This window comes from Felis catus, chromosome D4 (genome assembly GCF_018350175.1).
Source record: "Felis catus isolate Fca126 chromosome D4, F.catus_Fca126_mat1.0, whole genome shotgun sequence".
Taxonomy (NCBI): domain Eukaryota; kingdom Metazoa; phylum Chordata; class Mammalia; order Carnivora; family Felidae; genus Felis; species Felis catus.
In genome coordinates this window covers 12409857-12920689 of record NC_058380.1, presented here as the reverse complement: position 1 = coordinate 12920689, position 510833 = coordinate 12409857, and the positions used below count along the sequence as shown (strand labels likewise).

At 41.0% G+C, this 510833-nt stretch overlaps 2 protein-coding genes, 1 long non-coding RNA gene and 3 pseudogenes across 11 annotated transcripts; 1 reads left to right on the top strand and 5 right to left on the bottom strand.

Moving 5' to 3' along the window:
• Positions 1-46439: 46439 nt before the first annotated feature.
• SMC5 (structural maintenance of chromosomes 5) lies at positions 46440-140621 on the bottom strand. 3 transcript variants are annotated; one of them, XM_003995387.6, is made up of 25 exons: positions 140327-140621; positions 137817-137958; positions 123727-123779; positions 116079-116241; positions 114479-114613; positions 112606-112746; positions 111052-111213; positions 109968-110039; positions 92238-92493; positions 89722-89876; positions 85993-86106; positions 83430-83524; positions 82669-82801; positions 79928-80101; positions 79664-79833; positions 68241-68364; positions 67755-67877; positions 55255-55380; positions 52494-52538; positions 51980-52075; positions 51434-51538; positions 51116-51235; positions 50107-50286; positions 49932-50027; positions 46440-48783 (listed from the first exon to the last, which is right to left on the bottom strand). In XM_003995387.6, the coding sequence occupies exons 1-25, from the start codon at positions 140518-140520 to the stop codon at positions 48643-48645; spliced, it is 3315 nt and encodes a 1104-aa protein (XP_003995436.3). In that variant the 5' UTR covers positions 140521-140621; the 3' UTR covers positions 46440-48642. The 3 variants fall into 3 exon arrangements, with proteins under 3 accessions (XP_003995436.3, XP_044899571.1, XP_044899573.1); XM_045043636.1 differs by lacking the exon at positions 52494-52538; XM_045043638.1 differs by lacking the exons at positions 46440-48783; positions 49932-50027; positions 50107-50286 and adding an exon at positions 50326-50344 and having other exon boundaries at positions 140327-140620.
• Positions 74609-77861, bottom strand: LOC109493719 (annotated as a pseudogene).
• On the bottom strand, positions 132686-134268 carry LOC102899816 (annotated as a pseudogene).
• Positions 140622-156870: 16249 nt separating the features above from the next.
• MAMDC2 (MAM domain containing 2) lies at positions 156871-507393 on the bottom strand. Of its 7 annotated transcripts, none has more exons than XM_045042699.1 (19): positions 506800-507048; positions 483009-483117; positions 470069-470202; positions 467493-467561; positions 446390-446447; positions 304983-305277; positions 304532-304645; positions 241922-242193; positions 239644-239728; positions 236533-236670; positions 223140-223396; positions 219282-219375; positions 211840-211983; positions 207323-207588; positions 185561-185654; positions 182535-182687; positions 162541-162800; positions 158064-158148; positions 156871-157916 (listed from the first exon to the last, which is right to left on the bottom strand). In XM_045042699.1, exons 1-19 carry the CDS (start codon positions 506964-506966, stop codon positions 157852-157854), a joined length of 2859 nt encoding a protein of 952 aa, XP_044898634.1. In that variant the 5' UTR covers positions 506967-507048; the 3' UTR covers positions 156871-157851. The 7 variants fall into 7 exon arrangements, with proteins under 7 accessions (XP_044898634.1, XP_011286526.1, XP_044898636.1 ...); XM_011288224.4 differs by having other exon boundaries at positions 470069-470187; positions 506800-507047; XM_045042700.1 differs by lacking the exons at positions 156871-157916; positions 158064-158148 and having other exon boundaries at positions 162679-162800; positions 182539-182687; positions 506800-507051.
• On the bottom strand, positions 207853-209380 carry LOC102899773 (annotated as a pseudogene).
• On the top strand, positions 304672-308244 carry LOC123381500. The gene is made up of 3 exons (XR_006588585.1): positions 304672-304852; positions 306112-306977; positions 307084-308244. It is a non-coding gene; the product is annotated as an uncharacterized LOC123381500 (long non-coding RNA).
• Positions 507394-510833: the final 3440 nt, after the last annotated feature.

Genomic DNA, 510833 nt, shown 5'->3' with positions numbered 1-510833 from the left:
ACCCTACCCCAAAATGGAATTCTACCCACATTACTGTCTGGAAGTATTTTGGCACCCCCAACCTGGTGGTTGCCAAGGAGAGTTCTCTGGCCCAAAATGAGGCAATCAAGAAGGCAACATCTGTCTCTGGGAGATAAAGGATAAGAAACCAATGGGTTTGGATTTGGAAAGGAAGGGACAACATAAAAACTGATTTTCCTCTTTCAACTGGGCACTTGAGACAGATTTGGGAAAGCTAAGTCTTGACCAACGTCTCTGGTTTTCCCAGGATCCCATCCACAGGCTCTGGAATGAGTGGGGTTTCAAGTAGAGCGTGCAGCTCCAGGATCTACCAGAATCTGGCAAGACTTTCTATTAATTTTTTTTCCATTGGCTGTTTAAAGGAACAATGGGTAGCACTTATAGGAGAACACCTCAGAGTCCCGTCAACCCCCGGAGAGGCTCATAGAGGGCCCTCCTTTGAGGGTAGATAGGTCCTGAAGGCCACTAACTTGGCAGACTTTTGTTTATGATCCTATAGTCTCTTCATAGTAGAAAGATGATTTAGAGGATTAGTAGACTGAATAATCAAGTAAAGGAGACTAGGAGAAAGCAGTGGCAGTCACTTGAGTCTTAACAGTCTTTGTTTTAGGTACCTCTTATAATTTTTCATTACCCTTTTGCAATGAATCTTCCAATGGAGCTATCATGAAATCTTGAAGCCTTGAATTGCAGGCCAGTTAAAATAGGTATCCCATTCTGGTTTGGGGGAGAACCCTTCTGTTCAAGTGTACTTGATAAAGGAAGGATCTTGTCTAATTGGGATGTTTTTCATAATGGCCGTTGTAATTCTAGGTTGTCTTCATCAGACCGATCCATTTAGTAAAAAGTGTACATGCAGAGAGACCATAATGTCTAACATAAAACCAGCTGGGTTTCCTGAAGGGTTGGGGTGGGTGGCTCGCTGTGAGCATTTCAATGACTAGGGTCCTGCATCTGGGCTTTGCTCAAGGGGAAAGAAAAATCCTAGATTGCCCGAGGGTTGGGACTTGGGTTTTGTTTGATGGTGTGCCTTTTAAGGGATACTTAAAGTTTTTCCTGTCAGTCAGTTTTTCCTGACTGACATTCCGTGCCCAAATTGTCTGACTTTTTTTTAATGTTTTTTTTTTTTGTTTTTTTTTTTTTTTTTTTTTTTTTTTTTTTGGGGACGGAGAGAGGCAGAGCATGAGTGGGGAAGGGACAGAGAGAGTAGAAGACACAGAATCTGAAGCAGGCTCCAGGCTCTGAGCTATCAGCACAGAGCCCCATGTGGGGCTCGAGCCCATGAACTGTGAGATCATGACCTGAGCCAAAGTCAGAGCCACCTAGGCGCCCCTTGTGTGATTTGACCAGATATCCCTCTTTGCATAGAATTTTCTTGTAGGTGACAAGCAACCAATGGTGAAACTTGTTCATGCCCATCTCCTTCTGTGGGATTCTTGGGCCTCAGAGACCGTTGTCTCTCACGTGAAGGTGGCAAGGGCTCTTAGCTGTATTTAGGTGCTCAACCTCTGTCTAGCACTTACAGTTTTACCCTGAGGAAAATCCATAGGTTTAATCCAACCCAAGTGTACCTGAATTCAGGGTCCCTGTCCTTCTGGGAGTTGTCTCCTTCAGATTGCTCTTATACTAGGGAGTGTCAACTCGAAGAAGGAAGAAGGAAGGGTTTGAAGCAGACTGTACTTATGGCCAAGGTGTTCCAAGAGGGGAAGCCAGACAGAGTTCAAGCAGTAAGCTCATTGGCTTGAGGATGAGGAGAAGTTCTTGGTGGATGTTCATTGGTCAGGAGGCAAGTCTTGGTTTTCTGTAAATGAGACATTTACAGGAAATCGGTCTCTCAGTCCTTACGGTCTGTTCTTCTGTGGGTGCATGTGTGAGATTTTCCACTTCCTATTCGTCAGTTCCCTTTTTAACTTGAAATCCTTTCATGACTTTAAACCAAGAACTCTTCCATAGACCTGGTCAAACTTTCCAGCACAACATCGCAAAAAAATAGTTGTAAACCGACAAAGTAATCAATAAAGGAGAGTTTTCAAATTTCTAATTTCACATTTTTTAAGGACTGTGACAGGCATACCCCCAAGATGTTGGAGGTTTAGTAGCAGACCACCACAATAAAGCGAATATCATAATAAAGGAGCCAAATGAATTTTTTGGTTTCCCAGTGCCTATGAAAGTGATGTTCACACTATATTGCAGTCTATTACGTGTGCAGGTATATGGGCTTAAAAAATGTATATATACCTTCCTCTTAACATCTTAAGATCTTAACATCTTAAGAGGAAGGTATATATACATTTTTTAAGCCCATATACTCTTTAAGCCCATATACCTCTTAAGATGTTAAGAGGAAGGTATATATACATTTTTTAAGCCCATATACTCAATGCTGATACTCTGACTTGGGATCCGGGGACATTGCTAATTGTTAATTCAATAGTTATTATTAGATTCTTTACATATGTCATCTTCGAAAACTTGTATTTCTTTCTTTCCAGTCATATGCCTTTCTTTTTCTTGTTTAATGTACTGACGACAACCTCCAACATAATGTTGAATAAACTTGGCGAAAGGAAAAAAAAGAAAAAAATCGAATATTTATATATCCTTGCTACATCAAGAGCAATAAATAGCTTTCTTCGTGCCAAAAAAAAAAAAAAAAAAGGCCAGAAGAGAAAAAAAAATGGTTACAAACTCCTCTAAGAAAATAGACCCCATAAAGTGATGATAGAATCTGGGGGGAAGGAAAGTAGACGGGTGAGTGGCACATGTCTTGGTGATTAGAGGAAACTTACGCTAAGTCTGCTGAATGGGAGTCGGCAGAGCAGGCTGGTGCATGAACTTAAGATCTGGAGGCACCGTCTGGAAGAAGCAGCCTGGGTGCTAACAGGAACTCCTGGCTCTCCTCCCTCAGCTTGTGTGTACTGGCACCTACTCGCCAAACACACCCACACCCACACCGGAGAAACTGGTTCAGGGAGCCTCTGCTCTCAGGGACTCCGGGGTGGCTGAGGGCGAGGGGGGAGGCACCATGCCAGGGGTTGGCAAATCTGCCCACTGCTCATTTTGTAAATAAAGTTTTATTGGAACACAGCCATATGCATTCCAAAAAAAAAGTGAAAAATACACTTTGGCTAAAAATAAATGCTCACCATCATTTGGACCTTTGGTGAGTCTCAACCTCTTTTCTGAGGGCTGCCAATTGATCAGAGTGGTAGTTGCTGAAGGTTGGGGTGGCTGTGGTGATTCTGTAAAGGACAAACAAAAATGAAGTGTTCCAAGTCCGTGGACTCTTCCTTTCATGAATGATTTCTCTTGAATGTGCAATGCTCTTGGTTAACATTTTACCCACAGGAGAACTTCTCTCGAAATTGGAGTCGATCCTTTGAAATGCTGCCCCTGCATTATCAACTAAGTTTATGTAATAGCCTCAATTTTGTGTTGTCAGGTCAACAATCTTGACGGCATCTTCACCAGTAGATGAGCTCTCGAGAAACCACCTTCTTTGCTTCTCCACTGCTTTATCATGAGGTTGCCACAAGTCGCTCAATTCTTCAGGCTCTGCTTGTAATCTTGGTTCTCATGCTACTTCTACGACATGTGCGGTTACTTCCTCCCCTGAAGTCTTGAGCCCCTCAAAATCATCCATGAAGGTTAGAATTAAACTCTTCCAAACTCTTGTTCATTTGTTACTTTGACCTCTTCGAATGAATCCTGAATGTTCTTCATGGCATCTAGAATGCCAAATCCTTTCCAGAAGATGTCAGTTTACTTTGCCAGATCCATCAGAGGAATCACTATCCAGAGCAGCTATAGCTTTATGAAATGTATTTCTTAAATCATAAAAGTTGCAAGTCAAAATTATCCTTTGTTCTGTGGGCGGCAGACAGGAAGTTGGGTTAACAGACATGAAAAAAACATTAATCTCTTTGTGTATCTCCATCAGATCTCTTGCGTAACCAGGTGCATTGTCAATGAGCAGTAATCTTAAAAAAAAAAAAAAACCCTCTAGCAATAGGTCTTAATAGTGGGCTTAAAATAATCAGTAAACCATATAGTAAATGGACACACTTTCATCTAGGCTCTGTTGTTCCATTTATAGAGCACAAGCAGATTAGAATTACCATCATTCTTAAGGGCCCTAGTATTTTTGGAATGATAAAATGAGCATCAGCTTCAACTTAAAGTCACCAGCTGCATTAGCCCCTAACAAGAGAGTCTGCTTGTCCTTGGAAACTTTGAAGCCAGGCATTGAATTGTCCCCTCTCCCTGTGAAAGTCCTAGATGGCATCTTCTTCCAAGAGAAGGCTGTTTTATCTACAATGAAAATTTGTTTAGTGTGGCTACCCTCATTATCTCCGCTCAATCTTCTGGAAAGCCCGCTGCAGCTTCTACGTCAGCACTTGCTGCCTCACCTTGCACTTGTATGTCGTGGAGGTGCCTTCCTTCCTTAAACCTCATGAACCAATGCCTGCCAGCTTCAGACTTCTCATCTTCCGCTTCCTCCCATCTCCGGGCCTTCATAAAGTTGGAGAGAGTCAGCGCCTTGCTCTGGATTAGGCTTGGGCTTAAGGGAATGTTGGGGTTGGTTTTCTCTTCTGTCCAGACCACTAGAACTTTCTCCATATCAGCAATAAGCCTGTTTGACTTTGTTATCATTTGTGTGTTCACTGGAATAGCACTTAAATTTCCTTCAAGAGGTTTTCCTTCGCATTTTACAACTTGACTGTTTGGCACAAGAGGCCAAGGTTTGGACATGCCTTCCTCACTAAGCTTAATCATTTCTAGCTTTTCATTCCAAGTGAGTGGCGTATGACTCTTCTTTTCACTGGAACACTTAGAGGCCCTTGTAGTTACTGGCCAATTATTAATTGGCCTAGTTTCAATATTTTCTCTCGGGGAATAGAGATACTGGGAGAGATGGGGTATGGCCCATCATAGAGCAGTCAGAATGCATAAAATTACCAATTAAGTTCTTTGTCTTATGGGCATGGTTCAAGGCACCCCAAAACAATTAAAATAGTAACATCAAATGTTGCTTATCACAGATCACCACAATACATACAACAATAATGAAAAAGTTAGAAATATTCCAAGAATTACACGAAAATGATAGACATAAAATGAGCAAATGCTGTTGGAAAAATGGTGCCAATAGACTTGCCAGTCAAAAGCCTTCGATTTGGGAATTGAAGGCATTATCTACAAAGTGCAATAAAGCAACACACAATACAATGAGGTGTGCCTATATGTAGTTTATTGTAAGTCAAACAGCATTGCAATGTTTCATTGACCAATAGTCCTTTTTGGGACTATTCTTCTGGAATAAGAAGTGGTAGAGAACGTAGGTGGTAATTTTAATTAAACCAAGGGTTCCCCCTGACCTAGACATTCTTGTTTTTGTGCCTGCAATATTTGAGTTGTCTTAAATTGCTTATACTCTCCTACTTGAGCAATACTAACATTGTTTAAAGTTTTTAATCACCAATTCCTAGTAAATTGCCCGCAAGCACACTGTTAGGAACAATGTTTGCTACGATTAATTCAAAGGTAGATAACATCTGTTTACCCGAGGAAACTCTTGGAAATTTTCTAGAAGTTTTTTTTTTTTTTTTTTTTTTTTAAAGCAGCCAGTTTTTTCTGTAAGTTACTTGAAATACTTGTTTCAGTCAGAGATGACACTGGCCTGTTTGTCAACACTTTGTACTTTTTCTTTTAAGTAGGCTTCAAACCCAGTGTGAAGCCAAAGGAGGGGCTTGAACTTACGACCCTGAGATCAAGACCTGAGCTGAGATGAAGGGTCAGATGTGTAACCAGCTGAGCCACCCAGGCGCCTCAACACTTTCTACATTTTCAATTGAGTATTTCTCTTATATTTAGGCAGCTTTCATAGTTCCCCCCCCCCCCGCCCCCAGAAAAGAAAAGCCTAAAACCTCTATCAGGATGATCCATTATTATGACTTACTCCTGAAAAGATGGAAGAACTTTTTATAAACATCAGAGTGGGAAGGAGTATGTGAGAGATCTTGGGGTAGGTTACTTCTCATTAATCTTTTAAGTGGAAAAGACTGGAAACAACCTCAATGCCCAGCATAGGGCCTCAGTTAAATAAATTAATAGCAGATGTAGGAAAATGGAATAAAATTTGCTCTTAAAAAGAACGAGGTAGAACATAGGTAACAAGGGGCACTTTTCAAGTTAAATTCTGTGAACGGTATTCCTACATTGATTGAACGGCTATTTATTATTGTCTGATCACTGGGGACCCTGAACTGAAGGCAGACAAGGCCTCTGATTCACGTGCCTACTTCGATATATCCTATTTCTATTTGTGAGGCTTTTAAAAAATTAAGTTTGTTTATTTATTTATTTTGGAATTTCTACACCTGACACGGGACCCAAACTCAAAACCACAAGATCAAGAGTTGCTCATTCGTCTGACTGAGCCAGCCAGGCACCCCCCATGTGTGAGGTTTTTTAAAAAGTGTTGATGCTTGGTGGCACCTAGGTGGCTCAGTTGGCTAAGCATCTGACTTTGGATTGTCATGATCTCACAGTTCATGAGTTTGAGCCCCACATCGGGCTCTGTGCTGACAGCTGGGAGCCTGGAGGCTGCTTCAGATTCTGTGTCTCCCTCTCTCTCTGCCCCTCCCCCACTCATCCTCTCTCAAATATAAACATTAAAAAAAATTTTTAAGAAAGAAAATATATTACTTTCAAAATGAACATTCCAATAGTTGTAAGTAGTAATTATAATCTTCACTGTCAATATAGAAGCATTGTTTAAGAATTCCTTGCTGGCTGGAAAGTTGCAAAAACATGACAGGAAATACTCATTTTCCAACAAACCTTTTGTTTGACCCGTGACTGATCAGTAAGGCTTGTTGAGTTGAATAAAGAATATGCTATAGAAATGGAAGCAATAGAGAACCCATAATGGAAGAGAATAAACACAGGAGAAACAGGACACTACAATAATATTAAGTAAATACAAATAAAGGGTGGGCTGGTGAGAGTTGGAAAATAGAAAATAGAAAAGGAAAATAGCAAATCAGGACAGGTACTGAGCTCAAAGGGAAATGGACAAGGGAGGGTTAGAAAAGTGGTGAGGTGGGCCAAGCGCTGGGTGGGGGCCATTAGCAGTAGCCATTAGTTTGCTGGTAGCAAACTCAGAAAGCCCCTCGAGAGGGAAGAGAACAAGACTTCCTTCAATGCCGGGTGTTGGGGACGCTCTTCAGGAACAGGATGGGCCTCCTCCCACCCCCAATTTGGTTCAGATGTCAAAACTAATGATCTCACATATACACACACCAAGAGGTACGAAGAGGCTTATTCCTCACATAACAAGTCTTTTTGAGACGATGAGGGCAGGCTTCCCAGGTTTATCCAGAGTGGCTTGAGAGGACAGGGAGAGTAGACCGATGTGGAGAAGGGGTCAGGCCACGGTGAGGGCTCCTGCAGGTGGCCAGGGACCTGTAACGTTTGAACATCCTCAAAGGACAAAGCTGCCATCCAAGGAGGGAGCCCTCCTGCTTTCTATCAGCTTGTTCACATGTGGGGCACCAGGGGAAGAGGCTTAAAACTTCTGAGGTGAAACATGAGGGGTGCCTGGGTGGCTCAGTCGGTTAAGTGTTAGACTTTGGCTTAGGTCATGATCTCGTGGTTTGTGGGTTTGAACTCTGCGTCAGGCTCTGTGCTGACAACCTGGGGCCTGCTTGAGATTTTGTGTCTCCCTCTCTCTGCCCCTCCCCCAATCATGCTCTGTCTCTCTCAAAAATAAACATTAAAAAAAAAAAAAGTCAAACATCAGGGGCTCCTGGGTGGCTCAGTCGGTCAAGCATCTGACTGCAGCTCAGGTCATGATCTCTGGGCTCACAGGCTCGAGCCCCATTAAAAATAACAGTATTAAATTTTTCTCTTCATATCTATTTTGCTTGGCAAAATATTTTAGGTGATAAGACCAATATAAAATCAAAGTTAGAACATACATTTAGAAAAGAAAAAGAAAGAAAATAGGACCTCTTCAAAAGAAAGTTATGGAGGTCTGAAACAGGAATTCAAGAAGGAGGTCAGAAGACCAGAGCTCAGGCTCAGAGTGCACCTTGGGTAACTGAGTGACGTCACTTCTGTAAGTTTAAGTCACCTCCTCCGCAAGCTGGGGTATTACCAGGACTGATACAGTGATCATAATGGTTTAATGAGATAGTATATATAGCTTTATACGACCTACTGAACACAGGGCCTAGAAGTTCAACTATTGTTGCTATTAACATATTAATACCTGGAACCATCATCCAAGGGTCTGCATGGTTCCCAGAGCCTCCGGGCGGTCCTGTACCAAGATGATTTTTTTTTTTTTTTGCTACTCTTTAATGGATATTTTTCAAGTGGGAGGAGAGAGGAAGAGCAGTGGGTCTTAGAAAGAATAGAAATGTAGAAGTCTGCAAATGTGTGTGAGTCAGAAGAATGGAAGCAGAATGGAAAATACATTTGAGGATAAAAAAACCCAAAGAGGAAAAAATAATGTCCATATGGATATGGTGTGGGAAAAATATGCAGTGTGTATGGAAAAATTCTTGGCCAAGTGACTGGGAAAATTGTATGCAAATGTGTAAGTGGTTAAGATAGCTGTTATAATTAAAACCTGTGAGCAAGAGATAGGAAATTGTTTTGGCAAAATAAAAAGGACTTCACCAATAAGATAGTCTAGAAATGGGGTATTCTTGAAATGGTTTTTGATAATGTTCTAACCAAGGCAGTTTCTATGGCCAAAATCTTTTAAAGGAGAGGGAGGTGCATGATGAATGGGAAAAATGACTTTAATCCCCCAAACCCCACTTCACGGCCACTTCGTTTCCACTTTCTGGCGGTTTTGTTGATTTCTTGTTTGTTTTGCCTTCCAAGTCCTTTCAAATGACTGTCCCAAGACCGTCTCAAAGGATGGCGTTGTTCTGTGGGTACACATACAACACTTAAGACGTAGGAACCAATCCCAACGCCAGTTCTTCAACAGTTGATAATATTCCGTGCATCTCCTAAGGTGCTTGAAGTTTCTCCACATTTCGTTTCCGAAGAGCCCCAAGGTTTGGCACTGCAGATCGGCAAGAAAGCGTGAAGGGACTCTCTCAAAATGAAAACAGCCGTGTATCATCATTTCGAAAGGGTAGAAGGAACAGTCGGAGAGTGAACTCCAGGAGAGCAAGGCTTTGGAGTCCTGCGTTTGATCTGTCTTTGTGATGCACGCTGACGCATAACTCAGTCCTCTCCCTTTGTCCCAATGCTGTGTTTGCCTTCTACCAAGATCCAACAGGTGGTCGACTCGGGTGAGGACACCGCCTCCCCAAAGGCTTGTCATCCATTCGCAAGCTATAGCTAGCTGACGCAGGAGAACAGATAAAGAACAGAATCTCTCCACCTGGGCTCTGTGGGTTCCGAAGATTCGTTGCCAGATTCTGTAAACTGAATCCAACCTTACACGAGGTGAATTTATATTTGCACATTAGAATAAAAAAGATAAGAAACAGGCCTCCTCTGCCTCAGGACACAGGATGGTGATCAATTCATTAAGCTGGCCGTTCTACTTTCTTGGTTTATTATACATTCGGAAGGTAGTGACTTGTAAGACTGGATGTTGGCTATAACTTGATAACAAGTCTGGGTTATAATCAGCTGAGAAACCGTTCTCCCTGTATAACGATGACAAATAGATCATTTTGAATTTTAAAGGAGAGGATATATTCTCAAGTGTTTTGGGGTACGGGTTTTGCTTACTCTCTATCAAGAGAGTCTTTTTTTTTTTTAAAGTAGGTTCCACACCCAGCGTGGAGCCCAGTGCAGTGCTTGAACTCACAACCCTGAGATCAAGACCTGAGCTGTGATCAAGCGTCGGATGCTTAACTGACTGAGTCACCCAGCACCCCTATATCAAAAGTCTTAACAGGGTTCCCAGGAACTGGTATCGGTGAAAGATAAGACAACCAACAGTAATAAAACAAACAAGCAAACTTTTGCAAGAAACCGCCTTCATGCTATGATTTGCTGTGGAATGAGTCAGTTTCTTATGAAAGTCTTCTTTGCCCCCATCTGTTAATAGGAATGATCAGATTGATTTAAGTTCTCCATATTTTATCAGATTAATGATTTTAACAGCGTTGGTGAGTCATAATTGACACACAAGAAACTGCACATATTTAAAGTACACAATAGAAGTTTTAACTTGTGTACACCTATGAAACCATCATAATCAAGATCATGAACATGTCCGTCAGACCCAAAAGTGGCCCATCCCTCTTTACAATCTCTTGTTCCTTTCCACCCCTCTCTGCCACACTCAGACAACCACTGATCGATTTTCTGTCACTATAAATTAAATTGCATTGCCTAGAATTGTATATGAGCGTAAAAACACAGTGTGTTCTATTGGGGGGGGGAGGGGGAGGGGCTTCTCTTGCTCAGTATAATTATTTTGAGATTTATCCATGCAGAATTCCGTTGTATGAATATATGGTAGCTTCCTTACCCTCTTCTCTCTTGTGGATGTTTAGGTAGTTGCTAGTGTGAGGCTACCAAAGAGAGCTTTTATAAACCTTAATATAAAAATCTTTGCATGGGGGCGTCTGGGTGACTCAGTCCGTTAAGCGTCCGACTTCGGCTCAGGTCATGATCACACAGTGTGTGAGTTCGAGCCCCGCGTTGGACTCTGTGCTGACAGCTCCGAGCCTGGAACCTGCTTGGGATTCTGTGTCTCCCTCTCTCTCTGCCCCTCCCCCACTCATGCTCTCTCAAAAATGAATAAACGTTACAATTTTTTTTTTTCTCAATCTTGGCATGGGTGCATGCTTATAATTCTCTGGAGCAAATACTGAGGAGTAGAATAGCTGTATCATATGCTATGTGTCTATTTAACTTTTTTGAAACTGGCAAACTGTTTTCCCAAGTGGTGGTGCCATTCTACATTCCCCTGAGCCTCGAAGCTCCAGTTCCTCCCTGTCCTTGTCAACACTTGTTTCTAATATCTTTTTAATTTTAGGTTTCTTTCTGAGTGTGTAGGGGTATGGTATTATGGTTTTAATTTGCATTTCCCTAATGACTAATGATATTGAGTACTCCTTAACGTGCTGGCCATCTATAGATCTTCTTTGCCGAGTTTATGGCCGAAGCTTTTAGCTCTTTAAAAAAAAATGGATTATTTTCTAATTACTGAGTTGTGAGAGTATTTTATATAGTTTGAATACAAATCTTTGGTCAGATACATGCTCTGAAGTTATTTACTACCCATCTGTGGCTTTTTTTTTTTTTTTTTAACTCTCTACCACTATCTTTGTGCAAAAGGTTTTTTTTATTCTAAGGAAGTCTAGTTGAACAATTTGTTATTATATGAATTGTGTTTTTGGTGTCCTATCTAAGAAATCTTTGCCTAACCCAAGATCACAAAAGTTTTCCCCTGTTTCCTTATGGAAGTTTTGAAATGCTAGGTTTTACATGTAGGCCTATGATCCATTTTAAGTTGATTTTTTTATATGTTGCAAAATATGGATCAAAATTGTGTTTAATTTATTTTTATTTTTTAACGTGAGGATCTTTAGTTGTTTCAGATGAAAAGGCTACCATTTCTCCACTAACTTGTACTGACAATTTTGTTAAAAATTAGTTGTTAAAAAAGTCTGTTTCTAGTGCCTTTAATTTCATGAATTTATTCCATTAATCTATTTATGTATGCTAATGGCATACTGACTTGATTACTTTAGCTTTGTTATTACAAAAAGCTGACACATTCTTGAAATGTGTCAGTGTTAGACCTTAAATTTTGTTTCCTTTTTCAAAGTTCTGATTATCCTGAATCTTTTCAATTTTTAAGTGAATTTTAGAATCAGCTTGTCAAAATCTCTACAAAAAAAATGCCTGCTAGGATTTCGGTAGAGCTTTTGTTGAAACCAGAGATCAGTTTGGGAGAACTGAAAACAATACTGAGTTTCCAACTTAGGAACAAGGTGTGTCTGCATTTACTTCAGTCCTCTTTAATTTCACTCGGCAATGTTTCATCGTTTTGTGTGTAAGCCTTTCATACCTTTTGTTAGACTTGCCCCTGAGTTTTCCTGTTTTTTGGTACCGTTGTAGGCAATAGTGTTTATCATTTTTAATTTTTGAATCCTCATGGCTAGTATGTAGACACAATTCCTGTATACTCATCTTGTATTCTGAAAGCTGATTTATTGGTTCTTAGGGTTTTTATAGATCTCAACAGATTTTCTACATAAGGGATTACATCATTTGTGAAAAAAGACAGTTTTACTTTTTGCTTTGCTAATGTGGATGCTTTTTTTTTCTCTCTCGATTTATCACATTGACTAGAATCTTCAATGTTGAGAGTAGGCACTCTTGCCTTGTTCCCGATATTAGGGCACAATAATTTAGTTTTATACCATTAGGTAGGATGCTAGTTAGAGGATTTTAAGTAAATGCCCTCTGTTGAGTTGGAGAATTTTCCTTCTGTTAATTATCAGAGTTTTTTTTTTTTTAATCAGGAATGGATATTAGATTTTCTTAAATGATTTTCTGCATCTATGGAGATGATCACATATAATTTATATATTTGTAGATATATTTTGTAGATATATTTGTAGATATATTTTTAGCCTGTTAATAGGATAAATTACAATGATAGATTTTTGTATTCAGATGAATTGTGCCACTGGCCTGCCCTGATGGATTTTCAAATGGCAAAACAATCTTGCATTCTTGGGATAAACTTCACTTGATCAAAATATATTGATTATCCCTTTAACATATATTGGATTCCATTTGTAGAAATTTTGTTTAGGATTTTTGTTATCTATACTTACTACATAAAGATACTGGTCTGCAGGGGCACCTGGGTGGCTCAGTTGGTTAAGCATCCAGCTCTTGATTTTGTCTCAGGTCATGATCTCACAGTTCATGAGATCAAGCCCCATGTTAGGCTCTGTGCTGGCAGTGTAGAGCCTGCTTGGGATTCTCTCTCTTTCTCTCAGCCCTTCCGTCTGCCAAAATAAACAAACAAACAAACAAACTTCAAAAGATACTGGTATACAATTTCTTTGTAATATCTTTGTCTGGTTTTGGTATCTGAGTCATCTTTGGACTCCTGGAATGAGTTGGGAAGTATACCCTCCTTTTCCATTCGCTGAAAGACTTTGTGAAGAATTTGTAAATACTTAGTAGAATTTATCAGTGCTGCCCTATGGGCATGGGATTGTCTTTGTGGGAAAATTTTCAACTACTAATTCAATTTCTTTAATCAATACAGGACTTTTCAGATCCTATCTTTCTTCCTGGAGAAGCTTTGGTAATTTGAGTCTTTCAAGAAATTTTTCATTTCATCTAAGTTGTCAAATTTATTGGCATAAAATTGTTGACAATACTCTGATTTTTTTTTTAATACCTATGGAATCTCTAGTAATGTCATTCTGCTCATTTCTGATATTGGTAACTGGTGAATTGCTTTCTTTCCCAATCCAACCGGCTTTAGTTTCATTGACTTTTATCTATTGTTGCAGGTTGTTATTTTACTAATTTTCATTCTGGAATATTACTATATATCTATATATATCTATAGGTAGATATAGATATACACACTGCCTCTTCTTTATGAATTCACCTATTGATGCATACCTGGATTGCTTCCATATCTTGACTATTATAAATAATGCTGCTATAAAGATGGGGGTGCATGTATCTTTTTGAATTGGTGTTATTGTTTTCTTTGGGTCAATTTCCAGTAGTGAGGTTACTGGATCATAGAGTATTTCTCTTTTTAATTTTTGAGGACTCTCCAAAACAGAGTGGCTATAGTGACTGCACCAATTTACCTTCCCACCAACTGTGCACAAGAGTTCCTTTTTCTCCACATCCTTGTCAACACTTGTTACTGTCTTTTTGATTTTAGCCATTCTGAAAGGTATGAGGTGATACCTCATTGTGATTTTGATTTGCATTTCCCTGATGATGAGTGATGTTGAGCACGTTTTCATATGCTTGTTGGCCAACTATATTATCTTCTTTGGAAAAATGTCTGTTCAAGTCCTCTGCCCTTTTTTTAATTGGATTGTTTGTTTTTAACGCTGAGTTGTAGGAGTTTTTCATATATTTTACATATGAACCATTTATCAGATACATTATTTGCCAATATTTTCTCCTATTCAATAGGCTGCCTTTTAGTTTTAATGATGGTTTCCTTTGCTGTGCAAAATCTTTTTATTTTGGTGAGGTCCTAATAGTTTATTTTTGCTAGGGTTTCCCTTGTCTGAGGAGAGAGATAACTAGAAAACTGTTGTTAAGGCTGATGTCCAAGAGATTACTGCCTCATTTTCTTATAGGAGGTTTACAGTTTGAGGTCTTGAGATCTTTCTTACTCTAAAAAGGCTATTGATTGCTATAAATCTCCCCTAAGTCCTGCTTTATAGGCATTCCCCCAATTTTGATATGTTGTTTTTATTTTTAGTTCCAAATATTTTCTAATTTCCTTTATTTTTTCAACTTGTGTGTTATTTAAAAGTGTTTTATTCAGTACCTATATATTTGGAGATTTTCTTTAGATTTTTCTGTTAATTCTAACTGAATTCCATTGTGGTTAGAGAAGATAATTTGCATGATTTAAATCTTAAAAAATTATATGACCCTGAAATATGGTCTGTCTTGGTAGATATTCTATGTGTGCTTACAGAGAATGTGTATTCTGTTTCTGTTAGGTGAAGTGTTTTACAAATGTCCAATAGAACCAGTTGGTTGAGAGTGTTGCTTGTGTTCAGTGTCTTTATTGATTTTCTGGTTAAATGTTCTACCAATTATTAAGAGAGGGGTATTGAACTATTATCTAAAATTGAGATACAGGGACACCTGGGTGACTCAGGTAAGCGTCCGACTCTTGATTTCAGCTCAGGTCGTGATCTCCCAGTTGTTGGGTTTGAGCCCCATATCAGCCTCTGTACTGATAGTGCAGAGCCTGCTTGGGATTCATTCCCCCCCCCCCCCTCTCTCTCTCTCTCTCTGCCCCTCAGCCACTAGTGTGTGTGTTCTCTTTCTCTCAGAATAAAGAGACACTTAAAAATAAATTAAATTAAAATAGGGAGATAACTGACACAACATTATATTCAGCTGTACAACAGTGATTTGATACATGTATATATTGCTAAATGATCACAATAAATCTAGTCAACAGTGGTCACCTCCCATGATTATAATTATTTTTCTTGAGATGAGAACTTTTAACATTTCTCTTAGCAGCTTTCAAAGGCATAATATGCTATTATTAACTGTAGTCCCTATGTGATACATTATATTCCCAGTACTTATTTTAGAACTGGAAGTTTGTACCTTCTGGCCACCTTCACTCATTTTGTCCACACCCCAACCCCGTACTTGTTAGCTCTGATTCTTTGTTATTTTAGCAACTGCCTTAGGGCTTTTAGACTGTGATGCATTATTGCTGTATACTATTTTCAAATCATATTATCCCACTTCTGTACATTATTGGAACCTTAAAATAATCTTCCATTTCTCACTTTCCAATCTTTGTACTATGGTCCTACATTTTCCTTTTTTTTTTTTTACATATGTTGTAAACCCAATGCTGCATTATTACTATTATTGCTTAAATGGTCAATTATCTTTTAAAGAGGTTTAAATAATGTTAAAATGTATGTATTTCCCCATGTAGTTACCGTCTCATTCTTTTTTCATTTGTGTTTTTTTTATTCCTTTTATAGACTTAGATTTCTGTCTGACAGAATTGTTTTTGTGCTAGAAGGACTTCTGTTAACATTTATTGTAGTGTTGGTGTGCTGGCAATGGATTCTCTTGGTTTTTGTGTGTCAAAAGTTGTTTTGATTTTACCTTCGTTTTAGAAAGAAATTTTTGTTGTGCGTAGAATTCTGAGTTTTTTTTCTGTCAAGACTGTAAATGTCCTAGTCTGCTGACTTCTCGCTTGTATTCTATCCAATGAGGAATGTGCTATTTGTCTTACCTTTGTTCCTCTTTGATATAATGTCTCTTCCTCTGGCTGCTTTAAGCTTTTCTCTTTCTTACTGGTTTTTAGCAGTTTCATTACAATGTACTTTGGTATCATTTTTCTCACGTTTCTTGTGTTGGGGTTTCATTAGACTTCTTGGTCTCTGGGTTTAATTTAGACTTTGCATAGAATAGGGAAACCTTTAGTTCTTAAAACAGTGACAAATATTTAATAGTTAGGAATATAAATCTATAGAATAGAATTATGTATTTTATGGCAATAGGATATCATTAACCTGAAAATATACCAGCAATTGGTATAATATTTTATATGTTGCTTGATATTTGTGTCTGAAGCATATTTTAGTATCTTCAAAGCTTTGAATAATTTCAATCTAGGATATATGGCTTCATACCAAATCTTATGAATAGACTAGACTAACTCATAAAAGTGTTTTTTTTTTAACTGTACTCTCCAGTGTACATTATCGGCTCCACAAAATATGTCCATGTGCAACTGATAATTTGGGGTGGGGGAACAAAACCTTTCCTAATGATTTTTTTAATCTTGCTACTTTGCATTTGATAATGGCAACAATAACATCAAAACCAATGCCTAGAAATTCTCTGGGTTAAGACTCTGTGGTACTTTTGTGCAGAAAACCATAAATCTCTGGAATATAGGACATGTGACTAAAGGGAGGCCTATCTTACTCTTGGATGAGAAGATCCAATATTATGTAAATGTCAGTTCTTTTATTTAACTTATAAACTGACACATTATCAAATGAAACAACAATGGGCTTTTTAGAATGCCAAAACGATTCTAAAGTTCACCTGGAAATATAAACCATAGGAAAATGGAGTAATTCTGAGTAATAAAAGTGGACTAATTACTTCCATGAGGCAAGAATATGTCCTATGAATCACTGGTAATTATGACAGTGTGGCAATAGACTTTTTAAATGCAGGAGCTTGATTCTTGCCTAATTCTTGTCTCAAAGTCAATTACAGACAAAGGTTTAAATGTAAAAAAGTATTAAAATACTGAAAAAGATGAGTAAATTATTAATATCATCCAAGAGTGGGGAAAAGCCTTTCTGAAAATGACATAAAGCCTGGATTAAGAAATCTGGCTAAAGCAAAACTTAAAAATGAAAACAGGAACAACAAATCTTACCCAGAACAATAACAAACAAACAAAAACCACACTATAAATAGTGAAAAATATATTGGGGAAAATATTTGCAACTTATATCGTGGGCAAATTGCTAGCTTCATTATCTCCTTTTATGAAATATATTTTTATATATGTATATATTTTATAGCTATAAAACAGATTTTCTAATATGAAATTTATTGTGAAATTGGTTTCCATACAACACCCAGTGCTCATCCCAACAGGTGTCCTCCTCAATGCCCATCACCCACTTTCCCCTCCCCCCCCACCCCCATCAACCCTCAGTTTATTCTCAGTATTTAAAAGTCTCATGGTTTGCCTCTTTCCCTCTCTGTAACTTTTTTTCCCCATCTTCTCCCCCACTGCTGGTTTTCTGTTGAGTTTCTCAGGATCCACATATGAGTGTAAACATATGGTATCTGTCTTTCTCTGCCTGACTTATTTCACTTAGTATAATACCCTCCAGTTCCATCGACGTTGCTACAAATGGCCAGATTTCATTCTTGCCGTTGCCAAGTAGTATTCCATTGTATATATAAACCCCATCTTCTTTACCCATTCGTCAGTTGATGGACATTTAGGCTCTTTCCGTAATTTGGCTATTGTTGAAAGTGCTGCTATAAACATTGGGGTACAAGTGCCCCTATCCATCAGCATTCCTGTATCCCTTGGGTAAATTCCTAGCAGTGCTATTGCTGGGTCATAGAGTAGATCTAGTTTTAATTTTTTGAGAACCTCCACACTGTTTTCCAGAGTGGCTGCACCAGTTTGCATTCCCACCAGCAGTGCAGAGGGTTCCCGTTTCTCCATATCCTCTCCAGCATCTGTAGTCTCCTGATTTGTTCATTTTAGCCACTCTGACTGACATGAGGTGGTACCTCAGTGTGGTTTTGATTTGTATTTCCCTGATGAGGAGTGATGTTGAGCATCTTTTCATGTGCCTGTTGGCCATCTGGATGTCTTCTTTAGAGAAGTGTCTATTCATGTCTTCTGCCCATTTCTTCACTGGATTATTTGTTTTTCAGGTGTGGAGTTTGGTGAGTTCTTTATAGATTATGGATACTAGCCCTTTATCTGATATGTCATTTGCAAATATCTTTTCCCAGTCCATCGGTTGCCTTTTAGTTTTGTTGATTGTTTCCTTTGCAGTGCAGAAGCTTTTTATCTTCATGAGGTCCCAATAGTTCATTTTTGCTTTTAATTCCCTTGTCTTTGGAGATGTGTCAAGTAAGAAATTGCTGCAGTTGAGGTCAGAGAAGTTTTTTCCTGCTTTCTCCTCTAGGGTTTTGATGGTTTCCTGTCTCACATTCAGGTCCTTCATCCATTTTGAGTTTATTTTTGTGAATGGTGTGAGAAAGTGGTCTAGTTTCATCCTTCTGCATGTTGCTGTCCAGTTCTCCCAGCACCATTTGTTAAAGACTTTTTTCCATTGGATATTCTTTCCTGTTTTGTCAAAGATGAGTTGGCCCTACATTTGTGGGTCCAATTCTGGAGACTCTATTCCGTTAGTCTATGTGTCTGTGCCAATACCTCGCTCTCTTGATGATTACAGCTTTGTAGTAGAGGCTAAAGTCTGGGATTGTGATGCCTCCTGCTTTGGTTTTCTTCTACAATATTACTTTGGCTACTTGGGGCCTTTTGTGGTTCCATACAAATTTTAGGATTGCTTGTTCTAGCCTTGAGAAGAATGCTGGTGCAGTTTTGATTGGGATTGCATTGAATCTGTAGATAGCTTTGGGTAGTATTGACATTTTAACAAGATTTATTCTTCCAACCCATGAGCACGGAATGTTTTTCCATTTCTTTATATCTTCTTCAATTTCCTTCATAAGCTTCCTATAGTTTTCAGACTACAGATCTTTTACATCTTTGGTTAGGTTTATTCCTAGGTATTTTATGATTCTTGGTCCAGTTGTGAATGGGATCAGTTTCTTTGTCTTTCTATTGCTTCATTATTAGTGTATAAGAATGCAACTGATCTCTGTAGATCAATTTTGTATCCTGCGACTTTGCTGAATTCATGTATCCATTCTAGCAGACTTTTGGTGGCATCTATTGGGTTTTCCATGTGCAGTATCATGTCATCTGCAAAAAGTGAAAGCTTGACTTCATCTTTGCCAATTTTGATGCCTTTGATTTCCTTTTGTTGTCTGATTGCTGATGCTAGAACTTCCAACGCTATATTAAATAACAGCAGTGAGAGTGGACATCCCCTGCAGTGTTCCTGATCTCAGGGGGAAAGCTCTCAGTTTTTCCCCATTGAAGAGGATATTAGCTGTGGGCTTTTATGATGTTTAAGTATGTTTCTTCTATCCCGACTGTCTCAAGTGTTTTTATTATGAAAGGATGCTGAATTTTGTCAAATGCTTTTTCTGCATCCATTGACAGGATCATATGGTTCTTATCTTTTCTTTTATTAATGTGATGTATCACATTGATTTGTGAATATTGAATCAGCCCTGCAGCCCAGGAATGAATCCCACTGGATCATAGTGAATAATTCTTTTTATATGCTGTTGAATTCGATTTGCTAGTATCTTACTGAGAATTTTTGCATCCATATTCATCAGGAATATTGGCCTGTAGTTGACTTTTTTTGCTGGCTCTCTGTCTGGTTTGGGAATCAAAGTAATGCTGGCTTCATAGAATGAGTCTGGAAGTTTTCCTTCCCTTTCTATTTTTTGGAATAGCTTGAGAAAGATAGGTATTATCTCTGCTTTAAATGTCTCGTAGAATTCCCCTGGGAAGCCATCTGGTCCTGGACTCTTATTTGTTGTGAGATTTTTGATAACTGATTCAATTTCCTCGCTGGTTATGGGTCTGTTCAAGTTTTCTATTTCTTCCTGTTGGAGTTTTGTAAGTGGGTGGGTGTTTAGGAATTTGTCCATTTCTTGGAGGTTGTCCAGTTTGTTGGCGTACAGTTTTTCATAGTATTCCCTGATAATTGCTTGTATTTCTGAGGGATTGGCTGTAATAATTCCATTTTCATTCATGATTTTATCTGTTTGGTTCCTCTCCCTTTTCTTTTTGAGAGGCCTAGCAAGAGGTTTACCAATTTTGTTTAGTTTTTCAAAAAATAAACTCTTGGTTTCATTGATCTGCTCTACTGTTTGTTTGGGGTTTTGTTTTGTTTTGTTTTTTGTTTTTTTAGATTCTATATTGTTTATTTCTGCTCTGATCTTTATTGTTTCTCTTCTTCTGCTGGGTTTGGGGTATCTTTGCTGTTCTGCTTCTATTTCCTTTAGATATGCTGTTAGATTTTGTATTGGGGATTTTTCTTGTTTCTTGAGATAGGCCTGGATTGTAATGTATTTTCCTCTCAGGACTGCCTTCACTGCATCCCAAAGCATTTGGATTGTTGTCTTTTCATTTTCATTTGTTTCCATATATTTTTAAATTTCCTCTCGGGGCGCCTGGGTGGTGCAGTCGGTTAAGCGTCCGACTTCAGCCAGGTCACGATCTCGCGGTCCGTGAGTTCGAGCCCGCGTCAGGCTCTGGGCTGATGGCTCAGAACCTGGAGCCTGTTTCTGATTCTGTGTCTCCCTCTCTCTCTGCCCCTTCTCCGTTCATGCTCTGTCTCTCTCTGTCCCAAAAATAAATAAACGTTGAAAAAAAATTAAAAAAAAAATAATTTCCTCTCTAATTGCCTGGTCGACCCATTCGTTCTTTAGTAGGGTGTTCTTTAACCTCCATGCTTTTGGAGGTTTTCCAGACTTTTCCCTGTGGTTGATTTCAAGTCTCATAGCATTGTGGTCTGAAAGCATGCATGGTATGATCTCAATTCTTGTATACTTATTAAGGGCTGCTTGGTGACCCAGTATGTGATCTATCTTGGAGAATGTTCCATGTGCACTCGAGAAGAAAGTATATTCTGTTGCTTTGGGATGCAGAGTTCTAAATATATCTGTCAAGTCCATCTGATCCAATGTATCATTCAGGGCCCTTGTTACTTTATTGACCGTGTGTCTAGATGATCTATCCATTGTTGTAAGTGGGGTATTAAAGTCCCCTGCAATTACCACTTTCTCATCAGTAAGGTTGCTTATGTTTGTGAATAATTGTTTTATATATTTGGGGGGCTCCCATATTCGGCGCATAGACATTTATAATTGTTATCTCTTCCTGATGGATAGACCCTGTAATTATTACATAATGCCCTTCTTCATCTCTTGTGACAGCCTTTACTTTAAAGTCTAGTTTGTCTGATAGAAGTATGGCTACTCCAGCTGTCTTTTGACTTCCAGTAGCATGATAGATATTCTCCAACCCCTCACTTTCAATCTGAAGGTGTCCTCAAGTTTAAAATAAGTCTCTTCTAGACAGCAAATAGTTGGGTCTTGTTTTCTTTATCCATTCTGATACCCTATGTCTTTTGGTTGGCACATTTAGTCCATTTACATTCAGTGTTATTATAGAAAGATAGGAGTTTAGAGTCATTGTGATGTCTGTAGGTTTCATGCTTGTAGTGATGTGTCTGGTACTTGGTGGTCCTTGCAGCATTTCACTCACAGAGTCCCCCTTAGGATCTCTTGTAGGGCTGGTTTAGTGGTGATGAATTCCTTCAGTTTTTGTTTGTTTGGGAAAACCTTGATCTCTCCTTCAATTCTGAATGACAGACTTGGTGGGTAAAGAATTCTTGGCTGCATATTTTTTTCTGTTCATCACATTGAAGATTTCCTGCCGTTCCTTTCTGGCCTGCCAAGTTTCAGTAGATATGTCTGCTACTACCCTTAGGTGTCTATCTTTGTATGTTAAGGCCCGTTTATCCGTAGCTGCTTTCAGAACTCTCTCTTTATCCTTGTACTTTGCCAGTTTCACTATGATATGTCGTGCAGAGAAGATAGATTCAAGTTACATCTGAAGGAAGTTCTCTGTCCTCTTGGATTTCAATCCTTGTTTCCTTCTCCAGATCAGGGAAGTTCTCAGCTATTATTTCAAGTACACCTTCAGCCCTTTCTCTTTCTCTTCTTTTTCTGGAATTCCTATGATATGGATATTCTGTTTGATTGCATCACTTAGTTCTCTAATTCTCCCCTCGTACACCTGGATTTTTTTTTATCTCTTTTTCTCAGCTTCCTCTTTTTCCATAATTTTATCTTCTAATTCACCTATTCTCTCCTCTGCCTCTTCAATCCATGCTGTGACCACCTGCATTTTATTTTGCACCTCATTCATAGCATTTTTTAATTCCTCATGATTATTTTTTAGTCCCTTAATCTCTGTAGCAATAGATTCTCTGCTGTCCTCTATGCTTTTTTCAAGCCCAGCGATTAATTTTATGACTATTATTCTAAATTCTTGTTCCATTACATTGCTTAAATCGGTTTTGATCAATTTATTAGCTGTTGCTACTTCCTGGAATTTCTTTTGAGGAGAATTCTTCCATTTCGTCATTTTGGCTAGTTTTCTGTCCCTTATGCATTTGAAAGGCTTGTTGTGTGCTCTGTACCTGTGAGCACTACTATATTAAAGGAAGGTCGTACACTCTCCAGGGCCTGGCCCTTCAGGAGGTGTTTTCTGAAGATTGTTACTTGTTGTCTGTTGTGTAGTAATATTTTGGACCCTTCACCGGGTATGCTTTGATTTTTCCTTGGAGTAGCCCTATCTTTTTTCCAGCTTTCCCATTTTCTTCCTAGTAGATTCAGTCTCTTTTCCTCCCAGGCTCTGGTGTTCAAAGTCCTTTGGCTTCTACACTTCTTTTTTTGAGAGACGCTGGAAGTATGGATTCCCCCTACTTCTCTGCCATGTTGGCCCCCTCCTGAAATAGATTTTTTAAAAAAAATATGAAAAATGCCATAGTAGAAAATAATGGGTACATGCATACCTTCTTATCTGACACATGTCCAGAGGCAAGGGAAACAAAAGCAAAAATGAACTATTAGGACCTCATCAAGATAAAAAGCTTCTGCACTGCAAAGGAAACAATCAACAAAACTAAAAGGCAACCGATAAGTCATTTGCAAATATCTTCTCCCATTCTATCAGATAAAGGGTCAGTATCCAAAATCTATGAAGAGTGAGATGCTCAACATCACTCCTCATCAGGGAAATACAAATCAAAACCACACTGAGATACCACCTCATGCCAGTCAGAGTGGCTAAAATGAACAAACCAGGAGACTATAGATGCTGGAGAGGATGTGGAGAAATGGGAACCCTCTTGCACTGTTGGTGGGAATGCAAACTGGTGCAGCCACTCTAGAAAACAGTATGGAGGTTCCTCAAAATATTAAAAATAGAACTACCCTCTGACCCAGCAATTGCACTACTAGTATTTTTCCAAAGGGTACAGGAGGGCTGTTTCGAAGGGGCACATGCACCCCAATGTTACAGCAGTGCTATTGACAATAGTCAAAGTATAGAAAGAACCCAAATGTCCATCAACTGATGAATGGATAAAGAAGATGTGATACACACACACACACACACACACACACACACACACACACACACACACAAGTGCACATAAACAATGGAGTATTACTCAGTGATCAAAAAGAATGAAATCTTGCCATTTGCAACAATGTGGATGGAACTAGAGTGTATTATGCTAAGTGAAATAAGTCAGTCAGAGAAAGGCAAATATATGATTTCACCCATATGTGGAATTTGAGAAACTCAACAGATGAACATAGGGAAAGGGAAGCAAAAATAAGATAAAAATAGAGAGGGAGACAAACCATAAGAGACTGTTAAATACAGAGAACAAACTGAGGGATGCTGGCAGAGTGTTGGGGGGGATGGGATAAATGGGTGATGGGAATTAAGGAGGACACTTGTTGGGGTGAGCACTGGGTGTTCTATGTAAGTGATGAATCACCAGATTCTATTCCTGAAATCATTATTACACTACATGTTAACTAACTTGGATTTAAATTTTAAAAAAATTATTAATGGGCACAGGAGGGTAAGAGACCGTTCAAAGAAGAAATACAAATAATTGAGAAGCAAAATCTCAACCTAACCAATGTAAGTTCAAATTAAAGCAAAAATAACATATATTTTTTCTTGCCTCTCAGATTTATGGAAGTGACAGATTTGCAGTATCTATTATATGGGAGTATATTAATGATGATAAGTCTATACTACTGCACCAGAGAGCAAACAATAGAATGGCTTAAGCAAGATGCTCATTTCTCTACTGAACCCTCCTTCTGTGAAGGGTCCAGATCAATGTGGACAGCTTTGCAGGTGGGGGGACCTTGCCCTGGACCCCGGGACTCAGCTGCCTTCCTGGGCTCTGATCTGTATCAAGCAGTCTGGGGGTGGCCTACTTCCTCTGAGGGCTTTTGAGACTTGTTCCACATTGGCACAGACCCTTTCAATGTATGTCCTGTCTTGCCTCTGATCAGTGGGGCACCTCGTGCTCTCCCAGCCTGCCCTTAAGCCCTACCTAATAAGGACAGACGTTTCTTGTGCGGATGGGGCTGTTCTTCTCACTTGGCACATGGGCCCTTCTCCTTCTGTCTCCAGACAGTATGTGGAAGGCAGATTGTGGCCAACAGAGAAAAAGCATGGTCTGCAATTGCAGTGATTATGGCCTAAAGAGGTCAAAGGCACTTCTGAAAACGTTATTGCACATTTATGCTATAAAATTCTGACTAGTAGATTTAACATGCCTGGAAAATGAACTATGGTTCCTATTTTCTTGCATGCTCGGGCTAAGACTGCCATGTGTCCTCATCATCAGTGAAGCACAGAAATAATGCTAACATCTCTGGAAGTTACTGGATGATGCACTCTCAGGAGTAATAATGTGCCGGCATTTAATAAATGAATTATGGAAAGAGCCTAAATGTCCATCAACTGATGAATGGACAAAGAAATTGTGGTTCATATACCCAATGGAATACTACGTGGCAATGAGAAAGAATGAAATAGGGCCTTTTGTAGCCACGTGGATGGAACTGGAGAGTGTTATGCTAAGTGAAATAAGTCATACAGAGAAGGACAGATTCCATATGTTTTCACTCCTATGTGGATCCTGAGAAACTTAACAGAAGACCATGGGGGAGGGGAAGGAAAAAAAAGAGAGGAAGAGAGCCAAACCACAAGAGACTCTTAAAAACTGAGAATAAACTGAGGGTTGATGGGGAATGGGAAGGAGAGGCAGGTGGGTGATAGGAATTGAGGAGGGCACCTGTTGGGATGAGCACTGGGTGTTGTATGGAAACCAATTTGACAATAAATTTCATATTTAAAAAAATAATAAAGTAATAACATTGTTGCTACTTTTTCTCTGGGTAGGATACGCTATTAGCCAGGAAGGGTTCACTTGGCAATAAAGATGATTTCGGGACTGAAACAGGAAAACATAGTGCACTTATTGAAAAACAAACATTTAAATACTTCTCACTATTCTAAGTCATCATCATAAGTCACTATACCTTACATGGGCTGATGAATCTTATAATACACATTTTAAAATTGTTTTTAATCAGATGTTAAGTGTGTGTGTGCATGCGCACGTGTGTTTAAAGACTAAGAAGAATTACCTCAGTTTTACAGTGCTGGTTTCATAAGAGACTTTCTTTTGCTTGTCATATGTACTGTGATGTCACAGTAAATTTAAACAAATTTTTAAATGTTTTCTATTTTTGAGAGAGAGAGAGAGCAAGCACGCGCACATGCGTGGGGGGAGGGGCAGAGAAAGAGGAAGACACAGAATCCTAAGCAGGCTCCAGGCTCTGAGCTGGCAGCACGGAGCCTGATGTGGGAATCGAACTCAGAAAACACAAGATCATGACCTGAACCCAAGTCGGACACTTAACCGACTGGGCCACCCAGGCGCCCCTGATGTCACAGTAAATTAAAAATAAAATACCTTGGCCATGTTCGCGTAGCTAGCTAAGTAGTAGAAACAAATTCTTTTTGAGTCCAAAGCCCATATTTTGTCTTTTATTTTTTTTTCTTTCTTCATTTTTTTTGAGGAAAAACGCTTTAAAAAATAAGTAGTATAAGTTATGTAATTCAAAATATACAAACAGGCATATGGTGAAAAATCTTCTTTACAGCCCAGTTCTTTAGTTACTACCTACTTGATTTTCCCAGAGGTGACCCCTGTTCATTTCTTCATGTCCTTCTAGAGATGGACAATGTAGCTCTGTGCTTGTGTGTGTATTTTTTCATTTTTAAACACACTGTAAGTTCCCACCCCTTCGCTGTCCCCAGTACTTGGCTCTTTTCTGTTAACATCAGATGTCCAGGCCGTATTATCAGTACATAAAGAAACGACTGCTTTCTTTTTAACAATTGTACAATATTCTATTGAATGGATGTTTGCCTCTTAATTTGTTAACCAGCTGTCAATCTCTTGCTACTTCAAACAATATTGAACTTAATACTCTCACACAAATGCTTAAAAATACACGTGGAGACGGGCACTTGGGTGGCTCCATTGGTTAAACATCCCACTCTTGAGTTTGGCCTCAGGTCATGATCTCACGGTTCTTGAGATCAAGCCCCGCGTGGGGCTCTGTGCTGACAGCACAGAGCCTGCTCGGGATTCTCTGTCTCCCTTTCTCTCTGCCCCTCCCCTGCTCACTCTCTCTCTCAGAAATAAACATGTTTTAAAAATATTTTTTAAAAACTACATGGGGAGAGGAGGTAAGACACACTGTTGTAGGTGGACTCCCTGGGTCAGAAGGGAGGCTTACTTAGAAGAGATCGCTAGGTTGCTCACTACTGAGGTGCCAGTTTTGCACCACAGGCTGGCCTGTGTCTTGAGTTGTGCCTTTCTCTGTACTTGTCAGTGTACCTGCTGTGGCCTCCGAGTCCCGACTCCGGCATCACACTAGGCTTGTGAGTGTGGATGAGCATGTGTAATCTCTGTGAATGGCCATCTTCAATGTTGAGGACATTCATCTTCTGGAGTTTGTATCAAAATTAAAGGAGATATGTGAAAGACCAAACATTACCCGAATGGGAAGCAGAATCAATATTTTTATGTATTCTCTGTGGAAATAACTCTTATGCTTTCCCTCCACTTCCTCTATTCTTAGCAGAGCAACTGTTCAGGCTTTATTATGCATCTACCTGCTTCCTGTATCTTTATCACATGTCCTTGTTTCCTTCCACCGAGTCTGATGGTCAAATGAATCATCTTGGATTTTAGTTCTAGTTGTGTTACTCTCCTGAGTTAACAAAATAAAAAGAAAGAAAGACCAACAGAAGGATGGATGGGCAGACAGACAGAAAGACAGAAAAAGGCAATATAAGAAAATTCTGTGCCTTATTCTGTGATCTAGCTCCACCCGACCCTTCCAAGCAATTTCCACCGCTGCCTTTGGCCACTGTTAAATATAGAAGTCCTTTGAAATGTTCCCACCCCGACACAGTGATCTCCTGTGCCAGGTTAAATGATCCGTGCAGCCAATTGGCCTAATCAGTGTGTACCTGAACATTCTGAACAGAAAGCCCACACCAGAGCGGCAGCTATGAAAAGTGCATCTACTATCTGCATATCGATTAAACCCAGACAGATGCTTTGTTAATCAGCACATAGTGTCAGAATTGGTTTTTTATTAAATTGATAGCTTGTAATAAACATGATGAGTGTTAGAAATGGGCTCTCAGTGAGAAATTAAAGGCATTCGGGATATGTGTTAATAGCTTAGCTAAAATGCTCAGATACTCGGTATTATTTTTATGGACTGGGTGTAAGAATTCAGCAGGTTCTAGATGTTTTACTCTCAGAGATGGTTCCCAAAGCTTAAATCCCCAGCGGTCTTTGGACTAGAAATTGTTCTAAGAATTTCTTGTTGGTTTCGATCGCGGGAAGATGGCGGCGTAGGAGGACGCTGGGCTCACAGCATCCTGCTGATCACTTAGATTCCACCCACAACTGCCTAAATAACCCAGAAAACCGCTAGAAGACTAGCAGAATGGATTCTCCGGAGCCAAGTGTAGACGAGCGGCCCACGGAAGAGGGTAGGAAGGGCGGAGAGGCGGTGCACGCTACACGGACTGGCGGGAGGGAGTCGGGGCAGAGGGGCAGCCCGCCGGTCAAGCAGATCCCCGGAGTCTAGCTTGCAAAAGCAGAGGGGCCAGACGGAGTGTGTTCCGACAGCAAGCGGGTCTTAGCATCTGGGAGGTCATAAGTTAACAGCTCGGCTCAGAGAGCAGGAAGGCTGGAGGACAAAGGGAGGGAGAGTTGCTGAGCCCCGGGAGGATAGAGCTCAATTTGGCGGGGAACAAAGGCGCTCGCCAGTGCCATCTCCCTCGCCCATCCCCCAGCCAAAATCCCAAAGGGAACCAGTTCCTGCCAGGGAACTTGCTCGCTCTGCACAAACACCCAACGCTGTGCTTCTGCAGAGCCACCCCTCCAGCAGCGAGTCTGACTCCCTCCCGCTGCCACAGGGCCCCTCCTGAAGTGGATCACCTAAGGAGAAGTGAGCTAAGCCTGCCCCTCCTGCCCCCGTACACCTTGCCTACCCACCCCAGCTAATACACCAGATCCCCAGCACCACAAGCCTGGCAGTGTGCAAGTAGCCCAGACGGGCCACGCCACCCCACAGTGAATCCCGCCCCTAGGAGAGGGGAAGAGAAGGTACACACCAGTCTGACTGTGGCCCCAGCGGTGGGCTGGGGGCAGACATCAGGTCTGACTGTGGCCCCGCCCACCAACCCAAGTTATTCAAGACAGCACAGGGGAAGTGTCCCACAGTCCCACACCACTCCAGGGACTATCCAAAATGACAAAATGGAAGAATTCCCCAGTGAAAAGAATCTCCAGGAAATGACAGCTAACGAACTGATAAAAAAGGATTTAAATAATATAACAGAAAGTGAATTTAGAATAATAGTCATAAAATTAATCACTGGGCTTGAAAACGATATACAGGACAGCAGAGACTCTATTGCTACAGAGATCAAGGGACTAAGGAACAGCCAGGAGGAGCTAAAAAAATGCTATTAATGAGCTGCAAAATAAAATGCAGACAACCACAGCTCGGATTGAAGAGGCAGAGGAGAGAATAGGAGAACTAGAAGGTAAAATTATGGAAAAAGAGGAAGCTGAGAAAAAGATTAAAAAAATCCAGGAGTATGAGGGGAAAATTAGAGAACTAAGTGATGCACTGAAGAGAAATAATCTACGCATAATTGGTATTCCAGAGGAGGAAGAGAGAGGGAAAGGTGCTGAAGGGGTACTTGAAGAAATAATAGCTGAGAACTTCCCTGATCTGGGGAAGGAAAAAGGCATTGAAATCCAAGAGGCACAGAGGACTCCCTTCAGATGTAGCTTGAATCGATCTTCTGCACGACATATCATAGTGAAACTGGCAAAATACAAGGATAAAGAGAAAATTCTGAAAGCAGCTTGGGATAAACGTGCTCTCACATAGAAACGGAGACCGATAAGACTCGTGACGGATCTCTCTACTGAAATTTGGCAGGCCAGAAAGGAATAGCAGGAAATCTTCCATGTGATGAACAGAAAAAATAGGCAGCCGAGAATCCTTTATCCAGCAAATCTGTCTTTGAGAATAGAAGGAGAGATAAAGGTCTTCCCAAACAAACAAAAACTAAAGGAATTCGTCACCACTAAACCAGCCCTACAAGAGATCCTAAGGGGGATCCTGTGAGACAAAGTGCCAGAGACATCATTCCAAGCATGAAACCTACAGACATCACAATGACTCTAAACTCCTATCTTTCTATAATAACACTGAATGTAAATGGACTAAATGCTCCAACCAAAAGACATAGGGTATCAGAATGGATAAAAAAAAAAAACAAGACTCATCTATTTGCTGTCTAGAAGAGACTCATTTTAGACCTGAGGACACCTTCAGATTGAAAGTGAGGGGATGGAGAATATCTATCATGCTACTGGAAGTCAAAAGACAGCTGGAGTAGCCATACTTCTATCAGACAAACTAGACTTTAAATTAAAGGCTGTCACAAGAGATGAAGAAGGGCATTATGTAATAATTACAGGGTCTATCCATCAGGAAGAGATAACAATTATAAATGTCTATGTGCCGAATATGGGAGCCTCCCAAATATATAAAACAATTACAAACATAAGCAGCCTTATTGATAAGAATGTGGTAATTGCAGGGGACTTTAACACCCCACTTACAACAATGGATAGATCATCTAGACACACGGTCAATAAAGAAACAAGGGCCCTGAATGATACATTGGATCAGATGGACTTGACAGATATATTTAGAACTCTGCATCCCAAAGCAACAGAATATACTTTCTTCTCAAGTGCACATGGAACATTCTCCAAGATAGATCACATACTGGGCTACCAAGCATCCCTTAATAAATATACAAGAATTGAGATCATACCATGCACGCTTTCAGACCACAATGCTATGAGACTTGAAATCAACCACAGGGAAAAGTCTGGAAAACCTCCAAAAGCATGGAGGTTAAAGAACACCCTACTAAAGAATGAATGGGTCAACCAGGCAATTAGAGAAGAAATTAAGAAATGTATGGAAACAAATGAAAATGAAAAGACAACAATCCAAATGCTTTGGGATGCAGCGAAGGCAGTCCTGAGAGGAAAATACATTGCAATCCAGGCCTATCTCAAGAAACAAGAAAAATCCCAAATACAAAATCTAACAGCACACCTAAAGGAAATAGAAGCAGAACAGCAAAGACACCCTAAACCCAGCAGAAGAAGAGAAATAATAAAGATCAGAGCAGAAATAAACAATATGGAATGTAAAAACAGTAGAGCAGATCAATGAAACCAAGAGTTGGTTTTTTGAGAAAACAAACAAAATTGATAATCTTCTAGCCAGGCTTCTCAAAAAGAAAAGGGAGATGACCCAAATAGATAAAATCATGAATGAAAATGGAATTATTACAGCCAATCCCTCAGAAATACAAGGAATTATCAGGGAATACTATGAAAAACTGTATGCCAACAAACTGGACAACCTCCAAGAAATGGACAAATTCCTAAACATCCACACACTTCAAAATCTCAATCAGGAGGAAATAGAAAGCTTGAACAGACCCATTACCAGCTAAGAAACTGAATCAGTTATCAAAAATCTCCCAACAAATAAGAGTCCAGGACCAGATGGCTTCCCAGGGGAGTTCTACCAGACGTTTAAAGAAGAGATAATACCTATCCTTCTCAAGCTATTCCAAAAAATAGAAAGGGAAGGAAAACTTCCAGACTCATTCTATGAAGCCAGTATTACTTTGATTACTAAACCAGACAGAGACCCAGTAAAAAAAGAGAACTACAGGCCAATATCCCTGATGAATATGGATGCAAAAATTTTCAATAAGATACTAGCAAATCGAATTCAATAGCATATAAAAAGAATGATTCACCATGATCAAGTGGGATTCATTCCTAGGATGCAGAGGTGGTTCAACATTCGCAAATCAATCAACATGATACATCACATTAGTAAAAGATAAGAACCATATGATCCCGTCAATGGATGCAGAAAGAGCATTTGACAAAATTCATCATCATTTCTTAATAAAAACCCTCGAGAAATTCAGGATAGAAGGAACATACTTAAACATCATAAAAGCCATTTATGAAAAGCCCACAGCTAACATCATCCTTAATGGGGAAAATCTGAGAGATTTTTCCCTGAGATCAGGAACACAACAGGGATGTCCACTCTCACCACTGTTGTTTAACATAGTGTTGGAAGTTCTAGCATCAGCAATCAGACAACAAAAGGAAATCAAAGGCATCAAAATGGGCAAAGATGAAGTCAAGCTTTCACTTTTTGCAGATGACATGATATTATACATGGAAAATCCGATAGACTCCACCAAGTCTGCTAGAACATGAATTCAACAAAGTTGCAGGATACAAAATCAATGTACAGAAATCAGTTGCATTCTTATACACTAATAATGAAGCAACAGAAAGACAAATAAAGAAACCGATCCCATTCACAATTGCACCAAGAAGCACAAACTACCTAGGAATAAACCTAACCAAAGATGTAAAAGATCTGTATGCTGAAAACTATAGAAAGCTTATGAAGGAAATTGAAGAAGATATAAAGAAATGGAAAAACATTCCGTGCTCATGGGTTGGAAGAATAAATCTTGTCAAAATGTCAATACTACCCAAAGCTATCTACACATTCAATGCAATCCCAATCAAAATTGCACCAGCATTCTTCTCGAAGCTAGAACAAGCAATCCTAAAATTCATATGGAACCACAAAAGGCCCCGAATAGCCAAAGTAATTTTGAAGAAGACCAAAGCAGGAGGCATGACAATCCCAGACTTTAGCCTCTACTACAAAGCTGTAATCATCAAGACAGCATGGTATTGGCACAAAAACAGACACATAGACCAATGGAATAGAATAGAAACCCCAGAACTAGACCCACAAACGTATGGCCAACTCATCTTTGACAAAGCAGGAAAGAATATCCAATGGAAAAAAGTCTTTAACAAATGGTGCTGGGAGAACTGGACAGCAACATGCAGAAGGATGAAACTAGACCACTTTCTCACACCATTCACAAAAATAAACTCAAAATGGATGAAGGACCTGAATGTGAGACAGGAAACCATCAAAACCCTAGAGGAGAAAACCAGAAAAGACCTCTCTGACCTCAGCCGTAGCAATTTCTTACTTGACACATCCCCAAAGGCAAGGGAACTAAAAGCAAAAATGAACTCTTAGGACCTCATGAAGATAAAGAGCTTCTGCACTGCAAAGGAAACAATCAACAAAACTAAAAGGCAACCAACGGAATGGGAAAAGATATTTGCAAATGACATATCGGACAAAGGGCTAGTATCCAAAATCTATAAAGAGGTCACCAAACTCCACACCTGAAAAACAATCCAGTGAAGAAATGGGCAGAAAACATGAATAGACACTTCTCTAAAGAAGACATCCAGATGGCCAACAGGCACATGAAAAGATGCTCAACATCACTCCTCATGAGGGAAATACAAATCAAAACCACACTCAGATATCACCTCATGCCAGTCAGAGTGGCCAAAATGAACAAATCAGACTATAGATGCTGCAGAGGATGTGGAGAAACAGGAACCCTCTTGCACTGTTGGTGGGAATGCAAACTGGTGTAGCCCCTCTGGAAAACAGTGTGGAGGTTCCTCAAAAAATTAAAAATAGACCTACCCTATGACCCAGCAATAGCACTGCGAGGAATTTACCCAAGGGATACAGGAGTACTGATGCATAGGGACACTTGTACCCCAATGTTTATAGCAGCACTCTCAACAATAGCCAAATTATGGAAAGAGCCTAAATGTACATCAACTGATGAATGGATAAAGAAATTGCGGTTCATATACATAATGGAATACTACTTGGCAATGAGAAAGAATGAAATCTGGTCCTTTGTAGCAACGTGGATGGAACTGGAGAGTGTGATGTTAAGTGAAATAAGCCATACAGAGAAAGACAGATACCATATGGTTTCACTCTTATGTGCATTCTGAGAAACTTAACAGGAATCCATGGGGGAGGGGAAGGAAAAAAAAAAGGTTAGAGTGGGAGAGAGCCAAAGCATAAGAGACTCTTAAAAACTGAGAACAAACTGAGGGCTGATGGGGGGTGGGAGGGAGCGGAGGGTGGGTGATGGGTATTGAGGAGGGCACCTGTTGGGATGAGCACTGGGTGTTGTATGGAAACCAATTTGACAATAAATTTCATATATTTAAAAAAAAATTCTTGGTGGTCCATTTGAAGAAATATTATCACATCTGGTACAAGTGAACCTTGCATGCAATGTATGATCAAATCACCCAAAACGATAGACCTAGAACTTCACTATGTTTAGAATACAAGGTAAATTAACAGTTTTATGCTTACCTATAACAGATGCATAACTAATGTCTATGATTGGCAGAATTATCTAAGACTTTAATTGTATCCTGTAGTCAAGGTCGTGGTGGAATAGCTAACTCTCATCCATGTTAACCTTAGTTTTTTTATGAACAAATCCCTGGGAGTTGTGTGTGACAGAATTATCTTGGATCGGCTGAAAATAACTGGACATATACTTTTAATGACAGGAGTATCTTTCCATTTCTATCAACAGCCTACAAAAGCCTGCCTACATGTTCTTTTCACCTTTCTGGAAGGCCCACTGTGAAAACCAAATTCTGTATCTTCATGATATCCCATTTCTCAGATTCCATACCCTCTTAATTTCAGTAGTGTTCAATCTGCACGCCACTTAGCTCCAAAATACCTCTTTGTGGTACACTTTAAAGCATCTTCATAGACCAAGTTTCATATATATATATATAGATAGATAGATAGATAGATATAGATAGATATAGATACAGGTATAGTTATATATAGATATATGTTATAGATGTAATATATGTAATATTACATGTATATATGTACGTGTATATTATATAGATAATATATATTACATATATAATACATTGTATATTATATATGTAATTATATATATTGTATATGTATTATATATGTAATTATATATATTATATGTGTATAATATATATGTATTTTTTACCTTTTGATCTCACTCTCCCATTTCTCCCATCCCCTACCCCCCATCTGTAGCTATCGCCAGTCCTTTCTGTATATCCATGAGGCTGTTTTTTGTTTGTTTAAATTCCACATATAAGAGAAATCACACAGTATTTGTCTTTCTCGGTCTTACTTCACTTAGCATAATGCCATCAAGTTCCATGCATGTTGTTATCAGTGGCAAGATTTCATTCTTTTTAAAGGCTGAATAATATTCCATTATGTATATATACAATTCCTTTATCCATTCATCTGTTGATGGACACAGGTCATTTCAGTATCTTAGCTATTGTAAGGAATGCTGCAATGAACACAGGAGTGCGGATATCTTTTCAAGTAAATGTTTCAATTTTCTTCATTTTCTTTGGACAAATACCCCAAAGTGGAATTGCTGGATAATATTGTAGTTCTATTTTTAATTTTTTGAGGAGTCTCCATATTCTTTGCCATAGTGGCTGTGCCATTTTACATTCCTGCCAACAGTGCATGACGGTTCCCTTTCCTCCACATCTTCACCAACACTTGATTCCTTCTCTTTTTGGATACTAGCCATTTTAATAGACTTGAGGTGGTCTCTCACTGGTGTTTTGATTTGTATCTCCCTGATGATTTATGATGTAGAGCATCTTTTCATGTGTCTCTTAGCCATCTGTACGTTGTCTTTGGAAAAAACGTCGAGTCACAACTTCGGCCCATTTTTTTAAACTGATTGTTTTCATTGTTGTTTGGTGTTGAGTTGTATGCATTCCATATATATTTTGGATATTAAACGCTAATTGGGTATATTATGTGTAAACACCTTCTGCCATTGCCTTTTCATTATGTGGATGGGCTGCTATGTAGAAGACTTTTAGTTTGAGGTCGTCCTACCTGTTTATTTTTGCTTTTGTTGCTTTTGCTTTTGGTGTCACATTCAAAGTATCACCACAAACACCTATGCCTTTGTTATCTGGGAGTGTGTTTACGGTTTCAGCTCTTACATTCCAGTCTTTAATCCATCTTGAGATAATTTTTGTGTATGGTATAAGATAGTGGCCCAGTTTCATTGTTTTGCATGGGGCTGTCCGGTTTTCCCAATCATATATCCTTACCTCTATCATAAATTAATTGATCATATATAAGTGGGTTTATTTCTGTTCCATTAACTTAGGTGTTTTTATGTCAAAGTTATACTGTTTTGTTGCCATAGCTTTGTGATACAATTTGAAATAAGGGAGCATGATGCTGTCAGCTTTGTTCTTAAGAGTGCTTTGGCTACTGAGCGAGCATCTTTTGTGGTTTTATAAAATTTTAGGAGTGTTTCTTCTAATTTTGTAGAAAATGCCATTGGAATCTTGATAGGTATTGCACTGAATGAAGATTATATTGGGGTGCCTAGGTGGCTCAGTTGGTTAAGCATCTGACTCTTGACTTTGGCTCAGGTCATGACCCCAGGGTTGTGGTTTCAAGCCCCACCTCAGGCGCCCCACTGGGCATGGAGCCTACTTGGGATGTGCGCTCGCTCTCTCTCTCTCTCTCTCTCTCTCTCTCTCTCTCTCTCCCTCCCTCCCTCTCTCCCTCTCTCCCTCTCTCCCTCCCTCCCTCCCTCTCCCTCTGCCCCTCTCCTACTTGTGCATCCACTATATCTCAAAATAAATGAACAAACTTTTTTTTAAAAGATTGTTTGGAGTAATATGGATTTTTTAAATTAATTCTTCCATTGTATGAACATTGGATATCTTTCCCTTTTTTTCCTGTGTCTTCAATTTCTTTCATTAATGTCTGATAGTTTTTGGTCTTTTACCTCCTGGGTTAAATTTATTCCTAGGTATTTCATTCTTTTTGGAGCAAATATGAATGGATTGTTGTCTTAATTTCTCTTTCCGATGGTTCATTATTAATGTATAAACATGCACCAGATTTCTGTATATTGATTTTACATCCTGCAACTTTACCAAATTCATTCTAACATTTTCTGATGCAGTCTTTATGGTTTTCCTATATAATATCATGTCATATGCAAAGAGCTTAACTTCTTCCTTTCCAATTTGTATGCCTTTGTTCATTTTTCTTGCCTAATTGATCTAGTAATATGGCATTTCCAGTACCATATTGAATAAAAGTAGCTAAAGCAATCATACTAGTCTTGCTCCTGATTTTACAGGAAAAACTTTTAGATTTTCACCTGGTCATATATGGCTTGTGTTAGATTGAAGGGAATTCCCTATTTATACCCATTTGAGAGTTTTTAATATAAATGGATGTTGAATTTTGTTAAAGGCTTTCTCTGCATCTGTTGAGATGATCATAAGATTTTTATCTTTCATTTTGTTAATGTAGTATATCACATCGAGGGATTTGCAGATGTTGAACCATCTTTTCATCCCTGGATTAACCTCCACTTGATCATGGTATATGATACTTTAAAGTATTGATGGGGGCCCCTGGGTGGCTCAGTCAGTTAAGTGTCCAACATCAACTCAGGTTGTGACCTCACCATTCGTGAGTTTGACCCCCACATCGGGCTCTGTACTGACAGCTCAGAGCCTGGGGCCTGCTTCTGATTCTGTGTCTGTCTGTCTGTCTCCCTCCCTCTCTCTCTCTCTCTCTCTCTCTCTCTCTCTCTGCCCCTCCCCCACTCACACTCTATCTGTCTCTCTCAAAAGTAAGTTTAAAAATTTTTTTAAATTAAAAAAAAAAAGTATTGATGAATTTAGTGTGTTATGTTCATCAGGGATATTGGCCTATAATTTTCTTTAGTTGTGGTGTCCTTGTTTGGTAGCAGTATCCATGGAATGCTGGCCTCCTAAGATGAATTTGGAAGCATTGCCTCCTTTGCAGTTTTTGGGAGAGTTTGAAAAAGATTGGTATTAATTCTTCGTTGAATGTTTGATAGAGTTCCCTGGTGAAGATGTCTCATCTTCTGTGTGTTAGGTTTTTGATTAAATCTCATTACTAGTACTGGCCTGTTGTGATTTTTTATTTCTTCATGATTTGGTCTTAGTAGGTTAGATGTTGCTAGGAATTTAGGCATTTCTTCTGGGTTGTCTAATATTTTGGGATATAGTTGTTCATAATAGTCCCTAATGATCCTTTGTGCTTCTGTGGTATCAGTTGTAACATCTTTCTGATTTTATTTAATTTCCTCTTTTTTTTAATTTAAGGATAGTTGACATACAATATAATGTTAGTTCCAGGTGTACAACATAGCGATTTGAGAAGTTTCGACATTCTGCTCTGCTCACCACAAGTGTAGCTACCATCTGTCACCATACAGTGCTATCATAATATCATTGACTATGTTTCTTATGCTGTGCCTTTTATTCCCGTGACTTATTCCATAAGACGAACCTGTATCTCCCACTCACCTTTACTGATTTTGCCCTTTCCCCCAATCCCTTCCCTCTGGCAACCATAGGTTTCTGTATTTACAGATCTGATTCTGCTTTTTCTTGTGTGTTTGTTTTGTTTGTTTGTCTTTCAGATTCCACATATGAGTGAAATCGTATGGTATCCATCTTCCTCTGTCTGACATATTTCTCTGCTAGGTCCGTCTGTGTTGCCAACAATTGCACGATCTCCTCCTTTTGATGGCTGTGCAATATTCCATTGTGTATGTATGTTTGTGTATAATATATAGATCGCCCATCTTTTTTTATCCATTTGTCTGTCAACGGACACTTAGGTTTTGCTTCTGTATCTCAGCTGTTATAAATAATTCTGCAATAAATACAGGGGTTCATAGGTCTTTTCAAATTAGTGTTTTCATTTTCTTTGGGTAAATACCCAATGGAGGAAATACAGGGTCATATACTATTTCTGTTTTTAATTTGTTGAGCAACTTTCATACAGTTTGTCCATAGCGGCTGTACCACTTTTCATCCCCACCAACAGTGCATGAAGGTTCCTTTTTCTCCCCTCACCAGCACTTGTTATTTCTTGTGCTTTTTGTTTTAACCATGCTGACGGGTGTGCAGCGATCTCTCATTGTGGTTTTGATATGCATTTCCCTGATGATTAGTGAGGTTGAGCATCTTTTCATGTGTTGGCCACCTGGATGTATTCTTTGAGAAAAAATGTCTACTGAGGTCCTCTGCCCATTTTTAAATTGGATTGTTTGTTGTTTTGGTGTTGAGTTATATAAGACTGTTCTACATTTTGGTTATTAACCTTTTGCCAGATATATCATTTGCAAATACTTTTTCCAGTTCAGTACGTTGCCTTTTTGTTTTGTTAATGGTTTCCTTCACAGTGAAAAAGCTTTTTATTCTGATAGGGTCCCAATAGTTTATTTGTACATGTGTTTCTCTTGCCTTAGGAGACATCTCTACAAAAATGTTGCTATAGTCAATGTCAGAAAAATTACTGCCTGTGTTATCTGGCAGGAGTTTTATGGTTGCAGGCCTCACATATAGGTCTTCAAACCATCTTTAGTTTATTTTTGTGTATGGTGTTAGAAAGTTGTCCAGTTTCATTCTTTTGCATGCTGCTGTCCAGTGATCCCAACACTATTTATTGAAAAGACTTTCTTTTCCCCATTGCATATTCTAGCCTCCTTTGTTGTAGATTAATTGACCATTTAATTATGGGTTTATTTCCAGGTTGTCTATTCTGTTCTATTAATCATTGTATCTGTTTTTGTGTCAGGACCATACTGTTCTGATTACTATAGTTTTGTAGCATGTTTGGTAGAATTCACCTGTGAATCCATCTGGTCCTTTTTAATTACTAATTCAATTCCATTACTAGTAATTGGTTGATTCAGATTTTATATTCCTAATTCAGTTTTGGAAAATTATTTTCCTAGGACTTTATCCATTTTTTTCTATTGTCCAGTTTGTAGGCATATGATATTTTATTGTAGTCTTTGATGATCCTACATGTTTCTGTGATGTCAGTTTCAGATTTTATTTCTTGGGGTCGTTTAGTTTAGTTTTGTTTTGTTTTGTTTTGTTTTGATGAGTTTGGCTAAATGTTTATCAATTTTATTTATCTTTCAAACAACCAGCTCGTGGTTTAACTGATTTTTTTTCTTTTTTTTTTCTTTTTTTTTTTTTTTTTTGTCTCTGTGTCCTCTATTTCTTCCTTGATCTTGGTTATTTTCTTTCCTTTTTAAAAACAAAAAATTAATGTTTATTTTTGAGAGACAGAGCGTGAGCAGGGGAGGGGAGGGGAGAGAGGGAGACGCAGAATCTGAAGCAGGCTCCAGGCTCAGCCTGATGTGGGGCTCAAACTCACAATTGGTGAGATCATGACCTGAGCTGAAGCTGGACGCTTAATCTGAGCCACCAGGTGCCCCATGTTATTTTCTTTCTTATACTCATTCTGGGTTTTGCTTGGTCTTTTTCTAGATCATTTAGGTGTAGGGTTAGATTGTGAATGTATATTTTGTTGTTTTGGGATGGAATGTTCTGTGCATATCGGTTACATATATGTGGTCCAATGTATCCATTATTTCCTTATTGATTTTCTTCTTGGATGATCCATCTATCCATTACTGTAAATGGGTGTTGAAATCCATTATTATTGTATTACCATCAATTTCTCTCTTTATGTCCACTAATATTTGCTTTATGTATTGAGGTACTCCAAGGTTGGGTGTGTAGATATTTCCAATTGTTCTATCCTCTCGTTGGGTTGATTCCTTTATCATTATGTAACGCCCTTCTTTGTCTCCTGCTATAGTCTTTATTTTGTCCAATAAAAGTGTTGTTACCGTGGCTCCCCCCCCCCCCCCCGCCATCTCCATTTGCATGGGAAATTTTTTTCCATCCCTTCACTTTCAGTCTGAATGTCTTTTTAGGTCTGAGGTGAATCTCCTGAAGGCAGGATATAGATAGGTCATTGTTGTTGCTTTCCAAACAATTCTGCCACCTTATATCTGTTGATTAGAGCATTTAGTCCATTTACGTTAGTAAATTGAATAAAGCAATTGACAGGCAGGTACTTACTGCCATTTTGTTATTTTTTTTCTGCTGTCATCTTTAAGTCTTCCCTTCTATTAACTGTAGACTTCATCTTTTTCTTCTAGTTCCTTGAGGTATAAAAAGTTTGGTTGTTTATCAGATGTCCTTGTTTCTTCAGGTAGGCATTAATTGCTGTGAGTTTCTCTATTAGTACTGTATTTGCAGCATCCCATATGCTATGTTTCCATTTTCATTTGTCTAAGGGTATTTTTTAAATTTCTCTTTTGATTTCTTCTTTGATCCATTTGTTGTTCAGCATCATATTATTCTTTACATATTTATTGATTTTCTGGTTTTCTTCATATAATTAATGGGTAGTTTCATACCATTGTGGCCAGAAAAGATGCTTGATATATTAATCCTTATTGTCTTGTTTTGTGGCCTAACATATGATCTATCCTGTGTACTTAAGAAGATTGTATATTTTGTTGCTTTTGGTTGGAATATTCCAGATATATCTGTTAAGTCTATCTGACCTAATGTGTTGTTTAAGGCCGATGTTTCCTTATCGATTTACTATCTGGATGATCTATACATTGATGTAAGTTGGGTATTAAAGTTCCCCACTTTATTGCTGTCTATTTATCCATCTAATAATTGATGTATACATGCTTCTTTGTTGGGTACACAAATATTGACAAATGTTACATCCTTTTATTGAATTGATTATCATTATGTAATGCCCTTGTTTTTCTCTTACAATAGTCTTTTTTGTTTTAAAGTCTTGTCAAAGGTAAATATAGCTACCCCAGCTCTCTCTTGGTTTCTGTTTGAATAGAATAGATTTTGTCATCTCTTAACTTCCAGTCTGTGTGTATCCCTACATCTAGAGTATCTTGTAGGCAAAATAGAGATGGGTCCTGTTGTTTAATCCATTCCATCATTCTGTCTACTGAAAGTAGAATTTAGTCCATTTACATTTAAAGTGATTAATGATAGGTATGTGTTTGTTTCCATTTTGCTATTGCTTTCTGGCTCTGTTCCTTTCTTCTTTTGTTCCTTTCTTGTGTTATTTGATAATTTTCTGTAGTAGGATGCTTAGATTCTTTTCTCTGTGTTTTTTGCTTGTGGTTACCATCAGGCTTACACATAACGACTTAAATCTATTCCTCTATTTTATGTTGGTAACACTTAACTTTGAATGTATTCTAAAGTACTCTCTCCCCCACATTTTAGGTTTTTAATGTCACATTTCAGGTCTTTTTATCTTGTGTATTCCTTAACTAATTATTGTTATCATAGTTATTTTTACTACTTTTGTCTTAACCTTCATATTAGCTTTAAAAGTGATTAATCTCCCTTACTCTGTATTTAGTTTTCTAGTGAGATTTATTCTTTTATATGTTGCTAATTAGAACCTTTTCTTTCAGCTTTTAAAGAGGTCCCTTAGCATTTTTTTGTAAGGCTGGTTTAATGGTGATGAATGCCTTTAGCTTTTCTTGTCTGGAAAATTCATTATCTTACTTTCAGTTGTGAATGATAACTTTGCTGAGTAGTGTATTCTTGGAAGGGTTTTTTTTTTTTCTTTTAGTTCTTTGGATATATCATGCCACCCTATTCTGGCCTGCAAAGTTGCTGCTGAAAAAAATCTGATAGTCTTCTGAAAGCTTCCTTGTACATAACAACTTGTTTCTTCTTCTGGCTTTGAAGATTTTGTCCTTATCTTTAACTTTTGACATCTTAATTATAATGTGTCTTAGTGTGGGTCTCCTTGGGTTCATCTTATTTGGAACTTAGTGGGTTTCCTGGATTTGGATGTTTGTTTCCTTCCCCAGGTTAGGAAATTTTTCAGGCATTATTTTTAAAAAAGAAGCCTTCTGCCCCCCTCTCTGCTTCTTCTGGAATTCCCATAATGCGAACATTAACTCATTTGTTATTGTCCTATAAGGCTCTTAAGCTATCTTTACCTTTTTTAATTTTTCTTTTTGCTGCTCAGATTGGGTGAGTTCTACTGCTTTGTCTTTGAATTCACTGATCCTTTCTTCGGCTTCATGTAACCTGTTGTTAAATGCCTCTAGTGTGTGTTTTAGTTCAGTGATTGTATTTTTCAGCTCTACGACTTCCATTTGGTACTTTCTCATACTGTACATCTCTTTGTTATATTTCTCACCGTATTCATCCATTTTTCTCCCCAGTTTAGTGAGCTTCTTTATGACCATTACTTCGAAGTCTTTAATGGGTAAATTACTTACTGCCATTTCATTAAGTTTTTTCCCTGAGTTTTTATCTTGTTCTTCAATTTGTAACCTACTTTTTTGTTGTTTCATTTTGTTTAACTCTCTGTTGGTTTCTATGTGTTAGATGAAGCAGCCACCTCTCCTAGCCTTGAAGAAGTGAATTCATGTACAAGATAAGCCACAGGCTCCTAGATGTGTGTGTTAAATGTGATGCCAGGTTCTCAAGCTGGTGCTTTAACATAAGGAGATGAGGCTCTGTGTATTGTGTAGGCACAAACAGCTGTGTCTGAGCTGGGCCCTGGGGCAGGTGAGTGCAAGCACACAAGCCCTTGCACAGCTGTTTCTCAGATTGCTAGTCTTCTGTGTTTGGGGGATTGCGAGCCCCATTGGTTTACAAAGTTAGATGTCTTGGGGGCTCGTCTCTCAGGTGCACATTTTAAAATTTGGGGTGCCTGATGGGTTTGAGCTGAGCCCTTCACTACTCAGGGAGAAGCTCTGGGCTTGCAGTTCTGTCCTAATTGTAGGTCACTGCACCTGGGGTGGGGGGTTGTGGCAAGTTTGTGTCCCAGCCTCTCCTACTCTTGTTTTCTCTTTTGTCCAATGTGTAGGTGTTGCTCAGTCAACTTTTAGGTTATTCTGAGGACATTGTTCCTTATGTAGCTGTAGGCTCAGTGTCTGTGGGAAGAAGGGAGTTCAAGATCTTCCTACATCCCCATCTCGAATCAAATCCCTACCCTAGGCTGTTTCTTGAGAGAGGAATTGTATGCAGGTCTGATTTTTTTCCCTTAAAATACATACGCAAGTGTTTTGCTTGTAGTACATGTAAATGAAGATTGAATATATAAATAATGGAATATGCGCAAATCCATCAGTGCTGGGAGAGAGGGCATTGATTGGCTCATGATACTGTTACTGAGCCATAGTCCTTCTCCCCTTTTTAACAGACTGGCTGGAGTTTAACTAGGAAAAGAGACACATAGCTAAAGATGACCTAGTCGAGTGTCACACAGGCCATGTGACTCCGTTCAGGAGAAGAACAAAAGTAACATGGGCCGCTTGCATGTGGTTCTCTTAAAAGGGGTGACTGTGTCTTCCTCTTACCCCTTTCTCCCTACTTGATCATTTGGATACAAATGGTGGCAAGAGTTGAAGCAGCTCCACCTTGGACCATGAGAAAGAACCCAGTTTCGAGGATGGCAGAGCAGCAAAATGGGAACTGGTTGAGGAATCCCAGACTGCTTATGCTCTGTTAAGAAAAGAATAAACTTCTATCTTATCTAAGCTCTATCTGGGTTTTTGTTACAGCAGAACTTGCACCTGAACTAAGGTATAAGTATTGATGGGAACGGCAGTGTCTTAGCCCTAACAACGTGCATTACATAACCGGAACAACTGTTTACGGGGTAGCTCCCAACAATCCAGAAGGCAAGGCATCTTGATAAAAAGGCAGCACAGTATCCTGGAAAAAAAAATTAAGCCTGTTTCTTCAGCCTCACCTCTCCCATTTACCAATAGTAAAAGTTTGCAGAAGTCTTACCATTGCTAAGTTTCTGTTGATCTACAGTTAAAGGGTTGTTGGGTGGAAATACTTGGAGAGTACAATACAGCTTATAAACAGATTATTACTCCATCTAGTTTACAAAGTAACTTGAGGCCTACCAGGGCTAGCCTAATCACTGCAACGATTCCCCTTCATGATTTAAGACTGTGAAGAGAATGATCTAAGCCACTTGGAAGATTGTTTCCAGCCTAGCAGCTAATATTTGAAGGTGAAGAATGACAGGTCAGACAACACTGGCACTACGTGAAGATTGTAAATAATATGAAGAGAACTTAAAATTTATTATTCTATCATAACACTGGACAGTTTGTCCCCAAACTTCTACACTGAAATGATGTGTCTCAACCTACTCCCCAGTGGGTATTTGGCAAGAATGAAGGGACCCCCTGGCACTGTGCCTTCCCCCACCCCTCTTCACATGTGGGCCTGGGCGCCACCCGAGTGTGGAAGCTTGCTCCCAAGAGAATAAAGGAAATAACGAGTTTCTTAATGGGTGGCCAGAAAGGTGAGGCACAATTTATGGCAGTCTGCCCCCAAACAGCCAGCCTGCGTCTCAGTGTCTCAGATGAAGCTGGGGCCGAGTCCGAAAGCTGCCCATAGGCCCCTCTCAGCTTCTCCAAACACTCTAGAATGAATCTAGGCAGAGCAGTCATGCTCTTTCTCTTTGGGGTTAAACAAAGCTGGCTACAAACAAAAACAAAAACCTAAAAAAACAAAATCTTCCAACCAATCACCAATTAACTAATTTCAGAGCAATGAGGGCATAGTCCTATCTCAACAACAACCCCCCCCCCCCAAAATCCAAATTTTCCCCCGGGAATAAAAAAATAAGCCCGAATGGTCAAAAGAGTCAAATCTCCCCAATGTGCAAAGCATATTATTAATTAGAAGCTTTCCAAAATAGATGGTGTGAGTATACAGTAATGAGACAGAGTGGAGTATCTTGAGGGTAGAGCATCGACCGGATTCAAATTTCATGAAGGTGTAAGAAAATAATTTTTTTTTTAATTTTTTTTTCAACGTTTATTTATTTTGGGGACAGAGACAGAGCATGAACGGGGGAGGGGCAGAGAGAGAGGGAGACACAGAATCGGAAACAGGCTCCAGGCTCTGAGCCATCAGCCCAGAGCCCGACGCGGGGCTCGAACTCACGGACCGCGAGATCGTGACCTGGCTGAAGTCGGATGCTTAACCGACTGCGCCACCCAGGCGCCCCAGAAAATAATTTTATCTCTACATCAAAAGTCTCCCTCAAAGCATACAGGTGCCTGTGTCCTTTGAAAAACTGACACAATCAATAAAATAGAACTCTATATTAACTTCACTTGAAAGGGAATTCTCAGACCTCGATGTATAAAATACACCATATATTATGCTTTTTAAGATTTAAATTACAAAACTGCAATGAAGCTGGAGAAAAAAAATGAGACATTGATGAAGTGCCACTAGGATGCCAGGTGCTGTTGATGCCCCTCAGCTCATCTGCTCCCTTCCACAACTCTGTATGAAGTATTCTCATTTCACAACAAGGGAACTGAGTCGAGACAGGAGCTTAATGTATGAAGACAAAATGATTCTTGTGAACGTTTTTAGCAAATCTAGGGCTTCAGGCTAAAAACTGTTGCCACTCGTGTTGTAAGGTGGCTTCCTCAGATGGTTGAAACCTTTTTTCATGATGTTCATTGCTTCGGTTAGACTGTAATCTCCTTGCAGGCAGGCAAAGAACTAAATATTTGATGGCTTTTGAACACAGACAGGCAAAAGCACACCAGACAGACTGGTTTTTCACTAAATGCGAAAAACAAAATGACTCTTAATAAGGCTGAAAGTGTGAAAACAGTTTTCAATTAAAATAACCTACGCTAGCTGTGCCTGGGTGGCCTGGGTCAGTTGAGCGTCCAACTCTTGATTTTGGCGCAGGTCGTGATCTCACAATTTGTGAGATCCAGCCTTCTGTCAGGCTCCATGCCTAGCACAGGGCCTGCTTGGGATTCTTGCTCTCCCTCTCCTGTTTCCCCACTCATTTGCCCGCGTATGTACTTTCTCTCTCTCTCAAATAAAAAACACCATACTCCAAAAGAATATGAAAATATGCATTTATTACCAACAAAGCGTTTCCCACAGAGGTCTTTTTCCCCAGTGATACACACACACGCACACACGCAGACACACACTATGGCAGGACAGAATTACATTTTTCACAGACTAAAGATTCATACTCCAAAGAAACAAGCACGTGTCCAAAAGACAATCAGAAAGCAAAAAATCTTTACTTTGAACACTAAAAATCTTTGAATAGAGACTCTCTCCTTAGGCAAATTAATGAGGATTTTCTCATTAAAAATACTTGTCACCTTCAGGTTTTGAATATTTTATTCATCAAATCAGACTTTCACTTGGCGTTTGTACAATTTGTATGTAATTAGAAATCAACCTTTGCAGAAAATATATGAAGTTTTAAGTGGCTGAGAATATAATGTGTTAGACTTATTCTCTTATTAATATGTTAAAATGATACATAATTTTTCATTTACAGTTCAAAATCCAATGTAAAACTAAATATTTGTCCAGTAGAGAAATATAAAATGCTTACAAACAAAGTATGGAATAATTACTGGCATATGTAAATTGCAATAAACTTGACCATTTGATTTGCAAACACAACTCATCTTCAAGCTCTGCCTGCCCACGGGTCACCTGCCTGCAGAAGGAAGATGGTTGGCACTCAGACACAAAACACAGGACAGTAAGCGTGTATCAGTAAAGATATTTTGGTGGAAAGCAAAGTATTAAACAACAGAAACATTTGGGAGCACTGTCCCTTTAATAGGTTACCAAGTTTTTCAATGTTTAGGTGAGTTGTTACACCAGTAAAAATGTTTTTTAAAATATTTTCATAATACATGCATTAGACTGAGAAGGCTCTTTTAAAATTTTTTCAAGAAAAAAATACCTTTTTAAAGAGAAAATGTCCAAGTGAGAGGATATAGACTTGCAGTTCATTATTTTTTGACCTAATAAGAATATAAATTTCCATGGCTATTTATGAATATACAAAGCCCAAACTGAATGCGATTCTGCAATTTATTCAAGCTACCAAGTCAAAAAAATAATTCTGTCATGACTGGAATGGATCCAATCCGTTGTTCAGAGAGACGTGTTCTTGGATTCGTCCATTATCTCACAAAATTTATCTTTTAAAAGAATAGAACTGTTTTGGCACTGTTAATTAGTGTAACTCAGAGATAAACAAATGATTCTCTAATTCTTCCCTGCTCAAAGAAAACAGTTCAAACTAGATTTTCTAGGACAGTGGGGTAGGATCAACATGGTAAGGAAGGACCTCAAAGCTTAAGTTCTAGAAACATATGTTTTGAAACAAATCAATGCTTTCCCTCACTCTTGACATAACACTGAGAAATTTCAAATATAAACTGTAGAAACCAGTATATGAAATCTTAAGAAAAAACCCTTCTAAAAATAATTATAAAAATGCTTTTAGAAATTGAAGATGTAAAATACAGTTGACTTTAAATTAAAAAAAAACAAACCAAACCCACCCCACACACACTTTACAGGGTTATTCTTTAAAAACTTGATTTTCTTCTGTCAATCTTTTGCTGCATGTTGCATCATCTAGTGGCCACCTTGTGGCATTTCAAACAAGTCCTACCGTTTTTGAAGCCCAGCATGTTTTTCCCTTGAGATACCAATACAATTAGAGTGTCAAGTTTCATAAAGTTTTTTTAAAGGCCCATAAAATCACATTTCCTAGTGGAGATAAGGTAATCCTTTTTAATAGGAAGAAATGAAGAGACTTGTCATAAATTATTATACATTAGTCTAGACATTTCCGTATCAATTTTTAAAAAATTAAATAGAACACTGGGAGGAAACTATGACTTGAGCTGCAGAGTCCTCTTTAGACTCTGACAGTAATTAAAGTTACTCTGGAATTCTAGCTGGAGGTTAGCAGGCCCACCACACTTCCCCTACACCTGTGATGTAACACAGTCAACACCTTTTATCATGGGAACCCCGTGACATACAGCCAGAGGGCCAAGGACTCAAGTTCAACAAAAGCTGAAGACTAATTTCTACTACCGGATAATGTTCCACAGACAGAAGTTACTACGGTCTCCAATCATCAACCCGTTTGTGTTTAACAGGTTTTCAAAAATGACTGATCTCTTAGTCTTTAGTGAATCTCCTTTTATTCAAGCGAGCCACACTTAGAAACAGGATTTAACCAGAGAAACGTCACAGCTGTCGCCCTCTACTTTCACTGCGGTTGAGTGAACGTGATGCGCCGCCGCCGCCTCTGGAAAGCCTTTAGGTTCCACCTGTTAGGTTCCAACATATGAGGACCGTTGTAGACAAACAACACAGTCATCTTTTCAGAATAAGGAAGATTCTGCAGGAGCTGTGTTAAAACAAAGGGGCGCATAATGCCGTATATTAAGCACAATTTACCGGCCTCACGTGGTGGGTCAAGTCAAATGTTACTTTATTTCTAACATAAATGAAATACTTCTGAAGTTCTCAGTTCAACATAAATCCTGCCAGACTGTGATCCTTCCTTGAGCGAGCGCACCTGAAGCCCGGCCTAATGATCAACATGCCTTGTCAGTATTTCCCAGGACAAATAAGATCCTACAGCTTCCTAGGTTGACCCTGGAAGTAAGTCCTTCAGAACATCCCTGGGATCCATTCTTTCACTCATTTATCCACAAACACTTCACAAGCAACTTGTACGGTCGTGAAAGATTGGTAGCCTGAAAAGTGTGTGACAGAGGGGTGGGTTTTTAAGGGCAGGGTGTTTGGTAGACAACAGAGCATTAACAGGTCTGGCTATTCCAGAGAGTATGTGCCAGACCCAGAAGACAGATTATACTCTTCAATAAAAATGTGCATTTAAGAGGGACTTGCCAATAAAATTTTTCATGCATACTTAGTTTTAAAAAGAAAATCCAGTAACGTTAATAAACACAGCTTTGAGTTTACTGGTCTTACAATTCACCTACAGCACAAGATGTAACAAAAGACGATTTCCTGTTGTAATGGTTCTAGCTTACGGAAAATTCTCTGTAAGGATGATTCTGCTTTTATCGAAGTTAATGTGAGAAAAGAAGATGTTGGCTTAACTTGCGATTTCCTCTGGGTCAGGGCAGTGGTGCTGGTGAACGGTGAAGGGCAGTACATCCCTGGACGGGCCCTTCTGGGGACACGAGCATCTCAGGTCTGAGCGTGGAATCCCCTGCCGCTTGTTAAAAGTGCTAACAGAGAACTTATCTAGAGAAGGAGTAAGTGCCAAAACCAGGGAGGAAATCTTGGTTCTAGAACATAATTCTATGCCTCCTACGTTTCTTCTTGCAATAATAAGGTCTCTGATTAAGTATGTCACTGGAACTTGTCCCCTTTAGTAATATAAATACTACTGTAATCCTTGGAGTTCCTTTTGTGGGAGTATTTCTGCTCACCTTTATGTATTGGGCCATAAAATCTGCTACATGATGAAGCCACAGGGGACTTCGGAGTTACATGAGCTCTTTAAGATTACTGATTACCCACCTTTGGTGTAATAAAGAAGTACTGAGATGTATTTTCTTTACAAGCAGTATTTACAACCATTTCAAACACTCTCCGTTCATTGATCGGGTCCATTCCCTAAACAACAATGATACTGATTACATTTACATCCACCACAAGATGCAATAAAACCCAGGTAAAGGAGTAAGCTCCACACCTGATTGATCTCATCAACTACTCTGAACGGACATCGATTGAGTTCCTGAAGGGCCATCAAGTACAACATCGTGGACACGCTTCTTTCACCCCCGCTCTGGTGGTGTGGAGTTAACTCATGCAGCTGTGTGCTGCTGCGGAACTTGACTCGAATCCGGATGCCATACTTATCATAGTCCTCCTGTGAAACGTTCACATACTTGTTGAAGGTTCCGGGTTTCTCGGGCACTTACATACTACTATTCGAAAAGAGACTGAATAAATCCATTAGAAGAGGAAAAGCCGTAAAATTTAGTGACTGTAGTTTTATTTCAACAGATCTGTGAAGATGTCTAAAGGCCTGTAGACGGCAACTAGTTCTTTGATACTTTGTTGTTGCAGTTTATTTGTAAATAAAAAAAAAAAAAGAAAGAAAGAAAACTGAGGTATAGTACCTGCTTTACAAAATAACTGTGAGGATTAAACAATCATCCTGTTTCATCTATAATTCCCCCAACTCCTTTTTTCAATTATTTTAAAGCAAATCCCCGTTGATCACTTGATGTATTTCTGAAAGGAAATTATTTTACCTATACTTGCAATGCCTTAACTTACAGCTCAAGAAACTAGTAACAAATTTGCAAATATTTTCATTCCTGTGTACTCTCTCTTGCTAAAAACGGAAACCACTAATAGACTGTATTTCAGTCAAGTTTGCCAATCTGCTTAGGAATGTTGTAATGTGGACAGTGGTGGGTTTATAAATCAATTCACGCAGAGCCAAATAACCATTACCTCCCCGGATACAAAAAGTCAGTAAGATGCTAGCGACTGATCTCAAATGTCACACACACACACACACACAAACACAAGTGACTGCGATGGACTCCCGCAGTGGTATTTTCCTTCCTTTGAACGATTTTTTAGTAAGCAAAACTGTCACAGGCCTCATTCTACAATTAACAATTCACACGTACTCTCAGCACATAATTAAAACTACTCGCCAGGAAACACGTGAAATGCAGTTTTACCTCATTTTCTGTATGCAGATCAACTTCACCAGCACACTGCATGGAACTAAAAAAATTGCTGAATTTTTCATTAATTTTTTCTACGAGCTCTTTTAAAGGATTAAGCCACCTTTCTTTTACCTGCAAATAAATTCAATATAAAAACACAAAAGAAGTATTACTATATTGATAGAAAACTGTCCCTAAGAAATGTAGTATCAATCTAGCCACGAGGCCATGTGTAACTGTTCGTTCCATGTAATTTCACTTTGCGCCGTTCTATGTTCCCGTGGGATAAATGGTGAGCACGCAACAGAAGAAAAGATAAAGGTTAACTACCTGTGAAATGTTTTCCCTGTATTTATCCAGTTCAACTTTCTTTATCTTTAGTTCCTCAGTTAATTGCTCTATTTCTTCTTCTCTTTTTGTGTATTCCTCAACGACCTGCCAGGGAAAAAGAATATTGAAGACAAATCTACCAAAGGATAAAATTACAGGGAATTGTGCATCAATTAAAACGTGAAGTGAAAATGCCCATTGTGTCACACTGTTTGTATGCAACTCATTTATGTTCTTGTACTGAAAGTGTTTTTCATCCTCAAAAAAAAAATAGACGCTGCAGTATTCCAGGTTAGCCCCACTATTCTTTTTATAAAGGAAAGGCACAGAACAGTGTGTTCCTTAGGAAGAGTCTATTTAAAATTCTAATAGATTCAGAATCTGGCATTTAAAGCACATTGTTCCTGCTGTCTAGCTTATTATTACCAAGAGCTCTAGTACAGAGTGGGAGGCCGGCACTGGAGCGAAGTGTGTGCACGCGCGTGCGTGTGGGGTGTGTGGGGAGAGTGGCGGTGCCTGAGGGAGGCCAAAGGGGAAGAAGCATACTGTGGGATTCAGTCCTGTGAAGCAAGAAGCTCTTGATCTTTCTTCAGTTAATAAAGCATCAATTTCATCCAACGTGTTTGGAAGATCCTGGAAAGCCTAAAGAAGAAAAGAATGGTCTATTATTAGCAGACAGTACAGCAAAGGCAGTTCAATTTGAATAAATATTCTGCTGAGTATCTACTATGTGTTCAACAGCATGCTAGCATACAAGAAATCAAAGGAACTAAACAGGGTTTTGGGCCTTCAAACAGCTTACACTTTAAAAAATGCGAAACATATTGACTGAATAACACTGGGTAACACCTTAAGGCAGAGTATCAATGTTGAGTATTACAGTAAGCAGTATATATCATACAGACTAAGGGAAGTATCAGTTCATGCTAGAGGAGCTACAAGAGAGTTAAGAGAAGGTAAGAGGCCTCAACTTCATCTCTGGGCCTTAGAGCAAGTAGCTAGGGAAAGGCAAGGCAGAGGGGAGACAGGAAGCTTGGAAAAAAGAATGAGTGCTGCATACCATGGGGGGTGAGGAGTTGTGTCCATTTGGAATGGTGGGTACTTGCTGAATTGGTAGAATGGGTCCAGAATATGTGGGGCATTGAAAGAGAGCAAGAAGTTAGAACTTTATACTGTACTTATGAAGAACGACAAAAGCATCTTAAGAATCCGGTTACTTTGACGGCAGAATCTCACGGTAGTACAGCTGACCCTCGACCAACACAAGGTTGGGGAGGCCGACCCCCACTGTGAGTCAAAAACATACGTATAACTTTTGACTCTCCTAAACGTAACTACCCACAGCCTACTGCTGACTGGAATCCTTACTGATAACATCAACAGTGGATCAACACATATTGTGGATAATACATGTTTTATATACTGTACTCTTACAATAAAGGAGGCTGGAGAAAAGGAAATGTTAAAGAAAAACATGAGAAAAATATAGCACTGTTATTTATGAAAAAAAAATTTACACATAAGTGGACCCTCACAGTTTAAACCCCTGTTGTTCGAGGGTCACCTGTACGACCTTTGGAGTCCAGGAGGTAGAGACAAGTCAGGGCAGACCCCTTCCTATCTGGGAGGAAAATGGTACACTGTGTTGCTAGCACAACCTGCAATGATCGCGTCGTATGAGGTACAAAATGAATCTTAAAACTCTGAAAAAGACCTTGAAATAATACATTAATATCTTATGTCTTTTAACTGTTTCGAAAGCAGTTCAACATCTACAGCCCTTCAGATAGGAAGTATCCGCTGTCGACGTGACTTGTCCGCTGGGCTTTCACCCTGTGCTTGACTTAAATGTGCTGGGTGTCTTCACCTGACTCCCTAACGGGTATCCTAAATCTTAGATGGTCACGCAGAAATCTTCACTTCACACACCCTCCCTACCAATGTGAACAAACCTATTTCTCCTTCAATCTTCGTCATCTCAGTCAACGGCAGAATGTAGGGGTTGGTTTTCTCTCTCACCCTCCACCTCCAATCCATCAGCAAGTCCTGCTACTGTCAGTAACAGATCCGCAGATTGGCACGCTTCCCTCTTCTCCAGCCTCCTACCCCGATCCCTGCTGCTATTATTTCTGGCCTGGTCCAAAGCAATAATCTTCTGAACGGTCTCACTGCACTAGTTCTGTATCCCTACTGGATTCTTCACCTGGCTGGCAGTCAGAGTGCTTTCCTACATGCCCGTGAGCCACATCCCTCTTCATAATCTTCCAGTGGGTGCCATCTCAAAATACAACCCAAACTCCTTCTGTAGGCTGTAAGACCCTACATGGTGTGACTTGTGCCTTCGTTTATGCCTGGATTACCAAGTTTCAACCGACTGAGATTCCTTCCATACTGACACATGACGCATACACTTCTGCCTCGGGGCTTCATGAGGAGCAATTTCCTCTGCCTGGAACACTTTTCTCCCCAAACACTCACTTGACTAATTTCTTCTCTGCATTCAGGAATCATCTAAAATAGCTATCTTCTCAAAGGAACCTTCTCTGACACTCTATCCTCTTACCTTGTTTTATTTTTCTTCTCAGCACCTCTCGATAGCTGACATTATCTATTTGCTTTTTAATTCGTTTGTCTGCCCCACCCTCCACACTCGGATGTAAATTTCAGTAGAGAAGTATCTGTCTTGTTCAAGGCCTGATAGATCAGTAACATTTTTAATATACGAATTATCTTCTAATTTTGTTTCTTTCGAAAACAGTACAACTTATCAAGGGTAGAACTGTACTGCTACTCTGAAAGAAACTACAGACATTGGACTAATATTTACTTTTGTAACTAAATGTACTTAGGAAAAGTTCTAGTATATTTTTATAGAAACAACAACCACACAATTTGTCTCATAGCTACTAAATCCCCATTATGTACCCTAATAGATCCGTTCTCTGTGGTGTCTGTGTCTAATACAGTAGAGTAAAATCTTTGAGGATTTGAAAATTCTAATCTAAATGAGTTTTTTTCCAGTTCTATTTATATCTTTAGTAGACATTCATTAGTTATTAAAATAGAGATTAGACATTAATTATTGAAATAGGGAAATACATATTTCACTACCTACTGAAATTAAGATAAAGTATTTTATCTAAATATTTTAAAAGTAGTTTTCTATTTTATTTAGACATTACTCTGCAAGAAGTAGGTATGTTGGACAAGGTGTGATCCCTACTTGCCAGATAAAGCTTAGGGTCACGGGGCCCCAAGTCATGGTAGAACGTGAACTACGGGCAGCGTCTCATTTATTAACTGAACTGAACAGTATGTTAGCACATAAAATACAGGGAGGAAAGGCTCTTTTCTCCTTTTCTTACCAACAGATGTTAGCCCTAAAGATCAAACCATAAATAAGCACCCTCATTTCCAGAAAAATATGTTCACTTTGCCTTTTTCTAAACATCCTCTATTTACTGTTTCTTATAAACTAATTACCAATGGTATGTGTCCATAAAAAATTACACCCCACCTCCTGCCCCCACCTCTTACAAGTAGGTTGGGGGAAAAAAGCCTTTTGTCGCAAGAATGAATGTTCTGGTAGTGGTAATTGGGCAAGGGGACAGCAATAACCAACAACTGGTGCCCAAGTTTGAAGACAGTAAAGAAAATCCATTAAGCTTGATGACATACACATTCAGCTTAAAAATGGGAAAATCCCATTATTTCTTTCAGCACATTGTTTCTTATGGCACATTACAATGACTACACACTTTGAGCTTAAAAATAACGTGTTGAGTATATAACTTGTAGCCGTATATACTTTTTATACTTACTGTCTGGTATTCTTGAGGAACCGTCTGCTCTGCGCCCAGGTTACATACTTGCCTAGCTCTCTTCATCAGCTCCTTGCATTTCTGCAGTAATCTCTGTCTGCTTTCATCCAGCTCAATGAAATGTTGCTAAATGTAAGGAAACATTTTTGACAATTTGTAGGTTACCATTAGAGGATGACTTTATGAAATGACCACATTATACATGTATCTTGGAGGCACTGTGGATTCAGTTCCAGACCACCTCAATCAAGTGACTATCACAATAAACCAAGGCAAATGAATTTTTTGGTTTCCTATATAACCAAACATATATATATATATAATATATATATACACATATAAACATGTCATATATATAAAAGTTATTTACTATACTGTAGTCTAGTAAGTGTTCAACAGCATTATCTAAAAAAAACAATGTACATACCATATTTAAAAAATAATTTTATTGTCAAAAAAATGGTAACCACCACGTGAGCTAGTAGCAAAGCCTCTTGCTTACCACAGGTCACCATAACAAATAATGAAATATTATGCAATATCTGAAGAATTGTAGCACATAAAGAAATAAAATGAGGTATGCCTGATATGAAATAAATTAGGGAATTTCAACTGATAAATCATCTAAAAACCATACCTCAAAAATCCTGACAGCTTTTGTTAGAGAGTAAATTTGAACTTAAACTTTAAAATTTATCAGCACATAATGTGACATTTCTCTAGTCCTTAAGACCTCTGAAATTTAAATTCACTTTCTCCTGAAACAGTTTAACTTAGCTATATATAATCATGCTCGAATAAAATTTGAAATACACAGTACATAGGTTTCCTATCTGAAAACTCAGTACTCGAATGTAAAGAGAACCTTTCAATAGTGTTTGGTAGTTTTCCAAGTGCCTTTCATGTACTTATCATTTATTCATGGACCCATTCATTCCTTCACCAGATAATTACAGGGAATCCATTATATAAATGTCAGTATTTTATTATGCACTGAACAGAGAGAGGTGAATAAGGAGAAAGCTACACAAAATTATTATCATAAAAGAAACAGCTACTATTTATTGAAAGCTTATGTGCTGTGCGCTTCACATAGGATTCCCTCCTCACAATACCGTACAATGATATTATTTCCCATTTTGCACATTAAAAAGAGAATTAAAGCATCTTGGCCAACCTCACACATTTAGTTGCAGGCTGTCAGGATTCACATCCTTGCCTGCTTCTAGAACTCCTGCTCCTTTCATTATGGCACCATGCCTCTCAGGGGAAAGCAAAGCCAGCATGTGGGGGGGGGGGGGGAGGGAGGGGAGAATGCAGGAAGGGCAGAGTGGTCATAGAAGCTATGACAGGTGAATGGTCTTCAAGGACAAGTAAGAAATGACTAAAGAGGAAGCAGCAGAAAGCATTCCTAGGACAGCTGATTACAAATGATGGAAGGAAAGCCTCCTTAGAGGCTTATTTAGGGAATGACAAAACTACCATAGCTGGAGAGGAGGTAAGGTTGTAAATATCAGAGTGGTAAGGTAGGCAAGAGCCAAATGTGAAGTTTCTGGGTAACGAGGAGGGCGGACTGGAATGCCTTCTGTGGGCCAAGTTGGTTATAACCACTATCCTGTGTGTTAATTGATCCAATCATCATTACAGTCTTAGAGAAATCCATTATCTTTTTTACATGTGGCTCAGAGATACTAAGAAACTTGCTCAAGGTTATAGCAAGCAAACAGGTTCCTAAGAAAACCGGTCTAGTTTGCTCTTTCCATTAAACCTCAAACTTTGGTCTGCCCACACAAAAAAACTAGAGGGGTGAGGGAGGGGGATGGTGAAGACTGTTAAAACAGTATTGATGCCCAGCCACGAGACGGATCTCCTGATTAAGATCTCTAGGGCAGAGGCCTGGACATTTGTATTATTAACAAGGTACTCAGGTGAGTTTTGTGCTTATAAGTTGGATAGCAGATAAATTCAGGAGTACATACTGAACAGAACTCAAAATACAAAGCCAGCCTGACACGAATCAATGGTACTATGGTCTCTATATCTGAGAGAAAAGAAAGAGAATGTTAAAGACTCCCTATCACCCTTGCTTTGCTCTCAGGGCAGATCACACTGAAGCAGTATAAACAAGGGCCAGATGGAAACCAAACACTCCTCGAGTCTTCCACTCCTTTGTATCCCTCTGGGCCTTGACAAAGGATCGCAACAGTACAGCAAAGAAATACAGGAGTTGAACATCGAGGCCTCTGGGCTTCAGAAGACACAACCTCACTCAACAGTTGCCTACTTAAATCTTTCCCAAAGAATAATGTTCTTTCTGGACATACATGCTTTTGACATACCTCTACATATAGCACCTGTTTTCCCCCCACTCCAAACCAGAATTCATGGTGAGCTTTTTTTTGTGGGGGTAAGGGGCAGCAAGAAAGAGAGCATACAATTATGTAAGATAATGTTGTCAAGTCAGACTAGCGAAAAAGGCTTTATTAATAATTTTGCTTAGAGTCTACCCTTTAACAGTTAATAGGCAACAAACTTCATCTGTGTAAGACCTAGGGAGAGAAAAAGGCAAATTTACCAACTATGGCTCACCAACATCTCAGAAAGAACTACTCTGTGGGTATATATTCTGAAAGAATAAGCATTAGCTTTTCTCTGAAATTCTTTTTGAGAAAGTTCAATGGTCATGAACCACGTCCAAGGACATTTTACAAGGAAAAACCTCTCTAAGAGGGCCCTCTAGTGGAACAAATCAGAATTGTTCACAGCATTTCTTGTAAACTATAAATAGGATGTTGCACACAAAATCAACACAGTTAAGTATTCTACTTGACAATTTATTAAAAGAAGAGTCAAAACGAACAATTTCCTGTATGAAAAAAAACTGGAGTTCTAGGTCTTAAGGATTTCTACTAGAATATTAGTAAATAAAAACATTTCTACCTCAATTTTCCTCTGCTGTAAATATAAGCATCACATTTCATAGCAATTTAACAGATTCAAATTTAAACATTAAGTTTTAGTGCATATCACATAGAATACATATCTTAGAAATATGGAAATAAAAGATAGTGATCTTGACTAATATACAAGACTACAAGTTCTATTTCAATCAAATAGTAAAAACAAATGAAGTAATGGCGATAATACTATTGACTTGTTAAATGATCCCCCCTCGCCCCAAAAGAGATCTCCCTTAAATAAAAAAAAAAAAGTCTGAAATCGTTTTTGCAGGAGAGGGAAGCAGGTAGCCACAGAGGGCAATATTAGATGAAAGAACAGAATTTCTAAATTTAGTAGGAGGCTAAATACATTTAACAATTTCTAATTCTTATCACTAATTCTGATGTAAATCTGTATTTTTTAAGGAAACTGTCTTTGTGCTAGACAGTGTATTTAAGCATCTTGATCTATATTCAAGTGAATGAGGACGCCTGGGTGGCTCAGTCGGTTGAGCGTCCAACTTCGGCTCAGGTCATGATCTCACAGTTTGTGAGTTCAAGCCCCGTGTCAGGCTCTGTGCTGACAGCTCAGAGCCTGGAGCCTGCTTCACATTCTGTGTCTCCCTCTCTCTCTGCCCCTCCCCTATTCACACTCTGTCTCTCTCTCTCTCTCTCTTAAAAATAAATAAACATTAAAAAAAATTTAAAGTGAATGAGCACAATATTCCCACAAGTCAGACAGGTATTTTAATACCTATGGCTGTAAACAAACAAGAGACACGGAGTAGAGTTAGAAAACCAGTGCGTGGTTTAAAAGCAACCAAAAACCCAACCAAGTAATAGGTATATCCATTGTGTCCACCTCCACATTTAGACATACAGCTTACAAACTTGTCCTGATGATACTCCAGACGTCATTACCAAAACAGGCTCGCCACCATTCGCCTCCCTTGGGATGTCTGACAGGTCCAGAACCCTGCTGCCCTATTTGCCTTCCAACGGTTTGAGGACTTCTCAAACTACATGATGGTTAAGTCACCTTGAGTTCCCTCATGGACACAATCTCTACTGAAACTCTGTGTCAATATTCTTTTGTGAACATGTTTTCATGAGGAGGCTAAAATGGGAAGTGGTACTAACGGGTCCTTGGTGTAACCTGCCATGTGTTCAAGGGGACAAGCAGAAAAAACACCCCACTAGTTCTCCTTGTTTCAAATGAAGGAGGAAAGCAAGACAGAATAGTAAGAGCATCTGTGGGTCAATGACAGCCAGCAGAAGAAAGAGAACAAGGGAAAGAGAAGGTGCACTGCCACACATCGTACCACATATTCTCTCACTCATTTGGATGATTCAAGATGTGGGCTCAGTGAGCACGGTCAGTCAGCAACAAACAACTACTACTGAGGACCCAGCGTAAAAAATCAAACAACCTTACAAAGGAGATGGAGAAAGCAATTTTCAGATCAACTCATTACAAAGAGAAACAGAATGGTGCAAGATACTGCTGAGGAAATGCAAACTCAAGTTGGCTAGCATCGAGTAAGACCGGTGTGGAAAAACCTGTGTGCGTGCAGGCATGTCTGCGAGGGGTGAGGAGGCTGACGACTGAGTGGCTAGTTCCAGGGAACGAAATCTAAAGGGATAAGCAACAAACCAGAGATTATCTGTCTGGACGGTATAATGGGGCCATCTTTGTAAAAAAATTACTGACTCAAGGACTGAAAACAAAACCTCCTCCCAAGAGGCTTTCCTATTCCCTATAGTCCACTCTGCTCAAAGTATTAACACTGCTGCTGCTACGAACACAGAAAACCCTGACACAGATCGAAGGCTGGAAGAGCAGCTCTATGTCAAGATTAGGGTGAAGTCTGGGAGAACGCTTCCCCCAAGCCATGGTGATTTCCTGATGCTTCTGTAAACAGGACACAAACCCATAGGTTTCTTCAGCTCATTAATGCTTAATTCGAAATTAAAACTTGAGGCACAAGGATCCAAGACTGTATTGTGTGACTGGACTCTGTCCACACAGCACTGGCATGATGGGTCAACTTCTTCATGATAGCATCTATGATACCACTTCCCATCCTGAACAACCAGGTTCACAGGCTCACTCAGCGTAGCACGGGCTCTATAATTATTTATCGACAGAACACATGAGGGCAGATGACTTCCCTCACACTCCATGAAATAAATACAGATGAGGCGAGTTCCATATCCAGTCCCCCACAGCACCCATGGCCTCCCGTCCCCCACCCCATTTGGGTACTATCTTTTTGTCTTTTTTTCTCCTGGATCCCTTCCACATGTTCAGAATGACTATGGCTACTCCTGCTGCCTTCCTCCCCCTTTTTTGCTTGGGAGGGGAAGAAGGGAGGGAAGGACTTTCCCATCTTTTAAGCCTCCGGCTTTGGCTCTAAGTGAACTAATCAATCCTACCATATCAAACCTGACCTTTAGCTCCTTCTGGCTAGGTGTGTTTATGCTTGCTTACTACTCTCAGATGCTTATCTGCTAGCAAAATCTTGTTTCTTCTGATTTCTTTGAGCCATAAGCTTTTTCAGGAAGTGGAGTCTGAAGAAGCTGCCTTCCAAATAATGAAGCTGCAAGTCTGCTCTGATTTAATGTTCCCACTTCTCTGTGCGGTCCTGTATTTCTTAAAACCTATCATCTCAGGCTGTTGCTGCTGAATGACACTACAACACTTCACTACTGCACAACACGAGTGTTCTCCAAGAGACAGGCGTAAAGTGAATCATCTACAGACCCCGCCAGAGCGTAGCAGACCCTGGGAAGGTAGGAGCGTGGATGACAAAGGGCACAAGGGGACTTCAAATACATGACAAGCTTTCAAAAGCCGCAACAAATATGGCAGTGTTACATCTGTCAGGGATAAGGGGCACATGGAAGTTATGTTACTCCTCCTACCCTGGTGTAGCTTTACAATTTCAGACTTGAAAATATTCGAAAAATAGACTTTCTTTAAATGTGTTTTCAGAGTTGAAGTGTAATTGGTGAACAAACTACACGTCAAGTGTACAACCTGATGAGTTCTGATGAACATACACAACAGTGAACCTGTTACCCCCAAGATGACAAATACATCTATCACAGTCAACACCTTGTCCTGCTTTGTAATCCATCCCCTCTGACCAAGCCCAGGCAACTGCTGACTGATTTGTTACTGCGCATTCTACGTTCCATAGAATTCATACAAATGGAGTCAGTTTTTTCGGTCTGGCTTCTTACACTCAGCATTAACTGAGAACCATCATGCTGGGTCTCAGTAATTCATCCCTTTTAATGGCTGAGTAATATCCCCTTATGTGGATAGACCATAATTTGCAACCACTTACCGCTGCTGGACATTTGTTTTCAGCTTTTAGCTGTTACCATACTGCCACACGTTCCTGTACCCATCTTTCATGGATGCAAGCTTTCATTTCTTTTGGGTAAATACTAGGAAAGGAATGGCTGCATCATATGGCATACAGACGTTTAGCACTTAAGAATCTCTCCAATGATTTTCCAAAGTGGTTACACTCTTTAAGTCTCTACCAGTATGTATGTGAGTTCCAGGTGCTTTACTTCCTCACCAGCACTTTGGTATGGTCCGTCTTAAAGTCTGTCATTCTAGTGCATCTGTGGTAGTAGCTCATTATAAGTTTAATTCACACTCTCTAGTGACTGACAAAGCTGAGCATCTTTCCCTGTGCTTATTTGCTGTCTGTGTATTTTCTCTAGTGGAGACCATGCTAAAACCTTTTGCCCATTTTCTGAGTAGGTTGTTAGTCTTCTTAATATTGATAGTTGTATAAAAGTTCAGGGGTCAGCAATCTTTTTCTACACAGGGCCAGCAGGTTAAGTATTTTAGGTGTTGAGGGCTTATATATAATCTTTTTAAAAAAATGGAAAAGCTATTAGCTTGTAAGGATTGTGTATAAGCAGATGTTAGGCTAGGTATGGCCCCTGTGACAGCCCTTCATCTTGATACACTTCATTAGTTGTATGTGTTACAAATATATTCTCCCCATTTGTAGCCTGCCCTTTAACAGCATCTATTGAAAAGCAAGTTCATTTTGAAGTAAAACTTCTGATACCTTTTCCTTAATGTAGTTCATGCTTCTTGTGTTCCATTCTATTTTGCTAAAACTAAGATCACTAAGATTTCTTTTCTTGCCTTCAAAAAGCTTTTAGCTTTAGTTCTTACTTAAGTCTATGACCCATTTACATGTGGTATGAGGTAAGGGTTGTAGCTCATTTTTTGTATATGACTATTCTATTGTTCTAGCTCTATTTGTTAGACTATTCTTTCTCCATTGAATTGCCTTGATATTGCCTTGCCAAAAAACAACTGACTATGTATGTGTGAATCTATTTCTGGATTCCCTATTCTGTTCCACTGAGCCATATGGGTCTATTTTTACCCCAATACAATGATGTCTTCATTACTGCAGCTTTCTTTATAAGAAGTCTTAAAATTAGGAAGGGTGAGTCACGGAACTTGTTCTTTTTCAAAGTTCTAATAAGCTTGTCAATTTCTAAAAAAAAACCCTGCTGGGAATTTCATTAAATCTATAGATTTGGGAGAGAACTGACATTTTAACAAATCCTGATTCTATTATCCATGAACACAATGATTCTCTCCACTTACTTACATCTTATTTTAACTTCAGCAAAATATTGTACTTTTCAGTATACAGACAGGTCTTATAAATGTATCCCTAAGCATTTTATATTTTTGAAGCTATTAAACACAGTGTTGTTTTTAAACTTCGATTTCCAACTGTTCATTGCTAGTAGACAGAGCCACAACTGATTTTGAACTTCTGTATTGAACTTGTATTCCGCAACCTTGCTAAATGCACTAACAGAACTTACAGCATTTTTGTAAATTCTTTAACATTTTCCACAGAAATGATGTCTGTCTGAAATAGGTTTTTGTTTTTTCTTTATTGCATTGGCTAGAACAGTGTGGAACAGAGGTGAGTAGTGAGCATTTCCTTGTTCGCAATCAGTAGGAGAAAGCTTCCTTCCATTCCTTTGCCAAGGGGTATGGTATCAGCTAACGGTTTTGGGTGAATGCCCTTCATAAGCTGGATAAAATGTCCTTCTATTCTTAGATGCAGAAAGTTTCTATCATAAAAAGGATGCTAGATGTTGGCAAATATTTACTCTGTATACACTGAGATGATCATCTGGTTTTTGTGTATTGTCCACATAATGAACTACACTGATGACTTTCCAAACGTGAGATCAACTTTGTATACTTCTGGGATAAACTCATTTGGTTAGGATGTAATACTCTTTTACATGCTGTTGGATTTCATTTGCTAACTTTCTAAATCTGCTCACCTTTTTAAAAGAATTTTTGCATCTAAGGTTCATGAGTGATACTGGTCTGTAGTTTCCATTGTGTGGTTTTGATACTGGGGAATGCTAGCCTCATACAATGTGTTGAGAAGTATTCCCCTCCTCTTCAGGTAGAATTGCTATTAATTCTTCGGTTACGTGCTTGGGCCTGGAGCTTTGTGGTAAGGTTTTTAAGTACAAACTTAATTTCTTTAGTAAAAAGAGGGCTATTCTAATTGCTCTTCAGGAACTTTTGATAGTTCATGGCTTCTAAAGTTTGCCCATTTCTTCTAAATTGTCAAATTTACTGCCAGAAAGTTGTTCACCATATTCTCCTGACACCCGCTTAGCACATCTAAGAACTGCAGTGCTATGTTAGATCTCCTGCCGGGTTCCTTTTGCCTACATTGTGGCCTGGAAGCTCTCCCTGAAGTAAGCTGAGGGAGCCACAGGGCTCACCTCGCACTGTTCCTTCTCCCCAAAATCACTGTCCTGTGCTGCCTGTTATCCAGTGTCTGCACATCACTGTTTCATATATTTGGTCCTATCTTTTAGTGGTTTAAAGTGACTGGGTACATTTGGCCCCTGCTATTTCATCATGGCCAAGAATGGAGGCTTTTTGGTTTTTATTGTGGAAAATTTCAACAATGTACGAAAGCAGAGAGAACAGTATAATGAACCTTCATGTACCTATTGTCCAGCTTCAACAATTATCAACCCGTGACCAAGACTGTGTCATCCATGCTCCCTTCCTAAACAGCCCCCTTTATGGAAGATTTTGAAGGAATTCCAACATTCTATTTCCTTCATATGCCTTTCTTAGAAAAAAAAAAATTTGCAATTGCTTTGTTCAAATCAAGATCTAAATTATGTCCACACATTGTATTTGGTTAATGTTTTAAAATACTTTTTAACTTCTAGGTCCTCTATCTTCTTTTTCCTTTTTTTCTTAGATACTGCACTATCCACTAAAGAAGGAACAAGTCCAATGCAGCCATTAAGCATTTAAAATGTGACTAGTGTGACTGAGAAACTAAATTTTTAGTTTAACTTAAATACTCCAGCTATTAGAAAATGTTTAGTTAGAACAACTTGAGTATATACATTTACTTTTTTAACTATAAACTTCTTTTGAGGGGAGGGGAGAGGCAGAAGGAGAGAGCGAGACAGACAAAGAGGGAATCCAGCAGGCTCCACACTCCGCACGGAGCCCAAAGCAGGGCTGGACCCCACTACCCTGGGATCATGACCTGAGCCGAAATCAAGAGTCAGATGCTCAACCGACTGAGTAACCCATGGGCCCTTCAACTGTAACTTTTATAAAATCAAAATACGATCAAATATTTCTGATGACAATTTATCATCTAAATTGAGATGTGAGTAGTAAATGGATTATTCTGAAGACTAAACTGGTAGTTTTAGGGCGGTGGTTCTGAAATGGGAGCCATTTTGTTCTCCAGGGTACATCTGGGCAATGTCTGGAGACACATTTGGTTGTCACAATGGAGTGGGGAGGGGTACACTACTGGCATCTAGAAAGTAAAGGCCAGGGATACTGGGTTTAAATTTCAACATCCTACAATGCACAGCACAGCTCCCACAGTAAGAATTTTCCAGTATAAAATGTTGACTGTGATGATGTGAACACACCCTGTTCCAGAGGCCTAATCAGAGTGGAATTTTTTCATAAAATAATTTCATATTATGTCTTTTCGTTGGCACATAAATATCTGGGTATTTTTCTGTGATGTCAGCAGCTAATGTGAGCCACCGATTCATAAGCAGCTGCAAGGGGGATATTCTAACCTATCATTCCTTCTGCATTTATTATCTGAAATGCTTCTGCAAAGAGGCACTTCTACTTGTTTAACCAAGATAGTAGTTCACACAGGGGCACCTGGGTGGCTCGGTAGGTTGAGTGTCCAATTCTTGATTTTGGCTTAGGTCATGGGACTGAGCTCAGAGTCGGGCTCCAAGCTGTGCATGGAGTCTGCTTGGGATTCTCTCTCCCTGACTTGTGCTCTCTCTCCCTCTCTCAAAAAAAAAAAAAAATCACCTAGGAAGTTCTGGATAAATGCTTGATTTTTTCTTTGCCATTTTTCAAAATAATGAGCTAGTTCTCCAGTATCCTCCAAAGGTGACCAATATTAAGTATCATTATGATTTCATAAATTTAGATATTTTTGAGCCTTTGTGATTTAAAAAAATCCCTTGGGCTCTTCGTCTTCCTTTTTAAACCTTTCTGAATCCCTTTCTTTTTTATGTCATATTTATTTTCATGTCATATATGTATATATATATAAAATATCTTCAGTGACATGATCTGTTTTATTATCTCCTTCCCCTTTTCTATCTTTTGGTATTTAGGAAAGTTTACACAAATACCTTATATAATACCCTTATGTCCTTTATATCTTTTTTAGAATACTGTCTGTTGGTTCCCACTGTAAGTAATACTGAAATTCTCCCTTACTTCCGTCTCCCAAAGTACCCACTTTGAAGTAATATCCTTTTATTTCCTTACGATTCCTATAGGACAATCAGGAAGTATATTCTATTTTACTTCTATTGTCTCCCTTCCCCCATTTTAGTGTTGTGTGTTAGCTACCCTGTCTGCCTTATAACCATATAAATACCAATTCTGCGGTCTTCCTAGTCTATCACTTCTCAGTAGAAGTACTGAGTACTCAGTAGAAGTATAGGTCTACTTCTCAGTAAGCAGCGTGCTTCTGCACAGCAGTCTAGGCTAATTTGAGAGTTCGCCAAGCCTGGACCTCCACAGCACCATCGACCTTCCTAGAGTCGACAGTCGCCTTCATCGGTTTTCAAACTGATCTGCAGAGCTTTCCACACCTAGTGGGGCCTCTTTCCTTTAGAAAGGAGAACCTGCTGGTGACCTCATTTTTGGCTTCTCTGAGCTTTCCCTCTGCTTAGCATGTACTCCCTGATACCACGCTAGCTTGCTGCTGACTTAATCTTACCTGCTGATATTCTGGAGTTCGCAGGTGTTGTATAAGAAAGAATCAGGCCTTACTCCCTGGTTCTTGGGAAGGAGACTGTAAAGCCCTAGGAATTTTCTGAGTGATAGGAATGTCTTTGTTATTCACGAGGAGCTACACTTCTCCTTCAATCACACCTACACTCAGGCTTAGGAGATGACTCAAGATGGGGATAGGCAATGCCAGAAGGACAAATCCTGTGGTTAGAGGGTTGGGGTTCTGAGTCCTACGACTGTCTTACCTTTTTTTTTTTTTTTAAGTTTATTTATTTATTTTGAGAGAGAGAGTGCAAGTGGGGGATGGGCACACAGAGGGGGACAGAAGACCCAAAGTGGGTTCCATGCTGACAGCAGAGAGCCTGATATGGGGCTCAAACCCACGAAGTGTGAGATCATGCCCTGAGCTAAAGTCAGAAGCTCAACCAGCGAAGCTACCCAGGCACCCCCGGACTTATTCTTGAGCCTTCCGGGGAAAGGGGCTAGAAACTGAAGTTGAGTCTTGCTGGAGACCGTGTCCTTACCTTGTCCAGTTGGACGCTAACTCTGGGCGGGTGGTGGGAGAGTGTACTGTGGACCCGCAACAGGGATACTCTGAAACCTAGTTTTGCTCTATACGCTGTCCATGGGCTTGTGGCTGCTATCCTAGCTGCTCTTCTATTTTTTGGAAAAGGATTCCGAAGACTCAAAAGATGATGCCACTGTCACCATCATTTTGTTGCCAGTTCTTCTTGGGGATTTTCATGACCTTAGTGCATCACATTTCACCCTCTGCACGCTATTTTAATATTTATCATTTCACAGAATGATATTAACAGAAGATTAAATCACCAAAACTGTACACTAAGGCCACTCTCAGTGTTGATTATAACTCACCTGCAGTTGACTTTATGAGACATACAAACCGTAATAAAAGCTACTAGTGGCTACGTGGTGACAGAATGACTGAAGTTTTTATGGGTTAAGGGAACAGATAGGAGACTTTGCCTGTCAAGTGACTAAGATGCTCTCATTTCTCACATTACCACACCCCCTCCAATCAATAACGTAAGATGCATCGTACAGCGTTTCACACAGGGCTTCCTCATCAGCAGAATGCATTAAATTTGTAAATTAGAGAGCATATAACAAAATGCATATTTCAAATGATGATACAGGTTTTCAAACTGGTCTGAGGCTGGCACCCCATAATCAAAAACTAAAAGCAAAAATTGTACCTCTGTGAGACGGAGCTGTGATGAAGCAGCCATGTAATCTGATTCTAATTTGTTCTTCTCGGAGATCACTGTAGTATTTTGAAGAATTAAATCAACTTTTTGTATATGCAAAGAAGTACAAATCTAGGAACAAAGACCCCTGAAAGTTTAATTTGTTTTACAACTAAGGAAAAAATATATATAGTTTTTTAAAAAATTACAAACCAGGAGAAAAATAACATTTTTCTAATCTGATACCTCAAAGAGTTCTTTTTACAACTATTTCTTACAAGAGACTTTTAAAATGTCTTTCTCTGGATTTAATTGAATCATCTGGAATAAAATAATTTAGCTTAATGAGTGCTTTTAACCAAATTATTGACCTATAATGAGAAATATCAAGCAAAGTTAAAACTGTCGATGGTAAAATCTTAGCAAGAGTTTTTTTAATCTATGTACTTATCTACCTGCCATAATAAAGTGACCAAAACTAAGAAAATGCCTTACCTTTACAAAGTTTGTTAATTCAGTAACAAGTTTTGCTTTTTGAACATTGATTTCCTTGATTTTGGTACTTGCTTTTCGCTCTTCCTCCTCAAGGTTGCAAGTATCCTGTTCCATCAGCTTTAAACTATATGAAACACATAATCGTGTAGAAATCGGAGTTAACACAAGGACTGCGCCCAGGTCTCCTGCCGTTTCATGGGCTTTTTTTAGCAAAGCTACTCAGACATAAACTATTGGCTTCTGGACTAAACAATCATGTGGCCATGCAGTATCAAAATGTATTTGTTGAGATATTATGTGCCCAACACAGTTTAAGTAATGATGCCATAATGGTGTAGGACCTAGAGTCAAAAAGATGGATTGCCAATAATGAGCAGTGTAACCAGACAAGTTACTCTTCTGAACTTTAGTTTCCTTATCTATAAACTGCAAAAAATAATACTTCTCCTATAGGGCAATGGTGAAGCTTTAAAAAAGGTAAAATATGCAACACACTTAGTATACTGCCTGGCCCTGAACTGATTGATAAATATTATTTACTACTGTTGTTATTAATGTTGTTTACACACAATCACTCACCTTAAGGAGCTTAACTGGGAGATTTGATTAACAGATTAAAAATATATAGTAAAAGGGTAATACAACAATCCTAAAAATTAATACTTTGTTATCTGAAATGAAACTAAGGATCAGAAATTAATTAAGTTACATAAGATCATGTATAGTACGTGGTAAGAGATATCTGACACCAAAGTCCAAGTACTTTCTACTCCGCCGCATTGCCTCCAGGGCAAAAGTAAGGTAAAGGCAAGAACACACTTTGGAAGCAATAATAAACAAGGATGAAGAAGTTCAGCAGATGCGGCAGAGAGGGGCTTCAACAGAACATGGAAGAGAGTGTGGAGGAGGCTAGGGAGCTGAGGTGAAATAGGTCAAGTGAAAGGAGACTGGGAAAATTTGAAAGTCAATCTAAAGGAAAGGAGTGTTGTAACTATAGGTGGCGGGGTGATGGGTATGAAAGGCCATTTCACTACAAAAAACAACATTATACAGAGAAAGTTGAGTTTTAGACCATGGGTCCGACAGAACGGTCAAACAGAAAAGGTTAAGTGTCTTATAGATGATTAAAGATAGAAATGATGCCAAAGGTGAAGGCTAAAAAGAGGCATAGAGATGAAAAACCTGGGCAGCCAGACTAAATAATATCTTGCTTTAAGCAACCAAGGTACATTATTTGTCCAGTAATAGTTAATGGACAATTGTTTACTTAAAAAAAAAAAATTCTCTTAATGCATTTCATATATGATTCAATTTACAAATGTATTTAAAACCACATACTATATTAGGTCAAGGTAAACAGATAACTAAAGGCAACGAATGGTCACTTACTATCAAAGATTGACTATGTCAGTCATATCTAAATCTTTACAGAGAAAGTCATAAAAGAATAATCACAAAAAGGTCTGAGGCAGGACATGGGGAACACCTTTAAACTGGAAGCCGTGTTCCTTTCCCCTAGAAAGAACCCCCCAATAGCTTTTATACCCCCTTCTATATTCCACTTTCTATAAAATATCCAAATACAAAACAGAATATATAGTCAGTTCTGAGAACGGTTGCAGGGACATTCACAGTAAGCTGGCAGTTATCTTTTAGGAAAAGACTTGTGAAGACTATTCACATCTTTTTATAGGATTCTGTGGAATCTGTGTCCATTAAGGCCAAGCAAACTTAATTCTACTTGTAATAAGGGAGATTACAATTGAAGGAGATACACGCCCCAGTTGCCCATTCTCTTCCGTGAAAATCAGCATATTCTCCTCCTTGCCTATTACTACTTTCAGAATCGGTGAGAAAGCGCATAGCCTAATAGCTTGGATTGATAATCTCCCTGCCTGTACCTTCCTCTCTCCTCTCCCACCAATCCAAATTCAATGGATACACGTCTAGGTCAGTGGTTCTCAAAGCGTGGTTCAGAGACCTCTGGGGATCCCTGAAACCATTTCAGGCGAATCATGAACCATTTTCACTGTTGTAAGATGATCTCAGTTGCCCTTTTCACTGTAGTGATATTTGTACTGATGGTACACCAGCAGTGGTGAATAAAAATGCAAGCACTCTAGAATGAATCTGGGTAGTAGCCCCACAGTGTACTTATAGTTAATAGATATTTTAAAATGCCAAATTCATATTCTTGATGACAGTAAAAATTAATTTTATTAAATCGTGTATTTTGAGTATGTTATTTTTTTACTTCAAGTATAATTGACCTAACGTTGTATTAGTTTCCAGTGTACAATGTAATGATTCGATATTTGTATACATTGCAAAATGATCACCACAAAAATCTTGTCAACGTTTGTCACCATAGTTGTAAGTTTTCTTTCTAGTAATGAACACTTTTAAGATCTACTCTCTCAGCCACTTTCAAATATACAATACAGTATTATTACCCGTAGTCACATGCCATACATTACATTCCCATGAGTTTTTATAACTGCAGGTGTGTACCTCTTGATGACCTTTACCCAAGTAATCAGCCCCCCAACAGTCCTCCCTCTGGCAACCACCAATCCCCTTTCTGTTATCTATGCATTGTTTTGTTTGTTCATTTATTTTTTCAACTACAGGGCAATCAAATGGTATTTGTCTTTCTGACTTATTTCACTTAGCATAATACCCTCAAGTTCCACTTCTGTTGTCACAAAAGATTTCATTCTCTTATTTTTTTTAAACGCCCCCCCCCTTTTTTTTTTAACATTTATTTATTTATTTTTGAGAGACAGAGAAAGAGTGGGAGAGGAGCAGAGAAAGAGAGAGACAAAGAATCCGAAGCAGGTTCCAGGCTCTGAGCTGTCAGCACAGAGCCTGACGTGGGGCTTAAACTCATGGACTGTGAGATCATGGCCTGAGCTGAAGTCAGACGCTGAAACGACTGAGCTACCCAGGTGCCCCAAGATTTTATTCTTTTAATGGCTTAGTAATATTGCAGCGTGTGCACGTCTCACACATCTTCTTTACTCATTCATCCATCAGTGGACACTTACGTTGCTTCCATGTCTTGGCTTTTGTAAATAATGCTGCAATGAACACAAAAGGTATCTTTTCAAATCCGTGCTTTCATTTCCTTGAATGAACAGCCCGAAGTGGAATTACTGGATCGTATGGTAGTTCTATTTTTAACTCATGTGCCTCTTGGTCATCTGTAGGTCTTTGAAAAATGTCTATTCAGATCCTCTGCCCATCTGTTATAGATTGGTTTTTTTGCTATTGACTTGAATGAGTTCTTTACAGATTTTAGATATTAAGCCCTTATCCAATATATGATTTGCAAGTATCTTCTCCCATTCCATAGGTTGCTTTCTTGGTGTGTCGATGGTTTCCTTTACCGTGCAGAAGCTTTTTAGTTTGATACAGTCCCATTTGTTTATTTTCGCTTTGTTACCGAGGCCTTTGAAGTGGATTCCAAAATAATCACTGCCAACATCCATCCATGTCAGGAAACTTACCGCCTGTCGGTTTCCAGGAGCTTTATGATTTCTGGTCTTACATTCAAGTCTCTGACTCATTTTAAGTTGATTTTTCTGCATGGTGTAAGAGAGTGGTCCCCAGCACCATGTATTGAAGAGACTACCCTTTCCTCATTGTATATTCTTACCTCTTTTGTCACAAATTAATTGACCATAGATACATGGGTTTAGTTGTGGGCTCTCTGTTCTGTTGTAATGATCTATGTGTATTTATGTCAATACCCTAACTGTTTTAATATAGCTTTGTGATATAATTTGAAATCAGGGAATGTCATGCCTTCAGGTTTATTTTTTCTTAAGATTGCTTTAGTTATTTGGTATCTTTTATGGTCCCCAAAATTTTTAGGAGTTGTTCTAATTCTGAAAAATGCCACTGGAATTTGGAAATGAATGGGACTTGCGCTGAATCTACAGATGGCTATGGGAAATATGGACATTTAAACAATCTTCTGATCCATGAGCACAGAATTACTAATAATAGTAATAATAATTACTAATTATGTCCTATTCAGTTTATTTCCTCAATGTGTTACAGTGTTCACTATACAGGTCTTCTACCTCATTGATCAAAGTTACTCCTTTGCATTTGCTTTTTCATTTTCTTTTGTAAATGGGGCTGTTTTTTTCTTTTTTTTTTTTTTTAACTATTAATGTTTTTTGTTACCTATTTTTGAAAGAGAGACACACTGAGTGGGGAAGGGGCAGAGAGGGAGACACAGAATCTGAAGCAGGCTCCAGGCTCATAGCTGTCAGTATACAGGGCTCGAACCCACCAACCATGAGATCATGACCTGAGGTGAAGTCAAGACGCTTAACCGACTGAGCCACCCAGGTACCCTGGGACTGTTTTCTTAATTCACCTTTCAGAGTACCTTGTTAGTATATAAAAATACAACAGATTTTTGTATGGTGATTTTGTACCCTGCAACTTTATCGAAGTTGTTGATTAGTTCTACCAGTTTGTTTTGGTAGAGAAAGGTTTAGGGTTTTCTATGTAAAATCCTGTCACTCACAAATAGTGGCAGTTTTACTTCTTCTGCTTTTTCTCTCTTGCCTAATTGCTCTAGCTAGGCTTGCTTGCTTTTTTTCAAGCAGAGGGACAGATTTTTTTTTTTTTTTTTTAAGAGAGCACAGGAGGGGGAGAGAGGCAGAGAATCTCAAGCAGGCTCCACATTCAGCTCAGTGCCCAACGTGGGGCTCAATCTCACAACCGTGAGATCATGACCTGAGCTAAAATCAAGAGTCTGATGCTTAACTGACTGAGTTACCCAGGTGCCCCTAGCACTTCTAATACTATGCTGAATAAAAGTGCACAGAGTGGGCCTCCTGGCCTTGATCCTGATATTAAAGGAAAAGACTTTAGCTTTTCACTGTTGAATATGAGGTTAGCTATACACTTGTCATATACAGTCCTTACTATAATTTCTGACACCAACTACTGTTCTATCCTTATCTGGAAAAGGAGAGGAAGAGAGAAAGGGCCTACTGAGTCTTCTAGACTACCTTCATGGCATTATTGTAAGCAAACCAAACATGACAGTGATGTGTCCTCTAACACCTGAAAACAGGCACAGAACCACTAAATTACTAATAATGTTGGTGCCTTTCTGATGACTGAAGATCATGTTTCACAGCTGAGCTTGACATTTGGCAATACACTTTTCTCCATCGAAAAATAGATGGGCAAGTAGAACACTGTCAGAATTGGCTATGGCCCCAAGATCATCTCCTGTTGGCTGGTATTTAATGTGTATTTGGAGCAATAGGCAGCATCTTCCCTGCTAACTAATTCCAGGAACTAGAACATTCAACACTGCTTCTTGCGAAGCTGCCAGGACTTCTCCTAGCTTCAGACCATCTGAGCAACTCTTGATGGCCAATCCCCTCCTTCCTGGAGGTCAGAAGAGGCATATGTGCTACCGTGGATGAACCTTAGAAGAACAGGTCAAACTGTCAGTCCTGTGCCGACTCAGATATTGCTGTTGCTGAGACCAGTATTGCTGGTAATGTGATCGTGGGGAAAGTGTTCTGTTGTAGTGGAAAAGCAGCAGAGAGGATATGCTGATTTCAAGGATGCTCCCTGAGGATCCTTCAAGTCTATAAAAACTGCTGCAGTAGTTGGGTGAGCTGAGCTGGAGATTCCTGGGAACTGTGCCGCGTGACTGACAAAGTCTGTGGCTGTGGCTGCGGCTGCTGTGTAGCCAAAGTAGGGCAGGCAGTCACCACCTGACCCGTAAGCATAGTGCTAGGTACCAAGATGGCCCCATAAGCTACAGGAGCAGTTAGTAATTTAATCTCTAATCACAAACTGCTGACCTTGAGAAAATCTTGTCTGTCCTGAGTGAATGCAGTTACTGCAGCACTTTGGGTACGGTTTTGTGGCATACTAGGTGGAATGGGGACCATGCTTCTAGCTACGAAATCATAATAGTGTCCATACAGTGGGGCTGTAAGAGTGCTGTGACTGGAAAGAGGTGTTTACGGTCTGTGCCAGCTCAGTATATTCTGTTGACTCTGACTTGATGTACTTTTTAAAGGCTGCTGTCGTGTCCTATGCAGAGTGGAGCCAATGTGTCCAGTATTCATTCCACTTTGATTTTGGTTAAACAACCTGGTCATTAATATTTATAGATACAAGCTGCAAGATGTTAGATGAATTCAGAAGAAAGCTGAACAGAATCAATATTCAACCCAGGGGCTGATCACTTTAAAAAAAACAAACAAACAAAAAAAACTGCAGCCCTTGGGGCGCCTGGGTGGCTCATTTGGTCGAGTGTTCTGCTCTTGATTTTGGCTCAGGTCGTGGTCCCAGTGTTGTGGGATTGACCCCTGCCTCGGGCTCTGCACTTAGTGTGAAGCCTGCTTAAGATTCTCTCTCTCCCTTATACCTCTCCCCTGCTCACTCCCTAAAATTAAAAATTAAAAAAAAAAAAAAAAATCTGCAGCCCTTAACCATGGACCATTTGAAGCTGTTCTTGAATTTTTCTTTTCTTATATCTTCTGGCTGATGAATATTTGCCTCTACCATCCAAGTCTGTTGCTCTGATTGGTCTCTCAAGATGCTGCATGGCTCATAACTGAGCTAAAAACTGACACGGAGACATGTTTTAAGGAACTGGTACAGATGCAGCTTGAGACATCAAGCTGTATTAATGACTGAACAACAGATGGGGAATTTATGGACTAAACAATGACCTCCTTTGTGTCATCTTTTTAGGAGCTAGTACATACTGTCTGGGAGGAGTGCAGCTATCTGCTGGGTCTTGGTTGGTGTTGAGGAGTGGTCTGAGACTGCTGCGTGAGATAATTTTCTTGAACTCTGGAAGGAAGCAGAAGGGGCTGGGCTATGATCACACTTTTCCAATACTTCGTTGAGACTGGGTCTATAGGATTATCAGACACAGAATCTTGGCCTTTGTCAGCAGTTGTCTCAGAAAGAGACTCTTCAATGCCAAGTACTCATCTTCCAGTCCCACCTACTGAGTTAATTTACTATGGTGTGACTACCAACAACAAACTCTGGCCTTGAATTCCACTGATGATAAACGATATGATGACTGTGAAGCCAAATCCACTGTGGACCTTTGATCAGTGAGCTACAGCCACATGACTTGCCTTTCCCAGACTGCATTAGGTGCTCATGACAGTTTTGCCAAATGTTCTAGACCATCCACATGATGTAATCCTACCCTGATGTCCAGAGAACTTCAAATGGCAAATGCCCTATCACAGGTAATTCCTTGTAACCTAGAAATAGAATTCTAAACTACGTCTAGATGTCTACAGCTCATTAGGCTCTTCAACAGTACACATCCTTGATGAACTGAGGTGTAGCTCATCTGACAGTAGCTACAATACAATCTCAATCAACATAAGGCCTATGACAGCTTGTATAGTTCCTTCAAAACCCTTCCGTGGTGAAGTGTTTAATGATTTGAAATTTCCTATAAATTCCACATATTCATAAGTGTATTACTCCTTTGGGTCTACTGTTCCTCAAAGCATACGAAAAGAGAATTCTAACTGATTTTAAATATTCAGGCATTAATGAATCACTTTCAAGCAGATGGGGAGAGAGCATTTTATAAACCAGTGAATGTTCCCTCTCTGAGATAAAATACTTTGATTCATAACATCAGATGGTACACATTAAAGTGATGAAGTTACATACTCTCAGACACAAATAATATGCTCCCATCTATCAGGGATGCTTAAAAATGAAACACCAAGAGCCTTGAACATTGACTGTGTAAATTCTTCACTACTGAGGAATGCCGGTTTCCAGTACTGTCAAATGTCACTGGCATCCGACTGTAAAGTGATTTGTTTTCAGTAAAAAAAAAAAAAAAAAAATCAATGCTCTTCTGCAGAAGAGATTTCCTCTTGTGCTCATATGGAACTCTTTGGGCTTCCTGGATCTGGATGTCTATTCCTTCCTGAGGTTAGGGAACTTCTCAGTTATTTATTTCTTCAAATATGTTTTTCTGCTCCTTTCTCTCTTTATGCTTCTGCGACTCATATAATGCAAAAGTCACTCTGTTTGATGTTGTCCCTTAAGCTATTTTTACTTTTTAAAATTATTTCTTTTTTGTTATTGTTTTTGGATGAATTCTACTACCCTGTCTCCCACATTACTGATTTTTCTTCTGCTTCATCTAGTCTGTTGCTGGAATCCCTCCAGTGTATTTTTCGTTTCAGTTACTGTGTTCGTCAGCATTGTGAAGTCTGTGTGGGACTTTATTTGTATTTCCCCTTAGCGAAGTTCTTGCTGTATTCATTCCTCTTGTTTTAGGACCATTACTTTGAATTCTTTTTTAGGTAAACTATCACCATTTCATAATGGTTCTTGTTCTGGTGTTTTATCTTGTTCTTTCATTTGGAACGCACTCTTTTGTCTCTTCATTTTGCTTGATTCTGTGTTGATTTCTTTCTTTCTTTCTTTCTTTCTTTCTTTCTTTCTTTCTTTCTTTCTTTCTTTCTTTCTTTCTTTCTTTCTTTCTTTCTTTCTTTTTTTTTTCTTTTTTGGTCCTGTGTTGATTTCTAAGCAGCAGATGAAACAACCTTCAACCCTCTCAAGCTTCAACAAGTCTTGAACTGGCCTTATGGAGATGAACCCTGTCATTCAACTGTGCTTAGCTCTTGGTTGTCACATGAACCTTTGTGGTCTAAGCAGCCTGATTTACCCTCGATACAGCCCAGTTGCTGAGGGACTGCCAAGCGCTGTGAGTGTTCCAGAGGATGGGATCTCAGTCTGCCCCTAGTTTCAGGCTGAACAGAAGCTAGAATAGAAGCCAGAACTTCAGGCAGCAGCTTTTAAGCTATGCAAATATATACAGAGAGTCCTACGGGACCACAACCATAAACCCTGTTGGCTTACACACCACACAATCTGGAGGGGTCTCCTCGGAAACTGCTGCAAAAATGAGGGCTCCAGAGGAGCCCTTTCTCGGAGGTACTGGTGGGCTGTGGCAAGGCCAACACACAGTATGACAGAGATGACATCTCCTAGACCATGTTGCCTGAGGACAATTCTGTAGCCTCTAGATGTGTGGTAGTCCTGGAACCCCTGAAGCTGTGGTTCTAGGACGAAGGGGTCTTTTCCACAAGAAGACTGGAGAGTGTTTCTGACTGCTGTCTATGCAGGGCCATGGGATAGTAGCTTGCCAAGAACTGTCTCTGATCATTTCAGAACCTTGGCCACCCAGCTCTGGCGGGGATGTGGGCATGCATACACCCACCAGTGCCAGCAGATTACAGGCAGAGTGCAAAAATGGTGCCCACCAGTGCCTCTGTCCCAGGAGGAATTTCCATTAGGCTCCTGCCTCTTGGGTGGATACTTTAAGATTAGCAAATGAATCTCCTTCACATACGGGCTAACTACTTTTCAAACGGTTACTTTGCCCAGGGTCCTGTAGTCTTTGAATGAGCCCTTTAAGAGCAGAACCTGTATTCTCTACTGCTGTACCTTTCTCCTAGATATAAGCCCCCTTGGTTTCCAAAGCCAGATGTTTTGGGGACTCATCTCTCTGGTGCAGGTCCCAAGGGTTGGGGTGCCTGCTGTAGGCACAAACTCCTCAGGGAAGAGCTCCATATTTGTGATATGGATCACAACACTACCCGAGTATTGGTCACCACACTAGGGGCGGGGTTTTGAGACCCTATCTCTGTAGTTCCTACCCCCCTTGATGTGGACCTTACATCCCTTGTTACAGAAGAGCAGTTCGGCTAGTTTTCTGATCTTTTTCAGAGCAAATTGTTTCATATGTAGCAGTTGATGTGCTGTGTCTGTGGCGGGGGGGGAATTCAGTATCTCCCTATGCTGCCATCTTGAACCACCTCCCCATGGTAACTGACTACATACATCTTTATAATAGCGTGATGAAGTATACAGTACACAGTACTTGTAATGTACACCAAAGTATGATGGCGGCCTCAAGGAAAAGCATTTGTGTGACTGAGTTGGGAGCTGGACTACTTTTTTCATGAAATACCAGTTTTTCTTGAAAGAATAACAGACAAACTATGGTTAGACTTGGGTATTTGGCAGACTGTTCCTCCCAACCCAAAGTGAATGAAGTGAGCCTATCACTTCAAGAAAAATAACTGATAATATTTGCCCCCAATGATAAAATTCAACTTTCAAGTGAAAAGTAGAATTTGGAAAATCTTTATCTACCACTGTAAGCTTGATAGCTTCCCAATTCTTAAAGATCCTTCTGATGGGATTGGAAATCAACATAATTATTTTCTTTACACACTAAAATGTCAATATTTGAAAGACCTATAAATGACCAATGCATGATGGAACAAGATCACTGGGTAAAAGATCCAATTACAATACAATGAGCTTTAACATAAGAATAATCTACCTCACTAATTGCAGACTCCACAGTGCAAATGAACTTTAACAAACCACAATCTTGGCAGGTTTTGATGCAATATTAAACAAGACGATATAGGTAACTATCTGAAAATTCTATCAATCTACTTCAAAGCAACCTCTCACAATAGACAAAGTAAAAGCAGATATGAAATAAACAAGTAACTTTATCAAAAGAGGTTGATAAAAATGCAAAGCAATGCCACTCTTCTTGCTAAATGTATTTTGTTTGGAAAACAGTGGTTTTCATAAATATTTTAAACATTCTGTCTTAATTACTAATGTGGTATAAATATCACTAGATATATAAGTGAAACTTCCTCAAGGTCCTCAATAACTTTTAAGCATGGGAAGAGGTCCAGCGGTCAAAACAGTTGATCAAAGGACAGAAGAACAGCACTTAAAATTCACCAACCTTTGCCCTACAATTTTATTTTGGGCAGTAGGATTAAAGTTTGAGGGAAATTATTACAAAACGTGTTTTTGGGAATTGCATCAGCCTTACAGGATACAGGCATACCTCAGAAATATTGCAGATTTGGTTCCAGACCACTGCAATAAAGCAGGTCAAAAGAATTTTGTGGTTTCCCAATGCATGTAAGAGTCATGCTTACACTATGCTATAGTCTATTTAGTGGGCCACAGCGTTGTATCTAAAAACAGTGTACGTACCTTAATTAAAGAATACTTTGCTGCTTAAGAATGCTAAATTATCTGAGATTTCAGAGTCCTAATCACTGATCACAGATCACAACACATAATCAAACAGTTTGAAATAATGTGAGAATCGCCAAAATGTGACACAGAGGCACAACATAAACAAAAGCTACTGGAAAAATGGTGCCAACAGACTTGCTTGACACAGGGTTGCCAGACCTTCAATTTGTAAACAAAACGAAAGAAAACAACGCAGCATCTGCAAAACGCAATAAAATGAGGTATGCCTATGTAACTCATAATAGCCTCGCAGTGCTTTGTGCCCGCCCCCTCTACCCAAAGGGGCTGAATGGTACCTTCCTAGTTTGGAACTAATTTTTTGCTCCAGTTGTCTTTTCTTGGTTTTCCTTTCAAGAAGCTCCTTCTTCTTCTGTCTAAGTTCATTGTCTTTGTGTTCTAGATGCTTGTTTCTCTCATACAGGGCAATCAGCCCTGCTTCCACGGCTTGCAGTTTTCTATTAATTTCCTATGAGATATTCAAAATTATTTTAAAAACAGATCTACTTAAAGTATTACAAATCCAGTTAATATTTTCTAATACAGTACTCAAAATAACCAACCTTTAGCTGTTCTTCTAAGTGTCTTCTTTGCTCTAGGTCCACGGTGACTGTGAGAAACTGGGCTACTTTCAGGGATGTGTTGCTAGAAATAACTTTGTTTGAATAAAAGGAAGTTTTCACTACGTACTTTTCTTCTGCTGTGTACATTTGTTTTAACCGAGTTTCTTGTATTACCTGTCAAACAATGTCAAACAAGTATTAGTGCACATGTAATAGTAATTAAATATTTTTAAGAGGATTAAACCATTGAAAACACAGACCAAGTCCATTTTAGAAGATCATTTTCTTTTCTTTTTTTTTAAAACTTATCCAGGTACATCTCTAAAAAGGTGGCTGATACACTTCAGATTATTATTATGGAAAACACTGAAGAAGAGAGAAGGGAGAAAACCAAAACATCTATAGCAAAGGTGGCTACGTTTCTACCTGACTTTACAATCTAATCTCTCCTATGTAAGTGTCCTTTTGGAGTTTTGCTAGATCTACGGAGGAGATACGAGGAACCAGCTGCCCGAGAGACAGAAATGTGGGGAGCTCAAGTAAATCATTTACTCTCACCTTCCCTCAGTTCTACTGTTCAGAGACACATGATCATATTCAATTCTTAAATGGAAACACTTTACTTCAAACTTTTTCTTTGCATTTTTTGGAGATCTTGTCTCTCAAGAACTTATACAAAACGTTCCGTAAACTAAAGCAAAAGTGTTACTATATTTCTGTATATTAGTTAAGAATAGCCTTTTGTAGTACAGTTTTTTCTGATCTCTGCAGCCTCACCACCAATACTCTTGTGGCTTGCTTCTAACCAGAAGTTTATAGTCTAAGTAAAGAAATTAGACATACTTAAGCACACTCAGTTCAACAAGGTATAACGTGGCATCTATAAACTGCTGAATACTCTGGAATGAAAGGAAAGCCTAGAAGAAGTTAGCCTACTCTAGTTCTAATGAATTTAAATTGATAGAGATGGTGAGGGAAGGGCACTCCCAGCAAAAAGGACACCCTGAGTTAAGGCTGGCAGGAGATCCTTTAACCAAAGGGGAGAGTCCTGGAAATTAATGAGAACAATTCCATGTATGGTCTTATCCTGTTTTCATAAGATAGAAAAGAGGTGTACCCACATGCAGAGTTCTAGTATTCATTTCCCCAAATATTTCCCAGAATGTAATTTTTAATCAAAGACACGGGCAACTTACTATAATTAGCTTGGTGAGGTGTCCACGCCCCCTGGCAAAATGCATTGGTAATGAGCCCTCATTTCTTTTTTTTTTTTTTTTCAACGTTTTTATTTATTTTTGGGGGGACAGAGAGAGCCAGAGCATGAACGGGGGAGGGGCAGAGAGAGAGGGAGACACAGAATCGGAAACAGGCTCCAGGCTCCGAGCCATCAGCCCAGAGCCTGACGCGGGGCTCGAACTCACGGACCGCGAGATCGTGACCTGGCTGAAGTCGGACGCTCAACCGACTGCGCCACCCAGGCGCCCCGAGCCCTCATTTCTTATCTGCTGTCAGTAAAGTACAAAGAGTCCCTATATTACAAATAAATTGTCCTAGGGATACTGGTACATGAGGTGTTAAAATTTTAAAACATATTTTTAAATAACTCCAATGTAATAGTAGTTAGGTCTCTAGCTGGGTCCTAGATACTTACAAGCAAAAATATGCAAAAACCTGTTTTGGATGAAGAGATTTCTTTCCTGTTTCTGTCTGTAACAGAAGCAATGAATGTATTTTGGAGTCTTGGAGATTATATGAGGAGTAGAGAACTCCCAGCAGCATTAGCAGAATATGGGAGCTACGAGTTTGTGTGCTATGCTAGCCAGGAAAATGAGATCCTAAAATGGAGGTCATTCATATAGAAGATAATATTTTTTTTAAGTTTATTTAGTTTTGTGAGAGAGAGACAGAACGAGTGGGGGAGGGACACAGAGAGAGTAGACAGAGATGCCCAACCAGGTTCTGTGTACTGACAGAGCAGAGGGCAATGTGGAACTTGAACTCACAAACCGTGAGCTCATGACCTGAGCCAAAATCAGGAGTCAGATGCTTAACTGACTGAGCCACCCAGGCGACCCTCATATATGAAATAATCTTAAGCAGCAGCTTAAAGAAAGAAAGGGCTTACCGAAACAGTTCTCTATCCCAGCCTATCATCCTAATCTAGAATACAAGAACTTAGATGACAAAACCATTAATATAATGTCTCAACATAGGTTTGTCAAGCAGGAAAAAAATGAGGTAAGAGTGACAGGTGTCTCTTTACAGGCCTCAGCTTTCTTCAATAAATACAGATCTAGAGTATTTATTTACTCTAGGGGCCTCCACATCACACCTGTCATAAAGTATTAGTCAACAGTTTTCTGTTGTATTAAAAATGTTTTGTGTTGTATTAAAAATGTAAAATACAAAGAATTTGTGTGGTTAAAAACAACAGAATGACCTACTTCTTGAATATGCTAAGAAGTTTTTTTTTTTAATTTTTTTTTAATATTTATTTTTGAGAGAGAGAGCACGCGAGAGCATGCACACATGGGGGAGGGGCAGAGAGCGAGGGAGACAGAGAATCGGAAGCAGGCTCCAGGCTCCGAGCTGTCAGCACAGAGCCCAACACGGGGCTCGAACTCACGAACAGAAAGATCGTGACCTGAGCCCAAGTCGGACGCTTAACCGACTGAGCCACCCAGGTGCCCCAAGAAGTTTGAACAAAACAAGGTTTGGGTACTGATTCAGTACTTCCTTACCCGTTCAATTTTTTCTCTGGTCCTTTCAGTTCCTACAGGAACTTCATGAATATGATAATGGCAGCAAAGAAAGCTCATGACGGGATCAGGTGCATCAAATAACTCTCGCAAGTAAGAGAAAAACCCATACTGTCTGAAATGAAAAGCACTTCTTAGATTTTTCCTCTTAAAAATCATTTACAGAAATCTGACAGTTGACAAGTGGCAAATAAACAAAATGTAATTTAATGATAGTGCAGAAAAAGTTTTTCTTGGTGTCTTTTAAAATCACTTAAGTGATTAAGACTTCTTTGTCAGAAAAGTTTATTAATATATCCATGATTACAAACTATTTTAATCTTTTTTGTTTCTTCCATTGTGTTTACATTTAGAATGTCTACTTACATCCAGAGTTAATTACTTATAGCTGTTCTATAATTGCAAATTTTCCATTTAGTCCTTCTGGAATTATTTCTGCGTTATGAAGTGATGATTTGTTTTATTTTCCCAATACCTAACCAACTATTTTAGGATCTTTTAGTAAACAGTCCAATATTATTGCACTGATTTGAAACATCACCATCATATAGTAAGTATTCCATGGTTTGTCTGTTCTTAGATATTTCCTTATTTTAGACTTAAGTAGAGATCCTAAAAAGGAATAACACAGCCTATAACATCCATATTTATGTGAGAGATAATTAAAATATATATAAGAGCTAAACATGGTTATTCAATATTCAAAGTAACAGGTTAGTTCTAATAGTATTTTTAAGACTTACTTGAGGTCATTCAGAGATCTTGAAGGGGCTTTGTCTGCATATGAACTCTTGGGAGCAATAACAGCATTTACTCTTAATTTTTTATTGTCACGAATCTGAATATAAGGAAAAGAAAATATTTTAATTACCATATACTATCAATCAAAATGATTTTTTAAGTTACATTCCTCCTGGCATCCATGGGATGATCAGAAGCTGGATATTTAAAGGTACTTACTTTTTTTTTTTTTTTTTTGAAGTTTATTTATATTAAGAGAGTGAGCATGGGAGGGGCAGAGAGAGAGAATCCTAAGCAGGCTCCGCACTGTCAGTGGAGAGCCTGATACAGGGCTTGAACTCATGAACTGCAAGATCATGACCTGAGCAGAAACCAAGAATCAGAGGCTTAACTGACTGAGCCACTCAGGCGCCCCTTTAATGGTACTTACAAGGAATTTTTTTAGTGTGAAAATGATTATTACACTTACATGTTTTTAAAGAGTTTATCAGTGAAAATAGTGAAAGAGATATGCTCTAACAGATAAGCAGTAATACCAAAACTCGTTCAGACACAGGAAGAATGGAACAGGCATTTCCCAAATCCTTTTTATGATTCCAGCACAATCCTGACACCAACACCTGACAAAAACAATATCCCTCCAAAAAGCCTCTACAAAATATTAGTACACCGAATCCATTAATGTAAGAATAGTACACATGACCAAGTAGAGTTTATCCCAGAAATTCTAGATGTAACATTCAAAACTCGATCTAATTATATCAATGGACTAAAGTACAAAAGCCATATGACCATCCCAGCAGATACAGAAAAATATGATAAAAAATTCTCAGCAAACCAGAACTAGAAGGAAACTTCCTTAACCTGATAAAGGGTGTCTATGATAGATGTATAGCAGACATAATACTTATACACAGTATTGGAAATGGTACTCTAGTAGATATGAGTACAGGAGGCGGTTAAATACATTTCACAATTTAAAATACAAAGTCATACATGTATGAGGGAGTTCTGGTCCTGTTGAGGAGAAGTTATGGAAAGTTAATTATCAGAGCACACACACAAAAATACAGGTCAAAGTTTTAGGAACCCACGTCACATTATCGATATGAGATTCAAATCCTTAGCACAGATGAAGCATTGAGTTTTTGACTCAAAAAAGGTATTCAGTGTAGGCTAAGCTGGTCACTTCCAACAGAAAGCATCTAATTACACCCGACTGAATGCCCTTTGCAGTGTGTCCTCCACTTGTAATCCAAATGCCCTACTTCTCACACTGGACCAAAAACTCACTGGTTAAGCTTAAAGAATTCTAAACTATACAAATGTCTAACTTCTGGGAGTCCATTCTGTAATTTGATACATGCGACTTCTCATCCAGTTACCATATATTCACATTCCCTGCCAACTCCCAAACCAGGAGGGCACTTCGATAAAAGCCAAAGAAAGTAAGGGATTCTTTCCAATCACTAGTGTACCACACAAAGAGGACCACTGCAGCTGATTCAGGATCCTGTCCTCGCTCACACTTGTAGCGAAAGTTTAACCAAAACAAAATCTAAACATAATCTTTAGGGCTTTTAAAAGAAGAAGGTGTATGTAAAAGGAAAGAAATCTTACCATAGCAAATAACAGCTAACAATGTATGTTTTATAGATAACCATAACCCGGGTGGCTCAGGCAGTTAAGCATCTGACTTCGGCTCAGGTCATTTCACATCTTGCGAGTTCGAGCCCCATGTCAGGCTCTGTGCTGACAGTTGGGAGCCTGGAGCCTGCTTCAGATTCTCTGTCTCCCCGTCTTTCTACCCCTCCCCTGCTTGCACTCTGTCTCTCTTTCAAAAATAAACATTAAAAAAATTACGTATAGATACCCATATATAATAAAAATATTTGCAAGCACTGTTCTAAATACTTTTCCATTTATTAACAGAATTAATCCTCACAACCATCTTGTAGATAATGGATCTGCATTTTACAGATGAGGAAATTATGGCATAAAACATACAGGAAACTTGACCAATTTAGTAGCAAAGCCAGAATTCAAATCTTGGCAGCCTACCTGTATGTAGGTCTATGCTTCTAACTACTAAGCCATCCACATTGCCTTTTAGTGCCTTAGATTCTCAGTGGTGTTTCTGTAGCCAGATACAGAATTCTCATACTTTTTGAAGAGGTTTTATTGAAAGCAACAACATATTGATTCCCACGCTCCCCGCCAAAGAAAAACCGAGTTCATTCCAATACATTTCCAAAAAGGATTTCTACGACCAAAGGCCCTTCATTACATTTTTTTCTCTTAAAAGAGTGTGACAGAATTATTTTTACGAATTCCAAATAACTTCAAAACACGTTTCAGGTGGAATTATGGGCTGTTTTTTCTCTTGCAAAACAAATTCATTCCCCAGTAATGACACAGATTAAAAAAGAAATTAACAAAATTGAATGATTTTACACAAGAGTTACTGCTGGTATTAGTCACTATTTTTGTTGTAGTTTGAATTTAAAAACTTAAGCACTAGAGGGTAAGCACCAGATGAATCAAAGTATTATGATGGTTACTTGCCTCTTTGAGGAAAACCTCCATATCTTCTTGACTTTCAAATACAAAAGCTCTTAAGTCATTTGATGAAATATGATTTTCAATATATTTGGCATTTTTATTATCTTTCATATTGATCTAAACAAAATGAAAAGAAAATATAAGTTGATTTTCATGAAATCCAAACTGATTGCAAGAACATTAGTTTTACTTAGACGTATTTAATCAGATTAAATACTTAAGGGAAAAAAATGAAAAACACTTTGTACTGAGACAACATTTCAACACCTCTATAAGTTAGTACCGGGAAACATTCAATACATAGTAAAACAAAAGCCAACACACGAATGAGTACCTGAAGCTTATCAATTTGATACTATTCAAGAAATAATGAAGTTCCTTTCTAGTCCACTCATTAAAAACCTCTGAAATAGGCTTAGATTGTAATCTAAGAGTATAAAGATTTCTCCTCTATTCCCACACTTTTAGTATTTTTCTTCTTAATCTTCAAGAGGAATTCATACTATACACGGCAAAAACCAATCAGTTCAAAAACAATGAAAAAAAAAACTTGCTCTGAATGAATTTTAACAGTGTTTGCAAGAGAAATCCTAGGCTTGTACCACTAGAACAGAAACTTTAAGATTTATTTTTAAAATATTAACAAATAAGGCACTTCTGCATGTGACACTCAATGCTATGGAAAATACTAAGATTGGTCAAGAAAACAGATTATTTCAAAAAGACTACGCTATTATTTTTTGCAGATGGTAAGTATGTTGAAAAGCAGAACACAAGATAAAGCTCTATAACAGAGGTGCATAAAAAGTACTATCTATGGAATTTTGGGAGCTGGGATAGATTACCTTCAGCAGATGGAAATAAGTGTTCTTGAAAAAATAAAGATTTATGAAAGAAAAAGTATATGTACTATATATAAAATATAGCATACTAGTTAAGAGCTAAGTCTCTGGGGTCAGACAGATATTGCTTCAAATCAGGTACAACTTAAATTTCTTAAAATTTTAGTTTTTTACCAAAATGGGTATAGTAAAATAGTCTGTATCTCAGGAATAAAAGGATTAAGACAGAATAAAAAATTTAGTGCAATGCTTATCATGTAAATGTTGGCAAATATTAGTATTTTAAATTATAAAATACCAGTTAGCATAAGAATGGGAAAACTGATAGACGAACAAAAAAATTAATACCATCACCAGGACATAGACACTACACCAAGTTAGTGTTTACTGTTTCACAATATTTTTTGGTACCAAATTACTTCATTAGAAGGAACGGTATAAATGAAAGAAAATTTAAGTGGGTGTTAGCTGTAACTTTTAGAAAGGCTTAAAGTAACCCCAATGTGACTGCTGGAAGTCACCTTTTTAAAATAGTTGTGGATAAGCCAGCCTAAGACTCAGCTCTCCTTATCACTCTCTCCTGTAACAGATGTCACATCTTTGGGCCTCCGTCTTGTGTGAGGTTGGTTACGTGGTCATTCATTTCTTTGAAGAATTTCACTTGTTCATTTAGACAGTGAGTCTCAAAATTAAGTCACACAGGTGGGGGGTCATTTCTATCCCCACCCAGTTGGTGCACTTCCAGGAGTGACTAAGTCACACGTTTCTCCCCAGGTAGAATGCAAACTGCATTGCACTCATTCTGGCCTCGTGACATCCTGAAGGAAGATTTCATCATGTTGTCACTAGCTTCTTTGGTAAAGAAGATACCTGGCTAAGTTCTCCAAGGCCACGTCTTTGCGACGTAGTAAAGACACAGAGAGGTAGACAGAGGAGGCACAGCACTCCAAGGTGATGTGGTGGCTGATGGCAGACTTGTGTTTCAGCTCTTTAAAATGCACTCTTTTTCAGGGTGCCTGCGTGGCTCAGTCAGTTAAGTATCTGACTTCAGCTCAGGTCATGATCTCGGGGATGGTGGGCTTGAGCCCCTCATTGGGCTCTATACTGACAGCTCAGAAGCTGGAGCGTGCTTCAGATTCTATGTCTCCCTCCCTCTCTCTCTGCCCCTCCCCAGTTCAAGCTCTTTCTCTCTCTCTCAAAAACAAGTAAACATTAAAAAAATAAAATCTTTCTATACATCCTATCTTATAACCTGCTTTATAATTCATTAGTAAGTCATAGTAAGTCCTTTTATATCAAGAGACCTAGAACATTTTTAATGGCTGCACAGTATTCCATTCAATGGATGTACAGTAATTTGCATGACCAAACAACAGCTTTGGGAATTTCATTCTCTGTCCCACCACCATTACAGTATTATAAACACTGCTGTGAGGAACAGAACTATAAACAAATCTTTGCACACTTCTCCCATCGTAGATTGGAATGGTCAGAAATAACGCCTGGAAATGGACTGCCAGTTGACAACTTCTATGACTAAAATTTTAAGTTGATATATTGTTAATTTGCCTACCTTGATGACATTTCAACTAGATATTGGAGGGTTAGGTAAGTGTGTGTATCGGGATGGGACTAGGGGAGCAACACAGTTGGAAGAAGGTAGTAGGAAAGGTGAAGGGTTATTTCAGAAAGGATGAAAAAAAGAAGGGTATATCTTTTCATCTCAAAGATTCGAATGTAATTTGTAATGTAAATATATGCCTGCTAGTAATCCCTCTTGGTGACAGGCTACTGATAGGAGATGCAATGATAGAAGGATGGCAAATTTACTAATGTTGTGAATTATAATTTTGAGGTTGACATTTTAACAAAAATCTGTTGACAATTATAAGGATCAAAATATTTTCTTATATTTTCTTTCAGTCCTTACCAGATTAATCAAAACAATAATGTCTGCATCCAAAATAGATATTCCCTTCTTGATCTGGCAAAAATACTCTAATAATACATACCTGAGCAAGAAGAGAATACAGTATTATGCATATTAATTTTGCTAACATAATCTAAGATATAAAAAAGAAAACTACATGAAATGATTTTAAACAAAGGATAACACAAACACGAATTACAGAAAATAGAAGTTTTCATGAATCCTGCAAGGATCTATAGTGCATTCTTTTCTAAAGTAAAAAAAAAAAAAAAAAAATTACCCAGCAAAAACAATCCTTAAGTCATTTTGGTGTAAGTTTTACGTTCATATTATACCTAATATATCGCTACCAAAGACTGTGGTGTTTACTTTCTTTTCCCTTTCCATGGCCAAAATTATTATTTTAAATATTTTAGATGGAAATTGTCCTAGCCATTCCATCTAAATTCCAATGAAGCCACACTTCATTAAATGATTTGCTAAATATAGCTTACCTTCTTCTTAATGACCCATGATCATCAAAAAGAGCTATCAAAGGTTTATGCTGGTTTCATTCTCAGAATTCTCAGAATGCTAATATTTGTAGGTAATTCTCTTCTGTCTTCTGTTAGTTCCCCCATATCAACATAGTTATTTACAATAGTTTCCAGCTCTTTGGCAGCATTTAATCTATTGCCTGCTATCTAACCTAAGAACAACAACAGCCAGAAGGAACTAGCTAACCAAACTAATTTTATACATGATTCCTGGTCAATAAGCTAAGTTTCCTACTTTTCCTATTGTTGGTCAAGGGCCCTTTAGAAAACTCAGGTATGGATTCAGCAGCCTACCAACTGCCACAAGTCTGATAATGGAAAAGCATGTTGTTAATAAAACTAAGAATTCTTAAAACAACAAAAATCTATAACGATTGCAATAATAAAACTAACAGATGCTACCAAGACAAACAAAATTTCTTACCGTGAGCATTATAGGTTCACAGACCCTTTGCTTAAATTTGTCCCGGTTATTTCTTAGCCATAAAACAGCATCATATGTGTCACGGTATCTCTGTCTCAGCTTATCTTCCTTTTGATTCATAAGATTGTCAAATCGTACAATATTATCACCCACGCCTAAAAAAGGAAAACAAAGTATATCTTTGAAAACCTGCATTAAATAATACAAAAGCGTATCTTAGATCTCAAAGTTAGCACCACTCAGCAAGTACCCAACACAGTGAGAAAGCAAAACCCTGGAGAAATTATTATCAAATTTCCAAACACTTGGGATAAAAAAATGATCTTTAAGCTACCAAAAACAAATAGGCCACATAAAGAAGATTAAGAAATCGCTATATTTCCTAACACGAGGTGATTGCAATAGGCCTTCAAACTTCGGAGAGAAAAATTATTTTCAACCTAGAGTCATATATACAACAAAACCAGGTTAAAAGGGGACCATGAAATGAAGGTGTTGTCATTAAATCCCAGATATCTGTAATTAAATTCCAAATATCTCTTCTTACAAGGTTACCCAAAGATGTATAATGGAGCAATGCAAGAAAAAGACACGGAATAGTTTTATCCAATACAGACAAGGATCTGTGACAAATCCCAGATGGCAGACACATGGGAGGCTTTGAAAACAATCCATTTAGGTGGAAGGAGGGGGATAGGGGGGCTCCAGAACTCACAAGAATGCCTAATTGTTTTTGTTTTTTAAGTAGGCGGCACACCCAACATGGAGCTTGAACTCACAACCCTGAGATCAAGAGTCACATGCTCTACTGACCAAGCTAGCCAGGCACCTCAATTGTTTTTTAAGGAAACGCTACAGCAAATGTTTTTCTGTTTTTGTTTTTGAAGGAAAACTAAAACCTTTAAAAAAGCTATCAGGGTGCCTGGGTGCCTCAGTCAGTTAAACATATGACTTTAGCTCAGGTCATGGTCTTGTGGATCACGAATTCAAGCCCCATATTGGTCTCTCTGCTGTTAGTGCCTAACTGTGCATACATAGCCTGCTTCAGATCCTCTGTCTCCCTCTCTGATCCTCCCCTGCTTGCACTCCCTCTCAAAAATAAACATTTAAAAAAATAATAAAATAAAAAATATCAATAAAAGGAAATCAGATCAAAATGTACTACCTGGCTCTTCTGTGAATAAGTTTCACTGTTGTAGTAACAAGTAATACTTGATATTTCTATCTTTTAGAATTAACCCATAAACAGAGCCCATAAAACTTGATATGGTGTTCAATAAAATGTTTTCAGCCTTGAAAGAAATTTCAAGAGACCAAATTAGAGAACTTAGAGTGTCAGAAGGGTGAAAAGTAAACAGGATGAAAGTATCGGTATTTTTAGCTGACAAAGTGTGCACTCAAGCAATACTGACAATTGTTAAATGACAAAAGATTTAAAGATACTACAGTTAACCGATAATAAATGTTAAAGATTAGTAATTAGTATTAATACAATAATGCCACTTGAGGAATTACAATAGGGACAGGAGATGTTATGAGCAGGAATCTAAATCCAAAGTACAAAACATCAAAAGATAATGTCTAAAGTTGATTCATCTAGCCAGGGCAAAACAAGAACATGATAAAAATATAAATGAAGGTCTATTAGAAAACACTGCCGAGGGGCGCCTGGGTGGCTCAGTCGGTTAAGCGGCCGACTTCGGCTCAGGTCATGATCTCGCGGTCCGTGAGTTCGAGCCCCGCATCGGGCTCTGTGCTGACAGCCTGTTTCGGATTCTGTGTCTCCCTCTCACTGACCCTCCCCCGTTCATGCTCTCTCTCTGTTTCAAAAATAAATAAACGTTAAAAAAAAAAAAAAATTAAAAGAAAAAAAAAAAAAAAACACTGCCGAGGGAGTTAAACATGCTTTGTCCTGAGAGCAGGTCTGGAGGTTTGAAAGAGGTTGGGCCACACTTTTGTTCTAGTTTTTCTTTCTTTTTTTTTTTTTTTTAAACCACACACATCTCGTACTTTGATAAACAGACCAAGTTAGGGGTTTTTGTTCTTTTTTACTGATCTTAGTTGGATACACTGAGCAGATAGAATTTAAGACCTGTTTTATGTGACTCATGTTATAAATCTATTTTCATGGTCTACAGGAAAGAAAAGCAAAGATGATTTGGAACAGGTTTGAAGGGGCAAAGCTAATGGAAGGTTATGAAGACTAGAATGAAGAGCTTAAATCTGATCTGATAAACAATGGTGGAGGACTTTGTGAAGAAAATAAAGGAAAGCATTTTTGGAGAATTAAATCAACCACCATTATCTGACATAAGACAGTGGTAGCCAGTGGCAAAGCACGGTATATAATACATCTAGGTAATTAAGGCATCAATTTGGAAAACCCTAGGGGAGATTCCTCAACAAGGGGATTTGAGCAGGTAAAGACCTGGTTCCAGGGGAAGAAGAAAGTCCATCAACAGAAACAGATCTCCATTTTATAAACATCTCTTCACACTAAGTTTAATAAAACTTACTCTTTTTCTCCTTCTCTAGGGTTTCCTTCTCTCCTCGCTTATCGATCACCTCGCCTTCACATGATGCCTTTTCATCTTGAATTCGTCTCAAATCATTTGTGATGGCATCAATTTGGGGCTGAAGATTCTCACAGTTTTCTGCGGTCTTCAGTTCATTTTGCAAATCTTCGATCATCTTCCGAGTGTTACTTATCCTCCTCTGGCGATCGTGTTCTTCATTCTGTTTTACTATTAAAGCCTGCTGCAGTTCCTCAATCTAATAAAACAAAAGTAGGTTAGTACTGCTTTACAAGACTTTTATAGTAATACAGTCTTTAAAATGCAAACTAAGTACATAGGTGTTTTCTTCACTAAAAGGTATTGTGTTGTGGGCTGTTATTCCTACCAGACCACCTGGGTTATCTTTATTTGTTCACTAATACATCCTACCTACCTAGAGCAAAGCTTAGCTTACAGTCAGCACTCATTAAATATGTGCTCAATGAACAAAATATTTATAAAGCCAATGAGAGATTTCTAAATACAGACAGAAAGTCAATGCATACTACACACCAGAAGACTGAAATTAAAACAGCATTTGTATGGTATATGACAGACTTTCAATTAAGCAGGAATATAAATGATGATTATGATTATGTAACCCTTAATTTTAAACTGAAATTAACTATTGTCTTTCAACAAAATTATTTACTATTACTTGAAATTAATATTTTGAGATTTTAATTGTCAATCTACATGTTTAGATTTGCTGACTTATATTCAGGGTAAATTATTAAAAAACAAAAAAAATCATATCTGCTAGATTTTTATCAAAACCATATAAAGCCTACCTAGAGCTAAGATTTTTAAGACACACACACATGTACATGTATACAACCTATTTTTTTTTACAGAAATAGAATTTCATATTATAGTAATTAAGGTTAACATATCACATAATTGTTAGCTTGCTTTCCTTCCAAGTCATATTTACTCCCTTACCTCCTCCCCATTATAAAAGTAGGAACATATTCATTGTAGAAAATATGGAAAACAGAAACTTAATAAAAATGTCCTTAAACACTTCCATTTTAATACCTACTTATTTACATGTTTCTATAGAACATATGTTTTATTAAATGACACCACTAAATATGTATTGAGAACAGTTTCTCATTTCTCCCATGTCCTTGGCAAAACAAAATTTTGGTTTCTGTGTAATGTTCATTGGATATAATATCTATGGATATTTTGTCCTTTTCCCTATTGTTGGACATCTGGGTTGGTATCAACTTTTTCCTTCCTAAAAATTTAACTTTGACAGTGTCACGATAACAAACTGAAATATGCCAAAATCACCTCTCCATAACAAACATGGAGAAGATGGAAATATATGAAAAAATTAAGAGACATATCTGTGCCTGAAAGTTCACAACGTTCAATAGGATTAAAAGAAGGAAGGAGACAAGAAGCCACACCGTTGGGCTGGAAATCCATGAAGTCCAAGGCAATGAGAATTAACAGGTACAGAATTAAGAATCACCAAATACATGAGGCAGTCCAGCTCCATGAAAAAGGGACAAGAAATTTAACAAAACCTTTGCACTCCCAGCAAAACAGACCCACCAAACTACCAAAAATCACTGGACTACTAAAGAAATCTGTACCAAAAGGTCTTTGTCTGACGTGAAAAACTGGGAAGCAGCCCAATATCCCTGCCCTTCCAGCTAAGTTTTCTGAACTCTAATTCATGTGTCACTCTCACCCAAGAAACTTCCACACTAATCCCATACTCATCATCTTCAATTTCCATGAATGTTCTCTATTGTTCCAACTGACACTTGGCTATTCCTGAAAGACACTTCTAGAGCCCTCTCTAGACCTTCTCCTGCCATAATCCTTCAGACTGCTTCAGGACTCAGAGGTGGGGAGAGGGTGTTAATCCTCATGAATCCCCATTGTACTATTTCTTCCATTAACTGAGCCCCACTGGAATTCCCTTCAAGACCATGGTATCAGGCTTTACCACCCTTATCTCTGTTGCTGTGTTAACTACCTCCCTCAAAAAACCTTCATCACTCCATTCGTTGATGATTGTAGCTCCCCACTCACTGCTTTCCTATCATTATGCCCATCACATATATAGAAAATCAATCTCTTTGGTCCTTGTGTTCCTGGACTTCAACTTCAACCATCTTTTCCTAAACCCCTCTGCAGCTACCTTCTCCTATGGTTATACTTCAAATCATGTAAATCACCCAAAATCATCCACCTGAAAACCATTTCCATGTGTCTCCATGTGTAGATGACACGATTGCCTATGCAGAAAATCCCAGGGACTCTATTTTTTAAAAAGAGAAAGGGAGAGAAAAAAATACTTAGGTGTAATCTCACAAAACACAGAGAACTTGCATGCTGAAAACTACACAGTGGTCACTGAAGGAATAAAAGATCTAAATAGATGGAGACATACCATGTTGAAAGACTGGAAGACCCAATAAAGTAAAGGTTTCAATTCCCCCCAAACTGATATACACGTTTAATGCAATTCCTATTAAAATCCCAGCAACATTTTTTATAGATACAGAAAAGATTTCGAAATCATCAGGAATGGCAAAATCAAACTGAAAATCCTCTCCTCCAAAAAAGCAATGAAAGCACTGACAAAAGTGTCGAAATTAACTTTTTTGAAATTCTGGAATTTAATCAAAGGCTTATAATAACCTGGAGACTGTTTATTCAAGAAAAATGCCTGAATCTTGGTAAAAACAGCAAGATGTATGGGATTAAAAAAAATTTTTTTTTAATGTTTATTTTGAGAGAGCGAGAAAGAGAGAGAGAGGGAGACACAGAATCTGAAGCAGGCCCCAGGCCTCGAGTTGTCAGCGCAGAGCCCGATGTGGGGCTCCAACTCACAAACCCTGAGATCATGACCTGAGCTGAAGCAGGACGCTTACCCGACTGAGCCACCCAGGTGCCCCAAGATGTGTGGGATTTTAAACATGTCCTATTCCCTTCCAGTTCGCTGGCAGCCCTGAAAATCAACTGCCCACAATCACAGTGAAATCATCAAATCAGCTACTTAACGGCCACTGTAGAGGTCAGAACAAGGTTAGAAAGTTTTCAAGCTCTCATTCTCAGATAAGTGCCATTATCTGATCCGTCTGCACTTACTCGAAAACCTTACCTGCAAAGGTTGTCTTTTTTTGATGTGACTCCACCACGGCTGGAAGTCTTTCCCCTGAAGGCATTTGTCAAAGACAATCAGTGGCCAGTGTTTTAACACCACAGTTGTTTCGAATAACAGTTGTGGCAAAGCTAACCAAAAAAAACTTAAAAAGCTGGAGAGGACACCCATAGGAGACTCTGGAAGCTCCTGAGAATCTAGAAGGCTATATGGCTATAGGAGTAGGACAGTGCGCATGCCTAGGATGGTACACATTCTCCAGAAAGACTGGAGGAGATCCTAAGCTCTCACAGAGGCTCTGTGCAAAGAATGTTTCACCTTGAGGCTATGTGCAAGTAGGAAGTGAAACCCAAAACAGAGCTGTAAACTAGCACTGGATATTAACCAAAGTTTGCAACAACCCAGGGAGCATTTACTGAATCTTGGTGGAAAGTAAAAACACTGCCCTGCTATGTGTTGAAGGTGTGACCCAACATGCATGAAGAGACACTCAACAAAGACTGGGAGACAGAGTGGTTGCAATCATTTAAGGAAATATCTGCCCAGTATGCTAACTCAGCACAGACTTCCGTTGTCACACACAACAAAAACTACAAATTTCAAAGCATCAGTTAGGAAAGTAACTAAACCAACAGCAACAAAAACATCATCAACAAACAGCAACAAAAGCCTGGGGAGGGAAGGACAAATGATTTCAGTTGCCACATCATGCTATTTAAACTGCCAGTTTCAACAAAAACAAAATATAGGTCATACACCAGAAAATTAGCAGTCAATAGAAAATATCCCCGAGGAAGTCCAGAAATAGACTTACAAAGTAAAGACTTTACAACAACTATTTTAAAAATGTTTTCAATGAACTAAAGAAAACCATGTCTAGATTACTAAAGACAAGGAAATAATGTCTCAATGAATACAGGATTAATAGAGGAATCAAGTATAAAAAAGAGCCAACTAGAAACTGTGGAGTTGAAAAGTACAATAACTGAAATAAAAAAATCACTAGTAGAGCTAAAAGCAGATCTGAATAAGCAAAACAAAGGGAAACTGAACATCAGTCACTTGAGATTATCCAGTTTGATGAAAACAAATGAATAAAATGTGTATCAAAGTGTACCATCATGTAGATCGAAATACGCAGAACAGGAATCTCAGAAGGAGAGAACAAAAACAGGCAGAATGACTACCTGAGGAAATTAAAAACCCCAAACTTCCCAACTTTGATCTAAAACATTAATCTGCATATCCAAAAAGCTAAATAACTTCCCAGTAGGATAAAGTGAAAAACATCATTGTTAACTGCTAAAAGACAAAACGTTGAAAGCAAGATAAAAGTAACTCATCAAGTACAAGGGATCCCCAAGAAGATTAACAGCTGACTCCTTCCTCATCAGAAACCAAGGAGGCTAGAGGGCAGCAGGATGTCATATTCAAAGTGCTGGGGGGAAAAAAAAACAAGAATTCTGTATCCAGTAAAACTATCCTTCAGAAACAAAGGATAATTTAAGACATTGCTAGATAAATGTGAACCGGGATAATTCATCACTAGCACACCTGCCCTACAAGAAATCCTAAAGTCAGGGGGCGCCTGGGTGGCACAGTCGGTTAAGCGTCCGACTTCAGCCAGGTCACGATCTCGTGGTCCGTGAGTTCGAGCCCCGCGTCGGGCTCTGGGCTGATGGCTCAGAGCCTGGAGCCTGTTTCCGATTCTGTGTCTCCCTCTCTCTCTGACCCTCCCCCGTTCATGCTCTGTCTCTCTCTGTCCCAAAAATAAATAAACGTTGAAAAAAAAAATTTAAAAAAAAAATAACTTAAAAAAAAAAAAAAAAAGAAATCCTAAAGTCAGTCTTTCATGCCAAGATGAAAAGACACTAGACAGTAACTTGAATCTATACAAAGAAACAAAGAGCACCAGTAAAGGTAACTACATAATTAATATAAAAAATAGTTAAAATGTATCTGTTGTTTGTAACTTTTTTTCTCTTTTCTGATTTAAAAGATAAATCAGTCCTGGTACTGATAAAAAAGATACAGTTGGTCTTACTCCCTAGTTCCTGGTTTGGACTTCTTAACATCCTTGAAATTGCCTGAGTGACAGGAGTATCTTTTGTTATTGATACTGAGCACGTTTGAACATGCCTGATTTTATGCCAATAAGATGATTCTTGGAAGGGCCCCGAGATCGCTTCAGAATGGGGACTGGTTGTCCGAAGAATCAACCACAAGATCAGAGGGCTGGAACTTTCAGCTCCATGCCCTGACCTCCTAGAGGAGAAAAGAACTGGAGATAGAGTTCATTTACCAATGGCCAATAATTTATTCAATTATGCCTACATAATAAAATGTCAATAAAAACTCATAATAAAATGTCAATAAAAACGACAAAGTTCTGAAGCTTCCGGGTTGGTGAAGAGGTCAATATGCCGGGAAGACAAAGCACCTAGTAGAGGTGAACGAAAGCTCTGAACACCCCACCCCCATATCTTGTCCTACGCATCTCTTCCATCTGGCTGTTACTGAGTTGTATCCTTTATAATCAACCAGCAGTTGTTAGGGCACCTTGGTTGGTTCAACTGATAGAGCATGAGACTCCTGATCTCAGGGTTTTGAGTTCAAGTCCCACACTGGGTGTAGAGATTAATTAAAAATTTAAAATTCTTGGGGCACCAGGGTGGCTCAAACGGTTAAGTGTCCGACTTCAGCTCAGGTCACGATCTCACGGTTCAAGAGTTTGAGCCCATGTCAGGCTCTGTACTGACAGCTCGGAGCCTGGAACCTGCTTCGGATTCTGTCTCCCTCTCGGCCCCTCCCTGGCTCACTCGCTTGGTCTCTCTTCCTCTCTCATAAGTAAATAAACATTTAAAAAATTTTTTAATTAAGAAATTTTTTAAAAATTAAAAATTTTTAAAAAACCCCAAAAAACAAAAAAATGGGAATTGTTAGGTGTAACATTTTCCTGGGCTCTGTGAGTCACTGTAATGAATGTAGAACCTAAAGGGGGACCGTGGGAATCCCTGCACTTGTAGTCAAGTCCAGCAGAAGTGCAGGTATCAATAACAAAAGATACTCCTGTCACTCAGGCAATTTCAAGGATGTTAAGAACTCCAAACCAGGAACTAGGGAGTAAGACCAACTGTATCTTTTTTTATCAGTACCAGGACTGATTTATCTTTTATCTTGCCCTGGGTCCTGGGTCCTTGAGACTAATATATGAAGCAAAGGCTGTCCTATGGGACCAAGCCCTTAGCTTATAGTCTGCTCTAATTCCAGGTAGTTAGTATCCAAACTGAATTGAATGTAGGACACGGCTGGTGTCAGAGAATCAAACATCATTACAAAAACAAAACTGCATGAAGAAAGAATTATAAACTGTGCTAACAGGCTTATACTAATTAAAGTACAATTTGTAGGACAGTAACAGCACAAAAGAGGGAGAATGGAATGGAGCTATATATAGGGGCAAAGTTTTGCATACTACTGAAATTAAGTTGGTATTAATATAAATTAGATTACTACAAACTAAGATACTGTTATCCTAAAGGCAGCCACAAAGAAAATAGCTCAAAAAATACATGGTAAAGAAGGGAATTTAAATGGTACAACAGAAAATGCTTATTAACATAAAATAGTAATGGAGAACTAGAGGAACAAAAAAGTCCTAAGATACACTGGAAACAAATTAGCAAAAATGCTGCCTTGCCAGTAATTACATCAAATGGATTAAATACTCCCAATTAAAGGCAGGAAGAGGCAAAATGGATACAGAAGATGGCTAGGTAGGAGGATCTTGAGCTCATTTTGTCCCAAAGACACATCAAGGTAACAGTAACATCTATGAAACTAACCCTGAAAGCAATCTGAAAGACTAGCAAAACACATCTTCCACAGTCAACTGAAAAGAGGAGGCCACAGAGAAAATGATGGGAAGGGGACACGTGGGTGGCTTAGTTGGCTAAGTGTCCAACTTTGGCTCAGGTCATGATCTCACAGTTCATGGAGTTCGAGCTCCCTCGTTGGGCTCTCTGCTGTCAGCATGGAGCCCGCTTCAGATCCTCTGTCTCCCTGGCTCTCTGCCCCTCCCCCACTCGTGTGCATTTGCAAGTACTCTCTCTCTCAAAAATCAACAAACATTAAAGGAAAAAAAAAAGAGAGAGGAAGGGCAGAGACACTTCTGGGAAGTAAAGCCCTGGAGGGAGTAACCACAAATGGCAAAGACCCTACAAGCACAGAGAAGTGAGAGGATCAGACTCCACACCAGCCAATCCCGGCACTGGGAAGACCGTAACATGTGGCTTTAAAAATCAGCAGAATTTGGGGCACCTGGGTGGCTCAGTCGGTTAAGCGTCCGACTTTGGCTCATGATCAAACAGTTCGTGGGTTTGAGCCCCATGTTGGACTCTGCGCTGACAGCTCAGAGCCTGGAGCCTGCGTCTGATTCTGTCTCCCTCTCTTTCTGCCCCTCTCCAATTTGCGTGTGTGTTTAAAAAAAAAAAAAAAACCAGCAGAATTTAACTCTGAAAGAGCCAGAGGGCAAGAGGAAATTCAGCCTGTGCCCTTAAAGAGCCAACATAACAAAAAAACTCTGCTCAAGACAGTACAGAAGCAGCAGTTTGAGAAGTACCTGGGATGTAAGACAAGGGAATTTACTGACCAATCTTAGAATGTGTACCAAAGGGGCAGGGATCTTCAGGAGATCTCTCCAGGAACAAAAGTGCTGGCGATGCCGCAGATGACGCTGCCCTTCCATTCCCTCCGTTTAGGTAGCTTGTCTGCCGGCATTAACACTCCATCTACCTTGCTAGCATCACATGCTCCGCCCAAGCAGTCTCCCGGGGGCCAGCCCACCCAAACAACTGCCCCTAACCCACCATATGCTGCAGACAGCCCCAGCAGTTAGTGGTGCCACTCCAAAGTGACTCCCGCCCTGGGGGGACATAACCCCACACACCCGCACATCCGCAGTTCCAGCAGCCCAGACTCTTAGCTGGCTGTGCAGGGAGCCAGTTATGGCCTTTGACGCTCCTGCAAGTATGGCATCGAGGCTAACTGCAGACACCTAGGCTGCCGGCAAGTCCTGCCCACCAGCAAGCCTGAGGCAACCTCAGGCCTCAGCGCAGGGACCAAACCCCGCCTAGTGCACCCACACCAAATATCTGGGGTCACTGCAGCCAGCAAGGCCAGAGGTGAGAGAGGCTCAGTCACAAGAGCAGGGCATACACAGCCCACACAGAGGGCACTTCTGGAACACCAAATTCTGGAGACCAGTGGGTGACTACGCTATAGGGTACCACGGGACCACCTTCTACCCAAGGCCATGACTTTCAAGACTAGGAGATGTAGCTGACCTACTTAATGCATAGAAACAAAAGACAAAATGAGATAGTGATATGTCCCAAATGAAAGAACAAGACAAAATTCACAAAGCTAAATGCAGAGGAGATAAACAACATGCCTAATAAAGAATTTAGGGGCACCTGGGTGACTCAGCTGGTTAAATGTCAGACTCTAGGTTTTTTTGGCTCAGGTCTCATGGTTCATGAGATCGAGCCCGGCACTAGGCTCTGCACCGACAGCATGGAGTCTACTTAGGATTCTCTCTCTCCCTCTCTCTCTGCCCCTCCCCTGCTCATGTCTTTCTCTCTCTCAAAATAAATAACTTAAAAAAAAAAAAAAACCCTCAAAACAAAGGTAACAAAAATTGGGACTTCAGAAAACAGATGATCTCAATGAGAACTTCAACAAAGAAAATATGACAGAATAGAAGAATGTAATAACTGAAAAAATATACTAAAGGATTCAACAGATTAGAGGATGTATCAATGATCTGGTGGGGTAATGGAAAGCAATCAAGCTGAATATCAAAAAGAAAAAATAATACATAAATGAGGCTAGGTTAAGGGAATTCAGCAACATCATTAAGCATAATAACATTCACATTATAGGGATCCCAGAAAGAGAAGAGAGAGTGGGGCGGCTGGGTGGCTCAGTCAGTTGGGTGTCTGACTTTGGCTCAGGTCATCATCTTGTGTTCTGTGGGTTTGAGACCCATGTGGGCTCTGTGCTGACAGCTCAGAGCCTGAAGCCTGCTTCAGATTCTGTGTCTCCCTCTCTCTCTGCCCCTCCCTCACTTATGCTCAGTCTCTGTCTCTCTCTCAAAAATAAGTAAACATTAAAAAGAGAGAGAGAAGAGAAGAGAAGAGAAGAGAAGAGAAGAGAAGAGAAGAGAAGAGAAGAGAAAAAAGGGGGCAGAAAACTTATTTTAAAAAATACTAGCTAAAAAATGTCCTAATCTGGGGAAGGAAAAACATCCAAGTCTAGGAACCACTGACAGCCCCTAACAAGATAAATCCCAGGAGGACCACACCAAGATACATAATAATTAAAATGCCAAAAAGTAATGATAAAGAGAAAATTTTTAGAGGAGCAAGAGAAAAGTTAAACACAAGAGAAACCTCCTAAGGCTATCAGGTGATTTTTCAGCAGAGACTCTGCCTGCCAAAAGGGAGGGTCAGTGATATATTCAAAGTGCCGATAAGAAAAAACTCACAACCAAGAATACTCTACCCAGCAAAGTTATCATTTAGAATAGGAGGAGAGATGAAAGGGTTTTTCACACAAACAAAAGTTAATAGAGTTCTCACTAAACTTAACAGGAGATCTTTAAGTTGTAAGAAAAGGCCACAACTAGAAGAAAATGATGAAACGAAAAAAGTCTCATAGGTAAAAGCAAACATCTACTAAAAGGTAGATTAATCACTTATAAAATCAGTATGGAAGTTAAAATACAAAAGTAGTAAAATCAATTATACCTACAAAAATTAGTCAAGGGATACCCAAATAAAAAGATGTAAAGTACAGTATCATATACATAAAATGTGAAAGGGGGAGCAAAAATGTAGTGATTTTAGAATGTGTCTGAATTTAAGGAACCACTAACTTAAAATAGACTGCTACACACATATGATGCTATATACGAACTCAGTGGTATCCACAAATCAAAAACCTAAAATAGATACACAAAAAAACACAGAAAGGAATACAAGCATAACACTAAAGAAAAATTTCAACCATAATATACGAGCAAGAGAAGAAACGAACAGAACTACAAAAAGAACCAGAAAACAATATAAACAAAACAACAAGTACATACCTGTCAATAATTACTTCAAATGTAAATGGATTAAGCACTCCAGTCAAAAGACATAGGATGACTAAATGGATTAAAAAAAAAAAAATACCCATGTATACGCTGCCTTTAAGAGACTCACCTCAGACATCAAGACACCTACAGACCAAAGTGAAGGGATGGAAAAAGATATTCCATGCAAATAAAGCAGAACAACAAAAAGCAAGGGTCGCAGTGTGTATATCAGACAAAACAGACATTAAAACAAATACTAAAGCAAGAGACAAAGAACTACAGCACTACACACTGATAAAGAGATCAGTCCAGCAAGAAGATATAACAACTGTAAATAACTATGTAACCAACAAAGGAGCAACTAAATACATAAAGTAAATATTAACAAAGTGAGAAATCAATAGTAGAGGACTTTAACACTTTGATCATCCAGACCAAAAAAAAAAAAAAAAAAAAAAATCAACAAAGAAACAGTAGCTTTGATCAACACTTAGATTAGATGGATCTAACAGATATATACAATACATTCCATCCAAAAACAGAATACACATTCTTTTCAAGTGCACACAGAACATTCTCCAGAATAGATCACATTGGGCCACAAAGTCTCAATAATTAAGAAGACTGAAATCATATCATATCAAGCACCTTTTCTGATTACAATGGTATAAAGTTAGAAATCAATTACAAGAAAAATCTGGAAAGAACATAAGCACATGGAAGCTAAGCAAAATGTTACTTAACAATGAACGGGTCAACCAAGAAATTAATGAGGAAATAAAAAAATACACAGAGGCAAAAGAAAATGAAAACACAATGGGCCAAAATCTTTGGGACGCAGTAAAAGCAGTTCTAAGAGGGAATTTCATAGTGATACAGGGCCTATCTCCACAAGGAAATCTCAAACAACCTAACCTTACACTGCAAGAAGCTAGAAAAAGAACAAAGCAAACCCAAAGCTAGTAAAAGGAAGAAAATAATAAAGATGAAAGTAGAAACAAATGAAATATAGAAAGATAAAAAAAGATAAAAGAAACCAAGACCTGGTTCTTTGAAAAGATTAAACAAAATCAATAAACCTTTAGCTGGACGCATCAAGAAAAAAAAAAAGGGAGGACTCAAATAAAATCTCAAGTGAAGGAAGAGAAATAATGGACACCACAGAAATATAAATAAGAAAATATTATGAAAAATTATAGGCCAACAAATAGGACAACCTAGGAGGAATGGATAAATCCCTAGAAACCTATAACTTCCCCAAATCAGGAAGAAACAGAAAATTCAAACAGACCAAATACTAGTAATGAAATTGAATCACTACTCAAAAATCTCTCAGCAAACAAGGCCAGGACCAGATGGCTTCACAGGTGAAATCTACTACACATTTAAAGAGTTAATACCTATTCTCAAACTATTCCAAAAATTGGAACAGGAAATAAAACTTCCAAATTCATTCTATGAGGCCAGCATTTCGCTAATACCAAAACCAAAGATACTACCAACCAACCAACCAACCAACCAACCAACCAAAAAACTACAGGCCAGTATCTGATGAATACAGATGCAAAATCCTCAACAAAGTACAGTATTAGCAATCCAAATTCGACAGCACATTAAAAGGATCATTCACCATGACCAAGTAGAAGTTATTCCATGGATGCAAGGTGGTTCAATATTCGCAAATCAATCAATGTGATACTCTGGTATAAAAATCCTATCACCATCTCAATATATGCAGAAAAACACATGTGACAAAATACAAATGTGACAAAATGTTTAGAGAGAAACATAACATAATAAAGACTATGAAAAACCCATATCTAACATCACACTCGATGAAGAACTGAAAGCTTTTCCTTTAAGATCAAGAACAAGAAAAGAACATCCACTATCACCACTTTTATTCAACATAATACTGGAAGTTGTAGCTGCAACAACCAAACAAGAAAAATAAAAGACATCCAAACTGGTAAAAGAAGTAAAAATTGTCACTATCTGCAGATGGCGTGACACTAACATACAGAAAACTCTAACGCCTCCACCAAAAAACTGTTAGAACTGATAAGTGAATTCAGTAAAGACGCAGAATACAAAATTAATATAAAGAAATCTGTTGCATTTCCATACACTATTAATATAAGGGCAAAAAGAGAAATTAAGAAAATGATCCTATTTATAACTGCACCCCCAAAATATAAAATACCGAGGAATAAATTTAACCAAGGAGGTGAAAGACATACACTCTGAAAACTACAACACACTGATAAAAGAAACCAAAGGTGACACAAATGAAAGACAGACCATGCTCATGGAATGGAAGAATTAGTATCATTAAATTGTTCTGTTGTCCAAAACAATCTACAGATTCAACGCAATCCCTATGAAAATACCAAGAGCATTTTTTCACAGAATTAGAATAATCCTAAACTTTGGATGGAAACAGAAAAGATCTTGAATAGCCAAAGAAAATTTGAAAGAAAGCAAAGCTGGAAGTATCTCAATCCCAAATTTTAGGATATACTACAAAGCTATAGTGATCAAAACAGTATGGTACCAGTCCAAAAAAACAGGCACACTGATCAGTGGAACAGAACACAGAGCCTGGAAATAAACCCACACCCATATAGTCAATCTACGACAAAGGAGGAAAGAATATACAATAAAGACAAGACAGTCTTTTCAATAAATGCGGTTGAGAAACCCAAAAGCTACGTGTAAAAGAATGAAACTGGGCTGCTTCCTTACACCATACACAAAAATTAACTAAAATGGATTAAATTCCCTAAATGTAAGACCTGAAACCATAAAACTCCTAGAAGACAGCATAGGCAGTAATTTTTTTGACATTGTCCTCAGCAAGGTATTTATGGCTATGTCTCCTCAGGCAAGGGAAAACAAAAGCAAAAATAAATATTGGGCCTACTGGTATACCAAATACAACTACTAGTATACCAAAATGAAAAGCTTTTGCACAGTGAAGGAAACTATCAACAAAACAAAAAGGCAATCTAGTGAACAAAAAGATGTTTGCATGCAATACAAGGTTAATATCCAATCTGGTAAGAAGTTAATATCCAATATATAAAGATCTTATGCAACTCAATACCAAAAAAAACTACAAAAAACAACCAACCTGATTAACACATGGGCAGAGAACCTGAACAGACATTCTCCCAAAGCAGACATACAGATGGCCAAAAGATAAATAAAAAGGTGCCCAACATCTCTCATCATTGGGGAAATGCAAATCAAAACCACAATGAGTGAACACTTAGCACCAGTCAGAAAGGTTAGTATCAAAAAGGCAATTAACAAGCGTTGGTAAGGATGTAACCATTGTGTTCTGCTGGAAGGAATATAAAATGGTGCCGACCATTTGTCACTGTGGACAACAGTATACAGGTTCCCTGAAAACTTAAAAATAAAAAACAGAAATGCTGTAAGATCCAGTAATTCCACTACCCAAAGAAAATGAAAACACCAGTTTGAAAATATATATGCACCCCTACGTTTACCGTAGCATTATTTACAACAGACAAAATATGGAAGCAACCTAAGTGTCCATCCGTAAATGAATGGATAAAGAACACACACACACACACACACACACACACACACACACACACAACCAGAATATTACTTAGCCATAAAAAAGAATGAGATCTCTCCATTTGCAACAACATAAATGGACTTAGAGGAATTATGCTAAGTGAAATAAGTCAAAGACAAATGCCATATGATTTCACTTATATATGGAATCTAAAAAACGCACGAATGAACAAAGACTCTTAAGTACAAAAAACAAACTGGTGGTTGCCAGAAGGGAGTGAGTGGGGTGATGGGTGAAGTGAAGGGGATTAAGGAGATAAAAACCTCCAGTTATAAAATAAACCACAGAGATGAAAAGAACATAAGGAAACAGTCAATAATATTGGAATAACATCATATGATGATAGGTGATGACTACACTTATGATAAGCAAGGAGTAATATACAGAACTGTTGAATCCGTATGTGGTACACCTGAAACCAGCATAACACTGTACGTTAATATTTACTTCAATTAGACAAAGGAAAAGCCGTGATCCACCAGAAAAACATTTTAATTTTTTTTTCAACATTTATTTTTGAGGGAGAGAGAAAGAGAGACACAGAGAGAGAGACAGAGTGTGAGCAGGGGAGGGGCAGAGAGAAAGGGAGACACAGAATCCAAAGCAGGCTCCAGGCTCCCAGCTGTTAGCACAGAGCCCAACGTGGGGCTCAAACCCACGAACAGTAATATCGTGACCTGAGCCGAAGTTGGATGCTTAACCGACTAAGCCACCCAGGTGCCCTAGGAAACACATTTTAGATTTGAAGACACAAACAGGTTTAAAGTAAAAGGATGAAACTTTCTATAGTCAAACAGAACTCTTCATTTCCCCCCTCTTCGCAATCCTCATTTCAGTACAAGGAACAACTATCCATCCAATTGTGAAGTGAAAATGTTAGATATGATCCTTGATTCCTCCACAATTCAATCCTTCTATCTACTCCCTCAGCAAATTTTGTGGTTCAGTTTTCTAAATTAGCTTGTCAACTGCTACCACGTGAGGGGAAGCCACCGTTCTCATGTGCCTAGCCTACCTCAGCAGCCTCATAACTGAACCCTCTACTTTTTTGTCCCACATGGTTCATTCTCCATAAGGCAATCCTGGGTGTTATTAAAAAAATATATGAAATACTGTTTCTCTCTGGCTTAAAAACCTCCAACACCCTCTGAGTTTCTCACAGCATTTAGAATCAAATTTAATTTCCCTTCTTTTTTCTTCAAGGGCATATCTCTCATATCTGCTGTTTCTCAGGAACAATACTGGACCTCGTGGGACACACAGGAAAGATTGTCAAAGTGTTAAGAAAAAACAATTTAGAATTTAGAATTTGATTCATCAATATTAATATTCTAGAATGAGCGCAAAAGATGTATTTTCCAACATATAAGGCCTCAGAAAGTTCATCACCCAAAGCGTATCTCTAAAACACCCACAGAAAATATCCAGCAAGAAAAAAACCAACAAAAAAACCACCTCCTAAGAGGCAGAAGGATGATATAAGACGTACTAAGATCGAAAAAGCCAATAAAACATTATTAAGTCTAAATAACCACAGATGGTAAAAAATAACATTTTAAATAACTGACAAGTAAAATTTCTGAGTACAGACATGGAGCGGAGGCAGAGAAAGTATCTTAATTAAATGGAAGAATACAAATGCTGATAACTATGAAAAACATGTTATTTAAACTTTAAGAGTAATCAGTAGAATAGGCTTAGAATATATAATTTTAGGGGAAAAATGGAGTAAGAAAACCTTTATCAACAGCAACAGAAAGTAGGAAGGGAAGCAGGAGAAATCAAACAGAAAGCATAGTAAGTAGAAAACAACAGTAAATGGAACTGGTTCAACTCCCTTACTGTATGAAAAAGTGTCAACACACGAAATTAACAAAAACTACAAAACAAAACCCAGTATATACTACTCATACCAGATCAAATAAATCAAAACATGATGCAGAAGTAACAAAACACCATAGTTTTAAAATCTAGGAAGCAAAAACTAATATAATTTTGAGGCAAAATAGACATATCTACACTCACAGAAAGTATTTCACTTTAAAAATGGATAAATCAGGTAGGTAAGAATGTAGAACATCTGCATAATATAAGCATGGTAAACCTGTTCTAACACATATGTAAGTATATTCATACGTACATACAAATATATATACACACACACATATAAAACTCCACACCTAAATACACATTCTTTTTGAATATATATAAAGAACATGTATAAAACCAAATATAAAAGTCCAAAGAGATCTCAAAATATCTACAATAAAGTCGACATTTATTAACCATCAAGGAACAGAATTAGAATTCTACATTAAGGTTTTGAAATTACATATTCATAGACATTAAAACAGTATGAACTCCTATATAATCTTAAATGAATAAAAATATTAAACTGAAAATATAAAATCTTAAAGGGAAAAAAAAGAAATGCACTTATCAACACATAGGAGATACAACCAAGTGATAACGAGAAAAGTATTTATACCCTAAAATGTTATTTATTAAAAGTTAAAAATGAAATAACTTATAAAAACGACAAGCCCTAACAAATACATTAGGGAAAAAAAAAGACAATATTGGTTCAAGGAGCATTAAACTATTTAAGAAGTCAGCATAACACTGAAAAACCAGTTAAGGATGAAACAAAAGAAAATTTTAGGCCAATCTCACATGGTGCGAAAAATCCTAAATACAAGATTTTCTAGTTGAATCCAGCAATATATTAAAATACCAAGTAAGATGTGTGACAGAAACATAAGGATGGTTTAATTACACAACTTATCAACCTGTATTCCTGTTCAGGGTTTTAAAAGATGAAATCTTTATGCCTTTTCCCTTCTAAACTCTAAAAAAAGGGTTCACTCCCACAAGAATAGAGGGAACAAGGGAGGAGACACCAGCAATTGGGAGATTTCAATAACAGTCATAAAAGGAGAGACAGCACAGGGACAACTAATTTAGCAGCCTAGTTAGTCTAAGAGCTACAGGGTAAAAGGCATGAAAGGACACGGAAAAGACTCTTCCAAAACAAAAACCAAGATACAAATCCCAGAGACTCTCAACAACTAGGAGACGGCAAGTACAAAAGGACTGCCCTGCCCTACCTCCTCCACTCCATCCGTACAGACAACCTGAGCACCTGACACGGACAGCCTAGCTTCTGCCATGGAAATGTGAGGTTTATTCTCTGGAGAAATTAGAGAGGTGCCTGCCTGGGTTTTGAAGATGAAGGCACAGAAAAAAGGGTGAGGCTGAAAACTGGAAGATTAACATAATGCTTCAACTGCCAGGAATGCTTCAGGTTATACACCTTTCCCTAAGAGAGGTAATTCAAATTTTAGTTTCTGAATGGTTCTAAAGAACAAAACCCCACATATAGCTGGGGATCTCTTAGCTAAAAAGCCCGTCTTCTTGCATAGTCATCCTAAAATAATTTTGCCATCAAGCCCCACACCTGTGCACAAAGAATCTGTATTAGCTTTGTAATGTCCTATCTTAACATAAACAGAATCTCTTAAAATTTAATTTCTGCTACTAAGATAACTAAATCCAATTTTACCATTAAAAAACTATAGCCACCCAGTTGCAAAGATCATAATGCTTATTGATAAGCAGTTTTGAGAATTTTTCCTAATTACCCTCTGTGCAACTTCTCTACTTCCAGATCTTAGTATCCCTCACAGATTAAGAGGCAGAGAATGAAGAAAACTTTAAACAACTCCCAAACAAAAAGTCGTCCCATAATCCAGACCCGAACACAAAAAAGTTAGGGTAAATTAGCATAATAAAAATGTCAATACAAAATCTTACCTGTTTATCTTTCCTTTCTATAATATCTTGCTTTTGTTTGCATTTTTGAGATGTCTCTTTAATATCTGTTGCCTGTAAGATTGAACCAGAAGGAGGGGAATTTAGTTAAAATCTCAAGCAAGCAAATTATGTGGCCCCAGCCATCAAAATATTAAATTAACCCACCACGCTTTTTCATGATTTCTTTCAAACCAAATTCATAATCATCACCAAAAATACTAAGTTACCTGCAAATCAATAAAAGGTTATTCCTATTGATATTAACAACAGCTGTAGCAATATGCATACATATGTTTTCTTTATTTCTTCACATTAATTATCTCATGTTATTTCATCTGATCCTAAAAATAATCCTATTAGGATAGCAGGAACCCATAGTTTAAACCATTCTTAACATCTGATTCCAAAATCTCCCTAAAGTTAACAGCCATGACCATAAAAATTTTTAATTTAGGTTTAAAATGTTTAGTTTGTTTTGAGAGAGAGAGAGAGAGAGAGAGAGAGAGAGAGAGAGACAACACGCGAAAGAGAGAGAATGCATGTGTGTGCGTGGGAGGGGCAGAAAGAAAGGAAGAGAGAATCCCAAGCAGGTTCTGCACCGGCTTAGAAACCCCAAGATCATGACCTCAGGCAAACCAAGAGTCAGTTGCTTAACCAACTGAGCCACTCAAGCACCCCTTAGGTTTAAATGTTTTAAATACATTTTTAAAAAAATAGGATATTCCATATGCCACAGAATATGGCATAGAATACATAGAATACTATGTATTCTAAGACACACAAGGTTTTCTACAATACACTCACAGAAGGAGTTCAATGTTTCTAGGAACACTACTCTGAATCCTCTTATAATTAAAACAATCACATTCAGTTTTCCTTTTTGTATCTTGGAATTTCTATAAAGTAGCAACTGTCCAAATGTGACGATTAGACCCTAAGAACCCTGTGGTGGCCGAATTCAGTCAGAGAATGTAAACGATGAAAGCTACAAGTCCATCTACAAAATATCTTAAAAGATGGCAAAAGAGCTCTTGTATTTGCTAAAATAAAACACAGAAAATTCAAAAATGAGCCAGAGAAGTACCTTCTCTTTGATTCGAGCCTCCAAACTCTGACGCTGCCTCTCAATTTCTTCAATTCGACGTGTCATAGGGATCTGACCTTCTTTAAGTTTTCTGACCTCTTCCTTCACTCGGTCTCGAGCTAGCTTTACTTCTTCATACTCCTGACGGACATTTTCATATTCCTTGCAATTAATTCAAAAAACAGAAGTTAATGCACTACTAGCTTAAACTAAGTCATATACTAAAATCAAGGTGCAGGAAAAACCAAATCTATGAAAAAACCCTTTTGATATCCTTTCGGCAGGTCCACAAGTATAAAGTTTGCCATAAGAAACAACATCAGATATAGTGAATTCCAACAATGACGTATAAAGAAGCTTGACAGTCTCTTAGTACTTGTCTCTATTACGAGGTCAGACTCCGACTTCCATCCCTTCCGGGTTCTGAAACTTACACACTAATTGCTACTAAAATAAGGGTTTCCTCTAGTCTCTCAATAGAGGAAGGATATCAGAACTTACAAATAAACAAAAGAAATTCAATTATGGTAAAAGTAAAAATGAAAAACAGTAAAATGTAAAAAGTAAAAATGAAAAAAAAACGAGGAAAATGGGTCAAAAGGAGAACAAAAAGCAGCATGCAGGTAAAAATGAGGCTTGTCATGTCACAGGAATTAATAAATATTTGCTAAAAAATAACAAAAGTAAGTGGAGTACCAAGAGAGCATACAGTAAAAATGAACGGGAGGAAGAAAAGATTATAAACATGTGAGTAAATTTTTAAAAAACGAAAAAAGATTGAAATCAATCTTAGAAAGAAAAGGATTAACCAAAAGACTTTAAAGGAGAAACATAAAGTAGGTTTAAGACTAATAATGGACACAAGAAAATGTAATCAAAACAAGCTAAAGAAAGGAAAAAGTTTAAGAATAATGGGATCGTGGGACAGGAGAGGGTGATGAGGTGGGGGGAGAAAGGCCACAAATACAGCCACTCATTTTTCCATTCTATTAACAACTAGTTCCATCCTAAGCCTGGAACAAACATTATGAAACTTCCTCAATCTGTTCCGCCCATCAAAAAGAAATGCACTGAGGGAACTGACTCTTGAGTCCAAACTATGGTCTGGGACACTATTCATCATAGGGTGATTAGGAAGAAAACAGCAGCATCAATAAGCTTATGAAGCAGGAGTAGAGAATTACAGCACATAGCGTGCAGCTCCTTCCAGACCAAAAATCAGTATCAGTAGTACACGCCAAGTGAATTCTCAGCGACCTAAGGACACTCCAAGAGTTTATTTTTATATGTGTAAACATTTTTAGATCATTACATTTTATAAAACAAAACTACCTGTTGAGGACTCATATCCAGAAAAATAAAGAGCACAATCAACTGTTACCCGCTATACAAGTATACAGCTACATCATACCACAGAGACAAACTTTATGATGATTTTTAAGGCAAAAATGAACAAAAACACCTAATCTGAATACAAAGCAATTAGTGCCTTCTTCATAGCTTTTCTGCCAGTAAAAAGAGTCACTATTTTTGCCTCTGATAATTAAGACTTACCACCCATGGTCTTTTCGCTTCAAGCATCTCGATCAAATCTAAATGTCGCTTACGTTCATAGAATCTCTCCACATCTTGTTTATATCTTTCATTCCTCTGAATCATTTTCTCTAGATATTCAGTTTTCTCTTTGCACGAGGTCTAAAACAAATATGTAACAAGTCGCTTAACTGAGAAGACAACAGGTCAAATCTTTTAATAATGAAAGACAATGCTAGCAAAATTTCACAATAAAGAATTTCACAGGAGTTCTTAAGAACTGTGTAAAACTAACATGCATGCCTGAGTTCTGGTCTAGGCTCTACAATTTATTAGTTGGGCAACTGTGAGGAAGCCCTGCCACACCTGAGCCTAGAGTCTTCCTGCCTAAAGAGAAGACAGGTATCTGCCCCACTCGCCTCAAGGGCACAAGTGATATACTTACTATAAGTGCAAGTTCAACAAAAGCTGGAACGTGAAAAGTAGTATTATTAAGATTTGTATGTTATGAGTTATTAAGATTTGTAACTCATGAGTTAAGGACTAAGAAATGAGACGAAGGAAGGTAAGATCTGGCTTTCAGACTGCGAGTTCACAAGCGCAAAGATGTACTCAGAACCTAGTACAATACACGCTTGCGTTCTTTCAGAGGATGGCAGCGGTCTCGGTGAGTGTTTCAGATGGAGTACAGTAGTCCCTCCCCTATCTGTGGGGAATACAGCCCCAAACCACTAGATGATGCCCGAAACCACAATAGTACCAAACCCTACATACCTGGTTTTCCCTATACATGCATACCTATGATAAAGCTTAATTTATAAATGAGACACAGAGACTGACAATAACATGACAGAATAACTTTAACAATATGCATATTGTAATATGCATATAACTGTAATAAAAGTCATGTGGATGTGGTCTCTCTCAAAATACTGTACTGTTGTCACCCTTCTGCTTGTGATGACTGACATGAGTGATAAAATGGCACGTGAAGTGAGGTGACCGACAGAGGCACCGTGATGTAATGTCAGATTATTGCTGTACTTGTGACAATATGTCAGGAGGATCATCTGCTTCTAGACCACGAGTGACTGCAGGTAAATGAAATGGCAGTAACTAAAAGCATGGAGGGGGGCGGTGGGGAAACTAATGTATGAGACTGGTCCATGGGGGCAAAGGTAAAAAGACTTAGTAAGTATCTAGAGCAATATAAAATAATTACTACTCCTTGGGTCATTCAGTCTGATTAAGTATAATAAATATTAAATTACAACAATATGCATATTATTAAGTATGGGCAGTTACGGTGTAAGAGAAAGCATTTGTTTACAAGGCGTCTGATTACAAAAATATACTGGATTTATTTTAGTGGCTGGGACATGGAGAATGATTCATTACACAAAACACCTTTTAAAAGGATATTCTATAAAAGGACTCATAAAGTCTAACCTACCTCCTGCAACTGAAAAAATATAGAAATGGTTCAAAAGAGACACTGTGTCAAAAGCTACAGGGTATCTGCTGTACTCCCGCAAAGCCTTTTGGGTCCTGACTCATGGCAGGTGTTTAAGAAATGCTAAATGAGTAAAAGAATAATATTGAAACTTCCTGAGAGGTAAAAACATACTTTAAAATAATATGATTGGTTCTTTAGAAATTTAATTCGTAACATGTGTTTGATGAAATGGTAGTCAGATTTTTCAAACTTTCCATGATCAAATCCATTTCTCACTTTTTGTCACCTAGTTTCATGTTAGCAATAAAATCCTACGTGAGAAAAAAATCACAAATAAATGAAGTCACTCAATGAATCAGAGCTCCTATTCACTCTCCACATTATGAAAGACAAAAATCAGTGAGGAACAATAGAAATGAGTTGTCTATTTATAAATACCTCTAGTTGTTTTTCTTTCTCCCTGAAGTTTTTGAGTTCACAGTGGTATCTGTGCATTTCTGGAGGTCCAATGGACTTCTCAGTAGCTTCAAGGAGTTCAATTTTACTCAGTTTAGCAAATTCTCCAACTTTATCCTAGAGCACAAAATTTAAATATCAACAACTATTATCACTTATAAATATCTTCAAAACATATATCATTCAATGATCACGCCTGTCAAGATGAAACTTTGAAAAGAAAAAAATTATAAGATGTGCCAATATAAATGTCCCTCATACACTCTTCTTTAAAATGATAAACATAGGGGCGCCTGGGTGGCGCAGTCAGTTAAGCGTCCGACTTCAGCCAGGTCACGATCTCGCGGTCCGTGAGTTTGAGCCCCGCGTCAGGCTCTGGGCTGATGGCTCAGAGCCTGGAGCCTGTTTCCGATTCTGTGTCTCCCTCTCTCTCTGCCCCTCCCCCGTTCATGCTCTGTCTCTCTCTGTCCCAAAAATAAATAAACGTTGAAAAAAAAAATTTAAAAAAAAAATGATAAATATAAACTTAGGGTATGAACTCTCATCTTTCTGAGAACCTTTTAAAAACTTCTATGCCAATATTTCTAAGGCAAAGTGTTTAAATTTTTTTTTTTTTCAACGTTTATTTATTTTTGGGACAGAGAGAGACAGAGCATGAACGGGGGAGGGGCAGAGAGAGAGGGAGACATAGAATCGGAAACAGGCTCCAGGCTCTGAGCCATCAGCCCAGAGCCTGACGTGGGGCTCGAACTCACGGACCGTGAGATCGTGACCTGGCTGAAGTCGGACGCTTAACCGACTGCGCCACCCAGGCGCCCCTCTAAGGCAAAGTGTTTATATACACATAATAAATAGCTTGGGAATAAAAGAAAAAACAGTCCCCTGGATTGAAATGATCATTATCTACCACTCATCAGTTGGAATGTTAGAAGTTAAGAAAAAAGACATTTCAAACATCTAATTCATATCAGACACCAGCTAACAATGCTTTCAAATTTTAAATCTGTATTTAATTTGGACATATGTAATCAAATCATTGTTTCCGAATGGAAAATATGAACTATGATTCAGACACTAGACAGCACTCAAAGATGTAATAACATTCACTTCAACATTTAACATCTAATGTGCATTTTCAGGATATTTTTACTAAAATTTAAAATATGACAAAGTTTTAGAAGGCACACGTACCGATTTAAGAGTTTTAGTGTATCAAGTATACTTGATGTATTTATACAAAAACACGATTAAGAAGTTATTTATTAACAAAATTTTAAGAGACTACAAAGTGTAAGCACATGGCCATCCAAGTTACTCTACTTCAAAACAATACAACTTGATATCCTTTACAATATTCTGCAATTGAGACTTTCAACTTCTTATCACTTCAAATCACTACAATAAGATCATAATAGGAGATGAGATGCTATCTTTTACAAAGAACAGTGAGTATTAACATTACCAGGCTGTTAGTTTAAATAGCACCCATGAGAACATTTCATGAAAAGTATTTCTATTCTCATATGGCATGAAGAGGAAGAAACATGCAATTTTCCCATCTGTACATTGATTTCTCTCATACCTGAGGTAGAAACTGGCAAAGATTGCCCACTTGAATATTTAAGGCTGCAACTTGCTCTTCCACCACTTTCTGGGTTGTAGATTTTTTGTTGATGAACCAAGATGACTGATTTTTTGCCACGTCAATTTCACGGGTGATGGTAAGATTTCCAGAATTTCTGAACCTATTTAAAAAATAATTTAAAAATCCTTACATTCAAAATTATATCTATCACTTTAGAAATAAAATTTCCAAAATTCTCTTGCAACAAAGGTTGCCAGACAGGACTGTTACTACAATTTTTATTCCTTCTGATATTTTGGCCCCTCCAAAGAAGGAAATCTTGATATTTTATTGGTAATGATACTTAATTGACCACACGTAAGTTACCACAGATTCAACATCACAATTATTTAAACTGTTACAGCAAATGCCAATACTAATTTCCAAACACTGACAGAGAATTTATATATCTGAAGTTATTTATCCTTTAAATTATGTTATTCTCCAAACACATGCGTTGACTGCAATTCAAAACAGGTTGGCATATTAAAGCATATAAAAACTAAACGCTGAAACTTCCACTACTTGGAAAATATATGAATAGAAACCAATTCTTGCATAAGCACTTCCAGACATCAGAACTAGCCCAGTCATACAGGTAGCCCATGCCTTCCTCATCACGTACTCTACTCTGAATTCAGAGGAGACCACAACATACAGCCTTATAAAGGAACATTAAGCAATACAGAATCTGAAAGAAGGGTATTTACTTATTTCTTGCTTTTAGAAGTACTACTGCTCCACACCTCCCATCCATCTTCTTCACTGGGAATCAGCAGCATGTGGTAGAAAGATAAATTATTGGTATTCAATGGCTAAATGACAATGATAATTTGTAAATGTTGTGTATATAGACTATATTGTAATCAGAACACTCCAAACATTAAGATTTCACAACTTAAAAAAAAGTCGTTTTAAATTTTCATTTCCAGCAGAATGACTAATGAAGTACCCTTCCTGAGCTTCTTGCTGTAAACTACAAATAATGAAATATTAAAATATGTTCACAAATGCATTTATGAGTTAGCTTGAAAGTAAGTAATTCTGGCCAAAATCCCAGTGCAGGTGGAGATCCAGAAGTGGAAAAATGAAAATGGCTTTTACCCTGGGAGCATGTATTCCACCAAACAGCCTTACACATTTTCATAATCACCCAGCAGAGAGGCTGCAGAGGAGGCCTACAGCTACCCAAAGTAGAGGGTCTAATAAAAACCAGCCCCAGAAGACTACACCCTCATGGAAGGGTAAACTAGAAGTACACCACCACCATCACCAGACCCAGCGAAGTGCCTGTCGCAAACTATGGCTTGGACGGAAAAAGTCTCTCCTGACACGCTTATTAACCACAAAGTCAGTCTCAAACAGATTAGTATCTTGAATTTAGTTACATGACATACCTAAGATTCAAAATGCACCAACTGAGAATTGTGTGTATTTTGATCCTGGTTTGAAAGTATCCAATGATCTGCTGCAGAAGTCAGTGAAAATGCCCTCAGCAGGAATCTACCTTTACCCTCAAAGAATTAACACGAAGTTCAAAGAGAAAGGAGCGGCTTACTGGAAACACACACAAAAACAAAGCATCAAGAATACGAACTAGCAGAAATAACAAAGAATCATACTGGAAACAATGGGCAAGTACAGAATAAGTATATTCACTGTATTTCAAGAAATAGAAGATGGAAAATATTGACTTATATCTAGGATCTGAAAAAGAACCACAGGGAAATGGACTAGAATGGAGCACAAAGACATAAAAAAATGAAAAATATGAAGGATGTAAAGAGACACAGATGACTTAGAGCCCAATATCTAATAAGAGTGCCAGGGGAGCCTGGGTGGCTCAGTCTGTTAAGTGTCTGACTTTGGTTCAGGTCATGATCTCACAGTTTCTGAGTTCGAGCCCCACACTGGGCTCTGTGCTGACAGCTCAGAGCCTAGAGCCTACTTCGGATTCTGTGTTTCCACTTCTCTCTGCCCCTCCCCCACTCATCCTCCCTCTATCTCTTTCTCAAAAATAAGCGTTAAAAAAAAAAAATACAGTTCCAGAAGGAAGAGAGACAAAGAATGGATCAGAGGCAATATATGAAGAGATAATACATAAGAATTTTCCAAACCATAAATTTAAGAAGCTCACTAAATCCCAAGCAAAATAAACAAACAATAAATCCACATCTAAATATATGGTGTAAGACTATAAAACACCAAAAACTGAGATAGGATTTTAAAAAATCACTTCAGAAAAGGAGAATTACTATGAAAGAAACTAAGATCAGATTCACATCTGAAGACAATGGAATAATACTTCACATATGTTGAGAAAAGACCTATTGGGGCACCTGGAGGGCTCAGTCTGTTGAGAGCCCAACTTTGGCTCAGGTCGTGATCTTGAAGTTTGTTAGTTCAAGCCCCACGTTGGGCTCGCTGCTGTCAGTGCAGAGTCCGCTTCAGATCCTCTGTCCCCTTCTCTCTGCCCCTCCCCTGAATGCACTCTCCCAAAAATAAATAAACCTTAAAAAGAAGAAAGAAAGAAAAGAAAAAGAAAAAAGACCTATCGATGTAGACTTTTATATCCAGCATATACACCTTTCAAGATTGATAGCAAAAGATCATCATTTTCAGACAAAAACTTAGTGTTCCACTAGAAGATCCTCATTAAAGAAAACTTTAAAAAATGTCCTCTGGCAGAAAGAAAGTAATCCCAGAGGAAATCACAAAAATGCAAGAAAGAATAAAAAGCAAGGCAAACCAAAAATACATAGGATAATTCTAAACAAACAATGAGAGTTATTTATAGTTATTATATCTTAAAGACTTGATAAGATAAAATTAAAATAGTTCAGGGAAATTATTCAAATAAAAGTAATCTAAGGTCTTTATTCAATAGGAAAATAAAGACATCTAAGTCTAGACTCAAATTCAAACATATATGTTAACAATTCTAACCACTAAAACAAGAATGACTAATTTTCAAAACAGTAAAGAAAATATTAAGGCAAACAAAAATCCAAACAAAGGCATGAGAGAAAAGATATACTGAAAAGTAGAACAAATAAAAAGCATGGAATAAGGCAGTAAAAGTAAATCCAAAAATGTAAGTCATTCAATACATGTAATGGATCATATGCATTATGTAAAAAGCAATATAAACAACACCAGCTATCCTTGTTCAAATGAGATATTAAAGGTCTAAAAAAACTTGAAATAAATGAATAAAACCTGAAAAATACTTAAAAAAGAAAGCTGCCAACTACATTAGTGGCAAGTTAAACACATTCTAAGGGTGATGCATCAAAAGACAAAGAAGTCAGTATGTAACAACAGAAAGTTCAATTCACTCGGAAGATCAAGCAATGTGAATCTTAGCTGCAACTAATAACATCCTGAAAATACATAAAGCAAAAACTGACAGGATGAGGCTAACTGACAAATCTACACAGAAGTATAATGTAAAACACCTTTCTCAGTAAAGAATCGATCTGATGACTAAAATCATAAATATACAAGATTTAAAAATATAATTAATCAGTTGAACTAATGGACAAATAGACAATACTGCACATAACAAGAGCAGAATACTCATTCTTTCAATCCAGCGGGTAACATTTATGAAAGCTCACTATGATAAGTATACCTTGACAAATGTCAAAGGGTTGGTAACATGACCATATATATATAACTCTATATAATATAGTAACGTTATATATTATACAATAGCACATATATAATTTAACATATTATTTATAATATATATTTTTTCTACTACAGTACTATCATCAAAGTGGAAATCAATACTAAAATATAACAAGAAAACCACTACATGAGAATTTTAAAGAACTTCTAATTATGAACTCATAAAGAAAATGAAGAAAATATTCAGAACTGAAAAATAGGAAAATGCTTTATATACCAAAACTTAGGAGAAAGAGCTAAGCAGTATTGACAGGGAAATTTTTAACCTGTTTATATTAAGGAAAATAAAAGACTACACATTTGTACAATAAATATCAATTTCAAGAAATTAGAAAAAGCAAAAAAAAAAAAAAACCCAAAAGTTTAAAGAAAAATTAGTAAAGATATGTGTAGAAATTAATGAAGTAGAAAACAATGATATAACAGAGAAACAACAATGCAGAAGTCAATTCACTGAAAAGACTAACAAAACTGACAAATCAAATCCTTCAAATTAAGGGGTAAAAAAACAAAGGAGGTTAATACTACTACAGAAGACATTTAGATCATGCCACGTCTCTGCTCAAATCCTGGTGGGTTCACAGCTTACTGAAAATAAATAAATGCAAAGTCCTCACAGCAGCCTACAAGTCCCTAGGAGCCGGCTCCTTGATCTTTTCAGACCTTACCTCTTACTATTCTCTTGTTCAATGCAATGCGGTCACACAAGGTATCACTTGAGTCTTAGCATTTGCAGACACCAAAATGCTATTTCCCCAAGCATTTCCATGCTCATCACCTTATCTCCTTTAAGTCTTTGCTCAAGTACCATCTTCTGAGTGAGAACTTTCCTGATCACCCTATTTAATACCATAAACTCTACTCTGGCACTCCCTCCCTGTCCTCCTTTCCTGCTCGATTTTCTACGTTAGCACCTATCATCACCTAAAATAACATTTTACCTATTTATGTATCCGTCCCTCTCCTCATGCCCTAACCATAAATTCCAGAATACTGTACGCCCCTCCCCCTCAATGTATAGGTACTCCAGAATTACTTGAAAATGACTGCATCAGTGTGTGCCAGAGATTATTCTATCCACTGTTCCACTCGACGAGTATGTGACCAGTTAACAGATTTGTTCAACAGCAGTAATTTCAACTAATGATGAGCCATTTTGTGTTTGGTATTCCCAACAAGTGACCACAATGTAACTATAATGACTTTGGGGAAACGGAAACCTCCCCCATGTCAGATGTGGTAACAGAACTCTGGTTCATTGTCACTTGGTTAGATTATTACAGCTAGTGGCTATTGCATGCCAGCATGTGTGCCTCTTCAGAGAAGTAAGAAAACAATTGGGCCATGGTGATGGGAGTAGAAAATCAGGAGTGCTTAACACCTGCTGCCATCCGTAAAAGACACTGAAACTTAAGTATTAACACTTCCTCTGTATGTCAGAAATATACCTGGCTTCATATATTTATGTCAGTTGCAATATCGAAGAAACCACTGTGACCCATCAATGGTATCAAGGTTAACACAGGAGTTATCTTTGGCTAATGGAGATATAATTCACATACCATTTTAAATATACGAATCAATGCTTTTTTCATTGTGGTAAAATGTGCATAACATAAAATTTACCACTTTAACCATTTTTAGGTGTATAGTTGAAGGAAGATGTGCTTCAACAATGGTCTTTAACATATTCACAAGGTTGTGTCACCATCACCACCATCTATTTCCGAAATCTCTTCACCACCCCCAAAAAGGAGCCCAAACCTGTTAAGTCGTCACTCCCTATTCTCTCCACTCCTCCTTCCTAAGCAGCCACAAATCTATTTTCTGTCTCTGGAGATTTGCCTATTCTGGACATTTCATATAAATGCAGTGATACAGTCTGTAGCATTTGTGTCTGGCTTCTTCCACCAAGCACGTTCTCCAGGTTCACCCATGTCGCAGGATCCATCAGCACTTCCTGCCTTTCTGTAGCTGAATAAGATATTGTGTGAATGTATCACATTTTGTTTAGTCATTTACCAGACGATAGACATTTGGGGTGTTTACAATTTTTCACTATTAAAATTAGGAAAAGGCTAATTTTGTGCAAATGAGTAAACAATGTCTACGACAGTAACCGAATCAAAGATTTATTTAAAACCTGATAATATACTCCCAAGTAAGATAAAGTGCTTATATTCCCACAGTACATGACAGGATTCACTTCTCTATACCTTCATATTACTAAATTTTATTTAAAAATTTTTCTAAGCTAAAAGGAAAAAAGTCCTCATTTTGATTTCCTTGATAACTAATGAGTTATATCCTTTTTATAATTTTGGCCACTTATTTTACTTGGTGTTAAATTTTTTTGTTTCTTTTACCAGTTAGTAATTTTACTGACTTGCATGAGACTTGGTATTTTAGTAAATTTAAGACATGTACAGGTTATTTGTGCTGAAAATGTTTTCTCCCGTCTATCACTCATTTTTAATTACAGTATCATTATTTTCAGCTGCATGTGGATGCAATCTAAATTTCCTATCTTCCTTTTTATGGTTACTGGGTCCTATTGTGCTTGGAAGAGCCTCCTTCTCCTAAGACTTAAAAAAAATCTACATTTGGGGCGCCTGGGTGGCGCAGTCGGTGAAGCGTCCGACTTCAGCCAGGTCACGATCTCGCGGTCCGTGAGTTCGAGCCCCGCGTCGGGCTCTGGGCTGATGGCTCAGAGCCTGGAGCCTGTTTCCGATTCTGTGTCTCCCTCTCTCTCTGCCCCTCCCCCGTTCATGCTCTGTCTCTCTCTGTCCCAAAAATAAATAAACGTTGAAAAAAAAATTTAAAAAAAAAATCTACATTTTTTTCCCTATTATTTTCAAAGTTACATATTTTTTCACTCAGCCTTTAACACATCTAGGTTTTATTCATGAATATTTGATAAACCTCTAAATTTATGTTAACAAAATTAATAGCCAATTAACTTACTTCAATTTGAGTAATTTATAGCCTAAGCTTAAACTGCCATCTTTACAATAAATCCTGTTATATATTCAGGTCTGTCCCTACTTTTTCCATTCTGCTCCTCCAATTTTCTGTACTAATACACCACACTATCAACAGCATTATAGTCCACTCTAACATCTAGTACACAAATTCCTTATTCATGACTCTACTTTTCCAAAATCTTCTTGGGTTTTCCAGCACATTTATTCTCCCAGATAAACTTTAGAATCAAACTTACCTGTTAATACTCTGATTGGAATTGTGTCAAATTTATATATTAATTTGGAAAGGACTGATATGTTAATAATGATATTAACTATATGCTTCTAGGAACATAGTAAGCTTCTCCATTTATTCAAGTCTTGGTTTTATATCTTTCAGTAAAATACTATCATTACATTTTAATGAACTGAGTATAATCTTTTGTGTATGCCTATTTCTCATTGCTATATAAATATAACATCTCCCCCACAGTTTTTGAGTAAAAAGATCATATTCCCATATCCTATAAAACGATGAGGCTATCAGATAATTTTTAAAACCTAAAGCTAGAAATTCCAGGACTTTGTAGAACACTCCAAAAAACAACACTAAAAATCAACTAAGCAGTAAACAAACCTGTGTAAAAAAGACTGAAAGTATATACACGAAGGAGGGTTAACTGGTGTCATCTTGAATACTAACTCTGATCCATCAGAAATGGCTGCCAAGAGGTAATTTCTTTAAGAATTCTATTGAAAAAAATTCTTACAATTTAGTTTTTAAAAGACACCTTAAAAAAATAACTTCTCTGGATAAAACATCCTTGAAATAGTAGTTCCAACATTTACATCATAACGTTATGTTATTACTGTTTTCTAAAGTCATGAGGAATGCATGAACATCAAGAAATTGTACAGAAAACGGTGGTTTCAGTACTTTTAACACTTACAATTCAATTTCAACCATTCCTTTGGAACATCCTCTCTTCACAAAAAAGCCAACCTAGAGTAAAAAAAAAACAATATGCACTGAGCGATGACATTCCTAGGTTATCCCAGATTTAGTGAAGTCATTATTATTTATCAAATTAAAATTCTTTCATTAAGTATTTTCTCTGTCCACTCCTATCACTTTCCCAGATTTGAGTCCCTCCATTGTTTCCACCCACCAGTGACAAAAATTAGTTACCATTTACCAAACATTCTATGTGCCAGACAGCCTCTTAAAAAACTCGTGACAAAGCCAGTAAGTGATACAGAGCAAAGAACTGAACCCACATAATCTGGCTCCAGAGTCTGTGTGCTTAGCCTCTCTACTAAAAAACTCTCCTTATAGGCAAAAAAGCCAGTGGGAGCATAGGTTCTACAGTTTAACTATAGAGCCATACCAAATCTCCTTATTACCATTGGAGACTTCTTTGGAGTGGCACCGATAAAATATCAACAATCACTCTAATATTACCCATCCTGTCATTATTGAAGATATAATTGTCATTCTCTTAAAAAGAGCAATACACATAGGAAATACAATTTAAGTACAATCTATGGGATAAAACAGACATATTTCATATTTAAGCTAGTTTGTATACATGTATGACCAAAAACCTGAGACGGACCCTGGGCCTAAAACAATAAATCAGACTGGATCTTGAATCAGGCTATAAATAATTCTTAAAAAAAAAAAAACAAAAACAAAAAAAAAAAAAAACAAGTGAAAATATACCTTGCAAATAATTATCTTTTTAATAGTGGTAACGGCAATGATGACAACTGAAACCACAACAGTGAACATTTATTAATATGCATTACCATATGCTACTCTGCTAAGCAATTTATAATTTCCTTTTTTAATACTCATAACCAATCTCATGAGGTATATATTACATCCCTTTTACGGATGATGAAACTGATGCCCAGAAAGATGAAAAAGGAGGACTTGCCTTGTAACTAGTAAGTACAGCTTAATGATTAGGAGTACAGGCATTAATATACACCACTCAGGTTCCAATCTCAACTCTGCCATAAACATATAAGTTGTTTGATTCTGACGAGGCTACTTAAACTGTTTTAGTTTCTTCATAAACATGAAAAAACAATGGCATCTTTGTAAGAGTGCTATCTGCTCACTGCCTTGCATCAGTTAAAATACTTGGTACCACTAAGAAGGAAAAAAATCATGAGGCAGTTCTTATTATCAAGTGTACATATGGATGATATAGAAGATGCTAGTGTTAAATTTTCATGCCAGGATTTAACTGTAAATACAACATTAAACATGTTTTTAGTGAGAACTTGTGCAGCCCCTAAATATATCTAGGGATACCCAAAGGTCTGCAATGTGCCACCTAAGAAACCCTGCACTCCACAGTCTTCTTCAAAAACCCTACCACTCAAGGGGCATCTGGGTGGCTCAGTTGGTTGAGCATCCGACTTCAGCTCAGGTCATGATCTCATAGTCTGTGAGTTCGGGCCCTGCGTCGGGCTCTGTGCTGACAGCTCAGAGCCTGGACCCTGCTTCAGATTCTGTGTCTCCCTCTCTCTCTGCCCCTCCCCTGCTCATGCTCTGTCTCTCTCTGTCTCAAAAATAAATAAAAACATTTAAAAAAATTAAAAAAAAAAACCAAAAACCCTACCACTCAGAGTAAGATCTGTCTTCTTCCCTTCTGGCAACCACCACTTGGTTCTATATTGGAGTCTGTTAGTCTGTTTGTGGGTTTTTTGTTTTATTTTGTTTTAGATTCCACATACAAGTGAAATCATATGGTATTTGTCTTTCCCTAACATATTTCACTTAGTATAACACCCTCTAGATCCATTCAGGCTGTTGCAAATGTCAAGATTTCATTCTTTTTCATGGCTGAATAACATTCTACACGATGTCTTAACTTCATGTTAAGTCTTGATACCTGAGAGGGCAAGTTTTCCCATTGTGTTGAATTTCTTTATGAGTATCTTAGCTATTCTTGGCCCTTTGCTCTTCCATCTGAATTTCAGAACCTGCTTGTAACTATGACTGGAATGATGCTGATATGTACATCAATGTGAAGAATGAAATTTTTATATTAGGTCTTCCAGCCTGTTCATACTGTACATCTCCATCTATTATAAACTCCTAATATTTTCAAAAAAGTTGTATAATTTCTACATTGTGTGTAAGTCTTACATATCCTTTGTTAACTTATTGCTATGTAAGCTGCATTTTTGTTGCTACTGTAAATGATATCAAGTTTTAATTGTATTTTTCTGTTGTTAGTGTACAGAAATGCAACAGATTTGTTATATAATCTTGTATTTAGCAATCTTAATAAATTTTCATATTAATTCATCAGAAGGCTTATCTGAGGACTCTTTTGTGGTTTTCGTTGTAAACATTCATATAACCTATAAATGACTTTTCTTTCTTTCCAACTTGTATCTTTTGTTTTACCTTCCTGTTCTGTCTAGAACTTCGAGTACAATGCTGAATAGGAGTGATAGATAGTAGGCAACCTTGACTTGTTCTTTAACTTGCTGTATATTTTAGCTGTCTTTTATGCAATTAAGAAAGGTATCCTTGAAGGACGGGCCAACATAGAGGACAAGTAGGGGGATCCTAAGTTCCCTCATCTCACAAACAAAGCAGTGTTGAAGCAAGGATGCTGAACTCCAAAGTCCGGGAGGAAAAGAGACAGTTGCTTACAGGGACCCACAGGGACAACCTGACCAGCCATAGGTGGGTGATTGCGAACGGGGAGAGAGAATATGAACAGAGGGGAGGGTTCCCCTTCTGTGGAGAGTCAAAGGGAAGAGAAAGAGCAGCTGGGGAAGCACAGGACTGTATGTGGACAAGAAAAAAAACAGGGACCAGGACATAGAAGGAGCCAATCTCTGAAGGGCTTTCTCCAGACTGGGGCAGGCTGCCCGGATCGCACACCTGGGTAAGAGGGGAGCCAGCCCCAGGCTAGCTGCCTAGGCCAAGGGCACTGTCCACAGTAGGAGAAAGCAATCCCCTCCCTGGAGTGCAGTGGGACAGGCCAAAGCCTGCCTGCATCTGCCAGCCAGACGACTCATGCGGCGGCCGCTGAGAGGAACTTCCCCAGTACCTGGGTGAACGGAGCAGGAGTTTGCCAAACGCCAAGGCACAGGAGCTGGCGGAGCAGGACAAACCGCCTCACTTGTGCCCATGGCACAGTGAGACTGCTCCAGAAGAGTGGTTTGGGACACCTGGTCCATGGAGGAGAGACTTCGGTGTCGTCATTTTTCATCCCATCACCAACAAGGGGAGACTTCAGCAAAGAGACAGCGGGGCCCACAGTGGAGGCAGGACCTGCTTACACCAAACCACGCCCCTCCGTGACTGGTAACTGCGTATCTACTGGAGTGGGATTGAAGCTGATGAACCAGACGGCCCTTCCTCCAGACCAGTGCTGTTGCACTGATTTAATTGCCTGATTTAATTCTCAGACAGTTCTTACTGTATAAATATATTCTTCCTTCCTTTTCTCCTTCTTATCTCTTCCCTCCTCTAGTCTGGTTACTCTGGTTGTCGGTTCGTTTAAGCAGACATATTTAATCCATTCTCTTGATACATGTTCCACACCTCCTTCTTTATTCCCCTTTCTCACTCTCTGGATTAAGCCCTATAGTTTTTCTGGTCAATTTTTATTCGTTCTTTTTCCCCCGCTCCTGTCATTTCTCTCTTTGTTCGGGACAAGGCCTCTTCTACCAACACCTCCTCCACCCTATTGTTTACTTGTGGCTGATGTTTCTGGACTTTTGTTTTTGGGGTTTGTTTGTGTGTTTGGGTGTTTTTGTTTTCTGTTTGTTTTTTGTTTCTTTGTTTTCCTTTCTAGGACACTTCAATGAACAAATCAAAGCACACCTAGTGGAGGGTTCAAAACATCACTACAAGTAGGGAGATAAAGTAACTACACTACAACAACAGAGGGCAAGTGACACTCTCCAAAAAACACCTCCTGAAGGGCCAGGCCCTAGACAGTGTATGACCCCACTTTAATATAGTAGTGCTCGCAGGTGTAGGGCACATAACAAGCTTTTAAAACACATAAGGGACAAAAAACTACCCAAAATGATGAAATGGAAGAATGCCCCTCAAAAGAAAGTCCAGGAAGAAATGACAGCTAACAAATTGCTCCAAACAGATATAAACAATATAACTGAACAAGAATTTAGAATAGTCATAAGATTAATTGCTGGACTTGAAAAAAGCACAGAAGACACCAGAGAATTTACCACTGCAGAGATCAAGGAACCAAAAAATAGTCATGATGAATTAAACAAGGTGCAAAATAAACTAGAGGTGGGGACAGCCAGAATTGAAGAGGCAGAGGGGAGAATAGTTGATATAGAAGATAAAACTATGGAAAAAGATGAAGCTGAGAAAAAGAGAAATAAAAACATTCTGGATCACAAGGAGAGAATTAGAGAGCTAAGTGACTCAATGAAATGCAGCAAATTCTGTATCACAGGAGTTCCAGAAGAAGAGAGAGAGAAAGGAGCCAAAGGTGTGCTTAACAAATCATAGCTGAGAACTTCCCCAATCTGGGGAAGGAACCAGACATGGAAATCCAGGAGGTACAGAGAACTCCATTCAGATGTAACTTGAATCAATCTTCTATATGACACATCATAGTGAAACTGGCAAAATATAAAGATAAAGAGAGAATTCTGAAAGCGGCCAGGAATAAACAGCCCTCACCTACAGGGTGAACATATAAGGCAGACACAAAAGGGTAGTGGCAGACTTGTCTACTGAAACTTGGCAGGCCCAAAAGGAGTGGCAGGAAATTTTCTTCGTGATGAATAGCAAAAATATGCATCCAAGAATCCTTTATCCAGCAAGTCTGTCATTCAGAATAGAAGGAGAGATAAAGGTTTTCCCAAACAAACAAAAACTGAAGGAATTCATCACCACTGAAGCAGCCCTACAAGAGATCCTAAGGGGGACTGTGTGAGTATTGCAAAGACCACAAAGGACCAGAGGCACCATTACAAGCATGAAACCTACAGATAACACAATGACTCTAAACCCGTATCTTTCAATAACAACACTGAATGTAAATGGACTAAATGCTCCAATCAAAGACACAGGGTATCAGAATGGAAAAAAAAAAAAAAAGACCCATCTATTTGCTGTCTACAAGAAACACATTTTAGACCTGAGAACACCTTCAGATTGAAAGTGAGGGGATAGAGAACCATCTATCATGCTAGTGGAAGTCATAAGAAAGCTGGAGTAGCTATACTTATATCAGACAAACTAGATTTTAAACTAAAGACTGTAACAAGAGATGAGGAAGGGCATTCTATAATAATGACAGTGTCTATTCATCAAGAAGAGATAACGATTACAAATGTTTATGCACCAAATTTGGAAGAACCCAAATATATAAAAGAATTAATCACAAACCTAAGCACTTTCATTGTTAAGAATGTGGTCATAGCAGGGAACTTTAATACTCCACTTACAATGGACAGATCATCTAGACAGAAAACCCATAAAGAATGATACACTGGACCAGATGGACTTGACTGATATATTCAGAACTTTTCACCCCAAAGCAACAGAATACACATTCTTCTCAAGTGCACGTGGAACATTCTCTAAGATAGATCACATACTGGCTCACAAAATAGCCCTCAATAAATACAAAAGAACTGAGATCATACCATGTACATGTTCAGATCATAATGCTATGAAACCTGAAATCAACCACAGGAAAAAGTTTGGAAAACCTCCAAATTCATGAAGGTTAAAAAACATCCTACTAAAGAATGAGTGGATCAACCAGGCAATTAAAGAAGGATTAAAAAATATATGCAAACAAATGAAAATGAAAACACTACAATCCAAACCCTTTGGGATGCAGCAAAGGCAATCCTAAGAGGAAAATTCATTGCAATCCAGGCCTATCTCAAGAAACAAGAAAAATCCCAAATACAAAATCTAACAGCACACCTAAAGGAACTAGAAGCAGAACAGCAAAGAAACCCTAAACCCAGCAGAGGAAGAGAAATAATAAACATCTGAGCAGAAATAAACAATATAGAAACAAAAAACAAAAGAACAGACCAATGAAACCAAAAGTTGGTTGTTTGAAAAAAACAAACAAAAGTGATGAACCCCTAGCCAGACTTCTCAAAAGGAAGACCAAAATAGATAAAATCATGAATGAAAATGGATTTATCAGAACCAATCCCTCAGAAATTCCTAGACACCCACACACTACCCAAACTCAAACAGGAAGAAATAGAAAATTTCAACAGACCCGTCTGTAACTAGTGAAGAAACTGAATCAGTTATCAAAAATCTCCCAGCAAATTGAGAGTCCTGGACCAGATGGGTTCCGTGGGGAATTCTACCAGACATTTAAAGCAGAATTAATACCTATCCTTCTCAAGCCATTCCCAAAAAACAGATATGGAAGGAAAACTTCCAGACTCATTCTATGAAGCCAGCATTATCTTGATTCTTAAACCAGACAGAGACCCCACAAAAAAGGAGAACTACAAGCCAATATCCCTTATGAACATAGATGTAAAAATTCTTAACAAGATACTAGCAAATCCAGTTCAACATCATATAGGAATTATTCACCATGATCAAGTGGGATTCATACCTGGGCTGCAGGGCTGGTTCAATATTTGCAAATCAATCAGTGTGATACATCACATTAACAAAACAAAGGGTAAGAACCATATAATCCTGTCAATAAATGCAGAAAAAGCATTTGACAAAATACATCATCCTTTCTTAATAAAAACCCTCGAGAAAGTAGGGATAGAAGGAACATATTTAAACATCATAAAAGCCATATATGAAAAGCCCGCAGCTAATATCATCCTCAAAGGGGAAAAACTGAGAGCTTTCCCCCTGAGATCAGGAACACGACAGGGATGTCCACTCTCACCACTGTTGTTTAACATAGTGTTGGAAGTCCTAGCCTCAGCAATCAGACAAAATGAAATAAAAGTCATCAAAATTGGCAAAGAAGTCCAACTTTCACTTTTCAGACAACATGATACTCTACATGGAAAACCCACAAGACTCCACCAAAAGACTCCTAGAACTGATACATGAATTCAGTAAAGTTGCAGGGTACAAAATCAATGTACAGAAATCAGCTGCATTTTTATACACCAATAATGAAGCAACAGAAAGAGAAAGAAAGAAAGAAAGAAATCGATCCCATTTACAATTGTAACAAGAAGCATAAAATACCTAGGAATAAACTTAACCAAAGATGTAAAAGACCTATATGCTGAAAACTACAGAAAGCTTATGAAGAAAACTGAAGATACAAAGAAATGGGAAAACATTCCATGCCCATGGATTGGAAGAATAAGTCTTGTTAAAATGTCAATACTACCCAAAGCAATCTACACATTCAATGCAATCCCAATCAAACTTGCACTGGCATCCTTCTCAAAGCTAGAACAAACAATCCTAAAACTTGTATGGAACCACAAAAGACCCCGAATAGCCAAAGTAATATTGAAGAAGAAAACCAAAGCGGGAAGCATCACAATCCCAGACTTGAGCTTCTACTACAAAGCTGTAATCATCAAGGCAGCATGGTATTGGCGCAAAAACAGACACATAGACCAATGGAATAGAATAGAGAACCCAGAACTGGACCCACAAATGTAGGGCCAACTAATCTTTGACAAAGCAGGAAAGAACATCCAATGGAAAAAAGACAGTCTTTTTAGCAAATGGTGCTGGGAGAACTGGACAGCAACATGCAGAAGAATGAAACTACACCACCTTCTTACACCATACACAAAAATAAACTCAAAATGGATGAAAGACCTAAATGTGAGACAGGAAACCATCAAAACCCTAGAGAAAAAGGGAACAACCTCTTTGACCTCAGCTGCAATTTCTTACTCGACACATCTCCAAAGGCAAGGGAATTAAAAGCAAAAATGAACTACTGGGACCTCATCAAGATAAAAAGCTTCTGCAGTACAAAGGAAACAATCAACAAAACTGAAAGATGACTGACAGAATGGGAAACAATATTTGCAAATGACATATCAGATAAAGGGTTAGTATCCAAAATCTATAGTGAACTTTCCAAACTCAACCCTGAAAAACAAATAATCCAGTAAAAAAATGGGCAGAAGACATGAACAGGCACTTATCCAAAGAAAACAGCCAGATGGCAACAGACACATGAAAAGATGCTCAACGTCACTCATCGCCAGGGAAATACAAATCAAAGCCACACTGAGATACCACCTCACACTGATCAGAGTGGCTAAAATGAACAAATCAGGAAACCACAGATGCTGGCAAGGATGCGGAGAAACAGGAAACCTCTTGCACTGCTGGTGGGAATGCAAACTGGTGCAGCTGTTCTGGAAAACAGTGTGGAGGTTCCTCAAATAATTAAAAATCGAGCTACCCTATGACCCAGCAATAGCAATGCTAGGTATTTGCCCAAGGGATACAGGAGTGGTGATGCACAGGGGCATATGTACCTCAATGTTTATAGCAGCGCTTTCAACAAATTATAGAAAGAGCCTAAATGTCCATCAATTGATGAATGGATAAAGATGAAGTTTATATATTCAATGGAATACTGCTTGGCAATGAGAAAGAATGAAATCATGCCATTTGCAGCAATGTGGATGGAACTGGAAGGTATCATGGAGTGAAATAAGTCAGTCAGAGAAGGACAGGTATCATGTTTTCACTCATATGTAGATCTTGAGAAAGTGAACAGAAGACCACAGGGGAAGGGAAGGGGGAAAAAACAGATACAAACAGAGAGGGAAGGAGGCAAACCACAAGAAACTCAAATATAGAGAACAAACTAAGGGTGGATGGGGGGGTGGTAGTGAGGGAGAGGGAAAATGGGTGATAGGCATTGAGGAGAGCACTTTTTGGGATGAGCTCTGGGTGTTGTATGTAAGCCAATTTGACGAATTATATTCATACAAAAAGAAAAAAAGAAAGAAAGGTATCCTCTACTCCTAATTTGCTAAGAGTTTTTTAAATCATAAATTACTGTGGAACTTAATGCTTTTTCTCTACTGAGATGCTCATGCAGTTGTCCTTTAAAATGTGACATGTAAAAAATAAAAATAAAACGTGATGTGTTCATTTTTTTCTAATGTTCAATCTCTCATTCCTTGAATAAATTCTATTTGGTCACAATGTATGATGCATTTTATGTATTAGATTCATCAGACTATAGTTCCTTTTTCTTGAGATTTTTGCTCCTATACTCATGAGTAAGACTAGCTTATAGTTTTCCCATTCTTTCCTTGATGGATTCTGGTACCTAAGTCATGTTCTTTGTGTAAAATACAAAATGACCGTTGTTAAAACTAATGGTCTTTGATGTCCTAGGAAAAAATTTAACAGCTGATTTTTTTCTACTAAGAATCAGCTTGAATCATTTATACAGTGGTAGAAACCTACTATACATTTACAACTTTAAGAATTTAAGCTTTACTAGCATGAAGTTGTTCATAATAGTCTGTTTTTTTGGAGGAGATAAATCAATTTTATTGTCCATCATTATATTATCCAAAACTCCAGGAACAACAGATTTATAGAGAGGACATAAATGAGTAAGTAAGAGGGCAAGGGAAATAATTTAAATTTGAATGATTTTCCATGATATTAGCATGAAAATTATCTCAAAGTACATGTGTGTCTGGCTTCGGAGTAGCTTTGTTCCCTGGCCAAAGCCGGCCATAAAATTAAGGTGTTCAACATCTTGCCTGCTTTACTGGCTCTTGACAAACCTTAGAGATCTTTGAAAAAAGTCATGTATTCCTGGTGCTCCAGGGCTGTGCTGAGTCTACCGACTCATCTGCCAAAGTGTTATCCTCAGTCCACTGGGAAATCCATCAGGTGGTCATATAAAGTTCAGCCCAGGGGACCAGTGTTGAGTGTGTAATTCATATCCTTCCACGCAGACTTGCCAAAGGATCAATAGCTCACTCCCCTGATGAGAAAACATCACTCCCAACCTCCTCTTCGTGTCCAACCTCATCTTCTGGATAGTGACAGTCCAGCACTAAGCCATTCTTTGTAACTTCCAAGAAATTGAGAGTGGCCATCAATTCAGACTATTCTTCAACCTTCTGCCCTTTGGAGGGCTCCTCCCCCCCATCAAATGTTAGCAGCATGCTATTGTTAATGTTGAAGTGATAGTGACCTTCTCTCCAGCACCTTTCTGCAATAATTTGGCTTCTGTCCCATACATTTCCAGCTCTCAACCACGAGACATCTTGGGGAGGAATTTATGCTTCCAGATCTTCTTTTCCTCCTCAATTTCATCACTCACAAATTCAACAAAAGCTTTGTCCCCAGCAGGGCAGGCCCGGTGGGCAGCAGCCGCTGAGCCCAGTGCACAAGGCACACGGCCCAACAGAAGCAGCACCACAGTGGCAGACACATGCAGGCACCATGATATTCTCTTATAATCATTTAAATCTTGACTGCATTCTGATAATGCCCTGGTGGTAGGCATTACAACAGTTCATGAAAACTCCAGATCTGCTCCAAGCCCACAGGAGGACTGCATTTGCTCGTTCCCTCTGATGCAAGGTGTGGTGTTTTACCTGGCTCTGTCCAGTGAAAATGTGAGTAGAATATACATGAGTTTTTGGAGGAAATATGAACAGCCAGTTCCCTTTCCCAAGGTGGCCATCATGGAAGTATATATTGAAATGAAGACCTCATGAGCCTAGGTACCCAAGTGACCACAAAAGGGCCTACACTGGGTAAGCAGCAAGAACAAGAATTAACCTTCTCTATTTTTAAACCACTTAAATTTTGGAGTTGTTTCAATCACCACACAACATATCTTTATTGCATTTTTACATTCCTTTTTTCTTTTCCTTTTTAAATGTTTATTTATTTTAAGAGAGACAGAGTGTGAGCAGAGAGAGGGGGAGGGGGGGAAGATCCACGCTGTGAGCACAGCCCAAAGTGGGGCTTGATCCCTCTAACCACGAGATCATGACCAGAGCCGAAACCAAGAGCTGGACACTTAACTGAGTGAGCCACCCAGGCGCCCCCATCCCTTTTTTCTACTTTATCTACCCCCAACACCTTTCTTCTCAAAAGTTACTGGTTTGGGTTTGTTTGGTTTTTTTTAATTAATTTCTGCTCTTATTTTCATTTTCCATTAAGATTTCTTCTTTGACCTATATATAATATAGAAGCATATTTTTCATTCCAAACAAATGGGAAAACTTTACTTATCTTGTTTCTCTCTTAATGGCATTATGATCAGAGAATATAGTATGTGTGGTAGCAATTCTTTTGACTTTTTTTATATTTGCATATGGCTCAGTATGTGGATTTAGTAATGTTCCGTTTGTGCCTAAAAAGAATGTGAGCTCTCCGAGTGTTTAGCACAGTGTTTATAACCTGACCACCAGCTCAAGCTTAACTGTTGTTCAAATCTTTCATATTCTAATTTTTATCTGACCGATCTGATTACCGATAGCTCTCCAACCACGATTATGAATTTGTTAACTTGTCAATAGGAATTCTGATTTTGTTTATATGTTTTAGACCTACATTAAGTGAATTCAAGTTGAGAAATGAATTACCTTCTTGCTGAACTGGACCTTTCATCAATATTTAATGACCGTATCTACTTCCATAAGTACTTTTTGCTTAAGGTCTATTTTGCCTGGTATCAAGTCAGTTATCCCTTTCTTTCATATATTTGCCTATGTATTTCTTCATCTTTTCATTTTTAACTTTTCTGTTGCTTTTTACTTTAAATAGGCTTGTTGTAAACAGGAGAACTGAGCTTTCTTTCTTTATCTACTCCAGCAGACTTCCAAATTAAACGTGAACTTAGACCACTAATAATTATTGCGACTATTCAACCATTTTATGTTTTGTAATAATCTCCTTTTCTATATTTGTTTCTTTTCTCCTCCTCTCTAAAGGCTTCTTCTGTCTTGTTTGGGCAGTCATTGTTTCTTCCTTCCCCTCTCTCTATGTTTTTATCTTTGTTTGGAGGATTTATAAATTTCAATTGTTTTAGTGGTTTACCTACGTAACTTTAACATGCATATTTAATTTAATAAACTGGAAGTTAACCAATTATGTTAACTTCTCCCTGACAATACAAATCCATGGAGTGTTTTAACTCTGGTTACTACCAGAAAAGACAACAGTTTTATCTGGTTTGATCTCAACTTCACAAATTAGACATTCTTTTATGCAGTTTCCATATAATTTCCCTATACATTTGCCTTTTTTTTGCTCAACATTTCTCACTTCTTAAGAGTTTTCTTCCAGGATTATTTTTCCTTCTTCCTAAATTATATACTTTCAAAAATATTTCAGTAAGAGAATTTCAGGCTTTCTTTTTTTTTCCACTTCTTTCATTCTGAGAACAATACTTTTGTGCCTGCTCTTCTGTAATTCACTACAACATGTCTGCTTGTGTATTTCTTTTATTTATCCTGCCTAGATCAGGCTTCTTGAATCTGAGGATTTAAACTTTAGGGTTTCTAGAAAATTCTCAGTCATGGTTTCTTGAAATATTGTTTTTTCCTCGTCTATTGTCTCTCTTTGGAAATACTCAGACATACAGTGGATCATCTTCCTTTACCTATCATGTCTTAACCTTGATTTTTCTCTTTTTACTTCTATAATATTTTAAGAAATATGTTCAAGTATTTTAGTTACAAATTCTTTTCTCAAATATGTCTGCTTTGTTTCACCTGTCCACCAAATTTCTATCTTCAAGGAACATATTTTTATTAAGTTCTATTTGATTCTGTGTCGAATTTACTTCATCTGTTACTTACTCCTGTTATTCTTCCAAACTTCTTTTATTTCCTTAAACAAATTAAATATCCCTAGTTTATTTTCTCCATCTACAAGCTTTGCATGTCTGATGATGCAATCTGCTGTTTGTGTTGGCATTTCCTCCTATGTTTTGATTGTTAAGTATGGATTCATGAACTCCTCGGGACTTTTACGTTAGAATTTTTAGGACTGAATTTCATGTATTTTTCTTCATAGGATTTGCACCTGCTTCTGCCAGGTGCCTGGAGATATTACTAACTGGGACCACTTTAAAATTATCATTTATGATATCAGGCCACAGGGGTAAGATGAATCGTGGCTCTAAACGTGTGTTAAGGCTTGTGGTTAAGAATTCTTTGGAAGACAAAACAGAAACAAACTCATAAACACAGAGAACTGATGATTGCCAGAGGGGAGACAGGGGAGTGGACAAAACAGATGAAGTGGATTCAGAGGTACAATCTTCCAGTTATAAAATAAGTAAGACATAGGGACGTAATTACAGCATAGGGAATATTGTCAATAATATTCTAACAACTTTGTATAGTGATAGACAGCAACTAGACTTATTGTGACCATTTCATACATATATAAATATTGACTATATTGTATACCTGAAACTAATACAATATCGTATGTCAATTATTTTTCAATAGAAAATAATAGTAATTCTTTGAAGATTTTTTTTTTCTCCACCAAATTCAGAGCTAACAATCAGGGTAAGTAAGTAAGTAACTCTGTATCTCATTCTGCAGTGTTTATTTTTCCTACTAAATACAGTGCTTGACTTCAAGTTTCATCTTCTAGCCCTCCTCTACCTTCAGGACCCCCAATCCAGAGCAACCAATCAAAAACTAGGCTTTAGGGTGCAATGTAAGCAAATGCCCCTGGGGAAACAACTCCAGAGCTTAAGTCTTCAGATCCACACAATTTTGTTTCCGCCCTTGGTAAATTTACTTCACCTTTCCACAAGCCCAACAATACACATTTAAGAAGACATTTTACCCTACTCCTAAGAATTTTAAGTGTCACATACTTGGAGAATTCTCTAGATTCATATATAGTCCAAAATACCTTTACAGTGGCAATCTCCTCCAGCCATCTCTACCTGCCAACTTCATTCTTTATATTCAAGCTCTATATGTTTGTTACACCCGAGGAATTGAGATACAGGAAGTGATTCGATACTAAAAGCAAGTCACAACTCCAAATTTTTTAAAAATACTGCTGTTAACTCACCTTGTCTGCCCGTCCCATGAAAGCGGGTTTGCCTGCCAACCCAAGACAAATGGCACACACGATGCTCGACTTTCCTGTCCCATTAGCTCCAATAATCATATTCAAGTGAGGTCCGGGAGATACTTCACAGACATCATACGTCCTGAATTATAAAAAGGCGAAATTACTAAGACATAAGAAGTGAATATTTTCTTTGCCAAAACATTTATTCTTGCTTTACATTACCTACAGGCTTTTCTTGAATTCCTTTAAAGGCCAGCTGACCTTACCGTCTAATCCAACTGGACTTGGTTCACTCATAGGAATTCTTCCAGTAACCACTGTCTTCCAGGCCACTTCGGTTCTCTAAGCCTACCTCTCCTATCTCCTACCTCATTCCTAAAACTCAAAGTCCACTCATCTTGAAAATAAAACAGGCTAGCTCTACACTTTGCAGCCACCTTTTTCTTTCTCTTCACACCCAAGCTTTATTTCCTCACATTCATTCATTCTTCTAGGACTTGCAAAATTTTCTGCTTCCATGGCTTCAAAGGGTAAAAGATTTTCTACTTGCTAAATAAACGCAGTGGGCTCTTTTCAGTCTTATTATCCAACTCCGGTGCAGCAGATATTTTTGAAACACTTTTTCCACTAGGCTTCTGAGAGAATACTCTCCCATGGTTCTCCTCTTGCCTCTCTGAACACTTCCTTCTCAGTCCGAGGTCCTCTTCTGCTCATCCTTAAATGTTGGCATTCCTCCAGGGCTCTATACTTGGCCTTCTATTCCTCCTATTAATATTTCCCTTTGGGCAATCTCAAGCATTTCTGCAACTTACATGCATGATTTTCAAATCTCTCACCTGTTCACTTTTCCTGACCCTTAAAAACACTGCCTATGTGAGATCTTTTTCAGATGTCCCACAGGAAACTTCAAATCACAGGATCCAAAAAGCATTTACTATTCTTCCCCCCAAACTGTTCCTTCTGCTGAATAGCATCACATCTGACCAAGAACCAAGGCAGAAACTTGAGAAAAATACTGCATAACTCTCTTACCCTCAGCCTCCCAGTCTAAAGCCAAATCCTGACAAATCTCTTCTTTCTGCTCCTACTTCCCACTGCTACTCCAAGGTTCAAACTCTGATCATCCCTTACTGTTGTAAGTCTTCTTGCCTCCAATCTTGCACCCTTTCTAAATCATCCTTCACACTGCTTCCAGAGTAATATAAATCACATGTCATTTCCTGCTTAAAATGCATCCTGGTTGCCAACAGGATGAAATTGGAATTCCTTAGTATAGAAAACGCAGATTCTCAATAGCTGCCTCCCTCTTCAGTATCAGCTCTGTTCACATATTCGTTCACATCCTACGTTCCAGCCATACTAAAATACTAGACACTTCCTAAATATACAAACTGTTGCAGGTGGTTCCTTCTGTCTACAACACTCTTCCTTCAAGACTTTTATAACCTCCCGTACAAAGCTCTTTCTCACAGTTGTAGATGAAATTAACCACTTCATCCTTTGTGCCCCATGGCACAAATACATACACACACACACACACACACACACACACACACACTCATCTATATTATTATGGTAGATAACTCATTTGATTATATTTATCTTTCCTGACCTGCACTCAAACAGCAATTCAGCTACTTACTAGCACTGTAAACATGGGTAAATTAACCTTTCCAAGCTCATCTCATCAATGGAGATGAAGAGATGTTACAAGAACGAGAGCACTGTGTAAATAAAGCATCTACTTCTATACTTGGCACAGGATAGATACTTGGGGGTAAGAAAAACACGCTGGTATTGCTACCACAATTCTGTTACCCTAAGCCACTATGTGCAAGCTTTAAAGAAAAAAAAAAAAGACTTCGACCAAAAGAAATGTAAGATGCTAGAGAGATACACAGTATTTGTGCTAAAACATACTAAATTCTAAGACGATTATTATGATTATTAGTTGTCTGGAGAGAAAGAAAAGGAACCAGGAAAGATAGCTGGATTTGGAGGGGTCAAGGGTCTGCTGGGAGGTCCAACAATTGAGAGTAAGGCTTAATTTTCTGGTACATTTCAACCTCCATCCGCGACAACCTTCACCATTTTGTCCCCCTGGCAACTGCTTACTCTTCACGATTCTGCCACAGCGTCACTGCCCCTCTGATTTAACTGTTGCTTCCTGTGAGTTCCCAGCGCCCATACTTTGGTCAATTACAGATTATGTCCTCGTCTGTAGGCCGTGACTCCCTGCCGCCAGAAATCTATTCCCTACCACGTCCACTGCCCGCCATATGACGCCTTCAGAAAACGCTGGCTGAATGAATAAAATATCCGCATCACATCAGACGCACACCTACCACACCAACACCTACGTCAATCCCCACGGCCTCTCAGTAAAAATCCTCACGGTAACGCCGGCTTGAATTCACGACCAGACCCACAGCCGGCCACACATCCACCCACCCTCACCCACCCACGCAGCTTGCCCCCCCGCCGCGGCGCGGCCTCCGGCCACTCACAAGAAGTTCTCCATCACGATACGGACGATCGAGCCTTCCACGAAAGGCCTGGACGACTGCAGCGGCAGTGGCGGCGGCGCCGGCGGGGCCGAGCTCTTTCTTTTGCTCGGGACCTCCGACGAGGGGTCTCTCGGGAGAGCTCTCTTGGAGGCCAGGGAGCTTGGGGTCGACGTCTTCCTACTCGGAGTCGCCATCCTAGCTTCCCCTCCGCCCCGCAAGCGCTTCCGTTCCCACTGACCTGCAGCCCCGGCGCCCCTGCGCCCGGCTCCCGCGCGAACTGCCCGGCGCGCGACACCGCCCGCGAGGCCGCCCCCGCGCCTGCGCAGTCCCGGCCCGGCGGCGTCTGCGGGCCGCCCCGCCCCTCGGCGCGCGGCCTAGGAGGCGGGAGGCAAAGAGAACGCGGGCGAGGATGAGGGTCGCGAGCGGGTGGGGGCGGTGTCCTCCCGGGAGACGGCTACCTCATCTTTCTCTACGAGCGTTTGTGCATTTTTCAGAGTTGGGTGTTCGTTTGTTTTTTAACTCAGAGATGTCAATGGCATTTAGTACTTTGAAAGTCCTTTCAGCCCTCTGAGGAAGCCCATCCGCGAGGGGACAGAGGGAGGCGTTCGCGGCGACACCTGAGAGCGAGGGCGGGCGACCTCCGACCAGCTGTGTCGGGACACCGACCGAGCGCACCCGGGCTCGCCGGTCTTTGGCTCTTCGTCTTCTCACTTGGCTCCCTGTTTGCCTTCAATCAGGTCCCCGCGTCCCCCCCCCAAAAAAAAAAAACCTCTTGCAATGACCCTACGCCCGTGTCTCCCCTAAAAGCGTCAGGCTAGGTCCCCTGCGCGCTCCCACTTGTGAACAGACTCGGCAGAGACTCTCTGCCCCCCTGGCTCCCTCCTTGCCTTTTAAGGCTTCCTCTCCCGAAGTTTCTAGAAATCCACGAGCTAGGCTTCACTGGCTTCAGTGAGCGCGTGCTTTCACTGAAACCTACTCGCACGCAGGTGGTTAACCTCACTGAAGAAGAGGTGCAGGGAAGGTTACGCAGCTCCTCATTTACTCGGCTAATAATGGGCAACCTACAAGAGGCTGGGGCCGCGGTACTGAAGGAGCCAGTCAAGCTTGGGTGTCTGAGCGATTTCTGATGCGCGAGGCAGAAAAAGAACCAGTGAAGCAAGAAAGGATTAGGGTATTTCCAGGCTATGCTAGGTGCTATGAAAAATAATAACCAGAACAAATGTGATGGGGGGAGGCGCAGAGGCGATGCTTGAGTTAAACCCAGAATGAGGGGGAACCAAGGTAAATGACAAAAGAGTATTCCGGGCAAGGACAAAAGCTCTGGAATGGGAATAAGTGGGATGTTTGAGGAACAAAGGAAAGGCTGGTGTGGCTGCAGTGAAGTGAACAGCGTCGCAAAGCAGAGCCTTGCCCACCAGGAAAGAGCTGAATTTTGTTTTTGAAGCACTGGGAAGCCATTGGATGGTTTTTTTTTTTTTTTTTTCAACGTTTATTTATTTTTGGGACAGAGAGAGACAGAGCATGAACGGGGAGGGGCAGAGAGAGAGGGAGACACAGAATCGGAAACAGGCTCCAGGCTCCGAGTCATCAGCCCAGAGCCCGACGCGGGGCTCGAACTCACGGACCGCGAGATCGTGACCTGAGCTGAAGTCGGACGCTTAATCGACTGCGCCCCCCAGGCGCCCCATTGGATGGTTTTAAGCAGGAGAAGGACATGATCTGATTAAAGATTTTGTGGGGTTTTTTTTTTTAATGTTTATTTATTTTTGAGAGAGGGAGATAGAGCAGGAGCAGGGGAGGGGCAGAGAGAGAGAGGTAGACCCAGAATCTGAAGCAGGCTCCAGGCTCCAAGCTGCGAGCTGTCAGCACAGAGGCCGGTGGCAGGGCCCGACGGGTTTCACGTATCGGGAGGTCATGACTTGAGCTGAAGTTGGACCCTTAACTAACTCAGCCACCCAGGCGCCCCTGATTAAAAATTTTTAAGAATCCCTCTGGTTGGTGTTTGGAGGGGCTTGAGCATGGAGGTGGGGAGGCCATGTAGAAAACTATTGCAGTAGAGGCGCCTGGGTGGCTCATCCGGTTGAGCTGCTGACTTGGGCTCAAGTCATGATCTAGGGTTTGTGTGTTTCCGGCCCACATCCGGGTCTCTGTTGTCATGGAACCAGCTTGGGATCCTCTGGTCTCCCTCTCTCTCTCTGCCCTCCCCCGCTTGTGCTCTGGCTCACTCTCTCAAAAATAAACATTTAAAAAAAAAAAAAGAAAAGAAATGAGGAACCCTGGTTCCTGACTCCGAGGAACAGTGTTCCTTTCCTAGGCGCCTGCTTCTTCCTCTCACACGAGTGGAATCAGTGCTCTCTAAAAGTTTTTACCAAAGAACATATAATGAGAAAGAAAGCATATGAACTTGTCAGGGTTACTAGAAATAAATACAAATTATAATACAGAAAAGAATTTTAAAACTGCCCAAATGCTCAGTGTAGGAGAGCGCTAGACTGTCGCTCCCTAACCACGCTACTACGAAGTTTTTAAAAAGTAATTTGTGGGGAGCCTGGGTGGCGCAGTCGGTTAAGCATCCGACTTCAGCCAGGTCACGATCTCGCGGTCTGTGAGTTCGAGCCCTGCGTCAGGCTCTGGGCTGATGGCTCGGAGCCTGGAGCCTGTTTCTGATTCTGTGTCTCCCTCTCTCTCTGCCCCTCCCCCGTTCATGCTCTGTCTCTCTCTGTCCCAAAAATAAATAAAAACATGGAAAAAAAATTTAAAAAATAAAAGAAATAAAAAGTAATTTGTTACCGCACTTCAAGAGCCTTCGAAGAGTCAAATTCTTTGAAGAAATTACTACATTTGGGGGACTCTATCCTAATGGAAATATAACATAGGCAGAGTAATGGTGGTTGAGGGCAGGAACTCATTTCTGTGCCATTATTCTTTAGTGGAGGAATCAAATTGTGCTTATGACCTTGAAAGTTGAGAAGGGGTCCCTGAGCGTATGATGACCCACAAATGCACACAGGCTATGAGTTCTTATCTGAAGAGCCAGCCAGTCATGCTCTACGACCACCTTTTAAAAAGGAAAATATTATTGCTTTTGCTTCTAATTACAAAACCAGTATAGGAACTGGTTAAGTTCCTGTAGGAACTTTGGGAGCACACAGGAAAACATACACAAAAGGAAAATTTTCTCCTAATTACTCTACCCAGACTAATCACTGCTAAGGTTTTAGTGCATTTTTTTTTTATCTTTTTCCTTGTGTATGTATGATATATATACTCCTTTTGTTCCCCTCTGCCAAAAAAAAACCTCAGGATGATGCTGCATGAATTATATTATTTTATAATACTGTTATTACACCCTCTTTTTCTCACATAATATATTATGATTGTATTTCCATGACATTAAATATTTTTTCTGTGATATAGGTTTTTTTTTAAGTCTATTTATTTATAGGGGCACCTGGGTGGCTCATTCAGTTAAGCATCCGATTTCGGCTCAGGTCATGATCTCATGGTTCATGGGTCCGAGCCCCACATCGGGCTCCTCACTGACAGTGCAGAGTCTGCCTGGAATTCTCTCTCTCCCTTTCTCTGCCCCTCCCCCACTTGCTCTCTCTCCCTCTGAAAATAAATAAATAGTAAATAGCTATTTACTAATAGATCTACTAAATAGATCATGGCTCAGGTCATGATCTCATGGTCTATGGGTTCAAGCCCCATGTCGGGCTCTGCACTGATAGTAGGGATCCTTCTTGGGATTTTCTATCTCTCTCTCTCTCTCTCTCTCTCTCTCTCTCTCTGTCCTTTTCCTGCTCAAACGTTCTCTCCCTCTCTCCCTCTCAAAATAAATAAACTATTTACTGGCAAAAAGCTGGCAGAAAGGGGCAGACTCAGAATGCCTGGATAGATCAGTAGGTTAACTGTCCCACTCTTGGTTTTGGCTCAGGTCATGATCTCACTGTTCATGAGTTTGAGTCCTGCATGGGGCTCTGTGCTGACAGTGCAGAGCCTGCTTGTGATTTTCTCTCTCTACCCACCACTGCCCCCCCCCCCGCCCTCTGTCCCTGCCCTGCTCATGAGCTCTCTCTGTCCCTCTCTCTAAATAAATAAATAAATAAACAAACTTTAAAAAGTGAAGAAAGGGGCAGGGTCAAGGACCATGAATATATTTCACCTCCCCCTCAAAATGCCACCTTCTGTGTTGTCTTTCTTGGCTTTACTCCAAGCCCTTGATAAGGGTGCTAGAATAGCAAGAAGGTGGAGCAAGATACACGAACTGAGACTCTGCAGAGGCTACACGGACTAAGATGGTTTACTCTTCCAGTTCTGATAAGGACCTTCACAGAATGACAGAGATGATCTCCTGGTTTATATACCAAGTGAGAGGAAATGCTACCTTTGCTTCCGGCAAATTCGTATTGTGGAAAGTGAGCCCTCAAGGCTTGAAAAGGAGGGCAAAGGGTGCTGAAACGGAAGTCCTTGGGACCCAGAAACAACCCCTCTTCCCCAGCTCCCCCTCATCCACACTTTCTGATTAACTCTGTTAAAGTACAGCTGGGGAGGATGTAGGCAGGGATGAGGGGTCCTGAGGAGAGTGAACGCCCTTCGGGGGGGGGGGGGACTTACACCACATACAGCAAGCTTCTGCTAGAGATAAGGACACTTTCTCTCTAGATTTTAACTTCTAAAAAATTTGTTTCTAACATCATAGAAAAGCTCTAAACAATCAAAATATCTGCTTCTTCTTCCCGTGGTGTTATTAGCCTTGGAATTGGTTGTGGTAATAGCTATGCCATTAGCAGTAATAGCTAATACTAACAGCATATACCATATATACCAGCTACTGTTCTATGTACCTTTTCATAACTCATTTTTCTATTCTGGATCAGTATCTCAACAGATTTGCGTCTTTCTCAATTTTCCATCTCTTGGATACAGAAACCAACGGAAAGATCGAAAGATCATTAGGGATTAATATCAGGTTTCACATGTGCTTTGTAATGTGGCATGACAGAGAGTCTATACAGCTAAATGGGCCTTCATTTCTTTTAAGGATATGAAATGGGAAGAACGGTATTAACTTGCTCTGAGAGGAACTGGCCTTCAATTTCGGAAAGATCAGGAACAAGGTGCTAGGAGCAATCCCCTCCACCAGTCCTTGCAAAATGATTTGATGGTCCTCATTCAGACTAGGTCAGGGGTCTCCAGGGGAAGGGCAAGTGTTTCCCCCCCGCACCGTGTTACTTCCCAAAGGAAAGAAAGTTGGTGACTGTCAGAACCATGCTAAATCTGTTGAAATCAGCCACACAAATGATAAAATAAACTCTCCCAGGAACTTTTTGGTTTTAAGTTCTCACCTCCAACACTTTGACTAATAGCCATCATGTTCCTTTCACAATTAAAATTGTACTTGTGTTTTTGTTATGATTTTAGGAAGCTGGAAAACCCAAAAGAACTCAAACCAGAAACCAACAACCATGCATTATTCCTGCAATCGAGAATGAACACTGTTAACAATGGGGCATGATTTCATTGTCTTTCCATTGTCTACTTTTTAAACAATAACCCACGAAACACATGTATACATTCTCTTCTTAAAAATTAGAACAACACAGATCAAATTAGTGTGCACTTGACTTTTTTTTTCTCAATCTTGTTGCTGTACTCCTTATTCTCCAGAGTTAGATACCTCTATACACTTGTTCAGGGTGTAACATGATGTCCTTTAAGGCCATTTTTATATTTACATGCATTTTACCTACTGAAAATATGTAGTATTATTTTGAGTGTGAATGCATTACATAAATGTATTGTATAAAGATATAAGATATTACATGCATACATATATAAATGTATTAACATTCAAAATATGGTAAGAATAGTTATGCAATTTTGTTTTTCATGCAAAAATGTATTTTTGAGATATATCCATGTTGACACATATAAAACTAGTTCCTTTATAACTGCTGTAGGGTTTTTGTATGACTGTATCTCACTTTATTGCTCTGATTTGACATACAGATTGCTTCCAATTTTTCATTTTTACAAACATTGCTTCAGGGAATATCCTCAGACACAACTTTATGTATATGTGCTAGCATTTCTCTAGGATAGATACCAAGAATTAAAATTGCTAGACTATATACCATACTGATGACTTTCCTTCAGTTTCTTGACATTGTTGCATGTGGCCAATTTCTTACTAACTGTGATTGAGAATTACATGAAGACAAAAATCTCTCTCTTTTTCCACCTGTTTCTCATATTGGCTTTGGCCCAATAGCTGGCTGTTCCCTGTCTGTCTCTCTTGCTTACACACACGCGCGCGCGCACACACACACACACACACACACCTGTTCTCTACACAGTGCTCTCTCTTTTTCTCACAAGATCTAGGTCCTAGAAGCTTATAAAAGTTTTGAAGCCCCTCTCAAAAAATACAAAATTACAAATTAGGATGGTGATGATTTATTTCAGAGTGAGAAGAAACCCCGAGCCTCAGCACTGTTGACATTTGAGGTAAGATAAAATCTTTTCGGGGGGAAAGAGGAGGCAGCTGTCCTGTGCATTGTAAGATAGCAGCATCCTTGGCCTCTGTGCACTAGAAGCCAGCAGTGTCTCCACAGATTTGACAACAAAAAATGTCACCAGACACTGGTAAATGTCGCTGAAGAGGTAAAATTGCCCCCGTCCCCCAGGCTGAGAAGCAGCACTCTAATCCTACCCATACTTTCTGAGTACAGAAGAAGAAGGAAGCCTTTCCAACTCCTCTTATGAATCTTACCATGTCTAAATCTCCTAATTTCTTGGTAAATTAATGGAAATGAAAATTTCCTATCTAGCTATCTTACTCATGGACATATGTGCAAATATATAGCAATGCTCGTAAAAGTAAATATATCGTGACCTAATTGGGTTTGTGATAGGAATTCAAGGTTGATTAAATACTAGCAAATCAAATAAATCACTATGATTCTCCAGATTAGAAATTTATAGGAGAAAGATAAAGGCAGAAAAAGAAAAGCATTCAGTTGTTTTCAACACACATTCATGGTCAAAATTTCTAGGAAAATACAAGTAGAAGAAAACTCCCTTTGACCAGGAAAAGGCAACTTCAGAACCCTTCAGCAAACTCATGTTCAATGACGGAATGTTTAGCAATATTGTCTTAAGTTCTGGAACCAGTTCAGGACAATTCTATTACTCCTTCTATTGAGCACTTTATGGAGATCTTAGCCTGCCAAATCACTTAAGAAAATAGAGCAGCTGGAGGAGTTAAAAAAGGAAAACCAAAACAGGCCTTATTAAGAAATCTACAGCAAAAGAAAATTGCTGTAGGCAGCATAATGGCTCCTCGAAAATGCCCACGTTGTAATCCCTGAGACTTGTGAATAGGGCAGCTTACAGGGCAAAAGGGAATTTGTAGACGTGAGTAAGTGAAGAGTGTTGAGATGGGGTGATTATCCTGGATCATCCAGTGGACATGTATAATCAGAAGTGTCCTTCGAAGAGAGAGGGGGTCAGAGTCAGACAATGAAAGCAGATGTCAGAGCGAGGGCATAGCTGGAGATGGGCCATGAGCCAAGGAATGCGGGAAGCCTCTAAAAGCTGGGAAAGACAAGAAATGGATTTTCTGCTAGAGTCTCCATTAGAAACAAAGCCCTGCCAAAAGCTTAATTTTAGCTCCATGAGATTCATTTTCGGGACTCTGACTTCCAGAACTGTGCGATAATGAATGTGTTGTTTTGTGCCTCAGAGAGCGTGGTAATGTGTTATAGCAGCAGTAGGAAATGAATGTAAATATAGAGCCTGTTCTGAGAAATAATAGATAGCTTAGCAGGTTGGCTGGATATAATTCCAGATAAATCACACACTTAAAGGGAATAGGCAAAAGTTTACTTTTTTAGAAGAAACCATATGGGAATATCTTTAAAAACACAGGGTAGGGAAGAGTTTCTTAAGACAAAAAAATACATAAATCATAAAGAATGTAAAAAGATTATGAATTCATACATATTAAAAACTAAGACCTTTCATTAAACAAATTCACCACAATAGGGTGGGGAGAGAAACCACAAGGTTAAAAAAAAAAGAAAGAAAGAAAGAAAAGAAAAGAAAAGAAAAGAAAAGAAAAGAAAAGAAAAGAAAAGAAAAGAAAAAGAAAAAGAAAAAAATGGTATTTGCCACACTTGCAATAAACAGAAGCTTAGGGGTGCCTGGGTGGTTCCATCAGTTAAGCACCCAACTCTAGATTTTGGTCATGATCTCAGGTCATGATCTCACGGTTTGTGAGTTCAAGCCCCACATCAGGCTCCACGCTAGCAGTGTGGAGCCTGCTTGGGATTCTTTCTCTCCCTCTGCCCCTCCCCAGCTCTCTCTCTCTTTCAAAGTAAATAAATAAACTTAAAAAAAAATAAACAGAAGCTTACTATCTGGAATATTAAGAGAATTCCTACAAATCTGTAAGAAAGTGATACACAGCTCACTAGAAAAATGGGCAAAATAAACAGGCATTTTGCATAAGGTGAAATGCAAGTGGTCATAGAACATGTGATAAGAGGCTCAATTTAACTTGTCACTAGAGAAATGCAAATTAAAACCTCAATTAAATGCCATTTCAGAATTATCAGATTGGCAACAATCAAAATCTGACATTAGCATGTTGGGGGCACTCATCTACAATGGTAGGAGTCGTGCAGTCTACACTGCTAGGAGTTATGTAGATTAGTGCAGCCAGCTGGGAAGCAGTTTCTCCTGATTTAGTAGAGCGTACCTATCGTACAAAACAGCAATTCACATGTTAGACATGCAGCCCAAAGATATTCTTTCCCATGGGTACCTGGGCCCTTACACAAAAAATATTTTAGCAGCATTGTCATCACCAACTCAAATATTCATCAATGGCAGAACTAATTAATAAATTGCAGTATAATCACTTAATGGAATACCATACCGTAATGAAAATGAATGAACTACAGCTAGAAATTCAGCATTGCTGACTCTCAGAAACATAATTTTGAACAAAAAAGACAAATGACGATGAATTAATATGCACCGATTTCCTCTGCATAATTTTTAAATGGCAGTAAAACTAAGCCATATATATTAGGATGCATACACATGAATGAGGACTACAGAATACAAAGGAAAGGAATGATTAACATGAATCTGAGGATAATGGCTATCTTTCTGGGCAGTGGAAGGATATGTGACTGGGCCGCAGTCCACACAGTGCCTCCGGGTTATTGACAGTGTTCCATTTCTCATGCTATATCAGTGCTAATGAGTGGTCATTTTATTATTATCCTTTAACATTTACAAACATGCTGTATGCTGTTTTACAGTGAAATTACGTTTCACGTAAAAATCAAGTCATTTCCTTCTTTTTTTCTTAAAAATTTTTTTTTTAATATTTATTCCTTTTTGAGAGACAGAGAGAGACAGCCTGAGGCAGGGAGAGACAGAGAGAGAGAGAAAGGGAGACACAGAATACAAAGTAGGCTCCAGGCTCTGAGCTGTCAGCACAGAGCCTGACACGGGACTCAAACTCACGAACCGTGAGATCATGACCTGAGCTGAAGTCGGACGCTTAACCCACTGGGCCACCCAGGCGCCTCAAGACATTTCTAACTGAAAAAAAAAGAACCTACACTTTATCCATGTAATGTGCATGCTAAAAGATTAAAGGGGAAAAATCATACTATCTCATCATATGCAAAGAAGCATCTGATAAAGCCCAATGTCTATTTGTAATAAGTTCTTAGGAACTTATTACATTCTTATGCATGGCACTGAAGTTTCTTAACTTGATAAGTGCCGCTGATCAAAAACCTAAAGCACACATGATAATTAATGGAGAAACTGTCTGTTTGTTCTCATTAAGATCAAAAGAAAGATGCCATAATCCCCACTATTAAAGATTCTAGATAATGCCCTAAGATGAGAAAACACATTAAGAGATTTAAAGATTCAGGGCTGTGTTTTTTTCTGCTTGTTTCACTATATCCTTCATCCACTCCTCCACCCTGCTCTGTGGCTTGAGAGATTCATTTCTATGACCTGCATCATCTAGGCTCATTTGCCCTCTGACTTTTGATTGGGTTTACTGGGGGGATTGGAGAATAGCTGTGTTCTTCCACCTCTGGCCACAGTCCCTCTCATACAACCTTTCCCCAAGACCATAGCTCTTCCTGGGCTTGCTAACAGTCCCTTTGGTCCTTCAGGCCCACCTGTTGGCTGCTTCCATCGGCCGTATCAAATGTAAACAATGAGACACATTGATAGCCCAGTATTCTCAACTCAGCACAATCTGAGAACATTCATGGAATGTTTAAAGCCCTACAACAGGCCCCAGGGTGGGTTGCCTGGGTCTAGGGCAGTACTTTTAGGTTTAATTTGCTAGTCTAATTCTTGAGATACTTGCACAGATTATTAATTCTTTCCCTACTTGTTGTTTGTTTCTATTGGATTAATGTATGCTCTTTCTGTTTTCCTTCTTACGTTCTTTAGATCTTCTGTTCCTTTTCCAACTTCTTGAGTGTGTTACTTGGCTCAATAATTTTCTCTTTTTTCAGCTTTTAAATGAACTGTTTAAGGTGACAGGATTCTTTTCATATATCGATTTAGCTACGTCCCATCAATGTCGATATGTGGTACTTTTACTATCACTGATATAGATATGGTTTGATTTACAATTTTTCTGCTTGACAATGGTGAGAAAGCAACACATAGCAGAAAGAGTACTTCATATTTGGACTGTGGATCTTTTCCTGGGTTGGCGACATACAAAGTTCCTTTCCGGTGCTGCGCAGGGGGCAGTGCCTATAGCTCCCAGTCAGTCCCAGCGTCACAAGGGTAAAGAACTGGCCACCATTCTGTACCCAGGCAAGCATTCTCCTTTTCACAGTTTCAAGAAACGACATACAACATTCAACACTTTGTTATAAAATAGGCTTTGTGTTAAATGGCTTTGTCCCACTGTAGGCTAATGTAAGTCTTCAGAGCACGTTATTTTTTTTTTAAGTTTATTTATCTGGGGAGGGGGAGGGATGGAGCAAAAGAAAGAGAGAGAGAGAGGGAGAGAGAATCCTAAGCAGGCTCAGCACTGCCAGAGCAGAGCCTGATGCGGGGTTCGAACGCATGAACTGTGAGATCATGACCTGAGCTGAAGTCAGGAGTTGGATGTTTAACCTACTAAGCCACCCAGGTGCCCCGTGTTCTGAGCATGTTTAAGGTAGGCTAGGCTAAGCTCTGATGATCAGTAGGTTAGGTGTATTAAATGCATTTTTGACTTACGATATTTTCTTTTTCTTTTTTAAAAAAAAAAAATTTTTTTAACGTTTATTTATTTTTGAGACAGAGAGAGACAAAGCATGAACAGGGGAGGGGCAGAGAGAGAGGGAGACACAGAAGAGAGAGGGAGACACAGAATCGGAAGCAGGCTCCAGGCTCTGAGCCATCAGCCCAGAGCCCGACACGGGGCTCGAACTCACGGACCGCAAGATCGTGACCTGAGCTGAAGTCGGACGCTCAACCGACTGAGCCACCCAGGCGCCCCTGATATTTTCAACTTACAATGGGTTTGTCAGACATAACCCCATTGTAAGTTGAGGAATACCTGTATTTGTTTATATTCCTGCATATATATATTATATATATGTTATATATATAATATATATATATACATATATATGTACAGGCATATGAAAAATACAAGATTTCTTCCTTGTTTATCTGAAAATGTAATGCTTTTGTCCTTCTGAATGCTAAAATTCCCAGGTGACATGATTTTCTCTCAACGTGTTAAAGGTATTATTCCAACTTTCCTCGTTGTTGAGAAGTTTGATTTTGTTTCTTTTTTTTTTTTTAATTTTTTTTTCAACGTTTTTTATTTTATTTTTGGGACAGAGAGAGACAGAGCGTGAACAGGGGAGGGGCAGAGAGAGAGGGAGACACAGAATCGGAAACAGGCTCCAGGCTCTGAGCCATCAGCCCAGAGCCTGACGCGGGGCTCGAACTCACGGACCGCAAGATCATGACCTGGCTGAAGTCGGACACTTAACCGACTGCACCACCCAGGCGCCCCTGATTTTGTTTCATTTTTATTCCTTTGTAATTTATCTGTCTTTTCATTTGAATCTGTTTCATAATTACATAATGATGGATCGAGGTGTGGATTTAGTTTCACTAATTGCTCAGATTTGTTAGACTTCCAGATTTTGAACATTTTTATCTATCACCAATTCTGAAACCGTCTAATATTCCCTTTGAATATTCTTTTCCCCCATTCTCTCTCTCTTGGAAACCTCATTGTATACACTGGATACTGTCAATCACTGCCACCTTCATATTTTTCATTTCTTTATCTCTCTGTATTGCATTCACGGTATTACCTTATATTCTAGTTCACCGGGTTCTCTTCCATTAAATACGTCTAGTTAGTATGTCTAGTTATGCCTTTTTGTTGAATTTTTAATTTTAGTGACTATATTTTTCATGTGCAGAATTGCCATTTGGTTCCCTTTAATCTGCCTGCTTGTTTTTTCATAGAGTATTTATTGCCTTTTGTTAAGTGCTCAATACTTTTTTGGGGGCAGGGGTGGTCTCCATTTTCAAAATAGTTATTTTAAAGTGTCTATCAAAAACTCTTATCCTATGAAGTCTTGAGTATCTAATTCTGCTGTGTGTTGACCACTGACCAAATGTGTTGTAATGTTGGATTGTGAGGCCTCCTGTGCAGTTTTATATATGGGAAACGTGTGCTGCCTGGTTGGAGAGCACATGACCCCCTAAAGAAGGCTTAAATTTGTTTTCACCAGTCGCCCCAACTATCCTCACTGGCCAGGGACACAATTTCATGTTAAATATTTAGAGTGTGGAGGGGCGCCTGGGTGACTCAGTCAGTCAAGTGTCTGACTTCGGTTCGGGTCATGATCTTGCTGATCGTGAGTTTGAGCCCCACATCGGGCTTGCTGCTGTCAGCATGGAGACTGCTGCAGATCCTCTGTCTCTATTTTCCCTTCCCTGCTTGTGTGCGCATGCTCTCGTTCTCTCTCTCTCTCAAAATAAATAAACATTAAAAATTTTTTTTAGAGTGTGGATTTCCAGGCTATGAAATGTTCATGGACAGAAAGAGAATGTTTATATTCCTTATGATGCTTGGAACACACATACAGATCCGTATTAAACTACTTTTATTGAGCATTTTCTTATTTAATGCAGATATATTTGTTGAGCATGGTAGGCAGTGGGGATACAAAATTGGAAAAGCAACCATTCTTGAGGAGATAGGCATGAAAACACAACTTTAGGTTTAGCATAATAAATCTTCCTAGGGTATATATACAGAGTGGGCAGCCCAGAACCAGGAACAGTGGATGGAACAGGGAGAGCAAAGGAGAAGGCATTTACCCAGCTGCTGGTTAAAATGAGTCTAGGATCGCTAGTAAAAAAGAAAAACGTGATAAAATAACAAGATTATATGGTTGTTTTATCCTTAAGATGGCACTATAAACTCACAGTTCTTTGTAGAGAAAGAATACATTAAAAATAACTGCAATTTATCAAAAAAAAAAAAAAAAAACCCAAACCCAAAACCAAACACCCACTCAGACCTTTCAGTATAAACTAGAATGGCATGTGTTAGACACTAAGCGTTGATAGGTAATATTTTCATTTCATCTTTACAGCAACCTACTAAGAAGTAGACAAGGAGTCTCTACTTCTCTCTCTTCTAAGAATAGGGATCAGAGAGGGTGTCAGTGACTTGCCGCCAGTCCCGAAGTCGGAAAAAGGCAAGGCCGGGATTTTAACAGAGACACCCTGAATCCAGAAACCCTGTGTTTAATCACTATGCCGTGTCAATCTGTAAAGCAATCAGCACGTAGAGAATGAGACATTAGAATGATTGATTACTTATGAAAACTCTCCCCACCTACTGCCCCAAGTTCTGGTTAAATCACCCTGGAAAACACGTCTCCTATAGGGGAATAAGAAGGAAGAGAGGCCAGTCTCCACCCCGAGAGTCACAGAAGACATCCGGGCACCTGGAACGCTGCCTTAGGAGGTCTCCTTGGTTCTCACCTCAGCCTGGGCTGCAGCGGGAGGCTGGCCCTGCCCTTCCTGGTCAGATGCCCCTCCGAGACCCTTCCATAGCACCTGGGTATATGACCTCATTGGATTTAGCACTCCAAGTTGTGCTGATCGGTTTGGACCCGTGTCTTCCTCACTAATCTGTGAGTATCTTCATAACCTCCCTGCTTGGCAAAATGCCTGGAGTGTAGATTTCTCACTGAATCTTTGCTGAACCCTTTCTTCCTCCACATTAAACCAGACCCTCTATCAGAGCTACTGTTTTCTCCTCCACTCCCTTCCACACACAAATAATCTCCAACCCACACAGCAAATTGTAGGGGAGAAGGCAATCTGTGTGGAGAAAGTAGCTTGTTTTTGAAGCACTTGTGTGTTTAGAGAAGATTTAAAATCAACGCAAATACTGCGTGGCACCTATTAGTACGCTTTCCCACAAGGCATTCCTAAACCTGAGGAAACTATACTGTGCTAAGTAGCCTTTCGTATTTTCATCCGGGCGAAGTGCAGTTAAAATGAATGCCATGGGTAACCTGGACAGGAAGAGAAGCATCCAAAATCTGAATCCTCCAAAAGGAACAGAAGTGAGGAAGGTAAATTAACCCACTCACCTGCTACCTCCTCTCTTCTGTATGAACCTCAGGTCGTTTCTTAGCAACAACTGGTAACAATTACTCCTTTCCTTTCTTCCCTAATAACTTCTTGCCAACCCTCATTTTTTTTCTCCCCAATTACCAAAGCCGGAGGCCCAAGTAGTATTTCCAGTTTGGCAACCTTTGGGGCAATTTTGGTAGCCAATAAATCCTCTGGAGTGAGAGAAACCTGGAACTTTTGCCTGAGGTTTAAATTGGTATTGGGGGTGAAGTCAACCGGAGGGCTGGCAGGTTCAGGAGGCAAAGATCAGAACGCAGGTTTGGCAGTGAAACACGCCCAGGTTCAAACCCAAGCCCTACACTAGCTGCTGAACTTGGACAAATTCAGTTTCCCTATTTATAAAATGGAAATATCACTAGATCGACTTCATGAGTCGTTATCAGGATTAAATGAGTGAATTCACATAAAGCCCTTTGAAAAATGTCTGAAGATAGAAAAATCCAATAAATGTTAGCTCTGATTATTACTATGGATTTACGTAATCTATAAGCAAGGAGGTTGGTGAATGACTTCAGTCACTATCTATAAGTGACTTGCTATGCGTGAAGGTACTGTGTTAAGTCCCAGAGACACAATTTTCATTTCTTTATTCAGCAAATATAACTAAGCTCTGGACAGGAATAATAAGTTGAGGAGATTATACCGTCTAGCATACTGTTGAGTTGCTTCACACCTTGAAATCTTCCTTCCTCAATGTTTCAGCTTTATTTAGGGATTAATAGATAATTAATTAATTACTTACTTAATTAAAATCATCATGAATAGAAAGGATGTGATTTGCAAAATTTTGCTTTACTACAGTTTATTTTCTCCATAAACCTCAGGATGTTAATTTTGTACAGTTGAGAATTTTTGTTTTCCAAGCGCTGTGGTCTTCAGGGAAGTATACTACTCTTTATGGATTAACTTAAGAGTTTTGACATTTTTTTAAAAAGTAATCCCTATGTCCAATGTGGGGTTCAAACTCATAACCTTGAGATCAACAGTCACATGCTCTACCGACTGAGCCACACAGCCAGGCACCTGAAGAGTTTTGACATTCTTGAATGAGAATACCACCCAAGTCTGTGAGGACCATGGATTTTTGGCCGTACAAAGCAGGAAGAGGTATGGACTTTGGGGTCAGAGACACCTGACTCTACTCTTCCACTTAAATAATGTGTTCACTCTTCTGAACCTCGGTTTCCTTCTCTGTAAAGAAAACTAATAATATCTCCATTTTGGAGGATGTTGGAAGGCTTAAAATTCATTCATTCATTCACCAACTATTTCTTTATTGAACACGTACTACATACCAGACATTCTTCTGGGTACAGAGACTACAAAAGTAACACAAAACATGCAAGAATCCTCATCCTCATAGTGTTTACGTTGTAATAGGATAAAATGTGGTGAAAAGGTAAGTTAGCTTATATAAAATAAAACACTCCAAAAATTAATTCTTGGGGCACCTGGGTGGCTCAGTCAGTTAAATGTCCTACTTGATTATGGCTCAGGTCATGATCTCTCCATGAGTTTGAGCCCCACGTCAGGGCTCTGCACTGACAGTGGGGAGCCTGCTGGGGATTCTCTCTGTCTCCCTCTCTCCCTGCTCCTCCCCCACTCTCTCTCAAAGATAAACAAAAATTTTTAAAAATAAATAAATAAAAATCAATTCTTGTATCAATGTAAGCAATGCTCATGTCGCTAATAGAAGGCATAAGAAGAATTTAACAGTGGCAGAGCAGAAATTCAAATTAGAATCTGCAGTTATGTACCGAAGATATTCTGAACAAGGAAAATAACCTAGAAATGAGTTCATTGCTAGGGAAAAGATTTTCAAATTACCTTTTATTAGGTAATCTTAAAACAGCTGTTTGGGTATAAAATACGTATGTACAATTTTCTAAGCACGTAAGTAAAAAGCAGCAGCTTAGTGTGTCTGCTTGAATTCATACTCCTCAAAACCTTACCAAAACATTTATTAGAAAAATCAGTAAAATTGCCTTAACACGTCCTAAAAATTTTCAGGTGTGTGTACATAAACGTTTTCAAGCTTGCTTTACAAAAAAAGAGTGCAATTTCTAATCCATGTGTTTATAGTGACTTTCCAAAGTAGTTCAAAGGGGGGGGAAAAAAGAAAGTAGCATTGCCTTGTAATACAGCATTAATTAATACTGACTTACCCTGGGACATTCAGGAAAGATCCTTAGTTATCACATATGGTAAAAATATTTAACAATTAACACTCCACTTCTATGAATAAAACGTAGAAAATAAGATTTTATTTTCTTAGACTAACTTGTTACCATGAAAAACTGCATTCATTCTGCAGATACTGACACCTCACATTATTACTTTAAAAACAGCTGCGATACTTGAAATTCAAAAAGAAACCCACGAGACATCTTCTCCTCCCAATACATTCACTGAATGCAGATTTAAATGACACATCTCATTTTGATTGTGCCCTTCCATTTGCATACTTTAAAGTGACTGCAATATAGTATATTTGTATTTCTAACTGGAACCAAAATTAAGATCAATGATCTACGCAAAATCAATAGCCTGTATTTCCGTAACAGTTGTCATACGCAAAAAGAAAAAAAAAAAAAACCCAAAACCAAAAACAAAAACACCAAAAAGCCCTGAGTCAGTATTTTTTGCAAAAGTAATGAAAAAGAATACTGTGCTGTGAAGTCGTTTTGTAATTCACAAAATGGTTAAGACTGTCCGGTATTTATTTGTTTTGTGTTCATTTTGATTGAAGAGAGGTATGGCTCTTGTTTAGCTCATCCAATTCAGATCATTTCTTAAAACTCAATCTCATTTAAATCCTCAGAATATCCTGATGACTGCTGGGTCATATCTTCCATTTCTGTCAGGAAAAACAAATAGAAAATAGACAAAAATAGTTTTCTCTGTTTTTATTATAGAAAAATTCTTAATTTGCAATCTTATAATTTGAGACTATTGCAAAATCCCTTTTCAATCAAGAGGATATAATTGGGGAAAATATTGTTACCTGAACAGGGTCCTGCTTGAAATTTAACATCATCAATGGCAATATCACTTCTTATTGACACTCCCCGAATGGCTTCAAAAATTACCTGAAAAGTAATGAGGTCTGAATTTAGAAATGGAGTCATCTTGGGGTACCTGGGTGGCTCGGTCGGTTAAGCGTCCGACTTCGGTTCAGGTCATGTTCTTGCGGTTCGTGAGTTTGAGCCCCGCGTCAGGCTCTGTGCTGACAGCTCAGAGCCTGGAGCCTGTTTCAGATTCTGTGTCTCCCCACCACTTCCGCCCCCCTGCCTCTCTCCCACTCATACTCTCTCTCTCAAAAATAAATAAACACTAAAAAACATTTTAGAAATGAAGTCATCTTGATAAAACAATACTCGTCAGGGGAAGATCCATGTTGTGTGGGTCTGGAAGCTTAGACTGTTGTTCAACCTCCTTTAAGGAAAAGACTACAAAATCACAAATTCAAATTTAGGTACAAAAGAGAGTACTTATTTGGAATTTTAAAGAAATGCACAATAAATTACTAGAGTCTTGGAGATTTAGGTTGCTTCTGAGATCTCTTCAGGCCATTAACCAGAAATGCTTACCTAGAAATGCTTCCTGGTGGTGACCTAGTTTCTCTTTCCCACCTCGAATATTCTAGACCCAGCACTCACAGGGCCTATGAAAGTCATAGGCCCAGAAGTTTAAGTTTTCTTAGGCTCTCTACAAATCTATGGTGATATATAATCACTAAGTTTACCAAAAAGGCAACGGTTCGCTTATTGTGTTAAATACCATAACATCCAAGAATAGCCCAGGAGGAGAGAACCAGTTTCATAACTTCAGATCCTGAGAAGAAAATAACTGACCAAATATTCAGGTTCTAGGGAAAATAGCTTACATTACCAGCTCTAACGCTGCCCCAACAATGGTTAATAAACCACTGAATACTCCAGGGAGGCTTGTGGGTAATGAAAATTATCCAGAAGACACATTTGGTCTACTCACTTTATGAGCAAATGACTCCCCCTTGGACTAGTTTATGATTTAAATTAAGTCAAAGAATATAAAGTGGATAATTAATAAGCATATGAAACTCTCTTAAAATTAATGACTCAAAGAAGCTTTAATGACAGATATGGGCAAAATAATATTATTAAAAATTCTAAGGACACAATCCCAAACAAGAATGCAAATAAATGGTTAGAAGAGGAAAAAAATGTCCTCTAATACATCTAGATAGGAGGATATATGAGTGCAGTTAATAACCATTTTGGTTTTCTGGACATCAATAAAATCTGGTTTTTGACCACCAAGTCTACAACGAAAGTATAATAAACAAATTACCTGATGGAATTATGTTCTGAAGAGTCTAAATTTTTTTTTGAATGTTTTTATTTATTTTTGAAGGAGAAAGAGAGAGAGACAGAGCATGAGCAGGGGAGGAGCAGAGAGAGAGGGAGACACAGAATTCGAAGCAAGTTCCAGGCTCCGAGCTGTCAGCACAGAGCCCGACGTGGGGCCTGACCCACAAACTGTGAGATCATGACCTGAGCCGAAGCCGGACGCTCAACCGACTGAGCCACCCAGGCGCCCCTGGTTTACTTTTTCTACCTCTCCCCGACTAGAATGTCAACTCTAAAAGAAGAGGAGCTTTACGTGTTATGTTCATTGCTGCATCCTCAGCACTTAGAATAGCCAGCAGTCAACAAATATTTACCAAAATGAGATATTTTGGCCTCATACTCTAGGAACTCAGTATGGATGCCAATGTAACTATTGAGAATACCAGGGTTGCCATGGTGATATGGATTCGAGACCAGAGATATTTGGGAGGGAACATATTTTTAGAAACAATAATATATTTTTATACTTTGGGATTTTAGAATTTATAAAACCCTTTCACATACATAACCTCATTGACCCTCTAACTTTGGTGATGTCAGCATGGCGGGAATTATTACCCCATTTTGAAAATGTACGAACACTCTCAGGGAGGATGAGATTTCCCCAAGATCACCCAGGGCTTATGACACCCAGGGGAATGAGTTTATTTTGGAACTGATTTTCTTCTTTCTCTTTTGAGTGGTGTTCCTGGAAACAAATTGTAATAAATTCATGACTTGATCAACATACTGATGAAGAGAGAGAGTGTGGAACCGTGGCTCAGGGATACACACTCGGGGACCAGTCAGATCTGGGCCTGAATTCTCACACTGTCAGTTACCAGCTGGACCTTGAGTTTCTCCTTCTCAAGATCTACAAGATCAACAGGAAGAACTTACGTATAGCTCCTAGTGCTGGAAGTGCCTGGCACGTAAAAGATGGCCAATTTATTCATGTGGATGTGTCTGTGTTTTATTAGACACTAAGATGTTTTGGAGAAACTAGCTTCAGCCTGGTCTCCAGATAGTCATTTGGGATTCCTGAGGGAATCACTAAATCCAGAAGGAAATTCCTCAGGGCAGATTCATATCTGTTCCATTCTAAGACAAAGGGAATGGTCTGGAGTCTTGGTTCTTACAAAGTTGTGAGCTAAAACTCTCCCAGGCCAGGAGTGCCTGGGTGGCTCAGTTGGTTAAGCGTCGGACTCTTGACTTCAGCTCAGGTCATGATCTCACAGTTTGTGAGTCTGAACCCCGAGTTGGGCTCTGTGTTGATAATGTGGAGCCTGCTTGGGACAGTCTGCCTCCCCCTCTCTCTGCCCCTCCCTCCTCACAAAATAAATGAAAATAAACTTAAAAAAACCTCTCAGGCCATTCTGCACCCTTTGAATTTGAATACCCCACGAGGGTAGAGGGTAGATACCAAAAGATGCCTAATTACTTCTGGGATCAAAAACCATTTCAAACAACCAGCTACCCAGCAAGTCTAGCATATTCAAGGCCTTGTACTCCACTCCCTGGGATTAGACGCTGAGAAGTCACCTGTTCCCCAGAGGTCTAGTGCATTAGCACCCTTCGGGAATCACAAAAACATCAACGCTCGGGCTGCACTTGACTCAGAACCACTTGCTCTGGGATAGAGATGCGTTGTCTTTAGTGCTCATCTGAATCATCAGGAGGGCTTGTTAAAACACAGATTTCTGGACCCCTCCCCCAGAGTATCTGGTTCAGTAGTTCTGAAGTGCGGCCCGAGAGTGTGCATTTTCGGTCAATGTCATTTGAGGTGGGTTTGCACTTCAAGCGTTGCTGCTGGTCTCAGGCCCACACTTGGAGAACATCCGAACAGGGTAGAAGTAGGGGTGCCCGGATAGCCGAACGAAATTAATCCATCATCTCAGAATGATGATCAGTTACATTATTAAGCTCCTGAATGATCTGCTTTTTTCCGTAGTGGACATTAAAGCACCATCCAAATCATTTCTGGAGCTATCTGTTATTCTTTCCTAAATCTCTAGACAGGTTTATCCATGCCAGGATAATGGGCCACCCCCAGATAATGGCTCATTTGCCCTCAGTCACTTGTTCTTTAGCAACACAGCACCCTCGATGGCCCTGCAACCTGGCCCCCTGAACTTCTGCATTCCTTCCCGTTTAGATCTGCAGGAAATTCAGGGTGTTTGTGTGATGGTATAAAATAAAGCCCTTATTCTGAACACCTCTTCCAGGAAGATTTGGGCTTAGACCAAACAAGCCAGTGGTTAAAGCGGAGGGGTGCTGGTCCAAGAGGTTGATCAGTCAGAAGCAAGGATGAAGAGGAAGCAGGGCTTTTAGTAGAAGGTCACGGCTGAGAATTCTACAGAGCAATTTCAGGAATGTCAGGGTCCGAAGGTTATCTTCCCAGAGCCTTCTGGAGCTTTGGCTCATGGTAGGCAGGGGAAGTCAGTAGCTGTCAGGAGGGCCTGCTCACCTCTAGACCTGATGGGCTGCTCAGCCTCACCCATTGGCATTTGAAAGGCTCTTTCCTGTCACTGCCTACAGTCTCGCATAGTCTAGATGCTGTGGGATGGAGGTCTCCTACAGCACATGAGAAAACCCAGGGCAAGACTCAGGAAATTGGGACCGGGACTCAGTTTCTTCTAAACCCATGCAGACAGAAGCTTAATAATTGACTGCGGACCACGCACTCTTAAATAGAGGCTTGCAACCAAAGCCCTCGTGTGTGGGTAATGACGAGGGAAAGACGCAGCTGGAAAATACTAATTAGGTAATACCATGTTTAGAAGAAAAGGAGACTGTTTGGGAGACGTGCGGGACGCAGAGAATACACTTGACATTCAGAATGTGCCAAGACAAAAATAGCTACCCTTTCATCACTGAGTTGCAAAAATCACTTTACGCGTAAATACCCAAAGCTTTTTCTCGCCGCCTAATCCCCCATTCACTGCTTAGATTTAATCTATAGAGACTAATTATGTTTACTTTTAAACATGTACTGTCTTTATCTGTGACCCTGAAAACAGAACAGAACATTCTCTTTGGTAGCAAGAAAAAGAACATCGGAAGCTCACAGGAACATTTGCTCTCACTTCGTTCTTCTCCTCTTTGGCTTACCTGGTGCTGGGACTCACAACTGTATTCGATCAGCGCCCGTAGCCAGGAAATGCTCTGTTCGCCTCTTCTTCGCCATAAGAGGGACTCTTCACTATCGCCTGCCCTTTTCAAATAAACACTCAGCAGGCCAGTCCCTGCTCCATACATGTGGTAGAAAAAGGTCAAGCAGTGTTTTCCAGTGACTCCTCTCAGAGGCCAGGACAAGAGATGTGCTTTTTGTCCATACACCATGTGGGAGGCCTCGATGTACATGTAGTACCCTGGAGAGCAAATATAAAACCAGGTATTATTATTATTATTTTAATATGAAATTTATTGTCAAATTGGTTTCCATACAACACCCAGTGCTCATCTCAACAGGTGCCCTCCTCAATACCCATCACCCACCCACCCCTCCCTCCCACCCCCCATAAACCCTCAGTTTGTTCTCAGTTTTTAAGAGTCTTATGGTTTGGCTCCCTCCCCCTCTAACCACTTTTTTTTCTTCCTTCCCCTCCCCCACAATCTTCTGTTAAGTTTCTCAGGATCTGCATAGGAGTGAAAACATATGGTATCTGTCCTTCTCTGTATGACTTATTTCACTTAGCATCACACTCTCCAGTTCCATCCACGTTGCTACAAAAGGCCATTATTTCATTCTTTCTCGTTGCCACGTAGTATTCCATTGTGTATATAAACCACAATTTCTTTATCCATTCATCAGTTGATGGACATTTAGGCTCTTTCCATAATTTGGCTATTGTTGAAAGTGCTGCTGTAAACATTGGGGTACAAGTGCCCCTATGCATCAGCACTCCTGTATCCCTTAGGTAAATTCCTAGCAGTGCTACTCCTGGGTCATAGGGTAGGTCTATTTTTAATTTTTTGAGGAACCTCCACACTGTAAAACCAGGTATTATTATAAAAACCATGGGGTGCCTGGGTGGCTCAGTCGGTTAAATGTCAGACTTCAGCTCAGATCAAGACCTCGCAGTTCACAAGTTAGAGCCCTGCATCGGGCTCTGTGCTGACAGCTCAGAGTCCCGGAGCCTGCTTCAGATCCTGTGTCTCCTTCTCTCTCTGCCCTTCCCTGCTCACTCTTTGTCTCTCTCCCTCTCTCAAAAATAAATAAACATTAAAAAGATGTTTTTTAAGAAAGAACAACAACCACCACAAGGTATCTTTCCTGCTTTCTCTTTTGAGTAGCGTTCCTGGAAACAAACTGGAATAAACGCATGACCTGACCACCATACTGATGGAGGGTTTTATCATTTGGGGGAATATGTGTAAGCCAAGAGGAATACATATGCTACAAAATGTGACCCGTCAAAATATTTTTTTTTCATTTAGTAATTTAAAATTCAGTTTTGTATAGAGGATATAGTTAGTGTTATTACTATAATACTAGTATTATGCCCCTGAAATGGTGATTACCATAGAGAATTTATCCTACTGATTCATGGATAACGATCTGGAGCTTCCAGACATTGGTTTAGGGAAGAGAGCATGGATTTTGTAGTCCGGTAGGTCTGGGTTCAAGTCTTGATTCTAAGATTTGATCCTGGACCAAGGGATTATCGTCTCTGAACCTACATTCATCATTTTGAAATAAGGATTAAAACTACCTTTATAAATATTTACATATATTATAATTATATATATATATATAATATAACTATAATGTTAATTATATAACATTTCCATTTTCCTTTCTTAATTTTAATTTCTTTTTAATTTGCTGGTTTCAGACAGAAACAAGATTTGTCTGCACATTAATAAAACAAGGGTGTGCTCGAACCAGCTTCCACGGGCTCCCAAGTCCACTGTGTGACTTTTGCGGGTGGGTCCAAATGACTTTATGTTGGTGGTCTGAAATGGGACATGATGGATGCCCCACTTATCCCACAGAAACTGGACATAGCTACAAATCAGCCACAGCCCCCAAAAGAGCTAGTTAATGTCAGATAATTACCATCCAGCTACTGAAATAAAGCAATATGTGAAGAGTAACTCGTAGATAAATGCACTAGTGATATAATTCAGTATCCCTGAGACTCATTTTATTTTTTTAAGTTTATTTACTTATTTTGACAGAGAGAGAGAAAGAGAGAGAGAGAGCAAGCAGGGGAGAGACAGAGAAAGAGGGAGAGAATCCCAAGCAGGCTCTGCACTGTCAGCACAGAGCCAGGTGCGGGGCTCGAACTCACGAACCATGAGATCATAACCTGAGCCGAAATGAAGAGTCGGACACTTAACCGACTGAGGCACCCAGGCACCCTCGCATGCATTTTTATTGTCTTCTTGGCCAATATCGATTTTCTTATCTACGTGATGTAAAACATAATCTTTACATGGTGTTATGTCTGTTATTATTTCATGCAGAAATTCATGGCCACATTAAGGGCAAAAAGAAAGAGAATGCAAATAACACATGCAAACGAAATGGTTTCTAGGCATCTTTCTTTACAATTTGACATTCAATCAATTAGCTCTAGTCACTTCCCAAAATGAAGGGCTTGAAATATTCCAGCCAGAATTGATCAGAAATATCTCCATCTGTGCGTCTTCAGGGCATTCCTCCTTTCCCTCTCTGCCACTTCCACAAACACAGAGCCAAGAAGTCCCACAGGCTAGGAAACCGGTGGGTAGAAACAGTTCCGCTTAGGTGCGTCCGATCAGATTGTATGCCCCGTGCAACCCTTTTCCCCAGGGTTCCACTCAGTAAAGGTGTCGCCCTGCAAAACCGCGCCATCAGAGTCACGGGATGCGGCCTTCATCAACCGGTCATCCCCGTGATCTCCTTTAAAATATTAGAGGGGCACCTAGGTGGCTCAGTTGGTTGAGCGTCTGACTTCGGCTCAGGTCATGATCTCATGGTTAGTGGGTTCGGGCTCTGTGCTGACAGCTCAGGGCCTGGAGCCTGCTTTGGATTCTGTGCCTCCCTCTCTCTCTGCTCCTCCCTTGCTCACACTCTCTCTCTCAAAAATAAATAAAGATTTAAAAATATTTTTAAGTATTAGAAATGATACTGTCAGTGTTTCTGGAGTGTTGACCAATGACGTCCTCGTCCCGAAACCGACCATCAGTATTCAGTCCTCGTCATTCTTGTCTCCTCCACAGCACTTGAACATAATACATCACTGCTGCCTCCCAGAAGTACTTTCTGAACTTGGTTTCCAGGACACTGGACTCTACTGGTTTTTCTCCCACTTCACTGGCCACCCCGTTGCTGGTCCACCCTTTCTACTCTGACCTCTTGCCCTGGGAGTGCTCCAAGCCCCAGGTCTGGAACTGTACTATTCTTACTGATTACTGACTCATTGGGTGATCTCAGCTTGTCTCGTGGCTTTAAAAAATTTTTTTAATGTTTATTTATTTTTGAGACAGCATGAGCGGGGGAGGGGCAGAGAGAGAGAGACACACACAATCCAAAGCAGGCTCCGGGCTCCGAGCTGCCAGCCCAGAGCTGGATGTGGGGCTCGAACCCACAAGCTGTGAGATCATGACCTGAGCCGAAGTTGGAGGCTCAACAGACTGAGCCGCCCAGGCGCCCCTCGTCTTGTGGCTTTTAATGCTACATACGTTGTATCACAAACTTAAATTTCCAACCCCTTTGCTGAAACCCAGATGTATTTATTCAAACTGCCTAATGGACACCTCCCTTTATTGTCAAGTGGATGTCTCCAGCTGAACACCTTCAGAACTCAGCTCCTAACAGCTTTACCCTAAAACCTACTGCATCCTTTCTGGTTGGCCAGGTCCCAAACCTGGAAGTCCTGCACCCACTCCTATTCTCCTCACATCTCACATCCAGGCTATCAGGAGCTCCTGTCAGCTCTACCTTCAAAATAGGACAGACTCTAGTCATTTCTCTTCTCATGACCTCCGTTGCTACCTCCTGGTCTGAGCTGCTGTTAGTTCTCACTTGGATTAACCCAACACTTTACCTGTGAGTCCGCCTGTGTCTACCCTTGTTGTCTACAATCTAATCTCAACATAGTACCCATAATGAACAAACGCTAAATCTTACCACTCCTTTGCTCAAAACGTTCCATTGGTTCACCATTTCCCTCAGAGTAGATGCCGAGGGCTGGGAATGGCTTTTAGGGCCCTATAATCTCCTGTCCATTCTCTTACCTCTTATTTCTACCACCTTCCTCTCCTACTGCCTCTCTCCTTACTCATTCTGTGTTGTGTGGCCACACTGGTCCGTTTACCGCTCCTGGAATATAGTCGGTATGCTACTACCTCAGGGCCTTTGCATGTGCTAATGCCTCTGCCTGGAATGGCTTTCCCTCCATTTAATCTCAGGTCTCACTTTATCACTTCTAAGTCTTTGCTCAGATATTTCCTTTTCCACTGGTCCCATTCTGACTACACTATTTCAAACTTCAACCTGCCTCTGGCACTCATTTCCTACACTCTATTATTTCCATAGCATTTAATTGCCTCTTAACATACTGCACTTTTTTTTTTTTTTGTCCATCTCCCTTCCCTAGAACATACAAAGGCAGAGACATTTTCCTGTTTACTTCACTGCTATGCCTCCAGCTCCTAGAGCAGTGCATGGAACATAGTATATACACAGTAAGTATCTGATGAATGAACAAATGAATGCATTTTCTTCAGCAGCTCTAAGCCACAAACCAGTTGGGCCAAGGCCAAACTATATGTCCAGTTTTGTGAGGGGCTTGGCAATGAGACATGCACTTGACCAGGACGCTCCAAGGCAAAAGTAAAACAAATACAAGTTTTGATAAAATTAAAGTGATATCAAAGCAAATATTCTCAAACTAGTTCCACGTCATCCAATGTATTTTTTTAAACCAAACACACACACACACACAGAGAGATCATTTTTGTACATTGTTACCTTCATTTTTTTCACTGGCAAGAAAATTGCTATGTAAGAATACTGGGGTTTTTGCATTTTCAGCAATGAAAGGAACTTCTATAATTCTTTTCTTTAGCACTTCTAACTTAAGCAAGGCTGGATGAAACAAAATACAGATCTACATCACCCTAATAGAAGGATGTATTTCATTGAATTCCATTAAGAATGAGGCCAAAACATGAAAATGACCATGGTTTGTCACCTAGCTATGCACAAAGGCATCCCATGCTATCCTATACATAAATTAATGGCATAGTGCCCTGAAATCCTACCTTAATACATGTTTAACCTAAACAACATTTCCTCCAAAAAAAAAATAAGAAAATCAAAGAAAAAGAACTTTTGTATCTGGCTTTGGGCTCTCAGAAGGCCCATTTGAATCCGAAGTGAAGGACCTTGGAGAAAGATGAGCCACCCAGTGAGGGAGGGGAAGGAGGCTACTCTGAAGGACACTGTCTTTGGGAAAATGGAAAGTGGAGACTGGCTCTGAGACACGACATGTTTGCAGGATGGAAAGGAAGCGACGGGTCCGTCATGAGTGTGAAATGACCTAAGAAGCACCTTCCCTCTAGTGATGACAGTGTCTGTCCTACTGATAGCAGTAGGAGTCCGGAGCAGAATTAGTCTGAGGTCCTGGAGGGAGGGAAACCTCTAATCGTCCCCAGGATTAAATTAAATTCTTTCTTCTTGGGATACAAAGCACTAGCCATTTAGCCTCCAGTGGGTGAAGCATTACTCTGTAAATGCCTTCAGCTCATGCACCTCTGGGTCTCAGATATTAGGCTGAAACCATTACCCCAGGTCTCCGGTTCCGGAGATCTTTGTGTTTCGGGCCATAAAGTATGAAAGGAAATCTCCCAGGCTTTTGAGCTGTGTAATCATCTCACTTTTGGAAGAGAGACGTAATATCCAGGGGAACGTAAGTACAATGCCTTGTGTCTTTCTGGGACGCTGACACCAGTGTATTTTTCTTGAGTAATGTCGGTCTTTCCAAAAATCCTTGATACGGTTTCTATTGTAAGTACATATATCCCATATACGTATATTCCATAATGTAATACCCATGTAAACCAATCGAGATCAACATCTATACTACAATGTCACCATATTTGCCAACTGATCCAAATCTGTCTCTTGGATGCACAATTATTCCTCTTGATTCCAAATATGTTTTTCTTTTTTGACTTGCATGAGACATTTCCTTTCCCCAGAAAAGATCAGAGCTTCATTGAGAGCCAGTCTGTCTCACATGTGTTTGGAAAGCAGAGAAAAGCCCCATGTGTTGACAAGCTTTGCCACATTATAACTCCAAATGCTGTCTGTTTCAGGGAACAAAAGCTCTGGATGGGAGCCAGGAAGCCCCAGTGCTGAAACCTCAGACCCGCTCACGTGTTCCTACACATGAAGGATTTCAATCTGTGGAAGGGAGTATTAAGTGAAATCACTTTCTCTCCGTGGGTCCTTGTTTAACATTCAAGACGGGGTTCCAGTGGGTCTACTGGGAGATCGGGGTCCCATCTGTTCTTTGTGCGGCAACTGTGATGTGTTGAGATACACCCCGGATTCATAATCTGGAACAGTGAGGCAGCTGTTCCTTCGTTCCTGGTGTCTGCCCCCTTTCACCAGGGCTGGGAACGAGCTCGAGTGGCCTGTACAAGCCACGTAGAATGAACAGCTAAGCTGCATTCATTAAGCTGATGAGGATTTTTAACAATCGGGGAAAAAAAAGACATCAGTACTTTGGGCAGAACAACAGTTAAACGCGTCTCCCTAAAATTGTTGTTTTACGATACCTTCCAAATGATTTTTAAAGCTTGCCATAAATGGATAGTTATTGTTTAATGGGTATAGAGTTTCAGTTTGGGGAAAGGAGTTCTGGAGACGGAGGGCGGAGATGGCAGCACAGCTGTGTGAATGTACTTACTGCCACTTAACTATAAACTTACAAATGATTAAAGTGGTAAATTCTGTGTGATGTAAATATTATCAATTTTTAACAAAAGCTTGCCAAGAAGCTTTCTGTGTGTAAGTAGGACCTGACAACATCAGAAACTAGAGTGATAAGATCAATTATAAAAAGATTGAAGGACATTGGAGATTTTGATATTTTGGAGCTAATTTCTCAGATAGTTACAGACTAGCTGGGTATCATTCTCATGTGTCTGGATATCAGCTACTACAATTCTTTTTTTTTTTTTTTTTTTTTTTTTTTTTTTTTTTTTTAGAGAGAGAGAGAGGGAGAGAGACAGAGTGTGAGCAGGGGAGGGGCAGAGAGAGGGTGACACAGAATCGGAAGCAGGCTCCAGACTCTGAGCTGTCAGCACAGAGCCCTACACAGGGCTCAAAGTCTTGAACTGCGAGATCATGACCTGAGCGAAATTAGATGCTTAACCAACTGAGCCACCCAGGTGCCCCTCAGCTACTATAATTCTTAAAAGACAAGGACTTGAATACGACTGCTAGTAAATTTTAGCTCTATAAATAACACATTTAAACATATAGTTATGATTTTCTTTTGTCTGACAGCATAACTTTATAAATACAGATCATTTGGTATTTTAATGCACTCTTGAGATATGTGTGTGTGTGTGTGTGTGTGTGTGTGTGTTATTGTGTGTGTGGAGATAGATAGATAGATAGATAGATAGTTTTTTTTTAATAGGCTTCATACCCTGCATATGTTAAACTCATAACCCTGAGATCAAGACCTGAGCTGAAATCAAGAGTCAGATGCTTACCTGACTGAGCCACCTAGGCACCCCCACTCTTGATATTTCTATCACACAAGAGGGAGCATTCTTAGAAATGAAGACTTCTACCTTAATTACCAGAAACATGGAAGACTTACTGAAACATTCAACAATGTCACAAAAGAAATGGATGGTGTCTCTCCCTCTGGAAATTGTTAAGAAAATGATGAATAGTTGCTTTTCTAGAATGTAGGTGTGGGGAGGAGGGCCTGAAGGACTTTTAATCTACTTTTAGTCTAACTGGTAGACTCCGGAAGCTAGGAGTTACAGGTGAAGGCATTTTCTCACTAAACTAGATAGTTATCTACTGATTTACTTATCCCTCTGTCTTTGGGCCACAAAATCCCTCTAAACCTAGGGCAACTAAAGCAATTGTTTAGAAGCATTGTAACAGCATGGCATCATATAAATGTTAATAAAACTGCAATAAACAATAAAACCCTGTGATCTTTAAAACTTATCTTGTCTTGCAAAAAAGAAGCATTTCCGTCCGAAAAGACAAATCCAGGAGTCTGTCCCTTCTCCATGCAAGTCTAGGTTCATCTTTCACAAATGCCTGTGTTATTTTATTAATTAAGGAGTCAAGTTGTGGGGCCGGTGGATTTTTTTATTTTTGTTTTTTGTTTTTTTGTCTTTGTTGTTGTTCTGCTATAATGACTTGTTCTACTATGTGACTGACTTAAACACTGGGCATTTTCCCAAACTTTAGTCATACAAATACCAACTTCATGATTTTATTTTGTCTGCCCACATACCTACAGCACTTAACGTTCTTCTTCAAATGCCACTTTTACTACATAAATCCACTTATTCAAATAGGAAGCCACATTAGGATGAAAACAAACAAACAAAAAATACTATCAATCTGTGAAATAATGGTTTTGATGGACTGGTTATATATTTTTGTTATACATGGATATTAGTATCAAATTAAAAATTATTCATCCACATACCACTTAAGTTACCCAGTGGTAGTTTGGAAAACATTGGTTCAAGGTCTACCAAACGTTCCGGTTTCTACTAAGTCATTTTATCTGTAACCACAGGCCATGATTTTCTATTCATAAAAGCACAGATGAGGCAGAACAATGAATCCAAGAAAGTATTCCCAGAGAAGAACAGCACATTTTATAAAAGTTTCACTAATTGTAAAAAATAACAACACCATTCATGTCAGTGGAGCTGATACAGTATCAAGGCTTTTCACAAATATAATCTCAATTAATCATCACAGCAACCCTAAGAGAGTAGTGGGACATCCTTTGTTATCTTTATTTCACATATGGGTAAAATGAGGCTCAGAGAACGCCTGTGATCATGCCCCGGGCTATGCAGGGAGCAAGTGGCAGAGCTAGCTCATTGTGCATCCATTGGTCTTTCTGAAAGGGCGGGCCTACGCCGGCCAACTCCGTCTTGTTCTGTGTCCTTCACCTTGACCACGCCTCCTCCCCTTGAGTAACCTCCCGCTCACCTGCCTAACAGGACTCGGACCCTTCCCCAACCAATCCGCTGAGGCCACAGCCATTACCTCACCAACTGCCCCTAGGCCCCAATAAAACCTTTGTCCTTTTGAAACTCGCTCTCTCTCCCCGGTATCTCACCGCTGTGTAGGTGCAGGTAGGGGATTGAGCTCGAGCTAGCTCGAATAAAGGCTCTTTTGCTTTTACATCGGACTCGGCTCCCTAGCGGTCTTTGGGGATCACGAATTCTGGGCATAACACTTTCCACTAGACTACACCACGCTACACCCTGGATTGTGGAAAACTTGGATGGCAAGTTAGCAAGTCAGGAGCTACAGCTCCCTTGCTATGTACGATGAAGTGTTAAGTCTAATAAACACACAATAAACTGGCATGTCCACATTGTGCCTTTTGTCAGCTTCTCTTCTCACTTAATGGACCCATATTTTCTGTCCGTCTAATCCAGTTGTCTATAAACAGTTTTGTATGCCTTTCCTCTTTCCATTTTCTTCTTGTGTGTGTTCTTCCAACTGTAAATTGATAGCCTTTAAGGAAGGATGGGAAGTGAAAAGGTAGAATGCAGTCTACAAGTACAGGTATATCCTCTGAAAGTCCCAGAATGCACTGCATTCACAAAGGATTCTGTTATCACCTACACCAAACCAATACCCTCCAGTCATCAAGGAGAAAGACACTGTGCTGCCGGTCCAGAGTCTGAACATATTATTTCACTAATGTCTAGGACAGAAAGTTCTGCCATTTTTACATACTTCCATTATTTTACTGCCTGTATTATCAAAAGACACATGGCAAATATTGTTAGGACTAAATGCAAAAATAGCAGTAAATCAACAAAGGCAATAAGAGATCTTTCTGGATATAATTCTATTATCGTTTAAATCATACATCTACTCACACAGGTTTGCTGTTGCTATCCTAGGATCCAAGCAGATAATAACTAAAACTCCCTTGAGTGGGTTTCAGTGTTTTAATATTTAAAATGACTATGTTGCCTTAGGATCTAGAAGATCCTATCTACCTTCAGCATCCTATAAATCTATGAACTGTTATTAATTTGTTGAGTCAACTAAAATTTTCTTATTCTTTCAGACCATATTCTCTTCTGGAGAGAAATTCCAGAGACATTCATCTAAGCAATATTACATTTACTGTAAAAATAACTTTTTAATAAAAAAATATGAGGTGATTGTTAAGTGGTTTCCATGATAATTAAATAAAAGATTTTCGGACTACTTTAGTACTGTGTCGGTTGTCTCCAATATTTACTACACGAGATTGAGAGTTATAAAGGGAAAGAAGTAGAAAATTACAGTCTCTCAAGCAGTTTATAGCCAAAGGCAATAAAAATGTAAATTTTAATATTCTCCTCCTACTACCCCTCATCAAAGAACAGAACACCGTATGATAACATAATCTCAGATACAGCAAGACCTTGGGTAGAACAGGCCAGAGACACAAAGATCTCATTCAAAACACTATGCTTGGTTGGTGTGCAAGAGAAGAGCAAATGCCTTCAAATTTCGAGTATAATAATAATTCATAAATAAATGATGCCAAAAAATAAAATGCCAGAGACATCCTCTTGTGGATAGGTTGAGCAATTGGTAGCAGACCTACACTCCTGCTGAGAAGAAGTGGAAAAACAATGGATAAAAACTATATATTTTAGAAAACACCTGTTTTGAAACCACGAGAGAGTTTCCCAAACAGCAAGGACTTGAGGGTGCCAAGGTCCCAGGAAAAGGAGAAGGTCAGTGAAGTGAATTCAACATTCTTCCCGCTGCTGTTCCTATTGGGGCATTTGCCTATTCAGTTTAAAATCTAAGCAGGGAGCAGCGAAAATGAGGCAGAGAAACCAATGGAACCCCCTGCATTGGGAAGATAATAACTGGAGTTCAGGGTTGCCAAGGCAGTAAGAGCTTGCTTCAGAGCCAAGTTCTGTGCAAAAAGAGAGGCACAGAACAGTGAGCCCATCACTTGGCAATCTTCCCTTGAGGCTTGTGCTGAACGCTTAAGCAGTAGAGGGCAAGAAGGGCCTCTTGCCAAGAAGCCAAAAGCAGAACAAAGTTTTCAGCAATCTCACCAGCTGAAGAGATAAAAAATTAAAGTTTAGGACGTACTGAAGAGGAGGGCCCTTAATAACCCCCCAGGGCATGCTCTCAGAGAATATACCCTAGGGGTAGGGGAGAATGGAGAGGGTGGTCTAGCAAAGCAATACCTGCTCAAGTCAGCCCAGTTCCGATGGGACTGAGGTGACCTGCTTGTCTCAAGTTGTCTATTTGAGAACAGGCTGAATCCTCTCTGGAGGAAAAAAACTTCATCACCAAGGATTCTATCATTCTTCATTCCCAATGTCTAGCATTCAGTGAAAACACCAGAGATTTCAAGAAACTGGGCCAAAGGGGGGGGGAAAAACAGACAAGAGAAACAGGGCCACAGGTGACCCAGCTATAGCACGATCACTTTTAAGAGGTGTAAAATAACTCTGCTTAGTAACTTAATAATTTGAGCATTTATATTATGTCCAGGAAATAGATTAAGATGAAGAAGTTCATGAAAGAACTTGACTCTCTTAAAGAGAAACAGGCTGGAGGAGGGATGTGGACTACATACACGTGGGATACAATACAGAGTAAGGACCTCTTGAAAATGTTTTTCCCTATAAAAACAATGAGAACACTGGAAAAAAACTGTCAAATCAACTTCTTCAGAACTCTGGAAATTAACTAAAGGCATATAGCAATCTAAGAGTGTTCAAGAAAAATGACAATCTTGCTAAGAAAGATGAGCTTTTAACCTGCCCTAATCCCGTCTTAATCTCTCCTATTCGTACTCCTACTCTGAGACATAATTGAAAACCAAGAGCCTTACAACTAAAGTATCCATAAAAAGTATCAGCCTACAGTCATTCTGCAAGGGGCAGAACTGGTTTGGAGCTCTCTAAAGCCCTGTCCCCAGAAAATTATCATTATTTGACCTATTTGGCAACTCACTGAAAAGTTCCATTCTCAGGGCTTCTCTCGATTTAATTTGACTGAGGTAGACCTTACTTTGTATGAACAGCCTTATCTCCAGGGGCTTTTGTCAAAAGCAATCAGTTAAATGACTGTTTAACATTACAACTGCCTTAGGTGATATTAACAATTGAAGCTAACAAAAGACTGACCCAAAATTGTTAAGAATAAAAAGTAGGTCCTGGGATATCTGGTGGGGGAGGGGGTTGCTTTGCAAAACTCCAAAATCTCCAAAATATTTCTGGCAATCTCCATGGCTTCTCAGAAGTTCCCATAGGATCAAGGAACAGTTGGACACAATAGTGGCCAAGTTCATGATGCATCCTTGTATCAGCTTTCCCTGGTTCCTTGCTTTGCTGCCTTTGCCCCACATTTCTGCTTCTTGGGATCACATCTCAAAAAATACTACCTGCATGCAAACCTGTGTCTTGGACTTCACTTTCTTGGGAATCCTGTCTGGCAGTATCCTCTAGACCCGCCAAGTACAACCATTTAGGAATTCCCTGAAGCTGCCATACTGCTTAGTGGTTCCATACCTTGCAGGTGGATGCTACCTCACCCTGCCACTCTTCTTGGTGAACTCTCACTCATCCATCAAGATGCTCCCAAGGAGAGCTAGCTGCTTCTCTCTATGTGGTTCCATCATCTCTAGAACTGAACTCTTATTACTTTACTTATTACAATTCTGGGGGCAATTATTTGGTGCACAAGGCACAGCAGATGCTCAGAAAAAGTGGAATAAATGAAGATCATCTGGATGCTGCACTGTATAAATTTATGACCACTCCCAGTTCTAAGATGTTTCATCTTCTATACATGTCGCCTGTGATACTGGTGGCTTTAACAAATAAACAAATGTTTTAATGGGGCCTTTATTGGCTCATGCTTTCATTTTTGAAGGGGTGATGCTTGTCATAATGTGATCTGAGAGCCAATATATTCTCCCACATATGGCTCAAGCCATTGGAGGCTAGAGAAAGAAGCCACTCTTTCAGGGCTTGAAAGGGTGGGCCTACACCAGCCGACTCCATCTTGTTCTGTGTCCTTCACCTTGACCACACCTCCTCCCCTTGAGTAACTCCCCCCCACCCCCACCTGCCTAACAGGACTCAGACCCTTCCCCAGCCAATCGGCTGAGGCCACAGCCATTACCTCACCAACTGCCCCTAGGCCCCAATAAAACCTTTGTCCTTTTGAAACTCGGTCTCTCTCTCTGGTATCTCACCGCTGCGTCAGTGCAGGTAGGGGATTGAGCTTGAGCTAGCTCGAATAAAGGCTCTTTTGCTTTTGCATCGGACTCGGCTCCCTAGTGGTCTTTGGGGATCACGAATTCCGGGCATAACAGGCTTAGGATACGCAATAGGTGTGCAGGCTGCAGCCAGGGAGTTAAATTTACAACACTGGTTCACTGACATTAAAATAGCTCAGAAAAGAACTTACTTTCTGCTAGATGCATTTCTATAGATGTCTAAAAATAACATCAGCTTGCATATACCCTTTCCAAAAGAAGATACCCCTCTTTGGGTGAAGGGTTTTGGGGGTGAGATTATGCTGCTACGTGAAGTATTGTGCCTTTCACATATAAGCTGTCACAGCTGTTCCTGGTCATTTGTGGTCTCTTAGTATCATGTAGGCGGGGAAACTCTGGTGAGACAGAGTAGACAGAATATGGCCATTAGAGCCTGCCTTTCCTGAGACTCTGTCCCCACTCTACTTGTTAGTGCTGTGTGACTCTGGAAAAATACTTAACTTTTCTGAGCTTTGGTTTTCTTATGTGAAAAACAGGCACTTCCTCTAACTTTACAGGTTGTGGTAAGGATGTGTTTATGGAATGAATGTTCATGTCCCCCCGAAACTTATGTGTTGAAATCCTAACCCCCAACGTGAATGGTATTAGGAGGTAGGGCCCTTAGGAGCTGATTAGGTCACGAGGGGTGAACCCTCAACAATGGGATTAGTACCCTTTTAAATGAAAACCCAGAGAGCTCCTTTGCCCCTTCGGCCATGTGGGGACACAATAAGAAGATGGCTGTCTATGAACCAGGAAGCAGTCTCTTACCAGACACGGAATCTGTTGGCACCTTGATGTTGGACTTTCCAGACTCCAGACCGAGAGAAATAAATGTTTGTTGTGTAAGCCATCCAGTCTGTGGTATTTTTGTTAGACCAGCTCATACTGACTAAGGCAAGATGTAAAGCTCCCAGTAAAGTGCCTGCACATGGCAAATGTTCCATAAATGATCACTAGCTAACATTATTTCCTGAGTGAAACAATTGTTACAGTAATTTTAAGAACAGAACCAAAATACCTTCCATCCGATGCTATATATGTAGGTGACCACAGCAAAATTTGCTGCCTCATCTGCATTATTGTAGAGAGGCATAAAGAGATATAACCTGTAAAAGACTTTCTTTAGTTAGAAGATGGAAAGGTGCCTTGAGAACCTTTTAAAAATTTGTTTTGAAACAAGCAAGAAAAAGAATGGAGAAGAAGGCAGACCCTCGAAGCAATTTGCTGAAAAAAAAATCAGAATTCTCTTGATTGTGCACCAGAGAATTTCATTTAATGCATAAAGCATTTGCTGGGAGTGAATATTGAACACATTAAGAGGTTTTTGCATTACAGTCTTTGCAGAAACATCCAACCAGCTGAAACATCCGTCAAAGTTTCAGAGAGACAAAGCAAACACCGCCATAACATTTTCATTATACAAAGCCACACCAAGTTAACTAACATGTGCCCCTATAAGCCAGGAAAAATGTAGATAAAGGAGCCAAATTATGAGTAATTGAGTATCTACTGAATGTGCTTTTGCTAGGTTTTCACAGATTTTGTGTATAGGGGGAAGGGGTAGAATGTGGTACAAACAAGTTTAGGTTATTTTAGCAGAAAGATGTGAAGGGCAGGACAAGGGCCACTTTACGTAGGAAGGGTTCACCCAGCTCCTTCCCTGTTTAGCACTAACGCTGGGGAGGGACTCTGTTATGGGCTGAATTGTATGTGTCCCAGTATCTTGGAATGTGACTGTATTTGCAGATACTTTTAAAGAAGTAATTAAATTAAATGGGGCTGTTAGGGTGTGTCCTAATCCTATAACTGGTGTCCCGATAAGAAGAGATAAGGAGAAGACACCACAGGCCAAGGGCAGACAACAGTGAGCACATAGCCAGCTAAGCAGGAAAGCCTCAGAGTGAAACCAACCCTGTCAGCACCTTGAGCTTGGACGTCTAGCCCCTCAGAACTATGAGAAAATCAATTTCTGTTGTTGAAGCTGCCCAGCAGTATTTGAGGTATTTTTAGGAAGGCAGCACTAGCAAGCTCATACTGAGTCCAAATACCCGTCCCTCGAGTTATTTATAGTCCAGTTGGGAAGATAAAATTGATACACACATAAAAGGATTAGGTACCTATGACTAGGCTGGCATGGGAGTGATGGAGGTAGCATTAAGAGCCGCTGCCACGAGTGATAAAAAAGCCAAGGAAGGAGAGTTCATGGAGAAGAGGAAAGCAAGGCAGGGACATCTTTGCTGAGCCCCTATTTCTCATAGCCCCGTGAGAGTGGCTTCCATACAATGACATCAGGGTTACTGGCTATTCTCAGTCTCCTTTGCTGGTTCTTCCTCCTCTGACCATTGAACTTTGGAATGCTCCAAAAGCTTATCCCTCAGTCCACTTTTGGTTCTGCTCCTACTCCCTTAGCGCTCTCTCCCAGTCACATGGTTTTAAATATCATCCATACCAACAGCTTCCAGAGCAGTCATCTTTCCTGAACTTCCGACTGCTCACTCGACACCTGCCCTTGGATATCTACCAAGAATCTCAATTCTGACATATTTAAAACTGGGCTCCCGATCTCCCTTATCTTCCCGACAAACCTATCCACTCTATCTTTTCTATTTAGTTGTTGACAAGTCCATTGTCCAGCTGCTCAGGTCAAATCGTTGAAATCATTCTTGATTTCTCTCTTTCTCTGACACCTGTATTTAACCTATCAAGAGATTCTGTTGGCTCTACTTTCAAAATATATCCAGAATTTCGCCACTTCTTACCACCTCCATGCTACTACCCTAGTCCAATCCACTGTCATTGGTAAATCCACCCTCACTTTACCATATACTGTCTTCTGGATGCCTCGCCTTATCCTGATGGGGCTCTCTGATTTCACTCTTGCCCCATTTCTCTTTAGTCTTTTCTCAACAGAGCAGCCACAGTGATCCTAACAAAGCCAGGTCAGAGCATCTCCTTCCTAAGCTCAACATCTTCCAGGGTCCTCCCACTTCAGGTAAAGTAAAATCCAAAGTCATTCTTTAAAACAACAACAACAACAACTATATATATATATATATATTTTTTTTTTTTTTTTTTAATTTCTATGCCCAACACAGGGGTGAAACTCATGACCCTGAGTTCAAGAGTTGCAGGCTCAAAACAAAAACAAAAACAAACAACAAACAAAACAAAACAACAACAACAAAACAGTTGCACGTTCTACTGAATGAGTCAGCCAGGCACCCCCAAAGTCCTTCTGATTAATGACAAGGTCCTCTAGGGCATGGCCTACCATTATTTTTCTGATCTCATTTCCTAGTACTCATTCCCTGCTCACCCTGGTTAGCAAAACCAGTCTCCTTGCTATTCCTGGGACACACTGAACCTGCTTCCACTCAAGGGGCTTTGCACTGGCTGCTCCCTCTACTTGGAACACTTCTTCCCAGTACCTATGAGGATAGGGACCTCAACTCTTTCCAGATTACCTTCTCAAGCAATTTATTGCCTTTTAACATACTATATCATTTATGGCTAAGTATAGTCTTTGTTGTCTGTCCCCTGCCTACTAGAAAAGAAGGCCCATGAGGGCAAATGATTGCTTTACCTGTTTTGTTCATCTGTGTTTCCAAGTACCTAAGCTGAACTTGGCACATAACAGACACTCCATGAGTATTTGTTGAGTGAAGGAACAAATGAATTAACAGCATTAATTAAGCATTTATTATATACCAGGTCATATCCTAAGCACATTTTAAATGTTGTCTCATACGTAAATGATACATACATAATCCTATGAGGTAGGTATTAATTATTCCACATACAGATAAGGAATTGAGATTTAGAGAAGTTCAAGGGTAGAACTGAGATTTGAACCCTAGCAGCAGTCTGGTCCCAAAACTCTCAATGGTTTAAACTCAACCAGCCACTGAAGCAGGTAAATAGGTAAGTATCTATAATTATTCTCATTTTTAAGATGACACAAATGAAACTTAGAGATTTTCCATAACTTTCTCACAGTTTCATACCTAGTGAGTGGGTTGACTCTGTTCACGGGTCTGTTGTACGTCCTGGGGCCTGGTGACCCTCCTCTTGCTTTTCAGAGACGCTGTCCCTCCACTGCTTACTATTTTTGCTTTGTCCTCTCTTCCATGCCATGGCCTGTTACCCAGAAAATTCCCCTATGGCAGTCCACCACAGCATAGGTCTCTTTGAGAGTATCTCTTCTCAGATCTGTTACCACTACCCTTTTGATGTTTCCGAGAAATGGAAGAAAAGCTATCAACCTTCCTCCCACCCAAGAAAAATGCACATAAATACATTGTGATTACAATGGACTTGAACTCAAGCTGATTCGTTCTTGACCTTTCTCTACTCCTCTTGTAATAAAAAGATATATCCCCACTATCCTGTTTTCTAGGGATTTTACTAAATAAATGGCTAGTTGTTTATATGCATCAGTGAGGGCTTATAGATTGATTAATTCATTCCAACAACATTTTTTGAGCATCTACAGTATACAAGGTACAAGATTAAGCCCTCTGGGGATTCAAAAACAAGGCTGGCAGTAACTTGCCCTCAAGACATTGTTGATCAGAGCCAATGAGACTGACTTTTTGTATTTTTGTTGCAGTTATCTCTTTCCATTCGATTTAGTGTTGAAAGACCTGCAGTTGCTACCACTGTCCTGCTACCATGAGATGAGAGTCGAAGATTGCAGCCAATTGAGGAAAACCAGATCAGGGAGGTGGCTGGAGAGAGAAACTGGCTCCTGATCACACAGTCTGCATCAAGTTGTTCCTAAAGCTAGCCCTAAATGGATTTTGTCTATTACAAAGGGCAATAAATTATGCCCAACCAAGACAGTATTCACATATACAAGTCTCTCAATTATCTTCTTAACTTTCCTGTCTTCCAGACACAGCTGTGTGTACTCTTAGAGCCCCCTTAGAGTCTTCTACTCAGTGCTGGAAGTGGGATTCTGTCCTACCTTTGGACCAATGCTGAATCTCTTCAACGCTATGCCTTCTGGAAGCAACGCTGTCCCAGAACAGGGTAACGCAGTAGGAACAAAAGAAAAGTCAGTGGTAGGATCAAGCTGCACATCTTCTTAGTCAGGCAAGAGTGCATCAGTACCTAAGGCTACATGGACACTGACTGGGAAGGTGGCTGGAACCGAGGGCTCCTGGAAAGACCCAAGCCCCAACTGCCAGGTGGAACCCAAGCAGAAAATCTCTGTGGGTTATACCGTGGAGAACAAGCGCTATGGGAAGAAGAGGTGGCCACAGGAGATAAGCCAGAGAGCACACTGTCAGAAATGGTAAGATGCAGTTCCCCCAAAAGCCAGTAATTTGATATGTGTCATAATAGAGGACATTCAATAGCCAAGAAAGAGTCTGAAATAGCACCAACTATTTGAACAAGTGCTCTTCTTTCAATCTCTCTTCCACTCACCCTGATTAAGGATCATGAAGTGAGGGGCGGATGAGGAAGTAGAACAGAGAAAACAAAAGAACCTTCTTCCCTTTTCTGATCTCCAAACTATGAGTTAGTGAGGCCCAAGCTGAGGGAAAGAGAGATGATTCAATTGACTTTTAAACATACATAACTAGGTGACCAGTCTAACACCTTAACAGGACTGGGAAGCTATGGGCTCTGCCAATGGATGGGGAACGGAGAATGCTTTAGGATTTGTTTGAAGAGAGCGCTCCAAAGAGAAAATAAAACTGTTCCTGATTGCACCCTACCAAGTTTAGCCAAGTCAACAAACAGGTTATGGTGTAGGTTGCTCTGTGGTGTTATCTGTAGACTTCTCTTGAGGTAGGCTGTAAGAAATAGCACTATGCCACTCACCCTTGTATGTACTATCATAATGGCTTCTCTGTTAGGACCCTTGAGGAAACATCTCTGCGAGCTTCCTGTCCGGGCTAGTTCTGCTTCTCTGCACCAGAGAGAGTGCTTGCATCCAATGGACACACCAAGTGACATCAAGAGTGTCAGTGAGAAAGGTCTATTCTGCACGGTCTATTTCATCACTGACATTGTTTACAATCGCTGCACATGGTGATGACAAGTAGGTCAACGTCAGTCTGTTTTATCGGACTTCATATATTTGCTACAGAAAACACCCACACCCCCTGGCGGATCGCTTCACCTCTTTTTATCCCAAGGACACGGTGAATCATGTTTTGCATCTGTGTTCCAGTCACTGCAAAGTGTAGAGGCCGATTCCTAGAGTCTCGTCTGCCAGCACCTTTCTCATACAGGGCCTCGGTCCTGGCTCCAGTTTAGATCACTATTTTTTCTTCCTTCACACTGTCCCTCTCTCCTTTATTTTTAAACCTACTTCTCATTAAATTATTTTTGTGTGCAAATCTTTGTAATAAGCCCATTTCCATCCTCTTTGCAGCAAGACACATAAGCAAGGCATAAACGGAAAGAACATTTTTAAATGCACATATTTAATGATCTATCCCATGGGCGGAGAATCACGTGTGTAGTTCATTCTAGACATGAGACATAAATTTGCACCTTTCAAAATGCAGTGAATGACCCCCACAATGCTATTTCAGGTTTCCTTAGGAAACAGCACCATGTGGCGTAACTCACCTACCCCAGTAGTGTGATCTCCCTTTGGTCCTGTGTAGGAGGTGGGGGTTTCTCCCCTCCTCCTGTGCCAGCTGCTCCGGTTTCTTCTCTCCTGGGTAAAGGCACATTCATCTTGCTCGAAAGTACACTCTCCAGGTGGAGGTGGAAGCCCCTCTGTGAGGAAACAGCAGGTGTTGTTATTACTGAGGCACTTTCAATGAATATGCATTCCACGGCTCCCCATTCTGCATGTGAATGTCACCTGGCCATATGCCTGTGCTTATGGAGAGGCAGCAACCACCCCCCCCCCCCACCAGCCCCCAACTGGCAACCCTCCTATGCCAAGCTCTTGCCTCTAGCTAGAGCCTGGACTCTACCATGGGTCCTAACACAGGGACAGAGAACGATCAGAAATCTAGATTTAGGGGCGCCTGGCTGGCTGTCGGTTGGGTGTCCAGCTTCAATTCAGGTCATGATCTCATGGTTCATTGGTTCGAGCCCTGCATCAGGCTCTGTGCTGACAGCTCAGAGCCCGGAGCCTGCTTTGGATTCCGTGTCTCCTCTCTCTCCCTCTCCTCTGTTCGAGCTCTGTCCCTCTCTCTCTCTCAAAACTAAATAAGCATAAAAAAAATTTTTTTTTTTTAAATCTAGATTCAAAAGTATTGGGATACTTTGAGATAGAAACTTCCTCTGACTGATGAATTTACTTGTCAGAATGAGCTTACAAAGCACTGAAAATTGGAGGCAAACTGCCTTTATGGAAATAGGGAAAACAATAAATTGTCTCATGTTGGAGCTTTCTTCAGAAATCCTGGCTGAGTGAAGGGAATCCTTAGAACAACTCAGTAGTTGCTTTGGATGAGGTGGAGAATGTGCGAAAGCTAAGTGTGCTTCTGGAGGCACAGTTTAACTCGTGTGGAGCACGTGACTTAATTCTTCTGTCTTCAATATTCTTGTCTACCTTCTGGGATTGTGAGTTTTAAAGGAGATGATGTATGTGAAGTATTTAGAACATGAAGTTCTCAGGAAATGTTAGCTAAATGAATATTAGGGGTTGGTGTTTTGTCACCTGGAGCCTTATCTTCCATTTCCAAAAACAAATATTTATGTCTTTGGACACTGTCTTCAATAGCTTTCATGATTATTCTTATTATTAGAATGGTGTCACCTCCCACTTAACTGGGGACTTCTTTGTCTGAACTTGGCTGTACCTTCCCGCATCCAGATTCTTAGATTTCTCTAATAAACAGCCCGTTTTTTACATCTCTTGCATAATAATTATTTTACTTCATTTTATTTGACATACAGTACAAGCTGATGAAGCCTCAGTCCCTTTTCTATGCCTCAAGTGTAGAGATTTTTATCTTGTTTTTCTTTGTGTTGTCCTTGCAGCGCCTTGCAAATCAAGAGACTAAAAAAGTCTATTTTTAATTTTTTGAGGAACCTCCACACCGTTTTCCAGAGGGGCTACACCAGTCTGCATTCCCACCAACAGTGCAAGAGGGTTCCTGTTTCTCCACATCCTCTGCAGCATCTATAGTCTGATTTGTTCATTTTGGCCACTCGGACTGGTGTGAGGTGATATCTGAGTGTGGTTTTGATTTGTATTTCCCTGATGAGGAGCGACGTTGAGCATCTTTCATGTGCCTGTTGGCCATCTGGATGTCTTCTTTAGAGATGAATGGATAAAGAAATTGTGGTTTATATACACAATGGAATACTACGTGGCAATGAGAAAGAATGAAATATGGCCTTTTGTAGCCACGTGGATGGAACGGGAGAGTGTTATGCTAAGTGAAATAAGTCATGCAGAGGACAGATTCCATATGTTTTCACTCCTATGTGGATCCTGAGAAACTTAACAGAAGACCGTGGGGGAGGGGAAGGAAAAAAAAAATGGTTAGAGAGGGAGGGAGCCAAAACACAAGAGACTCCTAAAAACTGAGAACAAACTGAGGGTTTATGGGGGGTGGGAGGAAGGGGTGGGTGGGTGATGGGTATTGAGGAGGGCACCTGTTGGGATGAGCACTGGGTGTTGTATGGAAACCAATTTGACCATACATTTCATAAAAAAAAAAAAAAGACAGAATAAAAAAGTAAATAAATGAGGAGATTATCCTCCAGGGCCAGAATGATACCACAGTTTGCCTCTTTGTTAAAGAAATAGATGCCCTAAGGTTTAGGATGCAGTGGTAATTAGGAGATACAGACCAATGATCTGGGTTGAGGTATGCGCCATTTTCTTGTTAGACATCGAGTCCAACACATAGCTGCCATCTTTATTTTGTCCCTATCCTCAATGCCTGGTCCACTGATCCACTGTCAGCTAATTCACTTAGAAAATATTTATTTTATTATCATTTAAAAATTACATGTTTAGTATAGTATCTGTATAATAACAATTTCATCAATATTGTTTGAAAATCTGCATTCATGTAAGACATAATTAAAAATAATAATAATAATAACTAGACTAGAAGGCAATTATTTTTCATGCATTGTTTTGTGCCAGGTCCTCTGCTAGGGAATCTACGTATATCATTCCCACTACTCAGGTAGGTATTACTATTACCACCTCTCTCAGAGATGAGGATACAGACGTCAAGTCACAGGTACAAAGTCACACACTGCAAACAAATCATCATTTTTAAGTTCCAAACTTACCACACACATCTGGAGAGGGGCACACTTCTGGCAAGAAAAGCAAAAAAATATGCTAGCACAGATTAAAAAATATTTTTTAAATGTTTATTTATTTTTGAGAGACAGTGAGAGAGACAGAGCGTGAGTGGGGGAGGGGCAAAGAGCAAGGGAGACAGAATCTAAAGCAGGCTCCAGGCTCTAAGCTGTCAGCACAGAACCCGATGTGGGGTTTGAACCCATGAACCATGAGATCATGACCTGAGCAGAAATTGGACGCTTAACCAACTGAGCCACCCAGGCATCTCTAGCACAGATTAAATGTATTTGGCATACACTTAGAGAAACGGGATGTGCCATGCATAGGCCTGGGAGACAAAGGGAGCTTGCAATTGTGACCATCTTACCTGGAGACGAGCAGCTTCCCAACTGTACCGTAATGTCATCCAGGGCTACCAGTCCACAGTCCCAAAAACTTTTGCATAGGCTCATGAAAACCACCTGCAATTCAGAAAAATAAAACTATGAATTCCATTAACTGCATTGGAAATTCTTACAACCTAGGACTTACTTAGCCCAAAGCATGCACAAGCAAACTACAGACCCCTCTTCATTGTCCACATGAACTACGGGTCACGGGGGCATGAGTAACAGCTAAGCATTTATACGTGACCCTGAAATTACTTCTATTCTTTTTTTAAGTAGAGTCAAGCTCATAATGATATGTTGTGTCTATTAATGCCGAAATGAGTTCACATTCTTTAGAGAATTGAAAGAAGAAAGCAAGAGGTTAACTGATGGCAGAGGAAAACCTGTCAGGTTTTAAATATTTTCCCCAGATAATCCACAAAGTGCATACAGAGCTGATGGTATTCCAAGCATTTTTACACACATTTCCAGGGCAAACAGTATTGATTTTTTGGAAATGAATTTCTGGCAATGCGCTTCATTCATATTGTGAACAAAGTCCCAGTGATTTGCCATCTGGAGACTTATGTTCCATTTCCAAAGAAAAGATAAATGTCCCTAGATGGTATCACTAATAAAAGCCCTAAATGCAGTTATTTTATCAGGCCAAACATTTTGTCTTCTATGTGAAAGAAAAACAGGTCCATACCATCAATTATTGAATTCATTGTGTCAGAGAAAGAGAGAGCGGGAGAGAAGTTTTGCATTTCTTTTTCATTAGACCAATTTTAAAATCTTTTCATACACAGGATGAGCAAAGAGTACTTCTCGCTTATATTAGATTCTCACTGTACTTCGTGGTTTACAAAGCTGCTTCGCATGCCTAACTAATGTACACTGAGCATAAAGTCATTCAGCGCATGTGCAATCCCTCAAATACAAATATTAACTCAAACAAAGACAAAGAGAGATGTAACAGAAACCAAATCTCAAATTAGGAATAATGAGAGCACTTGATTTTTTTTTTAGATCCTGACATTATGTTATGTCTTCAACTTATCTGTGTTATCAGCAGGCTCTCTGTGCTCTTTGGTGATCAGAGCCATTAGAATACAAAATCTATTCAGAAAGACATTTAAAAAATTTTTTTTAAATGTTTATTTATTTTTGAGACCGAGAGAGACAGAGCATGAACGGGGGAGGGTCAGAGAGAGAGGAAGACACAGAATTTGAAGCAGGCTCCAGGCTCTGAGCTGCTAGCACAGAGCCCGACGTGGGGCTCTAACTCACGGACCGTGAGATCACGACCTGAGCCAATGTCAGACGCTTAACCGACTGAGCCACCCACGTGCCCCAGAAAGACATTTTAAAATGATGTAACAGTTTACAACTATGCAAAATACAAAACGTCTTAAAGCCAGTATCTTCAGAATAATTACTAATTATAATATGTATAAAAGTTTACTCGAACTGTATTCAGACAGCTTTAAATTATAAAAAGGATAGTTTAGAGCTACAACAATGTGTAACTCTCTCTCTCTCTCTCTCTATATATATACATATATATATTTTATGTATAATAATGTATATAGTATATACATAGTATATATATATACTATATATTATATATAAAACATATTGTATATATTATGTGTATAAGATATATATACTGTATATAAAATACATATACACTATATATAAAATATATATATACACAATATATATGCTATATATATAATATATATATTTTGTGTATATATATAAATATATATATATGTTTACAAGGGGCAAGATGAAGGGCAGCGTTTTTGTTTTTGTTTTATCTCTGTTCATTTTTTCACCTTTATAGATTCTAGAGATTATTGGCAGGGTTTTCTACCTGCAGGATTTTTGCCGGGGAACATAGTCCTCATCTGCAAAGCAAAGGTCTATGTCATCTGCCCTGAATGTAGTTACATTTTATCAGTAATGTTTATTGTTATAGGGGAAAGAATAGTAATCTGTCTCCGAATTTACTGAATAAATTGTGCTGCAGAGAGAAAAGTCCTGGCTTTCCTTCTTTTTGGCAGTATTAAAGTCTATTTTCCACCAGAATAGCGGAAAAGTACTTTTTCCACAATGAATCTGGGGTGGTGGAATGATTAGACCTGTGAACCATTACCTAAGCAAGACTCAAGCATTTAGCAGGTAATTGTATTCTAAAAAGGAGAAATAGTAACATGCTTTCAAGTGTTCGCTATAGCGAAATTTGATAATGACCATAAAACCAAACCAGCAGGCAAGTAAGCCAGCAAGCAAAAGCAATGAAACAACCCCAAATCTAAAAATATTATACAGGGAATGAATAAACTATGGTACCGTAATCTAAGAAATAGGCAAACATTAACTCTGAGAGCTTGTGGATATCAGTAGTGTGAAAGTCTATTTCTCTCATAGTGTTAAGTGAAAAAAAGCTGGTTATCGTAGATGAAATTAAAATTAAAATAAGATAAATTACAGCTGGAAGTACACGGAAAAAAAAACCTTGAAAATTTACTTTTATGTTAGGCTCATGAAATTATGAGTATTGAACCAAATTTTCCCTTATTTTCTAAGCATTCTTTAATTTTGTTATATTTATAATTGAGACAAAAAAAAAGAAAAAAGGAATCAGGGCATCTATAATTGAGATGTGGAATGAGTTATTATTTCCTACATTGGCAATGTTTATCACAGCAGTCACGAGGACATGTGGCTATCTAAATTAAAATTAAGTAAAAATCAAAAGTTCATTTCTTCAGGCACAGTGGCCACATTTCAAGGGCTCAATAGTTATGTATGGCTAGCGGTCAAGTGAATTGGATGCAGCAGATATATAACATTTCCTCATTGCATAAATTCCACTGGGTAGAACTTCCTGGCTCTTTTTGAGGATTGCAAAAAATATGTGAACTGCCAACAGTGGGTTGAGTGAAATGCTAAAGATGTTCCGGACATGAGGAGGCCACTAGGTTGTTCCTATCTTAGAACTCTTTCCACACTTAGAATACTAGCCAGACCACATGTTGTTCTGTCTTATAAAAGATCCATGGTCACTCCGCTATGAACTAGGTTCAAACTATGGCCTCCAACCTCAGTCTGTTTGGCACTTGCCTATCAGCATTCCAACACACAAAAGAAACCTGACAAGATCGGCTTGTTTGGTGGAACACACAAGATTTTTCCACTGTGCTATGAATAATGCTGATAATGTCAGCTCCTATTCTTGTCCCACCATCTTACATTTTGAGGGCTACTTGAAGTGGAAAGGTTACTTTAGGGTAGCTGGTCGACCAGGCAACCTAGTGACGGGGTCTGTGGTTAACTCAGGGAAAAGGGAAAGCCAAACATCTTTCTTCAGAACTCTGTCCCGAGGTCCAGCTAAAAATGTGACAAGAAGGGAACTGGTCTTGCTCTAAATTCTTGAGGGGATTAATCTCTTATTTATTTTTAGATCTTTTTAAAAAGAGTGTTTATTTCATTTTAGGCAGTATTTCAAAGCCAGTGGAATACTCCTATAGACTAGAAAAAAGTTCAAGTTCCTAGGCAACTTGAACATACTAATATCTTTTTGAGATGGACAAAGTAAAATAACATATCCCTTAGGCAGGTACTCCTGATTTTATGCAAATCTCTTGAAAGTCAGGGGCAAATGAGATTTGTGTAAATTCCATTTTTCACTGTGTTAAAGGTTGTGTCCTTAGGTACTGGTGATACTTCACAGTTTTTATTTTGATAGAGAATATTCATTATTGAGAAACCCTACCTAGACGAACTTTGGAAACACAAATAGGAAGTGACAGGTGAGCTATATAAATGTATCTGCAAACAGATAATTTTAAATACAGTCACGTAATGATCAACAGTATTACTTAACTTAGTTTTTATCGTACTAAAAAGGGACAGTGCACATGGTCAATTATCTATAGCAGGTGTTCCTGTCTTGGCACTCCTGATATTTTGATATTTTAATATTATTATGGATCATGGTTTGTTGCAGGGGACGTTAAGCAGCAAACCTGATGTCTATCCATTAGATTCCAATATCACCCTCTAGTCATGACAATCAAAAATATATCGAGACATTGACAAATGTCCCTTGGGGGGCAAAATTACTTCTGGCTGCAAACCACTGGGGGGTGATGGAAAACTACTGCGTGGATGATAGAACCTCACTTTATTCTACCCAATCAAAATAGGACAGTTGTTGATGTTTTAAAAGCAGACTAGATGGAGTTAGTTTTCTCTTCCTCTGTATGTCACCAGGTGGTGGTTCTAATACACAATGAAATATCCTCAAATCCGAAAAACAAAAGGCAAAGGAGCCTAAAAACAAGAGACGTGGACAAACACTCAAGCTGAATAATCATCCCTGAGATGATCAGGGCTCTACTGTTCCAATTTCCTGTTTCAGAAAACTTGAAATTGTCAAAGGGCCATTGATTCTTCTCTTTGTTTACATTTTTCTCCCTTTCCAAAAGGAATGGTCTATTCCCTCATAACAACATAATGGCAGGCAGCAGATCATAAAAAGTGAGAAAACTTTCCTCATAGTATGGAACTATAATTGTCTTCTAAAGTTATTTTTGGGGGGAGGAAGGTGGAGAGAGGGTCTGTATGGGAATCCAGCCACAAGGCTGGAGTTAGATGATCCCGAGGCCGATAAAAGTCCATAAAAGTCTCTAGTTAAAACACCCAGGAAAGAAAAAGTAGATAAGTTAGTATGTCGGGAACTTACTTTCCCAAACCAAATCAGGTTAAATTTTTAAAAGAATTAGGGCTACTGATTTTCCACTTTATGAGGTGTCATAATTTAAAGGCTACCCAACACAATAAAGAGGATCTTGTGGAGGGAGGGCGGGGGAACCAAGCTTCCCTGAGAGCTGGGGAATATATAACTACACACTTTTCTTGTGCAGTTAAGAAGGATCATTTGTATGAAACAGGTAAACAATGGCTGAATTAACTGGTTTTTCACTGTCTTTTAAAGTAGCCTGTCTCCATGGCCTGCTCAATAGGCATAGTTGGCCATGTTTCTGGCTTAACCCACCACCTACTTTACTCATTGAAGAGCCCCAGTTGGGCCTATAATAAGTATGTGAATGACAGTTTCCAGAAAAAGCCTTCTATCTTCGCATAGAAATATTTCAATCCTATGCCAACAATACCATAAATTACCCATGTTCACAAAATGAACCTAGCTGGGTTCCTGTTCCAAGTGGTGGACCTCGACAATTTACCAGAGGGTTTGACTCTGAGTTAAATTTAACTTTTCTTCTGATGAGGTTAAAATCCTTTGAAATCCTTTGTGCAGATAAATTTGGGTATGGTGACTACAGAGTTGGTAGAATAATTATTCATAAAATTACTATAATCCAGTCCACGAAGTTCCAGAGCCCTTCATTAAGATGCTATTGACGCAACTGCAGGATGTTCTATATAACGCAATTGTATTTGTTCAACTGTTTGACAATAAGCTGCCATAGAATTCTAAAAATAAAAATTAAAAAAAAAACATAAAGCAAAAGAAAACAAAAACTCTAGTATTAAGACACTTGGCTAAAGGGGTGGAATTTTCACGAATCCCTAAAGACAGGCTGAATGGAGCTTCCTCTAGAAGAACGAGTTTGGGACTAGCGTTTTTAGAATCCCAGCCATGTTTTGGGAAATAGTTGCTAAATTGTAACAGCATGCTTCCTGCAGATACTATATTTGGTCTTTAGATCCCACAAAAGGCAGAATGACCATGTGTTTTTAAATAAGTCTTTAGCTGACCAACACTTCTTTTTCTTAAAAGACCCATCTGTTTTAATTCAACTTTTGGCTTCGACAAGCAACAAAGATGAAGCAGCTTCCAGCTTCTCCCTGCGCGAGTCCCTCTCCTCCTAGGAGGCTCCCATGCTGGGGTGGAGGGCACGCTGTGTTAGACCTGCGGATAAACTGTGGAATTTTCTCACTGCTATGTTGGTGGTAAATATTCAGACCTCTCAGCTCATTGATTTCAGAAGTCTGCATTAGTTTTGGATCTTTTGGTCACTGTAAAGAGAAGAGACACTCCAGGAGAGACCTCAGAATCAGTCATGTGTTAGAACCAGGGAAGGCCCAGAGACCCTGTGATAAAAACTAAGGATCGCACGACAGCCAGTTACAGACCCAGACACGAAATATCTTACGCCAAATCTCCAACAGAGCATATTTCATTGTACCAACCAGCCTAATTTCTCCTTTTTTTTGCTTTAGGTATTTAAAAGTATGATTCTAGAATCATTATGTTGTATACCTAAAACGAATATAATGTTATTATGTCTATTATGCCTCAATTAAAAACAATAGGATTATGAAAGGCATGATTTTTAACCTCCTCAGTTAATAGCAGTGGACCAAACGTGTCTTGAACCTCTGTTTACAACCAGCTTCCTGTCATGTTGCCTTATGTCTGTTTAGAAGGAGTTTTTGGTGAGCTGGCACCAGAGCCTGAATCTTACAGGGATCAATGGCTACATTTAAAAACTGGTGAATGTAGGGGTGCATGGGTGGCTCAATCGGTTAAGCATCCAACTCTTGATTTCCACTGAGGTCATGATCTCATGGTCTGTGGGTTCAAGCCCCACATCGTATCAGGCTCTGCATGGACAGTGTGGAGCCTGCTTGGGATTCTCTCTCTCCCTCTCTCTCTGTCCCTCCCTTGTTTCCTCTCTCTCTCAAAAAAAAAATAATAATAAACTAAAAAAAAAAAAAAACAAACAAACAAACAAAAAAAAAAAAACCTAGCGAACGTGGAACCAGCCAGTAACCTCTCCTGTCTACTTTCACTGCAGTGACACTCTTCTTGCCCTTAGCTGATGACCCTATGTCTACTTAGGCCCATAGGGAAGAATGTTCTCAACTCCCCACAACCACACCTCCCACCCAAAAATGAGTTTTAGTGCTTCAGAATCTAATTTACACCCTAATAAAAAGGACAGTGTTATTATATACACTTATCCCCTAAGTCACTCATTGTCACTGAAGGAAAATAAGTGTGAATGCCTTCCTGCTGTTTGCATGCTCTTGTCAGCAGGCAGGTGGGCTGAAAAAAAGCAATTCTGGTGTATCTCTGGCCCACCTCCCTTAGAGAGGACCCTCAGCTAGGCACTTCCCTAACCCATGTAATGAAATGTAATGGCCAATTTAATTGTCATGTTCAAGGATGGACATTACACTATGGAGCTATTGTAGCTCACTTGGATGGAGATGTAAAAATGCCAATTATACCGGAAGACAATCAGAGTGCAATCAACAAACAGCAAACAAGGAAGAATCTAGGTCTTTGTCTTGACCTTCATAAACTTCTCCTGGGGTCAGGAGAGGACAGCAGATACCTTAGCGGTGCCCTGCTAACACCTGAATAGGAATACTGACTTTGCTTCATTCGTGTCTGAGACAGAGAGACAGTTGTTGGCCTTATTTTCATGGATTCCCAAGGGAAAGTGTAGATCCTTGACCTGGTGAAGGGCTGTGGCTTAAATCTTACTAAGCCCTGGGGCGCCTTGGTGGCTCAGTCAGTTAAGTGTCTGACTTTGGCTCAAGTCATGATCTCACGGTTTGTGAGTTCGAGCCCCACGTCGGGCTCTGTGCTGACAGCTCAGAGCCTGGAGCCTGCTTCGGATTCTGTGTCTCCCTCTCTCTCTGTCTTTCCCCCACTTGTGCTCTGTCTCTCTCTCTCTCAAAAATAAATAAAATGTAAAAAAAAAAAAAAAAAAAAAAAACCAACTTACTAAGCCCTTTGTAGCCTGGCCACAACTTATTTGACCAACCCCTACTGATGGATAACTGGGCAGTTTCTAATTTCTCAACATGACAAACAATGCTGTGATCAATATCTAAATCTTTGTGCATAACCATGACTATTCCCTAATGATAACTCCCTAGAAGTAGAATTGTTATGTTAAAAGGTATTCATGGGTAGGGGCACCTGGGTGGCTCAGTCGGTTGAAAGTCTGACTTCAGCTCTGGTCACAACCTTGTGGTTCGTGGGTTCGAGCCCCGCATCGGGCTCTGTGCTGACAGCTCAGAGCCTGGAGCCTGCTTCAGATTGTGTCTCCCTCTCTCTCTGCCCCTCCCCCACTCACACTTTATCTCTCTAAAAAATAAATAAGCATTAAAAAATATTTTTTTTAAAAAGGTATTCATGTTTGGGGGCTTTCTTTTTGAGACATGTAATTGAATTGTCATCTAGAAATATTATAGCAACTTATCCTCATACTAGAGCTTATGAAAATCCTTATTTCCTTACATCCTTACCATTCATAGATCTAACTCATATATGCATATATGTATGTATATTTGGTTTTAATTGAAAGACTTATTTGTTTATGAATTTTTAATGTTTATTTTTGAAAGAGAGAGAGAGAGAGACAGCGCGTGAGCAGGGGAGTGGCGGAGAGAGAGAGGTAGAAACAGAATCTGAAGTAGGCTCCAGGCTCTGAGCTGTCAGCACAGGGCCCGATGCGGGGCTCAAACTCAAGAACTGTAAGATCATGACCCGAGCCAAAGTCGGATGCTTAACTGACAGAGCCACTCAGGTGTCCCCCAAAGGACTAATTTTTTAATTTATAAACCGAACAACACAAACAGTATACAGTATGAATATAACTATTAATATAAACAGCATACTCCACAGTTTTATAGTTTTAAAATATTTTCATCTATTTGACAGACAAATGTGCTTTTATTATTTTTAAAATTTCTTTGGGGTGCCTGGGTGGCTCAGTTGGTTAAGCGTCCGACTTCAGCTCAGGTCACGATCTCGCAGTCCGTGGGTTCGAGCCCCGCGTCGGGCTCTAGGCTAATGGCTCAGAGCCTGGAGCCTGTTTCGGAATGTGTGTCTCCCTCTCTCTCTGCCCCTCCCCCATTCATGCTCTGTCTCTCTCTGTCTCAAAAATAAAAACGTTAAAAAATTAAAAAAAAAAAAAAGAGATCGAAAAAAATAAAATTTCTTTGATTACAAATGAGATTGGATATGTTTGTTTTCCAGTAGTATTCTTTCTTTCTTTAAGATTTTAGTTTTAAGTAAACTCTATACTCAAAGTGGGGCTCGAACCTATAACCCCAAGATCAAGAGTTGCATGTTCCACCAACTGAGCCAGCCAGGCGCCCCAGTAGCATTCCACTTTTTCTGATTTGCCTGTACATACCTGTTGCCCACTTTGCTACTGCTTAGCTCATCTCTGCTTATTGGTTTATTAGAGTAAATTCATATATCAAATGCGCTAAGAGTTTGCCATATATGTTGTAATTTTTTTTTTTTCTGGCCTGACATTTGCCTTTCAGATATGTTAATAAGGCCATCCTTATTTGGGGAATGAAACTAAGGGAGAACTAAATATCTTGGCTTAAAGACTAAGATGAAATAGGCCACAAATGGAAGTGTGTCCTTGAACATTGTATAGTTACACCTCTAACCTGACATCAAACATAAAATAGAAGTCACCGTCATTAGCAGAGTGGTAGGGAATGCCATGGAGAAGCAGCTGGGGGACTGTCTGGAGAGACTTCTCCTAGAGGTGGGGGCTGAAAAGATGAGGCAGGAAATAGCCAGAGAAAGTCACACAAGAAAGGCAGAAAAAGCTGGGGGTATCTATGCAAAAGAAAAGAAGGTATTCTTCCCTGGGTAGGGAGTCTTTATTAATGTGTGAATTGTCAATTTCCAATTAAGAGAATAGAGCTCATAGCTCCAGAGGCCAGAAAATATTTACCTGGTCTAAGAGCTCAGAAAACCAGAGGGTCCCCAGAGAATCTCAATGTGAACATCAAAAAATAATGTTGGCTCAGGACACCTGGGTGGCTCATTGGTTAGGCATCCAACTCTTGGTTTCGGCTCAGGTCGTGATCTCACAGTTCGTGAGATCCGGCCCTGCGTCCAGGTCTGCACTGACAGCATGGTGCCTGCTTGGGATTCTGTGTCTCCCTCTCTATCTGCCCCTCGCCCACTGGTTCTCCCCCTCTCCCTCCCCATCTCTCTCTCGAAATAAATAAACATATAAAAAAAAAGTGTTGCCTCATAAAATCTTGGGAAAAGTTTCCTTAAAAGTGTAGCCAAGGCTGTGAAATATTCACAAGATTCAGAGTTTGAAAGTGTGGAGGGAGATAATGTTTTCAGGTTCATAAACAATCCCTGGAATAAATGGTTCCTTCAGAAACTTATCAATAAAACCCCAGGGGAAGATGCCTGTGATGTCTTTTTGGATTTATCCACAATGCCAGGAGGATAAATATGGTAATCCAGCAATATGCCATAAGATTAATTTCTGGGGAAAGTTCTAGAAGAATGCACGGACACAAAAAATACCCTCCTGCAAGCTGGTGTTAGCAACCAGAAGTTGTGCAAGCCAGTCTGTCCGGTCGTTCCCCCATAAGTTGACATGAAATGCAGAAGCCTTCAACAAACAACTAAGAGGAAAGAGAGGGAAAGCCGGAGTAGCTCAACCTTGTGTTGGTCATATTTCAAGTAATTTAGAATTCCTTGACTGACACTTGACACTGAGCTTAGCTTGAAAGACTCAAAAGGAGGCTCCTGTTCCATACTTAGCCCCCCTATTCAATTCCACATTAAAACTTGTTCCACTTGACGGTATAAATTTCCTTGCTCTGTGTACAGAACGACCCTAATCTGTTCTATAATGTGTTGATTATCTTGTCAGGAGTTAACGATCTTGCTATTTCTACTTTGCACTCAGCGGCCCTGCTTTAATTATGCCAAGATATTAACATTCTGGTGCAGCCATTTCTCAATGTTTCTGGACATCATGAAATGTGATAGGAAATCTATCTCCTCTCATGCATCTTGTCTACACATTCGTTTTCTGGTTCCTGAATCCCTTTATAGCAGGGTGTCTTGTTATTTAATGGCCACCGATTTATAAATCGCTCTAGTAAATCAGAAACTTACTAGACTTGCTTTTCTATTTGGATGAACTTCTAAGTAGTGACCTTAAAACTTTCAGAACCCTTTGGGGAGCCTGGGTGGCTCAATTGGTTAAGTGTCCAACTTCGGCTCAGGTCATGACCTCACAGTCTGTGGGTTTGAGTCCCACATCGGGCTCCATGCTGACAGCTCCATGCTAGAGCCTGTTTCAGATTCTGTGTCTCCCTCTCTCTCTGCCCCTCCCCTGTTCATGCTCTGTCTCTGTCTCAAAAATAAAAAATAAACAGTAAAAAAAACCCAAAAGAACAACAACAACAAAACCTTCCAGAGCCCTAGATATATTTTTTAAAGCTTATTTATTTATTTTGAGAAAGAGAGAGAGTAGGGGATGGGCAGAGAGAAGGAGAGAGACTGAGTATCCCAAGCAGGCTCTGTGCTGTTGATGCAGAGCCTGATGCGGGGTCTGAGCCCATGAACCGTGAGATCATGACCTGAGCTGAAATCAAGAGTCAGATGCTTAACTGACTTAGCCCCCCAGGCACCCCAGAATCCTAGATATTTTTTTTTTCAACGTTTATTTTATTTTTGGGACAGAGAGAGACAGAGCATGAACAGGGGAGGGGCAGAGAGAGAGGGAGACACAGAATCGGAAACAGGCTCCAGGCTCTGAGCCATCAGCCCAGAGCCCGACGCGGGGCTGGAACTCACGGACTGCGAGATCGTGACCTGGCTGAAGTCGGACGCTTAACCGACTGCGCCACCCAGGCGCCCCCAGAATCCTAGATATTCTACATCTAATGGCATTTTCATCATTAAAAGGCAAAGTTAAAAGAAAGACTTTAAGAGCAGGAATCCAAATCACAGACTTAAATTTCAATTTTTTTTTTTTTTTTTTTTGCTAAGAGAAGATTATTGTAAGAGGAAATAAGGAACTAGAGAGAGCTATCCACAAGAACTGTGCTACACAACATGAAAAGACAGTTGCTGACACTAAGATGGCTAAAGATGTAGCATGTGGTAGAAGACACATAGTGGTCACCCTAAAACATGCCCTTATTACTTACAGAGTGATATGCTATTCTGATTTACATCATTAACTCCAGAGTCAGAACTTGAAGCCAAGTCTTCCCAGGCCACAAATCTCATTGTAACAAGACACAAGTTATGATTTATTAAAGATTCAGAGAGGAAGGAGTACTTGAGATGGACTTTGAGAAAAGAGTGATCTCAGCAATGATGATTCTTGCAGCATGATCAGTGGGAGACACTTGTTGTTGATGAACCCTTTGTGGGAGGGAGGCGGGGGTCAGGAGGTGAGCATTTAAGGAACAAGAAATTGCACCAGAGCATAGATAGTAATCGAAGATGCATTTTCCAAGAAGTCTGAAGACAAAACATGGGATTGGGTGGCAATTTAAATGGGTAAAAGGTAAGGGGTGGCTGGGTGGCTCAGTCGGTTGAGCGTCCAACTTTGGCTCAGGTCATGATCTCACAACTCACGATCTCGTGGTTTGTGAGTTCGAGCCCCCACGTCGGGCTCTGTGCTGATGGCTCAGAGCCTGGAGCCTGCTTCAGATTTTGTGTCTCACCCTCTCTGCCCTTCTCATGCTCATGCTCTGTCTCTGTCTCTCAATAATAAATAAACAGTAGAAGAATTTTTTAATGGGTAAAAGGTAAAAGGAAGGTTTGTTGTTAGTCGGTGTGGCCGACATACGTTGGCAGTGTATAAAGGACTCGTGGATATTGAAGATTTTTGAGAGAGGAATAATTTAGGAAATAAAGTCCCAGAGGAGGCAGGATGGATAGATGGACGGGCTGGTTTTGACTAAGAGCAAGGACAATACTTCCTCTGTCATATGCACCAGGTGACCAAGAGAAGCAGGTGAGGATTCAGAGAGAAACAGAATTGAAGGGGTTGGTGTTGAAAGCCTTCGTCCTTTTGGGACATGAATCTGTGAGGTCATGTTCTGAGACTGAGGTGGGAAGAATCCAGTTGGGAAGCTGCAAGTGAAGACGAATCCGAACATCTGGGGGCGAGGAAAGAGAAAGGAAGTCAACGAGAGAGGAGAGGAATGGAAGGCTTTCCCAGAAGCATGGAGGGGACACTGGAGATGAGTCTTATTTTCTCCAGCTGTGCTGAGAACCCCAGCACATAGGGGGAAGGGGGAATATATAGGGGGAAGATTATATACGGGGAAGAAGATGAAAGTAGATGCCGGGCATTCCCAGAAATTGAGAGGACAGAGGTGGGAGAAGCCAGGACTGGGGGCGGAAGTGAGCATCACTGACCAGGAACACAGAACGGAAACCGGAGAAGCTGCACCGGGGGGCAGGGAAGGCATCTAGAAAATCGAGACGCCTGGTTAAAACCTCCTATCAGTCATTGGGAATAGGGAAATGATCCGATGTAAGGGTGGGAAGTTGTTTCCAAGGGGAGAGTTACAGCTTTTGGTTTTAACAAATATCATCACAAAAAGCCCCAAGGCAGACGTTGCGTATACGTGCCTCCGTGTGGCCTTATATCTGCTCCAGGAGCGTAGTCTTGCCTGTAAGTGCTCCAACTCCTAATCCTCACAGGACAATTTGTTCAGGTGCCCGCCTACTAGTGATTATGGTTTCTGTGATCCAAAGGCAGAAGCACTTCATCTTTCTTCTTCCTTGGGCTTCTGTGTTCTTCCTTGCTGTCAACCCGCATTCACTGACAGCTCAGTTCCCCTTTCCAACTATTTGTTGAGTGCTCACGGTCTTACAGAAATTGTGTTCATATTAGAAATTTAAAAATAAATAAGACAAGGCTCTCTGTTCTCCAGAAGCTTACGGTCTGATTAATGCAGATAGGCAGGTAAGTGGACAACTTCAATATAATGTGTTAAATACCACGATAGTCATCTGATGCTAATAGGGGCTGCATGAGACAGGGTTCTATGTTAAAACACCACCTTGCATGAGGTTCAGCAGGATTCTACAGTGTAGAACTTAACGGAGTTTCTAACATGTTACGGTGCGTTGTGAATCTTCCATGTGTGTATGGAAGAGATCTAGTGTGCAAAAGTTCCCCCAAACTCATCTGACCACAGAAAAATTTTTTCAATGGAACGCAAAAGATTTGTACTCCAGGGGACATATCTTAGGAAGTGCTGATATAAGGTTCTTGCACTAGTAAAAAAAAAAAAAAAAAAAAAAAAAAAAAAAAGATTTATATTTTCTCAGACTGGCCAGCTGAAGGTTTTCTCCAAATCCATAAATGACTTTTAAAGTTTATTTGCTTTTTAATCCTATAACAGAGCAAAGATGTGGACTTAGAAGGCTTTACCATTAATGAGCTGATCATTAAGCCAGGCCTGGATGGAACAGAAGGTCTGGTCCTTCTCTCATTAACGGATCATTTAACGTTCTTTCCCAAAAGAAATATTTAATGAACACAATACTGAGTTGCTCCCCGAGCTTCTAATTAACACACCACTTGAAGATCTTTGTTAAAGAGAAAAGTCGCTTCAGGCCAGGAGATACTGCAGGACCTAGTATACATTCTACAGCGGCCGAGCATAATTTTAAACTAAGGATTTAAATACATAAAGGCTAATGTTTGCACTCTGTCTTTATGGGATTCCTGACAACGACTTTCTGGTCTCTCCTGACATTTGGTTTTTAGGAAAAGCATTTTGGAGTGAATTGCTCCCTCTCCTCATTATCGTCCCTAGTGGACAAAAGTCTCGAGATAACTCTTGATTACCTGCCCTCCATTTAGTAATGTGCTGGGGAAAAACAGATCAAGAAAACCATTTCACGATTCATGCCCTTTCAAAATGTTTCTAAAATGCTAAGAAACTTATTGCAGGCGCTTGTGATTGTAAAAGCAGTCATTTCATTAAGAAAGCCTACTACTATTAAAATACTTAACTCTGACCCGATTTTTAAAGAATATTTTGCAGCAAAAATCAAAGTGCAAAATTATCCACATACTAAAGAGATGTCGCCCATGAAATCTCATGAAATTCAGGACCTAGAAAAAATATTCTTTAAAAAAAAATTTTTTTTTAATCTTTATTTATTTTTGAGAGAGAGAGAGTGTGAGCAGGGGAGGAGCAGAGAGGGAGACACAGAATCTGAAGCAGGCTCCAGGCCCTGAGATGTCAGCACAGAGCCGGATGCAGAGCTCAAACTCACGAACCCTGAGATCATGACCTGAGCCGAAGTCGGATGCCCAACCGACTGAGCCACCCACGTGCCCCTAGAAAAAAATATTCTTTAGTCTCATTCTCTTGCTCTCCCTCTGTCTGGATTCAGTTAATTTAATAAATGCCAACTATATGCCAGGTGCTATGCTAAGGGCTTTACTTGAGGCATTTCATTTGTTCTCCACCATAATCCCTTGAGATAGATACTAATAATACACCCATTTTACATATGGAGAAAAGTGAGGCTCAGCAAGATCACATGACAAGCTCAAATTACGAAGGTGTAAATGGTAGAGAACCCACTCACGAGAACTCTTAAGCATTGCACTGTATCTCCCTCTACCCTACACCTCTCTCCTTTGTCTTCAGTGATCCACCATGAACTCTCATCCCTTGTAGGAGCCAAAGTTATTTCTATAATCGAACCACTGAGCATTAATAATAAAACTCTAGAAATTTTTAGAAATCTTGAGTTAGAGCTGAGCTCTCTTTCTTACCCGATCCTAGACAGTCAGCCAGGAAAGGGCTGGGGGGGCATAAAGGCCTGGTGTAAAAATCATGGATTCTGAATTCAGAAAGACCTGGATTTACCTCTCAGCTCTGCCAGCCCTGTGTGCTACTGAACAACGTCCTTAGTTTTCTGCCTGAGTTTTCCTCATCTGTTAAGTGGGGCTACATTCCTTTCTTCCTAGGGCGCCATTGCATCAATGTACATCGCGTGCTTCGCATGGTGCCCGGCGCAAGGAAAGTGTTCTACGAAAGTTCCTGTTCCTGCGGGCAGCTGTGACAACATTGCTCAGAACCTGTCCATACAGCTACTTTGCTAGAATGGCCTCAGGGAAATTGTTGCCATAGCTACCATTCCTTCAACAGAGCTCTATGTTACAGTTTCCCTCACACATTAGGCTATCTACAGAAAGAGCAGGGGGTTATTAACCAAACAAGCTCACTGTCCTTAAAATAGGCTGGGTAAGAACTACTAGGGGAAAGAAAGGTATGGAAGCATCCAGAGCGGAAAGCAAACGGGAAGGCGCAGATGAGGTAACGTATAAGTATTAGGAGTAAGAAAAGAAAGATGCAGGGTGAGGCTAAAAGTGTTGACTTCTCTGAGCCCACGCTGCCTCTCATTCAGCTCAGCTCTGGGCTCCCACGACTCATTCATGAAAGCAGGTTATACTATCGGTGCAAATGTAAGGGGTTATTGTTGTTATTATTTTGAATATGCAGCATAGATACTCAAACATACCTACCAAACATTTCCACCCAGGAGAATTGGGACCAGGATGAAGCCAGGTGTAGTCAAAACGCAAATATAAGGCTTCAAGCTCGGGAACAAGTAGGAAATGACAGCCATTCACTCTCTTTGAGTTGGACCCGACTTCTCACACTTGACCTCACACTCCATGAGGACATGAAGCAGAGGCAGAGAAGGTTCTTGCCAACAATGGTACAATAAGCCCTGAGCTTAGGCATTCACTTCTAGCAGAACGTGACCTTGGGTCGGGTGCACTCTGCACTCTAGGACGGCAAGGACACTGAAAGCAAACACCTCACTTCCCTTGCAGGAGTGTGGTAAGAACGAAATAAAGTAACAGGAGGTACCTATGCCCCAAGGCACATGGGGGAGCCTCACTTTCTGCAGCTGCCCGAGAACAAGCCTTCCCCGACACTGGATAGAAACGCCGAGCCATCTGCCTGTGCCAAAGCTCAGGCTTCAGAGCTAGACAGACACGCGTGAAACCCTGCTCTGCCACTTACCGGCCTTGGAGAGTCCACTCATTCATTCTTTTATTTTTCATTTTTCATTGTTATTTTCATTATTTACCCATGTAGCCACTGACCACATAGATAGCGAACTAAATCCATTGAACAAAACGCTCCCGATGACCTACTTTGCATCTGGCACAGTGTTAGAGGCTGCAGATACAGAAATGAACGAGACTGAGAAAGTCCCTGCCCTCGGGAAGGTTATGTTTTTATGGGGAGATGGACGATGGGCATTTTAAAAGCTTCCCAGAGGGTCAACAAGCACTGTTCAAAAATCAGAACCCGGAAGTCATCCCACAGACAATTAGCGAACAATTGTGATCCAAATAGCTGCTAGGTTTTGGGTTCTACCTGACAAAAGTAAGGAAGAAACAGACTGAAAAAAGTAAGAGAATGTCGGGGACCCTGGTGGCTCTGTTGCTTAAGCATCCGACTCTTGATTTCCGCTCAGGTCATGATCTCACGGTTTGTGAGTTCGAGCCCCCCATTGGGCTCTCAGCTCTCAGCACAAAGCCTATTTCAGATCCTCTGTCTTCCTCTCTCTCTGCCCCTCCCCAACTCACTCACACTCTCTCTCAAAAATAAATAAACATTTAAAAAATTTAAAAAAGGGTCGCCTGAGTGGCTCAGTTGGTTAAGCGTCCGGCTTCGGTTTCGGTCACGATCTCATAGTTTGTGAGTTTGGGCCCCATGTCTGGCTCTGTGCTGACAGCTCAGAGCCTGGAGCCTTCTTTGGATTCTGTATCTCCCTCTCTCTCTGTCTCTCTCTGTCCCTGCTCACACTCTGTCTCTCTCTGTTTCTTAAAAATGAATAAACATTAAAAAAATTTTTTTAATTAAAAAAAGAAGAGTCAGAGACTGCCATTCATCCATGAAAAAGAACGAAACCTTGCCATAGGTAACAACACAGACCTTGAGGGCATTATGCTCAGAGAAATAAGAGACAAGCAAATGTTATGTGATCTCATCTATATGTGGAATCTAAATAAGAAAAGAAAAGAAATCCAAGCTTATAAATATGGAGAACAAATCAGTGGTTGCCAGAGGTCAGGGGTAGAGGGTGGGTGAAATAATGAAGGGGGTCAAGAGGTACAAACTTCCAGTTGTAAGAGAAACAAGTCACGGGGACGTAATGTGCAGCATGGTGACTACAGTCAACAATACTGTGTTGCATATTTAAAAGTTGCTGAGCGAGTAGATCTTAAAAGCTCTCATCACAAGAACAAATCTGTACCTGTGTGGTTGCCACAGGTTAGACTCATTGTGGTGATCATTTCACAATATAAGCCAATATTGAATCATTAGACTGTACACCTGAAACTAACATAAAGCCACATGTCAATTACATCTCTATTTTAAAAAGTCCTAAGATCGCAAAGCCCACAAAGGGTAGCATGACGATCCGAAACCAGAGAGACTCCCGTGTCTGTGCTCCTCATCGCTGTGTTACACTGTCTCCAAGAGGATGAACAAGAGGCTTAAGATGCCGATTCTGGGGAGTGGGGCCAGAGAAGCGTTCTCTGTGGAAGTGAGGTTTCAAGCCATGAGCGACTTAAGAAGAGTCTAGGCAGAGGAGACCAGGTGTGCAGCCGCCCAGGGCGGGAGGCAGTGCTGTGTTCCAGTTGAGCATCTGACTTCGGCGCAGGTCATGATCTCGAGGTTCTCGAGTTTGAGCCCTGCGTCGGGCTCTGCTGGCAGTGTGGGGCCTGCTTCAGACCCTCTGTCTCCCTGTCTCTCTACCCCTCCCCCACTCGTTCTCTCTGCCTCTGTCTCTCTCAAAGATAAACATTTAAAAAAATAGAACTAAAAACCGTAAGAGAGAGAAAAGAAGGACTAAAGTCCTTATCTTTCGTAGCAGGGAATGCTATTCAAGTTCGTGAATCGAGAAACAGAGGTGGAAATACAATATTTAAAACTAAAGAGGAAAATGTCCCCGAATCAGGAAGAAAACCACCAGAAAAAGATGCTGAATTGGAGTTTGAATTCAGGGGGAGGGAGGAGTGAGGGCAACTGACTTTTCATGTGATCCCTTCTCTGAAACAGTCTGTATCTTACTTCCACCTGTGGATGTTACATAAGTCAACTGTAGTTTCCTGCCTTACTTAATGCATGCCCCTGTGGTGGCCGTCAGATGGCTCTCTCTCACTCTCTGAGGAGCTGCGACCTGCTAAAAACTTGCGGCCACCTTCAGACACGTGTCCAGAGTTTTCTAGTGTTCAGTTGTATCATCTCTTCATGGGTTTTGAGGCCAGATCCATGACTCGTCTTCTACAACGGTAAGAACTTCCCTGCCCCCACCGGATCCACATTCAGTTTTCCTTCTGTGGTCAGGAAGGGACAGGGAGGCTGCTGGGAGGGGCTGGAAGTCAGCCAAAGAGGAAAAGGGCGAGTTGCCCAGCGCATCCTTATTGGCTGGGGGGCCTGCTCCTGTTCCATGGATGTCAGGGACCAGCAGGGACTCACCCTGAAGGAGCAGGCAGGTTCCTAAACACCCCATGTGTGTGTGAGTAGAGGATATGGGGGGACAGGGTGAAGTGGGGTGGGTGGGGGCATGAGTAGGAATTAGCATCCAGATGGCCTGAACCTAGCCCCCCACACACACACACCAGCTCAGCTGGGCCTCTCCTGTCACTATCTTTTCTATGTCCAATCGGTAAAATGACTATTTTTCTCCCCTGCATAAGACAGTGAGATTGTACTGTTATTAGTTGCTTACATATCTGTATCTTAATCTTTTATCATTTGTCACCACCTCCTCAAAGGCAGGATGTAAGCCTCGTTCATCTTTATATCCCCTGCACTGAGCACATACCTAATAAATGTTGGTTGAATAAAGGAACAAATAAATGAATAAATGAATGAAAGCCGAATTAATGAATAAAACGCTTATTATATCCCCCCCTTTTTTAAAAACGTTAGCAAAACAGAGTACGGAGTATAACAAAAATTTCATTACTTTCTGGTGCATCCTTGATTATGTGAATCTGGTACGTGTCTGCTCATGTGTGTATGTTACCATAACTAATTGTCAGAGTTACATAATTGATCATGGGAAACAGTTTAAGCCTTTGGGATCTCTAAGAGGCAGACAGGCTTGGATACCTCCTGGAGAAACAGATCAAAGAGCAAAGTCAATGACATTGGAAATGTCAGATGACATGTATGGAAAGATAGGCTCCCTCAGGAGATGTTAGGAATTGGCTAGCCAGTCAGCTTAGAGTACGAGTCTAGACTAGGACGGAGTAGGAATGTGGCACCAGAATCATCAACTAGCTTTCCCTGGGTAATAACCCAGGAGGTGAACCAAATATCTGTTTTGTCAGGGGAACAAAGTCTGATGGAGTTAAGAAGGGGATAGGGATACCTATAATGACACTACCTATTTAATCAGCATAAAAATAAGAGAAGCTGCAGTCAGGAGGCTGTGGTAAACCTTTATGCTTACATTCTTCTAGAGGTATCATAAATTGGCTCAACCCCTTCTAGAAGTAAGTCATGGAGGCGGCCCTGTCATTATAAGCACAATTTCGTCTTGCCTAGCAATGGAAAAGAACTTTGTAAAGATTTTCAAAGATCTTGGATTAATCATTGAGAAAATTTAATCATGCCCTGGTGGGTATTCCAATGGACTAAAAGTAACCAGGAATCATTATGATGGGGATGGCGTACCAAATTTCCGTAGCAGAAAGTTATGGATGGATCAAGTCATGATTCCGTCTGGATGGTTACAACTAAGACAATCTTGAGCCATTAATGTTTGTGAAGAAGGTTTCACTGTTCTTCCAGGTTTGGATCTTTCCTGAGGGAAGCTGGACTTTGGATTAATTCCTAGTTAGTAAATGTGATCAACTGATTGATCCGGTCACTGAACAATTTTTTCTGAGCTCCCCTTGTGTGAGTCATTTGTTTGAAGGAAGGGACCTTTCTGACCCATCTTTAGCCCATCTTTCTCAGAGTGTGGATTCGTGAGATATTTTCTGGTTGAATGAGGGGCTGAAAAAAACCCAGATTTGCCCATACTGCTTTCATGTCTGGGTTGTAGCTGACAGAATTTATTGCTTCTGTAAAGCTTCCTTAAGTTTAGGAGTTGTTCAGCTTGGGAGCCTATAGTTTTCTTTTATATTCCTCTTGCAGTAAAGCTCTCTTTGTATTCTCATCACTATCAAAATCAGCCGCTGATGGTACCCTTACAAGTGAATCCTCTCTGTCTGGGTTGGCTCTCATTTTTTTACGGAGCTTCCCTACTCTGTGTTAAGATAAAGCTTTGGAGGGGCGCCTGGGTGCCTCAGTCGATTGAAAGTCCGACTTCGGCTCAGGTCACGATCTCATGGCTTGTGAGTTTGAGCCCTGCGTTTGGCTCTGTGCTGATGGCTCAGAGTCTGAAGCCTGCTTCGGATTCTGTGTCTCCCTCTCTCTCTGCCCCTCCCCAGCTCACACTCTGTCTCTCAAAACATGAATAAACATTAACAAAAAGTTAAAAAAAAAGCAATTAGTATTCCCACAGGCACACATGTGTATTGTGTGTGTGTGTGTGTGTGTGTGTGTGTGTGTGTGTGTGTGTGTGTGTAAAAGAGAGAGAGAGAATTCTGGTTTCAAATTAAAGTTTAGCTGTTGAACCTGGACTGTTTATATACTCCCCGCCTTCGGTCTAGTCTCAGGGAATCTAAGAAATAAACAAGTGAATCCTCTAGGTGGCCATGATTCTGAGACAGAAAACTGAAAAGAACTTGTATGTAATATCATTCGTGCATGGCTCGGATACAGTGTAGTGGTGGGACTTTCACTTTGAACAGAAGAAAAATAACATGTCGGCCAGGTGAAAATAAACAGAAATTCACTAACCCAGCCCAGACACGGAAAGGGAGCAAAGGGTTTTGCTGACTCTACTGTACCTTGGTTGGCATAGGCTTCTTGAAGGTGATTTCAGCTTGCATCCAGACACCCCTTGGAGACTCCAGCACAGACCAAATTTTCTCTTGAACTACGTGGTTCTCTTCAAAGATGTAAACTGCTAGGGTGTCACTCATTTTTAAAAACCCATAGATGGCATAATAAAAACGTAGACAATACTGCAAATTTCCCGGCAGGGACGGACCGTAGAGCCTTCCAATGTAGCCAGGCTGAGATGTAAACTTTGTGTTGGCCAGCAAGTAATACCCTGCGAACCGGACAGAACATTCAGGAAATCAGCAATGAAAAACTTACATAATCTAGCCCAGATTATCAAATGGAAAAATCTGGCTGAAAGTAGTGGAATTTGCCAACAGAGACTATTTCCATAAGCTTAAAAAAATTTTTTTTTCAATGTTTATTTTTTTTTTGAGAGAGAGAAAGAGAGAGTGTGAGTGGGCGAGGGGCAGAGAGAGAGGGAGACACAGAATCTGAAGCAGACTCCAGGCTCCGGACTCCAGTACCCGTCAGCACAGAGCCTGATGCGGGGCTCGAACCCATAAGCCGTGAGATCATGACTGGAGCCAAAATCGGCTGCTTAACCAACTGAGCCTCCCAGGCGCCCCTCCATAGGCTTTAAATGATAGAATATGTTTTGTTAAATCTGTGGCTTAAAAGTGACAGAATATATCCACGTGACTCTATTACAAATAACACTTCTCCAGTTCTAAGTAAACTTCATAAACCAGTGTAGATGTCCACCTGGATATGCTCAGGTTCCAGGCATCGGTGAGGATTTGTGCTTTTCGTGAAGCAAAAGGGATATAATCATCTTGGGACTCCAGCTTCCTGGGGCAACCAGGTGATACAGAGGGCATACCAGGTCCTAGTGAATGTGAGGCCCAGAGCAGATTTTTCCTTCTTATCTCTGCAGCGACCAGTGGAGATGCAGAGATTACAGGCTGGCCTGGCAGTCCTTGGAATTTGGATGCTTTCACATGAGTAGTGTTAGGGACTGAATTCTGTTGTCCCCCAAACCTATGTTGTTGCAGCCTGCCATTCAACCAGAAAATATCTCTCAAGTACCTAATCTGTGCAATGAAAGGGTCCAAAGAAGAATAATTCTTTCTTCTAAATAACAAAAAGAAACATAAGGTCAAGAACCTCCCCTCTCACCTAGCTCCAGACCCCCAGGGTAAACTTAAAACAGATCCATGCATTCTAGAAAACCTGGGTAGAAATGAAAAAAAATAATACTCTACTTTTCTTTCTTTCCTTCTTCTGTTCCTCCCCCATCAATTTTCCCCCCTTTTTTTGATAGTCACACATCTGCCTTTATTGGGAGCAGCAGGTGGGACACCCCCAGAAAAAGTAAAAAAAAAAATTAATTTACAAAACCAGGGATTCAGTGAAGCCTCCTGGTTGGAACCCTTGGGAACGCACACAGACACCAACCCAGGGCAGCAGGAAGAGGACTCCAAAGCCCATGAAGGCCAAGCCACCACGGAGACGAGGAGCTCTCTGTAGGTATCCTGAGTGTACGTGGAGGAGTAACCTCATACTAAAGAACCAAGCCATGAAGAACATGCCAATGGCCAACGGCACCACGTCAGATGCGGGAAGACAGGCGGGTCCACTGGGCTGGTGTATCTGCTCATGGCCTCGCGCTCCATTTTGCCAGGCACAGGGTAAGCCACAGCTCTGCCACTGGAATAAGGCGTCAGCTCTTTTGATCGCCTCAGTGTTCATTTAGTTTAGTTTCACCCAATTATTTAATTCACGTGGCAAAAGGTTCTTGGGTTATTTCCTGTGCCTGGTGGAATGGACTGAGTCGTGTCCCCCTAAAATCCACTGACTGAAAACCTAATTCCCAATGCATCTTTATTTGAAGATTGGGCCCTTAAGGAGGCAATTAAATGAGGTTATGAGGGTGAAGTCTTAATCATATAGAAATGGTGTCCTCCTGAGAGGAAGAGACACCAGAGACCTGTCTCTCTCTTTTTTGTAATGTTTGTTTATTTTTGAGAAACAGAGAGAGACAAAGTGCAAATGGGGGAGGGGCAGAGAGAGAGGGAGACACAGAATTGGAAGCAGGCTCCAGGCTCTGAGCTGTCAGCACAGATGTGGGGCTCGAACCCCCAGACTGCGAGATCACGACCTGAGCTGAAGTTGGAGGCTTAACCGCCTGAGCCACCCAGGTGCCCGGAGACCTCTCTTTCTCTCTTCACGTATACATGTGGAGCAAAGGCCATGTGAGGACACAATGAGAAGGCGCCATCTATCTACAAGGCAGGAAGTAAGGTCTCGCCAGAAACCAACCCTGACAACATCTGTGTCTAGGACTTTCCACCTCCAGAACTGTGAGGAAACACGGTTCTGCTGTTCAGGTCACACAGTCTGTGGTACTTCACTGGGCCACGGGGGCAGACTAGTAGGGGTGGCCATGCACAGTCACAGCAACATTCTTGAAACATGAATTTAATTCTACTCTTCTCGGGGCGCCTGGGTAGCGCAGTTGGTTAAGCGTCTGACTTCAGCCAGGTCACCATCTCGCGGTCCGGGAGTTCAAGCCCCGCGTCAGGCTCTGGGCTGATGGCTCAGAGCCTGGAGCCTGTTTCCGATTCTGTGTCTCCCTCTCTCTCTGCCCCTCCCCCATTCATGCTCTGTCTCTCTCTGCCCCAAAAATAAATAAACGTTGAAAAAAAAATTTTTTAATTCTACTCTTCTCTTCCCTAAAATCTTTGACTGGTTTCTCATTTACTTTATAAAAAAAAAAAATCCCCAAATGCTTACTCTGGCCTGCCATGCCATGGTCTACCTCCTAACTTCATTTTCTTCCACTCTCCTGCCCTCAGTGCAGCCACACTAACCTTCCAACTACTCGGGGTGTCCCATTCTTCCCATGCTCAGGACTTCACAGATGCTGTTCCCTCTGCCTGGATTCCTCCCCCTCTCCTGGCTAATACCCTCTCTCCTCAGAAAAACCTTCCCAGGATCTCCTACCAAAATTAGGCTCTCTCCCCTAATCTCTCTCAGAGCCCACTTTTCATTTCTTCCATAGCATGTACCTTATACGTTTATTTGTGTATTTATCTGTCTAACACTTCTCTTGCCCGTTGAAATGACTGTTAGAAAAGAATACACGATGACAAGTATAAAATTGTGAGGTCCCCGTCTCAAAGCCCTTCCCGGGCCCTGTGCAAGTAAGGTGCTCTGAAATGTTTTTGTTTTTTTTTTTTTAATTTTTTTTTTTAACGTTTATTTATTTTTGAGACAGAGAGAGACAGAGCATGAACGGGGGAGGGGCAGAGAGAGAGGGAGACACAGAATAGGAAGCAGGCTCCAGGCTCCGAGCTATCAGCCCAGAGCCTGACGTGGGGCTCGAACTCATGGACAGCGAGATTGTGACCTGAGCTGAAGTCGGACACTTAACCGACTGAGCCACCCAGGCGCCCCTGAAATGTTAAGTTTCATCAGTGTATTAACATACCCCAGGGCCTAGTGTATAAAGAGGCATTGAATACATGAATTAGACACCAACCCTTGAAAACAAGCTCTTTGCACCCATCTCTACGGGAGTGGGCTTCACAGGGGATGCCATCAAAGTGATTAGGTAGGTTCCTTACATAGGGGAGCTCAAACTGGTTTCCAATAGTTCCTTGTAGACCGAGCCATCAAGTGCCCCGCCCCTGACATTTTCCCAACAGCTTTTTTAGCTTCTCTTGCCCTACAATATCTGTTTGTTGAGTAAATTACACATAACAGGAAATTTACCATTTTAACCATTTTAAAACCTACAGTTCAGCGGCATTTAGTACATTCACGAATGCTGGGCAACCACCACCACTGCTTAATTCCAGTACATTTTCATCACCCAGAAGGAAACTCTATACCCATTAAACAGGAACTTCCCATCCCCCGTCCCCAGCCCCTGGACACCACTAATCTGCTTTCTGTCTCTATGAATCTGCCTATTCTGGATGTTTCATATAGTTGTAATCTAATAGCTTTTTTTTTTTTTAATAGCTTTTTAAAGGTACTTCTCCATAGGGGCGTCTGAGTGACTCAGTTCAGTTAAGCCTCTAACTTTTGATTTCAGCTCAGGTCATGATTTCTCGGTTTGTGGGACGGAGCCCTCCATCGGGTTCTGCGCCGACAGCAAGGAGTCTGCTTGAGATTCTCTGTCTCTACTTGTCTCTGCCTTTACCCTGCTCCTGCTCCCACTCTCTCTCTCCCTTTCTTTTACTCAAAATAAATAAATACACTTAAAAAAAAAGACAAAAGTACTTCTCCACCTGAGGGGAAGAGCAAGATGATGTCCAAAGGTTTGACTATTTAAGCAACTGGCAAATCGAATTCTAAGTTTTAAAAAGAGGCCAAACACGAGATTGCCCATCGCATTTGTTTTTTCACAGCTGCCCTTTTTTGTTTAAGTTGCCATCTTGATGGGTGTGGAGTAAGATTGGCAGCTGGAGCACTCCCACCCCCGGCGCCTGGTGGGCACAGACCCCCAATTTACCGATGCCTGATGTGTGGTCTCCGGCCCGATACATGTTTGGTTTTACTTTCACCCGGGTCCAGCCTGGACCTTCTTTGTCTTGATAAAAGTTGCAGAGATCTTCCTCGAAATCGCAGCTGGCTTCCATGGCACTGAAAGGAAGTTCTGAACAAAGGAGAACCAAAGTTAAAGAGCCAGACTCAAGGGTCTCAAGGGACTACATCAACGGGTTGACAAATACATACATATTCGTGCCAGGGGAGATGGAATACATAAAACACACAAAAAGATTTTTACCCTAGTGGCATGCTGGCAGGTTAGCATCAAGCTAACATCTCAGCATGGCAGGAAAATTGTTCTTTTCCTCCCTAAAGGGATGGAGAGAAGGAGCTCTGTTCACACTCTCTATAAAAAATAAAGAAGTACCACACTTCAAAAGACATTTCCTTTCATAATGTAAAGACTGGGAACAATTATTCACATAGTTCTTCACAATTCAAAATTCATTCATAGAAAATTAAAGAGAAAGAAAAAGATAAAGATTTTAAGGAACTCTTAATTTTTCTCTAAGACAGGTATTTTAGAAATTATATTTTCCAGAAATGATTTTCCTTTGTTGACCAATCTGTGTCACCAGCACAGCTGCTGTCTGCTGATAATTGATATTAGTCACAGGAGCTGATCTGCTTGAAGAAAATCATCGCTCAGTATAAATGACGAGGTTCAAGAAGTCACACCAATTTCATCACCCATACTGCTATTATTTTGGCTTTTGCTGAATTCTGGTATCATTTACCCTGGTCTATAAATATCACCTCATTTCAGATTGCCTGGAGGGAATGAGACATAAAAGATTTCTGCTTTTTTGTGAATAACTTGGTACAGCAACAAGTGATTGTAAATTTCACTGTTCAGATCATCCGAGTCCAGAAGGGATGTGACTGCCACAGTTTGGGACACATTCAACATAGCCAACTGTGATCCTGTTCTGCAGGCTGACATAATACTGGCCTGAACTTTTAGGGCCAGAGAAAGAGGGCACTGTTTTGAATAAATGGGAAATTACCTCTAGAGAAACATTTGAATTCTGGGAGCAGTGACCTAATGAAACAGGGAGCTGTTTATGGACAAAAACTCACTATACTCTCAATTCCTGAATTCCCAAAGAAAGAGATTAAAGGGGATTAAAGGGGATGAAAGACGTATGACAACCAAATACTACAAGGGTGCCGAGATTCAATCTTGGTCCAGGAAAACACATAGCATATAAATATAAATGGGAGGTGCCTGGGTGGCTCAGTTGGTTAAGTGTCCAACTTCAGCTCAGGTCATGATCTCGTGGTTCGTGGGTTTGAGCCTTGTATTGGGCTTGCTGCTGTCAGCACAGAGCCCGTTTTGGATCCTCTGTCCCCCTCCCTCCCTGCCCCTCCCCCACTCATTCTCTCTCTCTCTCTCTCTCTCTCTCTCCCTCCCTCCCTCCCCTCAAAAATAAACAAACATCAAGAAAAAAAAAAGACAGCATTGGGACAAGTGGTGAAATTAGTATGTGGATCATAGGTTAGTTGATAATACTGTATCAGTGCCAAATTTCCTGAACTTGTTATTAATGTTTATTTATTTTTGAGAGAGAGAGAGAGAGAGAGAGAGAGAGAGAGAGAGAACAAGCAGGGGAGGGGCAGAGAAAGCAGGGGAGGAGACAGAATCCCAAGCAGGCTTTACACTTGGGGCTTGAACCCATGAACCATGAGACCATGACCTGAGCTGAAGTCAAGAGCCAGAGGCTTAACTGACTGAACCACCCAGGTGACCCCAAATGTCCTCAACTTTATAATTATCTGATATCATGATGGAAAATGTGCTGGGTTTTAGAAACTACACACTGAAGTATTTAGGGTAAGGGGCATAATGTTTACAACTTACTCTTACATGGTCAATAAAGCAAATGTGGCAAAATGTTAATTTGTAGATCTGGGTGAAGAGTACATGAGAGTTCTTTCTGGTATTCTTGAAAATTAAAAAAAAATTTTTTTTAATGTTTATTTTTGAGAGAGACAGAGTGTGAGTGGGGGAGGGGCAGAGAGAGAGGGAGACACAGAATCCGAAGCAGGCTCTAGGCTCCGAGCTGTCAGCACAGATCCCCACGTGGGGCTCGAACACACAAACTGTGAGATCGTGCCCTGAGCCAAAGTCGGACATGTAACTGAGCCACCCAGGCACCCCAATTCTTACAAATTTTATCTCAGTTTAAAATGTTACTAAAATACAGTTTTAAAAACACAAAATTAAAAAAGTCAGTGACCAAAACCACATTACAAACAAACAAAAAAAGAAGATTAGGAATAAAATATTCCTGTATAATTGGATCCCAATGGTATCTCAGGAGACACACCCTGCCAAGTGTGCAAGGAAGGCATCCTGATGAGCCAGAGAGGAGATCAGGAAATAAAGGGCATTCTCAATGCTCTGTGACAGGTGGGCCTGCCCACACATTGCTAGGCCTGGCTCTGTGAGCATCTGGGAGTATCTTTAAGCCATGAAAATAAAGTCTTTGAAAAATGAGTATGATGTTCACACAGACAAGGATCCTCTGACACCAGCCCCCCCCCATGCAGATTTGAGACAAGGGGAGACCCCATATTGGTTAGTTATCCCTCTGGCACCTGGTAATGAAAAAGTAGATGAAAAGGCACAATCTACAGATGCCCGTCTAGTTCAGAAAATGGTGTAGTGCTCCCAAAAGCCACGCACAAAGAGAACAGCAGGTCAGTGAAATCACTCATCAGGAATATATCCCAAGGAATATCCCCCTGGGTAACCACAAGAGAATCATAACCCATTTATTAGGTGGGCATGAGAGGCAAGAGGTGGTATTAAAACCTAAAAGTAAGCACGGATCAGTTCACTCCATGGTGACACTGAGTCACGCAGAAAATATTTTTCTGAGAATGCGATTATATTCCCTTGTTAAATACCTAGTCCTAGAAATGGATTTGTCTGGAGTCCTGAGAAGGTCTGATAAAAAGAACATCTCAAAAGCATAACTGAAAGCCTAAATCTTTTTCACCTAGAATGTTGCTTCTGCTATGAGACAGTATCTAATTCCTGAAGACAGGGCCAGAGGGCCTGTTTGTGACCCCAAATGAGCTCACCAGAATCTGGGGTGGATGGAAAGCCCTTGAACATCAGTTGACCAGAGAGGGAGGAAGAAAAGAAAGAAAGAGAGAAAGAGAGAAAGAGAGAAAGAGAGAAAGAGAGAAAGAGAGAAAGAAAGAAAGAAAGAAAGAAAGAAAGAAAGAAAGAAAGAAAGAAAGAAAGAAAAAGGAAGGAAGGAGGGAAGGAAGGAAGGAGGGAAGGAAGGAGGGAAGGAAGGAGGGAAGGAACGAGGGAAGGAAGGAAGGAGGGAAGGAAGGAAGGAGGAAGGGAAGGAAGGAAGAAGGGAAGGAAGGAAGGAAGGAAGGAGGGAAGGAAGGAGGGAAGGAAGGAAGAAGGGAAGGAAGGAAGGAGGAAGGAAGGAAGGAGGGAAGGAAGGAAAGAAGAAGGGAAGGAAGGAAGGAAGGAAGGAGGGAAGGAAGGAAGAAGGGAAGGAAGGAAGGAAGGAAGGAAGGAAGGAAGGAAGGAAGGAAGGAGGGAAGGAAGGAGGGAAGGAAGGAGGGAGGAAGGGAAGGAAGGAAGAAGGGAAGGAAGGAAGGAGGGAGGGAAGGAAGAAGGGAAGGAAGGAAGGAGGAAGGAAGGAAGGAGGGAAGGAAGGAAAGAAGAAGGGAAGGAAGGAAGGAAGGAGGGAAGGAAGGAAGAAGGGAAGGAAGGAAGGAAGGAAGGAAGGAAGGAAGGAGGGAAGGAAGGAGGGAAGGAAGGAGGGAGGAAGGGAAGGAAGGAGGAAGGGAAGGAAGGAAGAAGGGAAGGAAGGAAGGAGGGAAGGAAGGAAGGAGGGAAGGAAGGAAGAAGGGAAGGAAGGAAGACAGTCCCCTTGAACAAGGTACCAAAAAGCATCATGATGTAAGATTTAGTTTATTACTTGCTTTATGACATTTGCACTTTTTAGAAATGAAAGGCTTTGAAGATGCTCTAATCAGGTGGAAGGAGAAGTCATTGGTAGCATGTCTCATCCTTTCCCCTGCCCCATGAAGTTCATGGAGATAGACTCAGTATCAGCCCCAGACCTCTAAAAGCTCATCAGCAGCCTTTTAATCATCAGCCCCTGCAGTGCTAGAGAGATCTGGGGTGCATCGTGGTCTGTAGGCTGCTGCACTTGCACAGCAGCTTTATTTTAGCAGGAGCCAGCCCGAAAGTAGGCGGAGACAGCTCAGAGCTGGCTTGGAGACAGAGTGAGCGAGACCTGGCGCCAGGCTGAGGAGTCTTGAGGGAGTAGGGGCTGGGCCACTGACCAGGCTGTGGAGATGCTTGAGGTCTGAGCTAAGGCAACTGCAGCTGTAACCAAGGCAACCACCGGAGCCAGGTTTCCAATCAGACATCAAGTGAGCAGTGTGCTGTTGGTGAATGGGCCAAGCAGAAATCCTTTGAAGGGTACATCCATGAGTGTCAGGACGTTTCCAGTCCCGGAGCCAGATGGGTGGACCCTAGCCCAGGGAGGAGATTGGGCATGTGTAAGGCAGAGGAGAGGGAGCTCTTAGTTTGGGGTTGGGCACTGAGCCAGGATCCCTAGGAGTGGATGGAATCACCTGTTGGCCATTCAAGGATTTACAGCCTAAAAGGAGAGCTGATTCCTATCTTCTAGATGCTAGGCCAAACATGGTGGTGGATGGGGAGGTTGTGGGTGGAAAAGGCTTGGAAGGGAAGTGCCCTAACTCAACTAGGGGGCATGGGGAGTTGTCACTGCCCTCTGGCAGCATCCTGGGGGAATATTTGCGAAGCTACATGACTCTGGTGTTTAACACCCACGACACTGTGATGGGTCCTGGGTCTGGGAGACTGGATTAACTCTAAGCCCAACCAGATGGTGGGAATGAGATGCTTCGTATGTTGAAATAATTCCTGTCTCAGCCTACTCAGGGAGAACGGAGGAAGAAAATGCTAGATCCAGCTGGGAAAAGCAAGTCTGGAGCTAACCGAGATAAGGAAAAAAATGTTGGCACCTGTTATAAAACAGAAGGGCATAAACTATTTGTGAAATGTAAGATGAAGTATGGAAACTGGAGGGCTCAGCTTGTAAGACTCAGAATCTGGCCCACAGCTGCTGAATGAAAGGCATAAAGCAGGCTCCAGCTCACCCATTCACCAAGCTGGTGCCCTTTGCTGGTTCTCTAGTTTCAAGCTGACTCCTTTGTTCCCCAGGGAGTGGATGGGAGTATTTTGAAAATTCAATAAATAACATGAAGCCTCAAGGCCAAGCATTTTCTGTGTGCCATACTCTGCTCAGGCCTTCACGGACATTAACCTCTCATCTTCCCAATGGTGTGAAACAGATTCTTCTACCCTTGCCCTATACATGTGGAAATGGAGGTTAATCAGACAGAGAGGTGAATCAACATGCCCAAGGTCACACGGTTTGTAAGCGGCAGAGTAGGGACACGAATCCAAAGTCCTGGCTCTGTAGCATAACACTGCGATCATGCAGTTAAACCATTTTAAAGAAAGTCGCTACGTTGGGAACTTCTCAAGACCTAACGGAGCCTTGGCTAACCTAATTACATGAAAATATGAGTCGCCTGTGGTCCCTATGGAGGAGGAGTCTTCATGCGGGCTGAATCTTAGAGACTGAGGGGCCACGGGTGCTTTTAACAAATAGTCCTTATTTTGCTGAAATCTTTCTTTCCACCAGTCAGTGGGAAAGGGTTCACATAGATTCTGTATGTTTAAAAAAATTTTTTTTTAATGTTTATTTTTGAGAGAGGCAGAGCGTGAGCTGGGGAGGGGCAGAGACAGAGGGAGACCCAGAATCCCAAGCAGGCTCCAGGCTCCGAGCTGTCAGCACAAAGCCCCACACGGGGCTCGAACTCACCAACTGTGAGACCGTGACCTGAGCCAAGGTTGAATGCTTAACCAACTGAGCCACCCAGGCACCCCAATTCTGTATTTTTTTTTTAAAAGGAGAGTGTTTCCAAATATTACTTCTAAGATGGCTCAATAGATACTGTTACCTCCCCCCACCCCGCCCCCGCCTCTTCATCCCAACCTCTACTCCATGCAGGTATTGAATAAAAACCTCTTTTCCATATGTATAACTTGGAAATATAAAAGTTCAATGTAAATGCCTGGTGACAAAAAGGAAACTTTCTAAAAGTAATGACAAGAGGTTATGAAACTACTATTAACATCACTGAAATATTAGCTGATGAGATTAGGGAACAGTCAGATTTGGAGAAGTAAAACAATGTTGGTGTCTGTTCTGTCCAATTTTAAAGACTTAAAAATCTTTGATTACAGTTTGTATTCAACCATTTTAATGAAAATATGTAAATATGTAAACCCTGTCTAGCTCAATCTGTTTCACTAGCTTCCCCCCACTTTTTAAAAATTAGAATTAGTAAAAAAAAAAAATAGCATTTGGTTTTAGCACATTAGAGTGTTTCTCTCTAATTCTGGAATAACACTTCAGCTCAAGTAGAAAATATTATCTTTCTCAGTCGCCTTGCTGGTAGAATATATCTGAGACCATATGCAATCAGACACCAACTTTTATCTTAAGTGAAAGTCAGACTACAAAGGCCATGTTCAAAAATGTACTTCTCATGCTTCTAAACTCAGAAGGAAGGCTCATTAATAACATGGGACAACCGCTATCTCCCTGGGGTCTCTCAAAAAAAAATTCCCTAAAAGGTAAGGTCCCCTGCATTTATCTGGGCCAGCGTGAATACAGTGTCGTCCTTCTCACTCTAGGGCATTTTCTAACTTACTTTGAATCGATTTGTTTACCTCGTTCCCCAGAAAGTAAGAATTCCCTCTCTTTTCCAAACACCAAGTTTATGGAAATTATAAAACTGGCCACTGTAAAAGAATGTGCAGACTTACTTAGAAAGAGAAGTTAAATTAAGTAGGTAACATTTAGCCCAAAGCTAACTGTATCCAACACCAACATCTTTAAACGTGAAGACATTTATAGGTTTTGGATACATAAAATTGGGAAGGATTTTTATAATTCTACTCCGTAGAGTTTGAGAGTTTTTTCCACCTACTTGGCCACCTGTATATGGATCTAAGCTATCCTTTAAAGAGAAAGATGGGGAGGAAATGTGTTTGTATTCTTTGATTTTCATTACCTAGTAGGTAGGGATGATGAAAGTTCCTTAACACCTGACAACTGCCTGTGGGTTCAGAAAAATTAAATTCACACTGCGAGGTGGGGGAGAAAAGAGTAATGTCGCAGAAAAATGACTATTCAGTTAAGTAATTTTTTAAAGGAGGAGATCACAGGAGAGGTGAGGAAATTAGAATTAATTCAAGTCCTGACCACAGGTGTCTATCAGGAAAATTCCGTATGTAAAGAGGAAGAAAAAGAGAATGCTTACCTGTCTGATTTTGGCAGTGAACGGGAGAGAAAGAAATATCATCCAGGGCAACATACCCTCCTTTAGGACCATTGAAAGCAACTTCAAAAATAACCTGCAGAGAAAAAGGACGTATTATTACAGGTTTACATATTTTCTGGTAGGCTTCAGAGCTCTTAACTCTGATTTAAAATGATGTGTCAATCAAGCCAGGTGATGGCAAGTTATAAGTACTGAGGAATCATGTTCCTAAATCTGAGGCAGCTGCTGTCTTGATCTCTAGCTTCTCTTAGGGAGAGGGAATCCTAAACCCTAAGTTGTATTTTATTGGTGGACTTGTACTCCTCCCTTGAGTGTATATCAGTCTCTGATAGAACTACTGAATTGACGATTTGTATTATGACCTTCAGTTAAAGAAACAACACGCTACTCGCAGAAGGCTGGCTCGGTTCTCCCAATGCCCTTCCCACAGAACAAAGCCCCTCCAGGGCCCTTTCCCTTTTCACACATGCAACTCTGTGTGAGGGTTCTGGACAAAGATGCAGAATCAGAGATGATTACCTGTCAGCTAAGGCAAAATCAGGCCCCAAATTCTATTTTATTTTTTAAAATTTTATTCGAGAGAGAGAGCGTGCGCGCATGCACGCACATGAGTGTGGGAGGGGCAGAGGGAGAGGCGGAATCTGAAGCAGGCTTCATGCTCAGTGCAGAGCCCAATGTGGGGCTCAGTCCCAGGACCCTGGGATCATGAACCTGAGCAGAGACCAAGAGTCAGATGCTCAACCGACTGAGCCACCCAGGTGGCCCAGGCCCCAAATTCTATGTATGGACGTTAGCATTTCAGCATGTCCAGGCATGTTCCCCAAGTGGTTAGAGAGAACATGAGGTTGTTAATGGGTCGAACCCTTCCATTTTCCTCCCTTTTCTGCCGCCGACTTCCACTCTGAGGTCAGTCGACTACCTTCTGCCTGTGACCATGGGGATCAGGTGTGGCGAGCACTGCGGGGGAAACTGCCCCAGGGTGTGGTCCACTCCAGTGAATTAACGTGAGAAGATGCAGGGTTTGCAGGGCTTGAAATTCCAATGTCTTCAGGACCAGGCAGGTAACAGAAATACATGACGTGAGCTTAGTGAGACGCAGGAGGAAAGGGTGCAGAAGGCATCCGGGAGAATGCAAGCCGGGTCTGGGGGGTGGTGGGGAGCTGCTACTCACTGCTGACGTGTGGGAGTCCCGCCTGAAGTGTCCGGACCTACCAAACTGTCAAGGAGATCTGGATCTCCAGATTTTTATTTGAAATCTTTGGATTTTTTCAATGTTGGCAATGAATTCAAACAGGCAAACAGACACCACTCTAGCGGCCAAGCAAATCGTTGTGGGCTAGATTTGACCCCTAGGCTTCTTAGTTCTCAACCTGTTCTAAAGAGAAGAGTGTCTCGTTGGCAGACAGACCAGAGTTCAAATCCCATTTCTGTCACTTATTAGCTGGGTGACCTTGAATATGTTGCTAACTCTTTCAAGGGCTTTCTTCTGTCATTTATAAAATAGACATAATACCTGCTACCTTATAGCACTACTGAGATTAAATGAGATAAGGTGTATAAGGCCCTCGTATGCAGTCAGGTGCATATAAAGCTCTGTACTTAATTCATGTCTATTTCTCCAGGTTGACTGACCCCCTCTTGAACTCATATTCAGGTTTGAGCCTCATTAGCCACTAATTAGCTCAAACAGGTTCCTTCCCTCCACCAGGTGTGAGTTTCTCCAGTTTTGAAAGAAAGAATGTGGACACGATGGTCGTGTTCAGCTTAACGACAATGGTCCTGCAGACACCTGGATTCTGCACAATCTAAGAGGGGCCTTGGAAGCCTGTCGCTGGCAAAGGTCGAGGGAAGGCCGAGAACAAGAAGGGGACGGACGTGAATCAGTGGCAAGGGGCAATGGAGTCCACACACACAGCCCAGGTCCATGACATTTCATTTTCAGGGTGCTCGCTGATAAAGTGAACGACAGAGCTTGATCTTACTGGTGGAGGGAGAATATTTCTGATCAGAATTTGCGAATCATAGCCCATGTGCCGATGCATTTTCTCTTGTTCAGAAAGGGGGTCTCGGGTGCTTGTTTTCCTTTCTAAGATCTGTTTGAGAAGACAGCGACATTAAATTCACTGATTTCTGCAGAGTGAGTCTCTTTTGCTGGCAATTACCAAGAGCAAACAGTAGCAGCATGAGTCAGACCTGCTGGAGCAAAATCACGCACCTGTGAACCAAAAGGGTACAAACTGAAGTGCAGTAGTGTCCAGAATTGTGACTTTTCAAGCACTGACGGAAAAGAAAATCCTGCAGTCTCACTCACACAAATGCCGCCCAGGGAGTTTATGGTTGGATGGAAGGAGTTTGCAAAGAAACGGTCGTCACTGTGCGTGTGACTCATTTGACTTCAACAGAAGGAAAAATTTCTGAAACAGTATGTGCATTTCTTTTCCTCTTTGTAACTCAAACTCAGAAAATTTTCCACTGGGCTGCAAGAGCGGATCAAGGCTTCATCCGACTTTGGGATAGGAAATAGCACACGTCCTGCAAAAGGCAGTGTGTTCTCTCTGGAGCTGTGTGGGGGGACAGGAGAGGATCTGAAGGGGGTAGGGGGCGTGGCAGGCATGTCTTCAGTAGCTAGAACATGTCACAAACCAGTCCAGTCCCAAGCTCCAGTCTCTGAAGCTCCACATCAGGTGAGCAGATGGCACCACTAAAAAGCATGCAGGGAATAATCTACTTGTTCTGCACTTTAAAGGGGACTAGGGAAGATACTACGAAAAGCACAAAGCTAGGAAGGGGATATTAACAAACCTGCGGTAACTAGGACTCTAGGTACAGCTCCAAATCTGGAACCACAATGTTGCACCCACTGATTCTAGAAGCCCTGGGGCGCCGGGGGTGGGAGTGGGGGGGGTGGTAGTGGTCCTCAGATAGGGCTGGGCCTCTGCCTTCAGCTCTAGGTCAGATTTCAGTCCAGAAGTTTCCTAAGTGCCTGGCACTCACCAGCTGTGTGACCCAGATACAAAATATCAAACTGTTCGGACTCTCTCTTTTCTCCTTCCTTATCTATAATTTGGGGATAATCCTATCTCCTCCGGAGTGTTTCAAGTACCGGAACACATACATAAATATAAATAATGTATGTGCTTCAAAAGAAGGTCTGCAAGGACGAACACCAGAATGTTAGTGTTCTCATCCTTGTAGGGTTAGCCTGGGGGGTTTTGGTTTTGCTTTCCTGAAGTTTCTAATTCTTCTGCATTGGATATTTATCACTTGTGCAGCTACAAAAGTTTTAAAACTAAAGTACCAAGGCTTGTTTCAAATTGCGGCCACGATCATAAATCTATTTCTAATTTTGATGACATTACTTATACCGTCAAGGAGGAAGGAAGAAAATAAGTTGGCTTCTCTCTCTCTCAAGACTCTTCACTCAAGTAAGGGGAAGCTTCCTCCCTGCTCACAGGAATGGAAAGTCAAGAGTGGGTTTCACTCAGAGGACGTTCATCTCTTTGGAACTCACCAAGACCACAGAGCGAGGTTCCGAGGGGAAGTGGGCTCAAGAAATGGAGTTGATTGACTGGCTTTTTCTCTATCTGTCCTTAAGAAGAGTCTTGGTAGAAAGTGAAGATGACCAAGCAGGAAGACGGAGGAAGAGGGAAGAGAGGAGAGAGAGGAAGAGGGAAAAGTAAGGGGAAAGCAGAGGGGGCCAAAGAAGGGAAAAGGTAGACGGACACGCACGGAGAAGAACAGACGAACGTGGCCGCTGGTGTCGCCCGATCGCCAGGCCTGTGCGCCTGCGCAGAGCAGTGCGGCCAGGGCCCACGTGGACACACCTGGCGGACCTACCTCCATGGGGTACGGCGCGCTGAACTCCACCTCAGCAAGATTCCACACACCATTCCCTGGCTTGTCCATTTTCCAGATTTCCTCGTAAAGGCCAGCCCCATCCCGAGTGTAGAGGGAGAAGATATTGTCATTCCCCTGCTGGAGTTGGTAATAAAACGACAGGCAGCCGGACATGGGGGCCGTGGTCATCGGGGAGATGAGTTGCGCCACCTCCTGAAAGTGCTTGACGTAAACCGAGTCCACGTACATGTAGTGGCCTGAAAACCACACAGACGACACACTGCGTTAAGACAGGCCTGGCGGGTTGGGGTGGGGGGAAGCGGGGGGGGGGGCGGTTCAGAGGACGCGAGCCGATTCTGGCCAGGAGAAGTGTGGCCACGAGCGGGTGGGTGTGGCGGCTGGGGAGGGGGTGGGGGCAGGGGGAGCGCGAGGAGCTCCACGTGCTCTGCCAAGGACGGGACAACACCCACCCCGTCTCTTTGCCTCACTTTCGGTTGAAGTGAAATACACACATAAAAGGTAGAAGCGTCAGCTGCAAAGTGCTGGAATGTTCAGGAGCTGAACACAGCTGTGGAAAGAAACAGAACATTACCCCGGGAGGCTCCCCCCCCCCCCCCAACCCCAGGCTTTCTGTTGAGTTCCCAGATTTCTAAGAACATGCCAGGCATACCATCTGTTCCTTCAGGGGCACAGGGGGCCCCTCCTGTACATCTTTACAATATACACAAAATGTCATGGAGTCTTTTTGGAGAGAAACTAAGATTTTGACTTCAGACGAGATTACAAATTGTGCCTAACAGAACATGTAGACAGGGTTGGGATTCGGGTGTTGGGGCTTGGGACACCACTCTTGGCGAGGCCTTGGGGGACTCTGGGCCCGGAGGCTGACCTCCCTCAGAGGCATTTTGTGAAACAGAGAAACCGGAAGCAGAAGGCAGTGGGGACTGGGGGGGTGGGGGGGGCGGGGGGGGGGGGAGCCTGGTTCTGGCCCTGAAGAGACCTGAGGTTGAGTCCTGCTGGGACCTCATGCAAGTTACTAAACATCTCTGGGCTTCAGTGTCCTGATCGCTACAGTGAGAACCACATACTCCCCTCCCAGGGCTGATATGAGCATTAAACGAGATTATGTTCGTGAAGTGCTTACCATGGGCTGGCACGTTGTAATTGCCTAACACAATTATAATGAAAGGAATGTCATTAATGATTCTGGTACCATGTCTTCCCCATTGTCTGTTTTGTGTAAAGGGTGGTTGTTATTATTAGCGATTTAAGCTGCAGTGATGGAGGAGGGCAATGCAACGTAGCTTCAACAGAATGACCTTTTGTGTTTATGAGTTCAGAACAATTACAGCTTAATATATTTCTTTGAGTACATGGTGACTATTAACAATACTTCGTTTCATCCTCAGCAGTAAGGGGATTAGGAAGAATATATACCATCATACATCGGATACTTGCTTTGCTTCTAGACCACCACCCGGTGTGCAACAGGCCCCCAACAAATGATTATTCAAAGCACAGATCCAGCCTCAGAAAGCTTCTCACTCAACAGGGCAGAGGGGACAGGTGGATACATCAGGGCTTGCTTTCTCCCGGCAGCAAATTGCTCAACCCCCTGAATCATCTCCCTTGTTGAACTAGAATTTCTCTCGGCATCTTGCCAGGCCGTGCAACTCTGAACAAATGGCGATCACAAACTCAGATGACCGGAGGGACCAGCCAGATCAAGTATACAAACTGAAGTGGAGTGGGTCAGGGAGAAAACAGAGTGATCAATTAGTTGCCAACATTTGAAATCCTGTTTCATCAGCAATGAGAAACAGAAATCAAGCTCCTCTAGAAATACATCAGAAAATCTGATAGCGCTGAGCCCATATTCTCGCGCTGCAGCGAGCCCCTGGTGTAAGGAGTGGCGGCCCCTCGAGAGGGCCTGTGTTCTCTGGTCCCAAGACTGGCTGCATCCTTCCCTTTGCTACCAGCTGATGCCCCCGACATCCAGGCTGGGGCCTCAGGCTTTTCCCACTGAAGCTCAAAGTCTAAATGTTCATAGAAAATCTATCCATCTGAAAATGATACCCCAGTATTAGTTTGCTAGTGTTGCTATAATACAGTGGCACAAATCGGGTGGCTTAAACAATGGAAATATATATGTTTTTCCCAGCTCTGGAGGTGAGAAGTCTCAGATGAAGGTGTGGGCAGGACTGGCTCCTTCCCAGGGCCGTGGAGAATCTGTTCCACGCCTCTGCCCCAGCGTTGGGTGGTTGACTGGCAATCTTTGGCCTTCCTTGGCTGATAGATCTCTGCCTTCATAGTCATGTGGTGTTCTCCCTTTGTCCAGGTCTCTCTCTCTGTCTGCCTCCCCCTCACTTTTACGAAGACACCAGTCATGCTGGATTAGGGACCTACTTCAGTATGACCTCATCTTAACTAATTATATCTGCAGCAACCCCGCTGCCAAATAAGGTCACACTCTGAAGTGCTGGGAGTTAGGACTTCACCATATGGTTTTGAGGAAATACAATTCAACCCATAACATCCAACGCCACAATTTTTTAAACTTTGTACATGCCAAATAAACATATCTGCGGGCTGGAAACAGCTGATGGGCTCCCACTTTGCTGACTCTGGGATGTGATTTTATTTTATTTTATTGTATTTTAATTTAATTTAATTTAATTTAATTTAATTTAATTTAATTTAATTTAATTTAATTTTTTAGAGTTTATTTTGAGAGAGAGAGTGAACGAGCTAGTGCGAGTTGGGGGGGCACAGAGAGAGGGAGAGAGAGAATCCCTATCAGGCTCTGCGTCGTCAGCACAGAGCCCGACTTGGGGCTCGAACCCACGAACCAAGATCATCACCTGAGCCGAAATCAAGAGTCGGACGCTTAACTGACTGAGCCACCTAGGCACCCCTGGGAAGGGATTTTAAAGGAAGAATCAGAATGTCAGACTAAACAGAATCAGAGAAATGTCTGAACCGGAAGGAAGGCCATGGCCCCCCATCCTAAGCCTCAGTGCCCCCTGCAGCGCTGTGGGGGGCCAGCCAGCTTCAGCTAGAATACTTTACTCACAGAGAGCACGTGTGACCAGCTAGTCTCTGTAACACACCTTTGCTCCCTGATGACTCTTGTGTCAAAGGCAGAGAGGAAATATTTCATGCTCTTTGAAACAGGTCTTCTAATGAAACAGAATCCCCTTCCATGATATAGGCCAGTGTAGGGGTGCGGGCCTGGTGGGAGGAGAGACCTAACACTTTGTTTCCCTGGGACTTCATTGTAGGGGCCTCTCTTTCTCTCTCTCTCTGCCTCCCCCCCAAATAAAAAAAATAAACTTAAAAAATATTACACATAATATTTTATGACTGCATTGGTATAAAGATGAACATAATTTAGGCAGATTTATTATTATATTTGTTGCTATCACATTCATTTTTTCTCTTCTGATTTTAGAATAAATAGAGTGAAAACATTCTCATGGATCCCTAAAAATGTCCCGGCTCCTAGGCACAGTGACTACTGTGCCTAACGGGTATGGTGACCGGGGCCCCAGCTACTCCAGCTCTCTCCCCCTTATCCTTCACAGCCATCACAACTCCTTCCCAGCTAATCCACGGTTAGCGTCTTCTTCTTGGAGGACCCAAACTGACACAGCCCTGAAGAGGGAAATCATTCCCCTCGAGGGTGAGGAGCGTCTCCAAGGCCTCCAGGAGACTCTCGGTGAATCCAGGAGACCTCACAATCCACTTCCAAGTGTTTTTTCTACTTGTGGAGCTCACGGTAACTGATTTAGAGGAATGTCTCCCACCCGGTCCCACTGTGAATCCATTTTCCTCACAGTTGACAGGTCTCTGATAGCTTTCTTCTTCTTCTTCTTTTTAATGTTTAGTTATTATTTTTGAGAGAGAGAGAGAGAGAGAGAGAGAGAGAGAGAGAGAGAGAGAGAGAGCGCACACACACGCACGCGGGGCTCACAGACTGTGAGTTCATGACCTGAGCCGATGTCTGACGCTCAGTCGACTGAGCCACTGAGGGTGTCCCTGATAATCTTCTTTAAAGGCTAGTTACTCACCTGCTGTGTGCACAATATTTTAAGCCCTGGGTTTGCTGCTAAAGTGCTTCATTAACAACTCATGTACAAGACACTCAGCTGAGTGAGCCACAGTCACATTTCGAATCCAAATACCATCCGGTAAACACAATGTGATGTGCCCACAGTGAGTCAGAGAGGCTGCTGGTACTAAGACCAGGACTGCTGACACGGAGTCTCCTACGGAGCCGCTAGACTAGACCACATTCTGCTGCCCTCCCCGCCCTCCCCTCCGTCATTCAGTTGTTGCCAAAGTTGGGTACTATTTACTGACAATCTGAGAAAGACTGTTTCTCACTGGGAAACAAAAGGTACCTGGCTCATCATAAGTTTATCATCTCAGTCCAAGGGTGGGGATAGTCCAGAAGTCACCAGGTGTTTGCCCCAGGAGGCCAGGCTCAGGGTGTATCATCCTTCCTACCCTGAGGAAGAGCAAATGTTTGGGTGAATGCAGGCACCATTTTGTGTACCCTTCTGAGGAATGGAATGAAGAAGGTATACTTGGAAAATTATGTCTCTGGTGGCTGGTATTATGAGAATTTTCCTGCCCAGTTCAATGAGGCCAGCCCTTCTATCTGGCCCAGGGTTCTAGGGCCTCCAGAGAATACCTAGGAGAGGCAATTTTATCAGATCCTTTAAGGGTGAGTAGGTTGTAACTAGGTACCGATAGACCCTCGATGTACAGACCCTGTAACTAACCAAATCACTGGGGATCCTGCAAGCCAGGCAGATTTTTAAGTATTCAAACTTTTACTGGGTATGAAAGAGTCCACAAAGGGGCCATGAGTTCCCCATACAATTGAAACTTGAGAAGGTCACCGCTACCCCCTAAAGTCATTGTTGCTTTGCCACACTCAGACTGCAAGCCAGTCTATCCTTCCCTAATTCTGGCTTATACACAAAGAGGCTGCAGCTTCTAGGGAAAAAAAACAATTTCTAATTCTGTCGAAAGATCACAATCTTGGTGATGCCAGCCAAAGTCCCCCTCTGAGATCACGCTCTTAGTGAAGGCACACATATCCTTGCTTTAAGTGTACTTTCTTCCTTTCATGCAGCATCCCTCTGTATATTAGCTCAGCAGCCCATGTGGAACCAGTGGCCCCTGAGAGGTAGCCATTTTCCCTTGAATTAGGAAAAAAAAAAAAAACCTTGAGGGCAGTTCCTGAACTTTTATTTTCAAACAGTCTGGCTAACCAGCATCCCATAAAAATTGCCCTTGGCTTGGCTCCAATGCCAAGGCCTCTGACTCAGCTGTGATTCTGCCTTGTTGGCCACATTTGTGCCCCAGTCGCGGCGTCTGTAACCATGTCATGTTGTCTGGACAGGCTGTCTCCTGGGTAAGGGGGAGAGCGTGGTCTGAAGAAACCCAAGCCAGCTGGAAACACCCACTGGTCTGCTTCCACTGTGAGGAGAGAGCACCCACAGACAGGAAGTTATCATGCCTGCTCTCCCCGTCTACAAATCCAACACTGATCTTCACGGGTCCTTGGTTGCAAAGGTTTGGGTAAGTTTTACTATATTAGAGTCAGACGCTAGTCTTTCGATACAGCTTCCAGAGATGACGCAAGTGTAATAAATGAGTATGAAGTGGGATGTCGCCCAGTCTCTGCTAAGACCTCAGTGCCAAGAACAATGGGTGACAAGTACCTTGATTCTATGGTGTCAGAATAGGCTCCTTTTTGGTATCCCTGGCATTTAAGGAGACACCACCAGATTTATTCCGTCTCTCCCCTTCAGCCTGAATATATGAGGCCAGAGGAGGACGGGAGGGGTCACAGACAGAGTCTCTTTGAAGACAGGTGTCCCGGAGCTAGCCTGTCATGTGTTTTATTTTGACTTCTGAAGGGAAGGGCAAGGGATTGCTTCCCCTTTCTTGTCTTGGTCCAAGAGATGGAGATCTCGGAGAGAGAGCAGAGGAGGGGAACTACCGTCCAGCCTCACCCCTGACCCGTGCTTGCTCCTGGTTCTTGGATTGCCCCGCACCTCAGCAAGAAGGTGCTCAGAGTTCTTGGGAGAACTCGATCAGTGATAACTGGGGTTTGTGGGGTACAGAGGCTGGCACCTGACTCTTGACAGATATACCTAAGGACGAGATGTCTGCGGACAGAGTGGAGAGAAAGGACTTGGTTGCCAGCGAGCTCTAACTTCCAGAGTTTGGTGGGGCAAAGATGTGAGTCTTGCCTTAGCCTAACTGGGTGACTCAGAAGGTGCTGGGTTAGAATGTCTTGAAAGGAACTCATCTCAAAAGGATTGTACGCAGGGTGGTAACTCCAACAGACGGGGGCTGGGGGGAGGGGGGTGTGTACCATGGCCTACAGGTGCTAAAGGGGATTCCTAGATGGCAGCCAGCGAGTGCATCACCTCTGTCTGGGAATAGTGAAGTGGGATTCCCCACCGGCAGTGAGAGGAATGGGCAGCATCGGTCACCGAAAATCTTCTGTCCCCTGCCTTTCCTTTTCCGTTGCCCTGTCACACCTCCTCTCAACCCGGAGGGGCCAAGGCAGCACAGTGAGAGGGAGAAGAGGAGGGAAGAGCAATGGAAGTATGAGGAAATGAAGCACAAACCCTTCTCTCTATGGTGCTACCGCGCTTTGGTCTGGGGGGAGATTTGAGTTGGGTGAGATGCTGGAGTTTTGACTGGACCGAACTTAACTCTTGAAGAGGAGGCTGTTAGTGAATACTTGAAAGTGACCAGGAAGCTAAGGGAAGTCATCCAAGGGCAGGGAAAGGCGAATGAGCAGAGCTCACACAAAGGCAGGGGTGAGAAAATTAACAAAGCTGCTTCCCTACTGAGAGATTAGGCAGGGAACCAATGGATCAATGCAGAGAGTAAATGGGTCACACCATTAAGATGATGCTCCAGCTCAGTCTGAACTGAAAGGAGAAAAGGGGGCCATGAATTATAAAAAGATGATCCATCCATCTCAAGGTCTTGAAGGTCATTCTGACCTTAATTTAGGTTTTGAAACCTTGCTCAGCTCCTAGAGTAGCACTGCGTATGATTTTTAAAATCTTAGCAAAGGTCGCCTGGGTGGCTCAGTCAGTGATCGACTTCGACTCAGGTCATGATCTCATGGTTCATGGGTTTGAGCCCCACATCAGGCTCTGTGCTGACAGCTCAGAGCCTAGAGCCTGCTTCAGATTCTGTGTCTCCCTCACTCTCTGCCCCTCGCCCCCTCTCAAAAAATAAACATTAAAATTTTTTTTTAAAATCTCAGCAAATGGAAAACAGTATGGAGTTTCCTCAAAAAAACTAAAAATAGAACTACCCTACAACCCAGCAATTGCACTACTAGGCATTTATCCAAGGGATACAGGTGTGCTGTTTTGAAGGACACATGCACCCCCATGTTTATAGCAGCACTATCCACAACAGCCAAAGTATGGAAAGAGCCCAAATGTCCCTCGATGGATGAATGGATAAAGATGATGTGGTATATATTTACAATGGAGTATTACTCTTCGATCAAAAAGAATGACATCTTGCCATTTGCAACTACGTGAATGGAACTGGAGGGTATTAGGCTAAGTGAAATTAGTCAGAGAAAGACACAAATCATATGACTTCACTCATATGAGGACTTTAAGAGACAAAACAGATGAACATAAGGGAAGGGAAACAAAAATAATATAAAAACAGGGAGGAGGACAAAACAGAAGAGACTCATAAATATGGAGAACAAACTGAGGGTTACGGGAGGGGTTGTGGGAGGGGGGGATGGGCTAAATGGGTAAGGGGCACTAAGGAATCTACTCCTGAAATCATTGTTGCACTATATGCTAACTAATTGGGATGTAAAAAAAAAAAAAAAACAAAACAAAAACTCAGCAAATAAACAGATTTCCCTCATGATTTTCCAAGCAATTATCTTCTTTTTTGCCAAGGCAGATAGGAAACAGTAATGATCTGAGCTGTCAGTAGGTTACCTCCTGAAAGATTTTGTTTTGTTTCACAAAATATTATCAAAGGAAAGAATCCATACGTGATGAATCAGAATGGTGTAAGAAAAGGCAGGATAATATCCCATCCTCTCCAATATTCCCACGATGTCCCACTAGAGTTCTTACTGCGTTGTTTTAGCCATTGACCACCATGAGACAGAGTGCTCATTTGAAAAATCTGACTCAGGGTTTGGGGATAACTGTTAAAACCCATGGCCCAGGGAAGGAAAATTTAGACATATCATATTTGTCAGATATTATATTCACTCTTCCCTTTTCTTTTCTTTCAAATTTTTTTAACATTTATTTATTTTTGAGAGACAGAGACAGTGTGAGCATGAGCAGGGGAGGGGCAGAGAGAGAGGGAGACACAGAACCTGAAACAGGCTCCAGGCTCTGAGCTGTCAGCACAGAGCCCGACTCGGGACTCGAACCCACCAACCGTGAGATCGTGACCTAAGCCGAAGTCAGACACTTAACCCACTGAGTCACCCAGGCGCCCCTCACGCTTCCCTTTTCTACAACACAAAGGCTGGAGCCCTCCTGGGAAGATGTCCTCAACCTCTTGAAGTTTCCGAGCAGGTGCACAGCTGCCTTCACCCCTGCTGTTCAGTTCTGTGGTTTTCACCCAAGAAGCAAAGGCATAAGCTGCTTCTAGTAGATGAAGGAACATGAGTTGTTTGTTTGTTTGTTGAGCAAAATCTGCTGCTCTGGGTAGACATCTGAACTATTTAATCTTTACTTTGCTGCCCAAATTGATAGAGCTCAGGAAAAATCAATATACCCAGTAGAAGGCAAATGTAATAAGCAAGACAACCGTTCTCTTATTTAGAGTACCGGAGGGGTTTTGTTCCCACCCCAAGAGCAACTCAGGTCAAAACTTTGAGTCCTATGGGCAGAGAGTTGTCTATATATTTCAAGTAAAATATCTGAGAATCTTTAGAACTCGTCTGTTTTAGACCCATTCCAGGTAGGAGGAAGCCTTATATAGGAGTCCAGGTGTGGGGAGTGTGTGTGTGTGCACGCGCGTGTGCATGCATGTGTGTATGTGCATTGGGTGAGGATGAGATGGCTGTCTGGCAACTATTGGTCAAAAACATAAGTGTAGGGAGTGCCTGGGTGGTTCAGTCAGTTAAACGTCTGACTCTTGATTTCAGCTCAGGTCTTGATTCCAGGGTTGTGGGATCGAGCCCTGTGTTGGGCTCTGTACTGAGCATAGAGCCTGCTCAGGATTCTCTCTCTCCCTCTGCCCCTCTCCCCGACTCGCACTCTGTCTCAAATACAATACGATACAATACAATACAATACAATACAATACAATACAATACAATACAATACAATAATCAGTGTCAAAGCTCAAGAGAAATGGAAATGAAATAGCAGAGATCCAGGAGGAGCAAGTAGGATTAGGCACCCAGGCTTCCAGTTCATCACAAGCAGGAACATAACGTAGGTCTAGGAGCTACTCTGCTATCATCTTACGTCCCAGCATTCTCAAACACTCTCCAACTACTGAATAAGTACCCACTCTTATGCCTCTACACCTTTGCATATGCTATGCTTCTTATCGATCTAGCCAAATAACAGTTCTGAGATTTCTTCTTCTGGAAAGCTTTCCCTGAATCCCAAAACCAAGGTGATTTTTCACTTTTCTGTGGTCCCGTATCATTTATTTCACATCTCTGCTAGTCATGCATCACTGTGCAAATTTACATTTGAATAATTTTAGAAATGCCATAATATACATTAACAAAGAACTGTATTAAAGAAAGGCACTGAGAAGTCCTGAAAGAAAGAAATCTGTTGAGCTTTCTTTAGCTCAGGGTTTCCCCTGTTTATTTTCCTCCAGTTACAATGAGTGGTGAATTTGGAGATTTTGATGGATAGCATTTAGGAATAAAACACTAGAACTCCAAGCCTGAGAAGTTGAGGGATCACCCAAAGCGGATAACTAGGTTTGGAGAACAAGTGTTCCGCCCCTTGCCTGGTCCTCTTTCTCTGGCCCTTGTTGACACAGATATGGTCAGCACGTTTCAGGGTCACAGATGAGAGTGAGGAAGTTCTAAGGGTGATGTACTCCTCAGAGGATGGATGACACTCAAGTGACACAGTCAAATGCATGACCCAACAGTAGGGCACAGATCTGTTGCCTGTCCCAAGATATATGTGTTCTGAGCCAACTGGTCCCCACCATCGCTGAGGATGAAAAATAATGCGGGGCACCTGGCTGGCTCAGTTGGTGAAGCACGCGACTCTTATCCTGGTCTTGTGAATCCCACACTGGGTGTAGAGATTATTTAAAAAAAGAAAATCTTTTTAGAAAAAAGACAGATGATGTACTGAACAAGTAATCATTAGATCGTGATATTGATTACTCAATATCTGCTTCGGGAACTAATTTTTAAGTGATTTGGGAAAGACTCTCCAATATTTCCCCATATTTAAGTTTGGACATCTATGATAATGACACCAGGGATTATAGCAACTTTAATGTATTAATCTTTCAAGATTCTCTCCACTCCCTGTACTGTATTCTTGAGATATGGTGGAATGTTATGTTGGTTGTCTTAACGTTTTGTTCTTCGAATGAACCCAGTTGTTATTTGTTTATTTATTTAAACATTTAAAAAATATTTATTTATTTTTGAGGGGGGGGGAGGGAGAGAAAGGGTGAACAGGGGAGAGACAGAGAAAGAGGGAGACACAGAATTTGAAGCAGGCTCCAGGTTCTCAGCTGTCAGCATAGAGCCTGACATGGGGCTTGAACTCATGAACCATGAGATCATGACCAGAGCTGAAGTTGGACACTTAACCGACTGAGCCACCCAGGTGCCCTGAAACCCAGCTGTTATTTAAAATACTCATGCACAGCAGATCCTGGGGGCCTCAGCTGGTTAAGCATTTGATTCTTGGTTTCAGCTCAGGTCATGATCTCACAGTTTCCTGAGTTCAAGCCACATGTCAGGCTCTGCACTGACAGCACAGAGCCTGCTCAGGATTCTCTGCCTCCTCCTCTCTCTGCACCTCCCCCACTCATGCCATCTCTGTCTTTCTCAAAATAAATAAATAAACTTAAAAAAATAAAATACTCATGCAGATTCATGGATTAATTGTCACATGGTAGGTTATCACTCACTCAACACATGATACTCAATTACAGTGTGGTTCCTACAAGTGGAAACAGGCTATATTTCTGGAGGGCCATAATATGGATATATATATATGTATATATATCCCAATCTTTCATCATTTCCAAAAGTGCTAACCCTTCCTTTTAAAAGAAGGAAGTGAAAATGTTTTGTCTTTTGTAATCTCAATTATTTATGTAAGTGACCTTAGATGTATCTAAAGAAATCATTTCTGGGTGTTTTTTGTTCTCTTGTTCTACCATTTGGCCTTCCCTCTACTGAGTAATCTGTCTGGTTAACCAACCTAATACCTTTTGCTGTGATCGCTTCTCTCCCAGCTCAGAGGCCTCTCCGATGGCCTCCCATTGTCAACAGAATAAAGTTAAAATCTCTTTCCTGGCATGTGAGGCCTTGTCCCTGCCTGTCAAGATCATACCCATCCCTCAAAAGCAGTTGACTTTTATCATGTCTTCTAGGACATCCAAGGAACAAGTGATCCCTCCTGTTTCTGAATACCCAGCACTTTTCTTTTTTTTTGACCAAAGTGGGGGACCACGCTAGAGCACTGGACACAGGCTACCTTGTCTTACATCCAGGTGTGATAGAAATCCTTTTCCCTCTCTCGGATGTATGTTCTTTGAAACTGGGCAAGGACCTTAGGAGAAGTGCCATTTTATTGCCATTTTTCCAGTCAGCCCCCGTACAGGGTCAAATGAATGAAAATGCTAGATCCAAAGTTGGATTTGTCTTAAACAGGTGAGCCCAGGAGGCTCCAACCTCTTAATATGCAGTTACTTCTAAACATTTTGTACTGGACATGTTGAAAAAGAAAAGGAATATATAAAATGAAGGTTGCGAGATAGAAGTTGGCTAACTGGGCCTGGCCGGAGGACGTGTTTTAATGGCTCATGCAGTATTTTTAAAGAAAATATTTACCAACTTTAAAAAATTGGGGAAATTTCATATAAAACCCTTGCCTTCCTGATTATCTTAAGAACTCAAAAGATCTGTGCCCCCCCCCCAGACCTGCATTCTCACATTGGCAGCAACTAATCGGAGCTGAGGACCCTTCGTACAGGGTATGAACTCTCTGGTTTGCCACAGTCCTCCCCCAGCCCACATGTCTTCCACTTGATAACATCCGCCTGGCTCCTTTAGGAAACTGAGTGTGAATTTGAATATAAAGGAGACAGAACCGGAGCAAAGGGAGCAATAAGGTCAGGATGGAGACCGTCTAGAGCCAAGATAAGCTGCAGCATGGCCGCTTGAAAACCAGTTAGAGACAAAGTTACAAATATACATATAAAAAGAAATTACCACAGATGAGCAGCAAAGGGAAGAACATGTTCTTTACAAGTTGGCATGCCTTCAGGTATGGGGACACAGTGTCATCGTCAGCAATTTATCGGGACTGAGCAGATGACCTCAGTATCCACACGGCAACAGATCAAAGTAGACAAAAGTGCTGTTTGCCACAGAACCAAAATTCCTATTCTTGCTGTCGATGGAGAGTCAGTTACCAGAATCTCACTCGTTGGCAAGACCCTGGGGTTGAGGGCTGGAATGGCTTGCAACTGTGGGGAGACCGTGGCTTTCATGAAGCCTACCAGGGTCCAGGTGAGGGCTGTCGTAATCCTTAGGAATAAGCCCTCGGCCCGTGTCTCCCTTTCTGTGGAAGCTTTCTCCTCAAAGTCAACCTGTCACCAATAGCCTCTGCTCTCCATCTTCCTGCAGAGGCCACAGTGGCCACAGTCCACGTGGCCACTAGGTGGCCCTGGTGCACCCCGCTTTCAGGATTCCTCCTTGGTCATTTAGGCTCACCTCAGGGCCACTTGGGAAATTCTTAAGGACTTGTTCCCACCACTCCATCTATCTTTAGTGAAAAGTGACCTAGGATCATTCCAGCCTGGTCTTTAGAAATAAGAAATATCGAACAACAAACATAAGAAAGTAAAACATAATATGGAAATGTGAAAATAGCAAGGCCAGGTCACAGGTGCAGGAAAGCCTTGAACTGGGTGGCCTTCTCCTTGGCTAGAGAGCTTCTGTCTGCTGTCTGTCTCGATCTCATGGCCCCTTCTTTCCTCTCTTTCAAGAGGCCTCCAGGCGCATACTCACCCTCCCTTCCCCTTCCTTCTCTGTTGACGAGGCCACAGTTGGGTCAATGTAGACAGGAGGGGGGAAGAGGCAGAAACGCTTATTCTGGGAAAAGGACCCCATCTGTCCCCAGCTCACCTAGTTCGTTCTTGAAGGTGTGATCCTGCGGGAGAATGGAAGGGGAGTTCCGAATGTTTCCTCCTCCGACAAACCAGTTCACGTTGGGGTTCCAGCGGTTCACAAAGCCACACAGGTGGTTTTCTTCGAAGTCACATTCTGGCAGAAGAGAAAGAAAGAAAGACACACTTTGTGGAGGCACAGTCACAGCGAGGTTTGTATCTCCATGCTCACTGCAGGGTTTGCTCTTAGGGAAGGTTTCTCCTTCCCTTTGACCGTGGGAAGTTCTGCACCAGAATCCCTGGACAATACTGGAAGTTGTGATTCGTCATTGCGTCTTTGGATTATGGCCTGTCCACTTGCTAGCCACGTGGCTTACAGCATGACTTTTCTTAGCCTCTGTTTCTTCATCTGTGAAACGAGGGGATCACTCCCACCCCACAGGGCTGTCGTAAATGTGGACAGCTCCCAGCACAATGGTTAGTGCTTGGTGGGTCAGTCACCTTGGCTCCAAAGCCCTATTTAGGACTACTCTCCTAGCTCCAGAGGGTAGACAAGATACCCGGGGCTAAAGGACATGTTTCTTTATAACATATAGCCTAGGAAGGCATATCCTAGGCTCGGGGTCCTCCTGCAGCTACGGAAAGGACAAGAGGGAAAATGAAGAGACTTCACCCACCCCCTACATTTAGTAGCACTGACATGTTTGTGCAGATAAACTGTTCCCAGTCAACAGACTCCTTTAGAAGGAATACGAAGTTCACAAACCAGTGTCTCCATTGACTCCCATAATCATCAACTAAAAGTATGAAGTATGATTGTCCTGGCCATCTCTCATTGTCCTTGCAAACCCCGCCCCTACCTTTTCTCACTCTGCTTTGTCCTCCAGGGGTAGACTTGTATGGACTGTATCAATGGCCTCCCCTGCCTTCTGGCTTCCAGTTGGGTTGGACCGATGGAAAGTGGGAGGAGAACAAGGTTGGTGGTGTTCATTCCTCCAGCTCCAGCCCTGCCAGGTCACCGTGGGTTGGCTGTGTCCCTCTCCTGAGGGCATAGGTCTTGTCAAGAGCCCTCACCACACAGCCACTGGCTCCAGGCTCTGGTGGCCCCTCCTCTCTTGCCCTAATGACTGATAAATCATTGCTCTTACTAGTACTGGATTACCACATAAGCTTTTGCCGGTTTTCTTTACCCACCCACACCCTTGTAGCCCCTAAAGAGACTTCTTCAAATTACTCAGGTTGAATGGACTTTCTGATTCCACTTTCCTGCCAGTACCCTGACTGATACCGTTATTGATATGTTTTTACATTAGCCATCCCTTAAAGAATTTAAGATTTTTAGCTGCAAATTTACCACTGCAGTTCTGTCAAGTGATGCCACACATTCAGTACCAAAGGCTCTGCTGAACAATAAAATAAAAAGCAAAATAGTCCTTCATGTGCCAGGTACTGTTCTGAGCACTTTATCTGAATTAACTGATTTAATCCTCAACAGTAGGTACTATTATTAACCTTATTGTAGAGGAAATCAGCAAAGGGAATGCACAGAAAGAAAGCTGAGGGAGGGGACGGTGGGCTCCTGCGTCTCAACAGGGTAAAGGTATTGAGACTCCTTTGGTTTTTTTAACACACAGGAAGCATTTGAGCAAGGAAAGAGAGGAAATTGAAGAGAGGAAATTAACATTTTTAAAGTGCCCAGCACTGTGTCAGTCACCTTGATACCTTTGACCGCATCAGTTTCCACCTTATTCCTGTGAGGGAAGCATTTTATCTCCATTTTACAGGTGGAGAGACAGAGGCTGTGGGGCACAGGGAGTGGAGGTGGGAGCTACTAGGAGGCGCATGGGTCTAACCGCCCCCCCTCCCCCATACTTCAGAACATGGTCACATTCCCCCTCCGCTTTCTTTCACTTGCCTTAGTATTACACTTGGAAGGTCAGAACAGACAGGTGAGATTCAGGAAATCAACAAAGCCTCCTTTTTATTCAGAACTGTCTCTGACTCTCCTTCCTCTTCCTCTCCATAGCCATTCAACCTCCAAAGACTGTCAGTGCCGAAAAATCTCTCAAATCTACCGCCTTTTCCCTATTCAAGCCCAGTGTTAGACCTTCATGGTGCCCCGTTTGTAATGTCACAACCTCTTCCTGGGGGTTTTCCTCTCCTACATATGCTCCTTGTGTCCACATCATTTTCCACGGGACAGCCAGAGGCAGCCTCAGGCCCCTCCTCTGCCCACTTCGAGCCCCTGCCAACCATGGAACCATCCATACTCCCTGGCTGGCTGGCTGAGATCCAGACTCTTCCTTAAGACTCCCTTGACAGTCCTGATTTAACTCCAGACACCCTACTCGGCTTCTGACCTGAGCCTGAGAATGTCCTCTGCTTCCTCCCTTCTGGGATCTACCCGCAGAGAGCCATTCCCTTCCTGCTTTGCACTTGCACTTGACCAAATGCCGCCCCAGCTTCATGAAACCCCAGCTCAAATGCATCGCTGGTGTTCAGTCCTGCCAGATTCCTGTCCTCCTCCTCCGTGCACCCCCACAGCCTGGCCTGGCCTTCTCCAGGAGCACCCATCACAGACAGAAATAGTGCCAGGGGCAGACAGACAGAAGGTGAGCCAGCGGCCACAGAGCAAAGACTGTGCCTTCTCTTTGCACCCTCTCAGAAGCCGGCGCATAAAAGGCACCCAACCAGCCCTGCTCCCGGGGCATCTAAGCAACAATGGTGACATTAAGACAGGGGCGGAGGTGTGCATGAGAGAAAAGGAGTAAGCTGAGGAAAGAAGGGAATAGGATGCCCGCTTTTCTGGCAAAAGCTGAGCTCCTAGCAAACCGGAAATTATTTTTAATAGAACATGGTGAGGTTCAGGAAGTAAGTCAAGTTATAGTAGTGGCATCTACTTTTCCTTTATATATCCACCCGGTCCGGGCAAACCCCAAGGAGCCTTCCTCCGCCATAGACAGACACAACGTATACCATTCAAGTGAACCTCGCAAAGCATCTGAACTACTATGCATGATGCGCTGACTTCTATAAAATACTTTGCCTTCAGGATTGATTCAGTTCCCTCTGGCAACAGATTTTAGGAAGAGATTCACGCTCCGATGCACTGAAAATGAAGCCCACTTACCGATACAGTAGCCGGTTGTCATCTTGATTTCAAAGAGTGCAATGCTGGCTGTGTTTCCCTGGCCCAGCACACCTTCTATTAAAATCTGCACGACACATGAGGAAGCAAGGAGTTAGGCTACCCACACTGTGTTTCCTTGGTTCAGTATTTCAGTTACTTGTCAGGAAATGCTCAGCCATTCATGGCAAAGCGAGATTGCTTATCTCCGCTAACTGCTATTGTATACCAATCTCATGGTGGGCTTTGTTAAGAGAATATGTGTGCGTGTGGTGTGTGTGTGTACAGGTGAGCAAGGGGTCCGGTATACGCTTGGAGTCAAGTGTCTTTAATTGTCATCCCAACCACCCCCTTCTCTAGAGCCTCTGGGGGCACCGAGTGGCCGTGGATGGAGAGGAGTGCCCACACCCCTGGAGAAATCCGTTCTGAGAACGGTCAGGAACTGAGGGCAGAGGCTTCAGGGGGAAACCCTTCGGAGGAGGGGGAAGAGGAGGAGGGAGGCACAATCTGACCAGCCGTGGGAGACTCCACGGGAGACAGAAGAGCCTCATAAATCAACTTGTACTTTCTGTATTGCTGAAAAAAACCTGAAAATTTTACATAAAGAACAGAAGGCAGCTCGACAATGTCTGTGGCTGATTTCAAGCACTGTTGTGGCTCACATTTGGTCCAGTTTCTGGACGCGTTTGCTTTTCCTTATGTGATTTTAGACCAATCTCTGGCAACTATGCTGGTAGATTTAGGATGTGGCCGATAGACAGGAAGACAGTATGAACTAGGGAACTCAGACCTCAACCTTCCCTCAACTCTCCCTCCTGCCTGGCGGGGAGGCTGCATGTAGCAGGGGAGGTGGGGGGAGAGAATACAACATTGCAACCCTTTTTGAGGGGAGAGATGAGAAAGGGAATTGAAAAGGGAAGTAGAAATGGAGAGAGGGAGCCCGGGTGGCTCCGTCGGTTGAGTGTCCAGCTTCAGCTCAGGTCATGATCTCACTGTTTGTGAGTTGGAGTCCCTCATCCGGCTCTGTGTTGACAGCCCACTTCAGATCCCCGGTCCCCTTCTCTCTCTGCCCCTCCCCCACTCGTGCATGCACGTGAGTGGGTGCTCTCTCTAGCTCAAAAATAAACAAATATTAAAAAAAAAAAAAGGATTTAAAGAATGGAGAGAGTTTTCGTGAAGGCCCTGTCTCACGAAATATCATACTTTGTGTTTGGACAAGTGAGTTCAGATCCCATCCTCCTTTCCTGACCCACGTAACACCCAGCTTCATGTTACATCATCTACCTTCCTTTTCCAACACTTCTGAGGGAACAGCCTCCATCTTGGGAAAGGAATTAGAACATATCCTTTAAGTGGTTTTCCCCTTTCAAGGTATCTTCACTTTTCCTTTTATCTTAGTGAATGTTTTCTTCAAGATTTGTAGCAAACAAGCCATTAGGAAGATAATACACACAGCTTAGAAGGACGAAACAAAATGATTAGAAATGAGAATGCAGGGGCGCCTGGGTGGCTCAGTCGGTTAAGCATCTGACTTTGGCTCAGGTCATGATCTCACTGTTTGTGAGTTCGAGGCCCACATCAGGTTCTCTACTGTCAGCACAGAGCCTGCTTCGGATCCTCTGTCCCCCCCCCCCCTCTCTCTCTCTCTCTCTCTCTCTCTCTCTCTCTCAAAAATAAATAAACATTAAAAAAAAAAAAAAACGAAGTGAGAAGGCTCCCGAAAGCCCATTAGAAAGCAAATTTCCATTGAAGAGGTTGGTTTAGGTCCCATTTGGATTCTCACAGAAGTCCCACTTAAATAGACAAGAAAAAAATCTGGGAAGAAGTTCTTTTAAAGAATAAGCAAAGTATCAATTTGCTATATATTAATTATTATTTTTCTTCTGGGATGCATCTCTTTTTTAAAATGTTTATTTATTTATTTATTTTTGAGAGAGAGAGAGAGAGAGAGAGAGTGAGCGAGCATGTGGAGGAGGGGGAGAGAGAGAGAGAGAGAGAGAGAGAGAGAGAGAGAGAGAGAGAGAACCCCAAGCAGGCTCTGTGCTGATAGCACAGAGCCTGATGTGGGGCTCAATTTTACAAACCATGAGATCATGACCTGAGCTGAAACCAAGAGTCGGACGCTTAACAAATTGAGCCACCCCGGTGTCCCTGGGATGCATGTCTCATGAGGCAGTGCATCCTAACATAGGAGATAACTACCTTCAGTGGCAGAAGGTTGCATATGATCTCAGAATAGCACAATGCTACGTGATAAGCTGTGTGCCTAAATTCCACCGACCTTGAATTTCTTGGAACTGTTCTGTAAGTCCAAGCTGGCTATGAGCCAGCTGTCAGAAGGCTCCTTAGCTGACCAAAGCAAGCGATCAAAGCTTTCATCTTCAAATCTCACATAGAGGTTCAGCCGGCTGGTATCCGACAGAAACCTTGAAGACGCAGTTATCTGGTAGACCAGTCGGAGGCAGCTCCATTCCTCAGCCTGTAGGTCAGAACTTAGCAGCACGGCCTTTTCCCCCTGTTTGGCAAAGGAGGTGTCCACGTAAATGTAATGGCCTGGAAAGAGAAGGGAGCCCCGGAAAGGATCAGTCTGCTGTTTGCAATTCAGGGAAATACACAGCTGTGGTCCAGTGAAGAGAGAGCCTGCAGATGCGTTTCAACGGCCCATTGAATGTTGCTTGCACATGGGATCTCTGCCTTCTTGTGAAAAATTAGAAGGCCCCACAACACAGAGACCACTATCACGTGACACGTGACCACAACAGGCTGGAGCTAAGGAGTGCTGCCTCTTCAGAGGGTGACATGGGGGCTCCGTTTTACCATAATCCCCACTACTCCCTATGACCTCCTGACACTGAAGCCAAGAGTCCGTGGCCTTTTATGATCTTACACCAGGCCCACTCAGCATGCAGCTTTCAGCTTCCTTGTCCCCACGTGAATGCGAGTTTGCGAAGTCAGGCGGAGGGGCTGCAGAAGCCAGAAAAGCAGCATGCCTCTGCTGGAGTCACGATACCTTGGTGGACTCAACCTTCTCCTTCAACAACTCCCCACATACCCAGTGATTTGACCTGCATTTCACTGGCATCATTATTGCACATTGAATGTATTTGGTTGCCACAGATCCTGGGGCCTGGGCACAAAAAGTTCAGTGTCAGCTAAACGTCACAGTTCTGATAACTAAATGGGAACGCACACGTAAATCACGGAAAACAGGCCACTCATCACTTCCTTCTCCTCCACCCCCTCCTCCTTCCTCCACTTTTCCTTCTCTCCTCTTCTCTCTTCTCCTTCCCCTTTCCCCCCAACCTCCTCCTCAGCCTCCTCCTTTCCTTGCCCTCTTTATAGTCCCCTCCCCTCCTCCTGCCTCCCTTCCCCATTCTTGACACTGATAGGTGGAGATCTGCGGGCTATACCAGGATGTGGAGCAGAGTTTCTACGAAAAAAACAAAAAACAACGAAACAAAACATATTGGAAGCAAGAACTGTAACCTGAGCCTTCTGAATCTGACTCTGTTCCGCTTCCTACAGCAGTGACCTGATGTGCCTGCGCATCTCGGGGACCCACTGCACCCTCATGCTTGCTCAGAGTTTCCCATATTCGTGGCCAGCATCTAACCTGCGGCCTTCCATCCTGGAATCACCTCCCCCACCCCTTGCATTTTAGGCTCCCCAACACCAAACTCTTACTAGAAAGGCCCTGAAATTCCTCTTTGCTTTGCTTGAGGTCCTTCGGCCCCCATCCCCACCCCGCACACTCGTTGCCCCAAATGCCCACCCCAGCCGGGCCCCCTGGGCTTTCGTGGTGAGCACTGATGGGCCAGCAGACGCTCGGCTGATGGCCAGCCTCGCAGTTAGGGTGCTATCTTCAGGGAGCTTCCCTGGCCTGTGAAGGGTTTTGAGATCAATATCTCCTTCCAGCGGGCAGTCTTTCAACTTCTGATAGCCAGGGCACAGTGTGCTGGGACCATCACTCTGGCAATCTGGCCAGCACATGAATCACAGGGGCCTTCTTGGTAGCCCTGCATTCTATTTGCTGATGAATGTACTGTCTTTCAGGTGTAATGGTTATGCTGGGGTGACCGTGCGGTGCAGTGGACCCCACCCAGGATCTGTAAAGCGCAACCGTCGCTTAAAACTCTACCATGCGTAGGCTGTGTCATCAGTTTCTGTATCTGCAAAATGGGGATGGCAAAACAGTGGAGTCCGGTTACCTACACATTAATACTTTGGGAAGGCACTCAACGTTCTCAGAAAAAAAACAACTGAAAATGACCCAACCACTGCAATATATACAGACCCACACGGAATGATTTCGTACAAATAGCCACTAAATAAAATCTGCTTCTATATTTCAGCACTAAAAGGAAAACTGGCTGTGTTGCACATGCAAATAGTATAATATATAGGGAACCACGTCCACTGCAGTCTGCAACTTAAGGACGTTTCAAGGGCAATTTTGATGGTGTCCGATTTTCACCTTTTGTGCCGACTTGAGAACATAAGGCCCCAGCGAGCTAGGACTTGCAATCTACGGGGTCATTGTAAGGACCTGATGAAAATGATGTATCTAAAAATGCTTTGTAAACTGTAACGCCAATTGTTAGTTATTTCTCTTATCGTCAGGGGGGAGGGGCCCTTTAGTTGTTCCAGAGATAGTGAGAAATTGATGTCGCCTCCTTTTTGTCCACTACGGTTCGGAGCCAACCAACATTTGTTGAGGTAGCAGACCAGTAGCACCTTTTCAATGCTAAGACGACAACAGTCTTCACCCAGTTCACCTCAGTTGACCCCTCCACGTTGACGTCTAGGCCTCTATGCTCTTTAGCGCCGGGCCCCTCCTGGCTGCCTGTCCTCACAGCTAAGCTCCCCTGGCTGTCATCCGGGACTACTCACCATCCCATCCAAACTGGGCCTTGGCACATGTATGATCCTGGGTGAAAACTCGTGACCTAAATCTGATAATGACGCCTATGTCTCTATTTTGTTAGCTCTTAGTACCACGCACGTCGAACACAAGGACATGGCCTTCTTTCTGGCAGCTTCCTTCCCCGGGCTGAAGTCCAGCCCCCCTGAACTCAGGCAATGACCTTCTCACCAGATTTCCTGAAGGCCTTGCTGCCTGTCTCCTGGGATGGGGTCCTGCCTGTGGAAGCGCATGGTGGAGAGGGGGGGAGGGTCACAGTTATCGCTCCAGACTGATGTTGGTTCAAATTCCAATCACATCACTTACAAATCGTGTCATTTTGAGCCAGTTACTTATACTGTCTGAGACTCCCTTTCTTCACTGGTGGAATGAGAATGCTAAAACACCGACTTGACAGAGTTTTAAAGATTAAATAAGGTAACGTAAGTAAAGATCTCAGCACTGTGCCCAAGGATTTGCATGGGGCAAACTCTTAATAGATGTTGGCTCTTATCTTTCCAGCTGCCCGATCAGTCTACTCTTCCTGGTGGCTCGCTTACCTCGTCATCTCACGTGGGACCTCCCTGATGCCAGCTGCCACTTGCCTTACCTGCTACCCATCATCCTGCCCTTCCGACACCAATTCCTGCCCACTGCACGGAATATCCACCTGCAGCTGTATCCGTTCTCCTTGGTTCCTGCTCCAAAGCTGTGGGCACACCTCTTTCTAGGTCTCAGCCACAGCCGTCCCATTGCCCGACTGTGTTTTCTGCCATGACAACCATCTCTGGGATCTACCAGCTGACCAAAGCAGCCCAGATAAGAAAGCATGCAAAGCACCCGGCAGATGTTCAGAAGGTTTTTTTTTTTTTTTTTTTTTTTTGCCTATGTAGGAGAGAGGATGCCTCACGTAGCACATCTTCAATTATGTATAAAGCCATCAGCTTACATTTTGAAGGAGTCTTGCTTTCTTCACACATCAAAGACTTCCAAAAAATTAAAAAGTCAAATGTATACAAAATGCAATGGGCATAGGGGTTCTCAAAAACTGTTGACTGTGTTACTACAAAATAAATTGTATAGCATTTCTCAAATGTAAAAACTGTATTAAATATTCGGGATTGTTAGTATCTGTTTTTTTTTTTCTATCAGACTCACAATTATTAATAAATCTACTGATTACCTCTAGCAGAAGAAAGTTCTGTTCTGAGAATATCTAAGAAAAATCACAGATTTCTATGCTTTGCCTAAAGTATGCTCACCTTCTGTGTCTTGCTTTACTAGTATCCTCTATGGTTTCGTAAATCACTATATGAATATATATGGATAAGAAACAAAGATTCAAAGGGAACCGACATGTGTTGTAGGCATGAGATTCTTGATGTGTGTTCTTCCCTCTTAATCCTGACGGATGATCTCTATCAGGCAGGAAATGCCACTTGACAAGGGAGGAAAGAGATTCACAAAGGTCAGTGCAGCAGTCCACGGTCACGGCGAGTGAACCAAGGTTGGGCTCCAAGTCCCTGCTTTCTGCCCGCCCCCCCAACTGCCGCCTCCCACCGCTCCATGCTGCCTCCAAACATTTCCTAGTCTGTCTCTTTATTATTTTTTCATAATCGTATTCATCTTATTATAGCAGGAGGGCAAAGTTTTCTTCCTTTTCTTTATTGCAGAATCCTAGATGGGCCGATGTTTCTAACGTGCAAGCCCATATGGGCTTTTCTACAAATACTCTTCATACTGATAACACAATAACCAGATTAACTTTTCTGTCACATCGCCTCGACTATAAAAGCCTTTTTGCATAGTTTTATAAAATTACGGTATGCCTTATAGTTGATCTATAGTAGTATACCTTCCACCACCTGCAAAGGATGTTAGCAAACCAGAGGTTAGAATCAATGCATGCAGAGTAAGATATCTGCACCTGCACTTGGATTAGTGACAGAGGACAGAGACCCCACAATCTTGGGCTCAGAGGACCCCAGCCAATATCTCCTACAGTTACTGCTGGGGTGTGGGGTCTGGGGCAACAAGGAGCCACTCAGCATGAGGGAAGCACCGGCTCATAAGTACAAGGCACAGCCCAGAGTTTCAGCTCAGCGTCCTGGTAAGTATTTATTCGCTTGCATTGAGGAGAAGGCACTATGTGCGCATCCATTTGCGGGCTGGGTTGGACCCCTACGTGTCAGACAACAGGTGCTCTGTACTGCCCAATGTAAGCAAGTCTACCTGCTGCATTAGAAAGGGTCTCTCTACAGAGTTTTGCGAAGCAGATCTCCAGGAAATGTTTTAGATGGGAACGGCTTCTTTCCTTCCCTCTCTTTGCCAGGTCCCTAATAATGACACAGTTTCAGGAAACTCCCCATTCCCATTCAGCAAAACTGCTCCAAATCCCTGGCTTTCAGTTATCTGCCATGCATAGACATGAATGAGCTCTAAGAGGTATGCACTTAAGCCTAAATCCCCCCAGACAGCAATGCACTGATTTTTAGTGTGACTTAAAAGGCAGGACCTGCTTCTGAAATGTAATGGAGAAAATGATCTATAATTGAGAAGAAGTGACTGGCATTCACAGTCCTATTTTGGTCCCAACTGGTAAGAAAGCCCTCCCAGAATGAATCCTCTGGTATAGCAGAGGCTCTCGTGCTGGGGAACGTCTCAAATTCTGCTTTGCTTACGGAGAAAGGAAGCCTGCATTTCAACAGCAGCAGCGAATTGTCACATAGAGGCTTCAGGGCCATCCCAGCACCCAGGGCTATGGGCAGGGTGGACCCTTTTTCCTGCCATGCAAGTTGACTTTTCCCGGTATCCATTTATAAGTAAGAATTTCCCCTTGGTACCAGGGGAGCCACGGCCATGCCTCTGAGTGCAGGAAACTAGAAACTTCATGTGTGGGGCTGGAAGCGAGCTTGCTGTGCAATAGTGCCCCGGGGAAGGTTTTATTCCCTCCACTGCCACTTAGCATTAAAATGGAAGACAACTGTGAGGCCCAGGTTGGACTCACGGAATGTAGAGTGTGACCATCAACTGGCAACACGAGTCCTGGTCCTGGGAGAAGGCCATGGGGACAGGTGGGGTCTCGCTTCTTCCTCTAACTGACTCAGCATCTTCTCCCGCTTCTGGGGTGTCTGGCCTGAGGGCAATTTCCACAGGGAGGCTGTGGCACCTTTCACTTTCGAGGTGGCTTTGCTTATAAATCAGACGGGAGCGGCATTAACGTCTCCGACTCCCCTGGGTCGCAAAATGCTTTCTTCCTCGGGACTCCTCGATACCCTCTCTCTGTAGGTTTTTGCTCCTACCTCCCACCTGCTCTTCCCACGCATCTCCTTGGGACCGGCCTACCCTCGTCTCTTAAGTGCGTGCATTCCCCTGAGTCTGCGTCTGGTGTCTCTACTCCGATGAGTCTTTTTCCCTGTAGCAGGAGCTGCTAACTGCCTACCCCCCATCCGTTCTCTCCTGCTTCCTCTCTGAAGAGCCCTGGTTTGATCGGGGCTGGTGCTGTCCCCAACCAGGACATTGCCAGTGCCACGCCACCCTTGCATGTAGAGGTGGCCCATGACAAAGTTCCAGATGGAGATGTAAGAGCACTTCGCTGGATGGGGTTTCCTGGAACGTTCCTCTAAAGACAGGCCCGACGCAGTTGACTTCTTCTTTCGTCCCTCCTTTCCTCCTCCTTCCCATCTGAGGTGTGGGTGCCATGGGCTGCAACTGCAGGACCCATTTGTTTATTTATATTTTTTAATTTTGAGAGAGAGAGAGAGAGAGAGAGAGAGAGAGAGAGAGGTAGAGAGGTAGGCAGAGAAAGGAGATAGAGAATCCCAAGCAGGCTCCATGCCGTCAGGGCAGAGCCTGATGTGGGGCTCGATCCCACCAACAGTGACATCATGACCTGAGCTGAAATCAAGAGCCGGACGCCTAACTGCCACCCAGGTGGCCCATGCGGTGGCCATATAAACCCAGGAGATCACTGGGGTGACCAACTCATCCTAGTTAGCCTGGGACTTTCCTGGTTTTGAAACAGAAGGTCTCGTATCCTGGGAACCCCCTGAGTCCCAGGCAAGCTGACACAGTTGGTCCCTTTAGCAGGCGGCCTGAGGATGGGAGTCGGTGCTGTGGTCCTGGCAGGATCACGGGAGGACCTCAATTCCCGCCCACACTGTGGAGTCTGCAGACCAGTCTGGACTTTCTGCCTCTGTACTTCTCATTAGGAAGGAGAGAAGCAAATGCAAGTTTAAACCCCTGTTATTCAGCTGTTTCTGCTACAGGCCCTTTCAAGCACCTGTCGGATGTACACCCGTGACTTCCAGCTTCATTTCTCGACAGGTGACTCCCGAATCTATGTCACCAGCCGGATGTCATTACCTTCCAGACTCGTGTGTCCAACTTCCTGGTGGGCATCTCTGCTTGGACACAAACCCATTCTCTGTACCCCCCAATCCTGCTCTTCCTCTGAGTTCCAAATCACAGTGACTGGAGCCCCCGGCTACCCAGTGCCCAACCAAGAAATCTCAGCACCTTCACTGATTCCTTCGTCCCCCTTCTCCAAAATTCTACCAGTCTTGAGGACTTAATTTCCTAAATGTATCTCAAAGCCATCCATTCCTCCAGGTCCCCTCTCTGGCACAAGTTTAGAACACCCTCTTCCGTCTGGATTATTGGAATAGCCTCCCAGTACATCTCCCTGCTTCAGTCTTGCCCCATGCAAATCTGATCTCCAAGCAGTAGCCAAGGTGTTATTCTACGATGCCGAATTGATTGTATCACTTTCTGGCCTAAAATACCCAAGGGAACCCCACACTGTCCTTGATATAAGGCCCTGCTGTTCTGGCTGTCATAGTTAACCACCGCATCCCTATCACAGTCTGCACAGCAGCACAGGATTTCTTCTAGCTCCTCTAAGCTAAGGTGCCACACTCTCTCTTTCTTCCAGGCCTTCTTACGTGGTGTTTTCTTCACCTATGATACTCTTTCATCTCCCTTCCTTCATACATTCCACTCTACTACCCCTTGCCTCCTTTCCTAACTTACACCTACACTTCATTAAGGTCTCTGCTTCAGAGAGCCACTCGGTACAGTTGTGCAATGCACAACCTGGACAACTGTCCATGGTGATCCTATTTAGATACCGCTTTTTCCAGGCAGCATACTTGTCCGTATTGCTCCCTAGGTTTTAAGCATATCATACCTATCTGCCTAGGTGTTCTCTATATTTTTAAATAAATGAATAAACTCCTTCCTGATGATAGATTTCTTTCGTTATGTTTACATATAAAGGATACATTGAAAGTCTTTTTTATTATGGAGATGTCTCATTAGGCATGAATTTCGTAACAATTACTCAATTTACTATTATTTTAGGAAATATGGTATTTAATGTGAGCTGTAAGTTCAATGGCAACTCACATGACACTTAATGTCTTCATGTATGCTCCCACCATTAACTTCCTGAAACAGAAATTCTCATTATGTCAAGACACACAAAGAATTGTGAAAACACACAATTCTTTGTCCTTCTGGAATGCAGGGTTTAGGGGAGGCATTCAGAAAATGTTTCAGTATGTGACATTTCTAGATTCAAGAGACCTGGAGTTTTATCAGCTTCCAATTTTGAGGAGTGCCAAAGTGCAGAGATCAGCGCTACATGGGGAAGTGATGAGGTCAGCATTGCTTAGACGCCTTAAATGCCATTTTCGTTCCCCCTGACAACGGGGAAATTATTCTCATATCCTGGCTAACACTGCAAAAGGAGCCTTAGAAGATTACAAAGCATTAACCCTGGCAAAAGTAAAAACAAACGCCAGCAGGCAATCTCCAGTGTAAACAATCTACCAACATTGGAAACCACTACCACAGATGTTGGCTCCACCCTCCTGCGTAGGGTCTGGGAAGGGCACAGATTTAAACCCCGCTGGCCCCAGTGGCAGTTTAAGAAGAGAAGTTTACCTTAGCAACCGTCAACAGAAAACCAAACCATGAAGTAAAAGGTCATGGGATATCTGGAAAGGGAGCGCCACTTGATACAATATTTAACAAATAACTATGAAAATATAAGAAAAGGCTGCATTATCTGATAGTGTGTTCTACCAAAAATCAGTTTCTCAGAGTACGTTTTCCGCGACATGACTTGGCCGGGCGGGGAAGATATTCCCTGGAAAGTTAGAAAGGTCCTTCTAGGGGCGCCTGGGTGGCTCAGTCAATCGAGCAACCGACTTTGGCTCACGTCATGATCTCATGGTCCATGGGTTCGAGCCCCACTTCGGGCTCTGTGCTGACAGCTCAGAGCCTGGAGCCTGTTTCGGATTCTGTGTCTCCCTCTCTCTCTGCCCCTCTCCCACTCATGCTCTGTCTCTCTCAGTCTCAGAAATAAAAATTAAAAAAAAAAAAAAAGAAAGGTCCTTCTATTTAAGATAAAGGAAATATGTCAGGGAGACCCCAGATAACCGAATTCACTCGGCAGTTCTCCTGAGTGCACCTGGAAGGAGAGGAGGCTCCTTCTTCCACGGAATATGTGTTCACTTACAAGGAAATTTTCTTATTTTGACTTAGAAGAGACTCCAACCCTCTATCTTACCAGTTTTGCTGCTAACGCTGCTGAGAAAAGAACTGGATGTTTTTGCTCATGCATATGCAAGGCAATTTTGGCAAACAAAAGAGTTATACACATTTCAGCTTCCTCGGAACCCGAACAAGATAGGAGTGCCTGTGAAAATTTCACTTCAGTACAGGTAAATAAATACATCTGAATTTAAATACACTTTAAATATATATTTTTTACATAAAAATAGACAACATACTTTTATTTGCACTTTCTCATTTCAGTTTTGGCATTTTATGCCTATTATAAAGTATAAAGGCAAGTAGGAACAAGAATATTCAACGTAAAAGGAAATACAGCTATACAGGTGAACACATTTCTTTTTGTTGTATTATGGAGAAGAAGCAACTTAGAATGGTTACAATGGTATACATAATAATAGGAAGAAGGGTTTAAATGAAAAGAAATCCCCAGGGCGCCTGGGTGACTCAGTCAGTAAGCATCCAACTTCTGCTGGGGTCCTGATCTCACAGTTCGTGGGTTCGAGCCCGCATCAGGCTCTCTACTGACAGCTCAGAGCCTGGAGCCTGCTTCAGATTCTGTATCTCCCTCTCTCTCTCTGCCCCTCCCCTGCTTGCTTTCTGTCTCTCTCTCCCTCTTTCTCTCTCAAAAATGAACATTAAAAAAAATTTTAATGAAAGAAAACCCCAGAATATGTTTTAAATGAATGATCTCATCGGGGTGCCTGGGTGACTCAGTCATTAAATGACTGAGTCTAACTCTTGACTTCGGCTCAGGTCATGATCTCATGGTTCGTGAGCTTGATCCCTGCATCAGGCTCTGTGCTGACAGCATGGAGTCTGCTCAGGATTCTGTCACCCTCTCTCTCCTCCTTCCCCTCCACGCCCTCCCCCCACTTGCTCTCTATCTTTCTCTCAAAATGAAAATAAACTTAAAAAAAAAAAAGGGTTGCAACCTAAAAAAATAAAAGATAAACGAGTGATCTCATCTAGACGTGTGGCTTTAAAATGTTTGTTTTTCAAACATAATTGAACACAGAACTTCATCTGTTAACAGAGCAAAGAGGAGTGGCCACTATTGCCAGGTGGGCTAAAAAGTTTTATACTATCATGTGTTGTCCAGGGCATTTTGCCTCTGAGGTCTGTTCCCTCCCAGTTAATCTCTTTCACAGGGGCCCACAACCTGTTCCGTGGGCCTGGAGATGGTTTAGAGACCCCAGACTTAGGCAGTCTTGGGTCTCTTGACACATTAACCAGAGCCACACCCTGTCCCATCCACTCCAGATTCCTGCTGCCTCCATGTTTTTTTCCCAGGTTAGCAGTGTGCCTGGCCCCGTACATGAACGCGCCTTCTCTGTGTCTATGTAAGTAACCACACCCACACCGGCTGAGAAATCCTCATTTGTCAGATAATCTTCATCAAGTTCAAGAGCCAACATGCTCTCCACTCCTAAACCAGCAGTTCTCAGTCGTGGATGCGTCTTGGAATCTCCCAGGGAGGCTTAGACATGGGTCCACGTCCCGGGAAACCCCTCCATCCTGGGCAAACTGGGACGGTTAGTTAACTCTACTAAAAGCAGAAATTGTAGCCACCCCCCACGTGGCTCCAAAGTCAAACAAGGGTTGAGAAGCACTCTTGTTATGTTTGTTCTTTTCTTTTGGTTCTACCACTGCTGAACCTCAGTCAGACCATGCAGGCAATGATGGCAGTGTCTGTGTCTATTTTACCCCCCCCCCCCTTATCTCCAGTGCCTACTACATATTAGATGTTCAAGAAATATCAGCTAAATGAATTAAGCAGTACATCCTGCCATACATTCACCTAAGGTTAAGACGGCTTAGGGGCTTCTGGGTGGCTCAGTCGGCTGACCATCAGAAGTCAGCTGAGGTCATGATCTCACAGCTCAGGGTTTGAGCCCCACGTTGGGCTTTGCACTGACAGTGTGGAGCCTGCTTCAGATTCTCTGTCTCCCTCTCTCCCCACCTCTCCCCCACTCTCACTCTTTCTCTCAAAAATAAACATTAAAAAAATTAAATATTTAGAACACGCATGTGATGATCTTACAAAAAAGATGGCTTAAAATAAAGGCAACAAATTTAAAGCCAATAACAATAAACACTGACAAAGAAGTCCCTGTTAATATATTTTAGAAGTCCTCCTTAAATATGAAAATAAATGTAGGGCTCTGTGCCCAAGGCATATAAGAAATCACAGCAAAGTTGACAGAAAAACAAGGCAGTGGCTTTCAGTGAGTTGTTTGCTTTGGAGAGTAAGGTTTTGAGAATAATAACATGGAGAGTAACTGCATTTATTCCTTATAACTTCAGAGCATGTAACTATTCACAAAGCACAGGGGCCTATTTAAGCCTCACAGCAACCCCACGGTATAGCTGGAAACTTGTTATCCTTTATTTCACAGATCAGGAAAGCCGCGCTCAGAGAAAACACACAGCCTGATGAGCAACTGGTTCCAAGTCCCACTTGGATTGCCAGATTAAGCAATTCAGAGTACTGAAGAATGTCCCAAATATTGCATGGGACATACTTATACTAAAAAAAAAAAAAAACAAAAAAAACACAATTATTTGTCATTTATCTGAAATTCAAACTGAAGGAGGCTTCCTCTATTTTACCTGGCAATGCTAGGCTCCAGGCCAATTCTCTATGAAAAGAGACTATTTGATTTGAGGATCACTCTGGACCCTCCCAGATAAAGGGCAGAGACGTGGTTCTTCCTCCTTTCCAACCCTTTGTGATTAGGCCTTCCAGAAGGTTCTACACATCCTAGCCTGTGGATGTGTGCCTTTCTCCAGGACAGCAGTGGGTCAAGCTGAGTCAGGAAAGGGGTGGCAAAGGTTGTCATGAGTGATATCTCTCAGGGTTCCGGGGCCACATCCATGTGGACTCAATTAAAAACAATTATTATTACTATTTTTTGAATACATAATGGTACATAATTGAAAGATATAAGATAGTAAAGTTTCTGCACAGCAAAGGAAACCATCAACAAAATGAAAAGGCAAACTACCGAATGGGAAAAAAATATTTGCAAATCATATATATTGGATAGAGGTTAATATCTAAAACACAGAAGAACTCCTACAACCCAATAGCAAATACATAATCCAATTTAAAAATGGGCAGAGGATCTGAATAGACATTTTCCCAAACATTAAGATGGTCAACAGACACATAAAAAAAAAATCCTCAATATCACTCATCATCAGGGAAATGCAAATCAAAAACCACAATGAGGTCTCACCTCATACCTGTTAGAATGGCAAATATCAAAAAGACAAGAAATAACAAGTGTTGGCAAGGATGTGGAGAAAAGGGAGCCCTTGTGCACTGAACGTGGGAATGTAAATTAGTGCAGCCACTATAGAAAAACAGGGCATTGCACCAAGTGAAATAAGTCAGACAGAGAAAGACAAAAACCATATGATCTCACTTATATGTGGAATCTAAAAAACACCCAAGCTCATAGCAACAGAGAACGGATTGGGGGTTGACAGAGGTGGAAGAGGCCAGGGGTGGGGGCAGCGCGAAATAGGTGAAGGAGGCCAAACGGTACAAATTTCCAGTTATAAAGTGAATAAGTCACAGGAATGTAATGTACAGAATGATAACTATAGTTAATAATACTGTGCTGCATATCTGAAATTTGCTAAGAGAGTAGATCATAAAAGTTCTCATCACAAGAAAAAAATATCGTATAACCATATATGGTAACCCACCTTAACCAGACTTACTGTGGTGGTCATTCCACGTTATATACAAATATCGAACCATTATGTTTTTACCTCTCTGTTAGCCATGAGGCTTGGAGGGATAGTGTGGCTGGTGGAAAGAACATGGGGTTTTTTGGTTTTTATTTTAGAGAGAGAGAGAGCATGCACATGAGCAGGGGAGAGGGGCAGAAGGAGAGAGAGGGAATCCCAAGCAGATTCCAAGCTCAGTTACAGAGTCCAACACGGGGCTCTATCCCACAATCCTAGGACCATGACTTGAGCCAAAATCAAGAGTTGGATGCTCAACTGACTGAGCCACCCAGGTGTCCCAAGAACATGGTTTCAAAGTCAGGTAGTTCTTACTTTAAAAACTGAATAATTTCACACATGGGAAGCATGTAACAATGGGCATAGTATGAGTTATCAATGAAGCATGGTCTCAGATTCCCTGTCAAATCATTTTACTAACTCCATCAAAACATTTTCTTATATTGAGGCCACATATATCATAGTTTTCTCAAATTCTATAATATATGTACCACCTTGGGGTTTTGCTTTCTCTGTGTACTAATTATTTAATGTTTTTCTTAACCATACTCATGTCTAAAAATATAATATTTATTTTATCGGATTCCTTAGTAATACTGTCCATGAAATTTGGGAGTTGCTGTGCTGGTTCATCTAGTACATTAAAAAATACATACAACATGTTATATATTATACTTCATCAAAACTGGGAGAATATACATCATTATTTTTAACAATACGGCATATGCCCCCAAAAAGAGTCTTAGGAACCACCACAGTATGCATAGTTCACTTTGGGAAATGTTGATTTATGTGAGAATTAGTTATTATATTGTCATAACTAATTATTTTCAAGACTTGGAAACTAAGGTCCAGAGAGGGTGACAATTTGGATCAAAGTCAACTAGACAATCTAATGCAGAGGTAAGACAAGAACACAAGTTTCTGGACTTCCAGGTCCACATTTCCATTAGCCTAAAATACCTCTAGTTGAAGCCTAAACTAAATCCTGCTGCAAAACTATAGGATTAACTCTGTGATACCCTAAACCAGTCTTGCTTTTCCACCACCGCTCATATTATTTCTTCACCTAGGAAACGAAGGGCAGTGTTTCTCTCCCAGAACACACCTGACAGTGTAAACCTGAGCGAGCCTCGCTATGCACCTTGCTCAGTTCGTTCCTTGCTTGGCATGTATAGACGAGCTTCCCTAGGGGGAATGGAATGCAGGAGAGAAGGCCAATCTGGGGGTGCCAACACTATGTACTGTTTAGAGACTTTTCTGGAAGTTTTCTGACCTTGTTTCATCCACCCCCAACTAAACACTCTCAAGTGCATCAGGCTGAATCAAACCCTCTAATGGGATGTCTGGACATTTCTACCAATTGCCTCCAAAAATATGGGATATGTTTAAATTCTGTGTTTTTTAAAAAAGAATTAAAAAACCCCTATACTTTCTCTAATTGAGCAATGACAAAGTGAAAGAGTCCCTAATAGAGGGGAGTCTGGGGTCCTACAGAAGCAGCAGCAAGGCAGACAGCTCTGTGGTGAGTAGTCTTGCCTCTGGTTCTAAGAATCAGCCTCAAAGGCTAACCAAGAGTTGAAGATGTTGAGGTAGATGCATGTGGCTTTTACCTTCGAGCATCCATTCCCTCACAGCTCTGGTTAAGAGTATCCTTTGTTTTTTCCTTGGGGAATCTGCCCTTCCTTAGTTTCAGCCCAAATGGTTTGAGCAGGACTGACCCCAACCCATCCTCCAGGAGTCCCACATGGCCCAGGCCTGACCCATCAGGTCCTTCAAGTCCTTTGGCCATAGAGGTTGCTTAGGAGTGAGCACATGGACCAACTCAGGTAAATGAGGCTCAATTAGAAGAATTTTTTTAAGTTTATTTATTTATTGGGGGGGGGTGCAGAGAGAAAGAGAGAGAGAGAATCCCAGGCAAGCTCCACACTGTCAGTGCAGAGCCCAATGCGGGGCTTGAACCCACAAACCATGAGATCATGACTCGAGCTTAAGTCAGATGCTTAACTGACTGAGCCACCCAGGTGCCCCGAAGCTCTTTTTCTCTAGGAACCATTAACTGTAAGAATGTTGGATGCCTCACCCGTCAGGGTCCAGGAGGAAGACCCACCAGAATGCAGCCAGTACAACAGAAGACAGAACCAAGAGAAATGAAGAGAAGGAGATTGAACTGGATGGCATTTTTCTTTAAAGCCCCTAGTGGCACCTGAAGCCAGATATCCCTGAACTTTTAATTTGCATTGGGTGATAAGGTCCTTTAGTTGAAGCCAGTTTGAATTAGAGTATGTTTTATTCAGTTGGGGACAAAAGAGCCCCGTCAATCAGAAGTCAGAGTGAGTACATGATATGCTCCTTTCAACCATGAGGAAACAGGGAAAGGGGAAGAGAGGAGGCAGAGGGCGTGAATTGGACAGTAGAAGGTAGTCAGAGAACATTTTCTTGTCTCAACATCGCCCCTACCTAGTTGTGTGGTCATGAACAGTGAGTTAACCTCCTCAAGCTTCAGTTTCCTCATCTGTGAAGTAAAGGAAGTGGACAATCAGTAGTTCTCAAACAGATCTCTGTGGAGCCCCAAAGTACCTCAGGCAAGGGGGACCAGGTTCCCAGACTTTCATTCTGTGAAACTCACTTCCTTTTATCTATATTATGTGACAGGCTCTCTTACAAGATTTTATTAGAAGAATGGGTTCTACTGGTAAACCAGATTCGTTGACTGTTCTGGTTCTGTTTATACTAAGGTCTAAATTGAGTCAAATTCATCTGGGGCCAGTAAACATGTGGTGCCTCTATCCTAAGAGTTGGTCAGAAGCCATGGTCAAGAGCTCAATCCCAGGAGGGGTTGTTAGCTTTACACAGACATAAAACATTGTTAATGGCAATGATCTGCATCCCTAACCCTAAGAACGGTCTTTGAGATGGGGGTCAGTGGTCATACAAGGTACTGGGAAAAGGAACAGGGATGGTTCCAAATAGTCATTAGCTCTGCTTTAATGCCAACATAAACACCATTGGTAACACGCAAGGCAGGCAATCTCTGCATTGCTAGAGAACAGAGGGTGGTGTGCTTGGAGGTTTGTTTCTTTCTTAAGACAGTGTGATCATTGTAGAAGAAGCTGAAAAAACAGAGAACTTGTTATACAGTCACTTGCACAACACCTGATGTGTGTCCACAGTGCTCAAGTTCATGTGGATTTGCTTTTTCTTATAGAGACAACATACACATTGTAGTGGAAATGGGATGAAACAAAGATCCATATGAAAGCCCATGAAAGCATTTCTATGGAAGCGTTAAGTTATGATGATTACATTAAAAATATATTAGCTTGCAGGCAATTTTTGACATGGTATGAGCACATGGACCAACTCAGGTAAATGAGGCTCAATCATGAGATTTTGGAGTGCTCCAAATCTTTAAAGAATATATCTTTAAAAATACATTTTAACACCAATTGCTAGAATGGGTCATCCACTGCTATAGTCAAAATTATTTTCTTTTCTTCATTTCAGGTAACAATTGCAAATATGACTAAAATCTGTATAACAAATATGTGTTTCAAGAATAATATTGATCTTGCCAACAGAAGCTGAATATTTATTTTAACAAATATGCTGAATGATAATAAGTGAAAAGTGAAAATTATTTCTCTATTTGTCCTTCTAGTCTCTGTGTAACTAATGTCTTTCTATTAGAATACTGTTTTTTTTTTCAATAGTATTTTACTCAGGCAATTTATATTAATACAAAAATAAAATCATATATATTTTGAGGTTTAATTTCTCTTGTTGATTAACTCCTGATTTCTATCACTTTGCTGACATACACTATAGAGACACAAAACCCAGAAGGGGACAGGGTGAGAAAAGATAAGAACTAAGACTAGGCAGAGTCAAGATAAGATACAGGCAAAGGGTCAGTTGAGGGCAAGCTATGAATGCGTCACAACACATCTCAGGATTTGGAAGCAAGTAGCGGTCAGGAAGAATCCAAATTGGGAAGGACAGATGGTTTTAGGATTAGACAAATGCAAAAGGCTGAGGCTCAAGATAGCCAGAAATATATGTCAACACTTGGGACAAAATAGTCATACATCTACCGGATGATGGGGAGTTTCAGACAGCACCTTGGATAGCTCCCTGGACAAGAGGTGCTCTGACAAAGCTAAGACCCTAACAAATGATGGATCTTATCTTCTACACCCCAGAATTCCCAGGTGGTACCACCCCTGATGGAATGAACTTGATCCCTGGAGCCTTGGGGAGCCAGATGCAATATTCCACTTGAAGGTCTGACTTAAAGCCCTAGGGATGATATCTATGGCCCTCAGTAATAGGCTTCTTGGTGATGGAGTGGGGTGTATGAAAAGTATCATCCTCCCAATCTTCAGATCATTTGCTTTCCAAAAGCCTATCCCACTTAATTTGGGACCAACAGTGCTATGAACAATAAAGGTCCTGTGGTACAGTTTTAATGTGTTAATGTTCACCTTTGATTTCATGTTGTCCCTTTTGAGTGCCTATACTTGAAGATTAGAGGAAGTGAGATATAGGGAATTATGTATTTGTTAGCTATAATGAAGGCTTATATTAAAACAAATTTAATTTTCCAATTATTACAACTTCAGAGTTCATGACAGTAACAAAATCCCTGGGTGTGACTTTCATGCAGTCATCTGTTGCCAGACTTTATTCCCCTCTGACCAAGTACTATTAATAGCAGAGGAAAGTTTGCTTCAGTTGACTCTTCAGTTGACTCTTTAAATCCAAAGTCTCTTGGATTTAAAGATAACATTATCATTTATCTCAAAGTTCTTTGGCTGTATTTGTCTTATGGTATCAGTAGATCATAACAATAATTGGAAAACCAAACTAATTTCAAATGGCTTATTCACTAAATGAAAACATGACATTAAGATTAGTAATCTAGTGGGGCACCTGGGTGGCTCAGTCCGTTAAGCATCTGACTTCAGCTCAGGTCATGATCTCATGGTTTGTGAGTTTGAGCCCCATGTCAGGCTCCATGCTGACAGCTCAGAGCCTGGAGCCTGCTTCAGATTCTGTGTCTCTCTCTGTCTCTCTGTCCCTCCCCTGCTTGTTTTTCCCTTCTCTCTATTCTCAAAAATAAATAATAAAAATGAAGAAAGATTATTAACCTAGTGAATAGGACATTTTTATAGATTAATCTAGGAAAAGAATCAGGTATAAGGAAGAAAAAAAAAACAGGTTGTGAGTAATGGTTGGGCATGGAGAGGGGTAGTAACGGAGACTAGTCACCTATCCAACGTGTGATTGTGACCATGGGGAGCCCAAGACACGGTAATGTGGTCCCAGCTCTGAGATCCACAATATTTACTGAGCATCTACTCTATACCAGGCAGTGTTCTAAATATCCTGGAGATAGAGCTACAAGCAAAAAAGGTGTTCATGGCATTATTTACTCCTTTCTGGTGATCTTAAGTCAGGTCCGCCATGTCTGAGAGCTGTCTGCGTGATAACTCTTCAAAGACTGTGGCCAAGATACAACACAAGGTGGTGGCCAAATAGGAGGTGGGAAGCTCAGATCTGGTGGTGGGGCAGGGAGCATGAAAGACCTGGGTAAGAGAATTAGGGGTTGTAAGTCCCCCACTTCACAAAACCAGCCTCTCATTATATATATTGAGATTGTGCCAGGAGAAGACAACAGGGTTCCAGTGGGTATTTTGAAGTCAGGGGAGAACTTAATATATTAGAGGAGACACGAGTTGGTTTCTTTGTATGTGTTTTTTTAAATATATATCACAAAATATTCGCTTTAGAAAAAACCTGAGAAATCACTAAATGCAAACTCCTCTTTCTTTTCTTTTATTAAAAAATATTTTTAAAATATTTATTTATTTTTGAGAAAGAGAGAGAGAGAGAGAGAGAGAGAGAGAGAGAGAGAGAGAGAGAGAGAGAGAACATGAGCGAGGAAGGGGCAGAGAGGGCGGGAGACACAGAATCTGAAGCAGACTCCAGGCTCTGAGCTGTCAGTGCAGAGCCCGATGCGGGGCTCGAACTTACCAACTGTGAGGTCATGGCCTGAGCCAAAGTTGGATGCTCAACCAATTGAGCCGCCCAGGCACCCCACAACCCCCTCCTTCAACTCTTCCTAAGTCTCTCGGCTAACTAGCAGGAGAGCCAGAACACGCTCATCTGTACTGGAATGGAAGCAAGATGTTCCTCTGTGTGACTTCCACATTTGAATTGTGTCTGGCTAAAGAATCTCCCTAATAACAACACATAGCTGGTTTCACATCAGCAAATATAAACTGGAGGGACTACAGGGCAGTCGTCCCAGTGGTTTCCTCAGGTCCCCGACAGGCTGGGCTTTGGCTGGTGATGAGGGGAGAAGACAAAGGAAATAGTGGGTAAGGAGGAAACAGAAATGAAGCCAAGGGGCTGGAATGCAAGGTCTGACCTGGATCTTGCCAGCCTCTTTCATTGAGAAATACCATCCTTGTCTTCAGCTGCAACTTCCATTTGCCTGCTGATTGTTACTGCTCTTTAATACGAAAGACTGGCATAATACGACAGACAGGACTTGCTCTGGTTCAGGAGACATATCCATGCAGGACAAATTTCACTGAATGATGGAGCCCTTTATTGTTTTGGTTATACAACAAAAACAAACAATATTTTTTAAAAGCTTTCAAATGTGCACAATTTCCAAAAATTTAGCACAAAACAAGTATAATTTTGTAAAACTAGAATTATAGAATCCCTTAGATACACACTTTAAAATGAAAATATTGAATTGTATTCTTTTTTTTTAGAGAGAGAGAGAGAGAGAGAGAGCATAAGCAGGGGAGAGGGGCAGAGGGGAGAGGAAGAGAGAGAGAAAGAGAAAGAGAAAGAGAGAGAGAGAGAGAGAGAGAGAGAGAGAGAGAGAGAAAGAGAGAGAGAGAATCTTAAGCAGGCTCCATGCTCAGCACAGAGCCCAATGTGGAGCTTGATCCCACGACCCTGGGATCATGACCTGAGCCAAAATAGAGTGGGACAGTCAACCAACTGAGCCACCCAGACACTCCTGAATTATATTCTTTACTGCTAAACCATCAATGGTATGGTATGAATACATAGAGACAGAGGAGGGTAATAATGGGCAAACCAACCATTCACATCTTAAAATTGTTCTCATTCTTGGGGAAAGACAATCACAGCCACTACTCACTTCCATGGTTTTCAAAACTTGGTCACACTGGCTATTTTGGATTCTGTCTTTACCAATAAAGTTTCCTTTTTGTTCACTTACTCCTTGGTGGGGGATACGAAGAACTAAGATAAACACGCTTTGAAATTTTATTGATAATAATTAGTGTCTCTTGGAATATTCCTATTGTAGCCTTTTAAAAAATATATTTTTTGCCATTTCCAACATTCATCTGGTGGAGGAGGTTGGCATTCATTAAAAAGTTCCGATTTGCTGGTGGCGTTGTATTAAGTGCCAAGAATGAACCAGGTAGAGGAAATTGCTTCTTAAGCTCCCAGGTTTGAAAGAAAGGGAACTGCTTCTCTTCCATGAAAAATATCTTCTACGATTGGCACTATTCTCCAACGAGCCCTCCAAGCGTAATCATGCCAGAGACAGCCCCAAACCTGTGCTAAGTCACAGAGCAGTCTCTTTAGATACAAGGCTGCAAGAGCTCTTGACTTGCCTTTCAGATAAAGAGAAGCCCAGCCACCATCTAAATTCTTGGATTAAAAGACAAAAAAATATATGTAAAAACAAATACCCTAATGCTTTTTGAGGGTAAAAGATAATACTACTCCAATCAGAAACTACTGAAGCAAAAGCATAAAAAGAAGCCCAGTGACATCAGATGAAAGAACATACTTTCACCAACTTTTCTACTGTGTGAATTAGACTTAACTTCCATGAGAAGATTACAGGAGACTAAAGCCAGGCTTTTGAAGAAAGCTATCCTCCCAGTTTTTTACCTAATGAATTTGCAACCTGGAATAAGTAACCATTCTAATTCATAGCGCTTTCTATAGTTTATAGGGGACTGCTACCAATACTGTCTTATTTGAGGTGGCCATGACCACTGCATGTTCTCTACAGCTTACCACTTCATACTCTGTATCAAGAAGCCAGATGGAAAGAGCTATAACCATTTATCCATATCTTTGCATTTGGCCCACCCATTAGGCTAAGCCGCACCCAGCTCATGGACCTCTGTGGAGCTGGGACAGTCTGGTATGTTCAGGCAGGATCCCTTTTATTTTGCCTGGAAATGAGATCACAAGTAAGAGCAGGGAGCACAGGCAGAGAGGGCAATAGGCAAGTATGAGGTGAATCAATTTCAGTGGCTCGGCCTACTTAAGTATTCCTGGGAGAAGGTGTCAAGTTTCCAAGATCCTCCAGGAAAAGATGACCGTTTGAAGGTTGTTTCTCTCAGTGGATTGGGCCTGGGGCCAGGTCATGTGATGACATTTGCCAAATCTCTCCAGGAGCTTCTACAGCCTTCAGGAGACCAGCTGAAGTCTTGATGGCCACCAGGAGACTCAGGAGGACTGAGAAATGATAAGGAAGTGGCGTTGTTCTTAAAGATTTTTAAATTGTTTCCAAACTGTATTGCTACTGATTTATCTGTGGAAATATGGGTTGTGTGGATACATACACAAGAATCATACTACACTATCAACTGATGAATGCGTAAAGAAGATATGGTATGTATATATATACACACACACACATATATATACACACACACACACACACACACACACATACACAATGGAATATTACTCAGCCATCAAAAAGAACGAAATCTTGCCATTTGCCACAACACGGATGGAACTAGAGACTATTACGTTAAGTGAAATAAGTCATTCAGAGAAAGACAAATACCATATGATTTTACTCATATGTGGAATTTAAGAAAAAACAGATGAACCTAGGGAGAGAAAAAAAGAGAGAGGCAAACCAGGAAACAGACTCTTAACTATAGAGAACAAACTGAGGGTTCCTGGAGGGGAGGCATGGGGTAAATATGTGATAAGCGTTAAGGAGGGTACTTGCTGTGATGCGCGCTAGGTGCATATGTTAAGTGATGACCCACTACATTCTACTCCTGAAACTATTATTACACTGTACGTTAACTAACAGGAATTTAAACAAAAACTTAAAAAAAAATCATACTGTAGACTAACTCACAAGATGAAAAATTAGAGTTTTATTTCTATTCTGCATAGTCTTTTGTACACAGAAACATGGCAGGATGCCCACAAAATATAAGGTATTATAAGCTCATCCCATGCACAGGGCAGGGAAGGACAGTTCCTCCCAGGTCATCAATCACAATGACACATGAAAAACCAGAGTCACCGCCTCCATTCACCAGTTTGGTCACTCCCTCCCCCACAGAAAGGATCTTGTGGTTTTCCCTTGCTTTCAAGCCCAAGATAAACACCCTCAAGATCTGATTTAGCATCTATCACTAGAGCAAACTGCATTACCTCATTTTCCTGATCTCCTCCTACTCCTGAACCGAATCTTAGGCCTGGCCACTGCTTCCCCTACACTGTGTCACCGCTTTGCATCAAACAAACATGAGAGTCCCTGTTCAGCAAGACTCTTGTAAAAAAGTGGTACTATTCAGCCCTATGTAAATCCCTGTGGCTCAACATTTACCAAACACAATAATTGTGCAAGGCACAATACAAAAGTACACAAAGAGGCCTCCCTCAGTGAGCTAACAGTGTGGTGCTGAAGTACTAAGTCAAAGGAAGGCGTAGGGCCAGGGGACCTAATCAACCCAGTAATCGCCAATCTCTCCTCCTTCAACGTCGAGTGAAACAGACTCTCGTTTCTTGTGGGCAGTGTAAGTACTCAAGAGAATTCGGTAAAATTAGGTGTATCCACACTATCTATCACAAAATAGGAACTAGACCTGTCTTGGAATTAAAACCTTCCTGACCACTTAGAAACTCTGCAATATTTTCCATTCCTCGACCTGCTCAGTTTGTGTTTGGCCACAAGACGCAGTGTAGGAAGAGCCGTTGGCTGCCAAGTCACACAGATTGGCAATGACACAGGGAAACCTAGGGAACTGACCATGTAAACAAACAAGACTCCCAGATACTCATGCAACCAGACTGACAACCCTTGCGAGATCTACCCTTGTAGAGCAAGGCACTTTTCTCTTCCTTTTTTTTCTTAATAGAGGGCTTGAAAATAAAGAATGCTTATATTTTAAAAAATCATCTGTTATGTAAAGCACACACACACACACACACAAAACCCAATTAGGAGGAACTTAAAGTGAAGGTCAAGATTAAGCATATGAGTAAAAAAAGCCAAAGCAACAACCTTGGTTTTTATCCTTATCTCTTAAGAACAGAGGCCACTCTTGACAATGGCCAGAAATGAGAAAATGATTAAATAGATTATAGTCCACATTATGTACTGTAAGGCAATGATTAAAAATAATGATGTGGGGTGCCTTGGTGGCTCAGTCGGTTAAGTGTCCAACTTCAGCTCAGGTCATGATCTCACGGCCTGCTGATTTGAGCCCCCAAGTTGAGCCTGCTTCAGATTCTGTGTCTCCCTCTCTCTCTGCTCCTCTCCCACTCACACTCATCTCTCTCTCTCAAAAATACATAAAACATTAATTTTTTAAAAATAATAAAAACTAAAAATAAATAAAAAGAATGATGTATCTTGGGGCACTTAGGTGACTCAGTTAAACATCTGACTTCGGCTCAAGTCATGATCTCACAGTTCATGAGTCTGAGTCCCGCATCAGGCTCTGAGTTCTCAACACAGAGCCTGCTTTGGATCCTCTGTCGTTCTCTCTCTCTCTCTGCCTCTCTCTCACTTGTGCCGTCTCTCTCAAAAATAAATTTAAAAAATTTAAAAAAAAGAATGATGTATCTCTATATTGACTTGGAAATATATCTTATGTATGTATATATATGCATATGAAAAGTATATCTGTGCTATTATCAATTACCAACATAAACATGTATGTTTCTACACACGTAGAGGAACTGTGGAAAAGTACATGTGGTGCACTGATATTGGTTCCTGCCAGGAGATGGGATGAGAAGATGAGGAAGACTTAATTAGTAATTTCTGTATTTCTGTATAACATGAAATGTCATAACAGCATGAATGTTTTGATCATTTAACATAATCAATAGTGTATTAAAGCCAAAACAAAAGACTAGGAAAATATTCTCTGTCCTAAAAAAATGCACAATAAATTTTAAATGTTTCCACATATACAAAGTAAGAATAATATTTAGCAATAACACTTGGAATTGCATAACATCCAACCACCAAGTAGTTCTGTTTGCAGACAGTGAACACTGTTTTAATCTACTGCAGCTGCACATGCTCCCACTCAGCCAGATAAAGGGCAGGTGTGTTTTGCTTGTGTTGGGGGAAGGCCGAAGGTACACCTGTCCAAGACTTCCTCAAAGTCTTGCAATAGGCTGTGGAACAGAGAGGGGTCCTCTGAATCTCACCCCACAACCCATTCACATGACCATGCTGGGGCCCTGGGTGATAAAGGGTAGATGTACTGTGACATCTGAGAGCAAACAAGTGGCCGTCTTCCCTTCAAAAATGCAAAGGTGGCCATTCAATGTGCAGTGTAGGAGCAATCAGTCAAGTGCTCACAAATCATGTGCAGAGGCTGACCAGAGAACAAAACCCCTTGGCTTTGATTCACCACCTCCCAGCAGACCACCCACACTGCATGCTTAAGGACCATGTGCGCTAATCAACAAAACAGTAAGATTTGAACGTCTAGGGCTGTTTATATTCATGGCACTCTGCTGGGTGGCTTGCTCAGTATGAGAGGAGAGTAGTTAATGTCATTCTCACAGCAGCTTGTGATAGGTTATAAACTCGTTCCTTGAATAAGCCCTTCAGAGAGCTTCTGTGTCCCAATGTCACAAACTCATCTTAGAAACATGAATTGGACACCACAGTCCATGCCAAGGGGGTTCACTCTTTCAGGAGTTCTGCTAACAGTGGGGGATGAGTGGGCCAATAATCACCAGTCTACAGCATTTCAGGGTTTCTTCTTAGGGGGTCAGGGAAAGCATGGTTTCTTACCAATGGGCATACCTCAGAAGCCAAGAATGGTGACCCAGCCTTTGGTCTTGACCACAAAGCACATCAGCTAAGTGTAGGCTGGAGTGAAGACTAGTTCTGGAAGGTGGTTCCCTCTGTGCTACCCTGGAGGTCTTGGGATTCCAAGATGGACAGTCTTAGGGGTAAAGATCAGCTGGAGCTGAGGACCTGATCCAGGCTCGGTTTGCTCTGTGCCATCCCAAATCCCACTTCCTAAGGAGCCAGGATGCCTAAAGGAAGGAGGACTAGACCATCGCTTACAAACTCTGGAGCTGTTCTAGGCTAGAGATATGACTGTGTAAGGTTTGGAGATGAGGATTTTTGTTGGTGAGACCTGGTGGGTTGCATGAGGGAAGGTTCAACCATACATTGTTTCTTAATCGACAGCATGAAAAATATTAAGCAGTGGGTGATTTGAAAAACAGCACTAAAAGGACTAAAACATGAACACTCTGAAGGGAGAAACAGGTATTAGTAGAGGGTTATCCGACTGATTTAGGGTTAGCAAGATTCACAGGTTGAATGGCATTTGCTCTTACAAAGCCACCTTGGATATTTCTACTGCATGCAAGTCTGTTTTGTAACATTAAATTATCCCCTAACTGTCAAAATTCCACAAAGTATGCACTACAGCAACTAACTCTTTTCTATTTTCTGGCAAACATTATGAGCAGGAATGTGTGGTGTTGCATCTTATGTGAGCAAAGTCAAGTCCCCAAAATTAATGAACTGATTCTGAGTTTAAAGAGACACAGGCAAATGAAGTTCGTTCACCTGTGAATCTCAGATGCAGTGTTGTGAGTCCACAAGTTTTGCTGTTTGGGCAGTATTTTCATACTATCCTGCCTCTCCAGGTACTGAATCCCTGCTTTGGTTCTTGCAAATGGACCAATGGAGTCAAAGAACACCTTGGTGTTGACATCTCTGGCTCATGCAACCTAGTAAGGAAGCCTGGATGGTCCACACCACTCAGAATATCCAATTGGCCCGGGGTCAATTATATCTATTGTATAAGATGGGCATTTAATGCCTACAGTACTAACGTGACATGACCATCATATCAAGTTGACATAAAGACTGAGTTCAGAAATTATAATTCCTAACTTCCATTCCAAGTGTGGAGCTGTGATGTTCAAATGGTAGCCGACTGCCATTTACATGTGACTACTTAAATTTAAATTGCTTGAAATAAAATACATTAAGAATTTAGTTCCTTGGTCACACCAGCTACATTTCAACTACTTAATAGACACATTTGATCAGAAGCTGTTGGACAGCACAGGTACCCACATTTCCATCATCACGGAAAGTTCTGTTAGACATCGCTGGTCCAGATTAACCTTGGACCTAGCCTTGGGCCTTTTTGATGAGAATCATCTACCAAGTGAGAGCAATTAAAGTGCCAAGATGGGGCCCAAGGGAGTGGAGAAGAAGGGTTTTCCCTCTATTACAGCTACCTCTTCAATCCTCAGCACGATCCATTTCTACATAAAGGGCCGTGGAAATGCAGCTTCAAGCCCTCCCCACCCCACATTCTGGAACCACTACTGATCAAGACAGGACCCAGAATAAATTCATCGAGGCCCAAACCACAGGAAGCGACAGAATGTTTATTGTGCCAATGGATCACCTACTATTTAATCTTCTTACTGAAGCTGCAGAATTTTTGAATCCTTATTTTTTAAGTAAAGAAAAAAAAAAAACTGACCTGGCATTTGGGCTTCTCTCTTCTAACTCATGAAGAATTCTAAGGTCTGCTTTCCTAGGGTTTCACAGCCATATATGACAATCTCCAAGGGAAAGTCTTTGCTGCTTTTGCTCTAACAAACTGCCCTGCTAACTCTGAGCCTTGACACCTAGTTTAATGGGAAAGGCAGAAGGGACTATTTTTAGAAAACAATCTGTTTCTGAAACTCCCGTATGTTTCCACTCAAGAGTGTAAGCATTCCCTTAGGTATGAAAGAAAGCATGCCACCAGGAGGGGGCCGTCCAAGTTCAAGAGGAGAGAGGCATCGTACGGAGCTGGAAGAAGGGCGCCCATCATCCAAATGCACTTTGAAAACCAAACATATGAGGGGCACCTGGGTGGCTCAGTCGGTTAAGCGTCCGACTTTGGCTCAGGTCACGATCTCATAGTTTGTGAGTTTGAGCCCTGTGTCAGGCTCTCTGCTGACAGCTCCGAGCCTGGAGCTTGCTTCGGACTCTGTGTCTTCCTCTCTCTCTACCCCTCCTCTCCTCATGCTCTGTCTCTCCCTCTCTCTCAAAGATAAATAATAGAACATTTTTAAAAAATTTAAAAGCTAAATACATGAAGCTCACCCCCCAAAGCCAGCCCAGGACTGAGGCGGCAGGCTTTGCACCCAGAAATGGTGAGAAAGTTAATGCAGCTTGCAGTCATGACACATTCGAGAGCCAGGTTTACTGCTTCCAAAGAGACATAATAAGGATTTTTGTTTGCCAGAGAATTGGTGAACAGGAAGCAGAGCCTAGGGCAGGGGGGCCCTAAGTACCTCGTTCTTTTTTTTTTTTTTTTTAGTTTTTATAATGTTTATTTTTATTTTTGAGGGAGGGAGGGAGAGAGAGAGAGAGAGAGAGAGACAATGTGAGTGGGGGAGGGGCAGAGAGAGAGGGAGACACAGAATCCAAAGCAGGCTCCAGGCTCTGAGCTGTCAGCACAGAGCCCGACACGGGGCTCGAATTCACAAACCGTGAGATCATGACCTGAGCCGAAGTCACACACTTAACCGACTGAGCCCCCCCGCCCCCCAGGCATCCCCTCTGGTAATTCTGAAGAGAGCTGACAGGGAGTCTGCAACAGCCTGGGGTGGGGGCACCAGGAAGGACTGGAAGTGACTCTGCTGTCCCCACTGCCAGGCCAGCGCTGAGACTCCAAGTCTGTGAACAGAGGCACGAGGGGGACCGTGCTGCTCCTGGGAGAGGCGGTTCTCGCGCCCACCTGTCCTATGCACACTGTTGGCATCCTGACCTGTTCACCTTCCAACATGTCCTGGAGAACTCTCCACATCAGTACTTGGTGATCTTCCTCGTTCTGGGCGTATGACAGGGGCCGCTGAGTGGAGGGGCCTGGCCCGCTCTCTGCTGCTGGATGCCTGGGCTGCTTCCAATGTTCTGCTATTATCAGCAATGCCCCCCAACCCCCAATAATCTGGAAGGTGTGCCATTCCTTGCACATGTAGGTCTATAGGTAGGATACACTTCCGGAAGCTGGACCGCTGCATCACAGGGCCAATGTGTCTGTAATCCTGATGGACACTGTCCCATTCCCTTTCACTGGGCTGTAACCTTTTGCCTTCCTGCCACCACTGTGTTATTATGAGTAGCTATTTCCTTCCAATTCCCACACAGTGCTCATCTCAGGAAGTGAATTGTACCCTAAAACTTCTGAGCAACATTTCTTAAAGCCCCTAAGAATCACCTGAAGGAATTTGTTTAAAATGAAGATTCTTGTGACCCACCCTCAGATATTCTGATTCAGTTGGCTGGCTTAGAGTTTAGGAAGCTACCATTCATTTATCCCCTCCCCTCCCCTCCCCTCCCCTCCCCTCCCCTCCCCTCCCCTCCCCTCCCCTCCCCTCCTCTTCTCTTCTCTTCTCTTCTCTTCTCTTCTCTTCTCTTCTCTTGAAAGAGAGAGCTCCTGAGATGGGTTAGGGCCAGAGAAGAGAGAATCCCATGCAGGCTCTGTGCTGAGATCATGACCTGAGCCGAACTTAAGAGTTGGAAGCTTAAGTGACTGAGCCACCCAGGCACCCCCAGGGAGCCACATTTTAAAGCCTGAAACAATTCCTCTCCATGAACCCGTGAACCCCTGGCCGAACTTTCTAGAAGACACTGCCTCGGGGAACCAGCCCACCCCTGCTGGGGCACAGATGCAGGTTTCTGCAGGCTGAGCTGCAAAGGTGCTGAGCCCCGGGCAGGAGTCCAGACTGCCTGGGTTTGAGGCCTGGCTTCACTTGCCTGCTGTGTGTTCTGGGCCGAGGGACTGGGCATTGCTATGCTGCTGTCTAATCTGTAAACTGGGGTTAATTGTGGTATCAGGTTTAGGGTCAAATGAGCTAAACATTGTGAATGCCTTCAATAACATTTGGTTATTTTTAAAGTGTTATGGTAGAAACTGCGAGTTACCTACCCCAATACCCACTGTCCCCATCTTCCATGCTAATAGAACTCCCCACGTGGGGCTGGGCACAGTCACCCAGAACAAAGACTGTATTTGTCTCTTTTGCAGCTGTTGTGGCTGGCCAGGGAGACACGGCAGGACTGACCACATAAGTTCTAGCGTTTGGTGCAAAATGAAAATGCAGGGCCCTCTTGTTGAAAAGCATGAAAAAGATACTATTAAAGGTATTAAATATAGCTTTTCATCTCTTCCAAGATTTCTCTCTTGACCTTTCATAATGATTTTTATTTGCTGTTTGATGTTTCTTTGCTCCCTTGGGCACGTAGACACTCGTGAGGAAGTGGAAACACAGGCACCAGGAGGGTGGCCCATGGGGCCGCTGAGTCCCCCCTTCTGCCAAACCTTAGGCCTGTGTGCAGTGCTCTCCTGGGGGCTGGGAAGTCAAGCTCAGGCATCCCCTCTTTCCACAGTCCCACTGTTCCCATCCACTGCAGACGGGTGGACCAGCACAGCAGCCACCACATGTTGGGGGGGTGTAGGTTGTCTATACTGAAGGTAAGTGAGTTATTTGCCCCAAGTGAGTTGCCTGCTTTGTGCACTGTGACACTGGCAGCTCAGAGCGAGGACACTGTTGCCAGGCCCTGTCCCAAGCTTCCTTGGGACACTTCCCCCGACATCAACTCTCCCTGGGGAGAGGGACCAGCAGTGGAGACCTAGTCCTGGGGAGGTAACAGGACACAGGTGGGGGGGCCCTGCAGGAGCTGAGGCTTCAAGCCCCCAGCACATTCTCCATCATTCCATTAAACTGCACTCCACAAAAAGCACAAATTCAAACAGGAACTCATTGAGAATTTCAAGATGGCGGACACCTGCGTGGCTCAGTTGGTTGAGTCAGCTCTTGATCTCGGTTCAGGTCACGATCTCAGTTTGTGGAATCGAGCGTCACATTGGGCTCTGCACTGAGAGGGCAGAGCCTGTGTGGGATTCTCTCCCTCCCTCTCTCTCTACCCCTTCCCTGCTCACACGCACACTCTCTCTCAAAATAAATAAACTTAGCAAAAAATAATTTCAAGATGGTGACTACAGAGCTCTAAACCCAACGCAAAAGGTCCTGTCTATAGTGGCTGCCTGCCCAAGGAGCCAGTCCTGCACATAAGCGTTAAGTTTTTCGTGCAACTTCTCAGAAGCACCCTTAAAAATGATCTTTTCCTTACACTGTCCTGCTTCAGATGCATCTGTAATGGCTGGAACGTGTGCCACTGCCTGAGACCATGAGGATAAGGGACACATGTAGGGAAGGACACTGGAGCCCAAACAACCGCCTTTCCTGTAAAGCTGTTGGGGCCAGAGTTCTGGCCCTGGGGCACGGGCAGGCTTCAGAAGTTCATGACTACAGGCAAACCAGGATACGTCTGAATACCTTGCTGGGAGGGCATCCATCCATGCCTTCCCCTGATTTTTAGAGGGGCCTGCCACCCTAAAAGTTTAAGGACTGAGCTTTGAACAACAGCAGACAGAGTCCTCTTTAGCGGTTTACATGTTTACATGCGCAGGCAACATGGGTAAGATGCTGACAGAACAGGAACTATGAACGGAGGGGATTGTGGCCAGGCCAGGACAGAGATTCTAACCCCCTTCACTTCCAGCACTGACCCACGATATGAAATTCATGGTTTATATAAATATAAGAAATATATTTATAAGAAATATAAAAGACTTAAACTCGGTCACGATTTGAAAGCTGCTCGGACCCTGTATATAATTCATTATTTGGAAGCTGCTCCGTAGTGTCTATAAATCACTAGAGTAGTGGTTCCTCCCAGCCAGTCTTTTCAGTGCCCTTGGCCAAAGGCCAGCGTCAAAGAATATCTTCGGTATCTTCAAGGGAGGCCTGTGCATACTGACATTTGGAGTGGACATCCAGCATCTGGACAAGACAGAGTCAGCCATGCCCATAAGAACATTCTGGTGCCTGGATAGAAGTCTTCCCTTTGAGAGGAATCAGCACCCTTACACTGCTCTTGGTTTTATTTTGGGTTTAAACCAACTAGAACACTTGCTTACAAATATGCAGCACTCTTCAGGTACAGGATGTACAAGTACTATAAACTGAAACAAACTTGGCTTGTCAGAAGTGAGAGCCTTCTCCTTCTGAACCACATTTTTGCAGTTACTTAAGCTTGGAAATGAGAACTTTATTTACTTTTTTGCAGATGATTGTTTCATTTTTTTTTTAATTTTTTTTTAATGTTTTATTTTTGAGACAGGGAGAGACAGAGCATGAACAGGGGAGGGACAGAGAGAGGGAGACACAGAATCTGAAACAGGCTCCAGGCTCTGAGCTGTCAGCACAGAGCCCCACGCAGGGCTCGAACTCACACACTGAGACATCATGACCTGAGCCGAAGTCGGCCGCTTAACGGACTGAGCCACCCAGGCACCCCGTTTGTTTCATTTTCTTACACAAACCTCTATTGCATCTTAAATAGACATGGGGCGCCTGGGTGGCTCAGTCGGTAAGCATCCGACTTCGGCTCAGATCATGATTTCACGGTTTGTGAGTTCGAGCCCTGCATTGGGCTCTGTGCTGATGGCTTGGAGCCTGGAGCCTGCTGTGGATTTTGGGTCTCCCTCTCTCTGCCTCTCCCATGCTCATGCTCCGTCTCTCTCTCTCTCTCTCAAAAATGCATAAACGTTACAAAAAAATTTTTTAATAGAAGTAATAAAAATACAAATGTATTTTCTCTTTTCTCTTCAAATGTACCTCTCTCACCTTGAATTTTTGGTGGATTCTCTCATCTCAGCCTTTCTTTTCTTTTTAAATGTTTATTTCTTTTGAGAGAGAAGAGGGCATGAGGGAGGGGCAGAGAGAGGGTGACAGAGGATCTGAAGCAGGCTCATCGCTGACAGCAGAGAGCCCAACGCAGGGCTCATGCTCACCAACCGGGAGATCATAACCTGAGCCAAAGTTGGACCCTTAACCGACTGAACCACCCAGAGGCCCCAGCATTTTCTTTTTTAATATGGCAGATATAGAGACAAATATCTATTGATCTCCCAATATTTCAAAAGTTTGGGAATGCAAGCATTTAGGGAGACACTACAGCCTATTGGTTCAGAGCCCAGATTGCCTAGATTCAAATCCAGTTCAGTATAATCTGGGGAAGTTAATTCACTTCACTCAATTTCCTCACCTTTAAAGTGGGGATAATAACGGTACCAGCATCCAGATTACAGATTTGTTGTGAGAAGCCAATGGGTTAAGGCTGGTATGTAGAAAATGTTCGATTAAGTGTGAGGCCCACCACCATTATTCTAGTATATACAGCATCATAATTCTAAAATCAAGAGAATTTGTAGTCTACTCTGGAAGGGACTGGAATTCAGGGTCAGGGATTGAGTACTCATCCTGAGCAAAGCGGGGGGCCTCAGCTAGAACCAGACTCCTTGGGAACTCAGGCTCCAGGCAGACTAGCCACACGGTGATGGAACCAGTATAATTGTGAACCCAAGTTTTCTTTGAGACTGGTTTTATATGAGGACGGTGCTGCAGGGCAGAAAAACCTGATACCTCGTCCCTTTAAAAAGAATTAGAACAAAATAAAATCAACTAGATGAGGTCAGGATTTTCCAGCCTCCCCAACCTGCCATAGCATCACTAAACACTTCCTTAAAATAAATAATTATTAAATTATATGATCAGTCACAACATTGGTGGCATCTACCTAACAGGCAGGACTCTTTCATAAACACCATGAGGTTTAAATCCTAAACAGTTCTGAAAATAGTCGAAATGAGGGCTCTTTTAAATTTGTTTTGTTACACTCAGCCTCTCAGTGTATTTCTTGCATATTGCATAAGCTCTCTTTGGAATGCATTCCCGGGAACTTTTCGGTAAATTAAAGAAAAACAGAGATCTCCATTCAGTCTCTTCCTTCATCTATTCGTAACCAAACTTCCCCAAACCCAGCTTCTCCCAGCTCTCCTCCTTCTGACTCTTGGTTCTCTACCCCCATCAGCACCTCCCCAAATAGAAATGCTCTCAACCAGCGTCGAAGCAAAAAAAAAAAAAAAAAAAAAAAATTATCCAACAACCGCATGGTGCCTATTCTTTCTTTGGCTTTATCTCATTCGATAAGAATAAAAATAAAAATACCTTAAGTGCATGTAGAATTTTAAGGTTCACAAAACATTTTATACTCCTGCTGTCTCTACTGACCTCGGGTATATGACAATGCAGCTCAGAGAAATTAAGAGCAGACATTTTGATTACATGAAAGAAAGACCATTTTCATCAAAAACTCCAGACGTGTGACTCGTGTCCCTCAGTTAATTGTTTCTACCTGAATGAGAAGAAAATTAGAGTAGCCTCTTAATTCTGGAGCCCCTGGGATGTGGCATGCTCCCCAACAGGGAATTTTCTGGTTCGTGAAGAGAAACAATGACATCTCGGGTAAATCAAGCACTGCTTTCAAGTTTTCTTTCATCTCACAGTTGGTCTCCTTTACAAGGAAAAAATGGGTCAAAGTGTTTGGTAAAACACATGCTCTTAACCCTACATAATCCAAGTTAACACTGTCAAAACTAGCACTACCCTGGTCGATCAGTCATCTTTGACCATCTGAAAATCACTGTTTATTGAGGAGTTCCACTAGGTTCTGTTTCATTTCCTGCAGCTTTTATGGAGTCTAGATTTTGGATATTTGGCGTTAAAAGGTTAATAGGAACGGCCATTGAGATTCACATATTTCATTAGTCATGAGTTTTTGAACGCCTTGCAAATAGCAACTCTGTTTACTGGAATTTTTTTTCCATTGACATTATATCTTAAATCTCGAAATATTTACCATAAAAAGGGGGGAAGGGACAACGGGGAGTCAATCAATGGTCTGGAGTTTGAATATAACTTACTACTCAAGTTCTGAGACAGAAGACCACGTCGAATATTATTTCTCAAATCACTCAAATGTTCAATCAGTAGGAAGTAACTGAGCATCTATGACATGATCAGCCCTGTACTTTCAGTGACTCAAGTCCTGGATATTGCTCAACACTTACAGCTATTTATACTATCACACATTATATACTATATATTGTACGTACTATACAATGTGTGGGGAGTTTTAGAGCTGAAGGCTCAGACTCCCTACTCTTACCTTACTTATTCCAAAGGGTTGATTAAAAGTAAGAGAGACAAACTCCACTCTTCAAAAGAGCAGGCAGCTCCTCAAATTGATGACAATGACTGGGCCACATTTTTTTAGCAGCCCATAAGCTCATAATGGCTTTAGTCTTTCTTCTCTTTCTCCCATGTGCCTGTAGTGGTAAAGGTGGTAAAGTCCAGGCCCACTCTTCCATAAGATAAGACTAGATTTTGCTTTCTCTTGTACCAAGAGGCAGCTGGGCCCATGCCCATTTTGAGCATGTTTCTCGGGAACCTCAAGAAATTGAGGGACCACCGGTCAAGAAAGGACTTGGGTATTGGTGGATCTCCCAAATAGAATGCCTGTCTTTAGCAATGCTTGATGAAAACACAACCTGCCAGCAGCCCTCACTCTACACTCTTTCCAAAGTTCAGCTCCCCCCTTTGAATCCACTTTTCCCTGGGAGGGGTACCAGAGCCATCGGACAAGGCTTCCAAAAAGCACATTAAAATGTTGTTCTTAGTTGAAGAAAACGTTAAGAGGGATACATTTTCCTTCAGCCAAGATCATGCTGACATAAAAATGATGACCTAGGAAACAAGGGGAGAACAACCAAAAGAACAAATGTTTCTGGCTGAAATCCCCCTCCAACCCTTCCTGTAATCCTGCGGGAACATGAAGTTCCAGAAAGCAAAGCAGTTCCCTTTCAGGTGCCACTTGTGGATCAGAGTTCATGCTAAATACCCACGATCATCTTCAAAAGGTTCCCCATCTCTGGAGTTGGAAACCTTCACAATTTTCTCCCTCAGATGTATTTTTAGCCTCTTCTAGCCACTGAGGAACAAAGTAGCTTTCAATTTTAAAACTTGTCAGGCATCCTATTCTAAACAAATGATCACAAGACTGTGTAAATTCATGATTTGCTTGACCCCATCATCTACGAAATGTTTACAAAGGCCAGCCCTGGCTATCTGACCCACAAGAGTACTGAGGCCCCCGAGGTTCATGTTAGCATACGATAGCCAAGAAGACAGGCCAGGATAAAAGCTGCACAAGAAATTTGTGCTACGGTTGTGAAAACAGATTACAAATGCCTGTGGGTGTAGTAAAATATAGTTACTTTCAGTAATTATATAGGTCTTTAACTTGACCAATAAAATAACAACTACAGTAACAGGAAAGAGCAAAAAAACACATGCACAGAGAAACACCAAGAATAAAGACTCTTCCAGTATGGAAATGAAATGCCAGGCAGGAGATGGAACATCTATGAAAACAACAGAAAGCGATATCCAGGAGACACTCATAACCAAAGGCTGAATCTAGGGTTAAGTTCAGCTTATGTCTCTTTCTCTCTCACACACAATCTTTCCATCATGCCCTGTTCTTCCAAGCAATTACCAAATCCTACCCATTCTGTCTCTAGATGCCTCTAGAAGACCCCCTCTGCATCCTGGTTCTACTGGCTTATCCAAAATTACTTCCCAAGCAGATTAGGGCTAGAGCCCCAGCACTGGTCCTGGGCATCTTTGGCACAGATCTTAATTTTTTTAATGTTTATTTATTTTCAAGAGAGAGAACACTGGGGAAGAGGCAAAGGAGGGAGACACAGAACCCAAAGCAGGCTCCAGGCTCTGAGCTGTCAGCACAGAGCCTGATGTGAGGCTCGAATTCACGAGTTGTGAGATCATGACCTGAGCCGAAGTTGGACGCTTAACTGACTGAGCCACCCAGGCGCCCTGTCCTGCCCTGTAAAGATCTCAAACTTTGCCCAACTGCTTCCCTGTTCTGTATTGCAGGCAGCTGCATTTCCTAAGTGGGACTGAGCCAGTGGGAGGGGCTGGAAGGAGGAGTCTGGAGAGGGGTCCTTCACTGCCTCACCTGGTGTTACCTATAAAGCTCCAGCATGGCTCCCCAGCTCCAGTGCAATTTCAGCTTTTGCCAGTTAGCTTAACACGTAGGCTCCAACATGACCTTCTCTCTTTGTCTCTCCAGCCAAGGGTAGAAGCAGATTCCTGGGCTGCCTTGATGTATCTACTTTTGTTCCTCAGTTCCATCATCATCTGTGTAACCTATGCATTTTCTCCACAAAATCCCCCAGGTGTAAAGACTTGAATTTCTGTTTTCTTGGTTGAATACTGACAGATAAAGCCCACTAAAACTAGACTCTACATTATCACTGCTGGCCCCTCGAATCGATCCTAAATGTTGAGAAAGGATTAATTTTCCTAAAAAGTGTATCTAACATGCCCCTCTTTTCTAGCAACCTTCCTTGCTTTCCACTGCCCAGTCAGGGCATTCTCAAACTTTAGGTATTCAGGGATACCTTCATGGTTTTTGACAAATCCTTATAACAATAGTACTATTACTCATTTTTTCTTCCATAAATGTATTTAATTTGACATACTTTTAAAGTTTTTCTTTGACACACTTTTAAAAGTACAGCAGCATTCTAAGTAAGAACATCCATGATCAAGGTTTTGATGTGCTATATATAGAATTTCCAACTCATATGAAATTAAATATATAACTTAAAAAATTAGTGATCAATGTATTATCTAAAATATCTGTCGTCCCACAAGTAGGCTGTGTACCAGTTCTGGGGAACACTGGCCTATTGAATCAAGAGCACTCGTGTCTGCTCCTTAACACCTCTGTGGTTGTGGAACCCCAAAGGAGATTTTCAGCCTCAGCTTTTCACCTCTTAGATCCATGGGAATGCTGCCTAGCACAATGGTTTAAAGTGTGGACTCTTGAATGACACGGTTTGAGTTCAACTCTTGCCTCAGCCACTTACTAGCTGGGTGACTTTGGGCAGTTGACTCAACCTGTCTGTGTCCTGCTTTGCTCATTCATACAATGACAGCAGTAACATCTCTCCCACATGGTCACTACGATAATTACCTGAAGAAAATACCCTTCATGCCTTTAGGACAGGGCTTGACATGGAGTAAGCACTCAATAAGTATTAGTTATGATCATTCTGCCACGTTGACCTTTGCTCCAATAACACAGGACCACTCTTACAGGAACAAACTGGAACAAACCTACTTTTGGGCCTTTGCCTTGCATCTGGCTGGCCCTATCCAACTTTCAGATTACTACCCATTGATTGCAGCAAACTGTAAGTTTGGCTTCTTTAAGAAATCTCTTCTACTACTGTCTGTTCCCAAACAAAACTCCCTATTCTTTGGACCTTGTGAGACCTTTGTATCTCTCCTATTACAAACATCACATTCCGTCCTGGGATTCGGATGTTTCCCCCCCTTCTTTTGAGAGAAGGGATCCTGTCTTCATCATGGCTGAATCCTATCTGGCCCATGTCCCACACCCCCACAGCAGAGACGCACAATAAATCCTGTTTTTCTTGACCCTCAATGCAATGCCTTAGAATACAGGCTGCCCTAGATGCAGAGTCACTATTGTGCCTTTTAAGAAGTAGGATGTGTGCCTTGTCTATTCATAAAATAGCCCTTTGCCTAATTCACAAGTTGACTAAAATAAATATTTTCCTTACTTTTATGGTCTCTCATACTTCTAAGATATCAAACTGCCAGGCTGAACTTGGCTCTTGATTCCCTTTGTAAGTCTTACAGGAGCTCACAATTGTACAGTGCTTTACAGTTTAGAAGGTACATCCACTCACACCAGCTCATGTGAACCTCACAGTCTTCTTTATGGGAATTCTCCTCATTTTAAAGATGTTTAAAATAAGACTTAGGAATGAAGGTCTTGTATAAGAGCACACGGCTCAGCACATTCAGACCCTGGATGGGGCTGTGATAAGTTGAGATCTGGTTCTCTGATCCAGCTTCTTGGCCAGGAGCTGTTGCTATGGACACCACACTGGTGAGCCACACAGGCAGGCAGGTTTTACAGCCATATAGAGTCTAAGGAGGAGTCTTCCCCATAAAGTGATTTTCTTAAGTTATCCGAAAGAGCTAAATCTCCCACTTGACTTTCCCACTTTTATTAACAAACTGAAAGATCCTTTTTTTAAAAAAAATTTTTTTTTTCAACGTTTATTTATTTTTGGGACAGAGAGAGACAGAGCATGAACGGGGGAGGGGCAGAGAGAGAGGGAGACACAGAATCGGAAACAGGCTCCAGGCTCTGAGCCATCAGCCCAGAGCCTGACGCGGGGCTCAAACTCACGGACCTCGAGATCGTGACCTGGCTGAAGTCGGACGCTTAACCGACTGCGCCACCCAGGCGCCCCGATCCTTTTTTTTAATGGTAAGTCATTTTTTTTCCCAGGTGTACAACTTAGTGATTTGACAAGCTCATACATTATGCTATGTTCACCCCAAGTGTAGCTACCCATCTGTCCCATTACACCACCATTACGATATCGTTGACCGTATTTCTTAAGTTCTGTTTTTTTATTTTCATTCCCCTAACTGGAGGCCTTGTATCTCCTTCTCCCCTTCACCCATTTTACCCAACCCTCCACCCCTCTCCATACTGGCAGCCATCAGGTTGTTCTCTGTATTTATGGTTCTGATTCTGCTTTTTGTTTATTCCTTTTTTTTTAGATTCCATTTATAAGTGGAATCATATGGTATTTGTCTTTCTCAGTCTGACTTATTTCACTGAACAGATCCATCCATGTTGTCTCAAATGGCATGATCTCATCCTTTTTTGCGGCTGTGTCATATTCGTGTGTGTGTGTGTGTGTGTGTGTGATATTTTCCATATCCATTTGTCTAATGATGTGAAGATATCCTATCTTTAGATAGTAAACTCATGCAAAGACCACATGAGCCAATGACTGGCCCTTAGGGTCACCTGAGCACCTTGTCAAATCAAAGACATCTGAATCCGTTAGTCTTTCTGCTCTGTGTACAGTTTTTGTCCTTGTGCACGCTAAGCGCGCTAAGGCTAGGGGTATAGGCAACTTCTAACGAGTGTAAGGCAAGTAGGTTTCATTGCATAGTCATGGCAGGAAGTGTTGGTGGTGGCCTGGAAACCTGCTGGGGGCTGTATCTGAGCACACAGGAGAGAACCACAGCAGTGTGGATGCCACAAACACAGGACATGGAGTATTTTCTAGACCTTCATCAATAGCGTCTTCTGTAATACCCTAAGAAATGACCTAACTGATGAAGCTAATTCTACTTTACAAGTATAGTCTAGGATCAGAAGCAGTCTTGGAGGCAGAATTCCTTTATTTCAAGCTGTTTGGGACCATACTTCTAATCATCTTCAGTTGGGAGCATTTGGGGATGAGTGGATGAATTATATGTGGATCATAAAACCTGAATATGATGCAGTTAAAAGATTCCTGGATTCTAGCCTGCCTCTATTATTCTACTTTTGCAGGCTTCTGTTTCCTCACCCATAAAATAAAGGGATTACCAGCGTCCTTCATCTAGGCCATTCTATGTTTCCAAACATCTCAAAAGTAACAGGCCAAAAAAAAAAAAAAAAAAAGGCAATAAATACAAGTGAAGAAATTGGACTCCAGCATGTTCTTCGGTGAAACAGAGGATACGGAAGACTTTGGTTAATTCTATGCCAGAGAATGCAACCATTGTCAGTCTGCTCAGCAGTGGAAGGAGATCAGTATACTTCTCTGTGCTCTCAGAGATAAAAATTCACAAATTGAGAAGTCATGGAACTTTGCTCCCTCAGCCAAAGGGAAACTGTTCAAAAATGCTATTCTCTATTCTACTCAACCGGCCCTTGCTAAAGTCACCAAACACCTTCAGGTTGGCAAATCCAGTGGTTTCTCTTTGTCTTCATCTTTCTTCTCAGCCACATTCAACACAGTTGGACACTCCTGCCTGGAAACACTGTCTTCCTTTGGCTTCTAAGCATCCCTTTGTCTTGACTTGCCTTCTACCTACCTGGCCACCTCTTCTCAGCTCTCCCTGGTTGGCATCTTCTCTATGTCTCCACTCTAAATCTTGGAATACTCCTAGGGCTTGGTCATCTACCCTCCTTTCTCCTCCTCCTCCTCTTCCTCCTCCTCCCCCTCCTCTTCCTCCTCCTCCTTCTCCTTTTTCTTCTCCTTCTCTTCCTCCTCCTCCCCCTTCTTCTTTTTATATTATCCCCCTAGCTGATCCTCCAGTCTGGGGCATTAAATACTAGTTCCATACTGATAATTCTCAAGTTTATAGCTCACCCCCAGACCTCTACTCTGAACTCCAGACACCCACATCAAATAGTCTACTGGACATTTGCATTTAAAACTCTATAAAAGGCCTCAAATGTAACATGTCCATATCAGAAATCTTATTTTCCCCTACCCCCACTATGATCCTCCCTTATGTTCCTCTCCCACTCTTCTTCCTTTCTATAAATGACATGCCATCCATCCAATTGCTTAAGCCAATTACCTAGAAATCATTCTTGATTCCCTTTCTTCCCACATACATTGTGTTAATGAATCCTGTTGGCTTACCTCCAAAATACAGCTCAAATCCATTCTCTTCACTATGTCTACAGAATTGAAACCACAGTTATCTCTCACCTACATTACTACAAAGGCTGGTTTCCTAACATCCATTTTCACTACTTATTTATTCCCCACAAAGCAGTAGAGTGATCCTTATGAAATAGAATTCATACTGAAATCCCTTCAATGGCTGCCCATTTCAACATGATTAAAACCCAAATTCTTCACCATGGCCTGAACACCTCTCCAAGGTCTGTCCCTGACTACCTCTTGACCTCTCTCCTTAGCTCACTGTGCTCTGGCCACACTGGCCTTCTTGGTGTTCTCCCATCTCATGCAGTTTCCCCCTACCTCAGGGCCTTTGCACTGCTGACCATCCACCTGGTATACTCTCAGGGCCTCCCTCACTAGTGCATGGCTACTCTTCCTCCTCACTCTATTCTCAGTGCAATGTCATGTCACCAGGGAATCTCTCCTGACCATTCACTGCAGCACACAGTCCCATCCCTCCTGCTTTCCCACCACCCTCTTTCATTTTATTCATAACGTACCTGAATCGACTTCATTTCTTTGTTTATGTGCCCATCACCAAAATTCCCCACCAAATTATAAGCTCCACAAGAGCAGGGTTATGCCTCACTTCTAGATTCCCCAAGCCAAAGCACTAGTCCTTCTTCACTCAGAAGTCAGGATAACAAAACTCCTATCAAGTCATTACTTGCTCAAAGCCTCCAGAGGCTTCCCATCGCTCTCAGAGTGAAGTCCGAAGCCCTTCCCACGGCCTGCACGAGGCTGATGTGGTCTGGCCCCCAGGCTCCTATGAGACCTCATCGCCTCTCCCTAGCCTCCCCCTCACTTGGCTGCAGCCAGATGGACCTCCCTGCTGTTCCCCAAACACACCATGTGCAGCAGTCACTCCCTCTCACTCCAGCATCAGGTCCAACGTTTCCTTTCCAAAGATTCCCTTCCTGCCCACCTGAGCCAAAGCAGCTACCCTTCCCCTGTCCATTTCTTGCCTTAGAACCTAGATCATCTGCCACATCATCCGGCGTGTGTTGCGCCCTCTGTCTCCAGCTCTCCCCACCAGAACACAGGCTCCGAGTGAGGCACAGTATGATTCTGCCCACTGCTGAATCCCTAGCACCTGGCATGCATAGGTTCTCAGTAGACACTTGTCGAATGAAGGAATAATCTGGGCTTGCTGAAAAATCCTAAGTCTTTCTGAGTCATGCCTGTCTGGGTGGATTATACCCAAGCAGTGGGAAGGTTTGTTCTGATGAAAATTACTCCTTTTCAACAGTCTAGGTCCAGAGCAGCAACAATTGTACTTCAGTTAAGAAAGCCACACCAGGAGGGGTGCCTGGGTGGCTCAGTAGGTTAGGCGTCCGACTCTGGCTCAGGTCATGGTCTCGCGGTTTGTGAGTTCGAGCCCCACGTCAGGCTCTGTGCTGATGGCTCAGAGCCTGGAGCCTGCTTTGGATTCTGTGTCTCCCTCTCTCTCTGCCCCTCCCATGCTTATGCTCTATCTCTCTCTGTCTCTTAATAAGAAATAAACATTTAACAAAAAATAAAAAAAAAAAGAAAGCCACACCTGTAGGAAAGAGAAGAGTCCCCTCTGCCAAGCCCCTCATTGGCACGGCACCAAGGGCACCTCTGTCCCCTGAAGGTTCAGTTTCTAGTCTGTCTGACCACTTGTAGACCTGAAACTCATTTTCAACATTTTGATTCTGCTGATTTGCGAGAGAAATGTCTTTGGAGAGAGACTAAAGTTTCCCTGGAAGTGGTGACTATTCCATAATTGAGCCTATTTGCTGGTAGAAACTGCCCAATGTACGCTTAGACCCCGGACTTCTGTCTCATTATTGCTGTGCACAACAGTGCAACTGTACTCGGCTTATGAATTCCTCATTTGGCTGAGTCTTCAATGTCCCAACCATAAACAATGAAAACAGCATGGAAAAACAGGCTTAACTTGGGTGAAGGCAAGTTAGACCTGCTGATCTTTTTGGTGGGCATAAAGCTTTTTATTGGCTGTGAAACAGAATGGCGACTTCAGATATAAATGTAGTATGCTCAAAATCAAACTCTCCCCTACAATCCATCACCTATAATCCAATTAATAAACTCACAAATATTTACTTAGCTTCTTGGTATCTGGTTGGCCCTGGTGGAGGGGTGGGGACAGTGCGGAAGACATCTCTATATATACACATAGGCACATATTTATATATCTCATGAGCTGCTCTTTCAAAACAACGATTCTGATTTCTTGAAATAACAAGAATAAGGAAGGGGAGAAAATAACAAAACGAAACAGCAATTCCAGGAACTTTAGACTCTTAGACAACCAAGGGCAGTTTTTAATTTAGAGCTGAGCTTCTAAGAAAACTCTCCCTGTTGGGCAGACCACTGCTAAGGCTGGTAGGGAAGCTGGACTCTAGGGGCTGTTCCAGGCTTAGGTGGGCGTGAGCTGCACAGCTGAATCAACATCTTCATGGACAGACTGACAGCAAGAAAGGACAAGAACTTTAGTCCATCTGATTCAGCAGTGAGCTCTGAGGGGTGATATTTCACGGGATCATCAGTGGCAGATTTAGCTCACAAAGCCAGACACCAGCTCTACAATCCATTTGTTCAGCGTGTTTTAAGGGCTCCTGAAGGGCTGGGACCAGGCAAGAAAGGCCAAGTGCAGGGGCAGAGACTATCTGTATTGAAAATTTTGATATTTTGTTCACCATGGAACTTATGTATTACTTTTCTATTTTTTAAAATAGACATTTCCCTAAAGACGATGTGCAGATAGCCAATAGATACCTTAAAAAGATGCTCAGTGGCAGTGATCATCAGGGAAATGCAAATCATAAACCACAATGAGGTATCACCTCACACCTATTAGAATGACTACTCTCTAAGAGAAAAGAACCAAGTGCTGGTGAGGATGTGGAGAAAAGGGAACTCTTGTGCACTGCTGGTGGGAATGTACATTGGTGCAGCTGCTGTGGAAAACAGTGTGGAGGTTCCTCAAAAAATTAAAAATTGAAATACCAGGGGTGCCTGGGTGGCTCAGTCGGTTGAGTGTCCGACTCTTGATTTTGGCTCAGGTCATGATCCCAGGGTTGTGGGATCAAGCCCCGTGTTGGGCTCTGTGATGATTGTGAAGCCTGTTTGGGATTCTCGCTCTCCTTCTCTCCTTCTCTCTCTCTCTCTCTCTTCCCCCCCCCCCACCTTTTGGTCCCTCCCCTACTCATGGGCGCGCACACACACACACACACACACACACACAATCTCTTTGAAATAAAACAAATAATAATAAAAAAATAAAATAAAAATAGAAATACCATATGATCCAGTATTTCCACTTCTGGGCATTTACCCAAAAAAAGGAAAAATACTAACTCAAAAAGATACATGCACCCCGACATTTATTGCAGCATTATTTACAGTAGCCAAATTACAGAAGCAACCCAAGTTTCCATCAATAGATGAATGGATAAAGAAATTATGAGGTATATACATAATGAAACATTATATATGTCTATATGTGTGAATATATATAGGTACTCAGATTATGGTATGTATTTATATAATGGAATATTACTTATCCATAAAAGAGAATGAAATCTTGCCATTTGCAACAACATGGATGAAATGTGAGAGCATTAAGTGAAACAAGTCAGACAGAGAGAGACAAATACCATACGATCTCATTTATATGTGAAATCTTAAAAAAAACAAAAACAAAAAAAACAAGCTCACAAATACAGAGAACAGATCAGTGGTTACCAGAGGCAGAGGGTGAGGGGAAGGAGATCAAAAGGTAAAAAAAAAAAAAAAATTAATAAAATAATAAATAAACCACCAACAACAAATATTATATATATTGATGAATGACTTTTTATGGTGTTTTCTTAACGTGTGCACACAATGTGAGTGCCTCACTTGCCTTAGCCTAGTCCCAGTCCCTGGTTCATTATGTGCAGAGCACTTTGCAAAGGCATATAGGGGATTAAGAGAAGGAACAGACTTGCATGCTGCCTTCTAGAATCACAGCATGATAGGAGGGAAAAGGTATGTCCTTAAATAAGGCCAATAAAATGAAAGAGTGGTAAGCACTTTAAGAGGGGTTCAAAAACTACTGACGGTGCTTCTATTTTTTTATGTTTATTAATTTTTGAAGGAGAGAGAGAGAGACAGAGCGTGAGGGGAGGAGGGGTAGAGAGGGGGAGAGACATAATCAAAAGCAGGCTCCCGGCTCCGAGCTGTCAGCACACAGCCCGATGCAGGGCTCGAACTCACAAGCCGTGAGATTGTGACCTGAGCTGAAGTTGGATGCCCAACCAACTGAGCTACCCAGGTGCCCCTAATGACAGTGCTTCAAGAGTACTGAGAGGCAGGACAGACACCATGAAAAGCCTTCTTGCCCCAGCTCTGCCATTTCTAACTGGGTAGCACCAGGCAGGCCATTTATTTATTTATTTATTTTTGAATATATGAAATTTATTGTCAAATTGGTTTCCATACAACACCCAGTGCTCATCCCAACAGGTGCCCTCCTCAATACCCATCACCCACCCTCCACTCCCTCCCACCCCTATCAACCCTCAGTTTGTTCTCAGTTTTTAAGAGTCTCTTATGCTTTGGCTCTCTCCCACTCTAACCTCTTTTTTTTTTTCCTTCCCCTCCCCCATGGGTTTCTGTTAAGTTTCTCAGGATCCACCTAAGAGTGAAAACATATGGTATCTGTCTTTCTCTGTATGGCTTATTTCACTTAGCATCACACTCTCCAGTTCCATCCACGTTGCTACGAAGGGCCATATTTCATTCCTTCTCATCAGGCAGGCCATTTAACCATGGGAGACTTCTGTCTCATCTGGGAACTGGAGAGATCACCACCCACCTCAGAGGGTGATTGTGTGATGAGACTAAGTAACGTGTGTAATGCCCACAGGGACTCACAATAAACGACAGCTGTGGGTCTAAGCAGGCCTTGGGGAACACAGATGTTAAGTGTTGGTAATGACACTGGCCATCACATACCTCCAGAGACAGAAGGGTACAGAAATGCAACATGCTATGTGCATTTTCATGAGAATGCGTGAGAATTATGGCCAGACACTCACACCCATAATTTGGCAATTTCTTTCCAAACTGCTTCAAGAGCCCCATGTTGGCTACGATGTCAGTGGCATTGTAAAAGAAAAATCTGTGATAAGGGAGAATGTTTTCCACGTGATCTGGGGTGATTACCATAATGGATGTCAGTTACCAGCTTGGCTTATCTTAGGAGAAGAGAAGAAAATTGAGACAAGTGTTTGAATAATTCATACACAATCAGGAAGAGGAGGAACTAGCCAATTTTCTGAAAAATCCCTCTAGACCACAGACGAGCTGCGGATTTACACTTCACATGCACACACTCACATCTTCTTACTCGTGTTGGGGCAGCATCTTAGAATTTTGTTTCTAAATGTTATATGTCTTCTCTTTGTTGCAGGAAATTGCTTTCTACATTTGTCAAAAGAAGAAAATCCCGTGTCTGGTAATACATCCCTGCTCTCCCAGTAGACACTCACTCAAGCCAGCAGACAAAGTGACAGTTGGTGACACCATCACAGCAGAGCCAAAGGGTAACTGAAAAATTCACCTTCTCTATCTGATGTGTTTGCCTAAACACCTCCTTGAGGAAAACACATCACTTTTGGAGGACGTCTCTGTGATGCTTGGGCTCATCTGGTATTTCTTTTCACTCAACCATCCTTGATGCATTTGGCCTTCATACGTTTCGAAGACAGCATCTTCACAGTGACTAAGATTTGTTCATCCATTTGTCAAATAGTTACTGAGTGTCGTTCAGGTGGCAGACATTGTGCAGAGCACAGGAGAGTCCAAAGTGACACATGACAGACAGGTTCCTTGCTGTCCACAAAGCTTGCGGTTTAACAGAGTTGACAGACAATAGACACTTAAATAAACAAGAAAACTATCAGAGAGCCACGGTGCTCTAGAGACAATTAAAATTGGGTGATGTGGTAGTGACCGTGAGGGGGTCAGACTTGAGATAGGGTGCTGAGGGAAGGAGGCAACATTTGAGCTGAGGCTGGGATGATGAGAGGGAGACAGCTAGGTGAAGGTCGAGGGAAGAGGGTCCCAGGCACAGGAACCACACACCTCACCTACTTCATTGACCAGTGAATAAAGATGTACTTGCGAGCTGGGTATCAGGCACTGCCGTGCAGGCTTCATGGGGACATGGCCTTTGATCTTAGCCCTGTTAGCATCTCTTTGAGCTCACAGAGCTGTGAGCCACCACAAGGTTCCTGGAAAAAGGATGAGGAAATCTATCCTTCAAGTTTTGAAGACCTAAGGAATGGAATATAGTGGTGGAAGCTTTCTCTTCATTTCTACTTTATCAAAGCTGGTTTGGGAAGCAGGACATGGTAACGGTTTATGATAATGGCACTTGGTTCCCAGGACGAATGAGGAACGGAGTAGTTTTTGGCATGAGAGAACAAGTCATGGAGGACCAGAAGGAAAGAGGAAGTGGCCTCATGCAGGATGAGGTAAACAGGAAGAGTTCAATAAACCCTTATTAAATGCCTACCATGATGAAGCCAGGTGCTCAGGACACAAAGCAATCCCCAACCTCAAGGGAGATTGGGAGAGATGGTTCAGATGAATGATGGCAAAGACAAACAGGCAAAAAGGCTGGTTTGGGTGAAAAGTTTGTCAAGAGGGTCAACACGTGAGGCGTTGGAATCCTATTCACTCCTGGAGAGCACCCAATGGAACAGGCACTGATTTGCGAGCAGACACATGTGGATCCAACCAACCCCTTTTATGGCTGTGTGACCTGGGACACACTGAGGAACCTTGCTGGTTATCAGGTGCTGCATCTTTAAAATGGAGATAGCCATAGAAATCATACAAAGCTATAATGATGTTTAGAGATAACATGGAGGCAGTATCAAGAACACAGTAATTAATGGTCATTGTTACTATACCACGGCTGAGGTTCTGAATAAGTAGTTTTCCATACTATATTATTACGGCTCTGCAGAAGTCAGTGATTGGTCATCTAAGAGTTGAATACTGACCCTCTCAGCACAGTGTCTGTTAGGCATTTTAGTAGACAGATACAGAACCACTGGTCTAGGGCTATGCTTTTACTGCTGGATACTCATGATTTTATTTTTTATTTAGTCAAAACTCAAGATTGAAAAGCATGCCTTTCTCTAGTTGAGCCAGAACATTTTATCAAGGGGTCAGTTATTGCCCGAAGTGGCCGGATGCAGAGTCCAAAGAGTGGTAACAGGGACTGTCCACCACTGTCCTCCACCTACATTAAACCATCCGTGATCTCTGCACCCTCTCCGAGCCTGGGCAAGAGCAGCTGTGCTGCAGGGACTATGTGGTGTAGCGGTTCTGGATGGCAACTGTCCTCAGCGTTTGCAGCCAAGGCTACAAATTCAAACAAGGTAGAGCTTTCTGGTTTTTATTTGCATGCGTGTGGCTTGAGGAGAAGTGACAAACACCGGGTTTACTAATGTCCTTTTCCTTCTGCATCCAACACACCTGTCGGAAGAGACTGCATGCTTCTTCCAGATCAGGTCCCTTGTTTGCCCACTTCCTGCCTTGGCCTCTCCTGCTCCTGACACTTGACGTGACCTAAGAGCCATGCCCCCTTGGTCGCATCCCACCGTGTTTCAAGGACCATCAAGAAGCCTCCTCTTACCCACTCAGCCCCATTCTTGCCAGCTCTTGCTAACCTCTGAACTCCCAGGACCCTTTACATTTTCCTTGCTAGGCCCTAGTCTCAATGACAGATTAAATAGTCACTGTTCATATATCTAATTTCTTCCAGTACATCAGCAAGTGTCCTGAGGGCAAGCACCTTTACTCGTCTTTGCCTAGCACAGTAGGCAGATGTCAAATGAATAAAATTAAGCTCAAATACTCACTCTGAACAATAGGCCATAGACACTCATTATCTCGTGGTGTTTTAAAACACATGTTCACATCCTATGGAACAGACTTGGGAAAAGTTACAAGACAAACTCTCTACCCCACAGGGTCTTTGCCTGTTAAGAGTGCCTTCCTCATTGGGTCGCTGTTAGAATTAAATGAGAGATGCATGTTCATATCCCTTGGGTCAACAGACATCACCTACTACAGAATGAAAAGAGAGAGTGAGTGAGAGAGAGAGAGAGAGAAAGAGATGAGCTTACCATCTGCCTTTATCCCAAGGGTCTCATTGTCCTTCAGCTTGTATCGTAACTCCTGCTTACATCTCTACCAGTTTGAGCCCCTAATGTCTTTTTGTGTATCCCAAGCAGACAAATATTACATTTTCCTTTTCTCTATCCTTTTTTTTTTTTTTGCATGAGAATACTTGACTCATTTTCAAAACAAGACCAATAAGGTTATCAAGAAACACAAGTTCTGCTGGAATCTGTCCACAGAATGCAAGGGCAGTCATGGGGATGCTGTGCCTGAAAGACTCTCATAGAAGCTCCCAAAGTAATTCATTTAGAACTTGGAACCAGCCAGGAATTCTTCTCTTGTCCCAGGGCCCCATGCCATTTCTAAAGGAAAAGATTAATTTTGCATTTCCTCGAATTAGAATTTACTTGGTGGTAGGGCCCTTGTGTATGGAAGAATCTGGAAGAAGTAATGTCCTCACTCGGTTCTCTCAGTTATTCACATCAGAACTCAAGCAGAAATGTTTCTCACCTCAAAGTGTAGTGAAAATAAATGAATATTATAACTGCTGTATCCTTCACAGAACACAGGCTGGAACCAGAAAATCTCTTAGAGGGGCACCTGGGTGGCTCAGTCGGTTAAGTGTCTGGCTTTTGATTTTGGCTCAGTTCATGATCTCAGGGCTAGTGAATTCAAGCCCCACCTTAGGCTCTGTACTGTGTCAACAAGAAGCATGCTTGGGATTCTCTCTCCCTCTCTCTCTGCCCCTCCCCCTGCTGAAATAAATAAATTAATTAATAAAAGAAAAGAAAATCTTTTATGAGATACAGCCCTGCCACCCAGGATGTCTGTGACCTGCAAGTTATATTACTTCTGTATGCCTCACTTTCTGGAACCCTCAAATGAAAATGAAAATAAGATTCAACTTAGTGAGATATTGGGAGAATTGAATCAGTTAATAACATCAAACATACGGAACAGCCAATAAATGAGGGAAATTACTCCATAAGAGTTATCTATTATTGTAACTACTATTATCATTTCTATTACAAAGATCCTTTAAGACATCGTGACAAGGGAGAGTGGGAAAAGAAAACGAAAATAGCAGAATGGTTATTTTCTTAGTCTGTGGAGACAAACACAGGTTAACATCCAGGCCCCATCAATTGCTTGTTCCATGACTCTGGGTATGTTAAAAAAAAAAAATCTATAAACCCCACTTTCTTCATCTATAGTGAGTGTCTTCCTCATGGGGTCTTTGTAAACAGTCAATGAGATTATACATGCAAGAGATCCATAATAATTGCTCAATAAATGTTATATAAAATAATTGTTATTATTCATTTTTCTTCTAGGTTTACTGGCTCAGTGCCGACACAATCAGCCAGTGCTCAGTAAATGCTTGCAAATACAACTTTGGTCTTTGAGGGTCTTTTTTTTTTTTTTTAGCAACTCTGAAATGAGATTTAAGGATAAATATAAAAAATGATCACTGATATGTCCATTCTCAAAATATTTAAATAAAATGTGCCACACACCATCCTCGGCTCCCAGCTGAAGGTAGCACTGTGATGGCAAATCATTCTGGAATGCACCCAGGGGTTGGCGATGGAGACTAAAGGGGATTGGAACTCTGAATTCTTGCAGTTCTCTCTTCTTTGCTACCTTTGTCAAATGCGTCCCAGAAAAAGGTTTCCGATCACATGAGGCTAAAATGCCGTGTCTTTTGTGTGTGACCGTGATTGACTGCACATTTGAACAGGATGATAGTGAACAGTCTCTATTTTTCCAAGATGTATTAATTTTCTAAGAATTCTTAGACTACTAGGCTAATATTATGCTCAGCAAGAGATCCCTCGTAAATATGTCCAAATTTATTTTATGACAGGGACACAGTCACACAATTATGAGTGACTTCCTGATAACCAAAATGATAAATGAATGGAGCTAATTAAAAATATAAACCATTTTACACCCTGTTCATCTTCCAGCAATTTTTATTTGTAAGCAGCTGAGTTTGTGGAGAGGCAGAGGCTTGACAGATATTTGGAGGGACAGAGAAACTTTCTTAGCAACTGAGCTGTCCGCTTTGAGCTGTTAGACAAATAAGTCACCTTTATTCTCTCTCAAAAGATGCTTAGTAGCATACTTGACAGACAAGAGGCCACTTGGCTCAAACATGAACATGACATTGTTGGTAATTATTGATACGTTCTTTAAATGGGGGCGTGGTCTACCAGCCCCGAGTTTACGCCCTACAACTGCCAGTGTCCTTTTAAATTTAGCACCCTTTAAAGCATATGTATATGGATAACAAAGAGGTTCTATTCCATAAGCCTGAGACTAAAAATGAATCATAACTTCATGTCAATACTATGCATCTTTATTTTTTTAAATATTTTTTATGTTTATTTATTTTTGAAGGAGGGAGAGACAGAGCATGACCGGGAGGGGCAGAGAGAGAGGGAGACACAGAATCCAAAGTGGCCTCCAGACTCTGAGCTGTCGGCACAGAAGCCCACGCGAGACTCGAACTCACGAGCTATGGAGATCATGACCTGAGCCGAAGTCAGACGCATAACTGAGCCACACAGGTGTCCCTATACTATACATCTTTAAATATGTAATCTTCAATATCGTTTCTCTTTTATTATACAGTATTTAATAGAGAACTACGTGTAGGTAGTTTGTGTTGACTTTTATGTTGACAACAAAGATGAAAATCTGCAAAACTAATGTATAACCTAGGATGTATTTGGGTTTCTTTCCCCAGTTACTCCTAAGTATGAAACGTGAGTTCAAAACAGTCTGCTCTCCAGTGTTAATACTTAAAAAAAAAAAAAGGTATTAATGTTTCACTCACATTGTCCTCATCAGAATTTGTGGAAAAGGGAAACAGTCTTCAGGAACAATGGTGTGATTTCAGATTCAGGATTTGTAATGGAAAACCAAAGGGTTTCCATAAAGCTTATATTTTAAAATGCACTAATGCACGGTCATAACACCCTTCAAAGAAACATTCTCTATTATCCATTTTTAATAAAGTCACAAACACAGAAGAAATCTGCAGAAGCTTAAAAAAAGAAATGTGAAGTTACAGTTTCAGGCAAGATGGTTTCAGTCATACAATATTAGTGAGCAGAGAAGGTAGCTTCTCGGTGAAGTTAAAGCATATTAAAGTCATCTTCATTTTTATAAGCATGGCCCCAAATAACACTTGAGTTCTCCTTGGCAGTGAAGCAAAAGTTTGTCAAATAAGGAATGGAAATTTTTCTAAGCATAGACCTAAGTTCTGTGTCACACTGCTGTAGAGCAACACTGCCATCCTGTTAAGAGTAAGAGAATGAGTACATACCAAACTTCTCGTCCAGGGGGGCCACTGGGTTGCAAAAAATACACTTATCTGTGTACTCTCCTGATTCTTTCACTGTAGGGATGGATGAATTCAAGTTGAGGAGTACTCCTTAGGACTGCCAAAGTGTCTTAGGTCAAGCTATAAATTTTTCCCCAAGTTCTCTGCCAAGATTACACTGAGGACTGACAAGAGAATCCTTAAAATGGTTCCAAAAGTAAACTTTCATCTGTTGTGGACAAAAATAAGTAAAATTATGTTTCTCTATCTCTGCTCGATGCCTGCTTGATTCCAAAGGCTCACCACCGCACGGCAGGTGTAGCTGGGGCCCAGAACCCCAGAGCTGGAACGTCAGGACGTCGTCAATATTTTGCAGAGGTTTTCCACTATCTCTAGAGAAGCATAAATCTTGCAGGTCAGTCGTCCTTGGGGTTGACCTCTGTAAGTACAAAGGCATCATCCTACTCACTGATGGGAGGGAGCCCAGGGCCAAGAGAAGCTCAAGTCTTTGTGGCCGGGTGGGCTGCAGTCCATATCCTGACTCTCCAACTGTGTTGCCCTGGGCCTGTTATCTTAATCTGTCCGTATCTCATTCTTTCTCATATGAAAAATACGGTAATAACTGATAATAACCACCCCTAGAACTGTCACGCAGGTCAGAGATAAGGACAACAAGTGTCCTTGGCACATGCCATGAAATGCTACCTGTGGATCACGGAACCTGGCTATGTAAGAAGCTACCGTATAACTATTTCGTCAGGTTTCATGTCACACTTCTCACTGGGAACCATTCTTCTAAAGAAAGAGAATCCACATCGCCATTAAAGTTTCCTTATACCTAAAGATTCCCCTATCACGTATGAAAGGTTTGGTTTTGGTTCTTATTAAGTGGGTTCCAGGATGCATCGTAAGTACCACAGATTCAGCCTAACCTCCTACATCCTCTGCATTTACAGTAGAAATAAAATTTCCTGCATTTTAAAATTGACACTCAAGTGTTACTGAGCCATTTGGTGGAGGGCTCCTGGGTTGCATGGGTCTGTGAGATTCATATATTCTTGACGTTTCTGAATTATCCAAGTGGAAATTGGGTCTAATGCAGAGCTAATGAAGATGGCCCCCTCTCTCCAGAAACTTTCTTGCTGGTCCTTTCCACTTAGTCCATAAACAAACTCAAGTCTCCCCTCCCTAAAAGAAAGAAAAAAAAAGTGAAACAAAAACAAAAACCTGTCATCTCAAGTTTTTTGGTAGGTCTGGTTGAATCTCTCTCTAAGAAAGGGAGAACACCCAAATTTCTTTGCCAAGAATTCTCTGTTGTCTGCACTTGCCCCTCATGCTTCCACCAGGGTATCCTGGTCTGTCCTCCTCATTCCATGGAAACCACAATGTCAATTCCAACAGATAAGTCCTCTACGCACACCTCTGTGCTGCCCTCGGCCCTGCCGGTCACATGCTCCTCTTGAAACTTTGAATTGCTTTGGCTTCCGGTGACCTATGCTTCCCTAATTCTCTTCACACACACCTGGTTCCTCCTGTATCTCTCATTCCACCACCCCTTTTGGATGCCTAATCTTCACGGTGAGGTCAAGGCTCCACCTCAAGATGGTTCTCCTTGGATGATCTCGCTCCTGCTCAAGATTTCAACTGCTGTCTTCATGCTGAAGATTCCCAAGGCCATAGTCCTGCCCAGGTTGTACCTGACCTTCAGATTCTTGAATCAAAGGGTTCCACCTGGATGTTTCCCATGCAACTCAGAATGGAACACACCTTCTCCCCTAACATGATGTCGCTCCTGAAATCCCCCAACAATGGTCACCACCAAACAGCTGCCCCACCTAGAAGCCAGGGAGTCACTCTCCCTCTGATTCATCCCACCCCATCAATCAACAAGTCTTGCCAATTTAGTCCCCTTTCTGGTATTTTATTTACTCTCTCCCTTTCATTCCTGCTACCCCTGTCCCATTTCAAGCCCTCATCCACTCTCAGCTGGACCACTGGATTGTCCCCTGATGAGCCTCCCCACTGCCAGTCATATCTCCCTCAAATCAACCTTCCTCACAGCTACTAGACTGGTTAGCAGGCCACATCACTACCCACTGTCCACAGGAATAATGAACAGGCAGGTCCAGCAGACCAGTAACAAAGTCACACAAATGGTTCCTCCAGAAGGGTCTTGCCTACACTTTGCACTCCTTATTCTTGCCCAAATATAGCTCTCTAGACTTCCTGTTGATTCTGAAAGCTGCTACTTTTCCAATAAGCTTCTTTTCTGCTTTATTTAAATAGCAAACTTATGCTGTTTACAAGAAGATCCTTGACTATGTACAGTTCTGTTTGCTCTCTACCATAATTACAGATTCGTGTCTCCTCTTATTGGTGTATGGGTCCCAAGGGCAGGGACCATGGCCATGTACGTATTCCCTGTTCTCTATGTACTCCGACTACTAATATAATGCCTGATAGATTATAGGCACTCCAAATGCGCATCGGTAGAATGGATATTCTTAGATGCTTTTTCTGTAAAATGTATGATTCATTCATGACACTATGAAGTTATGGTACATTTTGTTCCGTTTTATTATCTTATTCTTTGCCTCAGAATCACCCAAAACACAAATCACTTTCTTATAACGTAGAGGAGGCAAATATTCTGACAGATCTCACTAAATCACAAGCCCATTCCTTTGGTTTTCTCATTTGCCACATCCATATGCAAGGGCTTCTTCAAAGAGCAAATATCTCTACCCGCTTTTATCCATCAGGGTTGCTACTGTTGGTGTCTTACACTTGAGTTCTTTTGGAAAAACAGCTCTCAAAAGCTAACTTAAAGTCTGATAATCTTTTGCTAAAAATACTTTACAGACCAAGCAGTGTCACTCTCAAGGTTGCATTGTGATTGTTTGCGATGACAGAGGATCAAGGGTCTTAGGTAGCTGTAATGAGTCAATAATCCAAGGGCTATTTGTCCCTTGGTATGTCAGAGATGGAACAGACCACCTGCGGGTGACACAAGCTGAAACACTGCTTCCCTGTTATACTTGGAAATTAAAACACTAGCCTTCAAAGTCCTTGAAGTCCTACAGTAGGAAGGATTATTAAACAACCTCTTTTACCACAGGGGAACATGGCAAGGGTTGGTTTTTTGTTTTTGTTTTTTTTTTCTATTAATCTCAACAAGGGCTTTAGAGATTGATTATATTTGAAGTGTTTGCTGATACCACATGCTGTTTGTCCGTCATTGTGGAGAGGATGTGATCCCTGTCCTCAAAGATGTAAGGTCCTGGCCAGGTGAAGGGGTGGGGACCCTGACAAGGAGGGGCTAAGGAGAAGACACACAGTGGGAAGTGAAGAAGGCCAGGGGAAGGGAGGGGAGGGAGATGTTCATCTACCGGGGAAACTCAGAGAATGTTTCAAGAAACAGTTGGGTCTTGGGGCACCTTGGTGGCTCAGCCAGTTAAGCGTCCAACTCTTGATTTCAGCTCAGGTCATGATCTCATGGTTTGTGAGATCAAGCCCCATATTGGGCTCTGTGCTGACAATGCAGAGCCTACTTGGGATTCTGTCTCTCCTTCTCTCTCCCCCCCTGCCCTCCCCTCCCCACTGTCTCTCAAAATAAATAAATACACTTAAAAAAAAAAAAAGAGCCAAACCTTAAGGCATGGGGGGGCGGGGTGGGGGGTGGAGAGTAGGATTTCAATAGGCCAAGATGGATCAGGGGAATAAAAAAGCAGAAAGCAGATGTGGAGAACAATACAAATACAGAAAAAGGCAAGAAATTAAAGGGTGTGTTGACAAACAGCACATTAGAGATTAACAGGAGGGAAGGGAGCAGATTTATGATTTGGGGCAAATCATGGGGGGCCTTGAGTGCTACTCTAGGCACTGTGCAGGTTCTCCTAGCAACTGAGAATCAAAGGATACTTTTTTTTTTTTAGGTTTATTTGTATATTTTGAGAGACAGAGAGAGAGCAAGCATGAGCCAAAGGGGCATAGAGAGAAAGGAGATAATCCCAAGTAGGCTCCAAGCTGTTAGTGCAGAGCCCAACATGGGGCTTGAACCCATGAACTGTGAGATCATGACCTGAGTCAAAATCAGGAGTCAGACACTCAACTGAGACACACAAGCACCCCAGATTCAAAGGATTCTTTACAAGAGGGCATTTCTTCTTTCTTACATCTGGAGGGGGTGGACAGTTGGCAGTCCTTACAAAGCACTGTCCTCAACCCTGGGCACATATGAGAATCACCTAGGGAGTTTGTTCGTTTGTTAGTGTTTGTTTATTGATTAACTATGCCAAGTCTGATCTTATTTCTGGCCAAATAAATCAGAATCTCTTGGGGTGGGACCTTGACACGACAATTTTTAAAGAAATTTTTAGGTGATTTTAACATCCAGTCAGTGTTGAGAACCACTGGTTTAATGCATAGTATGAGAATTCTCTATAAATTCTTAATTTTTGTTGGGAATGCTTTGCCAAAATTACATAAGACATTCTGCTTTGCTTAACTAGGCATGGCCTAATACATACAACAGAAACTTCTGATATACTGTGAAAGTTCCTTGCTTTTAAATAACTTCCTCATTTATCATTAGCAATATGTTCATCTGTGTTAAGCACTACCTTCTTCCTGTAGGTATTTCATATATATATATCATTGGTAATTACTGATATGTTCCCATATACATGATATTTATAAACACATTTGATATATACAGAGAACAACCAAGATGTCAAGACCATGTGTAACTACCTACCAGCTGTATGTATTAAGATACCCATCACTTACATTGACATAATGGGGTTTCACTTAAATTCTTAAAAATCAAATATTATTTAACAAGAGATAGAAGTAGGTCCACTGCTGGGGTGACCTAGCAAGGAGGTTGTGCTATTTTAAGAATCCGAATTTTTTATAAATACTATATGCCAAGATGCAAGTCACAAAACATGCTAACTGTATGCTAGGGGATTTGAAGGTGTTAATGAAAGCAGAAAGTCCTACGACAAGGGATTCTTTTTTTCCTCCCAACATATGGTGACCACAGCTGACTTGTGCAGTTATGAGAAGGGAAGCATCCTAAAACTCCTAAGGTGCTTCGTGGGGGGTGAGGACAGGAGCTGGGTAGCCCCTTCCTGTTGGGCAACTCTAATTTGAGTAGGGTAAAAACCCAGATGAGGTGTTGGCCTTGATAGGAAGGGGGTTGGCCTGTCAGAGCCTATGTCCAAAAGAGTCAGTCAAGACAGGGAGGAGCAGGCAGATATAACCAGTCCAGGCAGGTTAAATCCCAAGTGGAGGGGCCAGGTAAGAGAAACCAAGAACCCAGACTGATGGACAGGGAGGCCGAGGGGTAGGGACCTGCCCAAGAGCTTAGGGGATAAGAGATCAGTTTGGCTAGGACTCTCATAAAAGACTCCATGCCATCAATCAGACAGATGAAGAATTACCTTCGAAGGAGCAGAATGAACCGGGAGCACAGACGAAAACGCATAAGGGCTTTTCAATCATCCAATACTAGAATTACTCATTGAGCAAATTTATCCAACAAATATTTATTGAGCATCTCCAATATGCTAGGTCTTTTTCTGTATGCTGAAGATTACAGGCAGGTGGGATGTCTACAGCTCTGCAAGAGTGAATCAATACACAAGATGGCATAACATGTAGTGCTTTATGGGTTTGCTAGGCCCAAAGCACTGTGCCTTTGGAACCCATGTTCTTCCATATGTATGAAATATACAATTAATTCCCTGATGAAGACTTTCCAACATTTTATAATTAATACACCAAAGCTCCAGGGCCCAGGACCCATAGTGACAGGGATGTTAGGAGAAGTGCACTAAGGCTGGAGCATAGAACAAGTGGAGAGCCAAGGAAGTGAGGCCTTGTCCCCTGCTTGGTCCATGACCATGACTGGCAGCGTGTGTGGGCCCCAGCATGCTCCCCTGTAAAATGAGGAAGTTGCACTGGATGAATTCCAAAGCCCAGTTCTAGATCTAGGATCCTAGGCAGGGCCAGGGCAGAGTCAAGCTGGGCTCAGGCACAGCACACGGCAGCTATGGTCAACCTGAGAGCAGCACTAGCCAGGGCAGCCCCAGGGAGAGGCATGTGATACTGCAGGAGTAACTTGGCCATTTCCTGGGATTGACTGTCTCTCCAAGGGACATCAAAGGAATACGCCAGACTTGCGCTGCTTTCCAGTCTCCACACAACATGGGGGTGTGTTTCTACTGAGAGTGTACTGAGAGACCAACAGGCAGAGGCAACGCGGGTCTAAGCAGGCCCATGGGGGCGGGAACTACCTGATGAACTGGTGGTGTCGGGGCGGGGGGGGGGGGGGGGGCGATGCTAAGGTGATTCTCCCAGAGTCAGGAAAAGAGCTGTAATTCACAGGAAGGGAGGACTGGTCTCCCTCTTCCAAGAAGGCCTCTTGGGCTCCCAGGCAGACTTTTGGCTGTAGGTGGAATATCAGGTGGGATTTATCATTTTAAATAATAACTGGCACATGACAGAGCACAGAACCGAAACTCAGATGGCCAAGTAGCTGAAAGTGTCTGTAAGAGAGAAGAAATGGGTTTGGATAAAGAGCGGGGGCGTCAGAAAGACATATGCGCGTACTTACAAAGTGAGTTCAGCGCACTCTACCACGTCCCCCACATTACCCCCTGGTAATGCCAAACCTTGTAGCCTGTCTTCCTGCCTCAGATAGCATCACTCGCTCTGAGGCACAAATACCATCCACACTCTTCCATATTAGGCCATTCCTCAAACCCGACCCCCACTGTTGTGCAAAAGACGCATTCCCTACAAACAAGTGCTTTGAATTTCCTTGTTTATCGCCCGTTCACCTAACACATTTCTTTATTTGCCTTCCTCTGGGGGGCTTAGCGTTCTCAGCTTCCAGTTAAGGAGCGGTACCTGGACTGGGTTTTTACCTCCCCCCCTTCCTCAGTTCCTCCAATGGCTTCCTTATAGAGTTAGGTTAAAGGTGCTAAGCCAAGGTGTCCACAGCCTGGAGTGGAGCCAAAATTCACCCGATGATTCATTTGATTGTGACTCTTCCAGTGTGAGGCCAACTTACTGGGTTCCAAGAATCCTCAGCCAAAGGGCTTCTGCCCCCACAGCTGGCACTGGGTAAATGGAACCAACAATCTCGATTTCACCTGAGGACCACTGTCCAAAGAGCTTCCAGTATTCTCTGAACTGTGAATGAATAAACAAGTTTTTTTTTTTTTTTAAACAGGATGAATGAAGGAATAAAGAAGATTTTTATGGGATTAAATAGATCTCTTCTTTCCTGGATTTAATTCAAACCTAAAATTTAGACGTGAATTCCAGTTTGAGTCTAACATAATCTCACTTTCCTTGACAACTTAGAGGAAATAAAAATATTCTCCAAAAAGTGTAGAGGGAAATTAAACTAAATTGGGCAATGTTAGCAAATCTAGAAAGTAGACAAGACTGGACTGCAGCATCTAATCACCGGCACTGGTGCCCCCACCCTGTTCTGGGGGCACCCTCCATTGTGGTACACAATCCAAGCAAACAACACTGGTCAAAACTCAGCCATCCCATGCCCAGTGGAGATCAAGTATATTTCAAGATGGCTATGAACTAGAGACATTGGAATTGCAATGACAGACTCTTAGAGACCTAATACTGGAAATACACCAAAGAAGCGGACCTTACATACAATTTGGGGCAGCGGAGGGATATTTTGAGCAAGGGCCTGACACAATTACCCCCAGATTTGATTTTCCTGTGATGAGATTCCAATTCGCAGATTTGTTTCCCTACTTACTTCCCTGCACTGGGCCTCCTCCCCGCAAATTAACCTAGTGACCAAGGACATAAAGTGCCATTTGTATGCCAAATACTCGTGGGCAAAGGTCTCTGAAACCTACAACTTTCTATGGTGTATCCAACACGTGGTGGTGGATGGAACCAGTCTCAAAGGATTCCTGCAGCAAGGTGAAGTAAATCTGCAGAGAGGCTTGGCCACAGCTTGCCAAACTGCCGCCTCTGCTGATTTTATCGTCTTTAATTGACCAACCCAAGAACGGGTTTACAACGGAAATTCTTAGCGATGGCCTCTCGGCAGGCGCACACCTCACTGCCCCTCTGGAGGGCGCTTGGTCGCGTCCAAGTTCTGGCCTTTGGAAAACATGGCTCTCCAGCGAATGAGGCCTACCCTGCCTCTTGTCTTCTGCCGGGAAGGCTCAGAGGAGAATGAATTAACTTCCCCCCAGCCAAGCCAGTAGTCCTGATCCTGAGCCAGAAAGCAGTGGCCGTTAGAAGCGAGAAAGAAAGCTAGAAGGAAAGCAACAGTGCTTCCATTATACTATGAAACCATAATCACCTTCTCCTATTATAAGCATCTTCCTGTTTTCCCCGAAGGGGCGCTGTTTAACTGCCACTTGGGTGCAAACGGGCCAAGCCAGCATTTCCTGTGGGTCTGGAAGGCGGGTTAAGCTCAGCCTGCTGTGGCGCATCCACTGACCCCAGAGCAGGCCGTGAGGAGCCACCCTGCTGGGGGTGGGGGCTCTGAGACTGGGCCTCCTGGATTAAGGGGTGATGTTGATGTCCTTCACCTGGGGCCAGGACTAGGGTGAGGCAGGAGGCGTGTTGAGGGCACAAGATTTAAGCAGGTTTTCAGTCTCAGCGTCATGCCAGTGGCCCTTTCTCACCAATCCCCGCTCTGCTCAGGGCCACCAGCACTGGGGGACAGGCGTGTGAGTGGGTGCATGTGTGTGTTGTGTAAAAACACACTGCGGTCAGTGGTTCTCAAAGCATCGTCTTCAGACCAGCCGCAACACCTGGGAACTTGTTCTAAATGCAAACTCTCAGGCCCAGTGAATCTGGTACTCGGGCGGAGGGAGAGGGGCTCAGCATCTGTGTAACACGCACACCAGGTAATTCCTGTGCAGCTGAAGCCTGAGAAGCTTGGTAGTGCTAGGGAATAATGCCCGTCCCACGGTCCACATCCAGTGGTCTCTCAGGGTGCTTCGCCCACAGCAGGAACAGGGAAAGAAAGGGTGGGGTGGCGAGATGACAGAGAACTTCCCATGGCCATCAGCAGGGTCGGAACCCCTCAGGTAGGAAGTCAGGGGTTGCTTTTTCCCCAGCGATCCCGAAGTAAACTGTAGCGGTCAAGACCCCGGCAACTGTTGGCAATAAATAAAGATTGCTACTGAGTTGCTTCCTTCCAGGTTCTTCCCCTTAACTAGACAGCTCAGGGCCAGCTGTGGAGTGACACCATGTGTCGTGGGCCAGCCGTTTGACCGTTCTGAGACTGAAATGGCCACCTTTGTAAAACGGGGTAATATCGCCCACCCGCGAGGGTCCGAGAGGCCAACAGAAGCCCAAGAGAAACGTGGGCCAGGGCAAGCTGCGGTGACAGGCTGTGCGTGCGAAGCAGGGGTGTGGCCTCCACCCAGCTCCGGGGAAGCCAGCTGGGACGCCTTGGGGACAGAGGACAGCTCAGAGGGGAAGCTGATCTCCTTTAAGCTGCTGTGTTTTTAAAGGAGGCTATCCCCAGTCCAAATGTCCTGGGGCATCAGGCTTCTACAAATGGGCTCACCGAGGGGGGGGAAAGAAAAGCAGAGGGTGAGCCCAGGGCCTGCGGTGGAGCGCTGGAGGGCTGCTTGTGTTTTTACCACATAATGAAGGGCAAGAAGAAACATCCGAAGACCCACATTTAAACTGTCACCAGAACCCAAACAGTATGTAGTGGTGAGGCGATGACCAACGCCTCCAGCCCAGTGACCTCAGGCACACAGTCATGGACTCGTTTCCTCCTTTGCTAAGTGCTGGGTTGCAAACACAACAGAAGTACGAGGATGAAGTCAGCAGCAACACACTGAGGCACAGCGTAACCACGAGCTCTTATCACGGAGGTCTCATCACAGAATTGGGGAACCATTTCTGCAGTGTGGGAACAGAACTACCGCCCATCCAACTCTCCCCGCTCGTAAAGGTGTCTACTGAGGACCAGAGAGGCTGACAACCTGCAGAGGGCACACAGCTAGGGTGACAGTCAGTAGCTGTGCCCCTTTCTCCCTTCCATTAGGAAGTGCTGGGGGGCGGGGGAGGGGGAGCGAAAATCTCAGCGCTTCCACCCGGGGGCCAGGTAAACAAAGGGCATCCCCGCCCCCACGTCTTCCTCGGCCTCGCACAGCTGAAGGTTGGAAGGAGGATCCATGACTCACACTTTTCCTCCGGAGGGGATTTAGCTCCAAGATAGCATTGCCCTTGAGAAAGAGCCAACCAGCAAGGAGGAAAGTTCACCTCGGGGCCCGGGTGGCTCGGGAGCCCCCTTACCTTCCTCGTTTAAAAACCAGGGCTGAAACTGGAGCACCGAGTCAAAGCCGCAGGTGTTCTCTTCAAAGGCGCAGGAACCCGCGGGCAGGTCCAGGGCTCCCGCAAGCTGCAGGGCTGCGGGCACAAAACGAGTTTCAGTTGGGGCTCGGCCTGGGAGCGTCTGCACCAACTCGGGGCGCCCCGGGGGGGACGGGGTGAAAGTGAGGGGAATGCGCGCGGGAGGGGCGCGAGAGGGGTGCACCACTATACCCTCCCCGCCCCCGGCGCTTGCCCCGCGGGCCCTGCGTGCACCCGCAGCACCACTCCAGGCTTCGGAGAGGGGTACGGCTGTCGGAGAGGATCCCGGGGCGCCCTCGGCTAGCCCAGCCCAGGACGGCAAGCCGGCCACCGGGGCTGCGGGAGCGGGTCACGAGGGCGCCCCCCGGGGGTCCCCCTGGGTCCTCGCACTTACCTTGTACTGCCAGGAGGACGCCCCTTAGCAGCATGGTCGCGCTTCGGGGAGGGAGGACGACCCGAAGGGGGTGCAATCTACCGGCCCGCTGGGACCGGCAGCCCCGGTGGAGGGGAGCGGGCGCGCCGGGGACGGACCAGGCGAGAGGCAGAGCGTGCACTTGGAGCTGCCCAAGTTTGCGGAGCGGCTCGGGTTGCTGAGCGGAAAGCTGGGGGTGCCTGACTGGGGAGCGCCGCTCGATCGCGTCCCGGGTGAAGCCGGCGCGGCGCACAGCTGGTCCCGGGCGAGGATTGGGCTGGGCGGGAAGGAGACAATTGCACACTTTTGAAAAGCCAGCTAGGACTGGCCGGGAGAGGAGAGGTCGGGATGCAGGGCTTTGGCTCAGGGTTTTAAAGCTCGGGACCAGACCTCTTGCAGACACTTGGAGGGGGGCAGGCCTTCCAGCAGCCCCTCCGCTGGGCTGGGACTGGAGGCGCCCGGCCCCGCCCCGCCCATCCGCGGTGGGAACCAGCTTATTTCTGGGGACAGCTTCCCCGCATCTGGCACACCAGGGCTGCAGGCTGGCCCTAATTTTAACTTCTTCTCCCCAGAATGGAAAAGGGTGGAATTCTCCTAGGAAAACCTAGACGAAAGCTCGGAAACTGGTGACATAAGCTTTGTATCTCGGCGCGTTCTCAGTATTCTCTGGGCGTTCGGGGCCCAGAAATGCTAAGCCTGGAATACCACCCCCCCTTTTTTAAGCAGTGGAATGTCTGGCATGCCTGGTTCTCAGGATTCCCTCTGTCCCGTAAAATGGGGGCATTCCTCCTCTCCAAAGAGCCATGATAAATTAGTAGGTTTCTAAATTGGCGTGTGGGGGCTGGGGCTGGTGATGTCAGGGAGGGGTTACAGTGAGCGCTTTGAGCACCAAGCGTGTCTTTTAAAAATTCTCTTCCAGGAAAGAACGTGGTGGGGACCGTTTTGCTTTTTTTTTTTTCTTCTTAGTGGCCTTTACGGTTTTGTGCAGGCAATTTTGTGCCTAGGTCGGTGGTTCTCAAACTTTCAGAATCCCCTGGAGGGCCCCCACCTGTCAGAGTTTCTGATCTGGTAGACCTGGGTTGGGGCTTCAGATTCTGCACATTCTTACCAGGTTTCCAGATGTCGATCGTGATGCTGCTAGTCTGGGACCTCGCTTTGGGGAGCCCTGGCCTAACGAACTCCTGTTCAACCATCAAAGCCCTGTTCACGTGCCTTCACCTGGTTTCCAAATTCTCCTGGTTTTCCTTGTCCTTCACTGGCAGCTTCTGACCTATATCCTGTGCTGCTGCTGCTTTTGGTCTGTCTGAGCCCTGAACACTGGGGTGCCTCAAGCTGTGTCCTCTTAGCTCCCCTCTCCCTCAGTAATTTCCTCCAGTCCCGTAGTTTGGAGCACCAACCGTATAGCCTGATGACTCCCAAATTTATATGTCTAGCCCAGACTGCTCACTGACTCCAGATGCTTCTATCTCACGGCCACCTCAACATTTTCATTTGGATGTTTAATAGCTATCTCATACTTAACAGGTCCCAACACGAATACCTCATAGTCCTTCCCCAGTCTGCCTCCCCTTGCATTTTTTTAAGTTCATTTACTTATTTTTTTTTTTTTGAGAGAGAGATGGAGCATATGAGTGAGTGGGGGAGGGGCAGAGAGAGGGAGAGAGAGAATCCCAAGTAGGCTCCATGTGAGGGGCTGGAACCCCTCCCCCCAACCATGAGATCATGAGCTGAGCTGAAACCAAGAGTCTGAGACTTAACCAACTGAGCCACCCAGGTGCCCTTCCCCTTGCATTTTCCTCGATTAAACCAACACTACACTGTATGTTAACTAACTTGAACTTTAAAACAAATTTTTTAAAAGAATCTTTTTCCTCCAGTTGCTCAGGACAAAACACATAGAGTTATCCTTGACTCTTCTCTTCCTCTCAGGACATTATCAAACACCGCATTCAGGATTCAAGATACAGCAGATGCTAAGTATGTTCCGTGCCTACAGTGACCACCCTGATCTGAGTGGCCATCGTTGGCTAGGGAGACTGCAGGAGCCTCCTAACGGTGGGGTCCCTGTCTCTCTGCCTTGCAGGCCTCCACTCCATTCCTAACCCAGTGGTCAGGGGCATCCTTTCAACACAGAAATCGGGCCATCTGCCGTGTCATTCCTTGGCTCCAGACTTGTGACAGCTTCCCAAATGAGCAAATCAAAACCCAGTCTTCACAAAGACCTACTAGGTCCTACAAGACCTGCCCCTCCCCTCACATCTCTGACCTCATCTACCCTGCAGCCACGTGGACCTCTCAGCTGGTCCTCAGCTCCAAGCTAGCTGTCCTCCCAGAGCTTTGCACTGGCTGTTCCTTCAGCTTGAAATGCCTTTCCCTGGAAATCCACATGACTCACACCCACACTGCCTGAAAAGGTCTCTATTCAGCTGTCACCTTCGATATGAGAAATTTGATAGCTTTGTCGCTAAAAACAAAAAAGCCCTTTTGATCCTTTGAAAGTAAGCTTGGACAAATTCTCATGAGTTTTCTGTGAGCAATGACCCAAATGATCTAAAATTTCTTTAGGGTGTGTGTGTTTATAAGCTTTGCCTCAGGTGGTAGCTAGTAACGAATACCATTTAACATGCTCACTATTATAAATGTTTTTTTTAATAGAAAATCTCATTCAACTTTCACGAGGACCCTGGGGGGGGGGTCAATATTATTATTGCTCCCATTCAACAGATGAGGAGACTGAGGTGCAGACTTCAGTGATAGTGAAACCCATATCTGCTTTATTCCAAAAGCCTATTCTCTCAACCGGTAGAGTAGCCTGTCTCCTTTGTCTTATGTTCTGTTTTGATTTCTTGCTCAGATGGTGCTAAATATCTGATTACTTTCATCAAATTACTCAATGAAACGTGCAGAGACAGCTAGGAATCCACTTGAAACCTCAAAACACTGTTTTCAACCAAGCAAGCTTTTAGCAACCATCAAACTGGCACACCTTTTTCCAGGCATCTGCAGAATATTGCAGTTTTCAGATCGCCTTACATTCACCTGCAGGTTCCAAGACTCAGGAAAATGAAAAACGTCAAAGCCGTAAAGAGATCTTCAAAAATGTTTAAATACGAATTAAAACGTCAAGGCAACAACATTTATTGCTGCCTGTGGGAAACTGAGCCATTACACATAAACACAAAGTTAGTTGGAGTACAATTTCCATTTCACAGAGAATTGCAGGATCTGGAGCACAGATGACCCTTTGACACTGGAGCAGGTTGGTGTCTCAGGGAGGCAGACTGTGGTTTGGAGGTTCGTGTGCAGGCTGTTTACTAGGGGGCTCACGGTTCGCGGGTTGGAGCCCTGAGTAGGGAGGGCTCTGCCCTGACATTGTGGAGCCTGCTTGGAGTACTCTCTCTGCCCCTCCCCGGCTCGTGCATTTTCTCTCTAAACAAACAAACCAAACAAACATAAAAAAAACTCCTTAAGTGGTGCCCTTGGGCTCAGCATGTGTGGAAGGGAGGAGGAGGCAGGACTGGGCTGAGGGAGACACTGCAGCGCAGGTCACACAGAGTCTCTCCTGACCCCACAGGGAACTCTGGTGGTGAAACGGCCCACCCAGTTTATCCCACGTTGGGCTGATATGTCCAGCTGCTTTGTATTGCTGCTTCCGTCAGTCACTGATGGATGTGGTCCACACCTGTCCTGGTGTGCTTTCTGCACTGAGGCCGACCCAGAGGGGCTGAGGACTGGAGGCCGTGCGATGACGACAATCCCAGCAGCTGGGATGACAAGTCCCTGCTCGAAGGAGGATCCGGACAGCACACTGATGTCCACCACAGACATTTTGCAGACAGGGGAAAGGATATTGCACATGGAGAGAGCCAAGGAGGGAATCCACAAAATCTAGGAATTACGTGCATTAACCCACTTCCTTCGGTCTCTAATCATGGAGCCATGGAGCCAAGCACTGCCTTAACCCCTGGAAAAAACAACATCAGACCCCCAGATGAGAACTACCCAGGACTCTCTCCTCCAAGACTTAGCTTAATGGAATGATTAAATAATGCATGCAAAGTTCTGGCCTGTAGAAGGCGCTCAATAATCATTAGGTATTATAGTGGGTTGAATGGTAGCGCCCTCCCCCCCCCCCCAAAAAAAAGGTATGTTGTGAATGTGACCTTATTTAGAAAAGGTGCTATGGAGAGGTAATTCAGTTAGGGATCTTGAGGTAAGATCACCCTGGATTATTAAAGGCCCCAAGTCAAGGGCAAGTGCCCTTCCCAGAGACAGAAGACAGTAACAGACAGGGTAAAGGTGGAGACAGTGATGGGAGTGGCAGAGCCCCAGGCCAAGGAGCGCCTGGAGCCACCTGCAGCGGAAGGGGAGAAGAACTGATCCTGTGCTGATAGCCGCAGGGGAGTGTAGCCCGCAGACTCCTTCGCTTCACAGTCCAGACTTCCAGAGCCGGGACATAATAAACTTACTGCTGTTTTAAGTCACTGGTTTGTTCTGGCAGCTGGAGGACACTAATACAGAAAGGGTTAAGCAAGGAGCAAACACGTGCCAGGCACGTGCCAGGCGTCATCTCCCGTGACCCTGCTACCTCCCCGCCAGAGGGAGACATCGCTCTCGCCATCTCACAGAACATGAAGCAGGCCCAGAAACGTCCATTAACTTGTTCCGGGTCACACGTCCAGCTATGCTGCCAATGCAAACCTGCCGACACTGTGACACCACGTGCAGGGAAAGGCTCCTGCCCCTGCGGAGAGCCACGTGAGCCCTGTCGCAGAGCCTGGCGAAGCCTCGCGCTGCTCTGCTCCCCGCTCCTCTCGGGGGAGCCCTCAACCAAGGATCCAGCTTTTCGTTTAACCCCCTGGGTCTAGAGATCTGGCTCGGTCTTCCAGTTTTCTGGGCACAGTAGAGGAAGGAGAAATACGGGTGCCCCTCGCAGGAGCACCTGCGTCATTCTCATGACGTTTCTCCTGACGCACCCTTGCGTGGTCTCATGCAGTGCCCCCTAATGGTCACTTCAGCAAGCACTTCCATGTGCCCGGCACAGCGCTGGGGGCGGGGATCCAGGGGTGGACAAGAAGCATTCTTCGCCTCGCAGACGGCAGACCGACCCATGGAAAGACCATTTTGCTGAAACAGGCTGCCGAGGTAGAGCAAGGCCTGCAAACAAAACCTCCACCGGCCAGGGAAGTAACATGAATGAAAGAACTGAGCTGGTAGCAGGGGGCGCTTAGGGAGGGATGGTGGAGCCAGCGCCCCCAACCACAGGGCATCGCTGGCACCAGCTTGAGGCCAAGTCGCCATGGCACGATGGGGGTCCGGCCCTGCCTATTTTGCCCAATTTTTCAAAAGAAGCCCAATGTCTAGAGATGTGTGTAATAGCTCCTGATTTTCAAACACTGGCAATGAATTAAAACAGATCTATGTAAATCCCCGCCCGGGTAGAGTCAAATTTGGTGGGAGGCTAAATTCAACTCTCCAGCCGCTGTGGAGACCGAGCATGGGATGCCTCAGCACCACCCTTCCAGACACAGTTGATCAGTCCCATTCTAGAGAAGAGAAAATGGAGGCAGAAAGAGTCTGACTTTCAGCAAAAGTCATGGGTCTCTAAGAGGTAGAGACAAGATGGGAAGTCATAAGCTCATTCCTCACTGGTCTGTATTTGGGCACACAGAAAGGACTTTGTATACTGTAGGTCCAGTGCAAATGTAAGGCTATTCATAATATCTTTTATATTAATTTTACTTTGGTTGCTTTCTATTACATATTATAGGTTTTAAAATTTACATCTGTATCTATATGTATATGTATATCTATATATCTATATCTATATATACATAGAGTAAAACCTTGGTTTGTGAGCATAATTCATTCTGGAAACATGCTTATATGTGAGCATAAACATGCTGCTCACATAAACATGTGAGCATAATTCATTCTGGAAACATCCAAAGCACTCATATATCAAAGTGAATTTCAAGAACCATGGGCTCTGTTGTGATCATGTGACATTCAGTGTCACATACTACTCATATTGCAAGACGTTGCTCGTTTACCAAGTTAAAATTTCTTAGAAATGTTTGCTCGTCTTCTGGAACATTCGCAGAACAAGTTGCTCGCAATGCAAGGTTTTATTGTTTATCTTTTTTCCTTTCTTGCTTCCTGCATCCCCTCTGATCTATGCCAAGACATTGTCTCTGCTCTGGAGTTATGTCTGTCTCTGCCTCTCTCCATCTTTCTTCTTTCTCTCGTGTCTGTCTGTCTGTCTCTCTCTGGGTCTCTGTGATGCACTCTGGGGCTCACCTCTGCCTCTCCCTCAGCATTTTCTCTGTCTTGCTTTCATGTTGTCTCTCTCTCTCCCTCTCTCTCGCTCTCCACACTTAGACCCCAACATACCCCACTCAGTGCATGCTATCAGGTCGAGAATAAGCTGGTAAAACAATTCCAGCCTCTGTGGCTTGTCCTGCCCATGACCTTCATTGCATTCCTGCAGGAGGTGTCTGGGGGCTCTGCCCCAAGGCTGGCTGGCAGTGTCCCTTGGTTCCTGACTAGCACCAGCTGCCTCTCACCCCTTGGGGACAGTCACGTGCCTGCTGCAGGTCTGACTCATCTGCTGTGAGGGACCGAGGCCCAATGTTAACCAGTTGTTAACAAATGTCCTGTTACTACAAAATACATGCCCCGCTTTTCAAATCCCTACACTCAAATGACTGGATTTAGTAAAGCAGCTATTTCCTTTACAGTCGGCACTGGAAAGGGAGTAGATAGTTAAATAGATACTTTCTATCGTTAATCTTTGTTCCATCAGTTTACTCAGAACCCTAGCTTGGAGTCAGACATCTTTCACTATGGTTTGATGGCAATCTTTTGAATTTTTTTTAAGTCAAATGTTCTTGGGGCTGACTCATCATAGTGAAAACACTACCACCTTTCATTGAGTGTTTGTGATGTGCCAGGGGGTTTCATGGTCAATTTATGGAGGAAGAAACTAGGCCTAAAGAGTTTAAGTGACTTGCCCAAGGGTGGGGGGCCAGGATGTGAACCCAGCTCTAGCTACCACCAAAGCCCTCTTGACCTGTCTACACTTCCAATGCGGGGAAAGTTTGGGCAAACACTGTACAATGTCCTGCTCTCGGACCCCACACTTCATTGCTCTACTGCTATGCTGGGCCAAGGCCAGGAGGCAAGTTTCTGTCGGTTCCAGTGAAGTGTGTATACTCAGAGTTCGCAGAAAAAGCCCTTTATGACCAGGGTCGAGCCTATGTTTCCATTCTGAGCCCATCACACTGCTACCACCCACGCCCCCACCAGCCCATGCTGGTCCTGGACTCTGTCCTCTGGGCCACTCCTCATGTGTTCTTATGTGTTCTTCTTTCTGCTCAGAAACAGAATGCCTTCCTCTCCTTCTCCCTTTAGGAAACTCCTTATAATGGGTTGAATTCTGCCCTCCAACTCCCAAGATGTATATCGAAGTCTTATCTCCCAGGACCCCAGAATGTGACTTTATTTGTGAAGATGAGGTCACACTGGAGCAGAGTGGGCCCCTAACCCAATAAGACTGGTGTCCTTATAAAAAGGTGAAATTTACATAGCATAGTAATGCTACCAGATAAAAATGCCCGGAGACACTCACCTTGGCCCCAATGAGCTTCCCACAGACCTCTCTTCTTTCCAAAGCATTGTTACAATGGGACTGACCCTTCTGGTTCTTAATATGATTGCAAAATGCCTTTCAGCAATGACTATCAGCCAACTTTGGCAAAAAATAAAGGCTTATTACTTACAAGGCCTGGAAATTACACAGCACACCCGGGTCCACTGCGAGGTTGTAGGTAGAGACACACGGTGCCCATGGGCTGGGCTTCTGCTTTTATTGGGGTTAGGGTTTTGTGGGCTCACGATTGGTGAATTTAAAATGTTAAGAGCAGAAATTTAAAGCAAGAGAGAAAAGACAAGTGGCCCAAATGGCCAGTTACCGGAATCAACCAAGATCTTTAAAACAAAGGAGACTCAGTGAGGAAAGGTGGTCTGGCTCTTTATCTAGACCCCTTGGCTGGCAAAGAGTTTGTTCAAGATAACTTCAAGTCTCTGAAGTGGATGCCTCTTTGGAATGGAGGCCTTCGGCAACCAAAACTTAAATCAGGCACTTGTGTCACGAAAAAGAAAAAATACAGTCCGTTTACACTACCCACTCTTCTTCATCTCCAAAGACTCAGCTCAAATGTCTTCTCCTCCTCTACCTGTGCCTCCTGTCCTCCCAAACCACAGTGTTCTTGAGGCCGCATTGCCATGACATTGTGTATGTCTCTGTTATCCACAATGGAAGCTGATATCTCAAGGGCTGAGAAGTCTGCTTTACACTTGTTTCTGCTCTGGTGTCATCTGTGTGCATGGCTAACTGTAGGCGCACAATAAATGCTGGCTGAAAGAGAGGCTGTGGAACAGCACGTCCTCCCTGGTATACACAGCCCGCCGAGGCTGCGGGCCTATCATTAGAAGGGAAAGAACTAAATCTAAGCTATCGGTCCCCCAGGAGGGTATTTATGGAAACAAATGAACTGCACAGATGTGCTCAGAGATGACAGAGCCAATGGAAAGAGGAGCGGCCGTCTGAACGGGGAGCCGAGTAGGCTTTCTGGGGTCAGAGCGGCACGTTTGGCAAACTCGGGGGAGGCAGGGGAGGGAGGCTCTCAGAAGCCCACTTTCATGAGAGGTGGAGGGGGCTGCAGGGAGAGGACTTGGCCCCTGAAAGGAGGCACCAGGCCCTGAGGGTTGGAGGGAGAGAGAGAGAATAATGAAACAGCCTGCATCCGGCCATCTGAGCCTGTGGCAGCCCAGCCCTGTACACTCCCATAGGGGTCCAGGAGAAAGGCCGGGCTGTTGGGAACCCAGATGGGTCTGCCCCCTAGGTCTCTGCCAAACACGGGCCACAAACAGCCCTATGACCCCGGGGACAGGATTAAAAACAACGGGTGGGCAGTGTCTTGTCCACCTTGCTGCGGACATTGTTGGCATTTCGAGGTTAACTGCGGTGAGAATGGGCAGCTTGTGGCTGTGCCGGGGATGGGGTGGGGGGCAGGCCTGTGAACACGTATGTTCACCCCTGGGACACCCCCCCAATCCTGGGAGTTAAGGCCCTATGTCCCCTGCAGGGGCTAGGAGTGAGCCAAAGGACTTGGGATTCTACTTCATCACAGTTAGTGGGGGCTCCAGAGGCTGGGGGCTCTACGCACAACGTGGGCTAAACCCAAGTAATACGTTTTCTCCTCTTCAAGCTGCATCTGAGAGCTGGAATTCTGCAGCCAAACACATTCCCCAAAAGAGCCGTGAAACCCCAAACCCTAGATGAGCTTCTGACTTATGGCCTCTGACATTGTTAATGTGCTGGACTGAGGGTCTATACCCTGTGTGATTTGATCTAAACTGAACAGAGATGGTGATGTTTACAGCTTCTCAGAGACAGAATGGCCACCATCTGGGAGGGGAGAGACAGCAAACATCAGGTCTGAACAGGCGAACGAGGTGTGCGTGCATGCGGGCATGCGTGTATGTGTGTGTGGTGTGCAAAGACATATTATTGATGGCAAGTCAAGCCACACCATTACCAGTAATCTGGAAGCTTGAAATGCAAAGGCCTAAAATCCTGGGTATTTTTTATTTACTTCAATTTTAATTTTTTTAACGTTTATTTATTTTTGAGAGACAGAGAGACAGAGTGTGAGTGGGGGAGAGGCAGAGGGAGAGGAAGACACAGAATCTGAAGCAGGCTCCAGGCTCTGAGCTGTCAGTACAGAGCCCGACCTGGGGCTCGAACCCACGGATCTCGAGATTATGACCTGAGCCGAAGCTGGATGCTCAACTGACTGAGTGACCCAGGTGCCCCTTTACTTATTTTAGAAAGAGAGAGTATGAGAGGGTGAAGGGCAGAGAGAGAGAGACAGAGAGAAAGAGAGGGAATATTAAGCAGACTCCATGCTCAGGGCTCAGTGTGGAGCCTGACATGGGTGGGGCTTGATCTCATGACCTTGGGATCATGACCTGAACCTAAATCAAGAGTTGGACACTCAACTAACAGAGCTACCCAGGCACCGCTAAAGTCCTGGGTGTTTAAAGATGTCAAATGACACCAATTCCTCCAGATTTTCGAAGTGAATGCCCAAGGCACAGGTGATTTTGGTGATAATGAAAAAACCCAACCACCAGACACTGCCAGGTGCCTCAAAGAGCTGATCCGGTGAATCACAGTTCCAGCTGTACATCAGAACCACCTGGGGAGTTGTTTCTAATACACAGGTTGGGCCCCAGCAAACCAATTAAATCATAATTTCTGGGACAGGACAAAAGCACTGGTATTTCTTTAAAGTTTTCCAAGGTGATTCTACTAAGCCAGGGTTAAAAAGGCTCTGGCTTAAGGGGCACCTGGGTGGCTCAGTCGGTTAAGCATCTGACTCTTGGCTTCTGCTCAGGTCATGATCTCACAGTTCATGGGTTCATGCCCCCCATGTTGGGCTCTGTGCTAACATTGCAGAGACTGCTTGGGATTCTCTCTCTCCTACTCTCTCTGCCCCTCCCCTGCTCACTATCTATCTCTCAAATTAATAAACATTAAAAAAAACTTAAAAAGAATGCTCTGGCTTAATATTTTCATTAACAGAATTAAGTCTTATTGATAGGGGAGCAAAAGGTAAGCTGAGGGCAAAGCACAAGCTAAAACCTCTCAAACCCCCCCCCCTCCAGTGGGATATGTATAATGTTCTTCAGACACTCCTGACTGCCCAAGAACAAAGGAAAGGGAAGAACAGATGGTTAACTGATAGAGATCATAGTCATGTCTGACACAGACCAATTTGCCACTGTCTTAATGATTTACAAGAAAAAAGGGATATCCAGAAACCTACAGACTGAGTTTCCTGGAACCCTAACATCAGCCTCCCCTCCCTAGAAGAGAAAATCTTATGGGGTGCCCAGGCGGCTCAGTTAATTACGTGTTCAGCTCTTGGTTTCAGTTCAGGTCATGATCTCATGGTTTGTGGGATCGAGCCCCACATTGGGCTCTTCACTGACAGCACTGAGCCTGCTTGGGATTCTCTCTCTCTGCCCCTCCCCTGCTCATGCTTATGCTCTCTCTCTCTCTCTCTCTCTCTCTCTCTGTCTCAAAATAAATAATAAAAACATTAAAAAAATTAAATGGTCATGCTTATGCTCTCTCTCTCTCTCTCTGCCTCAAAATAAATAAATAATAAAAACATTAAAAAAATTAAATGGTCATTTGTTATAAAAAAAAAAAAAGAAGAAAATCTTATGTAATCAGTCACTCCTTACAACTCTAGTACAACTCTTTCTGCCCACAGATCCTGACCCTGTGCTTTAATAAAACCATCTTTTCACACAGAAAATGTCTCAAGAATTATTTCTTGGCTCTTGGCTCCCAAATCCCAACACTACAAACCGTGTGACTATTATTATTAAAATTTTTTAAAGCGTTTTGAAAAGAATAAAGTGTTATATCAGAACAGGGAGTGTAATTTTGTCATTGAGACCATGGACTCTGGAGCCAGACCCCTGGAGTTGAACTTGTAGCCCCTTACTACCTGTGAACCTAGAACACATTGTTGAGTGGCTCTCTGCCTTAGTTTCCTCTTCTGTAAAATGAAAATAATAGTAGTACTTACCACACGGGGTGGTGATGAGTACTAGGTTAGTTTATATTATTTCAATATTCAAAAAAGAGCCTGCACTCTGTTTGCACTATGTAAATATTAATATTCCTTTTGTATCAACTCAAGTTTTTCCAGGCTTGTAGTTGAGATTGATTATGGAGTGTATCCATCAGAACAGCCTTTCATATAGTATCCTGCCTTTGGGGAGTGGGAGGGTGCAGAAACTAGAAATATAAATGGGACAATTGGTAAGCTGTAGCTTTGATGTCTTATCAGAGTAGAAGAAAAATCTAAACTATTGAGTGGATGCCTTTCTAAGTACTAACTGATGTGAAAATGTTGGGGTTCGGTAGTGAACGATCAAGAAAGAATTCTTGAGATGTTTTCCATGCAAATAGTTGGTTTTATTAAAGCACAGGGATAGGACACGTGGGCGGAAAGGGCTGCACTGGGGTTGTGATGGGTGACTGATTATATACCTTCAAGTTGGGAGGGGGTTAGGGAGAGTGTAATCTGTAAGGAATTTTGGAAGCAAGGTTTCCAGGACCTCGAGGGAATAGGTGTTGTGAGGAAAAGGTCACTTATTACTGTCTAATAAAACCTTGGTCATGAGACGCTTTAGATGTAGATCAGTGGGCCATATGCTTGGAGGATGATTGCTAACATGTATCTTGGGGGGTAGAGATAAAGGAAGTCTCCGAAGTCATTTTTATATGTTAAAGGAGACTTATAGAATTCTGGAGGTCAGGCTAATGTTAAGCTAAGGTTGCCTTTTACCCTCAGCTAAGTGTCACCATTGAGGCAGCTGAGCTCCTAGAGGAAGGTCACTCTGCCTATCTCAAGGACCTGTTAGTGTGCTGTAAGCTCTAAGGAAATTTAATTGTTTCTTTTGCCTTTGTTTCCCCATATCACCAACAACTAGGACATTAAAAAGAGTAACATAGAAAATAGTTTCAGGATTAAAATAGAACCTTCATTTGATGATACTTGAGGTGGAGCAAACAAGATGGAGGGGAAGATATGGAGAGGCTTCTTACAGATGATGTTTCTAGAGGCTAAAGGAAATGATCTTGGTCCCTGGTTATAGCCTGAAGGGCAAGTTTGTCTGTGTCCAATAAAAGTGTCTTCTGGAAAAAAAGAAAAGAAAAGAAAAGAAAAGAAAAGAAAAGAAAAGAAAAGAAAAGAAAAGAAAAGAAAAGAAAAGAAAAGAAAAAAGAAAAAAGAAAGAAAGAAAGAAACAGAGAGAAACTTTTAAATGAGACATCTTGTTTCCAAACTGCTGGAAGCCCCTATAACTCCTCCTCAACAGAAAAGGGTGCTTTTCTCATTACACATTTTACAACTTGATATACACATTTATTTTATATTTATTTTGTTATGGGAAAGCTTTATTTAGTCACTCACCCATAGCAGGTTCAAATTAGATCTCTGAATATCCAACTCATGGGACTCAGGATTTTTCTCACGTTTTGGTGGGACGGACGGGGATGTTCCATGGGAAACTGGTTCCCTCACTCCTAGGCTTCCTTCCAAAACCAGGCAATAGAACTGAAAGGGCTCCTTTCACTCAAGCTGTGGGAATGCCCTGCAGTGGGGGCTGCCTTCTGCATCTCTGCTGGGTTTCCATGTTGGGTCAGACATCACCACATTCCTCCAGAAGGGAGTAGCTTCTCTGTAGGTGGCATCTGCCTGGGTCCCCACCAGACTCCCGGGTCTATTAATGCTTGTGTTCCACATTTTCCCTTCAAAGTTCAATTTCCTTCTTTTTGAAATAGATCCTTTAGGAACTTTTCTCAGCTAAGATCTATGAGAGGTCAATTTGCTCAGTCTTTGAAAGCATCAGTCAAAACATTAGCTCAGTTGGATATAGGTTTCTAGATTAATGTTCTGGGTGAAGACAGTGGATTGGACACGCTCATCCAAATTTGGCTTCTCTAGAACCCATTGAAAGACTATAACAAATAGTCATTCTGTAGAAATGTATAAGCCTTTAAGCCTACAGAGAATGGGAAAGGAGACAGCAAACTTTTGAAAGCTAGAAAGAAAGTGGATAAAGAAAAAATGACCTAGCAGATGGAAGTCAGGTTGGTGGCTCAGTTTATTCTACAATGTCATCAAGAGTCCAGGAGATAGTGATACTGGATAATATTAGAAACGAGGAAGAAGAGGGTGGCCAAAAATGAGGATCAAAAAAGGTGTTTGAGAAGCACTAGCTATAATCAATGCTATTAGATGACTTCTTGTCTCCTAACCAGGAAAGCCGGTGGCATAGTCCCAGTCTGAACTGAAAGGCCTGATAAACCAGGGGAGACAATAGTGTCAGTTCTGGTCCAAATCTAAAGGCCTGAGAAGGATGAGCTCGATGGTCTGAGGGCAGGAGAAGACAGATGGCCGAGCTGAGGCAGAGAGTAAATGAGCCCTTCTACTTTTTTGTTCTATGCAGGTCCTTAAGGGTAATGGACAAATTGGCTTGTATTCGCAGGTGGGGGGGGGGGGTGGTCTTCTTTACTAGGTCAGCTGATTCAAATGCTAATCTCTAATCTCTTCCAGAGACAATCTCTCAGACACACCCAGAAATCTTTTTTTACCAGCTATCTGAGCATCTCTTAGCCCAGTCAAATTGACACATTAAACTAACCATCACACCATTCTAGCAAAAGAGTGGAAAAGGCAGAACAGAAGTAGGCTGGATTGGGAGGGCACAGACTGGGTAAGAGCAGAAGTTCCACCCTGAAGCCAGGGTGAATAAATGAATGTGTAGACCCTGAAAGCGGAGACCCTGCCTCCAAGCCCTGATCACCCACTTGGCTTCCAGAACAGTTATGACCAGACTTTTTCTCTCCAGGCAGAAGAATGAGAATGGAAAGGTCATCTCCAAGGAATCTGACCAGATATAGATGAAAAATGTAAACATAGTGGTATTAAGGTTTCCGCCAACAGATAGCCCTCCAGCTATATCACCCTCCAATGCAACTTATTCAGATCTTCCAGTTAGCTTTTTATCCACAATTAAACATGAGCAGACACCTAAATATCACCAAACAGCTAAAGAATGCCTCTAATATACAAGACAAAGATCAAACAAACAAGCCACTAACAAAAAAAAAAAAAAAAAAAAAAAAACAACTTCAAAGCAAAATAAACCACGAAAGGAAAACTTCAAAATAAAACAATTATTAAAATCTTCAGAGAGATAAGCCATCGTGCTGAATCCCAGAAACAACTTCAGGATGCTATTTAAAAAGGAACATTCAGAGAACACAAAAGATCTCTTAGAAATTAAAACCATGAGAGCAGAACTGAAACACTCAATGAGAAAGGTTGGAGGTTCAAGTGAACCTTTTGGGTCATTCTCCCAAAAAAAGTAGAGCATAAAGCAAAGAAAAAAATAGAAGAAAATAATAGTATTTTATATTTTATTATAATAAAATATTATAAGGGTATAAATTTATATTTCTATATTTGCATTTTCAACAGAAAATATAAAAGCTTATATTTTATTGCAAAACATTGTATCAAATAGTCTAATAAGGCAACATCTAAATAATAGGAGTTTCCGGGTGCCTGGCTGGCTCAGTCTGTAGAGTATGTGACTCTTGATCTTGGGGGTCATGCATTCTAGCCCCATGTTGGGCATAGAGACTACTTTAAAAAAAGAAAAAAGAAAAGAAGAAAACATGAATAATGGGAGTTTCAGAAGAAGAGACCAGAGAAAATGAATGAGGGGGAAAAAAATTAAAGAATTATTTTAAGGAAATTTCCTGAATTCAAATACATGAGTTTGTAGGTTGAGCCTTTCAAGGCTCATTAAGTGCTCAGAACAATGGATGAAAATGGGCACACACCAAGTCATATCACTGTGAAATATCAAAACAATGGGGACAACAAAGAACACATTAAACACTTTCAGAGGGCAAAAACAAGTCACAAACACTCAAGAGCAAGTCATACATACACGTGTAATGCAAACATTGATGATTGATCTAAACCAAATTATACTATTACTATATTAAAAGGATGAGGGTCTGGGAAATACAGAAGTGTATGGTGGGTGTGGAAGGAAAGGAAATAATTCCTATCTTCCGATAGGGAAGCAATTATTCCATTATCCTCTGGCCTCTGTTGATGTTGTTGAGAAGTTTACTGACACTATAGTTGCTCCTTTGCAGGTAATCGATATTCTCTGGCTACTTGTAGGTTTTATTCTTTGTCTTTGGTGTACTGTAGTTTCTCTGGGGTTTCCAACAATCTCAGTGAAGGTTTAAGGGGGCTCATCTGGATCCTTTAGGAATCAGTGTACAGCATTACGATTGTATGCTAGGCTAGTTAATATCCCTGCACACAAAAATTATATCCATGAAGATAAATGATAGGAGACACAATAAGAGCCTTTGGATGAAGTGCAAATATATAAAATTCTGAAAGGACACTATGGGTTTTGCCCAGGAAATGTAATAGATTGCTGAGTGGAACATGAGCTACTGTCCACAGCTAAAAGATAAAGAGATAAATGTGTCCCAGATTTGAGAGAAAAATGAAACCAGTTGGGGCCAGGGAATTCTTCCAGGGATTATTAAGAAGTGGCCAAATGGGCTCTGTAACCCCCAGTCTTCACCCCAGACTATGCTCCATACTCCCTTCCACGTCCAGTTGGTATATGAGAAAACTATGGAGAGAAAGGACAATCCTATGAGTTGGGTGTTGCTGGGAAAGGATGAGTACCATGACTTTTCCCTCCTCTCCCCTTGGGAGAAATGGGAAGGCGCTGTTTTCCAAATCCCTTTAACATGAAATGGGGTCCAGACATCATTCTGAAAGACATAGAGTGTTTTATTGACACTTTATTCCTTAGTTCGGTTCTGTCTATACAGTGCACTTGCTGATCTGTGTCCTATACCCATGTGTGCAGGGGGAAAGAAATGGAAAGAGATGACAGGGAAGAGAGAAGGCAAGAGTTTAACAGTCTGCACTCTCACTACTTGGTGGGGCAAAGCTGTGTAACTTGCCTGTGGGTCCATAAGAAGCCAGGCTTGAGCTGACTTGTTTGCACTCAACCCAAGAGAGTAACCCATCAAGCAAGGACTCCAGCAGCTGGAGACCATGGGGCATTCCACCATGAATCAAAGCAGGGGGCAGTGGTAAAGATCAAGTCTGATTGGATCACCCAGGTCAGGAGGTGGATCAAGTTGATATGGGTATGAAGTGCTGGACCCAAGACCCCCAGATAAAAACAGGGCCCCCAAACAGCTGTACCTTCAGTAACTAGCATGGTAGATAACATGAACTCAGAGAGGTAGGAGTGTGAACTGGTTTGATTTTCGTTCACTGGCTGCCTTCAACTATGCCTAAACTATGTTTACTGAGTAAAAAAAAAGCTTTACTCAGCTTTTCTTCAGTGATGTCTCATGTACATTCCATTCTGGTCACTTGGACATACAGAAAAGTCCACCACCAGAGAGCCAGTGTGTAGACACATGCCACAGAAAGCAGAATGCCATCTGAGAGGGGACCACAATGGCACCAGTTAAGTAAACATTCTTTCTGTACTTCATCCATCCTTCCTGTCCCTGCTCTGCAAGAATCAAGACTAGGGGAAAAAGAGAAAAGAAAGAGTGAACATGTAGACCATGCCCGTTCCCCACTCCAAGGCCCCCAGGAAGAAGCCTCACTGGTGGTATGGGGCAGGGTGAAGACAAGTATTCAACTGGATATGAAATGGAAATTGTAAACTAGATTGGATTGGACTCTTTGGTTGGAGAAATAGGCTTGAAAATCAGCTGCCGGGAACAACACCCACAATCATACCACAGAAATGGCTTGCTGAGGATATGCCACCATCAGCCTAGACATCGGGAACTTGACTGCATTAGACCTACTGCAATTGTTAATGCCTCCCTGAAGTCAGATTCCATTGCCATCACCCAAGCCAACAAAATGGAAGCATTGAAAAGAGCTTATGTCTTTTCTTGGTCATGTAAGAATTTAAGTCTTGCATAGATGCATCTGATTAATGGAGTCTGGGTCACATGATTTTATTCTAGCCGAAAAGGAAGCTGGGGATTTGAGTTCTGAGCTCTGTACTGAAGAGGCAGAACTTACAACATGGAAATTCTCCGTATTCAGAAAAGCTTTTCAGAAGATGGTAAGTCATTGTAATGTGACAAATGTCTACCATAGCAAATGCTGTTTAAGATGTACTTGATTAACCACTCATACCCAATAGTATGGCTATTATCAAAAAAATCAAAATAACAAGAGTTGGTGAGGATGTAGAGAAATAGGAACACTTGTTGATACGAATATAAAATGGCACAGCTGCTACAGAAAACAAAATGGCAGTTCCTCAAAATGGAAACTGAATCACCATATGATCCAGCAACTTGACTTCTAGGTGTCTGTGCAGAAGATTTGAAAGTAGGGACTTGAGATATTTTTACATCAATATTCATAGAAGCATTATCCTCCATCAATAGATGAATGGAGAAATAAAACGTGGTATGTCCACAAAATACAATATTATTTAGCTTCAAAAAGAAATGCAATTCTGGTACATTCTATAACATGGATAAACATTATGCTAAGTTAAGTAAGCCAGACTCAAAAGGACAAATATTGCATGATTCCACTTAGATGAGGTACTTAAAGTAGTCAAATCCATAGAGACAAAAATGGAATAAGGGTTGCCAGGGACTAGGGGTTGAGGGAAATGGGGAATTAGGGCTTAGTAGATACAAAAGTTCAATTTGGGGTGAAAATTCTGGAAATGGGTGGTGGTAATGATTGTACAATACTGTGAATGTACTTAATGCCGCTGAAATGTACACTTACAAGTGGCTAACAATGGTAAATTTTATTTATGTACATTTTACCATAATGAAAAATAGAACTGATGAATAGTTTTGGAAATCAACATGAAATCGAGCAGATAATTTACTTCATTACCCCCATATTTTAGGATTTAATCAGCAGCTAAGGTTAAAAAGAGGAAATAAAGAGTGACTTCCATTGTATCTTTTGTGTGAGACTCCTTCCTCAGTCACACTCTGGCTGCACCAATATTATGATGTATGAGAACTGAGTGTTAGGACTTACACCCCTAAGAGCTGAAATAACACAGTGATCCTCTTACAGCCAGTGGTCAGTGCAGGATATTGAAAAACTGGTCAGGTTAACTCTCCTCTGTGTTCAACTGTCCCCATTTTGGTAGGAGTCTACAACTCTGATAGTCCTTGAGCAGAGAGAAAAAGATTTAAATGAAGAATAGCAAAATGTGGGGGCGCCTGGGTGCCTCAGTCGGTTGAGCATCCAATTTTGGCTCAGGTCATTATCTCACGGTCTATGAGTTTGAGCCCCGCGTGGGGCTCTTTGCTTACAGTTCAGAGCTGGAGCCTGCTTCGGATTCTGTGCCTCCCTCTCTCTCTGCCCCTCCCCCGCTGGCGCTCTGTCTCTCTCTGTCTCAAAAACAAATAAACAGTAAAAAAATAATTTAAACAAAAGAATGGCAAAATGTGCACATATGAACAATGAAAATACCAAAAGCTAGTTTTATTTTGCAAAAGGTTTTCAGACTCATTTTCTCGAGCTTTAAAGAAAAAACAATTATTAGCAAATGCATAAATCAAGGAGAGAGTAACGGAATGATAATTAGCATGGGAAGTTGGAGCCAAATATTCCCTGATCTCCAATTGACCTTGAGCAAATCACTTACGCTCTCTGCTCTTCAGCTTTCCCTGAGTCTACAAGGACAATCATAGCCTCACAGAGGGGTTGGGAAATTCCCTGAATTCACTGTTGTCAAGTAAATCCATGGCACGCAGACACCCTGGGAAGACATGTTGTTCCTTTCAAATTTGTAGAAATTCTATAAAAGCAGTATATTGAGCAGGAATCATCAAGTATTCATTTGGGGAACATAAAAGTGCTCCAAATAAGATAGGAACTTTATATACAACCGTAGTTTTCTTTGTTACGGCTTTCAGAAGTCAAAACACATTGGTTGTCAGTTGCACTGCAATCCACACTGTCTCTGGCCTCTTGCTGTCCTGATGACTTTGCTGCACCAAACGCTCAGGACAGAAAGTAGTTCAGCGAAGGGGCAGGAGGGCCAGGCTTTTCCTGTCTTGCCAGCGCTCTTGTTTTTGCTTCCTGACCTTGCTCATCCCTGAATCCAAATATACACTCCCGAGAACCTCTCAAGTGCATGATTTAGGAAGACTGCTTTGGAGTTGAAGCAAGCTATCTTGGTTCTTTAAATACATTAACTTTTAAGAGGAAGATAATAAATCTATCAGGAGGACTTTTAGGCTTAAATTCTTTTTCAAGGATCCAAAGTTAATTAAGAGGACAAATACACTAAAGAAAATGACCTTTTCCGTATCAGTTAAAAATACACGGTCATTAGTGAATCGCGTTATAGGCAAGAAAAGACAATGAGCAGTTCTAGTTGAGGCCAGCATTTCACTTAAGATCATGGAGTGGCAGGCAGTGTAGCTTATGTTCTAAGTAGTAAAAATAGCTTTACAAAGCCATCCTTTAAAACCAGACATGAGCGTGAAAAATAAATGAATACACTCTAAAGCAATAAGCTTTCACTTAGACTTTGGGGTCATATTACTGATTTATCTTGCCTGTGTCAGCTAAAGATAATTTAAAAATATTAGTCAGAAAGAAAGAATTATAGTGCTGACTACATCTAACTACATCCTTTCTTGTAGTTAGGTGGCTTTTTATTATATTACCCTGTTGAAGGGAAACTATTTACACTGATGACAAACCAAAACAAATTCAGCCTTAGTGGGTGGGGGGAGGATGCTATTTTTCTTGAGCAAAAATATATTATAATGTGCTGACAAATTAAAAACAACTATTCTGAGTAATGAATGCATTAGGAAACACCAGACCAAAGGGATTGGAACAGTAATGACATAAAGGAAACACCCTGATTTTTTTCCCCCTAAAAACTCGGCTAAAGTTCCAAGTAGTTTTCATTCAACACTTCCAAATATCTTTCAACAGTGTCACTCCAAAAATGAAATGAGGGCAAACAAAGAGACATCTGAATGCCCAGTCTGTTTCTGTTAGAAATGCATGGTTAATTTGCGTAATTAACAAGTCTCTGTCCATTAAGTCCAACTGCCTCCAGCCTTGCCTGGCGGTAGGGGAAGGAACTTTGTGCCAGGAGCTGCAGTGGTAATATGACTCTACTCTGGTTTCAAGAGCGTGGGGTTTGGCATCTGACTGCCTGGGTTCCAATCCCAGCTCCACTACTTACCAGCTCTGTGACTTGAGACAACTTCCTTAACCTCTCTGAATCCCAATTTCTTCTGTAAATGAGAGACAGTAACAGTCACTCTCTCCTAGGATATAATAAGATGATGTATCTGAGGCACTGAGTGCAGGCCGAATACATAATAAACATTCAGTGAATCTTAACTATCTTCTTATTTTTGCTACAAGCTCGGATGATTTAACAACTCCAGAGTGCATAGCTCAACTCACTATTCAAAGATTACTTAGGCAGAAGGGTGCCCTTACTTAGAAACAAATGAAAAATTTAGTAGAAGTCAATGATTTCTTCCAGATGCCCAGGCTACTCTCTTGTATCAATTAGAATCACGGAGAACCATATAATTCCAGAATAAGGAGAAGAAACCATGATGTGGTCCTTAGCCTGGACAAAGAAGTTTCACAGAGGGAGAGAATATGGCAGAGACCATACTGCATTGGTCTTCAAATCAGAAAGTACCTGGATTCAGTTTCTTGCTTGGCCACTATATATAGTGCAGGCTGGCCTCCGAAAGATGTGTCTAGTTCTTAACCTCTGTACTCCTGAATGTGAGCTTATTTGGAAACAAGGTCTTTGCAGATGTAATTAAATTAAGGCTCTTGAGACGAGATCATCATATACATAAGGGTAGGCTCTAAACTCAATGATGAGTATCCTTATAAAAGAAAAGGAGAAGACAGACACACCCAGAGGGGAAGCCCACAGGAGGATGGAGGCAGAGTCTGGAGTGACATGTCTACAAGACAAGGAAGTGCCAAGGAATGTGGGGGGCCACCAGGAGCTAGGAGACAGGCATGGAGTGGATTTTCTTTCTGAGCCTCAAGAATGAACCAACCCTGCTGACCTTGATTTTGGACTTCAGGTCTCCAGAAAACGGTGGAAGAATAAATTCCTATTGTTTTAAGTCACCTGGTTATAGGAATTTGTCACAGCAGACCGACAGTCAGTAAGTGAGAAAGTCAGGGCACCTGCCTGAGGACTAATGAGATTACGTGTACAAAGGCACCAGGACATAATAGGTTGTCTATGAATATTAGTTGAAAACATTCTCTCTTTATCTTCACAACAACCCAGTTTTGTAAAATAACTAGTATCTTCATTTCATTATTTTTTAATTTTTTAAAGTTTATTTATTCATTTTAAGAGAGAAGAGTGGGGGAGGGACAGAGAAAGGGAGAGAGAGAATCCCAAGCAGGCTCTGCGTACTGTCAGGGCAGAAGCCCGACTCGGGGCTCAAACACGCATGAACTGTGAGTTCACGACCTGACCCAAAACAAAGAGTCGAATGCTTAACTGACTGAGCCACCCATGTGCCCCGTCTTCATTGTCTGCTGAGGAAACAGATTCTCTTAAAAGCTGACCAACCAGCCTAAGGCCAGGTGAGCAAATAGCGGGTTTTCTGGTTCCAGTGCTTGGACCTTCTCAACCACACCACTTTGTCCTCTCTCTTGCTTACATGATCTTGCCATAAATCTCTTCCACTTACTACATCATGTCACTGTACCTGACTGCATGCTGTGTATCTATGAAATAAGATATTGCCTGAGGGAAGGGTGGAGACAGTAAAAGCGGAGTCTAAGAAAAGTACACAAAGTCCAAAAGGCAGATATGTTATTAAGAATTAATAGGGGACGCCTGGGTGGCTCAGTCGGTTGAGCATCTGACTCTTGATTTCGGCTCAGGTCATGATCCCAGGGTCGTGGAATCGAGCCCCTAGTTGGGCTCCACGCTGCGGATGGAACCTGCTTAAGATTCTTTCTCTCTCCCATGGTTTCTCTCCTGTGCACACACACACGTACGCTCTCTCTTCTCAAATAATAATAATAATAAAAGAATTAATAAGTCAAAGTTTTTTTTGTAACTTATAAATCTTTTGGGTTCATTAATAACCTATAATGGTGTTGAATTGTTTAATGTTCTTACAGCCTGAGACTGAGTTAGAACTGCTACGGTAAGGTAGCTAGTAGGTACACTTGAATAAGTTAATTATACCCTAAAAAGCTCTTTCTCTATCTACCGCCCATGGTTGTTGTGAGATTTACTATGCCATCAAAAGTGGCACTCAGGCAACCTAATGAAATTCACTATTTATGCCTATAATCGTGGCAGTGGTATTTCAAGGCCATCTCATTAGTGGAAGTATTTGTAGTCAACCTATTTGGGATGCCCTCGGAAGAGAAATATGCCAAGCATGTCAAAAGGGCATCATTCCTTTTCAGAACAGGGTTTATTTTTAATCAAAATGTTAGAGTAAGTACCAACACTAGATTAGTGTAACTGTTTTATTCTCCCCCCACCCTGAAAACCATAGAGAAGTCAGGTCACTTAGGAATTTGCCGAGTATAGCGAGAAATCATGCAAACTTGTAGGGTTCTGAACTTGAGAGAGAATAAACATTCTGGAGAAATTAGAAGCAAAGATTATTGCCTCTCTTTTTCTCCCTGGTAGTTTTCAATTAGTTAATACGGTATCACCCACAAAACTGTTTAGCTGTATTACTAAAGCTTAACTAAAAAATGAGGATTTATGAAGTACTTGCCCCAGACACGTCCCATGGCTTCTGAAGGTAATGCTCAGGACCGTGAGTTAGAAAGCCCATTCCTGGGACTGTGGTAATGACAGGGGATTCAGATGAAGATCCCAGTAAACACGACATCTTACTCTTTTCCTGCGGCATAACCCACTGACATGTTTGGCGTCTACCAAGCCCAATGCTGGCTTACCTCCTCAAAACACTAGAACTTGGTCTTCATTCTTGTGTCCTGGCTGAGGGCTTCAGTTCTCTCTTCTACCATGGCTGCTTCTGGGAAGCAGCCAATCATTCCTTAGGCTGAGGTTTCTTCATCTGTGAAAGGGGATGATGGGAGTAACTATCTCATACAGCTATTAAAGGGACTGAATTGAGGAAAGCCACATAAAGCACTTAGAATTTGGGCTGGCACACATGTTCACTCCCCTCACGCCCAACATTTGCTGTAGAAGGGATGTGCTAGGCACCAGTATGCAGTGATGGAGAAGACAGCCTCCCCGGGACATCTCACGGTCCAGCTGAGGAGCAGACGTGAGAGTAACTCATTTTACCACTCTACCTGAGGCCTGCCAAGGTACGGGTCCTAGAAGGCTCCCTCTAACTTGCTGTGTGTGCTACTGGGAGTCCTGAGATGCCTCAGCACTTTGCAGGATAGAGATTCCCCCTGAGCTGAATGACCTAAAACCACACACATTCAGCAACTTGGTATTGTTTTCAATGACGCTACGTTGCATGGCGCTGCTACACGTAAAGGCCGGGCGCACGCCTGCGTCCCCTTCGCATGCTCTCGTGCAGGCATAGGACATTAAACATTAGAGCTTTATTCTGTCTCCATGCACATGACAACTGCCACATCGTTTTCCGAGGCCCAGGTCAGCTGACAAAGTGTCCCAAAGGTTTTGAGTTGTCTGGCAATTCAGGTCAGGCTGCCACTTTGAGAGCTGTAATGGCTTTCCTCGGGGAGGAGTCGCAGAGGATTCCCTCTTGCTTGAGAAAAAGCTAGTGTGGATATCTAGCACCCATGTGCGTCTCTGAAAACTGAGAAAGTTTCCCTTTTTGCTTTGGTCACGGGGAAGCCTCGAGACACACTGACTCTCTGACAATAGTGACTGTACGGGACCACGTGCCATTCTTTTCTCTTGTTTTGAGTTACATCTTTGCAATTTATGTAATTTCTATGGCGTGCATTTTTGAAACAAGTTCAAATCCACTCTGGATGTAAAGGAAAAGAATAAATATTTAGATTTCTCAAACTATGACTAAGTAACAGAGTGGGACGCTCAAAGAGTTAACACCCTTCCAAAGGGCTTTATTTACTCCCAGACAATTTATTTGCTGGAAAATTAAGCATGAAGATTCCAACTGTCAAACACCAGGGGGATACGTTTCTGGCGGGGGGTGTGGGGGATGGGGAAGAGCACCTGAGTGGAACTTATTCTTGCAAAAAAAACCCTAACACTCAGATGTATTTTCTAGAGCAAACAGCCCATGTAGTGCTAAACTAGCTAAGGACATATTTGAAGGACAGTGGCTGTTAGAGGCCAACGGAAATTCTGAAATCAGTGAGCTGGAGCAGCTCCACCAGCCAGTCCAACTGGACAGCCACCAAGATCACTTCCAACTGAAGCTTACAGAAGACAAACTGTGACAGTGGAAAGACCTGGAAAATTAGGAGATGCACGCACACACTCAAAATAAACCAATAGTGTTTGCACAAGGAAGCTACTTTTAGGAATTTTTTTAAAGACTTTTTTTTAATGTTTTATTTATTTTTGAGAGAGAGAGAGAGAGAGAGAGAGAGAGAGACAGAGACAGAGTGTGAGCAGGGGAGGGGCAGAGAGAGAGAGAGAGAGACTCAGAATCCGAAGCAGGCTCCATGTTCTGAGCTGTCAGCACAGCACAGAGCCCGACGCGGGGCTCGAACTCACAAACTGTGAGATCATGACCTGAGCTGAAGTTGGATGCTTAACCGACTAAGCCACCCAGGCGCCCCGTTTAAAGATTTTTTTCAAAGTTTATTTATTTAAGAGTGAGAGAGTGAGCCTGCTCGTGTGTGTACATGAGCAGGGGAGGGCAGACAGAGGAAGAGAGAAAACCCCAAGCAGGCTCTGTGCAGTCAGTGCAGAGCCTGAGGTGGGGCTCAATCTCAGGAACCACAAGATCATGACCTGAGCCAAAATCAAGAGTCGGACACTTAACCAACTGAGCCACCCAGGCTCCCTAAAGTAAGCTGTCTAAATGGACAGTTTACTCCAGAATTACTGCTGAGATAAGCGTGAAATTCCAGTTGATCCCTGCGATCAGAGAGAGTTATTTGTATCAAAGGACTCACCAAAGTGAGGAGGACCTGAGGTGACAGTATTATATAGATCCATATAGATACAACAATACAAACCATTCGTACAGCCACCCATGCACATGGCTCTATTTCTGCTAGTATGTTGCATATATATGAGCTCCTTCACCCCTGCCAAGAAACAGGGTTTAGGTTTTGTCATTTCTGCTGTCAGGAGGTATAGAAGTTCACTAACTCGCTCAATACACACGAGTGTCAATGGCAGCTAGGCTTCTGGCTCAGGTCTGGGCATCTTCCCTCTAGATTGTGCAATGTCTACGTGGCTATGTGAGCCAGGCAGGAGGAGGTAGAAGGAAGACGTGGAGGCCATTGGGGACGAATGCATTTGAAAAAGCATGCTTTGTTGGCAGCAAAGAGATCAATTCTATGCCACCTTTCTCTTTCTCTACTTACAGCCTTGACGAAAACTCTATACGATCTAGTTTTGATGCTCGCCTGAAAAGATGTCTTTGTCTGCTTGCCTAGAAAAGGTATGTTTTCATCAGAGACAATTCTAACGCCTGTGCACTGAGCGATCCTGTTCTTGACTCGCACAAGTTACAGGCGATGCCTGCATGATGCCTTATCAGGAGGAAAAGCTCACAATCCACGCAGGAACAGGAATTTAGCTGCATGACAAAACTTCTGGGTTTTGGAAACATCTGGATGTCTGACATTGAGAGACACAGCCTGAGCCTCACTCGCTATTTTGCTTGGTACATGCCCCTGCATGAATCATACCAGAGCTAAAACCAGGGGGCAAGAGAAGACAAAGCAACACAAGCCTGAAGAAAGCCAGAGTCTCTCCACCATCAGTTACAATGGGGGTGGGGCTTTACGGGCTTCAGTTGGGACCTAAAGTTTGGGTCTGAGACCACAGTGAGGGTGGGGGCCAGAGGTGCCCACTGAAAGAGAGGTGATCGGGGAGGAAGTGGATGAATGCCATCTCAGAGGAGCAGAAGTGGGAGGAGAGTGTGGAATTCGGAGCCAAGAATTACAGACAAGAAGCAAAAGCGGTTGGGATGAAAGGTGGGAGGGATGGATGCTGAAGGCCAGCAGGGTACAGACGTGGCTAGAGAAGGCACTGTCTGTTACTCAGTGAAATAATGCACGTGGAACTTCATTCGTTCAGGCTGAGGAACAGAGAGGTTTCAGCACATGTGTTACTCATACGAAAAAATGTTCTTGCTAAAAATTGATATTAGTAATCAGCTTTCCTTCTGGCATTTGCTTTTCAGTGGGAACAGGAAATGAACAAAATATGGCCTGTATAAGATGAGAAAAAGGCTATGAACAGGATTTTCTCTAATTTATAATCAATAACTTAAAGTCAACAATAGTAGCAGCAGCTCACGCTTATGGGAACGTGCCAGGCTTTATAGGCATGATTTCATTCCATTCTTGCAATAACTCCAGGAGGTAGTGCTGGTATCATCCCCATTTGACAGATGAGGAAACTGAGGCTGAGGAAACTGAGAGGTTGAATAACTTACCTACCACCCATAGCCAGAACCCTTTCTGACTAGAAGTTTCTGTACTCTTAGGCAGTAATGTCTCTGACATTGGTCATAGCAACATTTTTCTAGATATGTCTCCTGAGGAAGGGAAACAAAAGCAAAAATAAACCATTGGGACTACATCAAAATAAAAAGGCTTCTTCGCAGTGAAGGAAAGCATCAACAAAACTAAAAGGCAACCTACTGAATGGGAGAAGATATTTGCAAATGACATAACGTGTTAATATCCAAAATATATAAAGAACTTACACAACTCAACACCCCCAAAACAAATAATCCAATTTTAAAAAGGAGGAGAAGACATGAACAGACATGTCTCCTAAGAAGACATCCAGATGGCCAAGAGACATGAAAAGATGCTCAACATTACTCATCATTAGGGAAATGCAAATCGAAACTACAATGAGATATCATCTCACACCCGTTAGCATGGCTAAAATAAAAAAAAAAAAACACAAGAAACAACAAGTGTTGGTGAGGATGTGGAGAAAAAGGCACCCTTGTGCACTGTTGGGAGGAATGTAAGCTGGTGCAGCCACTGTGGAGAACAACATGGAAGTTCCTCATAAAGGTAAAAATAGAAATACCCTATGATTCAGTAATCCTGCTACTGGGTATTTATCCACAAAATGTAAGCAGACTAATTCAAAGCGATACACGTACCCCTAGGTTTTATAGTAGCAACATTCACAGTAGCAAATTACGGAAGTGTCCACTGATAGATGAACAGATAAAGAAGACAAGGGTGCATGTATACAATAGAATTACTCAGCCATAAAAATGAATGAAATCTTGCCATTTGCAATAGCATAGATGGAGCTAGAGAGTATCATGCTAAACGAAATAAGTCGGTCAGAGAAAGACAAGTACCATATGATGTCACTCACATGTGGAATTTAAGAAACAAAATAAATGGGGGGGGGGGAGAGAGACAGAGGCAACCATGAAACAGATTCTTAACTAGAGAGAACACACTGGGGGTTATCAGAAGGGGGGTAGGTGGGCAAACGGGTAAAAGGGGTGATGGGAATTAAAGAGTGCACTTGTTGTGATGACCACCAGGTGATGTATGGAAGTGAGGAAGCACACCATACCCTACACCTGAAACTAATGTAACATTGTGCGGTAACTATATTGGAATTAAAATTAAAAGAAGATTGTGTGCTCTTAAATCACTAGTGTTCACACTCCCTAGATTATGGTTTCAGAGCCCTTTCACGTACAGTACTGCGTTTGGTCTTTTCAGAAACTCTGGGAGCCTGCCTCGTCTCCAACCTCGGCTTTGCAGCTTCCTAGCAGTGCTACCTTAGTTCTCTTAAATGCTCTAAACTGAGGTTTTACCCTCTGGAAAGGGAGGATAATGATGGTGTCCAGCCACCCATGGGGCTGTACTGAGGAATAGATGCACTCATGGCCACAGAGCTGTGCCCCTCTGTTGGTGGGCAGAGAAGGGGTTGGCATGACTACGGACAGATGACAAAGGGAAGCTCAGGGATGTGGAGGGGCTCACTCAAGACCCGCTGCCAGGAAAGTGCAGAGCTGGGAGCTAAACCCACATCGTCTGGTGGGAAATGTATCCTTTCCCCTGAAAATTCTTGTCCCCACATTGTTCATGACACCGCTTCATGGCGGTTAAGTGTGGCTCGCTTTCCCAAGGGATCCTGGCAGCTGCTGTCACAAGCAGCCTCTGGTGCAGGTGCATTAGCTCACTGAGAACATCTGGATGCTCTTCATGGCAGCTTTGAAAGGAAATTTTCCCCATTCTGTTGGCATGACTGCACAGCAGGTTTGGAAAAGTGCAATTCGGAGCGCTTCTGCTGCTGATTCCCCTAAACAAGGACATGTGTTTGGCATGTTGCCTGAAGGCCCGATGGTGTGTGTTGAACTACAGGCTATGTTGTGGTTGAAATGATGAGGATTTAAGTGCTGATACCTGTCCCCAGTGATATATGGGAGGATCTGTTCCTATTCAGTATAATGGTTTGGAGGAGACAGCAGGGAGGGAGGAAGTGGGGGGGGGGAGTTGAGAGAAACAGAGAAGGAAAGTTTGAGAAGGAAAAGAATTCTCAGATAAAGAAAGAGAACACAAACCAAATTTCTTCCAAAGGATTTATAATGAGCTTGTTTATGAGTCATCTGCATCTGAAAGTGAGCCCATTTCCTTCATGTTGGAATCCAGGGGTAAACAAAATGGTAACATAAGCACTGTTTGCCACTTACATCAACCTTTTCACTCCTGGTCTGCCTTCTGAAGCCCCTTCTCCCTGTCCTCGCTTGCACTTGTCCAACCCCACCTCCTGGCACAGGACTCTTCTTTTCCTGTGCTTCATTCTCCATCCAAATGCAACTGATCACAACTCAGGGTGGGGGGGGGAAGCAAACTGAGTGGGATGAATTCACAGTCAGTTGTTAATAACGGATGGCCTTCCCGAGGTACTCATGGTTTAAGAATCATTACACTCTACGTGGTAAAGGGGGGGAAAGTTTTCATCAGGTTCTGCACCAGTGTATCTTCACCAAAGCAAATCATTACATTGATTTCAAAATCCCAACCTCAATACATATTGAATCACCAATATTTATTGACGACCTACAGTGGGACAGACGCTGTGCTGGAGATTAACTGGTGAGGGAGAAAGAATCCATGCTGCCATGACAGTAAAAGGACTGACAGCTTTCACTAGGGGAGTAAGTCAGTCACCCAGGCTGCCCTGTCTTGTTGGTCCACTGCTCTGTGAATGTCAGAGGAAGAAGAGGCGGAGGAAGGGGAAGAGGAGGAGGAAGACTCCAAGGTCAATAAGGCAAGGCTTCTAGCTGTTTGTCAGAGATGCCTCCATTCCAACTGGCTTTATGCTCCATTACCTGTCTGTCCCCAGAGGAATTTGAGTTTACTACCCTGGTCGAGGAAGATATTCTTATAATACATATTAGTACCAAGATTATTTTATAATATTAAAATTTTTTGTTAAAATATCAAATTAAGTGGCCAAACTTAAAAGTACAAAATTGAAAAATGGGCTTCCTGAGACCATAAAGGTAACAAAAAGGTGGCTTTTGGGGGTCCATTTGTTCTATCTTTGCCTGCTAAAATACATATACTATATTTTAGGAGACCTAGATTCTAGCTCTCACTCTGTATTACTTACAAGCTGTGTTACCTCAAAGAAGTTACTTCACCTCTCTGAGCTTGTTTCCTTATTGATAAGAAGAGAGGATTGGATTTGATAATCTTCAAAGTCTCTTCAGTCAAATACTGTTCTAATGCTATGATTCTTCACCGATCTCACAGACTTCAGTGAGATTTTAATAAAGGGACTTGGCATAGTTCACTGGTTACATGACTCAGGAATCCATCTCAAAGAAACACAAAATAAAGGTTGTCAGAAAAAAACAGCAGACTTTCATTTCCTGGGTAAATGCTTCCTCTAGGACCAAAGAATGTCCATGTATTAATTCCAATGACAAAGATGGGAAGTATAGAAGAGTAAAAATCAATGAAAAGCATAGTGGATCATACATAGGATACTTCTACAGGTAAAGATTTATGTGTGGTCAGTGTTTTTTGAAACCAAAAAGGAAACCCCAAGTTCAAAAGAATTTTAAAAGTTATTCTTTGTGTTTCAGATCCCAAGATCCCCAAAGAAAAATATGGCACGTTTCATCAGACTGCATTAACAGCTCCCCAAGAGGACTTTTCCCTTTTTGCAGCTTAAGACTAGGGTTCAGTCTTAGGTGCTGACCACAGAAAGGGGGAATCAGTCTACCACTCCATGCCTTGCTAGAGGGTGGTGAGGCTATGGCCGTGGAGAAAGACTCAGAAGTTTCTTTGAAGTGCATGTCTGTTTCAAGGGAAAAAGGAATGGTAAGCATGCTGGGTGAAGTTTACAGGTGACATGTCCCAAATGGCACAGTGAACTGGTGACGAGACAGTACAGGACACCACAGCTGGTAAACTGGTCATAAATGGACCAGTGCTTGACCCCCAGGTGTTGGCTGGCTCAGTGTCCATCGCCTCTCCATAGAGCCATCAGTGGCCCATGCATGGAGGAAAGAGAGTGAAAGGAATAGTTAGGTTCACCAAATACTAGCTAGAATGTTAGAACCAGAAGAAAAATCTGGAGGCTTCCTAGTCTCATGCTCTCATCACACAGACGAGGAAATGAGACCCAACGAGGAAAAGTGACTTGGCTAAGGTCAAGCAGCTCTCCACTGGCATAACTGACTCTAGAACCCAGCTCTTCAGACTCCCAGTCAAATTTACTTTTCAGCACAGCAGATCTGTAGGTTGAAAATACTCATGAGTGACCAAACATCCCAGAGCTTTCCTGCATGTGGACAGTACAATACTACCCCACTGACGTCAACCTGAGTAATATACCGATGGTATTGATAATTCACTCTTTCCTTCCTCAGCAGACTCCTGGTCTAAGGAAAGTTATTATAATTCACTGCTATGAGACTCAAGGTTTAATTTGTCATATTTACTCCTGTTTTATCCCTAAAATGTCTGGGCTGGGAGTTGAGTCCTGGAGACAGTTGCAAAACTAAACCAATGCAGGTTATACACTGATGGGGGCCATGTGTGACTAGGGATGGCAAAAGTTACTACCAGGGCAGGAAGGGTACTTTCGTCATGGCCATGGGTCCACTGGGCAAGAGGACCGAATTGAGCCCCCCCCCCCCAAGCTGGTTCTGAGACCAATAGGATGTGGTCACTGATATGGAGAACAAAGGCAAAAGAAAAAAATTACATTTCCTTACAACTTGCAGCCCATTGACAACTCCTTGAGACAGGCAGAGTGACCTTCTTCAAGAGTTCAGCTGCCTTGATGTTAAAACTTGAGCTTAACATTAGCCCAGGTTCCAGGATCCTGTAAGTCTCCTTAACATATAAAAATTCCTTTGGAAACATCTTTTATCTCTACCCCCAATCATCCCCCAGGCATGTGGCCCACTGATATATATCAGAAGGGTCTCATGACTAAGGTTTTACCAGACAGTAGTAAATGACCTTTTCCTAACAAAACCTATCCTCTCAAGGTCTGGGAAACCTTGCTTCCAAATTCCTTAGGGACTCAAGCTCTCCCTAACCCTCTCTCAACTTGAAAGTGTACAATCAGTCACTCCTCACAACCCCAGTGCAGTTCTTTCTGCCCATGGGCTTTAACAAAGCCACCCTCTTTGCACCAAAGACACATCAAGAATTCTTTCTTGACTGTTGACTCCCAAACCCCAACATTTTCACATTATTCACCACCTCAGTTTAGGTCTCAATCAATTCCTAAGTGACCTTGGAAAGGTCTATGGAAATCCCAACGGTCCAAGCTACGAGAATGATATTGGCTACAGCTACAATGAAGTTCAGTCCTAACACATTCAAATATTCATCCTCCCTTTCTCCCCATCTTTTCATTGCTGTCCATCCCCACCTCCAAAATATCTCTGCCTTGACAAATAGATTTTCCCTATTTGCAGTAGAAAAAAAAAAGGAGGCCTCTGTCATATGACAAGGTCAACTTTCACTACCTGACTGACCCAGTTTGACCAGTTAGGTCCCATCTGGGTCCTCATTCTGGGCGTGTTGTTGCATGTTCTCAGACAAATCAATCTCTCAAGGTCTCCGTTTCCTCATCTATAAAACAGACTAGATCACTTCAGTTCCCTCACTATAAAATTCCCAAGACTTGGCAACAGTTTTCTGATCTCACAAAGTGCAAAGAAACTTGCCATTGTTTATTGGATGTATAAGACTGTAAACAGAATGAAAGATAAAGTTGCATGTTTTTAAAAAGTTAATTCGTCCTTGCAGTAATGCATCCTGAACAATTTTAGTTTATTCTACCCTCACTATCAATGACATGAGGACACGGGAAACGTCTGAAGTTCTGGTCGAAAACCTGAAAGCAACAAAATCTGGCACAGAGTGAGATCGATCAGCAGATGTAGGTCCTTCGACACAGACAAAACCTGAATGAGATTAAAACCAAGATGGGCCAGTTCTGCAACACAGAGCACAGCAGGGGACCGTCATGGGTGTCAGAGGTTTCTATTGTTGGACCTCTACTCATCTATCTATCTATTCATCTTTCCATTCATTCTTTTATTTTTCTGACAACTTAAAGTAGCTTATCAAAGTGATGAAGCAACCTCCCAAAATGTTCAAACACGTCTTTGCTATGAAGACATGTTACTAGGGGTTACAAGTAGCAGCAAAAAACATTGCAACACTAGGTGTGGAGACTCACAAGTCAGTCCACGTTTGGAACTCCAGCCACAATAGAGTCAATAATCGAGATGAGGGGAATGTCCATAAAGAACCAGGTGCAAGAGGAAAATACTATCAAAAGTAGTCACGTGTGCATGGATATATACCGATTTCGCTTTCCAGAGACCGAGAGAGAGAGAGAAAAAAGAAAGGGCCTTAAGTTTTCCTCTCACTGCATTCACTATGCCTCTCATTAGAAATGCCAGTTCAATGTTTAATATTTGTCTTGTGCACAAACTTGTACATCATTCTGTGGATTTGAGAAATTTAAAAATATATAGGCTAGAAAACAGCTAGATTCACATTTCGGCACAAATGTAAAGTTCAAAGAATTGAGTGGTCTGGGGTTGTGCATTTCATACACACAGAGGATGGTCAATCTTGTCCCAGGCCAGGGTCATCGAGCCAAGTTTCCCCCTGCATTGATGTTAGACACGTGAGCAAATGGGAAAATCCACACAGAGGTTATTTGTTCCACAAGAAGCAGCAGATGTGATACAACTTTAAAATTCTAATGATTTTACCACAACCCTGGACTTCTGGCCAGAAGAGGCAGCCTTAGAAATGCTTTTGCCTCCCTGCTTCTGCAAAGAGCCTAAAATCAGCCGTCCTGCCTCCAGTGCCAGCACACGCGCATGCACACACACACACACACACACACACACACACACGCCATTGGAGACTGCATTTCTAGTGAGCCATTCCAATTCTGCAGCTCACTGATGGGAAGGACTCTTTCCTCATCCGTTCCTTTCTCTCAGTTATAGTGGTGTCTGCACAAGCTACTTGCACCAAGTTCAGGCTATCATGTGCTTATTAAATAAATGCCATGTGTCTAGCTTGAGAGCTTAGCAAATACCAGCCTTACCTGTGCATTACAATCACCTGGGAAGCTTTAAAAAAAAATGAGCATATGCCAGCACCCAATGTCTGAGAGATTCTGATTTAATTGGTCTGGAGTGGGACTCTGGCAACGGTACTTTTAAAAATTTTTTTTAAACATTCATTAATTTTTTTTTGAGAGATAGAGAATGAGCGGGGAAGGGGCAGAGAGAGAGGGAGACACAGAATCGGAAGCAGGCTCCAGGCTCTGAATTGTCAGCACAGAGCCTGACACGGGGCTTGAACCCACGAACCGTGAGATCGTGACCTGAGCTGAAGTTGGACACTTAACCGACTGAGCCACCCAGGTGCCCCAAGGCAGCAATGTTTTTAAGAGCTCCCTTGGTGTTCATAATGTGCAGCCAGGGCTGAGAGCACCCCCACCTTCAAACTAGGTACTGGAAATCCAGAAATGAACGTGGGGGGCAAGGTCTCTCCCCCTGACAGAGTGTGGGTCTTTGGCGTATGTGTGACTGGCACTAACACTCCATCTTGGGTAAAGCAATCACCAGTTTGGGCTTTGCCGACATTGTATGCAACAAAAATCATTGTGGTGAGAAATACGCTCTATCCACTAGCCAAATAAATGGCCCCGCATGGTCATTTAAAAATTTCTCTGATACGTTTCACTGAGTGTTTCTTACAGATTCGGTTTCCTCTTGTTTCCTCTCGCAGCAGAGGCCATCAGTGCAGGAAAACTGGCAGCTGCTCTCTCCTATGCAAAGCTCTCCCAGCACCTAGAGCCAGTACAGCAACCGGCACAAGGACACGGGCCATCAATCTTGGCTCAGCCGGGGTAACCCACAGAGCCGATCACAAACACAACGTAAATGTTGTCACAGGAGACGTGCCTGGTGAGGCGATTATGACTAAAGTGTTTATAAAACATTACTTCCAGTACTATTCTTAATCACATAGGAGAGATTAAAAATAGCCCCCATTATGTCTTTGTCCCCTACCCCCTTGAGCAGGAGTCAGTGATAGTTTCCACCAGCTAGGTGTCTGCTTAGTCGTGGCCGGTGTAGGAAAAATCCCAGGTGTGCTATATCTGAGGGGTGCTGGTGTGCTTCTGGGACCTCCAGAGAGGAGAGAGGATGGGTGTTTCCTGTCCCTTTTCCCCTCCGTCCTAACCACCAACTGACATCACTGCCTCCGACTTTCTCTATATGAACGGATGCTTGCCTCAGTGGCCCTGTTTGCCCTTAAGTTTTCTGCTGACTGGAATCCTACCCACCCCCCAAGCCCAGTCTTTTTGCTCTCAGCCTGTGCCACAGAGCCATTGGCTAGTGAAAGGAATCCCCAGACTGGGGCCCAGAGTAGCAGCTTTGGGGACAAATGTTCTCAAGGCAGTCTTCCTATACTCCCCACCTCACGTTGTCCAGTCCAGACACAACTCGTACAAAGAGATCCTCTCGCAACTGGGAAAGAGATTTTTGTCTCCATCTCCGTCATCGAGGCTCATCTCTAGGGTTCATGTGGTCCAGGCCTCAGTACAACCGATGGCGCTCAATCGGAAGTGCAACTATTAAAAAGTTATCCATCGGGGCACTCAGGTGGCTCAGCCAGTTAAGCGTCCGACTTTGGCCCAGGTCATGATCTCGCCATACAGAGTTGGAGCCCCAAGTCAGGCTCTGTGCTGACAGCTCAGAGCCTGGAGCTTGTTTCAGATTCTGTGTCTCCTCTCTCTCTCCCTCCCCTGCTTGCACTCTGTTTCTCTTTTTCTCTCAAAAATAAACAAACTTGCAAAAAAAAATTTTTTTAAGTTATCAATCAAGTGAACTGTTAAATAGAAGACATTCTAAACTCCTGACTTGACAAATACATACTCTCAGAATGAAAATGTTTATTCTTTCCTCTGTTGCTATCGAACCGAACTCCATTTGTAGTATTTTCTACATTTACCACGATTTCAACCTGTACTCATTCTCAGTGGTATAAAAAATTAAAATGTAATTGATTCAAAGTATACAAATCTTGGAAATATTTTTTATCAAAAATTTAAGTCACATGTTCAAAAAATAAATTTGTTCATGCTTTTGAACATGTTCAAAATTATCTATTCAGAGTATGAGGCAAAATATAAATTATAACTAATGGATAGAAAAATGAGAAACTAAAAGTTTTAAAATAATGCTGAAATTATAAAATTTGCACTTTTGAAACTTCTTTAAATCCTAATAAATATTTTATTTTTATTATTTTAAGTTTATTTATTTATTTTGAGAGAGAGAGAGAGAGCAAGTTGTGGAGGGTCAGAGAGAGAGGGGGATATAGGACCCAAAGTAGGCTCTGTGTTGACGGCAGATAGCCTGATGCGGGGTTCGAACTCACAAACCGTGAGCTCATGACCTGAGTCAAAGTCAGATGCTTAATGGACTAAACCACGCAGGTGCCCCAAATCTTAATAAATATTTTAACAAAGTTCCACATATTCAAATTTCTGGGATTCAGTATCAGTCCAGTTGGTGAGGCAAAGGATCAGCATCACACAGCCTAGAAATTTAACAGAAATAGTAATTTTTTTTTACTGTTTCTAATCATTCTTCAGCTGCCATGTGCAATCGTTACAAATACTACAGTAATTTCTGTCTATCTCTGGTACAACACAAAGAAAATAAACATTTCACACTACCAGCAAAGGATCAATAAGAATTTATTGTGTTCAGGCTGTCTGAGAGGAAGAATTTGACGAGTTAACTTTTCTTTTCTTTCACTAAGTGCTTCTGCATTCACATTCTCTCGGCACCCTAAATACAGCAGTGTGTGTCTCCGAAATCCTCAGGGGCACATGTTACAAATCTACACGGCACTCCCCACACTCAAATGTAATGGCATTTTGCAACGTTTGATTCCAGAACACAGTGTGAGTCACAGAGTATGTTTTGGTTATAGATCTGGTTGCACCAGTGCCGAACATGAGATCTCAACTGACAGAGGCGCGGCTGCCCACGTGCTCCTGAATAAATTCATTTGCGTGTTTGTGTGCGTGTTCCTTTCACGTGTGGAGCCCAGATCAGAGACCCCTTTGGCCCCAGTCTCCTACCACTTACCAAAGGGGTTGAGCTAGAAGCAGCTCTCAACCAGAGCTGGAGAAAGATTGCATAATTTTAAAATATTTGATATTGGAAATCTGCTTCCAACCACGATGAACTAATTGAACGAGGCTTATACTCCTACCATAACTTGTAAACTTAACAAAATATACCAAATGACTGTTTTTTTTTAGAGATATTGGACAACAGGCAGAACAGGCCTGTGATTTATGAGGAAAAGGAAACAAATGAGGTGAGTCTTATGATTGCCCTGGCTTTCTGTATAGAGTCACCTTCTGGAAAGCAGTGTAGGGAGGGGGCTGCCAAGCAAGTACAATAGAATCACTGAGTTGCAGAAACAGACACTGAAGTTCAGGGAAGCAAGGGCAGCTGGAATCTGTGTAGCAGAGAAAGAGCTCCAAATACTTGCACAGGGTTCCTCCTGGGTCTATTGCTAAACCATGAGTGCACGGGGTGAAATTTCTCTAAGACAGGCAAAGAACTATTGGGAACTGTAAACTAAACAATTCTCAGAGCTCACAGGACTGGGAGATGTTGAAGTTCTGATCAGCCAAAGTGAAGCGTACTCAGGGCACTGAGTAGACAGGTCATGCCTTGACAGTAAGGTAAACCAGCCCTAGATTAAATTTATTCCCAACCAGCCCTAACAGAGCTTTTAAGTAAGCCTTCAAAAGATAAAGCTGATAAACAAGTATTAGTACCTACCCAAACAAAGTCTAGTACCCTTTAGAGAGGAAAAAAAAAGAAAAAAACACAATTCAGCATTCAAAATACCCAGCACTCAGTAAAAACCTACTAGGCATGAAAAGCAGCAGCAAAACATGACCCATAGCTTATGGGAAAATCAGTCAATAGAAATGGACCCCCAAATGACAGAAATAATGGAATTAACAGACAAGGACATTAAAATAGCTATTGCAAATATGTTCAAGCATATAAAGGGAAACCTAAAGAGAAGAGAAATTGAAAATACAAAAAAAGTCAACAGACATTCTTTAGGTGAAAATATTCAATGTGTGGGAAGAAAAACTAATTGGTTGGGATTAATAGCACATTGAACACTGCAGAAGGAAAGATCAGTGAACTTGAAGATAAAGCAATCGAAACTATCTAAACTGAAGTATAAAGACAAAAATGATCGAAACAATAAATAAAGTCTCAGTAATTTGTGGAAAATGTCAACAACTCTAATAGGCTTGTAATTGTATTCCCAGAAGGATGGGGGGACATAACAATATTTGAAGACTACAAGATTGAAAAGATCAGCCACAGACTGGGAGAAACTATATACAAAAAAAACATCTGATAAAGGACTGTTATCCAAAATATAGAAAGAACTCTTAAAATACAACAATAAGAAAACAAACAATCTGATTCAAAATTTGGGCCAAAGAAAGCATTACTCTGATACCAAAACCAGATAAAGACACTGTAAAAAAGAGAAATACAGGCCAATATCTCTGATGAACATACACAGAAAAACCCTCACCAAAATACTAACAAATTGAACCCAATAATATATTTTTAAAAAATCATTCACCACAACTAAGTGGGATTTATTCCTGGGATGCGAGTGTGGTTCACTTTCACAAGTCAGTCAATGTGATACATCATATCAACAAGAGAAAGGATAAAAACCATACAATCATTTCCATAGATGCAGACAAAGCATTTGACAAAGTACAACATCCATTCATGATTAAACACTCTTAACAAAGTTGGTTTAAAGGAAACATACCTCAACACAAGAAAGACCATATATGAAATACCCACAGCTAACATCATACACAATGGTGAAAAACTGAGAGTTTTTCCCCCTGAGATCAGGAACAAGACAAGGATGTCCACTCTCACCACTTTAATTCAACACAGTGGCGGAAGTCCTAGCCACAGCATTCAGACAAGAAAAATACATAAAAGGCATCCAAATTGGTAAGGAAGAAGTAAAACTTCCACTATTTGCATATGACATGATACTATATATGGAAAACCCTAAAGGCTTCGCTAAAAAACTGCTAGAACTTATAAATGAATTCAGTAAGGTCATCGGATACAAAATCAACCTACATAAATCAATTGCATCTCTATACACTAATAATGAAGTACCAGAAAGAGAAATTAAGGAAAAGAATCCCATCTACAATTGTACTCCAAAATAATAAAATACCTAGGAATAAACTTAACTAAGAAGGTGAAAGAAATTGTTGAAAGAAATTGAAGACGACATAAACAAATGGAAGGATTTTCCATGCTTGTGGATTGAGAGAAAAAATATTGTTAAAAAGTCTGTACTACTCAAAGCACTCTATAGAATTAATGCAATCCCTATTAAAATACCAACAGTATTTTTCACAGAACTAGAACAAATAATCCTAAAGTTTGTACAGACCCACCAAAACCCCAAATAGCTAAAACAATTTTGAAAAAGAAAAACAAAACTGGAGGCATAACAATCCCAGATTTCAAGATCTACTACAAAGCTGTAGTAATCAAAACAGTATGGTACTGACAGAAAAATAGACACATAGCTCAATGGAACAGAATAAACAGCCCAGAAATAAAACCACAACTATATGGTCAAATAATCTTTGACAAACTAGGCAAGAATATACAATGGGGAAAAACAGTCTCTTCAACAAATGTTTCTGGGAAGATTGGACAGCCACATACAAAGGAATGAAACTGAATCACTTTCTCATACCATACACAGAAATAAACTCAAAATGGATTAATGACCTGAATGTGAGACCTGAAAACTACAAAAATCCTGGAAGAGACCATGGGCAGTAAGGTCTCTGACATCGGCCATTGCAATAGTTTCCTAGATATGTCTCCTGAAGCAAGGGAAACAAAAGCAAAAATAAACTATCAGGGTTATATCAAAATAAAAAGCTTCTGCACAGCAAAGGAAACAATCAACAAAACTAAAAGACAACCTACTGAATGGGAGAAGATATTTGCTGATGACATACCTGAAAAGGGGTTAATATCTAAAGAACTTATACTACTCAATATCCCCCCCCCCAAAAAACCCAAAGTATCCAATTAAAAAATGAGAAGACATGAACAGACCTTGCTCCAAAAAAGACATCCAGACAGCCATAGACATATGAAAATATCCTCAAGATCATTAATCATCAGGGAAATGCAAATCAAAACCACAATGTGATATCACCTCACACCTGTCAGAATGACTAAAGTAAAAAACTCAAGAAATACCAAGTGTTAGTGAGGATGTGGAGAAAAAGGAAACCTCATGCACTGTTGGTGGGAATGCCAACTGGTGCAGCCACTGTGGAAAACAGTAAAATTAACTCAAAAAATTAAAAAGAGCAATAGCATATGATCCAGTAATTCCATTACTGGGTACTTACCCACAAAAAAAATACAAAAACACTAATTCAAAAGGCTAGATTCACTCCCATGTTTACTGCAGCATTTATGGAAGCAGTCCAAGTGTCCATCACGAGATGAATAGATAAAGAAGATGTGTGTGTGTGTGTGTGTGTGTGTGTGTGTGTGTGTGGAGATGTATATACATACATGCACACACACTTACACAATGGAATATTACTCAGCCATAAAAAGAATGAAATATTATCATTTGCAACAACGTGGATGGACCTAGAGGGCATAATGTTAAGTGAAGTAAGTCAGAGAAAGATAAACACCATATGATTTCACTCACATGTGGAATTTAAGAAACAAAACAAAGAAAAAAAGGACAAACAAAAACAGACTTTTTTTTTAGTATTAATTTATTCTTGAGAGAGGGAGACAGAGCACAAGTGGGGGAAGGAGCAGAGAGTGGGAGACACAGAATCCAAAGCAGGTTCCAGGCTCTGAGCTGTCAGCACAGAGCCCGACGCGGGGGTCAAACTCACAAACCCTGAGATCATGACCTGAGCTGAAGTCGGATGCTCAACTGACTGAGCTACCCAGGCTCCCTGAAACACAGACTCTTAAATATTGAGAACGAACTTATGGATCCCAGAGGGGAGGAGGGGATGGGTGAAATAGGTGAAGGGGATTAAGAGTACACTTACTGCGATGAGCACTGAGTAATGTATAGAATTGTTAAATCACTGGGGCTCCTGAGTGGCTCAGTCACAGTGAAGGTGTCCAACTCTTGGTTTCGGCTCAGGTCATGATGTCACAGTTCATGAGTTTGAGTCCCACGTCAGGCTCTGCACTGACAGTGTGGAGCCTGCTTGGGATTCTCTCTCTCCCTCTCTTTCTGTCCCTCCCCTGCTTGTGCTCTCTCTCTCTCTCTCTCTCTCTCTCTCTCTCTCTGTGTCTCTCTCTCCCTCTCAAAATAAATAAATAGACATTTAAAAAAAAAGGAATTGTTGAACCATTATATTGTACACCTGAAACTAATATAACACTGTATGTTAATTATACTGGAATTAAAAAAAAAAATGGGCCAAAACCTTAACAGACACCTCACCAAAAAAAAGATATACAGATGGCAAAGCATAGGAAAAGATGCTTTACATTGTATGTCATTAGGAAACTGCAAACTAAAATAACACTGTGTTACCACTATATACCTATTAGAATGACTAAAATCCAGAAAAGTTATAAAATCAAATGCTGGTGAGGATGTGAGGCAATAGGAACCGTCATTCATTCCTGGTGGGAATGCAGAATGGGACTGTCACTCCGAAAGACAGTTTGGCAGTCTATTCCAAAACAAATCATAGACTTTTCATATCATACTCCTATGATAGGAAAATTTATGTCCACACAAAAACTTATCACAGATGTTTATGGAAGCTGTAGTCATAACTTCCAATAACTGGAAACAAACATGTTGTTCTCCAAAAGGCAAATGGACAAACTGTGGTACATCTGTACAATCAAATATTATTCAGCAATAAAAAAATGAGCTATCAAGTTACTAAAAGACATGGAGAAACTTTAAATGCGTATTTCACTGTGAAAGAAACCAGGTGATATAATGTATGATTTCAAGTATATGACATTCTGGGAGTAGCAAAATTATAGTGATAGTAAAAAGATCAGTAGTTGCTGAGGTTTTGGGGGGAAGGGGGAGGTGGGTGAACAGGTGGAGCACAGGGGAATTTTAGGGTAGTGAAACTATTCTGCATGCTTCTGTAATGGAAAATACAGAACATTATATATTTGTCAAAACATACAGCATTGTACAACTCAGAGTGAACCCTAAGTTACATTATAGACTTTGGTTAATTATAATGTATCAATATTGATAATTAATTATAATAAATGCACCACCCTAATGCAAAATGTTAATGAACTGTGAGTTAAGGGAGAGAGGGGATATATGGGAACTCTGCATTGTCTGCTCAGTTTTCTTTTCTTTTCTTTTTTATGTTTATTTATTTTTGAGAGAGAGGAAGAGACAGAGCATGAGCAGGGGAGGGGCAGAGAGAGAGGGAGACACGGAATCCGAAGTAGGCTCCAGGCTCTGAGCTGTCAGCACAGAGCTCGACACGGGACTCGAACTCATGAACCGCGAGATCATGACCTGAGCTGAAGTTGGACACTCAGCCGACTGAGCCACCCAGGCGCCCCTGTTTGCTCAGTTTTCTGTAAACATAAAACTCCTCTAAAAAAACAGTCTATTAATTAAAATTTTAAAAAATAACATTGGCTTGGGTCAGCAAGGGTTGTTTAGGGCTGCATAGCTGTTTGGCGTCATGGTCTAGGCTACAATTCTGATGCCTTCAGTCCAATTTCAGGTCAAATCCACTCATTTCTCAGGATACAGGAGAGGTAGAGTGGGGAGGGGAGAGGAATCTTCCTTTACACCAAAGCTGTCTCCCAGGTTACAAATGGAGGCTATACCAAGCTGGTATAGGGTGACCATACATGCCATTTTGTCTGGAATGGGCTTGGCTTGTATTTATGGTCCATATAAGTATTAATGGTGCTATCTTTCAATCTTGAGCTTGATCATTTTTCTACTATTCATTATAAGCCACCCTATTTAAGGCAGACATTTGTGAGGAGCATCTCTTAAATACTGAATACTGTGCTAAGACCATTATGGGCATTGTCTTTAATAGTAACCTTATAAAATAGATCCTATCATTATTCCCATCTCACAGATGGAAAACTGAGGCCCTGAAAAATATTTAAAGATGTGATGGCCCAAAAATGTTCAAATTTGATGAAAACCATAAGCCTCTAAGCCCACTGATCCAAGAAGCTCAATGAATCACAATAGCATCAATACACACACATACACACACCACCACTAAGGCATGTAATAGTCAAATTGCTGAAAATAAACAAGAGAAAATCTTTTATGCAGTTAGAGAGAAAGATAAATTTTATAAAGAGAAACAAAGAGTTGTTACAGAAATTATCAGAAGATACACACATGAAATAATGGAAGACCATTTTTAAAGGGCTGGACAACAAAGGAACCTTATAACCTACACTTTATGTTTAGTGGAGATATCCTAGTTTTCTGCATGTTTCCATCTATCCGAAATTCTAGAAAAGGCCATGCTAATCTCTTGTGACAGAAAGTCGATCAATGGTTGCCTCATATTAGGAATGGTGGATGGAAACTGCAACTGAGGCAGGAGGGAATTTGGGAGATGATGGAAATGTTCTTTATCTTGATCATGATAAAGATTGGATAAAGATTGGTTGGATAGCTGTGTATTTGTCAAAAAATTACTGAACTATACACTAAAAAGAGATATATTTCATTAAATTTAATTAATTTATACCTCAATTAAGTTGACTTTAAAAACAAAGTATGCGGTACTATCTACATTTCAGTGTCCCTTGGCAAACCCTTGGTTGCTCTACCCGGATTCAAGCTCATCTGTAAATCCTGCAGCTGAATGAAAACTTGTGAATGACTGGAGCTTAGTCTGTGAAAACTGCATGGCAGTCATCCACTTGTCTACCAACAAGCTGCTAAGTTCTCTGATAAATGGCCCTTCAACACTCCACCCTAGATCCACACAGCATCCAGAACTATCCCAGATGAGGTCAGAGTTGTCTGATTTCCGAAGCCTGGTTAGATTTCAACAGCCTCTGTCCCACCCACTGACAGTAAGCTGGAATCCCAACAAGAGTAAATGCAGTGTCTACACTGTCTTTTCATCACAAATTATAAAGCTGTCTAAATTACATATAACAATTCATTCCACAGGCAATTCAGAAACACCATTTTTTTCTCTTTAACACATTCCCCAGATTCTGAGGAAGAGATTCTCAGACTTGAGGGGGCATAAGAATCTCGACCTGTAGAGTGGAGCTGAAGTAGAGCCTGTTACCTGTATTTTAAACAAGCACCCGGTTCAGGCAGGCTGAGGACCATATTTTGAGAAATATTGGTCAGAACATTCTATGTAGAGAGGAGGAAATATGTAGAGGACTCCCAAAATAGAACTGGGCTAAAGGCTCACAGAAGAGTCATTTGGAAGCAGAAGCCCAGGAAACTTTTCAAAGCCCCTGAAGGTAGGAATGGGGGAAAGGGTTTGGAGGCTTATCAGAAAGAGGACTGAAAACACTAGAAGGAAAGGTTCACACATGCATACCCTAAGTTGGTGACCGATCCTGCCTTCCAACCTGGCAAGTATAAGACTGGTGGGTTCTTACTGGTTGTAATGTGATATCCTACATCCTTATTGATCTTGTAATATTTAGTTAGCCCCCTGACCCTAGAAGCAGACTCTGAGATGGAGATTAGCGTGTAGGAAATTTTATTAGAGTACTCTTGGGATCAACAGTCCCAGAAAGAAGAAGACAGAAGCAGGGGAAGACGGGAAAGCTGGGCTGTGATGCAACGAACTTGCCAGTCCCTCAGGGAGCTCTGAATAGGAATAAGCACTCCAGCACTGTCTCAAACTGGGGCACCTCGCCCTCGGCCAGTTCACTGCAGGTGTCCCCACAAAAAGTATGAGACCTTAGACGGGGGCACTCTTTTCAGATGAGTCTTCCTGGAGAAGCCAGCTCACCGAGGACCATGTCAGCATCACTGTCAGCAGCTGGAGGAATAAGTCTATGAGGCACAAGGGGGATCTGGACGGTGCATCGTTAAAACCACCACACCTCCCCACTTTTTTTGCTGATGCCTTTAAAGAAGAATATTAATGTTTTAGATGAACGTTTTCACCAGAATAAGTTTCCCAATCTTCTTAGCTAACATTGCACATGCTGATATCCCCCTTCCCTTCCCCTGTTCCACTTGGCAAACTCTGACTCATCCTTCAGGTATCGGTTCATATGGGCCTCCTCTGTGGTGCCGCTCAGGCTTTCCATCTTCCAGGTTCTCGGGGTCCTCTAGCTATCCCAGCAAAGAGCCGGTCTGTGATATTGTTCATGTCTGTCTCGTGATCATAACGTAAGATCCCGAGGGGGGACTGGGTCAATGGCATTTGTGTAGCTCCCAGCATTCTGGCACATGCACAACATTGATGTGGGTTGAATTCCATCCATTGGCATGAACATAGCAATGGGTCCATGATCTTGGTATTGTCCACTTCTAAGAGTTCTGGGTGTGTGACCAAAAGTAACGATCTGGCACTCTGTCAATGATCGTTTTTTCACTTGTGCTATTTTGCAGGAATAGAGAGAATTTGAATTGTAAAGTGTTTGCTTTCAGAAACAGATTTCACTACCAATATATTTTCCATTGGCTGAAACAGGATCAGCGAGTGTCTCTAAAGACTCAAAGAAACTAGCCTCCATCCTTCTATATTTCTCGCCCTCTTTTCTTTTGTGGATTTAAAATTTAGTGTGCTTGGGGGCACATTAAAGAAATTTAAATTTGGAGAAGCAAATGAGTCGCTTACTCTTGGCTAACCCACGGTGCCATGCATTTAGTTCCAGGTATTTATGCAGGCTGTCAAGTTCCAGCTAACAGCTAACTATGCACAAATAAGGAGCTGTGTATGAAACCTGGATTATCTGGCTCTGATTTCTCATTTGTCCTAGTGACGTACGAGTGCTTTTTAGAGGTTGGCAGCCGAGGCAATACCTGGCTGGCTCTCCTCCTAACTAGCTGTGTTGGGCTTCAGTTTCCTCATCCATAAAATGAGGAAAGTTGTCCAGAAACCCTAGCATCTCTTTGCGCTTTAGCATTCTTTAACGCTATGGTTCTGTCTGTATTAAAAGCACAGAGTGGCTATTTATATAAAACGTTTTATTTGATATTTCACATGCAATTTAAAATTTAGACAATGCTGCCATCATAGAATGTGATTTTTATTTTTATTTTTTTTTATTTTAGAGAGAGGGAGAATGCATGCTCGTGTGCGTGCACGAGTTGGGGAGGGCAGAGAGAGAGAGAGGGAGAGAGAGAATCTTAAGCAAGTTCCACGGTCAGTATGGAGCCCCACCAGGGCGGGGTGGGGGGGGTGTCCATCTTGCAATGCTGAGATCACAACCTGAGCTGAAATCAAGAGTCAGACACTCAACCGATGGAGCCATCCAAGTGCCCCGACATGATTTCTGTTTAAAGCCAGGTTGGATTAGAATCTCTCAGAATGGTCATTCCTATTTTGTGTATGTGCACCCCAACTCAACATGCTGCTACATTAAAGACTCCATACGAATACATAATGATCTCAAGCATTTTTAGCAAGAAATGTGTGTGCTGGCTAAAGGGACAAGAGATTAAAATGGAAAGAGGTGATGTAAGGCTGCTCCTTAGACAGAAGATAATTTTCCAATCCCAAGATTAAAATGGGAGCCCTTATGACCCTCTGTGGATCATCTCCATGGTGCTTTACAGAGACTACAAATGTGGGTGCTTGAAAATAGCATGAATCACATTCTCGCTCTCCCTGAATTCTCACATCACGCATTTTCTGCAGTTACCGATAAAGGGCTTGTTTCTGGGGAACCAGAGATACATGCAGAATCTCTGAGAAGAAATGACAAGAATGGAAGTTAAATGGCGCGCACAGAAGAGAAAGCTGGAACAAAATGACGTGTTTTTGGAGATGTACGGCCTCTTCAAAACACATCACACTTGTGGTTTCCTGATATCTGTGAAGCTTGGACCAATTTAAGGTGCCATATTTGATATATTCTGGCAGAACTAAAGGGAAACCGGCTTGGTGCTTTTTAAAGCTTTATTGCTTTCTGGAAGATAAATTTCTTCTTTTAACATTATCCATCTCCTTCTATAAGATATATTACTACACTCCCTGGCCATTTGGGAGCCAATAACAGTTATTTCTTTTTTTGGCTGCCTCCTCATCTTACAATGAATCCTTTGAGGTAACAGTCTTAAAAAATAAGAGAGGCAGGGATGATAGAGAATCAGAGAATTTTGAAGCTGGAAAGGGCCCCAGAGGACAAAAGTAGGCAGCTGCACTCTGGCTTTGTTCATTCTCTGTGTGCAGTAAACCATCGGTCTGAGTGAGATACAGGGAATGAGATGGGAGTGGGAAGCCGGAGTCCTGGGTTCTAGTTCTCAGTCTCTCAGCCAGCCCGCTGAGGACCATGAATGAATCACTGAACGTTTGGTTAACTCTCTGCAAACCCCTGGTGAGCCTCAAGTGAAGCACCACCTTCAGTTTTCTCTTCTGGAGAGTGGAGTTGAATTTGAAAACTGCAAGAGCCTCCTTCGTTTGGGAACATTCCCTCCTTTCTTGCTGCCAGACCCATAGCTAAAATAACGTGTATTTCTCTCTCAACTTGCCGTTCTCTGCTGCCCTTTGCTCTAAGAAAACTCAATACACATAAAGCCTTAATTTTCAAAGAAGGAAGTTAGGGAGTGGGTATTCGTATTACAAAAGTATCCTTTCCTTTACAGACATAAATTTCCTTTAATGAGTTACCTATTAAATATGTGTTTACTTCATGACAATTAGGTTTCGACACAACTTTCCAGGAATGTGCGTCTGACGGAAAGTCAGACGTACCCCCTCAACTTGCTGTGTCTCTCCCACGCTGACCTCGTGTTTATGGCCCAGCAACCTCTTGCCGTATCCTTCCTGTCCATAATTCTTTCTGCGTGGCCCAGCTCAGCACCATTCACTCTGCCCTGATTTAATCCTTTGCTTACCCTCATCGTCTTTTCTCCCCTTTCTCCCATGTCAGCTGACCCTCGTAGCTCATCCTGTACTTCTACAGAGTTCACTCCTGAACACATGGTTCCAACTCAACGTCAAACACGGGCCTGGCTCCTTAAATCTGTATTGCAGTGGTGGTGGTGGTTTTGAAATCCAAGTGGAATTTCCCTCCATGATTTACAGCTGAAGCTCACCCCATTCCCTGCTTCTCTGGGAGCTTCGGCAAGTGAAATAAACCCCACGGCCCATAGGTTACACATATTTTTACATTATCACGGAGACAAGTATAGTAGGAATTTTTTGAATGAAAAATAGGTTTTTCTTACTTGAATACAGTCTGCTCTTTGGAGGAAGGTGCCGTAAGCCTCTAGGTAGTTAACAGGGAAGCAATACTGTTCTTAATGAACTCAAAAACTGTGTGGCATTCCTGAAAGAAAAAAGAGATCCATTTTCCATAAGATGTCTTAATACTTCAAAAACTCCACTAGAAATATGGAGTCTTGATTCTAAATCTGTCTTTTAGTGGAGTATAATCTATGTTTTGCCACTCAGGTTCCCATCTTCAGGAATTTTCACATCTGTGATCTGTAGAGTTTGAGCTTTACATGTCTACACCACAATGTCAAACAATGATCAGGCCATTTTCCTGACAGAAATCCACCTTAAGACAGGAAGTTGACCCACTGTGGAAACAAAATGCATCATTTTCCCCCTGAAGAGTGAACATCTACTTCCAGAATTCAACTTGGCTTAAATCTTTAGTGTCATTCCTGGTAGGACATTTGGTATTTTTTTTTAAACGTTTATTTATTTTTGAGGAGGGGGGAGGGGCAGAGAGAGAGGGAGACACAGAATCTGAAGCAGGCTCCAGGCTCTGAGCTGTTAGCACAGAGCCCTAAGTGGGGCTTGAAATCATGAATGGGGAGATTGTGACCTGAGCTGAAGTCAGATGCTTAACTGACTGAGCCACCCAGGCGCCCCTATTTGCTATTTTCTTAAAGTTACTAAGAGTTAACGATTTTAATAAAATATAATTTCACACACAGCAAAGTTTCTCCTTAGAGAGTTCAAGTGATTTGTCTAAATAAACACAATTAGCTGATGACAGAGAAAATGGACTTTCTGATTTTTTTACTTTAAAGCTACAAATTCATACAAACAGAGAAAACAGGAAAAATACATATTCTCATTTTCTATTTACTTTCGATCATTTTGGCCATGGCTACAGTTTTAGCCCAAACTAATCCTTAAGTTGAAATCTGTTGTTAGTTTTAATTTCTTTTCTCTTCCTTTTGTCAACTTCAATTTTTAAAGGGAGTTTTAAGGTCCTCACTGATATACCTTCGATGAGAACTTCAAGGTTTTTAAGTTACATCTACTTTTAATTTGCTATTTTCAGTTACATTGAAGCCAAAATTGGCTGTCTTTTAAAATTCAGAATGACAATTTTCCTGTGCTTTTACTAAGGTCACACGTGGGTAATATAGTTCTATATTCTATTTAGTTTAGCAACTCTAAAAATCATTACAAAAATGGTAAGTTTTGATTGTTCATGGAAATCAATTTATAGGCAAACAACTTAAAATCTATTTTCGTTCCCTACAATTTGCATTTTTATATTTCAGATTTGCTTGTGCAGCAATAAGGTGTGAGGTCCGATTGCCGATTGCTTAAACACATAAGGCAGTTTCAAGAGGCGCAGAGCTGAAGACAATTTGCATAGAGCAAGCCTGGATCACCAGGAGCCTGTTCTGTGAACACAGGAAGATGTTCGGAAGATGGCCGGTCTTTACTTCGGCTCCTTCAAAGGCCAGAGATGACGGCTTATTGCCATGATTCATTCCTTTTCATTCAATTCCCCCAGTGACTCATGGCTATCCTTTTGTTACCAGTGTGTGTACACAAAGTGAATAAGAGGATGATAGGAAATGGTGTCTATTCTCTTTGCTTGAGATGCAATTTCAGAACAGCCGCTGGAGACGGGCTCTTTCAGGTAGACTTGATGATACCCTGAGTAGTGATCGCGGTGTACTTCTGATGCCTTGTACCAGCTTTCAAGCTCAGGATCATAGAATACAAGGCTGGGGGACCCTAAAAACTTATCCAATCACTCCCACTCCTTGCAAAGATGAGAAAGCTAAGGCCCAGAGAGACCAATGATGTGTCCAGTGTCACACAGACAGTAACAAAGGTAGGAAGAACACTCGGGTGTCTGGATTCCTAAACCAGCACTTCCTCTCCAGGAGTTCATTTTGTCTCAGTTGTACCTTTTATGTAGGTAATTCAAGGCTGCCCGTATTCTAATATAGCAGACAGTCATAGCAAGACAGCATGGTAAAGGTCAAAAGTTTAAAGGGGTAATACGCTAATACGGGGCCAAGAGCGATGGGTTAAATCTTTGAAGTTCAAGATTCTTTCTCTTCATCTGTCACCGTTATGAAGGACTTCGGCCTCACTGAGCCCAAGCATTCTCAGCTATAAAGTAGAAAGGTAAGGCAAAGGTCAATGAGATAGTGTAGGTGGAAGCAGCTGACAGCCATATATAGAAGGGTGTTCAATAATAACTGTCCAAACTGAATTGATTGGAAAACTCAGGCACCCAAGTAAATGGCAACATGGGACTCGTAAAATCACTTTCAACCTGATTCTTTGGATAAATTATTCCAATGTACCCATTCAGTCAGGAAATATTTATGGATCGCACCTACTGTGTGCCAGCCAGGTGTTGTGCTAGGTACAAGGCATGAAATAGAAACATAAAGACACGGTATCTACTCTCAGCGACTTTGCAGACCAACGGAGGAGACAGAGGAGTGGTCAGGCAATGACCCTCCATGATGACACAGTGCCAGGGAAGGGAGCCTTCCCGTAGACCAGGGTGACTGGAGAAGCCCCTCCAGAGGAAGCAGCTTGTGAGCTGAGACCTGACAAATAAGGAGGAGTTACCCAGACAGAGAAGAGCCGCTGGAGAAAGGAAAGACACAATGTGAAGATGTGCAGATAAAAGAGCTTGGGGTGCCTAGGTGGCTCAGTCTGATTTTTTATTTTGGCTCAGGTCATGGTCTCACGGTTCATGAGTTTGAGCCCCCCATCAGGCTCTGCAAAGCACAGAGCCTGCTTTGAATTCTCTCTCTCCCTCTCTCTCTGTCCCTCCCTTGCTCGGGTCTCTCTCTCTCTCTCTCAAGATAAATACACTTAAAAATAAATTAAAAAAAAAAAAGAGCTGAGTGACCCAGAGGAAGTAGAAGAAATGGATTCTTCTCTGGCTACAGTATGAGGTTTGAGGCCTCAGAAGAGTCAGGGGCCAGGTAGGCCAGATGCGGAGGTCAGTTTATTGTGTTTATCCTAAGAACGATAGAAAACATTTTGATCAACCAAGTGAAACAACCACATAAATCGATTTCTCGAGGAAATCAGATTTTTTTTTTTACCTTTGAAGTTTTTCAGGGGTATGAACCTATATATGTGTGCTTGTTCTGATATTTAAATAACATTCTTTTTACCCACAATCCATAGATACCATTATTCAAAATTTAATCACCCCCATTAGACCCTAGTTTAAAAAAAAGTTCCTCAGACAAACTGATTAATTTTACTCAAATGATGGCAGGGCCCATAATCACAAGTAACCAATTGGGATGAAAAAAATATTCATGGAATAAATACATGCACAGCAAAATTGCAGTTAAAATTTCCAGCATTTGAATTAAGGAGAGATGATGGGAATAGCTGGAATAAGAAATCAGAATAAATATGGGGCATCTGGGTGGCTCAGTCAGTTGAACGTCCGACTTCGGCTCAGGTCATGATCTCAGTCATGGGTTCAAGCCCCGCGTCGGGCTCTGTGCTGACAGCTCAGAGCCTGGAGCCTGCTTCGGATTCTGTGCCTCCCTCCCTCTCTGCCCCTCTCCCGCTCACACTCTGTCTCTCTCTCCCTCAAGAATAAACATTAAAAATAATTTTTTAATAATAAAAATTAAAAAATAAAGAAACCAGAATAAATAAGTGAAAGGAAATTTGAAAACATTATACTTTCAACTGTGAGCCTATTTTAAAATCACCACACCCAACCTCGTTGTAAGATGCGGGCAGCTCTGGAAAACTGGAGCACCATAAACTAGCTTTGCCAGATAATCCAGGTCATGCTAAGCAAACTGGTGCCTCGGTGGAAAAAAAAGATATACTGTGTTTTCTAGAAGTGGTGCCATGACCAAGAAAGTTTTCCTGAATCTCAGCCTAGAATTTGGCTCTGACAATGCACCCCATGGCAGAGGTTCTTGGGTCAGGGCTGGTGGGGCAAAACCCCATCTCCTGTGCCTTTGGGAGCCAGGAAGAGTGCCATGGTTTTATCAGAAACCCTCTTATGAATGGAAGAGCCTTGCTGTTAAGAGGACCCTGAGTTCTGTGGGTTTTGTTTGCCCTTATAAAACCCATGAGCTACTTTCTAGCCCACTTTATCTGAACATCTTCTGTGCACTTAAGAACTATAAAGCAAGTAGAGACAGCAACCGTCTGCATTTATAGAATATTTTTTTTCCTTCTAAATACGTAAAGCTTCAGAATTTAAGCACAATGTTCTTTGAGAAAAGCACTTCCCTCAAGCTGAAGATTTTATTTTACCAAATAAAGGGATTTATGGGCCACAAACAAGGGAGATGGTAGCAGATGTAGGGGAAGGAGTTGAAACATCAAGAGACCTTCAGGTGGAATGGTGAAAAATAACAGCAACTATGAAAAGGGGCCTTCGGGGTTAGAAATGTGGCATCTGTCTAGGAGATGGGAATCAGGAAAGCAGGCTCTTTGCAATTCCTGTTAAGTTCTAACTTTAGCACTTGGTTGTTTAATTGCATACAAAATCCACAACTTTTTAAACATGTATAAAGTTTATTCCTCCCAAATTTGGAAAACATAGATAAATAAAAATGGGCAGAGAATTCCAGTGCTGAAATATAATCACTGTAACACTTATGTATCTCTCTTTCCAAATTTCTGTTGCTCTAGCTCGCTCACTTTCTCTTCATATAGAAGTATAAACACATGATGTCATTTTTATAATATATAGATATATATTCACATGTATATTAAAAATAGAATCATACTGCCTATACTATTTCAGAATCTTTTTATTCTTCACAATTATGAATATCACCCCCTGGCATACCAACTCCACGGAGCTAGAGACCTATTCATTGTTGTTTCCTTAGCATCTAGAACAGTACCTTCATGTGGGCATTCAATAAATATCTATTGAATGAATAAATAATGAGTGAGTACAGTTCCAAGTCAATCAAGTTCATGCAGCATATTAATATGCAATATATATAATTAAACATACATATACAACTAACATTCTACATGCCATCAGCATGCACTATCTCCTTTCCACCCCAGATCATATGCTACCCCTCTATCAAACCCAATTTAGCCTCCCCCTGCTCCCTCCCCCTCAGACTACTGTGGAATATTCTTTACACTTTTTGGCACTTAGCGTTTTCCATCTTGTTTTATAGATATTTCAACATGTTATAGAAACATACATGATGGAAATGCCATCATGTGTTTCAACACAGTGCGGCTTTCCTATGACATCTGTGTTTAGTTGATCTTTGTAATAACAATAGCAAAAATAACTCTATTGTATTAATCATTTTACGTGTACCAGGGACTATACTGTTATATGTGCATTACATGAGTTAATATTCTTTTTTTAAATGCTTATTTACTTTTGAGAGACAGAATGTGCACACACACTGTGGGGAGGTGCTGAGGGAGAGGGAGACAGAGGATCCAAGCAGGCTCCATGCTGACAGCAGAGAGCCTGGTGCAGGGCTCAAACTCATGAACCACGAGATCATGAGCTGAGTCAAAGTTGGATGCTTAAACAACTAAGCCATCCAGGCGCCCTGAGTTAGTAACCTTAATAACCGTACAAAGTAGGTGTATCTGTTTGCTAGGGCTGCCATGACAAAATGGCTCTGGGATCATTCTCCTTGGCCACTCTCCTGCTGACTCTTCACATGGTGGTTTCTCTGTGCATATGCATTCCTGCTGTTTCTATGACACCAATTATATAGGATTAAGCCCCCACTCCAGTGGCTTAATTTTACCTTAATTACTTATTACTTTTTAGACCTGATCTTTAAATATGATGTACTGGTGGTTGGAATTTCAACATATGAATTTGGGGGGGGGGGAGGATATCGTTCTGCCCACAACAGACATATTATGATTCTTCTCATTTTATTTTTATTTTTTGTATGTATTTTATTTATTTATTTTTGAGAGAGACAGAGAGCAAGCTGGGAAGGGGCAGAGACAGAGGGAGACAGAGGATTTGAAGCGGGCTCCTGGCTGACAGCAGAGAGCCCAATGAAAGGCTCGAACTCACAAACCGCAAGATCATGACCTGAGCTGAAGTCAGACACTTAACCGACTGGGCCACCCAAGTGCCCCCCGATTAGTCTCCTTTTCTAGATGAGTTATCTGAACTTCAAAAAGGCAAGAAAAAAGGCATTAAAAAAGCCTTTCACTCACACCCATCTGATTCCAGAATCTGTTCTCTGTCCTCCTGCATCCTTACCTCTCACCTCCTATTCCCAGATCATTTGCAGGGGTACCTCATGGACACGTTAGATGCTCAGTGGATTCTTGTTGAATGAATAAAGTAAACACACACACCCATGAAGCATGAGTCGGTTAATAAAGAAAAGCTAAGTCCTGAGAGTGGGATGTCCAGGTGGCTGGCTCTGGGGGCTGAGAAGACAACGAAATGGAAGATTTAGGGACATGGTCCAACATGGCCCATCTAAAATTCTATTCAATAGCCACAAGATGTGAGCATAACGAATGTTTCTCCAGACAAAATTAAAGGCAAAATTAAAAGGGATACGGTGGGACACCTCTCAGATTATTTGTCCATTAGCCTCTTGACAGGCTAGCGGGTCCACGTAACTCATAGAAGCACTACCTGCCTCCCGAACAGTGCATGGGCAGCCCCGGTCCAATCTTGGTCTCCCTATTCAGCCCCATCTCCTACCATTCTTTTCTGTTATCTGCCCCCACTTGCTGCCCAGGCTTCAACACAAAAGTGCTTCTCAAAGTTTTCCAAACACATCGGGCCCATTCATGCCCCTGGGACTTGATGCTTGCTGCTTCTCTGCCTGGAATGCCATCCCTCACTTTCTCACCTGACCAGTTCCTCTTGGTTGATCTTTCCAGACACACCCAGAGATGACTTTCTATGGATGAGCTTCTCCAGAAACCCACATCTTGTGATAAAATACACACAGCGTACAATTTACCTTCTCAACCATTTTTAAATGTACAGTTCGGTTGGGTTAAGTCCATTCACAATATTGGGCAACCAATCTCCAGAACTTCTTTCACCTTTCACACATCGAACTCTGTACCCATTAAACAGTAACTTCCCGTTCCTTCCTCCCCTTAGCCCCTGGTAACCACTATTCTACTTTCTGTCTCTGAATTTGACTACTCTAGGTACTTTGTGTAAGTGGAATTATACAGTATTTGTCTTTTTGTGTCTGACTTATTTCAGTTAGCATATTGTCTTCTAAGTTTCATCCATATTGTAGCATGTGATGGAATTTATTTTCTTTTTAAGGCTGAATAATATTCCATTTTATTGTACATGCATACCACATTCTGTTTATCTATTCTTTTGTCAATGGACACTTGAGTTGTTTCCACCTTTTTGGCTGCTGTGAATAATGCAGCTATGAACATGGGTGCACAAATAGCTTTTCAAGACCTGGCTTTCAATTCTTTTGGGTATATTGGATGATTCTACTTTGAATGCACTGAAGTTTTAACATCTTCCTTTATGATCAGAAAGGTACTAAGTAATAATCTAACCTTTCTCCTGGTAGCTATCACCAGAAACATAAAACCAGCAATTTTCTAGAGAAAAACATTGTGCCCATTAAGATTATTTTATTGCCTGTGACAGAAACCAACTCTTGCCAGTCTGTGGCACTGAAGAGACTACGGAAAAGGTTTGAGGGCGTCCGTGGTACTCAACGAAGAGTTAATTTCAAGTGAGGATAGGCACAACTCGGCTGTAAAAACAAGTGGGACCAGAGCTCTAAGTGGCCCTGACGACCCATCTCTGTGCCTTCGTGCTCTCCTTTCTGCATGTTCCATTTTTTACTCATTGGGTGTTTGCTCCACCTGCAATAAAAATGGCACCCAATTCCCCTCACCTCTACATCTGTGGTTCGAGACCCTGTAAAGAGACTAGCCTAAATAGTTCTTAGTCCCAAATCCACAATGCCAGGGAAGAATGTTTCTGTTAGTTCCCATCTCATTGATGAAGTATGGCTAGGAAGACATAGTAAAATTGTATAAAATGGCTGCTCCCAGTGCAGTAATGTACATATATGTGTTGAAGGGCAGGCAGTTACCAAAATGTCAAAGGTCCAGAATGACCATAAGTCTGCTAACACCTTAGCAGATAGGCTGCAGAGTGAAAGGCAGTGGGATGAGAAAGTCTTCAACCATCCTCATCTTTGCTGAATGCTCTTATGGGTTCAAGGAAAAGGGGTTGTGTAGCGAGCAGTGGAGTGGAAGAACTTTAATCAAAAGCCTGTCTCACCAACCAAATGAAGCACAGATAACGAGGCAGAAAAAGGGTCTACTAGCCTTGAGATCTCTTTAGACAAGTTTGTGACATAGGGCAATTCTAGCAAGAGGCTTGTGAGAGCTAAGAGAAAAATAGGGTTCCTACAACATCAAGCAGACCCGGAGGCCAAGATTAAAAGGAAATCACATTAACCCAAGGAAATCCTGGACCATAACATTTCCAGGAGAGAACACTGAAGTTCAGGTACCTCCAAGGCATCTTATTTGATAATTAGGTGGAGAAATGCAGTTGACCACAAGAAGAGGAAAGAAGAGTTTAAAACTATTGCTAAGAATCAAAGCTAAACCCCACACCACTTGTGGCCTGTTTCTGGTAGAATGTTTCTCCCGTTTGTTCATCGATTCTGAATGTTAAATAAGTCTTTCCAGCAGTGGTTCCAGGGTGCTGGAGCAATGAATCTCAGACAGGAGCTGAAAAATGAGGGCTGCAAAGTTCAGGGAATAATAGAAAATTAAATCTGAACTGAGCTGCTGTAAATATCACAGCCAGAAAATAGAGCACATCAGCAAACCGTGCTGGCAGCGAAGGCAGTGAATTCCTCCTCTCCATACAAAATTATCAGGGGTGCAGGGGCGCCTGGGTGGCGCAGTCGGTTAAGCGTCCGACTTCAGCCAGGTCACGATCTCGAGGTCCGGGAGTTTGAGCCCCGCGTCAGGCTCTGGGCTGATGGCTCAGAGCCTGGAGCCTGTTTCCGATTCTGTGTCTCCCTCTCTCTCTGCCCCTCCCCCGTTCATGCTCTGGCTCTCTCTGTCCCAAAAATAAATAAATAAATAAATAAAAATTAAAAAAAAATTATCAGGGGTGCATAATAGGGTATTCTGAGGTTTAGTTGTGAAGAGGTGTTGATGAGGAGAGACAGAGAAAGGAAAACAAGTGGTGTTTTTAAATTAAAATACCTCTTTAGTAGAAAGCAGGTTTTCTCAGCCAAAGCCAACAATCCAGCTCAAAGGACCCTTGTGCAGTAATTCACCTAATGTAAACTTCTACATCCCATTAGCTGCAGCTCTTTTGTGGTGCTCATCATTTTAGGGTATCTATAGTTATTTGTGGGCATGTTGTATCTCCACAATGAGATCATAAACCCCTGGAGGGCAAGAGAGGACTTGTTTTCTTCGTTCATCTTTGTACTCCACACAACATCCAGAGGAACTAATATTTATTCACTGCCTCCACTGTGCAGTGCAGTATTGCAATGTTGTAGCCTTTGGGGTGCTCCCAAACATCCTGCAGGGGGAGTAAGACCAGGACAAATCACCAAAGAAGAGAATGAAGCTTTGAGCAGTAACTTGGAACCCACGTCTACCTAATTCCAAAGCCTGTTCTCTTCCCTCCTTGCTGCACTGCCCCCTTGGCAAGTAGCAATTATATTACCCAATAATCATGTTGATAACACTAATAATAGCTAATTTCATCAAGAACTTTCTCCAAGCCAGGTCTCGGTTAGAGGCTTTATAGGTATTATTATAATTAATCCTTATCGGAACCTAAGAGTTTGGTGATATTCTTATGCCAGTTTAATAGATAAGAAAACTGAGACACAGAGAGGTTAATAAAATTGCCTAAATCTTATACTAAATGTGTGCTATCATTATCCTATATTGATTTCAAAATATAAAAATAAACACACACACACAACCAGCCAACGTGTTTCGAGTAACTACTTTGCACGAGGCTCTGTGAATTTTCTAATTTCATCCTCATTATAACTCTCAAGGCAAAGCACGTATTCAGCAAATTGTGGGAGAAATGAACAATTGAAGTTAAAAATAGAGCCACAACTATTTCTAATTGTTAATGTAAGAAAAATCCAGAAACTCCTCTTTATTTGCATGGGCAACACCATAGCTCCCAAGCTGTGGAAGACCAGCAAAAATAAATGAATATTAGAAATATAAGAGCAATTTAGACAGTAGAAACAAAGATTTTAGTTTGGAAATGAGTGTTGTAAAAAAAATCCAGTATAATACAGGCCTCCTTTGTTGTGCTAGCATCTTAAATGAACCACGCCAGAAAATCAGCATTTATAAATAAGACAAACAGAAGCCTCCAACTTAGTTTTGATTCTGTATCAGAAATACAGCCCTCCTAAGCTGATGACAAATCTCTGGGATACATCCAGATGCATTCGACTATGATATAGTAGCCTTGGAAGAGTAGAGAGTTCTAGATAAAAATTAAAATACCTTGGTTCTACTTCTGGATTTTCCAGTTTACCTGGTTATTTGTGCTGTCCACCAAATGTTTCTCTGCCACCCTTAAGGTTAGGCATGATCATATGACTTGCTTTGGCCAATGAAATATGGCTAGCAGTTATGACAAATTAAATCTTAACGGCAAACTAAATTTAATTTAATGGTAAATTAAATCTTTTCAGGCAGAAACATTAGAATCGTGCATGGTTTGCAATGCCCTCTCTTCTTCAAGGATGACAGATGATACTACGGAAGGCATTTTCTATCACCCTGCATCCCTAAGTAAAATGACAGGGAATAGAGTACATAGCTAACCCATAGAGGAAACATAGCATAAATGAGAAATAAATATGTTGCTTTAAGCCATGAAATTTTATTGTTTGTTACTGTAGCATAGCTTAGCACAACCTGATTGATAGACTAACTAATAAGTTGTGTTACCTTGGGATAGCCCCTTTACCTGCCTGGTATCAGCTTCCTTATCTGTAAACCTAAGGGATTAGCCTAGGACAGAAAGATTTAATCTGGGAGCCCATGAATGGGCTTTAAGATGACAATGAACCCCCAAAATTATAGGTAATATTGTGTTTGTGTGTGTGTGTGTGTGTGTGTGTGTGTGTGTGTGTGTGTATGACAGATGGAATTCACATTTTTCTGGAGAGAGAGTTCATAACTTGTCCAAATTTTAAGAGGGTCTATGTTACTCAAAATGAGATTAAGAACCTGAAATATCTCTAAAGCCATTTCCAGCTCTAGTGTGCTTTTTAGAATCTAGAGTAGGAAAAAATAGCTAATTAGGTTCCTCTCTGATCTGGTATTTCAGGACTTGCCTTGAGTCAGATTTTATGGAGGTTGTTTTCAAATAATTAAGTTTAAGAGTTTGGCTTAATAGGATTGCAAATATCAAAATCTCAGGAGGTATTCCTGGGTGGAAAGAGAGGATTGAGAGCAATTCTTTTTAACCCAAAGAAGGAAAGTTTCTTCACAAATTGAAAACGGGGTCCCAGATCACTTTCAGTGGATGGGACAGAATGGGACCTATAGGAAGATATGAAGGAAAAAAGGTCACTCTTGTATAAATACATCACCACAGAAAAGATAATGCCTGAAAGGCCAGAGTATGATACTTTAGCAGAAGGCAAAGAGTTGTCTAAATATGAAGCTGGCGGAGTAGACTACGTTAATAGAGAGATCCTGAGTTTTATTGATGGACAACCTGGATTCAACATGCTGTTTGTTGGGCCACAGTTTTCTCATCTACAAAATAAGGACAATAATACTCAGCTGTAACAGAGAGAGTCCCAGCAGCAAATAGGTAATGTATTTAAACAGGTTAATTGAGGGGAGTTTAATGAGGACTATTTATGATGATCAGTTCTGGGTTCAGAGAAACCAGAAAGGCCTGTAGAAGCACCCGGGGAAGGGTTTAAGCAGGGAGACCTTTGTCACTCCTAAATCTGAAGGGATTAGGACAGAACAGTTACCATAAAAAGGAGAGTTTAGCTGTAGCTGCTATAGGAATGGTCTACACAGCAGGAGTTGTGGCCTTCCCAGGGAAACACAGACATGCTAATCCCTGGCCCAGCAGGGAGGGAGCCAGCTCACACTCCTGAGTTCTTTAGGAGCTTCCCATTGGCCAAGAAGAAACCAATGGGCAAGGAAGCCCATTGATATGGTCCAGAGAAAGTCTTCTGGGGACAGAGAAAGGTAGAGAGAGAATATGGAAGGGAAATGAGCCTTCCAGGTCTTGGATCATTGTAAAGATTCAAAGAGATAACATTTAGAAGCATGTGAGGTGTTATATTAGCTATTATCGTCTGATTTAGTGAATAAATACCTCACATCCTTTGCTAAAAAAAAAAAGAAAAAAAGATTCTGATAGGGTTATAGGGTTCTATAGGGAGTGAGTCCATAGCCCCTGAGAGAGTGGGGAGAAGACACATGGACAGAGATCCAGGCCTCAGAATGAAGCCACTGTGCTTAGGTGGGCTGGGGGGTGGAGAGCTGTTTCTGAATGCTTTGAGTCAGGATTAACTGGTATGTTGCAAGGACAGAGTATCTGAGATGGCTACTCCCTGGAGCGCCAAGACACCAAGCCCTTCTCTGAGTGTTTATGCTTCCATGACAAGCAGTTCCAGTCTGCTGGCTGCTTAGGAGATACCTTTCTAAGCAACAAGATTTAGACTTGAATAAGCTTCATATGCACATATCAGGAGGTGTATTTCCTGATGTGTACATAGATGCCAAAATACGGACTTCCTGTTCAAAATGCAGCCTTGCAATGTTTGGGCTGTGTGGTATGCAGTATCAGTTGTCGTATTAAGTTATACTGAAGCTTGTTCACTAACAGGCATAGGGGCACTTAGCTCAAGAGTGATATGAAAAACTGGACAGGCTTTGGTTCAACATTTTCTCACTGTACTCTGCAAAGGCAGCTTTCTCCAGAGAAAGATGGTTGGACTATAATCTCAGGAGATTGTAACGTTTCTACTGAGAGTCCTAACCGGTAGAGAGACAGCCCATGTTTTGACCTACTCAGCTTCCCCTCTTCCTTCTCCTGGAAGAAAATGCCCTTCCTTCATTGGATAGAGTGTGGGTGGGACTGTGAACATGTGACCTGAGCTGGACCAGTCAGATTCCTTCCCCTAGAATGTGAAGCTTCAGGGGAGTGGCCCAAGTTTGGAAAAGTCATTGAAACTAGTAAGTGTCATTGGTGGTACCCCCACAAGACTGCTCATTTATTCCTGCTTCCTACAGATCCCCAAATAAGTCCAGATTCCCATATGTTGAGGACTGGTTGTTCAACATCTCCTTTCATTCCCTAAGCTACCCTCTATCCTTTTAATTCATTATTCTTTGGTTTTAGGTAGCTAGGCTAGACCAAATAAAGATAATCGATGTTTCAGGAATTGACAAGAATCATGACTTGGATGAGGTTTTAGCATGGTTTCACTTCTATTTACCCCCAAACCAGCTGAGAAGCAGTACAAATGGTATATGCTAGGAAAGGGTACAGCTGAGGGAGTGGGTCCTGATTCTTCATTCTGAGGTTCAGAGGACAGAGCATCCCACATGAAGTGAGAATCCCAACTTTTATACTTATAGACTGAAGTAAGGACAAAGTGTTCATTCAAGAGTCTAACTAGGACTCATATAAAAAAAAAAAAAAAAAAACTTTGCTTCTCCACAGTTCCTAATTCTTATAGGCTTTCATTGAGCCTATAGTAGGGTTGGCCATGCCATAGCACTGTTGGTCAAAACCCACCTCTGTCCCTTGTGACCAAGCATCTTGATACGCACAGCTGGTGAATTCTAGTTCTTCCATAATCTCAGTCTGATTTCTTTTCTGTCTTATTATCCACTATTCCCTATTCTACAGGATTATTATGGAGAAAATACATTTATGTATGTTATCACTAATCCTTTTAACATATCGCCAAGGTAAGTATTTTTTTTCCCATTTTATTGATTAAGGAATGAATGCTCAGATAAGAGATCAGAGCTCTCTGTAGAACAGGAATTCAAACCCAGGCCTCTTTGACTTCAATGTCCACACTCCCGCACTGTCCCATCCTGCTCAGTTTCTGATCCTAATTCTGATTCTAATTATACTGTGTTCTTGGATAAGTCACTCACTTTTCTTTGGCTCCTTTGTGAGTAAGCATAGAATCATATCTTTCCACAAGATTGTTGGGACAAGATGGCTAGCAAATAGATGAGTGTATTAGGCTAGGTGACAGAGTGGTTTCAAAGAGCCATAAAACTCTGTATGCTTCTACTCTTTTTGCGTTTTACAATGGCTACTTGAAAAAAAAGGACAAACATTCTATCTTTGGTTTGGAAGTAGAAATTCCCCTACCTATACTAAGCCAATGAAAAACCCCAGAGGGAGGCATATCTAGCTATCTTTTCTCTCTGCGAATTTATGTATTTCTTTCTACATTTGCTCCCCAAGGCTTAGTTAGAAGGTCTCAGTGGCAGCTTCTCTTTTCAAATTACAGGCATACCTCAGAGATATTGCTGGTTCAGTTCCAGACCACCACAGTAAAGTGCCGAATGAATTTTTTTATTTCCCAGTGCCTACAAAAGTTATGTTTACAATTTACTGTAGTCTGGTAAGTGTGCAAAATAGCATTATGTCTAAAAAATATCCATACCTAAATTTAAAAATACTCTGTTGACACAGACACAAAGTGAGCAAATGCTGTTGGGGAAATGGACCTGGACTTGACATGATTGCCACCAACGTTCAACTTGTACAAGGTGCAGTATCTGTGAAGTGCAATTGAGTGAAGCACAATAAACCAAGGTCTGCCTGTTTCCCCAAATACCTCTTCCGTTGAGAGTAAGCTGCTGGCTTCCCCATCATTATTAGTCTAGGATATTTAATGCTGGTTTAACCACTCATCCTAAGCCCTAAAATGGCCAGAAACATAGACTTAGTGGTCCTGTTTCCTGGATCCCAAGTGTGCTCAAGTGGCCAGAATCAAGCAGGAGAGAAAGGCAAGCTTCTGTGACCCAGGAGCCAAGCTGCAACACAGAACCCGTCCTTCATAGAGCAAAATCTTATATCAAGCAATCCTGGATGAGAAGCCCTTCCTCCACAACCTAAGTATTGGTTTTCATCTCAGACAAAGGGAATAATTCGTTTCCTGCACTGAGCTCTGTGATCTACTGTTGCCAACTTTACATGACTGTAAAACTATTAACTCCTTGCAGGACATTTTGTCTCTGTGCTGGAGGAAGAAGGAGAAAGGAGAACTGTGTCACTCAGGGCCAAGTGGAAGGCAAACATTTAAGTGATGCAGTGTAAATTCCACTAACATGGTATCCATCTCAACTGTCTTGAAATTATGGCCAACATTTAGGGATAAAAGCCAGAGAGCTTGGAATAGAACAGATTTCCGCCTTCAAGAGCAAACCCATACATTACCCAGTGGTTGCAGGGAAAGAGTCTGGAATTCTACCAGGTGGAAGATGAAGCCAGCCTCTTCACTTCCTCTGCCTACATTTGCTCTCCACTTAACGAGGCTTTAAATGTTCATGAGATCTTCCTGGGTAAACGTGAATCCGGAACTGCAGAAAAGGTAGGGGCTGGAAAAATGCAAAGGCAGGTGTAACAGAGCCTCTGCCCAATACAAGAGTCCAATAGAGCACGTTGAATGAATTAATTAAAAGAGAGGGAAGCAGAAAATACTGATTTATAAATAGGGGAAGACAGAATGTATCCCAGTCCAGAAGATTGTGCAAGGTCCTTCACCAGGCACCTCATCGCAGTATATTTGTAGTCTTCTTACATATGAAAACAAGGCTCAATAAAAATGAACTCTTCCAATCTGTTTAATGATTTTTAAGGCTCAGTGGGACATGAGGTTGATGAGAAAACTTGCAAAGGTATGACTAGTTACGGCATCACTCCAATATTTTTCAAATCTCCCCAGCATTACCTATGCAATACACACTTGTGCTTGTGGAAGCTGGGACTTCTCTCTCAGTGGGACTAATCTCATATAGGCAATAACCAAACAAAACTCAAAGTTTGAGCAAAATAAAGTTTAAAAAGTATCTTTGAGAGTCTCCCATTCTTCCAATCCAAACTTTTCTGCATATTCCTTCAAATTTAGAAACAGCGTCTTGTCACTTGTTTCCAACTTTCTTTTTTCAACCACTTTTAGTTAGAACAATTGAGGTTAGCACCTCTGTTTGAACAGCTGCTCACCATTAGCAGGGGAACTATTCCTCTCTGCACCTGGGGGGATCCTGCAAAACAGGCTCACATCCCTGCTTCCCTTCAGTCAGAATTAGCTGACCTTGACCTTACACCCTTCTGTTCTACTCTTCCTTGTAACCTTCTAAAAGAATTTTCAAAACAGATTTCCTTAGAGGGGTTTTCACAAGGAACATGGGTTTGCCTTGCCACCCTCTTGGAGTTTTAATATTTGAATTTAAGGAATTTTGGAGGAAGGGGCTTATAAGTTGGAAAATCACTTGGAAGGCAGCCTCCAAATGTTCCATATTACGTTAGAGCACACCAGTCACCATTAGGGATTTTTCATAATCACTATGAAAAGAAAGAACCACAAAAGTTGAATGTCAGCCAGGAAATAAGTAGGTTACATTTGGGCAGATGGTTAATATTAGGGGGAAGGATATCCAGATCATGATTTTCTTTTTCCTTAACAGCAATATCAACAAAACAAGGCAACCCTTTTCGGGCATTTGAGGTGATGAACTCATGGTGTTCATATTTAGGCTTAGTGCGTAGCTAATTTCTATCAGTCAACTACTGTCTATTGACTATTGCTGCATGGCTAGATTATTTCTATGATGAGATCTATTTTCTGCTTAATGGGTTGTTTCATTCAAATGCTGGCTTCCACATTCATCAGGGTTGTTAAAATTATTTCTTGAGTCTAGCAAAGGGAAACATTCCACTAGGGTTTGCACTTTTCTCTAATTAATGTTTTTAACATGTCCCCTGTGAATTACAACCATGAATAGTTAAACACAGTGTTAGGCTGATAGTGTTCTTTCTATCCCAGTCTACAAATCTGCTGGTTGGTTCAAAAGCTCACATCTGCTGAAGGAATGAAGAGCAGTTCCATATTATTCTTTGCTCTCTCCTCTATCTGGGTATTTGGGATAGTGTAGAAAGTGGAGACATCACTATGTGGAAGAGGAGGGAAAATTAAAAAGAGTGGAGGGAACTCATCCTTCTCTCCACCTCTGCACTGACTTCTAAGCCCCACTCTTAGTGAAAGGCATTTTCAATACCATTTGTTTATTTAGATCTGCCAAATGATAGGCAATTTCTCCAAAAGGTTGCATTAAAAGGTTAGCATCCAGAGAGCCATGAAGCATTAAACCACTCACTTAAATTCATTAGACACCTCTACCTGGATGCCACATAATTACAATGGAGTTCAGTCATATATGCTGTGAATATGTATAATTCACACTATCCACTTTGGAAAAATGCAAACAGCACCCTCACCACCACCTAGAAAAGCATAATTTTTAGTGCAGCATGTCCTTCAAATAGAGGCCAACATCTTTATCTATGTTCAACTTAAGAGAGACTGACAAGTTCCAATACAACTGAAATCACCTATACAAAGACACTGAGATTCAAGGGATTTAAATGGTAATTTTGTTGACATTAGCTTTCTGCCTTAGTGCCTTTGGAACCTCACCCCAAGTAATCTGCAACCTCACTATACCCAAAGCTGAACGCATGGTCTTCTGAGGCTAACTGACTTTTCCACCGTGCTTTACTCTCACATCACAAGTGCTACCATTTCCCTCATAACAAACGATTGGAAACTTGGAATCATCACTAACTAAAGCTACTCCTTTATCAATAATATTCAGGTTTGGAGCATGTGCTACGTGCAAGAGACTGTGCCAGATGTTGTGGGGGATAAAAAGAAATATGGAAAACAGTCCCTGACCTCAATAAGCTGAAATTAAGCAGGGTGAGACATGTGTACAAATGAAAAAGATAATTAAGGAAATATAACGTAAGAACAAAATGTCCAGAGAAATCACTCCGGGTATGGGTGAAGGAAGACCTCAGGCAGCAAGGCAACCCAGGTGAGCAGACACAGCCCTGCAGCCATGATGGAAGCCAAGGTTGGAACTCACAAGAGGGAACAGATAAGAACCAGTTAGAGTCCAGGTAAGCAATGGAGTCTTTGGATTTTGCTTTCATGCCCCATGCAGCTAGCTGATTCTTCCTTTCAGTAGTTTTTACTGCCCACATATTACAGGTTTGACTACAACAGTAGTTACTTGCCAGTACTTGGTGAGCACCACTGTATGCCAGCGACTGTCCTAAGTACTCCATACATTTTAATTATTTAATCCTCAAAGTAAATACTACTATCATCCACATTTTACAGATGTGGAAACAGAGGAACAGAGCTGTTGAGAATCTTGCCTATAGATAAATATCCAGTAAATTGAAGATCAGAATTTTAACCCATTCCTACTTTCCCATCACATTGCCTCTGAGTCATTTAAGGTACCAGATCTAACCTTGAAAACACAACTCTCACCTGCCCTCTCCCACTTAAGAAAATGTTTAGAACATCCTTGTTGCCTAAAAGATAAGACTCACTATCATTAGGCTGGAAATTCAAGAGCTCAGCCTTAGCTTCTCCTGCCAATGAGATTCTTCTCGTACCTTCTACAACAGCGGCCCACCACTTTAACCAAGCTAGACTGCTCATTAGCCCCAGGAGACACATTGCACATTTATATCTTAAGGATCCATGATCATAGATATGGCTTCTAGAGCCCTTCATGTTACACCTTGCTCATGTGGTGAACTAAAGCAGGTACCTACTCTAGTCACAGTCAGATATGAAAGTCTAACTTCCAAAATTGCAACCCAAGATTAAATTGTAGTTAGACCCTACTCCTCTTGATTCAAAGCCCATTCATTATCAATTAAAAGTAACAAGTACTGTCTCTTTCTGAAATAAGAATTTCTGGCACTCTAAATCTCTCCTACTGTAGTTTTGCACATTTTTTAAACCTGATGCCAGATTTTACATACATTCCTTTTCAAGTTTACTTTACTAACTTCGATATTTTTTTTTCCAACTTGGGAAGATGTTGTTAAAAACTAATTACTTCCACCCATCTATTTACATTGTCTTATCCACCAATCTAAAAAGTATACATTTACATAGCCATGTTATTGATTTAAAAAGTCTTAATAGCATTTGGCCAAAGAAAGCAGGAAAGATTTTTCATTTTTCCAAATTGGCTTTGATGCATTAAAATCAACATACTTTGGGTATATTTGTTGGGTCAACTCTGAATACTTCTGATTTTTCTGTGGTCCAGGCTACACTGATTTATCTTGTCTGCATGACTATCATAGGGTACTTTATCAAATGCTTTGTTGAATCTTTCATTTGTTCCATTAGACTAGACATATCCTAGTCTAATAAAATGTAATAACTTTAAAACCCCAGTAACCTTATTTGGAGATTATTGATTCTTAGTTTATTTATACTTGCTTCTGATAAATACCTACTTCTCTAAGTGCTTGCAAACTACTTGCTTAGGAATCTGAAATTTCAAGTTTGTGTTTACTAGAATGCCCCTTATAAAGTTGGAACATGTCCACCTCATCCTTTGGTAATTTTTCTTTTTGCAGCGTTTTTCCCAGCCTGAGATAGTGATCTTATATTAGTTTCCTATTGCTGCTATAACAAATGACCATAGATTATTGGCTTAAAACCACACAGGTTTGTTAGTCTGGAGTTCAGAAGTCTGAAATCAGTGTCTCTGGCCTAAAATCAAGGTATGGAGAGGGCTGCATTCCTTCTGAAGTGTCTGAAGGCAGAACCCATTCCCTACCCCTTCCAGCTTTCAGATGCCACCCACATTCTATGGCTCATGTCCGGGAGCCAGCAATCACATCACTGCCCTTTGTTTCCATGATCACATCACTTCTTCCTTCTCTGGCTTTCCTGCCTCCCTCTTTTAAGGATCCTTGTGATTACATTTGGCCCAACCCAATAACCAGATAATATTCCCATCTCAAGATCTTTAATCACATCAAAGTCCTTTTTTGTCATGTAAAGTAGCATATTCACAGGCTGTAGGGATTGGATGTGGACATCTTTGGAAGAAGCCATGATTCTGCCCACTACACAACCTAAGATCATCACATAAGCAAGTTGCTTTAATTTCTTTAGATATAATTCATTTAGCTTAATTACTGAAATGCATTTTAATGGACTAATATTCTTGCTAACATCTTTATTCTGTTGGACTGCAGTTTTCTCCGACATACTAGACTCTCCATGTTAAACAAACAAACAAACAAACAAAAACCTTTCTTTAAGAGGGAGAGACCTGCACACATGGGGTTCTGCTTTGTCTATCATCTAACTTGACACCATCTCCTTCAAACAATGATCTCTCCCTCTTTTGCTTTTGTTTTCTTTAAAAATAAGTTAAAAAAACCAACTTTTTGGTTTTTAACATTTCTCAAGTCTCAATGTATTCACAGTGAGCGTTCAGGATTTTTCACTTGTACAGATTTGTGCCACGTCCATGGTCTTCAATGCATCCTTGATCATGTACCATGCCTTTGAGATCCTGGTTTGTTCTTTTTAAATCTAGGCATGGATTGTTCCTGGAGCATGTTCTATTTCTTTAAGGTCTGCTCAGTGTCCTTCTCATTAGGATAACCCAAGATTACAGAGTAAACATTTCTTTTTCTTCTTAAGTGATAGTTTCTTCTAGAAACTGACTGTGGACTCCTTTTACCTTTGTCAGATGAAAAAAGAAAAAAAAATCCAATGGATGTGTCTGAACATGCCCATTTGTTCCCTTTATCTGCCTTGATGAATTCCAGGGTGACTCAGTCACTTCCTCCCATGTTTCTCGTACCTTCTGTTTCGCCAACTGGCTTTTCTTTTCTGGTCAGAATTCAGTGGAAGCGCCAGTCACTGTGTCCTCTAATCAGCTGTTCCACTTTTAGCTACAGGAGCCTTCCCACAGATGTTTGGAGAGTTAAAGTGATGATATCACTACATGACTATTACAGAGCCGAGCAGTCTTCTTCCCCTCAACCCTTCTCTGCATCCATCACCTCTGCCTGCAGGCTGCCATACATGGTTCTGGAGTCTCCCACATGGTGCTTTGTTAAACAGTTAGTGCTCTGACTTGAGTAGGAGGGCTGGGGCTGAGAAAAGACAGAGCACCAACTAAACATAAGTTTAGGGATGGGCAATAGTGGGGTCCAAACCAACCTGCATGTCCTACAAGTAAGTAAGTAGAGGACAAACACGCTGGTTTAGTTTAAGGGAGCCATTGGTTTCAGGAAGGAAAACTCCACTCCAGCTATAAAAGTAGAAAAGTTGACTCAGGTTGTGGCGATCATTACATGTCACTCTATAACCGCAGTGATTAGAGGTGAGCATACGACCAGTCAGAGTAAACATCAGGACTTCAGCTGGGGATGTAGTGATGGAGTTTCTCTTGTCTGTCAGTAGCCCATAAGTCAGGGAGCTGCTTGTAGCCACCTTGGGACCACGAGAAGAGCTAATTTTAAATCAGGCTGACATTAAATCATGGAAAGGGAGACAAACAAAATGAAAGAAATCAGTTTCTTAAGGACACCATTGAGCCACAAAACCAAGCCTTCCCTGTGGCCAGGCCCTCTTTAGGAGTTTCAGTTCCCTTTAATGTTGAGGCCCATGTGAGTTGTATTTCTATTCAAAATGTGTCCTTCTATTCCACCAAGTTTCACCAGGAGACTGGGTTAAAATAGTAAGTTTACTTTGCCTATTTTTTTTGTTAATTACCTGTATTTCTGTGCATCAAACCTAGACAAAAAGAAGCAGTGTGTTTTTTTGTAAAATGGAAAACGTCAGTGAAAAGGGACAAAATATACAGATACCCAGGATTTTGAAAGGGACAAGTGTCAGGGACTAGTCTTGCTAGGGAGCATGGTAGAATTTTGGCTGAGGTGAAAAGGTTTTTTGTTTTTGTTTTTGTTTTTAAGGAGGTTTGAGAAGATATAGAGTAATTCCCAGGGGACAAGTCCTGAGAGTAAGGGAGACAGAGGGAGCTATCACTGGTGTGGAGGGACAGGGGGGACATCTGAGGGGCAACTAATGTGAGAATTGTTGGAGGGGGCTCAGAATTTGTGGGGTGTCATGTGGACAAAAGAGGACTGAAGGACTAAAAGAACAAAGACTTGGGAGCCTAGATGGCTCAGTTTGTTGAGTGTCCAACTCTTGGTTTTGGTTCACATCATAATCTCAGGGTCGTGAGATCAAGCCCCATGTTGGGCCAACAGGGATATTCTCTCTCTCTCTCTCTCTCTCTCTCTCTCTCTCTCTCTGCCCCTCTCCCCTCAAAATAAATAAACTTTAAAAATGAATAAACAGAAGAAAAAAGACTGACTGAGAGATGGGAGGTGAAGCAGACAGAGAAGGTGAGTTGGCAGGAATGAAGGAGCGGGCAGTTGGAGGGGACTGCGTGTGGTCAGTGAGTCAGCTCTGAGTTCTATCCACTTAAGGGCATATTTGTCTTCTGTTCTCTGCCTTGCCTCATGGTACAGAAAGTACAAGAATTTTTCTTTCAAAATGATGTGTTTCCCCACCTTTTGTTTCTGTGGTCTCAGTTTCAGTCTTAGGCACCAACCTGTCATATGTGGGCAGGGTGGCAACGGCTGGATCACTGAGTCACACACCGATCATGTATGTGAAATTCTGTTCTTCCTCCCCCGACCCTCATCCCACATTTGTAAACACCCCTCAATCCTACAAACATCCATAAGAATAAACCTGCAGAACATCTCTTTTCAGATACCAATAGTGGCCCCTCAGCAGAAGGATTCAGTTTTGATAATAAGCTTTATCATTCTCTTCTCAAGACTTTCCTCCCTTTCCAAATGAATTCATTTCTTCTACAGGAGGAAAAGCAACTTGTAAAAACCTTAAATGGCCATAGAGATGGTTCAATCTACCTCCCTCCCTTTTGCAGCCTGGGAAATTGAGACCCGGAAAAATAAACAGTCAACTAGTGACTCAGCTGGCATCAGTACTGTGGTGCCCTGAGCCCTGAGTCCATCATGAGGGCTATTGCTCTACATCACAAGGGCTTCTTCTCATCCCGCTTTTGCCACCAAACTAAACTTTGCTTAAGATCTATCTTTGATACCAAAATCTATCCTGGTTTCAACTCAATTCCTGATTATGCATAGGGTGTGTGCATGTGTATGTTTCTATTTACAGTAAAACCTTGGTTTGCAAGCATAATTTGTTCTGGACACATGCTTGTCATCCAAAGCACTCGTATATCAAAGTGAATTTCAAGAACCATTGGCTCAGCTGTGATCATGTGACATTCAGCATCATGTACTACTTGTATTGCAAGACATCACTCGTTTATAAAGTTAAAATTTATTAGAAACCTTTGCTCGTCTTGTGGAACACTCACAGAACAAGTTACTTGCAATCCAAGGTTTTGCTGTATTTTGGTCTCTTTCCCCCATTAGACTATAAGCACCTCCAAGCATGGACTGCCTCCCTGACACACATTTTTCTCTGCCCTTATGTAACCCAATCCAATTCCCTGCTCCACCCCAGGACTATAAGCCCCTTAGAGGCAGGGACCTTATCTTACTTGTCTTGGGGACCTCAGCCCCTGAGTACACAGGAAGCCCTCTGTAAAAGTTTGATTGATAAAAATGGCTCTGTGAACCTGTATAGTGGATGGCTATAAATATTATTGACTACTGATTTCATAGTCTTTATCATCAGGTACTTTAAGTGGTCGAAGAATCAGGCAAAATTTTTTTCCTAGAAACAGTATGGCAGTTCCTCAAAAAATTAAGCATAGAATATCACATGACCAAGAGATCCCACTCCTAGGTATATACCTAAAGAATTGTATGGATACCCCACACTATATCAATTCATCTGTTGGTGGACGTTTGGGTTGTTTCTACTATCTTGGGCTCTTATGAACAATACTACTTGAACATTCATATAAAAGGTTTTGTGTAAACATATGTTTCAACTCTCTTGGGCATATGCCTAGGAACGGAATTGCTGGGTCATATATGGTAATTCTACATTTAACTGTTTGAGGAGCTGCCACACTGTTTTCCCCAGCAGCTGTACCGTTTTGCATTCCCACCAACAATGTAGAAGGGTTTCATTTCTCCACATCCTAACACTTGATACTTTCCTTTTTAAAAAACTGTAGCCATTGAGGCACCTGAGTGGCTCAGCCAGTTAAGCATCCAACTTGGGCTCAAGTCATGATCTCATGGTCCATGGGTTTGAGGTGCGTGATGGGATCTTGCTGACAGTTCAGAGCCTGGAGGCTGCTTCGGATTCTGTGCCTCCCTCTCTCTCTCTCTGTCTCTCTCTCTCAAAACTAAATAAACATTAAAAAAAATTAAAATTGTAGCCATCATCATAGGTTTGTCAAGTAGCATGTAATCGTGGGTCTGATTTGCATTTCCATAATAGCTAATGATGTTGAGTATCTTTTCATGTGCTTATTGGCCATTTGTACATCTTCTCTGGAGAAATGTTTATTCGAATCTTTGCCCATTTTCCAAATTGGGTTCTCTTTTGTTGTTGAGTTGTAAGAATTCCTTATATATATTCTGGATACCAAGCCTTTATCAGATACTTGACTTATGAATATTTTCACCCATTCTATGGTCTTCTTTTCACTTTCTTGGTAGTGTCCTTTAGTATACAAAAGCTTTTAAAATTTGAGGAAGTCCAATTTATTATTATTATTATTATTTTCTTTCACTGCTTGTGCTTTTCATCTATGAGATCTTTAAACACCAGCCCTCACTACCAACTAAGTAGTGTCTTCCTTACTTTACTTTCCAGAGAACAAATCTGGTGATTACCAACTAGTGAATGATTGGCTTCTCCAAGGGCAGGTCAAGAGATTTGAGGAGCAGGAAAAATGGGGGGAGCAGGGATTACATGGAGAAACATGACCACCAGGTGTATGCTTTCAGCAATGGGTAGGGTAATGGAGGGGTCCAAAGGAAAAAAGACCACACACCCCCTAAGAAAATGTTGTAGCTGATCTGACGTCTGGCAGCTGGCTGCCACCCAATGATGGAAATAGGCAAGACTTGGGGCTACTAGTTTACAGGTATTAATTAAGTTACTACATGGACATTTTGCCTGGAATTTAGTTAGGCCACTCTTTGGGATAGGATGTGTTTGGCTTTGGGGTGGTTTGTTGTTCAGGTGAGTTTGGGTGAAAGTCACGCTGGTCTTCTCAAGTCTGAAACTGCCAGCCCTGGAGTGTGGCTTCCACAAGGCAGGGCTCCACATTCCTGTAGGAAGGCATCATTGTCTTAGGTGGAGCAGTTGCTCGGTGACCCACTTATGCTCCAGTTATATGCTATTTCTACTTTTTATAGATTTCTAATCTGCCAACAGTAGGTCCCTTAATTTGAGGTGATTTTCCAGCAGTGAAAGGTCTGTTAGGATAACAGCTGTGGCTGTGAATCAGGACAGACACAACCCCTTAGCTTTGCATTTGACCTCATTACTCTAAACTCTAAATGATCAAAATAAGCAACCATGAATTGGAGAGGAGAGAGAGAGGAACATGCTTAATGGACTAATTCTTTAAAAGTTACAACCCATAATACCACCTCCAAGGTATCCTCTACCTCAATTCCATTCAACTTTTGATTTGCTGGTGACAGAAATGCATCTTAAATGAGCCTAAGCAAAAGGGGGAATTTATAATAATGATTTTGGGCTATCTCATGTAACAAAAGGCAGGTTGGATAACCAAATCAGAAATGGATAATGTGTGTTGCAGGGCCCTGTGGAGAGTGGGAACCTAAATTCAGTCTTATTTAAACTCTGTCTCTATCTCTGCTTTGGTCTGTGTTGACTTCCTTCTCTCTGACTGAAAATGAGTATCCCTTCACAGAGGGAAACATAAACATTGAGAGCCCCTCTATTTCATGCTTCAGCTCTGACCAGAGAGTGTCTGTATCCATTCAGGTTCAGCTGCAGATGACAGAAACCCCTCTTGCAAATTTAAGCTGAAAGCAGATAGGTACCCAGTGCACGTGCTTTACCAAGTGATCCTCACCTCCTCTATCACCTGTAGAGTTAGCTGCTTACCCAGTCCCTGGAAGAGCAGGTGCTGTAGGCATCAGGCTGAGCTTCCAGGAACAACTTCCAGAATAATACAGCAGAGTTTCCTGCCACTATTAGAAGGCCATCCACTCCCTCCTTGCTTTCTGTTCAAGTGACACTGATGTCCCATGTTCTGCTTCTTGACACCACCCATGAAGCTAAGAACAAGCCACTGGGACCTCAGCCACAACTGTCACAAAAACCCAAACATCTGCATACCAAGCTTGCCCAGAGACAGCTTCACAATGTGAACTTCTATGTTCCACATCTCCCAGGGGCATCTACTTCGTGTCACTCAAAACCTGAAAAACCCAGCTAGTCTGGGTATGAACGTGGGGAAATCGGAACTCTCGTGTACTGTTGGTGAGAATGTAAAATGGTGCAGCCACCGTGGAAAAACAACATGCAGTTTCCTCAAAAAGTTAAAAATAAAACTATCATGTAATCCAGAAATCCCACTTCTGGGTATATATCCAAAAAGAATTGCAAACAGGCTCTCAAAGAGATACTTGCACACCCGTGTTCACTGCAGCATTATTCACAATAGCCAAAAGGTAGAAGCAACCTAAATGTCCACTGATGGATGAATGGATAATGGATTAAAAAAATGTGATATAGACATAGTAGAATATTAGTCAGCCTTTAAAAGAAGTAAATCCTGTCGTGTGCTATAACATGCATAAACCTTGAGAACATTATGCTAAGTGAAATAAACTAGTCACAAAAAAGACCAATACGGCATGGTTCCACTTATTTTTTTAAGAGAGAGAGAGCACACACTCACACATGCAGGGAAGGGAGAGAGAGGGAATCTTAACCAGGTTTCATGCTCAGCGCATGACCTGAGCCGGAATCAAGAGTGGGATGGTCAACTAACTGAGCCACCCAGGTGCCTTGTGATGCCACATGTATGAGGTGCTTAGAATCACCAAAATTGGAGAGACAGGAAGTAGCGTGGTGTTGGCTGGGACTGGGGAAAGGGGAAAATGGGGACTTGTTTTTTTGATGAGGATAGAGCTTTAGTCTTGCAAGTTGAGACAGTGCCAGAGACCTGTCGCAGAACACTGTGCTTGCAGCTAACTCTAACGTAGTATACACTTAAAAGTGGTTAAGAAGGCAAATTTTACGTTATGTGTTTTTTACCACAAAAAAAAAGGTCTGGATAATGTGGTCTTCAGCCTTCCTTCTAACATGAAGTCGTGCCACAAGGAGATTGGAATAGGGCGAGAGAGTCCATCTACAAAATCTGGACCAGATCCTGACTTTCCCCCAACCCCGCTGTTTCAAGTTTACAATTCTATGAAGAACTCCGCGTGAGCTAAATTTGGTCCTATATCCACCCCTAATGAACGGCGGCTGGTGGTGAGCCACACAATTAGATAGGAGTGAGAAAAAGCCACTTTAAAACTGAGAGACTCCTCTGAAACCATGTGACTGGAGAGAGTTAGTGACAGTCCTTATGATGGCCTTCGAGGCCCCGCCTGTTCTGGTCCCCTATTTACTCGTTGACCTCACCTCCCACTCCTCTCCCACTTGCTCCTCCGTAAATATGCCAAACCCACTCTAGCTCCAGCCTTTGTACAAGTTGTTTTCCCTGCCCAGAACAGCCTCCCCTGAGATATTCATAGAATTCACTTCCTTACCTCATTCGAGTCTTTGTTCAAACATCACTTTCGCAGCGAGGCCTGCCCTGAACCACCTGTTTAAATTCACAACCTATTTCCTTCCCCTGACACTCACAGTCCTCTTTGTCCTGCTCCGTACTCTTCTTTCTCCAACGCATACATTACTTTCTAACATGCAACTTACTTATATGTGCTTATTGCCTTTCTCTCCTCTCCACGAGGGTGGAGAGTTTTTGCACGTTTTGTTTTTTGAAGCATTCCAGGTACTTAGAGCTGTGCTTGGTTCGAGGCACCCCATAAACTGGATGGATGGACGGAGAGACAGATGGACTAGTTACCAAATGAAAGGGGAAGTAATATTGCTAGACAAGGGGAAAGATTCTGTAAGAAAAAAAAAAGAGTTGTCTACTACATCCAACTTTTATTGAGTACCTATCACATACTACAAAAGGCACCGTAAAAACTTAGAAGCGTAAGAAATGGCTCAGGAATTCAGAGATATTCTAAATATGTCTCATAGAAAGGAAGAGAGGGAGAAATCATGAAAATATTTAATGGCTAAATGAGAATTGGTATTTTTAAGAGGAATCATGGTTCAAATAAGGGAATGTTTCATTTGCTCTTGGGTAATCACGGAGGGCTGTATGGGGAGGAGCCCAGGCCTGGTTTGGGGCCTGAAAACATGAATGATTCAGGTAGATGGTAGGAAGAAAGGAGGATATTCCAGGCAGGGACAGCTGCATGAATAAAGACAGACAGCCCAGGCACAAGCAGAGAAAAATACTGCCCATTTTACAAGACCAAAAAAAAAAAAAAAAAAAGAGTTACAAAGAAGTAGACAGTACACTGAACTCTTCCCCTTACTGGCACCCCCACTATTATACGTGCTTGTGTTTGATGTTTCACCACACTGAGGCCTGCAAGGCCATGTGGGTAGGGGCCCCCAGCCCCTGGGACAAGAAATAAGGAGGAATCATTATACACTCCACCTGAGGCAGAGGAAGCTCTCCAGGCCCTCCTTGACATAGATTCTATGTGCAGCCCAACATGAGAAGGTCAAAATCAATGTGTTCATTTTTAAAAATCACCAAAAAAAGAGGAAACTGTGGAATTTCAGTCACATCATAGAGTCTAAATTCAAGGTTCATTAATTTGGGTGTGTAAACGGGTTGTTAAGTGTCCATACTAATAATTAGATGTTTGTGCATATGTGCAGTTTCCCAGACTCCCCATTACTTTATTATTTGGAGCACTTTTCTCCTTCATGTGAACCTTTCCCTTGCTACCCAAGCCTAGAAAGGCCTTGCATGGTATAGCCAAAAAGGCCTGTTAAGACCACCAGAGTGTTTTCTTCCTAAATGAAAAAAGAAAAAAGAAAAAAGTAAAAAGTAAAAAGTTATTTTTTAAGATCTGCTATGGAGAAGAATATCACCTTCCTGGAAGGCAGAAGAGGTTTCAGTCGTTTTAAGATAGAATTTTTTACTTCCCATCAAAAATAGCCTGCATGACCACTCCAAAGATGTCTATGTCCTAAGTCCTAGAACCAGGGAGTATGTTTTTTTACATGGCAAGAAGGATTTTGCAGATGGGATTCAACGAAGGACCTTGAGATTAGGTATTCATTCTACATTATTGAGGCGAGCCCAATCACATGAGTTCTTGAAATCTGAGAATCTTTCCCAGCTGTGCTCAGAGGGAAACATGACCACAAAAGGGTCAGAAAAATATAGCCCATTGCTGGCTTTGAAGATGGGAAGAAGAGCCACAGGCCAAGTAGGTGGCTTCTAGAAGGTAAAGAAGGCAAATAGTAAAACAAAACAACAGCAACAACAAAACACCTGTTTTCTCCTGGAGCCTCCAAAGAGGAACACAGCCCTATTAACACCTTGACTGTGGCCCAGTGAGACCTGTGTTGGACTTCTGATCTCTAGGACTGTGAGATAACAAAGTGGTGTTCTTTTAAGCCCCTAAGTTTGGTGACAATCTGTTACAGCAGCAATAGACAAAAGTGACACCAAAGTGAACTTTGCAGAGTCTTGCAGAGAAGATTTAAAAAGAATACATGATGACAGAAACCACATGGGTGAGGCAGGGGTACTGTGTCTACCCTGCTGTTGTCTGTCATCTCTGGTGACAAGTTTTCTCCCCCACCACCTCAAAACACTTGTGTGTGTGGGGAACTCACAGTGCTTTTTTGCTTATGCTCGTCACCCTCCTCGGTACTGTGAAAAGCAAAGACAGAAATACAAAATAGAAATAAATGGAAAGCACATTCTTGCAAAAATGTTCATAAGGGGTGGCTGTATTCTGTAAGCTCCACCGTCTCATTTCTCTTGACGTTTGGTAGTGTGTTGCTTGACTATGCCAGCCTTGTCGCTACTGAGCTTTGGGGTGTCAGGGCAAGCCCATGCTGGCATTTGACAAGAAATACTAAAAGTCAAGCGGGTCACATGCACCCCAAAGAGAATGATGGTAAGAGTGGAAAATGACAGGAGATTCTTAAAGGAAAGATGGTAATAGAAGACAAGAATTAGGACCAGCCCAGCCCTTGGCCTTTGGAGGGGAATCACGGTCCTCCAAGTTGGCCATGGAACACATCAGTGTCCTCCCTAATACTGGAGCGGTATTTGTATCTTAGCACTGAAGGTTTTGGGGGCTTCAAATTAGAGAAAGCACACATTCCTTTTCCCAGAACTGTTTGTCTTTCTTAAGTTCAGCACTGGAAGTGACTGCTGCTTCATTTGGCCTCCTTAAAGCTATGGTAAATGATTTTCTCATGACATGACATGGAAGGTTAGAGGAAGCAAACAGAATACATCACACTCGTGAGATGTGTGACCTCAGTTATAAGGGTCAGCCTGTCTGATCAGACCAACCACTGAATAGCCATCTGTTTCCATATTTCCTGGAAAATCCCGAGGAGTCGTTCACAGAGGAATATATCTTCCTGAGCCAACACATGTACGGTGGACACGCCCACTACACACACACACACACACACACACACACACACACACACAGAGTCATGCCCATGGTGGAGCCTTGCTGTGCAATATGGACTTTCCCTCTACAATGGCATCGGTTGGTGGGTCTGATAGTGGGCAATTTGCCCAGACTGGTAAGTCAATGTCTCTTCTCCAAGAATTTCAGAATTGGAGAAAGAACAAAAGGGGGAGTGGGCAGCAGAGGACAACAGAGAGAGAGAAATGTTTCTGGAGAATCACAGTTGTAACATTTAAACTCAAAAGCTGTTGGAAAACTAACTTTTCCATCAAGTGAACCAAAAAAGCCGAGAAAGGTGGGCTTAGAAAGACAGGGAAGAATGAAGCAGAGAAGAGAGAGACACTCTTGACTGTTTCAGGCCCAGGCTCCCATCGGCTCCTGGCTCCGCTGCATCCCTGCCCGAGAGCACTCTGAACCACCTCTCTGCCCTTGTGAGAAATTCTCCTTTTGCTTATTCTGGTTCGAGTGGGATTCGTCCACATACAGCCAGTGAATCATGATAAATGAAGACCCAGTGTTGCAGAGTGAGTTTGCCATGTGACATCGTGGCTTTTGAGGGAATACGGCCTTGGCAGCCCAATGTCTCAGCCACCAGATAGTGCCTCGCTTCTGTCAGCAAATGTGCAAGAACTCAGCAGGCAGGAAGGCTGCTTTTAAACGCGGCTTTTAAAATGTAAGGAAGAGGGTCAGAGATCCCCTTGCTAGTCTCAAAAATAGCTCTCTGTTTCACTCTACTTTCTCCTACCTACATCTCAGGAGGAGAAATAAACCAGGGAGAGGATTGCTTAGTTGCTTACAAAAATGGCTACAATCAGAGTAGGTGAAAGCAGAAACTCTCACTTGTGGGCTGAATACCAGAAGGAGCTGCCACAGACCAGAATCCATGCGACAAGGAAGTTGTGCCTTGTGCTTTGAAAGTTAAAAGATGTATGTTCTCCCAGCCCCCCAAACACAGTCTCTCTCTCTCTCTCTCCCTCTCCCTCCTCCATCCATCTCTCTCTGTCTCTCTCTGTCTCTCTGTCTCTCTCTGTCTCTCTCTCACACACACACACCTCACTCTTAATGCCTCATGTCCCACTCTGTCAATTCAGGGGTGGGAAGACAGACTTTCCTGAGACCACAGAAATGGTCATGTGGCAGAGAAATGGCTGTCAGACCTGACCTAATACAAGCCATAAAGCCACAGTGTGCCTTAGTAACTGTTGGTTTCTGGCACCATCCCAGATAGAAAACTCCCCGGGCATCGTCTCTACTATCTAACCATATAACTTCGGCCAGCACCCTTCAGCAACAAAAATGAGCCCAAGGTATGTTTATTTTAACCATCCTACCAATTCTCATGCACAATTTCAATAAGCTGCTGTATTTTCAATAAAAAGTGAAAGGAATCTAATTTTAGAAAAACATGCCAGGATCATTTATTCTCCAGAGAAACTGAAGACTATAGATCCCAGATCTAAAATTACATGTTCTTTACTGCACAAACAGGAAAACATTTATGAGCATAGGGAATATAATAGCAGAATCAACGTTTACGCGAAGATATTCAAAATGGAAATGGTATAGATCAAACCATATGAACATGCTGATACATACCTGTGATGAGGCTCACAAACATGGGATTTGGTGTCACGTGGAACTCGTTTTGCATATAAGCTGCCCTACTTACCAGCTATGCACAATTTCCTAAGTTCTCTGGGTCCCAGTTCCTACATGTGTACAGTGGGGGAGGGAATATCAGCCTCACGGGGTCCCTTCACCACGTGTGCTACCAGGTCCTCTAGCAGGTGTAAGCTACAAGTGCCAGCCCACCAGTATAGGGCAAGGAGAAGCTTCAGGCATTCTGGGCACTGAAGGGTCCTTCTTTTTTTTTCTCTTCGTTAGAGGTTTCTCTAGTTTTTCGTTCCTATAATTAAGCCTAAAGAACTGCCCCAAGCCAAGAGGGATAGAAAATCATTACTCAGGGACCTTCAAAAGGGAAGATCAAGAAATCTATGCATGAGATAATTTCTTCACCCCAAACTTATCTGCAATGCAGAACTTTTTCTCTCTTTCTTTCTTTTTTCTGGATTTCACAAGAATAACAATAAGGAATATTTCACATTTGCCTACCAAGACAAAATAAAACAAAAACCCTGTTCAGCTAGCTGTTCCTTATTCAATCTAGAGTTGCAGACTTGCCACAAGTCATAAAACATGTTTTTAAATTCTTATTCTCACCTCCACTTCCGTCTCTTACCTAGCCTAATTCTACTCCGTGACCGCCCTCCCCTAAGAGATGATCATGCAGAACATATCATGTGGAGGGGTGCCTGGGTGGCTCGTCAGTTAAGCATCCGACTTTGGCTCAGGTCATGATCTCACAGCTCGTGAGTTCAAGCCCTGGGCCGGGCTCTGGGCTGACAGCTCAGAGCCTGGAGCCCGCTTCGGATTCTGTGTCTCCCTCTTTCTCTGCCCCTCCCACACTCACCCTCTGTCTCTTAAAAATAAATAAAAATTTAAAAAAATAAACAAAAAAGAACATGTCATGTGGATGCTTCCATTGGCTAAGTCAGCCCCTCCTGACCTCATGTAGACACGCTCATCTAAATGAGCAACAATTTGGGGTGCCTGGGTGGCTCAGTCGGTTAAACGTCCGACTTCAGCTCAGGTCATGATCTCGTGGTCCGTGAGTTCGAGCCCGGCGTTGGGCTCTGTGCTGACAGCTCAGAGCCTGGAGCCTGTTTCAGATTCTGTGTCTCCCTCTCTCTCTGACCCTCCCCCATTCATGCTCTGTCTCTCTCTGTCTCAAAAATAAACGTTAAAAAAATTATAAAAAAAAAATGAGCAACGATTTATGTCAGGAGGGAGGAAGTAAGCATGTCTTCAACCTTATGTAATCTTCACAACAATCTTCCACAGCAGTTACCATTTTACTGACATTACAGATGAAGAATCTGTCACAAAGAGAGATGAAATAGCTCTCCCAAAGCCCGACATCTGACTTCAGAACACCCTGCAGCTTGAGCAGTCCTTATAGAGAATAATTCACATTATGTCATTCCTCTGCTTAAGACTTTCTAATGGTTTCATGTCGCACTTTCAGTAACGTCCAGACTCCTCCTCACAATCTGCAGGACCTACTGTGATCCAGCCCCTGATTTCTCCAAACCAGCATTGCCAGGCATTGGCAATCAGGAATGCTGACATAAATTGGCTAATAGGAGCAAATCTGGTTAATATATCAAGTAATAAACTATAATGTTTGGGATGACTTTTTCAGCAGGGCAGAAATGAGTTGTCTTTACTTTCTTGCTATGGGCCAGAATCATTTGCATTGTTATCAGTTTCCTACAACATAATTTCTATTCCTACAGAGTGGTACAATATCCATCAATTAAAAGACTACCAAATGTGTCAGTCTATGTAATCAGCTAATCCGCAAAGTATCCTCTAGACAGTGCCCAGCACTCCATCGAAAGGACTTCCAGTAATCTCTTTTGCATATGCCCGAGTCTTGGACAATGTTTCTGGACAATAACTTTGCTGCACGTTGGCTTTTCATGTAGTTGGGAGAAGACTAGTGTCAGGTCCTGCTTTCCTTGGAAGTGGTTCAGGCCAGGGAAGGAGATTGTAAGTTCTATAGATTTGGGCAGAGCTGAAAATTTCCAAGTTCATAGCTCTGAACAATGTGTGGTACGTGACAGGCATTCAGTAACCATTTGTGGAATATATGAATAAAGGGCAAAGAGTTAAGCTGGGTTTGAATCCCAGCTCTGTCATTTACTGAGTGACCTTGGCCAACTTGATTATCAGAGTCTCAGTTTCCACACTTATGAGATGGAGATGACAACAACTACCTGTTAGGGTTTTTGTGAAGATTCAAAACAGTACTTATGAAGTACCACACATGGTGGCTAGATATGGTAGGCCTTCAGAATATACAGTTATTGTTTTAAATGTGGGTGATCACTTACTCTATCCATATAGAAGTCACATATTTCCTGCAAAAATCTGGTGGGCAAATTTTCAGCCATAAGTTCTTCTTTGTCCTTATCCTAATAATCAGAATCAAAATCAAAGATAGAAAACGAAATCAGCAATATTCTTACCATCAAAAGAATCAACTATTAAAAACACTTTTTCATGGAGAATGTTAGAAATATACAAAAGTAGACATCATCAGCTCCAACAGCCATCAATCCATGATGCCAATTCATTCCCATCCACTCTCCCCTTCCACATTACTTTGAAACAAATCCTAGACTAAAATTAAAAGAGGAGAACAACTATTCTTCTACCCTCTCAGTTACTTTTAGTGGCTAGGGGACTTATACATTAAGTTGGCAAAAGACAAATTAACAGGAAAAAAGGCATATAAATTCATTCATTTTTAATTTTATGTGCACAGAGACATCACAGAAGGAGGTGAATACCCAAAGAAGTTGGGAGATTCAGAGTGTATATACCATCTTAATAGGGGGGAAAGGGGAAGGGGGTCAGAGGGTCACTTCTGGGAGAACAAGTGACTTCTTAGAAGTTTTCAGGGGAGAGGGCATTTATGGAAACAGGATGAACCTTTGGAAAGATAAATGGGTCTTTGAGAGAATAGATGGGAGATAGTTTGTGACAATGTCTATCCAGGTGTGAAGTCAATTTCTCCTCTCCCAGAAGAGAAGGTTAGAGTTGCTCCCAGGGAGGGGATCTATGACAAATGAGTTCTTTTGAAAGCCACTGCTTTTAGGCAAGTAAGGTCTTTCAGGAACTCAGATGCCTTAAGCTGAAAATAATTCTTATGCCAAAGTGGCATATTTTGAGGTAGCATTTCCTGATCCCCATCATACCATCCATTCACAGATGAAATCAGCTATTTTTATTTATTTTTTTTTAAAGTTTATTTATTTAAGAGAGACAGAGATAGCACAGGTCAGGGAGGGACAGAGAGAGAGAGAGGGAGAGAGAATCCCAACAGGATCCATGCTGCCAATGCAGATTCATGCTACCCAGTGCAGAGTCGGATGTAGGGTTCAAACTCACCAAGCCATGAGACCATGACCAGAGCCAAAACCAAGAGTCAGACACTTAACAGACTGAGCTACCCAGGTGCCTCCAAATCAGCTATTTTTAAATTATTTATTTATTTATTTATTTTATTTTTGAGACAGAGAGAGACAGAGCATGAGCCGGGGAGGGGCAGAGTGAGAGGGAGACACAGAATCTGAAGCAGGCTCCAGGCTCTGAGCTGTCAGCACATAGCCTTACGTGGGGCTCAAACTCACGGATTGTGAGATCATGACCTGAGCTGCAGTCGGATGCTTAACCGACTGAGCCACCCAGGCCCCCCTAAATCAGCTATTTTTAAAATCATCTGTATGTAAAAGAAATGCTAGGAGGGCAAGAATTGTCTGAAGGAGAACTGGAGGGGAGGCACCTTCAGGAGATGCACTCCAATGTCAGAAAATGAAATTCCTGGTGAAGTGATGGGGTTCAGTATGAGCTACCTGAAAATATGGCACCTTGGCATCTTGAATATAGAAGCTGAACAAGGCTGAGAAAACAGCAGTAATGGGAAGGCCTCTCTGACCTTTCCCTCCATTTTCCCCTGAAGCAGGTCATAAGACCCTGTTTGAGAGGTGCCCTCACCACACCCAGAAGAAAGGAGCACCCTTATCTCCGAGACCAAGGGGCACAGAGAGGAATCTGAATGAAAGGGTCTAGCTAAATTCCCCCTAGTTTACCACTGTTACCTCACACTCCTTAACCTATCACATTCCTCCATCAAACCTAGCATAGAAATACTCGGGTTAAATAGCTTCTTCCGGTCTTCCTTTCATTATGAAGCCTCCTTTGTCTTGTAAATTTTATATTAAATACATCTGTATGCTTTTCTTCTGTTAATTTGTCTTTGCCAGTTAAATTTTCAAACCCAACCAGGGACTGGAAAACTTTTTCCTCCCCCACATAAGCCTAGAAGTCCAGTGAGATATGATTTATATCAAGCTCAGGCAATCAATTAAGTGGTTTTTCTGGTCATTTAACTGGAAGATAGATCTAAGTCTGACAGGCCACTTTTGTCTTTGTCCTAAGTCTTCCTGGAGCCTGACCTCTTCCAGAAAGTATAATCTGAGTCAGTAAATGCTGGGGGCAGGGTCCTCCAGCATTTGGGAGGTATCCCAGTCTGGACTCCAGAGTAAATGAAATGTAAATCCAGTTGAAGAGAAGCTAACGATTTCTCTAGTGTTGTTCCTAAGGAAAGGAAGTAGAGTCAGAGACTGGTGTCTCTGAGCAGAAGCCTCTTTGGGGAGAGCTGAGAGACAGAAGTGTGAAATCCTAGGCAGAGTGATGTAGCAATTACTGTTTAGGAAATTGGTGGAGCCAGGACAGTGAGGAGGTGCTGAGCCCAAAAACTGGGTGTAGAGAGAAGGGTGGGACAAGCTCAATGTAATCCTGAAAGTTTAGGACTTAGTGTAAGAGGCAAATACAAATTAAAAATAAGAGGCTTGGGGCGCCTAGGTGGCGCAGTCGGTTAAGCGTCCGACTTCAGCCAGGTCACGATCTCGCGGTCCGGGAGTTCGAGCCCCGCGTCAGGCTCTAGGCTGATGGCTCAGAGCCTGGAGCCTGTTTCCGATTCTGTGTCTCCCTCTCTCTCTGCCCCTCCCCCGTTCATGCTCTGTCTCTCTCTGTCCCAAAAATAAATAAAAACGTGGGAAAAAAAATTAAAAAAAATAAAATAAAAATAAGAGGCTTAATTCTTCCTGCTAAAAATCAGGGAAGATACTTTCCCCTCCTTCCCTCTGTTTTATTTCAGAATTTCTTTCTCTATCCTTTCAAATGAATATAAATCTTTTTAACAGTTAAACAAGCCTCTTGCCAGTTACACAAATCAAGAAAATTTCCTCAGGGACTGGGCAGTCATCTCTCCGGAATGTAATCATTAAGAAAAATGAGGCCCATCCCCCAGTGTCCAAGCAGATGGATCTAACTTGTCGCCTAACTGCAAATTGCAAAACCTATCTAATGTATTCACTCCCCAGCTATATAAAAGAATGAGATTTCCCTCTGTTTTTGCAATCCCTTCAGTGGGTCGCTAGTAACACATCACATTCTGGCTTAATGCTTGCTCGATATAAATATTGGTGTCTTTCCCTTCCACCTTTGTGTAGAGGTTTTCTCTTTGTCTCTAATTGTATTTTCCCAACATTTGCTTGAAATCCAGAAAACAAGATGAACTTGGGGTTCAGGTGCCTTCCCAAAGGCCAGGGAAATGGGAAAAATTAGCTCAGGCTTTGAGTGAAAGGTAAAAGCAAACCAGATAATAGCAGCAAGGGAAAAAGAAACAGCATGGTAGTTAAATTTACATATTTTGGTCTTCGATACCCTTAGGTTCAGGATCTAGTTTCATCACTTACTAGCTAGGCAAGCTATGTTCTTTGAATCTCTGCTTTCATCTGTAAAACCAGCATTAAATAGCACCTCCCGTACAGAGATCTCACGAGGGTAAGATAATGCAATCAGATTACTTAGTCCGTGCCTTCCTTATGGGTGACCTCACTCATTCTTAACTATTCCTGACGTATAATCTTAGCTATTTGTCATAACTTCTAAATGTTATTACAAAAATCCAAATTACATACAAATGAGCGCTGAACTATCATTAGAAAACAATAGCCATTGAACTGTAATCCAGTGATTTATAAATGGTTCCAAGATTCACACGGTCTCTGCAATAAATCACACAGGGCTGTGGTGGACATGGTAGGAGAGGGTTAGGTGAGATGCAGAGGATTATGGACTGGGATTTTGACAGAATCTCTTTTGGACATTTTTTTTAACCTTATTGATTCCCCAGATTGGAGCAGTAGAAAAATATCCATTGTTGTGATATCTACACACACACACACACACACAAAGGGCCAGTGTGCAGGTGACAATGGGCTCAGGTTTGTTACACTCCTATGTTGGGAGGAGAAAAGTCTCTCCCTTCTAAAGTTCCAGTTTCTGGCTGGGTCTCCTATTATGAAAGACAGATTAGCAAAAAAAAAGTTTATTAACATGTTTATCTCTCATATACATGGGAGAAACTCAGGAATGAGTAAACTCAAAAAGGTGGCTAAAACTTGAGCTTAAATACCATCTTCATTGAAAATGAAGGAAAAAGGACATAGGGGAGGCTAGTTATGGGGAAATGACCAGGAAAAGTAAAATAAGGATTAGGTTTTTATGCAGATTTAAGATTTGTTATACAGATCTAAGTCTCAGGATTTACAGACATCTTTCTCTTCTTGGTACAGAGAAGGAGACAAGCTTACAAACAGTAATTTCCTTTATAAATGTAAATATCCCTTACAAAGGGCTAATTACTTTGTTTTCATAGCTTCTCCTGTGTCTGTAATCCTTATGCCAAAGAGGTATATTTAAGGTGGCATATTCTGGTCTTCTAAACCCACCTTTCCATGATCATCTGACAGATGGCAGGATCTCTTTGACTGCGGACTCTGGTGTGGTATCACCTACCCCCAGACCATCTGCATCAGGAAGTATGAACCATCAACTCCAGGGGGCTTTCACTCTAGAAGTTGCCCATGGCAGGAGACATTTCAGTGCCATTCGTAAATATAACTGACATTCCTACTCATTTCTGAAATAGTAAGTTTTTTGTTTATTTGGTTTTTTTTTTTTCATGAAAAGCTGACAATATTTCTCAGAGCTCTCTCTTAAGTGCTCCAAAGTCAGTATTGGAAAATGTTGACTATGGAGCCATAGAAACGTCACTGGGAAGTCAGAACACCTGGGTGAAAATGCTCAGCACACTTGTCAGAGCTCCCTGGAGTTGAAGAAAGAGACTTCATGCTCTGGTGGGTTTCTTCATAGTCAAGGAACCCCCTTACAAAGCTGTCTTTGTAAGGAGGCCATAGTTCTGGGACTGAGCCTGTCAGGCCGACTTCCAGGCTCAAAAGGAAGTGAGTCCCAAGCCTGACCCCAGCTGGAAAAGTAGAATGTGCTAGAGGAAAAATCTGGGAGGAAGAAAAAGGCAACTCATTAAATTGCCTGCCACATAAAACACAGATAGTTTTAGAGATAAGGAGGAAGTGTAGTTTCTCAGATCCAGAAATAGTGTTTTCAAGTGTGTTCAGCATAAGGAGTCTGTTCCAAAGTTGGAGGGCTGATCCTACACTCCCAAGAATTCTGCAGGGAACATATGTGCACAGATGCCACACACATCTGTTCTGAACTAAATTAACATGTTCAGCAGGGGAATGCAATTTTAAGGCCTCAAAAATAGCACCGGTGGATAAGAGAGCTATTCAAAGGGGGATTTTTAAACGCCTGGGGTTGGAATTCTACACTGCAGGCTAAAAGAGGATCCAGTGCTTACTACATGTCTGTGTCTGTGGCAAGCTACGAATCTTAATGGAATTCAATCTGATGATCAGTAGCTACAATTTATTCTGTGTCACTTTAGCCACACTCAAAAATAATCATTATTTTAATCATATATGAGGCAATTGATAAAAAAGTACTTCACTTGAAGAGACATTTGTAGGGGCATATGGGTGGCTCAGCTGGTTAAGCGTCTGACTCTGGATTTTGACTCAGATCATGATCTCATGGTTCATAAGATCAAGCCCCGTGTTGGGCTCTAGGCTGACAGAGAGGACCCTGACTGGGATTCTCTCCCTCTCCCTCTCTCTCTGTCCCTTCCCCACTTGCACATGGGCACGTGTGCTCTGTCTCAAAATAAATTACAAAAAAATAAAGACGCATTTGTAATGCCTAGTGTTAAAAAATAACTAAAGGAGACAATTTAGGTGATACAAACTCCATTTAACATTTCATGAAGTGGACAGTCCTTTCAGAGAATTGCAAAATGGGCCAGAAGGCAACAAGCTTCCATTGGATAAAGAATAAAGAACAAGGAAGAGAGAAATAGAAAATATCTGATTTTTCTATTTGGCTGCGGCCACATTGTCAACCTCATTTGGGGTGAGAAGGCCCAAAATTGGTTTGGTGTTTGAGGATTGGTTGACTGAATATGCCACGTTTCTGGTCAAGCAGAGCATTTACAGGGACATGAAAATTACCTAAGTTTCTGTTTGTTGGCATGGCACCCTCTGAAGAAGTGGCTCCATATTGGGTCCGGCAGTTTATTTCAACACTACGTAAGTGCCCTCCATCACACTGGATTGAAGATATTTTATAATTGATGGCAAAATTTACTAAGGACAACCTAGAGTTATTATACTTGTGACATGTTTTTTTTTCCCCCAACAAGATACAAATATGGAAATTCTGATGAGCACAAGCTGACTTTTTCTATTTCCAGGTAAGTGCCCAGTCACCATGTCCACTACAAAATGTCCAAGTGCTAATTCTTCATGCTCGTTAGCAGGTGTTTTTTTCTGGTGGATATCATGACATGAACCCATAGAGCACAAATCTCTGTTAAAGGTGCCAGGGCTTTGCAAACTTTTTCAAAAGACAACACAGGGCCTCTCACTGCAGGAGGAGTACTAACAAACCAACAACAGTGAGAATGTTGGTGCTGGCATTTAAGTTGTTCTTCAAGGGTATTATTATTATTGTTATTATTATTATCCTTTTCTCACCCTGCTTTCCTTTAATCATATTGATGCCCTTTCTTTTACTTGACAAAACGAGGTTTCCACTGGATTTTTCCATAGCTTAAACCTAGGTTTTTAACCTTTCAAAAAAAATTTTTTTAGCATTTAAGTGGTGAGCTTTTGTTCTCATGGCTTCTCAGTAAAAATTAATGGAACTTCAAAGATGTGTTCTAGTCTATTCATTTGGAGCCACATGACCCTTTCATTTATAAGTATTTTGGCCTTTACTATTTTGCTCAGAGTACAAGGCACAACTGTTTAATAAGCATTTGAAACTATTACTTTATATGATTTCGTTTTAAATGCCACAAAAATGATAGGCACGCTTAAAAGGAATTACTAAAGCAATAACTCAGTGTCAGTTTATACCAATATCCATAAATGTCTAGAGCCATGTTCTTGCAATTTATAATTCATTTGAGTCCTAATGGATTATGACTGTTGGGTTTGAGGAAATTCCAGGCAGAGGGGAAAATATAAGCAAGGATTTGGAAGCAAGAATGTGCAAGGTACATTTGAAGAATAGAAAGTGGTCCAGTTTGGCTAGAGAATACAGGAGATAGAGGGCAGTTACAACAAGAGATAAGGCTGGAAGGAGATGCCCAGAGAATGATTCAAGAGTTGAAACCAGACTGAGATCTCTATATCTGATTCTGAGGGCAATAAGGGCACACTGAATATTTTAAAGCAAAGACTTTGCATGATTCTAGCCAGGCTTCAGAAAGATAAATAGAGCAGTGGCTATAGAAGAGAAAGGAATTAGAGGAGGGGAGGGAATTGGAGCCGGGACTGGATTCAGGGGGCCTTGCTAAAGCCATTACAACATTTCTACTTGGATGGCCTCAACCCTCTTAAACCTAAGATCACCAAGACTGAGCTCTTCAGTTTTCCCCACCCAATACACTGCCCCCTTTATCCTCTCCATCTCAATAAATGGTACCACCAGTTTTCTCCAATCAGAAACTGGAAGCCACATTTGACTTCTCCCCTTTTCCTACCCCCACATGTGGCCCATCAGGAAGTCTCGACAGCACTACCCTCAAAGGACATCTCTTATCCAATCACTTCTCTTCATTTTCCCTCCCAAAACCTGAGTCTGGGGCACCATAAACCTTCACCGGGGTAATTGCAACAACATCCTGAATGGTGTCCCTCTGTTCACATTCTGCAAATGGTGCCCAGAGAGATCTGCTCCAAGCGTAAATCATATCGTATCACTCTGCTGGTTACAACCCTCCAATGGTCATCTATGCATCAGAATAAAATCCAAACTTTGTATCTTAGCCTAAAATGTCCTATCTTTTCTACCCTCTGCTTAACCCTTAGATTTAATCTCTCTCTTTCCCTTACTCATGACTTGTTAGTCTTCCTTGTTGCCTGCACATACAAGGCTCCTTCCCACCTCAGGTTCTTTATTGTTTTTAAGGTTGTTGTTTTTTTTTTTTTTTAAGTTTATTCATTTGTTTTGAGACAGATTGAGACAGCATGAGCAGGGGAGTGACAGAGAGAGAGGGAGAGAGGGAAGCCCAAGCAGGCTCTGTGCTGGCATACGAGGGGCTGGAACTCACGAAACTGTGAGATCATGACCTGAGCCGAAACGGAGTCAGTCGCTCAGTTGACTGAGCCACCTGGGCCCCCCAGCTCAGGTTCTGTCTAATTTCTCAGTACCAGTAGTATAATTCCAAAGACAAAAGCCAGTGGAGTAGCAAGGTCTCATTCTTTCACTGTGTGTTTTTACAGGGCAGGGTGATAGCTCACTCATTAAATCTATACATAGCTTTTCAACTGCCATGTGTAAAGATTTTTGGCTTGTGGTTGCAACAGCTATTGCAGACATGACTACAATAAAAAGGATCATCTTGTGGAGAGCCCTCAAACAGAAGAGCCTCCTGGCTCACTTCTTCCTCTTTGTCTCTCTGGGGTGACATTTGGTGGACACAAACCAGAATACTGAAGGTGGTAGTGGGAAGGGAAGGGGAGGTGAGGATTCTGCTGGAAGGTTTGCCCCGAGGCTGCATGGACTCCTCCCACCTCCAACTTCAATGCTGCTCCCTTAGCCAAATCAGTTTCTCTAAAGAGCCCTTGGTTCATTCCGATGTGCAAAGCTTCTATTGCTTTATATTATTGGAAAAGAATATATGCCCTTGAACACATAAACATCTCCCTTCCAAATCACCAACTAAACCCTCCTTAAGATTTTTGAATATTTACATTTAAAACATCTCCCGTGCATATAGGCATCAGTTAGTAATAAAAATTATACTAAAGCTCAGGGATTCTATGGGCTAGGACTCTGAAGTCCTGGGGCATAATGAGGACGACTTGCCCAGGTTCACAACACTTTGGGCTCAGCTGGACAGTTAGGACGACTCTCCCACTAGGGGCACCTGGGTGGCACAGTCAGTGAATCATCTGACTCTTGGCTTCGGCTCAGCTCATGATCTCACGGTTCCTGAGTTTGAGCCCCACGTCAGGCTCTGCGCTGACAGTATGGAGCCTGCTTGGGATTCTCTCTCCCTCTCTCTATGCCCCTCCCCCATTCTCTCTCTCTCTCTCTCTTAATATATATATATATATGTATATATATATATATATATATATATATATTTTTTTTTTTTTTTTTTTTTTAAAGGAAGACTTTCTGAACTGATGCTGAGACTAAAACCGTCTGAAAGTTCATCCATTCACACTTGGGAGCCTGAGATGTTTTGAAAGTTAGAGCTGCTGACTGGACTATTCTATCTGTTGAAAAAACCCAGGTTAAGATGATAGGAAGAGAGGTGGCCATATCCTAGGCAGAAGGAAATGCATCTGTGCACCAAGGTCCCCTGGTTGGAGGGAGGACAGTGCATTAGAGGTAAGGAGAGAAAGCCAGTAAGGCTAGAGACATACCATACATACACACACACACACAGAGGTCTCAGACAAAAGGTCAAATACCACATGCCCTTCCAGCCCAGCTTTAAATGTGTGTCATACCTTAAGAGCAATGAGGAGTCTGTTAAAGTCTTAACCATGAGGTTGAGGCACTGAGGGTTAAAACTCCAATATATCTTTCTTTGTGAGGGAGACACAATTCAACCCATCACAGATGCTAACAGCATTCTATTGTTGCTAGTCCTCTGCTGCTCCACCACCTATTGTAGGTTATCTTGAGCTCTCTCATGCCTATATAAATGGTCCCTTCGTGAAAGTCTCTTAGGTTAAACCCTTCAACTGTGCCAGGGTTGTTCTGGGAAGGACCCTGACTCTTACATCCATTTTGAGAGCTATTCGATAAGTAAACTATATAGGCTCTGGTGATGGGTTGCATGGCAAGGAGTGGAAATCAGGGAAAAGGTTCCATATAATCCCCAAGTTTCTGTCTGGTGTAATTGATGGGTGTGGTGCCTTTCACTGAGATCAGGCAGACATAAAAGACCCATTGCAAAGGATATAATGATATGTCTTGAGACATACGAAGAATGTAGAAGCCACACACACACACACACACACACACACACACACACACACACACACCCTAAATGTCTATGCGTTATAGAGTTTATATGACATACAAAGTCAGCATAGATTCAAATCCTAGCTCTGCCACTTACTAGCTGAGCCACCTAGGACAAAAGACTTCATCACAATACCTGCCTTGCTATCTTGCTGTGAGGACTGACAAGATGAGCCGTACAAGGCACTTAGCAAAGTGTTTGCTAAGGGAGCAATTAATGCCAGTATTACTTTTACATACTCACCTTCTGTCTGGAGAAAGTATCAACAATAAAGGTCTTGAAATGATCCACCTGAATGTGGTCTAATCCTTATTTTCCACTGCAAATTCAAAACTATTTTAAATGCAGTGCAGGATGGAAAAAAAGTTGCTAGCAGGCTTGTACTTCTAAAGCTTTCTCTTTTCTATTTGGTTTTGAACGCAGTAAGCCCATTTAAAACAGTTTCTAACCTTGGTCCTGGATATCAATTGGAGATGTGGATACATTTCAAAGCAATGTAGATATTTTAGGATGTAAAGAGGGCTTTGGGAAATTATGTAGTCTGACCTCTAATTTTTGCATGAGGAAATGAAGACCTGAGAGGGTAAATGACTCATCTGAGGCCACACAACTACAAGCAGAGTTGGGGCTAAAATCCAGTCCTCATGATTCATTTGCTGGCCTTTTCATCTCCAACATGGCAGCCTCCAGCAAAAACAGTCAGGAAAAAATGTTTATTGCATGGAGTTTTAAATTTATATAATGAACACAATCTCCCTCTAAAAGAAAATGCAAGTTAAAATGAGGAATGAGGGACCAAAGTGGGAGTTCAAACCACCACTGTTTTTGTTATAAATTCACCAAAATAATTCCTTCTAAAAAACAGATGAATAATTTAACTGGTGTTTTATTATTTTTAAAAAAAAATTTTTTTTTCAACGTTTATTTATTTTTGGGACAGAGAGAGACAGAACATGAACGGGGGAGGGGCAGAGAGAGAAGGAGACACAGAATCGGAAACAGGCTCCAGGCTCCGAGCCATCAGCCCAGAGCCTGACGCGGGGCTCGAACTCACGGACCGCGAGATCGTGACCTGGCTGAAGTCGGACGCTTAACCGACTGCGCCACCCAGGCGCCCCTTTAACTGGTGTTTTAAACTTTCATAAATGTATGCTATTAGCAAGGTGTCTGACTACTTTTACACATGGGAATAGATTTTTCTCAGACTCATGAACAACGAGTTGCCACTTTTCAAGTTAATTTTGAAGACTTAGTGATTTTTTCCCTCTGTGACCATCAGTTAACTTACTGTGTTCAAAGTTATACATCCTAGAGAGATTTTATTTCAAAGAATCCTGGCTCAATGAAACAATGGAATTTTGAGGAGATGGTTATATACCTTTTTATAATTAACCTGGTTTTTGAACACTGACTTCAAAAAATCTAAGCATCACACCTGGATCAATCATGTTGTGATATTTGAATTTGATTATGTGGAACCACATAAATCAGTTTTCCTCTTAGATAGCAGGAAACCCAGATGCAGTTTATCTCCCCATATCATCTTTTCTAGTGTAGGAGAGAAGAGATACAGGAAAAAGAAAAACTTCAGGGAAAAATTGGGAAAAAAAATCACACTTCCTGATGTTGGAAGAAACGAATATAATTTTTTTTTTATTGGAAAAAAAAAGTGTGTTGGGTAGACATAGTATTTGAGAGAAAAGCCAATCTAACTGAACTGGATTATGTTAAAAGAATTCTATTATCTCAAAGACTTGGTATCCATAGCAACTGAGACATCTCCATACTTATTCTTTCCATCCATAATGAGGGAAATAAACAGCCAAAGAGCTTGCTATTTCCTGATATCATTATATCACAGCTAATGAATTTTATTTGACTGAGACATCTTAACAACCCCTACTACTGTTTTACTTTTTGAAATAGGACCTCCTGCACCCCACCCCCACCCCACACCAAAAAAAATTAAGAAAAACATGCAACCAAAATACAGGAATGAAAAAACAGCTCACAAAGGAGAGTTTTAAAGCCCATCCAAGGAGGCAAGGAGTTACTCTCTGAAGTGGGCCCCTGGCTGATATCCAAGATAGAGAAGAAGCATGTTCTGGGCTTTTGCCAAGCTACAGGTCACCTGGTCCTTCAACCACGCAAACTCTGTTGGTTTGAAAGGGAGTCCAGATCCAGGCAGGCCACCCTCACAAAGCCCAAAGATATTCTAAACAGAATGTTTAACCAGTGGCAGATGTGCGCCTTTTGCATATATAACTGATTGTTGTTACAGGATAGTAACTTTTTACTCATTCATCAAATATTTGCTGCATATCTATATGTGCCAGTCACTTTGTAAGGTTCTGAGGATGTTAGATGGAATGAGACAGTCCCAGCTGTCAAGAAGTTCACATCTTGCATAGAATCGAGATATATCAAATTTCCTATTAATATTAGAAACAGGATTATCAACATCCACCTACAATGGGCACATTGTTAAATAATTCCCTTAGGACTCCACACAGTTTCTTGCAAACAACTGACACAAAATACATGTTGACTGAATATAACGACGTAAGGGAATGATCAGGATGAAGCTAAGAAAGAACATGAGAATTACCTGTAGCAGGGAGGCCTTCAAAACACAGAGCCTCAAATTCTAGTTGATGAAATACGTGCAATTTAAAAACTGTTATAAATAAAGATAAATATAATTAAGGGTTTCAGGAATAATTAGGCAGTGAAGCTGGGACTTGAACCCATGTAGTCTGGCTCCAGAGAGTTTTGTGCTAAACCACTATATCATGTTGCCTTTTACGACAAAGTAGACCAGGAAAGGAAGACAGATGTGAAATTCTTTCTACCACCATAGTGATTTCAAAAATAGAAAGGAAGAAAATAAAATCAAACCAGTTCAAAAGTGCAAACTGCAAACCTTTAGAAGTCAAACATACAATCTGAACTATATTCATTCATTCGTTTATTCACAAATGTTCTCACAAACCGTGAGAACAACGTAAGCTGAAGTTGACCCTCAACCAGCTGAGCCCCCCAGGTGCCCCTTCTAATGTTACTCCTCAGCAAAGCATCCCTTTGGGTGTGTGCTCAGTAACCCTGAGATGACGGTGTTATTGGTAGGGGTCTCTTTCTTTCTTTTCCCCCAACCACACTCAGCTGTTAAACTCCACTAACTACCAGCTGATTACACTCTATTGTTGAAAACAATCCCCTGGGTCATAAATAGCTCTACAAACTAATCCAATCAGATGGTGGCTCCTTTGTAAGAGTGGTTTCTCAGGTCTGAGTTGCATACCTGTTCTCACCCCAGGAGGGCTCCTCCCAACTGCATTTTTCTGGTTCTCTCCTGCAAAGTAGTCAGCCTACAGTGTAGGCTCTATCTTCATTAAATCCACACATTTTTCTCCCAATTTCCTTTCATCCCTAGCCCCACTAATCTTGAAGTGTTCTTTGGCTTGCACTTCTCCAAGGTCTGTTGCAATGAAGTCAGTTCCCTTGGGAAGAGATTGAGTGCTGTCTGTTTATGGCCTGCTTCTCCCCAGGTGGTTTCTGAGCCAGGGTTTTGCAGTTGAATGGGGGCAAAGGAAAGTTTCTCTGAGTGACCCCTGTGCTCTAGGAGCTGAGTGCTTAGGTAGAGGTGGGAGGCAGCAGCCTGAGCAGGGAGCCATGACCTCATGAACTGGGGTACTCCAGTACTCTCAGCAAGTCATGCCCAACGTACAGTCTCCATTCCTTGAGCGGGGCTGAGGGGAAGGGCACCCTTATTTACAGACTGCATTCCCCCAGGGCTTAGCCTCAACAACAAACAGCTGGGAATGGGATGAGACAATGCTGAAGTCTTGCTCCTCCTGGGAAGAAAGCCCTCCCACTGGGAGCTGGAAGAGGAGAGAGTGGTCTTTGTTCAGATACCACAGACTCTCATCTTAACAAATTTTTGTAAATTTTCTGGAATAGATGTATCTTCATTTGCTGTTTGCCCTTAGGACCATTTCAAGGGACTTTAAATTTTTGGAAAATAATTTCACCAGTTTCTCTGCGAAGCAACTCAGCAGAACTCCTTACACTAACACAGGAAGTGCATCAACCCTTCATTTTAATGCTAACTTACAGCAGAATGGCTCTGGGGGAAAAAAAAAACAGAAAAAAAAAAGGAATGGTTATGGAAAATACGCTGTCCACTTACTGATAGGTTTGTAGTAACTAGTGACATGGTTTGGGATCCCTAATTAATAGTGACCAGATACTTACGGGGAACCACGCTTTGCTCTGCTGAGATCATAGGCACCAAGAGAAAATAGCTCATGGAAGATGTGGGTTTGTCAGTGATTGGCTAAATGCTAAGCGGTAACACAAATGATTAAAACATCTGAAGCTCAACCTGTTGTATGGGCTTTGAAGAAACTGCAAACCAATTAGTCTTTTTATCTTTCATGAGCAGCCTGGAAAACAGGATCTTAATTCAAGCTCAGCTTGATTTCTGGGCTAGAGAGAATAGGAGATGTCAGTGACATAAACCAGGAAACAATTGATTAAATCTTATCTGAGTCTTAAAAGCTGAATGCTTGGAAAAGCATTTGCAATAATTACGTTTACATCTACCTTGATGAAAACGAGGTACCACTAAACCTCAGAATGGTTCTCTGCTCTGTAAAGTATTTCAGATTGTCTAAAGTCTTCAGAGAGGTGCTGAGAAGACACCTGCTGTTACAGTGTGACTGTTAAGAACACAGAGTCCTTTCATTGAAGTTACACATTTCCTTTGATGCTAACACCTAGCACCCAAGAACTACCAATGAATTTGAAATAGAAGAGCCCATGTTTTCTAAAGATGTCTCAGCAGGAAAAGAGATGTAGTGTGCTCAAATAGATAATATTTGACTTTTGCCTCTAAGAGTTTTTTCCTCCCTCAATGGACTTGAAAAGTCATTTCCACAATGCTTTTATATCTTCTAAGCAGAAAATATAGGAACAGCAGGGGACTGACATTTAGTTCATTAGGTTGGAACTGAGATATCTCATCTTGGGGCCTGTGGTTACTGAAGAGATTCACTCTCTCCAGAGAATAACTTACTCTACATCTGTGTGTCCAGAGCCATCATGAAATGGTATTTATTCAGTTGGGTTTCATCTTGTAAATCAGCTTTTGAGTCCTTTCTTAGAATCTGTCAACACCATGTTAGTTTTCCATGCACATAAGTCAAATAATAATGTGAGCAAATACATAAACATGCTCACTATGTACCAGGATCTGCTCTAATGGCTTCATGTGTATTAACTCATTAATCATCACAACCTCATGAAGAATGTGGGGGCACAAAGAGTTTAAGTAGTTTTTCCAAGGTGACACAGCCAAATAGAACTGGATATGCAAACATGCTTTCCAAGGAATCAATAAACTTATGGAGATTCTGACATTTCCGTTCAAAACCAACTTTGGATCATTCACTAGGATAATCTAATGTCATTTTCTACATTAACAACAAAAACAAACATTTTTAACTCCACTCCAACACAAATATCCCTAATTCCCAGTTCAGAAGGCCAAACCCCAAAGCTAGTTGTATAGAAGCCAACACCTAATCAAGGAATTAAGTGGCTATGCAAAGAAATTATCAATCATCTGTAGGAATCGGTGCTTCTTAAAGTGAAAAACTATTTAATTGGCCATTTGGATTTGCAAACCCGGCAACTGTGTCTAACCTGGAATCATCATTTATACAATTTAATTAACTACATGTTCTTTTGGGAGCAAAAATCATGTCTCATCATTTTTGCATATCTCTTGGTGTCTGACACATAGTAGCCAACTGAGAAATATTTATTAACTTGATGTGATGCACTAATCATTGTAAAAAGTTAGAGAAGTGCATCATATGTAAATTGCTATATATGCACTTTGAAGTCATTTGAGCTGTGTGATTTTGGGAAATCACCTCATCTCTCTGCACCTGTATTCCTATCAGGAAAAGGAATAGCTAGATTGGAGGGTCTGTTGGGTTCCTTCCAGCTCTGAAGGCCTAAAAGTAGACCAGCAGCCTAAATGGACCCAATAAGGGAAGACTGAAATGTCACGGCCATTTTCTAATTTGCTTTAGGGCCTAAATTAAATAGTAGCGCTGTTTAAAGAGCAGAGTGGGAGTAGTTGGTGGCTGATTCACAAATAGGGAAATTTACAAGTTTTCTCCATTACAAACTGCAAGTTGGTCAACGAGACAATTTCCATATATGCATGAAAATCAAAAAACTCTGAGCTGTGAACTCCTATCCTTTATTTGCTTGGATGCAGATTAAAAGGAAGGAAAGGTATCATATCCTCCAGCAGAGGGAGCCAGATTTTAAGCGTTAGACCACAATTCATTCCAAGGCACTGTTTTTGCCTGATACAGAAAGAAAAAATAAGTATTTTGATACTAAATCTTCATTTCTGGGCCTTATATTTAACTTTAAAAACTGTATCACAGAGACCAATACCAGTTTTCCAAAAGGCAAAATTTTTTCCCGATAATACATGCTTCTTCTTAAAAAAACAAAAAAACCCTTCTCTATCAATTTCATCAGGGGTGGTAGAATTTTTAACAACATTTATTTAGCCTATGGATATCTGAGTTCAAGTTCAAATAAAACTTACCTATGAAGGAGTCACTACAGTTTGGTTATTTTCTTTAAGTGGAGATTTTTTTGTTTATAGGTAAAGAGAAAAGTTTTTTAATGGAAATATAATTGAAATATAACACTGCATTAATTTTAAGTATACAGAAAGGATTTGATATCAGATATATTGCAAAATTGTTACCACAACAAGTTTAGTTAAATCCATTGCCTCACACATTTACATTTCTTTTCTTGCGAGGAGAAATTTCAAGATATACTTTCTTAGCAACTTTGAAATATACAATAGAATTGTTAACTAGAGTCCCTATGCTGTACACTAGAAACCCAGAAATTATTTATCTTACAACTAGAAATTTGTATCCTTTGACAATATCTCCTTATACTCTCACCCCTCAGCTCCTGGCAAGCACCATTCTACTCTCTGTTTCTACAAGTTCAGCTTTTTTTGTGATCTCACTTATATGCGAGATCATATAGTATTTGCCTTTCTCTGTCTGACTTATTTCACTTAGCTTAAAGTCCTTAAGGTCTACCCATGTAGTCACAAATGGTAGGATATCCTTTTGTATGGCTGAATATTCCTTTGTATATATACATACCATATTCTCCTGATGCATTCATGCATCAACAGGCACTTATGTTGTTTCCACATCTTGGCTATTATGAATAATTCTGGAATTAACATGGGGGTACAGATATCTCCGAGATAGTGATTTCATTTCCTTTGCATAAATACCCAGAAGTGGGATTGCTGGATAATATGGTGGCTCCTTTTTCGTGTTTTGAGGAACCTCCATATTGTTTTCCATAGGGGATGCACCAGTTTACATTCTCACCAACAGTACACGAGTGTTCTCTATTCTCCACACCTTCAACAATTGTTATTTGCCTTTTTGACCATAGCCATTCTAATAGGTGTGAGGTAACATCTCATTGTGGTTTTGATTGGCATTTCCCTGATGATCAGTGATGTTGATTGAGCATCTTGTCATGTTTCTGTTAGCCATCTGTATGTCTTCTTTGGGAAAATGTCTATTTAGTTCCTCTACCAATTTTATAATCAGATTATCTTTTTAACATTTATGTATTTATTTTGAGAGAGAGAGAGAGTGTGTGTGTGTGTGCAAGCAGGGGAGGGGCAGAGAGAGAGAAAGAGAGAGAGGGAGAATCCCAGGCAGGATCCATGCCATCAGTGCAGAGCCCCACATGGGGCTTGATCTCACAAACCACAAGATCATGACCTGAGCCAAAATCAAGAGTCCAGCACCTAACTGAGTGAGCCACCCAAGTGCCCCAATCAGATTATTTTTATTTGTTTATTTATTTTGCTGTTGAATTATATGAGTTCTTCACATATTTTGGACATTAGCCCCTTATCTGATAAATGATTTGCAAATATTCTCTCCCTTTTAGTAAGTTGCCTTTTAATTTTGTGGATAGTTTCTTCTATTGTGCAGAAGTTTTTAGTTTGATGTCATCACACTTACTTTCTTTTGCTTGTTTCCTCTGCTCTTGGCGTCAAATACAAGAAATCACTGCCAAGACTAATGTCAAAGAGCTTACCCCCTACGTTTTCTTCTAAGATTATTATGGTTTCAAGTTTTATGTTTCCATCTTTTATCCATTTTGACTTGATTTTTGTATATGGCATAAAATAGTCCAGTTTCATTCTTTTGCGTTGGCTGTCTGATTTTCCCAACACCATTCATTGACGAGACCGTCCTTTCTCCATTATATATTCTTGGCTGAAAAGTCATCATTAAGAATAGTATTTTGGCTTGATTGTGAAAGAGAAAACAGCTTATATACCGCAACCTTCATTCTCTTGTGTAGGGAAGTTTAACCACTCTGAAATAATGAGGACTCCTCTCCTGAGAATTGTTATGGGTTATTGTGCCCCTCCAAAATTCATATGTTGAAGTTCCAATCCTTGGTACCTCAAAATATGGCTATATTTGGAAATAGGGTCACTGCAGATATAATTAGTTAAATGAGGTCATACCAAGCAGGCTGGGCCCCTAATCCAATATCACCAGTATCCTTATAAAAAGGGAAATTTGGACACAGCGATACACACAGGAAGACTGCCATGTGGATATGAAGGTGGAGATCGGGGTGATAGCAATAAACCATCAGAAGCTAAAAGGAGAGGAACAGGATAGATTCTTCCTCACAGCCCTCCAAAGGAACCAATCCTGCTGGCATCTTGATCTCGGACTTTGAGAACAGTTTTTGTTGTTTAAGCTTCTCTGTGGTACTTTGTTACAGCAGTTTTAGTAAACTAATACAGGAAGTTACTCTATTGTAGTGTTTAGAATAAAAGTATTCTTTCTAAACTGTTTTCTTTTCATTTTAACTTTTAAAACAAAACATAACTTTTTAATATTGCAAAGAAATATAAACTCAGTACAGACATATAGATAAATAGAACAAGAAAATTAAAATATCACATTCCCACAAACCAGACATTACCCTTGCTAAGAGCTTGTTATATATCCTTCCAGATATTTTTATATACATTTATAAACATTGATGAAATTTTCACCTAAATTACATGATACTGCACATGATGCTTTATATTTCACCTTAGTCATTAATGAGCCACAAGTTTCCACATCAGTAAACTTTTGTTTTTCTCATGCCCCATCCATAGTCTAACACCCTCAATTATCACTAAATGATTTTACAACTTGCTCAGTGTAAACAATAATCCAATCCAGGCTTCCTCTTCAATCTGACAGAGTCTCCTCTTTTTTAAAATCTTAAATCTCGCTGACTTGATGAATAAACTGGGCTAATAGTCCTACAGTGTCCTATCTTCTAGTCTTTGAATTTCTTATAAACTAAAAGAGAACTAAAAGTTTCATATATTTAAGTTAAAGATTTAACTAGATTACATCATAGGTGGTATTACCTATTTTATATCAAACATTTTTAAATGCTAGCCTGATGAAATCCTCAAAGCAGAATGTGTTGCTTTGACTATAATATAGACATTTATACATTACAGAAATTCATTTTCTCTAAATCAGGGAGTAATAAAGGATCTTTTCTGGGGATATGGTCATATCCTAGGAAATAGAAACCTTCTGACTATGTCTATTAATTTGCTTGCCACAATGGAAGGTATGAGACATGCCCTCCTAAACAAAAATCAAAGACATCTATTCAAGTTTCCGAAGGATTTCAACAGACTTCCTTGACTTCATTCCATTCATTAACTTCCCATTCTGTCCACTTCAGTATTGCTCCATTCATTTGTTCATTTATTCAAAACATATTATTGAGCACCCATCGCAAGCCATATTCTGCCCCATCTACTGGCGATACAGTGAAATGCTCCTGTCCTCATGGAACTGACATTCTACTTATACCTCACAACTATCCCAGCCTGAAAATTTTAAACTCTGGTAATGTGCTCTCTTAACCATGAGTTCACACCCTCCTAATGTTCTCATCCATCCCCTCACTACTGTAAATCCCAAACAATTCCACCTCTTTAGACCTCTAGTCTCCTGCCCATCCCATATACCTACACCTGACCACACTTTCCTTCTTAAGGAGTTTAGACCCATGCCTGGTGGAGCATTCACAGACTCTAACAGCTCACCTCCTACCTTCACACCCTCATCTGGGATGATTTGCTTACTTACTTACTCTTCATAAATGAACTCGGACCTCCCTTAGTTTCAATTACCAACTATATGTCCACTACAGAAAATTCTCATAACTCCAAATAATTCCTCTGCACCCCATTCCCATTATATACAACCACATGCTAGATGTCTGTACCTGCGTATCCCAAGTTGAACCTATCTCAGACAGAACTTTTCTTTCTCCACATTCTCACTTTCGCTTTGTTCTCTATCTTTGTTAGTGGCACTGCTGACATCATCTTGGACACCATGTCCCCCTCCCCATCCTGCCAACTCTAGATTTTCAACTTCCCTCTCTACTGCTCTCTGTTCCCACTGACATCATCTCTCTTGTGGAAACTTCCTTACTGAACTTTCTGCTTCCAGCTATTGTCCTCCAAGCATTCCTCAACACTGCCTGTGAGTTATCTTTCTAATAATATTTGTTATCATATTACTCACCGTTTAAAGTTCATCACTTCCTGGATAAAATCTTTTTTTCTGCGTGACATATATGGCTTTTTGTGATCTGATTCCCATCTTCCTCCATTGCTTCAATGTCTTAGTTCGGGCTGCTATAACAAAATACCCCAGACTGGGGGGCTTCAACAATAAACATTTATTTCTCATAGTTCTGGAGGCTGGGAAATTCAGGATCAAGGTGCAGATAGATTAGGTGTCTGGTGAGAGTGTGCTTCCTGGCTTACAGGCAGCCATCTTCTTACTGTCCTCACACGATGGAGGGAAAAGGCAAGCTCTTTGGTCTCTTCTTAATAGGGAACTAACTGCATCAAAAGGACCCCATCTTCATGATCTCATCTAAATGTAATCACCTCCCAAAGGCCACACCTCCTGATACCACCACATTGGGGGTTAGGACTTCAACTTATAAATTTTAGGAGGATACACACATTCAGTCCATAACAGCTGCTGCCACTTCCTGCCATTCCCCAAAACTATAGACATTTTCCAAGATTCATCTTGCCTCTGTGAATTTTCCCTAGCATTATGTCCATCTAGAATTCTCTTTTCATCTCACCTTGTTCCACGTAATGACACCCACTTCCTTTTAGACAAATGTGTGCTCTTTCATCATGTATCGACTCACGTGCCCCTCCCTATTGTGAAGCATCTCTGACTTCCCTTGATGGACCAAAGAACATCTCTGGAAACCCATTTGTACACATATCCATTATAGCAATTACCATAACATATTACTTTCTGTTTATAGGTCTACTTTCCATATAATCTATGGTTTTAGAGACAAGACAGTTCTGGTGTTTAATAAATATGTGTGGACTGAGTGAATAAATAAGTGGACAACAGACATTTCTAACAACAACACAGCACTATTAGGTCCTCCACTTTGAAAAGCACAGTTTCTCTTTTGATTTTTTTTTTTTTTTTTAGTTTTATTTGAGAGAGAGAGAGAGAGAGAGAGTGCATGAGCCCAAGTCGGGAAGGGGCAGAGAAAGAGGGAGAGATAGAATCCCAAGAAGGCTCCGTACTGTCTGTATGGAGCCTGATGCGGCTCAAGTTCACAAACCGTGAGGTCATAACCTGAGCCAAAATCAAGAGTTGAACACTTAACCGACTGAGCCACGCAGGCGCCCCTACAGTTTGTTTGCAAATGGATGTCAAAAAGCAAGTTGGTAAATTTCTCAAGTTCAACTGTTTTTCCTTCAGAACATTTTTGTTGAAATATACTTATTGAAAATAAACATACAAAAACTTTCACAATGTAAATATTGTGCAGTAACTACTACCTAGATCAAGAAAAGGAACATTTGCTCCTTGAAGTAGCCTTAATGTCCCTTCTAGTCATACCCCCCAAGATAGTCACCATTTCAACTTTTAACATTCAAGAAGAACTTTCCCTTAATTATATATTCTGAAGTTTTAATAAATAAAATATGTAGTGCATTTTTGTATTGGTGGATCCAATTACCTTTTGTTTACTTTTCACCTTTTATTTTTGTTTTTTTGCCTACCAAATTTTTTGGAACTAGTTTTGCTGACTTGGTATAGAAGTGTTTTAACCACTTAAAAAATAAGGTATTCATCCAAGCAAATCAACTTATGGAGAAAACAAGTTTTAACATTACAAGGTTTGGCTATCAAATATCAAAAATCACAATCCTATAACAATTTCTTAGCCAACATTTTCAGGTGCCAGCATTCATCACAAATACTTTTTTAAATGTTTAAATAAAAATTTCATTTTAGAATAGTTTTAGAGTTACAGAAAAGTTGTGAATATAGTACAGAGTTCTTTTATAAATCTGACTCAGTTCCCCTATTATTAGCATTAGTACAATATATTTGTCACAGTGAAACAATGTGGATACATTCTTGTTAACTAACGTCCATGTTTTATTCAAATCTCTTTAGTTTTCAACCTATTGTCCTTCTTTTGTTCTGCTCCAGGATCCCATGCAGGATGTCACACGACATTTAGTAAATCATCTGTCCTTAGTTCTCAGTTTCTCAGGCCTTCCTTAACTGTGATGACCATGAAAATTTTGATGGCTACTGGTTAGATACTTTGTAGAATGTCCTTCATTTGGGATTTATCTGATGCTTTTCTCACTATTAGACTGGAGTTATGGGGGTTTAGAGGAAGATCACAGAGGTCAAGTACCATTTTCACCACATCAATTGAGGGTACATACTATCAACATCGCTTATCACTGCTGATGTTGACATTGGTCTGGCGAGGTGGTTTTATCATGATTCTCCACTATAATTATTCATATTCCCCCATTTCCATATGGTATAATGTGGTGGAAAGTCACTATGTGCAGCCCACACTTAACAAGTTGGAGGTTATGCTCATGACTTCAAGGGTGGAATATCTACATAAGTTGTCTGGTATTCTTCTGGGAGGGAGCGTTCTCTATTCTTATTTATTTAGGTTATAATCCAGTACAGTTTTACTTATTTTTCTTTGCTTAAACGATGTGCCATCTATGATCATTTGGAGTTCTTTCAGTTGACTCTTGTGTCCCTTTGACATATCTTTATCATTGTGTGTGTTGGTATGTGTGTGTGCATGTGCATGTGCATGTGCATGTGTCTGTGCTTAACATTTTCTTACTTTTCTAGACCTTCAAAATGCTCCAGCCTTATTTGGTATATTCCTTGCAGCACCTAAGAAATCAACTATTACTCCCAGGAGTCCTCATGCCACACTTTTAAGTCCAACATCACCTCAAGCTAAGTAACAAATGTACATTTTCTACCATTCAGCCCTAAAAGTCTAGAAATGTTTAAAAATTTCACCATTGATACTTTTCCATGAACAATCACCACCTCCCCTTTGCATTAGCAGCATTTGAGAGCTAAGACTTATCCTCTCCTCAAAAAACCTCCTTCCCCTACACCAGGACTTCGACTGAGGCCAACTATCTTCACAGAGATCCAAGATTCTTTAGCATGCCATCTGTTTGGCAATCTCCTGAGATAATTTTCTCTGCCTGATTTCTCTGAAGTGAGAGGCATTACATTTGCCTCCACACTCATTTCATCTGCTTTTTTTTGTTGTTGTCTTATCATGCCGCTCGACTATCCATTTTCTTGAGTTTTTTTCTTCTCTTTCAAAGCCACTGTTTTGCAGTTATTCAATAAAATTAGAAACGCCAAAGGCTTCTTTTTCTATTTTCTTGTGTTATGTGAAAGAGCTTTTAGAACACTTCACTGGACTTTAAACTACTTATGAGAAAGAGGCATCCTGAAAAGAAATGCTCTTTACTTTACGATTTTCCTATGTTCTTTTCTTCAGCTGGCTTGAACAGAAAAGCATTTTCTGATTCCTGTATTTGCTTGAGCATTTTAGAAATATTTCTTTGCTTGATGTACTTCAATTTTTAAAATGCCACCACATGCACTGTGCAGTTTGTTTTTTTAAAGCTCAATCAACTCTTTGCCAGTATCATATCAACTATCTTATCAGTCAGTATACTACCTGAATTCAATCTACTGGAAGTTTGTATAAATTTTTAATGAAAAGGGGAATTAAATGCATTAAAACATACAATACTGAAAAATACTCTACCATCAATCCATTCTTTCTCTCTCCCAATTTATAACTTGAATTTCTCCTTTCCCAAATACTGCCAAATTTGTTTCAGATTAGACTCATCTGTTTTCCTACTTGGGGATTTTACTCATTTGTATTGTCTTAAATTTAATTAAATGCAGATTTTTTTCTGATAGTTTTTGAGGGTAGGCTAAGAATCTATAGAATCTTACCTTCTCATAAATGAACACTTAGTACGCACTTATATGAATTGTTAAGGTAAAAGGCTCCTTAAGTCCTTAGTCTGGTGGTACAACATAGACTAAAAGAATTATTATCTACAAATACTCAATTTTACCTTTATTAAAATGATTGTTGAAACCAAAACCCACAAGTTCTATTGGTGTTTAATGGAAATAGGTGAAATGTGGCATAGTTTTGAGACTATAAAGCAGAAGGACTTTGGGGAAAGTCATCAGAAAGATGTGACTGCAGATTGACCTGTAAACTGGACTCAGGCACTCAGAGGCTTCTCACCCGGTCTCCTGTCCTTGAAATGTGGGTTCTGCTTGCCTTTCCCCTCTCCCAGAGGCTGCTCCAGGGACACAGCCATAAGGTGGTGATGTGGTGTGGAGAGCACCTGCATGGTATCCATGACTGAGCCCAGTTAGGGCCTCTATAAACTTTTAAGATTTGGAGGGTGGGCGTGGGGGTGCATTAGGCTTGCTTGCCAAAGACAAGCCTGTATGTAGGTTCCCTTTTCTCTTATTAAAACTGTCACCTACCAACCTGGATGGCCTGCTTCTTTCTTCTGTCTCACCCTGCCCTCTTTGCCCTCTGCTTATGAGGGGCCCATTTTAGATTACACCAAGGAAGCTCCTGGAGGGTTATGAACCAACAAAGGAGTTATCCATCACCCTTTGTCTAGAAAAATAAGGGAGAAAGTGTAGAACACGTACATGCCAGTTACTATAACATTTAAGGTACATCTGTACTTTATGTCGCCATCATGAAGTTGTATTTCTGTCTATATCTGCCTACTAACAGAAGTACTTGGGCTTCCCCCCTTGTTACTAGCATTGAGATTTAACAGAAGATCAACTTCACCTATAAAGTATATGGTACTTACTAAATACTAAGTAAATATTAAATTTGTCCCTCATCTTGATTAAAAATTGCTTAGATCAATGTTTTCCCTCCTGTTTTCCATGAAATACTAAGATCCTATGAGCTATGAACAGATATTCCCTGAAAAAATGATTGTGTGATGAAGTAAATCTGGGAAATGCCAGATGAAACAGGGTTTAATTGCCTTCTGTTCTACAGAAGTTTTCAGGGTCTTTAATGTGCATCATAATGCTCTAAGATAGGGATATGGTATATGGCATTCCCCGCAGACATTTGAGTACAGAACATTTCTTTTTTTAATTTATTTTTAATTAATTAATTAATTAATTTATTTATTTATTTATTTATTTATTATTGAAGTATAGTTGACATACAATGCTATATTAGTTTCAGGTATACAACATATTGATTTGACAATTCCTTTTTTTTAAATGTTTATTTATTTTGAGAGAGAGGGAGCAAGAGAAATAGAAAGAGAGCAAGAACCCCAAGCAGGCTCTGCACTGTCAGCACAGAGCCCAACACGGGGCTCAAACCCACGAACCATGAGATCATGACCTGAGCTGAAATCAAGAGTCGGAGGCTCAACTGATTGAGCCACCCAGGCGCCCCTAATTTGACTATTCTATACATTACTCAGTGCTCACCAAGGTAAGTATACAGTCACCATCTGTCACCATACATGATTGCAATGTTATTGACTATATATCCTATGTTGTACTTTCCACCCTTGTGACTTATTTATTTCATAATGACATTTTGCACCTCTTAGTCCCCTTCAACCATTTCGCCCATCCTCCCTCCCCTTTAGCAATCACCAGTTTGTTCTTTGTACTTATAAGTCTGCTTCTCAACGTGTTGCTGCTGTTGATTGTAACACTTTCTTCAAGGAATGCCAATACTCCCAGATCAGTTTTGGGAAATGCTAGATTAATATGAAGAACAAGGGAGGAAGAAACTTCACACAAGTGTTGGGAGGAGGAGGATGGTGCTGTTAATAGCAGCAGGAAACAGGAGGGACAAGTTTGCAATGGAAAATTATTTCATTTTGAACATAGTGAGGTTCCGTTACTCTCTGGTACAGATGAGCAGTATATGTGAGAGTCAAGCTCAGGAGAGAGGTCAGGGCTGGAGTTATTGATGATTATTGATCAAAAGTCCTCCACCATACAGTCTCAGCACTCCGATCCATTACAATCACTCATGAGATAGGTCACAAGTAACCTTTGCCTAATATTAGTTAAAATACCAAGTTTTCAAGTGGTTTATACTTCCAAAGAGAATAAAGAGTATTAAAGACTTTTCTGTATGTAATGTTATGAAGAAAATTTACTTTCTCCGCAATTAGTGAGTAAATGAATACTTTAATAAATATGAGGGTGGAGGCTGGGCTTCCAGGTCCTCAAATCAATAATAGTAGGCAGACCTTCCCCACATGTGAGGGTGAGTTCAATTCCTGAGATAGAAAGGGGGAGAGAAGACTTGTGAGAGTTTGGGTGAATGGATGACACAAGAGAAGGGGGGAGAGGAAGAGGTGTGAGGGCAGAGACACTGAATGGAGATTTTCAAGTAGAGTGTCACATGCTGCATGATATAATGCATCCTCATGCCCCCATAACGGAAATAAGCAAAACACAATTTGCTCAAGGTAGTTTGACTTTTTAAGAGAAACTCATTTTTCTTGGGCAGAGTACCATGACAGCATCTATTTGTAAGAAAAGAAAAGGGATAGCCAGGGTCCAGGTGACCCCTTGGGCGGACTCTGCTGGCTACCTGCCCAACATCTGTTTCCCTCCTTCTGTCTTTCTGACAGGACCTTGCTTTGCCTGATGTAACCAAGCAACGGAATCCAGAAGAAGCTATCCCCATTTGCATGAAGCTCAGGAGAAGGTTCTGGTTTGTCTAACCTAATCATGGCATTCCCCTTGCTGGGTTTCAGGAATGTACATGTAACCCAATTCTGGCCACTGAGATTGCATGATAGAGACGTCTGGGGAAGCTTTCCCAACTCCTGAGAAATGCACTCAAGGAGAGACAATCATTCTTTTTCCTCTGGACATCCTCATGTCTGGACATGACGGCTACAACAGCTTCAACCACAATGCAGCCAGTGTGAGGAAGGCAGAGGCAAGATACGTGCAGAGGCTGGATGTTAGCAGACTAGGGACCTGCCCTACCCTTGGACATCTTGTTAGGAGAGATCATAAATGTGCTTATTGTTTAAATCAGTTTAATAATTTTGTTTCTTGCAGGCAAAAGTATGTGAACTAATGTATGCCTATAATAACATCACTCTAATTGCATTCTGAAAAAGTTTCCCGGGCAGGAGAGCATTTTTTTTCTACAAATACATCTCATTGCTGTACACCAAGACCGCAGACTGCATACCTTTTGTGTTTCAAATTTCACTATTTGGCCAGCTTCTATATTTTCTAAGATCTGGGTACTGGTAATATAAATTAAGCTTTCAGAAAGAGAATATGAGTTTTAAAATAACAGTTTTACCTGGAAGATGGGGATTGGCACCTATCATTAGTATTTTTTTTCTTTTTTTAATGTTTTATTTATTTTTTTTTTATTTTTAAATTTTTTTTTCAACGTTTATTTATTTTTGGGACAGAGAGAGACAGAGCATGAACGGGGGAGGGGCAGAGAGAGAGGGAGACACAGAATCGGAAACAGGCTCCAGGCTCTGAGCCATCCGCCCAGAGCCTGACGCGGGGCTCGAACTCACCGACCGCGAGATCGTGACCTGGCTGAAGTCGGACGCTTAACCGACTGCGCCACCCAGGCGCCCCTGTTTTATTTATTTTTGAGAGAGTGAGAGTCCGTACATGAGGAGGGGAGGGGCAGAGAGAGGGAGACAGAGGATCCAAAGCAGGCTCTGTGCTGACAGCAGCAAACTCCACAGGGGCTCGGACTCACCAACCATGAGATCATGACCTGAGCCAGAGGTCAGATGCTCAACCCACGGAGCCACCCAGGCGCCCCCTGTGTAATTTTTGTCTTTGAATTGCAGCTCAATAGAATACCTATTCCATGGTTAATTCTTGGTCATCCATGTGCTGTAAATAGGTACACTGTGAAGAAGTCAAACTTGAATGTCATTCCCATACCTCATTTTGATTATATATTGCAGCTTTCTTGGGGGGGAGAGAGCTTGTTTTACTTCTCTGAGATGGCTGCTGTCCGTTCCCAGTCTGTGATAGGAAAGTGACTTGTAAGAACCACGTGGTGTTTGTGTTCAGGGGAATACAAAAATGACAAAACTCTGTCACTTATTCATAAATATTTTTCAAGCCCATAAAATAAAGACAAGGCACCATGAGCAGGGATATAATGAGTTGTTGCCAGTAACCTTTAGCGAACTTACAGAACAATTTCATTTTCCGTACTAAGAAATTTAAGTGAGGAGGCTTGAGGCAAACACAAAGAGGCAAATTATACCACTTTAAACATTATGTCTCAAACATCCAATTCAGCACCACTGTCCTCCAAGTTTATAGTTTCTGTGGGCAGTTACACTTTAGATAACCGAATGTGTAACAGTGGTTGCGGACCACAGAAAGGCAGTGTGCACACTGCTTTTTCTTTGGTGCAGCATTTCCTTAAAACAATTTTCCTCTCAGCCCCTCTTCCACACCATCTTTTCAGCCCTCAGGCTCAGCAGCTGCCTGTATCGTGCCTATCACATGATAGCATTCAACTTTTTTTTTTTATTTTTTTTTCAACGTTTTTTATTTATTTTTGGGACAGAGAGAGACAGAGCATGAACGGGGGAGGGGCAGAGAGAGAGGGAGACACAGAATCGGAAACAGGCTCCAGGCTCTGAGCCATCCGCCCAGAGCCTGACGCGGGGCTCGAACTCACCGACCGCGAGATCGTGACCTGGCTGAAGTCGGACGCTTAACCGACTGCGCCACCCAGGCGCCCCTGTTTTATTTATTTTTGAGAGAGTGAGAGTCCGTACATGAGGAGGGGAGGGGCAGAGAGAGGGAGACAGAGGATCCAAAGCAGGCTCTGTGCTGACAGCAGCAAACTCCACAGGGGCTCGGACTCACCAACCATGAGATCATGACCTGAGCCAGAGGTCAGATGCTCAACCCACGGAGCCACCCAGGCGCCCCCTGTGTAATTTTTGTCTTTGAATTGCAGCTCAATAGAATACCTATTCCATGGTTAATTCTTGGTCATCCATGTGCTGTAAATAGGTACACTGTGAAGAAGTCAAACTTGAATGTCATTCCCATACCTCATTTTGATTATATATTGCAGCTTTCTTGGGGGGGAGAGAGCTTGTTTTACTTCTCTGAGATGGCTGCTGTCCGTTCCCAGTCTGTGATAGGAAAGTGACTTGTAAGAACCACGTGGTGTTTGTGTTCAGGGGAATACAAAAATGACAAAACTCTGTCACTTATTCATAAATATTTTTCAAGCCCATAAAATAAAGACAAGGCACCATGAGCAGGGATATAATGAGTTGTTGCCAGTAACCTTTAGCGAACTTACAGAACAATTTCATTTTCCGTACTAAGAAATTTAAGTGAGGAGGCTTGAGGCAAACACAAAGAGGCAAATTATACCACTTTAAACATTATGTCTCAAACATCCAATTCAGCACCACTGTCCTCCAAGTTTATAGTTTCTGTGGGCAGTTACACTTTAGATAACCGAATGTGTAACAGTGGTTGCGGACCACAGAAAGGCAGTGTGCACACTGCTTTTTCTTTGGTGCAGCATTTCCTTAAAACAATTTTCCTCTCAGCCCCTCTTCCACACCATCTTTTCAGCCCTCAGGCTCAGCAGCTGCCTGTATCGTGCCTATCACATGATAGCATTCAACTTTTTTTTTTTATTTTTTTTTCAACGTTTTTTATTTATTTTTGGGACAGAGAGAGACAGAGCATGAACGGGGGAGGGGCAGAGAGAGAGGGAGACACAGAATCGGAAACAGGCTCCAGGCTCTGAGCCATCAGCCCAGAGCCCGACACGGGGCTCGAACTCACGGACCGCTAGATCGTGACCTGGCTGAAGTCGGACGCTTAACCGACTGCGCCACCCAGGCGCCCCAGATAGCATTCAACTTTTACCTGCCACAGGAGCGGTGTTTGTTCTGATTGGTGCTCTGGCTTACAGACGAACAGTGTTTTACTGCAAGAATGATTGCAGTCGGAATGACGGAAGCTCTGGCAAACTGTCTTGCCCTGGGTGCATGAAACTTTCTTAGGCCAATTTTGCCAACTCCTCCCATTTCCCAAGATTACCACTGAAGCCCTTGGTAATACAAACATGCTAATTATCTGAATCCTTCTAGCCAAAGCCCTTCCGATTCCATGGATTGCAATTATCAGTTAGTTACCCATGCACTCATTCCTAATGGCATAGGATTATGACAGGGGTCTTTATGCGAATTCCTTCAGCACTTCCGAGTGCCCACTGTGCTTTAGAAACACGTGGCCCCCAGATGAGTAGAAATGATCCCTACTCTTCAAGAGCCCCTGTGAAATGGCCATAAGATAATCAGGTGAGTGCCATGAGAGACTCATACAAAAGTCACAAATGGTGGAGGAAGCAACCGATTCCGGACTTGGGGAGAGAATTAGGGACTATTTCACTGGGGATAAGCATATTTTTCAAAACAGTAAAAAAAAAAAAAGTCACAATTTTATGTTTTGAGCCTCTCTGAGTCCATAGCATGCTTACTTCTCTCACACTTTAACTCTGATTCATAAAAACAATGGCCAATGAATAATACGGGAAAACAAGGCTGCACATCCATACAATACCAGGTAGAAAGTGGTCAGGCTACGGAAGTACAGAGCTGATTTTCTGTTGGGAGAATTGGTGGGACATGGATTGTGTGACCACTTGGCAAACTGCCCAGAATACGGGCCACTGAAAAGTCACAGGCTAAATGAACAGTATTTCCTTAATCACTAAGAGTTGAATCATATTTGTCTTAACAGTGAGCGTCTAAAGAAAGTTCTGGGCTTATTTTTAGGGGTCTTGGTTCTAATTCCAAAAGTCACTTCACCAATTGGAAGCTTAAATGCCAAACAGAAGTAATGATAATCATACACACATACATTCATACACACACACACACACACACACACACACATTCATGTACACACACGTATACAATATCCATTAAGTTGTTGTGATGATGGAATTATGTAAATATACTAAAAGCACTGGCACATGTTGGTTCTCAACCCTGTTAGCTGACTCTAGACCTGGAAATTCTATGCTACATCTGGCCCCTGACCTTAACCTCTAGAAAACTCAGGTCATGTTCCTCTCCCATGTAACTGTTGCCTTCTCCAACTTCCAACCCTGGATGACTGGGTTTCGGGGTATCCATAAAGCTCCTGGAAAGGTATGAAGTATTTTGGGTGGATGACGCTATCCTACAATGTGCCAACTGCTTTGATCCTTTCGTTGCAATGAGATAGTTCTAGACAGTAGGAGATAGAAGTCAACAGGTTATTTTTCGTGTTCCTTTATTCTCTACTTGCTATTTCCAGCTGTCTACCAAAGAAGGAACTTCACAGTTCTCAGCTAGCTATCTCAGCTATCCAGTGAACCCTGATTGGAGTGTTCACTTTGTCTTAGGAGTGGGCCTGGAAGAGTTATCTCAACCCATAAGCATTGTGAGGACTGTCAATGACAGGAGCAAGGGTCTGAAGTGACAAAAAAACAAAAACAAAAACATAAAAACCAACAAAAAAAAGCCACCAAATTATGTTACCAACTTAAGACAAATGGAAAAGGTCTCTCTGTTTCTCTTATAGAAGTACCAAGTGGGGAGATAGCCTAGGTGGCTCAGTTGGTTAAGTATCTGACTTCAGCTCAGGTCATGATCTCAGAGTTTGTGGGTTCAAGCTCCGCGTTGGGCTCTGTGCTCACAGCTCAGGGCCTGGATCCTGCTTTGGATTCTATGTCTCCTTCTCTCTCTGCCCCTCCCCTGTGCTCACACCCTGTCTTTCTCTCTCTCTCAATAATAAATAAACATTAAAAATTAAAAAAAAAAGAAATACTAAAGGGAAGAGGCACAATTTCTGTACAGAAAAGGACTTCTCACAAGAGTACAACAGTACTCTGGTAGACTGTACAAATGGACCAAACTACCCCTCTTATCCACACTCTTTGGGAGAACCCACCTACGACTCTGGGATGGCCCCAGGATGTGCTCCAGTCGGGCTGTAGTAAATATGACACAGGCAGATGTTTGAAAAGCCTTGTGCACAGAGGCTTCCCCACACGCTGCTCTTGGGGACTTCGCCATCACCATGTGAACAAGGCCAGTCTGCTGCTCAGCCTCTCCGCCTCATGATGAATGACCCCCAGCAAGGGCATCCCTGACCTCCAGCTCACTCTGAGCCAAGAGCCAGCCAGGTGAGTGAGACCATCCCAGACCATCCAGTCCCAGTTGTTGCCACCCAGACTAGAGAGACCACCCAGGAGACCACATGGTTAGCAAATGCTAGTTGATAAAATTACATATTCTCTTTTGTGGTTGCCCTACAAAAATACACTGTGTGTGTGTACATACGTGTATACTTTGTCTTCTAGAAATGGATACACAGACCTTAATAGTAGCTTGCTAAACATTCACAATTTATTTCATCATCTTCCAGAGGAAAGCTTCATTACTTATGACGTCAGAGTGTTTCCCAATGTTCTCTTCACAGGAATATTTGTAGCTTTTACAGGGTAAAAGGTCTGGATTTCTTTAGACTGTCAAAGGTGCTCATGAACACAACAGATTAAGATCCACTGCTTAGAGGGGAGATTTTAGTATGAGGGAAGAGTGTTGGAAAATGAGATGAGTTTGATTCCTAGACAGCAAGCCTAAGTTACTATCCTAATAGGTGAAAAGTAGAAATATGTAATAAAAAAATTAAAGAATACATTTCTACAAAATACAAATCAAGACTACATTAACATACCACCTCACACCAATCAGAGTAGCTAAAATTAACAACTCAGGAAACAACAGATGTTGGCGACAACATGGAAAAAGAGAATTGTTGGTGGGAATGCAAACTGGTGCAGCCACTCTAGTAAACAGTGTTGAGGTCTCTCAAAAGATTAAAAATAGAATTACCCTATGACCTAGCAATAGAACTATTAGGAATTTATCCAAAGGATACAGGAGTGCTGATTCATAGGGGTACATGTGCCCCAATGTTTATAGCAGCACTACCAACAATAGCCAAATTATGGAAAGAGCCCAAATGTCCATCAACTGATAAATGGATGAAGAAGATGTGGTTTATATATACAATGAAATACTACTTAGCAATGAGAAAGAACGGAATCCTGCCATTTGCAGCAATGTGGATGGAACTGGAGGGTATTAGGCTAAGTGAAGTAAGTCAGTCAGAGAAAGACAGATGTCATATGTTTTCACTCATATGTGGAAGTTGAGAAACTTAACAGATGACCATGGGAGAAGGGAAAGAAAAAAAATATATAGTTACAGAGAGGGAGCCAAACCATAAAAGACTCTTAAATACAAACTGAGGGTGGAAAGGGTGGAGAGCAGGGAAAATGGGTAATGGGCATTGAGGGGGACACTTGTTGGGATGAGCACCGTGTGTTGTATGTAAGCAATGAATCATGGGAATCTACTCCCAAAGCCAAGAGCACACTTTATACGCTGTATGCTAGCTAACTTGACAATAAATTACATTTTAAAAAATGTTTAATAAAAAAAGAATACATTTCCATAGCATTTCGCAAATAATCTCAGTATTACTTTGACTTACTGTATCAACATTATCAAAAACACTGGTTAAACACACACCCGTGCATTCTAAATCTTCACACGACAGTGCCTGCCTCCAAAATTTTCCAGGATTCTCTTCATTTTCAAATATTGTCACTTTGTAACAGAAATTCCAATATTTGATTCTAAATGAAATCTTCCAGGCTGCTTCTCAAGTTCAGAACGAAAATCTTTTTTTTTTTTTAGATTATGTGTACCATTTTTTTTAAAAATTATGTTACAAAATGTTATGATCTTGAAAGATAAATAACCCAGTTAAAAATGGAAAATGGATATGAATTAAGATTTCTCCAAAGAAGATATACAAATAGCCAATAAGCACATGGCAAGATGTTCAACAGCATTGGCCATTAGGGGAATACAAAGGAAAACTGCAATGAGACCCCACTTCTCACCAACTAGAACGGCTATGATCAAAACAATGGAAGACAACAGATGTTGGTAAGGATATGGAAAAATTGGGGCCCTTATGCACTGCTAGTGAAAATGTAAAATGGTAAAGCTACGTTAGGAAATAATTCGGCAGTTCCTCAAAAGATTAAACAGAGTTCCCATATGACACAGCAGTTCCCCTCCTGGGTATATACCCAAGAGAAATGGAAACATACATTCACCCAAAAACTCATACACGAATATTCACAGCACCATTATTCATAACAGCTAAAAGGTAGAAGTAACCCAACGTCTATCAACTGATGAATGGATACATTGTAGTATATCTTTATGAGTACTGACAACTTCATTCAACATAGATGAAGCTTGAAAACATTATGCTAAGTGAAAGAAACTAGTTAGTCACAAAGACCACACAGTGTATGATTTCACTTATATAAAATATTCAGAATAGGCAAATCTATAGAGAAAGAAAGTAGATTAATGGTTGCTTAGGACTGAGAGCTTGGGAGGGAATGGGGAATAACAGCTAATGGATATGGAATTTCTTTTAGGTGTGATGAAAATGTTCTAAAATTGATTGTGGTGATGGGAGCACAACTCTGTGAAAATACCAAAAAGCATTGAATCATACACTTTAAAAGGGTGAAGTTGATGGTTCAGAATCATATCTCAATAAAAGCTTACGAAAATGTTATAAAGCTTATGATCTTAATTGGGAACACTAATTTACTGTGTGAGATTTTGGGTTTTCCACTTTGACATATAATGGCTGCCTCATGTTTGTCCCACCTCAGCTATTTGGGAGTGGGCTTCCAGTTCTTGGCAAATTGTCCACCACTGTCGCTGAAATAAAGTCAGCTGCTGGTCAACACAGCTTTGAGCAAGTATCTTCCCATTCCTGCCTGGGGTCTTATGAATCTGGAGTTTCCCTATACTTCTGGAACACTGTTATCCAGGGCTTTCCTTTCTAAGTAAACCAGTAAGCTGGCCAGGCCCTACTTATCTTCATCTGTCATCTCCACATCCCAGGGGTTGGGTCTAGTATGCTTACTTCCTCCCTCACTGCCAAATGGATTTCTAGTATAATCCAGTGGATTTGAGGTTCCTCTGTACTTCTAAAGTGAAGCCCCTGGCTGATTCCCCATCTCTATTTTCTTCATCACATACCCTGGGATCTTGACTCCTATTCGAACTCAACCAGATTTGCTATGTCCCTTCTACTAGGATTCAGTCTCTACCTTTACTAACCTAACCTTAGTAACCAAGAAGCTGCCAGTTTTGCCATTTTTCTGCTATCCATTCCCCTCCGCTACACAACTTAATTATTTCATGTTTGTCCTGCCCCTCCTTAGGTAAAGGGTCACAAGGCCTCCATAAATGAGTGAAGTGTACCAGGTAAGAACTGCAGCAAAATGATGATCTTAGCCCCCATCAAAAGAATGCTTTCCCCCCTGCTGATTGTTGCTGTATTAAAATAAGGCCTTCTGCTGCCAGATCTGCCAATTTGTCAAGGGCATGGAAATCCAGACATTTAAGTAAAATCTCCTAATTTATATAATTTGCCTTGATTTCTTTTAATTAATGAAAAAAAAAACATCATGAAGGCCATACAAAACTTACCTGTAAGCCAAATTTAACTCAAGAACCACCATTATGGGAATTATCCAAAGGATATAGGAGTGGTGATTCGAAGGGGTACAGGTACCCCAATGTTTATAGCAGCACTATCAACAATAGCCAATTTATGGAAAGAGCCCAAATGTCCATCAACTGATGAATGGGTAAAGAAGATGTGGTGTGTATACACACACACACACACACACACACACACACACACACACACACTAGAATACTACTCAGAAATAAAAAAGAATGAAATCTTGCCATTTGCAGCAATGTGGATGGAACTGGAGGGTATTATGCTAGATGAAGTCAGTCAGTCAGAGAAAGACAGATATCATATGATTTCATTCATATGGGGAATTTAAGAAACTTAACAGAAGACCATAGCAGAAGGAAAAGAAAAATAAGTTACAGAGAGGGAGGCAAACCATAAGAGACTCTTTAACAAACTGAGGGTTGATGGGGGTGGTGGGTGATGGGTATTGAGGAGGGCGCTTGTTGGGATGAGCAAAGGGTGTTGTATGTAAGTGATGAATCATGGCAATCTACTCCTAAAGCCAAGACTACACCGTATGTTAGGTAAATTGACAATTAAAAAAAAAAAAAAGAACCACCACTGCAGTAGATCTACTTAGGATTTGCCCAACCAATCTCCCACACTCCCCACAGCAGTCTGCATCTGCCATGGTGGGCTCACACCAACAGGTCTGACAGAACAGACACAAGGGCCAAAAGGAAGCTATGGAACAAATTTGTGTGTGTGTGTGTGTGTGTGTGTGTGTGTGTGTGTGTGTGTGTAGATAGATAGATACACACACATACACACACACAATATAAATATAGACAACACACAAGAGATAGTTGTTATTTTGGTGCCTTGGGTGAAATCCTATAAAGTATGCATGTGGAAATAAATAGGCTGTGTGGTTACTTTCTAAAGAAGACATTTCCAATGATCAAATCAAAGCTCCAATTTTTCTTATTTCAAATGGTCTTTGATACTAACAAGAGAAACCACTGAAGCAGTTATCTAAAGAAATCCAAAGCAATACAAAATACTTCACCTATAAGACCTGGGTTTCAGAGTAATATTGTAAAGTTCATTCAGTCCAACATTCACTCATTCACTAATGGATGGCAAGTGAATATTTGGAATGGAGCAAATCTCTGCTGTATTCTTTATTTCAGTGTGCCATTTTACTTCACTAGTTCAAATATAATCTCTTATTCTCCTTCTAGACCAAACCAAAGTGGATTTTTTTTAATGTTTATTTTTGAGAGAAACAGACAGAGGCAGACCACGAGTGCTGAAGGGACAGAGAGAGAGGAAGACACAGAATCTGAAGCAGGCTCCAGGCTCCGAGCTGTCAGCACAGAGCCCAATGCAGGGCTCGAACTCATGAATGGCGAGACTGTGACCTGAGTCCGAAGTTGGATGCTTAACTGACGGAGCCACCCAGGCTCCTCCCAAAGCAGATTTCTACGTGGATCCCTCATGGTACACGTAGGCCAATTATGGAAACTGTGATGTTAGTCATTCTGATAATACAGAATTTCTGCTAAAGCAGATTAATCTTATTTTCTAGGTACCAGGCATTGTTCAAAGATAATGATATGGCCATTAAGACTTTTTCCTTACAAAAAGGGAAGAAAACCAAATGATGAGAAGCTATTCATTTATATTTGCATACTTCAAACAGCTGTCTACCCTAGATATGTTACTGAGTGTTAGGGGTGATTAAATTTGAATTTATAGTTGGTGGAAGGAAAGGTAATCCTAGGCAGGTAGCCACTACAATAGGCAATATATAAAGAATTAACATTTTAATGCAACAGAATGAAACTGGGTCACTTTCTTACACCATACACAAAAATAAACTCGAAATGGATTAAGGACCTACATGTAAGACCTGAAAACAAAAACTGCCAAGAGAAAACATAGGCATATGTAAACTCTTAAACATTAGTCTTAGTAATATTTTTCTGGATCTGTCTCCTCATGTCAGGGAAACAAAAGCAAAAATAAACATTTGGGATTACATGAAACTAAAAAAGTTTCACTTTTGCACAGTGAAACCATCAACAAAACAAAAAGCAACCAAGTGCATAAGAGAGGATATTTGCAAATGATATATCCAATAAGGGGTTAGTATCCAAAATATATAAAGAACTTCTACCACTCAACATAAAAAACACATAATCTGATTGAAAAATGGGCAGAGGGGCATGTCTTTTTCTGAAGAAGACATACAAACGGCCAACAGAAAGAGGAAAAGATGCTCAATATCACTAATTCTCAAGGAAATGCAAAGCAAAATCACAATGAAATATTACCTCATACCTGTGAGAATGGCTAGTATCAGAAAGATAAGAAATAACAAGTGTTGGTGAGGATATGGAGAAAAGGGAACCCTTTTGTACTGTTGGTAGAAATGTAAATTGGTGCAGCTACAATAGAAAACAGTATGCAGGTTCCTCAAAAAATTAAAAATGCAAATACTGGAAATACTATTAACCCAGTAATTGTACTTCTGGGTATTTATCTAAAGAAAATGAAAGCACCAATTCAAAAAGATATATGCACCCCTGTGTTTATTGCAGCATCATTTATAATAGCCAACCTAAGCGTCCACTGATAGATGCACAGATAAAGATGTGGTACACCTTTTTTTTTTTCCAGTGGCTCTTTTTACTTGGCAATGAAAAAAAAATGAGATCTTGCCATTCATAACAGCATGGATGGACCTAGAGGGTATTACGTTAAGTTAAATAAGTCAGACAGAGAAAGGCAAATACTATACGATTTTACTTATATGTGGAAACTAAAACCAAACAAATGAACAAACAGAAAGACTCATAAATACAGAGTACAAACTGGTAGTTGCCAGAGGGAAGGGTAGTGGTGAAGAATAGGTGAAATAGGTGAAGGAGATTAAAAGGTACAAGCTTCCAGGGGCGCATGGGTGGCTCAGTTGGCTAAGCTTCTGACTCTGGCTCAGGTCATGATCTCAGGGTTTGTGGGTTCGAGCCCCACATCAGGCTCTGAGCTGACAGCTCGGAGCCTGCAGCCTGCTTTGGATTCTGTCTCCCTCTCTCTCTCTACCCCTCCCCAACTTGTGCATGCGCTCTCTCTTTCTCTCTCTCAAAAATAAAAGAGGTAAAACTTCTAGTCCTAAAATAAATAAGCTAAGAGGATGACAAGTATAACATAGGGAATATAGCCAAAAATATTATAGTAACTCTTTATGGTGACAGATGGCAACTACACTTACCATAGTGAGCATATTGTAATGTATATAATTGTCAGATCACTAAGTTGTACACCTGAAATTAATATAATAGTGTATACCAACTATACTTCAATTAAAAATAAGAAAAAGAATTAACATTACGCTTATAATATACATTTATGTATAATATATATATATGTATATTGTGTGTACATGCAGACACATACTTTAAAGCAGCAAGAAATTATAGTCAAATTCTGCTGATGAATGCTTACCAGGCATATCCACATTTTCTTTTTCTTTATTAGTTATCATTTCTCCACTCACAAGGCTTATGGTCTCCACCATAATTTGCTGATCAAGAGTTGGAGGCAATGCTAAATTAGCATTTATCATAAGTGCTATTTCATGAATTTACATTTTAAAGAAAATAATGACAGCAAATTAATCCTAGGCTGACCAAATAGTTAAACTCACCCTCCAAAGAAAGAAAAGGTCACAGGTACTTCAAAAATCAATTAGAATCTGCCATCTATGTACCTCTGGGCAACCTGTTTAAATCTCTGTGAGCTTCTGTTTGCTTATCTGTAAAATGGGATGTTAAGTCAAAACAACTGCTAAGATTTCTTCTAAATATAATATTAGATGCAGACATCAAACCCTAAAGTTTCACTAAGATTCTGGCTACATCTCTCCTATTCCATATGCTCAAAAAGTATTGTCTTAAATAAGGAAAAGCACTATGCTGAATAAACAATCCATACTGCAGTTAGCCAGTATAGATAAACCAAAGTCTATAAATAGATACACACCCCACCTCCACTGCAACTCTCTCTCTCTCTCTCTCTCTCTCTCTCTCTCTCTCTCTCTCTCTCTCCCGTGTTGCCCAAACTTCAGCCATTTGACTTTCATGCCAAATCTGAGTACCATGTATGTTATTTTCCCTTAAAAGTGGAATTTAAGTTGGGTTACTTTTTAAAAAATTTATCCATTCTAAGCAATCATAAGCTTGACTGTGCTAGCTTTATACATTTTTTCTAATAAAATTTAAAATAAATACATAGTCCATAAATAAAAGAAAATTCCAGCAATTACCATCTAGAATTGTGTTGTACACCTTCCCTGGTATACACATTAAACTTTGGGAAATACCAGAGTAGCTTTATGAGAAGAAGGATATATACATGATGGCCTAGAATATTTAAGATATTGTTTTTAAAGGAATCTACTATAGTAACACCATTTCCATTGCATTTATTAGGATAGCAAATCAACTGTTATATCCATTATTCTTTCATTAGTTAGAGAATCTGATTCCATATATTATTTTAAAAAGGGGACAATAGGACCACCAGTTAATGGGTAGAGTTTTTGTTTTATATATGAATTAGCATAAATCCCACTTTCATCATGCCAAGTGTTGATGCCAAATCTTTTGGAACCATCTAGATCTGTGAACTGAGAACGGCATTTTCTGTGGACTATTGAATAATCATCTTGACAAGGATAATCCTATGGGGGAGAGGGGGAGAAAGAGAAATAATATTGAATGACCGAAAAACGTAAAAACGAGTGATTTCTAAAAGTTGATCTTATTAAGATCCAAGTTTAATTTTCACACAATTAATTTAATATCTCAAGTTACAAATGCTTCAATGAAAATATGGCTATTGTTTCATTTACAAATACTTTAATTCTGAAAGAAGAATCTAGTTCTTTTATTTATAAAGCTAAAAAGATGAATTGTTATACATGTAAAATTTTTCTAAACCATAAATATATGGCACAAAGAACAGTTTAAATTTCATGATCATCTACGTAAGACCAAAACAATTACAATTTACCTATCATTCAACATCTTTTTAAACTGAATATAAGTTATAATTATTCCAAAGAATATTATCTTGGGTTGTATCTTTCATAGTCGCTATCAAGTGACTTGCCAGTAAATGCCAAACTCAAGGGTTCATTCCTTTGAGAAATTTACCTCCGGATAACCCAGTATAATGTTTAAGGTATTTATCCCTAAAGCACTTCATAGAAACTTCCGTTGTAATAAAATGAGACACTGTCATTGACCATTTCCAAAAGGGAATATTGATTCTCTCAGATTACATCAAGGATAATGGTAGACAAGGGACATAAAGCCCTTGAACTCACTATCTAATTTCTGCTTCAAATTGGTGCTAATTTTAAAGCACTAACACAATATTGAAATTAAATCACCAGAACTATAAAACAATGAAAGAACACCAAAATAGTTCTAATCTTAGATTGGCTTTATTGAAAATAATTGGAAAATGTAACCATTTATTCAACCATAACAATAAGTATGGGGTCAATGTATTTACAGAGTGCCTATCATGGGTTGGGCACAATAGTTGAGTGTTTATGTCTTTTAATCTATAGCAGGACTCTGACATAGGAATTATTACTCCCACTTTACATATAGGAAAAGATATTGCTTAAAATCTCAAGAAAAAGAGATTTTAAGGAATGCCAATATTAAGTAATTCAGCCAGGACTTGTAACTAATTATCTGACTGTAAGATGCATTCATTATCCCTCCAGGACCCTCATGAAATTCTTAATAATTAGGAGATGAAAAGAAACACAAACCACAAAATCCTAAAGCTACATTATATCCATGTTATTTTCTGTATAGTTTGGGCTTTTGTTTTTTGGAGGCAGTGTCTAATTTCTCTGAGGCACATATGTTAGTTTTTGGTCTGGTAGAGGCCCTTCCAACGAAATTTGAGCATTACTGGCCAAACCAGCCTGCTCAAAGGGAGGCAGGGTCTGCTCATTCCTACACCAGCTTCTGTCAAACTAAAGGGAGCTTCAAATTCAGGGTCAACGTGTTTCTCTAGCATCCCCTAGGCAGAGAGGATGATTTATTTTGATCAGGTAGGTGAAACGATTAAATGTGATGTTTTAAGAAAAGGATTCTGGCAGCAAGAAGGTATTGACGACTGAAGGTAGAAATGATCAGATTCCAGAACAGTAATTAAAATTAGAATGACAATAAGAATTCACATATTATTAACTGATGTATGGATAAACAAAATGTGATCTATTCATACAGTGAAAAAACATTATTTGGTAATAAAGTGAACAAAATACTGACACATGCTGTAGCATAGATGAACCGTGAAAACATTATGCTAAGTGAAGGAAACTAACCCAAAAAACTACACATTGTATGATTCCTTCTAAAGAATGTCCACAGAGATAGAAATTAACTTTGTGAGGAGCTGGGGGAGGGGGAGAATGAGGAGAGACTGTTAATGGGTGCAGTGGCCAATAGATCACGGGGCACCCAGGCATTTGCTAAGCATTATTTGTGAGTTGTGTCTGTGAGGGTGTTTCTAGACGAGATCAGCATTTGAATCTGCACACTCAGTAAAGCAATTTGCTCTCCCTAATGTAGGTGGGCATCTTCCAATCCACTGAGGACCTGAATAGAAGAAAAAGGCAGTGGAAGAAAGAATTCAGTCCCTTCCTGCCTGATAGCTTGAGCTGGGACATTCATCTTATCCTGCTGTTGGTACGTGGTTCTCGGGCCTTCAGACTTGGAATGAATTACAGCCACCAGCTTCCCTAGGTTTCCAACTTGCAGCCAGCACGTTGTGGGACTTCTCATCCTCCATATTGCATTAGCCAATTCCTTAAAATAAATCAATCTGTCTCCCTCTCCTCTCTCTTTCTGTCTATCCTAGTGGTTATCTATCTGTTGAGAAATGTGACTAATAAAATGCATATGGAATTTCTTTTGGGGGTGATGAAAATGTTCCAAAACTGATGATTGTATGAACCTATGTATATACAAAAATCACTGACTTGCATACTTTTACAGGGTGGATTTTATGGCATGTGACTTATATCTCAACAAAGCTATTATTTTTTAAAAGTGGATAAGTAGGGGTGAGCAATCCAAAAGTTAGGAAAACTAGTTAAGAGACTACTGCCTACTCGTACACACATGAAATTGAGTCCCTTCTATCATCAGAGGTATATTGGTAAGTGAGTTCCCCACCAGAAAAAAAAAAAAAACACACAACTTATTTGTGATAATTGCCAAATTCTGTGTTGTAAATACTCCCTCTATGGCTGACTTCATGCTATCAAAGTGAGGTCAGTAAATATTGGGTTGGGAAGACGTGAGTATAATTAGCTCATGAAAACTTTAAGAAATGACTCCAGTTAACCCTGAATCCACTTCTCCCACCCCCCATTGTGTGACGGCCACACGATTTGGGTAGATCAATCCTACTGCAAGCTCTAGGGGCAGAATCTAACTGGCCTATGACAATTATAATAATCTCACATCCACTCTCAGTGATCTCAGTGATTGATCCAGTGTTGGGCATGTGTTTTGAGTTTGTCCAAATAAAGTAAAGCCCAAGACTTTTGTTCAGTGGTTTGGAGGAAAGAAACTCTTTTTCCATTACTGGAAATGAGGAAGCATCTAGCCCAGGTTGCTATCGGTACTGCTCCTACAATTAGTTTAGTATGAAACCAACACCATAAAAGGCATATTTGAGAGTCAGTAAGAAGCATGATGACATTGCTGTATCAATCCTTTACTGAAACATGACTTTTCAAAAAAAAAAGCGTAAACCAATAAATTGCTTTTATTGTCTGACCTGAGTTGGATTTTGTACACCTGAATAATAGGTAATGTTGGAACACTGAAGTACTAAGAATCAGAGCAAAAAAAAAAAAAAATGGCCAAAACCAAGGAAGTAGGACAAGTATGTATTTATAGTAGGAATAAAGGCAAACAATAAATTTGTGACTAAATATATAATCAAGAATTAGAAGAATGTGAATATGGAATAGGTAAACAAAACAGGACAATAAGAACACACTGCTGGGATCCAGGAAGGTATAACTATTATATGAAAGCAGAGCAAGAATGGTTTTTCAAAGTTTAATACTAAAGGCACAAACTAGAATAAAACAGCTGTACCAAGAGCCACCTTAAAGGACCTTAATAGTGACTGCAGCTTAGACCCAAGGCCAAATTGAGATGGTAGGAGTCTTAAACAAGAAGTAATTTAGTGTGCCACTCAAATCAAGTATACAGGGGGTAATCATTTCAAAATGATGTGTAGTTTTGCCCTTTCTGTGTGTAACCAGTCATTTGCCCAAGGTGAGATCAAAATTTGTTTCAGAATAAAATGCTAACCAAAGAACAAAGTAGTATCAGCTTCTAATATGCAAAATAGGATTTTTCAGCAAGATAATAGCCTTGCAAACCACTCACAATTGTGAGGACTTTAGAATACCAATGTCCAGGCCTGGAAGACTTCACATTATAAAGTTTTCCAAATGTATAGAAAAAAATATCCTTTCGTTAAGGCTTAACCAAAGGTTGGAATGAATAGTCGGAAGATAGGGAAGAGTCTGGGGAATTATAGGAATGAGAAAACAAGAGAAAAGGGAAAAGCAGGATGGCAGAGACAGCCAATGTATTTCCCAATTTTCCCTTTCCCAGACTTTAAGCCAGCAGAGTCCCTCTGACCCGGACAGCGGGAAGTACATGAGACAAATCAGAGAAATGATGGAAAGGCATAAGAGGGGCCCCCATCCCTCATGAGAACTCTTGAAACTGACCATCTCAGGCTGCCCTTTCATCTGCCTGGAGGCCACCACACCCACGCTGGTGGGGCATCATACTTATGCAGAGGGAGACTCTGAGTCACTTTTGGCATCCTGTGGGGAGTCTGCAGAGGGGGTTACTAACAGGAGCTGCAGAGCTGAACACTGGAGCTGGGGCTGAATGGGAATCACAGAAGTCTTCTGTGGGGTCCACGGTATTTATGGGAGTGGAAACGAGGCTGAGTTATCCCAAGCAAGCCATCTGGGATCTAAGCTAGCCCAGAGAGAAAGAGTGAGAAATAGAAAAAGACGGACGGTTCAATGTCCACAGACTTTAGCCACCAATGCCAGCAAGGAAAAGAGCAGCCAGGTGGACTAGGGACATCATCCCAGAGACCAGAACAGGCAGACAACAGCACACACAAAAATCCTACTCTTGCCCTCTGGCATCAGGATGCTAAGGCACATCCCCCTCTCCATATACCTGGATACCATCTTAGGGAGAGTCCTAGTTACCATTACTGTGTAACAAACAGGCCAACCCATGTACAACAGTACAAAACAATACCCATTTCCAGAATCCTTGGGTTAGGAATTTGGAAAAGGCATAACAAAGACAGCATCTCTCTGCTCCACAATATCTGAGGCCTCAACAGAGAAGACTTGAAAGCTGGGAGCGACTTGAGGGCTGGGGTTACAAACATCCCTCACTCCGGTTGGTGGTTGATGCTGGCTGCCCGCTGGGATCTCAGCTAGGGCTGTTGACTGAAACAATGATGCAGGTCCTCCCCGCATGCCTGCTTGGGCCTTCAACATGGTGCCTGGGTTCTGAGAATGGCAGTGGCACTGAGAGAACCAGGAGGAAACTGCATTGCTTTTTATCACCTGGCCTCCAAAGTCACATAGCATCACTTCTACCATAGTCACGGTTCACCCAGTCCTAGGGGAGGTGATAAGGACTCTGCCTTTCAATGGAAGGAGTATCCAAATCACATTGTAAGGGCATGTGGGATGACCACATGTATTGCACCATTTGGGGAGAATGACAATCTGCCACATGGAGAAAAAGTAGGATGTGTTGGGGTTCTCAAGACTATCCCTGGATTCAGTGATTTCTAGGAAGAACCACAGGACTCAACATGTAGTTGTATTTGTGGTTATGATTTACTACAGCAAATGGATACAGAGCAAAATCAGCAAAAAGGCACACAGGCTGAAATCCAGAGGAAACCAGGTGCAAACCTCCAAGAGTCCTCTCCCAGTGAGTCACACAGGATGCACTTAATTTCCTCAGCAACGGATTGTGAAATACTGTTTACTGGGGAAGCTCATTAGAGCCTCAGTAGCCAAGGTTTTTCTCAGGGGCTGGTCACAGGCGCGCTCTTTGCCTAGCAAAATTCCAGACTCCCAGAAGGAAAGCAGGTGTTCAACATGAACCATATTGTTTGCACAAACTGTTTAGGTGCAGTGAACCACTCTCATTAGGGAGTTCTAGTCCCAAAAGTCAAGTTTCTAGATGCCAGACAAGGGCCAACCTTGCAAGCAGGCTTTTTAAGAGAGAACAGTCTCAGTTCTGCTGTTAGCTCTTTTCTGCAAACAAAGGATGGGAGGAGATCTCTGAGAAAGTGAGAGTTGTTTTTAAAGGGAAATCAAACACTTCCTATAGGAACTATTTAAATTACAGAATCAGACTAAGCTGTAAATGGATTGAAGGGTGAGTGTTTTCCCACTGGTGGTGGGCTCAGGAAGAAGGCCAGTTATCCATTAGACACTTTTCCTCTGCATATGTGAGTTGTAAACAGTTGTTATATTTCCACACCCTAACATAATATTTAAATATGTACATGTTCAACATTTATTTAGTGGGACTGGGAAGAAATGTTTAGAAATTGCATATAAAAACAGAGGTGCGAATCACCACACATTGTTGGCTGTTCACTGTTCTAGTGCTACACCGACCCTGAGTTCTGACAACGTTTACTTAAGATAGGATAATCACCACAAGCTTTTACTGGGCCCTTAAGGTAGATGAGGATCTCTGGTAAAATTTGTCTGGGGTGTGGACTGAATGGGTATTGGTGCACAATGGCTTACGCAGAGCCAGACTAGAAGACACATTTCATGGCAAGAATTTAGAGGACTCACCAGGCCAATGGGGCTAAAGAATCAAAGATGAACTATAGCTTCAAATCTGGATGGTGGGAGAGTTCTAAAACCAGTAAAAGAATATGAAAGACATGGAGATGGAGGGAGGAATTGTTTTAGGAGATAAATGATGAGTCACATTTTAAGACATTTTCAATGTGAGATGACATCAATACAAAATCTTTATTTGAAATGTGGTGCTGTGGGATAGACGGCTGGGAAAGAGGTCAGTGCCCTGTGCACAGTAGTAGATACTGGCTGGGGAAAAATAAAGAACAGTATTGGAACCATGGATGATATTTGAATACAGACTGTGAATTACATAATTACACTGCATCAATTATTCCTAAGTTTAAAAATATTACCATAGATATGTGTCCTTGTTCTTAGGAAAATCACATGGAACTATTTATAGGTAAAGGGGCACAGCCTACTCTCAAATAGTAAACAATTGGTCACTTGGGGTAAAGATTATATGGGAGTTCCCTGTGCCATTCTTGCAACTTTCCTATAAGTTTGTAATTATATAAAATATATTATCTCACCCCCCTCAAAAAAAGTAATGGTTGGAGAGCCTTGGGTGTGGATGAATTCTCTGAGATTGCATAAAACGAGAAGCACAGAGTTCTGGATCCCGAGTCTTATGGACACTCATGGTTGGGTCCATAAAGAAGCCATGAAGGACAAAGGAGGAGAGGTATGAAGTGCTGCAGGGTCATCAACTCTGAAGGTAGAGGGAGGTGGAAGAATGCAGTGGGAGCCAACAGGTGCTCACTCCCAAAGAAACATCATACAGAGCAAGACCCGACAAAATATAACCAATAGTGCTGTTCCAGAGAAACAGAGAGGAAGTCTAATGAAACATCCTGATCAGATGTGGAAGCAGGCATTGGTGGTATAGTGGTGAGCATGGTGGCCTTCCTGATGAAAGGTGGAAAGGAAAGAGTGCCAGAGAAAGATACATCTATGGCCAGGACAAACAGGCCATAGAAAGAGGAAGCACTAAAGATGCAGCAACAGAATCACTATGGGGAGAATAGTGCCTTCAGGTTAAGAAAGCTTTCTTCCTTTCCTTCTCGTTCTCTTCCTCCTTTTAAACAAACCTTGGAAAGACAGGCTAGGATGTTACAGGAGGGTCCTCTGGGTGAGGGGGCCCCCCACTTGACATTCTCTCATTGTGAAGGAAACAATATAGTTTTACCACCTATGTCAATAAAATGTATCAGTATCTTTAAGTGACAGGTATCCTGCTCAGATCCTCATCCCCTCAGCACCCTCATCTCCACTGACCCTTGGGTGCTATATTCTTACTCTGAACACCATTATCTCCTGAACCTTCTTTAGAATAAAATGACCTTACCATTTCTTGGTCAGCTGTGTACTCAGTCTTGACCAAGTTCTGGCTGTACTTAGTCTTACTTGACTTCACCTTTTTTCTTTAGGATCTTTTATTTTTTATAGCTTAATTTTTCAAGGTCATTTTCAGTTTGAAGACTATCTTCTGGAACATGAGTAACTCTGCCTAATTTAATAGTATACAATAATTTGAAAGCTTAGTCTCAATTCCTTCATCCAGATCATCCGTAAAAATGCATAATGTGTTATGTTTCCTGGCCAAATCAGTCACTGTGAACTAACCTTGTGTCCACCATTACAGATAGCTATTAGCCACCTGGCACTCATATAGCAAAGACCATTCTTCCCTAGCATGCCTGTAAGTATGGTCATTTGGGGTACTCCATTTACTCTTAAAAAGGCATTTGAGGCAGCAAGCTTATTTATGTGAATATCACAGTGGATGGAGTGAAAGTAAATACACAGGTAGATTACCGTGATATTTTGTTTCATTACTTTCAATATACATAATGTATAAAATTCCTTAGCTGTTATACGCACTTGACTGAAGACCTGTCGTCCTCTAATAAGATTGTCTTCTGTATACACATGCGGAGTGATGTGAGAGCAAAAGAACAATTTCCACACAGCCAAGTCTACTTTATCAACCCTAGGGATGATGGAGGATAGGCATCCCAGACAGACTCCTTTATCCATTTCCTCACTATTTTAAAAATGACTTCATTGCTATTGGATATTTTATTCTCCCAGTGATTGTATCACAGACACAAGAGTAATTGGCAAATACAGCTACAACAAACATGTTACTAATTGGATATATTTTTGTTATATATTTGAGAAACATTTACTACTCTTTTTATTTGATAAAATTTTACAAATGAAAAACACTTATAACCAATAGAGGGATGCATCTAAAGGAAAATAGTCATGGGAGGCACAAGGAAGGTTAGGCTATCATATAAATATAAATATTAATATCATTAAAGAGTCTGATCATCACGAAGAAAAATATGGAGACCTGCATGAATAATCACTTTACAAAATAAGCTGACTTTAAACAATATCATAAACTTTAGTAATGTCTAGCATCAAAAACTAAGCAATGCCACATTAAACCTTAGCTATTGATACATTTTTAATGCACAAACTTTGATTGGTCCTATCATAGAAAAAATAAATACCATTTTTTTATTCCTCAGTCTGTATTATGTGAGGACACCTGCCACTATTTTATACTTATAATGGCATGGTTAGTTATAAATTTGAGGCCCAGTGTTTTCAATTAAAATTTTTTTCTTACTTTACAAAAGTCAAATATGTTCAATGTAGAAGTTAAACATAATTAAAAGAAAGAAATTAGAACTAAACTCTTCTGACTTAACCCAGAAACAAAAGAAGATCACTTCACTTCAAAAGGCAATATAAAGTGAAGGTGTAGTTTTAGAGAACACAGGGTTCTTTCCTCTAAAAAGAGACAACATAAAAACTGCTTGAAAATCTGAGTTTCCTGAAAATTAAGACCACAATTTCTCAACTGTTCGTGATACACGAGATGAGGATGAGTTAAAATATTAACTTCCTAATTTTTAAGTAGACTTGAATTAAATGTTTGCCAAGGTCCTCATCAAAAAGATTACTTGGTCATAAATAAATACTATGAGGATGGGACAGGATCAATGAGAGAGAATCATATCATCTCGAATACATAAATAGTAAAATTTGAGAGCCCAAGAGCTATATACGTTAGTGAAAGTCCTCCAGAGAAATAGAAACAATAGAAGATAGATAGATAGATAGATAGATAGATAGATAGATAGATACATACATACATACATACATACATACATACATAGAAAGGAAAAATGTCTACTTATCTATCCACCATATCTATCTTCTATTTCTTCTATCTCTATATGTATGGGACAACAGGTGACCCTTGAACAATATGGGTTTGAACTGTGCAGGTCCATTTATACACAGATTTTTAAAAATAAATATAGTGCAGTACTATAAATTCATTTTCTCTTCCTTATGATTTTCTTAATATTTTTTCTCTAGCTTACTTTATTGTAATAATACAGTATATAATACACATAACATACATAATGTGTATCAATCAACTATTTATGTTATGTTATCAGTAAGGCTTCTGGTCAACAGTAGGCTATTAGCAGTTAAGTTTTTGGTGAGTCAAAAATTATTTGTGGATTTGTGCATCAGTCAAAAATGATTTGTGGTTGGGGGGCGGTGTCAGTGCCCCTAACTCCCACATTATTTAAGGGTCAGCTGTGTGTATATATAATGAGAGATCCTTCCTTCCTTCCTTCCTTCCTTCCTTCCTTCCTTCCTTCCTTCCTTCCTTCCTTCCTTCCTTCTTCTCACCTATTAGCAACTATATATTCCCCCCAATAAGTCAAATCTTTTTGTATTCCAATGGGGAGGCTATGGAATGGAGCTATGTGAACAAATGCCAGCAGATCCTAAAGTTGAAACTGGGGTCTAGGAAATGTGGTCCCTTAATGCTGGCAGAATCCCATGAGACTCAGAACTAGAACCATTTGCCTCAAAGTACAAAATCATGTGTATACATATCTACGCATATACATATATGTGTATACATATAATCTCAGCACAAACGTGTAACACACAATGAGATCTTTCAGGCATTGTTTTAGACTGAGGAAGGCCACCATTTCCTTCTGAACCCAAGTAATAGAGGGCCGTTCCTGTGGTTAGCTAACAGCAGTATTTTGGAACACCTTGACGTCAATCAAAAGATAATAGGTACAACCACATGACCCCTTCCCTCTTCTCCAATTTCACCTTCCAACCCTATCTCATTTGCAGATGAATCTAAAACTCTTTTTCATTTTAGTCAATAGTCAATGTAATGAGAAAAACAAGGATATGCAGCAAATGCCCATTATTCTTTTGTCAGTAAATATTGAATTAGAACATTAACAGGACACAAAAGAGAAAATTAAATAGTAGATATATTAAGATTCAAGGCAAAGAAAAGTAGTACTAAAATAAAAGTCATGAAAACACATCATGGAACCTGGAACATTACCTAGTTAAAAATCACACTTCATTCTGGAGTATAAGGCTTATACATGATTTTTCAATGTGGCCAATTCAATGGTACAACTTTGCACACTATATGTTTTTAAAAGAGAACCAGAAAAAGAAAAGGACTATATGCTGAAACGAAATTATGAAGATCATGTGAGTACAGAATGGAACAAAAATACAAAGAGAGGGTTTTAAAAAAAAAGTGAGAACCAAAGCTAATTTCCTTCAGATGCTTCCTATAGCACTCCCAAGCTGTTCTAGATTCATTTTCTGTCTCAGCTTTTGGTATTTTCTGCAGATCATTCTTTCCCTCCTCTTCTTTTTAAGGGCCCTGGTAGGCATCCCTTCCTGAGAGGCAGAAAACTAAAGGCAAGTCTAGCCTTTGGGGAGTTTCTTGCATGTGAATAATCCCAACTGAACAACAGAGGGCTCTTAATGATGCTGTCCACCTCTGACTGCTAGCCAAGGTACATTTTTATCTGGGATGATACTCAGAGTATTTATCAATCTATACAGTCACTCAGACTGAGCATGTCCTAGAGGCCCCTGGTAAGACAAGTATTAAACTTCCAGAAGGTCCAGGCTGGGCCCACTCAACCATGAAGCACAAGAAGCCCAGTACCTAGAGCCCACAGTACTTTTGGGGACTCACAAAAATGTTGTCATTTATTTTAAAATCAGAATTTTTAAGATGAATCTAGTAACAATGTGAAGGTACTTAGTGCCACTAATTCTACGTTAAACAAGGGTCATACAGTAAATTTTATATTACATATATTTTACCACAATAAAAAATGCAGATGCCATTTTGCAAAACTAACTGTATTAAATGGTAGAAACTCTTAGCTAAGCCAGGAAATGTTGCTGGCCATTTAATATTCATAAACATTTTAGGGTAGAAACTGATGATAGCTATTATACACAAAGTTTTGTTTAAAATAGGGTACAAGAGTACTTCTCAGAAAAAAAAATAAGTATTGTATGCTTTAGTTTTGTGTAATAACACCCACTGGTACATTGGTAATAACTTCAAGAGGGTTAACAATAACATGGTCATATAACATGGCCATAAAATACAATAATATAGTCATAAATAGGCATGAAGACAGTATAAGGGGGAAAAGATGCGTAATCGTTACAAAACGCCAATAAGAAATACAGCGTAAGAAATGTATTTCTTTAATAAGCTTTTAAATCCTGCCCCCCACCAAAAGTGAATATGATCCAACTTGGATTATATTTGTCTTTATACCAATGCAGTTATACAATATATATTGTTTAAAATTTTTAATGGAAGAAGGAACCCATGACAGCCAAAGTCCTTAGGGTCCAGGAAAGGGTCCATAATGCAGTCCTGGGTCCTGGGAGTCTAGGGAAAGGGCTGGAGCTACTCATAGGGCAAGGTTGTGGGGAATTCAAGGTGACAGTAAATTTCTAATCAGCACAGAAATGTCAATATTTTAACAATGAGATATCTGTGCCAGTGCATAAAGCCCCAGTGGTAGAACAGGTCAATCCTGCTGTTGTCGGGAATAATGCTAAACAGATGCAGTCTCTTTTTATACCTACTGTGCACCATGGCAGGGATATTCAACATTTTGGGGGTTCAAGATACACATATGCCTGGAAAGATAATTCAATAGGCAGCTCTATTTAGGAAAACAAAATGGTACTTCACACTTGATAATGACCAACTAGATGCACCCAAATGGCAGCTGCATGCCTGGGAGGAGCCGTTAACCTCCAAAGAGCTCCCACTGAGGGTTTGGTCATTTGACTTAGTCATTGGCACTACCTTTCTTTCCTGCTGTCCTGTAGGTTGACTTCCAACACCCATATTTAGAATCTAGCCAACACTCTGGCTTACCATTTTTTCACCCTCTCAAGTCAATGGTTTGGATTCCATTATAGAAACTCAGCCCCATGGCCACATATTGGGCTCTGTCATTCCTGAGAATTGTTCTACATATTTTGGAGGCTCACAAAAATGTTGCCGTTCGTTTTAAAATCAGCATTTTCAAGATAAATCTAAAAACAATGTGAAAGTACAATGTGAAATTCCAATAAATTCCAGTATATCCCCCTTTGCTCATTACCTCCAATTCTTCCAGCTCTTTCACTTCTTCACTACTGCCATGATTGGTTTTTGTTCTCAACATTCTCATTCCTTTGACCCTTCAACTTCCTGAGTTTTCTCTCTGCCTGGACTAATTTTCCTTACTCATTCTGAGTGTGTTCAGTAAACTCTCCATCATTATACTTGGCTCACTTGTCCTTTATCCAAAAGCTCATGTACCCCATAAACAGCCAGTCTTGGACCAATCCTCTAATGTACTTCTCTGTAAGTTTTCCTCTATTTTGGTTCTTTGGAAGAAGGAGGGGGAAGCTTTTAAGAGAAAGTATCTTTCATTGAAATTGGGATGAGCCATAATAGCCATAATGAATACCTAACATAAAAGGTGGAGTTTTGAGGAAGTACCTTCCAATTCTCTTCCATTTCTCCTTAAAAATGATTTCATAGCTTCCTAATATTCTGTGTTAATTTACTCATACCTAGAGCTATAGGATGATAATTTGCTTCACTTTAGAACTCCTATAATGCTATCCCACTTTATGCAAATATCAATTAAACAAATATTAAAAAATGATAATATAAAAATTAAGTCTCAATTCATGCACAAAATTTGAAATATGAATCCAAATATTTTAAGATTTCTTCAGGAATTGCATAATTGCAAAGGCAATAGCCTGGGAATGGTGTACTGTGTTTATGCTAGGTCCACACGGTTTAGACTCTAGCAAGAAAAAATATTCTTTCTTTTGTCAGTATTTTATGAATCATACACTTGTTTATATACACAGTAACTTCTATGTCAGAGTTCAGTCATTATTTTACTGTTATTTAACCATTTGCTGTCATTACAATTAAAAAAAAATTTTGTATCCTATAACAATGTAACAAGGTAAGCATTCATTAAATGGGGGTGCTGGGAGCAGTGCTAAAAATATGCCTCCACGTCAATTACTTTGGCATGGAACTTAGAAGTGAATGAACAAAATTCTAAATAAAACCACGGAACTGCCATGGCACACTGTTAATGTGGACACAAGCAACGTGAGAAACATTAGAAATAATGCTGAAATATTAAAAGCACAAACATACAACACAATGGCTAAAGATTTATGCACCCTAAGAATACAGCTCACATTCTTAATATTTATGCCTATGGAGAAATTAGTCCTTTGAATTTTGTGAGTTTTTAATTATGTGTCTTGCAACTGCCTTTTGTTTAGAGATGCAGTCAGATCCCATGTATATAAGGAAATGGACCTGAACTGCATTTTTAAATAATATATTTATTGCCTTGTGGTTTTTCTAATCAGAAAAGCCACCATACTTGTTGCATTGGAAAATTCTAAAATGTGTAAAGATGAAGAAATCACCTAGAATCTCACCATCCAATGTCCAAATTTACTAGCATTTTGACAGTTCCTTCAGGGTTTTTTTTTCCTCGATATTTTTACATAGTGTTTATATGAATACACTATATCCATATAATAAACTGTAATATGTGTACAATTTTGTATGTTAATGTTTCTCTTAACCTTAAATCAAGTTTTATCAAGACACTAAGAACCATCTATGGACATTATATAGGCTGCAAAATATCTCCTCATATGATTATAACATATTTAATTAGTAATACTCCTAATACTAAAATATTAGGTACTTTCCAAGTTTTGTCATTACAAATAATTCAGTGATGAGTATCCTTGGATATGAGTTTTATCCCTAGTTGAGTTATTTTTATCTGAGGAAGTTTCTTAGAAGGAAAATTATTAGATCAAATAGTATCTTGATATATATTGCCAAATTCTTTTCCAGTAAGATTAAAACAACTTCCTGGCAACAGATAAAAGTATCCATTTTACCCCATCTTCAGCCCATTAAGTATTATTATTTCTAAAAATATTGCCAATTTTATTAGCAAATATTTTTATTCTTTTAATTCAGATCTTTTATTATTTGTAAATAATATATTCACAAATAGCTACATTTATTAGCTAGTTGCTTATATTTCCTGCTTTGTAAATTGTCTATATATGTCTGTTAGTCATTCTTCTAGGTTCTCAACATTTTTCCTTCCAATATGTATAAGTTCTTTATGTATTAGGCATTAATCCATAGATATCATATTTTTTTTTTTATGGTTTGAATGCTCTTTTTTAATGAGAAAAAATAAATAAGAATACGACAAATAATAAAGTTAGTATCATGAATCCTGTACTTCCCTAAATTGGCTATATCACTGTTTCAAAAACTTTTGATTATTCTCATCTCTTTATTCTTTCAAAAAATTCTTACAATCTTACAGTTCTAACAGAAAACAAAATCCATTGGGATTTTCAATATAATTAAATGTATGAATTTAATTCATAATCAACTTAGCTTTCCACTCTCCTAAAATGGTTCTTATTCCCTTGTATTCAAGATTTCTGTCTCACTTATCTTTGGATGTATTTTTTTTTAATAAACTTAATGGCTTCAAACAACAATTTATTATTATCTTCTTGGAATCTTTCATGGGCTGCAGTCAGATGGCATCTGGAGCTGCCGTCCAGACTCAATGGGGCTGTATGTCCAATATGGCTTCCTCACTCATCAGTCAAGCTCATTAGCGTTCTTCCTCATGGCCCCTCCTTCCAGCAAAGTACCTCGATTTCTTACATGGTAACACCGAGCTCCAAGAGTTGGAGGCAGTCTTCTTCAGTCTAGTCCAGATCTGGCATAGTGTCACTTGCCATGTTCTATTGATCAAATCTGTTACCTGACAGCTTAGATTCAGAAGGTGGAGTATCATTCACCTTGTCCTGGAGAAGTGGCCTGTGCAAAGTCCACCTTTGGAGACAAACTACCAACCACACTTTCTTTTTTATTAAATTTTTTTTTCAACGTTTATTTTTATTTTTGGGACAGAGAGAGACAGAGCATGAATGGGGGAGGGTCAGAGAGAGAGGGAGACACAGAATCAGAAGCAGGCTCCAGGCTCTGAGCCATCAGCCCAGAACCCGACGCGGGGCTCGAACTCACGGACCGCGAGATCGTGACCTGGCTGAAGTCGGACGCTTAACCGACTGCGCCACCCAGGCGCCCCAGCAACCACACTTTCTTTATTGATCTTTATTTGGTCTAGAATTTTCTTCACAAAAGTATTTGAAATTTGTGTTGCTATAGTAATTTGTACATTTTTTTTCTCATAGTTTACTAAGCAGTTAGGGCTGATATGAAGGAAAGATCTTGTTTTTTGATATACTTATTTTGTATTCAATTGCCTTACTAGATGGTCTTATTTATTCTAATTACTCCTCAGTTTAATATTTTAGTTCTCCTAAGAAGATAATCATACTCTCTGAAAATAAAGATGACTTTTTTCTCTTTTTCAATAAATACTACCTATTGTACCAGTCAAGACTTTCATAACAAGACTAATAGGAGGCATCCTTGTTTGGTTTCTGTTGTATAATTTTTTAAGTACAAGTATATTGAAGTTATAAACTGGACATATTTTATCAACATACACATCTCCCAGAGCTAAATTAAACTACTTATTTTTATGTGTCAATGCAATACAAATGAATAGAAAGGTAGGTTTTTATTTCACATAAATTGAATTCAGGGAAGGGGCCAATAAAACAAGATGAGGAAGAAAACAACTAATATATTTTGGACACTGCAATATTTTCTTCTTGATATCTATAAACTTCCAAAAAGAAATCATAGCCATAAAACATTCCATTGACTCCCACAAATAGCTAATATCTCTAAATAAATATAAAACATCATAAATTTCTGCAATTTGTCCTTTCTTCCCAAGCTTGACTATTTATACTAGAAATAATCATTTTAAGTACATAAATAAATATTAGAATAGGGCTTTTCAGCCATCTTATACTCACAAATGGCTGATAATCATATGGTGGAGCATAGTCTTCAGCATACGTTGTCAATGCACACCTAAGAGGGATAAGTCAATATGTGAGAAAAGAACAACCCCGAAAAGAATGATATTCAAGATGTTTAGTGCTATCTGCTTTACATGAAATAAAAACATTTCAAGGAGGATTGGTCCTAATAAAAATGTTAAAACCTACAACTGGAGCACCTGGGTGGCTCAGTTGGTTGAGCTTCCGACTTTGGCTCAGGTCATGAACTCGCGGTTTGTGGGTTCCAGCCCCACATCAGGCTTTGTGCTGACAGCAGGGAGCTTGCTTGTGAGTCTCTGTCTCCCTCTCTCTCTCTGCCCCTCTTCCGCTGGTGCTCTTTCTCTCTCTGTCTCCCTCTCTCAAAAATAAACATTAAAAAAAAACCCTACAACTATCCCAGACCTTGTTTATAGCATTATCTACCACTATAGGATGCCCTTCCTTCAATTACTTCCAATTCAGTACCACTTACTACTCTCCTGTACTAATGGTATGCTACCAAGCCCAAGTCCCTGAGCTTAGGTGCATTCCAGACTTTTGGGATTCTCTTTACCATTTGCTTTCTGCGTCTCAAACCCTTTTGACTCTATGCCCCATGGTCGCTGTTAGATGACAGCTGAAGGAGATAATAGAAGACAACCAGGTGGACCGAGATTATATAGCTTCCCTAACCTCCACCCAATTAAACACAGAGCAATGCTGAATAAATATATCCTCCCTTCCCCAAGTCTACAAGCACAGCCAAGCTCCAAGGGGAAACCCTGAGGTGCCCGAAATGAGGACGATGCTCACTAGAATGGCAAGCTGTAAGATGATATGCCAAGACTGGAAGGTAGAGTGTGGGCTGCATATGAAGGGCCGGAGACATGGCTTTGGGGTCACAGAAGGCACAGAAGGCTGTCCTGCTCACAGCCAGGAGTCTGTAAAGTCTGTAACCTCAAATAAAAGAAATCAAAGAAATTCCAGCCACCAGTTTAGGGAAACTTGCAAGAAAGCTTCTCTGTTTAGAACTCAGCGTGGGACAAAAATTATTCTCCAATGAGATATAATTAAATAAAATAAAATAAATTAAATAAATAAAGCCCTACTTCTGTTTCTGGCAGTATTATGGGACTAGACAGTCAAAGAAACTCTTCTGAGAATTGCACACCTAAAAATATTGGGCACAAGGAAATTTAAACATTTTAATGCTTGGCTATGCTGGTGAGAAAGAGAATTCAGTTAAGTAAAAGAATTCCAAAATAACAAGGAAGTCAAACTCAGAATGGTTATTGGGTACAGGTGCTAATATTTTACTTGGTGATAACCACCAGTTCCTTCAGGGCTTTCATGGTGTGGTTTCCAGAGTAGTAGTATTAGCATTACCCGGAAACCTGCTAGGAATACAAACAAGTGGGTCCCAACCCCAATCTGCTGAGTTAGAAAGCTGGGGGTAGGGCCCTGTGGCCTGTGTTAACAAGCCCTCTAACTGATGCTGACGCACACTCAAGTTTGAATACTGGCAGTTAAAAGAACAAATACTAGAAATGTAATTTTCAAACTAGCAAGTAAATTTTTAAATTTTTTTATTTTTTTAAATCTAAGTTTGTTAACATATAGTGTAGTAATGGTTCCAGGAGTAGAATTTAGTGATTCATCACTTACATATAGCACCCGGTGCTCATCCCAACAAGTGCCCTCCTTACTATTATCCACTTTGCCCATCCTCCCACCCAACACTCCTTCATCAACCCTTAGTTTGTTCCCTGTATTTAAAAGTATCTTATGGTTTGCCTCTTTCTCTATTTTTATCTTATTTTTCCTTACCTTCTCCTATGTTCATCTGTTTTGTTTTTTAAATTCCACATATGAGTGAAATCATATGCTATTTATCTTTCTCTGACTGACTTATTTCACTTAGCATAATACACTCTAGTTCCATCCATGGTGTTGCAAATGGCAAGATTTCATTCTTTTTGATCACTGAGTAATATTCATTGTGTATAATAACACATCTTCTATATCCATTTATCAGTCAATGGACATTTGGGCTCTTTCCATACTTTGGCTATTGTTGATAGTGCTGGTATAAACATTGGGGTGCATGTGCCCTTTTGAGTCAGCATTTTTGCATCCTTTGGATAAATACTTAGTAGTGTGATTGCTGGGTTGTAGGGTAGTTCAATTTTTAATTTTTTGAGGAACCTCCATACTGTTGCAAGTAATTTTTTTAAAGACCAAACTAATAAGAAGAAAAGAATAAAAGGAAGAAATTAAAATCATTTTTGCTTATAAGACAAATTAAAATCATAAAAATAAAATTAAATGCCTTTGTAAATACAATGAAAGTAAAAGGGTTAAACTCATCAGTGAAAATATTTTCTTAGACTTAAACCAAACATCATATTGTATTATATAGTACAACTCTATGTGTCTATACCTAGAATAAATTATTTTCAAAGGAAGTTTGAAAATAAAAGGATATAAAAAGGTATATCCAGGATATAAAAAGGTAATCCATAAAATATTAACCAAAAGCAAGTTAGTATTCTTATATTAATATCACATGTAATCGACTTTGAGTCAAAAGTTATTAGTAATAAAGATCATTATGTATTGATTAAAGGAACAAACACCAGGAAGATCCTAAATTAAGAAACCTAACAATACAGAATGTGTAAGTCAAAAAATGACAGAATCACAAAGATAAAATGACCAATCCACAGTCAGGACAAGATTGTTACACTTTCCTAGATCCTTTGTTTCCTTAAACCCAAATATCTACATATATCCTCCAAAATCTGGTGATAACCACCAGTTTCTTCAGGGCTTTCATGGTGTGGTTTCCAGAGTAGTAGTATTTGCATTACCCGGAAACCTGCTAGGAATACAAACAAGTGTGTCCCAACCCCGATCTGCAAAAGCAAATAAAATCACACAATCACCCATGCCTAGTGCATAACAGTGGCTAGAGAAAACTACAAACTTCAGCGCATGTGTATGTGGGAGAAAAATCCAAAATCAGTAGAGCCATATCCAAAGCCCATACTGGAGCGAAATCAGGTGGGTATTACATGGAAGAGAGGAGAGAGTGGCAAGTCCCTAATGGGGATGGAACACAGAAGACATCACCCCCAGAAAAGAAAGCATCCTTCACTGATGGGAAATACTGAGAACAAGTCTGTGACTAGAGGATCTGAAGATTGGCTTTCCAAGAAAGAGGCTTGGAAAGTATTTAAGACCACAGTGGCAGTCTTGGGAAGGACCTGCCTCTGGGAAATTGGGAAGCAACTAGCAAGGTAAAGAAAAACAAGAATTCAAGCTCAGAAATGAAAGGTCCTAGAATCACCACTTTCAAAAAAGATGGCTTCAATAAAATATAGATCACTTCACTATTCCAACAGTAGAGGGCACTCTTGAACTAAGAGATTAATAAAACTGCCCAGACTTCTCACTCCTCCTTAGAATTACCCGATTGCTGCTCTTCCAGGAAAATTCAACATATGATAAACAGAGTAGTGCAACATCACTATGAGAAGAAAACAGTAAATCAAAATAAAGACTAAGCCGATGAAAACCTTTTCTATAAACATTCCCAAATAGGCACAAATTCTGGATTCTATTCTATGAATTGGAGATTCTAGAAAACGCAGTAAAGCAAGGAAAAGAAGTGTGAGTATAATAACTGGAATAAAAGAAACAAAATTCTTATTTTCCACATATAAGATTATCTACATTTTAAAAATCCAAGAGACTCTACAAATCATAACAACAGGCAAGTTTCAGGGAGGTTGTTGGATACAAGATCAATATACAAAAATAGCATACCCATACACCAACAACAAGGAATTAGAAAGCATAATTAAAGTCGAAATATCTCATTTATAACTGCAATAAAATCTCTAATTTTCCTATAGGAATGCATCTAACAGATTTAAAAGACATTTATGACAAAAATTTTTAAATCTGCTGAAGGACATAAAACAACCCCTTTATTTATAGGTGACTATTCAATATATGTTACATATACATATGTGTGTATGTATAATTTCTAAAAGGTTTACAATCTGACATTTTATATATAATTCTTGATTAAATTATGATTTGAATTTTCTATCACTCAAAAGACACCATAAACAGTGTTACAAGAGAATTCATAGACAAGAAGATATTTATTGAAAAGTTAACTCAAATAATATCAATATCCAGAATAAATAAAAAAAAATCTTAGAAATCAATAAAAGACAGTATCCTATAGAAAAATGGACTAAGACATTCTTCACAGTAGAAGAAAACAAAATGGCTATTAATATTTGAAAACAAATTCAGGCTTAATATTCAGTCTTAAATTCAGCAGTGAAATGCAAAGTAAAACAGTAAGTTACCATTTAATATCCATTTGGTAAAAATTAAAAATCTCTACACTGTTTGTAAGGATATGAAAGTATGAGCATGTTCATACATTACTAGTGGCAATATCTTACAGAAATGAAGGTGCATATATCTTAACTAGCAATTATATTTCTAAGTATTAAGAAATCCTTGCGCATATACTCAAGAAGACATACATAATATTCAATGCAGCCTTATTTGTAACAGTGTAAAACTGGAAGCTAGTGTCCATCAACATGGTGAATATATTGTGAATATATGGTGAATCTATAAGTCATGATAAATGGTCTTTTTTAAAAAAATAAGAATTTTCACCATCAATATGGTGAATATATTGTGAATATATGGTGAATCTATAAGTCATGATAAATGGTCTTTTTTAAAAAAATAAGAAGCAAACATGGCAAAGATATCAACTTACATTATAACTAGGAAATAAGTAGATGGATGTCTGAAGAGTATTTAAATGGAAATATTACATAATCTTAAAATGTTTAAGTGTTAATAGATGATGGTGAACTTATTTCTCTACCCCATCCTCATCCAAAGTTACAACTCAAATGATACAATAATCAGTCAAATAGAGTGATGCTTTGGGCAGGCCAACCTCGCAAAGCAGCTTTGCGCATCTCTCAACCCACTTAAAGCACTTAATGGGCAGAAACCCATTCCACCAAGCTCAGGTCCTTCTCTCTTTCTTTATTATCACCTCCCAGCACAGAGTCTGATACAAGGTAGGCACTGAGAAATATGAATTAAATGAATAAAGCAATTAAAATAAAATTAGAATATAAAAAGATAGAGATTTACTACAAAACTCAAAGTAAATAAAGGTGGAGGGTTAAAATATTCAGTTATCTTTTTGAAAATGCAATGTGGCTCAACAAAATGGAAACTTTTATAATAGTGAATGATGAATTTCAGTCAGTCAGCTATAAACTCTTTGTGATCACTCACCTCCCCCAAGCATTTCAATCTGAAAAACAGGGCAACAATCTTGAAGTGATATATTTTGTCCAATTTGAAACAAGATGGTCTTTTGAAAATAAAACCATAGATCTTCCTCTTCGATATCAGCTGAAGGCTATAGCCAAATAAATAATATAATGAAAGAATAAATCCCTTAGAAGAGAAATGGTCTTCAGAGAAACTCAAGAAAGCAAGAGATGAGGAAACTAAGGGAGGCATGTATTCTAGGCACAAGGAAGAGGTGTCCTGGCTCATAAATAGACCTCTCTGGAAGGTTCTGGGAGCAGAGCTGCAATACATCAATGTCAGTGTTCCAGTCTGATTATGACAGCTAACAGTGACTTCAGCTCATTGTCTGGAATCACCTCCAGCCAGCCTTGTGTCACATGTCCCTGCTCTACCACTCCATAACTACCCACAGCTGATAGGTCTAAACATCAGCTCCTAGTTCAGATTCCATCAGGGCTCTGCCATGGGATTTCTTACTAGAGATGAATGGGAAAGAGTCCGTCCCTCTTCTGTGATAAGAACCATGGGATGTAAAGTACCTCCCCTCAGAAGGAGAAAAGGAAGCCAACAGGGAGAGAATCCTGGTTCTAATTCCAGGAGTCTTGGAAGCCCAACTCTTCCAAGGACTTTCCCAGAGTTCCATCTGGTAATTCAAACTCCTATAATAAACTCTCCTTTTGACTCAAGGTCATTTTAAGTGTGCGATTTTTACTTACAACTGAAAGAGTCCCACTATAATCAGGTAGTCAGGATCTGAGGCCATTGATTACTGTAATCTTATAACTAACTCACACACTCTGAACAACACTCTGATTATACGTTGCCTTCCTATCCTTTTTTTTTTTTTTCCAAGAGAATCCTTTTGTTAAGGCTGAAATGACTGGTATGCTTGAACATTTTATTTCCCATTATAAATTAACTAATTAGAATAATGGCTTTTCTTGTGAGTTTAATGAGCATAAGTCAGTCTTCATGAGTCAGATAAATTCTGAAGCACAGATAAAATTGTCTTTCTGGAAATGTAAAACTGAAGACCAGATGCTGATAAATTTACCAATATAATGCCATGCTGTAAGAACGTTTGGAAAGTGGACAGCTGGCTTTCACCCGGCACCACCCACAGTTTGCCACACATGCCCTCTTCAACCTTTAATGGTTGTAAGGTAGAGAACTGCTAAAGGTGTTCTGCAAGATGAAAAAGGAAAAGAAGTCTGATATTGAAGTTTTTATTAAAGCCATGATATTAGTTAAAATGCCTACAACTACACCAACCTCTATGGTAACATGTGTAAATCTGACAAGATGAAATACCAAAACCCAGGGAATCACAATTTCTTAAACCTGGAAGAAATTTAAAGGTCAACCACTTCTTTTCTGTTTTGTCTGGAGGACAAGCAGATATTTTACCCAGCTTCCCGGCAACCAGAACAAGGGCATGTGACATCTATCTACTCAGCAAATCAGACAGTCCCACCTAAGAGTCTGAATCTGAGTAAGTGACTCAAAAAAGCAGAGAATTAATTTGGAATTAATCCCATTTCCGGCAGCAGTAGAAGCAGCATCTGTTATTTAGGATGAGGAGAGGCCCATGGCAATGGATTCGACTTGACTCCATGTGGTAGGATGGAAGGGGAGGTTACAACCACTCTGGGAAGTTCTGTCTCATTCTTAACAGAAATCATCATTCTTTTTTAATCTCGGATCTACCTAAGGAATGAAGCCACACAGAGCAAATCTGATAGTTCTTCCACATCTGCTGAATGCTGCCCTCCCCCTTTTTAATCTATCACTTATTTACTCTCAAACTTCCCCAGCTGTGTAATTCTCATCTCAATATGTTCAGTTAATTTTACTTCTTGGGAAAATTTCTCTTGGAGACTTCTGTTCTGCTCTGGTCTTAGGAGATTCTTCGCCCAACCTGTGACACAGCTGGCTCATTGGCGAGCCTTAGTCCTGGGGATAACTGCCTCTGCTCTCATTGAAGGATTTTCTATTTTAGGGGGCCCTTATCTTTTTCTACCTTTGTTTACTCCCTCTTTTTTTAAATCATTAGCATAGAGTGTTATGTTAGTTTCAGGTGTCCAATATAATGATTCAACGATTCCATACATTACTCAGTGCTCATCAAGGTAAGTGTGCTCTTAATCCTGTTTATCTATTTCACTCATCCTCCCACCCACCTCCCCTATGGCAACCACTCGTTAGTTCTTTGTATTTAAGAGCTGGGTTTTTTTGTTAGTCTCTTTTTTCTTTGTTTATTCATTTGTTTTGTTTCTTAAATTCCACCTATGAATGAAATCATACCATATGTGTCCTTCTCTGACTTACTTCACTTAGCATTATACTCTCTAGGTCCATCCTACAAATCAATCTCAAAGAAGCTAGAGGGTAAGAGATGGAAAGAACAGATGAAATGGCAGACAATTTGAATCTGCTTTTATTCCTGATCCAAGCCAAGCCCTTGCTAAGTTTCCTAGCAGTTTGGAAGCAGTTCTCTCCTTCTGTCAAGAACACAGACTTATAAACCCAGAGATTCTAGTGTCTTCTTGACTATCAAGTGGCCTTGGGGTCTTGAGCAAGCCATTTAAACCCTCTACATCTTATTTACCCCCATTAGTATCTCTTCCATAAATACTTAGAGACTAGACAGATTGATTAATTAATGGAAAATTGGATTCTTTGATTATCTTTGATTATTATTCTTTGAATATCTTTGATTATTCTTTTGATTTCCTTGTTTATACAATTAAGAAAATACAGACTCATATGACCTTGTATAAATGTTAGGAGTGGATAATGCATGTGAAATACTTTGAAGGAAATGGAGCACTCTACACAATTAAGCATGAAAAGCAATGTACTATAGTGGTTAAGGACACAAACTCTGCAGTCAGACAGACCAGACCTGAGTTTTAAAACCCAGCTCTGGTGCTTCCTAGGCTAAGGAAATTTTGGGAAGTTATTTTACCTCTCTGAGCCCCCCCCCCCTTTTTTTTATTTTTTTTTCAACGTTTATTTATTTTTGGGACAGAGAGAGACAGAGCATGAACGGGGGAGGGTCAGAGAGAGAGGGAGACACAGAATCGGAAACAGGCTCCAGGCTCTGAGCCATCAGCCCAGAGCCTGACGCGGGGCTCGAACTCACGGACCGCGAGATCGTGACCTGGCTGAAGTCGGACGCTTAACCGACTGCGCCACCCAGGCGCCCCTCTGAGCCCCCTTTTTAATGGAGATAGCTGCAGTGTCTATCTCAAATAATGAGAATTAAATGAAATAAGGCATATAAAGCCCTTAGGTCAGTGCCAGACACACAGTATGTGCTCATTGACACAAGAAGAAAAAGCGATACTGCAAGGATACTAATTAGAGAGTGGAATAACATGGTTCTCTTTGCATTTTATTTGAAATATTCAAGCTGCTGAATGGATTGAAAGGGGCAAGACTGGAGGCAGAGGAACTAGTTAGGACACTTATATTTGCAACTGAATCTGGGTCACTGACCTCGCTCATGCTCCAGTGTCAACTATCCACCTGCTATCTGGTATTTTCTCTTCCTCTTACCTTCACTGCCTCAATGAATGGCCCCATTAACCCCCAGGTGCCTAAGCCAGAGGCCTGGGAATCAACCTTGAGTCTTCTCTACCCTTATAACTAATCAGTTACCAAGTAAATGTCTATTCCTCTCTCTTAATATATCTAAAATATGAAATCTTTTCCTCCACACCACTATTACTAGAGGTCAGGACCTTATCATCTTTTGCCTTGGTTAGTTCAATAGCCTTCTCACTGCAGTCCCAGTCACCTACAATTTGCCTTCTGCTTTTTAAACACAAATCTGAACATTTCTACCCCATACTTGAAAACCTTTCACTCTTGCCTTCATGATAAAGTTCAAAATCTTTTTTTTTAAATTTTTTTTAATGTTTATTTATTTTTGAGACAGAGAGAGAGAGACAGAGCATGAACAGGAGAGGGGCAGAGAGAGAGGGAGACACAGAACTGAAACAGGCTCCAGGCTCTGAGCTGTCAGCACAGAGCCCGACGTGGGGCTCGAACTCACGGACTGTGAGATCACGACCCGAGCCAAAGTCCGACGCTTAACCGACCGAGCCACCCTGGCGCCCCAAAGTTCAAATTCTTTAACATAGCTTTCAGGCCCTACCTGCTTTGTCCCCAACATCTTTCTCCAACTTTGGATGCTATCACTGAAAACTTGTACTCTATGAACCAAGACATGCCCATCACAGGTACCATTATCCCCTGCCCTAAATCCCTGTCTAGGGTGCCCTTCTCTCCTGTTGATCTGGCTGACTCTAGCTCAAACTTCATGACTCAGCTTAGGTTTCACATCTACCTGGAAGCCTTTTCTAACCTTCCAAATCTGAGTTATGTTCTCCTCTTGCATCCTCTGTTCACCCTAGCATGTTGCAACGTGTAGGTTGGCTTATTCAACAACTATTCCAGCCTCCCTTCTTGTGTGTCTTTCTCTACTTAGAAGACTCTTGTAGCCAAGGGTGGCCATCTAGTAGATGAAGAATGATGGTTCTGAGGGGGTTTCCCTTTACCTCTTCACTTTCCCATTTCTTCCTTTCTAGAACAGATTGATGATGTTGGGAGGCACAGCAACCCTCCTGACACTATGAGGATGAAAGCTTCCTGCAAAACTTGTAGAGAAGAAAGACAAAAATGCCCTGCATCATTGATGACATCATGTAGCTGCTATACCAGTCTTTTCTTTTAAGTTAATTTATTTTCGAGAGAGAGGGAGGGACAGAGAGAGCATGCATGTGGGGGAGAGGCAGAGAGAAAATCCCAAGCAGGCTCCATGCTCAGCCCACCATGGGGCTCAATCCCACAAACTGTGAGACCATGCTTAACCGACTGAGCCACCCAGGTGCCCCGGTGACATTCCAGTCTTAACTCCCTTATATTTCATGACCAAATTCCTTAATTATTCAAGTTACTACTAGTGAGGTTTTCTGTTACTTTCAGCCAAGGGTATTCCCTACTGATACATGAGTACTGATTGGTTATTTTTCTGTCTCATGTATTAGACAGTGAGCTACTTCAGGAATGGGTGTCTTTTGTCTCTATATTCCTAATACCTAATTGTTCCTAATTCATAGTAGCCACTCATTATGTTGAAAGGATGAATTCAGATATGTGGAACAAACATAATTTCCTCAGGACTAATAATTTTTGCAAGCCATTTTGAAGGGCAATGTAAGCCTTATCTATAAGGTAATAATTTAACTATGAAAGTGCTAAATATAGAATCAAATTAAACACAGATAGCAGCAAAGATTTCCATAATGCTGTAAAATTCTTGTTCCTATGAAACCACTTCTATGGCTCAAAGATGCACAGTATAGTACTATCCACTGAGACTCCAAGTAATTGGAGACTTCAAGTAATTATAGCATTATGACAACCACATAAATTTCCAATATTATAAAGAGAAATATTAGTAATGCAGTCTCACCATTATGTGGAATAAAAGGAAATGTCAGGATTAAATATAAATTCCATAATATTAACATTTTGAAAATCTTTGCCACTCATTTGTTTCATGACCTCATCAATCCCAAAATTTGAACTGCTTGTATTCCCAATGGATTAGCAATGACACAAATTCACCTGTAGGCCAAATAAAGGTAGAAGCAGCCATATAATCATGGTAGTTAGAGACATGAAGCTTATTTCAGTTATCTACTACTATGGCATATAAGTTAGTGGCTTAAAATAACAACTATTTTATTATCTCTGATTATTCTGTGGGATGACTGGGCTCAGCTGTGTAGTGTTTTGGTCCATGTGATGTTAATGAGACCTACAGTCATCCAGGTACTTGAATGGATGGAAAGATCCAAGATAGCTCATTCTCATGCCTGGCAGTTGGTTTTGTCTGTTGTCTGGGAGCTTAGTTGGAGCTGTCAACAGATGCCTTGGTTCTCTTCCATGTGTCTTAGGCTTCTCACAGCATGTTGGCTAGAGGCCAAGAATCAGAAAGTAGAAACTACCAGTCTCATAAGGTCTGCTCTCTGATGTCCCAGAGCATCACTTCTGCTACATTCCATTGATCAAAATGAGTCACAAGGCCAGCCCAGATTCATAAGACAGGAAAATGACCTCTGTCTCTTGATGGGAGCTATGGCATGCATGCACAGAGAAGGAAGGGATTGTTTCTGGGGACTAGAGACCAAATAAGTAAATTGAATAAAGCTGTCTTCATAATTTTATCTTGAGGGTCTCACTGAGCACACCTGGGTATGCAAATAAACTTGAACTTTAATTTGGTAGGTGTAGTGTGAATGGCTATTCTAATGAAGTTAGATACAATACAGACAGGTATGGTCTGAGTTAGCCATGAATCCACTATGATGCCAAAACTTTGGATCTAACAAGCACTATACCGGGTGCTTTCACATAAATTTTCTTATCAAATTTTATGAATTACCCTGAAAGGATAGCAATAAAGTAGGTCATTGCTATCCACCATTAAAACACTCCTGTGCCAAGGCACACAAGCCAAGTCAGGACCTGAGCCATACCCCCAAATATTAACAAATGGAGAAGTTTCCCACCTACTTAGCTGTTTGGTTTCAATGTATGTCAGGTAACGGCAGATACCCTATATGCAGGAGTAGCACAAAGAGCAATAGCATTTAGGTTGACTCTGAAATCATTTCAGCAAATTTGACCAACTATAAAAGCCATTACCATTCAGCACCAGCCAAGCCACCCATTCCAGGCATCTCAGGTGAGTGAGATGAGCTCAGGCAGGTTTCTGCTTCACAGGGGAAAACTTCCAAACCAAATCCAAGGTATGTCTTAGGAACCAGTAGCCATATTATTTGAAAAATGAAAAAATTGAATCTAGAAATTTCAAGAGATAAAGAACCTTTCACCAGTATTTCCTTTAAATGGCTTGGTGCTCAAGACCTGGGCCTTGCCTAAATCGAGCAAATAACATCTCCATGTTCAGAGTTCTCTTAGTTGGCCTAGCATTCAAAGAGGCAGAAGAGAAGAGTGGCTAAGACCATGAGCTTTGGCCTTAGACAATCTCAGTCCAAATCCTGACTCATACTTGATTGCTCTGAAAGTTTGAACATGTTACTTGACTTCTCTGTGCTTTTGTTTTTCCCACCATAGAATGCAGATAATGTAGATGGAACCAAGTCGTATGAGTTTTGTAGGAAGTAAATGAGTTAGCAACATCAGAATGGTGCCTGACACATAATACATACCATATAAGTATTTGCTATCAGTTGTATTACTTAAAGTTGTAAGTTATAGAAACCTCGCTCAAACTCAAGAAAAAAAAAAAGAAGGAAAATACCAGCACATATAAAAAGAATACCATCAGAACAGTCTTTTTCCACACCTCTGCTTAGCTTCATTTACAGAGAGATGCTCGCCCCACAGCTAGATGCCCTCTGTAACTTGCTACCTGGAAAATGTTAGGGCATCTTGCCCAAAACTTCAATTATAATCCTAGAATGCTTTCTGATTGGCCATACGGGTCATATGACCAACACATGGGCTTGAGGGAGGTGGGAGCAGGGAGGAAAATCATCCCATTAGCACACAGCCTGGCCACATTACACTGCATGGGAAGCAAAAGGTCCTCCAATGAGTAAGATGAGGAATCAAGAATGGGATTCTGGTCTGTCTCACTCCTATTGTATGCTCATTCCACAATATCATTGTCCTCTTCACATTTCCTTTGTTGTTACCCTCATCACCTTCATCACAGGGCATTTTTTAAAACTTTTTTTCCTTCTGGAAAAATGTTCACCAACTGGGTGGCATTTTACCAAGAGACAAGCCACCACATAAATGCCTGAGTAGGAAAAAAAAGCAAATGCCTTGCCCTGGAGTTTGAGAAAAGGAAAAAACAAAATAACACCTCTTACTATTCATATTCAGTCCCTTTCTTCTGAAGAGTGCCAAAGGTTTTACAGATGCTAAATGCCCCAGTGAGAGAAATAAATTGAAAGAGTTTAAGCTGCGGCCTAAGCTCACTATGGTTACTGGGAAGTAATCGCTCCACACACATATGGATAAGTGCTCTATGCCAACAATGAGCACTTAACTGCCTGAACTACTTTTTGGCCTCATTTAACTTGTCCATTTATGAGACTACAGATGCCTTTCTCCTTAGAACCATAAAATTTTAGAGCAGGAAAGGACTTTACAGATCATTTGGTTCAATCTCTTCATTTTATAGATGGAAACAACTGGAACCCAGAGAGGCTTATTAGCCAGCACAAGGTCATATAGCAGGTTTAGTGCAGGCCCAGAAGTAGAACCATGTCTCCTATCTCTCCATACCACGCCTTTTCTGAAAAACAACTATCTCCAAAAAGCTACCCAGTGATCCAAAACACTATTAATTTCTTTCTTCTCCAGTCATGTGGATCACATAGTGTTTGGATGACTTCTGGAAACAAGACACATTTATTATAAAATTTTGACAATATACACTAATCACTAGCACCGGGATACAATGAAATTTGGTAAAAATGGCAGGATGCAGTAGTTAACTGCTGTCCTTGTAAGAGGTCTACCTTTCATACTTCTCCATCCTCCAGCAGACAGTCAGTACTTCTGGGCTGCCCTCAAACTGACACAGGCTCCCATGCGTATGCTTCTCACCCAGTGCATATTCTATGCCAGAGTTGGCTTTCACTGTCAAAAAAAATTAGCTCCTCCTGTGAACCATTATCCCAGGACCATGCATGGTTAATATGCATATTTAAGTTAAGGGCTTCTGAGAAAAAGATCTTAAAACTATATTTATACTAAATCTCATTTGCAAAATTGAATCTGCTTGATACAGCTTTTGTTGTTGTTTGTTTCATTTGTTCTGTTGTTTTGGTTTCTGGTTGGTTGCTTGCTTACTGGTCACAGATGCCGTCCAAATATTATACATGGAAAACCTTACTTCTTAGAATGAGTCAGCTACAACTATCTGTTGCAACGGACAAATCATAAAATGATTTTGTATAGATCATCACATATCTAAGGGCCTTCTGATAATCAGTGAATTAGCTTTCCATGCCTCATGAAGAGCTTCCAAATTACATATAAGTTCCCGAGAACTTGAATTCGTGAGAACAAGATGGGAGGGCAAAGAATATCTTAATTTACTAATTATATTCAGGTTCTTATCCACTTTTCCTATGTGCCTTGAAGGAAATGTGTCTCTCATTACTTTGCTATGCCTTTAATGTCTCTACCCATGTAGTAAAAGGAGTATGTGCCAGAGACCTCCTAGCCACGCAACTGTGCCCACCTGAGATCAAAAGAGCACTGTTGGTGGCTGTGGTCTTTGGGCCTCCCTGCCTCTCACCCCTGCTGTTACTGGTCAGGGTGAATTCCTTGGAAACTCACTGATAGAAATGTAACCAGCTTTCAAGAGAAACAATAACTCTACTTCTAGACAAGCTCAATCCAGCCTCAATGTATATAAATCCTCACTTTTAAAGTTAAGTCATTGATAGTGCTTTTAGTCTCAACCTTACTTCCCCCTACATTATAATTTTTAAAAATTTATCTCAGTCTGTGACGTATGTGGGAGGAGTTATCCACAGAGTCCTTTTCTCTAGGTAAGGCCAGGAGTGATGAGTGCTGTCCAAACACTGTAGTCCTTCTGATTTCCAATATGTTCCAGAGATGTTTGCTGCCAGTTTAAGGAGGAAAAGTGTTGTGTCTTCTTGATATTGGTCCAAAATAAAGTAGGTTGGCTATCAGTTGAGTTGTGAGAAAAGAAACAGACTGTTGGGTGCCCAGGTGGCCCAGTCAGTTAAGTGTTTGACTCTTGGTCTCCCTCAGGTCATGATCTCACCATATGTGGGATTGAGCCCAACATCAGGCTCTTTGCTACAGTGGGGAGCCTGCTTGGGATTCTCTCTCTCTCTCTCTCTCTCTCTCTCTCTCTCTCTCTCTCTCTGCCCCTACCCCCCAGCCCCGTGCTCATGCCTTCTCTCTCTCTCTCTCTCTCTCTCAAAATAAATAAATAAACATTTTTTAAAAAAAGAAAGGACTGTCAAGTGCCATCAAAATATAATGAATGTTATATAAAAATTAAAATAAATGCATCTAGCTAATGTCCCCTTAACAACAAAACTATACCTACATTCTGATTTTTGTTAAGAGGTAACTGGAAGTTTAAATTTACATTATGATTACAGCATTTCTTTTATAAGTTGAAGCACATTACTTTGGTCCATTGAGCAAACTCATTCTTATTCATTGCCTTTTAAAGTTGACATTTAACTTCCACAGCTGTACAGTTGGTAAGAAGCAAAAGAATATTTAATATTAAAGAAAGCAGACTCTAAAACACCACAGCATCCTATGGTATGGAATATCCTATAATTAGTGTACATTAACTGAAAGAAGGAATTACATATGGAATTAGTGAAGGACAGTTGAAGGTACTCATGTATTTATTTCCTTGCTGATAATCAAATAAGACAAACAAGTAATTTGGCAATTCCAACTAAGAAGGACTGATTTTTCTAAAAGACTATGTCTTCCAATGCATTTACCAAAATAGAACTGAGAACTTTTGGTTCTACAAGTCTTGAAGCCCTAAATCAAATAAGATAGGAAAGAGCAATACCTCTCTTCTGTAAGAATTTTCTGTTCAACACCAGAAATAATCTATTCATTCAAGAAATGATTACTATGCAGCTGCTATAGGTCAAGCTCTCTGGTAGGCACGGGGGATGGAGCTGTCATGGTCTTGCCCTTTAGAGGCAAAGACCTTTAGCAAGAAAAGGCAAAGACCTTTAGACCTCTTGCCCTTTAGCAAGAAAGACAAACAGGGATGCAACTAATTGCAACTAAGATGAGTATAGTGTTAGGATAAAAGAAGCACACAGTGCCATGGACACCCACAAGGGATCTACCAAGTCGTAGGGGCTGGGGTGACAGTAGGAAGGGAGGGTCCTTTGGAGGAGGTGACATTTCAGATGAAACTTTACAACTTCAGAGTTAAGATTAACTGTACACATTGCATTTTGCTTCCCAAAAAGCTCCACTAAAATCATATGAAAGAGGCTTTAAAAAAATAAACCCACAAGGATATGAAGAACAGGAAAAGGGACATGAGAAACAAGTTTTGGAAGCTTGGAGAAGATGAACAAACAAGTGGTGTGTGACTTAGCAGAAAGCTGAGTAAGTCCTGAAGCAGCAAAGGACAATTGGGCTGGAGTTGCTGGAGAAGCAGCTAGAGCCGCAGGTCTCTGTCACTCTCCACTGCTGGGTACTGCACCTTCTCTCTTCCAGCAGGAACTAGAAATTTATTCACTAGAAAAGGTAAAAGAGGGGTGCCTGGGGGACTCGGTCAGTTCAGGGTCCGACTTCAGGCTCAGGTCATGATCTCACGGTTCATGGGTTCAAGTCCCATGATGGGCTCTGTGCTGACAGCTTGGAACCTGGAGTCTGCTTCGGATTCTGTGTCTCCCTCTCTCTCTGTCCCTCCCCTGATTGTGCTGTCTGTCTGTTTGTCTCTCCCTCTCTCTCTCTCTCTCTCTCTCTCAAAGGTGAATAAAGATTAAAAAAATAAATTTTTAAAGGGTGAAAGAGAAAGTCATTGATCAACAACATGGTTCAGTGACCATACATAATGAAGGATTAATATTGATGTCCCAGCAAAACACTCTGCTCACTCCAAGAACACAGGTGCCAACCCTTCACCCTTCAGAGGGTCAAATAAGGGAGATTTCTCTGGTGAATCTGACCAGCCCAAGAGGAAAGACTAAAATACTGGCACCAGGGCTTCTGGGGGGTGGGAGGGGAGGGAAGACCCACCTAGATCCTTCCAGTAAAACTCCAAGACAGTAAGTTTCACTCACAGGCTCTTAATCATGAGCAGAAAAGCAAGGATTACCAGACCCCTCAAGAAAGCCTCCAGCACAGATAGATACCATACAAACAAAACCCAAACAGAAACAAAAAAAGCATTTTACATGAAATAGAGACTATGCATGGAGAAAAAAATTTAAGAAAAACAAACTATATCATTAACATCCCCAGATAGATAAGATATTATAGTCATGAAATAAAAAAAGGATCCAATAGGGGCGCCTGGGTGGCCCAGTCGGTTAAGCGTCCGACTTCAGCCAGGTCACGATCTCGCGGTCCGGGAGTTCGAGCCCCGCGTCGGGCTCTGGGCTGATGGCTCGGAGCCTGGAGCCTGTTTCCGATTCTGTGTCTCCCTCTCTCTCTGCCCCTCCCCAATTCATGCTCTGTCTCTCTCTGTCGCAAAAATAAATAAACGTTGAAAAAAAAATTTAAAAAAAAAAAGGATCCAATAAAAACAGAAGGATTTAAACAAACAAACAAACAAACAAAAACAACTCAATAGTAGGGTCGAAGAAACAGAGAGAAGATAGTAAAGAAAAAAATAAAACAGAAAGACAAGAAAAGTAGAGGACCAGGCCAAGCAATTCAACACCCAAATAAAGGATTTCCAAAAAGAAAGAACAGAGAAAATGGAAGGTACAAATCATCAATGAAATCAATTAAGAACATTTCCCTGAATTGATAGAGTTTCTAGACTCAGGTTGCTGAGTGTCTAGCCCAACAGACTTGCACAGCACTTACCACATACACATCAATTACTTTTCTAATTAACTTAATCGTCACTGCAACCCTAGAACATGGACACCTTTATAATTATCATCCTCATTTTACAAATGAAGAAATTGAAATGGCTAAGCCACTTGCCCAAGATCACATAGCTGGTAAGTGGGCAGGGCCAAGATTTGAAGGCAGGTGATGTAGCGGTGGAACCCACTGCATGAGATTACCAGGTAGGATGGAGCATCACTGTAAAATTTCAGAATACACTACAGACAGTTCTATTTGATTTTTTAATACCAGGGGTGTCTATTATTTCCATAGTGCGTGCAGGGCCGCATACTTGACTGAGAACCCAAGGGAACCTGATGTGGACTCCTGTTCCCACCTCCACACACAACTTCCTTCTCTCTGACACCCTGGTCCTACAAGTTTGAGTCACATTCAGAAGTTCTAAAATCCTATTCCTGCTTCCTAACTCAACAGGAATATTGCTCTGCAGTGGGGCTCATCTGCCTGCATCACAGCTGGAAGACATGTTCTCAGAGAGTAAGTCAGGGAGAATGAGATGCCCTCACCCCCATCTCAAGGAGCACAGAGACACACAGTTGCTACCCAACACTTGATGACAGTTGCCTACTATATTTTGCCCGGTTCTATAGTTACTCGTGGCAGGATGGTAAGTCTGCAACCAGTCCTTGTGTCTGAAGATATCTTTGTCTGACCCTCCCATTTAAATAGTTCTAGGTTCAAAATTCTTTTCCTTCAACATTTCAATGTTATGGGTTCGCATCCAGTGTTGCTGTTGGAAAGTTATTTAACGTCAAATTGATTTTTATTATTTTGTCTTATGTTTGCAACTGTTTATTTCCCCAAGTAATAAAGCTTTAAATTCCCGTTCCATTTGTTCCACCAGGTCTGCTTCCTCTGGTATAAGTCACCTATGTCTTGTCATTCTTCATGATGCTTTTTATTCTTTAGATGTGTCATGATATTTTTTAACTAGAACTTTGTCTGTATTATTCCTGAGACTACCAGATGCCTCTGCTTTGATGACCACAAAGGTGGCCCATTGAAAAGGGAGGCCTAGCTCGTGTCTTCACTGTGAGTGAGGGTGATGCGGGTTGAGCACCACTGCTACCGCTCTCTGGGCTTAATGGTGCTTTTTCTCCCTGGCATTTCTTCCTCCTTTACGTGCACTGCCTCGTTCCTCCATATCCAAGATTGCTTTCTCGAACTGGAGTTGGAGGAGACAACTCAGGGGTCTACTGGCCATCTGTGGCTGGAATTACAGATTTCAATGCTGAGATCAGAGTGATTTCAGGGAGGTAGATTGTTGGTATCAAATCATCTAGTATGTAGAGCCCTGGTGTCTCCTTTTCTGTCCTGGACTAAAAATAGTAGACAAAGCCAGTGCAGAAAAATCCAACTTTGAGCTTATACTCCAGGTTTGCAAACACAATAGACAAGACTCTTTGAGCTCCTGCATAAGCCTGGCCCACCAGGCTCAAGACTCCATCTAGAGACTTCAGTCTTTGCCTTCTCTCTTCTCCTCCTCCCCTACTCCATCTCCCAGCCCTCTCTTCCTCTAACCCATCATTTTCTTTAGAGTTTCTCAACGTTTTGATACAGTTGTCAATGTCTGCCTCTGGATTCATTCTGCCTTTCCATGTTGTTGCTAGAATTTCCAGATTTCAGTGCAAGGAAGGGAGCCAGTGGGATTTTTTTTTTTAGCTCATCATCTTCATGGAAGCCAGAAGTCCACCCTCCTCAGGGATCATTTGGAAATACTCCCTGTGGGCCTTCCAGCCCACTTAGATATGCTACAGCAGCCTGTGGGAGACACAGGCCAGGCCAGCCCCACTGCAGCAATCAAGGTTAGAACCTGCATGGTAGAACGCCTGGCCAGAATTTCAAGTGACTGTGAAATGGGGTGTGGGGCATTGTCATTTAGGACATTTCCCACCTCAAGCCCAGGCAGACTGCAAAGTAGCTTAGTTCTAATGCCAGACAGTTGTCACAGGAAGCAAAAACATCTAAATTGCTGGTAATGATGACATGTCCCCATGTCCACACAGCACACAATTCAATACTTAGAATTTTATAGAGCTTGTAAGTACCTATATTTCCGTATCACTTATCTATACGTCATTACAGAAATTATGAAAGTTTGTCTTGTTTACAAAGATGAGTGGAAGATAAATTCATTTCCTGTAGTAACAAGTCATGCCTCCCCAAAATAAATATATTTCTTTTATCAGTAAAAATTAGCAGTCTCTTGCTCTATAGTCCAAGCTCATAACTCATAGTAATGTTCTATAAAGTCACCGCAAACACTGAATTAGCAAACCCCGAACCGTTGCTCTAGGGGAAACACAGGGTTAGGTTCCTGAGAGCCTCTGGCCACAATATTTTCATCAGCCAATTAGTACATGTCCTGGTTTTATCTGCGTTTCTATTTAAAGTCACTTTATTTAATATGCACTATTAATTCATTAACATTGAACATGGCCAACAGCACCATAACTCATGCCTGAAGGAAACTTACCTAATGCACATGTTTTCTCCATAAGTCACATCACAGTCCTCTTGTGCTTGGAACACAAGACAGCACTTTAACATTGCACTTGCAAGCCATTTCAAATAGCAAAATCACCAACAAAAGGCACACGCAAAAAGGCAAAAGTCATTGCAGTAAAAGACTGTGAGAAGGACACTCGGGTACAGTACAAGAGCCAAAATGGGAAGATACAGTTCTACTTTCTTCCAGGTCACCTGGGAACATGCACACTGGTTGGCTCAATTTTTTTTTTTTGCCTTTCTGTGTAGATCCGTGAATGACTGCAACAGCACCCTGAGCATTGATTGATTTGGGGGTTACGAATAAATTATAGCAAGTAGGAGAATTTGCAAATACAGAATCTGCAAATAATGAGGATTGACTATATTATTATTACTAGTGCTTGCATATTGATGGGAAAACAATACTTTTGTTAAAGGAGTCTGTGAAATGCTATGTAAAGGGTATTTTGTTGACTATGTAGACTCCTCATCCCCTCACCTCCGCAAACAAACCTCCTGATTAATTAAGAAGTATTTTGTGCAATCTGCAACAGGTTTAGGGACTACTAACATTTTGCGATGATCTGGTGGGTGTCTAGTAAAGAGAGCTCCAAAGCCAGTAGCAGGCAATCCAGTGTCCCTGGAAACAAAACAATAATTTTTAGAGAATATGTCACACTGACATTTATAAACTTTTATAAACTTTCAGAGCTATACAAAACTTATTTGGGGCTGGATTTTTTAAATCCTTTTTATTTTTTATTTTAATTCTAGTGTAGTTAACATACAGTGTCACGTTAGAGTCAGGAGTCAATACAGTGATCCCACAGTTCCATACAAAGAAAGCAGTATTTTGATTGCAGTTGGCTAATAATCTAGTTATTGAAGCTGCTAAAATGGAGAGTGATACAACAATAGCCAAATTGTGGAAAAAGCCTAAATGTCCATCAACTGATGAATGGATAAAGAAATTGTGGTTTATACACACAATGGAGTACTACGTGGCAATGAGAAAGAACGATATATGGCCCTTTGTAGCAACATGGATGGAACTGGAGAGTGTGATGCTAAGTGAAATAAGCCATACAGAGAAAGACAGATACCATATGTTTTCACTCTTATGTGGATCCTGAGAAACTTAACAGAAAGGGGGAGGGGAAGGAAAAAAAATGAGGTTAGAGTGGGAGAGAGCCAAAGCATAAGAGACTCTTAAAAACTGAGAACAAACTGAGGGTTGATAGGGGATGGGAGGGAGGGAAGGGTAGGTGATGGGCATTGAAGAGGGCATCTTTTGGGATGAGCACTGGGTGTTGTATGGAAACCAATTTGACAATAAATTTCATATATTAAAAAAATAGTGTGTGTATTGATTACATGCTGAAATGATAATATTTGGTACGTGTTAGGTTATATAAAACGTATTGAAATTTAAAAAAATGGAGAGTGAGGGGCGCCTGGGTGGCGCAGTCGGTTGGGTGTCCGACTTCAGCCAGGTCACGATCTCACCGTCGGTGAGTTCGAGCCCCGCGTCGGGCTCTGGGCTGATGGCTCGGAGCCTGGAGCCTGTTTCCGATTCTGTGTCTCCCCCTCTCTCTGCCCCTCCCCCGTTCATGCTCTGTCTCTCTCTGTCCCAAAAATAAATAAAGGTTAAAAAAAAAAATTAAAAAAAAAAAATGGAGAGTGATAGTAAAAGTATGGCTGTAAGTAGGACTGATCAAGCAAATAATGGTGCTTGGTATTGAGATAAGGCTTGTGGTTTTGTATTAATTATAGTAATAAAATTGATAGAACCTATAATTTGGGATATACTTGTTAAACGTAGGGAAAGGATAGTTAGGTCAACAGAAGCTCCTGGATGAACAGGATTACCAGCTGGCTGGAGGTGGGCACACAGTGCAACGTGCTCCAGTACCTGCTTCAACTATTGATTTTGTGAGCAAGGGACACAGTGATGGGGGCAGTAGACAAAATTTTTACCTGAGAAAATACTCTATCAGGAGCTCCAGTTATTAATGGGATTGGTCAGTTTCTGAATCCTCCTTTCAATTATAACTTGTATAATCATGAAGAAAATTATTACAAATGCATGGGTGGTATAGCTGGGGAGGAATTTTTATGATAGATTTTAAAAAGATTTTCATGTCTGCATCTTTCATGCACTTTGCAAAATAAAATGTCCCAACAAGTAAATTAAAAATTCAGCATTTTGTCATTGTTTTCACTGCATTTTCCAATAGTTACAAGATAAGACAAAGTCTATGGATAGAGTTTTCCATGGAAAGGCACTATACCAAGTTTCAGGACTACAGATATGAACAGATAAGAAACAGTTCTATGGGGTGCCTGGGTGGCCCAGTTGGTTAAGTGTCCAACTCCTGACTTCAGCTCAAGTCATGATCTCACAGTTTGTGAGTTCGAGCCCCACATCAGGCTCTGTGCTGGCAGCACCCCTGCTTGGGATTCTTTCCCTCTCTCTCCCTCTCTCTCTGCCCCTCCCCTGCTCACACTCTGTCTCTCTCAAAAATAAATAAACGTTAAAAAAAATTTAAAAAAAGAAACAGTTCCCACTTTCAAGGAACGATTTCAAGGGAAACACACATACATATAAATAAGTAGAATGTAAGTCCAACTGTTATGTAGAGCATTAACAAAATGCTCAGAGGGCAAGAATATAAGAGCAATTAATCCTGATTGACAGCTCACCTAATTTTTACTGCTTGTCAGGCAATATTTCTATGAACATTTCATACTTCTTTACACCTAAACTTCCCAACAACCTTATGAAGTAGATGCTGATTTTAATTCCCATTTTAAAGGTTGAAAAACTGAAGATTATAGATACTGTTTACTTTCACAAGTAAATGGTGGAGATGGTGTTCAAACCTAAATAGTCAGAACACTGACCAGAAAAAAAAAATGTGTAAAGAGGACCCAGAATGGGTAATGCTGATTGGCAAACACTTGAAGGAAAGGGAATTCTAGACAGGGGGAACAGCATGAACAGAAAGCACAGGAGATTGAGATGTGTTCACCGTGCTTGATGTGTTCCTGTAATGGGTATCCAGGGCCACTGCACCTCCTCACTGCTCATCCAGACCCTGTCCTGCACATATATGTTCTGTAAGTGAAGGAAAGTATTAAGAATACCTTTCAATAATCCCAGAGCTCATTGTTTCTTCATTCAGTAAAGCCTTTCTCTTTATTGTAGCCAATTCTCTGTTTAAATAAACTTGTGCCATTTGTTCATGTGTTTCTGATATCCAAATCTGGAAAAATAGAAGCTACATATGAGAAAAGTAAATACATTGCCAAAAATGGTCAGTTACTAAAATATTTTTGTTGAAGTACATTACTGATTATTTTTTTAAGAGAGAGAGAGAGAAAGGGAGTGCGCGTGTGTGTGAGCAGGAGGAGGAGTACAAGGAAAGGGGGAGAGAGAGAATCTCAAGCAGGCTTCACACTCAGTGAGGAGCCCCACTTGGGGCTTGACCCAACAACTCTGGGATCATGACCTGAGTTGAAATGAAGAGTCAGATGCTTAACTGACTGAGCCACCCAGGTGCCCCAAAGTATATATTGATTGTAATTGTTGACGCTGTTGACATTAAAAAATAAGTAATACCTTTGGGCGCCTGGGTGGCTTAGTTGGTTAAGTGTCCAGCTTCAGCTCAGGTCATGATCTCACAGTTTGTGGATTTGAGCCCCACACCAGGCTCTGCACTGACAGCTCAGAGTCTGGAGCCTGCTTGGGATTCTCTCTCTCTCGCCCTCTCTCTACCCCTTCCCCACTTGTGCACACTCTGTCTCTCTCTCTCTCTCTCTCTCTCTCTCTCTCTCTCTCTCTCTCTCTCTCTCTTAAAAATAAATAAACTTAAAAAAATACCTCTTAGCAGTCAACGATTTCATTGTAAATATGTGAAAACGCCAATTCCTTACTATGTTACTGGAAAATAAAAAAATCAAATTGGTTGTTTCTATGAAATGCCTTCAACTAAATACTGCTTTCTCCTTTCTTCTCAAGGATCATATATGTTAATTTCTCTAAGTAAGAAAATGTTTGTAGCAATTGCTTTGTAAATCACATGGGACTTCAGATACCAGCACCAGCAATGAGCACCAGCAGCAGCAGCACCATCATCATCCATTCTCTATCAAGGATGACTCAACAAGCTATCAAGCAATTACTCCTATGAGAAAAACCTGCAAATTGCAAGATGTCCTCAAACCAATTGAAGAAGCATCAGGGGTAACATCTAGGGGATCTTACGAACAAAAATTGGCATTGAGTATTGAATATTTTTTCCATTCCAAACTCTAGAAGATCATGAATGTGGAGATTCACAGCAGATAGGCAGAACTCACCACGACCAAGAGAACCCATTACTTTCCCCAAACCTGAAGACTAACCTCCCTAAGACATCCAATGAAGTCCTAGATCACACTAATACCATATATATAATGTATATATACACATATATATACACATACCCATATATATATGTGTGTGTGTGTATATATATATATATATATATATGTATATATATATATATATATACATATATATATATATATATTTTTTTTTTTTTTTAAAGAGAGAGAAAAATCTCTGTTTAGATATTTGGAGACTTGAACTGCAAGAGTATCTTAGCTATAGTCAAATACCCATGGCCCACTTTGGGTCAGTAGAATAAGGTTCTGCTGTAAGTGGGAGCCTACCCTACTCAAAGCAGTTTTATAGTCTCTGGTCCTGGTTCCCTGGTCTACTCCATGGCTCTATAGATCCTTGGCTTCTCTGACCAATGTTCTCTAAGGCCTCAACCTCCTGAATCACCAGCCACCCAGCCCAATTTCTCAGCTCTGACTCCTTATACCCTTTGCTCAACTACTCTTCCTCATAGATTCCCAGGTTCACAAGTCCATGGTAAAAGACACTGTATTATTGAGCTTCATATTATATACTTTAACAAAAAAATAAGACATTTACTCTGGGAAAAAAATTACTATGCACAATTTTGTTTTAATGAGTAAGGTTGACCCAAAAATTAACCTTAGATAATGCTCTGGTCATATTCAGCAGTAAAATATTTCAACATTTTCAATCAATCAACACCTTTGAAAATTATATGAAACGAAGATATTTGCAAACATGAAATAATGAGGAGTTAAAAGAAAAACAGATGATAGCATTAGTGGATTTAAGTTTATTGACTGAGTATTAAGCACTTCATAGGCATGATTTCATTAAATACTGAAAGCAATCCTATGAGTCTTGTGTATCAATCGTAGTCACAGAAAGAAAAGAACAATCAAATGGGTAACTGAGTAGAGTTTAATGAAAGATCAGTTTATAAAAGTGTGGCCAGCATTCAGAAAATGTTGAAGCACCCTGAGGGTAGCAATTGTGGAGAGCCATAGGGTAGAGCAGTTACTGGAAACTAGTAAGGCCTATAGCTGTAAAGAGAAGGTCACTTGGTACTTGTGGGTTTCAGAACAGACATACGGTATCTTAGTCCATTTGGATTGCCCTTATAAATGCCATAAACTGAGTGACTTATAAACAACAGAAATTTATTTCTCACAGTTCTGGAGGCTGGGAACTCCAAGATCAAGGCACCAGCAGTGGCTGGTGAGAGCCTACTTCCTGGTTGATGGACAGCCATCTTTTCACTGTACCCTCACACGGCAGAAGGAGGGAAGGAACTCTCTGAGGTCTCTTTTATTAGGGCACTAATCCCATTTCTGATTCCATCCTCATGACCTGATCACTTCCCAAGGACCTACCTCCTAATTTCATCACCCTGGGGGTTAGGATTTCAACATTTGAGTTTTGGGGGCACATAAACATTCAGTCTATAGCCCACAGCCACTGCCAAACCATGGCCCTGCAGGGAGAAAATCACAGAATAAATGTCCAAGCTAACTCGCCCACCACCTCTGATCATCTGTGAGTGCCTTCCACAAGCTAATCTGAACAGAAAGCCAGAGGACAAGGAAGCTCATCAAAGCCATCCATAAAGATCAGCTTCTGGGCACAGAGCAAGGTTGAGAAGGGTGGAAAGTAGATCTGAAGGGAGAAAAGAAGAACACTTGGCATAGTTTTTCTTCATTTTAGGGAAGGGAAAACTGAAGCTGAAACAGATTAAGTAACACCTAGGTAAACCAGTGAGAAGGTAGAAGTTACACAATTCAAAACATGCAATCTGACTCATTCATTGATCAATCCATATCTATGAAATTCCAGGCTAGAATAGTAAACTAACTCCAGAGTCTCTACTGACTATAGCTTAGTGAGTTGCAGTAAAGCCTGGGGATAATGGTAATAACAACAGCACATGTCAGATGCTATTCTAAATGTCTTCACGTTAAGTGTTCATGAAAACTCTAATATCCCCACTTTACACTGGAAAAAATAAAGACACAAAAAGTTTTAGACTCTTGATCAAAGTTACAAGCTAGTAAGTGGTGGAGCCAAAGGTCCAAGAGAAGCCATCTGCCTCCAGAGCCCAGTCCGAACCTTTGTTTCCTGTATCAGGGGCAAATGTTGTCCCCCAATTTCATCAATAATAGAACATCAAAATTTCAGGTGGGCATATGGTGTTTCAAACTACATTTTCTAGTGTCCTTTATTTAAAAAAAAAGTTTTTAAAGTTTTAATTTAAATTCCAGTTAGCTAACTTACAGTGTCATATTAGCTTCAGGTGTACAATATAGTGATTTAACACATCCATACGACACCTGGTGCTCAACGTAACACGTAAACTTCTAGTCTCCTTTATATGTAAATAGAACTAGTGACTGGTTCTGAACAACGAGACATAAATGGAAGTAAGTTATACAACCTCCAGGAAAGGTCCTGCTTCTGTTTTTCTCTTCCTGCTGTCTGAAATGTGAACATAATGATAGGCTTCTAGCCACCATGTTGGACTCTGCACAAAGGATGGCAGAGTAGAAAGCTGGAAGGAATAGGTCTCTGACAATCTGCGTGACTTCCACGCCAGTCCTGACCTGCTATCCTCCAGACTCTTTACGGGAAAGAATAAAACCTTATGTGAACAGCCACTGTTGATCTGTGGTTTCTGTTGCATGTGGGCAAACCTAATCCTACACCATTTTAATGTGAAAAATCACTTTGGCCTAGAAATGTTCATAACCTGACATAAGGGTGCATAATTTATAAAAGCACTACCATATGCTTAAAAGTCTTTTGGGCTCTCTATATACATATATATATCACAAACTGGAGATTGGCAATTTGGTGTGTGAGATAGCTAAGTTAACAGAGCACAAACTCACAGGATAATCACTAAAATTTCCATTAAATTTGCATAATAAAATCTAGCTTGAGTCAAATGATAATCTAAAAAATATCTAATGTGTGTATAGGAAGTTTGCTTCATAACTTTATTCTTATTCCCCATTTTCCTATCAATTTTTCTTAAAGTCCCAACTTGTAATCTTCCAAGATGAACTCTTCCTGTATGTACAGCATTTAAGAAATCCCAGTAGACATGTAACCTGGGTAACTGGCACAGGGAAAGAGAAAGTCATTTATGACTGCCCCTCAAGTTCCACATTTGAGGGTAAACAGACTCTTTCTGCCGTGGATGACTTACGTACAGAAGAATCTCTCTTGGGAAGATTCATTTCAGATGATCACTAATTGACATTTCTTTCTTATGTTGCTTATCGGGTCCCCAGAAAGCAGACTCCTCTGACTCATACTGAAGGAAATGCAGATATTTTCCTTTTCTATAAATATTTTTTAAATGTTTATTTATTTTTGAGAGAGAGACAGAGCATGATCAGGGGAGGGGCAGAGAAAGAGGGAGACACAGAATCAGAAGCAGGCTCCAGGCTCTGAGCTGTTAGCACAAAGCCTGACGCAGGTCTCGAACTCATGAACTGTGAGATCACGACCTGAGCCAGAGTCAGACACTTAACCAACAAATACCCAGGTGCCCCTGCAGATACTTTTCAAGTCAAGTTCCCTCTCTGATGCCACAGGCTGCTTTGGGAATAAGTCAGAGCTCAGTCAACCAAGTTTCCCAACTTCAGGGTAATACTTAATCAAATTCCCTGCCCAGAATGAAGTAGCTTATCCTATGGGGATAGGAGGGGTCGAACTCAGCACAGAAATTCTCTCCAAATTCCAAATACTCTCAGCCAGGTCTCTTTAATTTCAGCCTTTTCTTTCTTTCTTTTTTTAATCTTCAAGGTGGATAAGGGACCAAGAGGCTCAAAACCAGTCACTGCCCCCAAATGCTTCGCATGTTCTATGTGACAGATTTGGCACCTCACTCTGGAATACTTAAGTTGGCATCTATTATCACAGATCTTCAGTCATAACTGAAGAGTTTAGTTTTACCCTGTAAAACAGCACTTCCCCTGTCAACTGTAGCTTTCTTGTACTATTGCCAAAAAATCATCATCATCAAGTAATATTGAGACTTTGTTAAAAGTCTTTATCTTTACGGGTACCTGGGTGGCTTAGAAGAGGATGCTTGGGATTCTCTGTCTCCCTCTCTCTCTGCCCCACTCGTGTGCACTCTCCCTCTCTCGAAAATTAATAAATTAACTTTTAAAAAGTCTTTACCTTAAAAAAAAGGATGATTCTTATTTCTCAGCAGTTTTGCTCTTGTAAATTCTGGCTCTGTTTTCATGTCTAGGAGAACTCAGCAGCTCCACATACAGATTCTTTAAAGGACCTCGAGAGAAGCAGAGAGGCCCCCTTCCCATCATTATTTTAAACAACTGGGACTCATGGGGCACAATCAGAAAAATGATTTCACTCTTTTTTTCCACTACTTGTTCAATCTTTTCTTATGATCACTGTCAGATAACAAAACTGTTTCTTTTAACAAAAACAGTCTCAGTTAAGTAATTAATATTAGTAGAATAATCACAAGAGGGCATTTTAGTTGTTGTCTGAGGGAAGGAAAAAACAGAGCAAGTGAAGAAATAGAAAATCAGCCAAACCTCCCTACATGGACACACTTCCCTCTACGGACTTCCCTGGCCTGGAGCACACTCTAACTGGAGGAGGAGAAAATCTTTTGCCTTCAATGAAATTTATCATTTTGATGAGATACTTTAATTAGTGAAATGTGACCAATAGACCTCCTATTATCTGAGAGTGAGCACAAAAATTATAAAATATGTACAACATTTTATCCAGGGACACCAGAAAGAAGTAACTCCACAAAGTAGGGTGAATAGAGAGTGGGGACAAAGAATATGTGTGTGGGGGGGCGTGTGATTGCATCTTTTGAGTCCCATTTGTTCAACATAACAGTGGCATGTGCTTAAGCAAACTAATATACTGAAAAAGTAAAATCTAGTTTCTCTAAAAGTTAAATTAGGCATGATTGTTGATACCGAAAAAGAATTGTGAAGGAGAGTGATGGATCAAAATGGCAGACGCCTGTGCTCATTTTGTCCCAAATCCCTAGAAATGGCAGAGAAGATATGCTAGAATAAATAGGTCCACAATATCATGTGCTGATATTGGAAAAGACACTCCAGAGTAGACCCTCGAGAGGACGCTGGAACTGGTGGCATCAGCTCTAAGTCCAAAGATTATGGAAACATGAAGCAGGAGGACGCCCTCACTCCACAGCCCGCTATCCCCAAACATCTTCCTTTTTCCTGGTTTAAGTGGTTCTCCTCCAATGGTATTTAAAATTATTTCATTTACAAAAATTTGATCCATATGCCTCTTACAGGTATGCTCTTTTCAGAGCTGAGTGCAAGAAACATCTGTAAGACTATAGAGGCCAAAACACTATTCTATGTCAAGCAAGAAAAAAAAAATACCTGAACCAATTAAGTAAATTATAATTGATTTTCTCAGATCTGGTAGAATTATATGCCTTTATATCCCTTTTAGGTCATCAGTTTTTAAATGTCATACTTCCATCCACTAAATCAGTTCATATTTGAGACCTACTTGGCTGTTCTCTATCACTTCATAAAATGAATGATAGCACACTTTTGTACTATTCACTTATTTTCCATTTTAAAGTCCAAAATGACTGTAATGCTATTAATAGTAATATTAGCCTAATTTGCTCATCCATGTTGTCCTTTTAGTTCCAAAAATGCCTTGGCATTGATCCATTAGCTGTATAAGAAAATCTGTTTAGTAAAATCACTCATGGTTTTCCTTGTTCTTTTATGTCTGATAAGTTCTCAGCTCTATGACACAGCATCAAATGTACGTTGTACTTAATTCTTCTGAGTTTACTTCCTCAGAAGAAGTCTTACATACTGATTGTGACACAGCCTTTAGAAGTGGTGTGAGAATCCTTAGGTGAGGGGCTTTGCAAGTGAAGAAGCAATGACAGAAGGACTCCTGAGCATTTTAGTTTACATGGGACTCACTCTGGTACAGCTAAGCAGCACCTGAATAAAGTTTAAATAAAATACCAAGACAAAACACTACAGTTTAAAATACAATTTCCCATAATTTGTTAGACGAGTAAAATAATCAGAGAAACTCCAGTGGCTCGAATGACTGCTCCCCTGTGAATCTGCAGCCCCATGGCCCCACTGGGTCTCCCCAAGCCTGAAGGACCACCACGGTAGGAATTTGATTATGCCACCACTGAAACCTGACTGGCATGTTTCCAGATTTCACCAACAAAGGGTTCTTTAGATTCAGTTCAAGAGCTTCACTGTGGCCTCCTTCACTAGGAAGCCATCCATGATCCTCCCCTCAGCCCATTTCAGTTCAGGTGTCCCTGTCAGCATCCTGATCTTCTCCCTATCATAGCATCCGTCGTACACTTAGCCACTGTGGTTGTAAACCTGCATCGTCTCACAAGCCTGTGAATTCCTGATGTACAGTGACCTTGTTCCAAATTATGTTTCTTACCCCAGCACTTAGCAAAATAATAGGGCCTTAATACATATTTGTGGAATATCTTCATTCCTCCCTCCCTCCCTCCTTCCCTTTTTTCTTCCCTTCATTCCTTCTTGCCTTCCTCCTCCTCTTCCTCCTCCTTCTTCTTCCTCTTTTGCCTTTTTCCTTCTTTTCTTCCTTCATTCCTTCCTTCCACAGATGTTTATTAAGCACCCACTGTATACCAGGCACCATTCTAGGAACTGGAGATACAGCAGAGAACAAAACAGACCAGTCTTTTCTCTTATGGAGCATGTGTTCTAGTCAAGTAATTTAAATTCCACGAAGAAAACTAAAAGAAGGGAAGGGGATAGAGAGGGGTGATGTGGCCTACTCTTTTATACACAAATGGACAACTAGTTCACTGAGTAGGTGGGACTTGTAAGTAGGTGCAATCAATAAACAAATCTATTCTTCCTCCATCACTGCTCATCCATAGTCCTTTGGAGAGATGGATTCTTTCTTACGCTCCTTGATGAAATATAGAACAGTTGCCACCACTTTATGGTCACTCTCAGCTAATATAAACATCTTCTGGCTCCTTCTGTCCCAGGAGGAATCTAACTGAGGTAAGTAAAATACCCAGTCCCAAGTACTGGCCAAAACTCCATTTAAAATGAAAGTTTCATTTAAAATTTCTGTACCTTGGGTCAGCTTTAGCTTGGCATAACTCAGTAGGAAAAGGGGGCACATTTAGCTTCTTCTCAGTTGTCCCCCTTAAACTTCTTTCCTACTCCTCAACTCCCTCTGGCTTCTGGAGGGTTTAAGATGAGTGAGTGGGGATATGAGGAAGAGAGAGGTAAATGCAAGAAAAATGGAAGTATCATCTTGTTTTGGTTTCCTCTGGGCATGTCTGAAGTCTGACCCTCTCCAGCATTGATTGATGTTCGAAACAGACCTCCTTGAGATATTCTGTTGGATATTAAGACCCCTTCTGGAAATATTCAGTGGTTATGTTCCATGACACAGGCTGCCACTGTCTGGACTTAACTGTCCTTCCTCAGCCCCTGGGAACCCAGTCAATGTCCCTTAAATCCCTACATGAGGGGCTCTTGGGCAGGTTCTGAGATGACTCCCTGTCATCTTTCTCTTCTACATGGCCCACATCTGATCCCCAAAAGCCACCTCTGGGCCTGAGTACTCATTTATCTTTGTCCCACCAATAATGTACAGGTAGCTAGTTCCTCTCTTTCTGCTCTGCTGTTTCAGACAGATCACCCGAACCTCATATCTGTAACTTCACCAGGGAGATGAGACTCACAGTACACCTTTTCCAAAACCCTGTTTCTTCTCTCAAACTCTACTTTTGGCTTCTTGGATTTCAATCCTCTTGTATCCTTCATGTGAGTGCTGGCCTAAGGGCACCATCTTTGGGGGCCCCACCCAAGTGGCCTAATATTTCACTTTGGCACATGGGACTATGTTTTTGTTTGTGGCCTTTTGGAGTTTCAGCCAAAATGTAGACACAAAGAAAGGCTAATTTAAAAGCCCGGTACAAACAAACAATGCTCACAATAGCCCCAGCTACAGCATATATGGGCAAGGAGAACTTCATGCAGCAGAAGAGAAATGCTGGTGGACATAAAAAGCAACCACTCAGCAGCAATACTGCAAAAATCCAAAACTGCTAAGAAGACATTTAGGAAAAGAGACATATGGGAATAGGGCTAGCTGGCATGTGTGTAGACGTAATTCAGCAAACAGGATAGAGGTTATAGATAAGATGTAAGAAACCAATGCCCCAACACATATGCACTGAGATGTACATAATGCCCAAGTCAGAGGACGAAAGCCAATCAGGTTCATTTTCTGCAGGGAGGATGCAGTGTTGGGGGTTAAAAAGACCACTGGGCTAGGGGTGGAACAACTTAGTGCTCCAAGAGGCAGTTGGAGAAGTATTTAAGATCTTAGATTCTGTAATCAGAGGGGAAAAATAGATTTTAAATTTTAATACAACTTTATAGCTGTTTGACTTTGAACAAGTCATTTAGCTTCACTTGACCTCAGTCTCCTCATTTACACAACGTGGGCCACTCAGAGGGCCAACCTGAAGATTGGTCCAGACTCTGAGATAAAGTCAGAATCGATCCTATTGAATCGATCCTGTTGAATTGAATTGATCCTGTTGCATCAGTAGGATGCAATTCATGAAGCAACTTCATTTTAATCATACTGCCTCTTCCAGCCCCCATGGATGGCTAGTTCTTTCCTTTCACTTAATGGAAATTTTAAGCAAGTCCCATAATGCTTCTAGGTCCCTCAATCTCAAGAAGGATCTCATTTTAGTTATGAAATTTTCCAGTCCAGTGACATAATCAAAACTTCTAACTGTATTAGATTTAAACTTCTCACTTTTCCAACTGGGGGGTGCTTTAGACGTAGAATCCTGCAGCAGGTGGGCCTTGCTGTTTCACATGTGTCATATACCTGGAACCCAAGTCATCTAAATTCCAGGACACAAATATTAATCTGTCTCATTCCCTTGAAAACTGAGGAAGGAAAACCTCTCAATTGAGGAAGAAGGGGCATCCAACCCACAAATAAATAAAGCCTTCCTGAACTCTAGACTCTAGTCTTCAAGGACATAATCACTCATACTGGCCTAACCTGGCTTAGAATATCTTAGCAGGTGCCTCGATGGTCTAGGATCTTGCTTTAGGAAGTGTGGTTTTCACCAACTATTGAGAGTATCCTAGTGTTTAGGCCTCTATCAAAACTCTGTGGCAAGAGGAAAAACTCATCCTTACTCCTGCTATATCCAGCATCACACCCGACATATGAAAATATGAAGGTTCTGTGCCTGTATCCCTCTCCTTTTTACACCTGGGACCTTGGGGGGAATCACTGAATATCAGTGAGTCTAGGTTTAGAACTGGAATAATAATATCTTTCTTGTCAACTTTATAACTTTGTTGAGAAGAGCAAGAAACAAGATGGATGAACCAGTGCTTTATACACAAAAATACACAAAAATGTAACTTACTATTAAGATATGAGAATAGCATCAGAAATAGTTGACCCATTGATCTATTTTCATTCCTATCAATATACCTATAAACCTGGAAGAAGAAGCACACAGTTTCAACGACCATGAACAAAATAAAATATTATCTAATTTATACATCCTCTATTAAACCTGAGTCTTGATTGCTATGATGTGTAGATGGAACAGAATGAATGTTTGAGGTTCCTACATCTCATAGTTCACCTCATCTCACATCCTCCCACAACCCAGAGGCCAAGAACATTTTCATTGAGAAATCAAAAATAAATGGTTTTTAAGAGCCAAAGATGCTAGGGGCGCCTAGGTGACTCAGTCGGTTAAGCGTCCGACTTCGGCTCAGGTCACGATTTTGCAGTTCACGAAATCGAGCCCTGTGTCGGGCTCTGTGCTGACAGCTCAGAGCCTGGAGCCTGCTTCGGATTCTGTGTCTCCCTCTCTCTCTCTGCCCCTCCTCTGCTCATGCCCCACCCCACCCTCTCAAAAAAAAAAAAAAAAAAAGAGTCAAAGATGCTAAATGCACGCCAGGTAATGCCTGCTTTGCCCAACTTGCTCTTGTCCTGACCATGTAGCCCCGCGCTCAAGAAAGCAAGGCAAAGCTGGCTCTGGTGTAATAGGGCAGAGTGGCTATTGACAGAGTTGAGCATCAGACTTGGGAACCCCTCCATGTACTGGCTAGTAACCAAAAGGCGGCTTGGTGCAAGGTAGAAGGGCAATGTGGGAACTGAAGAAACTATCAGAATGCCCTTGAGATTGGAGCTATAGGGGCAAGAAGGCAATGAGCAGCAAAACAAAATAAGGATGCCAATGAGACAGTGTGTGTGTGTGTGTGTGTGTGTGTGTGTGTGTGTGAAAGGGGAGGGGGAGGATGTCTTGCTTTAGACCTGTCTTTGTTCCTGTGACTGTCCTTGATTCCATAGCCAGATACCTGCATCTTTGTAGTAAGTCCCCATTTTTCAGGCTGTCCTTATCATTCTCTGTCCATTGCAAGTATAAAAGGCAGGAAGGTAACAAGCATGGGCCCTGATAGGCTAATTCGTTCCCATAACCCTGGAGAACTGAGAATCTTCTAGCTCCATTTCCAATATGGAATTACTCATCTTACTGGGCTTGCCTTATTTCAAGCTAGCCCTGACTTTGGGGGCAGAATGTGATGCAAACCCAGTCTTCTGAACACATTCACATGTGTCCTAGTCAAATTATCAGCTCTTCAGGCCCCAAAGCCATCCTATAAGGCTGAATTGAGTCTTTAGGCAGTCCTAAAGCTCTTAACATGGTAGGACACAATTTGGGAGTCTCTGGAGAGGTGAGCTCCTGCCTTACACTGATTGGGCAGGCACCAAAATAGCCAAGGAGTAAGCCACTCACGGCAATTCAAATAGGAAGTACTTGTGCAGTGAATATTCCTTTAGGAATTGGATCATACAAACGTTAGGAGAATAATACCAGCATGTTTTAATAAGTCACAACTCCACCACCTTAAGACAAATACAAAAGACTTGAAATCAAAGAACTGGATTCAAACTCTCACTCTGCCACTCCCAGCTGTTTGACTTTGAGTAAGTCACTTAACTTCTAGGAGTTTCTCCCCATCCGTAAAATAGAAACAATAATACCTACTGCACAGGGTTATTGTGAAGGTTAAAGGAGACATTGAACAAAATGCTGTGGCTACAGCAACAGCATCATAAGAGCACTAATAATTTCTTGAGTGCTCACTATATGCTAGGTACTGAGGTAAGCACTTTATTTGCTTTATCTCATTGAATTTTCCCAATAATAACTTTATGAACTGTGCACATTTACAGGTAAGGACACTGAAGCACACAGTGACTAAGTCACCTGCCTAAGTAACCAACATAGCTTAGGAGGGTGGCACAAAGTGCTTGCACCTTTACTTTTCCATGTTTCACCTGGAAGAAGATTCCACTTAAAGGAAATCAGGGGCACCTGGGTGGCTCAGTCGGTTAAGCATCGGACTCTTGACTTAGACTCAGGTCATGATCTCACAGTTTGTGAGTTGGAGCCCCACATTGGGTTCTGTGCTAGCAGCACAAAGACTACTTGGGATTCTCTCTCCCTCTGTCTCTGCCCCTCCCCTGCTCGTGCTCGCTCTCTCTCTCAAAATAAATAAATAAACATTTAAAAAAATTTTAAAATAGAAGAAATCAGTAGCAATTACTTACTGGGGGTTCATTGGTTCCAAGTCGCCAATATGTTGAATTACACAGTTTTTTTATTTCCTCGGGACCTTCGATATCATAATCTTTGGGATAGGCTTCTCTGTCATGGTGCCTGAGAAAATAAATTAGAATCTGTTAAGAGATAAATCTTATTTATCATGTATTGCTTTAAAACAATTTTTTAATGATCCAATGCAAATTTACCATATTTATGACATTGCTTTAATTACAAATTCACTGGATGTGGGATATATAAAGTATTTTCCACCTCTTTTCAAGTAATGCTGAGGCTATTTTCTAAAAACAACTTAGCACATACGATAAAACTAATAGTATCACAAGCACAATACTTATCCAACACAGCAATTACTCAGTGACTCCAATGAACTGAAACTTATTCAATAATGTAGATTATTTACCAAAAGTAAATTCAAAAATAAGACATAGTAATAAATTAAAAAGGCAATTTGTCACATTAGAAATTTTTTCTACCATCAATTTCTTTTTTTCAAAATGAGAAAGAGAAAAGTATCTGTTAAATGGATTCATAACATGTGCTTCTGGCTTTTAAAGAGAGTTTAAAGAAGGTTGACAAACATAAGCTGAAAAAACATGTAGATGGAAGAGGGAAAAATATTCCAAACATCTTGACTACAAGGGTGGATAGAAATAATAATAATGGAGGGATTGGGGAATAGGGAAGGAAAAAGGAAGTGAAGTGGCCTACAGAAGAAGTATCTATTTTTGGCCTTGTTATTGAGGGAATACAGGGAATACAGGGCTAAGATTATGTAAGGGACACTGAGGTACTCAAGAATTCATCCATCCATCCATCCACCCATCCACCCATCCATCCATTCAATTGTCTATTCATTCAGGAAATATTTTAAGTACCTACTACATGCCAGGAGGGGATGCCATGGAAAACAACCCTAATGCAGTCCTTGCCTTCAGTTGCTCACAGCCAAGCAAGAAACACGGGCAAACAAGAAAATTCTACAATGGGCGCAGGGTTGTGGAAGCAGAATAGCATCCACTCACCTGGATGGGGCACCGAGAATCCAAGTCAGGAGGCCCTAGGCCCACCTCATCCCACTGTTTTGGGACTGGGCCCCTACACTACATTCAAACTATACCCTTGCTTCCCCACCTCTGAGAGCAGAGCAGAGAACTGCATAGAACACAGCAGAGAGAGAGCCCAGGGTAGAGCAGCAGAGCTCAGGCATGTGAACTCTCTGCCTTCCTAACATCTGAGCATTAAGTTGCAAAACACTAAAAGCATTTTGGTACCATATCAGCATTTTTAGAGAGCCTCACAGGAAACTCTCACTTAAATCCTTAGGGGGGAATATTGAACATCAAAAACCAGGAGTGAGAGAGTGAATGGGGCCATGGGTTTGAGTCATTGCTCAGGTCCTAGCTGTGTGATGTTGGGCAAGTCACTTAATGTTTCTGTGCTTTCATTTCCACAGTGTAAAATGAGGACAGACGTAATACCCATGAGATTTTTGCAAAATGAAAAAAATAAAAGCAGAAGATCCTTTATTACTGTCAAGCACCATAAACACCTATGTATAGTGAATACTAATCCACCAAATTTTTGGTGTACAAGAATTGCAACTTTAGTTTTTCCATAATTGTACTTAATTTCTTTTCCAAATGCTCATATTGCCAAGATGGAAAAACCTTAATCTTGGTCAATTATGGATCCCTTCCAATTCTCAAGAGCTTGTGTGATGCTGCAATGCCAAGAATCCATTTCTGTTGTCATCATCTCTCCCTGCTGACATCCGTGGAAACCTCCTCATTCTCCTGTGGTCTTCTAGTATGGATCCACACAGATCTCTGCTCTGCCCTCCTGGTCCTGCCACATCGACTCTGTGTAGACTGGCACTCTGCCACAAGCATGCCATTTTCTAGGCCACCAAGAACCTTCTTGTGTCCCTCTCCACCCAGGGTTCCTGGAAGCCAAATGCCATCCCTAAGCTGTTTGCCTGGCCCATCAATGTTTCATGGTCCCACCACATTGGGCTTGGGAGGCACACAGAAGCCCCACAGTTCAACACCTCCAAAATCATTACCCGGGAATAGAGGGCTAGGCAGTGACAGGGCCCACCTGCTCAGGGATTTCTATAAGGTCTTAATTCCAATTTGGAGGTCCCAGACAAACCCACAAGCTCTCGGCTTCTCTGGTGCCCTCCATCTTCAGTCCATGAACTCTTCATCTCCCAAGGGACGGGGCACCCCGGCCCTTCATCTCCTCTTCCAAATCTAGGGCATCATCCTAAAACCCATCGTAAAACCCATGCTTTTGAACCCAGAAGCCAAGAACTTGGTGTTTTTATTGCTTTCTATGTCTTTCTTCCCTGAGGCAATAAAACCAGACTATCTCCCGGGGAGCATGAGAATGAAGGGGAAAAAGATAGTTAACATTTCATTGTGTGACCCTCAGTGCTCACTTCTTTACTGGTTACCACAGACACAGTGCCCAGGGTACACAGTACCTTTAGGGTCCCACAAGAGTGCTTTAATAATTTTTTAATCATAAAATAAGAATATAATCCATCTTAGATTGTAGCCATCTTTCTACCAATGTAATCATAAACTATCATTTTTAACTTTTTTTTTTAAATGGAGGAAAGGAGCTCATGAAGGCAAAGATAGTTAATGTCCATGAAAATCAGAATGCGGTCCTGATTATGCCACCATATATTTTAAGTTGTATTATAACTAGATTATTACAAAAGATGCAGATACGTTTACTTAACAGCAATCTCAGTACTAAAAGTCCAGCACTGAAAACACGAATCTATAATGAAAATGTTTCTGGGGAGGACTGCGCTAATGCAACTGGCATTTCCTAGGGTCTGCCAGCTGCCCGTGAATGTGGTGCCCACAGCCCCCTGTAAGTTATGAGAGATAGACAACTAAAGAAGACCTGCCCCTACTTCTCAGAGGCTGCCAGCCGAGCGAAGAGAAATATGGGTGTTTAAAAATTATAAAGTATATAGAATAGAATATAAATATAAAATATATATTTAGTACATACTAAATATATTATATAATATATATAATACTATACTATATATACTATATACTATATACACTATATACTATTTACTATAGTATATATAGTATGGTATTATACCATACTATAAAATATATACAGTAAAAGTGATTAGGGTATTATAAAGGAAATGAGAGACTTAATTAATTCCCTGATTATTTTGTCAGGTGAATATTGGCTTGTGCCTCAGTTTCTCTGACATGAACTGAGAATCATACACTGAGGAAACAACTGAACCAATAGATTGAGAGTCTTAAGTGAAAAGTGACATGTCAACGCAAAATACTATTATATGTAATAATATTTTGTCTTTCTACACTATGCTTTACTTGAGAGTTTTCAATACTTTGTTAATGCCAACTAAGCCTTACAGCATCTTTATGAGACATATATCAAGGTATAATAATAGATAATAAAGGAATACACACACACACACACACACACACACACACATACACACACGTTAAAATCCTGGATTGTGAGTAACTTGTTCTGCAAGTGTTCCAAAAGATGAGCAAACATTTCTAACAAACTTTAACTTGATAAACGAGCAATGTCTTGCAATATGAGTAGTACATGAGGTAGAATGTCACATAATCACAAATGAACCAATGGTTCTTCTCTCTCTCTCTCTCTCTCTCTCTCTCTCTCTCTCGCTGTCTCTCTCTCTCTGCACAATTGTGGGTGATCATCTCCCATGCTCAGATGCTTGGTCTCAGGCTGTGGTGTTGGACAGAAATCAGTGATTTTTTCAGAACATTGGAAGGTGCCCACAACTGGCATCTGACTATTGCATCAAACTGTTGGATCTCAAGCAATAGCAAGAGATTATGGAGGTGAGCTCGTCTGCAGAGGAAGAGGAAAAAAAGGTGGAGAAATCCCTCACTTCAAATGAGATCAGGAAGATGTGTAAAATATGGGAAACACTACAAAGTTTTGTAGAAAATCACCACCCAAACAAGGCTGTAGCAGTGTGAATGATGAATCTGTTTAACAACAACACTATGTCACATTTCCGTGAAATCCTCAAAAGGAGGCAAAAAAAAAAGTGTCATTGGATAGGTTCCTTGTTAAAGTTGCATGAAAAGAAAAAGATTCCATTGAGCCAACAGATAGCAGTGATTCCATTAGTGACAGTGAAAGTCGTCCTACATAACAACCCTCCTCTCTCTTGTCTCCCTCACACCGGCCACAAAGGTTTTCAAAAGCAAGTGCAGGTTAATTTGTTATTTGTCTTTATATTTTGTATTTGCTTTATTATGTTGTATTATATTACAATATTGTAATCATTTTTATATGCATATTTTTAGGTTGTGAATGAATCATCTGAGTTCCCATTATTTCTTATGGGGAAATTGGCTTTGACATACAAGTGCTTTGGATTACAAGTATGTTTCCAGAACAAACTGTGCTCTCAAATGAAGACTTTACTGTATTTTAATAGCTTTGTTCTCCTTGCTACCTGCATTTATTAATGGTCACCATACAAGTGACCATAACCTGTTGTTTATTGCAACAGAAATTCTTTAAGAGAAAATAATAAAATAAACAAATAACAATAAAATAAAATTTACAATGTCTCTGGAGTAGTACCTTTCAAACTTTTTGAGCACAGCCCCACTCAACCCACCCCAACCCACCTAATGCCTGAAGGCATTTTTAGTTGCTATGTCCAGATGTGGAGGGTTGTTACTGGCGTCGAGTGGCTAGAGGCCATGATGCTGGAAAACATCCTACCCTGCACAGAACAACTCCCTGTCCAACAAGGAATTACCTGGCTCAAAATGCCAAAAGTGTCAAGGTTAAGAAAGCTCTAGGGAACAGTTGTATACCAGACTCTTATATCAGTGATTCCTAAAACCTGAATGTTTCATGGAAGAAATAACAAAACAATCCCCTAAAATCTGTAGAACCAACATAAAATTGCCAACTTTTGTTTTGACAGAAACATTATTTTGACAGAAAATAAAATAGTCATTGGGGCGCCTGGGTGGCTCAGTCAGTTAAGCGTCCCATTTCGGCTCAGATCATGATTTCACGGTTTGTGAGTTCGAGCCCGCATCAGACTCTGTGCTGACAGCTTGGAGCCTGGAGCCTGCTTCGGATTCTGTGTCTTCCTCTCTCTCTGCCCCTCTCTGTCTCTCAAAAATAAATAAATGTTTAAAAAAAGTTTTTTAATAAAATAAAATAAAATAGCCATCTATTGCCTTTAATAGGAAGACTCCTAACACTAAAGATACGTAAAAACCATCTCAGATTCCTTTAAACCAAATACAGTTAGCTATATACAAAACTTGCTACATTGTCTTTACAGTTTGTATTATCACCTTGGATTGGTAATAAGGTCATTGTTGACCAGCACTGGTCTAGTCTACTGACTGGCTTCTCCAGACATTAATTTGTCCAGACATGAATTTGACAGCAGCTGGTCAGCAGTCAGTTCAAGGTCAAAGCTGCTTGAATACAGATACTCCATGCTGCTGACTGAAGGAAGAGCTGTGTCTTCCATGCCAAGCACGCAAATACTGCTGACATTCTTGCTGGTCCACAGGGCTCCCTGCCAACATCTTCCTTGACAAGCAGCCTTCCTTCTGCTTAGGACCCTGCTCTGTCAAGCCCAGAGCTGAGTGCTATGGCTATTTCGTTACATGAGTAATCTTTATGTAAGATATCCTTAATAATAAGAGATGAAACTTGCATTCTCTACCTTGTTGTGGGAGAGATAGCATGAATATGAATAGAATTGGGAATGGAGAAAGAACTGACAGGACAGGATCAGAGTTGCCAACTGTATGAAAAGGAGCTTGGAACCATGACCCTGTTGTCAAAAATGCCAGAACTGATTCAGAGGGGATTAAGGTCAATGGAATCTAGTAAGTCAAAGCTAGCACGAGCAGGTCCTATTATGGACAAATGCCCAACATATCCAGTTGGTACATAACTTCCTACCACCAATCCTACAATCACTGGAGCCCTCTAGATCCTGAACTTTCTATCTTCTCTGGCCTAACGTGGTCCCAAGTAATGCCTTGTCAAGAGAACTTTCCGGGTCTGCTTCTGGGGTCCTTTGGGAGCTTGGGTTTCCTACCACAAAAGTTGCATGATTCCACATCAAATCAGATCTGTTAGCGTCCCCTGAGTAAACACATACAACTCCTCCTGTGAGTTGCAGAAAAGACTCAAGTCGGAGAACACTCAGGCAAGGACCTGCAGTTCTCCTCAGGCTGCTCCAAGCCAGAGTGGTTCAGCTCCCAGTGGAGGACAGGGTGGGGTTAGGCCATAGGATTCTCCATGCAGGAAAGGAAACCAACTCATACTCTAGTGAACCAAATGACATTCAAGTTATACTGAAGTTTACTCTCACTTTCTGGGGTCCCATGTCTATGTGGGGTATGCAATAAAACCTTTATCACTGCTCCACCTTTCACATTTTTTCTTTATAACTGTTCATTAATGAATCTGCCTTCTCATTACACTAAGAGTATTTTAAATGGCAGGGATTATTCTTTGTTCATTTTCATAATCTCAGTACCTAGCATAGTCTAATACATTATAAATGCTCATTAAATCTTACATGATTGATTGATTGAATGTTCTTACATTGTGCTACTGTCACCTTAATATAAATGTTGAAAGCAGAGGCTTTCAAATGTGTCCATAAAAATAAAGAGCATCCTGGCTCACTCTGCAAAAGCACACAGAAAGGAGTGATTATGCATATAGAGATGCTAGTCCTTTGTAACAAAAACTTGCCTCTAGAGGAATTATAAATCTGCTTGCTGAATGGGAAAGCTCTCAACATACATATGCATAACTCTGATTGCAATGGGGGTGTGAATCTAAGCGATATCTGACCTGAGAACAATGAAAGTCCTAGCTGTTCTAGCTTCTCGTTACTTGACAAGAGACACCTTTTCTTTGTGAATTTCAAAGATGTTAAAAATGTTTAGTTAAGACTCCAGATGGAAGAATATATTAATTTTAAATTTTAGAATTATTAATGTAGTTCACAACTACTCTGTCAGTTATTGTATTTTCTGATTTAAATCTAACCCACAAGAGAAGAGAAAGACCTTTTCTATTAGGTTTTATAAACATCTGCTATCTAGAACTTTAAAAGAAAATTACCCCAGAGAGTCAGCTATATTTCCTGACACCTTAAAAGCATAAAACCAGCAGAATCAAAGGCTACAAAGAAACATTTGACAATGCTCTTTAAAGATTTCATGGGAAAATGATTTACGTGCCAAGGTAGTGTTATTTGGTAGCACACTCATCAAACTGACAAATGAAGACTTTTAGATATATCTGCAGAGTCATAAAGGAAATCTTGTGTCCTTGGGAGAAATGATGACATTTCAAACTTATGAAAAGGGATTCTGGTTTTCAGTGTGTCTCATGCCATATGTGATTTGTGCATCTATAACCTGAAACCACAGAATTTGAAGCCTAAACTGCACTCAAAAGACAATGACTTGACAAAGGCAGATAAGTGAAGTCATTTTCTTCACTCGACATATATTGGGTGGCATGTAAATAAGACCCTTCATTATTATGAATTTTCTTTCATAAAATCTTCAGAAAAAGGAGGCCCTATGGAGAATATTGGGAGGAAACAAAAAGGAGTCTAGTAGTGGGAGCCTGTGTCTAAACAGTTTAAATGTTAAATAAATGTTGTCAGTCTGACTAACTGCCAAACAATGACTTTGAAAACAGATGTAAGGACATGTAGTAGACAGAGTGACACTGTAATTGATGATCCCACCTGGAACACTTTCAGAGGGAAATGAGGTACTAAGTCCACATGGAGGGGTGGAAACCAGGTCTTTCCTGGTCAAACCAGGATCAGGACATTCCATTACTCCATGTCTCGACAATCAGATCTCAGTGATCTTCAAATCCTAGGATGCTTTTCGGGGTTTCTTTGATCCTGACCTCCAGAATCAACTTATATTGACTGAATAAAGACACTCTGGAAGGTGGAAGAGTAAGACTAAAGAGAGACAGAGTTTTTCAAGTGTACTATAGGCTGGTAATTACAATAGTCCAAAGAAAACCTTGACTATATATCTTACACAAATGGCAGGAAGACCAGTTTGCTTCCCTGCAAAACAAAAAGCAAACACCTGATCACCTGTATAAGCTCCTTCCCTACAGTCTTAATACTGCTGGTTTAAATAATTTGAGTTAACTTTTCTAGAATAACATCAAAAGGTTATATTATGTGAGCTTACAGCCCATTTTAATGCACACTTCTGTGAACCCATGAGCAAGGTATATTGCCTTGGTATTACAAGGTTCTTTGGTTTCAAAGCAATTCATTTCATTTACATGAGAAACAAATGAATAAGCCTTTCTTCATAAATAGAACTAAAGTTTATTCTTCCATTATGAACATAGTTATACAAATAAGCATTTTCCCCATGTCTTCCCAGAAATCATTCAAAAGCAGCCAAGGAAGTAGAAAAATTAAAAGCAAACTAAATTTTTGGCAAAGTCAGAAGTTATAATCCCCAGATCACATTGTGTGCAAGGACTCTCATAAGCAGCCAAGATCCAGTCAAAGACAAGTGGAAGCAAAGAATGTGTCAAAGACAAGTGGAAGAAGTAGAGACAAGAGACTGTAGTGAGAAATCTCGGTAATGAGATTGGCCAGAGGTGGGAACTCTTGGAGTGACAGCCAAATGATATTTCCATAGTTATGCAAATAAATTCACAATGGAAACAATGGAAAATGCTAGATAAAACACGTAGTTTTTAAATTCCAACACATTAAACGGATTTAAGGGCTGAAAATCCAGTGGGGGAATTTCCCGGCCAATTTTTGGATAGCCTGTAACCAAAGGGTTAAGTAGAATTTCAAAACACTAAATCTGCTGATGCCCTTGAGGTGTTTGCCAACACTGCACATGAGCAACAATCTCAGGTTTGGAAGGACAAAACTCTGGCCCCAGAGCCCACCTAGGAGGGGAGTTTTATGAGAAAGTCTTTCATATGTGATAGACATTGTGCTTGCTAGTATACTTTCTCTTTCTTTCCTGGGAACACAAGAGGTTAAAATTCTCAGCTCTCTTGCAGTTAGTGGCGCCATTTGATTAGTACTGGATAATAAAATAAATTTTAGCTGAAGTAACAGATGTCATTTCTTTGACAGTGAAAGCTCTTTTACAATTCTCAACTCTTTCTTCCGCTGCCGGAGCAGTCCATGACTTCCTAGATGATAGAGCCTAAATCATCCTGAATTGCAGAGTATCTATGTGGAGGAGCGCCTACTCCCCACCAACAACCTACAGTCAACTTTGTGAGAGCAAGAAGTAAACCTTTATGTGCTTAAGCTACTGAGATTTGCAGGGCTGTTATCACGGATTAAGTTTAGCCTATTCTAACACAGAAATCAGTACTAAAAGTGGGTAGGTATTATTGTAACAAAAATCTAAAATATATGGCATTGGAAAAGGCAGGCAAAGACAATAGGTAACTGATATTGCAGGCTGGAATGGCAAAACAATTCAAAGCCCCAGTAGGTAAAGAGTCAACTCATGTACCTAGAACAGCCAGAGAAAGAGATTGGGACAAAGTTTGTTAATTCTATGTGTGAACTGTGATTGCTTTTTGCCAAGGTATTTATAAAAGAGAGAGAGGTAAATTCAGAAAGTTGGCTGATTTACAAGAAGATAAGGGAAATGAGAGATTCCCGAAATTTGGGACCTGAAAAGTTGGAAGAGTCAGCAACTTTTAGATTTCAAACAGTAAGAGAGAAAACTGAGATCTTTTCAAGACAAAGTTCTATCAAAGCTGAGCTTCACAGCAATGTTCACCCCATTGTTAGACACTCCCAATGAATTAAGTTGTATTTAAACAAACATCTGCCTAAGGAGATAGCCCTGCAGAAATTCCCACGGCTTCTAATTTCTGTAACTACAGCAGTCTCAAAGTGATAATCGAGATATTATGAGGAGAAAAAATAAGGAAATATAGCAGAATTCTGACTAGAAAGAATTGTGAGGTTATTAGCAGTTGGAACTATCTGGATTCCAACAAAAATACTGGTGAAGTTCTTAAAAATTGTTCTTCCAAATAAGCCAGGAGTCTGTACTTAAAATCATTTAAAATATCCTTAGGCTCCCAAACTTTTGGAAATAGGAAATGAACGGAGAAAGCCGAACAGCTCACAGAAGAGCATAGTTTACAACATCCATTGCAGGTGTGGTCAAGGAGAATAATAGAAAAGATCACACACTGAGCACGGCCAAAGACCACAGAGAACAATGGGAAAGGGAGCCTGCTTTCAGAAAGCAGAATTGGATCTAACAGAATCAGAATCTAACAAAGAACATTCCTGGCACCAATGGGCTCTCAAACAATGCATACCTGACAGGATTTAAGAATGACTGTGGACAAATGACATTTCTGTCACTTCTGTCCTTCCTCTTTCTGACCAAGAGTGCTTATTCCAGTTATCTGTCCATGTCCTGCCATTATGTATTGGGAGAAAAAAATTGTCTTTTTGCTTTATAGGTTTTTGAAGCAAGTAGAGCTACAGCTAGATTTCATAGAGAGACAATAGCATAACATGTGGAGATTTTGAACTTTTGACCTGCGACTGGGTAGAGTTTGGGTCATTATCCTTGCATAAATGACTGAATACTGTATATGGAAAGAGTGAAGCCAATTTTTGGTGTCCTGCCTGAACACAACACATGTAACTTTTACAAAAATTAAGAACAAATATTTTTATGTTTGAAAGATATAAATGACAATGCAATAAAACACGCAGTGTGTACAGTGTGCTCTTGGTTTTGGGGGTAGATTCCCGTGATTCATCGCTTAACATACAACACCCAGTGCTCATCCCAACAGGTGCCCTCCTCAATACCCATCTCCCACCCTCCCCTCCCTCCCACCCCCCACCAACCCTCAGTTTATTCTCAGTTTTTAAAAGTCTCTTATGGTTTGGCTCTCTCCCTCTCTAACTTTTTTTTTCCTTCCCCTCCCCCATGGTCTTCTGTTAAGTTTCTCAAGATCCACATATGAGTGAAAACATATGGTATCTGTCTTTCTCCGCATGACTTATTTCACTTAGCATAACACTCTCCAGTCCCATCCACGTTGCTGCAAATGGCATGATTTCATTCTTTCTCATTGCCAAGTAGTATTCCATTGTATATATAAACCACATCTTCTTTATCCATTCATCACCTGATAGACATTTAGGCTCTTTCCACAATTTGGCTATTGTTGAAAGTGCTGCTATAAACATTAGGGTACATGTGTCCCTATGAATCAGCACTCCTGTATCCTTTGGATAAATTCCTAGTAGCGTTATTGCTGGGTCATAGGGTATTTCTATTTTTAATTTTTAAAAGGAACCTCCATAGTGTTTTCCAGAGTGGCTGCACCAGTTCGCATTCCCACCAACAGTGCAAGCGGATTCCCATTTCTCCACATCCACACCAGCATCTGTTGTTTCCTGAGTTGTTAATTTTAGCCACTCTGATTGGTGTGAGGTGGTATCTCAGTGTGGTTTTGATTTGTATTTCCCTGATGATGAGTGATGTCGAGCATCTTTTCGTATGTCTGTTGGCCATCTGGGTGTCTTCTTTGGAAAACGGTCTATTCATGTCCTCTGCCCATTTCTTCACTGGATTATTTGTTTTTCAGGTGTTGAGTTTGATAAGTCCTTTACAGATTTTTGATACTAACACTTTATCTGATATGTCATTTGCACGTATCTTCTTCCATTCCATCGGTTGCCTTTTGGTTTTGTTGATTGTTTCCTTTGCAGTGCAGAAACTTTTTATCTTGGTGAGGCCCCAACAGTTCATGTTTGCTTTTAATTCCCTTAACTTTGGAGATGTGTTGAGTAAGAAATTGCTTCGGCTGAGGCAAAGAGGTTGTTGCCTGTTTTCTCCTCAGTTTCCTGTCTCACATTTAGGTCTTTCATCCATTTTGAGTTTATTTTTGGCATGGTGTAAGAAGGTGGTCTAGTTTCATTCTTCTGCATGTTGCTGTCCAATTCTCCCAGCACCATTTGCTAAAGAGACTGTCTTTTTTCCATTGGATATTCTTTCCTGCTTTGTCAAAGATTAGTTGGCCATACATTTGTGTGTCCAATTCTGGGTTTTCCATTCTATCCCACTGGTCTATGTGTCTGTTTTTATGCTTATACCATACTGTCTTGATGACTACAGCTTTGTAGTAGAAGCTAAAGTCTGGGATTGTGATGCCTCCCGCTTTGGTTTTCTTTTTCAAAATTACTTTGGCTATTCTCAAAGCTAGAACAAACAATCCTAAAATTTGCATGGAATTACAAAAGACCCTGAGTAACACATTTTTAAAGAGATCCTTTTCAATCCGAAAATATTTAAACACTTTATCAAACTACTCTTGAATCAAAGATCAATACAAACTTAAATTGCTGAATTTCTAAAAAATACCAATAAATTGAAATATCACTTACAAGAAGCCATAGGATATAGCTATACCAGTAGACAGAAAAAATTTCTAAGCTTTAAGTACTTATATCAAGAAAAATGAAATGAATATAAGTAAAACATCTAATTCAAAAACATAGAAATAGAACAATCAAGCCAAAAGAAACCAGAATGTACAATAACTCAAGATTAAAAAAGCAGATAAAAGCAGAATTAAATATTTTAGAAAACAGAATAAACAAGTAAGCAAAATGGACAAACATCTAATAATCAAGAAAAAGGGTAGGGGAGATATAAACAAAATAGAGTGATATAATATCCACATTATGGAATATTATTAGGCAATAAAAGGAAATGGAGTATTGATGCATGCTACAACATGGATGAAACTTGAAAACATTATGCCAAGTAAAAAAAAAAAAAGCCAGTCACATAGAACAGTATATTATTTTATTCCATTCATATGAAAGGTTCAGAATTGGCAAATCTACACAGACAGAAAGTAGATTAGTGGTTTCTAGGGCTTGAGGATTGGTGAGGGCAGGGGGAGTGGATTCAGGAGTAACAGATAAAAGGAACAAGATTTCTTTTGATGTTAATCAAAATGTTCTCAAGTCAATTGCTTTGATAGATGTTCAACTAGGTGAATATACTAAAAGCCACTGAATTACACAATTTAAAAGGTTGATATGTATAGTGTGTGAGTTATATCTTAATAAGGTTGTTAAAATAGGATATAGCCATCAAAATAGAAGAAAAAATTTTAAAGCATTAAAGACTACTTTCCATAACTCTATGCAAATATATTTGGAAAGCTAGATAGCACTTGTAACTTTCTAAGAAAAGCAATTTACCAAAATTGTCCTCAGTAGAGACAGAAAGTCTAAATAGACAAATCTCAAATAAAGAATAGAGAATGCTGTCAAAGAAAAAAAGAGTTGTCTGCCAAACAGGACCAGGCCTGGATGATTTTATTGTAGAAGGAAATTTCTTATCTGTATCTTAATATCTAGAAGAATGTTTGACTTGCCTTGATGTCCTCAAGTGTCAGAGGTACAAAGGTATGGATAAGGTCAATAGGACCTACAGTGGATCATGCTACTTACATTCACTACACTCACTTTGACATAAGTGTAAAACAACCACAGGCAGCCTTTCCAAATTACTTATACTTATTATAAGATGGTTTAACACACACAAATACAATTTTAAAAACCCATGTAATAGATTAGGTTAGATTACATTAGATCTCTCTAATAAATCACACAATACATATACTTCTATTGAGGTCTAGATAGAAGGCCACAATATGTTCATCTCTAGATTGCCTGCATGAAATTTTGGTTGCTTTGCTGGCATGCACCTCTACACTGAGAGTAGGTGCCACTAAGTTCTGAAAGTTCAGGATTCTTAGACAGTAATGAGTAGAGAATTCCTTTTCTGTGATGGTCACACACCATGGAGTTTTTCTGTTCACACCCTTGTTATGAATGGCCATATGTAAATTAGCTGACCTGAATGTGTTGGCCCTAGATATATATTAGCTCTGTTGTCCCCACTCATCTGGCTATAATTATGGATATGTAACTTAGGCATCACATAAATAGATGGTTAAATGCTATTAAGATGCTATGACCATTCCTAAAACTAAGAGTCACAATTCTTGGAGCACCTGGGTGGCTCTGTCAGTTGAGCGTCCAACTTCGGCTCAGGTCATGATCTTGCAGTTCACGAGTTTGAGCCCCACGTCAGGCTCTGTGCTGACAGCTCAGAGACTGGAGCCTGCTTCGGATTTTGTGTCTCCCTCTCTCTTTGTCCCTCCCCTGCTCACACTCTGTCTTTCTCTGTCTCTGTCTCAAAAATAAATAAACATTAAAAAAAATTTAAGAGTCACAATTCTTGTAATCACACATTTTACATTACTAGATACTGATAATTACACAATAAAAAAATGTCCACACCTATTACCTAACACTCTAGTGGAAGGGGTAGTAATGCTCTCCACTGAAAACTAGCTAACAGGCCACCTTTAGTTTTCCATGTGAGCCCCTAGGAGTTAGGATGACCTCCTCTAGAAAGCTCTACCTGGTCCAAAAGGCCTAAGTGCTCCTCTTGGATGTTCCCAGAACACCCTGCTTACCCTCCTCCTAGCACATAACACAGTGCATAGTATTTGCCTGGTCAGCCTTGCCCACTCCTGTCACATAGTAATCTTGACCTAACTGCCAAACCTCAGACCCAGCAGAGTGCCTGCAACATAGCAGTGGTTTAATAAATATATTTTTAAAACAAATGATATTTTAAACAAAAACAGAGCTATTTAGAAATAAAAACATTTTTTAAGTGATTTTTTTTTTTCCAAAAGCTCATTTAACGCTTCTGGTTCCTGGTTGAGCATCTCAGTATTTTTCCAAATGTTTAAAAAATTCTGACAAGTCATTCATACATTTTAATTTCAAAATCTTCTTCCTACCACTTTCTATAAAAGAAAGCTAAATTCTTTGCAATAAGTAAGTGATATTATGTTAATTCTTCCGTTTGATTGAACCTAGAACAATCTGATTGGGGATCTAACATCTTACCAAAGAAACATATTATAATTCTTCTGCCAATTAATTGTTAATGCATCAAAACTTAGTTAAGTCAAAATAAAGAAATGTAATATGTGACTAATAATTAAAATGTAATTTTATTTGAAAATTAAATAAAGAAAACAGTAGAAAATATTAGTATCTAAAAAAACCTGGTAATATAATATTCAAATCTATTCAGAGTAAAGTTTTCAAAGCATTGTAAAAATATATTTATCTAATGTCTTCACAAGATTTCTTTTTACATTACATCTTTTCACATTACATCTAAGATCAAGTTTTTAAAAGCGTATTGTGTAGGTGCTGGTTGAGTGGGGTGGTGGAAAGTTTAAAGTCAAAGTAACAGCTAATGTAGGAAATCCCTAATATATTAGTGCATATTTTCTAAACTTTTGCTATAAAATGGGGTGTTTGGAACATGGAATTCATTCTCCACTACAGTACCTCTCTATAGGATATAGCAGATACAGCAGATATCTTAGGATAGAATGGGATATAGTAGATACTTATAGAATTTTCAGCTCAGCACTCCTTTCTCCTAGTACATTCATCTTGTTCCATTGTTACTGGAGAGCTGCCATATTTCCACCTAACCTTGCCTATTCAGATGACCCCACAGAGATATATGGTCCAAGACAGGATATCTAACCTGGAATTTTTGTATTCAATACTGAAAACACATTAAAATCAACTTTTTATTGTAGGATAAAGATAAAGATACATCAGATATAAATTCCAGAACTGCGGCAGCCATGTTTTCCATAGTTTTCAATGATAAGATGAAGCAAGTACACAAAGAGGAGGAGAGAGGAGAAACTAAATGAGACCTGGTTGCATTTGCATCTTTTATTACGGTTGTTCTTAAGGTGGAGCTGCACCCTTGTCCTCCTTACCTGGTAATCAACCATTTCATGACTGTAACCAGCCGATTCATTCTCTTGCTTCCTTAGGCTAGTGCAAGCTGAGTATTTGTCACTTGCAACCAAAAGAAGTCTGAGCAGTACACACAGACAATAGTACCGACACGTGACTTCCCTGGCCAACTCAGAGAAGTTTATCTAATAATACTAGTTCTAGTGCTGTTAAAAACCTTGAACCCTGAGCCTGGGTATCACAGTATCCATAGACTGAATCTCACCTTATCGAAATGTTACTGGACCCCAAATTCTTCTTACTTCCTCCCTCATTCCCTACACCCTTACCTAGAAAGGGATCATCAGTAAGAGAAAGAAAGTTTAGTGGAAAAGTATTTGTGACTGTCTGTGAGAGGAAAGACTTCAACAGCATTATGATGTAGAGTGGCCTTTGGTGGCTCCTGTGGCCCAGGTGGGAGATGGTCCCGAGAGTAAGTAGAGGGTTGGTTCAGAGGGACTTGTCTACAGCAATGATCTTTCCTAATCTAAGTGCACCCATATGTGGAAATGCCCATTCCATCATACTCTGCCTTACAAGGATCCATCTTGCAAGCAAAACTTGCAAGACATTTTACTTTGGCCGCCAATTAAGTTAAGCAAAACCTCACATAAAGGTCAAGGCACAACAATCCTACAACCACCGGTTTTCAGGAAGAGAACTTGATTGGAATTTCATGAAAGAGAGCAGCACTGAAAGAAAAATTCAGTCAGGGCAAAAGGATACAGTGTGTCCTAGATTTCATCTTAAAAATAGAAAATAAGGTGCTTCTCCCCAAAACTACTACATTGAAGATCATTTGTGGGTATGTGCGTATGTTGAGGAATAAGAATGTAGGACTAGATTAAAAATAACTGTGGCGTAGGAGCTACCATTATAGAACAGAGACAAGAATGAAAGGGTGGTTAAACCGAATGAATGTGAATAACATCATCCTTTTTACCCAACATAAAACTAGCAATTAAAAAGATATTTTAAAAAGACTCATAATAAACCATGAAGAGTGACTCAGACTCTAAAAGAGATGAAACACTGTGTCTACATTCTGATCATTTAGAGAATGTCTGCTTCAGGGAAAAGCTGCAGCAAATGACATCAAAACTTTAAAAGTAATTTTACTTTATTCTTATTATGCAGATAATACATGTTCATTGTGGAAAATGAAGAAGTGGCAAAGAGGAAAAAAGAAAAAGACAAATAATCCATAAATGTACCTACCATCCAGTAATAAGTATTTTGTGTTCTATGGTGAATGTTCTCTCAATCTCTTTTCAAAGCATATAGACCTACACTTTTAACAAAGGAATTCATTACATCCTGTTTTTTTTTTTCACTTACTCATAGAGGGATTATATGTTCAAATATTCATCTTTTCACTTTTCTTTGTTTACCTCTGTAAAATACCTTTGCTCTAATAAATTAAAGGCATCCACATTTGTCTTGGGAAGATTTAGGATTGTTTTGACAGGAATATGAAGGAAAAGGAAGCATGCTGATTAACTTCTGAATAACCAAATGGAATTTTTGAGTCCTAAGTGAGGTATTATTTTTCTTGAAAAGTCAGTCACTGTGGAGAAATAAAAGGTCTACATGTCTCAAGCTTCTATTAACATGACCAAGGGGCTCCCAAACATGGCTCAGATAGGGTGACCTTCTAATTTAGGTTTTAAAGGAGATCACTTGAGAAAGTGAAGAAAACCACTTTTAACAATTCTCAGGCCAATGGGAATAAACTCTCCTGGGCAGAGCACAGCACGCACACACCGTCTCCAAGGGGCATTTGGCGGAAGCTGTCAGAGCGCCAGCTGTGGGGAGCCATGTTGAGGGATGACATGCCCCTAGCACAGTGGCTATGGGGTGACCAGCCTAAGTCAGGGGCTTGGAGAGGAGAAGCATGACAGGGGGATCCATAGAGCCAGCAAGAACAAAAGTGGAACTAAGACTGTAAGCAGAGACATCCAGTCCTCCACAAAGTCTATTGGTCACAAAGTCACCAGGAGCAGGGTCAGAAGTTGAACAAAGGAGGACGTGAGCAACAACAAGGACCCACACATAGATCTGGGGGCCCCTCTCCCCACCTCCAAAATAACACACCATCTCAGTCCCTCACACACACAGATCCACTGGGGAAAGGAGAGGAGAGGACGAAGGACTCAGAAATGGTGGGCACTCTTCTGAAAGAGACAATTTTAACTTAAAACAAGCTGTTTAAACTTGAAGAGACCGAGATGCTCTTTAGTTGGCAAGTTTGAATTTTTTCCTAGTAACTAACAATTGAAAAGCCATCAGGATCAATTTTAGAAAATAAATTTTATATATGCATCTGAGTTGTGTGCAAATTTCTAGTTCTGCTATCTACTTGATGGTGAATATATTTCATGTCATTGGTCTACTATAATGCCATCTCAAATGGTCACATGATATTATAATTTAGAATTGTTTTTTTTAAGCAGGAGTTAAGAAATAAAAATATCTCTTTAAAGTGTAAATTCGTGGGGCGCCTGGGTGGCTCAGTCGGTTAAGCGACTGACTTCGGCTCAGGTCACGATCTCGCGGTCCGTGAGTTCGAGCCCCGCGTCGGGCTCTGGGGTGATGATGGCCCAGAGCCTGGAGCCTGTTTCCGATTCTGTGTCTCCCTCTCTCTCTGACCCTCCCCCGTTCATGCTCTGTCTCTCTCTGTCTCAAAAATAAATAAACGTTAAAAAAAAATTAAAGTGTAAATTCGTTTGTCTCTATATAAACTCAATTTCTTCTTAGTACCTGTCAGTCCCTGATAAGTTAAGCACCGCAACTAGTAAGAGTACAAGTTGAGCTCTATTTTAAATTCTTCACCATTCAAATCAGAAGAGGAGTACATTGTATCCCTCGAAGCTCACTTACATAGAGGTGACCAAACATACTTCAGTGTCATCCTATTACATCAGGATCGTGGCTGTGAAAATGGATTCTGGCTTTATTATGAGTTTGTGCTATCCTGTAGACTGTTTACCTCCAGGCATTTTTACAGCATAAAATAGAGGGTCCCATCCCAGTGCCTTTTGGGTTTCTGTGTGTGTTCATTCTGCCCGCTCATTTGTTCATTTCTTTGATGAATGTTAACTGAGCACCTGCGGTGTCTTTACGCCTTGTCCTGAGGTTTGCTCTTCTCACCTCTCATTATTGGCCAAAAAACAAAAAAAAGCGCCTCTCTAAAGGCTCTTCTCTCTTCTCTCCAAAGTCTATGCTGGAGGGAGGAGGGGGATGCTGGCTAGAGAAGGTCTGTGTAACTCTAGCATGGCCCTGAGTCATGTGAAGAACTCCAAATACTTCCAGGTTAGTCCCTGAGAAAGTCACTGGTTAAGTACAGGTGGAATGATACAGCAAATTAGAAAACACAGCTCTATTTTCTTCAGAAGGACACTAATGATATCTAGCTGCCTTGAAACTAGGTTCTCCCCTGCTTGTGGAGTCCCTTAACTGTGCCCTCTTCAGACGACACAATAGAGTGTGAGTCTGAAGAGCATCACAGAAAGCTCTTTCTTTCCCCAATCCAAATGATTTTCCAAAGAAATCTGTAAAACTATGAAGTTCCCTACCCCACAATTATCACTGCATTTTATTTTTCATCCTTCTTTTCCTTTCTCTTTCTGTTTTCTTCCTATTATGGGGAGGGAGGTGAGGAAATGGAAGAGTAAACTGCACAGGCTCTTTACCTAGGGCTTAGGCAGGGGAGAAAAGTAATTGAAGTTACATATACATAAAATTAACCTGAGGTCTTAAAACTCTAGGTGTCACCATGGAGACCAGAGCATGAACTGTCTCCATGGAGACTCAAATGATTTCTTAGACTTTAAATTATCATCACTTATTACCTGATGTCGATTTGGGCAATGAAGAGATGGGTTAAAATACATACATAAAAATATAAGAAGCAGCCTCACACCAGAGAATTTTCATTAAGGGCAAATCTAGTTGTTCTGGCTCTTAGTATTCCATCATTCCAATGAGTGGGAAGATATCCCAAGAGAAGATTTCCCCTCAGCTCGGAATTCTCATGGAGCCATCTGATGATACGGCTCCACATACGCTACATGAATGAATAGAGAAAAATAATTTCTAGGAAAGGTCTCTGTGACACAGAAGCATCAGTGTGATGCAGGTGATATGCTGTGTCCATCACTCCAGCTCCAAGGAGGATATGGTGCCGAGGCAATGTCTTATTCTAGTAACGGACCGGAGATACTTTTAACAACCATGCTGGGTATATCACTTCACCAAGTCTATTATATACAGATGGTTTTCAGACAGACTTGCATTACAAGCGACAAAAACAGAAACACAGGAATCATGCAAATGTTTAAGCTATATAAGAGGTAAAGCAGAATTTTTCCCAGTTACAGATTCTACTTTGGAAGCCTAGAGGTACAGTAACTTAACTGATCAAATACTCAGTCGAGAGGCCATCCAAATGGTATATCATAGATAGTAAGTATTCATCAATTAAAGTCATTCATAAAAGATTAAAATTTAATAAAAGTTTTAATATATAACAAGTTAATAGAAAGCAAACAATTATGACTGGAATGCATAAAAAGATAATGGTTGATTAGATTATGCATTTGGAAGTTGATACAATTTGAACTTCACACAGTTTTTTTTTTTTTTAAGGCAGATCTTGGTGACTAGTTGGCTACAGAAGGAAAATAAGGATGCCAGCGGCACAGCCCAGTCAAAGAAAGGTAAATGTTTCTCACATTTTATGATCAGTTCTCATTATTTGAGGATGCTATGTTTTATAAAGTTGTCACAAATAATCAGCAAATAGTGAACCATTGCTCCTAGGGGAAATAAAGGAGTAGGTTCCTGTGAGCCTCTGGTCACATTTTCATCAACCAATCAATATATAACCTGGTTTTATGTATGTTTCTGTTTAAATATACTTTATTTAATATATTTTGCTGACTCATTAACATTGAACTCACTGCCAACTGCACTATAACTCATGACTGAATGAAGTTTATTCAACACATATTTTCTGCATCCTGCACATCACGGCCTTTTTGCACTTAAGAACACTAGACAGCACTTCAGTAATATGGGGGCCATATTAACAATGAAATCACCCATAAAAAGCACAAAAATGCTCAATAGACTGTGGTGGGGAAAAAAAAAACCCACTTGTTTACAGTTGATAGCTGAAATAAGAATGCAGAATGTCCACTTTGTCTGATCTCACCTGGGACCATTGAGGGAGTGTGGGAGAGGGGAGGAAGAGTGACTCAAAAATTTTGTCTCTCTGTGCATGTCCATAAATGACCATGAAAATGCCTTTAGTATTGATTTGGGGTTATAAATAAATTTTAGCAAGCAGGCAAATTCACAAATACAGAATCTGCAAATCCACTGTACTTACCCACTGTAGAGAATTATTTCTATTTCCCTATGATGTTGCTTCTGAGTATTCCACTGCACTTACCTTTTTTCTTTTGTGCACCTATGGAACTCCTATTCTTCCTTCTAAACCCTGCTCGGGACACCCCCCCCCCCCCCGCCACACACACACACACAAACCTCCGCTTCCTGTTACATTTGCCTCTTATACTCATCTCTATTTAGCACAAATCAATTACACTGAATTTATTGGTATTCTTCTTAACTGATCTATGAAATTCATTGAGGTCCATGACCATGTCCTAATACACGTATATAAGCTTTACTGTGCTAATGATGTGCCAGGCCATATGTTAAAAAGTGCTTCATGTACAATATTGTGTTTAATCTTACAATAATCCTATCATCCCCATTTTACAGTGCTAGAAACAGAGGCCCAGAGCAGTCATGTCACTTGCCATATCACATGTTGCAGAAATGGTATTGAAACCTAGAGTCCAAGTGTTTAACTATTATATTATCTTAAAAAGTTAGTATTAGCTGCCATGTATTACTGACCACTTACTATGTCCAGGCATGGTGTTAAATGCTTTTGCCAAATTAACTCATTGAATCTACTTTACCTCTGTGTCTCGAACACATAGCAAAGTGCATGACACATGAATGTTTCTTGAATTGAATTTATTTCCTTCTGCTCCCAAATGTTCTTTCTAAAACCAACAGCATGAGAACTCTACGTTTTCAGCAGTGACCAGATGACTTCCATGTCACACCACACTTCTCCCCCCCAAATTCCTCATCTCCTTCTCATTTATGCTCTTCTGTAGTTCTGCTATTGATATCTATGATGTCCACAAGTCATGGTAGTGTATAAGAGAGAAGCAGTTCTTCTTTGTCTTTAACAAAGTTCTTTCTCTTTAACAATCATTTCTAATAGTGATTTATAGTATGACCTCATCTTCACAGAGTAACAAAATCACGCAAGAGCTAAGTGTTTTACTTGAAGTCTGTGAGGTAAGCCCAGTATGAAGCTAAGAGAGGATTTTCTATTTCCCTATATAGCATTGGGTTCCAAATCTATCCAGCTTCTAACATTGAGTTCAAAATAGGCAGAGGGTCAGTTTTAGGGATAAAAAGTCAAATTAGGGGAGTGGACTTATAGGAAAGTGGGTAGGCTGTAGAAAGTTTGCACGACACAAACTGCAGGGCTCACATACATTACATGAATGAATGGGATCAAGGAGGGCTTAGCCTTAGGGCTAGAGTCAAGTCAAATCAGTCATCTTTGTTCAAAGGCAAGTATAAAGGAGACAATCTTTTCCCTTGTCTCCACCCTCTGCCTCAGAATATCCCAAATACTCTGAAAGTAATTATTGTCAATAATACAGGAAAATGACCCAAAAGACAAAGTTCTAAATGTCCTAATGCCTAATTTTTTCCCAGTTGTCATGGTTTTGCTGTTAGTCACTGCAATATTTAATAAAGCAAGAGAATCTCTAGGTGAATTTGAATTCCCAAACCCAAAGCAGATGAAGTAAATCAAATGCCTCCTGGAGTCAGGCGAGAACCTCTATGAGTGAAATTCCCAGAGAAGGAACTCCCATCTTATAGGGTAGACAGTGCTCAGTTCCAATAACTGCAAGAAAGAATAAATCCTCTGCTGCCAGGCCCTTCAACTTTTCAAGAGAAGACACAATCTTGAAGGTTTATGTACTATTTCTTAATTTTAAATGTGGGCAATTAATTAAAAAAATAAATACAGTGCATGCAAAAAAAACAAACAAAACAAAACAAAAAAAAAACTATGTCCCTTGGCCTTAGCCACTGGGAGATGCCAGTTTGTAATCTCTGGCCAGTAGAGTCTTAGTGGCCTAGGGAATATTTAGGGACCTCTTTCAAATCATCCCGTATGCTTCACTGTCCCCAAGAAATGGCAGCCCTGGAGGCCATCCTCTGGACAGCCATCTCCCTCCTGCTGTCCCCTGGTGTCCTAATGGACCCTTCCTTTTTTAAGTAGTTATCTCGGAAACGTGATTTCCAGGCCTCTGCAAACAGCCTCGCCTCCGTCTTCCGTGTGGGCAATCTACGACCTCTGGTAGACAGGAGCTGGCTGCAGCAGGTCTCAGTGTGTCTGGGGAGCTGCTTTTGGAGGCTTTCCTATCTCCTCCTGCTGCGCCAACTTCCAATGCCCTCCTCCCATCCCCACTTCGAAGATCTGTTTCCCTTTCTTTGGTCTCCCTTGTCACCTCTCCCAGTTTTTTCACCTGTCTCATCTTTTCCTTTCTCTTCTCTTCTTTTTCCCCCTTTTATTCTCTTCTCTGTTTATTCCAGCCTCTCCACCCTTGCCCTCTATTGCTGTCCTTTCCTCTCCTCCCCCATCCCTTCTCCCAGCGACCGGGGACTGCAGAGAGCTCGCTCACCAAGAATACACCAACACTGGCTTCGAGTACTTCTTGTGATGGGAGCGGAGGGTCAGGGAGCCCTTGCGCTCCAGCAAGTCCGTGGGTCCGAGCTCAAACCCGTATTGCCTACTGCTGCAATAGTCCTGGCAGAAGCTGTCAGAACTCTCCATGGATGACCTCCACATTCAGACCTCGGAGGATTTCTTTTTGCACCTATCATACTCCCCACGCCAGCAGCACCGACCAAGATTCGGCGTCTCTCATCTCCTGGGCAACCTGGGGCGGGGTCAATGGAGAGGGCGGGGCCATTGGACGGGCGGATCCCTTAAACCTAATAGCCCTGGTTTCCAAGAGTGTGGGTTACTGATTAGAAAGAAACTACATTTCCCGGAATGCAATGAGGAGCGAACCGGCTACAGAGGGGTTGGGAGGCACGTCCTCGGCATTCTGGGATCTGGAGTTTCGCCCGCCCACCAGCCTATTTTCTCAGAGTGGCTGGTGGAGTTAAGGGGGATCCGTGGGTCAGTTAGGGGCTAAGGGGACTTGAGCCCAGAGCAGGTCTGCTCCTGCTGTACGTGCAGAAGTTCTTTTTTACCATCCATCATCTGTTGCCAGCACACCTTCTACTTACAAGCATGTAAAGTTTAACCAAAAGGGAGCAAGGGAACCCACCCCTCAAACCCTAAAATATGTCATTTATATTCAGATTTTCTGAGAAGAAGGAGGAGCGGAATCATTCAGCAATCAGCTAAAAAGTCTGAGGATGAAAAGGCCCTGACTAATTCCAGTTTGAGCTACTCTCTCAACCTAGAAAACAGTAGTTTCTTCTTCTGGGGGGCGGGGCGGGGGCGGGAATAGGGTATGGGACCGAGGAGAGGGTTGGGTGGATACAAGAATCTGAGGTTCTTCCAGGCTGTAACACTGAAAGATCCAACCTTTAGGTACAGCTTAGGACTCTGGGGCATTCAGCTCCCCAAGACCTGCCAGTTCTCATTTTAACATTTGATATTTTATGACAACACAAATTCATCACGTTATTGTGTTGTTTATATGCGACAAGGATTCAAAATGATTACCTATGGCATTGCTTTCAAAAAATGACTGGATAGCTGTCTTGCAGAAGGAAGGTGCTTATTTCATCTTTGGCTTTCCAAGAGAGGAATGTTTAACGCATTAGAAGGCTCCTCCCCAACTCAGATGAGCACCATAAGGGCATTAGTGGACTTAATCACCGCCATCCCTTGGACCTGGCATATGCTTAGTACATAGCATCATTTCAGAGTATTGAGTGAACAAATGAACGACTATTATGTTAATCCTTTAGATTAACCTGGGCTTCAGGTTAATTTCAGAAGGGACTCACTTTAAGAAGACCACATGTACACAAAAATTCAAACTTAAAAACAAATTAAGAGATATTTCACAATACAAATAGATTCTATAGTTGCAAAAAGATTTATTATAGCACTCCTGTAAATAGTGAAGTGCTCTTCTGGATCAGTTTTCACAAATTTGATTACACACAACTACTAAGTGCTTCTCTGTGGCCTGTGGTACCCTGTGTGGGCGCCTGTGGTATGCTAAGGCCTCTATTTTACTGACAGCCACAGTTAAGTCACGTTATTTAAAACCAAATAAATAGTCCACTGTCACCAGCTGAGTGCTAGTAGAGTACTGAGTGCTGTTTTAGCACTTTTCTTCTTGAAGGAATGAAAAGAAAAATAGAATTTAACTTTAAAAGGGTAAATAAGATCCATGTTAAGCTCAATTCTGCCCAAAGCATAGCATATTGCTGTCAGTCCAAAAAATAGCGCCATCATTACTATCATCTGTTTTTTTTTTTTAATTTTACTTCACCTATGCTTAAAGTATATTTATTTTGCTTATGCTTAAAGTGATGGCAACATAATATATTTGCAACCAAGATGTCAGGTCTCTGTAGCCAATTTGTGTCAGAGACAGAGCTGTCCAGAGGCAAGTCCTTTCTGTGGTACATGGTTACTACACAGATTTAAAAGTGTTTCAGTACACTGAGGAGCAGTGTGTTAAGAAAACTAAACAAATAGAGCTTATTATTTTAGAGGTCCTTAAACCAAGCTGACAGGCTAGTTGCTTTTTTGTTCTGTTCTTTCCCCTTTACAACAACTTTACCAGCTTTACTGTCTTCTGTGACTGGTAAACACTTTCCAACATCCTTGTGTGGGGATACATGAGATTGACTCTCTAATATCCTCAAGTTCAGATTCACTCCTTTCTCTTTGGATACAGCAGTACATTCTGTGGAATTTTTGCTTTCCTGATTCCTTATTGATGAAATAAGAATAGAACGATATTTATTGCAGAGGGGTTTTATTACGGAAGATAATATATTGAAAGCAGGTGGAACAGTACCTAACGGATGCTCAGTGCTCAATTAAATTTCAACTACTACTGCTATTACTACCTCTGGACTTTGTCATTATCTCTTGGGAAAAGTACCCTAAAATGTGCTTGTTGTTTGCACGGAGTTTCCTAAGTATATTTTCTGTTTTTCAAGCTTTGTCTGTTTATAAGGTCTTTTTAATGAATATCTTTTTATTATATCTTAATGTGAAATGTAACAGTCTGAATCAGAAAAATGTTGGCAAGATATTTGGACATGTTGCCAATGATAATGATGGTTTTATATTCATATGGAATCTTTTCTCTTCAAGACCATTAATAAGCTTTATGCTTTTTAAATGTGAATTGCTGATCCTCAATAGACTTGAGTTATTTGTGTTTTCCTCAAACTTCATCAAACCAATGAAGTGTGGGGATTAAAGCAATGTCTTCTCTTTTTATCAATTTCTTGCGCCATAATATCCCTGGGGTAAGAAAATTATAGCTCAGGTGGCTGATACAGGACTTTTCTGTAGGAAAGCGTGACCAGACCAACTCGAGAAGTGGGAATCCCACCATGTGAGCCTACTCTAATAGATTTATCAGCCTTATCAGATCATTTAAGAAGTTGCCAAGAAGATCTGACCAGAACAGCAAACGTAAAATAGATGTTTATCAGCTAGATGTAAATGGCCACAGAGGCAAACCTATTCATCTCCTTTCTCTTCCTGTCTTAACAATCATCTGATTGATTCCAGACAAGCCCCTGCCCAGGACCTTTCAAAGTCGCTTTCAGCATGTTCTCCCCCCAGCATTAAACCTTCTTCTACCAGATGTCATGCAATTAAGCTGAGGAAAAAAACTAATTCTCTAAGAAAATTAGCTTCTACTAACTCCATGTTTAATCATTTAAATCTATTTTAAAAACTTGCATTTAAACTGTTTAACACTCAGAAGTTTAAGTATTTGTGTCCTAATCAAGGATTGATGGCATAGTATTTTTTTAATTCTCTAGGAATAGGGAGCTCCCATCACCCACTCTGTGCACATCTTGAGGTTCACTTTATAATATTTGATATAAAAAAGTTAGAGTCCACTTGCTATGTCAAAATGAGTGAGATGTCTGGTCCTCCCCACTGCCTCCATGCTCCCTCATCCGTCTTTCTCTCCTCCCTCCTCCTTCTCCTTTTCCTTTGTCCATGTCTCTTCCCTTTATCCCTTCCTGTTCCATGCTCTACTCCTTTTCTTCTTCTTCCCTCCCCTTCTTTCTCTCTCTCCTCCTTCCCTCTCCCTGTTTCCTCCTTTGAGAAGTAATATGGATTTCAGAGTCAGAATCTATTGCTGAGCAACCAAGAGAATCTGGTACAACTCAGTTCTGTGAAAAAATATGAAATAAAAATAATAAGATACAGATACCAGGGCCAAAATTTATATGAATAAGCTCATGTTTAATGACCCAGGAACTCTCAAAAGAATCAACCACAACAAAAGCTTCAATCTTCTTTCCTTTTCTTTAAGTATTCATAACTAGCAATGATCTTTTTAAGAATGAATTTAACCTTGAGTATGATTTCTCTGTGCTTCTAATTTGGGTTGCAAACATATTAGACATTGACTTGCTCTCAAATGATTATTATTAACTAGTATATTGATTAAGTGCTGTCATGCAACAGGCATTATTTCTAGAACTC

Excerpts from the sequence above, each read along its gene's own strand:
- SMC5 (XM_003995387.6), bottom strand. The coding sequence starts at position 140,520 with ATGGCGACTCCGAGTAGGAAGACGTCGACCCCAAGCTCCCTGGCCTCC. Across the intron at positions 116,242-123,726 it reads GGAATGGTTGAAATTGAATT|GTTCAGAAATTCTGGAAATC; the intron begins GTAAGTGTTAAA and ends TTTTTTAAATAG. Across the intron at positions 67,878-68,240 it reads AATTAACAAACTTTGTAAAG|ATTTGTACTTCTTTGCATAT; the intron begins GTAAGGCATTTT and ends CTTTGTTCCTAG.
- MAMDC2 (XM_045042699.1), bottom strand. The coding sequence starts at position 506,966 with ATGTGGAGGTCATCCATGGAGAGTTCTGACAGCTTCTGCCAGGACTAT. Across the intron at positions 211,984-219,281 it reads TCACTGCCAAAATCAGACAG|AACTTCCTTTCAGTGCCATG; the intron begins GTAAGCATTCTC and ends TCCTTTGTTCAG. Across the intron at positions 185,655-207,322 it reads AGAAGCCTATGCCAACCAAG|GTGGTTTTCATGAGCCTATG; the intron begins GTACAGTAGAGT and ends TCTGAATTGCAG.